The following is a 541,387-nucleotide window of genomic DNA, read 5'->3' on the forward strand; positions in this document are numbered from 1 at the left end:
AAGTACATTTATGTTTTTGATCACTTTGCGGTAAAAATAGAAGCAGCAGCATATCTTGCAGAAAGCGCCTTGTGTTCAGGATGAAATTTTAATTCAAGATGAGTTACTTTCGGATTTCAATGGATTTGATTGGATAATCCACTATAAACCATATGACACAGTTAATCATGCTTTACAATTATTATTAGCTGCTGTAATTAGTAAGGCTTAAAATGATGCAATGCACAAAAAGGTATTGCTATTTTTAGAATAGAGAGAGAAAATAACCAAATTAAACTTTAAAGGATCAATGGTAATTTAAATTAAATTTATATTTACACATCTTTTGTCTTTCTTACGCATGTAAATATTTAATTATAATGTAAATTTTGTTTAAGGTTATCAATGGATTACACTATGATTTAGTTTCGATTAAAAGTCAAAGCAGAAATAAAGAATTACTATGTACATATTATTTCGATTAAAGAGCAGAATTCCATAAAATAGCAAAATTAGGGTTCTTATTTTCACAAATTACGTAGAAAAGTGTCATGTCGTAAGGTTTCATTTTTGGAAATACAAAGGAAAACAATAAACAAGTTGAAAAAATGTTGAAAGGCATCATCTGCAAAGTTTATTTAATATTAGCGCACAAAAAATGAAAGTTTTGCTCAGTTATAAAATACTTTCAGACATATCATGAGAATGTGACAAGCATCACTGAATGAAATCAAATATTCCTCTCCTTTCTAATGCATCTGATGAGAGTTGTGTTTATTTCCTAGAGTTAGAAAGAAACGCAATTAGTATACATGAGAATTTATATAAACACTCTATAGTTATATAATAATAAATATGTATAATTTTAATGCAGGAAGGCATTTATTTCATAACTCCTACATAATAAAATGGGAATTAATAATTAAATATAAAAATGTCATTTATATAAAAGAAAATAAATAGGGCCAAGTAAATATTAATGTGCAAATCTTGTAACCAACAATTTTCATGTCTATAAAATTATTTGAATTTAGAAGCTAAAATTAAAATTCAAGATTCGAAACAATTTCAAGTTATAAATTGCTAGATTAACTAAACATGCTACTTGTCATTGACGTAATTTGTTTCAGTAAATGTGCTATAATATAAAAATTTGTTTCAGTAAATGTGCTATAATATAATATAAAAATATTACCATAACTTCAAGTGGATTTTATAATTATGTTTATTGTAAATGTCGGAAATTGGGAGTTTCAAAACCAATTTATAAAAATATGAAGGAAAATCTTTAAGTTTCCAATACTAGAGCATCCAAAGAAAAAAAAATACTGCTAAACTAAAAAAAAAAAAAAAAAATAATAAATAAATAAATAAAAATGATAATAATAATAAAAAAAAATCACATTCTTGCCTCATTGTATTGTTCTTGGTGTATATAAAAGCACACATTTTATCCTCCTGGTCTTAAAAGAATTAGTATAATTAATTTATTATTAAGAAAATTTGGCTATTAATTTAGAAAAAGTCGCGGTAGCGGAAAAGTTAAATTAAGAAATAATTATATTAGTTTTATACACTGGTTATCATTAATTAAGGAAAAATCACACAATCGTGATTATTCAAAAAGTTGCATGAAGAATTTAAAGAAACTGGCCCTCAATACACAACACATAGTAAGGTATAAAATAACATGAAAAGAAATTAACAGACAATTATGGTGTTATAGAAATTAACAGACACTTATGGTGTTATAGAAATTAACAGACAATTATGGTGCTATAGAAATTTACAGACAATTATGGTGTTATAGAAATTAACACATGTAAGAAATGAACAAATCGGATGCGTCAATTAGTATAGGGAAATTACCTTCACTATGGAGTATGAGCTCCTCTAGAAGCAATACGACACGATGAATGATACTGTCAATTATGCGATCTATTAGTTCAGTAGGAAATGACAGCCATTGCTCTTGAAAACGTGATAAAGAAGAGAAAGAAAGCGAAAGAGGAGGATTGAGAGTAGCTATATCTTCCCGGTGCCAGTCATGCACGAAGTAATCATGTCCGGTGATGGAGACAACCATTCTATGCGCTGAACTGTTTGCTTTTTAATTATCATCCACGATGCGAGACCTACGAGATCTAACTGTGTCGTGTTTTAGCATGAAATCATTAATAAGAAATAAGGCCGCACATGAGCATCAAGGATGTTATCTGTATAGACCTGCAAATTCGCAGTTCCATATGGAAAGGCATGGAGGTTTCTGTGTCCACCAAAAGAGATACTAATCCAAATGCTGACACTGCCTCCTCCGTATGTATCTCTTTCACCGTTGTTTGATGGATGATAACGGGTTCCACATTCTCTCCAAATCAAGCAACGCGTACTATTACTTTGGAGGTTAAACCTAAACTCCTCCGTAAAAGAGAACAGCCCTCCATTAATGGAGCCACCCAAATCGAATGTTGCTGGACACGTCGACATGTTGACGTGTCCAACTCAAACGTTCCTCTATGACGTGAGCAGCACATAAAGGGCTGGTCGCCTCACGTGCAGACCTTCTTCGTAAAACCTTCTACTCGCTGTTGACTTTGTCACCAACATTCTGGTGGCTGCTGCAGGGGAGAGGATCTGACATGAGGAGGAGTTGCGGTTTTGTTCCTTCACACACATAAAAACAAATATTGGTGATCATCGTAGTCTTTGCCCATCCTTGGCTGAACCTCTTTGATGCTGAAACTGTAGCATCATCCATGGTCATCAAAATTAGCAAACCACTGCTGGTGTGAGGAATATATTGTTTTCTGTGTTAACTGGAATTTAAGACAAGTTTTTTTCGTTTATCACGTTTAACCGGGTAATTTCAGTACATTGATACTAATATATATTTTTTAAATGAATTTTTATTTCCGTTATAAATGATTATATATTGTCTTATGCTTAATATATTGTTTTCTGTGCTAATTTGAATTTAATACAAATTTATTTTTGTATATCACGTGTTTAACCGGTTAGTTTTACATCTACATGCTTATTATCTGTGAATTTTTACTACCCATATGCTAATATATTGTTTTGTCTGCTATCTTGAATTTACATACACTAAAATTCACGTTAACAAAATATCACGTTTACGGTTCGGCTCATCATCAATGAACCGCGAGCTTGGCGAGTAAAAATGCAACGGCGCCAACGGGTTCTTTCCCGAAGCGCCAACGGGTTCTCTGCGGATGAAAACCCCATGATATTTTTATCGACGATCATATTGCCATCAAATCGAATGCTTTCACTTGAAAATCAATGTCTTTTACATTTAATGTTTTACTTGAAGCACTTGTATTTAGTTCTGAATGTACAGGGAAACTATTACCATGTGTAGCCACAGTTTCACTAGTTGCAACATGGTTTGGAGAAGAAATTGCAAATCCATTATTTAATTCATTACAAACTGTCGATTTATCATTTGTAATGAATTAGTTTCCATGAAATCGCCGCTTTCTTGAACGCTTTCCGGAAGCACGTTTGGAAGCATTATCAGCCATTGTACCGAGGAGTGCACAGTTCGATAATAACAGTAGTAAAAATGATCATAAGTGTTGGAAATAACAAGTAGAATGATATAAATTACTATCAAAATATAATCACGCATAAGCAAAATAGAATCATAAAATAGAACGCAACGACGGTTACGAATGTAAACAAACTACCAAAGAGTTGAGAGTGCTACTCCATAAAGAGATTATCAAAAAATAAATCATTAGGCTTGCCACATAACACTTCGAGTAGAAATTCCTGACGCTTCTTGGTCGGACCTTTAAACCTTGTTTACATTAGTCAGCTGATACATTTCCCTTCATAACTCGTGAAATTGTGCGAATATTCGCTCCGGGTTTTTTTTAAACTGCCCAGAAAGAGCCAGGCTATGAAATATATTTTTTTCAAAAAATCGAAAGTTTTGATGGTTTAAGGGAGTTATGACCCCTTAAATTAATTTTACTTAAAATTCATAGATGATTCATTGAAAGCGTAACATGAGTCCATAATATGGAAGGCACCTCTTGCTTAACATGAACTACAGAAACCGCAGAAATATATACTTACTTACTTCTTGCATAACATGAACGTAAAAAGGCAGATTCCGAAAAGGATCGAAACCAATATAGCTCCAAGAAGTACAGAAATAACGATATTCTCTTTCTTGCCTTCTGCAATGGAAAATATAGTACAGTTAGTCCACTACACACAAAATTAAAGACTTAATCTGGCAAAAGATTGTTTAAATAAAGTGCACACATATTTATAATTGCGGGAAAGATTTAAAATAATTATACCAAATAAGCCGCTCAACCTATACCAAATTTCATTTTGCCGAATCATAAAGGTGTTCAAAGTTAAGGTTATTTTGACAGTTCACAGATTATCACCACAGTTAAGGAATCTGTTTCTGGACTAAGTTGATATTATGCGACATAAATGTGCTCGAAATTATGAGAGCAGAAATCTCTAAAACTAGATCTTGTAAGGTCGAATATAGAACGAGTCTGAATGGAAATATGGTGTACCCTAATACTTAAAACCATCTCAGAGAAATTACATAATATTGGAAATAAGGCACTTTAGCAGTTCCTGTGAGAATCGGTCTCACACCTGCAGCAGTACTGCTTTTAGGTCCTGAACAGTTTTGAAAGGAGCAAGGGAAGTTACAGTTGCACTCCCAAGAGTATCGTAAGTATACACTAGGAGGTTTAGGTCTGGAAATGTAGCTGGCAAATTCATTCGGATGCTATCTTTATGTGCCAAACAAATCGCCCACCAGATTAACCCAATGTGAACGAGAGTTGTCGTCCACAAAAATGAACTGAAGTTCTATTACAAGTCTAACTGGAAAAATGGTGCCCGCTTAATACTTTACACCTTCTGACAGAAATAACATAATATTGCAGAAAAGACACTTTGTCAGTTCCTGTGAGAATCGGTCTCACACCTGCAGAATGCTAGCTGCTTTCAGGCTGCGAACTGTTTTTAAGGGGCAAAGGGAGATAAAGTTGTTATGTTATATATATGTTAAGTATATACTAAGAGGTTATAAGTATATACTAGTATATACTAAGTAATATACATAATAAATAGTATATACTAGTATATATAGTAATAATAATATATAGTAAGTATATACTAAGAGGTGGAAATGTAGCTGGCAAATTCATTCGGATGCTATCTTCATGCGTCAAAAAAAAAAAAAAAAAAAAAAAAATCACCCAACAGGTTAACCCTATGTAAACGAGAGTTGTTGTCCATAAAAATGAACTGAAGTTCTATTTCACTCATGAAATGGCAGATAACAGCGTAGAAGTACCGTGTAAGTTTTAGTAGACTTTTCACACGCTCTCAGTGTACTCATTTTACTGATACAACAGGAATCTACCAGATACTGTGGATACAGCCGATTGTGAGATAGTGGCACACGTATTTCGGGCAATATGTGTGACACTATCTCACAATCAGCTGTATCCAGCGTATCAGATATACAAGTAAAAAGATCCAGGAAGTAGAAAAATAGCAAGACAGTAACTTTATAATACTGCGCAAGAAAACTTCATATGTGATTTAATTCGAAGACCTGAGTGGCCGTAGCATCAATGCATCACTTGCGCTTTCTGTGTGTTCTGTTATATTCAGCTTTGATGCAAGCTTTGATTGAGATGAAACTTCGATTAAAATTATGTATGTTTTTACTGCAGATTCTGACTGAGATGTTGTAAAGAATACTTTCAGTAATAATATTTGTACCATTAGTCTAAAGATCTGAAAAGGATAATCATCACTTTTTTTATTCAGATGTGATTTCAATTAACTTCCTGAAAACATCCCTAACAATTCTCTATGAGATGTATATATTATATATATATATGTGCTGTTATAGCATACTTTATTTGTTGCGTTTTTTTATGATAAATAGCCAATTGTCCAAACAAATCATAGAAAAGTACATAATACTTAAATGTCACAAACTATATATACATTTTTCATTTGTTTAGTAATTAAATAAAATTTATTCTTTACGTAGAAAATAAAGATTGTAATAAACTATTGATGTTCTTAAAATGTCAGTATTTGCAATTTCAGTTTATATTAATATTAAGCTACTCTATTGCATATTTTATATTTTTGTTAGAACTATTAATCTAACAACGCACTTACAAAAATTATTTACGGTATATAATTGTTTTCTATTAAATCTACTAAATTACAGATTTTGCTCAGTTTAATTGAAACATATAGAATTCATACATAAATAATCCGTTTCAAGTACATACCTTCGCACTTTCCATTATTGTAAGTGTATCCATCTAAACATACACATCTCTTATGTCCATCGTTGTTGAAAAAACAGAACGAATGAGATCCACAGGAACACTCTGAAAACAAAGAATTAGAATAAATACGGTTATAAATTCAATAAATGTGTCTTCTTTCAAGTTTCAACAATATTTCATTTACTGCCTACTTATATCTCTATTGAAACGTTTTATGCGAAATGGCTTTTGAAAATAAACGTTTCTTCAAGAGCAATATCAATGTATCAATATCCATGCGTATTTCAGTACTATAGGGCCATTTAAATAATTAAAATCTATAATGTGAAATACTTTCCCTGATGACAACAATAGTGTTTTTAAAGTGATATTACTGATCGGAAGAAGATTAAACCACGGAAAGATGGCTCTAATGGCATAAAAATGCAGTGTATCAAGCATAAGCGATACTACATTATCAATGAAAACAATTTGTTTTCATTGTATAACGGTAGTCTTAAAAAACAAGAGAGACTACCATTATGCAAACAAGAGTACAACAAGAAGAGTACATCCAAATGAAAGACACTGAAACGAGGAAGCATTCCTTTCTGAATCCGACAGACGTAAGCAGCATATGTTACTATAGGACACACGACAAATCCTTCATAATTGATTTAAATTAAATTAAAATCATTATTATATCAAATTCGTCGTGTTTCATTTATTAGCACAGTTGTGCTGCTCTTTATATATATTCCAATAATTATAAAAGTATTTTCGAACTCTGACACTAAATTTAAGTTCATATTGATATAAAAAGCTAAAAAAAGTACATGCAAAAAATTAAAATAATTGTAAAAACAAAAAATTTAAAAAATTTTATAGACACAAAAAATAAAAAAAAATCAAATGACACTAAAACATATTAAAATATTGCATGTTCTTTAGAGAATCAGGAAGGTAAACATTTAACCCTGAAAATACATAAAATTAAACATTTTTAATATATATATATAAAATCCTCCGTTATAGTTAAGATTCTTTCTCTAATTTATATACAATTTTAATTCACATCAAAATTTTAATAAATTTTGTAATAATGAATAATGAATGAATTTTGAACAATGAACAAAATACTACAAGATATGTAATATTTTGTTCAAAAATTATATTATTTTTATTATAATTATATTGTTTTATATTTACAAAAGATTAAAGGCTTTTTATTCAGACCAAACTACGAATAGAATATCATCACATCTTACAGATAAATCTAAAATACCAGATAAATTATAGTCTCATTCGTCATAATCTTTTACACCTACAGTTATTTCTAAATATTCATTATTGTATTTTGAAAGCACTTGAACTTATTTTGAACAGATGAAGAGTCCTCAGATTCACTAAAATATATCGGAGAATATAAAAAAGCACGTACAAATTTTGAAATTCAACTTCCGTTTCAGAGAAATAGAATTGAAAATATGATATATACTAACGAAAAGAATAATTTTGAAGGAGTGTTAAAGATTTAAAACTGATGTTAAGTCATTATAAATTGAAAATAAAGCAAAGATTATGTCTGAAGTCTTTAAAATGGAAGAAAAGAAATAAAAATTTACTAAAGTCATTTCCGAGTCTCAATAAACTTCTTGATATGGTATAACATCTACTTCAAATGATGTTTTAAACTTATATATTTCCTTTCAATATGTTGAAAGAGAAAACAATGCAACACAAAATAATATGATATCTGATAATTTAGATATCCTGATTATTATTTAATGGTTAATGAGAAAGAATATCATAATACAAATTATAAAAGGATTTTACTAAAAAATATAACAACAATAGATTATACACATCTTTCTTGAAAGAAGGATTGAATTCTATTAATTATGGAACATAATGCATAATAGATCTCTTAAAATTTAAAAATTTCTATTCTACTTTTATTATGATCACTCTAACCATGAAAATTATAACTACATTATGGCTACTGTAATCAAATTTAATTGGTTATTAAATAAGTCGTTAATTAAAGTCATTAATTAATTCTCAAAAAGAATATAGATTTGACTTTATTTTATTAGAGTAAAAGAAATGCATTTTAAATACAGCAACCGGAAAAGTTAGTATGATAGAAATTGTAAAATTATCAACATAATGAATGGCCACTTGTTACCACCCTTTGATGATGAAATGAAAGAAGACCTATAGGTTCTCCTGGTACTGGACCTATAGATTGGCCTAGTACTGGTTTGAAATCAATGAATGATGGAAATTATGATATCCAGAATCAAATTTTAAAATATTGTTTAATTCCTATAGATAATCTTAACGCTACTTATAAATAATTTGCTTAGAAAATAAATATTTTTAATTAAAAAATTATTAGATGAATAAAATAGGAAATCAGGTTGCAGGGTTAAAATAGGAAATCATAGTTTGAAAAATTTTGCTCAATAAAATGCAAGACATTTACATCCACAGAAGGAACAATTAAAGAAAACTTTTTTGATAATCGAATAAATGAATTATACTGGAATTTTAAAAAGAAATTAGGAGATAAATATTTAAATATTAAATATGTTGTAGATGCAAAAAGGGAAATAATAGAAATGTAACAAATCGTAAAAAGACCAATTTTTTTCACCAAAATATGTTCATGATTTCGTACCCTTAATTCGAATATGTTTTAATATGTATGTAATTCTAAAATATGTTTATGAGTAATTTAAATTCTACTATGAATACTGAATCTAATAAATCGAGTACTATTCATATTTTCAAAATAAACGAATAATTTTAATAGATGAATCTATTTAAATCATATTTTTCTTTTGAAAATTTCATTTTAGATTCTGTTGAAGTTCGTATAAAAACTAACAGAAACAAATATGAATTTGATGCAAGTGTAAATAAAAACATCATTAGATCCTTAGAAACAGATTTTGTGCAATCGAAAATTTATTTTCCCCCTGTAATCAGTGCAGTTGCCATGGCAAGTAAACTTAAACGCGAACAATTTTTTACCTTTTTTTGTAAGACACGGATTTTTACTTCATTGTTGTAATACAATAATTATGGAAGATACAATAATTGAGGAAATATCAACAATTTAAAAGTTTTATAAGTGCGGCTTAAAATTGCTTTTTTAATAGTTTTAACTGTACTTGGCGTTTCATGTTTTTCTATATCTTTCAACGTTTAATGAAAATATTTTGAATATTTATGTATTTTTGGCTTGCGGCGAAGTAGAACTGAATTAATTAGTAGTGCATGCGCATTACGTAAGCGGCGCTGGAATCGTCTGTGGTAAACTGTTTTTTTTTATTTGTTCCAATTATTTCATACATCTTTTTACATTTATTATAGTATTTGAATAGAACTTGTGGTAATTCTTCAAGATGATATAAATTTTGCGTACTGCGAGTTATAAAATGTAACGCTGTTAAGTGAACCTAGCGCCGAAGTGTCGCTATGGAAAATAAATACAGTGAAATGTAAAGAATGCAGTTTTTCTATTGAAGTTTATGCGCGATTGACAAAGTAGATTTAATTCAAAAGTCGTTAACTGTTAATTTAATATATTTAAATGGTTGCAGGAAAATTGCGTTTAATTTAATATTCCGTACAAATAAGCGTTTAATTTAATATTCCGTAATAATACCGTACAAAGAAGTCATGTGGTGTACACATCAGATATTTTTCAAGTGAAAGCTGACATTAATTTTTTAAATATCGATTATACAACCTGCAGTAAGAAAAGAAAATTTCTGGTTTATTCTGATAGAATTCATTCCAGCAAATCCGTTTTATTAAAATAAATTACCCTGGAAATCACTTTTGACTGTGTTTCCGAATATTTGTGTAATGAAAATTAACATCTCAAATTTAAGAATTATTCTTTGTTTAAATATTTTGTTTTTATAAGTGAAACATTTTGCAGCAATAAGCTCTAATTTAAAGACAGAAATTTCCACGTCATACAACCTGTAATATCATGCCATTATGCAAAAAATAACTTTCAAATATAAATTTTTTCTGTAACTGAAAATGAGATTTCACTGACGCAAATTATAAGTCTATAGCTTCATCGGAAAATGTGTTGCATAGTTTCATGAAAAACAGTCAACAGGTCATTTTATAAAAATATCTTGATTTTCTAACTATCGCAGATTTTATGTCTCAGTATAATCATATAAAAGGTAAGCATTTTTTTAAGTTGAGCACTTAAATTATCGTGCATCAGTTAATTAGTAAATGGGATGAAAAAATATTTCTACCTTTGCATAATCCTTCAAATTCGGCAAAACCATCTCGACACTCGCATATCTTTTTTCCATTAATGGCCAAAGAGCATTCGCCATTTGGACCACAGCTGCAACCTGTGACTGGGAAAACAAAACGTATAAAAGAAAAGAAAATGCATATATCAGCTTTCATAACAATGTTTGTAGGTGAAAAAATATTATTTTTATGTTTACATCACTACAAAAGGTGAAATAAATACAGTGTTAGCCAAAATTGTCGACACGTTTGGAAATTTTTATGTTTTTGAACTTTGTATGCTTATAGAAAACATCACGTTTCACAAAATGCAAACTTGTATATATAATTTAAAGAGAATTTATTACTGAATGCAATACAAACACAAATTTCAATTATTTGCAATACAAAAAATGTTAAACGATAATAGTTATCGATATATATTAGATAGTGATGATTGCAGTGAATTATCAGTACTGAGTAGGCTACCCTTTATTTTTGATTACAGCTTCACATCGACGTTTAATTGAGCTGTCAAGAGTTTTAAGCTCTTCTTTCGTTATTACATGATGCCAGGAAACAATTATAGCCTCAATTAGTTCCCTTTTATTTGATGGGCGCCTCATTCGGACAAGTGTTTTCAAACGGTGCCGCAAATTTTTGATAGGATTGAGGTCAGGACTGTTTCCTGGCCATGACAACAATTTAATGCTCTTTGTACGAAACCACTGTTTCGATATTTTAGCCGTGTAGCAAGGAGCAGAATCCTGCTGAAAAATTAACAAAGCATTGTTGGGAAAGAGATCTCTGATGGAAAGTAGAAGTTTTGGTTCTAGAATAGTGTCAATGTATTTTCTGGCATTCAGTGTCCCATCGATGACATGAAGGCGACCAATACCATCTGCTGACATGCATGACCAAATCATAACACTAACTGGGTTCTTCACAGTTGCTTGAATGCAGTCAGGATGTAGCTCTTCTTCTATTTCACGTCTTACATATTTTCGCCCATCACTACCGAATAACAATATCTTAGTTTCATCACTCCATATAACTTGTGACCACTAACAATCTGTCCAATTTAATGTGTTCCTTTGCCCACTGTAGTCTTTTTTTTCGTTGCTGAAAATTAAGATAAGGCTTTTTTCGTGGAATTCTACCTCTCAGTCCAACATCTGTTAATCTTCTCCTGATTGTTCTTGAACTGACAGAAATACCAGCATCATTCAGATCAATTCTGATGGCCGCTGATGAGATTTTTCTATCTTGGAGACACAGTCGTTTTATTCTTCTGTCATCAATAGATGTGGGGCACCTTTTTCGGCCTTTTCCTTCATTGTTTTCTATAGAATTTCTCTTCTGATATCGTAAATAAAACTTTCGGACTCCAGATGTAGTCACTGAACCACCCACCTGTCTTGCAATTTCGGCATAGGAAGACCACTTTCTCGTAACACAATAATATTACATCTCTTTCTAGGTGTCCAATCTACTCTTTTATTTGATGTCATTGCTTCTTGAGTAAATATTAAACATTTTTACAAAACTTCCTACTTGTAATTTCAGTGTATAAGAAACAGGTCCTCCTTCTACAGAACAAAGCAAAATAATGAATTGTTTCAAGTGTAAACATGATGTCAGCTTCTACTGGCATTTACTAACATTTGAGTGGTTCTCAGAACAAGAACAGTGATTGGCCAGGAAAGCTAGACATTACAAACCACTTCATAACTGTGTTTTTTATTTATATTAAAGTACATATAACATTTTTTTTGTATTACAAATAATTGAATTTTGTGTTTTGTATTGAATTCAGTAATAAATTCGCTTCAAAATGATATTTACAAGTTTGCATTTTGCGAAACGTAACATTTTCTATAAGAATACAAAGTTCAAAAACATAAAAATTTCCAGAAGTGTTCACAATTTTTACCATCACTATATAAGAATTAAATTGTCAATTTTTAGAAAATAAATTAAAAAAACAGCAATGCACACCAAGTACATTTAGTGTTCTGCCTAAAGAATATATCGAATTTTAACATTGACCCGACTATCTATTTTCATAGCAGGAAATGTGAGAAGTCAATTTTGCCATCAATCAGATACGAATTCTGGATCTTGCAATCATAACTAGAATTGCTAATTTCTAACCCTTAAAGGTAGATGTAGTGATACGCCATAATTCTTTAGAAAAGTATTAAGACGGGTAGGCATCCCAAATGCTTACTCCAGTTTTTGTATTGGCATTTCACTTTTACTTTAATTAACAGAACAGAGCATCAAGATGAAATGGGTGTGTTATTATTTTTACGTTACACAGCTGTCTGTTGCTGTATTTATTTACTTTGGGTCTTAATTCCTTTTTTAGTTCAAAGGGACTTTGTTCCTGAAAAAATATTGTTTCCGGTTTGCGATTTTGCGTTGAATCACTATAAATTCCGTTTCGCTTTTCAAACTGTTTCCACCAAATGTCAGAGTCCTGCATTATATTTGAAGAAATCAAATTATGAAAAATCTGCATAAACGTATGTATATTTATCGCATCGCGATAAAACAACGGTACATAGAGCCATCGAATTTTGAATGACGTAATCCTCCTACGAATATGGGTATGTGGAAGATCAAATTTGAAATTTGGAATTTGTTTTATTACCGATTTCATATTTTTAAACTTCATCACTCCATATAACTTATGACCACTAACAATCTGTCCAATTTAATGTGTTCCTTTGCCCACTGTAGTCTTTTTTTTTCGTTGCTGAAAATTAAGATAAGGCTTTTTTCGTGGAATTCTACCTCTCAGTCCAGCATCTGTTAATCTTCTCCTGATTGTTCTCGAACTGACAGAAATAGCAGCTTCATTCAGATCAATTCTGATGGCCGCTGATGAGATTTTTCTATCTTGGAGACACAGTCGTTTTATTCTTCTGTCATCAATAGATGTGGTGCACCTTTTTCGGCCTTTTCCTTCTTTGCTTTCTATTGAATTTCTCTCCTGATATCGTAAACAAAACTTTCGGACTCCAGATGACGGACTCCTACATTTTTGAGTAACAAACTCAGCGATTTGAAAACGAGCAATGGCAACACTCTACGAGGGAAACAAAGAAACCTTTTTATCTCCAACTGGCGCGGAACTGTGCATCGGAAATTCTAAAGATATGCTCATCTTAAAATTATTTTGCGACATTGCTATTGAACTGAATTTTATGGTTTGCGTGCAAAGAATATGATATTTAATAAATAAAGATAACGCACAAAACGTTAAAAAATCGCCCCTCTGGACGTAATTTAAAATCTGAAACCTTTAGATTTTTTTCCTTATTTTTTTATTCACTTAAAATCCTTTTATAATTCAATATTAATTTCAGTATGGATATAACCAAATCTTGCGAGCCATTTAACTTTCATTTCTATAACTACTAAATATTTCCGAATTTTTCTGCAAATTATAACATTAATACTTGAATGTTTTGAATTATATTTTTCATATTGTAAGAAAGAAATTCTCTTCAAATTCGCAGGTATTGCGTGTTAAATTGCTAAGATTCAGCACCTTTACTGTTGAGGCTGTGCTAGGTGAAAACATGTGAAAATGATGATAGTTTTAAGAGTCATCCTGATTCTACTATTGTTACAGGGTAATTCATAACAGGTGATTCATATTCAGGATGAATCGTAATTCCCTCTACGAATTTTGAGGATAGTTTTAGCATAGACCAACAAATCGGATTTCGATGGGAAGATACAGCCGAAAAATCACTCGGATTTGGCAGAAGTAAAAAAATTAAGGACGGATAGAAGACTGCTAGAAGGTACTTAAAAGTAAATACTAGCTTACCAACATGATGGTTAAATTACAGTAAGAGATACAGTAGAAGTGGATTTGAGTTGATCAAATATTCTTTTACCAATGGTAAATCTTACAACGGTGATGCATAAATAATAAATATGAAATTCAGCTATTTTTACATATTTATCTAACTCAGTAACTCTCATATACTCTAGCTCAACGTCAGTATCAGATTAGACGGTCATATCTTAGAAGAGGAGTTTGAGGAAATGTCGGTTGAAATTACCAGCCTACCAGCAATTACCAAGTTCCAAATTACGTTGGCAAGCCGCGAATATCGTACAAATGGTACAACGTCTTCCTGCCCATATAATTAGAAATAACCAGCCTACCAACATAATATTAAGGGCACAGTAAACGTTACACTACAAGTGTATATGAGTTGATCAAAATTTCTAATGGTAAATCTCACAACGGTCAAATTACATAAATATGCAATTTAGCTGTCTTTATAATATTCATCTACCTAAATATATCTCTTATATATAAATCTAATTCCAACCTGAAAATATATTATATCTTATATATTTATCTAATTTCAACCAACCTTAGATTAGACGGGCGTCTAAGGAGAATCTTGTGGGCATGTCGGTTGAAATGCCCAATCAATTTCCGCTAAAATGCACCCTCTGTCGAAACTGTCACGTTTCCAGACACATTGTCTTTACGAAAGTCATTAAGTCATTTCTTGGTGTATTATCATGTGTGTTTCTTCTTCGTTTAATGTTTTTCTACAAGACGTTTTGAATTATATGTACACTACACACACACACACACACACAAAAAAAAAAAAAAAAAAAAAAAAAAAAAAAAAATGGGACAGTTCTATAGCTCTCGTTTTTCTAGGCCGATTGACAAAATTCAACTTGCGTTTTTCATGTCTACAAAGAGTGACTTAGAATATGGATTATATTTATATATAGCATTGTTCCTATATTGGTATTTTGACACAAAGACACACTTTTTTTCTGAAATGACATGGGACGTTTTTTCCATATTTCGATACTATGTCTCAGATTATTTCAAACTGCCACGTTTTTTAAAAATCGCACGAGTAGCTTTAAAATTTAGCGCTCAAAATTTTAGATCTCCAATGTTAATTATATTTGATATATATTTATTAATATATCTTTTTTTATTAAACTTACTTTATTCTTCCTTTCACATTTAGAAATTAATGTTCATTCCAAATAAAATTAGCCCATTCTTTATGATTTATTTCTAAAACTCGTATTTTAAATAACTCTTAAAAATTTTTCAAAAAAACGTTTGAATTATAACCTATAACATTTTTACCATCATCTTAGAGTCGATGTGCTTTTAAGCATACCAGCAAAAAATAGGGTTTTTTATTCAAAATTTCCGAAGACATACGTGAAGTTATATATTGGCGCGTTTTGAAATTGGCCATATTTGTTGAAAGTGACAAAACATCAAATGTAGTTTGAATATTTAGACATAATTTGAGTCATAGAACCGATATATGGAAAAGAATTGGCATGTCATTTCAGAAAAGGTCCAGTTTTTGTGTCGAAACGCTTATGTTAGAATAATGCTACATAAGTCACGCTTTCGAGACATGAAAAGCGGTTTGGTTTTCAAACCTTCCAGATTTGCATACTTGTAACCACAATAAATTTACAATTTCTATCATCAGTTATAAAGGAAATGTAGCTGCTATGAAAAGTATATCTGTCAAAGTCTGCTTGACATTTTCTTGGAATGTTAATGATTTAGAATGATGGAGGAGTTTGATAGTCTAAAACATCTCAGCCACTCCAACAAAACTCACCGTTTTCTTACGTCTATGCTAATTAGTTTATCATGTAGCAAGATAATCTTGAAATATGTATTAATTGCAGCTTAATTGCTGAATTTTGAATTTACATCCTATATGTCTATGAAGGACAGGTCAGTTATAAAGAACAATTTTAAAGGTGTCCAGTTGGAACTTTAAAATCTCAAATTTCAGACTCATGCTGGAAATAAAAATATCCTTTTCCTTTCCACACATTCGATTAGCTAAACTAATAAAATATAAATTTTTATAAAATTACGTCACTAATTTAAAATAACTTAAAATATTAAGAAGAAAAAAACTGTAATCTGTAAACTTCAGATTTTGTCTAATTCTTCAACATGTTTATGCATAAATTTAAGGAAACATTTAAAGTATTTTTTAAAAAATATAGAAGGTAAGATTTTAATGAAATGTGACTTCGGTGTTACATAAATTTTAGACTGACTGTAGAAAAATTTTAAGCTAAGCAGTGACTATATCTTCTTTAGCTTGAAAAAAGGTCCTTCAGAGATAAAAGATGGAGAAAGTGTAATTAATTTCTAAAATGTGTTTTCTTCAAATAGGCAAATTTAAATGGTAGAAAAATTATGATGATTTCATACTGCCATAAATACAGCCAACGATACATTTATGTGCTTAGAAGTAATAAAACAAACAGCAATGTTTTTCTGTTACAAGGACACGAAATTAAAAAAAAATATTCCATGTTTTTTATAAATTCTTTCCTTAAAGAGCTTTACTTATATCTAATACTAAGCACATTGAATTGAAATTTAAAGACATTACAATTGGAATATAATATGATTTTTATATGTTTACAAATGTACATTATTAGATGCAGCTGTTAAAAAGGAAATTTTAAAGCCAATAACATTGTTCATAAAATTTGTTACCTTTACATTCCCCATCCACAAATTTGTATCCTTTCAGACAGGAACATAACTTGTGACCAAATTGACCGAATCTACAGCCAGTATTTGGTCCACAGTAGCACTCTAGAAATAGATAGACGTACACATAATAGCTATCAGATCAGAACTGAATAGAGATACTAGTATAATATAGTATAATTTTGATAATCCGGCAAGATCAAGACAGTTTTGGATTTTAATACATGCCATTTAATTAGACTTTAAAAAGCTACAGAGAAACGTTTTCGTAGACTTCATTTAAGAAATTATTAAAATGAAAATTTAAAAAAGAATTATAAGTCCTTCAGTTTTACAGATGTGCTAAATACAAACAGTTTTCGAAAAATAAACTGTGTGAATAACTTAACTTTCTAATCAATTTACGATTTTTAATTTATTACTTTATTATTTCATTTAAGCTATTTTGCATTAAAATTATGTCGTCTTTTCACCATTCGAATGCTTTTCTACTTCACAAATACAACATTCATTATTTATTGCAGAATAGTCGTTTTACGATGGAATCTCCAACATGTTTAATGGAGTCAAAAGTAATTGGGCAGAGATTGTTTATTGACGAATCCCAGTTATAGTCTAAACTATCAATCTCCACTTGCTTTAGCCTGGAGGAACTGAGAAAGACGCAATTGTTCTTTCCCTAGTCACGAGAGTCCGTAATTCTTCAGAAGTGATTTCATGTTTGGGGATAGAATCATCAACAACATCGAGAGGAGCTGCATACGTAAAGGGACTGTAGCCAACATGGTTGTGTAGACGGGGTCTTTGAATCGATTTAATGTCGTTTAGGAATGATGTTCGTTCAGAAATTTTGCTAATGGATAACAATGATAGGATTTATCAACAATCTTTGGGGTCAAAATTTTGAAAACAGACTTCACTCGAATCAGTCTACTATCATGGTTGAAACCTACTGAATATTGCGGTATACCTTAAGCAACAGCGTTACAATCTGCCAAATGCCTTTATAGACTGTTTGGAATCTGAGCGCGCTGTCATGAAAATGGTATGCTAATCCGTAAGTTGTGACTAGTAGTTTCGTAAATTGTGTAAAATCAAGACACGAGATTTGCTTTTTGTTACAGGTAGCCACATATCATACTGAAGAAAGATTTATAACGAAACAAAAGAACTCACGAATACATCATTTTTAAATTTCTATGAATTAGGGTTATATTTATTAAATCATAAATTAGGGTTATTCTTTATATTAAATTTCCATAAAGTAGGTTACAGTATTTTAAGATTAATTTCTTGGAAAACATAGTAAATAATACTTTTGCACGAACAGGTTTTTAATAATATTTTAATAAATTTCATTTTTATCCGGACCTTTTAATTTTACAACCCGTCTGTAAAGTATTCAAACCGTCTTTGAAACTTAAAAATTTAAACTTCTGAAACAACATTTAATATCCCATTTCAACGCACAAATGGTATTTTATATCATTCTATTTCTTGATTTAAATTTATAAATATGCATTTGGGACAACCACTTGAAGCCAATCTTTCTTGTTGACAGTATTACCTATCATAGCTTTAGGTGTTGAATAACCATGGCTTTCACAGCGTTAATTACTTGATGCGAATAACTTTCTTTGGAAAGAGCACAAAATAGCCTTCCATCCATTGCCTCATTAAAAGTGACATTTCGCATGAAAAAGAATATATCACGTAACAGACGATAATTTATCATTTCAAAGTATAGTTGCAGTTAAAAAAATTCCAAGCAGACCATCCTTTAGAGCAAAGCAAAATAGCCTAAAAGCTGTACGAACAGTGTATTTCAATCAAACTCCATTGAAAATAATCAAACTTAAATATTCAGAATAACTCCGTTTGCAATTTAAAGTAGTAAATGGTTTGTTCACACTTTTGTTAAATTCCCTGAGCTATCGAATTCTTCTATAGCAATTTTAAGCAAATAATATATAATTAAACATGTTAGAAAAGTTAATGTGTTAGCAAGAAAGATAATAAGCTTACAAGATTTTAAAGCGCTTCCCAATTGAATCAATGTTAACATTTTCTTCACGTTATGATGTCATAAAAATGTGATTTCCTCGCTTTCGTGTACGATTCCTTTGAGCAGACGGATCAGTATGTCAAGAAAGTTTGATGAAATGCGGAAACACAATATCAAATGACTAGATACTGAAATTTTGGCACGGGACCTCTTCGAACTCGAATTAAATTTTAACATCACAAAAATTAAGAATTATTATTTCCTTAAATTTCTTTCTTTTATAAATAAAACCTTTGATGTAATTTGTAATTTCGCGCCCTGATGCAATGGTATGAACATAGAATACCTTTCAAGTACATTATATACTCTTCTCGTAACATTAGATATGTGATAACCATATTTTTGCTCGTAACCGTATTTCAAATATTTTCTTCTTGTAACCGAAGCTGAGACACTATTTGGTGTACAAGAGAACCGATTTTTATCAGAAAATGTTTATACAATTTGATGAGAAATAGCCAAATGGAGATTTAAACCAAGGTTTTTATTGCTAAACACTCGCATGATTTTTGTGAAATTTCTCTGAATAGTAATATAAAAGGTATACTTTTTTCAAAGTTAAGCACGAAAATTATAATATAAGTATCTGTTAATTATTAAAAGGATGCAGAATTTATTATTACCTTTGCATAATCCTTCAGATTCGGCAAAACCATCTTGACACTCGCATATCTTTTTTCCATTAATGTCGAAAGAGCATTTCCCATTTGGACCACAGCTGCAATCTAGGAATGGCGAAACGAAACGTATAAGATAAAAAATAATACATATATCAGTTTTGATCGCAGTGTTTGGAAGTAGAGAATTGTATGTTTATACTACCACAAAAAATCCAGGAAGTATATAAAAAATTAAACTTTAGATTTTTACAAAATAAGTGAAAAAATGTCTTGAACAGCGTGGACTAACTACATTTCAAGCTCTCGATGAAGAATTTTTCGAACTGTAACATTGAGGAGACTAACTAATTTGCATACCAGGAAATTTGAGAAGTCAACTGTGCCTTAAATGCGAAACGAATTTTGGATCTTTCAATCATTAACTAGGATTGTTGATTCCTAACTAATAAAACTGTGTAATGAGGACCACCATAATTCTTTAGATGAACATTATGATAAGTTACAATTTCTATTTTTCAGTTTTTCCAAGTGAAGTTTTCTGATTTTTAAATGCTGAATTATTAATTCAGAACTACGGAAAATTAACTAACATTCCATTTACCAGCCCATATGCTGATCCCAATCTGCGTATTGCCATTTTATTTTAAGTCTAATTTAGAGACCTGAGCGTAAAGATGAAGAGGGTTTATTATTATTTTCCAGTTAACTGCCAGTTGCTGCATTCATTTTTACTTCCTTGTACGAAGTAAAAAGGAAGTATTGTAATCGCGAAAGGTTTCAGGCAGCATATTTCACCGAAAATATCAATTTTGACCACTATCGAATGCAATTTAACGATGTTTTTGCGTGATATTTGTACGTAAGGACAGAATAAAAGACTCGTTTCCACCAGAAAAGCTATAAAACTGCTTTAAAATGAATTCTGAAGAGAATTTTTCGTGGCGTCTGTACGAACGTATGTACGTACGTATCTCGCATAACTCAAAAACGAGTAGCCTCAGAAAGTTCAAGTTTTGTATATAGAACTGCTATAACATGTGGATGTGCACCTCGTATTTTGGTTGCAATCGGCCGCACCAAACGTATATAAATATATTTGTATATATATATATCCAATCTGTTACCCGGCTCAGTGATCTCAGTTTCTTTACTCTTACATGTTTGTAAATTGTACAATTTTTGCTTTAAAATGATTGAATTATGTTGTTCTTATCTTCCGGTGAAGGATTTTATGCCTTTAGTAAATCTGTATGCAATATTTTTTTTAGAAAACAAAACAATTTTAAAGTTGTTTAAGTGCCGCTAAGCCTTGAAACTTGGCGTGGATTTGTTGCCAATCTAGAGAAACTTAACTTCGCAAAAACAAAGATAAAACGCCTTTATTTATTATTGCGAATTAAATCATGCGTAATCCTGTCAGGAATTTTTTCGAGGAAATATGTGATTAAGATTTACTTCGTTAATTTTTAATACAGATATTTTGAGTTTTTTGTATTTTTGCCTTGTTGCAGAGTGAGAACTGAATTAAGTGAATGAGAAATATTCAATCGTCTGTAAAAAACTGCTTCTTTTTTTGTTTTGTTTGATTAATTTCTTTTATACATCATTCCAGATTTATTATAGTATTTGAATAGAACATGTGGCAACGATTAGATAATTCTTTAAATGATATACATTTCGTGAATTCTGAGTTATAATATGAACGAAATATAATACTGTTAAGTGAACCTAGCGCCAGAGTGTCGCTATGGTAAACAAATAGAGTAAATTTTTAAGAATGCATTTATTCTATTGTGGTTTATGCGCTGTCCGCGAAGTAGATTTAATTCAATCCAATAAGTTTAAATGAAATGCAAGAAAAAATGCGTATAATTTAATATTCCGTACAAGGAAGTCCTGTGGTATACACATCAGATTTTTTTCATTTGAATTCCTTTTATAATTAAATATTAATTTAACCGTGGATATACCCATCATCATGAAAGGCATTCAACTCTTACGTCTATAACCAATAAATATTACGGAAGTTTTCTGCAAATTGTAATGTTAACACTCTAATTTTTCATGTAAAGAAAATTGTCATCAAATTCCCGGGGATTTAAACGTGTCGAACTGCTACTCTTTAGCAGCTTTACTGCTTAGCCACAGCTGGGCTCAAACGAGCGAAACTGAGGAAGGATTTTAAGATAATCCTTTCTGGGACGCTACTTTTTAAATTTGGAATTTTGATTAAAAAAAAAAAAAGGTAGGCAGTCTAATTACGCCTAGAGGAGTACACAAGTAAAATTTCGTGAAGATATCACTTAGCTTTTAATTCTGTGTTTATGCACACTGATTGAATAGAGCTTCGAAAAGAGTGCTGAAACGAGCATTGTTGTCAATGAACTGACCGATGAGATGCGGAGAAAAAAAGAATACACCGATAATATGTTGTCGTAGAATATCGGTGAGTCCGGTCTGGGCACACCTAGGGTTCGCCGTTTGATTTTAGGCAAGATTTCAAAATAAAAATTTAAAACTAATATAGAATAAAGAGATTAGCATACAGCCAAAAAAAATAACATAGACATTTCTTTCCAAAAAATTCCTTTTATACCCTAAAAAATCTGGACGATTTCTTTGAAAAATGAGGGTCTTAAAAAACTAAACATGGATAAAATATATGGACTGGTTTGTGTTGAGCTGCCATCTACTATAAATAAAGAAGTTTCAGAGTAACCTATAGTAACCTATAAATCCTTTTCCATTCAATTTTTTCTGTGCGTACAGAAAGGAAATGTTTAGGTGTGTCCAGACCGGACACACTGTGCCGCAAAGATTTAAGCTCACTAACTTGATTCCACTACTGCTACAGGGTGATTCTTATACAGGTTGAGTCTACTACAGGACGGTTCACATACAGGTTCATTCTACGATTTCTGATCCATAAGAAGGTGACTCGTGTACAGTATAATTCATAAATTCCTTCACAAGATTTGATGATACTTTTAGCATATATCAAGAAACCGCATTTGGACGGGAACGTACAGTCAAAAAATAAATTGCAGTTACCAGAATTAAACTTAAGGGCGGAGAGAATATTGAAAAAAAAAATACATAAAAAGAGAATTACTAGCTTATCAACGTAATGGTCAAAATACAGTAAAATATACAGTAAAAGGTACAGTACAAGCGGATACGGATCGCTCAAATTTTTGCTTTACTCGTGATAAAATCTCACAGTGGTGATGATATGTAGTTCAGCTTTCATTATATATTTATCCATCTCAGTAGCTCTCATATCTATTCATTCTGCTCAACGTCAGTATCAAATTAGGCTGGCATCTCTTAGAAGACGAACTTGAGGACATGCTAAATTGAAATGACTAATTAATTCCGCCGAAATGCTTCCTCTATCAATTCCCATCGTACATCCAGGCACATGCTCATACACGAATATTATTTTCTTGTGTATTTTCCTATGTGTTCCTTCAACTTTTAGTATTTTTCTACAATAAATTTTGAACTAGCTGTACATTTTCGGTTATGCTGGTTACGAACGAATTATTGCATGACTGCCCAGTCATTCAAGTTCGTAATTCATGATATTAATTACCAATTAATTCACATTTACTTGCATGGAATATTGATGTATATACTATTACAGACTATCTGCATGCAGACCATTTCACTTATTAATTGCTCTATCTTCTTATGCATACACTTATATATATTTTCTTTAATCTATTTTTCTCTTATTTAGCGTATAAAAGCCATACGGTTGAGTTATCTTTAAAAGTGGATTAGCAGTGTTTTAGCTCACTTTAGCAGTGTTTGATATTAGCTAGTTATCTAAGCATTTAGGGACACACGACGCTCTTCACCGACATTACTCTGAAATAGTGTATGCTAGAGAACGCTTAAAGTGAAGTAGAAAATTTTACTTTGGAATAACTTTTCTCGTCTTAAGTTCGTGAAATATATATATTTTCTAAATAAAATGTATTATTAATAAAAGAATATGATAATTAAATATTTTAATTCCAAAATCATTCCAAAAAATTAAGAAATTTAAAAGTTTTTTCTTAATAATTTTAAAGGCGTATGATTAAAATTTGTATTAGAAACTTTGGCTGTGAACGTTGCAAATCAAGTGAGTCGATTAATCGATAATTAAGAATAAATAATAATTATGTTGAAATTTATATGCTAAAACAATACTATCTTTTTACTTGATTTTTAATCGGACAGATATTAAAAGAACAGAAACTGCAGAGAAAATGAAACATTAAATAATAAGAAACTTCATTGTAAATAAAGGGTTAAATAAGTTCATATGTTGAAAAAGACCTTATCTTCTAATATTTCACTTCCAATAAAATAAAACATTAAGTATGTAGTCGCGCATTCTGGTGTTCTGCAGGAATTTATCCTGCTCTTACCAGAGCTTATCACGGAATCCACTAGGAGCCTCACACATAACGGCACTTCATAATTGTTTCACCATAAAGATGTGAACACTTGAGATTAATAAAATGAGACTCACTGGTGCGTGAGAGTGTAATGAGCTGAAGTCCAATCGGGAGCGAGAAAATAGTCATTTGAATTCTACTACGCTATCTTCAAAAGTAGTAAAGTCCTGAGTATGTTTTTCAGTACAGTTTAATTTGAGTGAAAGACTCCTAGTACGCGGGCTGGGCAGAACGCTTTCTGTTGCTGATGTTCTTGGCTCCGCATTTTCTGACTTTCGTGAAGAAATGCTGCGTTGGGCCTGATATTCCTGTCCTCGTCGAGTATATCATAGGCAAAATTGTCCGAAAGGTCGGCTGACGTATTTCTGATGGCCTTCTCATAAAAGTTTGAGTTTAGGTCGTGCCGAAACTCGGAGATAAGCTCAACTTTGAGGTCATAGTGAAGATTTTTATTTCGTAGGTAGTACGAGGTTCCAGTCGTGAGAATCGTATTCTGTATTGTCTGCAGAGACTGGTTTCGAATGGTGAAATGACACTAAACGGCAAAGACATAAAACGAGACGCAATTGTGAATCTTTCATTTTTCGTTTTACGTTTGATTCTCTTCCCTGTAATTTAAAGTCATACGACATTTGCGTTGTTTCTCCTCTTACCTGTAAATTTCAGTAACTTTGTTACTTGCCACGCAATATCTCACTGCCATTTTAAAATCCTGATTGGAAATGTTCTCGGTACAGGTTATCCTAATTATAAATGCAATACGTGTTCCAATCCTATTTCAGAAAGATAGAACATAGATGACCTTAATATATCGCGAATACATCTCACGCTGTAATATACCCAGCAATGATGCCAAGTGTTTTTGCATTCCATACTTCAAAGCTAAAGACTGTTTGTTCAAGTTACTTTAGAACCACATTGTACTTCGAGAAGATATTAGAGTGGCGTTCCTTCGAAACAAAAGATGGATCTCTGTATCGATACAATTGACATACTTGAAGAATATATAAATTATATTCTTTTTCTTCAGAATTTAATTCATGTCCCCAATAATTTTATTATTTTTCTATCATTGTAATGACCCACGTTTCAACTGTTATTTTGTTGTATGCCTATATGTTTCGCATATCTAATTGTTTTTCGTAGTTTGCAACATCTAATACTACGTTTCTATTCTCATAGGAACAATGTTTTTTTACTGTAAAAGCTTTTGTTAGATGTCAAAACCATACAGATTTGTGTGCTTGTAACCCAAATAAATTTATCATTTCTGTCACCAGTTATTAAGGAAAAGTAGCTGCTAGGAAAAATAAATATGTCAAAGCCTGTATGACATTCGTGTGGAAGATTAATTATTTAAAATAATTGGATGTAGTTTGACAGTCTAAAAATTCTCAACAATTCTACCATATCTCCCCATTTTCTTACGCCTGTGCTAATTAGTTTATCATTTAGCAAATTCAGCTTGACAAGTGTATTAATTGCAGCTTAGTTACCGCATTCTAAAATTACATTCTACATAAATAATAATAAAATGTCAGTTATAATGAAAATTGTTTCAAAGTGACGAGTTGGAACTATAATCCCTCTAGTTCCAAAGACTCATGCTGGAAATAAAAATACCTTTTTCACAATTCCTTCCCGAATTAGGAAATTCGCAGGTGCAGTTATAATCACCATCAACCATTTTACATTTACCTCCATTTAGGCACGGATTTGGGCTGCAGAGGTCTAGAAAGAAAAGAGATAACTTTAATGGTATGTAAACACATTTGATACTATATAAACAATGAAATTTGTATTTTTAAAAGATATATCACTTTGTTAAATCTCCTTGCGTATTTTGGGAGCATAAACTGTCGAAAACCTGAATTTTTTCTCTATCTTAGAACAACATAAGACTGTAGACGAAATTTACATCAACTTTTTATTTTAACTAAACGGAGCAGAAAATGTACTCCCTCGGCTCTCACAATTTAGGCACCGCTTGTGGCTAAGTAACTAGAACTCAAAGTAGTATATACAGTGGTGGCCAAAATTGTGGACACTTTTGGAAATTTTTATGTTTTTGAACTTTGCATGTTTATAGAAAATGTTACGTTTCGCAAAATGCAAACTACTTGTATATATCATTTTAAAGAGAATTTATTACTGAATTCAATGCAAAACACAAAATTCAATTCTTTGCAATACAAAAAAGAGTTATATGTACTTTAATATAAATATCTTGTCTTGTCTTTTGAATGGTTAGAAAGCAATTAGTAGCCTCTGCTGCTTTAACCACCGCTTTCGAAAAAATGCCCTTAGACGTTGGTATATATATATGAAAAAATGGGCGTGTAACGCCGCGCCTACTAGACGAAGCTGAAGCAAATACAAAGGTATGTAGAGTGAAAAAACATCTGGGAGCTGTTCGAGCTGTGACAAAAGATATAACTAGCTGAAAAGTTTGCTTAATAAAGCATTTGAAAAAATAAACATTAAGTAATTTAAATTAAGTATACTTTTGAAACAGGTTCAGAACGAAATGGATCGTCATTATACTGGTGGGAGTGGCTCAAATGAGGAATAAGTCAATAGTAACATATTTCTGGTGAATTTCAAGAATTCTCGTACGAGAAATGTTAAAGTCATATAAATTAACAGTATTCACAAACAGTTCACACTGTACAAAGTTCTGGCTTAATAAAGCATTTGAAAAAATAAACATTAAGTAATTTAAATTAAGTATACTTTTGAAACAGGTTCAGAACGAAATGGATCGTCATTATACTGGTGGGAGTGGCTCAAATGAGGAATAAGTCAATAGTAACATATTTCTGGTGAATTTCAAGAATTCTCGTACGAGAAATGTTAAAGTCATATAAATTAACAGTATTCACAAACAGTTCACACTGTACAAAGTTCTGGCTTAATAAAGCATTTGAAAAAATAAACATTAAGTAATTTAAATTAAGTATGCTTTTGAAACAGGTTTAGAACGAAATGGATCGTCATTATACTGGTGGGAGTGGCTCAAATGAGGAATAAGTCAACAGTAACATATTTCTGGTGAATTTCAAGAATTCTCGTACGAGAAATGTTAGAGTCATATAAATTAACAGTATTCACAAACAGTTCACACTGTACAAAGTTCTGGAATAAACACACTTTTTAGGAAACACTTGTAATTTTAAAAGACACAATATTTCAGCATAAGTCACAGTTTAGAAGGCGGGATGGTGAAACACACATAATTAATTCAGTTTGTGTGTCCCTAACAAAGTCTTTTTATAGGAACACTAATAAAATATAAAATTCTTGAAAATAATAATATAAAGTAGTAATCCACTGAGCTTTTTTAAGTCCTAAATAAGTTGAAAAAACACAAAAGTCACTAGTGGGCAAATATTTACAGTATGTACAGCTATTTACAAGTTTCACCACCTCGGATTAGGAAAAATGCTCCTAGAACGCTTTTTTTGTTAAGTGTTGGATCATTTTAATATAAATAAAAAACACAGTTATGAAGTGGATTGCAATGTCTAGCTTTCCTAGCCAATCGCTGTTCTTGTTCTGAGAACCAATCAAATGTTAGTAACTGCCAGTAGAAGCTGACATCATGTTTACACTTGAAACAAATAAATTAAATTGTTTTATTCCCCGTGCAGTGCGGCGCGTGACGAATATTAAGGAAATGCTAAGCCGGAAAATTAAAAATGCAAGAGCACGAGCATTTAACTTTTAATAAATAGATATCTCGTGATTGTGCTGTTCTGCTATCGATAAAATGGATTTTACCAGAATATTCTTGTGCGTGATTAAAAAAGCTTCTAAAATCTGGAGGAAAACATATCAATTCAGTTGTTTAGAAAACTGTTGCTGTTTATTGTAGCGAAATCGCGGCGAGACTGGATTAGTTTTGTCTACTGTTTTGAATTTGAATTCTATTCAACGTTTTAGTAGTTTAGAAGCTAACTTCTGTGAAATTTTGTGATATTGTAAGAAATATCTCTGAAGAAATTTCAGCATTTTGTTTTATTCACTTTTCATCGGACTTGTGCATTCAGTTTATTACGAACCCGTACGCACACAACAATATTTTTTTAGAAGAACACGAAATTTTTTCAGAACTGTTTATTCCATGTTTTTCATAAATGTTTTTCTTTAAAGAGATTTGTCTGTTATATTTAACACATCCCATGCTAAATTTAAATACATAAAAATCAGAATATACTCCGTTTTATTACCCATTTAATTATGTTTATAAACGTATATTTTTAATGCAGCTGTTAAGAAAAAATTTGAAAGGACATAGTTTTGTTCATTGAATTTGTTACCTTGACAATTTCCATCCACATATTTGTATCCTTTTAGACAGAAACATTTCTTGCGACCATATACATCGAATCTACAACCAGCATTTGGTCCACAGTTGCAATCTATGAGTAGACAGAGGTATACATAATAGCTTTCAGATCAGAACTGAATGAAAATAGTATAATATAGCATAATTTCGATAATCTGGGAAGATGAAGAAAATTCTGGATTTTAATATGTGCCGCTTCATCAGATTTTAAAACGCTGCAGAGAAAAGTTTTCGTAACCTTCATTTAACAAATTATAAAATTGAAAAATTTGAAAAGAATTATATATGCTTAAATCTTACAGATGTGATAAATAGAAATAATATTAGAAAGTAAAATATGTGAATAATTTAATATTCTAATTAATTTATATTTTGTAATTTATTATGATATTAGTGCATTCAATCTGTTTTGCACTAAAATGTTCTCCTTTGAGCATTCGAAAGTATTTCTACTTCACTAAGTCAACATTCATTATTTATGTATCCATTACTTCAGTGGTAAAGTTCACTTCCTAAAACTACGAGGTATAAATATTTTTAAGCACCATGAACGTAATCTAGGATTTCAGACAGATAATATTTGATGGTCACACTAATTTTTACCTTTAAACTACCGAAAAACCTCGAAACAGAAATACTACTATTGCATGAAGGCTTCGCGAAACCTGATTTCGTACGAGAACAGGAAATGCTTTGTTTCACATTCACTTTATCTTATAGAAGAGTCCTTTTCGAAGGAATCGCCATCATGTTCAGTGCAGCAAAAAGGAACTGCATCGGATACTATTATACTGACAAATCTAGATTTGACCTAAACTATGAAACTACACGTTCTTTAGCCTGGAATCAGAGTATCAGGTTCAATGTTCCGTCTTACTTTCTTTGGGAACATGCACAGACCTGCCTCGGAACAGGGAGCTTACTAAAGCTATGTTCAATAAATGTGGGAAGTAGACAAGATACACAGGAAGGGTATACGAAACCCTTTATTTTTCACTCTTTACAATAATTTCCGTACTTCGGAATACAGAGACCAACGACTTGTGGTCTGAACGTAAGAATATAAAAATATTTAACTAAATTCTAACTTAACTTTGGAATAATAAACAAGGGCCTACGTGGAAGATTGGCCTTATATTAACAGGAAGCCGTATGTAGTACAGAGAACTGTTAACACTACAATACGTTTAAAAATTATCACGAGGATTAAACCTCTGGCCTGGAAGGCAACCAGCAACTGAGTAAAACTGCTAAGGTAAGCAGCCTGCTTCAATTAACTCCTTCCTCTCTCTCGCTTGGCAAAAAGCCACAACTTAAGTACTTGGCGTTCGCCAGACAAATTTTGCATAAATAATTTAACGCTTTTAATTCTGGCCGGAAGTAGAAAATAAGAAGTGATAGTAAAGATTTAAAATAAAAATAAACGCTAGTAAAACTTAAGATCCTTACAAGAGTAGCACACAATTATTCTTCTTTTGTTTCAGAACTTCCCTAATTCTGCTGAAGTGTTTTCATGTTTGGGAACAGAATCATCTAAAATAAGCTTGCTTCCTTTTAATGCTAAAATGACACTAGCCTTTTAAACCTGGATTTATATATCTTTGTTATACTCTAGTTACCATTAATTAAGGGAAAAAATCACAAAATTGACGATTACCTAAAACGTTACATGCAGAATTTATTGAAACTATATATAGTATACATTGCATAGTAAGGTATACAATAACACGAAAAGAAATTACCAGATAATTATTGTGTTATAGAAATTAGTATATGTATAAAATTTACAAATAAGAAGTATAAATTTGGTATAGGAAACTTAACTTCAATACGGAGTATGATCTCTCCTAAAAGCAGCGATGTGCGATGCTGTCAGTTATACAGTCTATCAGTACCGTAGGAAGTGAGAGCTATTGCTCTTGCAAAGCAGCAGCAAGCGTGGTAAGGATCTGAAGAGGAGGATTGAGGACAGTTATACATATAGCATCTCAAACATGCTCGATAGGATTCAGGTCCGCTGATTGGGAGATGGCCAAGCTATATACTGAATTGTTTGCTGTTGAAGCTAATCATCCACGATGCGATACCTGTGCTGTCTAGCGTAGTCGTTCTGCAACTGGAAATTATTGCCTATTGTTCCGGCATAAGGGCGCACATAAACAACGTCAAGGATGTCATTTGTACAGGCCTCAGCATTCATGGTTACTCGTCGAAAGACAATTAGGTCTGTGCGTCCACCTAAAGAGATAGTAGCCCTAACTGTGACACTGCCTCCGTATGCATCTCGTTCACGGATGTTTGATGAACGGTAACGGTTTCCATGTTCTCTACAAGTCAAACAACGTCTAGTATAGCTTTGGAGGCTTGAAAGTAGACTCATTCGTAACAAGAACAGTCCTACCTTGATCAGCCGTCTGGTGCACATGTTGACGTGCTCACCTCAAACTTTCTCATCTATGACGTGAAGTGAGCGGCACACAAATGGCTGGTCGCCTCGCGTAGAGCCATTTTTGTGCCTTCTTCGTGAAGCCTTCTACGCACGGTTGACATTGACACCAGTTTTCTAGTAGTTGCAGCAAGAGAGGATCTGAATTGAGTGACAGTTTAGTTTCTATTCTTTGGTGGCATAACAAAAACTATCGGCATTCAGGGCTCGTCGTAGCAATTAATCGTCCTTGGTTGAAATTCCTAGCTGCCCAATTTGTTTTTTAGAAACTGTTGCCAAAGTCTATGAAGCGCAGAACGACTCACATTTAGCCATCTTGTTAATTCTGTCTGACTTTGTCCTACCTCCAGCCTCTCAATAGTTCTCCATTGCAATTCTTCGGGGAAACGATGTCATTGTTACAAGTGATCTATCCCAGACTTCTTATCTCTGTATCAACGAAATTTGCAATGTTGTAATCCTTGCAAACGACGCATTTCTGTTGCAGCACCACTAATTTGCATACTGCACGTTTACCCCACAATTCTTAGTATATTAAAATTTTACACGGATTGGCTTATTTTTGAAAGTGCTATTGCTATTTTAGTGATTTTTCCTTAATGTTAGAAACCAGTGTAGTACCTTGATTTCTTGGACTTTCTTGAAGGTGCCCGTATATATACTTTCTTAAATCATAAAAGTATTCCAGAAAAGATATATACCGCCTTGTCAGTAAAATAATTACAATCTTAGGAAATATAACGCAATGAAAAGAAAATATTGACGGGAGACTTTTACATTTGTTCCAAACGGCTGCTGGGTTTAGATGCTTAGGAATAGTTCCTAAGGTTCTTTTAATGTTTTTTAATTTTTATTTTATTGATTAAGTTTTCTTTTTTTGTTATCTTACTATTTGTTACTTTAAAGAATGAACGTTTAGGAAAATTTGAAGAACAGAATAAAGAAAATAATAATAATTACTTAACCTTATTCCTGAATACAGCGTGAGGTAGAGAAACTTTAAATAAAATTCGTCAAAGATACTAAAAATAATTCAGCAGTTAACAGCTGATGCTTCTTGTAAAAGAAAAATCCATGTATGAATTACCTAAAGTACTGCAATATTTGGCTGGTGGCAGGTTAAGATTAAAGCACTATTTCATAAAACTGAAAGATTTTTCATTTCGTTTTACATCGATATTAAAATCTTCCATAACAAACATTGGTATATCCTTGTCGATGTTCACAACAAAGATAAACGTTTTCATTTTATTAGTCGGTGTTTCGCTTTTCATAAACCACAATCTGTCACAAATATTGCAGGCATGTCCAAATTCATTATCTCTGAAGATTTTGACAACATATTATGTACCCGACTGATGATTGTTTTTTGACAAATACCAGTGAAGAAGCTCTGAACAATAATCTGGTAAAGCTACACCAAATTTGACATATTGTTTGCCGCAGTAGAAGTTAAAACACCTTGATTTATTTAAAAACCAACAATTTAAGTCAATTTTATTTTCTTAAGATCGTTTTTTACGTTATTTCCTTTTTACAGCTAAACTCTTTTAACATATATATTTGATGAATCTTTCCATAATCCGTCTCGGCTCGCCATCGATTTCGATATAGAACTGAACGGTAACCTAACCCGTGCTCGCGCACTTGTGACGTTATCAAAATATTGTATACTTTTGTTTAACTTTTGAACCTATTATGGTTCAGCCACTATTCTAATTTTCAAAAATTTTCTGTTTATTTTAATGATCTCCGAAATTATCAAATAAGTGGATAAGCGAAAAGCATAGCTTGGGGTGTAACTGAGGTATATTGGGTAAGCATTCTACTAAAACATGTTTTGCTTCTTATATTTTTTTGTTCCCGAGATTACCATTCACAAATGTAGACCTACTTCAAAGGTTTAGGTCTGATATCTGAACGATGTCTTTCATAATTTAAAATTTATATTTTAGGTAAAATTCAGCTTAAAATGGATGTTTGTTATAGAAGCTCTTATTTATTTTCAAGGGGACATATTAGTTAAATGATACTGAAAGAAAGGAAGAAATACTATCACTTTTGTAGATGATTTTGCCTATCAGAGATAACAACACACTTTCTAATGAAGAACGAAATAGATAATAGATTAGTCCAAAGATCTGATAAATATTCGAAACCGAAATTTTTATCACATTTCTTTTGAAATCAATATTTAATATCGTAAAATAAATGTTCTTAAGTTCTGTCGTATAGTTTAGATGTACAAAGCTGCAAAATGGTTTAGTTTACTGAAATTTTCATAAAGAAGTCTGTACGCTTCGCGCTTCGTTGTACGTTTGAATATTTTATTACCATTATACATGCTTACATGTATTTTATTACTTTCAATTTAACAACTCTGTTTAATGAAAACATTAACATTTACTTTAAAGGACACCCTTAATCTGGATTCGAGAATACTTTCTCAAATTAATAAAGGAAAACTAGTGTCATTAAAGTAGGTTTTGACTGAAAAACATATCCTTAGATATTTATGAATGATTATATTAATATTACCTTTTAGCTCTAAATATTAATGACGGATATTCATTGATTGCATGCAATAAAACTTACTTTCACATTTTCCTTTTACTTGCGTATACCCTTCTTTACAAGTACAGACTTTTTCTCCGTAATGATTAACAGTACAGTTAGTAGAGCCTTCACCACAAATGCATTCTGAAAAGATTGAATATAGTTATCTGACATTATTAGGCATTGATTAGAAGGGTAAATATGTATATGTATATAAAGCAGATTTATATATGTTACATGCATTCGTATATGAATATAAGGCAAAATAAAATTAAAAATACGTTTGAAATTCATCCCATATTGAATTTGTAACAAATAACATGCCAAAGAGCCCAAAAGTACAGTGGAGAACTGCAAGAGACAAAAACAAAAATTAAATGTACATCGTTCACTGTATCGTCACCAGGGGTTGGTGCAATGAAAGGAACAAATAAATAGAACGTACATATTTCTGAACTGAAATAGATGCATATTAAAGTTTAAAAATAGCCTTAGAAAAACTATAAAAGTAATCGAAACATAAAAGCTACAGGCAGAAGGAGATAATTAAAAAAACTGTGTAATTATAGCCTCAAAAATACAGGCAACTGGAAAAGACTACGAAATAATAGACATATTTAAAAAACTAATTTTGAATAGACTGAGTCCAAAAGCAAATCTTGCCAAAATAATAATCCAATACCTAAAAGCAAAATCAGATGCAAATTTTTAATACAATATTTGGAAGGTTTGAAAACTTACAGAATGGATTAAAAAATAGCATAAATCATCAGAAAGCAATAAAGTTGAAATTTTTTAAAAATATCTTTACAATTTTAGCAGATGGAGTCCAAAAACATGTAAAACAGAGATATATGAAAAAATAAATGAAATTTGATCCAAAAAACGTAAAATAAACAAAAATTAAGCAGTAAGTTCTTAAAATCTATAATGCAAGAGCAACGGATGTTTCGAGATTTAAAAAATACACACTTTTGCAGAAAAATCGAAGCACCATGAAGAAAGTGGTTGTTTCTGATGAAACTGAATATGTGTATAGCTCATACACGGATAATAAAATGGTACCTGGTCACGGCTCACAATCACCCGTTGAGAATTCAAATTAGTAGTTGTTCGAACTGTCCCAGGCGACAATGCATGCTTGAATTCGTAGAGGCAAGGAGTGGTAGAGGTTTCTGATGTCATCCTGTGACACATTCTGCTAGGCATTCATCAGTTGTCGCTCCATATCTGCGATATTTTGTGGTGCCCGAATCTGGCTGCCTACCATGCTCCAGACGTGCTCGATTAATGAAAGGTCTGGTGATCTTGCTGGCCATGGAACAGTATCAACCGCACGGAGACAGTCCAGAGATATGCGAGCGGTATGTGGCCTGGCGCCAGGATGACGCGCCAAGAAGGGTAATGCAACCGGCTGCAGGATGGTATCAACATATCGTTGAGCTGTTTAAGATGTACGGAGAATGACTAAAGATGACCTGCTGTCATAAGAAATAGAGACCCATACCATCACACTAGGGGTTATGGCTGTATGCCTTTGTAAAACAAAGGTTGATTGAGACCGCTGACCCCGTTCTCTCCAGACACGAACACGGTTATCATCTGCTTCAGAAGTGAAGCGGGATTCATCACGAACACTATACGATGCCAGTCTGATGGCAACCATGATGATCGGCTGCGACACTACTCAGACGAATCCGCTGATGTTGTGGGTCAACGGCAAACGTCTTAAAGGCCTCTGTAAGCGTAACCCCGCCTCAAACAAGCGCCGTGAGATAGTGGACGGTACCATGGGTGGTATAGACGTATAAGATAGAATTTCCGCGTCTGTTACTGGTTTTATACTTTGCGAATTGCGCGCTATGATCGCAATTCCTGTTCATTTGCCATGAAACATTGATCCTCTGCATGTTCGATCAGGATGTTTTTGCACACCAAATTTCGTCACGATCGCAAAAGTTCTTTTTGATGCTTCGACTTTTTTGCAAAAGAGTGTATATTCTCTTGTATAATAGTAAAGTCAAAATGTGTTATGTACTGAATTTAGAAAACTACGAATTAAAAACTGATTAAAATCAATAAGAATAATCAGGAAAAAACTCCTATTGTAAAAGAAAATATAGAGTAATAAAAATGAATAAGTTGCAAAAGGAAAAATTATCGAAATTCATGGATTAAGAAACTTAAAATGGTTGCAATTTGAGTTCAAGCGCAGTTTTAATTCGTTTCATTTTAACGAATGAAATAAGACACAGTGTTTAATTTAACAAATGGAATACGTTGTAGTGTTAAATAGCAAAATAGTTCAAATATTTTTATGCATATCGAAATGTATATTGAAACAAATATTTGTGAAAGAAGAAAAATGAAATATTTTTGTAAAAATAGAAAACTTAATTTTTTTGTGAATAAAAAATAAATAAAATAATTGTGAGGTTGTATCTATTAAACTGTCAGTAAAGTTTTGAGGAAACTTAGAGAATGCAAAACAAGAATTTAGAAAAATTGCTCTAAATTACAGGTAACCTAAAAGGGAATATAATCAGAAATCGAAAGAAGCTGTCAAATTTTCAAGAATATAGAACTCACTCAAAAGATCTTTATTGAGTCCTGGAAGCTAAAGTAGGCTCATTTTGTTAATAAAAGAGATATAAATTTATTAAGCAGTCTAATATAAATTAACACCAGAGTTAGAAATTATACAGTGTTTTTAAGAACATTTAAACTATATCGTCAATACGCTTTGATATAGAAATAAATGAAAAATGATTGTAAAATGAAACGAAATGGAAAACAGCTGTTTGGTATTAAAAGTAATTTTTAGATCAACAACTATATTTTAGCCAATTGGTTTTTCTGAAGTTATGTGGAATTTTGTTATCTTTTAATATTTAAATTAGTAAACTAAACTTTTTTGTAAAATTTTTGTTGTTATTACAAATACTTTTCATTTCTTTTGAATAATAATATTATTATAATTCATTTTCCTGGAGGTGTTAGAATTCCATTTAAATTAATTGAATTACTTTGGAACTGGAAAACTTCTTTTATCAAATAAAATAATATGGTTGAGTTTGTATACTTATAGGTGAAGACTTCTTTGTTAGTTTTATTAAACTTAATGCATTGAGGATAGATATCTTGTTTTTCAACTTCATTGTAATTACTAATGGCAATGATGTCATCAACGTGCCTGTAAGTAAATTTAATTTAGTTCTTAATTAATTAATATAAATTTAGTTCTGTTTATGGTAATTGTTTGCAAAATTATAATCTTTTACAAAGAGAAACAGGTTGCAGATGACAGCTGACGAGTCGTTTCCTGTAGGAATATCGCTAATTTGAAAAAAGATTTTATTTTGGTATTTAATAAAATTGTGAAAATGTGTAGAATGAAGATAAGTGTCACATTTGTAGAAATTAATTAATATTTTAATTCTGAGAAATAGGTGATAGAGATGAACTAAATTTTAAATTAAATTAAGGGGCAAGGTGCTGTAATCCTTAAAATTGTAGTACTTAATATTGTAAATTTCTAACTTTAGATTTTAAAAGTCTCTCTGATAATTGTTGTTAATCCAGTTTTTATGTGTTTCAATATTAATTTTCTTCTGCATCCTTTCTTCTGGTTTTTGAGAATTTCGGTGAAATTAATATCGATTCCCTTTTTGTAATTAATAGCTATTTGCAATAAATCTGAATTTAATTAGAATGTTTTGAAATTCTGGAAAAATGCATACAAATTAGAGAATTTAATATAGTGCGGTTTAAAGGTAATTTGGTAATTTAAACTTTTTTAAAATGCCAAATTATTTTAATAAGTGAATTTTCTTGAAATTTAAAGTTTTGGTGAGTAATCCAGTTATTAAGTTCATTGTTAACAACATTAAAATAGAATGCTTTTGCGAATAATACTGTTGAAGGCGTGCAGCTTCATAATTAACTGAATGCACATAATTCCGATGGTTAAACGTGACAAAATTATGTTAAATATATAAGATATATATTATGAAATATAAAGAATTTACATTAACTATATAAGAAATATATTATGAAATATAAAGAATTTATATTAAATATAAAGAAATATAAATAGAAGTATGAAGCCCGGTGATATTAAGAAGTATGAAGCTAAGTGGCTAGCGCGTCGCGCAGCTGCACCACAAGTCTGGGGTTCGATCCCCCCACTGACAGTAGTTACCACTTCAAACTACTAGGAACATTACACACAATGCAGTGCAATCTCTCGGAGATCTCTCAAAAGTCCGAAATCACCTCCAGTCCGAAAAAGCGAGAAAATGATCCTTTCTCTTGTTGTGTATAGTTATTCCTCTGCTGCTGAGAAATCTGTAGTATCTTCTATTTCTTGGAATTTTATGGAAGGTATATACGGTTAAAGTTACATGCAAGGGCCAGATACGTTGACAGTTACGTATAGGCATCTGTTACAATCATTCATTTACAGTATCAATTACTATTATATAGATATCAGCCTAAGATATTAAAAACATGGTCACCGTTTGGCTACTTTTAGCGATTTTTGGCCAGATTTGGGGACAAAAATAAGTCGCCAAAACCATCGTCAGCTTGGCTCGCCAATTTAGAAAGATGGCCATTTACCTTAATGTTAAATAGACATGCTACTGTAATAGTATTTTTGGGGTACATCTAGGATTTTAGAAGTACTTCATTTTGAATTACACAAGATATACTATAATTTCACATATAATTTGACTTATATAAAATTCGAACAATAAAAAAATTGTTGTTGAATTTGTGAATAGTGGTAATAATAAAATGGGTTTTATATTCTTCAGTACTTTCTTAAATTCCTTGTAGTTAAAACTGATGCTGTTAATATTATTGACCTTAAGCTTAACAAATTTTATTTTCAATCCGACTGAAACATTGTGTTCCATTTTTCAAAGCAGTTGATTGGTCAGCTGTATTTGCATTTGGTAGTGTTTTAAATTGATCAAGGCTGTGTTTAATCTTTTTAAGGCAAACATTCTTACTAGGAGTATATTTAATTCTGAATATGGTGCTAAATTTCATGAATTCCTTATATTGTTGGTTTTTGGTTTTTAATAATATTAAGACATGGCATAATAATGTGCTTGTGTTAACGCATTCAAAAAAGAATAGATTGATTCATGGCAGAAGCAAATTTGGTCAATAAATGGTTTGATAATACTAATTAGTGTTTTGTGTAGTTGAAGCATATTTTAATATGGAAGTCATTAATTGGGAAAATTGGTATATTTAAAATAATCTTTAAATTTCATTAAAATGAATAAAATCGATTTTGCTATAGATAATATTATACGGTTTATGTTTAAGGATTATGTATTTATTTTTACTGTTTTAATGGTTTATTTCCTTTTTGTAATTTTAATTTTAATTTTAATTACATTTATTCATCATGCATTTCAATTTCTAAGTTATTTAAATTATTTTGGTGTTTAAAACTACTGCTTAATCCATTCGTTGAACTCAAACTTCAGTGGGGGGATCGAACCCCAGACTTGTGGTGCAGCTGCGCGACGCGCTAGCCACTTAGCTTCATACTTCTTAATATCACCGGGCTTCATACTTCTATTTATATTTCTTTATATTTAATATAAATTCTTTATATTTCATAATATATTTCTTATATAGTTAATGTAAATTCTTTATATTTCATAATATATATCTTATATATTTAACATAATTTTTTTTTATATTTCGTAGCACATTTTAATGATGTTTTAAGAATTTTTATTTTTACAGAAGAAATTTATGAAATTTTACCTTTTTCTTACCTCGCTTACTTTTTCGAACTTAAACGTTTTGTAAGAAATATTTTTACATGTTTTATTATTAATAAGCTTTTCCATGTTTTATTTAATTAATTATTACTTAGAGATTTTATTTATTTATTACGTTTTTTAATTACGAGTTTATTTATGTTTTATTTTATTTAATTACTTTTGAGACATGTAGAGGAGCAGGGTTTTAATCATTTCACGAGTTGTTCCATGCCTAGAGCTCTATAAATATTCCATGTAAATGTCTAAAAAGCTTTCTATTTATAAACAAGTTGCAATTATACACAAATGTAAAAATTTGTTGTAAATGCAATTCTACACAATGTTGCACAATTATACACAATATGAAATGTTGCAATTATACACAATGTTGATTGATAAATCATGTTGAATACTGTCAAAGAATGAATCAAAGTTTCTCAGTATTCAACATGATGTATCAATCAACATTAAAACAACATTAACAATCTTAGAGAATATAATGCAATCATAATGAAATAAACTTTAGGACTGACATCTGAAATTCATTATAATTTGAAATTAAAATTTTAAGTAAAATTCAACTTAAATTTAATGATTTTTATAGACAACTTTTATGCGTTTTCTAGAGGACGTGTTTGTTAAATGATCCTATCTGTCGCTTTTGTAGATGTTCTTTATGGTCCAGAGGTCACAATATACTTCTTAATAAAGAACGAAATAGAGATTAGATAACTCCGAGGGCTGATAAAAATTCCAAAATGAAATTGTCATCATATTTCTTTTTTAGTTAATATTTAATTATATAAAGTCATTTCTGATTATTTCTACTGTTTTGTTTAGCCAAAAAAAGCCGCAAAATGATTTCCTTTATTGAAATTTCTTAAAAAAGAGAGACTGTAGTTTTCTCACTTAGATATAAATTAATATGTTTATTTTCTTATCTCCAGTTTAACGACTAGGTTTAATGAAAATATAATCTTGGGTTTCAAGTGATTCGTTATCTGTCTTATTTAAATAATAACATATAATTCAGCTAAATAAAAACTAGTTCTCTTGCAGTAGTTTCTTACCATTCACTGACTGACAAACTTAGGCTTTAAAACAATTTAGAAGTCAAACAACAAATCATCATACTGCATCATAATTATAGGCTTACATTTTTATAAATCATTAGATTAGTATTGCCTTTTATCCCTATGTATTAACGATGGATATTCAATGATTTCGTACAATATAACTTACTTTCACATCTGCCATTTTCTTGTATGTACCCTTCTTTACAAATGCAGAATTTGTCGCCATAAACATTAAATGTACAGTTAGAGCCTTCACCACATTTGCATTCTGTAAGTGAAAAAACTAAATATAGTTATCAGCCTATTTACCTAGTAAGCAGAGAAATACATGCATGCATACATACGTATTGATATATATATATAATGCAACAAAAATAAATTAGATATTCATCACGAGTTCAATTCAGAATACATCATTGCTTAAAATCAAAATCCGAGAAGCAGAGTGGCAAACTGCAGAAAACAGAGGGGAGCCAAAATATGGCGAAACCGAAAATGAAATGCTCATCTTTCGCTGCATCGATCATCAGAGGGTTGGTGTAAAGAAATAAGGCAGGGAGTTTCTGAATCGAAAAAGACATAAAGTGTAAAAATAGTCTTAGAGAAACAGTAAAAGTAATCAGGGGCTCTTTATTAATATAACCCATACATATAAATATAAAATATATACACCGAACTATGCAGTGCAAAAACAAATTGCGAAGTTATTTCATTAAAAGCAGAGACAAATTCAAAAAGTTTGCGAAATAATTGACATATTTATAAAATAATTTTACGTAGGTCCCGCGTCCAAAAGCAAAACTTTCCAAAATAATAATCCAGCAATTTAAAACTCAATGAATGAAACGGTTCATGAAGTGTTTTCTGAACGCGAACTGGTCTCGCTCAAGTCCATTCTACTTCCTTCTAGTGCACTGTTCCTTCATACGTTTAGATTATTAAGGCTTTCTTTTTTCGTCAAAGTTTTTAAATACCGATGATTTCATGATATATAAACAAATTAACTTCATTAATTAATCGCTGCTGTTTTTGTCAATGCATAGGCTTTTTTCGCTGCTTTGACATCCAGTGTGGCTTTAGTTTGTGATTTCAATATTTTGTCATGAATTTGAAATCGTGTTTGTGTGATTTATAATGTTCGATAAACTCAGCGGATTGTTTAATTGTAAATAGAACTTTCTGGATATCTGTTTTAATATGCAGAATTTCCAGGTCATGTTTGCTGCCAATTGAAGTATCACTGAAATGTTTGTAAATTGCGATTGAAAGCGATTTATTTCGGTTTAATGTTATCCTGCTAAGCACCAAAAGCTTGAGCATGACGTTTTTGGCAGTATGCTGTAAATAAAGCTGGCTTTCGGAATTAGCTTTCAATTCTTTGTATTCCTTAACACATTCTAAATGAAATGTTCACAGTGTTTATTTCGGGAGAAAAAAAAATAAATATTTTATTAATCAAAGTTTTTTTTTTTCTCAAACCGAATTTTCGAGCTTTCACCTTTCGAAAATACCTTTTTTATTCTTTATTTACACTCATGTCCATAAATTAAAAATAATGCAAAATCATGCAAAGGAAGAGTTAGAAGCAAAACAAATTTGACTTATTTGTAAAGCTTATTTATTAAACAAAAAGTAAAGAGCAAAAAACGATACTATATGTTTGATATTATTAAAAAAAATAGCGATTTTTTCTCCCAGGAGCAAATTGCAAAAAAAAAAAAAAAAAAAAAAAAAAAAAAAAAAAACCTATTTACAATAAACCAATATTACATGGTTTGTATGATAGTTAATACATTGTGTGTCTCCCAGACGATGCAACACCTACGCATGCTGACCATACAACACCTAGGCATGCTGAGTATCAAATTATCGATCTGATCTTGGGGGATATTATGCCACTCAAAAAGCAATGCTCTCCAAAGTTCCGGTAGTTATGTAGGAGAAGGTTGACGGGCTGCAATTCGTCGGCCAAGCATGTCCCACACGTGTTCTACTGGATTCAAGAAGTCCGGTGAGAATGCTGGCCAGTCCATACGGGTAATATATTCCGATTGAAGGCTTTCGCTTACGATGTTTGTACGGTAAGGACGGGCGTTGTCATCCATAAACACAAATTGTGCGCCCGTGGCGCCCAGAAACAAGCGTACATGTTGTTCCAGAATGACGTCCCGATAGATTTGGCTTGTCATGGTTCCAATTTGAACATGCACTTCAGTTCTGAAAACCAGAATAATTCCACTCCAAACGAGCACTCCTGCACCACCGTAACGGTGTCGTTCAATGATATTTTCTTGGTGGTAACGGGTACCTGGGGCTCTCCATATGAAAGTCCGGCGAGAATCAGACTGCAAGCTAAACCTGGATTCGTCGGAAAACATCACACAAGTCCACTGTTGCGGTGCCCACAATGCATGCTCTCTATTCCAAGCTAACCGCTGGCGACAGTGAGTTGCAGTAAGTGAAACGCATCTGACAGTTCTACGAGCATATAGACCAATCTGCCCTAAGCTTCTGTACACGGTCTGCCTTGAAATTGTCGTACCAGCTGGCTGAAGAGGGCTGACGAGACAGGTCTGAGGCTGTACTCCGCCTGTCGCTTTTGGCAGTAGCTGCCAAATACCGGTCCTCATTCGGCGTTGTAACTCTCTGACCTGTGCTGTAACGTCTACTCACATTACCATCATCTTGGAATCGTTGCTAAAGCCTGGAGATGACACTTTGGGCAATTCCAATTTCGTATGCTACTTTCAGTTGGGTACGCCCACATTCCAGACGGCCGATAATTCTACCACGTAAAAAATAATCCAAATGCGTCCTTTGTGTCATAACTATTCGGTTATTGCACTGAAACGCTTATAAAGCGCCTGCGAACAATTTTACTTCTTTGCCTGTATTCCTTATATATCACTCTCTTACACTCTCGTCATTGTGACGTACCATCGGTGTCATCCGGTTACTTCCTGAAATTTGCATATGATTCTTGAAGATGTGTGTAGTGATTTTACAGGTGATATATTTATTTTAGAGTTCGATTTCCGCGTGACTCCGAATTATCCTTAATTTATGGACATGAGTGTAATTGCGGAGAGGTTCTCCGTTCAGACTTACTCTGACTCCTTTGAGACAGAGTAAATTTTTACACAAATCCTTCCTACGAAAATATCCACATAACATCATTCAGAAGCATACTTCTAAACTCTTACCGTGATTTTTATTGATGAGTAGTCATAAGCAAATAACATTTGCATTGCATAGGCTCGGAATTATTTTTGCATTCGACGCTTTTAAGGATCCAGGTTAATGTAATTATATATTTACCCATCCTAACTGTCCCAATAAGATGCGCTCTTTTAAAGTAAAAAGAAAAGAAGTTAAACTCAACTCTTTGTGGAAGGAAAAATAGAATATTAAATGCAAATTTTATAGGAATGAACAACTCCGTTCAGATATTACAACTAAAGATCTTTATTTAAAATCAAAAATGGCCTTTATTACATATCTCTACGAACTGACGGTAGCTGGAGCCAGCTGAGCGCTGACTGTAAAATTGATCATTCTTTTGAAGAAAATAAGAAATAATAGGAATGAATTATGTATTCTGTTATGGCGACAAAAATTATTTTCTTTACTCGTAAACTTAAAAGGATAAAGAACAGTATTGATAGCTTCTCGCATACTCCAAGGTGAGTGTGCACCACAGTTTAAGAACTACCAATTTTTTACTTAAATTTTTGACTACGCCAAAAACATACCTCTTTTGCAAGAATTCTAGTAAAGCATTGAAACATGGCTAAAGTGTGACCATGGAAAGGCCGGAAAGGAAAAATGATCGTGCCAACCAATATTTTTCCAAATCGTTCCAAGTAACAGATACCCATATTCTTGTAAATAATATTGAATTCAAATCTGGAAGCTTCTGCTATCATTATAAAGAGCGTGGTATGATGGTTTATAAAAAATACTTACCCCGAGTTCTATTTCTTATATCATAATTTACAAGTTTGTGATTCATATGGACTCAGGAACATTTCAATTTCTAATGAAAGATTCGAAACTAGAGCCCTAATTCACATGTTAAACTGATTGAAGCAGATGGAAGGGCCTATTTGTGTAAAGCAAACCTCAAACTGTCTCTTATCATACAATCAAGGAAATCTGCAAGTTGATATAGGCTCAATAAAAATATGAAGGTATCTCAGACTTTGCGGAAGTTATGTTATCAACCTTTCATTTGGGTGTAGATCCATTTATATGATGCACTATCATTGATCTGTTTGACTTCTTCCAGCAAAAAAGTGAGTAACAACTATGATGCTCATTTAGCGTTTGTAAAACTGCAGCGTTGTTTATCGGATCTAAATACACAAAATCTGGATAAGCTACACAATTCCATTCTGGTAAGGAATATATCATTAGAAACTCTTTACCAAGAGACATGGTGTTCGTTACTGCAGATCATTTCACAAAGTTCATGATGCCTGTACCTCATCATGGTTATGAATTTCTACAACTCAAAAGTAAGAATAAGTCAAAACATTTTCTTATTTTGCTATGTAATTTCAGTAAATAGTCCAAATTTGAAACCATCTACGTATTCTTCAAGGAATCGATATTGATTCGAGAACCGATGATAAGAAAACAGATAACAACTATTCGCCCAAAGAAAGAGAAACTTCGTGGATGTCGTTCTAGGTAAACACAGTTTTTATTTACTCGTAAGTTACACAAGAAAGAAAGTAATTTAGTATTACACAGAATTCAATCTTGTATCAATGCATAAGGGTTTGAACTTATTGAATGATGATGTACATGTATTTGTCTTCTTGATAAATACATAACTTTTACTATTGTTAAATAGTAAAATTTACGTTGGAGTATTAATACCTTATTCCTATATATATTTAACTTAACTGACTGTTGTGCCGGACAAACTCACTAAAATCAAAATCAAATAATTAATAATATTCATCATTCATACAGCATATGGTATATCATATCATACCGACATTCTTATAAACATTCGTCACCGAAAGAAAAATGGTAGTGGTAGTACAATTTAACTTTTAGGTTTGCGTTGTGAGTAACCTATGCAAAGGAAAAAAAAATCAATAACCTCAATTCAATTAATTACTCCATGTTTCTTAAAAGCCTTCCGGCTCAAACAAATGGAGGGACTTGACAGACCACAGTAAAATATACACAACATAAATACACAAATGCAATTAAATTTTAAACACACATTTATTAAATTTTTGAATATATTATATAATTAAATAATGGATAACTGATTAGTAATCCTACCACATATTTTTCTAAGACAAAATAACACAATACTACACTAAATTACAGCTTACATTAATTAAGATTAACATTATTTTTTTTTTCAAATTAAGTAGGTGTAACAAAATTTTAATTCTCCAAATAACAGACTCTCATTAATTAGAAAGTAACGCTTTTCTAGCTCACAAAATTCAGTAGGTGAAACTAATTTTAATCCTCCTAAAACTGGCATTCACTTGAAATTATAAATAACTTCTCAATTTTTCTAACTTCAATATTTAATTTATATAAGCAATAACAATATACAGGTAGATAAATCGTTATTAACTGTTCTGCATTCGGGAAAACTAAGAAAGAGAGAGAGAGAGAGAAAATATACTTAAAAATTTCACTCGCAGATTTAAAACAGTTTTTCCTGATTAGCAGGATCCTTAGTGTCCAATCCACATGGAAATGAGCCAAGCCCATTTTTCTTGGAAATTACAGTCTAATAATTCTTCAAACAGCCAGGAATCGCTTTAACTGTCCATTAGGTGGGAACCAATAGTCCAATTTAGAAGGATCTTTTATCTGTCCATTAGGTGGGAACCAATAGTCCAATTCAGAAGGCTCTTAATTTCAATTCAATAACAGGTAGCTGAATATACACCAGTTTTTAGCACAATCACGTGCATCATCGAAGCGGCGAGGCAACATTTTATGCTGAATGTTTCGGAAAAAGGCTCTTGGAGATTAACCGGCGATTCAGGCGAAGAGAGATAATCAGTGCTAAATTTTCTTGGTAGATTTTTCTCTATACATCTCAATCAGCTCTCAGTAAAAATGCTCTTTGCAGCTCGCGCACATATCTTTAGACATCTCGCAGGAAAATGTTCCTTGCATCTCGCACAAAACTTTTAAACATCCCGCAGAAAAATAATGCATTCTCTAGAGCCAAGAAAACGGTACCCAGTCCCTCTTGCTGAGGAAGCCCGCAGCAGAGCGAAAAGCCCCACGATCTTTCTTTCTCTTTCACATCGCGGCTGTCCAAAATTCACTCAAATCAGACTCCCCTACAATCATCACCGCAGCCCGCTTGTACAAGTCGCTCGCCCCGCAAAACTTTCTGCTTTTCCTTTTCCTTTTCGCTCAAAAATCTGAATCAGAATGAACTCTAGCCTGGTGTAAGCACCCAGGAAATCTCAGTTTCTCCGCATCTGTGAGTTCATAGGCTTTCAAAAAATCATAAAATTAAATCTTACCATTCCCGGAATTTTATGTTATCTAAATTGAGAAAATGACACACCTATGACGAATCAAACACTAGAAAATCTGACAATGAAATCCGAAAAACATCTGCACACAAAACGTGAGAAAAAGTCGACCCCCCAACTAACAAGCGGAAAATAAGTTCCACGAGAATCCAATTATCTAACTTAGTACACCTCCCACTGTCTTGAAGTAAGAAAACTGCAAACTTTAACAAAGCGACAGGAAGACAATTTCCGTTTCCCACGCATTAGCTAAAAAAAAGGCGACACACATACCCTACTGCCTCCATTGTTAAAAGGCCATAAACCAGATGGCTCCCGCAACCGTCTCCCGCCTTAGTTACAATTCCTACTCAAGAACAACAAGTTAAATAACACCTTAAGAGCTTAAGAATACTTTTTTTTTTCAGATTAAAATACACATGAATACAAATAAAAATATCAGAACAATAATGACCCGAAACACACATTAATAATTGAAATTCGCGACATAACACTATTTTTTATAAAAAGGTTTACAAGATGCTTTTATAACGGCATTCCTGGCCTTACACTCTCTTAAGGTGTGCTTACAAGTCCCAATATCATTTATATAGTATTACAAGAAAATCTAATTTATTATTCTATTTATATTTTGAGTATGAATTAATATGTGTATTGCTACACATTGAAAACTAATATAACTCCGTTATTTTTTTTATATACAAAAACGAAAAAGCGTTAGATTAGATAGTAAGAGCTATAATATATACTGATGTAAAATGTAGTTCGTTGGAAAATATGTGATGACTGAAGGCCAGTTGTTTTTAACTGGGAATGTAACTGGAACAGAATGTGTGCGTTTGTACTGTAAAGAGAAACAAGTTTCCGAACCGTTTTCCAGTATAGCAGAAGTGCGGCCATTACAGTAAGTGGTTTTCTCGTTTTTCAGTTTTTATTTTCAGTTTTTAGTAGTTTTATTTGTGACTAATACTTCGTAAGAATATTTATACACTAATTTTAACAATTTCTAAACACACTCTTGAAATGTGAATGTATTTCTAGAATTTTTCACTTTCTGGGAAAGATTCATATTTCCGGACAGCTTATATCCAAATGTTAATGGCATATTAAAAAAACTGAACCAGTTACTTTCAAGTACAGAACAGAAGAAATATCTATGAATGTGTCACAATGTATGACATTTTTAATAGTTTGGCATTATCCTTGTTGATTAGCTACGTGGGGTCCCCAAATGAAATTGAATATCTATGTTTAGAGCCAGAAAAATTACACTACACTCTTGATTTCAAGCAACAATATTTTTGATATGTTGTAACCCAGTTTTACTCACGCTTACCCAGCCTGGTATTATCTTTTTAAAACTCATTTACACAAGCTCCATCATCCGGGAAATGTGATCTTAAGGTAGATTATTAACAGCCAATAATGTACAAGAAAGGATGCTGTTCTTCAAGAATATGTTATATCTTTAATCATTAAATTTATAAAAAAAATCGAAGAGATTTTAAGATAATACTAAAAAGAAAAAATGATTCCAATTATTACCCTCGTTGGTCACGATGTACAAACCACGAGTGGTTTGAACGAGTGACCCACCAATCCTTAATGCACGTTTCTCATTGCATAGTCTTACATGTTTTAGTTAGGCATACGTTTCTTTGCTTTCAGTTAGCTACAAACTAGTATTTTACCTCATCATAAGCATTACTTTTATTAATGCCCATTATTTTTCCGCTGTTCCTTTTAAGGGGACATATGACGTAAAAATTTTCAAATATTCAAATTTTCAATTTTGAGCTAAAAAAATAAAGTAGCCTGAGACGATTACAAAAATTTATCCATGTTTAGAAATAAAGACCCAAATCTTTCATTAAAAATGTAAACAAGCATTAGCAAGCCCACCAGTTGAGAAGGGACAGATGTCTGGTGTGGCAACAATAAAGCTGGTAAAAAGTATGTTCATAAACATTCTTTGTTAGAACCTGTTTTATTAGCTGAGAAAAAATCTTTAGAAGTCTCTCCGAAAAAAAAAAAAAAAAAAAAAAAAAAAAAAAAAAACTACTGTCAAATCGCATTTATGGAAGAAATCAAAACACACAGCTCAACCGGTACAGTGGTTAGCTACGCCGTTCGAATCTCGGAGAAGGCATTGATGTTTATAAATGTATAGTGTCAGTGCGTCATGGAAGCATCCGAAATATCCGGTGAGCCGAATGTTCTTTCGAGAGGTGGATGGTAGGAGAAGAAGCGTGGGAGACTTTCGGACCTGTCTTCCTGGGGTGCATTCCATCAAAATTAGCGGCGAAACTGAGCTAAATCGCACTGTCACCTGTAAGGTGCTCAAAGCTTCTGCCAACGAAAGGTGCTCCTTGTGCTGTTATACGTCAGGCAAGTGAACAACAACAACACAAAACCCGAATGAAAGTTTTAATAATTGCATCTGGACACGCATACCCAAAACTGTTTTTGTGAGCGTCACCACATTAAAATTAGGTTTATTACATACTGTAATATGTTTTAATGATGGTGTAGATAGTCGAAATAAATAATGGAATTATTGGGAATATAACTAGGGTTTTATACGGTAAAGATTTTGCGAAAACAGATTGCGATAAAATTCGTGAGGCCAATCTCGCTTACCAAAAGTTTTCTAAAATGGCTAGAAAGAAACATAAGTTAATAAAACAAAAGTAAATAGATGCAGAAATGCCAGTTCAAGATGATTATGGTGCAGTAAAATGTTAATATGATTTTTTTTATAAATTATTAGTATTTAAATTGTTTTTTTTTTCACTTTTTCTCAAAAAGTGTTTTTTTTTTTTTTTTTTTTTTTTTTTTTTTTTTTTTTAACTTTCGGTACACTTTTCTTGAAAACTATTCAGCCTAGAAGGTTTAAATTTTTCACAGTTGTTTATCTTAACTATTTCTTTGAAATTAAGCAGGATATAAAATTTATGATCATTAGTTTTGGATATATTAAAAATGTAATACCATTTTTTCTATGATTTGCAAAAAATTTTACTAATTTATTTTTAATATATATATATATATATATATATATTTTTTAAGTAAAATGTAAAACTCTGCTTATTATTCTTAAATGATATGTTTTTAACCATCATGCAAAATTTGAAGGAGTTTGATGCAGTATTTTTTAAGAAAAGTGTACCAAAGTAGAAGACTATCGCAGAAGATTCGTCAAAGGTAAGAGAAATCAAACAACTGGTTTTTAAAAACATGAAGCTTTAAATTTACACTTTATGTGTTTTATATAATCTAAAAGCTGTATTTTTTAAATGAAAAAAGAATTTAGAGCATACGTTCACTTTGATAAACGTTATACCGTAATTACCTTTGCCCCGAAATAGTTGCATTTCGCCAGTCCATATGTCATAAATCTCCTTAAATTAAGTACGGTTTGAAATAAATCCCGTTATGCTCTCCTCTCCTATTTAAATGAAGTAGCACTTTATGCTGCAGCACTTTTCAGTCGACCAGTTAACTTGAGTATTTCACTGCGTAAGCTACTTCTTAGCACAGATGAAAATATCCATCATATCATACATGGATAATATCATACAGTGACGAAGATATCCGTCATATCATGCAACCATTCGCTGAATGCTTTCGACTACATTGGCATCAAAAATCTTATTGCTATAGCACAAAAAGTTTGAAATATCCAGCTGTCAGAAAAGTTATTGGCTTTTACACTGGGATAGGGAAATCTACCCAAGAAATCCATTTTACAAATGTATTAGTTCAACGGACACATAAAAGTAAGAAAATAAGGTTCATACAGCATTGCCATTTTGGAACTTGAAGTCTAAGCTTGCATGCTCCGTTTTAGCTGTCTGAGTATTATCGACGCCTCTAGAATAAAAGATTTTCCGAGGCAAAAAGCAAAAGTAAAATATTAAAACAAATTATTGAATGCTTTTTCTAATGCTCTGTATTTAAATATATCTGAATACGAATAATTTGTACTTACCTACACATTCTGATTGCGTATAATTTCCATACCCAGGAGGGCACTGACAAACTGTATCCCCATACTCATTTACAGTACATTCTCCTCTCTCGCAGACACATTCTGTAAAATAAAATAGCATTTATTTAAAAATGGTATTGATTAAAGAAGAATGCATAATCTTTTCTTATCATGAAAGATAAATCTTATTAGCTTTGAAGCATAAATATTAAGTCAGCAAAATAAAATATCTCACAATCTTAAATTTCAACAGAAAAGGTTTTATGAAATAAAAATCGATCACACCAAACTTTTTCTAATGCTCTGTATTTAAATATATCTGAATACCAATAATTTATACTTACCTACACAAAGAAAATGAATTTTTTATAGAATGTTACATATTTTTTCTCATATCTGAAGAAACAATAATTCTCATTTTAATTGATTTTTCATCAAATCTTCTGTGCTTTGTTTTGTTTCAGTTTTTTATTTACTTTCAAAGATAGATTTGCTAAGAGGCATTATTAATAGTTTGGGGCGTAATATTGCTCATCTGGAAATTCCCTACTTGATTTTTGCTTCACAAAATATGAGATACTCTGGTATTACAAAGACGACACTAAATGCGTAATTTTTTAGGAAACATATGTTCATTCAGCTTAACACGTATGCATGAAATATCAACTAAAATATCTGCCACAAATGATGCTTTGATTGTTTATTTAAGAACTAAATCCGAAACACATAATTCTTAAAACAGAGAATGTGTGTGTGTAATTATGGCAAAGCCTCGAGGGCTATCTGCCTAAGGGGAGGGATGCCTTCGTGGAGGACTTTCTAAGGGAAACTGGTCGCATACACGTTACACATGGGGAAAACCACGAAAACGCCCATGCAGCCAGCCCGTTCGCGGGATTCGAACCTCGGACCGAACTACCAGTGTTCAGCGACTTTACCGCTCGGCCGCTGGTGGGCCCTAAAACAGAGAATGATATTTCTTCTTATTGATGCATGATAACATTCATCTAGAACTTCAAGTTCAATTAGTTTAAGTATAACTATATTAATCACTTCTGTCAGTTGGCCGGAATTACTTTCTATTAAAACTATACATTTATCGTAAAAGGCCTCTGTTACAGGAATTTTTTTAAGCTCCGTTTATATGAGGATTTTTTGGTCATAAGGAGAGCAAGTTGGGCTTAGTTGATAAGCAACCAGACGTTGTTAGCTCACCAAAACCGTTTTAAACATTTTCTGTAAAAGTGCAAACTTTTCAAGTTTATGCCAACTTATATAAGAATAGTAATAGCAAAGCAAACACGAACTGACATTCGATCAGTTTCGTTGAGTCAGCTACCCATTTACTCATGTTAGAATTAACTTTTTCTGGTTACCTAATTATCTGATCCTGATTTTCCGTTTAAACCCTGTTAAGAACTAAACCCAAGTGTCGTGACCGATAATTGTGGGTTCTTTTCTTTTATTATACGGCGTCAGCCCTCGAATAAACTATTGCTTTTTAAACGTTTTTATTGAGTGTAATCCAATAAAACTATATCGTTCACGTAACTTAGAAAACTTTTCTAAAGATTTTGCTTTTTTTTAAACCGTTCCGCACGTGATCTATTTTCAATTACAATATGATAATCGTAATCGTTTCGCTGGTCGATTCTTACCTTTTTTACTTCCTTGTACGCAGTAAAAAGGAAGTATTGTAATCAGGAAAAGTTTCAGTTGCGTATTTCATCGAAAATATCCATTTTGACCGCTATCTAATGCAATTTAACAATGTTTTTGCGTGACATCTGTACGTAAGGAAAGAGTAGAAGACTCTTTTCCTCCAAAAAAAATTATAAAACTGCTTTAAAATGAATTCTGAAGAGAATTTTTCTGGTGTCTTAACGTACGTACGTATGTATCTCTCATAACTCAAAAACGAGTAGACTGCTATAACATGTAGATGTGCACCGCGTATCTTGGTTGCAATCGGCCGCACCAAACGTGTATAAATATATTTATATATATATATCCACTTTGTTACCTGGCTCAGTGATCTCAGTTTCTTTATTCTTATATGTTTGTATATTGTGCATTTTTTCCTTTAAAAATGATTGAATTATGTTGTTCGTATCTTCCGGTTAAAGTTTTTATGCTTTAGGAAATCTGCAAGCAATATTTGTAGAATTATCAACAATTTAAAAGCTGTTTAAGTGCGGTTTAGCCTAATTTTTTAAATAATAAGGCGAACATGTATGTTTACATTTGAAACAGCAGAATAGTAGATTTGTTGCAAATCTATTATTATTTATTATTATTATTATTATTAAGCTTCGCAACAACAAAAATAACGCCTTCATTTATTACTGCGAATTAAATCATACATAGTCTTTTCTAGAATTTTTTTGAGGAAATAAGTGTTTAAGAATTGCTTCGTAATATTTAATATACATCTTTTGAGTTTTTATGTATTTTGGCCTTGTCGCGAAGTGAGAACTGAAAAAATTGAATGAGAAATACTGAATCGTCTGTGAAAAACTGTTTCTTTTTTGTTTTGTTTGCTTAATTTCTTTCATACATCGTTCTGGCTTTATTATAGTATTTGAATAGAACATGGGCAACGATTAGATAATTCTTTAAATGATATAAATTTTGTGAATTCTGAGTTATAATATAAACGAAATATAACTCTGTTAAGTGAACCTAGGGCCAGAGTGTCGCTATGGTAAACGAGTATAGTGAATTTTAAAGAGTGCATTTATTCTGTTGTGGTTTATGCGCTATCGACGAAGTAGATTTAATTCAATCAAATAAGTTTAAATAAAATGCAAGAAGAAATTGCGTATAAGTTAATATTCCGTACAAGGAAGTCATGTGGTGCACACTTCAGATTTTTTACTTTTGCATTTCGCTCGCGTTGGCGTCCTCATTTTTCACAGGGGGCGCAGTGTCTCATACCAAGCTAAACTGAACTATTTGCTTTTGAAACGCATAATAGTTTTATAAACCACAAAAGTAATATATTGATTGTAATATAATAATATATTTATATAAATAATAATAATATAAACTTTACTTAAAGTTTGTATTTTTTTTTTTTTTTTTAAAATTTTGAGGCTACAAATAAAGCCTACAAATGTAACGCACATGCTTATTAGGGATATAGGGATATATAAATATTTTCAGAGGAGTAAAATATTTTTACCGTATATTTCTTTTTATTTTTAAAAATGAAATGAAAATGATTATGCTTAGAACCTTGAGATGTAATTTTCCTGAAAGTAAAGTATACCAACGAGTTTAATGTTTGCATAAAAGAAAATCTTTAATTGTTTTCTAAAAGTTATTTTATTCACAAAAGAACTTAATAGCCCTATAATTATATATTAATCTTATGTTAACATTTTATAATCCTTTGAGTGGTTTGACTGCTTTTATTTGGTCAGGATTTGTGTCACTTGGTGTATATCCTGTTCGTGTTTAAGAAAGTTTATTTACATTAATAATTTAAGTATACTTGTAAAAATTATTTAAAATGATTAAAAATCATATACTTGATTTACTGTGAATATGTTCAGTACCATTCGTTTTTAATAATTCTGATAAAACAGTTGAAAGATATGTACTGGAAAATGATATGCTATTTTCTTTGAATGGAAAGACATAATAAAGGGAGTAGTATACCATAGTAATGATTATTGTAGTAAAATATTTTGTATCTGACTAGTAAACAAAACCTACACAAAAAGGAACTTAATTGCCAATATTTGAAGAGTATACTGCCGTTCAGTTGTAGAAATTAACTTATCCCAATCATCCCTTCACACTCCATACGAGTGAAAAACTAAGAGAAAAACCTAAATCTGCTAACATGAAATATATTATTTACATTTCCCGGATTGTTATTTATTTATTTACTCATTTTTCTCTTGGGTTTGCTTTTTGCATTTGAATGTTTTATGCTATATATATATAATTTATTTTTGTTTCCAATTTATATTTCTTTTCTTCGTTATGAAATATTAAAATCAAATACCGTATTTTCCAGCGCTTTTTTTTTTTAATTCCTCTGTTCCGACTATAGATTGAGAGTTAGTAGGTTTGCTTATAAATATTTATTATTTCTCCTTTTCTTGCTTTACGTATTATTTATTATTTGTCCTTTTCTTGCTTTACGTATTATTTATTATTTGTCCTTTTCTTGCTTTACGTAAAGATGAAATTCCATCTTCTTCACTTAAACTTGCACAGATGACCTTCAAGCATTACGCACCTGAAACATATTACATATGAATCATAGAAAAGCCGTTATTTGACGTGCTATTGTACTGTGTTTCTAGGCTCTGGTAGATGATTAAACATTCTTTATCTGACAGGATAGTGCCATTAATACCAGCATAAAACACGATGTTTTGCGGCGTAGATCTATAATGCATTAGCGTGATATTGAATGTTTTTCTAGAACATCGTCATATGTTCTCCAGCAGTTCTTGTTGTAGGATTTTTGAATGTGCTCATGCTTGGTGGTTATGAAAAGAAAGATATGCAGACAAACGCTAATCTAAATACACATCTAGACAGTAAGTGTCGCTTAAATACATCCCTTCATAGGAAGATATAAAAACGTCATACCTGGAATTGAGTTAATAAGTCCGAATCATTTATTTGGTTACATATAAACTTTTCTGTGAGAATGAACACTCTAACAAAACTGGAATTGAATGTTACTTTTAAAATTGCCTTAATTTAACCCTGGTACGAAAATTTTCCGCAGGTTTGTTATGTTCCGCTTATTCCGTAGAAATATTTCTTGCCTAGTAGTTTCAAGTTCATTACTTCAGTTCAGTAAAAACGAAGAAATTAGTCCCATTTTTTAAACAATTTTAGCAAAAAATGAAAGGAAAACAACGCATATAAAGGAGCTATTGCAGTAATACGTTTTCCTGCAAATTGAAATCTACAGTCATGAAGCTTATTATTATATCAAATATACAAAGGGAAGACATAATAAATAATTATCCTGCTTCTCTAAAATTTTCTGTTATTTTCTTATGAGAAATATTGCATGATAATATATACACACATATATATATAATATAATACTATATAATAAAATAATAATATTTATATATATTGAACTTTACATTAATAAGGTATGCTTAAAGTCGCAAAACGCTAGCAGTTTTCTCCTCCTTTTTGGTTTTGTTATTCAAAGGACTAATTACACAAAGCTGTTTCACAATATAAAATATAACATGGGTCATTTCCTCTGAAAGAATGAAAGAACTTCCTATAAATAAATACCCTATTGTGCTTTGTACGATAAATAAACTAAGCTAATATAATAAGGTGCTATTTATAATTTTTAAAGTGTTTTAGTCTAAAAAAGTTTAAACTTTCAAGTTTCCTAAGTATCAAGAACTGGAAATCATTCATTTGGTTCTAATGAAGCTAACTAGAGTTATATGTCTGAGACAAGCGATGGCTTCATGAGGCACATTTTAACACAATCTGCTTGATATTTTCTTTCACATGGAAAAACACGAAAACTGTAGCGCAGCGGTATCTTAAATTTAAATTAATAAACATAAGAATACATCTTTGCAAGTGGACTGTAGTTTAATCTTTTATTTTAGCGATTTCAGCTTTAGAACAACACAACACAGCAAAAAGTAAAGCGAGGGAGTTACAATTAGCGTTTTCAAGAATGCAAAAACAAAATGCGAGCTGCGCATACGATCTGCGCATTGCGAAATAATATCTCACAGACAGGCAGACGACTCTAGTGGCCGAAACAAAAATACTCCTTATATCGAACTATTTAGACGTGTTTAAAATCAGAGTCAAGCTAGCTGAGTTCAGTGTTTTTACAAGTTTAGCTATAGGAGGAAGAATATTCAAAAAATAATGCAGAAAAGTTAATACTGAAAGAGAATTTTTCTCAATTAAAAATTATTAGTAAATATTAACCTACCATCAGGTTCTTTGATTTCAGTTGAATTCGCCCCTAGATATTCCGAATCTTGAGGTAAGTTCTCATTCCTCTTGAAGATGTTAAATACTTTCTCACTTAGTGATCTTGCGTCTGAGTTGCTTTCTTTTACGATAATGCCAATGAAAAGAAGCGTACAAATGAATATTTTGAAAACATTACGAGCCATTACAATTTTTAAATTCCGCAGTACGGTTCTCAAACGATTTGTAACCGTGAGTGCATATACAGAGAATCGTTTGGTGCCCTTCCCTTTTAAATTATGTGTGCAACTGCAGGAGAAATGCGTAATATTCTTGATTTGTATTGTGTTTTTATCAGCTTCTTGATAAATCGTATTCCTTTTTATCTATTTCTACGACTTGAGAGAAAGATACATTCAAAATAATGCATATCATGCTTGCTCTTATTTATTTTGGAAGTGGAAGTTAAATTAAGTGTTTTCAAATAGTTTGGGTTACCACCACTTTGATAGGTGTTACAAATTTGCCATACTTTCACGTTAGTTTAAGTTATGTGTATTATTTAAACCTAATTAATTATATTAAGGATTAAATACTTATTTTAAAAATTTAGAAATGCATATAATCAGTTATTTTAATTGTGCCGTACACCGTGTATTTATAAAAATAGCAAATTTGTATTGGTGTTCATTATTAAGGAAGTAATTCTGAAACTGGTGCTAATGATATAAAGGTTGATTAAAAATCTATTGATTATAACTGTTTAAGGAAATTATGTATCACTGAGCATATACACATACAAGTATGTGAAAATACTGTTCCGAAGCTATATGGGCACAGAATATGCAACTACAAAGAATGCAATAAAATCTTTAAAATTAAACATGTTTGGTTTAGAGAAATTTATTGTAAAAGCGGAAACGAAACATCCTGGAGGAACCTTTTAGGCATGGCTATGCAAACACCTTAATAACTTATAAGGTATTTTCTGCCCCCTTTCCGCATGCCTTTGTGGTGTAAGGGTAGTACACTCCGCACGTATTCGAGAGGTCCTGGTTCAAGTCCTGGCGAGGTGGCTGCACATTTTTCTATGTCTCCACAGTAGCGCCGGAACTAAAACGTGGTGGACAATAATTCGTCCTCATCAAGATTTAGCGATTGGGTGCCCTAATCCCTAGTTGCTCTTTAACGGGAGCACAGGCTAAGGTATTTTCACCGTCTTTTCTGCATACTTTCGTGGTATAACGATAGCACACTCGGCGTGCATTCGAGAGGTCCAGATTAGAGTCCTGGCGAGGGCATTGCACAGGTTTCACGTCTCGTGCTTCAAGAAATTCCTAATGTCTCTACAAACTATTTAGTAATATAGCAGTACTGCTCTTAAATACTACTATAAGCTCAGAGCTTTACTGTACTCTGCTCGGCCACAGAACTTCTGTTATAGTGATGGATCTTAGAAGAGCAGTTTGATTCTTATCCAAAGATTCTGATTCCTATCCGAAGCAGCTTCTGTGCCCTAACCCTTTACTGTTGTTGTACTCTGCTTGGTTGCAGAGGTTCTGTTATAGTGATGGATCTTAGAAGAGTAGTTTCCTCTAATTCTTATCCAAAACAGCTTCTGTGTCCTAATCTTTTACTATTAATGTACTCTGCTCGGTTACAGAGCTTTTGTCATATGTTATGAAGAAGTGAGGGGGGCCACCTAATATTTACCCTAAGTAAGCAGGTATTAGCCCCACACACTAACTAGAAAACTAATAACATTCTGGCATCATTCCTCGAGTCGTGATGGAAATTGTGACTCCAGTTAACACTACAAGTACTGTCACCGGCGGCGGCATCAACGGTACTCCTAACCTTTCAGCGTTAAATTAGCCTCAAGTAAGGGATTAAATTATATGATATACATTGCGATATAGATAGTTGCGCAGGTGCATATTTCAAGATGTTATCTATTGTAGTGGGTACAGGCAACATATTTCAGGACATTATATATTGCATTTACAAACAGGCATGTTGTTTCCACGTTACAAATCATTTTTGTAAACATGATCTGTTTACTATCAGAATTAATTAAGAACTATAAAATTGTTTACAAAGCTTACATATAAGTACTGGTGTAAAGTTGTGCTGAAACTTTAACAGCTCAATTTTGAGGATTCATTATTTGTTTTAACGTACGTTTTTATGTTAACTGATTTTCAGAACAGAGCGTTTGTTATAGTGATGGATCTCAGAAGAGTAGTTTCTTCTGATTCTTATCCAAAGCAGTTTTTGTGCCCTAATCCTTTACTATTATTGTATTCTGCTCGGTTACAGAGCTTCTCTTACAGTGATGGATCTGAAAGGAGTAGTTTCTTCTAATTCCTATCCAAAGCAGCTTCTGTGCCCTAATCCTTTACTATTATTGTACTCCGCTTGGTTGCAGAGGTTCTATTATAGTGATGGATCTTAGGAGAGCAGTTTCTTCTGATTCCTATCCAAAGCACCTTCTGTACACTAATCCTTTACTATTATTATACTCTGCTCGGTTACAGAGCTTCTCTTATAGTGATGGATCTTAGAAGAGTAGTTTCTTCTAATTCCTATCCAAAGCAGCTTCTGTGTCCTAATCCTTTACTATTAATGTACTCTGTTCGGCTACAGAGCTTTTGTTATAGTGATAGTAAGCAATAATTTTAAGCGTTAAGTATTAGGTCAAGTGTGTTCTCATCATGGGTAGCCTATGGTTATTTTGGACCTGACTAGAAGGCTGTCAGATCACACATGAGTAAAATTTGTAGTACAGTCATCTTTCTCTGAAAGTCTGAAGAAAGCGAGTTATACGTTACTGAACTTGCTGATATTTGCGAAGACATTTGTAATATAGTAGCTTTACTTACTAGATTACAAGTGCCTGCCCAAAAGGTTAATGTCTAATGCTAGTATAATTCCTTTTCCTCATAATGAATGGTAAATAAAGGACTCTAGATCTTGTCTTAACCTCGGATAATCCTGGAAAAAGATCATTTTATAATCCCATGCTTGAAATGCAAATCTTGATTCTTTACATCAAGCTTTTGCGAATATTCTTCTCTGTCTTTACTCACAGCCAAAAATATTAAATGCACATGTGAATTTTAAATACACAAATTCCAGAAGAAAGCTACGGAGGTTTTTCCTTGGAAATGTAAACGAAAATAAGAATTCTTAATTTGTACATGCATTATGTATGCATATCAACTCAGTACAAGTCTGTGAGCTTTTAAGTTCTTCTAATAGATGTTATGCTGGCATAAATATATATTTCGAAGCAAAGCAATTGGTTTTATTCGAAAATAAGCAATTTAAAATTTGTCTTTAGTGGCAAGGTTTATTTTTCAGCTTTATACGTGAACATACTGAAAAGGAAAACAGGAAGATAGGATTTAATACTTTCCTATGAACGGAAAACATTCTTCATATTCATTCATCCTTTGTAGAAAAGGCTAATGCTTCGAATGTATGTATAAAACAAAAATATAAATGAATGAATTTAAAGATGTAATTTTGATGTTATGTTTTCCAGCTACACCGCGACATTAAAATGCAAAATTGATAAAATAGAATGATCTATAAAGAGGCTAGATCTTCGTCTTGATTTCTGTTGCACATAATTCATAAAGTGATCACGTAGCTAAAATAATCACAAAGAGTTAGATCTTTTATTTCGCGTTGTATTTTATTAAATATTTATTAATATTTTATTAATTATTCAATTAATTAGGCTTTTGATTAGTTAAGACTAACGAAATTTAAACCCTTTCAATGATTCTTGAATGTTTTAATTTGATGTTTGATTTGTAATGATACTGTGATTTGTTTTATAGATCCAAAATAACATATTTTACTTCCTTAAATGCATCTAAAACACTCCAGATATAGCATGAAAAATGAATAAAATCTCTGAGAAAACATTTAATTAAAATACATGGACAGTAAAGGAAGACATGAACCTTTCCAAAACTGTGCTTTAATATCCTAATGCAAGGTGAGCAACGTGTGGTAAGATATGTTTATTTAACGTATGCCTTTATTATAAAATATTTAATTAATTAAATATTGTGAAACAAAAAATGTTTAATAAACTGAAAATTACCTTAAACTGAAGAAATTATGACATAATCACGAATAAAATTAATTCACATATGATTTTTGTTCGAAATGCTTACACGTAATTAGATATATATGTAACTTCAGACTAAGGGAAAGGTTTAAATTAAAATTTCAGAATTTTGCTGTTTTGCAGCTGAGAATGGTGGTTCGGTAAAACCATCGAAACTACTCCTGTGAAAATTATGAAAATATAACGTTGAGTTTTGTTGTTTGACTTCTGAGCAACGTGTGGTAAGATATGTTTATTTAACGTATGCCTTTATTATAAAATATTTAATTAATTAAATATTGTGAAACAAAAAATGTTTAATAAACTGAAAATTACCTTAAACTGAAGAAATTATGACATAATCACGAATAAAATTAATTCACATATGATTTTTGTTCGAAATGCTTACACGTAATTAGATATATATGTGCTGTATATTTTGTGTCGAAATTTTCACAAAGATAACTGAAGTTTGAACTTTGATATTACTGAATACTGGCACATTATTGCTAATGATCTGCTTGATGCCTTTTGAGGTATATGTTTTGCAAGATTTTTACAAGCTGCCGGAAAATTCTTTGATTTGATTAAAGTAATATTACTATTTTTAATTGAAAGAGGATCTTCGTTTTCTTTTGAAATGGAAACACTTCTAATTTTGTCTTGACTGAATAATATAAGAAAATTGGAGCTTGTAGGAAATACAAATTTTTTTAAAAAGTTAAAAAAACATTTTATTAGTTTAAAATGCAAGCAAAGGAAAATTATTTAATACTATTCATTGAGCTCTATTGAGGATTTCATAATAAATATTTGACATTCAGGAAGGTAAATAAAAATGCACGAAAATGGAAGTTATAGTTGTGAGGTTTTCCTTGATCTGCTGAAAGTTGATTAGCTCAAAATCCCTAACAGACGTGAGGCGTATTGTCACTATGTACGAAAGAAACTTCAGAGTAAGGGAAAGGTTTAAATTAAAATTTCAGAATTTTGCTGTTTTGCAGCTGAGAATGGTGGTTCGGTAAAACCATCGAAACTACTCCTGTGAAAATTATGAAAATATAACGTTGATTTTTGTTGTTTGACTTCTGAATTAACACTTTTGATGTTTCACGTGTTAATGAACAGTCAATTTCATTAAAATGTAGACTAGTAGTCAAAGACTACACAAGTTAAATCGTATTCTACGGTGAGAGTAAATTTATTGGCGTATCAAATTTAAATGTCCGCGCCGATGAAACGAAGGTAATTACTGCATATAAGAGCTGGCAGAAACTAAACGTTGCGTGCAGGTGCATGCCAATAGCATGCTCTATCTTAAAATCGAAAAGCCTCAGTTTAAATATTATTTATACTCATTTACGTTCTGATGAGGGAACGGAAGCATCGAGATCTGTTTCGAGAACATTTGGGCTAACGTCCGTTTGGGCTAAAACTATTTAAAAACAGTTAAAAGTTTAGAATTTCTGATAGACAATCTCATGCGAAGGAAATTAAAATGCTTTATTCCGTACAGTGTTGTCACTGCTTGCTTTGAAATCTTTCAGTCTTTTAATTAAATATTTATTAAAGTTTCAAACATATGAAATGGATAACAAACCGATTTGAAATTAAAATTTCGATATTTTAGGTGCCAGTATTCGAATGAAAGACTGCATTATTCAAAAGTTGATAGATCTTGGTACAGTTATTGTTTCACAAAGAGAGAAACACACATACATTCCCGCAGATTCTTCAATATTTAATTTCTTTAATTATAATAAAGGACGATAATATTTGGTGACAACAATTTGAAAAGTTATTCAACGTCTTTACTAATTCGATGCGAAACACCCCTTCGAGACTAAAACCTTTCCTGGGCTAATGCCCTTTTGAGCTAATAATAAACGTTCACACTATATAAACACAGATATCTTTCTAATTTTACTTCATTATAAACATAAAATGTTTAAATTAATTTCTAATTTTGTTACTAAAATACTAAACAAGAATTGAATTTTCAGACAACAGTATTCATTAAGTTGCTAGTGTCTTCGCCTTGGGTAGTTTGTATTTCATTAAATACTGAGGAACTAACAAAACTCTACTCAGAGGACTTCACCGAAAGCTTCACAACTAACTGGCGATTTCTTCGGTCTGCATTTATTTATTTATTTATTGAAAAAACATTAGGAGATTTTATAGTTGCCAATATGGATTTAAACTCTAATGGTGACTATCAAACCTTAAACTTTTGTTATCCAGTAATGAAAGGAAGCTGGTTAGTCACTTAGGCACATGTACCCAGAGAACATTTCTCCCCCTCCTTTCCCCAAACATTTAAGCACATAAAAATTAGGTAACAGGAATCATATGGTTACTGAAAGTAAAGTTTGCGTTACTTCTAAAGTACAAAACTGGTGATAAAATGTATTTTTGCTGATGAATAGGAAAACAATTAAATGTAAATTCTCTGAACATCTCTTTTAACTACAGTTTTGCGTTCAACTTTGAACCAATTGAAAAGGGAAATTTGGACATCTTGCACCCAAATTCCTAGTTCTCAGCACTATATTTCATCTTCAAAACATCCACTCTCGTGGGAGCTGAAATAATAAATTAAAAGCTAGAAGACGTACGTATATAAATAAATCTCGAACATTTCTCCGAAATAATTGCTTTATATATTTTGTAATGGCAGTAAATCGTATGCTTCCATTTTCTCAGCGCAAATTAAGTTAATGAACTTCTGTCACGAGATCGATTTTCAAAAATTCAATTGATTAAATGAATTGGAAGGTACTTGTCATTAAACTGCGTTTACTAAACTGTCCTTTTTCAAATTCCTAATAAATTATCCCTGACAAATTAGACTTTTAACCAAAATACAGTAAAAAATTCATCTCCTGCAAGAGTCTTCTCCTGGGTTATAAAGGTAATCATGTTAGTGTGCAATAATCTTCAAATGTCAAGAAAGACGATCGAACTAGAGTCGGAATTAAAGCTTCCCATTTCTAATGCCCACATAAGCAGCAAAAAAGACGAGAAAAATAAGCAGCAAAAAAGACGTTAAACTGAAAAATTTTAAACCGTAATTTTTTTCTGGTTTCGAAGAAGGGAATTCTTTCATATTTAGGATAAAATTATCGAAAGCTTTTATTCCTTCTACCTCTGTAGCAAACATGTGCTTTTCTTTGGCCCGTTCCTCCGATTGAAAATACATTTTTTTGAGTGATCAACAATCTGATTCACGATCTTACAAAGCATTTCATGCGTATATACAGTACATTACAGCAGCAAATGCAACTCAAGGAACAAAGTGGCTGATTATTTGGCTTAAAGACTTAGGATTTAAAGAAAACCTACCAGTTATTTCTATGAAAATAATAAATCATGGATCAAACTTTCAAGAATACATAATTCTAGAAACTAACGCATATAAATATCGAATATTATTAGGAATCATTATGTATCATAAGTAATTGCCATACTACTTACTTACTTAGGATAAGAATTATCATTATCTGTCAGTTATACGGGAAAACAAATAATACTACCTATTTTGGATATTCATATGCACTTTATAGATTCATCACTCATGGCAATAATTATTACTTTCCTATGGCAATATGTTTCAAAAATATTTTTCGTGCATTGCTCTTGAACATATATACATATAAACTTATAATAAATTTCTTATTCCATTTTGGAAAGGATTTTCATGAAACACTCACCATTTTCGCAATTTTCTCCAAAAAATCCAGGCTCACAGCTACATTTGTAAGTTCCCATTTCAATGCTGCAGTTACCATTGTTCTCACAAGGTAGTAAGCTACATGGACCTAGGAAAAAGCATTGTTAAATGTTTCAGCAATGATTTCATTAATATGTATCTAAGATTTAGAATTTATGCGCCAAATGATGTTCGAAACAGGGAATGATGCTCTCATTGTAATAATCATATTAATTTCTTTATATTTTTATTTTGGTGGTATTTATTCTTTTCCATTCTTTAGATACCCAACTTTATATACATACCTGCTTGCGTTAGTCTTCTTATTCAAATTAAAATAACGTATTTTCATTTTTTCCAATAACAATTCTGAAAATAACTATTGTTTATATTAACTAACGGTCTTTATCGAGTTTATTTTTTTAACTCCATTATATTAAACACTTTTAAATAATTGACTCATAATTTATTTTTTTTTATTTTTAAAACAAAATGCAGTCGCACAGACGTAGGGTGGTTAGGGGAGAATACTCCGGTACCAAAGGGCCTGGGTTCGAATCCTGAAGGAGATATGTATGTTTGTAAATGTATAGTGTCCGTGCGGCATGGGGACATTTTAAACATGCGATAAGCAAAACGTCCTCTCGCGTGGCTTAGTGGAAGAGAAGAGGAGTGGGAGATGCCTGAACTCCGCCCCCCCCGTGGTGCTCTTCCTCAAAATTGGGGTGGAAAATAGAAGTCCATCCTCTCTTTGAAGCAGCCTCTGGCAACCATTCTTCCATATAATATGGACTCCACAACAACAGAAAAACAAAATACACAATTATATCGCTATTTTTGATTTGGTAGTTAATATTTAAAAGCACTAAAGCACATTAATCAGCTATTGCTAATGGGCATTGGTTAAAATGTGTTACTTGCTAATTTGGTTAAATTTATTTTCTTCTATAAATTTCAAAAGGAAATTTTATCAAGAGAGAGTGGACTAATGCAAATAGAATATTTTACTCTATCAGTGACTGTAGGCATTGACAACAATATGATTTGCTAAATTTAGCATGCTTTGATTGAATTCATTCAGCGCGTGCACCTGTAGCAGCAATTTTTTCCTACTCTACTTGCTGCAGTTGTTGAAGTCTCCTTTAATCTTGATGTGCTACTCTTGTTTCAACAAAATACCACTTTTTAAAATTTTTACCTATTTATTTGTTTGTCTTGATGGCTTTTAAATATATTTTACAGTTATGAAATTTATAGAGTTGTACAAAACTCAGACAACATTTCAACTATCCTAAATCTCGGATAATACAGAAAGTACAGAAAACAATTTGCAAAAAGAAGAATAAAGTTATAAATTTTCATAAAATATATACTGCTTTGAAGCAGAATGTAAAAGAGATGCTAGTTCACTACTTACGTACTAATCATAATACTCTCTAAAAAGTATATCAAAATGCTGTTTCAAAGTGATGTTTCAGATTTTCCTTAAGTGAAAGACAGCAATAGAGTGGCTGACTCTTCTGCAACAGCTACTAAAATAGCTTGTCATCCATTTTGTGTAAGATAATTCAAAGAATTATTTATTGCGATTTTTTTTCTATATTCTTCATTCACTGCTTTTATATTACATATTGTTTTATTGAAATTCACTAAAAGTTGCAGATTAACAGACTTCTTTAGAAGCTATAAGGCTTCACCAAAAGAACTGTATCAGTTAATGATAATATTTGCAAAAATATAGCTAAAGCACATATCGTAATTTGCTATAAATCCGTTGAAAACATTCATACTCAGAACTCAAAGAACTGCATCAGTTAATGATAATATTTGCTATTGCTATAAAATATTGCTAAATCACGTGATATGTAATTTGTTATAAATTCGTTGCATACACTCATACTCAAATAAGTGATGGAAAAGAAGTAAGCTAGGGATCTTACTAGCTTTAAAATTTCGATAGATCAGTGTAACATGAAATATTTAGCTGGAAATCGTAACTCTCGCCTATGTGGTATGATATGAGGGACACAGCCCGATCCTCCTGGCAGGTTTTACGTCGCCTTATGGCCTTTTTGCGGGCTGCGCCAGAGCAAGCTAGAAACAACACCTTCAACAAACAGACATAAGGAACATAACCAAACAACAAAATTAAAATTAAAATCCCTACTGCAAGCTTATCATGATTAATCTTCTCCATCATTTTTCTGGCAAATTTTTCAGTCTTTTAAAATCATTTAAAATATCATATATATTAAAAACATCATTTTTCTTAAACTCGTTTCTGATATCAGTAAAATATTTACATGTTTCCACATAATGCTCTGCAGTGCCCGGTTCATTACAGGTATCAAAGAGGTCAGACTCTTGTAATTTAAACATTTTAAAATCGAAAGAAAAACGACCATGACCTGAAAGAAAAACGTAATGATTTGGTTAACGTCAATGTCTGAATAACATAAACCTTTTTTAAGTTTAACAAATTTCATATAACCTTTATTTCGATCAGATCTTTCCCATTCCTCCCTTCATTTATCATATATATAATTTTTCATAATAGTCACAGCTTTCCTTGTTGATCCCATTACATCAATATCACGAGCATTAACATCGGTAATTGCCTCCTTGGCCAGTGCGTCCGCCCTCTCATTTCCAAAATGTCCAGCGTGTGCCTTCACCCAATTAAACACAATATTTTGATCTTCTCTCAAGTCTTTATATAAATCTCTATTATCTACCATTAAAGGGGTGTCTTGATCAGGTCGTGAGAGAGCTTGAAGAAATGTCAGACTGTCAGAATAAATATGTATATCATATTTCCCTTTAAGAGTCTTCTTAATCCATTTCAGTAAATAAAAAGTAGCCATAGCTTCCGCTTGATGAAGTGAGTTATAAATATTGTGCTGAAATTTATTATTCTAAATCTCTGTTCCATAAAATATATAACATATGCGAAAGCAATGGCGTCTCCTAGACCTGACCCGTCTTTATAAATGTCAATTTCTCCTATTTTTGGAGCATCCAAATAATACGGAATAAAAATTCTTTCAACAGGTTAAATAAAAGTTAAATCACATTTTTCAAAAGCACTCCGTGTTACAATAGAATCTCCATATAATTTAAAATCAATATTTGCTATTCTTAAACGAAATTTATCATAATAGAAAACAAATAGTTTGGAGAGAGGGGCAACCGGTCAGGATACAAACAACCTCAGTAGAGGTCGTTCTGAAACATCTAGTTTCATACGAAGGCTAACCAGCTGCTCCGCCCGGCAACCCCATGCGCCTATGCCATACATAATTCGAGGAATTCGTAGATTGAACTTATTATGGCAGTTTTCATAGACAGAATTTCACTGGGGAAGTTCCATCTGTAATAATTTTAAATATATTCTGATTTTTCATTAATCATATTAAAATGCGAAAAAAAATTTAATTTATCATCCACAATTACACCAAGATATTTAATTTCTTTTCTAAACTTTATTCTCTGATTCTTATATTTCAACCTAGGTTCTCGTGTCTGCTTTCCTGCACGGGGAAAGAACACAACATTTGTCTTTTGAATATCGAACTTTAATCCTTTTTTTTCTCCAATCTTCTAATTCCAGAACTAATTTATTAAAATATTCTTAGATTATTACTTATTATTACTTTTTATAAGCACCAGAAGGTCATCAGCATAGGCTACCAAACGTATATATTCAGGAAAATGTCTTTTCAATAAATCATTTTTCAATGATGTTCCAGCACAGAGGATCACTAGAAGAGCCCTGAGGACAACCCTTGCTAGAATCAATAATTGTAGATTGACCATCTTCATTCTCATACACAATCTTCCTTTTATTAAAATAATCTATAATAACTTTTAAACTATTCCTTGGTATCTTCAATTCAAGTAACTTGACAAGGAGTGACGACCAACGAATAGAGTCGAATGCTCCAGTAACATAAAAAGAGACGCCACCAATTGGTCTAGCTTTATATTATCTCTTATAAAATCAATAACATTATATAATACATCCTCTATGCTCCGCCCCGATCAAAAACCATATTGATTAGAATACATAAATTTCTTCGTTTTTATATAATATTGTAAGCGATTTGCAATCAATTTGTCCAGCACCTTTCCCATCACCTTTAAGACACATATTGGCCTCATTCTATCATTGCTGTCAGGTATAAGAACTAGTTTTGCAATTTTACAAACCTCAGGAAAGAGACCATGTAACAAACACTTATTGTATAAATGCCGGAAAAAGCTAGGATAAAGCTGAAACAACATCTTCACTATGCCCGCATGTATGCTGTGCAAACCAGGGGAGCTTCTTGTACGAAGCTGTGCAATAACCGTCCGAATCTCATCCAGCATGAATTCTTTATCATCGACATTACATTCATTTATTTTTTCCAAGATGAAATCAAGATTATTCTGTATATGGATACCAGTTTCCAAGATCTCATGTAAAATTTCTCTTTTCACGTTCTTTACATTTTCTTCTCGATTACCATTAGGCCTTTTTAACATTATTCCCCTTTTTACCTTTTGAGTTGCGTGTTTAAAAAATCTATCAATAATAACAATTACTTTTCAAAAAGTAATTTAATTTACTTTCATATTTTGATTTCTTAATTAATTTTTTATAGATTGCTAATTCTCTCTTATAGCAGATCCTTCTATGAATTCTAACTTCTTCCGAAATGAATCTCATCTGATAGGATTTTCTTAATGACCGAACTCTTCTCTTCAACCTAGTTAACTCCGGCGATCACCAAGAGATTTTATTATCCTGTCTTTTTTTAATGCGAAGCAATTTATTTGTACGCAACACAAGATCTTTCTCCATCTACAAAATAATTTCATCCAACTGGGACTTAGTACCAGCCCTTATAATTCTCTCCTGATAACTCATAATCTTACTTTTCATTTTTACACAAAATTTCTTGATACGAATTGGATTCCTCGTAATAGTACAGGAACTAGTTTCTCTATATGCATTTCCATCCGCATCTAAAATCAAATATTTATGGTCACTAAGAGTTAATTCATCTGAAATAATAAAATTATAACCTGGAACACTTATATTTGAAGAGCCGATCACCAAGTCAGTATATCAAATCCAACTGTAGATAAAAAAGTGGGGGCAGAATCAAAATTATTGAATAATAAAAAATTTCTATGCACAAGGCTGGCCAAACTTGACGATCAGCTCGGCCACAGCGGCGCACCTAATCCAAGACTGAAAAGTGGGTGACGAAATAAGTCTAAGCGATCATCGCTACATTACTTTCAAAATTGCCCAACCAACGACAGTCAATGTAATCAAGCGATATAACTTACCCGGCAGACAGAAAAGAGCATTCACCAACAAAGCCAGGGCACTGCTGGGCAATATAGAACAACAGATGACGCAAGCAAATACCAAGGAAGATCTAAAAAACTTCACAGCAGAAATCCAAAAATGCATTCAACAAGCCTGGAACGACAAGCTTCCGCACAGGAGTGCCAAAAAGCTTCACACTCTCAACTGGTGGAACAGAGAGCTCCGCACTCAACAAGAGAAGTGTAGAGCCCTGCGCCGAAAACTTAAAGAAGAGCGCAGACTCAACCTACCCGCCGTCCCATTACCCATTTACCAAAGAGAAAAAGCGCGTTACAAAAAATCTATTCTACAAGCTAAATTAAATTCCTGGCGAACTTTCTGCACAGAAAAAAAAAGTCTACATTATTCATCACAAGATTATGACTGATAAACTCTACAAGCCCGCACAGCATCATATTCCGGACAACACCACTGCAACACAGGACTATACAAATGATACACTGCACAAAGTACTGGATATAGTCTTCAGTCAAGACAATCCGGTTGAAGATCCAGAACTTCATGCATCGCTGCAGAGCAAAGGCCCTCCATCGCACCACCAGATCATGTAATCATATTGAAGGAATTAAAGCATACACTGGAACACCTCCCGAAGAAAATGGCCTCTGGCTCTGATAGCATCGATTATGCCATAGTAAAAACAGTCGTCCTAGCAACACCGGACCTATTCATCAAACTGTTTAATAAGCTATTAGACACAGGCACATACACTGAGCCGCCGATATTGTATGGACATATAAAGATTGATTTTGTTTCAATAAATGCTGTGCCCTGGCGATTGGATGAGGGTGAATCCCCGGGCGGGCATATAGATCTATTCGACTACCTACCGGATGCTCTAGGGGCTGAATCTGGGAGTCTTGTCGGAGGCTCTCGTGTGGCCGCACCAACTGGCCAACTCTAGATAAGGGTGGACGTGGTGCTGTACTGATTAACCTAATGGCAAAGGAACAGTGACCACGTCCTCCGTCGCTTATCGCTTATATAAAATAAAGAATGTTGTTCACCAAAACACCTCTCGCATCAACCGATGCAGCTTCCCAAGGAAACTGCTTTGCATTAAAATCTCTAAAAATTAAAAATTTTATATATAAATTTAAAATGTCATCCAATTCAAAGAGATATAAATTTATATCTTCTGCTGGGGAAAAATAAACACACATAACTCCATATGAATCTTTACCAGTATTAATTATTATAGAGGTGATAACATCTAAACCGCAGTAAAATCAATATCCGGATTAACGACAATAATGGCCGTTCTCCCACCATTTTGATGAACTACTCTCCAATTTCTATTACTATATGCAAGAGGCGCTCTCAATGCAGTATGGTTCTTGAATCAAAATAACGTCTGAGGTCTTGATCAAAATTTCATCAATCGCAGAGAGCTGTATGGCAGTTGCTTAACAATGGTTCAAATTAATGCTTAAAAACCTCATTAAATGAAGTACAAAAAAACTGTATCCAATGAAAATTTTAAAAGTTTAATTTAATTTAATTTAAAAATCGTGCCATGGTAAAATCTCTCCTAAAACCAATATAAATTAAAATTAATTAAGCCAGGAAAAATTAAAGCAGAAGCAAATCCTCAGTAGAATTTGTACAGTGAAACTCAAGTACTCCGGCGGCGAGATATTAAATCAGTAAAACTAATATATCAGGATCCATAGTTAAAAATTCATAAGTTCATAAATTCATATGTTCTCTAATATATTTTATTTCTCTCGTAAAAACTGGACATTCCTTAGAAATAGCTTCGTGCACATCATCTATATTCATTTATCCTTGAGTTAAAATTTTTACAATTAATACATTTTTTAAAATTTACTTTTACAGTCTTTGGCTAAATGAGGACCTGAACAGGTGTAACAAACAGTTTCGTTTTTGAACCTGTTTTAGTGGTGTTTAATGTGAAGTGTTTAATATGGCCAAAACGAAGGCAATTTGTACATCTCTTCGGTTGAACAAACAGTGTGGCTCGCCTATATGATGTAAGTTTACGTTAATTATTCTAACAGATAATTTTTAGTTAAAAGTTACTTTCATGTCTTCCTTAATTTCAGCTTACAACTTCCAGCCAGTACGTATTTTCAGAATCGCGTTTGAATGCAAATGAGGAGAAGTATTTAACTGTGAAGTTCTACAGACTTCGTGAGACAGCCATAGATTGTATGCAGCGTGCGTTAGCCTTTTGGCTATTCTGTCTCTAAAGCTATTTCTACGATCGGCCGTACTTTAGACCCTTGATAGCTTCGCCGCTAATTAGCGTTAAGGGGCCAACTTTTTAAGAATCTTGATAGCTTCTAATATATCTTTTTAGTAGATTAGTTAAGTTTAATTTCTTAGTTTCCTGAGTTCAAGACCGAGTGGAGGCTTTATTGTAAAACTCCAAGAAGGAGTATTCTGTGAACTTTATTTGGAATAATTAAGGGTACTTAACCCTTCTCACGTTTTGTTCAATGTCTCACGAACTCAAGCGATTGTTCTCTTATCAGTTCTTAAGGTTCCTCAACTTCAACTGTAACTTAAAGTTACCCAGGTTGAAATCTTACAATGGATATTTGTGCATCTCTGCATTGTGCAACATATCACCAAAGAACAAAATACATGAAATGCCACAAAAGTTTTCACATTAAACAAAGTCTTTAAAAGGCAGAAGAAAAATTCAACCGGCTTTTATTATTCAAAGCTCTCCAGCAAGCTTAACAAATTGCTTTCATTTCAATTTATTTTATAGCTGATATGTTAACCTAAATAATGCTGGACGTTATTGTAACAATAAAAAAATTTCTTAATGATATGCAAGTAAACTTCTTCCTAAATTTCATCTTATCTTTGCAAATTATTATTTTATTACTTATATTGCTTGTCTGTGATAACAAAATTAGAGCAGACTTCTATGACATTCAATATGCTCCACTACCTGACAACTTAGAAAGCAAATGGATTTTCTTTGCTTATCCATTTAGAAACAAGCACGCGCAAGAAAATGATAAGCAAAGCATTGTTATGTAATATACTGCTATCCCCATTAAAATGAATTACGAGTTTCTGCTGAAGTAGTTCCAGATGGTAAACGTCTCAGTTAGAAATTAAGAGACTATATTGCACATTATCTGGAGGAATCTTAAAATTTTAAGCACACACTATTTGCAAAATGTTTCAATAAAATTATTTGAGTCAGTATGATACAGGATCAGCAGATGGACAGATGGAGGTGGGGCAATTGTTCATCGTTATAATAACAGTGCACATCTAAAAATATATCGGTTATTGGTATTCGTTACGTTGTGATGCGACATTGGGAATTTTGCAATGTTTCCGGCTCAAAAGAAATGTTGGCCTAATGATATCCTATGGAAAAAAAAAAAAAAAAAAAAAAAAAAAAAAAAAAAAAGATAGTTCTATATCTCCCGTTTTACTGGGCCGATTGACGAAATTCAAATTGCGTTTTTCATGTTTCGAAAGCACGACTTAGGATATATATTAGATTTATCTATATCATTGTCCTAACATAAGTATTTTGACACAATATCGGACTTCACGCAGGCTTCGAAGGTACGACACAGCCATAAAGAGTAAATACGCAAGAAATGTAATTGCAGCAGTACCCATTACGGTTTGCCCAAAAAAGGTGACCGGGATGAGTACCTACTGGAACCCTATACTAGCACATTAGTTGCTGGGTACGTATGGCAAATGCAAGCTGGCAACTTTCTTTCTCCTCGGTGTGAAATTTGGTGTGAAATTTAAGGGAAAATTCAAAAATTTATCTTGGCGCATTTTTTTTAGTTTGTGCCAAGAATAATTCACTCGGCGAACTTCTTAATATATGACAACCTATTCTCCTTTCCCTTTTTTACATTGTGCGCAAGGGGAGAAAGCGACATCATTCCTACTTTCAAATAATTTTAACAAAGTGCCTAAACCGCATTTGGTGTTTTATCGCTTTCAACAAATATGCCAAATTTCAAAACGCGCCATCATATAAAGTGACGTATATCTCTAGAAATTTTGAATACAAAAATTCTAATTTTTCGCAGGTATGCTCAGAAATACATCTGCTTTAAGATGATGGTAAAAATTTTATAGATTATAATTCAAAATTGTTTTGGAAAAATTTATAAAAATTATTTTAAAATACAAATTCTAAAACTAAATCATAAAGAATGGGCGAATTTTACTTGGAATGAACTTAAATTTCGAAATGATAAAGGAAGAATCAAATAAATTTAATAAAAAAAGAGAGATTAATAAATATATACCGATTTCAATTAATATTGAGGAGTAAAAATTTTGAGAGGTAATTTTTAAAAAACTACACGTTCGATGTTTGCAAAATGTGGCATTTTGGCATAATTTGAGCCGTAGAATTGAAAATTGAAAAAACGTGGCATGCCATTTCAGAAAAAGTCCTCTTTTGTGTCAAAATTCCTATATCAGTACAATGTTATATGTAAATCTAATACACATCCCAAGTCACGCTTTCGAGACATGAAAAATGCAAGTTGAATTTCGTCAATCGGCCCAGTAGAACGGGAGATATAAAACTGTTCCATTTTTTTTTTTTTTTTTTTTTTTTTTTCCGCAGTGTACGTCCTGCAAAAATACATCATGTGAGATTCCTAGAAGAGATAATTTAACAAATATGGAAGAGAGAGCATTTTCTCCTCAGTTTATGAGTTCAAACTTAAAGCCCTAAATGTCCAACTCCAACAACTATCGTTATATGCCGCGACTAGCTTGCATCATGCAAGCTGTTTTCCGGGTGTCATAATGTAATAGTGCTACGATGAGCATTTGAAGTATAGGTTCACGAGGATGGCTTGCAGGTGAGGAACGTACTTAAAGGTTCCAGGTTCCGATGTTATGCCGCTAGTTGCTAGTATGATTAACTAACTAGCTTTGTTGCGGCTCAGTTGAAGTAAAATTAACCTGCAAGTGTATGAAATGCATAAACAGAAAATAGAAAGTCCTAATAATTGACTTAAATCTCGTTTCAGAAGGAAACGAAAAACTGTGAAATTACTTATATATGGTGGTAGTTGCGAACAGATAACTATTCCACTTCAAATTTATTACCATTCTTATTACGGTGTGCCTAGGCGGTTTTTCCTTAGGGAAACTGAATGTCTTTACTCAGAAAGGTTGTTTTAAGATTGTTTTCTTAGTCAGGACATACTTTCATTACAAATTTGAGCTTTTGATCTTTTCTTCATAAAGATTATTTTATTGACAATAAAAGCGCCAAACTTTATCAAAAGAGGTTAATGAAATGGCTAATCTGTCGGCCTGCTTATTGCGAGGTAGTTCAGAACAGCATGTACACATATTACATCGGTTTATAAAAGTGACTGGGTAATAATCAACATCAGTATCATAATACAGTAAATATCATAATATAGTACGCTGGTTCTTTTATATTTGCAGCACTTTATTTTATTTAATAGTCTTACTGCTGTATCCTTCCTGTATACTGTATATATCAAGTTTCATTAGTCTTGAAAGAGCATGAGAAGTTTTCTTTAAGCTAAAAGTATATATTTAAAAACAAATGAAATTTACTTAGTTTTACTTTGCTTTCAAGGAAGATAATTAATTAACAACTTACTCATTTCGCAGTTTCTTCCAGAATATCCAGGCTTGCATGTGCATTTGTAGGTTCCCATATCTATTTCGCATTCACCACCATTTTGACAAGGATTAGAACTGCATGGGTCTATGAATACATAAAGGTTTTCAAGCATATAAGCATTTATAGGTGTTTCATAAACTATTCTATATGAAGTAGTATATGTGTACAAAATGAAGATAATGTTTAAAATTGTATTAAAATACAAACACAAAAGAATATTTTCTTTTTCTTAAAAAATAATGAATAAATAACTATAAAATAAGCAACAAGCAGCTTTTTAATTACTTACTCATTTCGCAATTTTTTCCAAAATAGCCAGTTTTGCATTTGCAATGATAGATCCCCATTTCTACGTTGCATTCTCCATCATTCTGACAAGGTTCCGAGCTGCATGGATCTAGGGGAATGAATAAAAATATTAATACTTTCAGGCACATAGACATTTACATGCCTTCAAAAAACTGTCTTTAAGAATTGCCGAGTTTTGTAACGGAAACAAATAATGACTTGAGACCAAAAATTATTATTTACTGCATTAAATATTACTACAAGAACATTTTAAATTTCAGCCAGTTTATTTAGACACAGAAGAAACTTAATTAGGATCTGTTTTTGTTTCTTTTGTTATGCTGAAAATTTCATGGCAATCACTTTCAAAATACATTAAAGTTCCTTCCAATGATTTCCCGGCAAAATGCTGCTTATCCGCAGGCATTTTACAGAAATTTCTGTGAGTGCAACTAAATGCCATATGCACATATTGTAAAATTTTTAAGTCCAATCATATCATAGTTTGTATATGAAAAGCAGTCGTATGTGTAAAAAAACTGGCGAATTGCTTGTAAACTTTGAAGAATATAGTGAATATGGTTCCGAGAATTTGACAGGTCTAAAAGTTTGCCGAATTTTACCTAAATGGTTACAACAATATTTATCGAATAAAATGTTCCATATGAATACGGAATACCAACTTCCATTACCTAGTATGCATTCCCTAACGCTTTACTAATATGAATAACCTTTATCAGAACTTAAATATCAAACTGCAGTATTCAGAGATATGACTATATGTACAGAGGCTGTTCACACATTTTTTAGACGATGTATATTGTATTCACAAAACTAAATTACATAAAATTCTTGTGTTTTAAATGTTCTATTTGACATCCCTTATTCTGAACTATCTTTCGACACCTCTTTATCCAGGATAATAAGGATAATAATGCCTTTAAGTGACAGAACAGGTATTGTATCTCATTCCTCCCGAACAGCTTTCCAGAGTCCTGTTAGGGTTTGGGGACAACGTTTGGATAATACAGTTTTTAAAAGTCCGAAAGCACAAAAATCCATAAGTGACACATGGGGAGATTTAGTAGGGATATCAGTGAAGGGTATGGCCTTGATACCAGTTTTTTCTTCCATTTCTTTTAGAAAATTTATAGTGGATTTTGATGTGTGACTGCTAGCTTTGTCCTGATGGAGTCTCACAGATGGATGGCACCGTGGATAAAGCGATATTATTCCATTCAGAAAAATTGGCGATAAAATATGTTCCTGATAGTATTTGGAGTTAATCTTGACATTTTTTTGCTCTCTCTTTATTTTTAACTTGCCATTATAAGAAAAACCAGCAACAATTATGAGTCCCTTTGACAAACTTTCTTTCGATTCTTTGAAGCATGTACTTGAATTTTTTTCTCCTCTTTTATGATAATAAATGGCTCTTTTTTTGTTACAATCATTTAAATACACCCATGCTTCATCTATTGTGACAATTGTTTTCCATTTTTCTTTGGATAAGTGTTTCTCATATAGAATTCTGCAGCGTGTCCTGAGTTGAGTGATATGCTTTGGAAGAAGACGATGCACATTGCGCTTTTTCGCTTTCTTAATATTTAAATCAACGTTTATCATTTTGTTTACAGTGGACACCGATCATTTTAATGATTTTGCAACTGTCCTTTGAATAGGGGGATTTTCTTTTAACATTAAACAACGTACCTTTGCAATAGTCGAAGATGTCCGTTTTTTCCATGGATACTTGTTTGGAATTTTTGTCCCACTTGAGGCCCAATTTGACGTTTTTTTTCCTTTCTTGTTGACCTATCGACGCTTTAGATATCACAAAACCATGACTCTCACATCGTTTTTGGATAACGAAGTACTTAAGGTTATGGGACTGTAAGACAGAGCGTGTTTCTGCCTCTCGTGGGCATGCTAGTGCACTGCTAGTTCTAAATATGTAATTTTTCATCTCTGCCTTTTCGATGCCGAGATTTAAATTTGTTATGCTGGTTATAGTATTTGAGTCAGCTTAGAATGAAGTTTAATTGTGTAGTCTTTGATTACTAATTAAATTTGTATATTAACAACTTAAAATACTCTACAAGTTAAAATTAAATTTCACTCTTACTTTAGTTACATCCCGAAAAGTGATAGTTGATTATGTTAGCACGAAAAAGAGCATTTATGTTAAAAATTTGTGTTTATTTTTTTATTTCCGATGGCGAGCTCCAGCCATTTACAAGCGTTGGCAATTATTTAAGCCGGAAACGGCGGCCTTTTTATTACGAAGGCACCTAATAGTAGGGTAACCGTTACCCCCCCATAAAGGGACGGACAAATTACATGCATGTTTTCTCCGGGATTCAAACTCGGGCCTTTCAGCATTGCAGTCAGTGTCACTAACCATTTTTTCTGTCTGGGCAGCATTTGTGATTAAAATAAAAAGGTTTATTTAAACCCTTTCGAAGACTATCTAGTTAATTTCACGTATAGCAATAATTCGTTTTATATCTTTTAGGTATTAAAATTTTGTTTATTCTCCAAAATCAAGCCAAACTCTACTCACTTACAACACTCATGTCCATAAATTAAGGATAATGCAAAATCAGGCAAAGGAAGAGTTAGAAGCAAAACAAATTTGACTTATTTGTAAAGCTTATTTATTAAACAAAAGGTAAAGAGCAAACAAAGATACTATATGTTTGATATTATTAAAAAAAATTAGCGATTTTTTCTCCCTGGAGCAAATTACAAAAAACACCTATTTACAAAAAACCAATATTACATGGTTGATATGATTGTTAATACATTGTATGTCTCCCAGACTATGCAATACAGTCCGTACAACGCCTAGGTATGCTGAGTATCAAATTATCGATCTGATCTTGGGGGATATTACACCACTCAAAAAGCAATGCTCTCCGAAGTTCCGGTAGACATGTAGGAGGAGGTTGACGGGCTGCAACTCATCAGCCAAGCATATCCCACACGAGCTCTACTGGATTCAAGTCCGGGGAGAATGCTGGCCAGTCCATACGGGTGATATCCTCCGATTCAAGGCATTCGCTTACGATGTTTGCACGATGAGGACGGGAGTTGTAATCCATAAACAGAAATTGTGCGCCCATGGCGCCCTGAAACAAACGTACATGTTGTTCCAGAATGACGTCCCGATAGATTTGGCTTGTCATGGTTCCAATTTGAACATGCAGGTCAGTTCTGGAACCCAAAATAATTCCACCCCAAACGAGCACCCCTGCACCACCGTAACGATGTCGTTCAATGATGTTTTCTTGGTGGTAACAGGTACCTGGAGCTCTCCATATGAAAGTCCGGCGAGAATCGGACTGCAATCTAAACCTGCACTCGGCGGAAAACATCACACAAGCCTATATATTTGTTGGCAACAATTTGGAAAACCATTCAACGCTTTTAGTGATTCAACGCAAAGTGGCATTTCGAGACTAATAGCCCTTCTGAGCAAACTAATTCGAAATCCAGGCTTCCAGGTGAACATGCTCAGTTGAAGGACTGCGTTATTTAAAATAAATTTCTCTAGATATAGCAGTTTCCTCACAATGCTAGAAACGTACATACACTCATGCAGATTCTCTCATTATTTAATTTCTTCAAAAATAATGCAGGGTGACAATATTTGGTGGAAACAGTTTGAAAAGTGATTTAGTCTTTCATAGTGATTCAACTGAAAATCCCGTTTCGAGACTAATAACCTATTTGGGCAAACACCCCGTTTGTGCTAATAAAAAGACGAATGTTTGCATGAAGTACATATGAAGCAAATTTGACTCGGTCTTGAAGTTTTCATAAGACATATCACCTGAAAGTCAAGCTGTGATTAAACGATATTATAATAATCATCATAATTAAACGATATTATAATAAGAATTGGAATTAATTTATTTAAAAGCAACTGCATAATTACTGTTTAATGAAAATAAAAGACTGAAGATAAAATTTCTACAGGCAAGAGGTGAACGTAGCATGTTTACAAATGCATAGACTTAGGTAACTATTTATAATTTTTTGGAAAACCATCTCAAAATGGCTAAAATATATAAATGAAAATATGAGAGAAATTTCGTCATCTAATGAACTATTATTATTAAGGTACTATTATTAGTCCAAAGGGATTTGAATCCCGAAGGTCTATTAGTTTCGTTTTGGCATTTTGCGTCGGACTCATAAATGTCGGTTCACTTTTCAAACTGTTGCCACAAAATGTTAGAGTCCTGCATTATATTTGAAGAAATTAAATAATGAAAAATCTGCATAAATGTATGTATATTTCTCGTATTGTGATAAAACAACGGTACATAGAGTCATCGAATTTTGAATAACGTAATCCTCCAACGAATATGAGCATGTGGAAGACCAAATTTGAAATTTGAAATTTGTTTTATGATCGATTTCCTATTTTTTAAAACTTTGACGAATTTTTGATTAACAAACTCAAGGATTTCAAAGTGTGTGTGTTTGTGTGTGTGTGTGTGTGTTTAATTATGGCAAAGCACGCTAGGGCTATCTGCCTGAGGGGAGGGATGTCTTTCGTGGAGGACTTTCTAAGGGAAACTGGCTCGTATACACGTTACACATGGGGAAAACCACGAAAACGCCCATGCAGCCAGCCCGTTCGCGGGATTCGAACCTCGGACCGAACTACCAGTGTTCAGCGTCTTTACCGCTCTGCCGCTGGTGGGCCAAGGATTTCAAAGCGAGCAATGGCAACGTTGTGCAGAAAAAACATTTTTATCTCCAGCGCGTGAGTCTCTGTATCGGAAATTCTAAAGATACGCTCGTTTTAAAACTATTTTGCGATATTGCTGTTGCACTGGATCTTATGGTTTAAGTGCGAGGAACATGATATTTAATAAAGAAAGGTAACACACAAAATGTTAAAAAACGCCCATTTGGACGTAGTTTAAAATCTGAAACATTTCAGATTTTTTTTTAATTATTATTATTATTAAAATTGCTTTAACATACCTACGTTTCGCAATAAAGTTTCTTCGTGAGTCTATACTATTACATGAGACTACATGTCTATGCTGTTACATGAGACTGCATGTCTATACTGTTACATTAAACTACATGCGTATACTGTTACATGAGACTACATGTCTATACTGTTGCATGAGACTATTAATTTGAGTTTTTTATTAGCTTCATTTATTACAAATACATTTATTCAGTTGCTTGTTAAAGAAATATGAAAGTTTATGTGACGGATTAGATTAGATTTCCTGAACGTGTAAGAATTTTAAAAAGCATAGAATTCGAAGCATTGTTACTTTTTTCCTCTAGTTTGACGAAAAACAGCTGTTTGTGATATAAAAAATATATCTATTTCTTATGAACAAAGGGCTCGGAAATTCAAGGTCTAGACATTAAGAAAAAATTCATCGTTTTGCAAGTAACATTATAACTTACCTGGCAGTTTCCTTTCGCATATAGCACCAGTATATTCAGCTGGACATGAACATTTGTAAGAGTTCGGAATGTCTACGCATGTGCCCCCGTTCTTACAAGGATTTACTGTACAAGGACCTAAAAATGATAACATATGCATATTATGTTATTACTGCTAAAATCAGAAATTGGTCCGTTAACTAAGCTATTGGTCAGTTCTAACTTTAGCGATATATAAAAGTAAAGCTACTTGCAATATAAATAGCACAGTCATCAATATTATGATCACAGAAGCTAAAAAGGGATGATAATTTTGATTACTTTCTCACTGTCAGTTTTTCAAAATAATATTTCTTCTTTGTTTTCTATTTTATGCTTTGTCAATAAGTGGTGCAATGAAGCATTCGGTCACTTTCGATAGGAGAAAACAAACCTGGTGTTGACCGATTTTTGAACATTTCAAAACGCATATTTAGTATACTCTAAACAGAAAGAGTTGCAGAAAGTGGCCGTAGAAACCACTGGACTTCCAGGACTGAGCTAACGAGCACATGGTTTAGTAGGTGACCCAGGAAATGAAAATCATAAGTTTAAAATGTTTAAAACTATCCTTTTGAAAGTGTTCCGTCTTGTAAAAGATAGGGATAACTTAGAGTCCGAGCTTTATAGAAAATAACAAACTAAAACATAGGAAATGATATACTTTATTTTGAGAAAAGACCAGCTAGTAAATCTGTTGCTCAAAACAAAACCTGATGCAGAAGTTATTCAAATAATATTACCTAGGTTGTTGCCGCAGGTGAATGATTTGTTATAACGAAGAAACCCTGGTACGCTAGAAGACCTATTTAAATTAGCGTCAAATTCGAAATTTAGAGAGTGTTAACGAATAAATGTGCGTGCAGATACAAGAAAAGTATTAATGGGAATTTTCGGAAACCAATAGCAGAAGGAAGGCTTACATTTTAACGGCAAAAGATGGTTTCAAAGTTGTCAGAAATTTTCGCCCACTAATGGCGAACGCCAAAAGGTATATCTAAGAGAGAAAACTGTGGAATATTAAGAAATCTTTAAATTATTTAAGGTTTACAAGTCAGAGAGAGTGATCATTCCATTTGAAAGCAAAAGCTTCTCACATCCAATTTTAAACGGTGTTAATTAAAAATTTATCTCTCCCAGTGATTCAAATTCTGTTAGACAGCATACCATCAGATTCCTTATTGGATGCTGGGTCACAGGGTAATGTTTTTGGCAGAAGTGGTGTCAAGAAATATTTTAGGTGGTAGTGATATGGCGGGAACTAAGATGATTACAACCCAAGGTAAACGTTATAAATTGCGTTTTTTGTGAGAAACTTACAGATAAATGTAATACTGGAGATAGATTCTTTCAAATCTACTCTGGCAAAAATTAATTTTCAAGAAGATAAGTTACGCCTGGCTATTAACAAGCTGGTAGGAAATGAAATACAGCCTCCGATAATGAACCTGCAGGAACTGAAGCGGAAGATAAAACAAAGCTGGAGTTGTTGGTAAGACATTTTTCACACTTAATGACATTCCAGGCCCGACACATATGGTCTGTTGCTCTGCAGAAACAGAAAATCACTCTTTCCGCAAAATCCTACGCGACGAGAATGTCAAACAGGAAATCATCGAAACTAAACGTTGCAGAAATACTTCAAAATAAAATTATAATCCTCATAAGTAGTCCCTACGCTAGTCCTGTATATGCCGAACGAAAGATAAACCCCTCCATCAATTGTCACAGCATTCCTCTATTGACTACAGAAAACGTAATAACATAAGTAAATATCCGGTTTTCCCCTTAAACCAATAACTGAAGAAATAATAAGTGAAATTAACTCCACAAACCATATGAAGTCACTAGACCTCGAATCTAGACCATTTTCAGATATGTGTGAATGGATGCCATGTGGTCTATGCAGAGCACCTAACAAAGTTTCAAACACCCATTGATATGACTGTTCTTTAGATATAATACTAAGACATTTCCTTGGAAAATTATCTTTTGTTTATTTAGGTGATAAGATAGTCACAAGCAAGTCAACTAAGGAATAGCTTCAGGATGTGCACGAAGTTAATTCCCTTCTAAAAGAAGCAGGCTTAAAAGTGAATACAGCAAAATGTAAATTTTAGCCAAGGAACTCTTAGTCTTGTGCTATAAAATAACCGAATCGAAAAAAAAAAGATTCCAGAATTGCAGCGCTGAAAAATTATCCACCACTTAACATGGAGGAAACTTTCGCGTCATTTTTTTTGCTTGTGCTTCTAATGCACAACTTTCATTAAAAAATTTAGTTGATAACATAGTCGAACCCTTTATTTAATTTTAAAATGAAATAAGATAGATTCTCTTGATCGGCAGAATCAAAATTGCTTTTGAAAAACTTAAAACGACATTAATAGAAACTCTCGGTTTGAAATTCAATGAAGCAGAAGGCAAATTAAGAACAAACGCAGAAACATATGATTTCGTGAAAGAAGCTTGTCTTATGCCAGACCAACAACCGGTAGCACATTTAAGCCAACCAGTAAGACCAACTCAAAGAAATTGTAGTGCCACTAAGAAACATTAGCAGATCTGTTGGCCATATAAAAGTTTCGAGTTTATTTTGATAAAGACCCGGTTACCATACGTACGGCCAGAACAGTCTTCATGCCGTTCTGTTCGGGGAAGAATTTGTCACACAGACCCATAAGATGGACTCTTGCATTGCAAGAATAGCATAAAAACTAGGTGAAAACGTGAAATGCACCATGTTAACTTCTAAAACGTTAGGTTCAGGAGAAACAATTATTTCATATTTATTTCAGCGCTGCGAGCAAACCAAGAATTTAAGACTATCCACGGATATTAGAAAGATTCCCGATCATTTTGAATACCATGATGTAACGGGAATTAGGAACAGGGCTGAAAAATCCAGAATTAATGATAATATTTTTCTCCATAATCAGACAAAATGTAATAATAATGAAATAAGTAGCTCCGATCACAGCTCATCTCTGAATAAGCAAAGCGGTCCAGATGATAAAAAAATTAATTTGTATTATCTTTTGGAGCTTCACATGTAATAATATTTTTCTCCATAATCAGACAAAATGTAATAATAATGAAATAAGTAGCTCCGATCACAGCTCATCTCTGAATAAGCAAAGCGGTCCAGAGGATAAAAAAATTAATTTGTATTATCTTTTGGAGCTTCACATGAAATAATCTCACACTGTAAGGATCTTAAGTTTTACTAACGTTTATTTTTATTTTAAATCTTTACTATCACTTCTTATTTTCTACTTCCGGCCAGAATTAAAAGCTTTAACTTATTTATGTAAATTTGTCTGGCGAACGCCAAGTACTTAAGTTGTGGCTTTTTGCCAAGCGAGAGAGAGGAAGGAGTTAGTCGAAGCAGGCCGCTTGCCTTATCAGTTTTACTCGGTTGCTGGTTGCCTTCCAGGGCAGAGGTTTAATCCTCGTGATAATTTTTAAACGTATTGTAGTGTTAACAGTTCTCTGTACTACATACGGCTTCCTGTTAATATAAGGCCAATCTTCCACGTTTATTATTTATAAGTTAAGTTAGCATTTAGTTATATTTTTATATTCTTACGTTTAGACCCCAAGTAGTGGGTCTTTGTAAAACCCTTGTTTGTTATTCCAAAGTTAAGTTAAAGTTTAGTTAATATTTTTATATTCTTACGTTCAGACCACAAGTAGTTGGTCTTTGTATTCAGAAGTACGGAAATTATTGTAAAGAATGAAAAATAAAGGGTTTCGTATACCCTTCCTGTTTATCTTGTCTACTTCCCACATTTATTGAACATAGCTTTAGTAAGCTCCGTGTTCCGAGTCAGGTCCTTGCATGTTCCCAAAGAAAGTAAGGCGAAACATTGAACCTGATAGTGACGTCCGACGAAGAAGAATAACCATGGCCGAGTTTCAAGAAGAACCTGTGCTGCCTGCAGAAGCGGCTCAGAATCCAGAAATGCCAGCTGCCGCCCTGGAAGGATTTGGTTACATCGTCCAGACCATGCGCGCTTCGATGAAACCAGAAGCAACATTTAATGGAAACTCATCGGTAACCAGTTTTTTGAAAAAATTGGAGGACCACTCTCGATGTATCCCGTGTACGAGTTCCAGAAAGTCACCTTAGCTACCAGCGCTTTGAGGGGCCAAGCGCTTAACTGGTTCAAATGTATAGGCAGAAGTCTCTTGGGTTAAGCAGGAAGTCCCACCTATACTTACGAAAATTTCAAGACTGCCCTACTAAAAGCCTTCCCTGTCGTAAGGGATCGTGCGAAATTAGAAACGGAACTTTTCAGCATATATCAGCACAGAATCGAAAATCTCTCAAGCTTTATTTTAAGAAAAATTCACGTCTTCAAACTCTTGTATGGAAACCGTCCGGGTCCTGAGATAATTCAAGTGATTTTGCCGCGGTTACTTCCCCAAGTAAAAGACTTTATTGAATTAAGGAATCCGACTACACTGGAAACGTTATTTCAGCTAGCAATCCAGTTTGAAAGTAGAAGAAAGGTGGACATTGAAAGAAGACGCCAATATCAACAACGAAACCAATTTGGTGCGCCAAGACCAAAGTCAAGCACACGGCTACGGAAGCAAAGCGAATCAGTGGGCAAGGAAACCCGAGCATTCAAAAACAGCCGGCGAACGTCGACAGTTCAATAGCAATCCAGGAAAAAATTCTCAAGGCCGGCGGAAAAAGAAGGAAAGCAAGGAAATGAAAAATGATTTAAACTAAAACGGATTTCTGCTGACGGGAGGGTGCGGAAATCCGAAGGCCAAGAAAACCCCTCTTCCTTCAAGTTAAATACAGTAATGGTGAAAAATTTGACTCTTCCGAAGATTGAAGTGTTGGTGAATAATATTCCAGCCTACGCACTCCTGGATACAGGCGCGCAGTGTTCCTGTGTGGCAGAACATTTTTTTAGGAAGTATTTTCGTAAATATCGCATATATAATTCGGATAATACGACAGTGTTAGGTGCGCAAGGAGAAAGATGTAAGTGCATAGGTAAATTACCGCTATACGTCCGTATCAAGGACGAACAAGTAAAGGTTATGTTTTTTATAGTAAAGAATCTGCAAGCACATATTATCTTAGGAATATATTTTCTTTTAGAGACACAAGCAACGCTGGATTTTAATGAATCGTCCCTTAAGCTGACGATGAAACCAGTTCGAGAAGAAAAATCGGAGCCGCCGATGTTAAACCTTGACCACCTGCCTAATGAAGAGCAACAAAGAATCCGACAAGTGGTAAGTTAATTTGCTTCGATATTTAGTGATATTCCAGGATTTACTCAAGTTACTAACCATAGTATTGACACCGGAGATTCAATGCCAGTTCGCCACAAAGCATACCGGTATGATTAGAATAAAGAAAAATTATAGAATTTCACATCAGCGATATGCTACGTAAAAAGATCATAACGTCCATCTCAAGTAGTTGTGCTAGCCCGGTGGTTTTATGTAAGAAAAATAATGACTATCCATTAACACATCCAAAAAGGTGGCGTTTCGCGATCGACTATCGTAAATTAAACTCCATAACTAAATATCCGGTATATCCGTTACCTACTATTGAAGACATTTTAAGGAACATAACGTCGACCAAATATATGACGACTTTAGACTTAACGACTGGTTATTTTCAAATAGGGGTAAGACCTCAGGACGTGCCTAAGACTGCTTTTATAACCAAGTCTGGCACTTATGCATTTTTGCGTATGCCGTTTGGCCTTTCAGGGGCACCGGCAACATTTCAGCGATGTATGGACATTGTGTTAAGGCCTGTTCTTGGAAAGTCCACATTTATCTATTTACACGATGTCATTATTACTAGTGATAATCTCGACCAACATGTACAGGATTTAAGACAGGTGTTTTCTTTATTAAATGAGGCCGGTCTAAAAGTTAATGTCGAAAAGTGCAAATTTGCAGCCCCTGAATTAAAATATTTAGGTTACAAAATATCTCAGAAAGGAATCGAGACAGACGAATCACAAATAATCGCTGTGCAAAAGTATCCGCCACCAAATACGGCGAAGGAGCTCTCTTCTTTTCTAGGACTTTGTTCATATTATAGGCCCTTTATAAAAAGTTTTGCAGCTATTGCTGAACCATTGTTAAAATTAAAAAGGAAAAAGGTAAGTCTCTCGTGGACGGCCGAAGCCAATAGTGCTTTCCAAAAATTAAAGCAAGCATTAACGCAAGCCCCTGTGATGAAATTTCCTGAAAAGGATGAGAATTTAGAAATTTCAGCGGATGTTTCGGATTATGCGGTAGGAGTGATACTTTCGCAAAATCAGCAGCCCGTGGCATTTTTTAGTCGAACTTTAAATCAAACACAAAGAAATTATTCCGCGACCGAGAGAGAGGCACTTGCAGTTCTGTTAGCAGTGCAAATGTTCCGAGTCTATTTTGGAAAGGCGCCAATAACAGTGTATTCTGATCATGCGGCGGTAACTAGATTGTACTCACGGAAAAACTTATCCCCAAGGTTAATAAGATGGGCACTCAAGCTACAAGAATATAATCTGGTAATCAAGCATACCCCCTGAAAGGAAAATATCGTAGCAGATGCCCTATCCAGAATTAAAATAGATGAAGAAGGTAATACTGTAAAGGTGGCAATGCTCACAGCATGTACAATAAATTCCCGAGAAACTGTAATAACCGAACTCGGTAAGGATCCTGAGTTTGGAAGCATTTATGAGTATTTAAAGGATCCTGAAAATTTTAGCCACCAAGATATTGTGGCGATAAGAAATAGGGCGGCCCATTACGAACTAATAGATGGTCTATTATTTTATACAAAAACTACAAATTCCAACAACGAATTTCGACCTGTTATCCCAGCTAGTCTTAGATTAAATATCCTGCAGGAGTTGCATGACAGCCCTTTAGCTTCTCATGCTGGTATTCGAAAAACTGTCCAACGCGTAAACGAGGCAGTCTATTTTCCTGAACTGCAAAAGTTAACAAGGGCGTATGTCCAGTCCTGCCCAACATGTCAAGCAGTTAATTATATTAATTTCCGCCCGGCCGGGTTTCTAAATAGTATTAAATCCGAATTTCCAAATGAAATAATTGGCATCAATTTATTGGGCCCTTTCCCAAAACGTCAGTTAAATAAAAGTCGCCATCTCCTTGTTATGGTTCATCATCTTAGTAAGTGGACCGAAATTGTTCCCTTAAAACGAGCCTCCGCGAAATTAGTTACTGATTCTATTTTAAATAAATATATTTTAAAATACGGGGCGCCCCTAAAAGTTATATCGGATAATGGTCCTCAATTTGTAAGTAATATATTTGAAGACATGTGCCAAAAACTGGGCATACGTCATTTAAAAATGGTCCCGTATCGGCCGCAATCAAATATAGCGGAACGGGTCAATAGAAATATAGTGAAAATTATCCGTAGTTATGTTAAAAATTTTCATAAAAGCTGGGATAACTATGTCAATGAATTTGCTTTCGCCCTTAGGACCGCAAAACATGATACAACGGGCAAAACTCCTGCTGAGTTACTTTTAGGCAGAAAGATTATAACGCCGTTAGATAAATTATTTTATGTGCTACAAAGAGCCCCGGAATTTAAAATGGGTGATATAGAAAAATTAATTAAAGAAGCAAAAAAGAATACTGAAGTAGCACAGAGAAAACAAAAACTTTATTATGATTTGAAACGACGGGGAGTAACTTATAAAGTAGGAGATGAAGTATTAAGAATTAAGCATTCACTTTCTTCAGCACCAGAAGATAAAACCGCGAAATTTTTTCCACGATTTGAAGGACCATATGTCATAGAAAAAATAACTCACGCTGTAGTGGTGTTAAAAGCCAGGAATGGTGAAACATGCTCCGAAAACATTGATCAAATAAAACCCTACTATGACCGTAATAAAATGCAAATATTCACAGATCTTTTGCAGGATCCGGCACGGCAGGCACGGCAGACACAAGCTCCAGAGGTGGAACAACGACAAGTACAAGGGCAAGCCATTAGGAGGCAGGAGCAATTGAAAAGAAAGTTTCCCCGCTGGAAATTTGAAGGTAACAAGAAAAAGAAGCCGTTCCACCGTCCAGAAAAGAGAGCTCACGACCACCCCCAGAATGAAGAAGGGAGAATTACGACGAATGCAAAGGGAGCCAGGAGAAATAACGGCAACTATAACCCGGCTCCCAAACGGAAGATCTACTCATCGGACAGGACTCTACGCAGCAAATGTCGCCGAACTGCGGAAGGGCACCAGCGGCGGAGGAAAAGATACAAGGAAAATTTGAACGGCCAGCAACGAGGTCCAAGCAGGAACGAGAGAGAAGTGTCCCGGTTCCGCCAAGACCAGCTGCCATCAAACGGCCAAGACCACAGGCAGAGGCGAAAAAGAAGGTATTCAAGGGTGACCGAACTGGAGGAAAAAGAAAGCTTCTAGAGGAAGGCACTGAAGGGCGAGCCCGCACAAGAAGGAGGATAAATCAAACTAGAATCTTCACTACCTTCCAGGACTGTGCTGAGAAAAGAATGTCCGAATATTACAAAGATAAGTAAAATTTTTATGTTACTTTGCAAACTTAAGTTAATCTTTCGTTCTTACTGCAAGTGGCAGATTTCAAGAAATTTTACCTCATGTGAGGTCTACCTTTATCGCCAAAGAGGCGAGAAATGAGTTGTTACCAATTTTGGTATTATGTTTTTCAATTACTCGCGCGTAAAACTAAAGTTGATGTATAATAGGAATGTGTAAATACTTGAATATTGTAAAAGTTATTGTATAAATTTTATTTAAAACATTCTGGCAAGAAAGAAGCTTTAGTCTGAAAGACTTTTGAATTGTAGTATTTCAATGTAGAAGAATTGGCACTTGCTTGGAAAAGAATAGAAGTTAACAATGTACTACTAATGTATGTTTTAAAATGCGTAAAATTAACGGCATGTTAATATGTTCTTATATACAATGTGAACTGTTATTTTAAATGTTAAGAAATAGTGTGATATGGTAAAAGTGAAAGTAATGCAAAAAAAAAAAAATTTAAACTTATTCGTGTGACTGTAAAAAGACCAAATTATGGTGAATATGTGTTAAAGGTTGAATGAATGTAGTTAGGCTCTCTGACGCTACACTTCAGAGTTAGCCACTTTCAGAATAGTACCTCAGGGTTTAGAGTTGAAGATAGGGGGTGTTACGAGGTCTTGTTATGTTGAATTTTAACACGTTAGTGTTTTGATTGTAGGCGGCAGTGTTGCACACGTATACATAAACACATTCGTGTTTGGTGTTTTCTTTTACAACACACGTCAGAGAGCACGGGGAGAGATAATTAAAATAAAGTCATGAATGAAATAAGAATGTTAAGAGAAATATAAATATTCATGTTACTTGCCATTTCATTGTGTAACATTTCATTAAACTAGTTTTCCTTCCGGATCTCTGGAAGGAACCAGAATTGAATAAAAGCTCCTGTTTAGATGCAGGACAGATGAAAAATTGGTTGTCCATGGAGCTGATATTGTAAAAAGAATTTTTTTTTTTTAAATTTCTAGTTTCTAGTGAGAAATGTTTGTAAAAGATTGGCCTCGCGTTAGATTCTAGAGCTAAAAGTTTTCAACAAGGTCGTTTTAGACCTCAGTTTCAAACTAATTAACTCTGGCGGGAAGTATGTAAGGATCTTAAGTTTTACTAACGTTGATTTTTATTTTAAATCTTTACTATCACTTCTTATTTTCTACTTCCGGCCAGAATTAAAAGCTTTAACTTATTTATGCAAATTTGTCTGGCAAACGCCAAGTACTTAAGTTGTGGCTTTTTTGCCAAGCGAGAGAGAGGAAGGAGTTAGTCGAAGGAGGCCGCTTGCCTTATCAGTTTTACTCGGTTGCTGGTTGCCTTCCAGGCCAGAGGTTTAATCCTCGTGATAATTTTAAACGTATTGTAGTGTTAACAGTTCTCTGTACTACATACGGCTTTCTGTTAATATACGGCCAATCTTCCACGTAAGCCCTTGTTTGTTATTCCAAAGTTAAGTTAAAGTTTAGTTAATATTTTTATATTCTTATGTTCAGACCACAAGTAGTTGGTCTGTGTATTCCGAAGTACGGAAATTATTGTAAAGAGTGAAAAATAAAGGGTTTCGTATACCCTTCCTGTGTATCTTGTCTACTTCCCACATTTATTGAACATAGCTTTAGTAAGCTCCCTGTTCCGAGTCAGGTCCTTGCATGTTCCCAAAGAAAGTAAGGCGGAACATTGAACCTGATAACACAAGGATAAGCAATTCATAAGTCAGACCTTTGAAGAAATATGTACGAGTCCTGGAATAAAACGCTTTAAAATTGTCCCTTATCAACTACAGTTGCAATGTGTATAAATAGAAATATCGTTAAAATTATCCTCGACTAAGAAAGATATTACGACCCAATCTTGGGGCACATGTGGCAATGAATTAGCATATGCGTTAAGAACGGCTGAAGACGATACACCTGAAGAGACACCGACTCAATTATTTCTTGGCAGAAATTTGATTTATGTACCTCGATAAACTTACTTTTAACACTTTCTCATCGAGAAGGACCAAATCTGTTTTCCTGAAACATCGAAAACGCCCGTGTATACGAATTTCTCTTGGAAAGGTTTTCCTATCCCCATGACAAGTAGAATGCTACAGCACTAACTATAACCTACTTAAGTAAAGCGACATCTTCTTCCTTCGACGCTTTTACCACTGTGTGCAGTTTTCCCCTTGGAACAGGATTGTAACTTCAGGCATCATTAGCTAAACATTGATAGTAAACAAATTAAAATTAAGGGTTATTAAAATAATATAGGTACTTTTAGTCGCTTCAAAAGAATGATTAGCGTATCATTTTGCAACTCCCGAAATCAATGAGCAATGCAGTAACGTGATGAGACAAAGCACTAAGTAGAAAATGATTCAGGTGTTCGGGAGAAGGAGCGACCTGCCGATATCTGAACAGACGGGAGTTTTGGGAGACTTATGCAAAAGAGCAAAATGGTCTGCGGAATTCAAATTTTCAAATATTCAGAAATTAGTGGATGAGACAAAGAGTAATTCGGATTATTTGTGGAGAAATTATGATAAGACAGGACTGGGAGTTGATTTTAAGGTGGGAGAAATTTTTTTTTGGAAAAAATAAGCATATTCGTTCTTGTGAACCAGAAGGAAAGGGTAAAAAATCTTTTAACAAGTTCAAATCCCTTTTACTTATTGACCGAATATGACACAGTGATGTTTTCGAAAAGAGAAAATTATGAATCCCTGAAAGCAAATTTGGATCAGATTAAACATCGTTATGTGTGGGCTAGTATGCCACTGACAGAGGTTTTGCTTGAATCACCTAGTCTGAGTACTTAAAAACCATCAAGGAACTCAGTGGATCCAGCCCCAACGACTTTATTATGAGATCCGCAAGGAAAAGAAAGGATTCTGGGAAAGGCGAGAAGAAATCGTATAACCCGAAGTTCGGCGAGGCGGTCGAAAAGTAAAGTTGTAGAGACGGCGGGAGACAAGGAGAAGGAGCAGAGCAAAGAATTTGTCCAGTGGCGAAAAAAAGACTTCCATGTTTCCAGAGATGTGGCAATCACCATAGTACTAAACAACAACTATTGGGAGGTCAGAGAGCGTAAAAGAGGGGGAGAGAAGATCAGATAACAAAGAGAAAAGCAACTGGAAAATGACAGTTGAAGGTTATGCCGATTGGAATATGCAATGCGCCTTTATTATTTGAATGCCTCATGGAGATTATGTTTAGAGGTCTTTCTTACGAAGGTTGTGTGATATAGCTGGATGGGATCATCATCGCGGAGAAGAGTTTTGAAGAACATTTAGAAACAATCTTAGAAAGCTGCTACAGAAATTGAAGGAAGCCGGTCTAAAATTAAATCTGACCAAATGCAAATTATTCAGACTGGAAGTGATTTACTTTGGATATGCCAACTCTGCCGAAGTTTCATGTACAGATCCAGAAAAAATGTCAGTAGTTAAAGAAAGGAGACGTCCCGAAAATAACCATCAGCTGAGAATTTTCCTGGGGATTTGTACGTTCTATAGGAGTATTGTGAAGGACGCTTCTTCCATCGCAACGCCCCCTTTACAAGCTGAGAGAGAGTAAGCGAAAGGTTGTGTGGACAAAAGAACGTGAGGATGCATTTATCAAACTGAACGAAGCTTTAACATCTGACGTAATAATCCTGACGCATCCTTAGCTCGACAAACTGCTTATTCTCCACAGGGATGCTAGAAATGAGAGTGTCTGATATGTTTTGTTCCAAAAAAAAAAAACGGTTAAAACCGTGCTGTTTGATACTAAAGGAAGCGTATGTCTAAACCGTAGAGGAATTACTTTTTCCATACAAAAGATTTATTCACCGTTTATAAAGGCGTAGAAGGGTCCCACCATTCCCTCTACGGCATAAAATACCTACACATAGATCATTCATCTTTGACCTGGTTCATAAATTTTAAAAAGGGCAACTACCTAGATAGATACACATACTTCAGGTTTAACAAATCTCATAGTAGGTCATAGTAAAGGATCATTACTCGCAAACGCCAATGCACTGTTTAGAAGACACCGCCCGGAAAGCTGAGAATATTATTCCAGGATCGAAGCGAAATACGAGCTGGTTAATCCTATCGCAAGTCCAGTTGCAACTTCAAAGTGAGCTGCTCGAGGTCTGTGAAGTGACGAAGTCAGAAAAGACCAGTTGGAAGATTGTGACGTTAAACCCATGATTGTGCTTATGGAGTTTTCGAATAAGAAACCTACGTGGCAGGACATTTCAATTTACAGTCCTATGCCAAAACAATTGGATTCTCAGGGACTCACTCAATATTCGAAACCGCGTCCTGTACCGGGGGTTAAATCTAATGCTGGAAATGCATTCTGATAACAGCTGGTACTTCCAAGATCCGGAAATGCATTCCCGTATGAAGTCCCAAAATGCATTTCCGTATGAAATCCTTGAAGAAATTACATAGCAGTCCAGGAAGCCTCTTCGAATTATAAAGACTTTGCATAGAGTTCGAAAGGGCTTATACTAAAGTAGTGAAAGAGCTGATGTGCAAACTATGACAAACTTGCGATACCTGTGTAGGCAGGAAAGGACCAAAAAAAAAAAAAAGAAAACCGATTTAAGCTGCAACATTAACAGCTTTGAACGCCTTCAATATCCTGGGACCTCTGCCACGATCTGCTAGTAGTAGAAAATACATATACGTTGTTATTGATTTCGTTGCAAAGTGGTCAATTTTTACACAAAGGAAGGTGATTTCTCGAAGATAAATGTCACCACCCTTTCAAATGTTTAACACTACCACGCTTGGATTCTGTTCATTGGAAACTAAGCATGGCATTTTCATTCAAAACAATCGGAGAAGTGCATTATAATACACTAGTGTGCAAAAATTAAGGACGAGACGGTTTTTTCAATACAACTTTGTACAAAAGCTTTCCAAATCAACACATTTAATACCGTAAGATCCCCAATACGTAAGGACATGAGTAATGTAAGCAACATTTACTAAAAGAGCAATCAGAGAGATAAAAAGAAGCTTTATTGAAAAAGTAGCATGGAGCGCAATCCGACTGAAGGCCGAAACATCCCTGTGATGGGTGTCCAGCAAGAAACATCCAGTCTTTAATAGGCGATATGGTCTCCCCTGACTGCTAGGCAGGTTTCACGGCGTCTGCCCATGCTGAGAATGAGGGTGTCAATGAGTTGTTGAAGTATTGCTGCCCATTCGTCTCGCAGCGAAAATCGAAGCTCCGGAATCGTTACTGGTGGTAAGGTACGAGCTGCCAAGCGTCTGCCTAGAAAATCCCATACATGCTCGATAGGATTGAGATCCGAAGATCGTGCCGGCCAAACCATACGTTCAATATCCTCACTCTCTATGAGCTGTTCGGCAGCTACTGTGCGATGACATGGTGCATTGTCGTCCATGAAAAGGAACTGCGGACCAATAGCGCCTCTAAAAAGACGCACATATGGAAGAAGATTCTCGTTACAATAACGGGTCCCGTTGACTGAACCTGCGTCGAAGATGTGAAGGTCTGTACGACTACCAAGCATGATGCCTCCGCAAACGAGAACACCGCCACCTCCATACCTGTCCCTTTCAATAATGTTCGAGGGATGATTGCGGCTTCCCCGCTCTCTCCAGATGAGTATGCGATGAGAATCGCTACTCAGACTGAATCTGCTCTCATTTGTAAAGAGTACTCGTCCCCATTCATTGTCTCTCCAATTCCGGTGTTCCCGGCACCACAGAGAACGCCTTCTCCGATGGGCAGGCGTTAGAGGTACACCGTACAGGGCGTCGTGCAAACAGACCACCACCGTGCAGTCTTCTGGCCACGGTAAAACGCGACATCGGTCGTCCAGTCGCCTGTGTCGTATGTCTAGCGATTTCTCCCGCTGTCTGCCGCCTGTTTATTCTGGCCTGTAAGGCAATATACCGGTCATCTGCGGGTTTGGTTCCTCGTAGACGACTACTACTAAACTCCCGGTTAGCTGTTCCTGTAGTTTGAAATTGTCTCCAAAGTCGTGAAACGATGCTGTAAGGAATTCCGAACTCTGTAGCCACACTTGTCACACTGCGGCCTTCCTCCGACTTCCCAATGATTCGACCTCGGGTAAAAGCATCCAGATGTCGTCTAACAGATTGATTATTCCCCATTTCTCGCTGAGGCAGCAACTCGGTGTGATTTTAACTGCTATACGGCGTGCAATCTCTTTGCCAGAAATACTGATCTCACACCGACAACATGCTTTATACTACTCAGACACTCCTCCATTACGTCTACCTGCATATCTACGCATGTGCTACCGTACATCACCTTACTTAATCTCCTGATTGGTCTTTCTGTCCGCTCTGCCTCTTCGTTCAGCTGATATGCTAATTTTCCGACTTCGTCCTTAATTTTTGCACACCAGTGTAGAAACAGTCATATTAGTACGCAAGAATGTTGGATTCTTTACAATTTGATGACATTAACATTTTGATATTTTTTACCACGTATCAAATGCCACTGAACTTTATACGGTATCACTAGTGGTTCAAAATATTCTTTACACTGATCGACTGTGAGTAACTCTCAAATAAATTAACAGTAAATAACTTTCAGATTGATACATACTGAAAATGAGTAAAACGTTAATGTTACGTATTGCAGTTAACATAATTTTAAATTTATGTAATTAATTATTAAACGTCATTATTTAATTAACCTCTATTAAAAAACTGTATTGCTAGTTTTTAATGAAACATATTGGCAAAAAAAGTTAGAAACGATAAGATGACTCATAATACAGCTCTGTAAAAGAAATTAATTAAATATCTTTTAATAGTTAAATATATAAATTTAAAATTCTATTAACTGATATACGTAGCATTAATTACGTACTCATTTTCAGCTTTAAAATGCTTCAGTTCTCTTGATGCTTTTCGAGCATAAAAATTATTAATTAATCCAAAAATAAGAAATGAAAAGGCAAAATATTTCTCATTCTTAATTGCTCTCATAAATCATTATGAGAATATACATATAAAGCCTGAAAAAACCACGTCTGCGATGTCACTGTTATGCGATTGTTTGTTGGTTTATTTTTTACCACCAATAGTTTCTACAACGTTTACTACTGCGAAGTTTACGAAATACTTTATTTTAGACGCTGATGTCTTATACCACGGTAAATTAGAAGCGGTATATTTTCTCTTATCCCACAATGTTTTATTTAACGATGTTTTCGCCTTGCATTGGTTTTGCCAAGACTTTTTTAACAATGATTTTGCGCGATGTTTTCCGTGAACACCGTTCAACTGAATTATATTTTTGTCAGAATGTAGTATGCTGTAGTTAAATTTAGGTAAATATTGAAGTTTTGTCCCAAAATGCGTCTAAAAATAAATATTTCAATATAGAAAATTTTTCTGAAAGTACATTTATACATTGTGTAATTAAAATCGTTTCCCCCCTTCGTCTATAAACATATGTATACAATTCCTTACATAGCGTAACAGTGGGTTTGTTCTTGAGGTTAGGGCATAAAAAATTTGAATTACAATTGTTAGAAAGCTTGATATATGGTAACAGCAAGCTCTTAGCAACAGCAAATTCCTCAATCTATGTCATTTCTAAAGACGCATTGATACGCCGAAGATATACTGCAGATAATTTTCTGAGAAGTAATTCTTTTTCTGTAGCAGTAGGCGTAAAACTTTCACTTCCTGGTTTATGCTATAAACTGTCTACGTAAGTGCTAGAAACGTCCACGTATCGCAGATTCCGTATTCTAAACCGTGCTGAACGGAATAACGTCTAGCGAGTGCCTTTCAGTTTTCTGAAAGCTTCTCTTAATCTATTATGCCACGTATGGCTTCATATTATTTTTAAATTTTCTCCCTTTAAATAGATTGTAAAATATCGTATAATTATCTTAGTTTGTAGTTTATTCCCCTGTACGCCATATCTATGGTAATATTGTAAGAATATCAGACGAATATATTAAATTTTGCGATGAACGCAGAACTCCGAAATTTCTTTGAAGATGGCAAGTGATTGGGTTTTCATTCGTTCAAGTGCTACTTTAATTTGAGATCGCATTGTTTGATTCGATATATCGCTGTGGAGAACATTTTCTCCACAACAACCAGATAAATACATACAACCAGCTGAGTTGCTGTACCGCCTCTTATATGACTATCAGCATTTGTGCTCAATTGATGGAGCATTATATTGTCGCTAGACCTAGCCAAAACTCTCTGCAGAATATTACAATTTGTAGCAGTAATTATAAAGGTACTTCGGAAGATGGGTATTTGTCACCTGTGGTTATTGAAGAGAGCCTGTCAAGACTTTGACTGTGCTGAATGAGGATTTTAGCAATGTTTTTATGCATTGTTGAGTTTACAGGGAATGTTTACTCTAGAAGTCCGTGGTAACTTGGATATAAGAAGTTATTGTGATTATTATACTGGACAATATTAATGTACATCAAATGTTCTGTACACATATTTGCAGAGTTCCTGTGTAATATTTGCTTGTGACATTTATAGTAATCACTTGTGTTATTCGCTTACTTACGGTTCGCTTACAGTTCACTTATGTAAGTCTGCCTGATAACTGAAGGTGACGCTGATACAAATCAGTATGTAGTGAAAATTCATGTGTTCATTGAGAAATATGTGAGGTTCACTTAAACACAGAGCACCATTTTATATCTCCTTGGCATTTTGTGATATTTTTCCACTTCTTGACGTAATGCCTGAAAACATGGAAAGCTATGCAGCTTGCATTCTTTACTCAGTGAATGAATGCTCGCCTTGTGTAAACTCGAGCCTTTTCTGGAACTTTTTAACAACATCGTGAGAAATTAATACAAAAATATTCAATTCCGCTAACAATTCCGCATCGATAATGTCTATTTTCTTTCAACAGTTTATCAATATTTCACAATTTTTAACCCACATAAGTTAATCATTGCCCATTTTTAAGTTTCTATAAAATCCTCCTGCTTCTGCTTTTCTATAAAGTCCTTCTGGTTTTTTTCCTGCGTTTTCACGAAATACGGCTGATATGCTTATCGCTTTCTCGCTATAAACATGTGGCTCATTACATTAAAAAACATTGGCTGTAAACCGCGGTAAAGCTGCTGACAAATGGAATTTCAATTTGCGAACATGTTATATATTATTATGGAACAGAGATTGAGAATAATAAATTTCAACTCAATATTTATGACTCAATTTATCAAGCGGAAGCTATGGCTATTTTTTATTCACTGAAATGGATTAAGAAGACTCTTAAAGGGAAATATGATATACATGTTTATTCTGACAGTTCTTCATGCTCTCTCACGACCTGATCAAGACAACCCTTTAATATTAGATAATAGAGAATTATATAAAGACTTGAGAGAAAATCAAAATATTGTGTTTAATTGGGTGAAGGCACACGTTGGACATTTTGGAAATGAGAGGGCGGACGCACTGTCCAAAGAGGCAATTACCGATATTAATGCTAGTGATATTGATGCACAGGGATCAACAAGGAAAGCTGTGAGTATGATGAAAAATTTTTTTTTATGATAAATGGAGGGAGGAGTGGGAAAGGTCTGATCGAAATAAAGGTTATATGAAATTTGTTAAACTTAAAAAAGGTTTATGTTATTCAGACATTGACGTTAACCAAATCATTACGTTTTTCTTTCAGGTCATGGTCGTTTTTCTTTCGATTTTAAAAGGTTTAAATTACAAGAGTCTGACCTCTTTGATACCTGTAATGAACCGGGCACTGCAGAGCATTATGTGGAAACATATAAATATTTTACTGATATCAGGAACGAGTTTAAGAAAAATGATGTTTTTAATATATATGATATTTTAAATGATTTTAAAAGCCTCAAACAATTTGCCAGGAAAATGATGGAGAGGGTTAATCATAATAAGCTTGCAGTAGGGATTTTAATCTGAAATTGGTTTTTTAGTTTGTTCTTTATGTCTGTTGAAAGTGCTGTTTCTGGCTTGCTCTGGCGCTGCCCGCAAAAAGGTCGTAGAGCGACGTAAATTCTGCCAGGAAGATCGGGCTGCAGCCCTCATATCATATCATATCATGCAACTGGCTGCTTGGAAGGTTTCGTAGTTTTCCCCATAATAAACAGGAATACAACACCAACTCTCTTAAAAATTCCTCCACAAAGGGCTTTCCTACTATTACACAGATAGATCTTGTGTACTTTGTCGTAATCTGTGTAATGCAATGTAATTCGTACATTTCTTGATTAACTCAAGCATTTAAAGATTTTTTGACACAAAATTCAATAGGAATAATTTGTCTGGAAATCAACAGAAATATTTTCTCATTTATATCATTATTATACGCCTTGCATTTAGGCATTTATACCGAACAAGCAAACGACAGCTGTGTGTTAACTTTACTGAATTAATAATGTATAACAGGAACCATCTTCATAAATGATGGAGAATGATTGTTAAAGGGTCTATTAACGAGCCAGTCCCCAAATTTATGAAGCAGTCAACATAAATGAGTGTGTCCTAACTTCATGTAAAAGTATGAATTATGAATAATTTATTGTACTAAAACATTCTTTCTAAGCTTAAATTCTAATTTCAAGTCCAGATTATTCATCTAGTTTACATTCCAACGCATTCGAGGGATTTAATTACAGATGGATCAAGATCATTGATTCAGAATGTCATTATTATGAACAATATTAGCCATCGCATCCACGTATTTACATTTCCAATCTACTTAATGTATGCAAAATGAACTCACCTATACATGTAAACATTCCAGTTTTATATCCTTCTTTACAAATACATAGTTTAAACTTTAAAATGTCTCCCTCAATCGTGCAGTTGGACCCTTGACCACAGTGGCATGCTGTAGTGGAAGGAAAGTATAGAATATTATAAATATAATACTAAATACTGAAAATTACAGAAAAGAAACAAGAGCATTTTCTTTCGGTGTTTCAGTAGTTACTTATATTATATATTTACTTATTTACATTCTTATATTTTTGTCGTCTGCTAAATTGAGATATTAACAGAAAGTCAAAAAGAAGAACTTTAGAAATGCTTATTTTCAAATATCACCGGAATCTGGAAATATCACCAAAATCTGGAAATACTAATCTGGAAATTTCACCGAAATTTGGAAATATCACTGAAATAGATTATTATTTCAGTGATATTTCCAGATTTATGAAATAGATTTCCTTCCATATTTATGAAATAGATTTCCTTCCTTTAGATTTATGAAATAGATTTCTTTTATAAAGGGTCGGTCGCTAAAGTATACAAATCCATAGTTCCAGTTGGGCATTGCATAAAATTGGCAAATGATAAGTAGGGAATCTTCTAATTGCGAAACAAGGCTGAGTTGTGTCCAATGAGGTCAAAGAGGCTATATTATAGCCAGCTTCACTCCTTCTTTCTCAAGATATTAAATTTTCTTCTGTTGTGTTTCTTCAGAATTCGATTTGGTTTCAGAAAAAAAAAACATATTTAATTGAAGCGACTATATGTTTTATAAGCTAAGGAATTGCAAGATAAGTAAATTTAAGACCCAACTTGAACACTTACTATAATAAGAAAACTCAATCTTCATTTAAGGGTTCAAAAATGCAACTGTGGGGAAATTAAAATACGTTTAAAAAGTATTCTGGAGAAGTTATTGCGTTGATGATACAGTATTGACATATACTAGATGAATTAATGTTGCTCTTAAATACTATTCATTACGTACAAGAAGTTGCAAAGCGGTACTCCAACTATGTTAAACTTCGTAAAATCTAACAACTATCAGCAGAAAGTAAAGAATATGAAATTTCCTAATTTTCTTTGACATGTATTCCATCATTACACTAATTTCTATGAACAACTATAAGTTTTATTTTATACGAGATTAAGTAGTTATGATGGCTACGAGTTCTATTTGTTATAAGTGTTCTCGTGCTTAGAAATTTGATCCTGATTCTTGAGATTATGATTTCAGGAGTCGCTTTCTGAAAAAATCTGACATCATCTGACCCGCAGTAAGTCTACCGACTCATAACTGATTTTGTCATCATTTGAATGATGTTTTTCAGAGACAAAAAACAATAACTCCGTTCAATTTCAAGTCTTGACCTAAGAAGAAAGCGTTTAATTTACCTCACTACTATTAGGCCAGTCATCACATATGCATCGCCTGCTTGGTCGACGATACGTAAAAATGATATTAAAAGGATGCAACTAATACAGAATAGAGTGCTTCGTACTATTACTAACGCGCATATGTATGTTAATAACTTAACTCTTCACCATGACTTTAGGTTGGATACACTTGAGGAGCACATACTCAAACTTAATAGGCACTTTTATGATAAGGCACTTAAGTGTAATCACATGAATATTTTCCAGACTTTCAACTACGTCATATTAATGGATGATAAGGACCTACGTCCATTAGCTGCCCACCTCTGTAACTCAAACTTTCCCACTTGATGAATTTCGTATATATTTGTAGACAGTTTGTATTGCATTATATGACAACGTCTGCACCTCTGTCCATGATCCTTGGCTCTCCTGACCGAATGGTGCCGGTCTCTTCTTTTTTTACCACTTCCTATTTACTGTATTTACATGACGATTGACTTATCACGATGTCGCCATGGTGGCTAGTTTGATAGTGCCGGATACGCAGTTCACAGGATTGCATTGCCGGCAATAACCTGCCAGTCAGTCAGTCGAACGGTGCCCATCACAAAGTATCTGATACTTCTAGGTAAATCGGTCGGTGTCTCCAAGGCAGAAATTTCACAATAGCATGCCAGAACAAACGTACATACAATTTTACTAAAAACAGTGTTTTATTTCAAAAAAGCAACTCTCATATAAATGATAATATATATTTATATCAAATCGTTTATATGCGAAGAGAATTTCCTTTTGCTTTAACCAAATTAGCAGAATAAAAGTACTAGCAAAGCTGTAAGCTGTAACCTGGTATACAGCTGCCAAGGATACGAGGACGATTTTCGGAAGCATTTCTATCATCGATCAGAACTTTCTAGGGTGTTTTGCGCTTTTGGGCGTATTTAAGAAGCAAATATTCAATGGTTTGTCAAGGTAAAACATGGGTCTCATAAATATTCTAGCACATTTACTCTGGTTCAGCCTTCTGAATGCATCTTGACTAGGATACAGCGATTGACACGCATAAAAGTATATAGCAAGGCATTGCATCCAGTGTAAAGGCGCAATGGATGCTATTTTGGGTACTTTTCCGTTTCGCCGGCGCAAATCTCGCCCAGCAGACTTTATTGGCGAGAACATACAGTATACACATAAGAAATGTTAACAAATGTTAGTTCTAATAATGTTTTATCTTGAAGACATAAACATTTTAATATCGTTTAACATTTTGTAAAAGCCAATAAATAAAGACAGTAAATTTGTAAAAAGTACATTAATTTAAGAATTTATTATGCTTTCATGGTTCAACATCCTGATTCGCCGGTTCTCATCACGTGACCCCAAGTGATCTTATCTCATGTAAACTACGCTACAAAAATCGAAGTCTCTCAGTATTTTGTACATTACTTTCACGTTAAATCATGATTTCGATTACAAGTTTAAATGCAAGAATTGTTTCAATCCGTACGAATAGCTTACTCAGAAATTACGTAAAACCACAGTGCTTTACATCGCTAGTGCATTTTCATTAGAATTGATGAATTTAAACCTTAACTTTGTCTTTTCTATATTCTTATGGTAGAATTGAGGAATTTAATCCTTGACTTTGCCTTCGGGTGAGCGGTGTGATTGCATCCAGTTGACTTAATTACCGCGAATGGTCTTAAAGGATAAAACTGAACTATCTGGTAAAAATTCTATGTAATCGTATGCCAGTATTGAAAGAAACAATCAGTCTGATAAGAAATGGCTGAGACTTGTCTTGAAAATGAAGAATAAAAGGTTACCAGCGAGGATATTCCGTTTGGCATCAGTTGTACCATTATTGGCGAATTTATCGCCTGCACCGGCAAAACGGAAAAGTACCGCTATTTTTTATGCATATGACGGGTTTTCTTCAGTGTATGGAATAACAGTGCTCATACGTTCTGTAGTGATTACCTGTATGTCAAACTGCTTCTTATATCTGAACTGGTAATTGCAACTGTTTAGCTTTTTGTTAACGTAGAAATAAGTCAATTCTTCCAACGAGTTTTCCCCGGGCAGAAACAATCTACTCTATACATATATGTTCCAGGAAATGTTTGTTCTTTCTTATTTTTCTTAATTTCCGTTGCCAAGGTACTTGACATGAACAACATAACATATAAATAAGATACATAAAGAATACATTCATTAACACGTGCGCAGTCTTGCAAACCAAAACCGCTCAGTCTCAGATTTTCACATATTGCAATGCACCGCATAAGATGGTCATTACCGAAAATAAAACTGTTGCATAGAGGTCAGGTAGGCTTGGTAGGATACCAATGAGAAACAGATGCGTCGTCAAGCAGTAATGTCCAATATTTAATCTTAATGTCGCCATAACAGTAGCATGAGTCTAATTAGGGATATTGTTCCGAATAATATTCAACCAACGTTTTGTAGAATTTCTACACACTAAGTCTTGATGGCAGTTAGAGGTTGAAGTGTGTTTAATAATACTTTTAGCAGTTAAAAAAGAAAATTGCTGTAATAATATTGTAATAATTGAGTAGGAATCGTTGCCCGCGGCTCATCAAATTCCTTAAATACTCGCAAACAATCCGTATTAGAGATTGCGGCATATCTAACTGCCGTAATGAAAGCATTTTAAACTTCCATATTTACCATTCCTTATTACGTCAAATTTCTGAAAGTAACGAAAAGTATTTATACAATTTTTTTTCGTTCTTGAAAGCTGTCCATGGTTCACAAAGAGTGGCTCAAAACAGTATGTGTTTATTAGTATATATTAGGTAAAATCATTTGGGAAGTAACATACGAGAGGCATGTAATGCATATATTAATCAAGAGTATTCAGTATTCACAAAAGGTTTTATAAATATTTGATTTACTACTCTGTGTTGTGAACATCATATCAAGTTTCTCCCTTTTATGAAAAATACCAACTTACAATTGAGCCATTTGGACCGTTATCACTGATGCTTCAAATTACTTTTCTGAGGAATCATCGCCTCAGCCTCATACACAAGTACATCTCCCTATCATAATCAGTGCAATACGGTCATTTATCAAAGTGGATGTCTTCTACTCAATTATGATCACTGCGCACGTAATACTGCACTGTCAGTAGGTTTGTTTCGTAGTAAGAAACATGGGAAAAACAGCGACGATTTCGCAGCAATTTTCTAATTCCGAATTACGCAATCGGATTGCTTTCAGTTGCACCATGAAACAAGTAGAAAGAAAGGAGAATAATATGAATTGAGATTTAAAAATGTAGCAATTCCTTCGCAATTTCTAATGTGAGTTCTAAAACTACGTACACATAATTTAAAACATGATACGTGGCAATAATTTCATATCGTTTGAAGTGAGAGGCCCGTGTTTATAATAAATCAATAAACTGCTAAAAAGGAAAATAATCATAGACTAGAGTCGTGAAATTTTAAGATAAACTTTTTGAATATACCTTTGCATGTGTTATCGTCATCCAAAAAAAACTCTGGTGGACACTGACAGACTGCTCTTCCATCGGTATTTACAACACAATGTCCATTCTCACATTTACAACCTGCAGAATGGAAAACATTTAATTAGAAAAGAAGCATACGCAAAATTCCGGTATTTCATGAATTTTCACACCTCAACAGCAAAGAATATGCGATTTTTTAATATATCTCAGTCAACAAGTTTAAACTAATGTGCTATAGGAAACGCCGACATCTCCGCGAACACTAGAAGCGGAAATAAAAGTTTATCTCAAGTTAAAGATTATAATGTGAACAAAAGTTTAGTTTGGTTACTTTGGTTTGGCTTATTTGATTACGGCAAAGTACTAGAGGGCTCTCTGCCTAAGGGGACGGAGGCTTTTGCTGAGGACTTTCTAAGGGAAACTGGCTCCTGTAGACCTTAGACAGAGCACAAATTCACGGAAACGCCCATGCAGCCAAGCCCGGACATTCCCGAGATTACAGCCCCGGAACGAATCGCGAGAGTTCAGTTACTTTACTGTTAGTTACAATTTTATGTTTCTGGCCACGAGAAGGCGCAGCTTTTTCATTTCATGTTTATTGTTTTACGAAATTTTTTCATTCAAATGTAATGGAAATATTTAGATAAGTATTCGATTGTAAGCTTACAAATCGTAAAAAATAGTTAAGAAAATACAACTAGTAAAGTTAAGAAAGTACAAACTAGAAAACAGTATAAGCCATCTTCTGCTGGGGCGCAGACACCAGACTTAGACTCAGGCATAATTGTGATACACAAATTATCTTCAAGATGCAGCTATATATGGGACTGAATTGTTTGTGATTATAATATACTTCCCCTCCTTTTATAAAATAGAATATCCATTTCCTCCGAACTGCTTTAGTATTTCAGCAAAAACTGCGGTTAACCCTTTGTTGCATCATGTCCACTCTAGTAGTTAAAAGTTTAAATTTGTTTATTCTTCTGCAAATGCCTTAACAGATTCCATTCCTGTATTTATTCATTCTATATTATTAGAACTTTAAACTGTCGATCATAGATGGCTGTATAGCATCACTAAGCATTGCTATTTGTAAAATGGCTGCTACTTCTGTTTCCATAATTTCTCACAGTAAACATTATATAATATTGCTCACATTTTCTTATACTGCCATTTTTCATTCATAATTAGTAATTTTAGTCATTTTATTTTAAATGTCAGTTTAAGAAAATTGTGGAGTGGGTAAAGATCTATCGAAAAGAGTGAATTGAAACCCAAATGTAATGCTTATCAAGCCAAAACACCACTGTAAATGGTTATGTTTGGCAAGGAATTTCTAGAACATTTGACATTTGAATCCAGTAGGTACAGGTTACAAAATCGTATCAAAATGAATTCAATCACAGTCGATGAAATGAAAGTATTTCGGGGGATCTGTATGTATATGTCAGTTGTAGATTTACCATTTAGAAGATGATAATGATCACTGCAAACAAGGCAGGAAATGATTTCAAATGCAATGACCGTAATTCGTTGAAGAAGAAATTTGTATGCACGTACGTATATGCATGCTGTCAACTGTAGTGAACAAACTGCAGCAATTATTTAAAAATTTTGTGAATTTTTGTCCTAATTCTTTATTATTTGTATGATATTAAGTTCTTATTTCATCTTTTAAATATTCCTAGCAAACGCGTTGTCTACTGATACGAAGCTCTCTGATGCAAACTCGAGAAGCTCGAGCAATGACAGGCAATCGTTTTATTGATATTTCGATTTTAGCAAACGTTTTTTCATTACTTTGCTGTCCTAACTGCTTATCATGTGATTTGAGTTTTTCCACTGCCGGTCGCCAGGGACCGACGCCGGCCATACGGAAAGTTTACTGCCGTTCACAACGTGTTAAGAACAAATCGATAACATTGCATAACTTAACATAGCAATAACTGTCTGCAATTGAATGAACAAAGTGAAGCAGATGCATATATACCGGTGGTACGCAAGAGAAAAATAGGTGGTACGCAAAGAAGAAAAATATTTTGATTGTTAAATTCAAAAATTAAAACCGCAACATCCTGACTAAGGTTTTTCTATAACTCTCCTAAATTTATATGTGATCTCAGCTTTGTAAGTAGTTGTGGTGGCGGTAGTACTTCGTAGTGGTGGTATTAAAGGTTATTAATTCTTGTTTAGATGGTGCACGTTAGTGAAAAGGTTGAGAACTGCTGATACTATATACAGTGCTTTGAGGTTAACATTGAAAGAGCCGAGTTAAGTATATTTTAACTTAACACACCGGATTTCAGTATCTCTTTACACATTTAAATTTTTATTATAACTTTAGAAATTAAGACTGTAATATTAGATTTTTAGACTCCACATTTTTGCCATATAAGTAAACTGAGTAATTAGTATTAAGTAAAGCTGCAAAGTAATAAAATAATAATATATTTCCTGGTTGATTATTGAATATATTATCTCAGAAAAAAATCTATTGAAATGAATTTACCCGTTAACATTTTTAAAATGGAATAGTTAAAAGCGAAAGTGCAAACAACAAACTAAGTAACTGTCGTCATTTGATCGGAAATTAGTTGACCTTTCAAGTGTTTCGTATTTTTCTCAGGTAAAAATTAAGACAAAAAAAAAAAAAAAAAAAAAAAAAAAAGATAAAATTATTCAAATTTTAAATTATTCAAATCGCCAATTAAAAATCGGCAAGAAATTGGCGATACTGTCAAAATTTAAATGCAATATTCAAATACGTATATATAATTCTTAAAAGAGTGAGTTTTAATTCATTACTTGAGAAAAATTGTTCCCGACACGTTCGCCTTTGAACATATTAAAACAATTAAAACTTTCTTAAAACAATTAAACAAGGAAGAACAAATGGACAAAAATACATTCTCATAAAACTAAAATGTAACATTCAAAATGTACGAAAAAAGGAAATTTACATAATGCATATTAAAGGTGGGAAATGTATTTAATTAACTTACATATTTGCTAGCTGTGAAACTGATACTATGTACGTTACTTTCTTCGTATTCAGAATAGAAACTGGAATTTGAACAGGTTTAGGTATTATTGAATTACGGCAATGCCTCGAGGGCTATCTGCCTAAGGGGAGGGATGCCTTCGTAAAAGACGTTCTAAGGGAAACTGGCTCGTATACACGTTACACATGGGGAAAACCACGAAAACACCCATGCAGCCAGCCCGTTCGCGGGATTCGAACTTCGGACCGAACTACCAGTGTTCAGCGACTTTACCGCTTGGCCGCTGGTGGGCCTATTTGAACCGGGATGGAGAATATAGGAGAAATGAGAGAGAGCCTAGGCGGGAACGTGTGCAATGCTATTTTTTGAATGAAGGGAAAATAAGTAGCGTATAGTACATATGAAAACTGTTGAGTGGAATAGACTTCTGGCAAAATTTATTTTTAAACTAACATAACAAAAGAAATTAATTAATTTCTGGCTAATTGACTTTTTAGAAAAAAAAGTAAAAGAAATCTTCACTCCTCAAGAGCTTCTGAGCAAGCTTAGGAATTTGAAATAGGCCTATTATGTTAATAACAGTAATTAACGCCTGCTGTTTAAGATAAAGATTAATAAAGTAATTTGATACTTGATTATTTTTAAGAATTTTAATAAGTAGTAGAACTTCGTGTCGTAGATATATTGTATCTGAACAAAGATTTTAATGCATTGTATTCGATTAATGATTGTAGTATTAGAACATTTTTCGAAATGTTTCACTTGAAAATTTTTCGAATGGAAGTCCAATTGATTAATTTGCTAGTAATAAAATTGAAGTTCCGTGTTATGTTAAACAATAGAATCTTTTTGTAGTTTATTATTACAAGATATCTAGATAGTCGACTGCATTTTGTAAAGTATTTGTTTTATTAAGAATAAAGCACTTTGAATAAATCTGAGAACTTTCTATTTTGTTAAAGTTATTAAAGGTAATAAGGCCATCTATGTATCTGTAAGTATGAGAGTAGTAATTTAAATCTTTCTTCAGTAACTTTTTGGAAGGTAAATTCTTTAATAAAAACATATTACAAAGGTTTGTAGAAGTGTGTGAGAGAGAGAGAACGGAGGACGTGGGCATTATCCCCTTATCAAACGGTTAATTAATATAGCACCACGTCCACCACTATCTATACCACCCCTTCAAAATACATAATGCAATCTGAGAGGTATTCAACGTGCACGACAAGACATACAAAATAACATGTTAAAGATTAATATTCAAGATACATTACTGAAGCAAATATGACAGATGCAGAACTGATAAAAGTCTGATATAATACTGGTACTGGTACTGTAGAAATGTGAGCTCCCACTAGGCTAATTATTACATTCTTTAAAAGTTGATATTAAAATTTCATGTAGTTAAGAAAAATAGTGAAATTAAGGAAGTCTTTTTATCTACTAAATCTAGAACTGTCAGCATTGCAAGCAAGATTTTAGGTAGATCAAACAGGCTAGTATAGATATTTTCTAATGGAAGTAAAGTATATAAGTTTTCAAAGTTATAACAATTGGTATTTTTTAGTCCAGCCATAATTATGTTCTGTGTTACCAGTATTGTAGATCAAATTACAATTTTTTAAGTTAAATGCCAAAATTAATAGCTCATATTTTTCTTGTATTTATTGGTACTATTTACAATTTAGGTAATAATTTAAGCGGTGTTTTATAGAATTGGGAAAGAGCAAAAGGGTTAGTAAATCTGTTGTAGCTTGGATTTATAGAGATATTGAGTTTTTTATGTAATGCTTTAATTCTGCTATTATACAGGTTTCTGTATAATTTGCAAGCTTGCAAGTATTGGCACTAAAAGTTCTTTTCTAATAATTGTTTTGTAGGAAAAATTTCATATAATGATAAAATTATTATTTTTTTATCAAATTTGGTTACTGTAAATTTTTACTTTAAACGTTTGTAATTTGAAAGACGGTGAGACAAATTTAAAGGACTTTCAAACTTTGCTAGTTTGAATTTAGTTTTAATTTTCTGAAGGATTTCACTTTTCCATTAAAAAAAAACATTATTAGGCAAATTAAGTTTATAGCTAGCTTTAACAACAAATTTCTTAATACTGTTTTTTAATTTTTGTAGAATTTTGTAGAAAATATTTGACTGGTATATTTTATACACCATAACAAATGAGATTTTTAAGTTGCGAGTTTTGAATGATATCCAGATTTCCAGTAATGATATGTTAGTGGCGATCATCTACGTATGGATTGAGTTGTGGTAATTTGCAATGTCATTCTGCCGGCTCTTCTATTTCAGGGTAATTAGCGAGCAAGCTGCTTAATGCTTTTTTGATACTTAAATGCAATAACTGGTCTGTTGTCTGCAGCCGGAAAGAAAATTTTACATTTGTTGAAAATTCGAGAGAAGCCGAATTTATCAAAATGTGGATGAAGAAAATTGATTTTAATGAAAATTCGACGAAAAAAAGACGAAACATTTTCGCATCTATTAATTATTGCTAACGGATCAGAACAATTTAGTTCGTTCCCATTGAAAAGTCAACTAATTTCGTGTCAATGGCGATCATTACTTAGTTTGTTGGTTGTACTTTCGCATTTAATCATACCATTTTAATAGTTCCATTTCAAATATTCTAATGAGTAAATTTATTTCAATAGAATTAACTATATTTTTTAAAAAACGATAATATATTCAATATTCTACTAGAAAAAAAATTATAGGCATATATTATAATTTGAATACATTCGTTTTTGGATATTATTGATACACACTCTGAATAACCTAAATCTCTATTTCTAAATTTTAGCTTGAAAAGATCAAAATGTTTCCTTAAAAATGTGTTGCCTTAAACATAGTTTAAAAACTTCCAGCTTTTTCACTTTTTTGAAATTTCTGAAAAAAAAAAGAACAGATTTAGTTTCAAAATTAACTTCGGGATCTGGCATAAATTAACCTTATTTACTGTAATCGAATCTATACAGGAATATTAAAGCTACCGTTTTTATCCTTTTTTCTGAGAATGCTTGTAAAATAAGTTATACATTTTTTAGAACTACGAAATCTTTCTTTCCTAATTTTTTTTTCGAATGCAAGATAGTTTAAACTGTAATTTATTTTGAAGCTCAAATAAGAGCCAAAAACTTATTTTAATAAATGATAGCTTACCTGAATTGTAAAACCTCTCATGTGAATTTTACTTATTTCTGAAATTGGAGTCCTGAAATAATCAATTCTTCAACATAATTCTTTTATTACTAATTTTTCAAGAGGATATCCCGATATCATGTCAATAACTGAAGCACTATATTAAAAATAAGGGATGTTTTGGTTGGAGAACAGTTCTCAACAACAATCAAAGAAATTTTACAGAACACAATAAGTGGACTAGGAACGAAAATGTAAATCAGTAGTTCTCATTTTTTTTGCCCCATTTATCCCTCTCGTGTTAGTTAGACAATTCTCATCCTTTCCAAAAACCTGAAAAATACATATAGGCATTTATTTAGATTTAAATTATTTTGTGACATGTTTTATCAACTAAACAACGAAAAGCGTAGAAAATGTTGGAAAATACCAAAGCTTGAATAAAAGTAGATTTTTATATTCATAAACTAAAACTAAATGCTCAATAGCTAAATAAAATGCTGACCACATTTCCCACTTCAAGCTATGGAATTTCTTTAAGAAAAATTCCACAGCTTCTCTTAATGAAATTCCACTCTGGTTAAAAATTCCTAATGTAGATGTTTCATAAAAAACATTTCATGAAATTAATTTCGGTAATTGTTGGTTAACTGCAAGTAGAATACAGAAACCATAACACTACACTTAAACCGTAAAACCTTAAAAGTAAGTAAAACAAGTATGTCCTTATTACTGCTTAGCATCCGTAATCTACGTTTTCCTGTGCTGGTAGCACGGACTTGAAAGTTTACATTCGTTCAGAGAGTGAATGTACATGTTACATAACAGAGAATACAAAATAAAAATATTTATGATGAAAAAGTTATTCTGTTTGAAGTTATGCACTAATAACCTTTATGACTTCTCCGTAATTTTTCTGTAAATGCAATAATACAAAATAGACAAAAAATATATATAAAAAAAGAGAAAAACAAAAAAAACAAAATCTGAAATGTTTCAGATTTTAAATTACGTCCAAAGGGGCGTTTTTTAACATTTTGTGTGTTACCTTTCTTTATTAAATATCATGTTCCTCGCACTTAAACCATAAGATCCAGTGCAACAGCAATATCGCAAAATAGTTTTAAAACGAGCATATCTTTAGAATTTCCGATACAGAGACTCACGCGCTGGAGATAAAAATATTTTTTCTGCACAACGTTGCCATTGCTCGCTTTGAAATCCTTGAGTTTGTTAATCAAAAATTCGTCAAAGTTTTAAAAAATAGGAAATCGATCATAAAACAAATTTCAAATTTCAAATTTGGTCTTCCACATGCTCATATTCGTTGGAGGATTACGTTATTCAAACTTCGATGACTCTATGTACCGTTGTTTTATCACAATACGAGAAATATACATACATTTATGCAGATTTTTCATTATTTAATTTCTTCAAATATAATGCAGGACTCTAACATTTTGTGGCAACAGTTTGAAAAGTGAACCGACATTTATGAGTCCGACGCAAAATGCCAAAACGAAACTAATAGTCCTTCGGGATTCAAATCCCTTTGGACTAATAATAACTTTATTGTAAATTTATAAAACTATTATTGATGAAACACACAGATGAGTGTTGCCCCATTTTTATTGCCAATCAATAAATAACTTAAGTAATATTGGAGAACAACACGCGTACTAAACCAAAAGAATTATTCCTCAGTTAAATCTTCGTATGTAGTATTTAATTAATAGGCATTGTCAAAATATATTTTCATTGCTCTTATGTGTCATATTAATGAAGTCTTCATATTTAACAACACGTATTTTAAAGCATAACGAATTTTATTATCACTTTGAAAGATCTCATAAAATAAAAACAATCAATGACGGTTTCTATAGTATTAAAGCACATTCAGCATAAAAATACAGAGTCTCTTTCTTAAGGTTATTCACTAAAGAAAAATGCAGTGAGTCTGAAAAGTTTCCATTTACTAAAAATTAAAGCTATTTAAACAGTGGGACAGCAAATTATTATAATTAATCTTTCCATATTTAGTTACATAAAAAAATATGAAGGGTTTGAGGTTTTAAGAGTCACCCAAAAGGGTTTTTTAACGCTTATAAGATCGCGGTCTACCAGTTTGCTGTTACATTCCATCCAGTATTAACGCTTTGTGCGTTTACTTTGTTTATGTATCATGTTCCCGGCGCTTTCGCCAAATAATATTCGATTCAACAGCAAAATTACAAACTATTTTAAAATAGGATATTTTTTGAATTTTTGACAGACATTCCCGCCGCGCGCTGGTGATAAAAATTTGTTTTCCTTATAGTGTTGCCTCTGCTCATGTAGTTTCTTAACCAAAAATTTGTTAAAGTGTTCCAGATTATGAAATAGATAGTAAATAAATTTGAAATTCAAAACTCGGGGTTCCAGGTGGCCATGTTCGGGTGGAGGACTACGTTATTCAAAATTTAACGACTGTAAGTATCGTTGTTTCCTCACAATGCGAGAAATTACATACATTCATGCAGATCCTTCATTACTGAATTTATTTAAATATAATACAAGGCGTTGATGTTTAGTGGCAATAATTTTAAAAGTTGTATGCCATGTATAGTAATTTAACGCAACATGCCGTTTCAAGACTAATAACCTCTTAGAGACTAACATCCCTTTTGGGCTAATAAAATTTTCTAGTCTTTTTTTAATTTTTTATTTCATGCATGTTAATATATGAATCAAATGAAATGTTAAATTTATATTTATTGCACATTCTAGCAGTTTAAATATCTGTAGACAAATTTAAATTTAATTTATTCATTATATTTCAACACTTTAGAAATTTAGCTCTGAAATGGAAGAAATAATGAATCCGATAAATAAATTTATAACGCAGACAGGTGAGAGATTTCCTTAAAAATAGAGAGTTAAAAATATATTTACGTACTTGCTTTTTGTTTCACTGCAGTTGAATTCTCCACTAAATTTATCTGCTCTGGAGAATTAAGCAGTTCTTCATCATTTTCTTCAACTGATGAAGTTAAATTTACTCCAAATACAGATACTGGTTTTCGTTGGATTTCATATGTACTTGTTGTACCAAAGCTGAAAGTTATTACTAAAATCGTTATAAAACCAACTGGAAGCATAGTGCGTTTACCTATGTTTTCTCAACAGATTCAAACTAGAAAATATTTTAATGCTCTCTGCAGCTTATTCAGACTATTTAGCATTCCTAATCTTCTACTCAAGTGTCGGCAGTCTTAAGAGTGCTGACTCCATATCAAAAAGTCAAGTGTTTTTGTGATTTGGTTTGAATTTATCAGTTATAAACCGTACTTAATATTGATAGAATACAGAATGTGAAACTACCAATTGGGAAACTCCTCTGTAAGTAGCATTTGTCCAATCCAATTTGTAACCCTTTTTTTGAATTGTAAATTGCAGAAGCTTTGTGAAGACAGAAATAAAACCGATAGAATTATTTCGATTTTTCTCATTGAAGTTACCGTATTTTATGGGAGTAAATTATCATGTAACATTTCTTACTAGAAATAAGAAGGTACGTTTATTATTTGACAGAAACAAATTATTTATAATTTTAGCCTTTATTATGATTTCTGCTTTCCATTTCCTCATCATAATACAAATTTGTTAAATAGTATTTAGATTCAGGTTTTGGGGATTGTAAGACACAGCCTGTTTCTGTCTTTCGCGAATACCTTACATTAGTTCTTCCAGCTCTGGCAAGTTGCAATTATTCGTTTTTGCGGCTGAAATTTGAATTTGATATTCCAGGTAGGATTTTTGAGTCAGATTAAAATTGAATTTTGTAGTCTAAGCTACCTTTTCAACTGAAAAATTGACTGTTCAGAACAAATATCAGAGACATTCTTCTACATATTCAGAGAATCAGATTGGATATTCGTGAACTCTAATGTCACTGTTTCTGTATACCTTTATTGAAATGCATTAATTTTACATTCACAATATAATGTTTCGTCTATTTCATTTTCTCTCGGAAACTGCTAAAAACGAACAAATGTTGTTTTTATGTTATCCCGTATGTATTCTTACTTGACATGACCTTCGTCATGTTTCCATGCAGAATTACTAGGCTTTAGCAACACACTGTTCGGATTGTTGTCGGATTCGTTGTCGGATTCGTTGTTCGGATTCGTTAAGGTGACACAAGGGATGCTGATTTTGAGCAAAGAGTGAACATAAGCTCTGCGTTAAGCTCGGGAAAACCCATAGTGAAACGCGGAATATGGTTAAGCAAGCATACGCAGGCGAGGTACTTTAAGTCATGTTTTCGAGTGGCACAAAAGGTTTTGTGAAGGAAGAGACTCAGTGCAAGACGATAGCAGAGCTGATATCGATTCGTGGAGCGTGTAAGGTAGTTATTGCAAGAAGACCGTCGTGCAACTGTAGGTATAATATCAGAAGAATTGAATTTAAATCGTGATGGGTGTCATAAGATTTTACGCGAAGATTTAGGGAAACAGAAAATTAATGCAAAAATTGTCTCTCACTCACTAACATATGAACATAAAGAGGAATTTTTGCTGAATAATTGCATAGAGCCAGACGTGATCTCACATTTGTGTTAAAGGTTATCGTGACATTTTCTTGTTCCGTGAGCAAAAAAATAACTGAAAGGAAAGTTTCATCAATATTATTGTAGAAATCCAACGGGCTGTGACAAAGGAGCTTGTAAGCATCGCAGATGAAGATTTGCCTGCTTGCTTCCAAGACCTACAGAAACGTTGGCAGTTATGTATAGATAGCCAATGGACTACTATGACATCAGCTAGAATCATTTACTTGGTAAATGCAATTTTCTATTTTCTGCGACCTTTGTTCTGGAACTATTCTGACAAGGGATGTATCAGCTTTGTCTTGATCATGAAAATAATATTTGAAAACTAGACAGCGCATTCTTCCACTGATGTAAAGCTGGGAGATTATATTTCCACAGAATGATCCCATGGAGCTAGATTTACCCCGAGATCTAAAACCTCTTCTCTTGTGCTGATAGGGTGCAGACAAAGTATGAATATGTCTCTGCGAGTCGCAAATATTGTACAACTGTAACCTATGCACGTATTGTAGAATTCAAAATATGAATTCAAACTATGTAATTCTGAATCCTTTTTCGACGGAAATTAAGTCATCAGCTTCGTATTATAGGAGCATAGCGTGGTTAAGGGCCTTCGCCGATCTGCTGGTTCGCGCCAACAAGTCGTTGCCTGGGTATATTCGGCTCTTTCTCCTAATTTCTAATCTGGTATCATAGGAGCAAAACAATGTACACACACAGAGGTTTTTCATTGTAGAATAATGTTTTTTAATTCTTGTATCAGTATGCGTAAAGTTTGTTATATTGTCCATAATCATTTTGTAATGAAATTTTCTAATGCGTGAAGAAATTTTAAGCCAACTATTTTTTATTGCTTTGCTTTTCCAGTTTTATTAAGAAAAAAACTGAACTGGGAATAATTTATTTTTTTTAGGATAGCCTTTCTAAAATATGCTTTTAAAATGAGAGACATGTCTTAAAACAGAGAGACAAAACAAAGCATTTATTACAAAAAATGAGGAAGAAGGATGTTTTATCAATTTAGCTACCATTTTGTGTAACTTCTTGCATCTTAATAACTAATTATATAATAGTGACGTAATTCTCAATGCGAATAAGTTAGAGTTTCAAATGTTGTAAAACTGTAACCTATGCATGACTTACAGAATTCAAAATATAGAAAGTCATACAAACATTACTTGCCTCACAACTCGAATAAATCATGTTCACAAATATTTCTGCGCTTAAATGTTCACATATACATGTTTTTTTCTTTATTCTAGAATGATAGTATTTGTAATTCTTGTATCAGTGTGTGTAAATTTTATTATGTATAATCATGTGTAAATTTTATTATGTATAATTTCGTGATGAAGATGTTTAATGCAAGAAGAAATTTTGAGCGAACTTATGTTTTTGTTATTTAATTCTATTCTATTTTTTTAAAATTTTATTAGGAAAAATTTTAAATGGGAATAATAAGTTAACCTTTTTATAGAATAACCTTTCGGTAGGAAAAAAATATCTTCTGTAATACAAAACAGGAAGGACACTTGATTACGAACAAACGAGGAAGAAGGGTGCTTTATAAATTTAGCTGCCATCTTATAAACTTCTTACATTTTAATCACTTATCATGTAATAGTGACGTAATTATCAATTCGAATATTTTAGAGTTTCAAATACTGTAGAACTGAAACATATGCATGTTTTACAGATTTCAAAGTACGGTAAGTTTTGTAAACATTACTTGCCTTACAACATGGAAACAAATCATACTTTCAAATACACACACTGGCCAATGAACTATGAACCCGAGCTCAATATATTATTAGGCCACCTTTAACACGGATAACTGCTCTAATTCGTTTGGGCATCCCATCTATATGCTTCTGGAATGCATTTACGTCCAGAGAATACCATGCATTGTCTATAAAGCTTTTCAGATCTTTAAAATTGGATGGAAGAGGAGAGTGCTGTCAGGTACATCTTTTCACCATAACCCACACCATTTATTTCTATGGGGTTAAGATCTGGGATATGCGGTGGCCGTCAGGAAAAGTGTTGGAAGTCAGACTGATGTTCAGAGAACCAATTTTGAACACTTCTGCCACGATGTATAGTTGCATTATCGTCCATGAAATATCTCTCACCATCAGGGTAAACATGCAACATTGCAGGGGGCATTTGATTTGCTAGTACATCTAGGTACTTAGTGGCTGTTTGTTTATCCTTGAGGAACCCCAGAGCACCACTTCCATGCCAGCAGAACATACCCCATATCATGACACTCCCACCAGACCCTTGCACAGTGCGAGTAAGGCCAGATGGATTCATAGCTGTATGGGGTTCTCGCCAATTTCGAGGTCTTTCATCAGTGCATAATAAGGTGAAGAGTGATTCATTCGACCACATTTACCCGTTTCGAATCCTCAGATATCCAGTGTCTTCTTTCCCGACACCTCTGCAAACGAATTCTTGCTTTTCGGTCAAAAATGAGTGGTTTTTCCTCACAGACACCCGACAATGCATTCCTATCCTCTGTGATTCTCTACACATGATTCGAGCTAAATCTGTTTGGAAGAGCTTCGGTTGACAATCTTTGTTAGTTGAAGCACAGCAGAGTATCTGTTCTGCCGTACAATTCGTTGGACACAACGCCGATCACTGTCTTGGAAAACTGTGTTCGAACCGCAGTTACGTCCTTTAGAGAAGGACTATGGGTTGTGTTCCAACTTTTGAAAATCATTGATATGGCTGCATTTGAGAACCCAGTTATATTTGCTGTCTTCGAAATCAAGGCCCCTACTAAACGGGCGCCAACAATAAGCCCTTTTTCAAGTGGTGAGAGATCTGCCTTTTTTTCCTTTTAATTCATTCATCGTGAAAAGCCCTCTTACACCTTATTTATACTAAAGTAAAAGAGCCTTGTGGACATTCAACCAGGTAGGACGCTGTTCGTCTGAGCTCCGAGTTTTTGCCAATTTTTCATGGATTTTTTGGAGTCCCAAGTATAAATTTGGTGTTAAAGTGTTAGTGAATACTCGACGCATCGAATGATACTACTCTTGTGTATGAGTGACAAGTATTTTCCTCAATAATTGTGATTTTGTGCTGCAAACAAAAGATTTCAGGCTGCTGCAATTTCAGCGTACTTTTGCCCACTTCGTCTTCCGCCTAACCGACGGAAGGGTGCCGCAAGGCTACCACGTGGTGACCCTAGTAGGGGTAAGTTTTCATCGAAAATATTCTAAGTCGTGAAATTAATGAATTCTTTTTAAAAAATTAATATCTTTGCGCCAAATTATCACAGGAACTTCGGATTCGAAAGTAAAAGACTAGTTTATTGTTTTCTATCATATTATACTATATGTTATGTCTCAAATGCATTAATAACAAAAATAGACGTATCATCTTAAATTGTATTATTTTACTAACTAGATTTTGACTTTACCAACATTAATCGATTTTTTTTTGAAGTGTAAATTCTGTATTAAAACAGAGCTCCATAGGGTCTGTCCATTGAGCTCAGTAACCTAGAAAAACTATGTTTTCACTTTTGTCGTATTCTTTTCATGTTACGACCAAATAGCTTTCGGTGTCGAATCCTATCACGACGATTTGTTCTGGATTACGATAAATGTTAGAACTCTGTCTTAACTACTTTAGATGTAGTAATTATTATAAATAATTACTTTGGTTGATATAATATTGATTGCAATACCTATTTGTTCCTACTATTTTGCATTTATTAATATATATATATGTATTTTCTGATTATTTGTTGATAATATAACTTGTATAAATCTTGTATACTTTGCATTATAATTTAAGATTTCAGATTAATTATCCTGGTATTTCTGTGTTGTATATATTATTATTGTCATCATTTATTTGTACAATTCTAATATTAGTTTGTGGATAGTGTATTTGTATCATGTCACGCCCCTCAGTACTACCAACTGATGCTAATCATAGTAAAGAATTAGATCCCTTTGCTTTATTACATTCGGATCTTATCTATGTTGATAAAATTAGTGTTCTGTACGAAAATATACATACTATCTCTACTACGTTTCGAGGTGGCAAAATCATTCTTCCTGCTAATCTAAGGGAACCTTTACTAAAAACACTAGAAGCATTCAAGCAATTAGCTTTGGAAGGTCCTAATTCTGTTCCCCCACCTGCAACTACAGAAGTAGGAGTGAATACCTCCAAACTTTTTGTTGTGATTTAATTCATAAAACTACGACTGTAGATACTCCTCTGCACTCTTCTGAGGATCGTAGTTTCATATCTCCTCCACTTCCTGTGGCAGGTCTTTCATACGCAGCGGCTTTACAGTTCCCGCATTCTCATCCAGCTCCAGCTCCTAAACCTACTCTTCTTATTTATCCAAAAGAGCAAACTACTAGCCGTAAACTCAAGGAAAAGTTAGCTAAGGAATTCCCATTACCAAGTATTGGAGCACAAGTTACTACGATTAGGCCAATCCAACGAGGGGGCCTAGCAGTTGTTTGAACTGAGAAAGCGACAAACTTAGTAGAGGTTAAACAACCAGCAACAAAAAATTTACTCGTTGCTTTTCACAACATTTCACCTAGCGTACAACAGGAAGAAATACAAGATTTAATCCTTTCTGAATTTGGCTTTGAGCTAGGTGAAGTTAGATTACTATTCTGTTTAAAACAACGGAAAAATGTCAAATGGGTGGCAGAATGCCAGCCTAATGCCTTCAACATCTTCATGCGCAGTCCCAAACTCTATATGGGATGGCAAACCCATCTCATTACAGAGCACCTCAATATTAAACGTTGCTTCAAATGTCAACGTTTCGGGCATTTACAAAAAGACTGTAGAAGCTATTCCTATTGTGCAAATTGCGCCGGAAATCATGATACCCGTGACTGCACGGCCAACTTCTATAACTGTATCAACTGCATTGACAGAAACAACAGTACCAGAACCATGCTCCCAATTGAACACGCAGCCTTCTCAAATGAATGTCCCTGCTACCAGGCACAAGTTGAACGCATCCGCCGAACCACGACATATCAGTAAAGGTCCTATCCACTCCTCGTCCCAGCCTCTTTCACCATATCTTAAATGCTTACAAATTAATTTCCAAAAAGCACAGGCCGCTACTACCCAAGTCATTGCTTTTGCATTTGATAATAATATTTATATTATAATAGCTCAGGAACCCTATGTTCGTAATGGCAAGATTACTGGTTATCCACTTTTATTGAAAACATTTTATAAAGAAGATCCTCCTAAGTTTCTTCGAACAGCTATTATTTTATGTAACCAACAACTTTCACCCTCAATCCTCCAACTCAATAGAGATCAAGTTGCTATTCTGTTGGAACTAAACAACTTTACTGTTGCAATAACTTCCATATATTCAAGTCCCACGGAGGATCTTTTCACTGCTATTAATTTTTTGGATCATCTATCAACAGCACTTGGCAATAAGCATATGTTAATATGTGGTGACTTTAATGCTCATTCAGTGGCCTGGGGCTATGGAGATACAGATCCAAAAGGACGTCTTCTCGAAGATTATATAGCTTCCAATAACTTCATTCTTTTTAATACACCAGATTCTCATCCAACATTTGATCGTATTCACGCAAAAGGCTGGCCAGATCTAACGTTTACTACAATTTCCTTAGTATCTCTTCTACAAAATTGGACAGTTCGGGAGGATGAATCTTTATCTGATCATAAGTATATTACTTTTGATCTTATGTCCAATAGTGATATACCTATTCTGGTTAGATATAATCTCCCTGGCCGCAAAATAAAACAATTCAGTCGTAAGGTTCGGACTGCGCTTGGTCCCCTGCGCAGACAACTACATACCGTGAATACTTCAGAGGAGATAGAGCTTTTCACAAACTCACTACTTACAACTCTGCAGGATATTTGTCAAAATACACTGCCAACAAGGAATTCTAAAAAACTCACCTAATTTACGTTCACCTAATTTACGTTCACTAATTTACGAACACCTAATTTACGTTCCCAGCAGAAAAAGTGTCGTGCACTTCGTCGCCGTCTGAAAACAGAGAGACGTCTAAACTTATCCTCTAATACCTTGCAGATCTACAAAAGGGAGAGAGCTCAATATAAACGCCTAATAATAACATAAAAAATTATGGCTTGGAAAGAATATTGCAGCTTAAATACCGAAATTTATGGCATCCATTATAAGATTACTAGAGAGAAATTGTTTCAACCAACACCTCTTCATGTTATGGATACAGCCGATAATTTTAGCCCTACTGATGCTGCTATACATACCATACTGGAAGCAGTATTTCCTGATGATGACCCTACTTCCGACACTACTTTACAAGCAACTATACGTGACAATCAATCAATTCCAAATACAGCTAATGATTTGGATATTACAATTCATGAAATCAAAACCATTTTATCTAACCTTCCAAAGAAACGGGTACCTGGCCCTGATGGACTAGATTACCAGATAGTAAAAGTCGCTATACTCTCACAATTATTTTTCTTTTGCGACTACTTCAATAAATTACTACATCATGGCATATTTCCAAGAGCTTTTAAAGTTGGAAGAATAGTACTCTTCCTTAAAAAAGATAAAGATCCAAAATTGCCATCTTCTTTTCGGCCTATCTGTTTGCTATCTTCATTAGGCAAAATATTTGAGCGCCTCATAATGCAACGCCTCAAATATCATTTCCAAAGTAATCATATCTTAAATGACAACCAATACGGCTTCCGTTCCAGAAAGTCAACTCTTCAAATTCTTTCCAAAATAATAGAAAATATATATTATAATTGTAATCATGATCACCGCAGTGCGTTGATCTCTATTGATCTCCAACAAGCCTTAGATACATTGTAGTGGCCAGCCATTCTTGAAGCATTAAGAGCTGCCCAATGCCCTAAAAATATATTCTTGATTCTACAAAGTTACTTATCTGAGCGAGAACTCATCTATGCTACATCAACAGAAATTGTTCATAAACCACAAAATAGAGGCTGCCCACAGGGTTCCTGTGCGGGGCCAGATCTTTGGAATTTAACTTTTAATTCCATCTTAAATGCTCCCTGGCCCGCACACACCCGAGTATATTCTTATGCTGACGATACAGCATTCGTTGTTACCGGACACACTCGAGAAGAACTTGAAAAAAATTCTACTGAAACATGTGACCTATTTCATATCCATTGTACCAAATTGAAGCTATCCATTTCGGAATCAAAATCAAAGATACTTTTAATTCCTAAAAAGGGCGGGTCACTCAGAAGAAGACCCCGTATCACCATTAATGGCAAACGTATACGGATCTTTTCTCAAATTAAATTCCTAGGCCTTACAATAGATGAAAAACTTAATTGGATAGGACATGTTCAGGATATCAAAAGGAGAACTCTTGCTATATCAACTAAATTACGTCGTATGCAAGGTTTCAAATGGGGAATTAATCCTCATATTTTTAAAATATTATATCAGACAGTTGTAGAACGGATTGTCTTGTATGCTGCAGCAATATGCGCAGAGCCCATTCAAAGCAGGAAAATTAGAATGTTACTCAGTTTACAACGCCCATTTGCCTTGCAAATTACTAAGGCATATTGTACAACCTCTACAAATGCCTTAAATGTTATTGCGGGCCTTATTCCTTTACATTTACGAGTCCAACAAGAGGCTACTATACAAAGAGTGAAGCAGCTTCAACAATCTTGCTCTTTATTCGATGAGGTTTATTCTCCTGCTGACTATGAACCAGCTATCCATTACTTGGAAACGCATCCTGCCTTGCATGGAGCTGGTGTTAAAGTATATCTCAAAGATGAATGTATTCCAACTCCTCCATCTCTTTGTGTATATACTGATGGTTCTAAATTTGACAATCAAGTAGGATGTGCCTATGTAGTTCTCTCTCATACTCAACAGGTCTCTGGCTGGTTGGGTCGTCTGCAAAACAACAACAGTGTTTTTCAGGCGGAGGCCACCGCTATTTTAAAAGCCTTACAATATATTACATCAACTACTGAGACAGAGGGAGCAATAATAACAGATAGTCTATCATCACTTTATGCAATTAAAAACTCTCGCCACTCATCACCAATTATAGCTAACATACAGCAAATATTACGTGCTAATTTACATGTAAACATTTCTCTGGTATGGACCAAAGGTAATGCAGATGATGAAGGTAACAATTTAGCAGATCAAATGGCCAAAGAAGCAGCCTCCTCTTCTACTGCAGAAACATATCTGCCCGCTGGCCCATATCGCATCTCAAGCGATCCATTTTCCTCAATACAGTTTCACAATGGCAGATGGAATGGTATAATGCTGACACTGGACGCCGCACTCATTACCATCTGTCATATGTTGATCCTAATCGACCAATTATCAATCCGCAACTGGTACGGTACATTTCTGGCCATGGGCCATTTCCTGTTTATTTCTACAGGCATGGCACAATGCCAACAGATTTATGTATCTGTGGAGACTTGGGCACTCCTGAACATTACGTTACTCAGTGTCAGCTTATCCAAGGTCTCCACATCCCCATTCCTACTAATAATACAAGGGCCTTCTGCAAATATATGGTTCAACAGAAATATCTAATTCAAAAGCTTACTAAAATTATGGACCTTTTATTCTCATATGGGACAGATCTTTGCCAAGTTGTTTGACACATCTGTTGAACTCCCATGCCATTATTAGGCTTTCTGTAAGTGTGTTGCATACCTCTGTAACATTATATGATTGAACTTAGATTTGTGACAAGTACTGTTAATTGTTGGCATTCAGATTTTGTGACAAGTACCAATAATTATCATTATACATAGCACATATATAGTATGCACATTTATGGCATAGCCATGTCAAAAACTACTATTAAGCAATTTTATGTTATTTTCATTCTGCATATTGTATTATTGTCTTGTATAATTTAATGGCACAGTTCTATTTCACAGGGCCACAGTTTTATATCGCATTTGCATTATTATATATTTATATATTCTTGCTATAGTACAATTTACCGCAAGGTATATTATGTATGTATTGTTCTTCACATTATAATTTGTATATGTATTATTTCTATATGACTTATAAGATATTTATAGTATTATACTATATTATATAACTACGTTATTCTAGTATTTATTTATTTATTTATTTTTGCCTATATTGATTGGAAAAATTGCACTCCGATTTATTCATTGCAATATAGAAAGCTAATGTGACAGATACTATAATGTTTTGGATTTACGTAATTACTTTAATCTATAAATAATCTTTCTCGTGCAATTGTATAAGGGTATTGTAATGTACTATAATGATCATGTATGATAATATACTGAAAACATGTATGATATTATACTGATCATGTATGATAATATACTGAAAACCTATACTCATGCTGTTTACTATCTTATGTATGGTTATTATATCTGTAACAATTGGTTCGATATAGGATAATTTTACAGCACAAACTTATTGTATAGTAACATAACTTTATAAAAGTCTTTTATTGTATATATTCTTTGTATTGCATATATAGAATTGAATGGTGTGTATTGTATAATGCATTTGTATCTATATTTATCCACTTATTTTATCATAGTACAGAATTGTATCCATAGCATAATATCCTATAGTACTCATTATCTCTTAATAATGTTATGTAACTTAGAAATACTGCAATTGCATCTATTTATGTCCTTTTTGTATCATATCGTGCTACACTCTTAGTATCAATACAGTATTAGTACCATTCAGGCAAGTACCGTACAATTTAACAGCCTAGAATTAATTATTGTAATAGTATATCTTCCGTATAGTATAATTTGTGTATTGTAGAGCATCATAATCATAATCTTGTGTATGTTATATTTTATTATTATTTTATTACTATTGTATGCAAACATTGTATGGCATATATTATATAATCTGCATGGCATCATTATGTGTTCTTATATATTACATTGTAATATATCCTGGTATAGTGCGGTAATATTAACATAGAGTAATGTTCTATATAGTTTTCATCACTCTTTAATAGTGTTATGTAATTTTGAAATACTGTAATAGCAACTACTTATGTCCTTCTTGATTGATTGTTAATTCATTAATAGGGTACTATTATGTAAATCTATTTCCATACTGCATAATATTATCTGTATTGAAAATGTATTGAAATCATTTAGTCCAGAATAGCATAATCTAATATTCTAGATCTATTATGTGGTACTATAATCTGATGCAAATCTTTCTGTATTGTATGCAAATAATATATGGCATATTTTGTAAAATGTGTACGGCATCATTTAACAATTGGGTTCAGTACTTTAGAAATGTTTCAATTGCATTTACTTGTATTTCTACCGTATGATGGCAATCTTTCTTATTGGCAATCATATAAAGTATTGTAATGTATTCTGATATAATACTGAATTGTAAACTCATCTTCTCTTAACAAGGTCATGTAATTTAGAAATACTGCAATTGCACCTTTTTATTGTCTTCTCTGTTTGAATGTAATCTATTTTAATGACCACATATTGTATCTTATTTACATATAGATAACTATCCTAGCGCAACTATATAAACGCATTGCACTATGCCCTTGTTTGGCCGTGTATTTGTTGTTTTGATATTCAATAAATATGGCTCTAGATGGGGGTGGGCACGGTGCTAAACCGATTAACCTAATGGTAAAGGGACAGTGCCCGTGCCCCCCGTCACCTATCACCTATCACCTTATTTATACTAGCATTCTAACCACGTGTAACCCACGTCATAAAAAAATGTGTATACGTCATCCCTAGCACCGATTCAAATGAAAATATCAAAGGTTTAATTCATTGGCCAGTGTGCGTAATTGTGTACATATTTCGAAAGAAACTGAGTAACAACTTGGTTATAATATGAAATGTAAAATGTTCACACACAGGATTTGTTATTGTAGAATACTAATGTTTTAATTCTCGTATTCGCAAGTGTAAATTTAGTTCTGTCATGTATAATCATTTCATAATGCAGATTTTTAATGCATGAAAGAATTTTGACCCAACTTGCTTTCTTATTTTTTATTTTTATTCCTTTTTAATTTTATAGGGAATATTTTGAACTGAGAATAATCACTTATCTTTTGTAGTAAAAACTTCATGAAGAATCTTTTACAACACATAACAGAACGGATAAATGATTAGAAATAAACGACAAAGAAAGATATTTTATCAGTTGAACTTCCATGTTATGTAACTTCTTACTCTTATCATAATAACAGTTACGTAATTATCACTGATGGTTTTAAAGAGCACCACGCCTATCTGTTTCTTACTGACTATCTGTCTTGCTTCAGTAACGATTCGTATGTTTCCCTTTCGCGAGCAGTTGCTACAAAGTTAAGCCACCTAAAAGTAGTTTTTATCTCTAAGTGCGCAGTGTCTAGCTTCGTTAGCCATCTGCATTGATTGAAGCTGAAATGTACAAAAATCATTACAGATGGCGGCACTACGCATTATTATTATGGAATTATGATCACTGATGGCGTGCTGAAGTTGTACATTCACTGCATAAGTACTGCAAATTGAAATTTTATTATTTTAAATAATATTTCTAACTTATGCAAATAATTTTGATAGTTTTAATGTATATTTTTCTATCATTTAAATAAATTAAATTAATTCACATGCAAAAGCAATTAATTTTTATTAGGTTCTTGGATATGGATACAGGGTCTGTCCACCGCGCTTTCAGGACAGTAGCAATGACCTTGAAAACGCCGCACTGCCTCTACATGAGAGAAGAGTTATGTTTGAGAGTTTTACGCTTTTTTAGGGGTGCGAAATATAAACAAACTTTGTTTGTAACACGTGGTGAGTTTTGGGGCTTGATTTGACTCTCAGCATAGTTTTTCTGTTCGGCCAGAATGTTCACGTTTTTTAAAGAGACGACATTTAGTACACTTTCTCTAAAAATGGGGGCAGAGAATTTTTTCTCACTTTATAGATGTTTCAGATATAAATGCATTCATAATTTTCAACATGCATACTGATAAATGCAATGAATTCAAAACCATGAAAGATTTCCGACGAGAAGTGATCAGAGGACTGGAACTGATAGGTGAAAAAAAACTCCTAAGTAACAGAATCTAGATTCAAAATCAGTTCCCGTAAAAAGGCACAATCCATACATTCCAACAGATGAGCGCACATGAACATGTGAAAACGGAAGTCTCGATAGCTGTACAAGTCCTGCTATGTCCCACTCTGCTTCCAATCAAGTGATTCTACTTGTTTCGAAAAATTTCATACTAAATAGTTAATAAAAGTTATACCACATACCATAATTTCTGCGCTAAATTTTTATTAACTATATTTCAAACGTTTTTCTTAAAAATCTTTTAATAAATACAACAATGATATTGTACAATTATTTTATAATTATTATTACTTTATTATTATTAATTTAACATTAATTAACATTTTGTATTTAAATATTATTAAAATTGTTATTTTCATAAATATTAATTTCTCATACAAATTTGTCATAATAAGTTTAATTGATTTTGCCTTAACAGCTAAGCTAAATGTCTGAAGTGAGCAGTGGATATAAGCTCTAGCCTCTCCCTAGACAAAAAGCCCACCAGCGGCCGAGCGGTAAAATCGCTGAACACTGGTAGTTTGGTCCGAGTTTCGAATCCCGCGAGCGGCCTAGCTGCATGGGCGTTTTCGTGGTTTTCCCCATGTGTAACGTGTATACGAGCCAGTTTCCCTTAGAAAGTCCTCCACAAAAGGCATCCCTCCCCTTAGGCAGATAGCCCTAGTGTGCTTTGCCGTATTCTCAATACACACACACACACACACTCCCTAGACAAAAGACCCCTGATCATAAAAATTTTTTATGTCCAAACAATGTTTAAGATGGTGAAAGGGTTAAACAAGTACTCCAAGGAAAGTCACATTAGCAAAGACTATAAAAAAATAAAAAAAATGTAAAAAATAAAAGGGTAAAAAGTCTGCAAAAGAGTACGAAGGAAAATAAAAGACCTAAGTAAAGTTCCTAAATAAAGTATACATTTCAAGTTCCTTAGCATATTAATAAGTCATTGATTTCTCAAAAGTATTTATCAAAAAGAGGGGCGACAACGAGAACCTGTGATAGCTATTATCGGTCGGATTTGAACATTACCGGCAAGATTGTTAAGTTTTGAAAATAGCGTGGAAGAAGGGTGAATACTGACTACTGTAATTAATGAGTTGATTTTTTTATTTTTTTAATCTTTATATTTTTTAATCTTTATGGATTTATTTTCTTTTTCATCTTGCCTCTGGGATATTTTCCATAAAGTTGCAAAATATCCCAGAAGCATCCATAAAGATGCAAAATCTAAATAAATATATTTATTTAGATTACACAGAAAAATGAAGCAAAATGTAAATTACAAATACTTTGTTTACTATTTACTGTATTTGACGGCGTATAAGACGCACTTTTTTTCCTAAATTTGGTCTCAAAAAGTTACCTGCGTCTTATACGTGAAAGACACAGGTTAACTTTCAATACTGAATGCTATTTTAGCCCGGATAAAGATCTAGACACACATAACATTTTCTACATTTACATGTGCGTGGCCTTCTAAATAAGGGTGCGTCTTATATGCCGTCAAATACGGTAATTATCGCTTACGTTTTCACTGTTTAAGTTATACAAATTTAAAATAAAAGTGTATAATATTTAAAAGTGAGTACGGAGCATAGTACGTTGATAATCGCTTGGGGCACTAAAACGACTCTCATCCTTAAGTAGGACTCGACTCCATTGATGAGATGCCTAGTTTTTGCGCTCCTTGCACCACTCTAAACGGTGGCGCCTATGGCCAACTTTTAAAGGGATGCAGCGTTCAGGACGGCGGGCGAATAGGCCATCTTTGTGAAGGTGTCTGGACACAGTAAACCACGACAATTGTCGCCGGTTGCTATACACAGTTACTGAGTTTTGGGGTGTCCGCCGATGACATCGCGGCAAAAATATCGTGGACGAAAACGTCGCGGAGAAAACAACGCAAGGCGAAAACGTCGTGCTACAAAACATCGTGGGAGAAAACATCGCAAAGAGAAAACATCGCAGTTCTAAAACATCGTGGTACAAAACATCGTCGTAGAAAATAAAGCGGTTCAAAAACATCGCAGTTTAAAAACATCGTCGTCGAAAATATCGTGGTAAAAAATAAAGTATCTACAAATCATCGCATGACGATAACATCGCAGACATGCTTTTTTCAGGTTTTAATAATTGTAAATGGATATTCCCATAATGATTTGTGAGCGCAAGGTGTAAAGAAGGACAAATTTTACTTTCACATACTTTATTAACTAATAAATTTTTGCTGAAAACGTAAGAAGGAAACTTAAGTATAGAAAATTAAATGTAACTTATAGATTATACTTTTCATGAAATATTACCAGTAAAAACTTTATAAAAATAATTTATTAATGGCCTTTGTTAGTTAGCTATGTCGGTTTAAAATTTTATTAAGTGCTATAAGTTGCATTAATTTTTTATGCTTAAGTTTCCTTTTTATTTTCTCAGCAAAAATTTATTAATTAATAAAAAATATGAAAGTAAAAATTATCCTTCTTTCCATCTTGCGCTCACAAATCATTATGGGAATATCCATTTACACTTATTAAAGCATGCCTGAAAAAAGCATGTCTGCGATGTTATCGCCATGCGATGATTTGTAGATACTTTATTTTTTACCACGATATTTTCAACGACGATGTTTTTAAACTGCGATGTTTTTGAACCGCTTTATTTTCGACGACGATGTTTTGTACCACGATGTTTTAGAACTGCGATGTTTTCTCTTTGCGATGTTTTCTCCCACGATGTTTCGTAGCACGACGTTTTCGCCTTGCGTTGTTTTCTCCGCGACATTTTCGTCTGCGATGTTTTTGCCGCAATGTTTTCGGCTGTAACTGAGTTTTGGAGCTTGCTGACTGGTTTTGGGCTCTTTTCACCTGTAAGACGATATATCGGTTATCTGCTGCAGTTGTTAGCCTGGAGAGGCCATCACCAACATTTCTAATATCTGTACCTATGGCTTGGAAGGCTTTCCAAGCCCGCGAAACGACACTTTTGTTGACTTCGAAATCTTCAGCCACACTGGTCACAATACGCCCCTCCTCCAGCTTTCCGATCATTCTTCCACTCGCGAAGTAATGCAGCTGATTTCTTCTAGCCATATTTCATTAAAGATTTTACTTGCAGCGAATGTCTTTAATATCGTCTTCCTCCTTCCTTTTATGGTAGTCTCGAGTGGAGCGCACGCGTTTTGCCGTACGATCACGTAGCCTGTAATGCTTTTTTTCCGAACATTTGCATATGCATGACCTTTCTACTGAATTGCGTGTTCATTGTACCGATAGCAAGAACCCCTTTCCTACAACTGAATAGTTATCTGATTAAAATTTGCATTGTTGCTCAAGTTTTGCACATCAGTGTAGTTAGAAGAGTAAATGAAAGAAATGAAACTAAAAAACAACTTAAATTTTCTAAATTTTGAAATTAGCAGCTGAAAGATTCGCTAATACTTCTAAGACAATTTACTGGTGCATTTGATGAAAAAATTTAAAAATAGGAAACTATTAATTTAGTTCTATTTTTGAGTAATAAAGAATCTGCTACTAGGCAGAGTTTGGTTACTATTACAGAATGACATAAAGAAATTTTTAATATGTTACCTAATAAACTCAAAAAATATGCATATATAAGCATGCATACGGGTATTTTACTAATGCTAATGAGAAAGTCTTTGAAAATGTTTTATAATCGGTTAAAAATCCACAGAAATATATTACATTTTCTAGGAGTTTCTGTAAAAATCTCATACACTGTTGTTCAATCAATTCGGATTTGTTTAGGTCTGAAGTGGTCAGCTTTAAGTTAGAGACATTTAACTAAAAAAGGAACAAAAAAATGGGTACATACGTTGCTGAATTTTAAAACAAAAGTGAAAACATATAGGAAGGAGGGAATCCATAAATGAACTGAACACAAGTATTTAAGATTAAAAGTAACTAATAATGATGCGCTTTATGTTTAATAAATAAAACAATAATTTTGACAAAATTCGAAACTGAAGAGAAATGGTAAAAATCTCAAATTATGTGCAATAGTTTAATTATTCTAGTACTTAATATTGCAGCAATCGTCATCGTATTAGAGTAGATTCAAAGAGAAGAAATGTTTCTCAAGTAGAGGTCTGTAAATTGCAACAATATAAATTTCCAGCTCTTCACAAGAAGCCTGACATCTAATTTTAAAATTATATATGTTTGCAAGTAATTTATCTTTTTCCGCACAAAGCGCGCATAAAATAAAACACTGTCACAAGTTTAATCTTCTCAGTCTTAACCATATCTATCCAAATGGTGCAAATAGTGCTGAAAAGGTTCAAGGTACTTCCGCCACAAAATGAATATCACACTCCTGGTGAACTACCGTAGAACAATTACGAAACTGAACATGGTATATTCAATCAGAATGATGACTACATTTTTATACGACATAACAGTCACACCTCTGGATACTAGGCATGACTCTTCTTCCAGAATAAAACGCAAACGCAATTAAAGAAAGTATGTCATATCTCTTGATATAAGTACACTATTTGATATTTAAAAACGATATTCACGTTTACTACTGCGATCGTTAATATTTGTTTGGGGAAGGGCTATCTGTTTAAACGGAGTGCTGCTTGTAAAGGACTTTCTATAGAAATTAACTCGTATTTACGTCAGACATGGGGGAAACATGAACTATTGGTTTGGACCATAGTATTTTGTGTTGGTTTGGACCATAGTATTTTGTGTTGGTTTGGACCATAGTATTTTAAGATAAGGTTTTCCCAAAACTGAACAGCAAATCAATCAATAATACGAGTTGTATTCTCCGCTGGCTTTACAACTCGTTCCCAACATTCAACCAACTGTTCAATCCCTCGACGGTAGAACGCACCGTCTTTGACTAGATTAAACCAATTCTGAATTGTCCTAGGAAGCATCGATTATTCACCAAACACTTCACAAATGTGTCAAGCAGCTACTATGGCACCTCGATTAAATGTAAAACGCAGAATGTGTAAAAAATGCTCTTTTTTGTGGACTAGATGTTCCATTTTAATAACACGAGACGAACAAAACGTGTGTTAGCATAAAAACATTTAAACACATTTTTTTATTGAGCTCATAATTTCGAATAACATAAAATGCATTACTAAAACATTTTATTTTTGACGCAAAATTTTCACATAAAAAAAAACGCCATCACTTATGAGCGAACCCAATATCAAACCATTTGCCTGGATTCGAATTAAAGTCCAACTACTAGTATTCAGCAGGCTTAACCAACCAGAAGATAGCAGAGACATATATAACGGCGTATAATTGAATATTCCATACAAGGAAGTCATGTGGTGTATACATCAGATTTTTTTAAAACTGTTAAGAATTTAGTTTTAGTTTATTTATAAAAAACTAAGTATATATAAAAAACTAAGTATATAAAAAACTGAGTATAAAAAACTAATTTTGTTTAAGTTTTGGTATTTATCAATATTTTCTATGCTTTTTTTATTTAATTTATAAAACGCATTAAAAATTTTCAAAATTTGAATAAACGTATCTATACGCTGCCCTCCAAAAGTCTAATTTGAGAATGAAGCTACTTAGCTACTTTGAAACCACACATTTAGAAGACATGTTTACTAAACAGTTCTTTAATGAATGTGACATATTCAACAAAAACATGTATTACAATAGAAAATTGCACTCTTGGCAGAGAAATCCAGTCTTTTAGAAACAGTATATTACAGATTTTTGGAGGAAAAATGAGATGGTAACATTACAGAAATAGGTTCTAATAAGGAATGTGTCCATCACTAGCTGCAATACACTGGCGGCAGCGACGTTTTCCATGCTGCTAATTACGTTGTCGGTTGTGAAATGGGAAGCAACGTCCAGACACGGAGCAATTCTTGTTCAAGCTCATCTAACGACATTGGAAGAGGATTGAAAGCAGAAACCTGTCTCCCAAGGTAGTCCCAAAGATGCTTTATCGAATTCAGGTCTTGAGAAAGAGCTAGCCATTCCATCCGCTCCACATCGTGTCCCTCAAGATATTCTTCAGAAACCCGAGCTCAGTGTGGTTGAGCATTGTCGTCCAACTGAAGAAATCCAGGACTAATAGCAGCGGCATATGGGCAGACATATTAATCAAGGGTCTCCTCTCAATATCTCACACCGGTCAAAATTTATCGATGGAACACATGCAGGTCAGTGTAACCACGAAGAAAGATCCCAGGTCAAACCATAATTCAATCTCCTCTGTAACTGTGTATTTCCACAATGTGGGATTGGATGTATCTGGTGTGTTGTTGTCTCCAGATCAGCTGACGACCTGAATGTCTCTCCAGTATGAACCCGGACTTCACTCTCCAATGTGAACCCGGACACGTCTATAATGAAAACAGATGCCCATTGTGGACTGGTCCAGCAGACGTGTTCACTTGCCTAACATAAACTGGCACCTCTATTTCCTCGGGTCAAGCGGACATAAACAACTTGTCGTCTTGCATACAGACCTGTATTTTGCAGGCGCTGCGCACTGTAGTAGCTGAGATTCTTGTTTCTGTTGCCACTAAATGATCTGCCATGAGCTGAAGCACAGTAATGTTACTCCTCCTTCGGTCCGAAAGAGCTAATAACGGTCTTCCGCAGGTGTTGTAACTCTAGATCTCCCTGGAACATGTTTTCTGAACACAAAATCCTCGGATTCAAACTGATTCCATTTTCGGTGGACCACACTACGAGAGACATTGAGAGGTCTAACAGTATCAGCTTGTGATATTCCATTTCCATCGATCCGATCGCACTCCATTTCAACGAATCGGCCAAACGACTTCTCCTGGACATTTGTAGACTCTTCTGGATATTATCAACGAAACTGATAATAACAATTGAAGATCCACACTCGTAAACAAAACTTACAATTCTGCATTTTTTCACCAGCCCCTATATAAAATATTCATTTCTATAAAATAAAGGTTTTAGTATTGTTTTTGCATATATTTTCTTAGATTTCGTTACTATCATTGATATAAACTGTGTATTTAAATGTTACTCACATCTTTTAGAAAACATGCTGTTGCGTAACTTTTGGAGAGCAGTGTATTTTTCTAGTTCTGGAAAGGAAGAGACGAAGAAACAGTGTCTAGCAATGACGGAAATGGTGCATAGGATAAAAAAGATTGGGAACCACTGTATTAGACGATGTACATTTAAATTATGAACTATTATTATATAACGTTGCGCGCCTCCAACTTGCACGCAACCAAGGGTGACTGTGAAAGCTTGTATAAACCACAGAGTCTTGTAAAGGGTTTAAGTCCCTTTTTATTCAACGTAATAAATTGCGTCCTCTTGACGCTTACAAACTGTGCCCACTTGGCAGTCAAAATAAAAATAATACCCTGAAAAGAAAATAAAGATAAGATTCTAACTACGAGGCTCTCTAAAATAACTAACTCACCGTGTTTTACAATACCGCTGCTAATTCAGCAGACTTGAAGCTCACTGGAACAATTTCCACAACTTCCCGCCAAGCACATAGGCCGCAACGCGGGGTTCTTCAATTCTCGCTAACTACCTCCGCGCTCGCTAAGTAAGAATCTCACCGAACTCGTTTCCTTCTATTTAAATCAGAATACTTCCGCTGATAATTTGAATCCTTGCGCGTTCTACTAAAATTTACATATTCTGGCATTGGCAGTTCCAGGGGAAAGTAAGGCTTGACAGGAAAGATAGTTTAAACTTAAAATAAATGTTAGTTAAAATAAATATAAACCCTACATTTGCCGCTGCCAGAATTTGGAAAACTTGGAAGCAGGTCCTACAAACGACATGTTGTAAGTTTATCTAATTTTGAACTAACTGGCGAAAGCCTCGTTTACACAAAAAAAATCTTATGTAACAAATTGTATACTAAAATTCTGTGTATACTTATAACTCTCTCTTCTTACAGCAACTTTTCCTGGACTTCATCAATCAATCTTGGTCTTTTACTTCCAGCATCTGGAAGGAATAAGTATCAGTATCTTTCTAAATACATTATAATTTACACTTTCTTGACACAATAAATTTTTGTTTTTAAACTATTCGTTTTTCCTTAGTTATTGCTTACTTCACATTCATTCAATTTTTCAAGCATTAATTTAACTTTACCCTGGCTCTCCACCATGTGTGGTGTCAAACGGGAATATTTGTGTTTTAGTCTTACAACACTTCCCCTAACCACCATGATTTGTTAGAATTCAATAACCAAATAGACACACTTTACTCGACATTCTACAACTCAATGAGCTACTTTAATATTCTTAAAAATTCAAATGTAGGTGGAGAACCCTACAAAACACATTCATTCTAACTTCTCCCTCATTCATCTTTAAACATGCAGGCTTTCGCTCTAAAGCATGACTTTACAGTTTAATACTTAAATTTTGACTTCATTGCTTTTAAGCATTCACTTTTAGCATCTACAGTTTTATGCTTCTAGACTAAATTCTACTTTTACATAACATGCAAGTATTTACATACATTTACAAAAGTTTAATACATATGCTTTTTACAATTTACCATAAAATGAATAAGAGAAAATAAATTTTTACTTTACTCATTCTTCGCCAAGCTGGCGGCACTGAAACTAAAATTCTTATTAATACAAGAATACGAAGTTATTTTTATCTTCGGCCAAATTTTGGCTTTAACATAACAGAATTAGTCTTTCGACCAACAGAAAATGCTTGTTTTTAGCTTTTACACTTAAAGAAAATAATACTTTTGCCTTAGCTAAATAAAGTAAAACAAAACTAAGTCTCAACCGAGACATATTGACTTTCGTCAAAACATAGAACTTCGTACTTATGCATAACATTTCGGAACCAAACAGAAAGAAAAATTTATAGAAGGTTTTAACTTATCTTTGAGTTTTCGATACTTGAAATTCCGTCATCCGTTTTTGGCAAAATTGATCCCAAGTTAGAGGTTTCATGGATGTCAATCTTCTCCTTATTGATCTCCGAGTGTCGTCCCCGTTCCTTTTTCTTTTGCGTCCTCTACATGCTGGCCTCTTGACGGAGTAATCGTCTGGTTGTTGGCCTTTGCGTTTCTGCCTGGGACGGCTGGTGTTGACGTCCTCCGGTCTGGAGTCCTTCTTGAATTTCTTCTGTTCGTCGTACTTTTGTGCCTCCTGTTGTCGTTTCAGTTTCCGGAACGGCGGCCTTGCTGGCACCTGACTCTGTGGCCGTGTGCGCGTTCTCCTTGATGTGTAATTTCTCCTGCCATCCTTTGTAGGTGGTGTTTTCGTCTTTACCACGGTTTCTTTACCCGGTTCATCTGTATTTTCGTTTTTCTCAAACGCCGGAGTTTGAAAATCATTTTTTCTTTTTGATACCGACGTCCGGGTTGTAGAAGTGCTAGGTCTCTCTTCAGTTCTCCGTTTCTTGGGTGGTGGAATAGTTGTTGCAGTCTCTGGCCCTTCTATTTCGTTTAGACTTGAGTCCTGCAAGAAACTTTTAAGGATTTCAAAATCATTTGGATTATAGTATTTTTTCACCTGGTCGGGACTTGCTTTACAGATTTCCCCTCTGTCGTTCTTAAGATATAATACTACCCCTTTGATTTCCTGAATTACATAGGGGCCTTCAAACTTTGGAGCTAGCTTTGCCATAAAATTGTCTGGGGCACTTGATAAAGAAAATTTCTGCTTCAATACTTTATCCCCAACTTTAAAATCTGCTTCACGGCGTTTTCTATCATAATAAATTTTCTGCCTATTTCTTGCCGTATCCGAGGTTTTAAGCGCCTGATCAATTAGCTTTTGCACGTCCTTTTGTTTAAACTCCTGCTCTCTTTGTTGCACAAAGAATAATTTATCTAAAGGCGTCATTAACTTTCTGCCTAAAAATAATTCTGCTGGAGTTTTTCCCGTAGTATCATGATGTGCCGTTCTTAAAGCATAAGCTAATTCATTTATGTAGCCATCCCAGCGCTTGTGATATGTGCTAACGTAACTGCGAATTATTTTTACAATGTTTTTATTAACTCTTTCTGCTATGTTAGCCTGTGGTCTATACGGAACCATTTTGATATGGCGTATGCCAAGTCCATTGCATATGTTTTCAAATATTTGACTAATGAACTGTTTTCCGTTATCGCTAATGACATTTATCGGTGCACCGTATTTTAAAATGTATCTGTGTAAGAATGCATCTGCGACTGTTTTGGCTGACGCGCGTTTAAGAGGAACAATTTCTATCCATTTTGAAAAATGATCTACTATTACTAAAAAAAAACGATTTTTATTTAACTCGCTCTGGGGGAAGGGACCAAGGAGATCTATGCTTAAAATTTCATTCGGAAATGTAGCGCGAATGCTATTTAAGTACCCGGCCGGGCTGTAATTAATATCATTTATTAACTGACATTGATTGCAGGACCTGACATACGCCGTTACTATTTTGTATAATTGCGGGAAATATACCGCCTCGCGTACCCTTTTTATAGTCTTTCTGACCCCGAGGTGGCCCGCTGGTTTTTCTTCGTGTAACTCCCTCAAAATGCTTAATCGAAGCGAGGCTGGGATGACTGGCTTATACTCAAGATTTTCGTTTGTTGTTTTCGTATAGAATAATAAATTATCTATTATTTCATAGTTTTTTCTCTATTTCTTATCGCATCGATATCTGTGTGCTCAAAGCTTTCGGGGTCTTTCAAATAAGCATAGATATTTCCAAATTCAGGATCAGCTTTCAGTTCAGTAATAACCGTATCTCTAGAATCTAAAATTTTTGAAGTCAACACAGCGCATTTAAGTTCATTTCCTTCGTCGTCCAGTTTTATACGAGAAAGTGCGTCAGCTACATTGTTTTCCTTACCCGGTTTATATTTTATTGTGATATTATATTCTTGGAGTTTTAAAGCCCATCTTATTAACCTGGGCGTTAGGCTTTTTCCCGAGTAAAATCTACCAACAGCCGCATGATCCGAAAAGACTGTTACTGGCGATTTGCCGAAATAAACTCGAAATTTGTGTACAGCCATTAATACGGCTAATGTTTCTCTTTCTGTAGCTGTATAATTCCTTTATGTGTGATTCAATGTTTTATTAAAAAATGCCAGCGGATGGTTATTTTGCATAAGAACCGCACCCACCGCATAGTCTGACGCATCTGCCGCAATTTCCAGGTTTTCGTCCCCCTCAGGGAATTTTAAAACAGGGGCATTAATAAGCGCTTCTTTTAATCTTTCAAAAGTTGTGTTAGCTTCCGCTGTCCACGTAAATTTACTCTTTTTTCTTTTGATTACTAAGAGTGGTTCAACAATATTAGCGAAATCTTTTATGAAAGATCGATAATAAGAACATAATCCAAGGAAAGACGAAAGTTTCTTGGCGGTGTTGGGCGGTGGGAAATTCTTAATAGCTTTTATTTTTGAATCTTGCGTTTCTATACCCTTTTGCGAAATTTTATAACCGAGATATTTAAGTTCTTTAGTTGCGAACTTGCATTTTGAGGCGTTAATTGTAAGACCGGCCTCTTTTAATAATTTAAAAACTTGTTCGAGGTCATTAATGTGTTGTTCCAACGTACTACTCGTTATAATTATATCATCTAGATAAATTAAAGTTGATTTTCCTAGGACAGGCTTTAGAACAATGTCCATAGTTCTCTGGAAAGTTGATGGGGCCCAACACAACCCAAAGGGCATGCGTAAAAATGCATAAGTGCCCGATTTTGTTATAAACGCGGTTTTGTGTATATCTTCGGGTCTCATAGCTATTTGATAGTAGCCAGACGTTAAGTCCAAAGTAGACATATATCTTGTCGATTTGATCTGTCTAATGATCTCGTCTATAACCGGCAAAGGGTAAACTGGAAATTTAGTGATATTATTTAGTTTTCTATAATCGATAGCAAACCTCCAAGCCCTTTTATCTGAAGGAGGAAACTCGTTCTTTTTCCTACATAGTACGACTGGACTCGCGTACTCACTATTTATGGGCGTTATTATTTTATTCTTTAACATCTCCTGAATATGTTCTTCGATGATTAAGTCTTTTTGTTTATCATAGCGATACGGTTTAGTCCTACAAGGTTTTTCGGCATTTAATTGAATCTTGTGAGTCACGATCTGACAGTTTCCTAGTTTTCTGAAAACAAATGAGAAAAATTACTCACCACTTGCTGTATTGCTTTACTTTCCTGGTCATTCAAATGGCTAAGGTCCAATTCAGGTGTCTCCACAGGTTCCATCACCCTCTGGTCCATCTCCAAAACCACGGAACTATCTTGAAAATTTAATTTGGCCCTCGCGGCCCTTAAAAAGTCCATACCTAAAATAAGAGAGTGTAGCAGGTGTTTCACCACAAAAATTAATACTTTGAGATTTTCCTCTTTTACCTGTACGTTTAATGATACTTTCCCGATGCAGTGACATGTTTTTCCTTGCGCCGCTATAATTTCCGTATTTCTGGTTTTAAAGAGTCGTATCCTATAAAAATTCTTTTTGAAGAACTTTTCACTCATGAAATTTCCTTCTGCTCCTGTATCGATGAGGGCTTCTACTGGTACATCGCCAACCAGGACTTCTGTAATTGGTAGCTGTGAGTTTTTTACGATGACTGTATTTAAATGTCTATTTGAGGGTTTTTTTAAAACTTCCGGGGTCTGGACCCTCCCTTTCACAGGCCCCTCTAGTCGTTTAAAGCTTTCCTTTCAATCTGTGTCTTCTGGGTACGCGGATGCTTATTTTCAAATTTTCTTTTTGGGCCTTGACCTTCGAGTTTCGATGCGTTAGCTTGATAGTTCTTTCCCCCATATGAGCGATTTCCATTTCTGGTTTCCTCCTTCCTTCGGGTACTTTGAGAATATGTTTCCCCTCTCGCTCTTTCCGCGATTCTGCGATTTTGAAACTTCACCGCCAGTTCGAAGAGTTCCTGCAATGTTCTTGGGTTTCTAATTTCAAAGTAGTCTTGGACAGCGGGTAACAATCTTGGTAATATTATTTCAATTATCTCCGCATCGGGTTTTTTTCCATACAGCATATCCGTTAGCTTGATTTTTCGTAAAATAAAGTCCGTCAATTCTGCTGTATCCCGTTGATAGAAACTATATAGCTCGGCTTCCAGCCGTGCGCGATCTTTCACTATGGGGAAGGCCTTTACTAACGATTTTTTGAAATTTTCAAATGTATATGTCGGGCTTCCAAATTCCCCTAATAGAAATTTGCCTATGTTCTTCCACCATAGCGTGGCCTGTCCTCTTAGTGCTGATGTGGCGATGGCAACTTTTTGTCTTTCAGGCACAGGGTAGAGCTGAAAGTGGTTTTCTAAACCTTCTAAAAATACGGACACCGAATTTTTTCCGTCGAAATAGACGTTTGGCTTGATTGATGCTCTCAAAGTCTGGACCAGGTATCCAAATCCTTCTAACTGAGTTGTCATTTCTTGGTGTTGTCCAGCGGCTTCCATCCAATTTTCGGCCATTTCAGTTCGATAAGTGTTCGGGCGCCAATATAACGTTGCGCGCCTCCAACTTGCACGCAACCAAGGGTGACTGTGAAAGCTTGTATAAACCACAGAGTCTTGTAAAGGGTTTAAGTCCCTTTTTATTCAACGTAATAAATTACAATTGCGTCCTCTTGACGCTTACAAACTGTGCCCACTTGGCAGTCAAAATAAAAATAATACCCTGAAAAGAAAATAAAGACAAGATTCTAACTACGAGGCTCTCTAAAATAACTAACTCACCGTGTTTTACAATACCGCTGCTAATTCAGCAGACTTGAAGCTCACTGGAACAATTTCCACAACTTCCCGCCAAGCACATAGGCCGCAACGCGGGGTTCTTCAATTCTCGCTAACTACCTCCGCGCTCGCTAAGTAAGAATCTCACCGAACTCGTTTCCTTCTATTTAAATCAGAATACTTCCGCTGATAATTTGAATCCTTGCGCGTTCTACTAAAATTTACATATTCTGGCATTGGCAGTTCCAGGGGAAAGTAAGGCTTGACAGGAAAGATAGTTTAAACTTAAAATAAATGTTAGTTAAAATAAATATAAACCCTACAATTAATACAAACCATTTTTAAAAATTGTGACATCACCTTCTATGCTTAGTGATATCGCTTACCATTTCTTCTCGCTTTTGCATTTTTTGTTACTTTATTCTGATCAACTGTGATTGGTACTTTTCTTTCTTCAATAAACAAACGTAACCATTTTTAGGAAAATAACTGTTAATCCACAATCCGTTTCATCCGCCAAACAATCGGTTGTTGACTGTATTTCATTTTAATAAGAAAGAGAGCTTATTCAAAATTTAAATCGCTATCTAAATGTCGGCAAAAATAAAAATATTGATTGCACAAATTTTGTTATTTATGCAAAGCTAATTATTGTTTGTCCCATTCTTGCCACTAGATGGCGACTCTTTTTCCTTTTTTTCTGACTGAGATCTGAGAACGAGTGTAGATTCGAACGCGCTCTGAGCATCGTCAAGACAAAACCTCTGTAAAGCAGCTAAAATGTAATATATGATATAGTTGTCTTAAACTATTTAGAATCTATTTTGTAAATAATGTATGAGGTAAGAGTTTTATATTACTTTTTGTTATAAGATCCTGATGCAACATTTTGATGGCACCCGAACAGGGACGCCAGATTTTTTAAAGTTCTAATAAACTGAATTCAGATGCTGAGCATTAAATTTGAAGATTTTAGGTCTTGAAATATTCAGCGAAAGAATAATTTTGTTATCTAAGTAAGAATTAATTATTTCTTTTTCATGAAATGTATAATTTGTGTAGGTATTTAAATCTAAGAAGGAAACGGCAGAGAAAATATTAGATAAATTAAAAAAGAAAAGTAGTATCTTAAGAACTGCCATTACAAAACTATGTTATAAAATCGAAAATGAATTAGATAAATTAGAAGCTAATGTTAATGAGCTCGAAGAATTGTTAGAACAGTGCAACGCTAAAACCGAAACACTGTCTAATGCCGATGCTGAAACTGAACTAAGTTTTGAGAGCAAATGAATTCGAAAACGAAAGCGAAATTACAGAACAATATCGCGAGAAGATAACATTATGGAAATTTAGGCCTAAGAAAACGGGTTAAAGAATTTAACCATGACTTGAACACAATACTTCAGTAATTTTGGTCCAGGATAGTGATTTAAATACACCAAACACTTAGCAAAATATAATCGATACACTCTATGTTAAAATTACCAAAATTTTCGATTCCCGTATTTTATGGAGACAGTAGTCAATGACTTAATTTTTGGAATAGTTTTGAGTCCTCAATCCATAATAACGAATCATTGAACAAGGTAAACAAATTGAATTACCTGAACTTATATATTTAAGGGAAACAGCTGCCAGTTGGGCTCAAGGATTTCCGTTATTACTAAAGCATTCCGATTCAGCAATTCAAATTTTACACGGTTGTTTTCGAAAGAGGAAGATTCTTATCAATGCTCCACTGCAGCATGGGGCTTCACTGCTAATACTGATTATATCCTCATAAAACTATTTAAATAATCATAAATAATAAAATCTGTTTTTCAAAAAAAATTCAAAGTTAAATAGTATTTTAATATTCAACTGCCATAAATAATATTTAAGATGCAAGACTTCACAAAAATTAAAACGCAAAATTTATACAGATTAAAACGCGTTATTTTTTAAATAAAATGACTTCATTTATTACATCATCCACAGTATAAAATGATTTAAAACATCACAAATAAATAAAATAAATATTTCAAATAAAAGTTCAAAATTAAAACTTTTTCAATATTTAACAGACATAATATTATTTTAAACGCAGAACTCATACATATTAAAACGCATTCTTTAAAAAATAAAACGACTTCAAACGCCACAGCTGGTCAATTATGGATTACCATAAATAAATATTTCAGCAATGGGTGCCATCGTAACAATTACCGCGCCAAGAAAAATCGCCAAATACCCGTGCGCCAGTCTACCAGAGTAGCACTAGTACTCCTGATGAAATTTATTCTTTAAATAGATAATTTAACTCATTTTTAATAGAGTTAAACCTTTAATAATAAAAAAATCTGATGTGCACACCACATGACTTCCTTGTACGGAATATTAAATTATACGCATTTTTCTTGCATTTCAATCGGTGCCATCGTAACAACCACCGCGCCAAGAAAAATCGCTAAATACCCGTGCGCCAGTCTACCAGAGTAGCACTAGTATTCCTGATGAAATTTATTTTTTAAATAGATAGATTATTTAACTCATTTTTAATATAGTTAAACCTTTAATAATAAAAAAATCTGATGTGTACACCACATGACTTCCTTGTACGGAATATTAAATTATACGCATTTTTCTTGCATTTCAATCGGTGCCGTCGTAACAACCACCGCGCCAAGAAAAATCGCTAAATACCCGTGCGCCAGTCTACCAGAGTAGCACTAGTATTCCTGATGAAATTTATTTTTTAAATAGATAGATTATTTAACTCATTTTTAATAGAGTTAAACCTTTAATAATAAAAAAATCTGATGTGTACACCACATGACTTCCTTGTACGGAATATTAAATTATACGCATTTTTCTTGCATTTCAATCGGTGCCATCGTAACAACCACCGCGCCAAGAAAAATCGCTAAATACCCGTGCGCCAGTCTACCAGAGTAGCACTAGTATTCCTGATGAAATTTATTTTTTAAATACATAGATTATTTAACTCATTTTTAATAGAGTTAAACCTTTAATAATAAAAAAATCTGATGTGTGCACCACATGACTTCCTTGTACGGAATATTAAATTATACTCATTTTTCTTGCATTTCATTTAAACTTATTGGATTGAATTAAATCTACTTTGTCGACAGCACATAAACCACAATAGAATAAATGCATTATTTAAAATTTACTCTGTTTGTTTACCATAGCGACACTCTGGTTCATTTAACAGTATTATATTTCGTTCATATTATAACTCAGAATGCACAAAATTTATATCATTTAAAGAATTATCTAATCGTAATAATATCTAATAAATGGACGCGTTATCTTTGTTATTGCGGCACTAAGTTTCTCTAGATTGGCAACAACTCCACTATTTTGCTGTTTCAAATGTAAACAAGCAATGGCCGCCATCAAAAAAATTATTAGGCTTAACGGCACTTAAACAACTTTAAAATTGTTGATAATTCTAAAAATATTGCCTACAGATTTACTAAAGGCATGAAAACCTTAACCGGAAGATAAGAACAACATAATTCAATCCTTTTTAAAGCAAAGAATGTACAATTTACAAACATATAAGAGTAACGAAACTGAGATCACTGAGCCGGGTAACAGAGTGGATATATATATAAATATATTTATATACGTTTGGTGCCGCCGATTGCTACCAAAATACGAGGTGCACATCTGCATGTTATAGCAGTCCCATATGCAAAATTTCAACGTTCTGAGGCTACGCGTTTTTGAGTTAGGCGAGATACGTACGTACATACGTTCGTACAGACGCCACGAAAAATTATCTTCAGAATTCATTTTAAAGCACTTTTATAATTTTTTTGGAGGAAAAGAGTCTTTTATTCTGTCCTTACGTACAGATGTCACGCAAAATCATCGTTCAATTGCATTCGATAGCGGTCAAAATGGATATTTTCGTTAAAATATGCTGCCTGAAAGTTTTCGCGATTACGATACTTCCTTTTTACTTCGTACAAGGAAGTAAAAAATATCAATGTTGATTGCGTTAACATAAATATAAATCCAAGATTCCTTCTAATACTATAGCAACAAAATAAATATTGAGAGCGTTATATGATAAAGGCAATGGATTTTATTAGAACTTCTGACTTGCAGGTAAAGTTTATTACATTAAATCAAATATTATGCAAATCAAGTAAACATCACATTTTTATACCATAATAATTAGCATGTTCAGTCATATGAAGAGCATCTTGTAAATATAATGTGTCATGTTCATTTCTGTTATTTCCGGATTTCTTTTAAAGTGATTTTCAAGAAACTGTATCAATTTTCATTATCTTCTTATTCATGCCTTTCCTGCAACTTTAAATAGAAAATATATAAAAACTACATTAACATAAATAAGTCCAATATTAATATAAATATCCACAAAATATTTTTCATTAGATGGGTAACTTTGAACACATAGATAAAGTACGTGAGGAAATAACTTTTTCAAAACGCTCGTGAATTCCTTCGTTGGTACGTCGCCAGAACACCTGTATTTCTATCTGTACTTTCATTTTATCTGGTACTTTTTACCTGGTACTACCTGGTACTTTTATTCATCACGTTATTGCATGAGGGTTATTGGTTTAGGGAGTTGTTAAATGTGATTCCAATCATTCTTTTCAAGCGACTAAAAGTAGCTTCCTTATTTGAATGCACCTTCCCTCTCGCTTTATTTAATTTCACCGCTTTGCGTTTGATGTTTGAAGCTGCAAATTCTGTCCTAAGGCAAATCTGCACACAGTTGTGTACAACGGTACAAAGATTCTGAAGAGATAAGTAGTCGCTTCTCTTAGGGAGGTTATTTTTAACTCTGTAGAATTCTATTTGGTATGGAGTAAAGAAAGAAAGAAATCATTTCCAACAAAAATTCACATATACTGGAGTTTCAGAAGAACAGACTTTTTTTCTCTACCGATGTGAAAGAGTTAGGGTTATTGAACAAAATAACAATTATTTGAAAACATAATGTCAGCAAGTGCTGAGATAGAATAACAGAAATAAACACAAAAAATGATATGCATCCTGTATGACAGTTCCTGACGTCGAAATCGTAGATAGCATATTTAAGAATCATATTTATTAGGTGTTTGTACTTACATTTATTTTTGGAGCATCGTATTATGCTCCAAAAGTACTTACATTTACTTACATTTGCATACATTTCATGTTAATAATACTAGTGAACGTAATCATTTGCTAATGTAGTTTTAACAGATTTTGTTCTGATTTTCTATTTGTAAAATATGAACTGTAAATTTAAGAAGCTTGTAAAACAACTTTTTTTTTTAATAAATCAATAGGAATTGACGGCGCTACTTGAAGCAACACATTTTAAGCTGATAACCTTTACGTTTTCAACTCTTTCTTAAAAACTGTTTACGAATCTAATTAAAATGCTGTTATATATGACAGTTATTTGTGTTAGTATGAAACAAGAATTACCAGGTTTTTTTTTTTTTTTTTTTTTTTTTTTTTTTTTTTTTTTTTGAGAGAGAGAGAGAGAGAGAGCAAAATTACATCCAAGTTTATAAGCAAACAATTGCCCGTGAAATTAAAAAATAAATAAATAAATAAATAAACAAAAGAAGAAGAAAGAACGTTTAGCGATCAGTTCTTGTTACATACTGAATGTATTTAAATTCCGTACATTTATTAGTAACTCTTGCTTTGATTTCCCAGTTTTATTCGAATAATAAAAATAATAATATAGAAAGTTAGTAATGTATAATATAGAAATAGCATAATATAGAAAGTTAGCATATCATTTACAAGACATAGCACAGTTGTAGGTATTACCAAATGCAATTGAATACCACTATAAAGAACTTAGAGGGACGGAAAATATGCTTTGCTATACCCTATAGGAGACCAAAAATGGATTATATCACTAAAAAGTGTATAACGTGACTGATGAATCACAAACTAATGAAAATATGATTAATATTTTCACATCTGTCCGACGAAGAGAATAATTAATCTAATTTAAAAGAAATCATATTGATGTTTAACTTCAGTTATTATTATGCCCAATTATGAAGCTTGCTGCAAATCATATTGATGTTTAACTTCAGTTATTATTATGCCCAATTATGAAGCTTGCTGCTCAATCTTTTCTATATTCACTGTAGGTTAATAATTCTACATGATATTTTATCAGCGTAAATGCCATAAATGCAATTAGTCTAATGGTTCTGATCCTTCTCTCCAGTTGTACATCTCTTCCTAAAATGAATAATTAATTTGTTAATAAAAATGTAAAATAAAGTACGATAAACTAATAGCAAAATCTATTAAGGAATTTATTCCTAACTTGTAAGATTTTTTCCCCCTATTTCTAACCAGTTTATGTTAATTAGCTTTAATGCCTTTTTCATTTTCTTTTTCCCTGCAAAAATGTAAATTTTAGTTTTCGTGCGTACAAGTGAGGTATAAAGAAATAGCATTTAAAGGTTTTCGGCTTGTTTAGTCAGAGCGTGTTCTACCTACTAAAGACCACGATAGTCGTCGAAATTATTCAATAGCAGTCTGTCTGCGGCGTTGCATTATTCTCAGCATTAGGTTTGAACCAACTTGCACAGCAACTTTAACTTAGCTTTTACTTCTTTAATTTTAAGTTATGCTATAAATACAGGCTGGCACAAGTTTAATTATCTGATAAACGTTTCTTTTATAGCCTTTGTAAGCCTCTTCCTACTTACTGAAGATATTAATAAGTCCCTTGTTCTCAGATTGAGCCTTTAGTTTATGCTTCCAAAGAAACTGAGAATCTATGAATTTAATTTCTGTGTACAAAACCAGTTTATAATCTTCTTCTTGTATGATGCCGTTTGTAGGAAACATTTCTTAACATTTTGTAAAAAAAGAGAAGACTCCACCCCTCCAGCTTTATCTGAAACATTTGACCAAATATGGGCAAATTACGGCCTCTTTAAAATGGAGAATAGTTCCAGCAACTGTTTTTCAACATCCTTATTCTCGACCTTTCTTAATATTTTACTCGTATCCAAACTTTCTTCATGCGTAGAAGTTACCGAGCCTTGATTTTGTATATGATATGCCAGCTGCAGATTTGGATGAACCATACTTCCGTGTCGATTTGATTACATCTATTATGTATTATTGGAACAATGGTTACCTTTGTCCGTTAATGAATAATGTTTATTTTAAAGCTGTATTAATAATTTTTGCCACAACATGTATTTAGCCATACAGTTTGTAGGGAATTAGGCCAGAAAGTGTGAGAAATTTCTCCTTGTGGTGTCATTGGGTTATTTTGAACCAGGAGACGTGAAAAATGTCCCTTACTCTCGCCGTGACTCAAACCTTGGATCTCTCGAATACACGTGGAGTGGGCTGCCAGTTACACCACGAAAGCATGTTGAAAGAATAGAGAAAATAACCTTACGTACCACCCCTTTAAAAATGCGACTGCGGATCATGGAACCCAGTTGCCAAATTCCGGTGGTGGAGAGTTATCGCCCATTATACTTTTAATTCGGGCGTCAATTGCAGAGTCATAAGATTATTGTGAAGAAAGAGAGGTGAAAAATAAGCAATGCCCTCGTCGCGATGAAAATCTGGAACAGCGCAAAATCTCTTTTTAAGGCTAATAGCCCATTCGGCTAAACACACATATTTCAATCGAATATATCTGTAAAGTTTGTTATATCCGTTTGGAGTTCGTTATACCTTTGGGGGTTTGCTATAGTCATGCAAGATAACTTTAAGCGTGTAAAAAATTTGACAGAACTTATAGGTCCATTCGCTATTATCGGGATTTGTTATAAATCGGGTCTCTACACATGGATTTGATTATACATCATTTGTATAAAATTCTTCTAGTTTCGAAAAAAGTTAACTTACATCGTTTTAAAAACCACACTAAAACGGACAGTAATTCAATAACGGATGGAAAAATTTTGGAAAGTGTGCACTTACTTTCTGCAGTATACATAGCAAAAACTTATTAACACAGCCATTGTTACAATTAGCACAGCTCCTTGAAGAATGAGAACTGCAGTGATTTCTTTCCTGTTTTCTGTGGGTCAAAAATTGGTAGCGTTAGTAAATGCATGAAACAGTTGAACTTCAGTTTGAACTATAAAATGTTTAACAGCGGTTATTACACGTGTTCCACACATTGAATAAGTGTATTTGTAATAAGTCACCATATTTCATAGTCTAAAAACAACATTTAGAAAATAAGAGGAGGATAACTGAATGAACGATACGCAAATCTATTATCTAATAAACCGTATGAATTCAGTATCTTTTGCTAGTTTATGAAGCGAAGAGAAAATTTTCCGGAAGAGATAAAAAAAACTTGATGTGAAAAACCATAGTAGTTCCTTATACAACCTGACAAATTATACACATTTTTTACTTAACTTCATTTAAGCTTGTATCCACAAATTATTCTAGCTTAATTAACCGATTCATCAAGGCAACTTAAAAATGACATCATAAATTGGAAGTTTTGAAATTAAATATCCCGGGCAATTGTTTTCGTACTGGTTTCAAGGCCTACTAGCGGCCAAGCAGTAAAAACGCTGAACACTGGTAGTTCAGTCCGAGGTTCGAATCCCGCGAACGGGCTGGCTGCATGGGCGGTTTCGTGGTTTTCCCCATGTGTAACGTGTATACGAGCCAGTATCCCTTAGAAAGTCCTCGACGAAGGCATCCCTTCTTTAGACAGATAGCCCTATTGTGCTTTGCCATATTTAAATAATCCTAATCGGTATTGGTTTCAAATTTCTTAGAACAGCATTAAATTTATATTTCGTTATTTGTCGAAAATAATTGTTTTTTATATGTGGCAGTGCCCTAAACATGTATGTTTTCGTCTTTTAAAACACTACTGCAACCTCGCAGCTAGTATACTTTCTTTCTTTCCACCGACAGCGAGGCAGCCGGTCCACTGGGGCAGTTCGCATATCGGCCAGGTAACTCCGCTGACGGAAATAACTTGATCAACATCATACACTCATATGTACATATTGTGCTTAAGACGAGTGCTGGGGGGGCCAGTGCAAACAAATGCTGGACGAGACGATAGTGCAGTGATGGAAGAAGGGTGCAAGGCGGGTGAGAAGAACAACTTCAGTTACATATTTACAGAGTTATGGATAGGTGGTTACAAAAGGCATCCACAACGTGAACAATAAATAAGTACAGTGCAAATATCAACAAGTTACTCTAATTTCAATGGTAAATAATATTCTCTCCTTGTAGCTTTGGCGCCACAGCATGCAAGAGCCCGATATCTGTCCAATCCCTCCGAAGTAATTGCGGAGGAAAATTTTAATCTGGCATGTCGTTTTCTCTGTAAAAGTATAATCATTGCATACTAAAATATATAATTCTATATAATATTTTGTACATTAAGCTTAAAAGTCATGAAATAAATATATTACTAATATTATAGGCTAATATGCACATGATCTGTTAAAATAGGTTTAATGCAATTTTCTTGCACCTGAACTGGATAGATACTTAGAGTGCTCAAACTGTCAGAGTAATGGCCTTTAACAGCTAGAAACATAGTACAATGGCGGGTTGTTGCTTTAATTACATTGTCTAGTGTGTCCGCGGCAGATATTTTTTTCTTATTACGAGCTCCACCCTTACGCACTACACAGAAAGGGAGGAATGCCCCTCGGAGGTCTTTTTAAGGGATTAGTGGATTAGTGAGTTATGGCAAAGCAACATGAGGGCTATCTGCCTAAAGGGAGGGATGCCGTAGTGGACGACTTTCTAAGGGAAACTGGCTCGTATACTCGTTACACATGGCGAAAACCATGAAAACGCCCGTGCAGCCAGCCCGTTCGCTGGAACTCGAACCCCTGACTGAACTACCAGTGTTCGGCGGCTTTTACCGCTCGGCCGCTGGTGGGCCTTGCTCTTGCACATGCAGCTGTAATTTCTTAAAGGAGGTGGTTATCCATCATCACCGATTTCCTGTGCTACACGACATCATTCAAATCTCCCAAAGTAAATTTAATGTACTGTCATACGTCATATATTACAGTCCCCATAGTACCCACCTGTGTTAAGCGAATACCATACTACATATAGTAAAGCTAATTTAACTTTGAAACCAACTGTCCGAATGAAACTTTATACAGTAATATTTTTATTAAATTTGTGCAGTTTTATCTGTCAAAGTGTCTATGCATTTTTCTACCGAACTTTATATTAGCAATTATGAAAATATTTATAGCAAAATACAAGTTTTATCTTTTCAGATCGTATGCGTATGCATTTGAGAGATCCACTCTACAAAGCTCTAAAATAAGTTTATCAAAAAAGGTTACAGATTTCAGCATTTAATGCAAAATTGAGAATTTCGATTGTGAGATGATTTAATAGTTATCATGGATAAGAGTTGAAAATGTATAAGAAAACGGATATTTTAGTGTGAAATCACTAACGTATTCGTGATAACAGATTGGATACCCTCACTGGTAAGTTTATATTGAGCTGATCAGAACGTAATACAGCATTGAGACAGAGTCAAATTCAAAAGAATATAAACGGGCATAAATTTAATTCTTAATATATATATAACAGCGGTCCTTTTCTATGCCTTCTTTCACGTAAAGTTTCAATCCCCAACTGAGAATACCTTATTTGGAAAGCAAAAAATCCATTTATTATATTCTTGATGTCCAGTTTTTTCTGGAAGCTCATAAAAATATGAAAATGCTACAATGACCTGGGAAAGTAATAGGAGGAATGGGTAATAACTGGACACTTAAAGGGAACAATTAAAATTTTCATCAATTTTTTGTCAAATAATTCTTGCAGTAAGTGGTTTCACATTATCCTGCTGAAAATTCCCATGGAGTCCGTTGATCAGCGCAAGTCGCTTAATTGTTAAAGCCATTATAAAATAATTTAACTGATTGCAAAAGATTAACACTTCTAACTATTCAAAATAATTGGATTGACTTAAGGATTATGATCAAACACGCAAGGATACATTGCCTAAGAAAACGGATATTTTTATGGAGGACTTTCGAACGGAAACGCCAACAATTACGTTGTATAGGTAGAAACTAGGCCAGAATATCTGTAGTTATACAGGCGATTGTGGTAAGCTAGCTAACTGCTACACATAACTAACTTTTGGAGTCAAAGCTTCTATGTCAAGGAAGAGTGTCTCACAAGACAACATCCCCAATAAAGCTCTTAAACGCTGTCATGCCTTATTAACGCTGTCACCTGCATCGCAAAAATCATTAAGGCAGTAATAAAATTCTCTCTCTTCCCTGGTACCTGGAAGCAAGGAACTGTAATTGATTTCCTTAAACACAAACAAAACAATACCTTTCTTCGAAAGTATATACTTGTACTAAGTCCTGCTGCACTAACTGTGTATTTCCGCCCCAATTTTGAGGAAGAGCATCCCGGAGGACGGTGTGACGTAAGTGGAGTGGAATTACACAGTTAGTGTAGTACAGGTGTATTCGACACCTGTACTACACTAACTGCGTAGTTCTACACCAGTTTTGAGAAAGAGCCTCCAGGAAGACGGTCTGAAGATTAAAAAACATCGAAACATGAAAACACCCAAAATGAAAAAAAAAAAAAAAAAAAAAAAAAAAAAAAAAAAAAAAAAAAAAACCCAAACAAATGAAAACACCCAAACAGAAAAATCTTTCTTCGAGCTTTGAATGTGATTCATACCATAAAGGCCCCACGACTGGTCGAGTACTTAAGACGGCTGAATACTGAAGGTTCGACCTGGTTTGTTTTCATGCCCAGACAAACGGGCTGGCTGGGTGTTTGCTTTCTATCGCTTTTCCCACATATAACGTAAATACGGGACAGTTTTCTTTAGAACGACGTACACGAAAGCCTCCTTCATATTAGGTTGATATCCCGCGTGGCTTTGCCATCTGCATATAACCCAATTTAACCAAACCATAGGTTTTCAATGATTTTATCCGCTTGTCTATTGATAGGATGTTAAAATTAAACCACACTTTCTCATCTTCCGAAATCGTTTTTGAAAAACCTCCTGTTTTTCGGACATCCTCGACTTCGTTTCCTCTGAAGAGAGTAATATATATCAATCCTTGTTGTCGATGATTTTTCAATTGTAAAATTCTGTGGAACTCAACGCGACAAAACTTTTCTATTTATTTCAAAAGATTTACTGATGTTCCAATAACTAAAAGTTAGACCGTGAATCTGCAATTTCCAATAATGGGATATAGTTGTTACCAGGCTTTAACATATTCTGCACAGAAGAAATGAATGAAGTGACGTGAACCGGAACAGCGTAATTAATATTAGGGCAAAATTTAATTAAGGATTATTTCGACTCTTATTTCGATGAAGTGATACATAACAAGAAAATATAATAGCTTAATTCTGTATAAGTAATAGCTTGATTGAGCAAGAAAATATAGTTTCTTTTAAAATTAATTTTAATTAAGTGCATTGGAGCGAAGAAATGTAGTTTTGTTTTAGAGAAAAACACATTCTTGCCTTTAATTAGTCCTTGTATGTATGAATAATAAAGCAATGACTGAGACTCTTTTTGAGAGCTCAGCTGCGTTTATATTCTGCAGCTGGTTGCTACAAATTTAATTAGAACTACATTATTTACTATTCAAAATTCATTGCCTCGGTACTATAATTCATTATTAAGCAAAAGCAGTTATTATTTATTATTTCACTTTCTCTGTCATATTTATGTTTGAAGACTTATTCACGAGTCACAATGTTAGATTTTGCTTCTCTTTTACTAAGTACTACAACATATTAAAAAAATTATCACGACTTAATATTGCATTTTTCCAGAATTTCATTTTACTTACTTACATCCTTCTTTGGAGAAAAAGGTGTATTCTTAACCAAAATAAATTGTATTACATTCAATGGTTATTCTTCAGTGAATGATTGTTAGATCTATAAGGGCATAAATGCTTTTAAATCTTGTTTTTTTTAATTATTTATAAATTCTGAATTTTCTTACGGAATAAAGAAAACGCTCTGTCATACGAAAGATATGCTTTCCTTAAGTGCACACATACAGGATAGAAAAAATATTTTACCTGTACTCAAGGCATACACACCTGTAATTTTATCCACTTGGACATCGCAGGAAATACCTTTGTGATTCTCATCGCACCTGAAATCATTTATGATTTAGTATTTAGAACTGTAGTATTTATGATTTAGTACTGTAGTTATTTTGCTGTTTGCAAAGAAATATATAGTAGCTTTAAGCTTTCATTTCATATAAAATGAAATTTTTTAAAAAGATTAAGACTAATTTATTACGCCGTTAAGTAGGAAACCAAGAAGATTATATTAAAAATGGCGTCTGCAAGCGATGTCATTGTTGGGCAGACAGTATTAACTCGCCTGCAGCGTGCATAAGAAGATGGAAAATTTTTAATAATATAAAAACACTTTATTTCCTTAACAGCAGTGATTATTAACTAAAGACTGGGAAATTTAGCTCAGCCAAACAATTCAACCTAAAAAATAAAAAAACAATTCTTGGACATACTCTGCTGTTTAGAATTACCTGGCCGATTTGCTTGCAAAAGCGCGAGGTTGACATTTTGTCAATATCCCTAATCCTTTTTAAGAAGATTATGAATGAGTTGTGTGGAAATGTTGTGGAGTCGTAGAACCATGAATACATTAGTTCAAGTAAAGGGAACTTTAAATAAGAGATTTTCCCTACCATCGATATGAGATTAACAAGTCAATTATTTTTTACGAGTTATAAAATGATGCTGTTTCTTACGGGATATGAAAACTTAAAATTTATCTGAGCAGATTTTAAGTTGGGTCTAGAGACTTTTTGTGATTACAGCGTCTGTAGAAAGGAGAATGTTGCTTATATGATTCTTCCGTGCTCCAAATTTCGCAGTGAAAGAAAGCTATTAAAACTAGCACTAAAAGTATTACCATTAACTTTCCGCTTGCTTTTCATCAGTTTATTTCCGACAGAGGTGCCTTTGAATACTTTTGTATATTCATTGTAAATTATTGTAATCCGTCATAAGTTTTTCAATTATTAATTACTGTTTAGTTTTCTGTATTGTATCTTATTTACTACTATAAGCCAAAGAACGTCTATGTAAAGAAGGAAAGGCTCCGTAGACGTAATGTAAATCAGTTTGTCTTCTACGCCGCTAGAAAGAAGAAGGAAAATTCGAAAAGGGATTTGGCGATGGAATCTGTTGGCGAGAAATTCCCCCTCTGTGATGTACGGGACCTTACCGAGATTTTTCTCTTCCGCGAATGTACAGGAAATTGAGGAGCTCGGTTAAGATGAATAAGAAAATTAGGTGAAGTTTCACTTTCACTGGCTGGCTGTTGAACTTGCATTATCCAGTTTGATGTCTGTTTGATGGTGTCTTGCAGTTTGATGTCTGATTTTATATCCACCAATATGGAGGGAAAAATGAAGTCACACAGCTTTAAACATTTGATAAATGTGAGCATCGAACCTGTTCGAACTTCGACATCAGCTTCGAGCTTTGGCGCTTTTTGGCGACAGATATTTCACGCATGCGCAGCTGTTTCCCTTTTCATTCGAAGGGAGCCACTCCTGCTGCTGCGAAGTTTTCCTTCTTAACAATACATATTTTTTGTATAAGCCCCATGTGATTATCTGTGGCACATGTGGAATGTTCTGGGTTTTTAATAAAACGAAATCGTATATCTATACATAATAAGCTGACTTGGAGTAAACTGCAACATGATTACGATGTTTTTCTGCATAATATAGTTATTATTATTTTATATATAGTTTTATTTCATACTAAGAAAAATGACTCTCAAAGGAAATACTTGTAGACAGACGTAGCCGAATTGAATGTAACTTTTTTTGGTGGATACGAACTAGTTGTCAAAATCATCTCTTCCATCGCACATGATCATGGGCGCAATACGCACCCCACAATTTTATACAGAGACTACCACATTTTAGGTAATGGTGGAGTTAGCATCATGACAAAGCAAGCGGAGCGAAATAGCAACTTCACTGCAAGGGAGCTGAAGCTAAAAGTGCCCAATTATCTACTGTCCAGGCTGACGAAGAGGAGGTTTTGGTTTAGGTTAGAAAGGTTTCAGTTCTTAAAATTGTGAGTTTAGGTTCCGGAATAGTTCCTTCATCAACGTTACGCAAATCATGCAAGAAGGGATGACCTGGAAATGACACAGTCCAGAAAAGTTACGAGTCTCGTAACTTTTCTGGACTGTGTCAAAGACAAGTCCTGGACTGCGTCAAAGACAAGTGGACAAAGAGGGGAATTCAGAGGTTAATTTTGATTTATATATTTTTTATCTACATATAGTATATGTTTATTGTATATATGTTTATTCTACATATATATGTACATTATTTGATACAAAATTTGTTTTAAAGGTAACTGTTGAATGTGTCATATATACGTGGATGAAGAAAATAAGAACGGAGCACATTAGGGCAGAGGATCATCCTTTCCAGCGTCCAGAAACCATAAAATACAACGTAAATTACAAGCGACTGTATAAAGTGCTTCCCATTGCTTAGCTATGTAGCTTTTTTATGCTTTAATCCATTGAGGTAAACAAACATTAATTACATTTTTAATATCTGTTTACGGTAAGTAATCTATGCTTCATATAAAAATTAACCAGTTTTGATTTAAAACACAGGAAATTGAACAGAAGAAATTCTGGTTATGTGAATAAAAGTAAGAAAATATTTTGTAAAATATATAGATAGCTCACTTGCAGAAAACTCCTTTTCCTGCAGTTTTAACACATGTCCCATGCACACATGAATAAATATCGCACGCTTCTGAAAAATAAACAGAAAGGAATTTGAGAGGCAAGTCACACTGCATATTATAGATTTCATAATTGACTATGAAAGGTTAATATAATCTGTAAATGAAATAAATATTTCTGCCTAAAATTAATTATTTTTGCTTAGAAGTTGCTTTTTGGACAAGTCATGAAATAAGGACTGAAATCTTTGTTCACGAAACTTTATGTTTTAACTCGTACATTGGCAGCATTTTTATGTGATGGATTTCTGTATTACGCAGTACATTTTTCTTTTACACACCCTTAGATCAGAATGCCTAAGCCAGGAGCGTAGCCTCTTGTTTCATAAAAGGCAAGCTATTACACACGGAAGTAAAAAAAAAAAGCGTCATTATTAATGAATGGGGAATAGCATTAAGGTTATTCAATAGTTCATTATTATGCTTTTATATATCAAGGTATAAATACAAATTTAAAATATAAATAACAAATATTAAAACTCCCAGTTTTCTGCCGTTCTTCATATTATAAAATATATTAATATTTAGAAATAATTTACTTTGAGGATACGTATATTATTTGGTTTATGAAATAACAGTTTAGATCTGAAGTTTTCTTTAGTCCATGCAATTATTCTATCACGGCAATACAACTAAAAAGAAACCAACAGAAAAAAAAAAAAAAAAAAAAAAAAAAAAAAAAGGTTTTTAGCATAACTGCAAACCAGATAATTTTTTTGAATTATGTATTTTTCTTTAAATTTATAGAAAAGTGTTGTCATAGCAAATTTTGACCAATTCTTAGTTTATATAATTTTTTTTTGTTCAGACACTTAATTTCTAACTACATTTACTGGAACTTTAAACTTTATTGTTTAGCTTTAAATTTCAGCAGTTTTAATTAAAGCGCTTAAGAATTTTTCAGTTGTAAACAGCTTAGACTTGCATCAAATTGCATCAAAAACCAGAATGCGAGAACCTTAACAATTGCTTGCTTAAGTGAAGCGATATCTCTTGGAGATATTTATGTGATTTTATCCATTGTGTGCAATTTCCTCTTAGTACAGGATTGCAACTGCGAGCATCAATAGCTAACTGTTGACTCTGAACAAGGGAGAGGGAAGGTGCTTTCAAATAAGACAACTACTTTTCGTCGCTTCAAAGGAATGTTTGGTATGTTATTTAAACTCCGGAGTTTAAATAACATACATGATTCACTCCGGAAACCAGGGAGCCATGCATTGAATGTGACGTTGGAAAGTACCAGGTAGAAAATGAATATAGACATTCGGGTGACCTGCTGACATCTGAAAGCACGGGCGTTTCCGCAGTCTTCGTTGTGTAAGGTAGAAGTTAAAATTTTGTCTATATTAGATTTTTTTACCATAAAGGTGTATTCTTCTGTTGATTTGTTTAAATCAAGTGCAGGAATTTTTTTTGTAACAATGCACTGTAAAAGAAAGCACCCACTTAAACTAAACATTACATTGTATGAATTACCTACCTTTGCATACTCCGTTGATTTCTTCATAGCCATCTATACAGACGCACCGCTTGAACCCATTTTCGTCGAAGAAACAAGATGAATTTTGACCGCATGAGCACACTGAAATTATAAAACTTAATATGTAAAAAAGTCATGAAAAAGCGTTTAAAAATATTTACAAAGGGACATTTTAATGCAAAATAAATTTTATTAATCAAGACATACTAGAGATCTTAACTGTCGTTTCAAATGAAGAGATAAAAATTTTATGCAACTCCTTAAACTACGTGAAAAAAGGTACTAAATTGAACTATATTAGAATGAATACATTCCATGTTTTTAGGCATATGTCTGATTGTGGTAAGAGAAAAATAGCATATATATTTATATAAAACAAAATAATGCTTAAACTAAGATTTCATAAATACACTAACTAACATAAATTAAGGAAAAATCACAAAAATAGCGATAACTCTGTCAAAAATAAGCAAACCGTGTAAAACTTGAATATGTTGCCAAGTTAGAGTAGCTGAGTAAAACTCCAATATGCAAATTAGTGGCGCTACACTCGGAGTATGTCATCTGCGAGGAGAATAAAAGTGCATGTTTGAGAGCAAGCCCACATATTGCACTGTAATAGTGACATCAGAAATCTGAGATAGCCAATTCGTAACAATGACCTCCAGGCATCATTTGCCTGCTGAACTACGATGGAAAGGCCATTGGGAGATTAGAGGCAGGATAAAGTCAAACAGAAGTGACCAGATGGCTAAATGTGAGTCCTGCTGTGGTTCATAGACTTTGGAGGCAATTTCAAACCACAGATTCGGCATCTAGGAGGTTAAGCCAAGGACGGCCAACTGCTACGACGAGCGCCGATGACCGATATTTGACATTATTCGCACGCAGGAATAGAACCGCTACTCCGATTCTTCTTAGATCCTCCCTTGCTGCAGCCACCGGAAGGTTGGTGTCAACGTCAACTGCGCGTAGAAGACTTCACGAAGTTAGTCTGTATGCGAGACGACCATCTATTTGCGTGCCGCTCACGTGTCGCCATAGGAGGACCGTTTGCAGTAGGCACGACAACATGTCCACTGAACGCCTGATCAGTGGAGGGCTGTTCTCTTTACGGATGAGTCCAGATTTAGTCTAGAAAGCGATAGTAGGCGTTATTTGATATGGAGAGAACCTGGAACCCGTTATCATCTGTCAAACATCCGTTAAAGAGATGTATACGGAAAAGGCAGTGTCTGTGTTTGAGGTGGCATCTCTTTGGATGGACACACAGACCTCCATGTCTTTCCAACGGAAATCGTGAATGCTCCGGTTTATAGAGATGACATCTTTGGTGCTTATGTGCGCTCATGTGCTGGGGCAATAGGTGATGCTTTCCTGCTACAGGACGATAACGCAAGACCACACAGTGCTCTCATCGTAGATGATTATCTTCAACAGGAAAAAATTATGCGCATGGAGTGGCCAGCTCAATCCCCGGACTTGAATCCTATCGAGCATGTTTAGGAAGCTTTAGGGAGACGTCTAGCTGCTCTCAATCCGCCTTCTCAAACCCTTGTCGAGCTTGCAACTGCTTTGCAAGAGCAATCTCTTGCTTCCTATGGAACTGATAGACCGCATAATTGAAAACATCACGCATCGTTGTATGTGCTATATTGCTTCTAGAGGCGACCATATTCCATATTGAAGGTACTTTTCCTATAATAAACTGGCACCTTCGATTTGTTCATTTTATACATGTGCTAATTTCTATACTACCATAATTATCTGGTAATTTATTTTTATAATATTTGATACCTTACTATGTGTTGTATATTGCGGGCAAGTTTCATAAAATTCTACATATAACTTTTTCAGTAATTGTGATTCTTGCGATTTTTCCTTAATTTATGATAACTAGTGTACATATTTACCTATAAGACATTTTTAATCGCATTGCACAACGTAAAGTAATCCAGGATTATAAATTCCGAGATAATATTTAATTCCATGTCATAATTTTAATAGTTTTGCACAGAAAGTAAAAATGTGAATTTTTGATTCATACATTTATTACCTTAAAGGGATTTGCAATGAAAAAACCTTTTATTAACAAAGTCAGTATCTTTTTTTAAAATCTTTCACATATATATACTTAGACCTAAAATCTTCAATACAAACAATGCCACTATTTACATAGGAATCTAAGATGATAAAACAATTTTCAGCAGCAGTTATTCAAAACAGTTTTCGATGCGATATTTTAATGTATAAATAGACGCAGATATCTTATTCACACGATGTTAGGCAGTACGCAAATATTATGCTCATGAGAAAATAATTTTAATCAATTTCGTTATTACATTTACTGTAATTATAGCATATATTCAGGTAGCAGGGAACGAAATTTGTTTGATGAAAAGAAGTGATTTAAATAGAGCGAAATTAAAAGTGATTTCATATTTCTGGTTGTTCGAACATTTTGTAAATTTTATTTTAAAATGTATAAGATATATTTAGGTTTTCGTTTTTATCAGTCGTTTCTGCCTTAATTTCTGGTAAGTCTCCTTTTAAAATTACGTATGAAAAGTAAAATTTGATAAACCAGCCCAATGTGATTCAGCACATTGAATAAATCTAGCACATGCGAATCCTGTATGTCCAAACTATGAGCAAATCATTTGAAAGAAATGGAAAAGAATACACTATTTGTTTCGGGGCCAGCATCGTTACGGCTGAATGTTAAGTAGCCAAATATTGCTGAAGAGGAAAAAAACATTGTTTTTCTTACGATTAACGACTTTTAGACTCAGTTCATAATGTTTACTCAAACAATTCTCTTATAATTACACTTTCTGAAAATGAAACTTATTGAATGAGAAATTAAAGGTAAGATAATTATGGAGAAATCCGCTGGTGTCATATCAAGTGGAGAGTAACGGTGAGTAAATTTTAATTAATGTCACTCGATGTAAGACTGCCACAGAATTAATGTGCGGCAAAGCAAGTAGGTAATCTTCATTTTTTTTTTTCCTCAATGCCGCTTCGACTATGAAGGTGGACATTTCAGGAAGTTTACTTGTTACAACAGTGCAGTAAATTATTATCCAGTAGGTTTTCAAATCATAAATCCATTTGTAGAGTTTTCAGATGCATACTGACTTTCGTTTAAAATTTTTCACTCTTACAATAGATTAAGTTATATCTACAAAATTGTTTTTGCGCCATTTCTTAGATAAGGAAGCTAACCGGGCATATTTGATAAGTCGGCGTAACCATATTGCCGATGTTGCTGTATAATCGAAATTTTACTGCATAGTTTAATAAAGAAGATACTGAGCTATTTTAAAAATAAGAAAAAAGTACTATTATGTTGAGCTGATAATTTAAAATCTGCTGATCCAGTCACTACGGGAAGCGTAACGGCAATCCGCACATTGAGTTGATCAATGTTAACGAATTTCGCTTAGTGGTGCTCAGAGGTGTACCGTTGGCTTGGGAGGAAATGCTGGCAACTAAGGGGGGCAACCTTACACAAGCCTGTTAGTCATGTTGGTTTTACTGTTTTACAACTGCAGTACTACGGAAATTTGTGTGTGCTTATTACATATGCTTCTGTTTCATTTCGTTCTGTTTTATTTCGTTCATAAACATTTAATTTAACATCAGTTATTTGACTTTAATTCAGTAATTTAAACTGGATTTATTCCTTAATTTTTGAGAGTATATATAAAAGGAACGTATAGTAAATGCTCAATTGCTTTTATTCCTCAGAAGTATAATCAATAAGCATTCAGTTAATATATCTTGTAATATTTCCTGTTCTGTAATCCTTCTTAAACGACAATATACGTCGATAATTATAATTGCAATCGATAATTATAATCAAAGTAATGAAGCAACTTACAACCTAAGAAATTTTAAAACCCCGAATTGTTTACGCGTAGATAACACAATATTAACTATATACCGTGTTTATCATCTTTTAAAATTGCGCCAAAGTTGTACTTGCGACAAATCCTATTCTGGGCATGCGCAGTTAGGAAATTCGTTTAACATTGATCAACTCAATGTGCGGTTTGCCATTACGCCTATGCGGGGAAATGTTCTAGCGATGATTGAGTTAGAAAAATGACGTAATAAGAATGCGGAGAGCTTCAATATTTTGGTTCGTTTCTTGGAATCAGGTCTTGCAATCACATTAGTGCCAATCTATAATTATCTTATTCAAAGCTAAACCCCTATATAACGTGCTTTTCATATATATAGAGAGATCTGGAATACTATCTCATTTTTAAAAACAATGCAGTTACGAACAGTTTTGCAAGGATTTCGATTTCAAGGACATGAGAAGAGAAAAGTATAGTGAAATCCACATGCTTTATTCAAAATATTTTTTGAGAAGTAATAAATTTAGAACGTGTGAATAATAATAAAATACTTTTTTCACATTGTTTCCCTGAGTAGAAGAGTGGGCAGGTGCAGTCATATTCTCCATCAATAACGCTACATTTGCCTCCATTCTGACAAGGTCTTGAGCTGCAGGGATCTGAAACATGAGATCAGAGACTTAAAATGAGTTTCCCGTTATTTATACGTATGCTAAAAGTTTTATAAACATAGTAATTCAATACTTAATTGAAAGAAGTACCTTCTTCACAGAATCTGCCTGAATACGGGTGTTGACAGACGCAAAAATAATCTCCATTATAAACTATACAACTGCCTGCATTCTTGCAAGGATTTGGATCACAGGGATCTAAAAAGAATGGTTAAAGACGTAAATAATTCTCTTGATTCAAAAACTAACAAACATCTGTGTTTAAATCTAATATTTGAGCGATTAAATAAATCCTATTTTGCATAATGATCCCGAGCAAAAAACTATGAAGGTGCATTTACATTTGTCGTCAATTTAATCGCATTCTCCAACCTTAAGTATGCACTTGTACTCCAGAGATCTAAACAATGACTTCAAAACTATGTAACCAATTATTCTTGCTTTTATATTCAGATGGTTTGTAAGCAAGAAAGCAAATGGCTTTCTCGCGGAATGTTCTTCTGAAAATAACACCCGAAAACGTGAGGAAAGAAAATGAATTCCGTAGATTTTACAAATATTTTGAGCAGAATTTTCATTTTAGGTATCATATTCGAACAGGAAGAGAGAGATATTAAATCATTTCTGAATTTTATATTATGCAGCTTTTTAAAAACGCGAATTTAGAATTTGGTGTGCATTGCTAAGACAGATACTACTCCGGCTATAAAAAAATTACAAATTTTCAGTTTTCACTGGTGGGTCACATGGGCATTGGATTCCGGTTCGAACTATTACATGGGCCCACCAGCGGCCGAGCGGTAAAGTCGCTGATGGGTGTTTTCGTGGTTTTCCCCATGTGTAACGTGTATACGAGCCAGTTTCCTTTAGAAAGTCCTCCACGAAGGCATCACTCCCCTTAGGCAGATAGCCCTAGCGTGCTTTGCCATAATAAAATACACCACCAATACACACACCAATACACCGAACTATTACATGCAGATAATTCTATTAAGCCAACGGTGAGTGGAATTTTTAATTGAAGATCTATAGGTTGAAAAATTCACATTATTTCCTTGCAGAAAGTTATATGCGATTGAGAAAACAGAAAAAAAAAATAAATAAATAAAAATAGAAGGTGCTGACAACAGTGCTGAACTTTAAACCTTTCAGGGCAGAATTCATACATGAAGGAAGGGATTTAAATGAATATTATTAAATTCAATATCAAATGCACTGATATTTCTGCTAATGTCTGTTCTTATGCTTTCCGTGCTCTATTAGAGTTAAACAGTTTAAAGACGCACGGTGGGTCGGTGATATTCGAGTGCAAATGCAGTACCAGTAAGCTAATTCACAGCAACTAATTTATAAATCTAATTAAAAAGAACCCTTTATTTGCCACATTGCAAGCTTAGTACTGTTATTAGCATAGCGCTAAATATGATGTGCAACTATATAGAATATTTTATAATATCTAAAAAATTTCTTAAACTGGCAGTATAAATATATTTCAGCTATATACATTATTGCTTTTCGATAAATTACAAGTTTTGAGGAAACAAGAAAATTGGTGTATTGGTGTATTGAGAATACGGCAAAGCACACTAGGGCTTTGCCGTATTCCTGTTAAAGCCTAAGGGGAGGGATGCATTCGTGGAGGACTTTCTAAGGAAAACTGGCTCGTATACACGTTACACATGAGGAAAACCACGAAAACGCCCATGCAGCCAGCCCGTTCGCGGGATTTCGAACCTCGGACCGAACTACCAGTGTTCAGCGATTTTACCGCTTGGCCGCTTTTGGGAAAACAAGAAAAAACTAATATTTATGATGCAAATGTTAGAAACCAAAATTACGATCCTATAATACATAGTCTATAGCAAAATTTTAAAAATACAAATTTGTTATCTTCTCATAACCTCGGAACTGTTATTGCAATACCAGGAATAGTTCTCTTGCTGACTCACCTAGGAGCTTTGGGAATTCGTGAATGTTGATATAGTAGCAGGAACTAACATTAGAAATCACCGAAGTATTAACCAATAAAAGACATGGAAATAAATATTCTTCAAGAAAAATTTGTTTCAAAAATTTAATAAATTTTAATACATCTCAGTTAGAATTTCCATGTTAATTGTAATTTTTACTATTACTTTTATTGTAAATAAATTTGTTTCTCTTTTTGTCAGTCGCTATAGATTTTGAAATATCATCACCTAAAAATTTTGGTATAACAAACCTTACTTATAAAGTAAAAAATATTTTTATTATTTTTAATATATGTATTCGTACTAATACTTAATGATTATGTTCTCAACAGATGGCAATCTTCGCCCTGCACAGTTTAATATTCGGCTGTTAGTTGAAAAGTTTTAGCATTTAATATTGGACATTAAAATAAACTTTAAGCATTTGAATTATTTTTTCACACTTCATTCCCAAGCAAGGTGATAAGTAGCAAGAGACATAATGTTGAATTAATGCATCTTATATGATGCTATTCTGGCAAGCGTTTGAGATGCAAGAAATAAAAAGACATCGTAAGCATGTACAAATTAAATGGTACTCAAAAATGGTTATGTATTAATTATTTTAAATTTGCAATCTAATCCAACATTTCCTGATTTATGCCTTGTACTTTGCGATGCTCGGACGTTAGTGCTAGTCAGTGCAATTAAAAGGTTTTTAATTTAAAACTTATTGTTTTATTGTAAGGTCTAAGATCTAATTATCAAAATTTAAGTTACCGTTTTTTAATTCTAAACTTTAATGTGAAATTTTGTCCAAGAGAGATGAATTTTTATACATCTGGTCTTATTTCAGTTAGTTTTAACCGTAAGTTAGGATTCACTTTAAATTTTCGTCTGTACTTTTTTCCAAATATAACACAAAGTAAATACACAATTAGATCACAATTTCACACATATAGATTGTGCAAAACGACAATGAAAATTTAATAGCTTTATTTGAAATGACTTTAAATTCTTTTTTTCGGTTCTTCACGAGATAAAATTTTAGGTCCATTTGAACAAAATAGATTTGTAATCCAATCTTCTTTCTTATAACCCTCGAGAAAATAAATGTTGAAATTATTTATCAATGAGAAACTATGATTTTAATGTAAGATGTTAAGTCGTCTTTCATTTTCGCATTAGTTTCGGTTAGAAAACTTTCTAAAAGTGGTAAAAAGTTAAAAATATTATTATCCAATTCTTTTATTATTAACTCGAATTTTTTTATCATTGCATTTCGTTTATCTCTAAAGGTAAACAAATTAATACTTTGTCCTTGTAATCCCAAATTTCATTCATGTAATTTTCCAAAAATATGAGCTAAATATGCTAATTGATCCAATCATAATTCAATAAATAAACAATTTTGCATTTCAAATTTTGAATCACAGATGAAAATTTGATTTTCTGTTTGAAGTTAAAAAGATGATTTAAAGATTTTCCTTTGGATAACCACCTCACTTCGGAATGTAACAAGAGCGTTTCATGTTCACTGCCGATCTCTTGCCATAAAATAGTAAATAGTCTGAAATTTATAGCTCGGCTTTTAATAAAATTAACAATTTTTACTGCTTGATTCAAAACGATTTTCAGGTTTTCGGGAATTGTGTTTGTTACTAAACCTTCACGATGAAAGGAGCAATGAGTAAATTTAGTTCCAGGTGAGACCTTTCTTTATTTCAGAAATAACACCGGAATGCTTTCCTGTTAAAGCCTTTGTCATTGCATACGATAACGCACTTTTTTAAAGGAATATCCTTCTCAGACATAAAATTGTCAGTTACTTTCAAAATTTCATTTGCTCTTGCTCTACCATGAAGAGATTCACAAAGTAAATATCTTCTTATCTAATTTCATCTTTTACGAAACGTATGTAAACTAATAATAGAAAAAAGTTCACTGCCATTTCATAAATTCGTGGACTTACTGAATCATTTGATAACGCAACATTATTAAGTTCAATAGCAGCTTTTTCGTTGCATAATGTTAAAACGATATCTTTAGCTCTTGATAATATTAGGTTTTTCTCGAATAGAGTGCGCCTGACCAGTCTTAGACTGTTCTTAGACTTACTAGGTAACTAGCTTCCAAAGTTTTTCACTTGAGGTAACAAAATCTTCGATTAATTGTTTACTATTCTTGAACTCCGATAATTTCGTCATAAAATATTTTTCAGATTTATCCTTTAAAATGGTATGAGGAGATTTATGACGATTTTTAAGAAACGAGGGTTTCATACTTTGATTGGATAATAGTTCACTGCAAACAACTAATTAAGGTTCCGTTTAATCTCCAAGTAAACCCAAATGATAAATAACTTTCATTGTATTTTCTATAAAAAAATTGTCTTTTCCCTTCTGTATTCTTAGTGTTTTCCTTGGATCCATCACGTGTGAATCATCACTTTTCCGCATTGCCAATCCTAGCCATTTTTCCACTTTGAAAATTTTATTTGTTTCTTTACTTCCTTGTACGAAGTAAAGGAAGTATTGTAACCACGAAAATTTCCGGGTACCATGTCCCGGAATTTGACATCATTTGACATCCCTTTGACATCATGTCCTCCAGAGTGGGAGGGATTTGAGTTTCGAGAGAAATACCCCGGATACCAAAAATTCGTGGGAAGCCATTTCTAATATTCCCATCTTTGTAAGCCATAAGCGACGGAGGACGTGGGCACTGTTCCTTTGCCATTCGGTTAATCAGTACAGCACCACGTCCACCCTTATCTAGAGATGGCCAGTTGGTGTGGCCACACGAGATCCTCGCACAAGCCTCCGAGATCCAGCCCCTAGAGCATCCGGTGGGCAGTCGAACAGACCAATATGCCCCCGGGAATTCCCTCTCATCCAATCGCCCGGGCCCAGCATTTATTGAAACAACTATCAATCAATATATAGCCATACAAGGGCTTTGTCAACATGGTATGACAGACTGTTGTTATTGCTACATGAGGATGACCCCCTTCACATTCTTGGTTATTACCTAAATAAAGATGCCTATATATAAACATTACAATATATACAATTTTATATTGTACATTATGCCATACTTGCGCTATACTGTACCTTATATTACGTCACACATTATATATGATACCTTACTTTTATACATTTCATTATATTCCAATGTGCGTTTTACCGTACACTACATTTACCATACTTTTCATTACTTTATACATTTGCCTTACGTATTTAAACATAAAAAACATACATTGAGAACATATTATACATTTAAAACTGACATTACATTATACTGCATCTTACATTACTTTAGAACTTCATTATATACACTGAATACATATTATACTTTTTATGAAACTTGCACTATTTAAAATGTTTTAAAACCTAATATTACATTAAACTGCATCTTACATTATTTTAGCACATTATTCATAAGTGATTAATTCAGTGCACAATAATTTCAAATTAAACTGAAGTAAATGTAACTTAAAATGTAAATTAAGTAAAGTAATTAAAAAAATATATGTTTTAAGCACCTAAATCCATTTACGAATTGGTTGTGCGGGAGATAATAATTTTTTATTGTTGCGGATTGTAGCGAGATATTAATTACAAAACTATAAAAGCAGAAATTAGCGAACTATGAAAACGCTAATTTGTCAATAGAAATTTATTTACGAGTTAGTTATTTACTTGAAAGGCCTGCTCATATGTCGAGCTTGCCTGCTAATCTATACTGTTAAAACATGTGCGCGTCTATCTCGTTGCTCTTTTGTGACACCACTCTCCCAATACATTCTGAATTTGGTCTGAAGAGGTCTTAGGATCAGTGGACGAAAGTTAGTTCACATAGACGGCGGCCAAGTTCAGGATGCCGTCGGCAGACTAGTAGTCAAGAGGACCTTCACATCACACAACACACGTACATAATTCCAACTAAGTTAGTGCTCCCTGTATCCGTCATCTAGACACATACAGACATTTCAGCACAGACCCTGTGGCTGCTCGTACCATCATGAAGCTCATAGCTAAAGGACAATGATATCTTCACGCCTATTACTGATGAATCAAGATTTAGTTTGGGCAGTGATGACATCCATGTATCTTTCCAGACACACGGTGGTAAATGTCTCAGTCCTGCCTGGTATTTACTACGGCAGCTTCTACTACAGCTTGTGTAAGGATATGAGGTGCCTTAGCATACAACGCCCACTCACTTCTAATACTGATTGACGATAACATGAGAGTCAATCAGTACCTTCGCGATCTCCTTTGGCCACATGTGTTGTCAGTCATGCCACGGCTCCTGAAAACATTTTTAAACACGACGATACTTTACTACCTACATAAGCGTGAATTTATCAAGACTTCAGTAGCTCTATCACCAGTTACAATACTCACACCGAACCTGCTCCTACATGACGACCTCATTACGAACATTGCCGAGTTAAGACAGATAACGCACTACCGATTTCATTTTAGTGAGTGGATGCTTAGAAAAAATTTACCACAAAGAAACTGCTCAGGCCTTTCATGCTTGGTGGCCGCCTCTTTGGCAAAGCTCCGTCCTTAGATCTACCGCGCTGAGGTGAAACCTGAGAGAGGACCCGACTACAGCAAGGTGTCAAAGGAATGCCTCTATCACATTACCATCCAATCTTCTCTCCTGCTTCCAAAAAAAAAATACCATTCAATCTTGGCCTGTCTGATCTACAGATTCATCGTCGATTACGTAGGCCCTAAGGATGGCAGCATGGAAAGCCTAGAATTATGGTCGAACTGAATTATCTTAACAACTGGAAATGAGATGACATAGGGCACCATACAGAAACGCTATGCCAAAATCCCCACCCCCATATTGCACAGCGCATTTAAACTAGATATGGCTCAACAGCGCACTAGAACCTCCACTGAATTTTGTGATCCTGAAACAAATGAGATTTTGCTTTGATTTATTGATCACTAAGTTACATCAACATTGCATTTACATAATCAAAATTAACATTTGAGTCTTTCAGTTCTCTCCTTCTGAGAAAATTTAATAGCAATGAGTGCATTATCGCAACCTAACCACTTAATTAAGCTAACTTTCATAACGACATACGTGACCAGAATTATTATCTCACAAACATCTTAAACTGGAATTGATAATTTCATTTAGAAATGCCAGTTGTCGTATTACATATATTAATACAGTAATGAATAAAATTTCAATTTCATTCACTTCATTCAAAATGTAATTTAAAACGTTACCTTTTCCGCAGTTTTTTCCAGAGTATGGAGTCTTACAAGAACATTTATATCCGGAAGGGATGATTTCACATTTTCCACCATTGTGGCAAGGATTTGGTGTGCAGGGATCTGCACAGGAAGGGAAAGAAAAGAATTTCATTGTAAACTAACATCAGTTCCTGTATTAGTGTAGTAAATTCTGTAAGTAAACATGATTATTTTTTAATAATTTATTGTTAAATACAAACATTTCTCGCAGAGGTTTCCAAAATAGGGTACTTTGCATTTGCATTCCACAACACCATTAGCTACATAGCATGTTCCTCCATTTTTACACGGATTTGATCTGCAGAGATCTAAAACGAAACCAAAGACTTGCAAATAAATCTCCATGTTTTACTAACATCTACTAAATAGACCATCATGCCATTTTATTAAAAAGAATTTACCCTCTTCACATTCTTTTCCCGAGTACGGGGATTCACAAGAACACTCATATCCGTAACTTGTCACTGTACACTTTCCATCGTGTTTACATGGATTTAAAGTGCAGGGATCTGGAAAGGATAAAATCATTTGAAAATACAAAAAATATGAAAGCCTTCTTTATTATTCATATTCAGTGTGTTACGCATAAATTTATGACATACAAATTTGAAGAAAATTATTTCTTCGGCAAAGTTTTAAGTTGTCATCTCAATGCTTATTTTAAAAATGATTGGATTGGTCATTTGGAAAGAAAGATAAAATATTTCATGTTCTCGTCCTGTGTATCCTTGACGCCATGAACGAAATATGTCGTATTGAAGAATATAATTCTGGCTATATCAGGAGTCTTTGAAACGGTACATTTTCTCATCATTACTGGCATGATTGAACACGATGACCAAACTATACTAAACAGACACTTAATAAAACACAAAGTCAGTACGACCCAAAACATCAAGTTCCTCAGCTCAAAGTAGTGAAAGCCTTAGTTTAGCAATATAAGGTCAGGTTTGTGTCACTGTGGCAGTGAAGATACAATAACAAATCTGCCATAGCAGAATTATAGGAGTTTTGTTGTTTAGGAATTATTAATTCCATCAGAAGGGAAGCTAATTATCGCTCTGTCTAAGTAACCAAAAGCCATGGAAAGGTTTTAATAACCTTTTTATTAGACAGAAATTAGAAAATTAATGCAAGTTTTTGTGCTAACAAAATCATAAATCTTGCTGATGCAACTAAATATACAATAAATTTCCTTTTAATAGTTAGGCTAGTTGTCAAGAACTACACAATCATATTTCATTCTAATCTCGCTCAATAATTCTACTGGCGTAACAAATTAAAATGTCGGCCGTAATAAACGCAAAGCCAAATGATTAAGCACACATCAAACACGGTGAAAACTAACGCTAGGTGCCCTCAAACGTAGAAACACGCTCTCTGGCCTTATAATTCAGAAATCTTAGTCTAAATGCTAGCTAACAGAATTTCCATTCTGGTGAGGAAACGAAAAGGTGAAATTTTAGTAAAGTCTGAATTTATATATAAATGATTAAATTAAAAAAAATATTATTAGTACATCGTCATGGCTTCTTCGAGCCGATAATAACAGGAAATGGCGATAGTAACAGGCAGTCTATTAGCTTGCTGACTGCTTAAAACGAGGTTCCACGCTCTTGAGTTTGTGGCATATCCACTTTTTCAGTTACCTCTGCTTCTGTTTGCCATAGGCTAATATAAAGTTATAAATTTTGCTTTTAAATTAAATTATTTGTTTTAGTCATGATAATACTTTAAACTAAACTACATACCATAAATCCTAAATGCATGCTTTGCGAAACTCGCTGTGTCTCCATTTTGTGCGTCAGCCAGTGTTCAGAAGTCCATTTCTGATTTCTTTTTCAAATAATTAACCTAACGTTTTGAACCATTGGTACTTTTTCGAAACATTAATCAGAGAGCATAATTTTCCAGATTATCGTTTAATACTTAGGCTATTTATATACGTATATTTTAATTTAGAGCAAAATGATGCTAAAGCATTAAAATATTTGTTTGAGATTTTGGTGTTCTGGAAATAAGTTAAATTACGTTGGCAGTAATATAAACATCAAGTATTATGCGATGTTTCATACGGCGGGACGATACACGGATAGAATATGTAATTCTGAAAATTTAAATATAATAATTACTAATCACAGTATAAGTTAATAAAGCCCATCTAATTCTCATCGCTACGGGACTTATGAAACTTCGAATACTGAAGAACGTTATTATAATCTATGCCAGCGGTTCTCAACGTTTGGACAAACGCGTACCATCTAAACAAAAACTGAAAAAGATTAGTATGACCATTATATTTTACAACGATTATTTTTCTTTTTCTAAACAGAAATATTAAAAAAATTTATTTTTCCATTTGCACAATCTATTGACTATTTTTATTAAATATGCAATGCATAAAAAATATTATAATAAAAGTTGGTTATCATTTAACCCATTAACTGCCAAATTTTTATTTCATCAATTTTTATATTATTTCTGTTAGTTTACATCTAAATAATAAGAAAAACATGTTTTTCTCATAAATGCGTCAATTTTTTTTCAGAAATTTTAAATTTAAGTCTGATCCCGAAATGGGGATCATGGCTAATACTATCCACTTTTAATGTCAGCGTTCAAAACAGTCTACGTGTAATCCAACATTGCTTTTCCACATTGTTTTTTTTTTTTTTTTTCATTTGTTTTGCACACTGCACATTTTCTTTGCTTACCATTTTCGGTCCGTTCAATATAATGATTACCAGATGTTCTGATAACAGTACGAATACAATTAATTGATGATTTAGTGAAAGAATTCTTTCACCCTTTTTTGCATCTGAGAGTTCTGAAGATAAAGCAAGATATACTCTAGCAACCATCCTCCTAAAGTCTAGCAATGGAATTTTATCATTTGAAATACAATACAGTGCGTGGTGGTTAATCAGTGTTAAGTCAACCGCATTAGTAAGCAAAGGAAAATACCATTTCCCCCCTTTTTCTTATTATGTATTTTTGAACATTCCAATCTATCTTGTCTACTCCACCTATGCATTTGTTATATTCTGATATCAGTTTGGGTTGTGTACTTGAATATCTTTCTTCTCTGTTCTTTTCCATCGCTTCACCTCTGATATTGGTTCGATAGTTTCATGATTAGACAGAAGCCTTACACAACTGTTGTCATTCCACGTGACAGCTAAAATTTCATTACGGAATCAAATCTGTAGTCATATGCCCCGCGTTCGTTTTTCCTTATCTCTTTGTCTGTTGCAATAGGGCATTTGTTCATTCTGTTGAATCGAACAGTTCCTGTTGCTCTAACGTCAATGTCCTGCAAATGTTTCATCAGAGAATATCCTGTGAAAAATTGTCGAAGTAAACTTTATGAGCATTTTGTGTCTGAAGAATAGATACCATCTGAAGAACAACAGATGTCCTAAGCCCACTGACGCTTTCATCATCTCCTAATTTCTTTGATTTGCTTTCATACACTTGAGTCTGATAACAATATCCAGTCTGTGAACAACAGACAGCCCCTTGTTTGAACCCAAACCGCACTGGCTTATCAAGTATAAATTGTTTGAGGTAGTGATGTCCATAGTAACGAACCATTTGTTCGTCAATGCTCAAATTTTCAGAAAACACCCCAAATTGTTGAAATTTGTCATTCAGCTTGTCAATCAATGGGCGAATCTTGAAGAGGTTATCGCGTTCACCTAGTGGAATCCTTTCTAAATCGGAGTTGTCACTGATATGTAGGTACCGTTTAATTTCCAGATACCTATTCCGACTCATGCATGCTCTAACACACAGAATGTTCATGTCTTTATCTTCACACCAATATAATTGCTCTTGCGGAAGTGAATGATAGCCAGTGAAAAGAAGTATTCCAATAAATTTTTAGGCAGTTATTAGAAAGCTGAAATTGGTGATTGTTTTCCTGTCTGGCGTATATTATAGACTGCTAGACAATATAGGTGACAGTTTCATTATCAAAAAGTATTTCAAAACGCTCTACCGGGGATTTTCCCCCGAGTCTTCTAATGACATCACTTCGCCTTGTCTCTATAACGTCAGAATTTTCATATAGTTTCGAGTACTTAGCTTGCTTCTTCTTCCAATTGGATGTCAATACTTCTTTTCTCTATTTAGCAGGTGGTAAGCCGGTACCTTTTCCTTCATTTGCTGAAGATTCAGTTGTATTCACTAAAACATTTTCCTCAAATCCTGCCACACGGTGAATTTCAACACACCCGGGAACATCAAGGTTTTCTTCATCATCAATTACGTTGTCATCCATGCCCTCATTATCTGAAATCTCATCAACCCGCTCTGGTGGAATTTCAACATTATCTATGGGGCTATTATCGTCGTCATCGTCAGATAAAAAAATTTCTTCTATTTCTTTTAAAGAAAGATATCTTTTACGCGACATTAAAAAAAAAAAAAAAAGTTTTTTTTACAATTTTAGTCAGTATCAGCCATGATCCCTAAATGGGGATCGATATATCTAGGTTCATTCTACCCATCAAAATTACAATATGAGGATAAATAATATATTGTAGCGTGCGTACGGATTCGTTACGAAATGAATGCACAAGTCCGATGAAAAATGAACAAAAATTTATTATTATCACAACAAAAATGCTTAAATTTTCTCAAATTATCATGCAGTATTACAATATCTCACAGTAGTTATCTTTTAACTACTCAAATGTCCAATAGAACGTAATTCAAAACAGCTAAAGAACGCTAATCCGCTAATTCGCTACAATCAACAAGAGCAGTTTTCTAAGCAACAACAAACTAAGCAATTGCTACAAACTGAGATGTTTTCCTCCTTTTATAAGATTTTAAAAATCACGCGCTAGAATTTTCCAGTACTTTCTCGAAATCAAAAAGAGATATTTATATATTTAATGCACGCGCTCTTGTATTTTCAATTTTCCGGCTTAGCTGTCTTTTAATATTCGTCACGCGCTGCACTGCGCGATAAATAAATTCATTTAATTTATAACTGAACTAACATTAGCTTTTTAAATACCAAATTCGTAACACTGCCCCCTTCCCAAGGACTGCACGTCCCGGGCAGTACAATCCCTGGACAGGAAGCTAAACTTACAACTGTGGAATAAATGCTACTGAGGCATAAACATTACATTACAATATCAAACAACATGAACAATAAATGCAATAACTAACTTAAACAAATCAAATGCTAAATGCATATCAAATACTAAATACAAATCAAATCAAATACACATTTAAAAACAAAAAGAACCATGGTCTTATACTATTTACAATTATTTACATTACGTACTATGGCTATAGTAATGAGCTAACCTGTCGTAATGAACGACTCTAGGTTTAGAGTTCGAAGACTTACGGATGCGAACTACGTCGTCATTCAGTCTGTTCAGCACTGTATATGGACCATCCGAAGGTGACTATAATTTAGGACTGAGTCCTTTTCGTTGAATCGGGTTCCACAACCACACCTTGTCTCCTTCGTGGAATTGATGTTCAGTAGCTCTTATGTCGTATCGGGTCTTCATCTTCTCCGTCGCCAAGTTGTCTCGCTCTCGTGCAAATTTGTGCATCACCTCAAACCGGGACTGGAGATCTTGAATATATTCCTCAGACGATGAAGGAGCATCCGGAGGGCGACCAAACAATAGATCACAAGGAAGGCGAAGGTCACGACCGAAGAGCATCTGTGATGGAGAATAGCCGGTAGTCTCATGGACAACACTGCGGTAAGCCAGTAAAAAGTGTGGTAATTTCTTGTCCCAGTCCTGTTGGTTTCTGGAAACCACTAATAAGAGGTTATTAAGGTTGGTTCGATTGAACCTCTCTACCATGCCGTCCGACTGGGGATGCAATGGCGTAGTTTGAGTTTTGTCAATGCCGAGTAGTTTGCATAGTTCTTTGATTACTGCCGAGACAAAATTCCTTCCCTGATGGGAATGTAACTGAAGAGGCACTCCGAACCTGGAAATCCAGTGCTGTATCATTACCTCAGCTACTGTGACAGCCTCTTGATCAGGAATAGGATAAGTTTCAGGCCACTTGGTGAAGTAACACGAACTCTCTGTAAGGTCTTCATAATTCCAAAGTGACCTCCTGTAGGGCTGTTATGTAGTTCTTTTAGGACATCAGGAATCCGGGATCTTGGAAGTATAAGTTGCCATCGGAACGTCTTCCCATCATCGGATTCGAATTTCCGGTATAAGACGCCGTTTCGAATGTGACGTGAATCCCAGAGTGCCCAGTATTGTTTTGTGGTAGGACTACAGATAGAAATGTCCTGCCAGGTAGGTTTTCTGTTTGATGACTCCATTAAATCAATTATGGGTTTAATGTCGCGGTATTCCAGTTGGTCTTGTTATTGGCATTCAAACCCCATTCCTAACACCAAAAATTGTTGCGTGCGTACTGATTCGTTACGAAATGAATGCACAAGTCCGATGAAAAATGAACAAAAATTTATTATTATCACAACAAAAATGCATTTTCTCAAATTATCATGCAGTAATGCAATATATCACAGTAGTTATCTTTTAACTACTCAAATGTCCAATAGAACGTAATTCAAAACAGCTAAAGAACGCTAATCCGCGAATTCGCTACAATCAACAAGAGCAGTTTTCTAAACAACAACAAACTAAGCAACTACCACGAACTGAGATGTTTTCCTCCTTTTATAAGATTTTAAAAATCCCGCGCTAGAATTTTCCAGTACTTTCTCGAAATCAAAAAGAGATATTTATTTATTTAATGCACGCGCTCTTGTATTTTCAATTTTCCGGCTTAGCTTTCTTTTAATATTCGTGACGCGCTGCACTACGCGAGAAATAAAACCATTTAATTTATAATTGAACTAACATTAGCTTTTTAAATACCAAATTCGTAACAATATAAATACATTAATTACTCACCAATGATCAAGGGAAATACAACAAAACTAATTGTTCCTAAGTAACGTTTCTGAGCTTTGAAAATAACCGTATTATTTTTCTCGTGAAAGTAACGAGAGAGCAAGAAACATAAACTCGTGAGCTCAACTAACGGAGTTCACGTGTTTGTTTAAGATTTCTGCCCTTAGTTGCAATCTTCAGAAAAGCATGAACACCCGTGAGGGACCACCCAGGTGCAGCATGACGTCACAATGTATACAAATGTAGGAGATCCCCAAATGGGGATCATGGCAGGGAATGGGTCAAAATCTAAGTTATAGTAGTTTAATTTTAAAATTTAGTGTCAAATTTAAGAAAAGACTTGTTCTATTACTACCTACATAACCTACACATTTCTCAGTCTGGTAGTAAATATCCCTGTATATTAAATTTATATATATTATTCTAGCATAGGGATTTTAACAAAAATCGGACTTTTTCTGCAATGACATAGGACTGACATGCAGATTTTACGACTTAATTATAGCAAAGTGCCAAGGTTTGTAAAATTCGCACGAGTAGTTTTCAAAATATTTAGAGCTCACAAAATTTAACCTCCTTAGCGTTAATTGAATTTGACTTATATTTGTTAATATCTTTTTTTTTTATTAAAATTCTTTATTCCTCCTTTCTCAGTTCGCAATTTATATTCAATCCGAATAAAATTCTCACACCATTTTCTGATTTAATTTTTTAATTTGTGTTTTTAAGAATGTTATAAACTTTTCGAAACATTTTTGAAATATAACATTTTTGCCATCACTTTAATGTAGATGGATTTCTACACATATTTGCAAACGTTTAGTGCTTTTTATTCAGAATTTCCCAAGATATACTTGAATTATATTGGCTCTGTTTTGAAATTTGGCTTACTTGTGAAAATCGATAATAACACCAAATTTGGTTTACGCGCTTTGTTCAAAATACACTCATGTCCATAAATTAAGGATAATGCAAAATCAGGCAAAGGAAGAGTTAGAAGCAAAACAAATTTGACTTATTTGTAAAGCTTATTTATTAAACAAAAGGTAAAGAGCAAAAAAGGATGCTATATGTTTGATATTATTAAAAAAATTAGCGATTTTTTCTCCCTGGAGGAAATTACAAAAAAAAAAAAAAACCTATTTACATAAAACCAATATTACATGGTTGGTATGATTGGTAATACATTGTATGTCTCCCAAAAGATGCAATACAGTCCGTACAACGCCTAGGCATGCTGAGTATCAAATTATCGATCTGATCTCGGGGGATATTACACCACTCAAAAAGCAATGCTCTCCGAAGTTCCTGTAGACATGTTAGAGGAGGTTGACGGGCTGCAACTCGTCGACCAAGCATGTCCCACATATGCTCTACTAGATTCAAGTCCAGTGAGAATGCTGGCCCAGTCCATACGGGTGATATCCTCCGATTGAAGGCATTCGCTTACGATGTTTGCACGGTGAGGACCGGCGTTGTCATCTATAACCACAAAATTGTGCGTCCATGCCGCCTCGAAACAAACGTACATGTTGTTCCAGAATGATGTCCTGATAGATTTGGCTTGCCATGGTTCCAATTTGAACATGCAGGTCAGTTCTAGAACCCAGAATAATTCCACCCCAAACGAGCACTCCTGCACCACGTAACGGTGTCGTTCAATGATGTTTTCTTGGTGGTAACAGGTAGCTGGTGCTCTCCATATGAACGTTCGGAGAGAATCAGACTGCAAGCTAAACCTGGACTCGTAGGAAAACATCACACAAGCCCACTGTTGCGGTGTCCACTCTCTACTCCAGGCTAACCGCAGGCAACAGTGAGTTGCAGTAAGTGGAACGCATCTGACAGGTCTACGAGCATATAGACCAATCTGCCGTAAGCTTCTGTACACGGTCTGCCTTGAAATTGTCGTGCCAGTTGCTGAAGAGAGCTGACGGACAGGTCTGAGGCTGTGCTCCGCCTGTTTCATTTGTCAGTAACTGCCAAATACCATTCCTCATTCTGCGTTGTAACTCTAGGCGACCTGTGCTGTAACGTTTACTCACATTACCATCATCTTGGAATCGTTGCTAAAGCCTGGAGATGACACTCTGGGAAATTCCAAGTTCGTCTGATACTTCAAGTTGGGTACGCCTACATTCCAGACGGCCGATAATTCTAGCACGTAAAAAATCATCCAAATGCGTCCTTTGTGTCATAACTATTCGGTTATTGAACTGAAATGCTTATAAAGCCCCTGCGAACAATTTTACGTCTTTGCCGGTATTCCTTATGTTCGATGTTATGCAAATTGTATTTCTTTCTTTGTACCGAGGAGCGGTGCAGAAGCAAATTTGTTAGGTTTTTAAAGCTCGCGTTTAGAGCTTTGAGGTTGCTGTGAATTACTGGAGTTTCAACTAAGCAGAGGTTCTTCTGAGTTTGTGTTGGTAAGCCGCTACTGAGTTCAGAGTTTTGTGTGGTGTCATGACGTGATGACCACGCATGCGCAGTTTAGCCGAACGGCCTGCAACGCCTCTCTCTCATGAGACTTACTAGAGAAGAGTAGTTAGTAGGTAGTAGCGAAGTAACGAAGGAAACGTGTTGTATGTCAGTACGAAGTTATACTTGTGTGTTAATCGTTTGTACTTATTATTTTTATTTGTGTGTTAATAAAGTGTTGTGCCGTTAAAAATGCTGTTTTATGCAACGCCCATAATACGATACGTCTACGGTAGGAAGTAAACACATATCCAGAAACTACACGCCCAAGAAAAAAGAAGGATATGACAGTGGTGTCAGAAAAGGAGGATATGTCATTCTGCAAAGCTCACGGATAAATGCGTAAGTGAGTCTTCAGAAAGGTAAGAAATTTGTTGAATTTATTTTGTGGTAAAGTGGAATTCAAGGTTACAAAAATGGCTGAAGAGCTAACGAAATCTAAGAAAGAACGAAAAGTTGTTCGTTCAGCCATTACTAAAGTAACAAATGCTATTGAATCATTAATTGCAGCCGGTAACCTTGGAGACCTTGAGGAATCACTGGAAAGTTTAAAAGAAAAAGCTATTTCTTTGAAAGCGTTAGACGAAAAAATTAAAACTTTGACTGACATTAATGACATTGAAACCGAAATCGAAAGTGCCTTGGAATACGAAGAAAAAATTTCGAAATGGAGCTTTAGAGGCACAAAATTATTGAAAGAAAAAAGAAATAGCAATAGTTCGCTAGTTTCTAATGGTTCTTCTAATGATAGTAACAATTTATCTATTTCTGGTGTCGATAAAAGTTCTGATTATAATGTTAAATTGCCAAAGATTATGATTGATAAATTTTATGGAAATGCTGAAATGTGGCAGACATTTTACAATTCTTTTGATACGGCAATAAATCAAAACGTAAAACTATCTAAAGTAGATAAGTTTAATTACTTGCTTAGCCTGTTAGGCGGTGCAGCTTTAAAACAATAGAAGGCTTTTCTTTATCTCCAGAAAACTACGACGAAGCTTTTAAAATTCTCAAAGATAGGTATGGTCGAAAAGATCTCCTTATTAATTCTTACATGCATAAACTTTTAAATTTACGGCCTGTCCAAAGTTCTAATGACATTAATTCTTTGAGGGAATTATATGATACCTGCAACGTACAAGTAAGGTCACTAAATTCGATAGGGGTCAAGACCGAATCGTACGGAAATTTACTATACCCTTTGTTAATGAAATGCATACCTCAGGATATAACGCTTGATTTTGCTCGTCAAAACGCAGATGAGGAAACTTTTAATGTCGACAACCTCATGAAATTTCTAAAACGGGAAATTGAAAGTCGCGAACGAACTTCATTAAATTTATTTTATTCTAAGAGTCACGCTAATTCTCTTGGAAGGCATTCACAACCAAATGAAAAGCGAAACAACTTCCACACTCGGAATTCATTCAACGCCAACAAATTTGGCGCCAGCTATTCCCCTAATGTAAGCAAAATTGCAGTTGTTCGAACTTTCCCTTGCTTATTTTGCGAAAGCGAAAATCATGCTTCGGAAAAATGCGTTATGTCTCCGGAAGAAAGGAAAAAGAGTTTACGGGATTCTAATCGGTGCTTTCGTTGTTTCGAAAGGAATTGTAGAATAAAAATTTGCCCTTCTCAATTAAAATGTTCAAAATGTAATTCTAAGTATCATAATATATTGTTGCATGAAGATAAGGAAAGGGTTGATAAAGAAGAAATTAAGAATAATTCTAACGCCGTAACTGCAAAGATTTCTTCTAAATATTTTACTGCGAATCAAGAGGTTAAAGAATTAATAGATGACTTGCCAACCGTTAAACTTATATGTGATGGTAAATTAATTAATGCAGTAGCAGATACAGGCACTCAACTAACCGTTGTTAAGACCGGCATTGTACCAGAAAAATACCGTACGCCACATGGAAGTGTTATCCTCACGTCAGCTTTCGGGCAAGCGTTAAAAGCTCCTCTCATTAACCTGCCTTTAGTAAGATATTCTGAAAATGATAAATTTATATCACCTATTTTTATAACATGTGCAATGGTGGATAAGTTATGTAATGATTTACTCTTGTCGTTAAGTGCTTTTAATGAGTTAAGGGGAGATGATAAAAGAAAGTTTAATTTTGAATGTAAAAATGTAAACATTGCTACTGATAGTTTCGGTGAGATGCCTTTTCATGAAACTGAAAATTTTGACGAAATACTTAACCATGATAGGGAAAACCTAATTAATGAAAAATGTAATGAAACTGTTAAGAAGATAATAGAATGTTGTGCGCTTGTATATGAAGATACAGGTAAGGATGATTCCAAAGGTAGCACAAGACACGATCAATGTGTTTCGGATTCAGAACTGTTTCGAGTGCAACAAATAAATGACCCATCTTTAAAAACATGCTGGCAAAATGTTAAGAACGGAAGTAATAACTTTATTGTTATTGACAACTTTTTGTATCATAAAGATAAAGTTCTAGGAGAAAGAGTTTACCAGTTGGTCGTACCCAAAGAAAGAAGAAAACAGATTTTGGACTTAGCTCATTCTAGCTTATGGGGAAGCCACCTGCGAACCAAGAAGACAGCTGAACGTTTGAGATATTCGTTCTATTGGCCGGAAATCAAGAAAGATGTAAATGAATACTGCAGTGCTTGTACTTCTTGTCAACTTCAAGCGGAAAAGCGTCCCTTTGATGAAGTTCCGATTACGCCAGTAACACGTCCTAAAGAACCATTCCAGGTAATTAATGTGGATATCCTAGGACCTGTGGAGCCAAGCTGTAGAGGTTACAAATGTGTTCTGTGTGCTGTTGATCAATGTACAAGGTGGCCCGAAGCGGTGCCATTGAAGAATTTGAATGCCAAAGCAACATGCGATGCGTTGTTGCAAATCTTTTCACGCACAGGAATTCCTCAAATTGTTGCTTCAGATCAAGGAACTAATTTTACTGCTTCGTTGACCCAAGAGTTTTTGAAAAGGATCGGATCGTCCCCAAGATTCTCGACTCTTTATCATCCAAGTTCAAATGGCCTGGTAGAAAGATTTAATGCTGTTTTAAAGGGAATGATACATCATACCGTTAGAGAACATTCGAAAGATTGGGAGAAACATCTACCGTATTTACTTTGGGCCTACCGAGAAGTTCCTAATGCTACGACTGGTGTTAGTCCGTTCCAAATGCTTTATGGAAGACGTCCTAATGGCCCGTTGTCTATTTCGAAATCGTCATGGACTAATGAAACTCCTGTTCCTCATGGACAGTTAAGTTCAGTTACCGATTATTTGAATGATTTGAAGACGAAATTGGAAAAAGCTGCTGAATACGCAGGACTTACAGATGTTGGAAAGCAACAAGCTTATGCATTCTACCGTAACCGAAAGACTCGTCATAAAGAATTCAAGGAAGGTGACAGGGTTATAGTTTTAATCCCTGATAGCCAAAACAAAGTTTATGCCAGATGGACGGGACCTGCTACGATCATCAAAAAGCATACTGATTATAGTTACATAGTACAAATGCCTGACAATTCATCGAAGCACGTTCACGCAAACAAGATACGAGAGTTCAATATCGCTGTGAATAATGTCGGTGTGATATATGATACAGATATTGATTTAGGCGAAGTTGAAAACGTTCCAAGAATTGTTCCACGGAAAGCAAAAGAACACTATTCTAATGAGGAATGTGATTTTACACACCTTGAACCGCATAAGAAGAAAGAACTTATGAAAATTTTAAGAAGGCATAAGAACCTAAGAACTGGTATTCCGAAAATCGCCAATGTGGGAGAACACAGCATCAGACTGAAACCTGGAAGTATGCCAAGAAAGCAGAAACCGTATCGAATACCTGAAGTTCTAAGAAATGAAGCTGATCGTCAAATAGATAAGCTTTTACAGCTAAAGCTAAGCGTTGAATCAGGAAGTGAATATGTGCATCCAGTAATTTATGCGTTAACAAAATGGAACAGTAACATTATGTGTAGACTAAAAGACTATGCTGAATTTATTGATGACGTGACTTGAAATGACATGATTATATTTCCCAGTGAGTGAAGCATGCATGACTGATGTTATGAACTATGAACTATAAGACATTTTGACTCTTTAGTTTGATTTTTTTTAGCTAAAATGCTAATTTTTTTTCTAACGTTGGGTAATGTGTTTAAAGATTTAGCTAGGGTTTGCTAAAGTATTATGTTTAATGTTAATGATTGATTTGTATTGTCTCGTTTATATGATAACTGCTTATATGATTATGATTATGTGAAGGATTTAAGTTTGAAAAGTTAATTGAATGTTATTTTTTTTTAAATGAATAGGATTACTGAATTTATGTTGAAGTAATTTTAATTTAAAATGGTAAGGATTGGTTAATTAAGTTCGAAAATTTCATGAATGTTATTTTATTTTGTTTCAAGAAATGTTTATATAAGTGGATTTGACAGGTCATTGAAAGACGCAATCAAATCTTTTCGAGGGGAGGTGTCATGACGTGATGACCACGCATGCGCAGTTTAGCCGAACGGCCTGCAACGCCTCTCTCTCATGAGACTTACTAGAGAAGAGTAGTTAGTAGGTAGTAGCGAAGTAACGAAGGAAACGTGTTGTATGTCAGTACGAAGTTATACTTGTGTGTTAATCGTTTGTACTTATTATTTTTATTTGTGTGTTAATAAAGTGTTGTGCCTTTAAAAAGGCTGTTTTATGCAACGCCCATAATACGATACGTCTACGGTAGGAAGTAAACACATATCCAGAAACTACACGCCCAAGAAAAAAGAAGGATATGACATGTGGTCTTCGCCGTTCCTCAACTAACTTACTGTTTGAAAGTCAATAAAGAAATTTCGGTCAACGTTATGACTCTGAGATTTTTTGGGTTCTATACTGAAGTAATATCAAGTCAATTTACAGTCCACTATTTTTAAACAACGGAACGTACATGGTTTTTGTTCCGTCAGCTACGGAGTCGCAGTAAATTTGGTGAGTCAGTGTGTTTTTTTATCTTTCTTATTAGATAATGGAATTTACAACGCTTAAGACTAAAAAGCGTGTAGCTAAATTTAAGTTAAGTAAACTGAAAGAGAAAATTACAGTGACTTACGATTCTGCTGATGTTGATCAGTTAGAACATTTTAAAACTAGATTAAATAATTTAATCACCGAACTTTCGGATATTTTTAGTAACATATTTGTAGTGTGTGAAGAAAAAGATATTGATGTATTTATAGAAGAACAACAGGTCATACAAGATACTGTTGATGAGTTAATTTTAATGCTAACCAGAGTTAAGAATGTTAAAGACATTAGTGTGGAAACTAAATCTTGTGAAATAGCGAGTATACGCTTACCTAAGCTAACTCTTCCTGTATTTAGTGGCAGTACTGAAGAATGGTTATCATTTTTTGATTTATTTAAAACGGCGATAGTGGATAATGACCGTTTATCAGGTGCACAAAAGCTACAATATTTAAAGGGTTCTTTAAAAGGAGATGCTTTGCGGATTGTTCAAGCTTTAACTATTTGTGACACGAATTTCGAAATAGCGTGGCATTTATTGTGTCAAAGATTTTCACGTAAGAGAGAATTACTTTCATCGTTATTAAAGAAAATCTTGTATTTATCAAATTTACAAGCTGAAATTCCTAGTCACATATTAGCGTTAGTAGACACTGTAAGAGAGTGTGTATGTTCGTTTGAAAATCTAGGATTCAAAGTGGAGCAATTCGCGCATACTATTTTAATGTTGATAGTACAGTTTAAATTGGATTCTTCGACGAGAGGATGGTGGGAAAGAACATTAAAGAGTGAGGAAATACCAACACTTAATAATCTGCTAGAGTTCTTGAAATCTCATGCCAGAACCTTGCAAGCAGGTAAAACGCAAGGTGTTAAAAAACAAGTTACAAAAGACAAATTAACTTCATTGGCTTCAGAGATTCGCGCGCAGTGTACGTATTGTAAAGCCGGTCATTCAGTTTTTAAATGTAATAAGTTTTTAAATCTGAATGTTCAGGAAGGCGTTAATTTTGTGAAGAGAAATAATGTTTGTTTTAATTGTTTGGTTTCAAATCATAAAGCTTTCGAGTGTAGAAGTACACATAAATGTAAAATGTGCTTTAAAAATCATTACACACTACTGCATTTCGAAAGAGTTAAAAATGAACCAAAGGCACGTAAAGGAGTTACGAACAGTTCGAATGAATTATCAGTGACGTCTAAGCCATTTTTTCCCTGCGCCAGAACCTCGCGCTCAATCGGCTGGGTCAGGGGAGAATATCGCAAGTTCTAGTCCAGTAATTAAATCTTGTGTTTCAGACTTTAATTTTCGGAGTGAAGTTTTATTATGTACGACTGTTATTAAAGTATTAGATTCATCGGGTGAATACCAATTGTGTAGAGCCCTCCTTGACCTTGGCAGTCAAGAAAGCCTGATTTCAGTAGATTGTGTACAAAGGCTAGGGTTAGCAAGAAGAAATGCCAAATTTTTTATTTCATGCTTAGGTCTTTGAATACGAAAACTAATGGAATTACGGAAATAAACTTCGATCCGCATTTTCCGGCGAAAGTGTCATTTAAAACACCAGTATTTATCATCAATAGAATTATTGGAACTTTGCCGCATTTTACATTGGATAAGAAGTACGTTGAGGAATATAATGATTTAATGTTAGCAGATCCAACATTTTACAAAAGTGGGCCTGTTGATATACTTTTAGGCGTAGATATTGCCTTACCTCTTTTAAAGGGAGAAACAATTAAATGCGAAGAAGGTAAACCGGTAGTTTCTCGTTCTGAACTAGGATGGATTATTTCGGGTAGTGTGAATAATTCAACAGAAATTAATCCTACTATCCATGTTAATAATATACAAGTGGAAACTGATCAGATGCTGTTTGACTTTCGGAAATTGGATGCTGTACCTACGTGTGACATGCTTACTAAATGGGAGAGAGCATGTGAAGATTACTTCAAATCTACATACACGAGCGAGGAAAGTGGGGTATATACTGTGAAATTGCCGTTTCACTCTCCGCCTTCTCAGCTTGGAGATTCCAGACAATTAGCTATGCGTAGATTCCAATCTTTAGAAAATTCACTTCTAAAAACGCCTCAGATATATGAACAGTATAAGGATTTCATGAGGGAATACCTTGAGCTGAGACATATGGAGGGAGTGCCTGAGGGGGAGATTCTTATTGACTACGTATTACGTGCCTCATCATGCCGTATTAAAGGAATCAAGTACTACGACTAAACTGAGAGTTGTTTTCGATGCTTCAGCTGAAACGACATCGGGTCTTTCATTGAATGATATTTTGATGGTTGGGCCAAGAGTTCAGCAAGAGTTGTTTCCAATTCTTCTACGGTTTAGAACTCACAAAATTGCAGTTTGTGCCGATGTAGAGAAAATGTTCAGACAAATTCGTGGCCACCCAGAAGATGCAAATTGGCAACGAATACTTTGGAGGGATAGTCCTAGTGAGCCCTTGAGATTTCATTTTTCGGTATGCATAAGTGATAAAGAGTTTACTAAGAGGACTATTTTATCAGAAGTAGCCAAAATCTTTGATCCAATGGGATGGCTAGCGCCAACAATAATATACGCGAAAATATTATTACAAGAGTTATGGAACTTACAGCTGGGTTGGGATGAACTCGTTGATAAGAGAATAAGTAGAAAATGGAAGCGTTTCTATCTAGAATTGCCCTTACTTTCAAGCTTACAATTTCCGAGGTATGTCTTGATTTCGAAGGCAGTAGTTATAGAAATCCATGCTTTCTGCGACGCTTCAGAAAAGGCTTACTGTGCAGTTATCTATCTTCGAACAATCAACCTTGATTCGTCAGTCAAAGTCTGCCTTCTGACACCGAAAACCAGAGTAGCGCCCTTAAAAACCCAGTCTCTTCCGAGACTAGAGTTGTGTGCTGCGTTACTTTTAGCAAATCTCTGACATGCAGTATTATTGTGCAGAGAACTGCCTATTAACAACATTTACGCATGGACCGACTCGCGGGTTACATTGGCATGGGTCTCGTCCGAACCTCGCCATTGGCTACCTTTTGTGGCAAATCGAGTTGCTAAAATCCAGGAAGCTGCTCCAGGTATTCAATGGAATTATGTTGCTGGGAAAGAAAATCCTGCAGACGGTGGCACCAGAGGTTTTATTCCATTAGCATTCCTACAATGTGAGTTATGGATGAAGGGACCGCAGTGGTTAAACGAATCCCTAATTCATGTACAGCAAAATTCAAGTGTAGAATTAGAGAGTGAAGTTATGTTGAAAGAATTGAAAAAGAGTTTCAGTTCAAATGTTTTCAAATTTGAAGAGCCTAGTGTGTTTTCAAGATTCTCATCATGGTTAAAGTTATGTCGAGTGTTAGCGTGGTGTTTAAGATTCAGAAATAATTGTAGTAAGTTACCTACAGAGCGTATAAAGGGTTATTTATCTACTGAAGTTACTTCTATGATTGTTAGGATTGTGCAAAGAGCCGAATTTCCAGAAGAAGTATTCTGTTTAGACTCTGGTAAACCCTTGAAGACATCAAGTAAATTACTGTCTTTAAGTTCTTTCTTGGATTCCACGGGAGTAATGCGTGTAGGCGGAAGGCTCAGAAACTCTACAGTTTCAAATAATCAGAAACATCATATGATTTTACCTAAGAATCACAATGTTACGCGTTTAATTATTAAGCATTATCATGACACGTATCTTCACGTAGGTACGCAGCTACTCACATCTGTCATACGACATAGATTTTGGATTGTGAATGCTAGAGATATTATAAGAAAGTGTATAAACCAATGTGTTATCTGCCGTAGAGTTAGAGCGCAAACTGCAACTCAGCTAATGGCAGATTTACCCGCTTCAAGAATTACTCAAAGTAGAGCTTTTTCTCGTGTAGGGATTGATTTAGCAAGACCATTTAACGTTAAATATTGTCCTGGTATAGGAGTCAAAATCTTTAAGTGTTACGTATGTCTATTTATTTGTTTTACTACAAGAGCAATACACTTAGATTTAGTTGGAGATCTTTCAACAAAATCATTCCTCGCGACACTTAAGCGGTTTATAGCTCGTAGAGGCAAACCGTGTGAAATTCACAGTGATTGTGCAACGAATTTTATAGGAGCTAATAAAGAATTAAGGAAATCCTTTTCTATTGTTCAACGTGATGAACAGCTACAGGGTTATATTTCTTCAGAAAATATTAAATGGTTATTTAATCCTCCCTCTGCCCCTCAATTTGGAGGGCTTTGGGAAGCGGGTATCAAGTCTATGAAACATCACTTAAAAAGATGTTTAGGAAAACTTATTTTAATATACGAGGAATTTTTGACATTAATAACCCAAATTGAATCCTGTCTTAGTTCTAGGCCTTTGGTACCAGCTTCAAGTGATTGTAGCGACTTGGAGGCGATAACACCAGGACACTTTTTAACCGAAGCGGTTTTAAGCGCTATTCCAGAATCTAACCAAATTTAAGAAACCATGAGCTGCAGTGACCGTTGGAGGAACGTGCAAAGGTTATTTCAACATTTCTGGAATCGATGGAGCAGTGAGTATTTATCTAGATTGCAGCAGAGACCCAAGTGATGCAAGGTACAACAAGATCTGAAGATTGGTGATATGGTTCTTATTAAGAACGAAAATCTACTTTTGCTACGTTGGAAATTAAGTAGAATTATTAAAGTGTATCCTGGTCTGGGTGAGAAAGTTCGAGTGGTGAGTTTACGCAAGTCTAATGGTGAAATAAAATGACCTATAGCAAAGCTATGCGCTTTGCCATTTAATTCCTGATTTAGAGACTTAATTTTTATTTTTCAGGTTTATGCAGTTCAACAGTTTAAATTTATTGTTTGAACCCCCTTGGGACTTCAAGGCTGGGGGTATGTTCGATGTTATGCAAATTGTATTTCTTTCTTTGTACCGAGGAGCGGCGCAGACGCAAATTTGTTAGGTTTTTAAAGCTCGCGTTTAGAGCTTTGAGGTTGCTGTGAATTACTGGAGTTTCAACTAAGCAGAGGTTCATCTGAGTTTGTGTTGGTAAGCCGCTACTGAGTTCGGAGTTTTGTGTGGTCTTCGCCGTTCCTCAACTAACTTACTGTTTGAAAGTCAATAAAGAAGTTTCGGTCAACGTTATGACTCTGAGGTTTTTTGGGTTCTATACTGAAGTAATATCAAGTCAATTTACAGTCCACTATTTTTAAACAACGGAACGTACACCTTATATATCATTCTCTTACACTCTCGTCATTGTGACGTACCATCGGTGTCATCTGGTTACTTCCTGAAATTTGCATATGATTCTTGAAGACGTGTGTAGTGATTTTACAGGTGATATATTTATTTTAGAGTTCGATTTCCGCGTGACTCCGAATTATCTTTAATTTATGGACATGAGTGTACTTGAAAGTATGAAAGTTGCACCTTTTTTTCACACTCGGGCACAACGAAAGATAAAGAAAAATAGGTGATTATAAATTAAAAATTTGGCTCAAGTGACACATTCTTGGCGTTAACTGAAAATAGTGCACCAAGATAAATTTTTAAATTTCTCGGTAAGTTTATCACTAAATTTTACAAAATTTGGTATTTAGAAATAAAGGTTGGAGAATACAAATATGGAAAAATGTCGGCATGCCATTTCGTAAAAAGTATGATTTTGTGTCAAAACACCTATGTCAGAACAATTGCTATATATAAATCTAATTTATATCTTAAATCGCGCTTTCGAGACATGAAAAACTCAAGTTGAATTTCGTCAATCGAGCCAGTGAGAGATATAAAACTGTCTTTTTTTGTGTGTGCATAGTGTACCTCCATTTTCCAAGCGTTTAGAATGGAAATAACAAACTATACTTGCAGATTCATATATTTTGATTATTGCTGTTTATCTGCAAGCTGTTTCAATACTTGCTGACTTACATCCTTTGTCAGAAACGTTCCAGGACAAAGGTAGTAAAAATTAGAAAATTCCATTAATGATTCTAGATGCTGTCAAAATAGTCCTCTTGGCTATCTGTACAAAACTGCCAATATTTCTGGAGGTCTTGGAAGAAAGCGGAGAAATCTTCAACTGCGATGCTTGCAAGCTCATTTGTGACAACCCGTTGGATGATTGCAATAAATCTTGATGAAGCTTCTCTTTCAGTCACTTTTCACTCACAGAAACAACAAAAAAAAATAACAGTCATCTTTGACATAAATATGGGATCGCGTCTGGTTCAGTCCTGTAGTTTAGCAGAAATTCTTCTTTCATCTTTCTATCCAGCAGTTAGTGAGTGAGGGACTATTCTTGCATTAAATTTCTATATCCCTAAATCTTCGCATAAAATCTTATGACACGTGAAAATTCAAATTCATTATCCCTAATATCATAAGCACAGTTACACGACGGTCTTCTTACAATAACTGCCTTACACGGTCCACGTTTTCATCGTTATGTGCTGTAGACGGGTGACCAGCTCTGGGATCGTCTTGGACTGAATTTCTGCCTTCACTAAATCTTTTATTCCCCACGATAACACGACTTCTTGAAAGTCCCTCGCCGGCATATGCTTGACTAATCATGTTCCACGTTTCACTATGGGTTTTCCAGAGCTCAGCGCAGAATTTAATGTTAACTCTTTGCTTACAATCAGCGTCCATTGCATCCATCACCTTAAGAAATGCGACAACAATCTGAACAGTATGTTGTTAAGCACAGCCCTACGACCTAGTAAGTTTGCGTAGAAACATGACCAAGGTCATGTTATGCAAGAATAGATACCAGGTAACAGAAAATAACATTTGCTCCGTTTTAGTACTGCAAACTCATAAATTTAAAAAAAAAATTGTCCTGTAACTTTTCTAGTAAAGGATGTATGTTTCTTATGGGCTAGTGATATTCCTCCATTGCATTTTAAGGCTCGCCAGTTTAGTTAAAACGTCTGTGATATTAGACATTATAATAAGCATCAAACATTTGAAATAAAGCAAGCAAATACCTTCTTCACAATTTTTTCCTGAATAAGGGTATGAACATAAGCAAAAGTAATCATTCATTACTCTAGTGCATGTACCTCCGTTCTGGCAAGGATTTGGGTTGCAAGGACCTAAGAATAAATGGTAAAAATTAAAATAGAACTGTACTCGTAAGTTATACTTACTAATTCTAGTATTTGTTATAAATACAATTATTTTTATTTATCTGCATGTTTATTCAGAATTGTTATTTAAGTACGATTAATCGGTGCAAGGAGCGATGATACTAGGCTAATCAGTTCAAATGAAAGATATTCACTTTGAAGATTAAATATTATAATCCACTTAATGCATTTGAATTAAAGCAAATGCTTTCTTTGCACTTTTTTCCTGGGCAAATACATAAACTCGAACGCATATAATCGTCATCAACCACTTTCTATGTGACTGTGTTTTGAGAAAAGTCTGAAATGCATGAATCATAAACAGAAAAGGAAACATTAAAAACAATATCATTGACAAAAAAAATAATATTAAAAACAATAATACCTGATTCATTAAGATAATACATTTGCCATGTACTCTTCCTGCTTGTGGATAAACACATTTGCAAATGTAATTCCCTTTAATTATGTTGCATTTGAATATAACTAACCTAAACAATTATTTAAAATTTAAATAAAAATATTTCGAAATAATAATTTTGGATAGTCGCTACAACTGTACGCCGCTTACGATAATTTTTATAAAAAAGGAAAAATATACAATAACCTTAATGAACCCAGTTTATTTAATATCATGGTACCCAGGTTATATAATTTCTTAAAAATATTTACTGCATATGAAAGTAAACGAAAATTGTTAGTTTTTGATTATACGAATTTAATCCAAATGCTCAAGTCAAATGACTTGAAATGCAAGAAAAACTATTCAGTTAGTTGCAGGAAAAACTATAAGGCATTGTATAATTTCTTTAATATAAGACATCGCTATAAATTTGCTCCCAAAAGGTCTGTAAGGAAGGATAATATTTCAAATCATTTATTTTTCAGTGCGTAAAAAATGTACCTTATTATTTAACAAATAACTATGATGAGCGAAAAATTATAAGTTTATTTCCTCCGTTTTCATCTTCTCAACTACCAACACCAACATTGAATTATCACCGGTTTATCGCGCGAAACATAGCGTTACCAGCTCAGTTGAAGTCCTTCATTTAACGGCACTTAATTTTGCTCCATTTATGACAGTGATGATCCGTGAGGACGGAGGTAGAGAAGAACAGGTGTACCATGAGAAGACTTGCAGCCATGTGTTTACGTTTTGTTACGCTTGTTACCATGACAAGACTTGATGCCATGTGCTCCGGATAGCAGTATATCTTGAGTGAATGGTTTGGTGAGTCCAAACTTGCGGTAGGCAGAGTAACAAATCACATGACTCAGAGCGATAAGGGGGAGTTGGAGCGAAGGCATTTGTTCATTGGCTGCCTGTGGATCCGAGCGGAGTCTTCCAGTAAATTTTCTCATCTATATTCGGTATGTTGCTATTTTTCTGTATAAAATTGTAGAAGCAGTGGTAGCTCAAATATCGATCGCTCCATTTCTTCCATCATTTTTATCAAAGAATTCCATAGTAGGAGGTAGACTGTTTAAAATTTTATGTCAGTAGTTGTTCCTTTAATTATGTAGTATGCGATATACCGCTTTTAGTTACTTAATTTGTTTTATAGACAGCTTCCCTAAAATTGGCTGTTGTTTTGATCATTTCTTTATTTTCATTACATTTTATTGCATATCTTACTTTTTTTTTATCTATTCAAAGAATCCTGACGACGTCTAAAATAATTGTGGAAAACGCTAAGAAAATAGCTTAATGATAATTTCGTAACACTGAATAGATACAAAAAATACATGATAAATATTGAGGAACTTTTTACGAATTATAAACATGGGTTTATATAGGCAAGATAACAACATCTAAAACCGTTAGATTTCAGTAGAATACTAGTAGAAAAATATGTTTACATAAAATGTAAGCGGCAGTAAAAAGTAAAACTTATTTATCAAGTATGTATTAAATGGAATTAGAAATATACTTAAAAAATGTTAAAAGAAAGTACAAAATTTATAAAATTTATTAAAAATATATATCTTGAATTAAATTCATTTTTATTTGAATTAATCCGATTATTTTCAAAATACGATAGCTGCTTTAAGAAAGTACTTGGCGATCTCAAAATTAACGTTCTAAATTTGGTGTTGCCTCCTAAATTCATTTGTTCTCACAAATTGGAGATTTTTCGACGTTATGTAAAGCTGATTGAAAAGGGTAACCAAAACTAATATTAACCAATCACAGCTTGTCTCTAGAATCGCACCTATTTCTCGTATAAATACTCTGGCAAGTTAATTACTTTACTCATTCTATCATCTACAGTGCTAATAGCTCTCGCTTTGCTTCCTGTGTAAACTGCCAGCGTATAGAAATTTATCGTATTTCATTATTATTGAATCATACAAATGTCTCGTATTTTATTATGATTTGATAAATATCTATGGAGATTATTTTATATACATGGAAATAAAGACTGGAAGTTCGCCAAGATCATGTTTTATTATCTTTATCTGTTAGCCTTCACTCTCTGCTACGACGACTGCAAGCTGATTCTTCTTCTATGCGTCCCAGAAACATGACATATACATACATATATATATATATATATATGTATGTATATATATATATATTATTTAAAGCTATATTTATTGTTTTTTTGTTTTTAAATATCCAAAATTCATCAAATTTCCGCAAAGAAAACATTCAAAATTTCGTCTTTAAAGGTCACATATTTGGGAGGAATGTTATGTGCGTTCAAAATTTGATGTCTCAGCCTTCCGACATTTTTCCACAGTGCCAGAAGCAAACATACATATTCTTCATTATTTAGTAATAAAAGCTAAATTCTGAATTTTTAAATTACATACGTACTTTTTTCACACAAATGTCCAGAGTATGGTTTCTTGCAGGAACATGTATAACCACTCGTAGTAGCGTGACATTTACCGCCGTTCTGACAAAGATTTGTCGTACAGGGATCTGCAATGTAGGATTAATTATATAAAAAGAACTTTAGTCTACTCATACACAAAGTAAATAAAGCTTTGTCACTTAAATGTTGAACTAAAATCAAATACCTTTCTCACAGAAATTTCCTGAGTAAGGCGATTTGCATTTGCATTCATAGTCTTCGTTGACCATGTGACATGAGCCGCCATTTTTGCATGGATTTGTACCGCAAGTAACTAAGAAAAGAAGAGACAGCCGAGAAACTGTTTGATTTATAATAAAGATAAACGTTGATTATAAATCATAATACGTTTTTCTTTTAATTCATTTAAATTTTTTTTAAGTTGTTGTAGCTATAAGGAAAGATATGAGTGTGCAGATGTTCACCAAAAAGATCCAGAAAAGTTAAATGCAAATTGTGACAGAAAGAAAGATGGTCATCCCTTAAGGAAAGAGAAAGATAGAGAAAAAAGAAATCATCGGCTTATTGGTAGTTTTTCCGGTTAGACCATCAATGAAGGTAATTTTTTTAAGTGCTGTAGCTATAAGCAAGGATATGAGTAAGCAAGTGTTTACAATAAAGATCTAGATAAATTAAATGCAAAAAGTGGCACAAAACAGACAGTCTTCCCAGAAAGAAGGGAAGAAGAAAGAAAAATAGAGAAAAGAGATTGAAAGAAATAATGCGTTTGCTGGCCATTTTTTAATTTCTGTTAAAAGGTAATCCATGAAGGCATGTCTCTCTTTGAAAAGACAATTCTCCAGTATTTCACCATAAACCAACCAATTCAAACCGTGTAGCACTATTTAACCACAACACTGGTTATAATCAAGTCAGGCCTCTAAAGGATCGCTTTGAACCTAGGATCTTGAAGCCTTCCCCAACATTCAAGGTTTGTAAAGAACATTTTATGATTTCTCCAAAATTTCTTCCGAATTGAACCTTTTAAAATTTCGTTGCATATTATATATTTATTTCGGATTTATCTATGCCTTAAGCTTAATCTCCTTATCAGGCAATCTGACCTCTCTAACAGATTAATATGAAAAGCATACAAAAAAATAAATCTCTTTATAAGAAAGCAAATAAACACAGTTTGCTTAAGTAGCATCTTTCCCCATAACGAATAAATTATCCTTTAAGAACGCAAGAGAGGATTTGTGTACTATATACAATTGACGTTTATGAAACATAAATAAAATATAAGCAAATAGTTATATAAATTACGAGTTATTTGAACCAAAGAATCAGCTCATCGTTCATATTAAATTTATAAAAACATTTTTGCTAACGTTTGAATTCTAGCAGTTGGGCTGAAAAAAGTGAACTCTGCTTCACTTCTCAGTATTTGACATTATAAGCTGTATGGGAAACACTTTTATTTTACAAAAATGTTTTTTAATTAAATGCACATTTGTCAAATTGACGCATGTTAAAGCGTGGAAAATTATTTTGATTATATTTTTTAAAATGCTAGTACATATTTCGAACACATTATAAAAAATGATATCAAAATGAAAAACGTATTTTCATTTATTTTATTGACTATTTTTTTAAACGAATAGATTAACTTAAAGCTTTTTATACTAAAATCCGAGTGTTTAGATTTTTTCTCAGCTAAAGTCCCGAAAAATCAAGGTTAATTTTATTGACTATTGAATAGTTTGCGCTTTACTTCTGATTTTGACAAGAGTTTTGACATGTCTGAAGTTTTCATAATCTGAAGTTTTTTATCTCCATGTGTATGACCACAATGTGCTTTTGAGCCCATCACAAGCAGAGCCACTATTTGCAATACTAAACTACAATGGTTGGCATTTTAATAGTAGCTATTGTTTATCTACAAATAATATCTGTTTATCTACGTTAATCTTTATCTACAAATCATGCAAAAGACATACGTTTCTGAAACATTTGCTGTCGTTTTATGTTGTTAGAGCTTAGGGCGTAAGAACATGGTGGAACGCTAAGCAATTCCAACTTCATCAAGAGATTATTTAAATTATTTACAGATTGCGATACAAGTGTCTGAATATTGTCGTGCAGAATGACTGATAGTTTCTACAGAAAATGACGTCTTTTCCTTTACACACTCGTCGTAGATCATGCTCAACAAATGAACAGTACGTCTGTGCATTTCTTTACTTACTAATATCACATTTTTGGGTTTTTTTATTTCCAGTAATGTTAGTAAGTTTATTCTTTCATTTCAACAGTAGCAGATATTTTATAACTATTATCAAATTTATTTAATGAATTTCAGTTTTACTTATGCTTATTATGCTAACGTTTATGTTAATATTAAATTATAATAGTTATGCAAAACATATTTTTTCCTTATATTCTGGTGGTTGTTATGTACATTTGTGTACTCATCAACAAGATTACGGATAGGGATAGCTGTGGAAAACGTTCTAGAGGCCGCTGCGTCGCCCGCATGTATTTACTAAAACTTTTCCGTTATGTGAGAAAGTGAAGAGCTGTGGCCTCTATAAGGCGGGGTTTAGTGAGATTTAAACAAGGTGTTAATATGTATAGGTAAATTATTTGCAAATATTTTTTGATTCATAAAGTTTTAGAAGAAAAATAAAAGAGTTTATTTGAATTCAACATGACATCAAGAACCACCGATATAATGAAGTCAACAGATTATTCTAATCCCAGAAGATCTTAATAAGACCTTGCTACAAGACAACGAACACATTAAGTATACGTTAAACTCCGCTTTTTCGAGAACATTACAGCTATTCAACATGTAACCGTTAACTTACACACAAATGTATTCATCTTTTAGGGCCATATATTTTGAGCTGAAAGAGAAAGCCCATTTATAAAGATAGGTTAGGTATTACATTAAAGTGTGGTAAAAGCTAGAAGCACTTGCTCCGTTTCATACATGTATACACACCGCTGTTGCATATATATAAGGATTAATTCAGGTTTATTCCTTAGCTTTTCTGGTTACGGGTATATCGGCGACGCCGATCGAAAACGGACAAAAGTAACTGAAACTACCGGAAGTACTGCATTTACTCTTATACTTTATATTAGGATATAGAAAGTATAAGATATATATATATATATTAAACTATAAGACTCTTATACTTTATATGAGTATTATACTTTATATTAGGATTTAGTTCAACTCTGGCTTAGACCATTATAGTAATGTGTTGCCATTTTGTTTGGAGCTAAAATACGTTTCTTTGGAAGGTAAAACTGTTACGGAAATAAGGAGCCATTTTTCTCAGTAAAATTGATAAAGATATTCAAAAGCTACAATTTTATAAAAAAGTAACATTTGTTTTTTTTATACATTTCTTCTCTCACCTTTATTTTCACATTTAAGACCAATGTAAGCACTTTTACAAACGCACTGGTAAGAGTTGGAAATATCCAAGCAGGTTCCTCCGTTTTCGCACGGATTTGGCGTACAAGGACCTGTAACGACAAGTAAGAAAATTATTGCACTGGTCTTATCGTGCAAAATAATTATCGTACTTAATTTTCTGGCGGCTATTTATCTGATTTAAATTACATAAGAATAAGCATAATTCTTAGTTAGTTCCTTTATTACAAAATCTCCAACCTTTGTGGAAAATTCTGAGAAAGTCATTAGCGATCACCGACGTATGACCACTGCGTTATCCCTTTGTCTGGAACAAACTGAGCAAAAGTAAATATCTTGCAACTTCCGAAAGGCTGACTGGACACATTTTACTCTCATATTGGAGAAACCACACAAAAGTACGTCAATATACAAATACCTAGATAAAAGAATGCAAGCCTTCTTTCACAACATCACCGCTGCAGTGAAGAGAAGTATCCCAAAAGATAAGAGGAGAAAGTATTGGATACACTACTGGAATGATGACGAAAAATTTATTTCCTTGTTCAGTGAAAGAGATAATACGAACGAACTCTTGAAAATGAGTAATACTGAGGAAAGCAGAAAACGACTTTATAAGCTTATTAGTGGCATCTAAGAAAACTGCAGTTGTTTTCCTCGGCTTAACCTCAGCATTCGATACCGTCTGGAGAAACAAACTAATTCAAATTGTAAATGAAATGGGTGTACAGGGTAATGCCCATATATGGATTTCTGAGTTCCTCAGAAATAGAGAATTTAAAGTAAGGTTTAATGGAGTCAACTTAAGAATCAAAATGATCTGGGGTGGAGCTCCACAGGGGTCTTTCCTTAGTTCCTTGCTGCTCCTTATGTATGTCCACAACATTCCTCCACACCTTCACAGGGATACAAAAGTAGCGAGCTGTACTGATGATATTATCATCTGGCACACTGATGCAAAACTAAAGCAATCTGAGATAACTTTGTTGTACTCTCTCAAAGAAATATCGAGATGCGCGGAATCCTTGAAATTGAAAATCAACCCACAGAAAACACCTTACAGCGTATTTTCCGCAGATAGGAAACATAGGTATTCCTTCTCACCAAATTTATCTCTAAACAACCAGTTACTTACAAAGACGGAAAACCTAGTATATTTAGGACTAATTTTGGATGCAGAATTTGGTTTAACTTAGCATATCAGGAAATGTGAAAATAAATCACTCTCAAGATTGAAATTTCTGAAAAGTTTATGTTGCACTGGTTGAGAGTAAATACTAAGACTTTAAAAACTACCTAGAACACTCTTATCAGGCCCATCAATAGAGTAATATCTGTCTGGTCCCACGCTTTACAATCTGCATTAGAAAAGGCCGAAAAATACAAACAAGAGCAGAAAAAATAATTATCGGACCAGTCTCATCCACAAATGAACTGAAATCACAGCAATAATGTGGCCTGGAGACCTTAGGAAATAGAAGAAAATTTAATGTTATCAAATACACCAGCAAGATCAGAAGCCGTAACAAAGATCGCATTAGCAAAATAAAATAAAATAAAATAAACCTTCAGAAATGGAGCCGAAAAAAGGCTTTAAGATATACCTTGCAGTACGATCGAGAGATTAGATTGCAAATCGGCTTGGAACATTACAAGTACAAAATTCTACAGCAGTCAACTTTAACATCTTTGCTACTTCCGAATACTACAATTCCTATTAATCATCTTGAACAATGCTCCAAACATAGCCAGCTGTCATTGTAAAAGCTAAAAGAATCAGGACCATAGACCCGTACTTCAAGGATTGGCTATATTTGCGCCTTCAACAGATGGAAATTCGAATGACATTCTAATTAACTGCAAACTGGAATTAAATCATTTTCCCAGTCGGTAGCATAACACATCATAAAATTGCAGCAGGAAAAATTTACTAAAATTACACCTGGAAGCTCCTTACCATACAAGAGACTTTAAACGTCTATATCAAGCTAGAAAATTTCAAAATGACCAAAATAATAATAATCTTCAGTGACTCTCCAAAGCTGCACTTCATGATATTCAGCGAGCTATCTCAAGACAGACCAATGAAATACACAATGCTCTCACCCATATCGATAAACTTAATACAGTGTAATGAAATGGATACCAGACCACGCAGGCATAGATTACAAAGAAGCTGCCATCTCAATTAATAACATGAATTCCGTTGTTAAGTCAGACCTAAGAAATCCGACCACCAGGTAGAAATGTCATCTATGGAACTCAACGCCAACAGATCTACTTCCAAAACATCGGTAATACTTAGAAATGACCATTTCGAAGTGATAAAAATCTTACCAGAAAAATCAAGAACCTACACTCTCTGCAGAACCTGCTCTCGAATCAAACTTGGACCAGACCACATTTTATCTTGACCCGCCATCTTGGCTGCAATTCTGGAAATTAGCGATTTGCGCCCCCCCAGGAAGATATTTATGAAGAAAACTGCCTTAAAATGCCTAATACGGTCTGCACCGTCCACATTACCATCTAACTGATTTCAAACGACAACAAACAAAAAACAGTTCCGTTTTATACTAGCTTCAAACAATGCGAAACATTAGATGACATTTAAATACAGTTTAATTTCTTTTAAAAAACAAAAACCTGAAAATTATAAACATTTTCGGTGAAATATTCATTTACGTAAAGGTGCAAAGGTTATTTGCCAACCGATGTCAAACAATTTCATATTTAAAAGATAAATAAAATTTTAGAATATAGCCATTATTTGAATGTAATAGAATCAATATGTCATGCATTCATCCATTGTATTTTCAAGCTTGAGTTTCGATTCGGTGTAATTAACTTTGATAGTTAGCAAACTTATTTTTGGGAGGCAAGAATAACATGAAAGTTAATATATTTGTGAGGCTGAAGTATATGATATATTAATACTGTTTTTATTTGTTACAAATAGATACCTCAGAATGAAAACTGTGTATTATGGTATAGGCGAAGCTGTGCTTATGGTTATTGGAATATGGCGAAACACAAGAGGGTAATTTGCCTAAGAGGTTTAATACCTTGGTGGAGGAATCTAACTCATTTTTAATTTACATATCGATGAAATCATAAAGAACAATCATGCAGCCAGCCCGTTCGCCTTTGATCGAAACGTGGTAGGACTAGAACCCGCATATTTAGACATCTTAAGCTCTTACTCATTGTTAGGCGGTAAAATGGTGAAGTAGAACGTGAATTGCTGCACTTCTATTCTTTACTGGTTGCAAGAAACTTCATTTTAAATACTGGCTAATGCACACATTAATTGACTCCACATATTTTGAAATTCTGATTTTTTTTGTTTAATTTTAAACAGGGCATTGGTTTGATTTTGACTAAAATTGAAGAGATGAAATCATCGAATATAAACAACTATATATAAGCGAGAAATTATTTTATCATAAGAATATATCAGAAAATCATTTTTAAATTAACCAGACCCATAAAGACGGAGCACATCAGCGGTGTCAAAACTATAATAGCATCGTTTCTCAGTCAAAGGTACAAAACTCTTCAATGTGTCCAATATATTACGCGTTTAAATATCAATCAGTGACAAGCCCCTTTGCCTATTTCTCCCGTAGTACAGTTTTCAGAAGAATCTTGTATATACAATATTTTAAATTATACAGTATTACGCTTACTTAACTGTTAAAAATATTATATTTTTTCTGCTTGTATAAAAAAACAACAAAGGGTGCTTGTAAACTGAATTGTTATCGCTTCACTAGCTTTTTCTTCTAGGAGGTGTTGAATGTATTGTAGAATTTCGTGTATTTTATTTACGTTTCATGTTTTGGTGAAGATTTTAAACAGCAGAAACCTTGATGTTTTAAAAGGTATGTTCTTTTGACTGCCATCAACGCTGCGCTACGAATTCCCATGTAAAATTCCCATGCTGTGCTACAAATTCCCATATAAATCTCCACATATCCCATGTAAATATATTGGTTCTCTTTACACGAGGATAAGGAAATTTCTCAAACATATTTAAACAATTTGAAGTTTCATTACCTTCATATTTTACTATAAGAAGACTTTGAAAAATTATAAACAACTAAATTGTTGTACCTAATGAATTCACTACTTATTCTACTGGTCGTCTAATGTTTCAGCGATAGTTAAGTTTTAATTATAAACTGAAGAATGAAAACAAATGTATATTTTTGCCAAATTCAGCTACATTTTCTCTTATTACCAAAGATGTAGTTTGAACAGTGCTGCTATTGAGTATAAGATTCCATGAAGTGGATATGGACTCTTACGAATACCTGCACGTAGATATTAAACTAAGTTCAAAGCAGCTGTGAAGTAACATTATTTGTCAAAGTAGGTGCATGCCTTTTCCACAGAGTAATTTTTGCATTACTCACTATACAATGTGCATTGTATAGTGAGTACAATACTATTGCACTCACTGGACAATATGTCAGAAAACGAGCAATAATTTATAAGATGAATTTTTTTAATTAAAAAAAAGATTTTCGTATTTATTTGTAGCTAATTGCAGATATGCCTTATCTAAAAATTATCCTGTGTCGATTTAATTCCTTGCGAAAACAGTTTTTGCGGAACACGTTCTGTGAATGTTGCAACAAAGTCAGTAGCTCAGTATTTTGCTCGCTGGAGTACTTGACTCAGAGAATGGCAAACTCAGTGCGCACGAATAACAAAACTCTCTTTTAATTATATTCTTCAATAGTTAAATTAGTAGTACGTTCAAAATAATACAAAGGAAAATATACAATTTCCTATATAACCGAGTTGACTGTACTGTAATTAATTTTACACCGAAAGAGTAGAAAACAATATAGATAGGTCAATTATAAATGCAAAATTAAATCACAGAAAATAAGCATATTCGGGAATATAATAAATAATATAGCATATACAGTTAGTCACAAAAGTCTGCGTACAGACTAAATTTTAAATTAAAAAAACACTTAAAAGCATAGAAAAATGTATTTTAATCATTGCATTTTTTTTTCTTCTATTAGCTAAAATTGTAAGCTTAAATAAAAAGTAAATAACATCAGTGTAATACTTTTTACATTTTTTCAAAAATATATTTTGTCAAAAAAACTCAGAAATTCCCTTCAATAAGTCTGCGTACACTTTCAAAAAAAAAAAGTTTTTTACATTACTTCAGTACTTTGTAGGATATCCTTTATTCTTGAAAACAGCTTGCAGACGTCTGGGCATTGACTGAACAAGTTTTTAAGTGTCATCCGACGTAAATTTCGCCCATTCTTAATGCAATTAACTAATTAGCTCATTTCGCGACGTAATATTGTGTTTTCGAATCCGTTTCTCCAATTTTGCCCACAAATGTTCGATTGGATTGAGGTCTGGTGACTGTGGAAGAGTACGCAACTGTCTTGGAGTGTGATAGAGGAGATATTCCTTCACAATTTTAGCTCTATGTTTTGGGTCGTTGTCTTGTTGAAAAATAAAGGTATTAGAAAAGTTTAAATTTCGGGCACTGTCTCGTAGATTTATCTTCAGAATATCCAGATAAACATACTTATCCATGACTTTATCAATAATGTGAAAATTTCCAACTCCTTTCGACGACATACACCCCCATACCATCACACCGCCAACTCCATGTTTGACAGTTGGATTTAAATTTCTCAGATTCAGTTCTGTTCCTGGTTTTCTTCATGCAATAGGGTGGTCATTAACTTTAAATATTGTAAATTTACTTTCATCTGACCAAATTACATTGTTCCAGAAGTCCTGCGAAGAGTTAAAATATGTTTTGGCAAAAGCAATTCTGTTCTTTCTATTTGTCTCGGAAATGTATGGCTTAGACCTAGGTTGGCGTCCATGATAATCGGACTTTCGGAGCACTTTTCGTACAGTTTCAGGAGAAATTTCTTTGTTGCTAGTTAAAAAAATGTCTTTTGCAATGCTTGCAGAAGAAAGTTTAGGATTTTGTTTAATTCGTAAAAGAATTTTTCTTTCTTCTCTCTGCGTTATCTTCTTCGGTCTCCCACATCTTGGTTTTACAACAAGACTACCAGTGTCAAGATAGTTTTGAATAACTCTTTGCACACTAGAAAATAGTTTTCCAATGGTTTTACCAATATAACGAAGAGTTTTACCTTCATCTCTCAATTTGATAATTAGTTGTTTCGTAACTAAAGGAATTTCTTTATTGGTTGTCATTTTCGTCAAAGAAAATAGAAATAGCAACTTCCAATCAACGTGAAATTTGCTTCGGAAGTCAATGACCTTAAAAGTGTAACCTTCTTTGCATTCTCAAATTTGAAGTTTAAAAGTTAGATAAGAAATCCTCCGCCTCCTTCGCGTTGTACGCAAACTTTATTGGCTTTGATTTCTGGACACTTATCTTTTAAAAATTAGTGTGGATAAATTATTAGATATGAAAATATTACAGTTAAATAATTTCAAAGTCCCTTATTGAAACTAAATATTTAAAAAATAAAACTGTAAGAAACTACCCTTTTCGCACCTTAAAATTTGGATTTGATATTACTTTTCTTGATGTACGCAGACTTTATTGACTATGTACATAAAGAAAAACTGTGAAAAATTTTATTCTGGCAGTTTCTCAAATTCCGTTAAGTCTTCTGCTGTAAATTTACTGTAAGAACATTTTTTGTTAGGTCTGTTGTAGCATACTGATCCACATTGGGAGATTTATTTTCCTGTTCTTACCAGTTCGTTAATGAACACAAAACGGGCCTGGCGGAGGTGAAAAACATCAGTGACCTTTTCTACAGGGCAGGCAGAAATAGATGGAGCAAAGAGTGTGAAGCACCTTACTTTTCGTTAGGTAACGATTTTCAAGCAGTATATATAAGAAGCTATGTACTAAACAAGATGGATGTATGCATTTAATATTCTTCTAAATTTTTATGAAGTTTTAAGATTAAATTCCCCTAAATGATTGCTGACAGTATTCTTAAACAAAATCAAACTGATTCTTCGTATTCTGATTCCAACCAGAGGCTGAGACCTCTGAACACGAGTTCCACATGGCTTCGATGCCATACAAAAGGAGTGGCTGCATGATTGGTGTTTTGTGGGTTTCCACAAAGTCAGTAGGCAAACAAGTTAGTCTATTCTCAATGCTCAAGATTAATAACGTCAGAAGACAGTTGTTACTTTGGAACTATGAACCAGTGATATCAGCCACTCTAAGATTTCTGGTGGGGAAGAGGGAACCTGGTAATAACTTTGGTTTTCCCCATGTGCAACGTGAATACAAGCCAAACTCTCTTATGTCCTTTATGAAGTCCTCTATGAAGGCAGGCATCCCTCGTGAGCTCTGTCATATTTAAATAACCTAACCTGCTCTTTGAGTTGTGACTGTATTTGACCAATAGTAACTTTTTATTCAACGAAATAAATGAACAGAAGTGAGCTGATTAGTTTATAAGTAGGTTTGAGCTAAAAACTAGTTGTACTTACCTATACATGTGCCGTTTTCCTCTTTGTAGCCTTCCTTACAAACGCAAGTCTTTTCATTGTTCCATAAGCCAGTAAATGTGCAATTTGAGCCTTCACCGCAGTTGCACTCTGCAAAAGTATAATGATGCAGAGTATGTAGTTTGCATATGTATTATTCTCAGTATCAAATTTTAAGCCTAATGCCATATTAGTCACTTACTGTAAAATTAATTAAATCGATGTTCAATAAACGAAATCTTGAAATTAAATTTTGAAAACTTTAAAAGAGTTCATTTGTCAAGGCAAATTTCATGGCTGCACACATCAACAAAAATAAAATACAGTTATACATTACAAATAATGCATTAGAATTCAGAAATAATAAAATGTTTCGTATGTACATACATTAGGTATCTTTTGCAAGCAGAAGAAGTGAAAAATGAACAACGCCCTCGCCGGGGTTCGAACCACAGACGTCTGGAATACGCGTAAAGCATGCAGACCACTACACTACGAAGGCATGCTAAGAAGGCTGGAAAAATATCTTATATACCCCCCTTTCAAAGGGCGACTGGGGATTTAGGGGACCCGATCGCCAAATCCTGTGTGTGGAGTATCATCATCCACCACCCTTTTAGTTCGAACGCCACTGTAGAGACATTGGGTATATTTAGTAAACAGTAGAGATTGAAAAATAAGCAACGCCTCCTCCGGGAATCGAACCACGAACCTCTGGAATACGCACCCAGGGTGCTGGCCACTACACTAAGAAGGCATGCTAAGAAGGCGGGAGAAATACCTTATACGTATATAATATACTAAATTTAAATGGATATACTACCGATTTCAGGAAACTCAACCAACTTTTTTGAATATTATAAAAAATAAAATGGTGACTTATAATTGCAAATCGTATAGAGCACGTACATTTAAAATGTACAATATTGTACATTTTAAAGGGATGTTCGTGGCGAAGCCAGTGTATATACATCTACTTACAAGCGGGGTTTATTTCATATCCTCTGGTAGAAATATGGTGGGTTTAAAGTTTCAAAACAATTATTTTCTTTCTTAATTTTGCTGCAAATCATTCTATCCGTGCAAAGATCTAAATTTTTTCCATAGCAAGTAAATCTCACAAGCACGTGTAAAAAATTGAATTCAAGCCGAAAATGCCACGCTTTGTCCATAAAGACGGTTTGAACCCGAAATGCAACAAAAAAGAACACATAAGCAACGTATCCTAAAGCACTATTATGTGCGGGTTGGCCAGAATTTCGAACATCCTGAAAATTTGGCAGCTTCTGCTAAATCGGTTGTGGTAGAGTTTATTTACTTTGCATTCAATAAGACTTTTATTGTGCTGTGACAAAAATAAAAGATAATTTAAATATTGCAATACTTGGAGACATTTGTGCATTGCCAGCTTAGGCGGCAAGGCTATGTCTATTATGAAAATCAGAGTTCATTACAGAGAGCTACATTATTTCACCTGAATATACAGTGTGTAACAAGAAAGGTGGTGGCAAGAGATGATATAAGATGGAAAACATGAAACATTTAATAATACGAAATTCCTGAGGTTGGACACCAAATGGTTTTTGGAAAGAGAAGGTCGTGTGTTTCCCAAAATATTATGCCAATCACTCCGTCGTCGTTGCGATGTATTGTGTTGCCACTGATGGTCATTATTTGAACAATTCGTGTAAATTATTAAACCTAATTTCTTGTAAATATCTGTGATTAAAGCATTTTTGCATTTTCCAAGTGCTAAATTATATTCTTCTGTTAGCAGTTTTTGTTCAGATTTGCTTAATAAATTAAGGTGTATTTAAAACTTATAGCCTTAAACTTGTTTCTTCGCTTAAACGTAGATATCCGTTTCCTTTAATCAAAAACATTTAAAATGAGAAATACTTTTCCTAACATTTTATAAGAAGTATTTGAGAAATTCCAGAGCCTTTATTATTTGGATTTGACAAAACTTAGAAATAAATCCTCGTATAAAATAAAGCCTCTCCCATTATGCTCAGTGAAAAAATAGCTGAACGTAAAGTATTCAAACACGTTACTACTGCTTCTAGATTAACAAAAAGAGAAAAAGAGAAAATTCCTCAGTTGTTTCAAATTAGTCTGTTTGACTAATTAAATCTGCTAGTTAAAACATTGAGTAAAATTTAAAAAATTGCAATGGGGATTGAATACTTTCTCCGACTACTCAAGCCTTTTTGCCAATTCATTAAAAATATGAAAGACGTAACGTGTCTTACGAATTTAATATCACCTAAATGTTCAAACATGTGTGGAGAAAGACAGACGTATGTCCATAAACTTGATTTCTAATTTATAATAAAGGCAATGAATGAAAATTTCTAAAAAATACTTCTGCCGACATTGGTTTAAAAAAAATTATTTTGATAGTTTAAGCTACATACACTTTTTATGCAGCTAATATGTATTAGAAAGTTTGCCTTGAATTCATTTCATCTACATAAAATATATAAATTGAATTTAAAAGTAGAAATTTATTACAATAATGAGAATGTAATGATTGACAACAGGAAACAACATAATGAAAACAAATGCGTTAGCTGGGCTGGAGCTGCATGCATAACTTATTTCTAGTTTAAAGTCTCTGTGTGTTGTGAACCATCTGCTGTCAGTATAATACTTTAGCGATGATAAATTAGAAAGGTGTTAAGAACAACTATTTGCTAAGAAATAAAAATATAATCAAATTACATGGATTTTTAACGAGTTTGCGGGTATGTTTTTAAAAATAGTATTTGCATATGTGTACATATTACTGAAAATCTCACTAAGTATAATCATTACAGAAATTAAACATCAGAAGCTTCGAATTGAAATGAGTGATTGATGAAAAAGCTAATTGCACTGGAAAACTGTCATGAACATACCCTCTAAGGGGAAGTTACCTACACAGCCCTGCCTGAAGAACGGAATCACCTCTATCTGAAAGTGGAGAGGGGAAATCTGGCAACGGGAAGAAGGGTGGTGGATGCGAGACGCAGTGGCTAATCGCACTGACGGTGCGAATAGCTAAAGAGGCTATTCACACCATCTACGTTCGCGCATACGCACAATCAACCCAGATAGAAGCATTTTACACCGATTTCCTTAAGGCAGGCGGTTTCGAGAGAGAAGATTGTTAACCCTAACTCAGCAATAGAAAGGGTTGTTAATAGTTTACCAAGAAGAGAATAATTTGCAAGTAGTAATTATCAGTTACAAACACGAGGTCAGTCTATATACATGATAATATTCAGGAAATGATTAGATAAAATAGGGATTTAATGATGGTTCTAATTGCAAACGAGAACATGTATTAGTTAGAAAAATTTTAATGCATTTACAAAAAGGCTACAGAAATTACTTAAATTCTTTTATTTAACAGATTAATTTTTATGCAAACTTAGACCCTAGTCATATAGCATAGGACTGTCAGAATTTATTATTCAATAAGAAAACTTACTAAAAATTATAACATTCTTATACATTTATCAGTTTTTCAGGAAACAACATAATGAAACAACATAATGCTTATAGGTTCAAATGCCATATTTCAAAATCAAAGTTATTTATGAAATAAAACCTTATAAAATCTGATAAATCATTTGTGTGTGCAAATTTTTAAATCTAAATCTCTTACATTAAATTATTTCTGTCTTTTAAATTACATCCCATTATTTATTTCAATTTAATTTATTAATGTGTTTGTACTAATATTTTAAAGTTGTTTGAAATGCTCTTTGTGTCCTGAAAGTGCCAAGTATTTCCATAAAAAAAATAAACAGGCATACAGAATTGTTAATAACCAGTATTATATGATTAATTCTTCATTTAGTAGTTGATTTAATCGCTTTTAACTTATTTCATGTCTAAATTTTCCACACAGAAATCCTCTTTTTTAATTTTTATTATCTTTTCTCAGACGAAAATTTTGAAAGAGGAATGAATAGACATCTTTGACATCATCGCAAAACACATCTTTGAAGCTAAATGTATTCTAAGAAGTACGAAAAATGTAAAAAAGATTTTGTCCCCCCCCCAAATCAGTCATTTAAACTATTCCAACATGAAAAGGAAAACAATAAACACTGCAAACATAAAATCTGCCCTTTTTTATATATACTTTAATAAAAGGAAATGTGTTCCTTCTTTTTATAAGAAAAGGAACCCATTTTCCTTTCTAAACTTTTGAAAGTCTCCAAAGCTTAAAAAAATATAAACTACGCCAAGGTAGTAACCCGCCTTTAAAAAAAAAAAAAAAAGATTCAGTACAACACTTGGGCAGTTCGCGTAAGTAGAATGCGTTTAAGCGGCTAATCGCACCGCTGGTGCGAATAGCATCGGCCGATGCAAGAAGGACGGCTCGCTCGTTTGAAAGGACTTATCTTCTGTATTCCTTTTTTGTTTTTATAACTGGAAGGTAAAATGAATTAGTTGTGCGTTCGATGTAATTTTAAACAAAATAGTTTGTGAAAACATAATTTGTATTTCAAGAATGAAAGCATAGCTTATTTTGTTACTGTTAAACATGCTTGAGTGTGTCATTTTATTTCCCATGAGCAGAGCTGACAAATAACATTCATAAGTGGATGGAAATGAACTGACAAAGTTGAATTGGTCAAGACGTTGGAATGATTTAGGATCATGACAAAAACTTTGAAATGAAAGGAATAATAATTATGCTGTTTAAAGCATTGATATCTGAGACAGTATAAATGATAATGAAACAGTCTTTAATCAGCTCGCAATGATTCATGTATAGAAGGTGTCTCAAAATGTTACAAAGATTGATGAGATACTAATAATAATGTTACGTTCTACGGGTTCTTGGATGTGGATTGATTGATGACTACACTTGATGAAAAATCAAAACAAAATTTAATCGGTAGTATTACGGAGGAGAACTCTAAAGACGCTTTACAGTGCTCGAAAAACTGGGACAACCTCACTGAAACTATCAGCAACACAGACTTCAGGCTATAACGGTGAAGACAGCTTCGTGGAAAAAGCACTAAAGTACAGCTTCTTACTGGATCCATCGCTCTCAAGCTAAGAACTACTAATTCAGAAGTCAAACAACAAAAATCAGCGTTATATTTTTTCAAAATTTTCACAGGACTAGTTTCGATGGTTTTACCGAACCACCATCCTCAGCTGCAAAACCGCAAATGAACGCTACTGAACTACTACTGAACTCAATATTCTTTGGATATTCTCAAGATACATTTGAAGATAAAATTGTTAACCGTGTCCTGTCCTATATTAAATATTCGGTTTGCTTTTGTGCAGTTTACGCACTTTTTATTTTTCTCATCATATTTTATTGCTTCATATTTTTTCGAAACGCACCCTGGACATATTTTGGTTTTATTGCAATTTTCGGAAGTTTAACTCACTAATTGATCTTTAAATATTAACGTCATATCAATTCTAACAGTATTTCTAAGCATGTGTAAGTTGATTTTTCAATTTTTCACTAATTTTTTTTAATGTTACTGAATTCACTGATATTTATTAACTCTTGTTTTTACTTAGTTTTCTCTGCGAAATGTAAGTCCTCTCCAATTTCCTATTATTGCCAATCTTGTATTTAGGGTTTTAACCAGTGCATTATTGGTTCCACAAGCTTAGTTTTTATTATATGCAATTATTTTCATGTTTAATTTCTATACGTATTTCATTCCCATAAGTTACTTTAGCTTTTTAATTTCTTAAATCGCCTCCCCTAGTGGTGCTAGGTTCCTTTCTTATTTAATTTTGCCACTAGACCTCCCTTGCTAATTTTCTTAAAATTTTTAACAACTACCTTTAACTTGGTTTGGCTAATCTTTGGAATATGGTAGCAGGTAGTTTGGCGACATTTTGGTAAGGCGATAAAGGTTACTAGCAAGGACTTTCGCAGTGTACATGGATAAAGCCAAGAGTGTGCGCAATGCCATTTTTGTGCAATTATGGGATTTTTTTTAAAGTGAAAATAGGTCGACGTGTACATGGATAAAGTGTATGTGCAATTCTTATAAACGTGGCAAGCAGTTTGCTATTCTGCACTTTCTCCCGATTTCGCACCTATTTTTCGTCATGATTAAGTACTTTTGTTCCATAAAAGTTCTAGCATAAGCGTAATTCGGCTAGCAGATTGTTGGAAAAAAATGTTGAGTTAAAACAAAATACATGCCTTTACTTCGTGAAAACAAAATGACATCCAAACAAAAACTAGCAGGTTGCTGTAGCAGAGTTGGTCGCCAAATTTTCGCGAAAAAATCGCCAAGTTACCATAATTCAAAGATTAATCCTTGGTTTATATGTTTACAATTTTGCCTTTTATTTCTTCTCACGCGCCATACGCTTTTGGACACACCAATAGAAAATATTCTTTTTCTGGTTGTTGTTTTCGTGATTGGCTGCCTTTCACATCATGATTTGATTTTTGATTTAGGTCGCGATATTTCGATTTCTGCGTAGATTGTGCGCTCTTGAGCTGTGAGTTTTTGATCACATATCTCTAGAATTGGGCTGTGTTCGGTCTTACTTTCTACGTTTGCTATATGAATGCTCTGTTTAGTAATAATACTTAATTAACTTGATGTTTTTAATCAGTTTCTTAGGAATAATTTCTTTTATAAAAAAACACATTTATATCATTCAGACACTCTTATGACAAATGGAACTCTTTGCTAGCATCCACTGAAAGCTCATTTTCTAACTTCTGTCATTTCAGCTTCTCTTTGCCTTCTCTGATTATACAAGAAACACTAACTGACAACGCATCTCCATCAAGACATTACTGTCTCTCTGAAGAATACCTTGAAGATGTTGTAGAACCTTTATTTGTTTCTATATGGGTATCTAGAATCCAAGTCCTGTCTAAATTGGATATGTTATTTTCATTTATACTATTAGCCTGGTTATTTAATGAGTTTTATTTCATGATGCTTTTTATTGCCTCGAATGTGGTTTTCTTGTTTTCAGAACAATAATTAGGTTTTAGTTTATTGTTGCAGTTTCAGTAATTTTTTAACATTTGTGAACATTCAGAGTCTACAAAAAATCGATATGAGTCATGTGTACATACGAAAATATGACTGGAAATGAGTACATGGCGCTGTACGCGAGCGCTTCAGGTCTTCATCTGACGTTTCCTTATTAAAACTTGGGTTGTATAAAGAACATGAAACACTGGTGAATAACTTGGCGATTTTTTGGCGAAATTTTGGCGACTAACCCTGCTACAGCAACCTGCTGGTTTTTTTTGGGGGGATGCCATTTTGGTTTTTGAAACACTGGTGAATAACTTGGCGATTTTTTGGCAAAATTTTGGCGACTAACCCTGCTACAGCAACCTGCTGGTTTTTTGGGGGGAGACGCCATTTTGTTTTCACGAAGTAAAGGCATGTTTTTTTTTACTCAACATTTTTACCAGCAATCTTCTAGCCGAATTACACTTATGCTAGAACTTTTATGCAACAAAAGTGCTTAGTCATGACGAAGATTAGGTGCGAAACTGGGAGAAAGTGCAGAATCGCCTACTGCTTCGCACGTTTTTAAGAATTCCACATACGCGGTATCCATGTACACGTCGACCTATTTTCAATTAAAAAAGCATCCCAGAATTGCACAAAAATGGCATTTGCGCACACTCTTGACTTTATCCATGTACACATTGACCTATTTTCACTTAGAAAGGTCAAAGAAAATTGACAAAAATCCAATTCTTCTTACTCTTGTAAAAAGCGTCAAACAAATAAGTGGGCGATTCTGCACTTTAGCAGCGAAATTGTTTCTAAGTGCTTATTAGCTAAAATCACGATCGGAATTTTCCGGAAAATGTCACATGACATGTATCAAGATCTCTCATTTCTCTGAGGCAAAATAATCTGTGATTCGAACTGTGTACTTCTCAGATTATTGCTAAATTCCTACCTAGTAACCTTTATCGCCTGACCAAAATGTCGCCAATCTATCTGTTGCCATATTCCAAAGATTAGCCGAAAACTTTTTATGTGTGCATGAACACTACACTTCGTATATTGTTTGTCTGGTAGTAGTTGATGAATCATAGTTGCTGAGTATTATTTTACAGTGCATAATGAATATACGAGTATTATCGTATTATTTTGTATTATCGTATTATTTTGCAGTGCATAGTGAATGTTAATATTTGTGAATTAATTCTTCATATATTTTTATTTAAACTGATTTACATTTGAATGCGTTAAAGCTCTTAATAAGCTATCGAAATGAAATGTATAGCTGAAAAGATGGTGACATTCATTCCCACCAGGCTAGCCACTTGGTGGGGCATTAGATTAGTGAACATCTATGAACTATTGTCCCCTTTACTTCCAAACTGCACATGTGTTTCACTCGTCCCCAGAAAATTTGGTCTTTCTTCTGAAACGTGTCCCAGAAAATTTGGTCTTTCTCCTTTTGTTTTGTTTATCACTACTGATATCGCATCTTTGACAGAAATTTGGCTAAAACCATTCCTTGAAGGTTATCCTGAGAACGGGGTATGTCACATTTAAAAGGAGTTAGACGTTTCATGGAAAATTGATGGTAAATTATTACCCATTTCTCGTTGGTTGGCGGGAGTTTAAGAAAAGTATTTCAATAGGTAAATATATATTTATAGTTAATTTGAGCCAATAATGAATTTGGATTCTGTCCCTATTTTAGAGATGCCGAAGTTGTAAAGGTTGTAGCACAAGATGCAGGAAGAAATTTTTTTCCACCGAAAAGAAATTTTAAAAACGGAGGTAATTTATAGCCTTGTCGTAAGCCGGTGGTTATGATATAAGCGCTTTATATTATTTTACTTTTTTGTGTTCATTCTGTGCCTTAGACTTCTGAGATTGGCGAGTCATGTTAGGCTTGACAGTATACAAATGTTCATATCATATCATTGTTTTCTACAGTCTCTCTGAGTTGATACGTACAGACTGATGCACCTTATATGATGCGTTTAGAGCCATAATTGGGGCTCCTTATGAATAACTACGACACAACATTCTTTGGAATATAAGTTCTTATATTTTACAAGAAAGAGAAATGTGTTATCTCAGTTTTCCTTGCACAAATATTCTAATTTATGTTCTCTTAAAATATTAGCCACTAAAATCCAGCTTTGTAGGCGAGACGGTTATCCGGCGTTCGTCATTAGATTTAACATTAGACAAGTCATATTTTTAGACTTAAATTAGTAAACAATTGAAAGCAATTTGCTTATAAATAATATTTGTTGAATTGCTTATAAATAATATTTGAATCATTTCAAATTGGCTTCCTTACAAAGTGTGCAATTCTTTTATGAACATATTGATAATTATCATAACACATTTCATTACATTCAACTTAAATGATCATCGTTTAAGTAACAGGCGCTCTATAAAACTGGATAAATTTTATAGAAAGTAACACAAATAGCTTCTATCTAGAATTCATAAATTTTAAAATCAAGTTTGCTTTAATTTACCCATTGTACTTGCAATATTGTTTTCTGACAAGGCAAAATAAACTTCAAAAAGTAAAATACTATCATGCTTACATATCTTACTTTAAGTTATGAATTATGATAAGCATGAATAATTCGTATTCAAAGCAATGCTATAAAGTAAAATGTTGTTATGTAATTTTCTACACGAATTTTAATACATACTCTAGTATTTCAGGTTAAAGAAATTGATTCAAAAGTGACATACTTCTGATTTAAGGTATTTTGATTGTTTTGCACATAATAAAAAGATACATCACAAATATAATTTATAATGCTAAAATACAAGTAAACTTCACATACTTTTACATCTGTTTTCCATATACAGGCCGAAGCCAGGTGGGCATTCGCATATATCTTCTCCTTTCTCGTTCAATGCACATGTGCCACCTATATGTGTGCAACATAAATAAAAAAAAATAGGTTTATATATATTTAATTCATATTTTTAACATGAAAAGAACTTAAAATTTTAAACACTGAAGAAATGTGTTAATATGATTTTGCAAAATTTCTCCTACTAAAATTGACCATAAAAGTCCTCTTTAGATGTACATTTATAAGAGAAAGTTTGAAATTTCCAACTGCTTGAAAACCTAATGTGCCCTTTTCTCATGAGACTCTTTCTAGAAAACGTTTAGTTATTGACAAAAGAAAGATGCAAATGGAAGAAAAAAAGATGCAAGAAAAGGTGCAAATGAAACAAATTCTCCCAGGACCACGAATCTGGTGCAGGGAAGGGAAGTTGGAATTTGCCTTGAACCCTGTTTGGAACTCTATCATACTAAACTATATTTCTAAGGTATTTTTTCCTCTGCATTATATTTTACTGAGCTTTGTACATTTCAGTTTTTTATATTATGTAATAAATATATAAATTAACTGTAATTCAAAGGGAATTTATTACACAAATTATGATAACATCTGAAATTACTTTCCTGACAGCTTTAGCTTCTCATGATAAAAATTTTATATAAAAAATCATTTCTGGAAAGAAAAAAAACGCTTATTTCAATTATCCAATATATACATATATATAGATAGAGCGAGAGAGAGATTTAAAATATGAGGAAAAAATACACAATTTTTGAAGCTGTTTCGGTTTACAAATTGAGCAGTGAGATGGTTAATATAGTATATTATTAGGATAAGAAGTGACTGATCTCGGACATGTCATTTCTGCTGAAGTGTGTGCACGGTTCTACAAAGGGTATTGACAGTTAATGAGGTACCCCTAAAATATACGTCAGCTGAGAAAAAAAGGGAAAATCCTATCACTGCAATACTCCGCTGACCGCATCCGAAATTTTGGGATACAGAAAACGGGGTATGTCAGCGATATAAAAAGCACTACAGTATACGAAATTAAGGAAAAACAGTCAACAATTCATACAGACTACCAATTTGAACAATCAGATCTGTTCAAGTCCAGGAGCCAGTGGATCCAATTACTGCTCTTCTGGACTATTCATCTTAAGGTGGGATGTGTGTGGTTACAAACTGATCCTAAAGTGTTGGAACTGCGGTGGTGAAGGATAAGTAAGAAAGAACTGCAGAGACCCTGAAGAGCTAAAACCGCATCCCAGCAAGGCGGCATGAAAGCAATTAGTGGAAATCTCGCAAATCGTAGGTTCCCAGATATGTAGAAGCCCAATCTTAAGAGCTTCAGATTTGACAGTGAGTGGCAGGAGTAATCAATGTTTCGTAATGAGACATATAAATCGAATTTTTGATATATGAACATCGGCATTGAAGCCAATCCAAAATGACCCGGTTCAACAACTGGAAGGTAAACTAGTCTAGATACCACTCTATGTTACCCTTCATACAGTATCCGGTGATAAAATTGACATCGAAAGTTTAACATTCATATCACATGTGGAGGTGTCTTCTGTCATCATATGTGGAAAGCATTACAGATCCTTGTATACTCGGAGCAGATTTCCTAGCGAAAAACATTTTTACTTTAAAAATAACGAACTGCGTTCCTCCTCTGGGGATTTTCTTAGTTTAATGCGTCCAAAAAGCGTAGTTCAGGACGATATCACACTCCAAGCAAGAACAGAATTTTTATTAACTGTATTCATAGCTGAAAACTTAAATGTCTTTTACAGCATAATGAACTACCCTTGAGCTGTAACAGTCCCAGAGGTGTACTAGTAGCTTCGACAGTCATCGAAATACTCTGGGCATGTACTCCGACGACATGGAATGGAAGAAACAGTAACCGTTCAATCTCTCCATCTTCGGATAGCCTAACATGGGAGTTATTACCTAAAGCACAACTAACCAGTGAACGAGGACCTCTGCAGAAAGTGTCATTCAAGAATGTCAAGATTTTTGTTTCTTTAGCCAATCTAATGCAGATCGAACCGCTTTGGTGTAGGCTAAAAGAGCTATTAGAAAGCTTCCACCAATCAAGCAATATCCTGGACATCTACCGATCGCTAAACAGGACGATGTAGTAGAACGTATAAAGGCCATGCGAAAAGCGAAATATCGACAACCCAACAAGTCTTGAGCTCCTCCCTTCGTCCTGGTCAGAACGAAAGATGGTTAACTAAATTTCCTGAAGATTAGTGTCGGTTGAACGACGTACCGATGAAAGATAGCTACACTCTTCCTAGAATTGACGACATACTGGACACTCTTACCGGAAACCGGTAGTTTTTGACGCTTTACATAAAGACTGGATATTGGCAGGTAGAGATACACCCTGATGACGAAAAAAGGTCTTCCCCACTAGATTTTAAACAATTGAGGAAATTTCATTCATTATACTTATAATTTTCTTAAAAATCATTCTTTATTCTAGGCGATCCTAAAAATTATGTATATCAATAAAATTCCAGGACCCTAAGCTCTAAGAGACCTACTTCACCATCGGCTCAGTGTCCTGTTGACTAAATGTCTTGACATTAAGTGTTCCGTAGCTAAATGTCCTGTCGGCTAAATGTGCTGTCGGCTAAGCGTCCTTGTCGGCTAAGTGTCTTGTCGGTTAAGTGTCCGTGTCGGTTAAACGTCCTGTCGGCTAAATATCCTGTCGGCTAAGTGTCTGTTCCGGCTAAATGTCTTGTCGGCTAACTGGTGTCGGTTATGTGTCCCGTCGGCTAAGTTTCCGCGGCCGCTACCGAACAGGTTCTACTGCAGTTCACGATGATGCCGTTTGGTTTAGGGTAATGCACCGGCCAGTTCCGGAACGATCATCCAGAGCGTGCTGAGGGGTCTTTCCTACGAAGCCAGTCTGAAACACCTGCATGACATTATCATCAAAAAAGTTTTTTAACGTTTAAAAAATATTCGAAATGTGCGTCCAAAATTGCACGGGAAGCAGTCTGATGTTTCATCCTACAAAATGTATATGGTTCGTACAGGAAGTGATTTACCTCTGACATGCCATTTCTGCCGAATATGTGTGCACAGATCCGAAAAACGTTTTAGTAGTTTGAAAAAAAGGTTATAAATGATAAATGCCCCCAAAATTTCTATCAACTTAGAATTTCCTGGGGTTCTACTGTATGAAATTCCTGCAGGACATTTCTTCCATCAAAAGACCTCTTCACGGATTGATAGAGCAAGAGAACTTTCTTGTGTGAATGTGAGGATGCATTTTAGAAGCTGAGACTATCCTGATGTATTCCGAGCTCGACAAACATATTTATTCTTTACACAAATACTAGTAATGAGAATGTCGGTGCTGTTTTGTCTCATGAAATAAACGGTGAAGAAAGTGTCGTGGCATGTTCTAATAAGTATTTGCTTGAATCGGAGAAGATTATTGTGCACTTTAAAAGAAGGTCTCTCAATATAAAGCTGTAGAAAATTTCCGCCATTTGCTGTATGAGAGAAAATGCCTGTCCCCACATATCATGCATCGTTGTTTTGTCTCTTAAATTTCAAGAATCCTGAAAGCCAAATGAATACATGGCCAGATGCATACAGAAGCCAGATGTGTGCAGAAGCCAGTGGTATATTACCGATGGCAATAATGTCACAAATCCGGACCAGAGTACAGCTGAACTGCTGAACTCAGAATTACCCGGATTGTTAAATCTTCTTTTAAGATCTGTTGTTTAAAACCCTTAAAAACTGACTTTGCTGCATTTGATTGTTACATCAAAGACGGTAATGTCATATTTATGAATACGACTTTAGGCTTAGGAATTTTGTAGTCTCACTCTGTAGTTTCTTAGAAAGTGACATAAGGATCATATGCTTTAGTGTTCAAATTTGCGTTTTTGATATGATATAATAATTCTTAAAATCAAAAACCAATTTTTGATTGCATTAAAGGCAACTTAAAAGCCAATATTCAGACTTTGAGATTTGCTTTTAAATATTTCTTGATAAGCTTACGTCTGGTTAAAAATTGAACTTAAATAGTTATTCTTCATTACTAATATATTATAGGTTGTATAAAATTTATAAAGGTGTAGTTTCAGAGATCTAGCTGATTGGTTAAAGGTTAAAGTTCTTAAAAGAATAATGGTTTGATTGTTATTGCTTTTTTCTTTTACTCAGCGCTTGAAATAATCCTTAAGTTTCTGCGCTTATTTTAATTAAAAAAATTAAAACTATAAAATATTGAAACAACACTTAAGTAGTACAACACTCAAGTTACGTTAAGAAGATGGACTACAAAGATGAAGAGTTTTTCTTACATACTTCATTTAATGAATTTCATTCCTATATCCGCGCGAAATATGGATCTAGTTTTGAAAAAGACCGTTTTCAAATTAGTCTTTTCATTTAACACAGATTTCAACTTCTATTTTAATTTAAAACTAACCGATTTTTTTCTCATTATTATCAAATTTATAAAAAAAATATTCTGCACAATTGAAATTTGGTGCTAAAAATATTCAAGTAAATATTTAGGTTTCGAATTCGAGAATAGTTAGAATTCATCCAATTTCTGTAAGTGTTTGTACTTGTACTTGTACCTTAAGTACAAGTACAAGTACAATATGATATGACTTACCTTCACAAGTCATTTCTGCGCCTAAGGGGTCTTCTTTACAAATGCAGACTTTTTCTCGTTTTCCGGTGATGTCTAGGAATTTGCAGTTTTTCCCTTTTCCACAATTGCATGCTGTAAATGAATAGCAGTATTGCTCACATTTGACACATTTTATTTCGCTCACATTTGGCGCTCCATATCGAAAATTGCCTAACAATACTTTCGATTACACAGCAAAATTATTTTAGGGTGAAATTTATCTGTAAATGGAAAGTGTTTCTTCGCTAATTTAGGTAAGTTTTCAGTTAGGGTTGATTTAATTGTAACATGTCCTCTACAATTGCGTTAAATTCGAGGTAGATTGGCAACATTAATGTGCCCTTACCAGACATATTTAAGGGTAAAAATGTATATAAATACATATTTCCTGGAAATAGAGATAAAATATATAACTCTAAAATTTTATTACATTTTAATATGCAAAAGAAGAGAAAATTTTAAAGCAAGAATGTTTTTTATTTTGCTGAAGTAACACGAGTGCTGGTCTTTGCCACTGTGTGTTTTATTAAATGTACTTTAAATGTATTATCGGAAATAGTCTCTCCTGTTATTCCTTTTATTATTTATTTATTAATGTAATATTAGAAATAGTTTCTGTTATTATTATTTTATTATGCATTCGTTAATATTTGACACAGTTTCTGTTATTGCTCTCTTTATTATTTATTTGTTAAAATAATACCAGAAATGGTCTGCGTTAATACCCTTTTTAATATTTATTTGTTAAAGTAGTATTATATATAGCCTCCGTTATTACTTTTTCATTTTTTGTTTTATTATTAGTAGGAGAGATACACTTGGTTATTATTCTTTTCTTTCGTAAAATTTTATCACGCTCAAAATGCATCCGAATGAACAGTTATACTTGCCTATTTTGATGACAGTCGCCGATAAATAGGAAAACAAAAAACGGGACTATTCCGTTTTGAGGACCGTAAAAAATTGCAGCAAAAATGTATGCGCAAAAGCGCTAAATCAAGCAAACGCGCTCAATTAACAGCGCGCCAAATCTAGCGTATGCGCTGATTTCAAATTGCGTAAGTTTAGATAATTCTGTATTTCTTAAGATGCCATTGAAATACTAGTTTAATTTTTAAATCCTTTTTTGATAACGCTATGGATTTAACAATTTAGGAGTTGCCCAGTGACGAAAAGTCTGCAATAGAATTTCTTCAAAGAATAGGCATCATTCATTATATAAAATTATGTTTGAACTACAAACGAGATCAAATTATGCTTCATTCAGCGATAACTCGGTAGCGAAATAGCGGTGCAGGAATCCATTCAGTTATATTTAGCCTTTTTTATATAAATTATAATAATAAAAATATATTATATGAAATTAATTTTTCATCTAAATTAAAAGAATACTCTTAGATAGTTATTTACTATTATGCTTCTTTCTTGCGTTAGGGTTGCCGCAATTATTTTTGGCAGCACTGACATCAACAATAGTTTGGAGATTTTTTACGATCCTCAAAACGAAATAGTACCCAAAAAACAAGTACCCTCAGTCTGATTCCTAGGAACGTTCGGCAAATCTAGACTTTATTCTATACCCTTCTCGGTACTTACGGAAAATCCCGTCGACCTTTTTTTCATATTAAAGAAAAGACGCCAAACAATGCAATTTTTCTTAAAAAATGGAAAAGTCTTCTTCAAAAACCCTGGGTTTGGTGTAACCTTGATTACACGTGTTAGTTATTATTCTTGAGTAAAGACTCCTTTTTCCCCCTCTATAAGGCATTTTCGAATTAAAAAATATGATTAAAATTTGGGACCTGCCTACTACAGAAGAGCATACTGTTGAATATTTCCAAAGTTATGGAATCTTACCGGCCTCAAAAAAATGTTAACCCTCCGAGCGGCTACGAGTTTTGCCAAGAAAGCACAAATTTTCCAAAACTACTATGAGAACAAATTATGTTTTTGATTTTAGTGTAAAAACTCTTCTGGTAGTTCATACCTGCATTTGTGTACTTTTAATATATTGCCTTAACTTCTTTGACGTATTTTAAGATGCAAGTATATATACGTTCTTACAGATATCACAAGAAATATTCTAGGCCGTATATATACGGCCTTGCCGCTTTGGCCACGTATGGCGCTTTATTTTTTAAAACTGAGAAGTAATAGCGTTGCAACGTTAAGGCTTGTGCGAAGCGAGTGTCAATTCGAAATGGAACTTTGTTTTACTATTTAATTTTTGACTGCATTCGGATTCATTTATAGTTGGCGCAGAGAATTAACAACTATTGAATGGGTAAAAGAGGAATTAGAGTTAAGTGACAAGACTGTTGCAAATTGGAATAATTACCTGAGAGAAGTTTGCGCACACAGCCATTTAGAAATATTAGAAAGAAAATTAAGAATAGAACGTTTTTTCTTTTATTTAATAAATGAGATTTTTTTTTAGTTTGGCGTGATTGACGCCGTCTCTTATGGTTGACAGGATTTTCCGTAAGTACATCTTTCTCTTATTAATGTGTTTTTCTTTGTGTTTGTTTGTTTTATTGTGTGAAGGATAACTTTATTTTTATTTCAAAAGTTAACTAAAGATAATTTAGATGACGAACATATCTGCATTGCGCCATTTTTGAAAGTGATCATTTTCCCTTGAAAAATTGTCAGGCCAATGTTTGTTTTTAGTTAGTTTACAATGTATTTTGCGTTCTGCCTCTGTAGTCCTGGCCAGAAATGAAGCAGCAGCAATCCATTAATCCCAGTCTTTTCATATTTTACTGAAAAATCGCGAGTATTTAAGTTCGCATGCCAATTTCCATATCACGTAATGAGCTATGGAAATTTAATGTCAATAGCAGCCGGCAAATTGTTAAAGCTCATTGTTTTTGTGAGGATTTATTTGCCTTCTTATGCAGCCAAGTCCATAGGAAAACAAAAGCAAGCTGCGGAGAATAAAAGACTGATGGGACTTTGAATATGATAGCCAAACAATACTTGAAAAATAAAAAAAAATAATAATAATGTACTAATAATATACCATTTCATCGCCAAAAGACGCCAATATGTTATTCTCGATGTTCTGGCGAATATCAGATAAAACACTAGCACCTGTTAATCAGTCAAAAAATCTCGATGTTCAAGCAGTCACATTTGTATATCAAATTGAAAATCTCGATAAAGATAATATACTAATAATATACCATTTCATCGCCAAAAGACGCCAATACGTTATTCTCGATGTGCTGGCGAATATCAGATAAAACACTAGCACCTGTTAATCAGTCAAAAAATCTCGATATTCAAGCAGTCACATTTGTATATCAAATTGAAAATCTCGATAAAGATAATATACTAATAATATACCATTTCAACGCCAAAAGACGCCAATATGTTATTCTCGATGTTCTGGCGAATATCAGATAAAACACTAGCACCTGTTAATCAGTCAAAAAATCTCGATATTCAAGCAGTCACATTTGTATATCAAATTGAAAATCTCGATAAAGATAATATACTAATACTATACCATTTCATTGCCAAAAGACGCCAATATGTTATTCTCGATGTGCTGGCGAATATCAGATAAAACACTAGCACCTGTTAATCAGTCAAAAAATCTCAATATTCAAGCAGTCACATTTGTATATCAAATTGAAAATCTCGATAAAGATATTAAAATATGTTACTGCTTTCAGTTTTTTAGAAAGCTGAATAGTTGAAACACATATTATGTAATCAGTTTCTAAACAACCCGCACTAGCAATTTTAAGAAAAACGCATAAATTATTTTAATAACTGTAAACTCCACAAGATGTTGTTGCATAAGTCCGAATAAAAGAAAACCTGAAAAGTAATTCAGAATTTTTGTTTTTTATCAATAGTTTCACTTGTTCTTTAATAGCAGTATAATAATACAGGTTAGTTGTATTGATAGTACCCCAGCAGGCTGGTGCTTTATCCCTGAAACTGGGAGTGGTTGATTTGTTAAGACATTTATATTCTAGTAGTTCAACCCGAGAGGAATTTTCGGGTATCGAAGTGCGTCCACAGCTGTTTTTAAGATGTGCTATATGTGCAATGAGAATAAGTGCCATTTACCATTGTTAAGTTCTACGTGAATATATAAATTACGTTAAGCAGTTACCTTCTTTATCTCTGTCGTAAAGAAGAATATATTTGGTACTTTTCTGTTTCACCTGCGCAAATCTCGCCAAGCAGACTTTATTGGCGACAACATACAGTATACACTAAAAACATGTTAACAAATGTTAGTTGTTAGTTCTAAGAATTTTTCATTTTTAAGTCATAAACATTTTAATGTCGTTTAAAACTTTGTAAAAAGCCAATAAATAAAGACAATAAATTTGTAAAAAGACATTAATATAAGAATTTGTTATGCTTTCATAATTCAACATCGTGATCCGCCGGTTCGTATCACGTGACCCCAAATTATCTCATCGCAAGTAAACTACGCTACAAAAATATTATTATCTACATTAATGTCAAGTTAAATCTTAATTTGGAATAATAGTTTAAATGCAAGAATTATTTCAATTCGTACAAATAGCTTACTCAGAAATTATGTAAAACCGCAGTGCTTTACTTCGCTAGTGCATTCTCATTAGAATGGATGAATTTAACCCTTGACTTTGCCTTTTCTATATTTTCGCCTTTGGGTGAGTAGTAGGATTGCATTCTAATTGACTTAATTACCGCGAATGGCCTTAGAGTATAAAATTGTATTATCTGGTAAAAATTATATGTAATTGTATGCCAGTATTGAAGGAAACAGTCAATCTGATAAGAAATGGCGGCGAATTGTTTTGAAAAACAGGCATAACAGGTTACTAGCGAGGATATTCCTTTTGGCATCCGTTGTACCATTATTGGCGACTTTATCGCCTGCACCGGCGAACCGGAAAAGTACCAATAATTTCTTTACAGATTCGATTCTCCGAGGTTAACGGCATTTACCGTTGTGTTTCTGCACTGGTGCGTCACGTAATGGGAATGCCGGTGTGTTTTCTTGGGAGCGTTATTCATAGCATTATCCTTTCTATAAAAGGAAAATTCGCTTCTTTCTGCGTAACTAGATATTGAGTCAATGTTGTTGCCTTTTCTTTGCATTCAATAATTTTCTCTCTTGCTAATTATCATAAATTTTCCGTTAGATCGAAACTCCAAAATTTCATTTTTGTTTGAATCTTTGTTGTTACTTTTAGATATGAGCCTACAAATCACAATCTTTAAAATTCGATAAGAAATTCTGCAAGTTCAGAAAAATTTAAATAACATAAATGCAGATGAAAATATTTTAGATTTTCTATTTTCTACTCAGACCTTAACTTTTAATGAATTTAAAATAATAAACCAATATTTAATGAGTTTCGTTATTCTGAATATTAAGCAAACAAAACTAGCTGATTAAATCGGGTTTTGTACCTATGATTTTTTTAAAGTGGATCTTGTATTTCGCAGATTAGAATATAACATTTCAAAACAAAAACGGAATATCTTATACTTAACAATTTAAAAAAATCTACATACCTCTACATTCAAAAGTATAATAATGACCATATTCCGGTGGACATTGACATACTCTATCCCCATTTTCATTTGGAGCACATTTACCATTCTTACAATCACAAACTGTAAAAAAAAATTAATAATTGTATTAAGTACCTCTTCTACACGTGATATTTCTTTTAAGTACTCATTTTTCTTTCGTCATGTCTAAAATGCTTCATTCAGTAACGTGTAAATACCGATTCTTCGTTCTTAACAATGAATGAAAAATTAAGATATTTAAAATCTCACTTCGAAGGATATGCTGTACCTGAAATATTGAAAATACATCAAAACAAGACGGAAAGAAATGCGTCTGGTCAAGCTTAAGGATCAATCGGATGTCTATGAGTGGGTTTCATGTGAAAAAGGTTTTGAAACTGACTCTCATAACAACATCGTTGAGGGCATGTAGATCTACACTGCGTATGATATTGAAGCACATAACTTGAGTGTCGCCGAACCTCTGGCAATTATAACATTGAGTCGGGCCCCTCTTTTTAGGCTTGTATACTTCGATATGCACATAATGCATACAATGTTGCTCACTTTAGAAATGGATAGAGCAGCTTTGTTTTCCCCTAGTTAAAGAAAATATACGAGAAGTTTCTCAGTATTCTGTTCGGTTTTCCTCGTAAACGGCTTTGCTTTTAGGTCTAAAAAATTCCATTTTGCTAAATATCTTCGTTTTTCTTCTCCACGGTGATGTTCTGGAAATGATTTTATGAAACTGCATTAACAGTCCTTTCACTCTTCGTCTGATACAATCAAAGCTCTGATCCAAGCCAACGTCAGTCAGTGTCAGCGTGTGTAATCACCAACGTTGGAATCTTGATCTTTGCTACTTCAAAAGTTTTATTTCTCATTACTTCTCTCTTCATCGCTGAGTGGAGATGATCTGCTTTCCTGTGAAAATTCTACCTATTTTTCGTAAACGGGAATTCTTAAAGATTTCTTGTGAGAGTCCCATTTTGCTTTGTACTCCTCAATTTCAGCCTGGTCATTACCCTCATTTCAACCTCTTGTCCATTGCTCCCTATTCCTTCCGCTCATTTTGAGGAAATATTACTGTAATAAGAACTGCGTTTTCCTTAGTTATTTTTTAGACTTCTTATTGCAGTACTACATTGTGCTTTAGATTAGCTGTCTTCAGTTTGATTTCATATTCAACAAGAATCTGGTTGATGCGTTTAGACCTAATATAATTTCTCGCTGCATACTAATCTTCCAAACAAAATTTCACTTCATTTGGGTAATTTTCGTTCAGCAACTGCTTCATTTCTTCAGTTGCAGTTTTTTATATTTTCTGGTGCTCAAGAATACGTTTTACCTTGCCTGTTGCCATTAGGAGAAATTTTGCTAGTCCTCCTTCTCTTGACTTTAAAGACAGTATTTTAGGAATTTTTAAGCAATCGAGCTGTAAAGAATAGTTGCTCGTAAAAGATTATCATAAATTCAAAATTCGACCGATGTTAAAGCGATCCATCTTTCTCAGTCGTATTTATATAGACTTCATTGAGATATTTGTCTATTAAGATTTTGCAATGTAAACTATTAATTTATTTTTATCTTAATTAGCTTCTCTGTCTTTCTAGCTTTCCAGTTTCCTGCCAGAATAATGATTTCTAGTTCGTGCGAAGTTAAATGAGGCAGAAAGAGGTAGTATTTAAAGAAAGGTTTCATATTCTAGAATCAGAGCTTGCTGAAGGCCACATTACTAGCTGATTTTCTTGAAAGCAGTTTATCCAAATAATATATATATTGAGAAAGAAAGCTTCCACAGACATTGTTAAATCATTTGATTACTGCCCGCTATGTCGCGGAGGGACAATTCTATTCGCTAAATCGCCAGAAAATTGAGAAATACGATATACATTCGAGGCTCAGACTTGATGCGTGAAGGTGCAGTTGCCTCTCGCTCCCTATTTTTTGACTTCGCTAATTTTTTTGCGTTTTAGTCTATGTGTTATATGTTTGATCAGATAGCCTGGCTAAGTACAAGTAGGCGGCCAGTGTAACTTTGATTCGAAATTCACGTGTTTTCTGTTACGACCACGTATTTCTGAGACTCCTTTGCCAATGCTTTATTTTTCTTCTTTTTCCCCTTTCTAGTAATTTCGTTCTCCTTATGAGGAAGGACCTTTAGCTACCTTCGAAATCGATTGAGTGTTTTAATATATGTACGCTAAATACAAGGTTGTTATTGCGATTTTGAATGTCACATTGGCGTGTTTATCTTCTATTCGCGAAGACATTCTAATAACTTAGAGGATTCGTCCTTTGACAAAATTTTTGCGATAGTTTAAACTTGGATTTTTGTAGATGTTTTCAATCAAAATAAATAATTCCTGAATTAATTTATGTATGCGGATCAGTGAATTGATATACATCGATTGGGCGGGGGAAAATGATATCACAGTATTCCGAAATTTCGACAAATTTCGCTTTCGACCTTCGACAACTATTTCACGCATGCGCAAAATTATATCAAGGCTGGATCAACTTCGACACCGATAATAATGAACATTATTTTGCGATCCCTGACAGTACAAATGTTTACATGCTCACGAAACTGGCGATGAAACTTTGCAGACTTGCATCTACTTGTCATCCGAAAACGAGTCACTACGTTCAAGTGCAATATGGATGGCTTTTTCAAACAGCATTCTTTGATAATGATTTATTTCTAAGAGACACGGAGTAACCTTTACTAATATATATTAAGGAAATGACAGCCAGTATTGTCAAACTCTATCATCAATATATATTATAACAAAAGAATTTCCTTGTTAATGTTATAGGCAACTTATATTTTCACGTACTACTATATAACATTTAAGCAATAATATTTTCAATCAAAATTATTTCTAGCTTACTCAATCTATTTTTAATCATTATCCTTCTTCATTTCTTACATCTCCTGAATTTCTTTGCCATTGAAACGTTTAAGGAAACTACCAGCAGTGTTAGTAAGATTATATACATATTTGAATGTAACACACTAAAATTTTATTAACAATATTTTTCAAAACTTAATTATGCTATTAAAACGCTATGCTCTATTTTATAATTTTTCAAATTTCCATTTGTTTCTTATTTGTAACAGAATAATAAACGTCTGTTACTAAAATGATTATATTCTAAATTTTACGAAATTTGTTCAACGTCTGACTCCAAGTTTTCACAATAGTTGAAATGGTGATTTAATGCCAGAGCAAATATATTTAGTTATCTCTATGTTAGGATAACAATAGTATTTCATTTTGTGTAAGGAGGTTCAAATAGATCTTGAATCTGTTCCAAATAGCTCTCCAAAGAAATAATCTTTGATGTATTTGTTAAGAGAGTTATTAAATATATTTTTGCTTCTTTTAAATATAAAAATATTGTATGATCGGAATTTTCTGTTTGGAAATCAAATATGCCCTTTGTTCAAGGAAGAGAATAAAATTGATTTTTTAAAAAATTTTTAGCGTTTTTTAATGCCTCTATAAGATAAATTTTATATTTATCTTATAGAGATATATAATATATCTCTATAAGCCTCTATAAGATAAATTTTATATTTATCTTATAGTGATATATAATATATCTCTATAAGCCTCTATAAGATAAATTTTATTTTATTCCCTGTACCATAAGTGCGGATTTGCATAATGTTAATATCCTGTATAACTGAATGGCATGGTAAACAGAGCTGATATGGTAGTTCAAAAGCGTTGCAATAATCCAAGTTTGATTTTAAAGATTTTTAAAAATAAACTACTATCAGATTAGAAATTTAAATTCTGTTTTGTGCTCTTAAATTTTCAATCTGCTTATTTAGGATTTTTAAAGTTTTCTTTATAAAATTATTAGAAATTATTATTTTAGAGATTTCAGATAGAAACCTGACATCTCACTTTTCGCACTGAAACTTTATTTTCTTTCACCGATCATTATGGTATTCTACTTATATGTTCAGAATGCATAACTACTTTAAGATTTTACAGAAGACACTCTTCATGACCATTCTGTGTAAATGCAATCGTTTTCCAATGATTTATGTTAAATGTTTACCGTGTTCTTCGTAAAACAAATGCCATGTCTCTGTTGGTTTGTATAACGAAACAATACTAATTCAGAAGACAAACAACAAAAATAAGCGTTATATTTACAAAATTTCCACAGGACTAGTTTCGATGGTTTTACCGAACCACCATCCTCAGCTGCAAAACCGCAAATTAAGAATGATCATTTTTCATGTGGTATTTTGTAAATATAACGCTGATTTTTGTTGTTTGTCTTATGAATTAGTATTTATTCGGCGTGTTATTGTGTCTTAATTAACGAAACAATATTTAGATTATTATCAATGTTATGCGTACAGCTATCCTGTAATCAAAGGAAGTCACACAGACCAATACATGTTACTAAAAATTCTTAATCTTGAAAGAGTAAGAGAGAAAAACGCTTGGAAAACTATCAATCAAGAATGTGGATAGAAAACGTGTATTGACACCTTTTGAAAAGCGAAACGGTATTACTATAATATGCCTAAACGAATTAATACATGTGTGTAAAGAACATATATGTAAAAAATATGCAAAACATATTATACACAAGTGGATGAAGTGGCAGTTCGCATTTTAAATTGATTTGCGTTAAATAATTATATTTTCAAATTCTTGTTTGAAATTGAGATAAAAAAAAGAGAAAATACCTAAAACAGAAAAGTAATTTAATAATTTTTATGCTCAGTTTCAAAGGAATTTATTCTTCCACTGATGGTAGTGCACCTGTTTGCTGAAAACACCATTTAGTCATTTTTTAAACACGTGCAAGAATGGATTTCCGTCAGGAGAAAAAAAAAATTATATCACTAAATAATAAAAAAAATGTACTTTTACAATTAAAATTACATTTTCGTGGCTGTGATATTCATTAAGAGTAATCACACGTTTTAAATTCCAAAATAGCGTGTTTGCATTTTAAATAATATCATGTATGATTCTTGTAATTTTACACCTTAGTCTTAAAATTGTCATAAAGCGTTTAAGAAAATAATTACATTTTTAAAACATTACTTTTGATTCTTTGTAGGTTTGTGCTCTTAAGAAAATTATACATTTGTATACACTTAGTGAACTAAATATTACCGATATATTCTAGTAGCTTTCGTCAATATTTATCTCATCACAGCCGGTATTTTTCTGTCATGAACTAAAAAGGTGACGATATCGTTCCTGAAAAATATTATTTCACGTTACAATAACCGCTTTGAATTCGTTCAGATTTTGTTTGATCATTCTGAACGTTCAAGTATTCCTTCCACTTCATTTAACAAATACTCAGTTAAGGACTGAAGTCAGTAAACTGAACTGGCAATGGAAGCAATTAAATTAATGCTCTTTAAACGAATCCAAGACCATACAATTTGGGAAGGTTGTTCCTAGAATGACAATCAGCATCAACATCGCAGCCATAATTGAGTGTATGTCATAAGTAATAATTTTGATTTAAATTATGCCGTTAATAGTTAGTTTCAGAAATATTAAAGGATCTCTTGCATTCCAGAAAATTATTCTGGCATGATAGCGCCATCAACATGGATATTTACATCGGTCCATGGATTTGCTTAGTTTGATCTATATTCCTATCGCGTTGCCTGGATAGTAGAGCAGAAATTTAACCACCTGGGCCGAGAGAAATGTTTCTTGATCGTCAGAAGTCTGATGGTGCTGCTCCGGAGAAGGCTGTACCGATAATTTCCTATTTTTAAATTATACTACAGAAACTGTTAAAGGGCTGTTGCTGTTAAAAGCTATTTGTTACGAGGTCTAACGTACTGCGTGTTGGTAGTGCTTTATGGTAAGTCTGAATCATTCATAGCTGCAATTTTTTGTTCCTCAGTTATCACGGTCGCTTTGTGCCAATCGCTTTTCACATTTTACATTTACCAATATGTTCCGTTAAAATATATTTTTGTTGCCGAATTGTTTTGATAAAAAGCCACTCGATAAACATCCGAGATACAGGAGAAAAGCCTAGGTCACTAGCAATTTCTTAAATTTTGGAACTGAAGCTTCATCAGCTAACGATCATGCTTTTTTAAATTATTATAATCTTTCATTTTTCCCAATTGCACACCGAGATACCTCTTTAGTCCCAAATGCTCCCTTATTATACTATAACATGGTACGTAGGTCACTCTGAAAGTTTTGAGATATGCGCAGATGATAACCGGCAGAAAACAATTAAGAGTTGGATTTGAAAGTATGAACTATTTTAGCCTAACAGACGATTTTTATTGGCCATTTGCAAGTAGTTTAGCGTAGAATAAATTTTAAGCAGAGAGGAAAATGTAGTTAAAGCGAGAACATCAATTCACTATGACTTTATATGATTAAAAAAAAAAAATTAAATCAACAAAAAGAATGCATTCAAGTCTACAGTTAGCATTAGGAAATATAGGTTCATCCCGTGCTACTGTATTCAGATGGTTTACAGAATTTCACAGATGTTGCAACTCTCTTTGGACTGAAAAAAACACACAGTAAAACCGTCGTCAACAGTAATCCCAGATAATGTGTTTGCCATACCGGAAATGTTAATCAATAAAAACTGCTGCAACCACCAAATAATACGAAAGGAACTTAATATTGGTTTAGAATTATTCCGGAAAAACTGCATATGAAAAAATTAGTTTGCCTTAGGGTTCCCCATAATTTAACATAGCACCAAAAAGGAGGAACGTGTCAGAATCAGTAACGAAATGCTTAATTTACCTAAAGATGGTGGCCACCGCATTAATCAAACTGGTGATGAAATGTGCATGCGTCTTTGAAGATGATCTGATGCCCACAATGGGAAAAAGACAAGGTGCCATGAAAACATAATGTGCGCCATTGTTTCAGAAGCACAGGATTGGTCAAAGCCATCAAGGTGGAAGGAGAGAAGACAGTCACAGCTAACTGTTACACCACTAAGTGTGTTCCAGAAATTCTTCAAGAATTGAATGGTAAAGGATTCATGTTTCACTGTGACAATGCTTCTTCTCCATTCAGCAAAATTGTCGGTTGGGTTTCTTGAACACAAACACATCAAAGTGATAAATATCCACCCTGTTCACCCGATCTAGCTTTGTGTGAGTTTTGGCTGTTTTTTAGTCTAAAACGAACTTACGAGGACGTCCGATTTCCTTCCGAAGATGAAACTGATGAGATTATAAATGCATTTTTAAATCGATGCTAAGAATTGAATGGATTGAATGAATTGAAAGTGTTGGAAAATTCGCCTATAAAAGTGCATGGATGCTGGAGGAGACTACGTTGAACACTCAAAAGGAACATGCGTTAGTTATATAGGCAGTTCTTCATTGCTATGCTCACTGTCAGACTGGTCTCGTAAAAGAAGGTATGACTGTAGTCATTCAATGTACCTAAAAAACTTTTTTTTATTATTTTAAAATTTTAAACACTTTTTAAATCAATTACATTTTTCCTGCTTAGTGAAATATGTTAAAATCATTATAAATAATTTTCACATTTTTAAATAAAAAATAAAATGGCGGTAATTGTCATGGTTTTAAATGTTCCGCAGTTCTAGAGTTAAAGCTTATATTTAATCAGAAATTTTGATGAACAGGTAAAAAGCGATGCTCACCTATACACTTTCCGTAAGTCGATAGCATGTAGCCTTCACTGCAGATGCATTTTGTAGCCTTTTTCTTATCAAACGTGCAACTGGCTTCTCTTCCGCAATTACATTCTGCAAGACGAATGACAAAATGAGCCCTAAATGCATATATTTATCTTATTATCTGTCTATTTGTAGAAAGTGATGTGGAAGTTTTGCACAATATTGAAGGGTACGCCATTTCTTCATTGTGTGCGATTATTTGCTTCCATTAATTTCTTTTTAGAAAATATCTCTATAAAACTTGATATCACTTATTTAATATTTGTGAATAAGTAACATGAAAAACTAAGGTAAAACGTGTTCAAAAACATTTCTTTCAAAACCTCATAATAAACCATGATAAAATTTTTATGTTATTATCATTTTTTATGTTTTATCATTTATTATACTTTTACTTTATTGAGAAATAGGGGGCATCAGCAGACAATAGATAAGTTTCCTGAACAATTTTCAACCTCGATTTTAATTGTAATACAGCATCATGGTGGGTAATCCAAACAAATGACGAAATATAATATATAGCAAAATATAACGAATAATAACCCGAATGAATGTTTTACGGGTTACACCGGTGTTTTCGTAGTTTTCTTTATGTGTAACTTGAAAAAAGTTTCTTTTATAGAGTTTGCCGTGAAGTCAACCATTTGTGTTAGAAAGGTAATCCTTCCTTAACCTCCTGTAACTTTATAAAAACCAACCAAGTTTTTGATTATTTTCAATACGGTTTCATAGTTAGTTAAAAGAGATATGTTATAAAAATATTTCTTTGTTGAGTTTACATAAATGCTATTCCCATATATCTGTCTTGAAACAATAATAATCTTTATGCTGCTGAATTTATGAAGTGATTATCATGGCTTGCTGCAAATGTTCAGAATTAAGCTTTACTTAAACAGTTGTGGTGTTGCGTGGCCCCAACTTGCCCGCAACAGTAGTAGTGACTGCTATGAACTGGAAATTACACAAACTCTTAAGAATGGTTTAACTCCCTTTTTATTCCACTCTAGAAGTTACAAATGCGTTCACTTGACGCTCACAAACTACGCCGACCCGGCGGTTGAACAAAATAGACGAAAATGCAATTAAAAATAAATGACAGGATGAATAAATAACGAAGTCACTACCTACGAGGCTCTATAAACGTGACTAACTTAACCGCGTTCTAAGATACAGCTGAGATTTCAGCAAACTTTCTGAATGAGAAGTTGAAAGATTCATCTAACTGCCGAAGTAGGCACACAGGCCGAAACGCGCGGTTCTTAAATTTCTACCTAGCAACCTTCACCCTCGTGAATCAAGAAAGCACACCTACAAACTCGTTTCCCTTCTATTTAACTCAAAAATACTTCCGCTGACAATTTGAATACTTTGCGCGTTCTACTAAAATTTACATACTCTGGCATTGGCAATTCCAAGGAAAAGTAAAGGCTTGACAGGAAGGATAGCTTAAACTTAAAATAAATGTTAGTAAAAATAAATATAAACCCTACACAGTCATTGCTAATTATCTTGAATAATTGTTTTATTAATGCATTGCGATACTCTATTTTATACTTTTTCAAATTTTCATTTGTTTCTTATTTGTAACAGAGTAATAAACTTTTTTACTAAAATTACTATATTCTAAATTTTACGAAATCTGTTCAACGTCTTACTCCAATTTTTCACAATATTTGAAATGGTGATTTAATGCCAGAGCAAATATATTTAGTTATCTTTATATTCGAATAACAATAATATTTCATTTTGTGTAAGGAAGTTCAAATAGATCTTGAATCTGTTCCAAATAGCTCTCCAAAGAAATAATCTTTGATGTCTTTGTTAAGACAGTTATTAAATATATTTTTGCTTCTTTTAAATATAAAAATATTGTGTGATCGGAATTTTCTGTTTGGGAATCAAATATGCACTTTGTTCAAAGAAGAGAATAAAATTGATTTTTTTAAAAATTTTAGCGTCTCTTTATGAGATTAATTTTATTTATATTATGAATTCAATCATGCCAAAAAAGACCTCAATTAATAATTTTGATTTTTTAAAATTTTGTTTATTGATATCATTAGCGGGCGAGCTGTAAAGCTGCTGAACACTGATAATGTAGTCTGGCTTCCAATTCCTGTGAACAGGCTTAATACATAGCTATTTTCGTGTTTTTTTCCAATGTGTAACGTGTATACGAGCCAGTTTTCTTTACATATCCTTACGCATGTATCGCTGTCCTCAGACAGATAGCCTCCGTATCCCTAATGTAATACATCAAATCAGACGTTGTTGATTTTGTAATCACAGGCAGAGTAATAGGTGGTAGTTTCATTTCTCCTTGCTAACATTGAATGCCGCCTCTGTAAATAGCCATTACATTCTTCCAAATAATGATTATTTAATCATATAATTTATTGGAAACAAATTCACTAATTGTGTAAGAAATCTTAAATTCCAAATGTATGAAAATTTGTGTCGAATATCTTTTTGTGAAATGCTATGTTAAGTATTTAGTGATGATTAATCTGAATCATTTTTCTAAGGCCAAACAATCGAGACGAAATATTGAATGCGTATTTTGAAATGTATGAGCTTTCTATATTTTGTTGTCTACTGAATAATATATTTAGCCATGAAAATATTATAGTTAACCAGGATCTGGTATTTAAAACTTACGAAATTTCTTAGTTAGAAATTTAAAGAAAAACGAGTTAATAGCGGTTTTGAATCATTGCATTTGTCCTTTTTAACAGACTCAGCTGTGAAATTTAGGAAATTAGGCAATGCATATACATTACCTATTGGAAAGCCTTAAGAATTTTATGGGATTTATTTATACCGCAGTTTATTTCCAGTGTTACACTGTCCCGATAATATCATGGCTATTCACTATGATGTAGCTAATAAACACGAGACTGTACTTCTGGTGACGGAGCATATGCTCAGCATCGGAAGTCTATTAAGTGTGAAACTGGTTAGTTATCAAATTAAGGAGTAGTGTAAGTTGGTAACAATGGTTGCCTTTCAAGGCATATGTACAGAGGTATTTCTTCTATTAAATTTGCCGCTAAATATATATATATGATATAATGAGTCAACATAAAAAACATCGTTAACAGACAGATTTAAAAATACTACAGTCAAAAGTCGTTAATCCGGACTCGTCGGGACTTCGGCGATTCCGGATTATCGATTTTTCCGGATTATAGATCATCAGTTTAAATCTCGTAAGATGAAATGCAGAAATTCTAAAATTAAAAATATGAAACCGTAATTTATGAAATAAAGAACAATTATGATCTAAAGGGTATCAAAATTTGCAAAAAGAAAACGCTTAATATTTATTTGTTTACTTTATTAAACATTTCTTTCAATGTAAGTTGTTTAAGTTTTGCTTCGTTTCATGTGATAATACTTTCTCTTTAATTCTATTAAACAGACATAATTTCTTGTTCAGTTACAAAGTTCCGCTGTTCAAGTCCTATAATTGCTGTGTCTAGAACACCGATTAATTTGTCAATCGAAATTTTCTCGTTTTCAATAACCTCTGTCACTTTCTTCGCTATCGAAAGCGAATTATAATGACGAGGAACTTGTTTTAAATCATATCAAAGACGGATCATATCGAGATGAAGTACTACATTTGGTAAGGAATTATAAGCCAAATAAAATAAAAACATCTGCGCTGAAGATAAGGATAGTGTTGACAGATCAACTTCCAATTCATTACGCGCCCGCCGCGGCGATCCCCCCGCCGAGCAGCGTGAAATTGATAAACAGATTTCGGATTTCAAAACATACTTTCCCTTTAGATCCTTTACATATTAACAAATATATATCGGAAATTCTATTTGATATAATCGAAAGTTTAAGCTTACTTTTATAAAATTGCTCTTACAGTCTGCAAAAAATAATAAGCCGGATCCAATTTGAAAATTAAGGAACAACGCAATCATCAACATTAACTGAAATAGATAATTAGATAATTTTAGCTTATACGTCCATTATACATAAAACGCGCACGCGCACACTCATATGAGCAGTCGTAAAACGTCTTACGCGCATGCGTAAACGCCTATGCGCATGTGTCAACGCGGCGCATGCGCAGAAAGTTTTTAGTTTTGAGGTCCGGATTATAGATCATTCCGAATTATGGGTGTCCGAATTAACGACTTTTGACTGTATTTCTATAAAGAAAAGCAAACTTATTTCACGTACTTTGGCACACTGTTGGTGTAACGTGGCCGTACTCCGGTGGACACCGACAGGCAATTCCCCTGGTTTCAGTCAAAACACATTTCCCGTTAATGCATTCACAATCTATATGAAAATACAAAATTTGTTATTAACTTTATAATGCCTTATTAAAATCACTTCTAAATTTTTATAGTGAGAAAAAACATGGATTTTAGGTGTTATTTCAGACGGCTTGCTTCGATAGTTACTCAACATTTTATGCTTCACGTTTCTTGAAAGTATATGTGCATGCTACATATATCTTTCAGATAGAGATACAGTGGTGGCCAAAAGTGTGGATACTTTTGGAAAATATTTATGTGTTTGAAGTTTGCATGCTTATAGAAAATGTTACGTTTCGCAAAATGCAAACTTGTATATATTATTTTAAAGAGAATTTATTAATGAATTCAATACAAAACACAAAATTCAATTATTTGCAATACAAAAAAAAGTTATATGTACTTTAATATAAATAAAAAAACACAGTTATGAAGTGGTTTGTAATGTCTAGCATTCCTTGCCAATCACTGTTCTTGTTCTGAGAACCAATCAAATGTTAGTAACTGCCAGTAGAAGCTGATATCATGTTTACACTTGAAACAATTCATTATTTTGCTTTGTTCTGTAGAAGGAGGACCTGTTTCTTATACACTGCAATTCCATGTAGGAATTTTTGTAAAAATTTTTAATATTTAGTCAAGAAGCAATGACAAATAAAAGAGTAGATTGGACACCTAGAAAGAGATGTAATATTATTGTGTTACGAGAAAGTGGTCTATCCTATGCTGAAATTGCAAGACAGGTGGGTGGTTCAGTGACTACATCTGGAGTCCGAAAGTTTTGTTTACGATATCAGGAGACAAATTCAATAAGAAACAAAGAAGGAAAAGGCCGAAAAAGGTGCACCACATCTATTGATGACAGAAGAATAAAAAGACTATGTCTCCAAGATAGGAAAATGTCATCAGCGGCCGCCAGAAGTGATCTGAATGATGCTGGTGTTTCTGTCAGTTCAAGCACAATCAGGAGAAGATTAACAGACGAAAAAAGCCTTTTCTTAATTTTCAGCAACGAAAAAAAAGACTAACAGTGGGCAAAGGAACACGTTAATTGGACAGATAATCAGTGGTCACAAGTTCTATGGAGTGATGAAACCAAGATATCGTTATTCGGTAGTGATGGGCGAAAATATCTAAGACGTAGAATAGGAGAAGAGCTACATCCTGACTGCATTCAAGCAACTGTGAAGTTAGTGTTATGATTTGGTCATGCATGTCAGCAGATGGTATTGGTCGCCTTTATGTCATCGATGGGACACTGAATGCCAGAAAATACATTGATACTATTCTAGAACCAAAACTTCTACCTTCCATCAGAGATCTCTTTCCCAACAATGCTTTGTTTATTTTTCAGCAGGATTCTGCTCCTTGCCACACGGCCAAAATCTCGAAAGAGTGGTTTCGTGCAAGGAGCATTAAATTGTTGTCATGGACAGGAAGCAGTCCTGACCTCAATCCTATCGAAAATTTGTGGCACCTTTTGAAATCTCTTGTCTGAATGAGGGGACCATCAAATAAAAGAGAACTAATTGAGGCTATAATTGTTTCCTGGCATCATGTAATAACGAAAGAAGAGCTTAAAACTCTTGTCAGCTCAATGAAACGTCGATGTGAAGCTGTAATCAAAAATAAAGGGTACCCTACTAAGTACTGATAACTCACTGCAATCATTACTATCTAATGTATATCGATAACTATTATCATTTAACTTTTTTTGTATTGCAAATAATTGAATTTTGTGTTTCGTATTGGATTCAGTAATAAATTCTCTTTAAAATTATATACACAAGTTTGCATTTTGTGAAACGTAACGTTTTCTATAAGCATACAAAGTTCAAAAACATAAAAATTTCCAAAAGTGTCCACAATTTTGACCATCACTGTATAATAACAGGAAAATGGAAAATTATACATCATTTATTTACAAATTTATATACATATATGAAGATATTTATGATTTTTATACATATAGGCATATGAATGAAATAAATCAAAGTGTACAAGGAAATTAGGTAAACGAAAACTATTAAGTACGCAATATTAACTGCTTTTAATGAATAGTAATTAATTAGGTGAGTATATATGAAATATATGCAAGATACAGATTTTTCAACATACAATTTCAATTTAATTAATAGCCCATAAAACCTCGTTTTAATCTTATTACTTGTCCTTTCTGTTCTAAAAGTATAAACTTGCGTGTCTTTCTGAATATTTAATTTAAAATTATTCCTTGTAATGTGATTTTTATACAGGATGTCCCAGGATTATTGGGACAAACATTAATGGGAGGTAGGGGACATCACAAGGATTTAGATTTCCCTAGGATTATAAAGGATTTAGATTTCCCGTTATACTACTTTCCCATGATGTTTCTCCATGTTTGGAAACATGATGGGAAAGTAGCATAACGGGCACAAGGGACGAAGAGACATTAGACTGAAATCATCTGAAATATTTATTGGTCATGAGCTACTTCGAATAAACTTCCTACTTTGAAATAACCTAATATCTCTACAACTCTTTGAAGATGGCATAGGTGTAATCTTTCACGTTTCAAAACACGATGAACGCTACTCCGAGATTCTCCAACGGCAGTAGCGGTGGCTGGTATGCTGGCAGTCGGATTCCTCTGAATGGTATCCAACACATTTTGTTCCATAATGAGAGTTCGAGTCGTCCTCCGCCCACCCTCACTATGCTATTACCTCGTAATGATCAGTATTCACACAAATTGGGATGCAAATTAGTAAACATCCGGCTGTCCATTGCATCTCTCTGTGGGTACTTTTCGCGATGCAAACTTTCTGCTGCTCATGCATATCCTTCTGCCAATCTGTAAATCAGGTACACATCTGCCAGCTTGTTGTTTGTAAAGCGTTGTTTGTAACTCTGCGGGCGATGACAGCTCAAATGACTGCGGCAATGCAAGTCTGTTTTCTTCAATGCTCTTGTAAAGAACGCCACCTAGCGCCGAACGAAAACGCTTCCGACCATAGGTTGCTATGTAAATCTATATGCTTGTCATGTCCTTAACCTTCCCTTGACATGTATCCCAAAATCCTGGGACGCCCTGAATAACGCTCGTGAGGCATGCAATGGTCTTTTAGCCAATAATACTGATATATTTTGAAAGCGAAATATTTAATTATCCAGCAGAAAAGAAGCCAGACTATAATCTCTCTAACCACCATATCGTAAAATTTATGTTAAACATATATTATAGAAATGCGCCAATTTTGAACGTTTCTAAATTCTAAGGCAGTTGTTTTTTCCGCATAAAAATATTTTTTATCAACAAGTAAACAGAAAGTAGTTTGGTTTTCTTCAATTAAATATTTTTTAAATGTTATGAATTTAAACCTGTTCAAAGCATCCATGTAGTCATTTTTAACTCTCCAATACTTTTTTCTCAATAGCTGCTGTTCACCAATTACATTTGAGACACACTTGAATAATAGCTGGAGAAATTCACACGTAACGTCTTGAACACAGGTGAGAGTCTCATTACAAGAGAATTTACATTTGGTTCCCTTGTTGGATAAATCAGAATATACACACTTTAATCAAAGGCAGAAACTTGTTCAATGGTCAACTTAAACAACATGGAAGAAAATAGAAGTGTGCTATCAAAGGCTTCAAAGACATTGGAAGAAGAATAATTGCAAACAAACAACAAAAAATGGACCCAGTTCTGTAAGGCTCTAGATTCTATTGAAGATCCTAGATCAAATTAAAGTATTGGGAAATAGCTAAATCCCTGAACACGTCTTTCACCTCTATTGCCGTCCAGTCTTTAAACGTCCTTGTTACCAGCTGGATTAACAGTGGATTCTAATGAAAATGAATGTGCCTAATGCACTTGCAGTGCACTTTTCTGGTTTTTGTGAAATTAACTCTCAGTAAGAAGGTAGCGACATAAACGTTCTGTCGAAAAATTAGTGGCAAAAAGATACAGGTTTGATGACCTATTCTAAACGACATCACTTTGGAAGAATTATATATTGCTATTAACACTATTAAAGGGAATAATCGCTGAGAAATGATCTTATTTTCGAAGAAATAGTTAAACAACATTTTGGCGAAAAACCAAGATAATGCTTGTTGACCATCTTTAACACATCATGGAAATCTGGCAGTTTATATTTAACGGAAAATTTCTATTAACTTATCAGTTCTCAAACCAAATAAATAAGCTACGAAATGCAGAGATAGACCTCTCACCACTCATAGTATTTAACCTACTAAAAAACAGCCATGCAATAAAAAGGAACTGGTTGAGATTTTTAAAGCGAAAGGGATCAGAACCATTGAACATTATACAAAAGAGGACTTTGTACACGCTTATAAACAGCTAATTGAGTTTCCGAAGTGTTTCTGACTACTCCAGGCAATACTACTTATCAACACAAAACTGGCGCAGGAACCACAGTCGAATTTTGACCCAAAGGATTTTAAATCAAAGGAGCGCTAGCCATAAGAACTGGTATTCTCGAAACGGCATTTTACGTCGAATCACTATAAGCGGATGTATCACTTTTCAAATTATTACCATCAAATATTATCGCCCTATATTATATTTAAAGGAAATAATAATGAAGAATCTGCATGCATGTTTTTCGATTCAACGATTGTGAAGCTAGAGACATACCTAGAGCCATCAAATTCTGAATAACATAGTCCTCCACCCGAATGGGCATCTGGAAGCTCGAATCTTACATTTTGAATTTCGTTTATTTATAGCATGATTTTTTAAAGCTTATCGAATTTTTTATTAAAAATCTTAATGATTTGATAGCGAATAGTGACAACACACTTTATGAAAAAAAAATTAAAAATGTTTTATCTCCAGCGTGCGAAACCCGTGTTTCGCACGCTGGAAAAACACTCCAGCGTGTCATTGAGAAACCCCAAAGATATGCTGTTTTTAAAGATTTGGAATTACATAATGAAGAATCTGCATGCATGTATGTATGACCCTAGCGCAGTGAAAACATGATATTACCTAGGGCTATCACATTTTGAATAACGAAATCTTCCACCCGAACATGTGCACCTGCAAACGAGAATTTAGTTTTTCAAATTTTTTGTTTCATATTTTGTAAAACTTTCAATTAGTTACAACTTCACCGTTTTAAAAGCGAGCAATGAATTCACTGTACATATTAAAACATTGCTATATTTTGTGTGTGTATTTGTGTTTGTGCGCGCGAAGTGTTCCAAAATGTAAAATGTTTCTTTTGGTTAAAAAAAAAATCTAAAAGGTATCCGATTTTAAAAAAACGCCCAAAGTGGGGTTTTTTTCTAACGTTCTGCGTGTTACCTTCATTTGTCTTTGCACTTAAACTATAAAATTCAACCAACAGCAATATCACAAAATAATTTTGCGAGAGCGTATATTTAGAATTTCCGATTCGCGCCGGAGATAAAAATGTCTTTTTTTTTCGTATAGCACTGCCCTTGCTCACTTTGAAATCGTTGAGTTTGTTGATCAAAAATGCATTAAAGTTTTACGAAATACGAATAGATAATAAAACAAATTCCAAATTTGGGCTTCCAGTCACCCATATATTCAAATGGAGGAAATTTAAATGCGTTAAATTTTGTTTGCATTTTAACAGTGCGAAAGTCATCCGTGCAGTTTTTTCGTTATTTAATATCTTTAAATATAATGCAGGGCTGTAATATTAAGTGGCAACAATCTTAAAAGTGAACCAAAGCATAATGTCAAAACGAAATTAATACCTCATCTAGGCAAATTGCTTCCTTGTGCTGAAAAAAAAAAAGATTATGAAGATATCATTGGTTTTGCTTGCATTCAGTCTATTACGCACGTAGCAATATATTTCCTTTCAGGTTAACAAGCATTAACTTTGCATGTTGTATTCTATAATCCCTGTATAGAATTCAAAAGTTAGTAATTTTATTTTGCCAAGTAACTTCCTATTTTAGATGCTAATTTTAAACTCTAAATTTCACGTGAATGGATTTGTTTGGGAAATATCTATGCTGCAACTTCACGATAAATTACATATAATTTGCTTCTTTTAAAGTTAGAAAATAACATGGAGGTAGCTGAACAGTTTTTTTCAAGATTTGATGACATACGATTATAATAAAATTTTTAATTTATTTGGACTCATCTAATTTTCTCATAGTGTCATTTCCAATGTCTAATGTCATAAAGCTATCCGAAATTTATTTTTGAAATTTTATTAATTTATCTTTATTTATTGGAATTTTAAAATCCAATTATATTGCAAAAATTAATATGAACAAATTTCATTAAAAGTTAATTGTTCCTTAACGGTTATAAGATTCAGTATATAACGCTTGCAAATTTAGCATTTTAGAAGTTATTCTGTTTTGAATGGAAAACAAACACTTAGAAGTAGCCATTTTAACACCTAGAGACGAAATTTGTAACCACAGCTAAAGGTAACTTGAGGAAAAATAGTTTTATACATTTCTATGATTATAAAGAGAAAAGAAGTAGTCAACAAGGTAAGAAGAAAGAACGCTCGTAATAAATTAGCGCAAAGTGCTTCTGAATTTTAATTGAAGTTTAAAAGTAATGCTTGATCCAACTCATCAGCAAGAAGAAATGAATTTTACGAAGTAAATTAATACATGAACTACATTCAAGCTAAAACTAAGATACTAAGGCATTGATCTGAATGAAGAAATTAATAAAGAAGAAAGAAATTTTGCATAAATTAATCTCCCTTGTTTGGAGCTTCATAACAGAACTTGTCAAGGGAAAAGTGTTTTGAAGCTCCATACTTGCTCGATTAATAAGAAAGCCAAGACAAATTTCGTTCCGACCTATCAGAAGCGCAATATTTAATCAATTAGTTAACTAATTAGTAAAATTAGAAGTCTCATTGAATTGTTTCTTAAGAAATATTTACTGCAAAATAAACGTTTTTGTAATAAATTCAGAAAAAAATATAAATGATATAGTATGGGAATAACTCAATTTTTTAAAAGTTAATGCTATATTTAGATAATTAGATAGCTCCTTCGTTTGCTGAATGAGGGAAGTGTTTAGTTTTTCTTTCTATTAAGGACAAGAAATTTAAACAAAAATTAAGAATCATGAACTTACCTGCTTGCTGAATTTCCTCAGCTAAATATAATGATGTGTTAAATTCTTGAAGATAGTCAGAAGAAGAAATATTTCCGTCATCAAAGGATTCTGATTTTACATTTCTTTCACTTGTATTAACTTCCTTAAGAGTAAAGATCCTCAAACAAATCACTTTGAAAACAACTGGGTACATAACTGAGTGCTTCATATCTTCAAATTTTGCTCTAGTCGTTAATGGAATACTTCCTGCTCTTCAAGAACGAAATGCTCGTTTAATGGCTTTTATTCTTCATTAAATATACATAAACCTTGCACTCAAGATAACGACCATATAAAGTGTTGATTATATTTAAATAAGGATAATAACCGTATTCATTATCCTTCTTTAAATATAATCAACACTTTAAACTGGAGGTTTCAGCGCCTCTTTGATGAATTGATTTTTTTTATCAGGAACTTCAGCGTTTCTAAACGTGATGTTTTCCAAACAGATGTGTGTAATGATATATGTGAATAAATGCACACTAGTTGTGCATTTCTTTTTTATAAAGATTACATTTAAAAAGGAAAACTAAAACCTAACATTCTTTCGAATATTTTATTTGGTGATAAATTTATTATTCAAAATATGTTAAAATTTTTTTAATATAAATATGGCCAAACAAATACTCACATATCATTAATAAATTTAAATACTGCACTTAGCAAAGTGTCCAGTAAGGAAGATATAATGTAGCTATTTGTAATATTTTAAAAACATTTGAATTTTGTCAAACACTCGCTGTATTAATGGAATTTGTACAATAATCTGTTTATTTGCAATCAATAACTGAATTTTGTTTAAGACAATTTAAGAAGAAAGATTTTAAGAAATTTCGTGCAATAGAAATATTTGATTTTGCATTTTTAGAGAATTCACGACCTTAAAAAGGAACTATTTCCATGTACAGATTCAACGTCATAAAAGTATAATGATTTAGACTTTATTATATATTGATGGAACATTTACATCAAACGAAACTTACATAATAATAAAAAATCAATTTCATATCTTGGGTTTTAAAAGTATGTCATTTTAAGTTGATGGACATTACTAGGAAATCTGGTATGATATTTTTATCTTATTTCTGAAAATAAATCGCAAATTATACGGCATTGCTTCCAAGACTGGGTAAATTATGTATCAAACCAACCAACCTACACAAATGATCCGTCGCATTTAAAAGGTAAAAATGGAAATATATAAAACTATTCATTTGATGCCCATAATGATGATAATGTATTAGCATAACTCAAGAGAAAATTAATTTTATCCGTATCACATTAATGAAATGAACAAATGAGTCTTGCTAAATAGGAACAATTTTATTATACCCAGATCTCATAAAAAAGAAAACCTGTACCTTCTATGAATCAAAGATAACAGCAATACATGGGGTTTTTTGAGAAGAAAAAGGGACTGCGAATTTTAGGATCATCTTCAATAAATTTTGAACAGTTACTGAAAGTACAGTATGAAGTTGAATCCACATTAAATATCCTTAATTTACATTTATGATGATTCGGAAGTGCTTGGACCTCTGACAAATCAACTTCTTCTTCAAGACATAAAACAGGTGGGGGTACTAGATTTAGATTACATCGACTCCCAAAAATGGAATGTGCGAGCCAACTACTACAATATACTGAGGCAAGAACTCAGAAATCGCTTCCGCAAGGTATACCTAGTCCAGCGTTTGCAGAAAGCCAGTGTTTCATGTCAAGGAATACAATTTGGGGACATAAGTCCTCATAGAACTAAAGAACAAAAACGAGTAATCTGGCCCATTGGTAAAACTGTAAAATATCATTATAGTAGAGACGGTGCTACAAGACAGGTACAAGTGAAAAACAGACGGTTCTACCAGAGTGGTAGCAATGGAAATTTGGTAAAGACTAATCAAAATATATCTACTAGATGTTTGAGTTACTATCGATGGTGCGCTATACTGGCAACTGCAAAAGGATCTAGATATGGGAGACTTTTAAAAAGAAGGGAAAACTAATAAGCATTTTATACAATATATAAGTTTTTGACTTTAAAAGCTTTGTGTTTACTATATGTTATGTCATATGTATTCTGTTTTAACCCCGTTTTTCTTTCATTCATTTCTAACTAATGTACGGCTGTTATTTTTATACTTGGTTCTTAAAGTTACGAAAGAATTTGATAAAATCAGAGTTTGAAGGTGCTATACCTTTTTCAGATATACCAGAATGAGCCTTAAACAACGGCAATGGTAACCATAGTTTAAGAATTTTGCGCGAGCTTTAGAAAGCTTTCAAAAGATTAAAAGTATCTTGTTCTAAAGTTAATTTCATTTCTTTAACATTGAGTTAAAAATGGAGTTCTGGTTACTTGTTAAGTGGCATACAAATTAAAATCAGCTGCGTATATTCGAGATTCATTGCATGTTATAAAAGTTTCAGCAAGAACTAAAAATTTTCAAATAAAATACATCCCAATATATTTATATTAATCTCATCGGTTATTTTATGGATTTTTTTCTCTCACTTCTTTCTTCCGTTTCCTTCCCAGGATGCAAATTATTTCGGGAGTTTTTTAGCTGAAGTTTTTAGATTTTAAGACAGAGCGTATTTCTGCCTGTATGCGCGCACTTTACGCTTCTCTCAGTCTGATAGCTTGAAGTTTAAAATCGCCTTTGCATTTGTTTGCTGCTGATATTTCCATGTTTACGCCGATTAGCGCTGGGAGCCAAATTCGTGTCAAATTGAATTATGTAATCCTTATTTAAATTTACATTAGCTTATTTAAAATTACATGGCTGTTATTTTAAGTTATTTCCGTATATGATGCTGGAAAAATGTTTCAAACACGAGATGTGCTCTCCTGTTAAAAATTCAGATTTAATAGAAAGATTAAATTTTAACCTTCTCAAGACTTCGTCATTATCTGTAGACTCAACGACCTAAACGACAAGTGACTACAAGTCTGTTACAAGTTTGGACCATAATATATGTTATCACAGAAAACCATATGAATTTAATAATATTTTAAAATTATTTATAACACTATAAAGTACCCTCTCTAGAGTGACCACTCATGATTCCATATGCTTTTATTCTTCTGTTGATGCGGTCATCTTAGAAAAGTAATGACTAATACCTATGCTTATTTATGGTCACATCTTGTATAAAACGTATGATTTTCCGTTAATATTTATTTGCTGAAATGTCCACCAGTGTCCTACAGTCAAGCAGCTAAACACTGGTAGTTTGACGCAAGAAAAAATAGCTGGAGATTTTTGTGGTTTACCCTAATATGTAAAGCGTTTATGAGCCAGTTTCTGAAAGCCCTACATAAAGACATCACTTTCGTGAGGTAAATATTCCAAATGTGATTTGTCATAACCCAATAAATTTATATCTCCTACTGAAATATTATATAGCTACCCTGCCACATGTTTCATCATAACTAACGAATTAGCATCCAAAAGATTAACTACAGGCTGTAAAAAAAATGTTAATTCAATTTAAGAAGAGAAGAAGAGTAAACTGAAATTAAACAACTTAATTTTGAGTAAGAGAATATCAAATTAACAAAAATGGAATAAAAGAATTTTACAATTTGATAAATAATAAACAAATTTTATTATAAGTAAACTCATGCGGTTACTTAGTATCCTTTTTCCAATTTCTTTTAGACTCTAATTTTCATAAGCAGTTTTCCAATAAAACTTTATAAAAGAAATTAATTAAATAACTAATTTTAACAGCTAACTGCGTTAATTTAAAAGTCCTATTAACTGTTACATGTAGCATTATTTCTTCACAACGCTTTAGCTTTTAAATGCTTAAGTTTCTTAGTTACGGTTTTAAACCAAAAACTATTAATTATTCCACATGAAAATTATTAATTATCCCGCAAACGCCTTCCCTATTCTAGCAATTTTAGACTATATTTTTCATGGAAAACTGCCAATAAAACTTTGTGAAAGAGGTTAATTAAATAATGTCCTTTAATAGTTTAGTGCATGAATTTAAAATTCTGTTCTATAAGTAGAATTAATTTTGCTTACATTTTCAGCTTTTGACTGCTTAAATTTCCTTACTGCATTAAAACAAAATTTTTAAAAAATCCAAGAAGTGAAGTATAGAGGTAAAAATGTTACTTATTCCAACTTGCGCCGAAAGCGGTTATGCGAATGAACATTTACAACTTTCAGAAGCCTGAAGAACACATGCCTGCGATGTTCTCCTCATGCGATAATTTTTCTATGTGCTTTATTTCTTACTACGATATCTTTTACGACCATGCTTTAAAACTGTGTTTTTTACCCGCTTTATTTTCGAAGACAATGTTTTATATCATTTTGTTTGAGAATCACAATGTTTTCTTCATATTTTCTTTTCTCCCACTAATGTGTTGTAAAACGATGTTGCATTTAATTGACCTTGCATTGTTTCTCTTTGCTATGTTTTCGTCCTCTATGTTTTTTGCCTCTATGTTTTTGCTAAGTATCGGAACAGAATTCAACGCCGCTGCTCATGTTTGGTGCTGTCTGAAAATGCTATCAGTTATAATGGCATGGGAAATGCAGACGAATGAATTCTTAACCGTTTAGATCTTAAGTAGTGTGCTTTAACCACTTGCGCTACGATTAAATTTCACGGTTGCGGTGCCGTACGCTACAATATAACAAGCGGTAAAGTGTCTCATTTACGCCGCTCCGCGTTTGCGAGTGCAATCCAGAGCTGTAACTCGAGAAATAAACTGTTTGAAATTAATCATATCTTGACTTATTTAATAACTTCGGACGAATGGTAATATATTTCGCAGAGTAAACCTTTTTAATTAACAATGAACTTATTTATTTAGCATTCTAAACATTACAAAAAGGATAACATTCCGTCAGCTAGCAAGCTCGTAGTAATATATAATAGTCTGATGTGTACACCACAAGACTTCCTTGTACGGAATATTAAATTATACGCATTTTCTCTTGCATTTCATTTAAACTTATTGGAGTGAATGAAATCTACTTCGCCGACAGCGCATAAAGCACAATAGAATAAATGAATTCTTTAAAATTCACTCTATTATTTGTTTACAATAGCGACACTCTGGCGCTATATTCACTTAACAGTATTATATTTCGTTCATATTATAACTCATAATGCACAAAATTTATATCATTTAAAGAATTATCTAATCGTAGCCACATGTTCTATTCAAATACTATAGTAAAGCTAGAACTATGTATAAAACAAATTAAGTAAACAAAACAAAAAAGAAACAGTTTTTCACAGATGATTGAGTATTTCTCATTCAACTAATTCAGTTTTCACTTCGCGACAAGGCAGAAATACATAAAAACTCAAAATATCTGTATTAAAAATTACGAAGTAAATCTTAAACGCTTATTTCCTCGAAAAAATTCCAGAAAGGATTAAAAATGATTTAAATAATAAATGAAGGCGTTATCTTTGTTGTTGCGAAGCTAAGTTTCTCTAGATTGAAAACAAATCCGCTACTCAGCTATTTCAAATGTAAACAAGAGCAATGGCCGCTATCAAATTAGGCTTAGCGGCACTTAAACATTTTAAAATTGTTGATAATTCTAAAAATATTGCATACAGACTCACTAAAGGCGTAAAACCCTTAACCGGAAGATAAAAACAAAATAATTCAATCATTTTTAAAGCAAAAAAATGAACAATTTATAAACATATAAGAGTAAAGAAACTGAGATTACTGAGCCGGGTAACAGAGTGGATATATTTATAAATATATTTATATACGTTTTGCGCGGCCGATTGCATCCAAAATACGAGGTGCACATCTACATGTTATAGTAGTCTTATATACAAAATTTCAACGTTCTGAAGCTACTCGTTTTTGAGTTATGCGAGATACGTACATACATACGTTCGTACAGACGCCACGAAAAATTCTCTTCAGAATTCATTTTAAAGCAGTTTTTTAGTTTTTTTGGAGGAAAAGAGTCTTTTATTCTATCCTTACGTACAGATATCACGCAAAAACATCGTTAAATTGCATTCGAAAGCGGTCAAAGTGGATATTTTCGTTGAAATATGCTGCCTGAATCTTTTCGCGATTACAATACTTCCTTTTTACTTCGTACAGGGAAGTAAAAAACATTACTGTTGCCACAAAAAATCTACATTATCATACCACAAGAAATGTACATTATTAAATTATTGTGTATTAACTGAATTCGTGCACGTTCCTAAATATAACAATCTCATTGTTAGGCGGCGTGTGCGCCACGTCATTTTCAGTTTTGCGATAAATGCCTATCGACGTGGTGTTCACGTCGCTAGCGGTTTGAGACAAAAGCGTCTCGACGTGCGTGACATATCTTATTAACGCAAGTGGTTAAGTTAAAATCTTTTAACTGAATAAGAAACAGCGTATACGACGTTCACTTTCAAAATAAAAGCTAGTTGATAATTTGTAGTATATATGAAAGACTTCCTAAACAAACTGAACGTTAAGTTTTGAAGGTTAAAAATAACTAATAATAATGTGTTTTATATTTAATTAATAAAACTTTCTCGAAAACATCCAAAATCGAGGAGAAATTGCAGATATCTCAAGATATAAGCAAGAGTATATTTTATGTACAATTAATTTCTATTAATTTGTTGTTGTGACTTATATCACTTGTCTGACAGTAACATTATAAACAAGCCCACGAAATGCATGAACGCAAGGAGAGCAAGATTGAGCCTTCGTTGGCAAGAGCTTTGAACATCATGCAGGGGAACAGTACAACTTTGCTCAGTTCCGCCCACAATGCTGATGAAAAACACCTCTGAGGAAAGGGTCCAAGGTTTTAACAATTCTCTTCCTCCACCAATCTCTCTAGAGAACTTTCGATTGGCTGCATATTTACAGTGCTCACAAGCCGCACAGACGCGACATGTTTAGAACCAGAAACACGCTCTCCGAGATTCGAACCCGGGCCCTTCGGTACGGCAGTCAGCGTAGCTAACTACCATCCCGTTTGGGATAAATTAATTATTAGAATCAAAATTTCATTATGTCTAAGTCTGATGTAATTAGTCTCTTTCCTTAAAGTATTATAAACACCAAAAATGTTTTAGCGGTTGACACTGTATTAAAATAGATTTAAAGAGAAGAAAATTTTTTACAGCAGATGTCTGTAAGTTTCAACATCCTAAAGCTTTTCGACAACTGTTCATAAGAAGTCTGACACCTTATTTTAAAATTATGCAATGTTTGTACGTTTGCAAGAAATTTATCTCTTTTCGCATAAAGTGCGCATAATGTAAAACATCGGCTAAAGTATAGCCATCTTAGTCATTATGATACTTATCCTAATAGGTGCAAATCCTAATAGGTTATGAAAACATTAAATCTGCTTTCGCAACAAATGAACCTTACACTCCCATTGACATATTGCAGATAAATTTCGAGACTGAACATGATATATTCCATCGGAATGTTGACTACATTTTTATATAACACACCATTGACATCTCTGGACGCTAAACATTGCTCCTCTACCGCAGTAAAACGCAATCAATACGCCCTGTCATATCTCTCGATTTAAGTATCCTATAAAATATTTATAATCAATCTTTACTTTTACTACTGTAATCACATGTAATTAGTTAAGCTATGGAAAGTTTATTATTATTTGGCAGTGAGAGGCCTTTGTGAAGGACGTTCTATAGGAACTAGCTCGTATTACCTTTACAAATTGAGCTGAAGACCATACTATTGGGTTGGCCCATACGTTCCGACTACTTAAAGTCAGGTTTCCACAAAAATGTGTAAGAAATGAATAACAAATCAATCAATAATGTATTCTCCGTTGGCGTTTACAACTTCCTCCCACAGTTCAACCAAGTGTTCAATGCCTCGACGGCAGAAATCTCTGTGTTTCGATACCTTAAACCAATTTTGAATTGCTCTGACAAGCTTCAATTCTTCGCTATACACTTCACAAATAACTCGAGCAGCATCTGTGGCTTTGGCACCTCGATTAAACGCAAAAAGCAGAAAGTCTTGAAAATGTTCTTTTTTGTTGACTTGACGCTCCATTTTAATAATAGGAGAAGAACAAAATATGTATCAGTATAAAAAGGTAAACACATTGTTTTGCTGGGCCCAGATATCTCTATTGAATGGCAGAAAATGCATTGCCAAAACATTTAGTTTTCACGCAATATTTTCATTTAAAATGCCAGTATTTGTGGGCCAACCCAATATCATACTGTTCGCCTGGATTCGAATAGGGTCTAACTACTTGTGTTCAGCAGGCTTGATCAGTCGGGCACTACTAGAATCACATCTAATGGAACATAATCAGCCGTCCAGTTTCATATTCACTATGAAACACTCCGTGTATTGTGTATAATGAATATTACATTATTACATAAATAATGCATACCTAACGAGAAATACATTATGTTAGCCAATACATAATTGCAGGCTAATTTACCTTTAATTCTGTATTGGCTATAATTTTTTAATTATACAATTATATTATAATTATAAAAAAAAGCTTGAAGTTTGCATATAAAATTAGTATGCTTATATTGGTTTTCCAATAAATCTGGTTCAACGATTAGAAATATTAAAATTTTTTTCAGGTTTTGGCAGATCTTTCTGAAATAAATGCCCAAACATTATATAAATTTGTATACATTTGATTTAAATAAACATTAGAATATCAGTGTTTAGATTTAATGGAGAAGAAAGATATATTAAAATAGCAGATAATGTTTGATTACATTTGACTTTCGATTAGCCTTGTTAATAGGAAGCATATCTTTTCCCTGGTGACCCTCAAAAAAATAAAAACGGCCAGGTTAATTGAATATGGTAAGCCTCAAGCTAGCTAACTCCTTAAATAAAGGGATATCTTCATGGAAGATAAACAAGCTCTTACTCGCGTAACACATGGGTAAACACCACAAAAGCAACTGTGCAGCGACCTGTTCGCATGTCGTCGAACTTGCAGTGTTTTGTAGTCTGAACCACTCGGACACTAGACGGACGGCAATTAAAAGAAACATAAGAAATATAATACAATTACAGTAACGTAAGAAATACAATAATCACATTACAATTAATAGATAACACTATTTACAGATTTCATGTATTTTAGCTAGTTTAATTTGGTTTAATTACTGCAAAGCACTCGATGACTATCTGCCTAAGGGGAGGGATCCCTTCATGGTGGACCTTCAAAGGGAAACTGCCTCATATAGACGTTCGCTTTGAGAAAACTACGAAAACACCCATGCAGTCCGCCCGTTCGCCGGATTCGAAATCCGGACTGGACTATCAGTGCTCAGCGACTTTACTGCTAGAGCCCTGGTAGGTTCCGTTTAACCGTTTGAGTCCGGCGCGCGCTTCACTTGTATGCCAAAAATACGGCGCAGCGCGATAGCGCTTCTCTTGTTTTCTATTGAGAATGCGAAGACGCTGCTGTTGGTTAGCATACTTGAAAAAAAATATTGAAAATTGAAAAAAAAAAAATATTGAAATATTCAATTGGTTTCGCATCAGGAGGAGGGGCATGCTTTGGTCCAGGTACTTCAGAAAAAGTATTCGATTCGTTCGAAAAAATTGTGTAAAAGCTCATCAATAATATCGTCATAGGAGGTACTTGCTGTTACTTCATCATTATCGCTGCTATCACTAATAACTCGTAATCTTTTAGAACGAATGATGATGTCACTTCCACTATCACTTTCAAGGTCATTACTATACCCTTCATTATCACTTCTCATAACATAGTCACTTTCAAATGAATCAGAACTTCACATGGGTTATTTCGTAATTATCAGTATAACACTTGGTAAAAAAAAAGAAAACAATTTCCAATTCATATAAAACAACTGCTACTGATATCACTACAACTGCTCTCAATAACTGCGTAAAGTATACTAACCAACAGCAGCGTCTTCGCATTCTCGATACAAAACAAGAGAAGCGCTATCGCGCTGCGCCGTATTTTTGGCATACGACAAGTGAAGCGCGGTAGCGCTTCGCCGGACTCAAACGGTTAATTTGGAGAATGATTTTATTTGGTGATGTAAATTAGATCAGCATTTAAAAGAAAAACCAACAAATTTCAAAATAATAAGAAACGGTTTATCTTTTTGTATTACTTTTGTGTTTCTAGAGGAGCCAATGGGAAAAAGGAAGTTTAATAACTGTACACTTAAAATTTATTCTTGCGGTGGATTTATCAAATTATTTTTAATTTAAGTTAACAATATTTATATATTCTAGACCAATGGCTGTCAGTGAGAGTGAAATTTCCCCCTAGGGAGTAAATTTCGTAATTTCAGGAGGGGATGAAATCAGTATTTTATATACCTTTTATGAATTTAGTTTTAGTTTATAAGTATTAAAAATACTTTTGTTCAAGTTTTGGTACTTATCAATATGTTCTATACATTTTCTTGTTTAAAATATGGAATACATTAAAAATTATCGAAATTTGAATAAATGCAAACAATTTTTTTTTTTTTTTTTTTTTTTTTTTTTGAGTTTTGGAAAGAAAGGGAGAGGAAGGAACATACTTGCTTATCAGTGGTGAAAGGGGTGTATGGGTTGGGTTGGTTTGGTTTATTAAATTACGGCAAAGCACTCGAATGCTATCTGCCTTAAGGGTGGGATGCCTTCGTGGAGGACTTTCTAAGGGAAACTGGCTCGTATACACGTTACACATGAGGAAAACCACGAAAATGTCCATGCAGCCAGCCCGTTCGCAGGATTCGAACTTCGGACCGAACTACCAGTGTTCAGCGATAGGGGTGCATGGGATAAAAGTAATTGAGAATAACAGTTCTTGACGATGTGCAACTAATTTATAAATTATTATGAATAAAAATAGTATTTAAAAATTATGTGATCATGTTCTATGCTTAGTGATATCTCTTTTACTTTTTCTACCCGCTTTTGCATTCCTTGTGAAAATATTCATTTCTGATGTATTGTGATAGCTACTTTTCTATTTATTTTTTCAATAAACAAACTTAATCTTTATTTTTTGGCCAGTCACTTGTTAATCTACAATCCCTTTCATCTGACAGTAGTTAATAATGGGATGTTGATCGTATTTCGAGGGTATTCAGAATTTAAATCTTTATTCAAATGTTGGCAAAATTAAAAATATTGGTTCCACAAATTTTGCTATATATGTATGTAAAATTAATTACGTTTATTATGGTCGCCCCTCTAAAAAAATCCAAATTTCTATACAACATTAAATATTATTCCTGATAAAATTTATTTTTAAAATGTATAACATCATTTAACTGATTTTTAGCACAATTCATAAAAATTTGTTTCCCAAAAACTTGTTGCATGGTATGTTTGAGGAAGAATCACATGACTAAACAATACCATTTAATATTACTGGTATAATCTGTTTTAATGCATTTAGTCATAAAATAGTTTTAACATTGATTAAGTTAAAACAAACACATATAAAGTTAAGATTCCCTACAAGACTATAGAAACAAAATGAAAATTGAGACCATTATATCATAAGGACGGTGAAATTTATTATATAATATGACAATGAATTTTATTAGAACTACTGACTTGCAGGGAAATAAATGGTATGCAAATAACGTAAATATCACATTTTTATAACATAATAATTCGCATGGCATGTTCATTAATATGAAGATCATCTTGCAAATTAAACATATCATGCTTATTTTCTCTTATTCCAGGATTTCTTTCTTTAAAATTATTTTCACGAAACCGCATCGGTTTTCTTTATCTTCTTAGTCATGCATATCCTGCAAATTTAAATAAAAGATATGTAGAAAGCACATTAATGTAAAAAAAAAAAATGTAATACAAATATAAGCACCCATAAATATTTTTCATTAGATATATAACGCTGAACACATAGATAAAATATATGACGGGTTAACTTTTTCACAGCAAATTTGTCCTAAACTCCGGTGCATTCAGTCGTTGGCAAGTCGCCGGAACGCCTGCGTTCCTTTTCTACCTGGTGCTTTCAATCATTGCGTTAGTGCATGAGACTCATTGGCTTAGGGAGTTGTTAAATATCATCCCAATCATTGTTTTCCAGCTACTAAAGCTAGCTCTCTTATTTTAATGCACCTTCCTCCTCCTTTGCATAGCTTCAACATTTAGTTATTGATGCTTAGAGTTGTAATCCTAGACATGATTGCAATAGCTAGCAACTGCCATCAGCTATTAGCTATTGCAACAGCTATTAGCTATCCTAGCGATCAATAGAATCCTAAGGAAAAACTGCACAAGTGAAGTCGCATAAACATCCTGAAGGAAGAAATAATCGCTTCAGTTAACTATGTTGTTTTTAACGTTGTAGCGTTTTGCTTAGCATGGCAGAAAGAAATTCTTTTCAAAAGAAATTTGTATACACGCGAGTTTCAGAGGAACACATTTTTCCCCTCCATCTATGAGAGAGAATTAGTCATTTAGCAAAATAATATATTAAAAAGCATATTGTCGGCAATTTAGAAACAATTATTTGAGGAAATGACTCAATTACAGACGATGTCGCTTTCCTGATAAAACCTAACACATTCAGTGGCATCACAAAAAGGAAACTATCGTCATTTAGAAAACATAAATGCGTATTTAGGAGACTTACTATATATTAAACAGCGCATATATTATAATTACTGTGCCTATAAATTACAAAATATATGACATTAAAAACATCTGTTGTTAATTAAACTAATAAAGAAATTTATTATAAAAAAACTCTCGATTATGATTATGTATTATAAATTATCTTGTAAGGATTATGTTAATTTTATTAACAGTTAAATTTTAAGTTCCTTTCCTGTCAAATTCTTAACATACTACTTCGGGCCAGAACGTAGTTTTGGAATCTTGCTGAATATTTAATGAGGAAGAGCGGTATTTAAACTACGAAATTACTTACAGAGTCAGAGAGAATCAGAGTTTCTGATTTACGTGCGTCTGTCTTTTTGGCCACTCTCTCTCTCAAAGCTGTTATTACGCTCAGCCTTTCTCAGGCCCTTGCTAAGCTTCGTAGTCAAATGAGTTAAGGTGCCAACTCGATTTGAATCTTGATAGCTTCGGCTATATTTCTTTAGTTAATCTTAGTTTTAGTTTAATTCTTAGTCTCTTACGTTCAAGCCCAAGTGTCGGCTTTGTTTGTACACTCCCAAGCGGAGTTTTGTTAAACCTTATTAAAATAATAAAGGGTTAGTTACCCTTCTAACGTGTTGTTTCTTGTCACTCGAACTTAAACGATTATTCGCTATCTAGTTCTTAAGACTCGTCACTTCGTACAGTAACTGAGATTTACACAGTGAAAGTCTTACAATATGATTCAGATAATGAAATATACATTTTTCATATATATTAATTGCATCAAAGACTATAAAATATATCTGGATTGTATATATTATACCAATCGGTATGATATTGAAACCGGTATGTATTGCTATGGTATTGAAACCAAATAAGGATAAGAGAAATTTGATAAATACGTAGTTGACACAATGTTTTCTGTGAATGTAGAAGTATGTAATGCATTAACAAACACTATCCTTTTTTGTTGATATGTTTGTTTCCTTCGCATGCTATATGCACAAGCATAATAATGCCTTTTATTCACAAGTAGACTAAGATTCAAGCCTGTGACGTGAACGAGTAAAGAGGTAATGTCTTTATCACTGACCTTCTTCACGCTTAAGAGTTTTTGAGAAAGTTTTTTTTCCGTACACATTTTTCTGATTTATTTTCAAATCATCATGGGGCATCCTTTTCGAGTAGTGCCAAAATACGATGCATTCGAAGTTAGATCTATGCTACGAAACACTTGGACATTTGAGCAACAGGATGGAAGACAGTCATCTCAGATGCTGTCTCAAACCATTGTTTTCTTGCAAGCAATTGCAATGTCACGTTAAGCAATCTGGAAGTCCTGGAAATCTGGGAAAGACTGTTTCAGTTTTGGAGTGAAACTCGATAAGGGCTTAGTTACTACCAAACGACAAATATTGTCCACAGTTGCAAGACTGTTCGACCCGATTGGCCAATCATAAGCAAAGCCAAAATTTCCTTCCAACGGTTGTGGTTGTTAAAGCTGAATTTGGATGAACCACTGCCAAAAACGGAAGCTACAGAATGGAAGGAATTTTTCACTACCTTGAGTTAATTAACAGTATTGAAGTCGATAGATGTATTTTGCTATGATATGCAATTAAAGTGGAGTTGCATGATTTCTCTGATGCCTCACAGGTAGCTTATGGATCAGTTATCTGCTATAAAGCTACTCAGCATCAAACAGTACACCAGTGAGTTTCGTGTGCAGTAATCTCCCCCCTGAAGAAGATCAGAACCCCAAGACTTGAGCTCTTCTCAGCAATTCTCTTGGCGAAGCTAATGCATCCAGTGATAGCATCGTTGAAACTGGAGCTTTCCTCTATTTAACTTTGATTGAATGATTGCGCTGTCGTGGATTAAAAAACAGCTACATCTGCTCAAGACGTTTGTTGAAAACCGGATATCAAAGATATAGAAACTTACTAAAATTGAACAGTGGCATTACATCGCTTCTGAACAAAACCCATCTGATCTCATATCTAGAGGTATGAATGTTAAAAAACTGCAACTAAGTCAAATGTGGTGGAATGGGCCTGACCCCTCGATGAAGGATGAGTACTTAGCAGAACTGTACCAGAAGCAGTAATTGAAGGAGACACAAAAGAACTTAAAAACTGTACTAACTCTGAACTATTAATATATTTAACTTTAAATGTGAATGATTTTATTAATGATTTTTATTAATCGTAGCAATTATTTAAAATTAGACTCTCATAATAAGTTTTTATTTTAGGTTTTGTAAGAATTGTAGGCAAGAACCAAAGAAAGCATGTAATTAAGACACAATAACACGCCGAATAAATACTAATTAAGAAGTCAAACAACAAAAATCAGCGTAAATTTGCAAAATTTTCACAGGACTAGTTTCGATGGTTTTACCGAACCATCATCTTCAGCTGCAAAACCGCAAATGAACAAGATAGGAAATAATGTTTAGATAAGATAAGAAAGCCTGGATAAGAATAAGCAAGTGGCGCGCCATCTGTTGGCGAAACCAGAACTAAAACATAATTTCTCTAAAAGCCGAAGGCAAATTTGGATTGGAATTAGGATCGTTAACTAGAACAGAAAGATTTTTATGAATGTGAAATGCCTCTAGAAAATCCAGTTCTCCAATGGAAGATGTTTTTTGAATAATTTTGGCAGCAGAAAAATTGAAAGTGTGATTTTCGGACCAACAATGTTGAGCAACAGAAGACTTCTGTGTTTCCTTTTTTCTAACATATGCCTCATGTTCTTTGATGCGAAATTTTAAGGCTCTCTTAGTTTGGCCAATGTAAATTAAACCGCACTGGCAAGGAATCCTATAAATACCCCAGGAATTCATATCCGGAATGGGGTCCTTGAGTATAGAAGTTGGAATTTTATTGATGGGAGAGTAAACAACCCGAAAGTTAAATTTCTGCAAAATATGTGCAACTTTATAGCTAATTGATGGAAAGAAGGGAATGACAACAGAATTTTTATAATATCCTAAAATAAGAGTGTGGCTTTTAGTGTGTTGAGATGAGAATTTTTTAACTGCTTGATTAATAATGTTGGGTGAAAAGCCCCTGTCAATAGCTATTGCTTTTAAATAATTTAGTTCTTCATCAAGGGCTAGTTTGGAGGAGCAAACTTGAAGAGCACGGAAAACATAGGAATAAAATGAAGCTAACTTTTGTTTAGTCGGATGACATGATTTAAAGTGTGGTGGAAGGCAAACCGATGAAGGTTTACGGTAAACTGTAGTACTGAAGTTGGATGTGTTACGTGTGACCAGAATGTCGAGAAACGGAAGAGAATTGCAAGTCTCAAGTTCAAAAGTGAACTGAATAGCAGGATCAATAGAATTCATTGTTGAAAGAACTCTATTTAAATCATCTTTATTACCTTCAAACAGGGTAAAAGTATCGTCTACGTAGCGGAACCATGCCGGGAAGTTTAAAGTTTCAAACAATTTTGATTCATAATAATGCATGTAGATATCAGCCAGGATGGGACTGAGGGGGCTTCCCATGGCTAATCCCTCAGTTTGCTTGTAATATTTATTTTGGAAAACAAAATGTGTTTGTTTCAAACAGAGTTGAGTGAGAGAAATTAGCTCATCAATTTCGATGCAAGAGAAATGAAATTCGCGAAGTCTGGTTTCTAGACATCTTAATGCACCCTCCACTGGGACATTAGTGAATAATGATTTTACATCAAAAGAAACCATGAGTAAATTACGAGGAGAAATGTTTTTAACCTTTTTTACAAACTCTATTGAATTTTTTATGGTGTAAATGTTATTGTCTAATAGAGTGGAAAATCTAGAAACTAAATATTTAGCTAATGAATACGAGGCAGTACCTAAATTTGATACAATAGGGCGGAAAGGAATACCACTTTTATGAATTTTGGGAAGAGCATATAATCTGGCACAATTCGCAACAGATGGGATAAGCGAATGTTTTAAGTTGCTTGAAATGATTTGCGAAGATTTGATCGCAGTTTTTATTTTGGATAAGTCCGAAGGTGAAGGATCTTTAGGGATCGGATTATATGGTCCTTCGTTTAAGAGTTTAGTGACACCATCGATGTAAGTGTTCTTATCCATGACAAATATCTGGCCACCTTTGTCGGCCTTTGGAACGACAATATCCAGGTTAGAATGAATCTCGCGCATTGTAGCTCTTTCTCTCGCAGTTAGATTTGGTTTCAAAGGTTTATTATTGAATTTCACATTATGAGCGATAAGATGCCTAATCATTTCTTTCTGTGAATCTGAAACTTTACTGAACTTGAAAGCTTTTTCGATAGGAGCCAATATCGAAAAATTTTCTGTTAAATTGCAAACTTGCCTTACTTCGGTCCGTGATAAGGGATACACGTCAACAATTGTCCAAAATTGAACATGAACTCTATAAGCTTCATCTGGAACTCGCTAAAACATATCCAAAATTCACTGCCCTTGAACAAAAGTCTTGGTCTAGAACGGAGAATGCAGTTAACCGTCATAAAAACACCATTGCAGTTAAATTCGAAAAACTTCTTTTACAGTCTTCCAGTTCAAGTAGTTCAAAAAATCTTCCCATTGTAAACATCAAGCCAATAGTTAATATTTCTAATGTTAGTCTTTCAGAAGAACAAGAGAGAATTCTAAAATATAATTTTAACTTCTCACAAACCTGTAAACCCTCGATTCCAAAGATTTTGGCTCCTATCGAAAAAGCTTTCAAGTTCAGTAAAGTTTCAGATTCACAGAAAGAAATGATTAGGCATCTTATCGCTCATAATGTGAAATTCAATAATAAACCTTTGAAACCAAATCTAACTGCGAGAGAAAGAGCTACAATGCGCGAGATTCATTCTAACCCGGATATTGTCATTTCAAAGGCCGACAAAGGTGGCCAGATAGTCGTCATGGATAAGAACACTTACATCGATGGTGTCACTAAACTCTTAAACGAAGGACCATATAATCCGATCCCTAAAGATCCTTCACCTTCGGACTTATCCAAAATAAAAACTGCGATCAAATCTTCGCAAATCATTTCAAGCAACTTAAAACATTCGCTTATCCCATCTGTTGCGAATTGTGCCAGATTATATGCTCTTCCCAAAATTCATAAAAGTGGTATTCCTTTCCGTCCTATTGTATCAAATTTAGGTACTGCCTCGTATCCATTAGCTAAATATTTAATTTCTAGATTTTCAACTCTATTAGACAATAACATTTACACCATAAAAAATTCAATAGAGTTTGTAAAAAAAGTTAAAAACATTTCTCCTAGTAATTTACTCATGGTTTCTTTTGATGTAAAATCATTATTCACCAATGTCCCAGTGGAGGGTGCATTAAGATGTCTAGAAACCAGACTTCGCGAATTTCATTTCTCTTGCATCGAAATTGATGAGCTAATTTCTCTCACTCAACTCTGTTTGAAACAAACACATTTTGTTTTCCAAAATAAATATTACAAGCAAACTGAGGGATTAGCCATGGGAAGCCCCCTCAGTCCCATCCTGGCTGATATCTACATGCATTATTATGAATCAAAATTGTTTGAAACTTTAAACTTCCCGGCATGGTTCCGCTACGTAGACGATACTTTTACTCTGTTTGAAGGTAATAAAGATGATTTAAATAAAGTTCTTTCAACAATGAATTCTATTGATCCTGCTATTCAGTTCACTTTTGAACTTGAGACTTGCAATTCTCTTCCGTTTCTCGACATTCTGGTCACACGTAACACATCCAACTTCAATACTACAGTTTACCGTAAACCTTCATCGGTTTGCCTTCCACCACACTTTAAATCATGTCATCCGACTAAACAAAAGTTAGCTTCATTTTATTCCTATGTTTTCCGTGCTCTTCAAGTTTGCTCCTCCAAACTAGCGCTTGATGAAGAACTAAATTATTTAAAAGCAATAGCTATTGACAGGGGCTTTTCACCCAACATTATTAATCAAGCAGTTAAAAAATTCTCATCTCAACACACTAAAAGCCACTCTCTTATTTTAGGAGATTATAAAAATTCTGTTGTCATTCCCTTCTTTCCATCAATTAGCTATAAAGTTGCACATATTTTGCAGAAATTTAACTTTCGGGTTGTTTACTCTCCCATCAATAAAATTCCAACTTCTATACTCAAGGACCCCATTCCGGATATGAATTCCTGGGGTATTTATAGGATTCCTTGCCAGTGCGGTTTAATTTACATTGGCCAAACTAAGAGAGCCTTAAAATTTCGCGTCAAAGAACATGAGGCATATGTTAGAAAAAAGGAAACACAGAAGTCTTCTGTTGCTCAACATTGTTGGTCCGAAAATCACACTTTCAATTTTTCTGCTGCCAAAATTATTCAAAAAACATCTTCCATTGGAGAACTGGATTTTCTAGAGGCATTTCACATTCATAAAATTCTTTCTGTTCTAGTTAACGATCCTAATTCCAATCCAAATTTGCCTTCGGCTTTTAGAGAAATTATGTTTTAGTTCTGGTTTCGCCAACAGATGGCGCCACTTGCTTATTCTTGTCCAGGCTTTCTTATCTTATCTAAACATTATTTCCTATCTTGTTCATTTGCGGTTTTGCAGCTGAAGATGATGGTTCGGTAAAACCATCGAAACTAGTCCTGTGAAAATTGTGCAAATTTACGCTGATTTTTGTTGTTTGACTTCTGAATTAGAAAGCATGTAATTTACAAGAGGAGGAATTTGTGCCCAGCTGAAGAAACATTATTAAAATTGGTGCAATGTGAGTATTTTCTTAAAATTCAAATATGGTTACAAAGGATAGTTCTGTTAAGAATGTTCAATTTATATGTTTTTCATGTTATTTTGGTTTATATGTTGATTTATATATTAAATATCATATTATTCTTTGCTGATTTTTATGTTAGTTTGTTTACATAATACATATATTTATATATATATATATATCATTACGATTGTTAAATGCAAACACATTATAATGCCGGGAAATATATTCACGCCTGCGCTTCAGCAGTGCAATCACGTGAGTATTGACATGACGAGTGTGGTCTTCGGCGGCGTACGAGAAAGAGTGCGTATTCGGCTCATTGAATGGCCATGAGTTATTAATTTACATTTGTGAGTTGAGATATTGTGTTATTAGAAAACGTGTACGGTCCACTCAAATGTTATTATTATTTGAGAGTTCACAGAGTGACGACAATTTGAAAAGTGATTTAACGTTTATAGTGGAAAACGCAAAATCTCGTTTTTAGACTAAGAGCCTATTCGGGGTAAAAATACATGTTTCAGTCAAACATATCCACAAAGTTTGTTATATCCGATTTATGATACCTTTGAAGTTTGTAGTCATATAAAATAACATTAAGGGTGTAGAAAATTTAGCGCAACCTAACGGTTTGTTCTCTATATTTGGTAATACGTTATAAATCGTTTTCGCTACACAGAGATTAGATTGTATATCATTTAAAAAAATTCTTCTAGTTTCTAAAATTTATCTTAAATCATTTTAAAACTACAGTGAAAGGGACAGTAATTTATGAAAGGATTGAAATATGTTAAAAAGCGGCCACTTACTTCCTGCAGTATACGCAGCTAAAACTTATTAACAAAGCCATTGTTAGAATTAGCGCAACTCCTTGAAGAATGAGAACGACAGTGATTTCTATCTTGTTTCCTATGGGCCAAAAAATTGTATTATTAGTAAATGCACGAATGAATTGCACTTCAATTTCAGTTGTAAAATTTTTAACAGTGAGTGTTGGATGAATTCCACTCACTGAATAAGTATACATGTAATGACTGATCATATTTCAAAGTCTAAAAACAGCATTCAATATCACATTAATAAAATGACAGAGCAACAGCTGATTGCGCAACAGCCTTATCTGTTATGTAATAAACCATATAAACTCAAGATCTCTTGCTAGTTAATAAAGCGAAAGGGAAGTTAAAAAGTTACCCAGTTATTTTATGATTCAGACCGTTACTGCCATTTCTTCCTTCAATTTCCACGCCGGAATGATGATTCGCTCGCGGGTATTTAAGTTGAGGATTTTAGATTGTAGAACGGAGCATATTCTGTCTTTCGAGGGTACGTTACAATGCTGTTAGTTCAGTTTAGATTTGTTGACTTCGGTTAGATTGTGAGCAGCTTCGCGTTAACTTGGTCTCTGTAGCCTTTGGTTCCTAGCTGATTTATTTTAAATTTAGCATTGACTTTACTTTAAGTTATCTCGCCACAAGTGTTGGCTGATCTGTAAGCATCAGATGTGCCTTATGTTCATTTTAGCTTAAATAAAAAGTTCTTTTATTTAATCTAATTTTATTTAAGCTACACATTTCTCAAATTTTACTTGTTATTTTAGACTTAATGATAATTCGAGTGACGTCTACAAGAGATTGAGCACTATTTTATGATTCTAAACAAATCAAACCTGTAAAACAACCTATTCACTGTTTGATAAAATATAAAAAATATGTACGAATAATGAGGTAAAGGTTTAGACTCTTTACAAGAGTCTAAGCCTTTCATTCCATCATTCATCCAAGTGAATTTCATTCATCCAAGTGAAGCACAGAAATGCCTGATACGAATAGTCATGGCAGTGACGTGCAGCTGGAAGCAAGCAAAGTGAACGTAAAGATTCCCCCATTCTCGATTGATAGACCAAAGATATGGTTCTATACTGTTGAAGCCCAATTTAAAATTGCAGGAATTACGTCAGAAGAAACCAAGTTTAACTTCTTAGTGGCTCAGCTGGATCCTAAGTTTGTTGAAAACATATGGGACATTATCAAAGATAAAACTGTAACTAAATATTTAGCAGCAAAAGAAAGGCTAACAAACTTATTTAAAGAGAGTGAAAATAAGCGCATCAAACGATTATTGACTGGTTTAGAACTTGGCGATATGAAGCCAAGTCAACTACTTCGAAAGATGAGAACGCTTGGTGATAATAACGATGTGTGTGATAAAGTGTTACGTACTCTGTGGATGGAAAAGTTGCCTGACGCAGTAAAAAATATCCTTATAGTCAGTGATGAGAGTCTCGAAAAATTAGCCACAATGGCTGATAAAATTGTTGAAATGCGTCCACGCATGGAACTTGCAAGTGCAAGTAATAATTCCCCCACAGTTAATGAATTTCTCACCAAAATATCTGCTTTGGAACAAAAAATAGCTTCGCTCAGTGTACAGCATTCGAGATCACGAACTCATAATCCCAGTCACAGGCATAGGAGTCGCAGCAGATCTCCGAAACGGTACAGTTCCAAAGGCAAACTGTGCTATTTCCACTTTAAATTTGTCAAAAAGTGTTTTCCGGAAAAGTGTACACCTCCATGCAGCTGGAAACAGACAAAAAACTCCAGCCAGCAGTAGATTCAGCGGCTAGCTCTGCTGCTAAACATATGAATAGCCGTAAGTTCGGGTATTTGTAACGAATAGAAATTCAGGACTAAAGTTCTTAGTGGACAGTGGAGCAGATGTATCATCTCTTTACAGATGTGTCATCTCTTTACGAGAGTCTAAGCCTTTCATTCTCATTCTTAATTCATTGCCTCAGAACTATATTTCATTATTAAAGAAAAGCAATTATTATTTGTCATTTTAGTTTTTCTGTCATATTTATGTTTGAACCCTTATTCACGAGTCACAACTTTAGATTTTTCTCCTCTTTTACTAATAGAGTACTACAACATATTAAAAAATATTACAAACTTACTGTTGCGCTTTTCCTGCATTTTATTTTACATGCTTACATTCCTCTTTAGATAAAAAGTTTGTTCTTAACCAAAATGAAATCTAATATTCAATGTGTATTCTTAAGTGAATGATTATTAAATCTATCAGGATATAAATGTTTTTAACTCTTGCTTTTTCTAATTATTTATAAATTCTGAATTTATTCTTACAGAGTTAAGAAAATACTCTTTCGTAGGAAAGACATTCTTTCATTAGGTACACATATATAGGATTGGAAAGAAATTTTTTAGCAGTACTTAAGCATACACACCTGGCATTTTATTCACTTTAACTTCGCAGGAAATACCTTTGTGATTCTCATCGCACCTGAAACCATAAAGACTGTAGTTATTTTCCTGTTTGCAAAGAAATATATAGTGAGTTAAAGTTTCATTTCAAGTAAATTGAGATTGAAAAGCATCAAGGCTGATTTTATTACGCCGTTAAGTAGGAAACGGAGAAGATTATATTAAAAATAGCGTCTGCAAGCGATGTCAGTGTTATGCCGAATAACAACACGCAGCGATTTTGAAGTAACAATAGACAGTGTTAGCTAGCTCTTTTGCAGCACGCATAAGAAGATGGGAAAATTTCAATAATTTATTAACACTTTATTTTCCTAACAACAGTGTACTGAAGAATATTAGCTAATTGCTGGGAAATGAATCTCAGCCATACTATTCATCCTCAGAGATAAAAAAAAACAATTTGATTGCTTTTGCATTTGTTTGTGGACATACGCTGTTATTGGGAATGAGCAGGCCGATTTTCTTGCAAACTTGCCACCAAGCACGAGATTGACATTTTTATCAATATCCCCAAATCCTTTTATAAGAAGGTCGTGAAGTCCTAGAACGGTGAATGAATTAGTTCAAATAAAGGAGCTTAACTAAGAGATTTTTCCATCCACCAAAATGAGATTAACAAGTGATCAAATTTTTAAAAATTATAAAATGACCTTATTCCTTACTGGCCAGGAAAACTTTGAAAGTTTCCTGAGCAGATTTAAGCTAGGTCGAGAGAGTATTGCAGCGTCTGCTGCGAGGAAAACATCGAACATGTACTTCTTCTGTGCCTCAAGTTCGGCACAGAAAGAAAGACATTAAAATTTGCACTTAAAATATTAAAATTAACTGGTCTCTTGATTTTCATCAGTTTATTTCCAAAAGAAGTGCTTTTGACCATTTCTGTAAATTCATTGCAAATTTTTGTAAACGATCATAAGTTAACACACAATAACACGCCGAACAAATACTAATTCAGAAGTCAAACAACAAAAATGAGCGTTATATTTTCAAATTTTCACAGGACTAGTTTCGATGGTTTTACCGAACCACCATCTTCAGCTGCAAAAGCGCAAATGAACGAGATAGGATATAATGATTAGATAAGATAAGAAAGCCTGGACAGAAAATAAGCTAGTGGCGCCATCTGTTGATGAAACCAGAACTAAAACATAATTTCTTTAAAGGCCGTTGGCAAAGATGGATTGGAATTAGGATCGTTAACTAGAACAGAAAGATTATTTTAAATATAAAATGCCTCTAGAAAATCCAGTTCTCCAATGCAAGATGTTTTTTGAATAATTTTGGCCGCAGAAAAATTGAAAGTATGATTTTCGGACCAACAATGTTGGGCAACAGAAGACGTCTGTGTTTCCTTTTTTCTAACATATGCCTCGTGTTCCTTGACGTGAAATTTTAAGGCTCTCTTAGTTTGGCCAATGTAAATTAAACCACACTGTTAAGGAATCCTACAAATACCCCAAGAATTCATATCCGGAATGGGGTCCTTGAGTATGGAACTCGGAATTTTATTGATGGGAGAATAAACGACCAAAACTTAAATTTCTGAAAATTTTTTGTGCAACTTTATAGCTAATTGCTGGAAAGAATGAAATGACAAGACTTCTTATAATCTCCTAAAACACGAGCGTGCCTTTTAGTGTGTTGAGATTGAAAATATAACGCTGATTTTTGTTGTTTGACTTCTGAATTAGTATAAGTTGTTTTAAATTTTTATTTTACTGCTTATTTTTCTGTGTTGCATTTCTTACTTACTTTTTAATCCCCATGTGATACTTTGTGATATATGAGGAATTGCTTGTGTTTTAATAACAACATTTTTATATCTATATGTAATAAGATGACTTGGAGTAAGCTGCAACAGACTGATGATTGTATTCCACATTATATGCCGGAAAGACTTTACTGCGTAGTTAGAAAAATGTAGAAATGAAGGAATAACTTGTAGACAGACGTGCCCGAATTAAATACGTATCTTTTATTGGTGGATAGGAACTAATTATCAAAATCATCTCTTTCATCACACATGATTATAGGCGCTATACGCATCCCACAATTTTATATAGAGATTATCAGATTTTCGATAACGGTATGGTTAGTACCACGACAAAGCAAACGAGCGAAGCAGCAACTTCACTGCAAGAGAGCTGAAGCTAAATGTATGCAGTTATCCACTCACCAAGAGGAGGTTTTGGTTTAGGTTAGAAGGGTTTCAGTTCTAAAAATTGTGAGTTTAGGTTCTGACTTAGTTACGTTATCAGCATTACGCAAACCATGCAAACTGAACTGATCAGAAAATGACGCATTTCAGAAAAGTTACGATCTTCAAAACAGAGAAGGGGAATTACGAGGTTAAATTTGATTTACATATTTTTATCTTACATATCATTGTTTGAAAAATTTGTTTTAAAGATAACTGCTGAATATGTCATACATGAGTGGATGAAGAAAATGAGAATATGAAAACGGAGCACATTAGAGAAGATGATCCTCTTTGTCCAGTGTTCAAAAATCATAAACTAAAACATAAATTACAAGCAATTATATGAAGTGTCTTTTAGAACTCCCTTCGCTTAGCTAGATGGCTTTTATATGTTTTACTCCATTCAGATCAACAAACATTAACTACATTTTTAACATATAATGATGGTAAGTAAACTAAGTTTTACATGCAAATTAACTAGTTTTTTTTTTTTTTTTTTTTTTTTTTTTTTTACAACACAAAACATTTACACACAAGAAATTCTAGATATGTAAATAAAAATAAGAAAATATCGTGTATATATACAGATTGCTCACTTGCAAAAAACTCCTTTTCCTGCAGTTTTAACGCATGTCCCATGCACACATGGATAAATATCGCATGCGTCTGAAAAATAAACAGAAATGAATTTCATATGCAAGTCACACTGCATATAATATATTTCTTAATAATACTCTAATACAGGGGTCTCCAAACTTTCCAGCCTTAGGGCCATACTGATTACTCCAGTAAGTTCCGAGGGCCAAAACCATATTATCATTGTTGCCGGTGGTAAAAAGTGAAATAGTCCACTGATGAATAAAAAAGTCCGAAAAAGTACGCAACGTTTAAAAAAGGCTGCAAATCGGACTAAAGTCCGCAAAACGGCAGCACTGCATATTATTAATTTTCCTGTCATTATCTGTAATTTCTAGATTAGTCGTAGAGTACGAGCCATGAGGAGTAACGTGACACGACATCTGGTGGACACAAGCGGAAATAGGTAGTACCTTCCATCACTAACAGATGGCGCTAATAGCACGTACAGAAGTCAGTTCCTATGACACTGTTGTGGAATAAAATAGTGCATACCTCCTTAAAACGTGTTTGTGCGTGTTTAAGTTTAAGACATCTTTGTAACAGTATTTTGATTTGAATTGTTGCTTTTGTGTGTGATTTAGTAGTATGGAAAAGAAGCGAAAAATTGATAGTGAATGCAGAAAATTCAAAGATCAGTGGAACATTCAGTATTTCGTAATTGAGTCCAGTAACAAGGCGCTATGTTTGATTTGCAATGAAAGCATAGCCGTTCTCAAAGAATATAACATTAAACGTCATTATGAAACAAAACATTTTCGAAATTACTCAAAATATACAGGGAGTTTGCGGACAGAAAAATTCGAAGCTATGAAACGCGGATTGAAATCGCAGCAATCTTCATTTACAAAACTCAAAACTGAACAAGAGGCTGCAACTTGTGCCAGCTTTCGTGTGGCTCTTGAAATTGCAAAACGTGGAAAACCATTCACCGATGGAGAAATGATCAAAGAATGCATAATTGCAGTAGCCGAAGAAATATGCCCTGAAAAGGTAAATTTATTAAAAACTGTCAGTATGTCAGCAAACACTGTGGCTCGAAGGGTAGAAAACATTGCTGAAAATATATCCTCTCAACTGTTCGACAAAAATGGACATGTTGAGTGGTTTTCTTTGGCCTTGGATGAGTCAACGGATGTGTCAGATACTGCTCAGGTGTTGATTTATATTCGAGGAGTAGATAAAAGCTATGAAGTGCATGAAGAACTTCTTGATATGTATAGTATTCATGGCACAACTACTGGTACAGATATTTTTAAAGGAGTTGAAATGGCCATTAATCAAAAGAACCTTCGATGGAAAAACTTGAAATGTATTACAACTGATGGAGGCAAAAACATGAGTGGGAAAGATAAAGGAGTGGTCGCTCTTGTGTCAAAGGCTGTAGAAAATGACGGTGGTTCAAAACCATTAGTCTTACATTGTATCATTCATCAACAGTCCTTGTGCGGAAAATGTTTGGATATGTCTGAAGTTCTGAAACCAGTCATATCAACTGTTAATTTTATTAGATCTTTTGAGTTGAATCACCGACAATTCCGACAATTTATTGAAGAGATTGGAGAAAATGACTTACCTTATCATACTGCCGTACGTTGGCTTAGTTGTGGGAAAGTCCTTCAGCGCTTTTTTGAACTTCGAGCAGTGATCGAAATTTTTTTGAATGAAAAGCATCGCCCTCTTACTGAATTACAAAACAACGCATGGCTGTGGAAGTTAGCATTCTATGTTGATTTGACAAAACATGTGAACGAACTGAATTTGAGATTGCAAGGAGAAAACCAGCATCTTCCTGATTTATACACTAATATCAAATCATTCCGGAAGAAACTGATACTGTTTCAATCACAACTACGAAGTAAATGTTTTTCACATTTTAAAACATGTGAAATATTCAGCCACACCACTGAGACTGAGTTTCCTATCGATTTTGCAATCGAAACTTTGAGTGCTTTGAAAGTAAATTTTGATACTCGTTTCTCGGACTTTGATGCCATTGCGAATCAAATTAAGATTTTTCAGAATCCTTTTGATACTGACATTGAAACCCTAGCCCCGGAACTTCAAATGGAAATGATTGATCTACAGTGCATTGATATAATTAAGAACAAATATCAAAACTCATCTTTGTTGGAATTTTATAAGAGTCTTCCACTGACACAATTTGATAATTTGCATAAATTTGCTCGTGGGCTGTTTTCTGTTTTTGGTACTACTTATTTGTGTGAGAAGACCTTCTCCAAAATGAAGTACACAAAAAATGTTTACAGATCTAAATTAACTGATGAGCATCTTAAATCTATTTTAATAATTGGTACAAGTAAAATTAGTCCACAGCTACAAACTATTGTCAGTGAAAAATCTCAATTACATAAATCTCATTAGTATTTCATATGTCATTATGCTTGTTATAAGTTATGTTTTTATTTAAAATGTATAAAATGTTAGTTGGATTCATTTCAATAATTTGTTAGTTATTATGTACTGAAGTTAAATTTTCTGCATATTATACATGTCTTTACTCATTACAATTCTGTGTTTCTTTATCCAACTTATCACAAAAAAAATAACAATAAGCCTACAACAATGTTATGAGTAGTTAGCCCATGACCATATCAATGTAGATGTCATATTAATAATTATTCAACATAAAATTAGAATACTTCAGTAAACTAAATTTAATTTGCTATAAAAAATATGTTCTCTAAAAGGAGTTTTCAAGTATGCTAGCTCTCCGCGGGCCGGACAAAATCTGTCGCGGGCCGGATGTGGCCCTCGGGCCGTAGTTTGGAGACCCCTGCTCTAATAAGTGAACATATTCTGTAAACGAAGTAGATATTTCTGTCTAAAAATAAATCTTCTTTTTTCTTAGAATTTCCTTTTCGACACTGGTCATTTGCATAAGAAATAAAATCTTAGTCAACAAAACTATACGTTTCAGATCCTATATCGATAGTAATTTTATGTGATGGCTTTCTGTATTATGCATGACATTGTTCTTTATCAGAACCTTACATCAGAATGTCTAGGCTGGGGGCATATATATTTCTTAATATACTGTAACAGGTGAATATATTCTGTAAACGAAATAGATATTTCTGTCTAAAAATAAATCTTTTTTCTTAGAATTTTCTTTTCGACACTAGTCATTTGCGTAAGAACTAAAATCTTAGTCAACTAAACTATATGTTTCAGCTCCTATATCGATAGTAATTTTATGTGATGGCTTTCTGTATTATGCATGACATTGTTCTTTATCAGAACCTTAGATCAGAATGTCCAGGCTGGGGGCATATATATTTCTTAATATACTGTAACAGGTGAATATATTCTGTAAACGAAGTAGATATTTCTGTCTAAAAATAAATCTTTTTTCTTAGAATTTTCTTTTCGACACTAGTCATTTGCGTAAGAACTAAAATCTTAGTCAACTAAACTATACTTTTCAGCTCCTATATCGATAGTAATTTTATGTGATGGCTTTCTGTATTATGCATGACATTGTTCTTTATCAGAGCCTTAGATCAGAATGTCCAGGCTGGGGGCATATATATTTCTTAATATACTGTAACAGGGGAATATATTCTGTAAACGAAGTAGATATTTCTGTCTAAAAATAAATCTTTTTTTTTAGAATTTTCTTTTCGACACTAGTCATTTGCGTAAGAACTAAAATCTTAGTCAACTAAACTATACTTTTCGCTCCTATATCGATAGTAATTTTCTGTGATGGCTTTCTGTATTATGCATGACATTGTTCTTTATCAGAACCTTACATCAGAATGTCTAGGCTGGGGGCATATATATTTCTTAATATACTGTAACAGGTGAATATATTCTGTAAACGAAGTAGATATTTCTGTCTAAAAATAAATCTTTTTTCTTAGAATTTTCTTTTCGACACTAGTCATTTGCGTAAGAACTAAAATCTTAGTCAACTAAACTATATGTTTCAGCTCCTATATCGATAGTAATTTTATGTGATGGCTTTCTGTATTATGCATGACATTGTTCTTTATCAGAACCTTAGATCAGAATGTCCAGGCTGGGGGCATATATATTTCTTAATATACTGTAACAGGTGAACATATTCTGTAAACGAAGTAGATATTTGTGTCTTAAAGTAAATCTTCTTTTTTCTTAGAATTTCCTTTTCGACACTGGTCATTTGCATAAGAAATAAAATCTTAGTCAACAAAACTATACGTTTCAGCTATTATATCGATAGTAATTTTCTGTGATGGCTTTCTGTATTATGCATGACATTGTTCTTTATCAGAACCTTAGATCAGAATGTCCAGGCTGGGGGCATATATATTTCTTAATATACTGTAACAGGTGAACATATTCTGTAAACGAAGTAGATATTTCTGTCTAAAAATAAATCTTCTTTTTTCTTAGAATTTCCTTTTTGACACTGGTCATTTGCATAAGAAATAAAATCTTAGTCAACAAAACTATACGTTTCAGATCCTAGATCGATAGTAATTTTATATGATGGCTTTCTGTATTATGCATGACATTGTTCTTTATCAGAACCTTAGATCAGAATGTCCAGGCTAGGGGCATATATATTTCTTAATATACTGTAACAGGTGAACATATTCTGTAAACGAAGTAGATATTTCTGTCTAAAAATAAATCTTCTTTTTTCTTAGAATTTTCTTTTCGACACTAGTCATTTGCGTAAGAACTAAAATCTTAGTCAACTAAACTATACGTTTCAGCTCCTATATCGATAGTAATTTTATGTGATGGCTTTCTGTATTATGCATGACATTGTTCTTTATCAGAACCTTACATCAGAATGTCCAGGCTGGGGGCATATATATTTCTTAATATACTGTAACAGGTGAATATATTCTGTAAACGAAGTAGATATTTCTGTCTAAAAATAAATCTTCTTTTTTCTTAGAATTTTCTTTTCGACACTAGTCATTTGCGTAAGAACTAAAATCTTAGTCAACAAAACTATACGTTTCAGATCCTATATAGATAGTAATTTTATGTGATGGCTTTCTGTATTATGCATGACATTGTTCTTTATCAGAACCTTAGATCAGAATGTCCAGGCTGGGGGCATATATATTTCTTAATATACTGTAACAGGTGAACATATTCTGTAAACGAAGTAGATATTTCTGTCTAAAAATAAATCTTCTTTTTTCTTAGAATTTTCTTTTCGACACTAGTCATTTGCGTAAGAACTAAAATCTTAGTCAACTAAACTATACGTTTCAGCTCCTATATCGATAGTAATTTTATGTGATGGCTTTCTGTATTATGCATGACATTGTTCTTTATCAGAACCTTACATCAGAATGTACAGGCTGGGGGCATATATATTTCTTAATATACTGTAACAGGTGAATATATTCTGTAAACGAAGTAGATATTTCTGTCTAAAAATAAATCTTCTTTTTTCTTAGAATTTTCTTTTCGACACTATTATGCATGACATTGTTCTTTATCAGAACCTTAGATCAGAATGTCCAGGCTGGGGGCATATATATTTCTTAATATACTGTAACAGGTGAACATATTCTGTAAACGAAGTCGATATTTCTGTCTAAAAATAAATCTTCTTTTTTCTTAGAATTTTCTTTTCGACACTAGTCATTTGCGTAAGAACTAAAATCTTAGTCAACTAAACTATATGTTTCAGCTCCTATATCGATAGTAATTTTATGTGATGGCTTTCTGTATTATGCATGACATTGTTCTTTATCAGAACCTTACATCAGAATGTCCAGGCTGGGGGCATATATATTTCTTAATATACTGTAACAGGTGAACATATTCTGTAAACGAAGTAGATATTTCTGTCTAAAAATAAATCTTCTTTTTTCTTAGAATTTTCTTTTCGACACTAGTCATTTGCGTAAGAACTAAAATCTTAGTCAACTAAACTATACGTTTCAGATCCTATATCGATACTAATTTTATGTGATGGCTTTCTGTATTATGCCTGACATTGTTCTTTATCAGAACCTTACATCAGAATGTCCAGGCTGGGGGCATATATATTTCTTAATATACTGTAACAGGTGAACATATTCTGTAAACGAAGTAGATATTTCTGTCTAAAAATAAATCTTCTTTTTTCTTAGAATTTTCTTTTCGACACTAGTCATTTGCGTAAGAACTAAAATCTTAGTCAACTAAACTATACTTTTCAGCTCCTATATCGATAGTAATTTTATGTGATGGCTTTCTGTATTATGCATGACATTGTTCTTTATCAGAGCCTTAGATCAGAATGTCCAGGCTGGGGGCATATATATTTCTTAATATACTGTAACAGGTGAATATATTCTGTAAACGAAGTATATATTTTTGTCTAAAAATAAATCTTTTTTCTTAGAATTTTCTTTTCGACACTAGTCATTTGCGTAAGAACTAAAATCTTAGTCAACTAAACTATATGTTTCAGCTCCTATATCGATAGTAATTTTATGTGATGGCTTTCTGTATTATGCATGACATTGTTCTTTATCAGAACCTTAGATCAGAATGTCCAGGCTGGGGGCATATATATTTCTTAATATACTGTAACAGGTGAACATATTCTGTAAACGAAGTAGATATTTGTGTCTTAAAGTAAATCTTCTTTTTTCTTAGAATTTCCTTTTCGACACTGGTCATTTGCATAAGAAATAAAATCTTAGTCAACAAAACTATACGTTTCAGCTATTATATCGATAGTAATTTTCTGTGATGGCTTTCTGTATTATGCATGACATTGTTCTTTATCAGAACCTTAGATCAGAATGTCCAGGCTGGGGGCATATATATTTCTTAATATACTGTAACAGGTGAACATATTCTGTAAACGAAGTAGATATTTCTGTCTAAAAATAAATCTTCTTTTTTCTTAGAATTTCCTTTTTGACACTGGTCATTTGCATAAGAAATAAAATCTTAGTCAACAAAACTATACGTTTCAGATCCTAGATCGATAGTAATTTTATATGATGGCTTTCTGTATTATGCATGACATTGTTCTTTATCAGAACCTTAGATCAGAATGTCCAGGCTAGGGGCATATATATTTCTTAATATACTGTAACAGGTGAACATATTCTGTAAACGAAGTAGATATTTCTGTCTAAAAATAAATCTTCTTTTTTCTTAGAAATTTCTTTTCGACACTAGTCATTTGCGTAAGAACTAAAATCTTAGTCAACTAAACTATACGTTTCAGCTCCTATATCGATAGTAATTTTATGTGATGGCTTTCTGTATTATGCATGACATTGTTCTTTATCAGAACCTTACATCAGAATGTCCAGGCTGGGGGCATATATATTTCTTAATATACTGTAACAGGTGAATATATTCTGTAAACGAAGTAGATATTTCTGTCTAAAAATAAATCTTCTTTTTTCTTAGAATTTTCTTTTCGACACTAGTCATTTGCGTAAGAACTAAAATCTTAGTCAACAAAACTATACGTTTCAGATCCTATATCGATAGTAATTTTATGTGATGGCTTTCTGTATTATGCATGACATTGTTCTTTATCAAAACCTTAGATCAGAATGTCCAGGCTGGGGGCATATATATTTCTTAATATACTGTAACAGGTGAACATATTCTGTAAACGAAGTAGATATTTCTGTCTAAAAATAAATCTTCTTTTTTCTTAGAATTTTCTTTTCGACACTAGTCATTTGCGTAAGAACTAAAATCTTAGTCAACTAAACTATACGTTTCAGCTCCTATATCGATAGTAATTTTATGTGATGGCTTTCTGTATTATGCATGACATTGTTCTTTATCAGAACCTTACATCAGAATGTCCAGGCTGGGGGCATATATATTTCTTAATATACTGTAACAGGTGAATATATTCTGTAAACGAAGTAGATATTTCTGTCTAAAAATAAATCTTCTTTTTTCTTAGAATTTTCTTTTCGACACTATTATGCATGACATTGTTCTTTATCAGAACCTTAGATCAGAATGTCCAGGCTGGGGGCATATATATTTCTTAATATACTGTAACAGGTGAACATATTCTGTAAACGAAGTCGATATTTCTGTCTAAAAATAAATCTTCTTTTTTCTTAGAATTTTCTTTTCGACACTAGTCATTTGCGTAAGAACTAAAATCTTAGTCAACTAAACTATATGTTTCAGCTCCTATATCGATAGTAATTTTATGTGATGGCTTTCTGTATTATGCATGACATTGTTCTTTATCAGAACCTTACATCAGAATGTCCAGGCTGGGGGCATATATATTTCTTAATATACTGTAACAGGTGAATATATTCTGTAAACGAAGTAGATATTTCTGTCTAAAAATAAATCTTTTTTCTTAGAATTTTCTTTTCGACACTAGTCATTTGCGTAAGAACTAAAATCTTAGTCAACTAAACTATATGTTTCAGCTCCTATATCGATAGTAATTTTATGTGATGGCTTTCTGTATTATGCATGACATTGTTCTTTATCAGAACCTTAGATCAGAATGTCCAGGCTGGGGGCATATATATTTCTTAATATACTGTAACAGGTGAACATATTCTGTAAACGAAGTCGATATTTCTGTCTAAAAATAAATCTTCTTTTTTCTTAGAATTTTCTTTTCGACACTAGTCATTTGCGTAAGAACTAAAATCTTAGTCAACTAAACTATATGTTTCAGCTCCTATATCGATAGTAATTTTATGTGATGGCTTTCTGTATTATGCATGACATTGTTCTTTATCAGAACCTTACATCAGAATGTCCAGGCTGGGGGCATATATATTTCTTAATATACTGTAACAGGTGAACATATTCTGTAAACGAAGTAGATATTTGTGTCTTAAAGTAAATCTTCTTTTTTCTTAGAATTTCCTTTTCGACACTGGTCATTTGCATAAGAAATAAAATCTTAGTCAACAAAACTATACGTTTCAGCTATTATATCGATAGTAATTTTCTGTGATGGCTTTCTGTATTATGCATGACATTGTTCTTTATCAGAACCTTAGATCAGAATGTCCAGGCTGGGGGCATATATATTTCTTAATATACTGTAACAGGTGAACATATTCTGTAAACGAAGTAGATATTTCTGTCTAAAAATAAATCTTCTTTTTTCTTAGAATTTCCTTTTTGACACTGGTCATTTGCATAAGAAATAAAATCTTAGTCAACAAAACTATACGTTTCAGATCCTAGATCGATAGTAATTTTATATGATGGCTTTCTGTATTATGCATGACATTGTTCTTTATCAGAACCTTAGATCAGAATGTCCAGGCTAGGGGCATATATATTTCTTCATATACTGTAACAGGTGAACATATTCTGTAAACGAAGTAGATATTTCTGTCTAAAAATAAATCTTCTTTTTTCTTAGAAATTTCTTTTCGACACTAGTCATTTGCGTAAGAACTAAAATCTTAGTCAACTAAACTATACGTTTCAGCTCCTATATCGATAGTAATTTTATGTGATGGCTTTCTGTATTATGCATGACATTGTTCTTTATCAGAACCTTACATCAGAATGTCCAGGCTGGGGGCATATATATTTCTTAATATACTGTAACAGGTGAATATATTCTGTAAACGAAGTAGATATTTCTGTCTAAAAATAAATCTTCTTTTTTCTTAGAATTTTCTTTTCGACACTAGTCATTTGCGTAAGAACTAAAATCTTAGTCAACAAAACTATACGTTTCAGATCCTATATCGATAGTAATTTTATGTGATGGCTTTCTGTATTATGCATGACATTGTTCTTTATCAAAACCTTAGATCAGAATGTCCAGGCTGGGGGCATATATATTTCTTAATATACTGTAACAGGTGAACATATTCTGTAAACGAAGTAGATATTTCTGTCTAAAAATAAATCTTCTTTTTTCTTAGAATTTTCTTTTCGACACTAGTCATTTGCGTAAGAACTAAAATCTTAGTCAACTAAACTATACGTTTCAGCTCCTATATCGATAGTAATTTTATGTGATGGCTTTCTGTATTATGCATGACATTGTTCTTTATCAGAACCTTACATCAGAATGTCCAGGCTGGGGGCATATATATTTCTTAATATACTGTAACAGGTGAATATATTCTGTAAACGAAGTAGATATTTCTGTCTAAAAATAAATCTTCTTTTTTCTTAGAATTTTCTTTTCGACACTATTATGCATGACATTGTTCTTTATCAGAACCTTAGATCAGAATGTCCAGGCTGGGGGCATATATATTTCTTAATATACTGTAACAGGTGAACATATTCTGTAAACGAAGTCGATATTTCTGTCTAAAAGTAAATCTTCTTTTTTCTTAGAATTTCCTTTTCGACACTGGTCATTTGCATAAGAAATAAAATCTTAGTCAACAAAACTATACGTTTCAGCTATTATATCGATAGTAATTTTCTGTGATGGCTTTCTGTATTATGCATGACATTGTTCTTTATCAGAACCTTAGATCAGAATGTCCAGGCTGGGGGCATATATATTTCTTAATATACTGTAACAGGTGAACATATTCTGTAAACGAAGTAGATATTTCTGTCTAAAAATAAATCTTCTTTTTTCTTAGAATTTCCTTTTTGACACTGGTCATTTGCATAAGAAATAAAATCTTAGTCAACAAAACTATACGTTTCAGATCCTAGATCGATAGTAATTTTATATGATGGCTTTCTGTATTATGCATGACATTGTTCTTTATCAGAACCTTAGATCAGAATGTCCAGGCTAGGGGCATATATATTTCTTAATATACTGTAACAGGTGAACATATTCTGTAAACGAAGTAGATATTTCTGTCTAAAAATAAATCTTCTTTTTTCTTAGAAATTTCTTTTCGACACTAGTCATTTGCGTAAGAACTAAAATCTTAGTCAACTAAACTATACGTTTCAGCTCCTATATCGATAGTAATTTTATGTGATGGCTTTCTGTATTATGCATGACATTGTTCTTTATCAGAACCTTACATCAGAATGTCCAGGCTGGGGGCATATATATTTCTTAATATACTGTAACAGGTGAATATATTCTGTAAACGAAGTAGATATTTCTGTCTAAAAATAAATCTTCTTTTTTCTTAGAATTTTCTTTTCGACACTAGTCATTTGCGTAAGAACTAAAATCTTAGTCAACAAAACTATACGTTTCAGATCCTATATCGATAGTAATTTTATGTGATGGCTTTCTGTATTATGCATGACATTGTTCTTTATCAAAACCTTAGATCAGAATGTCCAGGCTGGGGGCATATATATTTCTTAATATACTGTAACAGGTGAACATATTCTGTAAACGAAGTAGATATTTCTGTCTAAAAATAAATCTTCTTTTTTCTTAGAATTTTCTTTTCGACACTAGTCATTTGCGTAAGAACTAAAATCTTAGTCAACTAAACTATACGTTTCAGCTCCTATATCGATAGTAATTTTATGTGATGGCTTTCTGTATTATGCATGACATTGTTCTTTATCAGAACCTTACATCAGAATGTCCAGGCTGGGGGCATATATATTTCTTAATATACTGTAACAGGTGAATATATTCTGTAAACGAAGTAGATATTTCTGTCTAAAAATAAATCTTCTTTTTTCTTAGAATTTTCTTTTCGACACTATTATGCATGACATTGTTCTTTATCAGAACCTTAGATCAGAATGTCCAGGCTGGGGGCATATATATTTCTTAATATACTGTAACAGGTGAACATATTCTGTAAACGAAGTCGATATTTCTGTCTAAAAATAAATCTTCTTTTTTCTTAGAATTTTCTTTTCGACACTAGTCATTTGCGTAAGAACTAAAATCTTAGTCAACTAAACTATATGTTTCAGCTCCTATATCGATAGTAATTTTATGTGATGGCTTTCTGTATTATGCATGACATTGTTCTTTATCAGAACCTTACATCAGAATGTCCAGGCTGGGGGCATATATATTTCTTAATATACTGTAACAGGTGAATATATTCTGTAAACGAAGTAGATATTTCTGTCTAAAAATAAATCTTTTTTCTTAGAATTTTCTTTTCGACACTAGTCATTTGCGTAAGAACTAAAATCTTAGTCAACTAAACTATATGTTTCAGCTCCTATATCGATAGTAATTTTATGTGATGGCTTTCTGTATTATGCATGACATTGTTCTTTATCAGAACCTTAGATCAGAATGTCCAGGCTGGGGGCATATATATTTCTTAATATACTGTAACAGGTGAACATATTCTGTAAACGAAGTCGATATTTCTGTCTAAAAATAAATCTTCTTTTTTCTTAGAATTTTCTTTTCGACACTAGTCATTTGCGTAAGAACTAAAATCTTAGTCAACTAAACTATATGTTTCAGCTCCTATATCGATAGTAATTTTATGTGATGGCTTTCTGTATTATGCATGACATTGTTCTTTATCAGAACCTTACATCAGAATGTCCAGGCTGGGGGCATATATATTTCTTAATATACTGTAACAGGTGAACATATTCTGTAAACGAAGTAGATATTTGTGTCTTAAAGTAAATCTTCTTTTTTCTTAGAATTTCCTTTTCGACACTGGTCATTTGCATAAGAAATAAAATCTTAGTCAACAAAACTATACGTTTCAGCTATTATATCGATAGTAATTTTCTGTGATGGCTTTCTGTATTATGCATGACATTGTTCTTTATCAGAACCTTAGATCAGAATGTCCAGGCTGGGGGCATATATATTTCTTAATATACTGTAACAGGTGAACATATTCTGTAAACGAAGTAGATATTTCTGTCTAAAAATAAATCTTCTTTTTTCTTAGAATTTCCTTTTTGACACTGGTCATTTGCATAAGAAATAAAATCTTAGTCAACAAAACTATACGTTTCAGATCCTAGATCGATAGTAATTTTATATGATGGCTTTCTGTATTATGCATGACATTGTTCTTTATCAGAACCTTAGATCAGAATGTCCAGGCTAGGGGCATATATATTTCTTCATATACTGTAACAGGTGAACATATTCTGTAAACGAAGTAGATATTTCTGTCTAAAAATAAATCTTCTTTTTTCTTAGAAATTTCTTTTCGACACTAGTCATTTGCGTAAGAACTAAAATCTTAGTCAACTAAACTATACGTTTCAGCTCCTATATCGATAGTAATTTTATGTGATGGCTTTCTGTATTATGCATGACATTGTTCTTTATCAGAACCTTACATCAGAATGTCCAGGCTGGGGGCATATATATTTCTTAATATACTGTAACAGGTGAATATATTCTGTAAACGAAGTAGATATTTCTGTCTAAAAATAAATCTTCTTTTTTCTTAGAATTTTCTTTTCGACACTATTATGCATGACATTGTTCTTTATCAGAACCTTACATCAGAATGTCCAGGCTGGGGGCATATATATTTCTTAATATACTGTAACAGGTGAACATATTCTGTAAACGAAGTCGATATTTCTGTCTAAAAATAAATCTTCTTTTTTCTTAGAATTTTCTTTTCGACACTAGTCATTTGCGTAAGAACTAAAATCTTAGTCAACTAAACTATATGTTTCAGCTCCTATATCGATAGTAATTTTATGTGATGGCTTTCTGTATTATGCATGACATTGTTCTTTATCAGAACCTTACATCAGAATGTCCAGGCTGGGGGCATATATATTTCTTAATATACTGTAACAGGTGAATATATTCTGTAAACGAAGTAGATATTTCTGTCTAAAAATAAATCTTCTTTTTTCTTAGAATTTTCTTTTCGACACTATTATGCATGACATTGTTCTTTATCAGAACCTTAGATCAGAATGTCCAGGCTGGGGGCATATATATTTCTTAATATACTGTAACAGGTGAACATATTCTGTAAACGAAGTCGATATTTCTGTCTAAAAATAAATCTTCTTTTTTCTTAGAATTTTCTTTTCGACACTAGTCATTTGCGTAAGAACTAAAATCTTAGTCAACTAAACTATATGTTTCAGCTCCTATATCGATAGTAATTTTATGTGATGGCTTTCTGTATTATGCATGACATTGTTCTTTATCAGAACCTTACATCAGAATGTCCAGGCTGGGGGCATATATATTTCTTAATATACTGTAACAGGTGAACATATTCTGTAAACGAAGTAGATATTTCTGTCTAAAAATAAATCTTCTTTTTTCTTAGAATTTTCTTTTCGACACTAGTCATTTGCGTAAGAACTAAAATCTTAGTCAACTAAACTATACGTTTCAGATCCTATATCGATACTAATTTTATGTGATGGCTTTCTGTATTATGCCTGACATTGTTCTTTATCAGAACCTTACATCAGAATGTCCAGGCTGGGGGCATATATATTTCTTAATATACTGTAACAGGTGAACATATTCTGTAAACGAAGTAGATATTTCTGTCTAAAAATAAATCTTTTTTTTTCTTAGAATTTTCTTTTCGACACTAGTCATTTGCGTAAGAACTAAAATCTTAGTCAACTAAACTATACTTTTCAGCTCCTATATCGATAGTAATTTTATGTGATGGCTTTCTGTATTATGCATGACATTGTTCTTTATCAGAGCCTTAGATCAGAATGTCCAGGCTGGGGGCATATATATTTCTTAATATACTGTAACAGGGGAATATATTCTGTAAACGAAGTAGATATTTCTGTCTAAAAATAAATCTTTTTTCTTAGAATTTTCTTTTCGACACTAGTCATTTGCGTAAGAACTAAAATCTTAGTCAACTAAACTATACTTTTCGCTCCTATATCGATAGTAATTTTCTGTGATGGCTTTCTGTATTATGCATGACATTGTTCTTTATCAGAACCTTAGATCAGAATGTCCAGGCTGGGGGCATATATATTTCTTAATATACTGTAACAGGTGAACATATTCTGTAAACGAAGTAGATATTTGTGTCTTAAAGTAAATCTTCTTTTTTCTTAGAATTTCCTTTTCGACACTGGTCATTTGCATAAGAAATAAAATCTTAGTCAACAAAACTATACGTTTCAGCTATTATATCGATAGTAATTTTCTGTGATGGCTTTCTGTATTATGCATGACATTGTTCTTTATCAGAACCTTAGATCAGAATGTCCAGGCTGGGGGCATATATATTTCTTAATATACTGTAACAGGTGAACATATTCTGTAAACGAAGTAGATATTTGTGTCTTAAAGTAAATCTTCTTTTTTCTTAGAATTTCCTTTTCGACACTGGTCATTTGCATAAGAAATAAAATCTTAGTCAACAAAACTATACGTTTCAGCTATTATATCGATAGTAATTTTCTGTGATGGCTTTCTGTATTATGCATGACATTGTTCTTTATCAGAACCTTAGATCAGAATGTCCAGGCTGGGGGCATATATATTTCTTAATATACTGTAACAGGTGAACATATTCTGTAAACGAAGTAGATATTTCTGTCTAAAAATAAATCTTCTTTTTTCTTAGAATTTTCTTTTCGACACTATTATGCATGACATTGTTCTTTATCAGAACCTTAGATCAGAATGTCCAGGCTGGGGGCATATATATTTCTTAATATACTGTAACAGGTGAACATATTCTGTAAACGAAGTCGATATTTCTGTCTAAAAATAAATCTTCTTTTTTCTTAGAATTTTCTTTTCGACACTAGTCATTTGCGTAAGAACTAAAATCTTAGTCAACTAAACTATACGTTTCAGCTCCTATATCGATAGTAATTTTATGTGATGGCTTTCTGTATTATGCATGACATTGTTCTTTATCAGAACCTTACATCAGAATGTCCAGGCTGGGGGCATATATATTTCTTAATATACTGTAACAGGTGAATATATTCTGAAAACGAAGTAGATATTTCTGTCTAAAAATAAATCTTCTTTTTTCTTAGAATTTTCTTTTCGACACTAGTCATTTGCGTAAGAACTAAAATCTTAGTCAACAAAACTATACGTTTCAGATCCTATATCGATAGTAATTTTATGTGATGGCTTTCTGTATTATGCATGACATTGTTCTTTATCAAAACCTTAGATCAGAATGTCCAGGCTGGGGGCATATATATTTCTTAATATACTGTAACAGGTGAACATATTCTGTAAACGAAGTAGATATTTCTGTCTAAAAATAAATCTTCTTTTTTCTTAGAATTTTCTTTTCGACACTAGTCATTTGCGTAAGAACTAAAATCTTAGTCAACTAAACTATACGTTTCAGCTCCTATATCGATAGTAATTTTATGTGATGGCTTTCTGTATTATGCATGACATTGTTCTTTATCAGAACCTTACATCAGAATGTCCAGGCTGGGGGCATATATATTTCTTAATATACTGTAACAGGTGAATATATTCTGTAAACGAAGTAGATATTTCTGTCTAAAAATAAATCTTCTTTTTTCTTAGAATTTTCTTTTCGACACTATTATGCATGACATTGTTCTTTATCAGAACCTTAGATCAGAATGTCCAGGCTGGGGGCATATATATTTCTTAATATACTGTAACAGGTGAACATATTCTGTAAACGAAGTCGATATTTCTGTCTAAAAATAAATCTTCTTTTTTCTTAGAATTTTCTTTTCGACACTAGTCATTTGCGTAAGAACTAAAATCTTAGTCAACTAAACTATATGTTTCAGCTCCTATATCGATAGTAATTTTATGTGATGGCTTTCTGTATTATGCATGACATTGTTCTTTATCAGAACCTTACATCAGAATGTCCAGGCTGGGGGCATATATATTTCTTAATATACTGTAACAGGTGAACATATTCTGTAAACGAAGTAGATATTTCTGTCTAAAAATAAATCTTCTTTTTTCTTAGAATTTTCTTTTCGACACTAGTCATTTGCGTAAGAACTAAAATCTTAGTCAACTAAACTATACGTTTCAGATCCTATATCGATAGTAATTTTATGTGATGGCTTTCTGTATTATGCATGACATTGTTCTTTATCAGAACCTTACATCAGAATGTCCAGGCTGGGGGCATATATATTTCTTAATATACTGTAACAGGTGAACATATTCTGTAAACGAAGTAGATATTTCTGTCTAAAAATAAATCTTCTTTTTTCTTAGAATTTTCTTTTCGACACTAGTCATTTGCGTAAGAACTAAAATCTTAGTCAACTAAACTATACGTTTCAGATCCTATATCGATAGTAATTTTATGTGATGGCTTTCTGTATTATGCATGACATTGTTCTTTATCAGAACCTTACATCAGAATGTCCAGGCTGGGGGCATATATATTTCTTAATATACTGTAAGAGGTGAACATATTCTGTAAACGAAGTAGATATTTCTGTCTAAAAATAAATCTTCTTTTTTCTTATAATTTTCTTTTCGACACTAGTCATTTGCGTAAGAACTAAAATCTTAGTCAACTAAACTATACGTTTCAGATCCTATATCGATAGTAATTTTATGTGATGGCTTTCTGTATTATGCATGACATTGTTCTTTATCAGAACCTTACATCAGAATGTCCAGGCTGGGGGCATATATATTTCTTAATATACTGTAACAGGTGAACATATTCTGTAAACGAAGTAGATATTTCTGTCTAAAAATAAATCTTCTTTTTTCTTAGAATTTTCTTTTCGACACTAGTCATTTGCGTAAGAACTAAAATCTTAGTCAACTAAACTATATGTTTCAGCTCCTATATCGATAGTAATTTTATGTGATGGCTTTCTGTATTATGCATGACATTGTTCTTTATCAGAACCTTACATCAGAATGTCCAGGCTGGGGGCATATATATTTCTTAATATACTGTAACAGGTGAACATATTCTGTAAACGAAGTAGATATTTCTGTCTAAAAATAAATCTTCTTTTTTCTTAGAATTTTCTTTTCGACACTAGTCATTTGCGTAAGAACTAAAATCTTAGTCAACTAAACTATACGTTTCAGATCCTATATCGATAGTAATTTTATGTGATGGCTTTCTGTATTATGCATGACATTGTTCTTTATCAGAACCTTACATCAGAATGTCCAGGCTGGGGGCATATATATTTCTTAATATACTGTAACAGGTGAACATATTCTGTAAACGAAGTAGATATTTCTGTCTAAAAATAAATCTTCTTTTTTCTTAGAATTTTCTTTTCGACACTAGTCATTTGCGTAAGAACTAAAATCTTAGTCAACTAAACTATACGTTTCAGATCCTATATCGATAGTAATTTTATGTGATGGCTTTCTGTATTATGCATGACATTGTTCTTTATCAGAACCTTACATCAGAATGTCCAGGCTGGGGGCATATATATTTCTTAATATACTGTAACAGGTGAACATATTCTGTAAACGAAGTAGATATTTCTGTCTAAAAATAAATCTTCTTTTTTCTTAGAATTTTCTTTTCGACACTAGTCATTTGCGTAAGAACTAAAATCTTAGTCAACTAAACTATACGTTTCAGATCTTATATCGATAGTAATTTTATGTGATGGCTTTCTGTATTATGCATGACATTGTTCTTTATCAGAACCTTACATCAGAATGTCCAGGCTGGGGGCATATATATTTCTTAATATACTGTAACAGGTGAACATATTCTGTAAACGAAGTAGATATTTCTGTCTAAAAATAAATCTTCTTTTTTCTTAGAATTTTCTTTTCGACACTAGTCATTTGCGTAAGAACTAAAATCTTAGTCAACTAAACTATACGTTTCAGATCCTATATCGATAGTAATTTTATGTGATGGCTTTCTGTATTATGCATGACATTGTTCTTTATCAGAACCTTACATCAGAATGTCCAGGCTGGGGGCATATATATTTCTTAATATACTGTAACAGGTGAACATATTCTGTAAACGAAGTAGATATTTCTGTCTAAAAATAAATCTTCTTTTTTCTTAGAATTTTCTTTTCGACACTAGTCATTTGCGTAAGAACTAAAATCTTAGTCAACTAAACTATACGTTTCAGATCCTATATCGATAGTAATTTTATGTGATGGCTTTCTGTATTATGCATGACATTGTTCTTTATCAGAACCTTACATCAGAATGTCCAGGCTGGGGGCATATATATTTCTTAATATACTGTAACAGGTGAACATATTCTGTAAACGAAGTAGATATTTCTGTCTAAAAATAAATCTTCTTTTTTCTTAGAATTTTCTTTTCGACACTAGTCATTTGCGTAAGAACTAAAATCTTAGTCAACTAAACTATACGTTTCAGATCCTATATCGATAGTAATTTTATGTGATGGCTTTCTGTATTATGCATGACATTGTTCTTTATCAGAACCTTACATCAGAATGTCCAGGCTGGGGGCATATATATTTCTTAATATACTGTAACAGGTGAACATATTCTGTAAACGAAGTAGATATTTCTGTCTAAAAATAAATCTTCTTTTTTCTTAGAATTTTCTTTTCGACACTAGTCATTTGCGTAAGAACTAAAATCTTAGTCAACTAAACTATACGTTTCAGATCCTATATCGATAGTAATTTTATGTGATGGCTTTCTGTATTATGCATGACATTGTTCTTTATCAGAACCTTACATCAGAATGTCCAGGCTAGGGGCATATATATTTCTTAATATACTGTAACAGGTGAACATATTCTGTAAACGAAGTAGATATTTCTGTCTAAAAATAAATCTTCTTTTTTCTTAGAATTTTCTTTTCGACACTAGTCATTTGCGTAAGAACTAAAATCTTAGTCAACTAAACTATACGTTTCAGCTCCTATATCGATAGTAATTTTATGTGATGGCTTTCTGTATTATGCATGACATTGTTCTTTATCAGAACCTTACATCAGAATGTCCAGGCTGGGGGCATATATATTTCTTAATATACTGTAACAGGTGAATATATTCTGTAAACGAAGTAGATATTTCTGTCTAAAAATAAATCTTCTTTTTTCTTAGAATTTTCTTTTCGACACTATTATGCATGACATTGTTCTTTATCAGAACCTTAGATCAGAATGTCCAGGCTGGGGGCATATATATTTCTTAATATACTGTAACAGGTGAACATATTCTGTAAACGAAGTCGATATTTCTGTCTAAAAATAAATCTTCTTTTTTCTTAGAATTTTCTTTTCGACACTATTATGCATGACATTGTTCTTTATCAGAACCTTAGATCAGAATGTCCAGGCTGGGGGCATATATATTTCTTAATATACTGTAACAGGTGAACATATTCTGTAAACGAAGTCGATATTTCTGTCTAAAAATAAATCTTCTTTTTTCTTAGAATTTTCTTTTCGACACTAGTCATTTGCGTAAGAACTAAAATCTTAGTCAACTAAACTATATGTTTCAGCTCCTATATCGATAGTAATTTTATGTGATGGCTTTCTGTATTATGCATGACATTGTTCTTTATCAGAACCTTACATCAGAATGTCCAGGCTGGGGGCATATATATTTCTTAATATACTGTAACAGGTGAACATATTCTGTAAACGAAGTAGATATTTCTGTCTAAAAATAAATCTTCTTTTTTCTTAGAATTTTCTTTTCGACACTAGTCATTTGCGTAAGAACTAAAATCTTAGTCAACTAAACTATACGTTTCAGATCCTATATCGATAGTAATTTTATGTGATGGCTTTCTGTATTATGCATGACATTGTTCTTTATCAGAACCTTACATCAGAATGTCCAGGCTGGGGGCATATATATTTCTTAATATACTGTAACAGGTGAACATATTCTGTAAACGAAGTAGATATTTCTGTCTAAAAATAAATCTTCTTTTTTCTTAGAATTTTCTTTTCGACACTAGTCATTTGCGTAAGAACTAAAATCTTAGTCAACTAAACTATACGTTTCAGATCCTATATCGATAGTAATTTTATGTGATGGCTTTCTGTATTATGCATGACATTGTTCTTTATCAGAACCTTACATCAGAATGTCCAGGCTGGGGGCATATATATTTCTTAATATACTGTAACAGGTGAACATATTCTGTAAACGAAGTAGATATTTCTGTCTAAAAATAAATCTTCTTTTTTCTTAGAATTTTCTTTTCGACACTAGTCATTTGCGTAAGAACTAAAATCTTAGTCAACTAAACTATACGTTTCAGATCCTATATCGATAGTAATTTTATGTGATGGCTTTCTGTATTATGCATGACATTGTTCTTTATCAGAACCTTACATCAGAATGTCCAGGCTGGGGGCATATATATTTCTTAATATACTGTAACAGGTGAACATATTCTGTAAACGAAGTAGATATTTCTGTCTAAAAATAAATCTTCTTTTTTCTTAGAATTTTCTTTTCGACACTAGTCATTTGCGTAAGAACTAAAATCTTAGTCAACTAAACTATATGTTTCAGCTCCTATATCGATAGTAATTTTATGTGATGGCTTTCTGTATTATGCATGACATTGTTCTTTATCAGAACCTTACATCAGAATGTCCAGGCTGGGGGCATATATATTTCTTAATATACTGTAACAGGTGAACATATTCTGTAAACGAAGTAGATATTTCTGTCTAAAAATAAATCTTCTTTTTTCTTAGAATTTTCTTTTCGACACTAGTCATTTGCGTAAGAACTAAAATCTTAGTCAACTAAACTATACGTTTCAGATCCTATATCGATAGTAATTTTATGTGATGGCTTTCTGTATTATGCATGACATTGTTCTTTATCAGAACCTTACATCAGAATGTCCAGGCTGGGGGCATATATATTTCTTAATATACTGTAACAGGTGAACATATTCTGTAAACGAAGTAGATATTTCTGTCTAAAAATAAATCTTCTTTTTTCTTAGAATTTTCTTTTCGACACTAGTCATTTGCGTAAGAACTAAAATCTTAGTCAACTAAACTATACGTTTCAGATCCTATATCGATAGTAATTTTATGTGATGGCTTTCTGTATTATGCATGACATTGTTCTTTATCAGAACCTTACATCAGAATGTCCAGGCTGGGGGCATATATATTTCTTAATATACTGTAACAGGTGAACATATTCTGTAAACGAAGTAGATATTTCTGTCTAAAAATAAATCTTCTTTTTTCTTAGAATTTTCTTTTCGACACTAGTCATTTGCGTAAGAACTAAAATCTTAGTCAACTAAACTATACGTTTCAGATCCTATATCGATAGTAATTTTATGTGATGGCTTTCTGTATTATGCATGACATTGTTCTTTATCAGAACCTTACATCAGAATGTCCAGGCTGGGGGCATATATATTTCTTAATATACTGTAACAGGTGAACATATTCTGTAAACGAAGTCGATATTTCTGTCTAAAAATAAATCTTCTTTTTTCTTAGAATTTTCTTTTCGACACTAGTCATTTGCGTAAGAACTAAAATCTTAGTCAACTAAACTATACGTTTCAGATCCTATATCGATAGTAATTTTATGTGATGGCTTTCTGTATTATGCATGACATTGTTCTTTATCAGAACCTTAGATCAGAATGTCCAGGCTGGGGGCGTATCCCATCTTTTCATAAAGGACAACCTATTACACATGGAATTTTAAAAATGACTGTATTAATGAATTGGGCTTAGCATTAAACTTATTCAATATTTAGTTATTATAAATTTACAGCTGCGAACATATTGCTGCGAAATGCACAGCTGCGGGGGTATAGGTTTCCCGCAAAGCGGAGTTAGGGTTGCCGTAAAGTGGCAGGGAAAAGCAAGATTGCCAGATTTGGTTCGAAATCGCTCATTTGGCAGCAACATTGGCGATATGCCACAGACGGAGCGAGAACATTATAGAAAACATTCTTAGTCGGAATGTTATTGGAGGTAGGTTAAGGCTTCATATACCTTTCCTGTACGCGGAGTTAGGGGAGTATCTTGAGTTCAGTATCAGTGTCTTAAGCTTGAGAGTGACCGAAGAGTCGGGAGCTGAACTCTAGTGCTTTGCCGTGAAGTTGTCCTCACCGTTATAATCTGATAGCCTGAAGGCTGTGTTGCTGATTGTTTCAGCGTATGTATCGTAGATTTTCGACGACTGTAAACGTGTCTTTGGAACTCTTCTATGTAATACTGGCGAATAAATTGTGTTTTAATTCTTCATTATCGTAAAGTACTCGAAATTCACGAAACGCAGCAATATACGTCAAATTTTAAAATATAAATAATAAAAGTTTTAAACTCTTAGTTTTTGGTTCTTCTGTTTACTATAAAATCTATTAATATTTAGAAATAATTTACATTGAAGATACGTACATTATTTGGTTTATGTAGAAAACAGTTTAGATCTTAAGTTTTTTTTTTAGTACAAGCTATTATTCTATCACTGCAAAACAACTGGAAAAAAATCTGATGTGTACACCACATGACTTCCTTGTACGGAATATTAAATTATACGCATTTTTTCTTGCATTTCATTTAAACATATTGGTTTCAATTAAATCTACTTCGCAGACAGCGCATAAACCACAATAGAATAAATGCATTCTTTAAAATTCACTCTAGTATTTGTTTAACATAGCGACACTCTGGGGCAGGATTCACTTAACAGTATTAATAATTATATAACAGTTAACTTATATAATAATTATATAGCGGAAACTAAGTTAACTGTTATAAAATCCAAAAATTATATAACAGTTAACTTATATATTTCATTCATATTATAACTCATAATGCACAAAATTTATACCATTTAAAGAATAGAATTTTCTAATCGTTGCCACATGTTTCATTCAAATACTATAATAAAGCTAGAATGATGTATAAAAGAAATTAAGCAAACAAAACAAAAACGAAACAGTTTTTCACAGACGATTGAGTATTTCTCACTTAATTAATTCATTTCTCACTTCGCGAGAAGGCAAAAATACATAAAAACTCAAAATATCTATACTAAAAATTACGAAGTAAATCTTAAACGCTTATTTCCTCGTAAAGATTCCAGAAAGAATTAAGCATGATTTAATTGGCAATAATAAATGAATCCGTTATCTTTGTTGTTGCGAAGCTAAGTTTCTCTAGATTGGCAACAAATCCGCTAGTCTCCTGTTTCAAATGTAAACATCAATGGCCGCCATAAAAAAAAAACGCTTAGCGGCACTTAGACAACTTTAAAATTGTTGATAATTCTAAAAATATTGCATACAAATTTACTAAATGCATAAAAACCTTAAACAGAAGATAAAAACAACATAATACAATAACTTTTAAAGCAAAAAATGTGGAATTTACAAGCATATAAGAGTAAAGAAACTGAGATCCCTGAGCCGGATAACAGAGTGGATATATATATAAATATATTTATATACGTTTGGTGCGGCCGATTGCAACCAAAATACGAGGTGCACATCTACATGTTATAGTAGTCTTATATACAAATTTTCAACGTTCTGAGGCTACTTGTTTTTTGTTATGCGAGATACGTTCGTACAGACGCCACGAAAATTTCTCTTCAGAATTAATTTTAAAGCAGTTTTATAATTTTTTTGAAGGAAAGGAGTGTTTTATTCTGTCCTTATGTACAGATATCACGCAAAAACATCGTTAAATTGCATTCGATAGCGGTCAAAATGGATATTTTCGTTGAAATATGCTGCCTGAAACCTTTCGCGATTACAATACTTCCTTTTTAATTCGTACAAGGAAGTAAAAAGAAGAGAAAACTATTTTTTTAGCATAACTAGTACCGACATAATATTCTTGAATTATGTTTTTGTTTTAAATTTATAGAAAGGGTATTCCCCTTAATTGCGATATGGAACTTTGAAAGAAGTAATAAATTAAATGTATGATAATACACAAACATTGCAACTAGCATACTGTAAAACAGCTATGAATTGCTCTAAGTTCAAAAGTAAGTAATAAATATTCTCTCATTGTAGCTTAGGTGCCACAGCATCCAAGCACGATATCTATCCAATTCTTGTGACAGGACAGGATGGAAGACATTCACTTTCCCCATTGTAAATATTTGAGCGAATGCTGATGCTCTTCAGAGTATGAAATTCTTTTACGATTAGGGACGAGTAGAAAGACATAGAAGCTGAGAACTCGTTTCGGTTAGAATATCTGGGTCTAAAATCAATTATTTAGTGTATGGCTACAAATTAAAATTAGTTAACACGTATTTATTTTGATAGAGTTAAAAATATTTTTTACCGGAATTAAATTTGTAAGCTTTCATCACATGCCCAAAGGCGACGCCCCTGGTCTAGGCGTAAAATCAAATCAGAATGTCACATTTCTTACAGCTCAATTACTATGTGTTGCGTTGAACAAGAAATTATTGCTTATCTGATGCAAATTTACCTTAAGATATACATTATATTTACATTAAACTGCAGGAACAGTTATACTTAAAAAGCATATGTAAGGGGGGTAGGGTTTGGTTTGGTTTATGTGATTACTGCAAAGCCTCTAGGGCTATTTGCCTAAGGGGAAGGATGCCTTCGTGGAGGACTTTCTAAGTTAAACTGGCTTGTATACATATTACATATGGGGAAAATCACGGAAACGCCCATGATGCCAACCCGTTTGCTGTATTCGAACCTTGGAGCTAACTACCAGTGTACAACGACTTTACTACTCGGCTACGGGTAGGGGCCGTATGTAACCAGCGAATATTAAGATAACTGAAAAAAACTAAACTATCAGAAGTATTTTAAATTAACACCGAATCTGTATCATCCATCCAAATTTTACATTTTTGATAAACACTATCGAAAAGAGGTATTTACATATTATCGCAACAACCTTAATTGAAGTAGACAAACCCTGCCAATCATGTGCATAACGGTTCTTAAGGTAACCATATCAATTTATGTTGCAATCCGAAAATTCAACGAATCACTTTTTATTCTGTAAAAAATCGCCAAACTGCATCAAGGTGCTTGAGCAAATACGAAAATGCTCAAAAGGATCCAAATGCATATTTCTTCTGTGTGTCGCATAATTTAACAGGAAAAAAAAAAAAAAAAAGAATTGTTGTATCTCTGGAGAGATTTATAAATAGCTTAGGACAGATGTTCTTTATGTTGATGATGCTTTCTCATAAAAACAAGATTCCTTCCGAATAAAAATAAATAATAAAATGAAATAAATCCTCCGAATAAAAATAAAAATCCTCATAAAAATAAGATTCCGTCCGATTCTGGAGAGGTTTATAAATAGCTTAGGACAGATGTTCTTTATGTTGATGATGCTTTCTCATAAAAACAAGATTCCGTCCTAATAAAAATAAATAATAAAATGAAATAAATCCTCCGAATAAAAATAAAAATCCGTCCGAATAAAAAATGACTAAAAATCCTCATAAAAATAAGATTCCGTCCGATTCTGGAGAGGTTTATAAATAGCTTAGGACAGATGTTCTTTATGTTGATGATGCTTTCTCATAAAAACAAGATTCTGTCCGAATAAAAATAAATAATAAAATGAAATAAATCCTCCGAATAAAAATAAAAATCCGTCCGAATAAAAAATGAATAAAAATCCTCATAAAAATAAGATTCCGTCCGATTCTGGAGAGGTTTATAAATAGCTTAGGACAGATGCTCTTTATGTATAATTCTTTCTCATAAAAGTAAGATTCAGTCTGAATAAAAAATGTCATCGAAAATGAATGCATTCTATCTAAATAGTTCGAATAGCGATTTTAAAAACCATATCAGCTTTCGTGATCACACATTATCAAGTCCTGTATTATGTTTTAGAGTAATGTTTCACACAAATGACAATATATATATATAATTTAAATCATCATTGTCCAGCTGTTTTGTTCTCAGTGTTCTGCCACCCGCCATACCGCATAAGACTGCTGAACATTGCTAGTTTTTATCGGTTTCAAAAGAATGTCAGCTAGCAAGAAGATTTTCCTTCTTTTCGCCACGTAGAATGTAAGAAATTTTCTTAGAAAAATTCTCCACAGAAGTACTTCTATCTCCTGACATATATAATCATTGCTTGCTTTGCCATAATCAATTAATTAATAAACTAAAATAGCTGCTTTATTGAATTAAGATTGTATCGTTGCTTTATTGAATTAAGATTAATCATTGCTTGCTTTGCCATAATCAATTAATTAATAAACTAAAGTAGCTGCTTTATTGAATTAAGATTGTATCGTTTTTCTTCCCAATTTCTAAAGATAACTGTTATATAGGATATGATATTTGTTTCCTAATGCTTCCAATCGGAAAATCAAAATTTTAAATTTTGTAACTATTTTTAGAACTTCTATTTGAGCCATTTTTAACCCTTTCGATTACTTCAGTGACATTTAGCGTTCAGTGACATTAGAATTATGTCATTATATTCTAATTATTCCTTCTTTTATTACTATTTTTTAATTTCTATTTGAACCATTTTTAACCTTTGTGACTATTTCAATGACATTTAGTATATAGTGGAAGTACATCAGGATACTGAAATCTTCTGCATCCTCCTTATATTACTCAGCTACTATTACGACAATATATTAAAATTATTATAATTTTAATGTGTAGAAAAATTTTTTTATATTAGATTTATTTACGCATTCTATATTCTATAAAAATAGCCTACAATGGTGATAAATTATTTTGATAATTTTCTGTTATTGGGACCGGATTCAGAAATGTATGTGTGCATGTATGTAGGTAGGTACGTGTATACATGTTGTGTATGTATACCCAAACATTCATACGTACATGCACACATAAATATACGTATCAAAAATTGCGTGCTATACGAATATTTCTGAATCAGTTCCCAATAATAGAAAAGTACCAAATCTTTAACCAAAGATTGAGTTTTATTATTGACCAATTTTTAGTTTATAATTTTTTCCTGTTCAGGCACATAATTTCTGCATTGATTTTTATTTGAAATTCGAACTTTGCAATTTTGTTTCAAATTCCAGCAGTTTTAATAAAAGCGCTTAATAATTTTTTAATTGAAATACCTTAGACTTATTTCAAACACTATTTGTGAGATTTTCGAATGCACTAACGTGATAGGGGAATGTACCAGGTAGAAAATGAGCATAGGCTTTCGGGTCTGCCGATGTCTGAATACACGGCCGTTTCGGAAGACTTCGCTGTGAAAGAGTTAAATATTTTCCGTATATTGGAATTTTAACTTCAAATGTGCATTCAACGGATGAGTTGTTTAATTTACGTACAGGTATTTTGGTAACAATGCACTGTGAAAAAAAAGCATTCACACAAACTGAACATTACATTGCATGAATTACCTACCTTTGCATACTCCGTTGATTTCCTCATAACCATCTATACATGCGCACCGCTTGAACCCATTTTCATCGAAGGAACAAGATGAATTTTTACCGCACGAACACTCTGTAACTATAAAATCTAATATGAAAAATCATGACAAAAGCATGCAAACATCTTTTCATAGAAAACATTTTAATGCGTAATTAAGTTTATTAATCCGGACATACTCGAGATCCTACCTGTCGTTTCAATTGAAAAGATGAAAATTAAATACAATTCCTTAAATTAGATGATTAAAGGTATTAAAATGAACTATACTAGAATGAGTACATACCATGTTTTCAAGCATAAGTCTGATTGTTCCATGTTTTCAAGCATAAGTCCGGGTTAATTGTTAATTCCGAGTTAATTTTAATAGATTTGCGCATAAAGAAAACATGAGAACTTTTGCTTCATACTTTTATTAACTTAACGAGATCTGCAGTACAAAAAATTTTTACTTATAGTCAGTGTCTTTTTACACTTTTCATATATTCATATTTACAATTAAATTCTTCAAAAAAAAAAAATTCCAATATCCATATAGGAATCTAAGATGGTAAAACAATTTTTTGCGTCAGTTATTCATAACAGTTTTCTGTTCGTCATTTATTAAGTTTAAATAGAGGCAAATACCTTTTACACGTGATATTAAGCAGTACGAAACTATGTTTATGAGGAAATAATTTTCATTAACTCCGTTATTACATTAACTGCAACTATGACATAGATTCAGGTAACAGGGAAACGAAATTTGATCGGTAGAAAGAACTGATAGTTTTGAAGAGATAGAAATTTAAAATGATTTCGTATTTCTACTTGCTCAAACATTTCATAAATGTTATTTTAAAATTTAGAAGAGGTATCTAATTTTGATTTTCCTTAGTCTTTCTTGCCTTAATTTCTAATAGGTCTTATTTTAAAATTCCATATGAAGAATAAAATTCGATAAGGCGGCACAATGTGATACAAAATGTCTAATAAACCTAGCACATGCGAATCCTATGTGACAAGACTATGAGCAAATGATTTGAAAGTAATGGCGATGTATACACTAATTGTTTCGTGGCGAACATCGTTGTGGCTGAACGTTATGTAGCCAAATATTGCGAAGAAGAAAAACCTATTGTTAGATTAACTACTTGGATTACCTACACTCAGTTCATAGTGTTTATTCAAACAGTTCTTTTGTCGTTACACTTCCTGAAAATGAAGCTTATTGAGTGAGAAACTAAAGGTAAGGTAATTATGGAAGAAACCCGCTGGTGTCATAACAAGTAGAGAATGTCTATGAAGAAAATGTAATTAATCTTACTTGATGTAAGGCTGCCACAGAATTATATACATTTGTAAACTTTCCTGAGAATAATAACCGCAAAATAGGGATCAAGTAAGGAATCTTCATTTTTTGCCTCAATGCCGTTTTGACTAGGAAGTTAGACATTTCACAAAGTTTATTTGCTAAAACAGTCCAGTACATTATTACCTAGTAGGATTTCAAATCATTTACCTCATTTGTAGAGCTATCAGATGTATATTTAAATTTGTCTAAAGTTTTCCATTCTTAAGCTAGGCTACGTTACAATTAAAGTTGTTTTTACGACCTTTCCTAGGTAAGGCAGCTAACCGGGCATATTTGATCAGTTGGCAGTACCATATTCCCGGTATTTGCATATAATCGAAATTTTACTACATTATTTAATAAAGAAGATACTGAGTGTGCAGGCAAGCATCCACATTTATTCAACATCGAGTCTGTTGACCGCTCAATGACAAAGCGAGATTGGCGACTACAACCGATTTCTCCTTCTGCTGTTGGGCTCTGAAGGTGTAGGTCGCTCTTCTGGCTGTCTTGACCTCGGCTGACGTGTGCGCCATGTTTGTTTTTTTCGTTCTTTTTTGATTACCATCTCCATATTGTGTGTAGAGTAATGTATTTCGCCGAGTAAAGAAATTGGTACTGAAGATTCAACTAAAATTATCTAGATGCTAACTAATGCAGTAAATTAACGAGGTTCTACGATTCTTCAAAAATATATTGGAATTGAAATATCCTCGAAAGAACTTCATGTGCACGTGTTCCACTTTCAGGATGATATGAATATCCACCTTGTGCTTCTTCTAAAATATATTGGAATAACCTGCCAACTCAATTTCCTCCGTTATAAAATTTGATATTTTTTCTCATGAAACTTTGTTTATACACGATGGACTGAGATTTACTTTGATTGGAATATTACGCACTTCTTGTACGAAAGGTTAGGTTTCAAATGGTAGGACTGTTTCTTTCAGCCGCTATTCGATAACGGTTAATAAGCTTCTGTCTGGCGATATTTACTTAATTTATGCTGCTATTAATTCAAAATTTTATGATGTCAAGATATAATAAATATTACTTAATTCACATTATTTGAAGTGTCCTCTTTTGGGGGTAAGTTACTTTAATTTTACATCCCTTAGACCACACGCTTCTATCATCACATTTGACACAATATATGTTATTACATTAAGCTAATTTGGACTTAAGAACTAAATGATATTACGTTTAGCTGATAATTGCGAATCAGCTGGTCCAGCTACTTTGGGAATGACCTAGCTATAAAAAAGCTACAAAAATGACTTAATAAGAAAGCTGAGAATTTAAATATTACGGATTGTTTCTTAGACCCAAGTCCTGTAATAACATTACTGCAATTTGTAATCATTTTATTCAAAGTAATTTAACGTGCTCTTCATATACAGAGAGATCGGCAGTACTATCTCATTTTTAAAAGCAATGCGTTTACAACCAATTTTGAAAAGGTGTGGATTTCAAGGTCACGAGAAGAGAAATAAGCTAATTTTTTCTACATTGAAAATAATTTTTGATAAGTAATCAATTTAGAACGTCTGAATAATAATCAAATACATTTTTCACATTGTTTTCCAGAGTAGGGAAATGGGCACATGCCATCATAATTTGCACCAACAACGCTACAGCTGCCTCCATTCTGACAAGGACTTGAGCTGCAGGGATCTGAAACATGAGATTAGAGACTTAAAATCAGTTTCCAGATATTTTATTTTTGCTAAAACGTTTAAAATCATAGTAATTTAATAGTTAATTGAAAGCAGTACCGTTTTCACAGAATCTTCCTGAATACGGATGCTGACACACGCATAAATAATCTCCATTATAAACTATACAACTGCCTGCATTCTTGCAAGGATTTGGATTACAGGGATCTAAAAATAAATGATTTAAGACTTAAAGTATCCTCTTACTTCAAAAACTAAAAAATATGTGTGCTTAAGTCTAATACTAATATGTGTGCTTAAGTATATGAGCGATCGAAAAAAACCTATTTCGCAAAATGGTCCCGAGTAGAAAGCTACGCACGTGCGTTTACATTTGAAAAATCTATTTCGCAAAATTGTCCCGAGTAGAAAGCTACGCACGTGCGTTTATATTTGAAAAACTATTTCGCAAAATGGTCTCGAGTAGAAAGCTACGCACGTGCGTTTACATTTGTCGTAAATTTAATCGCATAATCCACCCTTAAGTAAGCATGTATATGGATTGCAGAGATCTAAGCAATGAAGCTAAAAATTTTTAACCAATTATTCTTGCTTTCATATTCACATGGTTTGTAGTTTGACAACTGAAGCAAGAAAACAAATGGCTAGCTGAATATTCTTCTGAAAATAACACACGAAAAAGTAAGAAAATATAATACCTCCGTACCGTTTACGAACATTTTCTGCATAGTGTTTTTTTAGGTATCATATTCGAACACTAAAAGAGAGAGACAAAATAGTTTTTGATTTTTATATTATATAGCTTCTTAAAAACACGAATTTAGAAGGTGGTGTGTATTCCTAAGACCGACATTTCTCCGGTTATAAAAAATACAAATTTGTAGTTTACAATACGATACTTTCTTCGATCATCGTTTTAGTTTATTTTATTGGATCATGGCAAAGCACACGAGGGCTATCTGCTAAAGGGAAGAAATGCCTCCTTCGAGGTCGTTATAAGGGAAGTTGGCTCGTATACACTTTGCACATGGTTGAAGACCACAATAACACCCATGCAGCGAGCCCGTTCGCAGAGATTCTAATCCGGAACCGAACTACCAGTGTTAAGCGATTTTAACATTCAATCGCTGACTGGCCACGTAGGCAATTGAATTAAGGTCGAACTATCACTGCAGACAGTTCTATCTGTTAAGTCCATAGTGAGTGACATTTTAAAGTGAATATCTATTAGGCTGAATGATTCAGCGTGTTACCATGCAGAAAGTTATCTGCGATTGAGAAAACGGGAAAGAAAAATAGAAGGTACTAACAACACTGCTAAACTTTAAAAAGCAATGGTCGCACCAGGCAGAATTCATACATGAAGGAAATGTTTCAGATAAATGTTAAATTTAATATAAACTGCAAGGATATTTCTGCTAGTGTATTTTATTTATTTATTTATTTATTTATTTTTGTTTTCCGTGTTCAGTTAGAGTTAATAGATTAAAGGCATAAATTTACGGTAGGTCGGCGATATTCGATTGTAAGAGTAGTACTAGATGAAGCTAATTTATAGATCTAGCATTTACAGTACCTAATTTATAAATCTAATTAAACACAATACTTCATCTGTCACATTGCAAGAAGCAACACAGCATACGACGTAGCTTAGTACTGTTATTAGCACTGCGCTAAATATGATGTGCTACTATTTAGATTGCTTTATAATATCTGAAAAAAATTTATATTCTGGCAATATAAATATATTTCAACTATATACCTTATCTCTTTGCGAGAGATTACAAGTTTTGAGGGGGGGAAACTAAGATTTATGATGCAAATGTTAGAAACTACAATTATGGTCCTATAAAATACACTATCCATAGGAAATTTTCAAAAATAGAAATGTTTTATCTTCTCATAACCTGGGAGCTGTTATTACGATACCAGGAAGAGGTTTCTTGCTGAATGACCTAGAGAGCTTTGGGAATTCATGAATGTTGATAAAGTTAGTAATAGGAACTAACAGTAGAAAATCGTCGAATTAAAAACCAATAAAAGACATGGAAATAAATATTCCTCCGGGGGAGATTCCAAATTTAATAAATTTAATACTTCTCAGTTAGAGTTTCAAGTTAACTGTTGTTCCTGCCATTACTTTAATTGTAAGTACGTCTGTTTCACTTGTCGTCAATCGCTCGAGATTTTGAATTACCTTCACTTAAAGTTTTTGGTATAACAAAATTTACTGCCAAATTACAAAATATTTTTATTATTTTTAATTTTTTTAAATGTATACGTAGTAATATTCACTGATTTATGTTCTGCGTCACGAGACAATCTGCTCTCTGCACAGTTTAATATATTATATAAGAGATATTTAGGGTATAACAGGGATATTTAGGATATAAAATGTATTTAGGTTTTTATCTTTCTCAGTCATTTATGCATTAATGTCTGGTAAGTGTCAGTTTAAAATTTAATATGAAGATTAAAATTTGATAAACCGGCATAATGGGGTTCAGCACGTCCAAAAATTCTAGCACATGCGGATCCTATACGACCAGATTATGAGCAAATCCCATTTGAAAGTAATGGGAAGGAACACTGTTGCCTGCCTGCGGATTCGTAATAGATTGAATACACAAGTCCGATGAAATGTTAATAAAATTTATTTTTATCAAGAGAAATGTATCAGAATGCTTGAACTTTCTCCCAGAAATATTCGTACAAGTGTTCACAATATCACGGAATATATTCAGTAGTTATTCTTCAAACTACTGAAAACGTTAGAGTAAAACGCAAAGCAGGAAGAAATCTAATTCAATATCACGCTGAACTCGCAAAAATGACAACAACAGCTAAGTGAACAACTGAACTGGAATGTCTCTCTCCGGCTTTAAAGAGTTTTTTCTCTAACCGGGCGCGCTATAGAGTTCTAGCGTTTTCTTCTTATCGTGATCTCTGGAAAGAAATAAGAGGAATTACGGTTATAGCTAACATAGTGTTCAGTAATACTTATTCAATTTAAATATAAGTTGCCGAGATAAGCTTTTACTCAATGTTAAGTGCACGTGCTCCTGTATTTTATTTTTCCGACATAGCTTTCTCTTAAAATTCGTCTCGCCTTACATTGCACAGGAAAATACAGCAATTTTAATTGCAATTCTGTAGAATTCTTCACGGTGTAATTCTAAATTAACGTTGAAAGTGATGTTGAATCTTAAGAACTGATAAGCGAATAATCGATTGAATTTGTGTGACAGGACACAACAAGATAGAAGGGTAAAATAACTCCTTTATTACTCGAATAAGATTTAAAATAACTCCGCGTTGGAGTTGTACAATAAAGCCAACACTTGGGCTTGAACTTAAGAAACTAAGAACTAAACTAAACTAATCTTAACTAAAGAGATATAGCCGAAGCTATCAAGATTCTAACAGAGTTGGCCCCTTAACGCTAATTGACTGCGAAGCTATCAAGGGCGTAAAGTACGCCTGAGCGTAATAATAGCTTACGAGAGAGTAGCCTAAAAGGTGGATGAGTACTGCCAGAATATCTGGTATCTCTCTCTCTCAGACAGTAGAACTTCGCGGTTAAATACCGCTCTTCCTTAGTATCTAGACCTGATTATAAAACTACGTTCTGGCCGGAAGTGGTAAGTTGAAGTTAAGAAGCGATAGGAAAGGAAGTTTAACTCAAAATTTAACTGTTAATAAAATTAACATAATCCTCACAATTCTATTAAAATTATTTATCTGAATACAAAATTCGTAACAATACGCTAATTGTTTCTGGACCAGCATCGTTACGGCTAAACGCTATGTAGCCAAATACTGCTGAAGAGAAAAAAATATTGTTGGTCTTAGGATTAAGGGGCTCATACACCTTAAAACCCTTACGATCTTCGAATATGTGACTGTTGCAAGAACTGGGATATTTTATTTATTTTAAAAGCAATTACTTTCAACTTTTTACAGCTGAGTATATAATATAGCTGCTTTGGGAACTAGTAACCAGAAAGTTTGTGTTGCCAAAAATATATTTATAATTTAATCTACTTTGTGACAAAATATTTAGTCATATTTCCACCTTGCGCGCATGATATTTTAAAAATTGCTAATGGTACGCACTTGAAAAATGATGGAATTCTTTATATGGGCATTATCATGAACCGATTTACCTGAACCAAACATCTGATGCAAATTTTAATATTAAAAAAATGTATGCACAAAAACATTACAGATTGTTTTAACAAAATACATTTTATAAACTCAACTTCAAATAAAATAAAAATTTAACATGAAATTCTTAGAATTTTTGGTTCACAATAGTTTGCAAATGTTATTAAAGTTATATATTAAATATGAATAAAATTATGCAATAGAATGTTTTAAACTGTGCATGCAAGGTGGAATCATGAGTAAAACTTTTGTCACAAAGCGTATTAAATTATAAAAATATTTGTGGCAACACAAGCTTTCTGATTACTATTTCAGAAAGCAGCTATATTAGGTAGTCAGCTGTAAAAAGTTAGAAGTAATTGCTTTTAAAATAAGTAAGTTATCTCAATTCTTGCAACAATCACGTATTCGAAGATCTTATGGGTTTTAAGATGTATGAGTCCCCTTAAGAGCTCTGCTTTTCCACTCGGTTCACAATGTTGATTCAAACAATTCTGTTATAGTTACACTTTCTGAAAATGAAACGTATTGAATGAGAAACTAAATGTAAGAGAATTAACGGGAATCCCGCTGGAGTCATAACAAGTGGATAGTGACTATACAGAAAATGTAGTTAATGTTACTTGATGTAAGTCTGCCACAGAATGACATACATTTGTAAAATGTCCTGAGAATAACAACCATCAGACAATGCATTTACAAACAGTTTTGAAGAGTTTTTTTTTTTTTTTTTTTATTTCAAAGAGATGAGAGTAGGAAAGATTAATGAACTTCATTTGCGTTATTCCACGTTAAATATAATTTTTGAAAAGTAATCAATTTAAAAGTTCAATAATAATCAAGTACTTTTTTCACATTGTTTTCCTATGTAAGCAGATGGGCAGGTGCAGTCATAGTTTCCATCAACAACGTTACATCTGCCTGCATTCTGACAAGGACTTGAGCTGCAGGGATCTGAAATGTGAGATCGGAGATTTAAAATGAGTTTTTCGATATTTACACTTAAACTCAAGTTTTTGTAAACATAATATTTTTATACTATTTTATTTCCTTTCTTAGAATCAAATCTTTATAATTACATTACTTAGAATCTTTAATTACTGTAAAAGTCCTTATTTTCGCGAAAATGAATATAACGTGATTTCGCGAGTTGAAAATTTCGCAAATTTTATATGAACAGAACCGAAAGTTGAAAAATTTCAAAGGTACCTAAGTAAAGTTGAGAAAGTTGAAAAATTCCAAAAGTACATCTTTTGCATAAAGCATTTTAAGAAACTTCCTGTTGTCCGAAAAGTTCTTCCTTCCGCCGTTCCCGTCTAAATGGCGAGTTCAAGCGTTTGCTAAAGAATGAGTTTATTGAGTGGTATTCTAATGAGCTTCAATTTTTAAAAGAAAAAGAATCTGCTTACTTGAAATATAACGACTAAAACCGATTCACGCTTCTTGGCTTGTGTGCGTATTTAACGGTATTGAAGCCAAGCACGAGATAATTTTGAATGGCTTCAAAGAAGCTGGTATAAATAATATTCTAAGTAAATGAGCTGCCTTCTATTAATTTTATTGTTTTATATTCGAGAAATATAGTTGTATATTATTCAAAAAATAGTTATAAGAAAGAAAGTTGTCAAGAAAAAGCTTTTAACTGTGCAATAAATCATTAAATTTTGGGTAAGTGAAAAATTATTGATTTTTTATTATTAGGCGGAAAAAAAAAGTATTTCGCGAGACTTAAATTTTCGCGATTACGACGGGCTCGCGAAAATTAAAGCCTCGCGAAAATAGCGGCCTTTACAGTATATTATTTAAAGCTAAATGCCTATTTAGCATGCTCTTCATATGCAAAGAGATCCGCAGTACAATCTGTTTGTAAGGATAATACATTTACAAGAGTTTTCAAGTACAGGAGAAGAGAAAAGAGCATTATTTGCATTATTCTATATTAAAAATAAATTTTGATAAGCAATAAATTTAGAGCGTCTGAATAATAAATAATCAAAAACCTTTCTCGCATTGTTTCCCTGAATAGAAAGGTGGGCAGGTGCAATTGTATTCTCCATGACTAACACTACATCTGCCTCCATTCTGACAAGGACTTGAGCTGCAGGGATCTGAAACATGAGATCAGAGACTTACAATGCAACCTGATATTTATATTTACGCTAAAACTTATAAAAACATAGTAATTTAATACTTAATTGAAAGAAGTACCTTGTACCTTTTTCACACAATCTGCCTGAATACGGATGTTGACAGAAGCAAAAATGATCTCCATTATAAATTATACAACTGCCTGCATTCTTGCAAGGATTTGGATCACATGGATCTAAAATGAATTTAGTTAAATATTTAAAAATATTGTTACGAATTTCCTATTTAGTTAGATATTTTTAATAGAATTAGAATTAAAATTGTATTATTCCCTGTGCAATGTAGCGCGTGACGAAAATTAAGGGAATGCTACGCCGGAAAATGAAAAATACAAAAGCACATTTAATAAATAAATATTTCACATTTAATAAATAAATATCTCTTTTAATTTATATTTAATTCGAATAAATGTAATTGACTAGTGTGTTTAGCTGTAGCGGTAGTTCTATTCTTTTTGCTTTCCAGAAATTGCTAGAATTGTCTCGCGTAGCCGATTTAAAAAGTTGTAAAAGCCGGAGGGAAACATCGCAACTCAGTTGTTGTTTAGATAACTGTTGCTTGTTGAATATAGCGAACTCACGGTGAGATCGTATTAGCTTTCTCTGCTCTTTGGATTGCTTTCTATTTAATGATTTAGTGCTTTAAAATATAGCTGTTGTTCATATTGGGTGATATTGTACGAATATCTCTGAGGAACAAGCCAGCGTTTTGTTATATTTCTTGTGATTAGAATAAAATTTTATTAACTTTTTATCCGACTTGTGCATTCAATCAGTTACTAAGCCGTATATGTATGCAACAGTATTTTCTTGCTTCAAAACCTAAGAAATATGTGTGTTCATATAACACGTATGTGATCAAATAAAACGTATTTCGCATAATATCCTGAGTAGAAATCTATGCAGGTGCATTTATGTTTGTCGTCAAATTTAACTGGATGTTCCACCAGGGTGCAGAGATTTAGATATCGAGGATCAAAAGAATAACATCAAAACCTTGTAACCAAATATCCTTGCTTTTTTATTCACATGGTTAGTAGTATGATTACTTAAGTCAGAAAGTTAAGGCTTTCTCGCTGAATATTCTTCTGAAAAAAACACACAAAAACGTAAACATAAGGGAAAAAATAAATTCCATAGCGTTTACGAACATTTTGTGCAGAATTTTGATTTGACTTATAAGATTCGAATACGAAGTGAGATATTAAAAATAATTTCTGAGTTTAATATTATGCAGCTTTTTAAAATGTGAGTTTGATGTGTATTGCTAAGGTACACATTCCCTCGGTTGCCAAAATTACAAGTTTGCAGTTTTTAATATGACAATTAATCACTGGTTTAATCCTAGTATCCGGTGCACACTGGATTTGGCTACTTTTGGCGACTTTTATGATGAGCAGTAAAAACGGGACATATACGATGAGTAGTAAACGGGTATTCAAAGAATATATATAGTTATACATAGTATATACTTAGTATATAGTGTATAATATACTATCAGTATATATACATAGAACGTTCTTTTGGTAATTTTTGTTGTTGGCGATAATTTTCAAAATCACGCCAAGGCTGCACCGTATACTAGGATTTTACCTCTTCACTTATTCCTGACACTAGTATCACAATCACGGAGCACGTTTTAAGAGAAATAAGGTCACATTCATAGACGTACAGGAAAAAGCAACAAAAGGGCTCATGCAAATGTTTATCCACCTCATGTGGATTGTAAGGAGCAATCATACAAATTTGTTAGTTAATAATAAAAGACATGTTCTGAATTTTTAAATTTGAGACGTACTTTCTTCACATAAATGTCCAAAGTACGGTAGCTTGCAGGAACATGTAAAACCACTTCTAATAACGTTACATGTACCACCGTTCTGACAAGGGTTTGAGATACAGGGATCTGAAACGTAATATTAATTACATAAAATGAACTTTTGGTTTCTTAAACAAAAGTAATTAAAACTTTCTATTTGAAATGTTAAAATCAAATACCTTTCTCACACAACTTTCCTGAGTAAGGTGATTTACACTTGCATTCAAAGTCTTCGTTAACCAAGTGACATGAACCGCCATTTCTGCATGGATTTGTATCGCAAAGATCTAAGAAAAGAAGACACAGCTGACAAGCTATTTGAATCATAAAAGATAAATGTTGAATATAAATCATAGTATTTTTTTAATTAATTTTAAATTATTCTCTTTAAAATGCTGAAGATATAAGCAAACATACGGATGCGCAGATGTTCACAGTAAAAGTCCCAGTATATTACACTCATGTCCATAAATTAAGGATAATTCGGAGTCACGCGGAAATCGAACTCTAAAGTAAATATATCACCTGTAAAATCACTACACACATCTTCATGAACCATATGCAAATTTCAGGAAGTAACCAGATGACACCGATGGTACGTCACAATGACGAGAGTGTAAGAGAATGATATATAAGGAATACAGGCAAAGAAGTAAAATTGTTCGCAAGCGCTTTATAAGCATTTCAGTGCAAGTATCAAACCGAATAGTTATGACACAAAGGACGCATTTGGATTATTTTTTACGTGGTAGAATTATCGGCCGTCTGGAATGTGGGCGTACCCAACTGGAAGTATCAGACGAACTTGGAATTGCTCAGAGTGTCATCTCCAGGCTTTGGCACGATTCCAAGATGATGGTAATGTGAGTAGACGTTACAGCACAGGTCGCCCCAGAGTTACAACGCCGAATGAGGACCGGTATTTGGCAGTTACTGCCAAAAGAAACGGGCGTCGCACAACCTCAAACCTGTCTCGCGAGCAGTGTTCAGCCTCTGGTAAGAAACGTTCAAGGCAGACCGTGTACAGACGCTTAGGACAGATTGGTCTATATGCTCGTAGACCTGTCAGATGCGTTCCACTTACTGCAACTCACTTTAGCCTGCGGTTAGCCTGGAGCAGAGAGCGTGCATTGTGGACACCGCAACATTGGGCTTGTGTGATGTTTTCCGACGAGTCCAGGTTTACCTTGCAGTCTGATTCTCACCGGACTTTCATATAAACATTATTGAACGACACCGTTATGGTGGTGCAGGAGTGCTCGTTTGGGGTGGAATTATTCTGGGTTCCAGAATTGACCTGCATGTTCAAATTGTAACCATGACAAGCCAAATCTATCGGGACGTCATTCTGGAGCAACATGTACGTTTGCGTCGTGGCGCCATGGGCGCACAATTTGTGTTTATGGATGACAACGCCCATCGTCACAGTGCAAACATCGTAAGCAAATACCTTCAATCGGAGGATATCACCCGTATGAACTGGCCAGCATCCTCACCGGACTTGAATCCAGTAGATCACGTGTGGGACATGCTTAAACGACGAGTTGCAGCCCGTCAACTTCCTCCTTCATGTCTACCGGAACTTCGGAGAGCATTGCGTTTTGAGTGGTGTAATATCCCCCAAGATCAGATCGATAATTTGATACTCAGCATGCCTAGGCGTTGTACGGACTGTATTGCATCGTCTGGGAGACATACAATGTATTAGCAATCATACCAACCATGTAATATTGGTTTTTTGTAAATAGGTATTTTTTGCAATTTGCTCCAGGGAGAAAAAACCGCTAATTTTTTTAATAATATCAAACATATAGCATCTTTTTTTGTTCTTTACCTTTTGTTTAATAAATAAGCTTTACAAATAAGTCCCATTTGGGTACTTTTCCGTTTCGCCGGCGCAAATCTCGCCAAGCAGACTTTATTGGCGACAACATACAGTATACACATAAAAAATATTAGTTCTAAGAATTCTTTTAAAAAAAGAAGGCGTAAACATTTTAATATCGCTTAAAATTTTATAAAAAGCCAATAAATAAAGAAAATAAATTTGTAAAAAGACATTAATTTAAGAATTTACTGTGCTTTCATGGTTCAACATCCTGATTCGCCGGTTCATATCATGTGACCCCAAGCGATCTCATCTCACGTAAACTACTCTACAAAAATCTAATGCTCTCAGTAATTATCTACATTCATTTCAAGTTAAATCTTAATTTGGAACACAAGTTTAAATGCAAGAAATATTTCAATTCGTACGAATAGCTTACTCAGAAATTATGTAAAACTGCATTGCTTTACTTCGCTAATGCATTCTCATTAGAATGGATGAATTTAACCCTTGACTTTACCTTTTCTATATTTTCGGCTTCGGATAAGCGCTGTGATTGCATCCCAATTGACTTAATTACCGAAAATGGCCTTAGACATAAACTGAACTATCTGATAAAAATTCTATGTATTCTATATGCCAGTATTGTAAGAAACAACCAGTCTGATAAGAAAAAGCTGCGACTTGTTTTGAAAATGATGCGTAAAAGGTTACCAGCGAGAATATTCCGTTTGGCATCAGTTGTACCGTTATTGGCGACTTTATCGCTTGCGCCGGCAAAACGGAAAAGTACCCAAATTTGTTTTGCTTCTAACTCTTCCTTTGCCTGATTTTGCATTATCCTTAATTTATGGACATGAGTGTAGATGCAAAATGTGGCAGAAGGAAAGAAGATCCCTTAAGAAAGATTAGAGAAAGAAGGAAAAAAATAGAGAAAAGCCGAATCGTGGACTAATCGGGTTTTTTTCCCTTAAATGGTTATCTATAAATGCAATTTTTTTAAGTTTCTGTAGCTATAAGCAAAGATATATGTAAGCAAGTGTTTATAATAAAGATCCAGACCACTTAGATGCAAAATGACGCACAAAGAAGGATAGTCTTCCTTAAAGAAAGATGATAGAAAAACAGAGAAGCAGATTGAAAGAAGTAATTTGCTTATTGGTCAATTTTTGGGTTAATTTAAGTTAAAAGATAATACCTGACTCCATGTGTCTCCGTGAAAAGACGATTCTGGAGTGTTTCACCACAAACCAACCAGTTCAAACTGTATAACACCATTTAACCTTAGCATCAGTTATAATCATGGCAGGAGTCTAAAGGGTCGCTTTGAAACTAAGATCCTAGAGTCTACCACAATATATAAGGTTTGTAAAGGACATTTCATGACTTTCTCCAAAATTTGCGCGGAATTGCGCCTTTCCAAATTTTGGAGAGGTTTATATATCAGTTTCGAATTTATATATGTCTAAAGCTTAATCATCTTACCGTTTTAAGAGATTATTATAAAATACACACCTAAGCAAATTACTAACCCTTTATTAGAAAAACAATAAACACAGTCTGCTTAAGAAGTATCTGTTCACATTGCGAATAAAGAGATTTTTTAGGAACACAAAAAGAGATTTGTGTATATACAATTGACAATTTGTTTTATAAAAACGCAATGTTTGCATTTGTTTCTTACTTTTGGTTTCACACTTCAAACCAGTGTAAGCACTTAGACACACGCACTTGTAAGAGTTCAGAATATTCAAGCAGGTTCCTCCGTTTTCGCATGGATTTGGCGTACAAGGGCCTACAACCAGAAGTAAGAAAATTATTACTATATTGTATCGAGTTAAATAAGAAGCGTACTTTAATATGTTTATGGTTGTTTATCTGGTTACTTAATAGTATGCTGTGATGCTATCAATGCATGCTAACTTCAAACAAATCGATGCTTCATATAACATTTAAAGATAGCTGGCTTTGTTTTAGAAAAATAGCATACTGAAATTTGTAATAATTTACAAGGAAATATCCGTGTACATTAAGCAACAGAGATTATTTTTTAAACCGATGTCAAATAATTTTATACTTAAAGAACGAATAAAATTATAGCTAAAATTCTATAGCCATTATTTTCATACTTTAGAACTACTATGCCATGAATTGATCCAATGTAATTTCAATCTTAATTTTCGAATTGGTGTAATTAACGTTGAGAGTTACCAAATCTTTTTTGGGAGGGTGTATGGGAATGTGATATTAGAGTTATTATATATGAGATGCTAAATTATATGATATATTGTTACCGTTTTTACTTGTTACACATAGATACGACGGAATTAATATTGTGCATTATGATATAGCCTATGTTCTGATTATGGTTATTGGAATATGGTAAAAACACAAAAGAGTAATTGGGCTAAGAGATTAAATGCCATCGTGGATGAATCTAGTTCATTTTCACATTTACATCGATGAAACCACAACGCCCAACCATGCAGCCAGCCCGTTCGCCTTTCATCGAAATCTGGTAGAATAACAAATCCGCATATCGAGCCGTCATATTTGCCAACAATTTGGCCAACAAATTGTGAGACAGAATCCTAATTATTGCAGTTTAATTCTTTGTTTTCAAGAAACTTCATTTTATGTACCGATATGGGTTGATGTGCAAAATAAGTGAATCTATATGTTTTGAAATTTAAATGATTATTTTTTTAGTTTTAGTTTTAGCCACTGCATGCTTTGATTTTGACTAAAATCGAAAAGATAACGCCATCGAATATAAAGGACGTCATAGAAGAAGGAAATTATTTTCTCATAAAACATATCAGAAAATCATGTATAAATTAACTAAACCCATAAAGAACGAGGGCATCAACTGTATTAATACTGGAAAGTATCATTTTGCAGCAAAGGTACAAAAGCCTTCAATGTGCCCTATATAATATGTGTTTAACTATAAATCAATGACAAGTCCATCAACTCATTTCTCTCTTAGTCCAGTTTTTAGAAGATTGTTGCATATATTACAATATTAAAAACTATGTAGTATTATTACAACATAACTATTTAAAAACTATATTTTATTATTGATATATAAAAATAAGACAGGCTGCTTGTAAACTGTGAATTGTTTACTCACTTTTTTCCTAGATGCTGCTGTTGAACGTATTGTAGAATACCGTGTATCTTGGTTGCGTTCTATAATTTAAACATTCGAAATCTTGATGTGTTAAAATATATGTTCTCTTGATTGCCATCAACGCTATACTACAAATTCGAATATAAACTTCCACATATCATGTAAAACATATGAGGATATACACGGAAATAAGAAAACTTCTGAAACATATTTGAAAAGAAAGAATGAATTTGTTATAGCTATACCAAATTTTCTTTTATTATGCCATTTTATCGCACGTTAGAATTTAAAAATAGAATTTTATTCGCACCCTCTCAGAAATAACTAACTATAAGAGGTAGATCACAGAAGCCCCTCCCCCTCTACATGATTATCCAAAGTTCGTACTGTAGCAAACAAATGCATATTTTGTATACCAAAATTACTTTTTTGTTATATCTATGCAAAGAATTTTGACTACCTTGTCTCAAAGAATAGTGGAAAATAGTAAGAAAAAACCTTAATGATAATTTCATAACAGTGATTAGATGCAAACAAACGTATTAAAACTGAAAAATCTGAAAGTTAAATTAAGTACTTCGTGTTTTGCAAGAGTGAAAACATTAGCGTATTAAACACAACAATGTTTTCAAGTTGTAATACCAAATTCCTTCAGCTTGTCAATCCCAAATTCTCGAAATTTGTCCAAAACAGGAAAACACTTTCAAAGTTCAAAATGTTGTCTTTAAACTGCACATGTTTGGGAGGAAGATTTGCGTTCAAAACCTGATGTGTCTAGGTGCCGAGAATTTTCCCACATCATAAAGAGCAATCATACAAATTTATTATTCAATATAAATAATAATTAAAGTTATTTTCTGAAGTTTTAAATCTGAGACGTACTTTCTTCACATAAATGTCCAAAGTACGGTAGCTTGCAGGAACATGTAAAGCCACTTCCATTAACGTTGCATGCACCGCCGTTCTGACAAGGGTTTGAGATACAGGGATCTGAAATGTAATATTAATTAAATAAAACAAACTTTTGGTCTTTTAAACAAAAGATATTAAAATTTTCTACTTAAATATTAAACTAAAATCAAACACCTTTCTCACAAAACGTTCCTGAATAAGGTGATTTGCACTTGCATTCGTAGTCTTCGTTAACCATGCGACATGAGCCGCCATTTCTGCACGGATTTGTATCGCAAATATCTAAGAAAAAAAGACACAGCTGAGAAGCTATTTGAATCATAAAAAATAAATGTTGATTATAAATCATAGTATTTTTTCTTAAATTAATTTTAAATTACATTTTTTTAAGTTAGTGAAGTTATAAGCTATTCTTCCTTTTTGAAAATTAAAAATTATATTTATGAGCGCCACACAAAAGGTGTTTTTGACTAACTGAATAACAAAAGAAGATAGGCAAATAATTAAAGTTTTTGTGATATCCTGATGGAAGAAATACGCATATGAGAACTTGCACTGCTCGTACACCCAAAGCACAATTTAGAAGATATAACGGCTAATCTTTGGAATATGGTAACAGGTAGTTTGGCGAAATTTTGGTAAGGCGATAAAGGTTACTAGGTAGGACTTTAGCAATAATCTGAGAAGTACACAGTTCAAATCACACATTATTTTGTCTGAGAGAAATGAGAGATCATGAGATATGTCATGTGACATTTTCCGGAAAATTCCGATCGTGATTTTAGCTAATAAGCACTAGAAAATAATTAGAAAAAATTGCACTGCTAAAGTGCAGAATCGTCCACTTATTTGGCGCTGTCAATTTTCTTTGACTTTTTAAGTGAAAATAGGTCGATGTGTATATGGATAAAGTCAAGAGTGTGCGCAATGCCATTTTTGTGCTATTCTGGAATGTTTTTTTAAGTGAAAATAGGTCGACGTGTACATGGATACCGCGAATGCGCAATTCTTAAAAACGCGCGAAGCAGTGGATGATTCTGCCCTTTCTCCCAATTTCGCACCTAATCTTCGTCATGATAAAGTACATTTTTTCCATAAAAGTTCTAGCATAAGCGTAATTCGGCCAGCAGATTGTTGGAAAAAATGCTGAGTTAAAAAAAAAAAAAAAAAAAAAAAAAAAAAAGCCTTTATTTTGTGAAAACAAAATGGCGTCTCAAAAAAAAAATACTAGCAGCTTGCTGTAGCAGGTTTGCTCGCCAAATTTTCGCCAAGTTACCATAATCCGAAGATTCACCGATATATTCACCTTTTAAATCCATTTGAAATCAGAACTTTAAAACATGTTCAGTTTATGTATAGTCTTTTATTGCATTTTTTTTACTGATATCATATTTCTTCTATTTTTTATTATCTGCAATGATGGAAAGTTTGTTGGTTCATTTTATTAATATCATGAATTTTATAACTGTTTGTCAAATTTATTTAATAAGTTTCAGTTTTAGTTACGCTTACTGTGCTAACGTTATGTTATTATTAGGCTATAATAAATATACAAACGATATTAATTTCTTACATTCTGTAGGTTATTATGTAACTTTTTGTACTCATTAATAAGATTGCAAGTACGGAGACCTATGGAAAATGATCAAGAAAACTCTGAACTTCCCGTATATAATTAATAAAATAATTCAGTTGCTTGAGAGTGATGTGGCCTCTTATGAGCAGTGGCTTAGGGAGAGTTTAACAAGATATTAATGTGTTTATTAAAGTTAATTTGATTCATAAAGTTTTAAATGAAAAATTAATGTGTTTACTTGAATTCAACTTGACATCAAAAACCAACCATACAATCAAGTCAACAGAATATTCTCAGTTCCAAAAGTCCTTAATGATATTACCTTGCTACATGACAGCGGGTACGTTAAATGAATATCAAACTCCACCTTTTCGAGATTATTTACAATTTTTCAACTCCAAAGCGTTTACTGACAAATGACTATATTCTTCTTTCAGGCCAATATATCAGGCCAAATTTGGAAGACAAAGCTCAATATTTAAAATAGGTTACCTACCAAATTAAAGTGGGGTATAAGCAAGAAACACTTGCTTCGTTTCTTATGTGCATACATACCAGTTTCACAAATATTCAAGTTTTATTTCAGTTTTATTCCTTACCTTTTCTGCTCATGGGTATACATACCCCAAAGCCAATCGAAAAGGGACAAACCTTATCGAAACTTTACCCAAAAGTGTTGTGTTATTCTTTATAGATTTGTTATAATTTATATCAGGCTTTATTTCAAGCCTGTATTAAACTATTATATTAATGCATTGTTACTATACAACATTTGGAGCTAAAACACGTTTCTTTGAAAAGGGAATACCTACGGTGTCATTTTTCTCAGTTCAATAAATAAATTTGTTCAAAAGCTAGAATTTTATAAAAACGTAAAGTTTGCATTTCTTTCTTACTTTTGGTTTCACACTTCAAACCAGTGTAAGCACTTAAACACACACACTTGTAAGAGTTCAGAATATTCAAGCAGGTTCCACCGTTTTCGCATGGATTTGGCGTACAAGGACCTGTAACCAGAAATACGAAAATCATTGCTATATCGTATCGATATAAATAAGAAGCGTATTTTCATATGTGTATGTTTGTTTATCTGGTTACTTAATAAATAGAATGCTGTGATACTATCAATGCATGCTAACTTGAAACAAATCGATGCTTCATATGATTTTTAAAGACAGCTGGCTTACATTTAGAAAAATAGCATAAATTTGTAACAAAGTTCAAAGAAATATCCGTGTACATTACGCAACAGATTATTTTTCAACCGATGTCAAAAATAATTTTATAATAAAAAGATAAATAAAATTATATTGCCATTATTTTCTACCTTTAAAACTAATATGTCATGGATTGGTCCAATGTATTTTCAATCTTGATTTTCGATTCGGTGTAATTAAATTTAATAGTTACCAAACCTATTTTTTGAGGTAGAATTTAATATTAGAATAATATAATTTATGATGCTAAATTCTATGATAAATTTATAATTCTTTTATTTGTTACACATAGATGCCACGTAATTAATATTTTGCCTTATGATATAGCCAAAGCTGTGATTATGGTTACCGAAATACGGCAAAACACAAAAGAACAATTTGTCTGAGTGGTTAAATGCCATCGTGTAGAAATGTAGCTCATTTTCACGTTACACATCGATTTAACCATAAAGACGAACCATGCAGGCAGGCCGTTCTCCTTTCATCAAACACTGGTAGAACAGCAATCTGCATATTCAGCCACCTTAAGTATTTGCTCACTGGTTGGCCAAACAATGGTGAGACAGAATCCTAATTGTTGCAGTTTATCTTTTTCGTGTTTGTAAGATACTTCATTTTACGTACTAGTATCGGTTACTGTGCAAAATAAATGACTACATGTTTTGAAAAGCTAATGATTTTATTTTAGTTTTAGTTATAACCACTGCAATCTTTTGGTTTTGACTCAAATTGAAAAGATGATGGCATCGAATATAAAGGACGTCTTAGAAGGGAGAAATTACTTTCTCATAAAACATATAAAAAATCATGTTAAAATTAACCAAAACCATAAAGAAGGCGTGTATCATATGTGTGAATACTGCAATAACATCGTTTCTCAGCGAAGGTACAAAAATCTTCAATGTGCCCAATATACTTGCGATCGTACAGAAATGATTGACACCACGGCTATCACAACAAAACTATTGCACTATGCGACAGGGAAAACAAGTGAAATAGACATAAGGGGGCGTGAGTTACTCAGAATGCATAAATGGCGCTGTCCGCAAGCGAGGGGTATAATTCAGCGCTCGTCCTTTTCGCCGTCGTCATTGTTAGCGTGGACAGCAAAAATGGAATGCGACTATCACGGTCAGCTTTGGACATTTTGGTTCCCAGGGAAGCAAGGAATACAGAGTAGTGAGATCCATCATCGCATGATGTCGGTGTGCCAGAACAAAGTTTCCTCAAGACGTACCGTATCCTGTTGGTTGGATAGGGAGCAATGGAGTGGAAACTGCGGCCATAGGAGTCAGCGCGGGACAATCAGCAATATCGCATACAGCAGCAAATGTGGCAGCCGTGTCGAATTTGATCATGGCGAATAGTTGCATAACGTTCAACAAGATGCGGGAAAACACAGGGCTCGCGCCAGGAACATTGCAGGCGATTGTGCATGGTGATGTGGAAATAACAAATGTGTGTGGAAAGTAGATGGACCTCGGACTACGCGTTGCTTGACAAGATCAAGGACGCAATCAGGTACCAACATGTTGTGCTCCAACACCAACAAAGACTCGTTTACCAAAGCCCTACGGGACCTCTCAGCCAGATTGCAGAAGTATATTGGCATGGGCGACGATTATTTCTAATCTGATGTACTATATCAGTTTTTGTTAATAAATTGTATTCCGCTCTGTAGCTGCATTTTTGTCATTCATTTCTCTACGACCTTAATATTATGTGTTTAAGTGTAAATCAATGACAAGTCCATCAGCTTATTTCTCCCGTAGTCCAGTTTTCAGAAGATTGTTGCATATACAATATTTTGAAATATATACTGTTAGTACAACACAACTGTTTAAAAAAACAACATTTTACTGCTGATATAGAAGAATAAGACAGAGTGCTTGTAAATTGTGAATTGTTACGACAATTTTTTTTCCTAGAAGCTGTTGAATGTATTGTAGAATGCCGTGTACTTATATCTTGCTTGCTGCCTATGTTTTGAACAAGGTTTTTAAACAACTAAAATCTTGATGTGTTAAAATGTATCTTTTCTTGATTGCCATCAACACTGTACTGCAATTTCGAATATAAATCTTCAAATATCATGTAAAACATATGCTGAGTACCCTATACACGGAAATAAGAAAATTTCTGAAATGTACTTGTAAAAGAATAATGCATTTAATTGTTATAACTATACGAAGTGAATCCACAACTTATTCTACTGGCCGTCTAATATTTGGGCGATAGTTAAGCTTTAATTATAAACTGAAGAATGAAGACAAATGTTAATACACACAAACACACGCACACACACATATATATATATATATGTGTGTGTGTGTGTGTATATATATATATATATATATTATTGTCACATTCCACTATTTTGTTTTTATTACTAAAGGCATACTTTGAAAAAAATGGGGCTATTAAAAAATACGGTACAAAGTCCGAGGTCCGGACTCGTCGGGACTTCGGGAATTCCGGATTTGGGACTTTTCCGGATATTGGATCATCAGTTTAAATCTAGTAAGTTGGCATGTAGAAATTGTAAAATTAAAAATATGAGATCGTGATTAATGAAATAATGAAGTGTTTATGATCTAAAAGATATCAAAATTTATAAGAAAAAAATGCTTAATATTTATTTGTTTACTTTAAATTGTATGTTCATTCAACGTTAAGTTCAAATATTGTATGTTCAACGTTAAGTGCATTTCGTTCAACGTTAAGTTGTTTAAATTACTTTGTTTTTGCGCTAATATTTTCTCTTTAATTCTATAGATAGACTTTATTTCTTGTTCAAATAAATGGTATATAAGTAAATAATATAGATACGTAATGGTATACTAGTAACAAAGTTCCATTGTTCAAGTCCTGTAATTGCTATGTCAAGAATTCCATCTAACTTGTCAATCTAATTTTTTCCGTTTTCTGTAACTTCTCTGTTGTTTTCTTCACTATCAGTAGTAGTATTTTCTGGATCTTGAACCATACTACAGATTTCGCTGTCCGTTAATCGACTGATGATTGGGGTTTCATCGCAATTTGCGGTATCCGAAATCCTTCAAATTCACGGCTGTCATCTTCATCATCCTACCATGAAATATGGTGGCTGGCCATGAATTATGCCAAGCGCTTCTTAAAGTATTTAGAAACACATCCTCATGAGTAATTTTGGGTGTAAATTTCATTTCAAACAGCCAAGTTAGTGCTAAGTAGAAGAAAATTGCATAAGTAATAAAAGTATCAAATTTAAAGTTGTTAAATAGCTACCTTAAATTTACAAACTCACTCTCTCATCCATACATATATTATATAAATTACCCAATTTACGTTATCAACCCTCGGCGCGTATTTGTTCGCACAGGAGCATAGTACAGAGGCACAAATTAACAAACACTTGCACTTTTAATATTTGCTTTTAAACAAATTAAATAAACGTTGATTCTTTTAATATCTTGAACACATTATTTAAAAAAAATCTGTTCTGGTGCACTGTATGAAAATCCATTTCGTTCCAGCATTCGCCTTAACCAACCTTCACTCGCCTTGAGTTGCGATGTAGGAATATCTTCTTCTCGTGCAGCTGCAAGCGCTCTTATTTGGCACATTTCCCATGTTACTGCGTACCATTGTGCACGCATATCACGAACACACGTGACTACTTTTTTTTAAGTTAGGAAACTTACATTTCGAACCACGAAACGCACGTCTTATTTTGCTCGTTGCCGCCAGTTCATCACGCTTTTGTTTTGCTGCAATAGTTCACATATCTTTCGCCCATATACTCTTGCTGGTGTTCTTTTTCCAGTTTCCTGCTCAAATTCTACGGCTTTCAGATTTAAAAGCCACTGTATAGCTGCTGCATTTCCCCATTTCTAGCACTCTACTTGCTAACTACCACGATTTCCAAATGATACTATGAATGAAAGAGAAAGCTTGAAATTTAGGAATGATCCAAAGAATATGGAGGGGAAAATAATTTCATTACAAAACATAATTTTCCTGGAAACCAGTGTCTGGCGCCAACCAAAGAAAAAACAAATGCATATTCTTTCTTTAAAGATGTTTATTGACTAACTATATTGACTAAAAGAAAAATGGCGATGAGAAAAATATTTTAAAGTAAGAAATTCTTTATTTTTTGGGGAGAGGACATTGTGCGCGTCACATATTTTTACATAAATTTTATCTGTAAAGTTGGAGTGCGGACATTACACGAGCGGATACGCAGTGTAAAATCAACAATGTTTCTACGTAGAATGCTTCAGTTTGAGATGGATGCCAAGCAGCTACGGAGACATATTATTGATCACACAAATTTATGCTAAAATAATTGTTTCTTCAATAACGAGGCATTTTATTGAATGCAGAAGTGAAATTAAGAATCAAAACTCTCCTCATGTGTTATTGGGGGAGGAAAAAAATCAAGTGCACATGAGTAAAGCACACACAAAAAAAGGTTGTTTGTGGCTTTGAGGTCCCGATTTTAGATCATTCCGGATATTGGAATTCGGATCCCGGACTTTGTACTGTATTACTAGAAAGAAAAGATTTTGTGAAGCGGCTATGCACTGTTACGAATACCTACACATATTTCAAGTTCAAAGCAGCTCTGATGCAACATTACTTATGAGACTAGCTACATGACTTTATCTATAGGGCAATATTTTGCATTATTCACTATACAAATATGCCAAAAAATGTGGAATAATCTGTAAAATAAATTTCTTAAAGATAAAAAGAAATTTTAAGTTTTATCATAGTTATTTATAGCTTAACCCGTAACAGGGGACGTGCGGTCTGACGGACCGTGCCACATGGTCCTCCCATCACCCCTATTGCATGCTTTGTCCAAGTGAATGGATTCTTCCCCTAGCTTGACGTTTCGTGACCTTCTTTCTGACCCCTTCTTATCGGAATGCTTTGGCAAGTGTATCTGTTGAAATTCTTCTAGAGCGGTCTGTGAGACCTCACCTCCACCTCAGTGTTACAATTTTCGGCAGTAGTGAACACATGGCTCTGAAGTTAAGTCCCCGGAGATTCATTTATCCTTCTGATCCACGTTATGCAGAAGAACTGACAAAAATTCTAGATGGAGTTGGAAGTGATTTTAGTGAAGAAGATGACTGTGAAGAAAATTTCTGCGAAAAACGGCGAGCAGTGGTTTTGATGTCATCATTGCATCATTCGATAGAAACAGACTCGGAAACACAAAAACCTGAAATAATTGGTTTTTATAACAGAACCAAAGGTGGTGTTGATGCTTTAGATGAAAAATGTTCTGTCCATTCCTGTAGTAGGAGAACAACGCGTTGGCCTATGGCTCTTTTCTACCGGTTAGTAGATATGAGTACAGTAAACGCATACATTTTGCACCAAGGTTATAACCAAAACCCTGTTATGACCAGAACCGTGTTTTCGAAAGAATTAGCGAGAGAATTAGTCCAACCTCTACTACACACGAGAGGGAAAAATCCAAGAATAAATATCGAGAATTGCGCCTGACGATAAAGCGGATTTTAGGAAAAGAAGCTGAGTCTAAGGATGTGGAGCAGTGCACAAAAGAAGCAAAATTAAAATCAAGGAAAACATGTCGTCTGTGCCTCCAAGCAAGAAAAGAAAGACAGTATATTTATGTTTATCTTGCCAAGACCCTGTTTGTTTGGAATGCACGCAAAAGTTATGCAATGAATATGCTAAAGAAGACGAAAACTAAATTGTTTACTATCAGAAAATCGGTGAGATACTGATATTTTAGGCACTGTCAAAATTTTTCTGTATTGTGCTACATCCAATTTTCTGCGGTTAAAATTTGCTTTGAATATTAACAATTATAGATAAAATAGGTAATTCAAAACAGATGCATTCTTATTTTTAGTTTTATAGAATTTAGTGCAGCATATGATTTTCAATGAAAAATATGAGGCTATGGGGAAATTTTCTGGGAAAACTTTAATTTCACTTTAAAGTGTAAAAACATATTTTCTTTTCAGAGTAAAATGTTCAAAGAACATCTAAGTGAAATATCATGATGATATTTTAATTAGACGATTTTTAAAAATTTATTATAATGCGCGGTCTCTGAGACCGCACGTCCCCTGTTATGTTCAACTTTTTCACCTCCCCTGTTACGGGTTAATAACGAGGAGCAGATGTGCCTTATCTAAAAACTATCCTAGTATCGTTTTCATTCCTCGCTAAAACAGTATTTTCGAAACACGTTCTGTGATTTTCAAAACAAAGTTCAGTATATGACATCAAGAATGGTAATTCCGGTGGGAAAGCATAACAGAAATCTTTTTCAGTTATATTCTTTAGCACTTCAGCTTCTTGACTGCACCCCAATTATTTCCATAGTGAACGATTAGAAAACAGTATAAACAGGTCGATTAGTAATGCACAAATAATTTACAGAAAGTGTCTAATTGATGAATATAATAAATAATATCGTAAATGCATAAAAGAAAAATCGGAGCGCTGTTTGTCAGAACTGTCCAGTCGCTGATACCTGGTAATTCGGTCCGAGTTTCGAATCCCACGAACAGGCTGCCCGTATGGGTGTCTTCATGGTTTCAACATGCGGAACGTGTATACGAAACAGTTTCTCCTAGAAAGCCCTCATCGAAGGCACCTCTCCCCTTAGGCAGATAGCCCCGAATCTTTACCGTAATACATAAAAAAGCAAACCATAAAGAAAAATAGAAACATGATTTTATTCTGTTAATTGTTTAATACATTCAATAAATTATTAACTGTTCTGATATATATTTACTGCAAGAACATTTTTTATTAGGTAAGAATTTGCAAGCAGTATAAATAAGTATCTAAGTACTGAACAAGATGAATACATGCACTTAACATGTTCCGAAATTTATATGCCTTATATAAGTCAGACTAAATTTTCCTTAAATTGTAAAGTACGACGCTTACGATAAATATTATATATATAAAAAAAAGGAAAATAGGAGATGAGCTTAATGAGCCCAGTTTGTTTAATTTCATGGAGCTCAGTTTATATATTTTCTTAGAAATATATAATGCTTTTGATAATGAACGAAAATTGTTAATTTTGATTATACGATTTTAACCCGTAACAGGGCAGATGAAAAAGTTGAACATAACAGGGGACGTGCGGTCTCAGAGATCGCGCATTATAATAAATTTTTAAAAATCGTCTAATTAAAATATCATGATATTTCACTTAGATGTTTTTTGAACATTTTACTCTGAAAAGAAAATATGTTTTTACACTTTAAAGTGAAATTAATGTTTTCCCAGAAAATTTCCCCATAGCCTCAAATTTTTCGATGAAAATCATATGCTGCACTAAATTCTATAAAACTAAAAATAAGAATGCATCTATTTTGAATTAACTATTTTATCTATATTAGTTAATATTCAAAGCAAATTTTAACCGCAAAAAATTATATGTAGCACATTACAGAAAAATTTTGACAGTACCTAAAATATCAGTATCTCACTGATTTTCTGATAGTAAACAATTTAGTTTTCGTTTTCTTTAGCATATTCATTGCATAACTTTTGCGTGCATTCCAAACAAACAGGGTCTTGGCAAGATAAACATAAATATACTGTCTTTCTTTTCTTGCTTGGGGGGCGCAGACGACATGTTTTCCTTGATTTTAATTTTGCTTCTTTTGTGCACTGCTCCACATGCTTAGACTCAGCTTCTTTTCCTAAAATCTGCTTTATCGTCAGGCGCAATTCTCGATTTATTCTTGGATTTTTCCCTCTCGTGTGTAGTAGTGGTTGGACTAATTCTCTCACTAATTCTTTCGAAAATATCATTCTGGTCATAACAGGGTTTTGGTTATAACCTTGGTGCAAAATATATGCTTTTACTGTACTCATATCTACTAACCGGTAGAAAAAGCCATAGGCCAACGCGTTGTTCTCCTACTACAGGAATGGACAGAACATTTTTCATCTAAAGCATCAACACCACCTTTAGTTCTGTTATAAAAACCAAATATGTCAGGTTTCTGTGTTTCCGAGTCTGTTTCTATCGAATGATGCAATGATGACATCAAAACCACTGCTCGCCTTTTTCGCAGAAATTTTCTTCACAGTCATCTTCTTCACTAAAATCACTTCCAACTTCGTCTAGAATTTTTTTCAGTTCTTCTGCATAACGTGCATCAGAAGGATAAATGAATCTCCGGGGACCTAACTTCAGAGCCATGTGTTCACTACTGCCGAAAATTGTAACACTGAGGTCTCACAGACTGCTCTAGAAGAATTTCAACAGATACACTTGCCAAAGCATTCCGATAAGAAGGGGTCAGAAAGAAGGTCACGAAACGTGAAGCTAGGGGAAGAATCCATTCACTTGGACAAAGCATGCAATAGGGGTGATGGAAGGAACATGTGGCGCGGTCCGTCAGACCGCACGTCCCCTGTTACGGGTTAATCCAATGCTCATATGCAGTGACTTGAAATGCAACAAAAACAAAATAATCAGTTGTACAGAAAAATATAGGGCATTATATAATTTTTTAATATAACAACTCGCTTTAACTTTGTTCCAAAAAGGTCTGTAACGAAGGATAATATATCATAGCATTTATTTTTCAGTGCGTAATCACGTCTTCTCAACTACAAATATCAACACTGAATTATTGCAAGTTTACCCCTCGAATCGCGACTTTACCGGCTTAATTGAAGTCCTGCCTTTAACGTCACTAGATTTTGCTTCATTTGTGATAGTGATAATCCGTAAGGACGAAGGTAGAGATGAACAGGAGTACCATAAGATGACTTGGCAGCCATGTGCTCCGGCTAGCAGTACATGTTGAGTGAACATGTTTGGTAAGTCCAATCTTGCGGTATGCAGGAAAACAGATCACGTGACTCAGAGCGATAAGCGGGAATTGGCGAAGATGAACTTATTTATTGGCTACTTGTGGATCCCAGCGGAGCCTTGCAGCGGATTTTCTCAACTATATTTGGTGTGTTGATTTATTTTTCTGTATATAATTGGTTGCGCCGATTTGATAGCTTAAATATCAGTCTTTTCCTTTCTGTCTTCGTTTTTATCAAAGTATTCCACAGTAGGATACAGAAGATTCACAACTTTATGTCGCTGGTTGTTCATTTTATCGTGTAGTATGCGATATACCGCTTTCAGAGGTTTAGTTTATTTTATAGATAGCTGCTCTAAAATTTGTTATTGCTTTAGTCATTTTTATATTTTGCCATTTTATTGCACGTTACAATTTAAAAGTATCATTTTATTTGCATCCTCTGCGAAATAACTATCTTATTAAAAGTTGTAGGTAGCATACTACATGATTATCCAAAGTTCATACTGTAGCAATCAAATGCATTTTTTTCTATACCAGAATTACTTTTATGTTTCTATCTATGCTAATAATTCTGACGACTTTCTCTTAAAGAATATCGGAAAACACTAAAAGGACTTAATGATAATTTCATAACAGTGAGTAGATGCAAGCAAACATATTAAAAGTGAAGCATTTTTTACGAACTATTAACATGATTTTATCTAAGAAAGACCACTGCATCTAATATCTTAAATAGAATAAAAGAACGATATGTTTACATAAAATGTGATCGGCAGTAAAATTAAAAGATTATTTATAAAGTATGTGTCAAATGTATTTAGAAATGTACTTTATAAATTTTAAAAGAATAGACAGGGTACATAAAATTTATTAATTAGATATAACTTGAAATACTTTTATTTTTATTTGAAAGAATCGGATTCATTATTGAAAAGTAATATATATACATAGATAGATAGATTATTTATAGCTATTTTTATTTTTGGCGGACTTTAAATAGCTTAATTTTTTAATCAACAACAAATAGGTTTAATTTCAAAGTTAAAAGTATTTTGCGTTTTGCTGAGCGAAACACTTTGGAGCATTAAAGATAAAAATTCATTATTTCTAATAGCTGTAACACATTGTTTAAGTCTGAGTTTGTTAATCCAAAATTCCTGAAATTTCCCGAAAACAGGAAAAAAACTTTCAAAACTCAAAATTTCTTTCTTAAAGTACACATATTTGTGAGAAAGGTTATATGCGTTGAAAATTCGAAGTGCACGCGCATTTTCCAACAGTGCACGCAGCAATCATACAGATTTACTGTTTAGTAATAAAAGCTATTTTCTTAATTTTAAAAGTTACCACTTACTTTCTGCACATAAAAGTCCAAAGTACGGTTTCTTGCAGGAACATGTAAAGCCACTTTCAATAACGTAGCATGTACCGCCGTTCTGACAAGGGTTTGACATACAGGGATCTGAAATGCTCTATTAATTACATAAAACGAACTTTTGGTTTCTTAAACAAAAGTAATTAAAATTTTCTACTTTAGATGTTAAACTAAAATGAAACACCTTTCTCACACAACGTTCCTGAATAAGGTGATTTGCACTTGCATTCGTAGTCTTCGTTAACCATGTGACATGAGCCGCCATTTCTGCACGGATTTGTATCGCAAATATCTAAGAAAAACAGACACAGATGAGAAATTATTTGAATCATAAAAGATAAATGTTGAATTCACAATTTTTTAAATTTAATTTTAAATTATTTTTTTTTTAAATGCTGAAGCTATAAGCAAACATACGGGTGTGCAGATGTTCACAGTAAAAGTCAAAATAAATTAGATGCAAAGTGTGGCAGATGAAAATGTGGTCATTCCTTAGAAAGAGAAGGGAAAGAAGAAAGAAAAATAGAGAAAAGCAAAATCGTATAAAGATACGAATATAAAACATACCCTATCGGGTTATGTTTTATATTCGTATCTTTATAAATGTGGGTAAGGGCTCCAGAGCAGTGGGTTTCGCCGCAGAGCCCATAGACTGTGCTGTTGAAAAGGAAAAGGATGATAAAAATGTCAAGCCCGCTACGGAGCCTGAGATTGAATCCAAGAACGAAAAACTCCCTCCATTTTCTGCCCAACAGCGGAGGTCAAATGGAGCGATCTAAGAGGTCTTTTTTCAAAAGCGGTGTAAAGAATTATGTAGAAGTTTTGACTAGGGATAAAATAACCTTAATTTTCGACTCTTCACATCATACAAATCGAGCATTTGCTGTTCTGACGAAATACGAGTTGCAGTTTAGCGCATTCCGACCGAAGAAAGATACTACACTTAAATTAGTTATTTGTGGTTTTCGGATGATTCGCCTTTGGATGACATCAAGGCGGAGCTAAACAAAGATGGGTTTCCTGTTATCAGCGTATCACAGTTCACCAGGAAAGTCGACAGTATTGCTGTTAAACTCCCAGTTTTCTTCCTTCTTTCAAAAGAAAAGACGAAGGTACGATCATTTATAGGAAGAAAACTCTACTCGATCTCCGAGTCAAGTTTCGTAGATGTAGGAGCAATCTAAACACTACGATGTGTTTCAGATGTCAGCGATACGGACATGGGCTGTTCCTCAAGTCCACAGGGTCAGCTGACTTACACCTGATATAAATGATACACCAACTTATGACCGATGTGAAAAAAATTACGTGGCCTCATTAGACTTAGACTGATAATATTACCGAGATATTGCAAAGCGCTACGTTGCCAGTTCTTGACTTCAAGCCCTAGAGCACATGACATGTAGAATTCTGGATGTGGAGGCTAGCTCTGAAGAGAAAACGGAGTAAAGGAAAAGGAAAGAAGTACCAAGGAGGAACAAGATCAAAGCATCTGACATGATCTCAACAGGGACGAGAGTAAAGAGTTTTCCATAAGGATCCTAACACAGGTGCAATGATAAACACGAAAGAAATGCAATATACTAAACTTACTTCAGTGACTATACAAAATACAATTCAACAGAATCAAACTACGAAAATTACAACACATTTTCAATACAACAGTTCTACCTAAAACTAGACAACGAATTAACAATACAACACAACTAATGCAACACTTCTACGTATAATACAACAGAACTTCAGTCACGACAACTTCTAATGAACTACATCCAAATAGCTTAGAAACAGCAAAGTAATAATCAGATGGATTGGGAGTATAGACATTTGAGGAACTAAATGATGAAATTGTCGTCTCTACCCATGAAAGTGTGAGCTGATAGTGGCCGGATGCTTCGATCTTCAAAAAACCTTCATAATTAAACACTTCAGAATAATTCACGAAATCGCAATGTACGGCTTTGGTAAAGAATTGTTCATTGGATCTTTTGGATGCAGTCTGGAATAGTCTCAAGTTTTAAGTCTCTGTGCAAAAGTTTATTTCGAATAAGATAGCGGGAATCAGTAATAATACGTAACAATTTACGTACTGCTTTTTATTCTGTATTACTTACAATTGGTGTAGTTGATTTTTAGTAGCCGTACTCCATGCAGGAGCTGCATAGCAGAGTATTGGCCGAATGCAGGTGGTGTAGATGTGCCTCTTGGTACTCAGGTTAAGTTTAGAGTATTTTCCTACGACTGGGAGAAATCTACACATAATACCTATGACTTTGCTTTTAACACTATTAATATGCTAATTCCGAAGTCAAACAACAAAAACAACTATTACTACGGTTAGACTAAGTGAGACGTTGATTTACTCTAATGCGTAAATATTTTGCCTTTATGACCGATGGTACTGGTTCTTAAAAGAATTTTATCCCAAAATTCCTAAACTTCGTACTGCTGAACAAGCTTCTACGTTGCTCAAGGACTATAACAAAACTGTTTCATCTCGGAAATTCGATGCTCCTATAACTACTGTGCCGAACGATTCTTCTGCACTCTCAGCAATGGACTTTGACAAAATTAAAGGTGTTATCAACAGATTACTAACATTTGTTGAACAATTCAAGAAAAGGAAGACTGCAGCAGAAAAAGATGACTAATCTAGTTAAATCTAGCATCGAGAGATGGCACCATATACGGTGACCTTTTTCCTCTGCCCTACTTCGTTTGGGGCCACTCCTTTTTAAGCTTCCTCCGTTTATCTTCAGAGATTTTCCCACGTCCGGAGTTTTATACGTCATGTGCCTTCGAGCTTTTCTTCAAGAACCGGCAAAGTTGCTTCTTGTTGTTCGGTATATTAAAGAGTCTAAATCTAATACTGCTATGTGTAGTTTCCAGAATCTCAGATTTTCAGCTGTTTAGTGATATACATCATTGGTTTGAAATTTACTTTTGAAAATCTTTTTTGGAAATCTAAAAGGACCATTTGTAGTCCAAGGACGATAGTTGAGAAACAATCAGCTCTAGTGTAGGATTGGGTGCCTCTTCGATTAGCGACACATTTTGGGGATGAAACCTCATTTCTGATTACCATGATAGTTTTAACTTTCTTTTAGGTTCCTGATTTTTTTAATGAAAATAAATTGATGTGTACATGGACAAAGTTAAGGCAGTGTGCAATGTCTAGTTTGTGCAATTCTCTGATTTTTTAAGTAAAAATTGATCGATGTGCACAGTAACATAGAGTTTACGCAATTCTTTGACTTCTTATTTCGGTTTTGAGTAGCTGCAATCTTGAAATTGTGCCTTCCTGGCGCCGATTTTGGCCTCCAAAATAATCGCCAATAAACAAAGGCACCAAATTGTAAACTTTAACCAAACAATCGCCTGTCAACGAAACTACTGGAAAAGAAATGACATCACTATTAGGTGGAACTAATAAGACGATTTAAATAACGTATGTGATTGGCTATTTCATTTGAATTTTAAACTGGTGTCAGTTTTTATAAACAAATACTCTATAAAATGTGTTACGCCTGGTAAATTGCTACATCTAGCTGAATATGCATAAATACACATAAGGCTGGATTAACCATTACGCAACATATGCAGCTGCATAGAGAGTCAAGGAAAGGGGTCACCACAAAAATGCCCTTAGGTATACAGAAAAAGGACACCAACAATTATGCAGCTAAACCAAAACCGCGAAAAATAAATAATAAAAAAATATATATAAAATTGATGAAAAATGAAAGAAAAATTTCTAAATTTTTAACATCTATTGAGAAAAGTTTCATTTTAGAAGAAAATATTAATGTAACATATAATATTGATAATTATACATCGCGACTGTCGAAGCAGAGTACATAATATTATACACAAATAATTAGGAAAATGAAATTCAAAGGCATATTTTTACAGTGTACTAAAATAGGCACCATCCAATTCCGATAAATAATACTCAAAATGCCTTCGCGCAACTCCAGCACGATCCAAATCATTTATTAGGTGCGGTTAGAAAATAAGAGTTACATTTCAGCAACGTTTTCGATATGAAGACTGGAAAATGTAGATTTTGCAAAAATGTATTCCGTTTTGAATAAAACAAAACCTTAAAGATTATTTTACTTCTAAATTAAACATTATGCAACAGCTAAGTGTTATAAATATGAACCTAAGTAAGTATTTTAAGCTAGAAGCATGGTCAATAAAATTTTACAGAATCGCGCTTTTAATTTCTTACAAATTTGATAGCATTAGGAAGAGCGAGATTAGAAAGTTAATATCATTAAGGACTCATACACCTTAAAACTCATAAAGTGTTCGAATAGGTGACTGGTGCAAGAATTGGGATAACTTATTTATTTTAAAAGCAATTACTACCAAGTTTTTACAGCTGACTACATCATATAGCTGCTTTCTGAAATAGTAATCAGAAAGTTTGTGTTGCCACAAATATTTTTATAATTTAATCCGCTTTATGACAACATTTTTCGTCATGTTTCCAACTTGCGCGCACATTTTAAAACATTCTGTTTCATAATTTAATTCCATGTTTAATATATGGCTTTTATAACATTTACTACTGTAAACCTAAAATTCTAAAAATTTCCTGTTAAATTTTTGTTTTATTTTGAGTTGAGTTTATAAAATAAATTTTATTAACAAAATTTGTAATATTTTCGTCCATAAAATGTTTCAGTATTAAAATATTCATCAGATTGTTGGTTCAGTTAGAAAATAGTGCCCATATAAAGAATTCCATAACATTTGAAGTATGTACCATTAGCCATTTTTAAAATGTCATGCGCGCAATGTGGAAACATGGCGAAATATTGTGTCACAAAGAGGATTAAATTACAAAAATATTTGTGGCAACACAAACTTTCTGGTTACTAGTTTCCAAAGCAGCTATATTATGTAGTCCGCTGTTAAAAGTTCGAAATAATTGCTTTTAAAATAAATAAAATATCCCAATTCTTGCAACAGTCACATATTCGAAGATCATGAGGGGTTTAATGTGTATGAGTCCCCTTAAGTAAACAAGATTAATTATTCATGATGTGAAAGTGTTCAAAGGAACCCAGTTGATTAAATGCAGAAGCTTTACCGACAAATTTGGTGGGAAAGTTTCGAAAATGCATAATAAAGTATATGAAATAACCTGTAAAGCTAAATAATAAAAATAAATGTCAGTTGTCAGTTGTCATGTCAGGAATTGGGAACAAAGCTTAGTGAAACAGAATTTCTTTCAATAATAGGCCATAAAGAGACTCTAACAAGGAGGAAACTCCATCAGACGAGACTTCTTAAGCAGGTATGGTCTGAATGGAAAGAACAGTATTTACAGCAATTAAGAAACAATCATCCTTTTTAAATCTTCTGAGCGCAGCGTTAAAAAAGAAGACATTGCTTTTGTAAAAGGATCAATTAAAAGCAAAAGTTTTAGGACATGGATATCGTTGAAGATGTGCCAACTGGAAGAAATTCACGTGTGAGAACTTGCTACACTCAAAAGACAATTTAGAAGATTTATTCAGCTTGTAAATCCTTTTGAAATCTGAACTTTAAAACATATTAAGTTGATGTATAGCCATTTATTGCATTTCTTTATTTACTGGTATCATTTTCTTGTATTTTTTATTATCAGTAATGATAGAAAGTTTGTTTGTTCATTTCATTAATAATATGAATTTCATAACTGTTTATCAAATTTATTTAATGAGTTTCACTTTTTTACGCTTATTGCGCTAACGTTTATTTTACTATTAGGTTATAATAGTTATACAAAAGATATTAATTTCTTATATTCTGATGGTTGTTATGTACATTCTTGTACTCATTAATACGAGTACAGGTACGGAGAGCTGTGGAAAATGTTCAGCAGAGCGCTCCACAGCCCGTATATAGTTAATTAAACGTTTCAGTTCTGTGAAAGTGAATAGATTTGACTTCTATGAGCAGTAGCTTCACGAGAATTAAACAAGATATTAATGTGTTTATCAAATTTATTTTGATTCATAAAATTTTTAATGAAAAATTAATTTGTTTATTTGAATTCCACATGACACCAAAAACCAGTACTTAATGATATTACTGTCATGCACATACTCGGTAAGGGGATGCTACCGACCAAGCCTGCCGGAAGAATAGTCAAGCCAACGATTTGTAGCTGAAAGGAGAGAGGAGAAAACCTGGCAAAGAGAAGAAAAAGCGTGCTTGATGCGAGAAGGACGGCTTGCTCGTGGGAAAAAATTGAAATTAGTTTGGCTGTATTCAGAGAGTTTTTTTTTTTTTTGTTAAGAACTGAAAGGTGCAATGTATTACTTGTGCATTTAATGTAATTGTGAATAAAAACAATACTTTGTGAAAAGATAATATGTATTTACAAAATTAAAATATAGCTCATGTTATTGTTAAACTGCATAAGTGTCCCAGTTTATTTCCTGCAAATAGAGTTGACTAATGACATTCATAAGTGGATGGAAACGAACCGACAAAGATGAATTGGTCTAGAGATCGTTCTTGACAGTGGTGGCAGCTGGCCGGATGTAGATTTGTCGACTCGGAAAAAGCTCAAGTGAATTCCTTACAAATGCTGCGAAGCCTATTAAGTGGAATAGTTATCTTCTACCGGGTTCTCTCGTTAAGTCTATTATTTATGATTTTGTGTTTATGAAAAATTGTGCTGTTAATGTAAGGGTACACTTTGACAAGTATTTTATAACACAAAAATTATCAGTGTGATTATCATATGAGACTTGAATTACCTTGCAAGTGCATTTATCTTTTATTATATGAGTGAATGATCATTAATTTAAGCAATGCCTGTGTTTTATTTATGAGATATGATTGCATTAATTTTGAAATGCTTATATATAAACATACATGCTTTTTATTTATTGAATATTTGGATGTTGTGCATATTTAATGCAGTTAGCATGTGTTTATGATTCAACAGAAGTTAAGGATTTAACTTGATGTATAATTTTATGTAAGGAGATTTAGTTTTATTTTCCTGATATTTTAATTAAGTTGAACATAAAGTCGCATAATGTCATTTTGGGCCAAATCTAAAAAGGCTTATCTAGTCGCCCTTGCACAAGAGTTTGGTGTTGAAGTGTTGCCTACATTTCGAATTTTGGACTTGAGGGAAAAACATTCTTGCTAGTGAAAGCTATGCGGAGCAGGTAGCAAAGGATCTTTTGACTGTTATCATTACAGATAGGGAGGCAAAGGAGGAAAGGCAAGAAAGGGAATATAAACTACAGTTAGAGGCAGAGGAGAGGATTGCCATTGAGAAGTATAAGATAGATTGTCAGGACAGTTACTCGAATAGGGGTACTACACCCGGAACGGGGGGAGAATGGGAAGGAAAGATCAGCAGAAGGGTTAACAAGGACAATCAGATTATTAGCAGTAAAGGTTCCAAGTAGAGCTGATGGCTGGGACTATTTCTTCTCCAGGTTAGAAAGAGCTTATGTCAATGAAAGTGTCCCTGATGAGTATAAGGCCAAAATTTTGATTTACCTTTTAGGAGATAAAGCGTCAAATTTATTAACATTGATAAGCGAGGATAAGTATGGGAATTATGAGGAAATAAAGGAAAGTGTGTTGAAAGAATTTAAACCTTCACCTCAGGTATACCTGGAGAATCTCAGAAAAGCAAGACGAAGTTCAGAAGAGACTTTTGGCAAGTTTTCTACTAGAATTACTCTCATGTGGGAAAATTATGTGAAATCAAGGGAGGTGACAGACTTTGAAGGTCTTAATCAGTTGGTGCTAGCGGACAAAATCTACCAGACCCTTGATACGGAAACTGCAGTACACATATGTATAAGGCAGAAAGACTTGTGGTTCAAGCCAAGAGAGCTTGGAAAGGAGTGTGACATATTCTTTGCGGCTGAAGGGAAGGCCAACAACGTACCTAGGGAAGCTTGTGAAACTAAGATTTTAAATCAGGCAGTAGGTGAGGAACTTAAGGTCGAAGAAAGACGAGGAAGTCAGCATAGGTCAGAAGCCATAGGGAAAACCACAGGAAACGAACATGTTTTGTATGTGGTTCAGCTTCACATTTTAAAAGGCACTGTCCTCAGATTAAAGTTTCTAGGCAGTATAACAGAAATGAGGAAAAGCATAAAACCAGGGTAAACTGGCTAAAAAACGATCAGGATAATGATATCCTAGAGGACAAAGTTGTGACAGCTCGTGTGGATCCTTTGAGGAAGTCAGGAGATGTAAACAACTATAAGCTACGTAAGTTGAAAAGGGTTCCTATTAGTGTGAATGGAACAATAGGGAAGGCTATCATTGATTCAGGAACGGAAATTACAGTGGTTAAGAAAGAGTTAACCAAAAGTCTCCGACTGGAGGAAGGATCGAGTATATATTTGAAAGGTATATTTGGTCCAGCTGTTAAATGCCCTTTGGTAAGAATTCCACTGAGTATCACTGTAGGAGAATGTACCAATGTCACACATCAAGAGATTTTATGTGCAGTTGCAGAATCGCTGGCAGAGGAGGTGTTGCTTCCTCCGGAAATATTCACCATGTTAGGAGGTCGGTTATATGACACAGGTGAAGGGGTGGAAAACTTACCTGAAGAAACCACAAACATCCCAGAGGTTAGGAGAAAGGAAACGTCTGTGAAGGTAAACACAGGGAAACTAGAAGGAAACACTAGTATGGAAAGGAATCTCAATGAGAAATGGAAGGTGGAATCAATTGAAAGCCAAAAACCTCAGCCAGGAAGACTATGTAGAGCGGATGTATTTAGAAGAGAGCATGAGACTTGTGAATCTCTGGTAGGAGCATGAGAGAATGCTCAGAAAGAAAGGGGAATTATTATACAGTGGATAACTTTCTCTTTCGTAAGGACAAAATTCTTTGGGAAAATGTGGGGCAATTAGTTGTACCTAAGAGTCGAAGGGAGGAAGTCTTGCAGTTAGCACATTGCTCGGTGTTTAATGTAAACGTGGGGGTAAAGAAGACTGTGGAGAGAATTAGATACTCTTTCTATTGGCAAGATCTGAGGCTAGACGTTCAGAAATTTTGCGAAGCATGTAAAGAGTGCCAGTTGACTAGACCAATTAAAACTGTTGATAAGACACCAATCACCCTAGTAACGAGGCCAGATCTGCCCTTCCAAATTGTAAACATTGATGTGATAGGTCCAATTGATCCTCCCAGTTCTAAGGGTCGTAAGTATATATTATGTTTAGTTGATCAGCATACCAGACGGACAGAAGCAATACCTCTAACTGGCCTTTCCGCCAAGTCGACTTGTGAGGAGTTATTATATATTTTTTAAGAACGGGTATTCCAAATGTAATTGCATGTGACAATGGAACAAATTTTAAAGCAGATTTGACTCAAGAATTTGAGAGACGAATAGGGGCTAGTCCTAAATTTTCGACCCCTGGATATCCTCTAGCTAATGGATTAATTGAACGGTTTAATGGTACTTTAAAAAGAATGTTGCATCATGTCATCAGAGAAGAAGGTAGAGGGTGGCATTTGCAAATTCCTTATGTGTTGTGGGCCTGGCTAGGTTTGAGAAGGCAGCGGAGCAAGCAAAGCTCACAGTCCAAATTCCACAAGAGAGGACAGCACACTATCATAATTTAAGGTCTACCATAAAAACATTTAAGGTGGGAGATAAGGTGATAGTCCTGACTCCCGATTCTAATAACAAGCTTTATGCTAGGTGGCAGGGTCCTCCAAATATATTGGAATAGAGAAGTTCTCACTCTTGTGTAGTACAAATGCCGATGGAAACAAAAGACATGTTTATCAGAGTAAGATTAGATCTTATGTATGTAAGAACGATTGTAAATTATTTAATTGTTATTAGACAAAATATCTATTGAGAAAATGGCAACAGCTAATTTCTGGATGTCGTTCTATTTATAATTTTAAAAATATACTTTCAGATGATGTACCCTTCAAATGTTTAACGGTACGATGCAGTAAGTACATTTTTTATGTTATGTACGTTTACGAATACGTTACGTATAGGTTATTAAGATTTATCTTCAAATAAATGTTTGTCTTTTACAACCATTTTACGAGTGATTAATTTAACTACAAAAGGAAGTTAACATAAATCAGAAGCGGGATTATTCTGAAACCTAAGCCTAAAGCTACAAGAATTTGCTATTACGTAAATAAATTGAAAAGAATTTGAATTTCAAGGTATGTACATTAATTGATGTAACATAATCATTATAGAATTTAATTTTGTTATTTTTTTATCATTTTGGAAAGAGAGCTTATTATTTTCTTTAAATTTTTAAATATATTTAGAACGTCAAACAAACTTATAAAATACCAATAATTGTGTTCTACTAAGTTGTCTAATTGGAAGTTAATAAAAATAGCATATATATATAATTTGCATTTTAATGAGTACGAAAATGTCTATTTTCGGTAAGGCAATGAAATGCGATTTAAGAATATTAGCTGAAGAATTGGGAGAAGATGTAAATGAGAGTCATAAAATGAGCGATTTGAAAAAGATAATTTTGGCTAGCAAAGAGTACGATGAAGAATGCGCCAAAGAATGGTTAAACATTATAATAAATGAAAGAAAGGAAAAAGAAGAAATTGAAGAACGAAAACGTGAAGAAGAAATTGAATAACGTAAACGAAAAGAAGAATATGAGGAACGAAAACGAAAGTATGAAATGGAATTTGAACTGCAAAAACTACGTATTAAAGCAGAAAGTTGATCTACAAATTCTGGCACCAATGAAAATGCTAGTGGTACGCACATGAATCCAAAGTTAGAGCTTCATCGTTTGATGCAAAAATTTAAACCTGACGAGAATGATATCAGTTTATATTTAATCATGTTTGAACGTTTGGCTAAACAAGTTGAAATACCCGAAAATACATGGGTTACTCATTTGTTTGGCTTATTGCCGTATGATATTGCTCAGTTAATCGCCAGAGAAACCGATGAGATTGCAAACGATTATAAAGAAGTTAAAAGGATCTTATTAAAACGGTACAAGATGACATCTGAAAAATCTCGCCAAAAATTTTTTACGCACAATAAAAGTGTAGGAAACACATGGAAGAATTTTGCGTATGAGTTAAGAAATTTTTTTCATGAATGGATAAGCGGAATTAAAGTAGATACTTTTGAGAAACTTAGCGACCTTATTGTAGCGGATCAGATAAAACGTAAAATGTCTCCAGAAGTAAAAGAACATTTTATTGACATTTTCAACAATAAACAACCGCGTAAAGAAGGGTCTTACGACAAACGAAACTCTTTTAAAGATGGTCCAGTTGCTACAATGAACGAAAAAAAAAACTATCCTATTACACATAATGAAAAAGGTGAACCAAAATGCTTCAGCTGTAATAATTTTGGACACAACTCAAGGGACTGTCCGCTGCCCAAACCAGTAGTAACATGCCGAAAATGTAATAAAACAGGTCATAAAGCTAAAAATTGTGTTACTAAAGCTGAAAATAATCATTCAAATGATAAAAATTATTCTGTTGAGCAAGTTGGCGAAAATATAGAAGAGAGCAATTCATATTTGAAGAAAGCAAAACTGAATAATTCTGAAGAAGTAGAGGCTTTAATTCATACGGGGTGTTCTTGTTGTCTCTTAAGGACTTCAGTTGCTCAGAAACTTAAAGTGAAACCAGAACCTGCTATGAATGAATTGTACGGTTTTGGAAATCAAAGGGTGCCTGTAGTGACCTCTATAGGAATGATTAAAGCCGATATTGAAGTTGACAATGTAAAAGGCCAAGGCATAAATATATACCTTGTACCTGATAATGCACAGCCAGTTGATCTAATCATCGGACGGACATGACTTAATCTACCTCACATCGCTTATGTCAGAATAGGAAAAAGATTTCACTTCGGATATAGAGAAGATGAAATATTTAGTAACCTCCAAATTGATGAAAAAATAAATAGAGTCTGCCTTAAAGCTCTTGAGGAAAGTGAATTAGAGAAAAATAGTCCTAATGCTGCAAATAAAAATCGTCACTCTGGCCAACTGTTCTCTAAAATGACTTCATGCCAAGGCAAAGACAGAATGACGAAAGTGATTCTGTCTTTAGTCAGAGCCAAGAGGATGTAGATGATAAGCAGCAACTACAACCTCAAAGGCCCGTACGAAGGCAATTACGTTATCCTTACTTCAGGCAATATTGTGGTTATCTATCCATAGGACATCCACGAAACGTTGGACGTGATGGAAGTGAAGATGAACAAAATGAAAGAAAAAACGAAGAAAGAGTTTCAGGAGGTGGAAGAGACAGTCACTGGACTCCTAGACGATTTCATCAAAGGTGCTTTAATAGCAAAACCCACTATCATAGGAATGACACTGAATGCAGTCAAAGTAGAATGGAAGGAGAAGCAACTAGTAAAGATACTGAAGCAAATGACGAAGTACAGCAGCCACGCGGTCAAGGCTCTAGATCTTGTCCACTTTACAGATCAAAAATGGGTTGTCGAAAGCCCCACCAAGCTGATTCACGTGCTAAAAACAGATCTTCGGAGGCCATCATTTCCAGAAATACAGAAGATGATGATAATGACGAGGTTAACGGCGAACTTAAAAGGCCCAAGGGAATAGTGCGCAAACCATTGCGCTATAGAGACTTTGTATAGGACTCATAGAATTTTTTAAAAATTATATTTGATTTTATTTTTTTCCTACCTACTTATTATATTTTGTTGTTGTTTATTTGTTTCTTTAATGTATGACAAGATTTGGTTCAATTGAGAACAATTGAAAAGTCAGGATGGTCGAATATAAGAACGATTGTAAATTATTTAATTGTTATTAGACAACATATCTATTGAGAAAATGGCAACAGCTAATTTCTGGATGTCGTTCTATTTATAATTTTAAAAATATACTTTCAGATGATATACGCTTCAAATGTTTAACGGTACGATGCAGTAAGTACGTTTGTTATGTTATGTACGTTTACGAATACGTTACGTATAGGTTATTAAGATTTATCTTCAAATAAATGTTTGTCTTTTACAACCATTTTACGAGTGATTAATTTAACTACAAAAGGAAGTTAACATATAGTTAGATCCCAAGCAGTAAATGTTATCTTGAAGGGGGAAGAAGAGTTTGGGGAAATTGAATCTACACCTGTCAACAAGGGAGAAAAGAGATTTTCTGAATCTCTGGAAGGATTAGAAATGTCTAATTTAGGTTCAGTCCAAAGGAGTAAAATTTTAGGGCTACTGAGGAAATATCAAACATTATTTACACGTCCAGTGCAACCAGCACGAGTACGTACACACAAGATCGAACTTATTCCTACTGCTATTAGGAAGAAACCCCACTGCTATGGAATACCCATGGCATACCGCAAAGCAGTAGATGAGCAGACACGTGAGTTGCTAGAATTAGGAATTATTGAACCTTCTGAGTCAGAAATTGCTCATCCTATATTTTGTGTGGCGAAAAAAGTTGCTACAGTTAGAATGTGTATAGATTTTAGATTATTGAATGCTGTAACAAAAACTTCAACATTTTCCATGAAAGGCATGCAGGAATTGATTTTTGTGGCGGGTGCAGCAAACTGGCTGATAAGCATCGACCTTCGAAAAGGGTATTGGCAAATCCGAATGGATGAAAAGAACAAACCTTTGACTGCATTTGCAACATGTAATGGACTGTACCAGTGTAGTACAATGCCTTTTGGCTTATCAGGAGCCTTGGGGACATTCCAGAAGGAAATGAATTGTGCTTTGCAGAGTCATAGTGATTATGCTCAGGCATATATAGATAATGTGGTGATTTTCTCGAAAACATTTGAGGAACACTTGAAACACATTTCTCTGGTTCTGGACACTTTAGAAAAATTAGGATTTTCTGTACGTTTGGAGAAATGTGCTTCTGCAGCTAAAGAAATCAAATATTTGGGGCATATAATTGGAGGAGGCAAGCATGGTCCTGATGAAGAAAGGGTCAAAGCAATTACAAACCTCGTCAGGCCAGTCACAAAAAAAAAGATGTGAGATCGGTTTTAGGATTAATGGGATTTTATCGATCTTATATTCCCAATTATGCAGAAATATCGGCACCATTGACATAGGTGACTAAGAATAGGTATGCCAATATTCTTCTATGGGGGGGGGAGTTAGAACAGAATGCTTTCAACAAATTAAAGGATACTTTGTGCCAAGTGACATCTCTGGCCAAGCCAAATATTGGAAAGCCATTTCAGATCCATTGTGATGCATCCAATTTGGCGGTAGGCTGCTGTTTAACCCAGATAGACGAGAGTGGTAGCTATTGTCCTATTGCATTTGCAAGCCAAAAGCTGTCTCAAACTCAGAGCAATTGGGCAAGCACTGAGAAGGAAGCTTGGGCAGTCTTATTTAGCCTGAATAAATTTTATAAATGGATCTATGGGGCTCAGGTAGAAATTATAACGAATCACAACCCTCAGATATTTGAACGAAACTATTCCTTGAAGTCCCAAATTGACGAGGTGGGCTTTGACATTGCAGAAATGGAACTTGAGGATTAGTCATAGGCCAGGGATCCAGCACCAAAGTGCAGATGCGCTCTCACGTCTGGATCAGATATGATATGAGTAATATAATTTGATTGTTTTTCTTTTTCTTTGTTTTTTTTGTATGGTTGTAATCATTTATTGTTTGTTCTGTTTTGTTTTATTTAATACTGTACAAGGTTAGTATTGTGTAAAAGTAATGTACAGAAAATTTGCTTGGATACTGATTAATGAAATACGTCCCAAGGAAAGGACAAATTTCATTCTTGGCAGGGGCGTTTCATGCACATACTCGGTAAGGGGATGCTACCGACCAAGCCTGCCGGAAGAATAGTCAAGCCAACGATTTGTAGCTGAAAGGAGAGAGGAGAAAACCTGGCAAAGAGAAGAAAAAGCGTGCTTGATGCGAGAAGGACGGCTTGCTCGTGGGAAAAAATTGAAATTAGTTTGGCTGTATTCAGAGAGTTTTTTTTTTGTTAAGAACTGAAAGGTGCAATGTATTACTTGTGCATTTAATGTAATTGTGAATAAAAACAATACTTTGTGAAAAGATAATATGTATTTACAAAATTAAAATATAGCTCATGTTATTGTTAAACTGCATAAGTGTCCCAGTTTATTTCCTGCAAATAGAGTTGACTAATGACATTCATAAGTGGATGGAAACGAACCGACAAAGATGAATTGGTCTAGAGATCGTTCTTGACAGTGGTGGCAGCTGGCCGGATGTAGATTTGTCGACTCGGAAAAAGCTCAAGTGAATTCCTTACAAATGCTGCGAAGCCTATTAAGTGGAATAGTTATCTTCTACCGGGTTCTCTCGTTAAGTCTATTATTTATGATTTTGTGTTTATGAAAAATTGTGCTGTTAATGTAAGGGTACACTTTGACAAGTATTTTATAACACAAAAATTATCAGTGTGATTATCATATGAGACTTGAATTACCTTGCAAGTGCATTTATCTTTTATTATATGAGTGAATGATCATTAATTTAAGCAATGCCTGTGTTTTATTTATGAGATATGATTGCATTAATTTTGAAATGCTTATATATAAACATACATGCTTTTTATTTATTGAATATTTGGATGTTGTGCATATTTAATGCAGTTAGCATGTGTTTATGATTCAACAGAAGTTAAGGATTTAACTTGATGTATAATTTTATGTAAGGAGATTTAGTTTTATTTTCCTGATATTTTAATTAAGTTGAACATAAAGTCGCATAACGTCATTTTGGGCCAAATCTAAAAAGGCTTATCTAGTCGCCCTTGCACAAGAGTTTGGTGTTCAAGTGTTGCCTACATTTAGAATTTTGGACTTGAGGGAAAAAAATTCTTGCTAGTGAAAGCTATGCGGAGCAGGTAGCAAAGGATCTTTTGACTGTTATCATTACAGATAGGGAGGCAAAGGAGGAAAGGCAAGAAAAGGAATATAAACTACAGTTAGAGGCAGAGGAGAGGATTGCCATTGAGAAGTATAAGATAGATTGTCAGGACAGTTACTCGAATAGGGGTACTACACCCGGAACGAGGGGAGAATGGGAAGGAAAGATCAGCAGAAGGGTTAACAAGGACAATCAGATTATTAGCAGTAAAGGTTCCAAGTAGAGCTGATGGCTGGGACTATTTCTTCTCCAGGTTAGAAAGAGCTTATATCAATGAAAGTGTCCCTGATGAGTATAAGGCCAAAATATTGATTTACCTTTTAGGAGATAAAGCGTCAAATTTATTAACATTGATAAGCGAGGATAAGTATGGGAATTATGAGGAAATAAAGGAAAGTGTGTTGAAAGAATTTAAACCTTCACCTCAGGTATACCTGGAGAATCTCAGAAAAGCAAGACGAAGTTCAGAAGAGACCTTTGGCAAGTTTTCTACTAGAATTACTCTCATGTGGGAAAATTATGTGAAATCAAGGGAGGTGACAGACTTTGAAAGTCTTAATCAGTTGGTGCTAGCGGACAAAATCTACCAGACCCTTGATACGGAAACTGCAGTACACATATGTATAAGGCAGAAAGACTTGTGGTTCAAGCCAAGAGAGCTTGGAAAGGAGTGTGACATATTCTTTGCGGCTGAAGGGAAGGCCAACAACGTACCTAGGGAAGCTTGTGAAACTAAGATTTTAAATCAGGCAGTAGGTGAGGAACTTAAGGTCGAAGAAAGACGAGGAAGTCAGCATAGGTCAGAAGCCATAGGGAAAACCACAGGAAACGAACATGTTTTGTATGTGGTTCAGCTTCACATTTTAAAAGGCACTGTCCTCAGATTAAAGTTTCTAGGCAGTATAACAGAAATGAGGAAAAGAATAAAGCAAGGGTAAACTGGCTAAAAAAACGATCAGGATAATGATATCCTAGAGGACAAAGTTGTGACAGCTCGTGTGGATCCTTTGAGGAAGTCAGGAGATGTAAACAATTATAAGCTACGTAAGTTGAAAAGGGTTCCTATTAGTGTGAATGGAACAATAGGGAAGGCTATCATTGATTCAGGAACGGAAATTACAGTGGTTAAGAAAGAGTTAACCAAAAGTCTCCGACTGGAGGAAGGATCGAGTATATATTTGAAAGGTATATTTGGTCCAGCTGTTAAATGCCCTTTGGTAAGCATTCCACTGAGTATTACTGTAGGAGAATGTACCAATGTCACACATCAAGAGATTTTATGTGCAGTTGCAGAATCGCTGGCAGAGGAGGTGTTGCTTCCTCCGGAAATATTCACCATGTTAGGAGGTCGGTTATATGACACAGGTGAAGGGGTGGAAAACTTACCTGAAGAAACCACAAACATCCCAGAGGTTAGGAGAAAGGAAACGTCTGTGAAGGTAAACACAGGGAAACTAGAAGGAAACACTAGTATGGAAAGGAATCTCAATGAGAAATGGAAGGTGGAATCAATTGAAAGCCAAAAACCTCAGCCAGGAAGACTATGTAGAGCGGATGTATTTAGAAGAGAGCATGAGACTTGTGAATCTCTGGTAGGAGCATGAGAGAATGCTCAGAAAGAAAGGGGAATTATTATACAGTGGATAACTTTCTCTTTCGTAAGGACAAAATTCTTTGGGAAAATGTGGGGCAATTAGTTGTACCTAAGAGTCGAAGGGAGGAAGTCTTGCAGTTAGCACATTGCTCGGTGTTTAATGTAAACGTGGGGGTAAAGAAGACTGTGGAGAGAATTAGATACTCTTTCTATTGGCAAGATCTGAGGCTAGACGTTCAGAAATTTTGCGAAGCATGTAAAGAGTGCCAGTTGACTAGACCAATTAAAACTGTTGATAAGACACCAATCACCCTAGTAACGAGGCCAGATCTGCCCTTCCAAATTGTAAACATTGATGTGATAGGTCCAATTGATCCTCCCAGTTCTAAGGGTCGTAAGTATATATTATGTTTAGTTGATCAGCATACCAGACGGACAGAAGCAATACCTCTAACTGGCCTTTCCGCCAAGTCGACTTGTGAGGAGTTATTATATATTTTTTAAGAACGGGTATTCCAAATGTAATTGCATGTGACAATGGAACAAATTTTAAAGCAGATTTGACTCAAGAATTTGAGAGACGAATAGGGGCTAGTCCTAAATTTTCGACCCCTGGATATCCTCTAGCTAATGGATTAATTGAACGGTTTAATGGTACTTTAAAAAGAATGTTGCATCATGTCATCAGAGAAGAAGGTAGAGGGTGGCATTTGCAAATTCCTTATGTGTTGTGGGCCTGGCTAGGTTTGAGAAGGCAGCGGAGCAAGCAAAGCTCACAGTCCAAATTCCACAAGAGAGGACAGCACACTATCATAATTTAAGGTCTACCATAAAAACATTTAAGGTGGGAGATAAGGTGATAGTCCTGACTCCCGATTCTAATAACAAGCTTTATGCTAGGTGGCAGGGTCCTCCAAATATATTGGAATAGAGAAGTTCTCACTCTTGTGTAGTACAAATGCCGATGGAAACAAAAGACATGTTTATCAGAGTAAGATTAGATCTTATGTATGTAAGAACGATTGTAAATTATTTAATTGTTATTAGACAAAATATCTATTGAGAAAATGGCAACAGCTAATTTCTGGATGTCGTTCTATTTATAATTTTAAAAATATACTTTCAGATGATGTACCCTTCAAATGTTTAACGGTACGATGCAGTAAGTACATTTTTTATGTTATGTACGTTTACGAATACGTTACGTATAGGTTATTAAGATTTATCTTCAAATAAATGTTTGTCTTTTACAACCATTTTACGAGTGATTAATTTAACTACAAAAGGAAGTTAACATAAATCAGAAGCGGGATTATTCTGAAACCTAAGCCTAAAGCTACAAGAATTTGCTATTACGTAAATAAATTGAAAAGAATTTGAATTTCAAGGTATGTACATTAATTGATGTAACATAATCATTATAGAATTTAATTTTGTTATTTTTTTATCATTTTGGAAAGAGAGCTTATTATTTTCTTTAAATTTTTAAATATATTTAGAACGTCAAACAAACTTATAAAATACCAATAATTGTGTTCTACTAAGTTGTCTAATTGGAAGTTAATAAAAATAGCATATATGTATAATTTGCATTTTAATGAGTACGAAAATGTCTATTTTCGGTAAGGCAATGAAATGCGATTTAAGAATATTAGCTGAAGAATTGGGAGAAGATGTAAATGAGAGTCATAAAATGAGCGATTTGAAAAAGATAATTTTGGCTAGCAAAGAGTACGATGAAGAATGCGCCAAAGAATGGTTAAATATTATAATAAATGAAAGAAAGGAAAAAGAAGAAATTGAAGAACGAAAACGTGAAGAAGAAATTGAAGAACGTAAACGAAAAGAAGAATATGAGGAACGAAAACGAAAGTATGAAATGGAATTTGAACTGCAAAAACTACGTATTGAAGCAGAAAGTTGATCTACAAATTCTGGCACCAATGAAAATGCTAGTGGTACGCACATGAATCCAAAGTTAGAGCTTCATCGTTTGATGCAAAAATTTAAACCTGACGAGAATGATATCAGTTTATATTTAATCATGTTTGAACGTTTGGCTAAACAAGTTGAAATACCCGAAAATACATGGGTTACTCATTTGTTTGGCTTATTGCCGTATGATATTGCTCAGTTAATCGCCAGAGAAACCGATGAGATTGCAAACGATTATAAAGAAGTTAAAAGGATCTTATTAAAACGGTACAAGATGACATCTGAAAAATCTCGCCAAAAATTTTTTACGCACAATAAAAGTGTAGGAAACACATGGAAGAATTTTGCGTATGAGTTAAGAAATTTTTTTCATGAATGGATAAGCGGAATTAAAGTAGATACTTTTGAGAAACTTAGCGACCTTATTGTAGCGGATCAGATAAAACGTAAAATGTCTCCAGAAGTAAAAGAACATTTTATTGACATTTTCAACAATAAACAACCGCGTAAAGAAGGGTCTTACGACAAACGAAACTCTTTTAAAGATGGTCCAGTTGCTACAATGAACGAAAAAAAAAACTATCCTATTACACATAATGAAAAAGGTGAACCAAAATGCTTCAGCTGTAATAATTTTGGACACATCTCAAGGGACTGTCCGCTGCCCAAACCAGTAGTAACATGCCGAAAATGTAATAAAACAGGTCATAAAGCTAAAAATTGTGTTACTAAAGCTGAAAATAATCATTCAAATGATAAAAATTATTCTGTTGAGCAAGTTGGCGAAAATATAGAAGAGAGCAATTCATATTTGAAGAAAGCAAAACTGAATAATTCTGAAGAAGTACAGGCTTTAATTGATACGGGGTGTTCTTGTTGTCTCTTAAGGACTTCAGTTGCTCAGAAACTTAAAGTGAAACCAGAACCTGCTATGAATGAATTGTACGGTTTTGGAAATCAAAGGGTGCCTGTAGTGACCTCTACAGGAATGATTAAAGCCGATATTGAAGTTGACAGTGTAAAAGGCCAAGGCATAAATATATACCTTGTACCTGATAATGCACAGCCAGTTGATCTAATCATCGGACGGACATGACTTAATCTACCTCACATCGCTTATGTCAGAATAGGAAAAAGATTTCACTTCGGATATAGAGAAGATGAAATATTTAGTAACCTCCAAATTGATGAAAAAATAAATAGAGTCTGCCTTAAAGCTCTTGAGGAAAATGAATTAGAGAAAAATAGTCCTAATGCTGCAAATAAAAATCGTCACTCTGGCCAACTGTTCTCTAAAATGACTTCATGCCAAGGCAAAGACAGAATGACGAAAGTGATTCTGTCTTTAGTCAGAGCCAAGAGGATGTAGATGATAAGCAGCAACTACAACCTCAAAGGCCCGTACGAAGGCAATTACGTTATCCTTACTTCAGGCAATATTGTGGTTATCTATCCATAGGACATCCACGAAACGTTGGACGTGATGGAAGTGAAGATGAACAAAATGAAAGAAAAAACGAAGAAAGAGTTTCAGGAGGTGGAAGAGACAGTCACTGGACTCCTAGACGATTTCATCAAAGGTGCTTTAATAGCAAAACCCACTATCATAGGAATGACACTGAATGCAGTCAAAGTAGAATGGAAGGAGAAGCAACTAGTAAAGATACTGAAGCAAATGACGAAGTACAGCAGCCACGCGGTCAAGGCTCTAGATCTTGTCCACTTTACAGATCAAAAATGGGTTGTCGAAAGCCCCACCAAGCTGATTCACGTGCTAAAAACAGATCTTCGGAGGCCATCATTTCCAGAAATACAGAAGATGATGATAATGACGAGGTTAACGGCGAACTTAAAAGGCCCAAGGGAATAGTGCGCAAACCATTGCGCTATAGAGACTTTGTATAGGACTCATAGAATTTTTTAAAAATTATATTTGATTTTATTTTTTTCCTACCTACTTATTATATTTTGTTGTTGTTTATTTGTTTCTTTAATGTATGACAAGATTTGGTTCAATTGAGAACAATTGAAAAGTCAGGATGGTCGAATATAAGAACGATTGTAAATTATTTAATTGTTATTAGACAACATATCTATTGAGAAAATGGCAACAGCTAATTTCTGGATGTCGTTCTATTTATAATTTTAAAAATATACTTTCAGATGATATACGCTTCAAATGTTTAACGGTACGATGCAGTAAGTACGTTTGTTATGTTATGTACGTTTACGAATACGTTACGTATAGGTTATTAAGATTTATCTTCAAATAAATGTTTGTCTTTTACAACCATTTTACGAGTGATTAATTTAACTACAAAAGGAAGTTAACATATAGTTAGATCCCAAGCAGTAAATGTTATCTTGAAGGGGGAAGAAGAGTTTGGGGAAATTGAATCTACACCTGTCAACAAGGGAGAAAAGAGATTTTCTGAATCTCTGGAAGGATTAGAAATGTCTAATTTAGGTTCAGTCCAAAGGAGTAAAATTTTAGGGCTACTGAGGAAATATCAAACATTATTTACACGTCCAGTGCAACCAGCACGAGTACGTACACACAAGATCGAACTTATTCCTACTGCTATTAGGAAGAAACCCCACTGCTATGGAATACCCATGGCATACCGCAAAGCAGTAGATGAGCAGACACGTGAGTTGCTAGAATTAGGAATTATTGAACCTTCTGAGTCAGAAATTGCTCATCCTATATTTTGTGTGGCGAAAAAAGTTGCTACAGTTAGAATGTGTATAGATTTTAGATTATTGAATGCTGTAACAAAAACTTCAACATTTTCCATGAAAGGCATGCAGGAATTGATTTTTGTGGCGGGTGCAGCAAACTGGCTGATAAGCATCGACCTTCGAAAAGGGTATTGGCAAATCCGAATGGATGAAAAGAACAAACCTTTGACTGCATTTGCAACATGTAATGGACTGTACCAGTGTAGTACAATGCCTTTTGGCTTATCAGGAGCCTTGGGGACATTCCAGAAGGAAATGAATTGTGCTTTGCAGAGTCATAGTGATTATGCTCAGGCATATATAGATAATGTGGTGATTTTCTCGAAAACATTTGAGGAACACTTGAAACACATTTCTCTGGTTCTGGACACTTTAGAAAAATTAGGATTTTCTGTACGTTTGGAGAAATGTGCTTCTGCAGCTAAAGAAATCAAATATTTGGGGCATATAATTGGAGGAGGCAAGCATGGTCCTGATGAAGAAAGGGTCAAAGCAATTACAAACCTCGTCAGGCCAGTCATAAAAAAAAAGATGTGAGATCGGTTTTAGGATTAATGGGATTTTATCGATCTTATATTCCCAATTATGCAGAAATATCGGCACCATTGACATAGGTGACTAAGAATAGGTATGCCAATATTGTTCTATGGGGGGAGTTGGAACAGAATGCTTTCAACAAATTAAAGGATACTTTGTGCCAAGTGACATCTCTGGCCAAGCCAAATATTGGAAAGCCATTTCAGATCCATTGTGATGCATCCAATTTGGCGGTAGGCTGCTGTTTAACCCAGATAGACGAGAGTGGTAGCTATTGTCCTATTGCATTTGCAAGCCAAAAGCTGTCTCAAACTCAGAGCAATTGGGCAAGCACTGAGAAGGAAGCTTGGGCAGTCTTATTTAGCCTGAATAAATTTGATAAATGGATCCATGGGGCTCAGGTAGAAATTATAACGAATCACAACCCTCAGATATTTGAACGAAACTATTCCTTGAAGTCCCAAATTGACGAGGTGGGCTTTGACATTGCAGAAATGGAACTTGAGGATTAGTCATAGGCCAGGGATCCAGCACCAAAGTGCAGATGCGCTCTCACGTCTGGATCAGATATGATATGAGTAATATATTTTGATTGTTTTTCTTTTTCTTTGTTTTTTTTGTATGGTTGTAATCATTTATTGTTTGTTCTGTTTTGTTTTATTTAATACTGTACGAGGTTAGTATTGTGTAAAAGTAATGTACAGAAAATTTGCTTGGATACTGATTAATGAAATACGTCCCAAGGAAAGGACAAATTTCATTCTTGGCAGGGGCGTTTCATGCACATACTCGGTAAGGGGATGCTACCGACCAAGCCTGCCGGAAGAATAGTCAAGCCAACGATTTGTAGCTGAAAGGAGAGAGGAGAAAACCTGGCAAAGAGAAGAAAAAGCGTGTTTGATGCGAGAAGGACGGCTTGCTCGTGGGAAAAAATTGAAATTAGTTTGGCTGTATTCAGAGTTTTTTTTTTTTTTTTTTTTTTTTTGTTAAGAACTGAAAGATGCATTGTATTACTTGTGCGTTTGATGTAATTGTGGATAAAAACAATACTTTGTGGAAAGATAATGTGTATTTACAAAATTAACATATAGCTCATGTTATTGTTAAACCTGCATAAGTGACTAATAACATTCATAAGTGGATTGTAACGAACCGACAAAAATGAATTGGTGCATGGATCGTTCTTGACAATGACCTTGTTACATGACAGCGGGCAAATTAAATCGATGTCAAACTCCACCATTTTATTGTCTTTTAATTTTACTGGCACAGGATTGTATTCTTCTTTGAGGCCAATACGTTTTGAGGCGGAAGAAAAATTTCGTCAATAAAGATAGGTTTGGTATTAAAATAGTAAATAAGCGAGAACTTGCTTGGTTCCATACGCGTATACATACCAATATTATAAATATTTAAATTTTAACTGAGGTTTATTCCTTAGCTTTTCTGCTCATGGATTTATCACTACGCCGATCGAGAAGGGGCAAAAGTAATTGAAACAATCGTAAGTACAGAGTTACTTTTGATATATTTTGTTATACTGTATATTAGGCTTTATTTTAAGCTGCATTAAGGGCATTATATTAATTGGTTGGTGTGAAGGGGTCGTTTTATAGGGTCATAGAAGAGCCTGTATAGTGTAACAAGTATTTATTAACAGGTTTAAGTTACACACGGACATTACATTTAACTTTAAGAATATTACAGAGCAATATTCTTAAAGTTAAATGTAATGTCCGGATTCATTTTTGTCAGTGAAATAAAGTTGTTCAAATGTTAGAATTTTATAAAAAAAAAAAGTAATATTTGTATTTTTGTCTTACTTTTCTTTTCGCATTTCAGACCAGTGTAAGCACTCAAACATGCGCACTTGTAAGAATTTTGAATGATTGAGCAAGTTCCTCCGTTTATGCATGGATTTGGCGTACAAGGATCTGCAACCAGAAATGAGAAAATTATTACAGTATTTCATCCTGTTAAATAGAAAGCGTATATTATATGTTTATTGTTTTTTATCTGGATACTTAATTAAAAAAATGCTGTGATACTATTAGTGCATGCTAACTTCAAACCAATCGATGCTCCATATGATTGTTAACGATACCTGGCTTCCTTTTAGAAAAATAGCATACTTATTTGAACCGATGTCAGATAATTTTATACTTAAAAGATAAATATAATTTTTACGATAATTATATAGTTATTATTTTGATACTGTAATACTAATATGTCATGGATAGGTCCATTGTATTTTCAATCTTAAGTTTCCATTCGTAGTTCTTAACTTTTATAGTGACCAAACCTAATTTTTCGGGGGGGAGATGTAATATTAGAGTAATATATTTGTGATGCTAAAAAATTGTATCAAATAATAATACCTTTTTTTATTTGTTACAATTTGATACTGCGGAAGGAATATTGTGCATTATGATATAGGCGAAGCTGTGATTATGGTAATTGGAATATGGCAAAACAAAGAATAGCAATTCGACTGAGGGATTTAATGGCATCGTGCAAAAAGCTAGCTCGTTTTCATGTTATACATGGCTAAAACCATGACGCCCAACCATGCAGCTAACCCGTTCTGTATTTCATTGACTCTCTTAGATCAAGAACCCGCATATTCAGCCGTCTTAAATATTAATAGCCGCCCACTAATGGGCCAAAAAATAGTGAGGGAGAATGCTAATTGCTGAGGTTTATCTCTTTACTGTTTCCAAGAAACTTCATTTTATATAATGGTATCGGCTAATGTGCAACATAAACGACTATGTGTTTTGAAATTTTGATGATTTTTTTTTTTTTTTTTTTTTTTTTTTTTTTTTTAAGTAGTAGTTTTAACCCGTGCATTGTTTTGATTTTGAATAAAATTGAAAAGATGATGGCGTCAAATATAAAAGATGTCATAGAAGGGAGAAATGACTTTTCTCATAAAAATATATCTTTGAATCATGTTGAAATTAACAAGAATCATAAAGAAGGAGCATATAAGCGTTGTCATAACTAAAATAGCTATATTTTTAGCAACGGCACAAAAAATATTCAGTGCGCCCAGTATAATATGCGTTTAATTGTTAAGTCATTGACATGTCCATCAGCCCATTTCTCCCGTAGTCCAGTTTTCAGAAGATTCTTGCATAAATATTTGGAATTATATAGTATTATTATTATTTAACTGTTTTAAAAAGTATATTTTACTTCTATTACAGAAAATCTAGGGAAGGCAAAAGCTTGTAAATTGTGAATTGTTACCTCACTGTCTTTTTTTCCAGAAACTTTTAAGTGTATTTTAGAATGCCGTTTATCTTGGTTCTATGTTTTGATCAAGATTTTAAACAACTGAAATCTCGATGTGTTAAAATGTGTGTTCTCGTAACTGCCATCAACGCTGTACTTCAAATTCCCATATAATTCTTTACCTATTTTGTAAAATATATGAGTACTCTATACACGGGAATAAGAAAATTTTTCAAATATATTTCATCAAATTGCATTATCTTCATATTTTACTGTAAAAAGAAAGGGGTCACCACAAAAATACCCTTAGGTATTCAGGAAAACGGGCACCAAGAATTTCCCATTACCATTCAGCTAAACCAAAACCGAGCAAGAGAAGTCATGAAAAGAAAAAAAAAAAATAAAATTTATGAAAAATGAAACGTAAATTTATAACTTTCTAACAAATATTGAGAAAAGTTACATTTTATAAGAAAAACATTAATATAACATATTATATTGAAAATTATGCACCACGACTTTCAAAACAGAGTATATAATATTATATACAAATAATTAGGAAAAGAGAAAAATGTACGTATATTTTTACAGTGTACTAAAATATGCGCCATCCAATTCCAATAAATAATACTCAAAATACATCCGCGCAACCCCAGCACGATCCAAATCATTTAGTAGGCGTGGTTAGAAAATAAGCGTGGAGTGGAATACCAGCAACGTTTTCGATACATGAAAAGTGAAAAATGCAGTTTTTGCAGAAGTGTATTCAATTCTGAATTAAACAAAATCTTAAGGAATAATTTACTTCTAACTTAAACATTATGCAACAGTTTAGGGCTGTAAACATTAACCTAAGTCAGTATTTTAAGTGTAAGGCGTGGTCAATAAAATGTTACAGAATTTCTATCTCAAGAATGGTGGCATGAACAACTGATTGTAGACGACACAAATAATTTAAAGCTTTGTTTGTCCTAAAAATTATATTTTTTAATTGTTTTTAATAACAAAATAAAATATATTTGCTAAGCTAACCCTTCACCACCATATGTTTCTATCAAAAGTATAATTCAAAAATAACAATAATTTTTATTGCATTATTCAGATTTTTCATGACAAGGAAAAGAAATTTCATTAGTAGGAGGAGCGAAACGATTTTATCAGGGAAGAAATTTAAAATGGTGTATTGGGTAAAATAACAATCAAACGTAAAGGTATTAAAAATTTGAAAGCATTCGGAAGCATTAGGAAATTAATATAAACATTAAATAAACAAGACAAATTATTAATGATGTGAAAATGTTCAAAGGAACCCAGTTGATTAAATGAAGAAAATTTACGGATAATATTTGAAGATCCCATATTAAAATTTAATTAAGTAACAGGCGTACTTAGTTAAAAAAATTCTTTTTTCCTTTGGAAAATTAATTCATATTCCTTGACGAGAAACTTCAGCGCTTTTATGCTTTTTCAATTTAGCCAATATACACCAAACAGCACGATACATATCAAACAATGCTAAATTAACACAATTAAAAGCACATCTGAGATATTTAAGAATCAAAAAATAAATTTTACTTATAAGTGAAAAAAAATAACTTAAATATTGAACTTATGGAGAAGTCGAGAAAGTTTTTAATTTATAATAAGTTTAAATAATTATTGGGTACGTGTCAGGTAAACTTCACTGTCGCCTTAGTGTCCTGTTCACTAAATGTCTTGACAGTTAACTGTCCCGTAGCTAAATGTCCTGACGGCTAACTCTCTGTGTCGGCTACACGTCCTGTCGGTAAGTATCCGTGTCGGCTAAATGTCTTGTTGGCTAACTGTGCGCGACGGCTAAATGACCTATCATCGGCTAAGTGTCACGGATCTTGTTGACTAACTGGTGTCAGTTAAGTGTCCAGTCGGCTAAGTGTCACGGACCCTGCTCAAGTACATGTGAGACCTGTTTAGATATGTTTCGAAAGGCTAAAGGCCACTCAGGGAAAACACATGCATAATTTGCAGCCCGGTTAATGACACAGTGGAAATACTATTGTACGTTAAGGAATGCGAATGATTTAAGTACAGTCCATAAGTAATTGTTGCGAATAAATTAATGGAAACACTTGTCATGAGACAGCCATGCATATAAAAGTAAAACAAGTTAATAGTTGGTTAAAATCGGAAGGGAATGTGGCACGTCTTCGCTTGCGAAAGAAAATTGTTAAATGATATTGGTAATAGTTCTCAGAAAACACTAAATATTGAAACCAAAAGTACCCACTATGTAACCCCTTCTATGCGAAAACCGGAAGGTTTGTCCACAATTACTATATTTGTGCATCTTTCCAACATATAGCTAAAGACTGTCGGAAAAATTTTTAAACGCGAAACTCAAAATACAACCTTTTCAACTGGAAAAGCAAAGGGATTCCCCAAAGGTTAATGAAGGTTAACCCTTTGATGCGTGCTATATTATTTTAAATTTTTTTTTAACTAAAAACACTAGAAATCGACTATTATGATCCTAGAGACAAATAATATACGAATTAAAAAAATCTACTCTCGCCCATTAATCTGCGGGTGGTGGTTTCGCTGTGAAACCAGCGCGCGTCTAGGACTTTGAAACTTACTGAGTTAGTAGGAAAAAACAACTTACCTTTTTCCGTACGCATTTCCAATGAATGACGAAATTTGCGAATAAAAAATTAAAAAAAAAAAAAAAACTGCATTTAAAAATTGCATCAAATATAAATTTTTTACTTTATTATATCATCAGAAAAAAAAATATAATTTATGTAATTTTTCTGCAGCAGTGAAAACATAAGAACGTACATAATAAGGAAATTGGGATAAATAGATGGATAAAAGCCAAAAATATATCCATGGGTTTTGCATCTTCCATAAAGGTAATTTCGTCAGTTGGGCCATAATCCTCAGAAAATTCGGGAATGGATTTCACTACATTCTGCATTTTGTTCCATGTTACATCTGCAATTCTGGAAGGACCTGGTAAATTTATATTATCATTTTCTGACTGATCGTCACTTTCATCTTCTATATTTCCATAAGCAGGAGGGAAGGGGGTAAAGGAGTATTTCCTTCTCTTTCACTTTTATCCTCAGAGACCACTGATTCTGGATCTGAAGGTAATTCTTCAAGTAACGCTAATACATCAGCTATTTCTAACCCTTTGCGAGGTATTTTGAATCTCAACAGTAGAAAATAAAATATTGACAAAATATTTTAAATTAAATTAAATTTTTGCGCGATTTCTATTTTTAATTATTCAAAAATATATTTGCAATTTTTTTGGAACCACCCAAAATAATTTAGAAAATCACAGTACCAGCATAGAGAGCAAGCATGTTGAAAGCAGAGAAAAATCTCTGGAACAAAAAATATTTTATGGGGGCAGATGCATGTATTGTTTGGTAATACAATAACTCTGCGATTTCAAAACCCCTTATCTATATCCGGGTGAAAATAAACACTTCTATTTCAAAGCAGCATACATTACTATAAAGAGCAGTGGTTTCAGGGCGCGACCACCGAGCCTCTAGGGAAGTCGCAGAATACCTGTAGCAGCGCCTGTTTTGTTGATAGTTTGAATGGACCGGTCTACTGCCGCAAGAATCTCAGGAACAGTTTGGAAGCGAGTGCCACGAAGTGGTTCCTTCATCTTAGGAATGAGGTCATAATCACAAGGGCTTAGATCTGGGGTGTATGGTGGATGATAAAGCACTTCCCAGCCCCATCGCTTGAACAAATCAGTCACAGCTTGCGCTGCATGAGGCCGAGCATTGTCATGCAAAATGAGAGGAGCGTTCTGCAGAAAGTGTCGCTGATTTTTTCTCAAAGCTGGTCGGAGATTGTGCTCCAAAAATGAGCAGTAATACTACGCAGTGACGGTCTGCTGTGGGGGAACGGTATGCGTTAGGATGCTACCATCACAGTCGTACACGAGAATCAGCATAACTTTCACATTGCTGGGGTTCTGACGAAATTTCGAACGTCGTGGTGACCCGTGATGACGCCATTCGTTTGATTAGCGTTTCAGTTCTGGCTGGTACGATCGGGCCCAAGTCTCATCCAACATAATGATACGGCGTAAAAAAGCATCTCCTTCGCGCTCATAGCGCTCCAGGTGGATTCGGGCAGCATCGTATCGTAGCCATTTCTGCATTTCCGTCAATTGATGTGGAACCCATCGTGAAGCAATTTTTCTCATGAACAGGCGTTCGTTCAGAATGTGCAGCACAGTCGTATGAGCTAATCCTGTTTGTCCGGCCAGCTGACGAATCGTTTGGCGGCGATCACTGTCCATTAAAGCGACAACAGCTTGCATGTCTGCATCGCTGACATTAGGACGACCTGGCCGCAGCATGTCTGCCACGTTTTGGCGTCATTCATTGAATGCTTTCACCCATCTTGCTATGATTTTGTAAGGCAATACCTACACGTATGTATTAAGCTATGTTCAAGGTAGGTCTGAAGCAACATTAATTATCAAACTAGGTGCTTGACTTTTACAATGGTGTAACATTTTGCATTACTCACTATGCAATGTGCCAAAATTGAGGAATAATCTGTAAGATAGGTTTTTTAAAGTTAAAAGAAATATTTTTATAGTTATTTATAGCTGACTGAAGAGGGGCTGATGTGCTTTATCTAAACATTACCGAAGAATCGTTTTCTTTCCTCTCAAAAACAATTTTCTCTAAACACGCTCTGTAAATATCTAAACAATGTAATAGTTCGGTATTCAGCTTTATGGCCCATTTGACATGCAGAATGGAAATTTTATTCGGCAGGTAGTATAGCAGAAATGGTTTTCATTTTATATTCTTGAGTATTCAAATTCGGTTAATCTTCGGAATATGGTAACTTGGCGATTTTTTGGCAAAAATTTAGCGATCAACCCTGCTACAGCAACATGTTTATTTATTTTTTTTTTTTTTACTCAACATGTTTTTCCAACAATCTGCTATCCGAATTACGGTTAGGGCAGAACTTTTATGGAACAAAAGTACTTAATCATAACGAAGATTAGGTGCGAAACTGGGAGAAAGTACAGAATCGCACACTGCTTGCCGCGTTTTTAAGATTTGCACATACACGTTATCATCCATGTACACGTCGACCTATTTTCACTTAATAAACATCCCAGAATTGCACAAAAATGGCATTGCGCACACTCTTGACTTTATCCATGTGCACTGCTAAAGTCCTAGCTAGTAACCTTTATCGCTTTAAAGGTTACTAGCTAGGACCAAACTACCTGTTACCATATTCCAAAGATTAGCCTCAAATTCTTATTAGATTCAAAATAATACACAAAAATATTTTTATATAACCGAGTTCTATTTTCTTGACTGCCCTCAATTATTTATGAAATAAACCATTAGAAAACAGCATAAATAGGTCGAATAGAATTGGAAAAATAATTCACAGGAAATCTCTAATTGATGAATATAATAAAAAGTGTCGGAAATGTGTAAAGAAGAACAGAGACAGAAATCCATTCTGGCAGTTGTTTAAAACATTCACAGTATCAAATTAAATCTTCTGCAAAGGAGAAACTATGTTTGAAAAAGTGTTTAAAAAATCTGGCAGTTAATGGGTTGGTGCATATAATAAATAATAACTGAACAGCGTAATGAAGATTCAAGGGCGAACTTCATTCTAGCAGTTGTTTAATACATTTAGTAAGGAGTTAAAATCTTCTGATATAAATTTACTGGAATTACATTTTTGCTAGGTAACAATTTGCGAGCTACATAAATAAGTATTCTAGGTACTAAACAAGATGAATAAATGCGCATATTTCTAAATTTTTATGAATTATTTAGAGTAAATTTCCGTAACTGATTGCTTGGCAGTATTTTCAAAAAAAAATCAAATTGATTCTTCGTATTCTGAGGGCCGCCAGTGGTTGACATGGCTGAGTGCTCGTGTTCCACCTGGTTTCGATGCCACGCAATAGAGTTTATTTGCATAAGTGGCTTTAGCAGCTTTCTAGGAGGTCAGTGAACAAAAAAAGCATTAGTCTCTTCTCAATGTTCCAGATTAATGACGTCACTTCATCTAGAAATATGAGAGAAACAAAGACATTTATTTCCCCAAAATAATTGTTATCTTGGAATTATAAACCAATTACGTTAAAAGTTTCTGGTCGGAAAGAGCAAACCTTGCAATAAATTTTGTTTCTCCCATGTGCAACGTGGATAAAAGCCAGTTTCCCATAATAAATCTTCTTTATGAATGCCAATATCCCTGATTAGCTTTATCTTTTTTTTATTTGCCTGCCTTCGAGTCGTAAAGACATTTTGCCAATAGTAACTTGTTATTGAATGAAATAAATAAACAGAGAATTAAGCTAAATTTATATTAGAATTAAGCTAAACAATTTATAAATACGTTTGAGACAAAAGTAGATGTACTTACCTATACACGTGCCTTTCTCCTCTCTGTATCCTTTCTTACAAACGCAGGCCTTTATAGTGTTCCATCGACCAGTAAATATGCAATTTGCTCCTTCATCGCAACTGCATTCTGTAAAAGGTTAATGATGCAGAGTTTAGAGTTTGCACATGTATTATGCTCAGTATGTACGTCTGTTTTGTAAAATTAATTAAATCACCGTTTATTTAACAAAATCAAAGCATTTAAAATAAACTTCTAAAAACTTATCAAGAAAAATTGCTTGGTTTCAAGTAGCAACAAACAAACAAAATATACTGTTTCACATTACAAAGAACGCAATAATGTGCAGAAGTAATAAAGTATTTCGTGTATAATATATATAATTGGAATGGATGAATTAATGCACTAAAGCAACCCACCCTGCTGCACTTTTATTAATTTTATAAAAAATAAAGTCGTGACTTACAGTTGTAAATTATTATTACATATATTATATATATGCGCGTGTGTGGTTGTAATGTACACTTTAAATGTATATTCGTCCCGAACCAAGTCAATAAATTCATTTCCAAGCGCGTTTTGTTTCACTTATTCTGGTTGAAGTATGGTGGCATTAAAGTTTCAAAACAGTTGTTCACTTTATTAATTTTCCTGCAAATCATTCTATCCGTGCAAAATTTTAACATTTTCTCTACCAGCGAATCTCACAAATATGTATTTAAAACTGAGCTGAAGGTAACAGAATATTCATTCTGGAACGTTTGGAACCAGAATATTCAGTTCGGAAGTGTTGGAGACTAAATACAACGAAAAGAGCGCATAGGAAAATGATGGAGTATCCTAAAGTACTGTTACAAAATGCCCAGTTTCGGTAAGATAGCTTTTCCACAAAGCGGGGTTAGGGTTGCCAAAAAGTCGAAAAGAAATTCAGGTTTTCCAGATTTGACGCGAAATCGTCCCTTTGGCGACAAAATTGGCGATATATCATGGACGGAGCGAGAACATACTGGAAAGGATTCTTACCGGTTTTTCTGAGAATGTTCTCGAAGGCAGGTCAAAAGCTACATTTACCTCACCTCCATGCGGACTAGGAGCGTATTGTTACGAATTCTGTGTTTAGATTGCTAATTTTAGAATTTTAATTGAAATTATTGTATTTCCCCAACCAATGCAGCGCGAGACAAATTTTAATAGAAAGCTATGTCAGAAAAGTAAAAATACAGAAGCACGTGCGTTTAACATTGAAAATAAATGGAAATGAAATTAAATGGATATCTCGGTAATTTTTATTCAACTGAATAAATGTAATTGACCACTATATTAGCTGCAACCGTAATTTCATCCTTTTATTGTTTTCCAGAAATCTTCAAACGTAGAATATGCTAGAACAGTCTCGCGTCCGGTCTGAAACTACACATGTGGCCATTAAAATTGCAGCACCATGAAGGAAAGCAAATACAAAAACGATATTTGTTGCACGTAAACAGTATGGCGTGAAGACAAAATGAATAAATTCTTACACACAATTATTAGAAACCGCTGCCATACCTAGCATATAAACGTCCCTTACCCAATTAGCCGTGGAGTCAAACTGATCTTGGATGACAGAAATGGGCAATTCATTCCATGCCGCTTCAAGTCTATGCCAGAATTCATCAACCGTATTAGCTAGAGAGGGGTGGCGGGCCAGTCTCTCAGCAACTGATGACCAGATTTTTTTCAATGGGTGGCAGATCTGGAGACCGTACAGGCTATAGCAGCAATCGAATGCCCTGTGGATCAATGGCCATAAGGCCGATTTTTATCGGCTAGGGGAGCTGCGGCTACGCCCAGATTTTAACCCTGTGCATCAAGGAAGGTCAGAACGCGACGTGCAGCATGTGGTCTTGCATTATCTTGTTGGAACGTGGCATTTGGAGGCCTCGACGATAGGGCCCGTAAGATGTCAGAAATGTACCCATATGCGTTCAAATTACCTTCGACCCAAACTAGAGATAAGCGTGTTGTGTACCCAAACCATCACACCACGTGCAAGGCCCCTATGCCGATATCGAATGCAAGCAGGCGACGTGCGGTCTCCTCCGACACTTTAGACGCGTATGCGGCCATCAGAATCCTGCACAAAGAACCGACACTCGTTTGAAAAGGCGATATTGTGCCACTCCTGTACCCAGCTTTGTCTTTTGGCGCGGCAGAGTCGCTGTCTCTTTCCATGCTGTATTGTCCAGGGAAGCCAAGGTAAGGATCACCTTGCTGATAGTCCACGCTGTTGCAAACGCCCACGTACCTTACGAACTGATACCGGACGCGTTGCAGACATGGCCATTTCCTGACTAATGGTCGGTGATGTGGTCGCACGGTTTTGCAGGGCTGATCTCACAATATGTCTGTCCTCATGGACGTCATTCATAGAAGGGTGTTGAGATCCTTCATGCCGTTCAGTATGACCCTCATCAATCCATTGATTCCATATTCGCATGGCAATGGTTGGATGTCAACCAGTGCGACCGACAGTATTACGGAAGTATAATGTACACTTTTGATAGGCAACGATCCTGCCTCTATCGAACTTCGAAACTTGTAAGCATTTCCTCTTCTTATTGGAGGCATAACACGATATTCTGAGCAATTGCAACCTTATAAAGCACTTTTCCGAATGAGAAATCGACTGCATAATTTTTTTTATTCAATGCTTAAGATGTCGTTTTTCCCTTCTGCGTCATCTAAACGCGCTGAAATACTAATCATTTGCATACCCCAACTTTTTCTTAATTTCATGTGATTTTGACGTTCGTCAGTTTATTCCTTCCCGGTGCTGCAATTTTAATGACCATCCGCGTATTTAAAGCCAGAGGAAGACGTCTCTGCTCAGTTGCTTAGTTACTGTTATTGCGATTTGTAGATTCGCGTTATCTGAGATGAATCCAACTTAGCTTTCTCTTTAGATATTCGCATTTTTAAAGTTTTCAGTAGTTTGAACTATAAGTGCTTGTTATATTGCGTTATAGTATGAACACCTGTACGGATGTCTCTGAGGAAAATTGCAGCGTTCTGTTATATTTCTTTTGACAAGAATAAATGTTATTAACCTTTTATCTGGCATGTGCTTTCAATCTATGACAAACCCGTACGCACGCAATATGTTTTCGTGTGAAGCGTGGTGTTAAATACCAGTAATTAGCTGAATGGAGGAGCATTTAAAACAGTTGGTGGCAGCTTTTCATGTGTTTAAAGAAGAAAGTTCAAGGAGAGATGAAAACTGTTAAAGAGGAAATGAAATCTTTTCAAGGTTCCGTGAAAGAAGTGACAGCTGGTCAAAAATCCGTTAAAGTAGAAATGAAAGCCTTTCAAAAAAGATGGAAGCTGGTCAATAATTGATAGAAAGCGGTCAGCAATCAGTCAACTCTTTCACGACCAAACCGTTCCATCAGTCCTTCAGTCAAACGACCAGAACCGCCCCAAAACGGCCGAGATTGCGATTTTGTTTTCTTCCCTCCCCTTAAGGTATGCAGTAGCTTCCGTGTGGATTATGAGATGCCCACACGTGCATGTTGTGGCTGTTGAAGATGCCGTCCTGTGAGAAAGTTGCCTCGTCTGTGAATAGCACATCCGATGGGAAATCCGCCTGCGCCGCACACTGCTGCAAGAACCAATGACAAAAATGAACTCGAAGAGAGTAATCTGTCTCTTGCAAGGCTTGGACTCTCTGCAAATGGTATGGGTGCAAACCATTTTCATGCAATACTATCCAAACGGTGGAATAACTCAGCTGCAGACGATGTGCAATAGCTCTTGTACTTATCTGAGGTGATTTGTACACAATGTTCAAGATGGATTTTTCAATGCGAGGTTGTCGTGCACTTCTTCCATTCTTAGTGTCAGAGGTGGCTTCAGAAGACCCGTTTTCACACAGAGACCGATACAACATCTCGAACATTGTGTGCTTCGGTATACGCCTGTTCGGAAACCGTTCCTAGTACAACCGTAGCGCTGCTCTGCCGTTCCCATTAGCAGCACCATACATGAGATGATTTCCCTGTGCGTAAACTCACCCATCACGCTCGACATCAGAGTTGCGAATGATAATCTGATGCATCGGATCGTGATTTGTCCGGCTCACTACCGCCCTCTACAGCTGCATTGTCACCTAAGCCTATCACAACTGTAGTTCCTATTACTGTTAGTGTTCCCTTTTTTGAACATTTATTGTGAGTACTGAATTGCTGCAAAGAAGCCCGAAGCCCTTTGCGTTGATTTTGTACATAAACACATTTTCCTCTCGTCTCGTTTTTTTGCGTTCCTGCCTTAACCCATCACTTTAGACCCTATATTCCTACGCAAAAAATGCATGTTTTAGTACGCTTCACTTCCCCTCCAATTTTGTTCCATGATCTATAAAACACCCTGTATGTGAAAGTGTAAGTACCTTTTATATAATTTATCAATCTCAGCGTAATTTTTAAGTAATAGCCTCGACTTCTGCGGTAAATAATCAGTCTGCAGAGGACTAGAACCATCGTTTATTCATTTGCCTTGTCTGCCCCTTGGTTGTGAGGACGTTGCATGGTGAGATATCGAGGATTGTCTAGCGGTTTATAAGGTTTTCTTAAAAGAAAAAATGAACATAAAAAAGGAAAGTACTATCATCATTATATATCAAAGTATCTCAGTTAAGAATAATGGTAGAAATGTTGTTATATAATTTTCTGCACCAATTTTAAAGCATACCAAGGAAAATTTTGTATTTCCTTGGTACGTATTAGAATTCATGTAGAAATTTGTGTAGAATTTAGTACATGCTAAGGAAATTAGATTCATGAGTGACACACTTCTGATTTCAGGAATTTTGATTGTTTTATGCATAATAAGGAAAGAGGAGAAATTACAAATATACTTTCTGATGCTAAAATGCAAGTACATTTCACATACCTTTACATTTGCTGCCCATATACAAGCCGAAGTCAGGTGGGCATTCGCATACATCTTCTCCTTTCTCGTTAATTGCACATATGCCACCTATATGTGTGCAACATAAGTAAAACAATTAGTTACATATGTTTAATTTATATCTACGGCACAAAAAGCTTTAAAATCTCAAACACTGAGAAAACGTGTTATATGATTTTTCAAAATTTTTACTCCAAAAACTTACCATGAAAATCTTCTTCAAAAGTACTCAAATCTCTAACTGTTTGAAGGTCTAATAAGTCCTTTGCGTATGAGCAATACCTAGAAGACTTGCAGACACGGTTCGAGGATAATATAATTTTGCTAAGAAGAATTCAGCTTCAGCACACCGTGCTACATCTCTGGCAATAACAACTGTTGTAATCAGTGTGGGCAGTGAGAGGAACTAAGTATGGATAACAGATATGTGTATTTCAATGTATGCGGTTTCAACTCTATGCCAGAGTTCGTAGTTAGAGTTTATAGTTACCAGATTTATCAGAAATATTTGCTGTCAATGGTGGCTTGCCAGTCTCACGGAAAGTCATAATCAGATGTTCTCAAAATCTTATAATTACGAAGAAAGATAATTAGTCAGCCAGGTTATTAGTCGAATATTCTTTTGATCGAAGAATGTCATAACAGGACAGGAACAAGTGCTCATGCATCATTTTTTGAAAGATGGCTTGAAGCAAGCCTCAAAAATAGGGCACGGCCACGGATAGTGATACGCAAAAATGTAATGGGGGCTGTAACGTTTTGCCAGCAAGAGGTTATGAGGTGTTTCTCCCGTCTTCTTGGCATGTCTTCGTGGTGTGGTTGTCTGCACGCTGGGCGCGCATTCCAGAGGTAAGTGGTTCGATTCTCGGGGACGCGTTTGTCCCTTTTCATCACCCCCTGAACTAAGAGGGTGGTGGATGATGATTCTCCACACACAGGATTTGGCGATTGGGTGCCCTAAAAACAACACCAGTAGCCCTTTAAAAGGGGGGAGGATATAAGGTATTTCTCCCGCCTTCTTGGCATGTCATCGTGGTGTGGTGGTCTGCACGTTGGGCGCGTAATCTAGAGATCTGTGGTTCGATTCCCTGCGAAGGCTTTGCTCATTTTCATCACTCCTACTTCGAAACAACCTAATTTCTCTAAAAGTAGCGCCCGATCTAAAGGTGGTGAATGATGGATCTTCACCACCAGGATTTGGTGTGTGGGTTCCCTAAGATCCTTGTATTTCTCCCGCTTTCTTAGCATGCCTTCGTAGTGTATTGGTCTGCACGCTGGACGCGTGTTCAGGAAGTTCGTGATCCTATTCTTGGCGAAGGCGTTGTTCATTTTTCATCACTCCGGCTTCAAAAATCCGTCTCTACGAGGTGACTGCGATGAGTACCCAGTCTGACCCCATAACAGCACACCAATTGCTGGGTCCGTTATACGACTGCGAATGAAAGCTGGCGACTTTCATTCTTCTCTGTACCTCCACACGCATATACATCCATCACGATGAAATTTGCAGAATCAGAGCTTGTCTGAAAAGACAACGTAGCACCGTTCCTGTGTCCAGTATTGCGAAACTGTAAGCGCACCTCTTTCGACTGCAGCTTCAAATGGAGCTGGTACAATGGTTGCCGTGTTGACAGTCAGCGATGCTGTGGACGTCACCGAACTGTCTCTACGGATACTTGATTTCGTGTGTTTAGGTGCAAAGCTCCTGACTCTAATTATGTGACATATTTGTAGCATGATGCCACAGCATCGAGCGGACAACACATCTGCCCAGTTACCCAGTTGGCCGGTAGTGGTCACTTAGATTGTACATGGCATTATGTATGCTCTTTCTCGACCCATCGATTTCAACTTTGCCTGACATTCACGACCAACACCAGCACCAGCAGTAAAGTCGATAGTCACTATCCTGCCGTGGTCGAAATCCGGGAGATAATGGGAGAAGTTTTCCCTTCTTACACGAAGCTTAGCACAACTTCACACAAAGAACAAAAGTTCAAATAATATTTCCAAAGCAGATACACTCAGTGCGATCTTCGTATTTATGCTCAAAGTATATTGCGGTAGTCATATCTACTTCGGTCGCATATGTTAGAATGCTAATCAACTGCATACCTCAGAATCTAGTACGTTTCATTCAATTTGAAGTCCTTTACATTCGGTGCTCGTAGTTAGAAGTTTCAATTACTAGCAGGCAATGGAGAATGCAATAAAGTTACACAAAAACGCAGCAGTGATTTAAAATTAAAGGAAAAAAATTACATCAGTATTCTTTCTTGGTACTGTCAAAATCAAAAATAGTCTGAAACCGATTTTATATAAAAATAACTACGCTATCAATTTCAAGAAGAACAGACATATCCCTACGTCATAAGGGAATTCATAGTGTTTTTTTTTTTAAATGAAGAGGGTTCTACAGCAAAAGTACGATTATTCTGTACTTTTGAGAATAGCCTAATAGTCGTGAAAAGGGCCAATAGTCGCTAGCCGATAAAAGAGGACTGCTGCATAGCGTGATCAAGAATTGTTATTCTACCACACATCACACATCTAACGTTGGTCGAACCACTTTGGCTTAGGATAAAAGAGATAAAAGGAAGCATCCACTAATCAAGTGACGTCCGAAACGTCTACCATTCGTTAAACAGGAAGTAGTAGTAAAACATGTAAAGGACATCCCAGAAAGCGACGTTATCGAGCGTTCAGCAAACCCTGGGGCTTCTCCCATCGTCCTGGACAAAATGAAAATGGTTCAACTACATTTTGCAAGATTTTTCGCCAGTTGAACGACGTTATGATAAAAGACTTCTACCCTCTTACTTGAATTGAAAGCATTGTGGACAATCTTTCTGAAAAAAGCGGCTTACGCCTCTTAACGTAAAGAGTGGAACGGGCTACGGCAGTTCATGGATTATTTAATCCGCCGGCCACTCTCGAATGGCTATGGAGACCGTGCTGAGGGGTCTTTCCTACGAAACCTGTCTGATATATCCGGATGGTATTATCATTCCCGGAAAAAGTTTTGAAAAGGATTTGGAAAATTTTAGGAAGGTACGTCTGGAATTGAACAAAGGCAAACTGATTTTACATACCGCAGAATATATATCGTTTGAACAGCTAACGTGAACATGAACAGCTCACATCAACTTGACTCACCTCGGACATGTCATTTCTGCCAAAGGTGCGTGCACGGACAAAGAAAATGTGTTAGCAGTTAAAGATTATAAATGCCCTCAATATGTCCATCAGCTTCTAATTTCCTGGGGCTTTGTACCTACAGCAGGAAATTTCTGAAGGACCTTTCTTTAATCGAAATACCTCTTCCCTAACTGAGAGAGCAAGAGAAAGTTCATTTCGACAAAAGAATACAAGGATGCATTTTACAAACTCAGATATTCCTGATGTATTCTCAGATCTACAAACATATTTATTCTTGACTTCAGTGCGAGTGATCAGAGTATCGGTGCTGTTTTTTCGCAAGAAATAAACGATGAAGAAAGTGTCATGGCATACACGAGCAAGCGTGTGTGTAAATCGGAGAAGATTACTGTGTCACTACAAAAGTGTCTCTCAATGTTCAAAAATGTAGAAAATTTCCAAAATTACCTCCAAGGCGGAAAATTTATGTCCCCATATATAATGCATCATTGGCCTGACTTTTAAATTTCAAGATCCCTGAAGGCCATATGGATAGAAAGCCAGATGGATACAGAGTCTGCCGGAATATGAATTAGCATCCATCATCGGAATTGTCATCACACGGAAAGACCATTTGTGTACAAATGATCTAATTTGCTCTAAAAAATGCATCACCATCGATCCGTTGTCGTAAGCGTATGTCAAAGAGGACGAGCGGGTGTAAAATACTTAACAAATTATTCTTATCTATGTATTTCCATCTAAAAAACAAGCAGTTTATGGACTAAAATTTAGCATTCAGGTAAACTTAAATGATACAACTATTGATTGACAATGTTAGCAAAAATATGAAAGAGAAAGACAATAAAGAATACATTTTTTGCTTTTAATTAATGTGAGGTTTGAGTTTGCATGTCTTCAACCAAGGATTCATGATTAGGTGTATATTCTACAAAGATAATTTTAAAGGGTCTTCAATATGTATTTCGGTCAACACAAAACGTTATTTAGTCATCCTTAATTTTAAGTAGAAAAATGCCACTTCACAGAGGTAAATAGATCCAAAACAAGAAACAGTTTATTTGCTTTATTTGGTGAAGCCTGGGCATTTTTTCCGGTTAACATACTTCCAAAAATCATTTTCAGATTGTTTGGATTGTAGACTAAAATCAGTTTTTAGAATGGCAATTTCGTTTTCTAATACCTTTTGCTCCATTTGAAATGCTTCTGAAATTACTTTGCTAATTTCTTTCACACTTAAATCGTTTGCTAAAGAAAAGTTGTAAGCTGTAAAATTTCTTTAATTTTACAAATCTTAAATCTTATGACTTTTGAATTTTTGCTATATATTTATCAGAATGCTATTTAGTATTCCTGTGTTGTAAATAATGCACCTTGTTAGGAAAAGTATTTAGAATACTTTGATGCAGATCTTCTATTAGCGAAACTGATTTTATTTCAAATGTATCTATGCAACGTATCATTTAAATCATAATTTTTTCCCTTGTAATACTAGATTTAATTCATTTAATATAGAAATCGGTAAGAAATGCTAAATGGCTAAGCCAAATTTCATCATTTAGCATTTAATCTTTTTTGCATTTTGCTTGTTGGGAAAATCTATTATGTCAGACAATAATTCACGAAATCGCTGTAAAACCTTACCTCTGCTCAGATATCTTTCATCGGTGTGTAGTAATAACTCAGGTTGTTGTTAACCTTTTCCAGGGAGCTGGGACATATATGCCCCGCACGTTCACTACTTTAAATGTGTCTCAAGAAATTTCAGTAAAGTATGGAGATTTAAAATTTACTCCTTAATATGGATTAGGAAGAGCAAGATCCTGTCGATTTGTTTTTCTGTTCCTTTCAGTTAAAAAAAATGACTAAATGGCCAAAATACATTCGAAATTGGCCCCTATAGCCCACAGGAAAAGGTTAAGCCAGATGCAGTTGCAAAAAATCCGTTTGAGAAAACTTCCTCAAACTGAATTAAGGATTCTGAAAGCTATGTCCATAACCTGTTTTGTATTTAATCTTTTGCTAGTTAACACTTGGTAAATAATGGAGTGGTAGCTCAGAAATGCTGAAAAGTTTCATGATTTTGACCCAGGGCTTGAAGTCCATAATTGCGACCTATCACTGCAGCTGCACCCTCTGTTATTATAAAAACTAATCTATAAAGTGGGACTTTTAATCATTAAGCAATTTTTAAATGCTTTAAATACACCTCGTGTTCTTTCTTTAAAAGAAATGACACCCTACAATTCTTCAATAGCGTGATAAAATTCATGCTGATGCTGGCCTATACCTAAGTATAAAAGTATCTATATTGTCAGAATGCTGTACCTAACAAAGGCACGGGTCCCTTTGAATTTTGCTTATAAGTTGCAGATTCATTTACATTGCTACTATACTGCATTGCGTAAATAACTCCCTAATGCCGTGCCGCTTTAATTGTAATTAAAAACTTGGTTCTCTATTTATCATGCCGTGTAATCGGTTTCTATTTTTAAGACCGCATCCAATCGATCAAAATAGGTTTCGGGATCAACTTCTCTGCAACGTCTGATCTGGAAGGACCTGGTACCTGCCTAGAAAGCTGCCGATATTGTTCCATGTTCGAAGGAAACATCTTGCTGAAACGTCCGCCCATAAAGTTACAACTTCAACATTGTCTGACCCAGACGTTTGGAGTGACAACGGTGTCAGAAACGAAAATGGGAGGGACAACGACATCGTTATCATTTATTAATTTGCAAAGTATCCTGAAGCGTACCTTGTCTCTCATCAAGAGACTCATGGTAGAAGATGCAATTAATTCAACACTAGACTTCCAGTTTCAGAGTGTGTCTTCAGTTACATTCAGTCCAAGGAAGGAATTTTATCTGGATTCTAATTAAAGAACTCTTTTATCTCCTTGGCATAACGAAACGCGAAACGACGTTTTTATATATACCGTCAGACGGAATGATAGAGAAGTTTAATCATAGCATCACTGATAACCTCTCGCTGATGTTTTCAGAAGCCAACATGACTGGGACAAGAAGTTATCTCTTTTTCTTACTGGCTTATCGCAATGTTGTCCACGACACTATCGGCTGTTCCCTATTTTAAATGCTCTTTGTCTGTGTCCTACGTCTGCCTTGTGATCTCTTGTTTCGGCTAAGGGTGCAGCTTCATCGCCTCAAGAATGAATTCAGAATCACCAGGCACGGTTTAAAGTAATTCACAGTTTTACACGAAAGCAAGTCAGCTACGCGATGGAGAAGACAAATACTAGATATGCCATGAGAAATATAGAACACCTATTGAACGATAGTGACAAATTATTTTATGAAAACCGATTGGAAGCAAAGAATGTTCTTCTGAACTACAGTCACTGAAGGACAGTCCTTACACGGCTCTAAACAAGCTGAACGGCATCGTAGATCTCCGTAAGTCATTAAATAGTAAGCTTAATTTTAAGCCAAATGTATATAATATGAATTATATTCTAAAACCAAGGTCTTAGATGTATATAAATTTGTAAATGCACACACTTATTTATCGATTTAATATTTGATGTGATGTATGTTAGTTATTGAAATTATTACTTTAGTTGATTGAGTGTTTGGTTATTAATTTTTTTATCGTATGTTTGGCTTTCTGCATACGGACTGTACTGCCCGGAAAAAGGACATCTTGGGAAAAGGAAATACTTCAAATTTTGAATATATGCAAATCATTTTATTAGAATTATATGTAAACTTTACTACCTGTTGTAGAAGTAAGACGAAAGGCCTCGCAAATGCGAAGCATAACCTAAAACATAGGGTTAAGGCCCGTCCACGCGAGTACGCTCGCGACGTAGTTGACGTATTTTTTTTTTCGACGGCGTAAATTTGCGTTACGCAGAAGACGTAGATCTGAGTTAGCTCATGTTCAGTTTTTTCGTCTTAACGTGAACGAACAGCCAATAGCCGACCGAGTTCTTATCACGTGTCATAATTGGAAAATCGTCTTGCTTATCCGTTTCATTATGGCGTCAGAACCACACAGAGATGAGTTTTTGCTTAAAAATATCATAACTGTATACAGCAATAAAATAATCAGCATTGTTCACAGTACCCTCAGATTTCTCGAACCGTATATATTCGTATAAATTTCAAATTCTCATTAAAGGGGAAAAACTATATATTTGCAAAACAATTGATCCGATCAATATATCCATATGCTTCGCCTGTTTATAACACCGTAAATAATAGGAACCTAAATAAATTACAGTTTTTACGGAAGCAAAGTTTCTGCCTTACAAAATTCTCCTTAATTATTATAAATATTCGCTATATCATGTGTAATAAAAAGCTCTATAAATATCCCAATATTAAATACACCAAAAATTAACTTCAGCAATATAACAAATTCTAAAATAAAGCAGTTGAGTGTGAAAAAGTATTCAATAAAATACAATTACGAAATTTTGGAGGAAAGTTACAACTTGGGGCATACAGCAATCATTTATTGAATATTAATAAGGGTATTCCTGTACTGCAAACGTGATATCAATTCTCGTACAACAGGAACAGAAATGTCCTTATCAAAAGACCAATACATTTTTTCTTGAGGTAAAGAATGATGTCCTGTAAGCAATAATATTCCAATAAATCTTCTCATATACGCTTCAGATGCAATAAATTCTGGTGGTTTATTTTTTTTAATTTTTTATTTTTTTATTTATTTATTTATTTATTTATTTTTTTTTTTTTTTTTGGCTGAGCGTATATATTTGTCTGTTCAACGAGAAGACAGTAAATGTCTAAACCAAAAAGAAAATGGAAAATCTGTGCACTAGTTTTACCTTGTGTTTTGTCTTTTATAATTTCTCTTCTATCTCTTTCTTCATGTTTTTCCTGAGACATAACTAACAGTTGCTTTTTTATCCACTTCAAGATTTCAGTCTTCTGCTTTTTAAACTTTTTAGTATGACTATAACTGCTTTTAGAATGCTGAAACTTACTTCTTACGTGAATTTCAATTTCCCCAGCAGTATCATTTGGTAAAATATCATTATCATTATTTAAAACATTGCCATTCCTTTCTTCGTCACTAGCCTCTGCAATTTCTGGGGGAACAACAACAATATCAGTTTCTTTCTAGTCATTATTAACATTATCATCATCTGTTTCTACATCAAAAAATCTTTGAAGGGCTTCTTTTAATGTAAGATACCTCGTTCTAGGCATTTTTAAACAACCAGAACATGAACCAGAACATCGAAAGGAATGAGTGAAAAAGAAGATTGACTACCCGTTTCCTGCTGACGTTGCGTCAACGCAACACCTGTTTTTCCTTCCTTCCCAACACAAATATAAACATCTGACTGATGTAATGTTCTGATAAACGGTGACCTTGACTAAAAATAGATTACTCATAAAGACAGTGATTCTTTCGTTAAACATTTTCAGCAAAAATACCCGGACAAAAATTTTGCTTAAATTTTGCTTAAAGTATGAGATTAATAATTATAAATAAAATAATTGTTGAAGACAAATATTTTTTACAGAAATAATTTCATAATATTCCCTAGACAAAATCATCTGATGGTATAAAATATCTTAGGTAGTTATATTAATATACGCATTTATTTTGACCGTTGCGTCAACGCAACACCAGCGGCTAATGGGTTAACAGTAAAGTTTCAGCTATCAAAAAATCATTTGATTTTGACAACTTGCCGCAAACGTATATAAACACATCAAAGTAACAAAATACAGTACTGTTGACGCTATATTACAGCGTAACGCGATTTTTGCGCAAAATAATTCTATTGGTTAAACGCATTCTTCACAAGAATTGCGCAAAATAATTCTATTGGTTAAACGCGTACTCGTTTGGACGCTTTTTCGCTGTAAAAGCGCGCTCGTCAGCTACGTTTCGAGCGTAGTCGTGTGGACGGGCCTTTACAGTGCATTTAACAATGATGTAAATGGCTGTCTTGCGGAATTCGAGAGATAGCGCCAAAATGGCAATGGCGCTTGGGAACTAATGTTGGTCCCCGAATTTTGGGCAGGAATCGGCAAAATACTTTTTTTTATATGTTTTTGTTTATTTTATGATATCAAAAATCTTAAAATCAAAAACAATTTTTTTGATTGCATTAAATGAAAACTAAGCCAATATTCGGAATGTGAGACTCTTGCTTTTAAAAATATCCTAAAAAGCTACGTCTGGTCATAAATTTAACTTAAATTGGTTATCTTCATTACTAATATATTAACAGATGGATAAAATTTGAAAAAGAATAATATCAGCGATCCATTCGATTTGTTAAATGTTAAATTTCTGAAATGGTGTGTGTATGTGTATTTAATTATGGCAAAGCACACGAGGGCTATCTGCCTAAGGGGAGGGATGCCATCGTGGAGGACTTTCTAAGGGAAACTGGCTCGTATACACGTTACACATGGGGAAAACCACGAAAACGCCCATGCAGCCAGTCCGTTCGCGGGATTCGAACCTCGGACCGAACTACCAGTGTTCAGCGACTTTACCGCTCGGCCGCTGGTGGGCAAATTTCTGAAATTAATTATAGTTTGATACTTAGTGATTATTCTTTCATTCAGCAAAGCTTATGCATTTACTTTAACTAATAAACATTTGAAAAATTATTAAGAAGAATTGAAGCAACACTTAAGAACCTTTCTACAAATTAGTTAAGAAGATAGGCCACAAGACTGAAGAGTTTTCATTGAGCATTTCATTTAATAAATTTCATTCATATAAGCTTAACAAATATGAATGTTGTTTTAGAAAGCGCAATTTCTTAAATTAGTTTTTTTATTTAACACAAATTTCAACGTCTATTTTAATTGAAAACTAACCGATCTTTCCTCATTATTAGTTGTAACAATATTGAACACAGTTGAAATTCGACATATTCGACAAAATTCGACAAAAATATTCAAGAAAGCATTGTATTTAGGATTCGAGTTCGAGAAAATTTATAATTTATGTACTTCTGTAATGAATATGTTAAGTAGAATATGAGACGACTTACCTTCACAGATGATTTCTGCTGCGGGTATGGGACCTTCTTTACAAATACAGACTTTTTCTCGTTTTCCGGTGACACCGTCTTGGAACCTGCAGTTTTTTCCTTTCCCACAGTTGCATGCTTTAAATAAATAGCAGTATTACTCACATTTGACACATTTTATTTTGCTCACGTATGGCACTCCACATCTAAAAACGCCTAGATAACAACGATTTTATAACCGGCTACAACGATTACCAACTACACATCAAAATTTCATTTGGTGTAAAATTTCTCTGTAAATGAAAAACGTTTGGCTAATTTAGTTCAGTTTTCCATTAGTCCTGATTGAACTTTAATATGTTCTCTATCTGCTTTAAATGCGCGGTAGATTGGCGGCTTTAAGAAGTTATTACCAGACATATTTAAAGGTGATATTAAAAGGTATATAAATACTCGTTTCATGTAATTAGAGATAAATATTTAACCCTAAATATTGTTACATTTTAACATGCAATGGAAGAGAACATTTTTAAGAGAGAATGCTTTTCATTGAGGCTAATGTAATACAAAAGTTAGTCTCTGTTACTGTGCCTTTATTATTCATTCATTAAAAAGTAGTATTACAAATAATACTCGATCTTATTCCTTCTAATATTCATTTAATAACGTAATATTAGAAATAGTCGGTCATACATATTACTTCTTTGTTATTTCTGGACATATATTTCCCTCTTAATATAACAAAATAATAGTGAGTCACGTGAGAGAGAGAGGCGTTGCACGCCGTTCGGCTAAACTGCGCATGCGTGGTCATCACGTCATCACAATAGTCTCTGTTATGTTTTTATTATTTACTTGTTAAAGTAATATTAGACATAGTTTCTGTTATTATTTTTCTAATTATTTGTTTGTTAATGTTAGAGATAGTCTCTGTTATTACATACCTTTTGTTATTATTCTTTATTTAAGTAAAATTTTATCATACCCAAAATGCATCGGAATTTTCAGTTGTACTTGCCTATTTTGATGGTACACGCCGATAAATAGGGGAACAAAAAAAAATGTACTGTCAGTCTGATTCCTTGGAACGATTATCAAATCATTCTTCAGTATTTTCCTTTTCTTACTAATGTGTTCTGCTTTTCATTTGTTTGATTTATTTTGTACAGCGGTGGAGGATAACTTTGTTTTTATTTCTATGATAACTTCAGATAATTTAGATGAAGCACGTATCTGTATTGCGCCAATTCGGATGTAATACTTTTCAATTGAAAAATTACCCAAATTACGATTCCTTACGTAGGTATTGCTGTCCTGAGACAGATAGCCCCGTGTGACTTTTCTAATCAAATGCATCAAATCTCACGTTGGTGATTTTCTACTTACACACAAAATAATAGGCGTTAATTTCATTTCACCTTGCTAACATTGAATGCCGCTTCTGTAAATAGCCATTACATTCTCTCAACTAAAGATTATTCATTTGTATAACTTATTGGAAACTTATTGACTAACTGTGTCAGGAATGTGTAATTCCAATTATATGAAATTTAACCTTGCCGAATGTCTCAAGAATGCTATGTTAAGCATTTACGCGGAGTTGTGATGATTCATCTAAATCATTTTTCTAGGGAAAAATAATCGAGACGAAATTTTGAATGAATATTTTAAATAAATGCGTGAATTTTCTATGTTTTCATCGTCTACTGAATAACATATTTAGAAATGGAAATACTTTAGTCAACTGCAATCTGGAATGTAAAATCCAAGGATTTTTCTAGTCAATCGGAATCTTGAATGTCAGATTTTGGAATATAAAATTTAGTTAAGATAGATAGAATTTTCCTTAAATATCTAACTTAGTTTCTAAGTTAGATATTTAAGAAAAAGAAAGATAATAACCGTTTTGAAAATTACATTTTTCCTTCATAACAGACTTAACTATATAATTTAGGCAGTTAGGCAATGTATATGCGTTATCTATTGAAATCTCTTAAGAATTCTAAGAGATATTCCTTTATACCACAGTTCATTTCGAGTGTTACTGTTGCTATAATATCATGGTTACTCACTATAAGATAGCTAACTAACACGAAACTATAAATCTTGTGATGAGACATACGCTAAATATCGGATGTCCATTAACTGTGAAACTGGTTAATTATCAGAGTAACAAGTAATATAAGCTGGTACTGTTATACGCTAATGTAATGTCCGCACCTTTTTTACTAAATTTACACTATTAAGATACAAGTGCGGACATTACACGTGTCGTTCAAATATCGTACTTTTCTCGTGAGTAATTTTGGGTGTAAATTTTCTTTCAACCAAGTTAAGTGTAAGGAAATGGCATAAGTACTAAAGTATCAAATTTAAACGGTTTCTAAAAGCTACCTAAAATTTACAAACTCACTTTCTCCCATCCTCGTATATAATATAAATTATTCCGTTTACGTTATCAACACTCGACGTGTATTAATTAGCAGAAGATCACAATATAAAGGAACAAATTAAACAACACTTGAAATTTTAATATTTACTTTTACATAAAAATTAAATAAACTTTGGTTCTTTTAATATCTTGCACATATTATTTAAAAACAAAATCTGTTCTAAAGCACTGTATGAAAATTTTGGTTGTTATGCCTGCGTGTGCGAATATAAAATCTTTCTGCTGCAAACGGTAGCATAATAATACACAAGAAGGCAAACCAAATGCATATTCTTTCTTTAAAGATGTTTATTGACTGATGTTATTGACTGAAGGGAAAATGTCGATGTTAAAAAAAGTATATTTTAAAGTAAGAAATTCTTTATTTTTCGGGGTGCGGACAGTATGCAGGTCACTTTCATTTTACATAAATTTTATCTGTAAAGTTGGGGTACGGACATTACATGAACTCGGATATTACACGATCGTATACGGTAACACTGGGGTCCATTTTGTGGCATATTTATAGATGTATGTCTTCTATTAAATTTTTCCGCTCATGTACCAGTGCTAATACCCATACGCATTTAGTAACCTTTAGTCATATCTATGTGATAATGTAGCAAAATAAGCAATATCTTTAATAACCTGATTTTAAAATATTATTTCTATAGAGAAAAGCAAACATATTTCACGTACTTCTGCATATTGTTGGGGTAAAGAGACCGTATTCTGGTAGACACTGACAGACCTTTCTCCCGGTTTCATTCAGAACACATTTCCCGTTAACGCACTCGCAATCTATATGAAAGTACAAAATCAGTTGTTAATTATATAATGCCATATTAATAACACTTGTAAATTTTAAAATGAGAAAATATCATGTCCAAATTGGAAGTGTTGTTGGAGACGACTTGCCTCTATAGTACTGAACGTTTTATGCTGCATGTTTTTGAACGTGTATGCGCAAGATACATATACCTTCCAGATACAGATGAAATTTTAAGTGTAACCAAAAAATAGAAAATTAAGCATGTTGTATACACAAATTTACATGCATGAAGATATTTATGATTTTTACATTTATAGGCGTATGAATGAAATAAATTAAAATGTACAAGGAAAGTAGGAAAACCAAAACTACTAAGTACGCATTATTAACTGCTTCAATGAATAGTAATGGGTGCGTATATATGGAAAACCTCCAGGATATAAACTTTGCAAAATAATATTACGATTTAATTTGTAATAACCCACAAAGGTGATTCTAATTTTATTACTTTTGCCTTTTCGTTCTTAAAGTATAAACTTGCATATAATAAATCTCTCTGAACGTTTCATTTAAAATTATTTACTCTCATGTGATATTTTTATAACGCTCGTAAGGCATATCATGGTCTTTTAGCCAATAACAACGATGCATTTTGAAAGAGAAAAATTTAATTAACCGACAAAAATAAAACAGGACAATAATTTCTCTAACCACCGTATTGTAATATGCACAAATTTATCAACTTCTGTATCCTGCTGACCGATAGCTTCCTGCTTCTCTTTCCGCCTTCAAACCTAATATAAGAATGACATGAAAAGTAACAAGCTTGGGCAAAAGAGAAGCGTTTTATGCCAATTGAAATCGGCGGATTTTTCGAAAACATTTTGTTAAGAATAACGAACCTATCTACGAGTAGAATAAGCTGTCAAGAAATAACGATCATTAACCTTTGCATGACTGTTGACGCATCTTTATCAAATTTCGCCCTCATATTTTACCTATCATCTAAAATATCATTACATATATAGGAATAGTTTCTTCTCTTTAATTATCTTCTTGCATAATAAAAATCCCGTAATACTTCAGAATGAATCGAACCGTTTGAAAAGGAGTAAATTATGTAATTACAGGCGCATAAAAATACTATCTAACCTAAATAATACTCTTCCGTTACGAACGACACTTGCTAATTTTGAATCCTCTCCAAACTGCAACAAAAGCTATATTTATTTAAGAAAAGTGTTCAAACTATTTGAATATATTTACAGTACATTTTAAATAAATTTATATTAAATATATTTTATAAAAATGCGCGACTTTTAGGCGTTTCTAAATCCAACAAATATCTTTGTTTTCTGCATAAAAATATTTTTGATCAGCATGTAAACAACAGAAAGTAATTAGTTTTTTTCGATTAAATATTTGTTGAATATCACGTATATCCGCCTTTTCAAAGTATCACATAGTCCTTTTAACGTCTTCAATACTTATTTTTTAATAGCTGCTATTCACCAGATACATTTGAGACACACTTGAATAATAGCTGGAAAAATTCACACGTAACGTCTTGAACACAGGTGAGAGTCTCATTACAAGAGAATTTAGATGAGACTTCCTTGTTGAAAGAATCACAATGTACACACTTTAATTACAGATAGTAACGTGTTGTATGATCAACTTAAAGCGGACAAGATGGAATTAAATAGAAGACTGCTAGAGACGTCAATGAAGGTCGACAAAAAATAGTTGCCAGCAAATAACAAAAATGGACCCAAGTTTTATAAGACCCTACATCCAACTGAAGACTCTAGATGCAATTTAAGTAATAGAAACTAGCTAAATCACTGAACACCTGCTTCACCCCTATTGCTGTCCCGTGTTCAAACATCCTTGATACAGCTGGAATAACTTTTTATACTAATGGAAATTAACGTGGTCAAAAAACTTTCAGTGCAATACTGAACATTCTTTGGTCTTCTGGTTTTCTAAAATTAATTTTCAGAAAGAAGGTAACAATATGAAACGTTCTGCTAAAACATTTCTCATGGAGACAAGAGGATGCAGGCATTATGAGCTATTTTAAATGATATCAGTTTGGACGAATTAGACATTGCTATCAGCACTATTAAAGGGAATAATCACCAAGAAATTATCTTATTTTTTAAGAAAGAGTTAAGAAATACCTTGGAGAAAAAGGCACTGAAATGCTTGTTAATCATATTTGGTACATCATGAAAATCTGGCAGTTTGTCTAACGTATGAAAAATTTCTATTAACATACCTTTTCTCAAAACAAAAAAAATAAGCTACGAAATTCATGAATTACCTCTCACCGCTCATATTATTTAATCTAATACAGCCATACAATAAAAAGGAACTTATTTGAGATGGTTAAAGCGAAAGTGCTCAGGACCGTTAAACATTATCGTACACGATTATAAACAGGGTTCATAAGACAATCGCTATTTGAGTTTGCGAAGTAAGGCGATACTACTTATCAACACAAAATTCTCGCTTGAACCACAGTCTCCAACTTCACTTGCGAGCATCTGGCAATAGCATAGGCACTTGACATGTGCCTATGCTATGTTTCAGGAATGTCTCTTTCCTTTCTTGAGAAAGCAAAAGGACTCGTTGTATTTCGGGACTCAAAGGCTGTTCGACAAGCAATCCTGCACGGAAGCTCAGCACAAACGGGATCGAATTTCGTTTAAAAGAGATTCAAAAGTTACACATGGGCTGCATTCTTCAATGTTCGCCAGCGCATGTCAACATCAAAGGTAATGAGAACACAGATAAACTGAAAAGAAGCTTGAAATCTCAGCAATAATAACGTATATGTCACCCTCTGGGACGCAAATGCCATGGCCCAATAAAGATTAAAGGAATACACAGATCCATTAAAGCACCATCTCCACGACATCAGTGGAGATCGACATGTAACTAGAACCATAGTCAGGCTTAAAACTGGCCATCAGAGAGGATTAAAAATTGACAGAGTGAGTAGCAAAATCTACAAAATCTGTGGTATCTGCTCCTACAGAAACATTAACAATAATAACATTTTGCACATTGACAAGCCCTTCATTTTCACCCATGGCTCTATTTGAATGCTTCATCATCGACACGACGACAACAGCAACAACAACCAGATGCATTCATTAGCGAAAAATGTAGCATAAACTATTAATTAACTAGAGGTCTTTTAACATTTAACTCCCCTTCCCTGCAGAAAGTAAAAGCCTATTATCTTGGATCCACATAAATGTCATAACATAGTTCAGATATATAAGAAAGGACTTTTTACTTAGTTTAAAAATTTTTTGTTTTTAAATTAAACGAATTTGATGACATAAAATTAACGTGATATATGTCCTTGTTTATGGAAATTTAATAAACTAATGCCTAGCACCATAACGGAGATTATAATTCAAGCCTGTTTTGAAACTTCCTGTGAAAGGTTTATTCTTCATTTACTCTTTGTGCTTTATGTACATGAACACACTTTCTGATAATGCGCATGATATAGAAAAGCCAGGAATATTCATGGTTGTGGAGAGAGCGAATTGCTTTTTTCTGAAAGAATAAGTCTCATATGAATAGATTGTTACCAGAAAATAGAATTGCAAATTTAGTAAATTATTCCTGACTTTTCTGAAAATTCTGTAGCGTAAATCTCTGGGACCTTAAACCCCAAAGTTACCTCAAACACCTTTGAAAATTATTTGTTGCCTCTTTGTGTGTTTGTAACTGGGGACACCATTCATCTGTTCAGATAATTTGTTAGTGAAACCAGTCGTTCGTGAAGTGCGACGTTCGTGTTCCATATACCTAATTTAGAAAGCGAATATAGAGGTTAGATTTAAAAATCCTAATTCATACTCCCTGCAATTTGCAGTTTCGTATAACGAAAATTCCTAAAATATTACAATAGCGCTAATTTTTATAGCATTTTTATCTATTTCGTATGATTATGTCACTTGTTTGTGAACAAATGTTATTCTTAAAGTTAAGAATAATTACACTGCACTTGAATTTTTTTAAACCTGTGAGTTTAAGATAACCTTCAGAATATATTGTTGCACATTTGGTAAACGTTTTTACATTCGTTGTTTAATTCAGGTTATTTGATATTTCAGTATTAACTTCACATTTAATATTAGAGAGAATAAAAATCTTATGGTAGTCATATGGTGCTTACTGTCATCTCGCAACGTTGAAGACTCCGTGGTTTTAGAAGGACTTTCGGTAGGACTTGCAACACCAGAGTACGTTTTACTTGAATCTGAAAAGAAAATAGAAATGTTATGCTTAAATAGATAAGAAATAAATAATAAATTAGTATAAATAATTTATTTTGCTGATAAATTCCAGCAGAAATATTTAGTTTCCTAACATATTTATCGTTGAATAATAAGAGTATTACAAAACTATTACTCACTCACTGCACTGCTACAAGACGATATTTCAAAATGTATTTGGTGGCAATAAAAGGGTTTGGTGCCGTATTTGTTGAATAAATAAATTTAATCTGTTAGGTTACATATATTTATGGACTTGTTTATTAACATACATTTAATAATAAATAGCATATTTTTTATTTTGAGTTCTTGTCTTTCCTGTATAAGGTATTTCTCCTGCCTTCTTGGCAGGCCCTCGCAGTGTGGTGGTCTGCACGCTTGACGCGTATTCTAGAGGTCCGTGGTTCGATTCCCGGCGAAAGCGTTGCTCGTTTTCATTTCTCCGGCTCAAAATAACCTAATACCTCTACAGTGGTGCCCAAACTAAAAGTGTGGTGGATGATGATTCACGCCCAGGATTTGGCGATTGAGTGCCCTAAGAAACCCCAGTCGCCCTTTAAAATGAGGAGTATATAACGTATTTCTTCCCCTTCCTAGCGTGCCTTTGTGGTGTGGTAGTCTGCACGCTGGGCGTTTATTCTCGGCGAAGGCGTTGCATATTTTTCATTCCGGCCTCGAAATAACCTAATGTCTTTACATCTGACATCAACCTCAATTTGTACAGTTGAGTTTATACAATCTTTCGACCTGTTCCTATTTTCAGTTTGTGTAAGTTATAGGTTTATATAAGCAAGAAGAAATAAGTAATGTTTTATAAAAATTGCATGATACACAATAAAAAATACAGAGGTGGAAATAGCTAAAAAATACGCGAATATAATGCATTTTCCTCTTACAAGACGAAAATAAGTACACGAATATAATGTATTTTCATCTTACAAGACGAAAAATATTCAAGTTCCTCAACGTTACAATATAAGGGCACTTTTTGAATGCATGTCCTATCACATTTTGGGATCTGTATCCCAAATTGTTGATGGCAACAAATACATCATCGTTGTCATTGCTTACTTAATAAAGTGGCCTGATGCATGTTCTAATCCCTGATAAAGAGACTGTCATGGAAGCAGAGGTATTCATATCGCTTCCCTAGTTACACTCCGATCAAGCACGGATTTTTATCTCGGTTGTAAAGAAATTTGCAAGGTACTCGGCATCGGCACAACTCAAACGACAGCTTTATATCCATAGTCTGACGGCATGGTAGAGATGTTCAATCAAAGCGTCCTTAATAGACTTTCGCTAGTGATTTCCAAACAAACAGAACTAGGATTAGAAGTTAACTGTGTTTTTACTGACGTATCGTAGTGTTGTCACGAGATTACCGGCTACTCCCCATCCGAGTTTCTCTTCCGTGGTGAGCTTCGTATGTCTTGTAATCTCTTATAGCAGCTCGGCTGGTCACCCTTCAGATGCGCTTTCATAGCTTAAGGAGCACACTGAAGCACACATTTGAAGCTTAAGGAGCACACATTTGAAGATCCGAAGGCACGATTTAAAAAGATGTACAGTTTTGTATAAGAGCGAGTTAAATTCACGACGGAGGAGATCAAAATTGGACACGATTGGAGAGCTATAAGACATCCATTCAACGAAGGTGACGAGATGTGGTTTCGAGATCCTGTTTGAAGGAAACTATTTCTTCGTTTACTTCTATCATCTGGGCATGGTCCTTACGCAGTCCTAAACAAGCTGAACAACTCCGTAGTTCTTATCTGTAAGTCATTAAATTTTAAACCTAATCCTCTGTGTGATACTGGCGAATAAATTGTGTTTTGATTCATCATCAATTGGTTTTCATCAGTCACTCCAAATTCACTATAACGTAGAACGCAACAGTACTATTATTTGTAGGTTTGTCAGAATTTGAAGCATCCCGAAAATTTGGCAACTTATACTAAACTGTTTGCGGTAGATTTTATTTAATTTGCGTTAAATAAAACTTTTATTACTGTGAAAACAATTACAGACAATTGAAATATTGTAGCACTTGGAGACATTTGCACACTGCGAGCTTGGTCGGCACGACTATGACTGTTATGAAAATCAGAGTTCATTACTGATAGCTACAGTTCACATGAATATGCAGCGTGTTACAGGAAAGGAGACCACAACTTTAAGAAGTGATATAAGATGGTAAAACTAAAACCTTTCGTAATACAAAATTCCCGAGGCTGGAAACAAAGTGGTTTATGACAAGAAAAGGCCGTGTTGGTGGTGAACCTTTGCATCCTCAGTCAGATGGCATGATAGAGAGATTTAATCGAATCATTTTTAATAACCTCTCGTTGATAGTTTCCGGAAAGCGACAGGTCTGGGAAAAGAAAGTTACCTCACTTTTTACTGGCTTATTGCAGTGCTGTCCACGAGACTACCACGAGACTATTCACCATCTCAGATGTTCTTCGGTCATGATACTCGTCTGCCTTGTGACTTGTGACTGCCTTGTGACTGTGTGCCTTGTGACTGGTTGCCCTCCAGATGCATCTTCATCGCCCGAGGCTACATCCAAGATTTCCAGGTACGGTTTGAAATGATGCACAATTGTGCACGAGAGCAAGTCAGCTTGGTGATGGAGAAGATGAAGCTCCGATACGACACGAAAGCTACAGGTCATCGATTTAACGAAGGACACAAGGTGTGGTTGTGGAATACGATTTGAGGGAAAGGACTTTGTACTAAACTACAGTCACCTTGGGGGATCTCGACCAACATTTTATGAACCTGGTACTTAACAGTTAAATTATACTATACTGTTTCGGTGTTTGGGCCAACTTTTTAACACGGCATGAGCTAAAAATCTTGCTGAACATGCAAGGGACATTTCTGCTACAAATTTGCAAGGAATACAGAAAAACTTCAACCCAAGCTCTTCTAATATTGGCAGGTATCCCTCCTCTTGACTTTGTGGCCGAAAGAGAGGCTCTCATAACAAAACTTTTACGTCTTCGCATTCACGGTTCTCTATGGAATCACCAATGTTGCCCAATCGACTGTGAATATAAGCCTTCTCAATTGATTTGCCATCCAGCAGAAAATAACATAACAAACTTCATTGCTACGCAACCCATTCACTTGCCTTCTGACATTCCAGTAAAAATTTTTACAGATTACTTGCACTCCAATATGTACTGGCAGTGGCTTATGTATTTTCTATGAAAATTCCTTAATCCATACTTGGAGACGTAGGCTAATTATTAATAATTCTATTTACCAAGCTGAACTAATTGCTCTTAAAAAGGCAATTCTTCTGTCTACAAAATTCGATCGTCCCCCACTGATTTGTACGGATTCTCTGTCCAGCTTAGAAGCCTTACGAAATGATAAGTCAAACAGTCCACTGGTCTTCGACATATAGCGAATCATCCTCTCTCTTCCTTCAAATAAAAGCATGTGTTTCTTTAGTATTTATCAGCTGGGTGCCGGGTCACAGTGGGATTCTAGTAATAAATGAACTCCCTGATCAAATGGCCAAGGAAGCGGCTAGGGGTATTTACTTGCCTGAATTCCAACATTCATTTCCAGCCTCATTTCTCAAAAGACAGTCTTTTCAGATTCTAATGCAAAAATGGCAACACCGTTGGGGTTCTTCTTCGACAGGACATCTAACTTTTCGATTAATCCCAAAAGCATCTACTTCAGCACGATCCTTTAATTCTGCACTAACAGCTTTATCTGGTCATAGCCCGTTCCCCCAATACTTAGCTAGATTCGTGATCATTCGTGATCATGATAGATATGATTATGGGGAACTGGGATCAGTTGATCATTATGCTTACGAATGCGAATTCACCAGGTAATTTCACCTTAAAAAACCTTCTGATGCTTATTGGCAAAATTGGATTTTACAGTTTTTAAAAAGCAATATTGCTATCAACAAACTCTCACAAATCATAAGTATTTGCAATAGTCGCTTCATTTTCCCAACTGAACGCTAAATAGCATCTAAATTATGTTAGCTTCTCTGGTGAAACTTGATATTAAGACAGCCTGGACTGCATTATACTACTGAACAATAATTTCACTGTGAATTGCTTGCACCAACTGGAATTATCTAACCTCAAATCAAAATGTAGTAGTCACAGTCTGGTTATTAAAATAGTGATGTAATATTTACATATTCTTAGTATAACAAATATGACAAGTATACTGAATGGTACTGTATAACACGGTAAACTATAGCAAGAAATAGTCTTCCTTGTACTGTAAGCAAATGCCAGCACATTGAATTTATTTTGTATAATACATAGCAATTATTTTGGTACATGGCTATGAAGAGAATGATTTAGGATTACTATAATTGCACTGTATGTGACATATCAATTAGTTAAAGGTTATAAATTGTGTAATATTACTAAATTGTTCTGTAATATGTTTTTAGTTTGTGGTTTACTATACGGATGGTTTCTTGTAATGCCTACCTATTGTTGGGTTATACCCTTTGGAAGTATTGTAGATCCTCTTGTAAGGTTACCGAATTTTGTAAAAGACTGTTGTTGGAACTTGTATAATATGAAAGTCTCTCTAAAATTTTGTAAACTGTGCTGCTCTTCACAGAATCCAGCAAAGCATGTGTTTCTTTTAGTATTGCAAGTGGTAAAGACTGTTGTAAATAGTATAGTCTAATGCTATGCCCTGTGTCATGTCCTGAATTAAGTTCAATATTTGGCATGTAATGCTGCGCAAAGTACTTTTTACTAGTGATACTAATAAGTATTATTATACAGAAAAATGATTAACAGTGTATATATTTCACCTTTTATTATATAAGGCATAGTAACTTCACTGTTTCAAACAGAATTCAAAGAACTTATTCTGTGGAATGGCAATACTTTGTTTCTGTGCTAAGCTGTTAACTTTCTGAAGCCGGCGGTACAGCAGTTGTACCAGGGAAATAATTTTCTTTAACGCCATCTGTGGTACAACCAGCCATCCCCTCCCTATTTTACAGAATCGCCTATCTCTAGATCTCTGGGTGGTCCATTGTCGCTGCTCAGAATAGGCGCTGGCTGTGCATTTATCCCCTCTTGTTATCAGTGTGGCTACATTTTGGTAAAAACCGCAGGTTTCGTCTCGCGCCAATATACTTGAAAATCAAATAGAAGCCATCCCTTTCTCAAACGTTAGAGCACTGTCTCATAATTTTAATGCTAACTTTTTTTAGTACTAACTTTTGCTATGATTAAAACGTCATCGATTTTGCACGCTGTTTAAGCTTACCAGATTTAATGCTTTTTAATCATAGCAAAAAAGAATAGATTAATATTTTAGATTTAATGATCTTCTAGAAAATAGATAAAACCGCTTTTATCGCTTACATCCTTTTATACTTATGAATAATAAGATTTTATTTTGACTTTTTTTTTTTTTTTTGGAGTGCATAAAACTCTTAAAAACTGTTAACTCTTTCAAAGTGCTTCTTTTATGTAGGAAATTTTGTCTGATTTATCAGGAGATAAAGAAGAGACAATTGTATGCATAATAGTTTTTGTGATTTTCATTCCTTCAATGATTGCTTTCAATGGTTTTCATTGATTGTAAAATAAATAAAATCAATTTATCTTTAAACCCTCTTTTAGGTTGAGATCTGTTAAAAAGTATTTAAATATCAGTAAAGCTCACGTTACTTCTAAATTGAATCAAAACATCAGTTACATTGTATAAAATTTCGGCCAGTTTTATTTGCTGAAATTCTTAAACTCCTCAAGAGATAAAGGGAATTCAGACAAGTTAATAAAAAAAAATTATGTTTGAGAAAAGGTTGTTATTTTGTCTGTAATAAGGTGCATGTCAACTTACTATTAAATGTATGAGGATTAGGACTGGATTACGGAAAAGCGAGCGAACACTATCTGCTTAACGGGATGAATGCTTTCGTGTAAACCTTTTTAAGAGAAAATTGCCCTGGTGGAAAACTCCACATGTAATCAACCCGTGCTTCGGGTTTAATTGGAGTAATTTTGTTCGCTTACTGAATTACATCAAAATACATAACAATTACCTGTATAAGGGGAGGGATGTTTTCGCGGAGGACTTTGTAAGGGAAGCTGGCTTGTATTTAAGTTACACAAAAAACATGAATCCAACCCTTTAGCCGGGATTCAAACCCGAGCGAGCTACAAGTGTTCAGCCACCTGTACCGCTCTACTGAATGGCCCGTAAAAACATTGATAAAGAAAAAGTATTGATGTAACCGGTTTAATATACTAACCTATATTTCTCAATCGACAGTACATAAATTAGTCATATTGTAGAGTTTCCTCACTTTGCAATTCTAAGTTAATGTTGGAAATGAAGAATCTAAGAACTGATAACCGAATAATCGCTTAAGTTCGGTGACAAGAAACAGCAAGATAGAAGGGTAACTAACGCTTTATTATTTCAATAAGATTTAACAAAACTCCGCCTGGGAGTATACAAACAGAGCCCGCACTTGGGCTTGAACTTAAAAGACTAAGAATTAAACTAAGATTAACTAAAGAAATATAGCCGAAGCTATCAAGGTTCAAATCGAGTTGGCCTCTTAACTTAATTGACTACGAAGCTTAGCATGGGCCTGAGTACGGCCGAGGGTACTAACAGCTTTGAGAGAGAGATCAAAAAGGCAAACGCGCGTAAATCAGAAACTCTGATTTTCTCTCACTCAGTAACTTCGTGGTTTAAATACCGCACCTCATTAAATATTCAGCAAGATTCCAAAACTACGTTCTGGCCGGAAGTAGTAAGTTGAAGTTAAGAATTTGACAGGAAAGGAACTTTAACCTTAAATTCAATTTAACTGTTAATAAAATTAACATAATCCTTACAATATGAGGGGATTATTGAATAGTGAATAAATAAACTGTATTGCACTTTTCTCCACTATTTCATATTACGATAGAATTATTGAATTTAAAAATTTTTTTTTTCATGAATTAATTTTGCTCCGTTCATTTCAAAGAGAAAATTTCACATTTTAAATAAAAAAATACCCGAAAAGATACTTTATGCAAAATTTGGCGTAATCAGTTTTATTAATTTTGCTTTGAAAGTATTCCAGGGTAATCGTTTTCATTACTGGAAGAAATATGAAAAACAGATTTACTACATTGTAAGTGTCAACACCCAGTATGTCCTTATTCTTTTGAAAACGTGAAAGATTACTCTATCTAAAATAAATTAGAAAATATATTATGTGCAAATAGAATATTTGTTGAAAATGAAATAGATTTAAACCTTTGGATATAACGATGGTTTTAGACGAATTGGATATAACGATGGTTTTAGACGAATTGGATATAACAATGGTTTTAGACGAAATTTCTGGCTTTGAAAGGAAATTGACGTATAATTCTTCATGAACATTAAAAAATCTTCTGAAAAATACTTTTGATGATTGCATGTATAGGTCACAGATTTTTTTTCTCCGCTAACATAAACAAAAGCCAATTTTACAAAGAAAAATTCTCGTTAACGTTATACCTCCTTTGCCTGATAGTCCAATGTAATATTTGTTAAAGTTAAATGATGAAACGCAACCAATGTATCTCTGATTTTCTTTTTTATATTATAATAACAAAATTATCAAAAAAAGCAGATTTAAAGCTATGTTATTGTTATGTAAAGCTTTATTATTGCTGTAAGTTCATTTCAATATCTAATTGTATTGAATCTCATTCTAATCATCTAATCGTCATAAATATTATTAATGAATTTATTATTATTATTTCATTAAATTAGTCTTTGCCATTATTTTGTTAATGAAAATATGTGATTAAAAATCGCATTCGAACCTTCAGACTTACAAAGCTAGTTCGTATTTATTATATTTTGTAAAATTTTGTTCTCGTTTTCTAATTTCTAATACTAAAATATGCGAATATAAATGAAGTGTGAAAACAAAGTTATAAAATTCACAAATTATTGCAGAGATTGATCAGAAATAGTAAATGAAATATAAATATTGCATACATTTCGTTCTAAATAAATAGTGCACTGTATAGGCATTCGCTGCACTATTTATTTAGAACTTCATTTATATGAAAGCAAAATAATCATCGAAAAAATCGCAAATCTAGCAACACATCTGCTACGGGACAGCGTCCGACAAACATGTAAGTACCGCAGGATGCATTCTACATAACACAACATGTTCTAAAGCGTGTTACACAAAACTAATCATCTTTAATTTTAATATTGAAAACTTGTTGCATTTAAGTGTACGCTCGCGTGTTGTGATGAATTTAGTACATAATGTACTCAGTAATTAATTGTTGAATGTATAACAATAGTGTCATAGATGGTATGGTGCCGCATAATACAAACATTAAAAAAACTATATTCAGCTTTAATTATGTAATGTAAATAACCTGTATAAAATGTTCAGCATATTGTTTAATGTTAGTTTATTCCAGTACTGCAGGTATATAGCGATGTATGTTATCCTTAGTTAAGTCTTGTATATATTTTTTCTGCTAATGCTTTATTTTTAGCTTATGTTAATAGCTATCCAGTCATAATGTTTTAACTACCATTGATATTATAACTGCATCTACCCATTTCAATATGAATGTATTCGCTGCACTTTGTGGAAAGTTCGTCTAAACTTAATCTTGCAATGTATCTGTAAACTTTTTCTTCTTTGATTATGATTATTAAAAAATTCTGTTGGGCTGTGGCGGTAGCTAGAGTTGTACATCCTTTCCCGCTGTGGGAGCTACAATCTCGTTAGGTTAACCCTTAGGTCGGGAGCTGTCACAGTGGCGTTAAGTCACCCTAGGATGGTCCTAAACAGGCTGTACGACGTCGTAGTTCAGATTCGTAAATCATCGAATTCTAAGTCGTTCATTATGACAGGCTAGTAGCTCACTGTAGCTATAGTGCATAGTCTCTACAGTATATATATGTAAAACAGAATACTAAGACCATGGTCCTATTTGTATATAATTTTGCATTTTTTGTTGGTTTCGTGTTTGATTTTTTATGTTGTTTAAATAAATTATTGTTTTAATATTGCTTTGATCTCCTTTTAATGTAAGTACGGCTGTCCCGGGGAGTCCCAATAGCTTTTGGCATTAAATTAAGATTTGGTAAAGCCTGATTGTCATTCCGGTGTGTCTTGTCGGCATAACCAACAGCCGTCAATCATTCCAGGATTTCAAGCCATGGAAACCTGCAATGCATTATAGCTACGAAAAACTATATTGTAACATAAAACAAGCACACTATCAAGGATAATTTACTACGGCGCCAAGTACCTGTACGTCTGAATGAACTGCAAGTAGACTCAGTTCATATGATACTATTCATGTACATTCTTCTGTTATTGATCATACGATTTCACTAACGTGTCCTAGTCTGACATTCATCAACTTTGTTAAGTTCAATGACACCCACTGAGTATTATGTTTTTAACTTAACAGTAAGTGTCCTGATTTGGTAGGGATCCACATTTTACACTACTACGTATCACTCTCAAGAACCTTCAAATATGCAAAACAACAGAATGAAAGGCTAGCATTTAGCAGTTGTCATTTTAAATCCTAGAATCAGATTTTGGGATCATAATTAAAGGTTTCGTGGGAGAAAAGGCTTCTATGATGATAAGAAATATGTACAACAAAAATGAAATTCTGTAAGAAATATAAATGCTATAATAATTTATAAGCAACTTGTATTTTTTTCAAAGTTAATGCTATATTTAAATAATTCGATGGGTACTTAATTTGCGGAAATACGTCAAGTATATCATTCAGTTTTTCATCCCATTACCTAGTCATGAAATTTATACAAAAATCAAGAATTATGAACGTACCTCCTTGCTGATTTTCTTCAGCTAAATATGATGTTGTGTTAAATTCTTCGAGATAGTCAGATAATTCCGTACAATTTTCTCTACGGAAAGAAGTCTTATTGTCATCAAAGGATTCTGATTTCACATTTCTTTCGCTTCCATTAAATTCCATAAAAATAAAGATGCTCAAACAAATCACTTCGAAAACAACTAGAGACATAACGGTTTCATAAAAGTTTTTCGCTCTAAACGCTAATGGAATGTTTCCTGCTCTTCCGGAATGAAATGCTTTTATGCTTCATTAAATATACTCAAAATCTTGCACTCAAGATAACGTCCGTGTAATGTTTTTTTATCCTTCTTTAAATATAATCAACACTTTACACTCGATGTAAGGTTACAAATGGCTCTTTAATGAATTGATTTTTATCAGAGACTCCAGAGTTCCTAAGCGTCTTGTTTTCCTGACACATTTAAATAATTATACATGTGAGTAAGTCCACAAAAGTTGTGAATTTCCTTTTTCATAGTCATTCTATTTAAAAAGAACCACTAACCTTCTTTCGAATATTTTGTTTGATGAAAAAAATATTTGATACTGCTTCATTATAAATAAGGCCGAACAAATCCGCAGATGTCATCAACAAATTTAATTGTTGTGTTCAGTAAAGTGCCGATTAGTGAAGATGTGCATACAATTAGGAACGATTCTTCTAACCCTGTCCATTTAAGTTCCACAACAATCTTAGCCCATTTACTTCGTCCCATATGAGGTAGGGGTTGTTTGGCTGGTAAGGTTGAATGCACTATGCAGGACGCGTAGCGAGTAGAGGGACTATGGATTAAATAACAGCTCATATTTGTCAGTAGCTGTTATTTCAGTCCATCCGTCGCATGATGCAACAGATTTTAAGGCTCTTGGGGAAACATTTGCCAATACTTTTACGTTTACCTCTATGTCATGTCTGTTGATATGAAGAAGACTTGAAACTTCTTATGAACCAATCGGTTATTGTTGCAGCAAAAGCCAAAATGGATTTATAGAAGGTGCACTTTCAGTTCAGATGTTGAAAATCAGCTATCAGTTGCAGATATTGATCCTGTCTCTGCGTTCTTAGGCTTGCAGTGGGATAGAAGAGATGATCTCCTTACAATTCCTGTCAAAACAGAAATCTTTAAAAAAAGGCTTATTGAAAGAAACTCATGTTTCTGATCCATGCGATTTTTCTCATGTGAAGTTTCTTTGTGCCAGCAATATTGCTTACAAAATTAACACTTCAGGAGGCTTCGGCAGTGAAGTTTAACTGGGACATACAATTACCAGATGAAATCCAAACGACATTTACGAGATAGTTCAAGCGATTATCTGGACTTTCCGCATTAAATTACATCGTCGGTTTGGTTATGGAAAGAAGGAATCGTGAATAATGCACGTCTTTTGCAATTGCCAATACAGTCGCTTAAGCAAACGTTATTTTCTTACGAAACAACAAAGAAGAAAGGTTTTTGTGAAGTTCTTCGTGGCAAAATCTCGCGTGTCGGCCCCAAAGAAAATAACTATTCCACGTTTGGAGTCGCTAGCTTGCGTTTTAGGACATGCTTGGCAATAAATAATATTTAAGCCCTGTCCGTAGTTGACCTGGCTATAAATTATTGGACAGACACTACTGTGGCTTTCAGCTGGATACAACGACAGAAAAACTGGAGCGCATTTGTAAATACTACCGTAAACGAGATTCTGAAACTTACTGGAATATTGAAGGCACATCCCAGCGAAATCCAATCTTGCAGATGTTGCATTTCGTGACGGCTGTCCGCAACTTTTATGACATTGAGGTTGGTAGGAGTGTCTCGAATGTCTGAAAATTTCTTTGTAAGTTTGGCCAGCCTTTCAATATAACTCCAGATGAAGATTTTGTTATGCCAGGATTTAAAAGGGAATTTGAGTGTAAAAATAGAAGATCATGAATGGTACGAAAGTTTTTCGAGTTTTTCTAAAATAAATTATTCTGCTGGATTCTAAATTTTGCTCCTGCAAAATCTTCCTCTCTACGCTTCCACTATACAGAAGTACAGGAAAACGCCAAAACACATCTATAAAAATTTAGAGCAAACCAAGTATTTCCCAGCGAAAAGAGATATTGTCCATGGGCTTTTGGTGGTGAGAGACAAGATGAAGTTCTTATTAGTCAAAGGTAAGATCATTCAAGGTGATTATGAATTTTGCTTCCTTTATCCCCTCTTGCTTTCATCTAAGTACTATCTGATAGAAGGCCTCATAATAGAGAATCATTTTAAAAGAACAGTTACTCTAGCGTACAGGGTTATCGAAAACTGAATTAAGAGAACGATACTGGATACTTTTGCCCAAGAGAAATTTAAGGTGTTGCTTGAGCCGATGTGTCATCTGCAGAATATTCACTACCAAGGCTTTATCCACACCTACGATACAGTCACCCTTTGATAAAGGATTCAGCAGTCTTTGAAACAACTTGAGTTGATCGCTGTGGCCCTTTACTTTTGGGACCACATGGTTCACGTGTGCCGTGTACGGGAACGTTCACTTTGAACCTGTCAACTCTCTGAGTATCGAAGCTTCTCTTCAGTTTGAGGCAGTTCATTGCTAGACCGAGCCGTTCTTTAACAGTGTATTTACGTAACGAAACCAATTTCGCTAAACAGACAACGCTCTTGGATCCTTCAATGAGGTGAAAATCACGGAAAAGAGGTGTTTCCCAATAAAGCGGAAGTTCATTCCCTCTACGGCTGCGTGGTGGTGCGGGGAGTTGGTTAGAGCACTTAATTCTTTCTACCAAGACCTTCTCGGAAGAATTTTGGGAAGATTATCAATAAACCTTGAAGCTTTACTGAAGGTACTGTGTTATGTTGGCTCCACATTAAACAGCCATCCCTTAATTTACATCTCTGATGATTCAGAACAGCTTGTACCTCTAACACCTTCTTTGTTTCTGCAAGACATAAACCGGTGGTGGTACCAGATCTAGATTATATGAACCAGCAGAAATTGAATGAGCGGGCCAACTAAGGTAATATTTTGAGCCAAGAACTGAAGAGTCATTTCTGCAAAGAAGGTGTAGCCCAGTTTGTGCATAGGCTAGTGCTTCCTGTCAAGAAATAAAAGGTGGGAACGTTATCCTCATAGAAATAGAGAACGAAAATCGGAAAATCCGACCCATTGGTTAAAACTGTAAAAAATTATAACATTAGATGGTGCTTCGAGTCTGGTACAAGTGAAAACCGAGATTGGTGCGACGATACTGGTAAAGATGAAAAGCAGATGTTGCTACGGAAGTGGTACAAGTGAAAACAAGGTAGAAATTTGGTACGAACAATCGAAGTTTATCCAAGAGATGTTTCAATTGCTAGCAATCCTGCGCTAATCCTGGCAGCTTAAGAAATATCTAGATGTAGAAGACTTTTAAGACCAAGAAGAAAAGTCATAAACATTACATACAACATACAGGTTTTGGATTTTAAGTGGACACTTGGAACGAAGAAATTAAAAAATTAAATAATTATTTAAAGAAGTGTAATTCAAACATTAGAACAGGAATTCTTAAAAGAAAAGAATTAATTTAAATCTAATAACACTTATCTTAAAATATATCGTGTTAAGTAAAAATATTAACAAAAAAAAAAAAAAAGAAAGAAAGAAACGGAATATGCAAGAAAGAAAGGGAAGTGAAGAAGTTAACATAAAATTGAGAATAAACTGAAAATTTCAACAAGTGCATTGATATTGTCGTAGACATAATATTCTATAGTAGGTGCAGAGACACAGGACACTTCTCAGTTGATGCGAATTTTCGGGGTGTCCCTAGTCTTTAACTGCTGACGCGATTTTTGAATCTGTACACGAGCCTTCGGCAGAGATATGTGCGAGGCAAGTCACCTGCTGTCTGAATAATTTACATTTGGAGGGACTTCATTTCAGATTAGTTTACTTCAGTTTCTGAAGCATCTTTCTAAGATTTTCTAAATATTCTTCAAACATCTTCCTGACGATGATGATGCTATCTAAGTATTAATTTAGAAGTCAAACAACAAAAATCAGCGTTATATTTTAAAATTTTCACAGTACTAGTTTCGATGGTTTTACCGAACCATCATCCTCAGCTGCAAAAGCGCAAATGAACAAGATAAAATACAATAATTAGATAAGGTAAAAAAGCCTGGACAGGAGATAAGCCACTTGCGCCATCTGTTGATGAAACCAGAACTAAAACATAATATCATTAAAGGCTGAAGGCAAAAATGGATTGGAATTAGGGTCGTTAAATAGAGCAGAAAGATTTTTTTAAAGTGAAATGTCTCTAGAAAATCCAGTTCACCAATGGATGATGTTTTTTGAATAATTTTGGCAGCAGAAAAATTGAAAGTGTGATTTTCGGATCAACAATGTTGGGCAACAGAAGACTTCTGTGTTTCTTTTTTTTCTAATATATGCCTCATGTTCCTTAACGCGAGATTTTAAGGCTCTCTTAGTTTGGCCTATGTAAATTAAGCCACACTGGCAAGGAATCCTGTAAATACCCCAGGAATTCATATCCGGAATGGGGTCCTTGAGTTTAGAACTCGGAATTTTATTGATGAGAGAGTAAACGATCCGAAAGTTAAATTTCTGCAAAATACGTGCAACTTTATAGCTAATTGATGGAAAGAAGGGAATGATAAGAGAATTTTTATAATCTCCTAAAATAAGAGTGTGCTTTTTGGTGGTTGACATGATAATTTTTTAATCGCTTGATTAATAATGTTGGGTGAAAAGCTCCTGTCAATAGCTATTGCTTTTAAATAATTTAGTTCTTCATCAAGGGCTAGTTTGGAGGAGCAAACTTGAAGAGCATGGAAAACATAGGAATAAAATGGAGGTAACTTTTGTTTAGCCGGATGACATTGATTTGAAGTGTGGTGGAAGGCAAACCGATGAAGGTTTACAGTAAACCGTAGTACTGAAGTTGGATGTGTTATGTGTGACCAGAATGTCGAGAAACGGAAGAGAATTGCAAATCTCAATTTCAAAAGTAAACTGAATAGCAGGATCAATGGAATTCATCGTTGAAAGTACTTTATTTATATCATCTTTATTACCTTCAAACAGGGTAAAAGTATCGTCTACATAGCGGAAACATACCGAAGAGTTTAAAGTATCAAACAATTTTTATTCATAATAATGCATGTAAATATCAGCCAGGATGGGACTGAGGGGGCTTCCTATGGTTAATCCCTCAGTTTGCTTGTAACATTTATTTTGGAAAACAAAATGCGTTTTTTCAAACAAAGTGACAGAAATTAGCTCATCAATTTCAATGCAAGAGAAATGAAATTAGCAAAATCTGGTTTCTAGAAATCTTAATGCACCCTCCACTGGAACATTGAAGAAAAATGATTATACGTCAAAAGAAAACGTGTAAATTTCTAGGAGTAAAGTTTTAAACCTTTTTTACAAACTCTATTGAATATTTTACGGTGTAAATATTGTTGTCTAATAGAGTTGAAAATCAAGAAACTAAATATTTAGCTAACGAATACGAAGCAGTGGTGTTCGCAGATAACATCACGGCAAAAACATCGCAGACGAAAATGTCGCAGAGAAAACAACGCAAGGCGAAATCGTCGTGCTACAAAATATCGTGAGAGAAATCATCGCAAAGAGAAAACATCGTGGTACAAAACATCGACGTCGAAAATAAAGCGCTTCAAAACTTTCGCAGTTTAAAAACATCGTCGTCGAATATATCGTGGTAAAAAATAAAGTATCTTCAAATCATCGCATGACGATAACATCGCAGACATCCTTTTTTCAGGTTTTAATAATTGTAAATGGATATTTCCATAATGATTTGTGAACGCAACATGTAAAGAAGGATAATTTTTACTTTCACATTCTTTTTATTAACTAATAAATGTTTGCTGAAAAATTAAGAAGGAAACTTAACCATAGAAAATTAAATGCAACTTATAGATTATACTTTTCATGAAAAATTACCAGTAAAAATTTTATAAAAATGATTTATTAATGGCCTTTGTTAGTTAACTATGTCGGTTTAAAATTCTATTAAGTGCACTAATTTTCTATGCTTAAGTTTCCTTCTTATATTCTCAGCAAAAATTAATTAGTTAATAAAAAATATGAACGTAAAAACTATCCTTTTTTCCATCTTGCGCTTAGAAATCATTTTGGGAATGTCCATTTACAGTTATTAAAGCCTGAAAAAAGCATGTCTGCGATGTTATCGTCATGCTATGATTTGTAGATACTTTTTTTTTTACCACGATATTTTCAACGACGATGTTTTTAAACTGCGAAGTTTTTGAACCGCTTTATTTTCAATGACGATGTTTTGTACCACGATGTTTTACAACTGCGGTGTTTTGTCTTTGCGTTGTTTTCTCCCACGATGTTTTGTAGCACGTCGTTTTCGCCTTACGTTATTTTCTCCGCGACGTTTTCGTCCGCGATGTTTTTGCCGCGGTGCTTTCGGCTGTAACCGAGGCAGTACCTAAATTTGATACAATAAAACGAGAAGGTATACCAATTTTATGAATTTTGGATAGAACATATAATCTGGCAATATTCGCAACAGATGGTATAAGCGAATGTTTTAAGTTACTTGAAAGGATTTGTGAAGATTTGATTGCAGTTTTTATTTTTGACAGGTCCGAAGGTGAAGGATGTTTAGGGATCGGATTATACGGTCCTTCGTTTGAGAGTTTGATGGCACTATCGATATAAGTGTTCTTATCCATGGCGACTATCTGGCCACCTTTGCCGGCCTTAGAAATGATAATATCCGGGTTAGAATGAATTTCGCGCTTTTTGTAGCTCTATCTCTAGCGGTTAGATTTGGTTTCAAAGGTTTATTATTGAATTTCACATTATAAGCGATAAGATGCCTAATCATTTCTTTCTATGAATATGAAACTTTACTGAACTTGAAAGCTTTTTCGGTAGGAGCCAAAATCTTTGGAATTGAGTGAGGGTTTAGAGTTTGTGAAAAGTTAAAATTATATTTTAGTATTCTCTCTTGTTCTTCTGACAAACTAACATTAGAAATATTAACTATTGGCTTAAAGTTTGCCGCTAGAGGCCTAGTGGGCTCGGTTTAATTTGGAGAATGATTTTATTTGGTTATGTAAATTAGATCAGCATTTACAAGAAAAGAAACAAATTTTAAAATAGTAAAAAACGGTTTTTCTTTTTGTATTTCTTTTGTATTTTAATGGGAGACAATGAGAAAAGGAAGGTTAATAACTCTATATTTATTAATTTATTCTTGCGATTTATCAAATTATTTTAATTTATTGTAATAATATTTTATATATTCTATACCAATAGTTCTTAGCCAGGGTTAAATTCCCCGTAGGGAGGAAATTTCATAGGTTTAGGAGAGAGCGAGTCAGCATTTTATTTACCTGTTAAGAATTTAGTTTTAGTTTATGAGTATAAAAAACTACCTTTGTTCCAGTTTTGTCACTTATAAATATTTTCTACACTTTTTCAAGTTTAACTTATAAAACAAATTAAAAATTATCGAAATCGGAATAAATGCGTACATAAAGTTTTCGAGTTTTGGAAAGAAAGGTGGAGGGAGGAATAAGGTTTAGAAGTGGTGAAAGAGGTGCATGGGTACAATTAATGTGCCAACTTTAACCAACTTTAGTACAATTAATGTGTGAACAATTCATTTATGAACTGTTATAATGTACAATTAATTTCTCAACTGTTATGAATAAAAACAGTTTTTAAAAAAATATGTGAACATAGTCTATGTTTAGTGAATATTCCTTTACTTGTTCATCTGTCTTTCGTATTCCTTGTGGAAATATTAATGGATTCTGATGTATTGTGATAGTTACTTTCCTGTATTTCTTCCTTAAAGAAACAATCTTTTTTTGGCCAGACGCTGTTAATTCACAATCCCTTTCATCCGTTAATCGGATGTTGATTGTATTTCGAGGGTATTCAGAATTTAAATCTTTATCCAAATGTTGGCAAAATTAAAGATATTGATTGCACAAATTCTGTTATGTAAAATTAATTACGTTAATTATGGTCGCCCATCTAAAAAACAATCCGAATTTTGTTGCAATATGATATATTGTTAATGGCAAAGTTCATTTTACAAAAGTATACATCATTTAACTGGTTTTTAGTACAGTTTATAAAAATTTATTTTCCAAAAACTTGTTACATGATATGTTTGAGGAAGAATTACATGACTAAATAATACTATTTAATAGCATTTGCATAATATGTGGTAATATCTGTAGCCATAAAATAATATTAACGTTGATTAAGTTAAAACAAACAAAAAAAAATATATAAATCTCAGATTCCTTCTAATACTATAGAAACAAAATAAATATTGAGATGACAATATCAGAAAGACAATGAAATTTATTATATAACAAGATAATGAATTTTATTACAATTTTTAGCTTGCAGGGAAATTTTATTATTTTAAATGAAACAGTGTATAAATCATGTAATTAACACATTTTTATAGCGTAATAATTCGCATGTTCATTAATATGTAGAACACTAAAAAAAAACTTGTAAATAAAACATATCATGCTTATTTCTTTCATTCTCGGATTTCCTTTAAAATTATTTTCACGAAACTGTATCGATTTTCTTTATCTTCTTATTCCTGCATTTCCTGCAAATTTAAGTGAAACATATATGCAAAGCACATTAATATAAATAAATGAAATACAAGTATAAATACAAATATCCATAAATATGTTACATTAGATATATACTGAACACACAGATCAACTATGTGATGGATTAAATTTTTCACAGCGAAGTCGCCCAAAGCGCCCGTGCATTCCGTCTTCGGCAGTTCGTCCGAATGCCTGTGTTCCTTTTCTACCTGTTATTTTCAATGATTACATTAGTGTGTGAGGGTGATCGATTTAGAGATTTGTTAAATGCCATCCCAGTCATTGTTTTCAAGCGACTAAAAGTAGCTCTCTTATTTGAATGCACTTTTCTCCTCCTCTACTTAGCTTCAATGCTTAGTTATAATCCCTCACAGGATTGCAACTCCAAGTATCAATTGCTTACTAAGGTGAAAGCAATCAATAGTTTCCTAAGGGGAAAGCAAATTAATAGCATCCTGAGAAAAATCTGCACAGAGTGGGCTGAACAGCACAAAGATCTCGAAGAGAAATGTAATCGCTTCACCTAAGTGGGTTATTTTTCACATGCATGCTCCAATGAATAGGTCCCGCAACGGGAAATGTTTTGCTTCAGAAGCCAAAGTGAAATACGAATCTTCGTCATAAGTCCGAAGAGTCCTGCAGGTAATACACTCAAAACTAAATGTGCCTATGGGAACGTTATCTGAACAACCATGTAGAATATGTGAAATAAAATTTACTTGGAGTTAAAGTGAGTAAAATCCACTGATTTGTCAAGCCATCCAAATATACACATAGAAACAAATTAATAAAATTAAGTATGATTGTAGAGAAATTAGGATTTTCTGGAAGCAAGAGAGATTGAAAATTAGCAACGCCTTCCCCGAAAATCGAACCACGGACCTCCGGAATACCGGCCCAGCGTGCAGAACCCCTACACCACGAAACACGCTAGGAAAGCGGGAGAAGTACCTTATATACTCCCCTTTTTAAAGGCGACTGGGGTTTTTAGGGAACCCAATCGCCAAATCCTGGATGTGGAGTATTCTCATCCAACACCCTTTTAGTTCGGGCGCCACTCTACAGAGCTTAGGATTTTTTGGAAGCAAGAGAGACTGACAAATTAGCAACGCCTTCGCCGGGAATCGAACCACGGACCTCTGGAATACCGGCTCAGCGTGCAGAACCACTACACCACGAAGGCTCGCTAGGAAAGCGGGAGAAGTACCTTCTAACTGAAAGGTCACTTTAAGCGACATTCAAAATAACATTATGCAAGAATATTACGGCTTGACTGTGCTACGCTGTCATCCACTATTGCTTTCTAGTTTTCACATGCATGCTCCAATGAAGAGGTCCTACAACAGGAAATGCTATGCGTCAGAAGCCAAAGTGAAATACGAATCTTCGTCATGGCATCATAGTAAGACTGAAGAGCCCACCAGGAAATGTATTCAAAACCTAATGTGCCTACGGAACGTTATTTGAACAACTATGTAGAATATGTGAAATAAAATCTATATAATCACAGTGAATGAAATCAACTGATTTATCAAACCATCCAAATATGCACATAAAAGAATTAGTAAAATTAAGCATGCTAACTTATTAAATCGGAGAAATGTACCGTTTAATGTCGAAGGATCTTAAAATAATAAGTACAGAAGGTAATTCCTTTGAGAAAAGCAATTTGACAAGCAGCACAGATTTAAGTCCTCATTCTGTGAATCACGAAAGCCTCACTTGCTGATGGTAAATACTGATGATGTTAATGCTGATGGTAAATACTGATGAATGTTTGGGCTTATTGATGATACATTTTGGGGTAGCATAATGTAGATAAACACGAAAATTGATATGTCTACTGTATAACAGTTTATAACGTCTAAACAGTAGATAGCCTATTAAGAAGCATATTTATTTTACGCTTTATTATATAACATTTATTAGGTGTTTGTGCTGATATTTAATTTTTAGAGCACCGTATTATTCTTACATTTACATATATTTTATGTTAATAACACTAATAAACGTAAACATTTGTTAATGTAGATTTGATAGATTTTTCTTGCAGGTTTTCTATTTGTAAAATATTATGTAGTAATGGAAGTTTAAGAAGCTGACAAAACAGAGTTTTTCCTGTTAATCTATAGGGCTGGACGGCGATGCTTAAAGAAACATATGCAAATAACCTTTGCATTCTCAACTGTTAATAATTATTTATGACACAGCTTAAAATGTTGTTATATACGGCAATTATTTGTATTATTTGGAAACAATGACTTTCGGTTGTTCTTTTGAAAGCAAAATCACACTGCAGTTTACGAGCAAAAAATTACCCGTGAAGTAAAATAATAATAATAATAATAATAATAATAATAATAATAATAATAATAATAATAATAATAATAATAATAATGTCAAGCAATTAGTTCCTGTTGCACATAAAAAACATTTAAATTTGGCACATTTATTTCTAATTATTGCTCTCATTTCCGAGTTTTACGCGATTTTTAGTCTAAAGGGGCTTCGTCCCTGAAGGACTATTGTTTTCGTTTTGTGATTTTGCGTTGAATCAGTATAAATGTTCATTTCACTTTTCAAACTTGCCACTAAATGTTAGAGTCTTGCTTTATATTTGAAGAGATCAAATAATGAAAAATCTGCATAAATGTATGTATATTTCTCGCATTGTGATAAAACAACGGTACATAGAGCCATAGAATTTTGAATGACGTAATCCTACTGCGAATATGGGCATGCGAAAGCACACATTTGAAATTTGTTTTATTATCGATTTCATATTTTGTAAAACTTTAATGCATTTTTGAATAACAAACTCAACGATCTGAAAGCGAGCAATGGCAGCAATAAATAAATAAATAAATAAAAACTTTTTTATCTCCAGCGCGCAGAACTATGCATCGGAAATTCTAAAGATAGGCTCATTTTAAAATTATTTTGCGACATTGCTATTGAACTGAAATTTATGGTTAAGTTCACAGAACATGATATTAAATAAATAAATGTAATACACAAAACGTTAAAGAAACACCCCTTTGGACGTAATATAAAATCTGAAACATTTCAGATTTTTTAAATTTTTTAATAATATTATTAATATTATTCTTTATAAGGCCTTTGAAACAGTTTCGAGTTTTATTACCAAATACAATCAAACATCACTATAAAGACCTTCTTGTGACGTAAAATATTGTTTGTATTATCTGATGATTTGCTGTTGTCTACCTGATAGGTAAAATTGATTATCTCACAAAAAAAGAGTACAAATTGATTGTGCAGCAGAAAAACAATGAAAAATAATTAACGTTGCGACTTCTGTAAAAAGTGTATAATTAATCTAATTTAAAAGAAATTTTATTAAGTTTTAACTACAGTTATTATTACTCGCATTTATTAATCTCACTACTCATTTTTTTCTCGTCTCACTAAACGTTAATAATTCTACATGCTATTTTGTTAGCAGAATTACCATAAATGATATTAGCATAATAATTCTGATCTACTTTCGTTTTACACATATCTCCCTAAAATGCGCATTTATAAAATAAATAATTATTTTGTTCTCAAAAATGCAAAATACTGTAATTTAATAGGAAAACTATTAAGAAATGTATCTTTAAGTAAGTAAGGACTTTGTAAGATTATATTTATTTTTCTAACCAATTATTTTATATCAATTAGCTTTACTCTCTTTCTTTTCTTCCGCTTTCCTGCCAAAAGGTAAATTTTAGTTCTCGCGTATTTGAATGAGGTAGTATTTAAAGAAAGGTTTTCAGTTTGTAGAGTGAGAGCGTGTTCCGCCTACTGAAGGCCACGTTACTAGTTGAATCTCTTCAATGGCAGTCTCTCTGCGGCTTTGCGTTATCCTCGTCACGGCTCTCTGTGGCTTTGCGTAGGCTTGTCACGCCGGAATTAGGTTTGAGCCAATTTGCGCGTTATACATTCTGTGTAGTTTTGAGATACTTGCGACTTAATTTAGCTTTACTTCGAATTCATTAAGTTATGCCATAAGTGCTGGCTTATTTTGTAAGTACAAGAAGTGTCTTCTGTTTAATTATCTGAGTTTAATAACAGGCTTTTTTACACCCTTCTCTGTCCGCTTACTGGACATAACAATAAGTGGCTTACTTTCAGATTGCGTCTCAAATTTAGTTTATGGTTCGAAAGAAGACGAGAATTTACAAATTTAATTTCTGAATACAAAAACAACTTATAATTTTCTTTTTGTATGATGCAATTTGTTGGGAAATTTAATCATATTTTGCACAAAAAGAAATATTTCTACCACTCCATCTTTATCTGAAATATTTGGCCAAATATGGGGAGATTATGGCTTTTTTAAAATGGTGAATTATTTCAGCAATCCTTTTTCATTATCCTAATAATCGACCTTACTTAACATTTTACTTTTACTCAAACTTTCTCCATACTTAGAAATTACCAAGTTTCGATTTTCATATGATATACCAACTGCAGATTGGGATAAGCCGTATTTCTATATCGCTTTGATTACATTTATCCTGTACTTTCGAACAAATGGCTAAATTATCTTTTATGAAGAATGCTGTATTTTAGAGCTATATAAATAATTTTTGGCACAGCACACATTCGCCTATACAGAGTGCAGGGAATTACGTCAAACAGAATGGGAAATGTCATCCATCTGTAAGAGATAAAAAGAAATAAATTTTTGTTTTTTCACTAATCTGTCTTATCCGATGTTTAGTGAGAAATTATTCATTTATTCCTAATACAATTACGATTGTAAAGCAAAAATTCAATGTCCTATATAAAAAATATCCAAAATCTTGCAAAACACCTACAGAATATGAAATATCTCATTCAGGAAACAAAATTAGGAAATCGTTTATATCCATATAAAATAAGCCGACAATGATAAAACAAATTCTGTCTCGAGAAGGCAAATCAAATGGGCAGTCCAACTTATAAGAACCTACTGAACCTACCATCTCTCCCTGAACAGCAAAAATTTCACAATGTGCATCATAGTAACAGCCTTAAGCGGGTTTCTGTCTGATAAATCATTCCAAGAAATTAAATAGAAATAAACTGTTCAATGATAACGTAAACCATTACGGTGTCCTAAGATGGGCTAAATGTGAGTTGCGATTCTTCAAGAATTGGATTTACACGTGTCTCGTACAGCCTTTGTTTTGAACTTAGATAAAGATGAGGGTTAAGATAAAAAATAGTAATAGAAAGGCGCTTTCCTCTAGCCTCCCAAAGACAGCCCTAAATATGTACGATTTTAAATTTTAGATGTTTTATCAGTAAATCTTGCACAATTTCTTAGACCGTGGACCACGGTTTCGCTGAGCTCGTAGTCAAGCAGTCTGCTGTTGCATTCACTCGTGCTAACTTTATTACTAAGCACCATTTTCTTCGCACTTACGCCGTATACGATTCAACAGCAAAATTACGAAATATTTAAAAGCAGCATATGTTTAGAATTCTCGATGCATTGTTAAGTGTTGGCATACGATTTTCAATTTTTTTCAGTCTTTTCTCAGTTTATCATATCAAGGTTCAGTTTTATTACTAAGATGTCTTACAAAACTTCTTTTCTGTGTATTTTTATTATTATTGTTTTACATCTCAACTTTATTTAGTAGTTATGATGTATTTCACACTTACGTCAGATAAACTTCCATTTAACACCAAAATCCCAAAATATTTAAAAACAGCATATCTTTAGAATTTTCGACAGGCAATGTAGCGCGCTGGAGATAAAAATATTTTTTCCGTACATTGCTGCCACTGCTCGCTTTCAACTTGTTAAGTTTATTAATTAAAAAAGTGTTACAGTTTGACAAAATATGAAATAAAAAAATTGAAGTTCGAAATTTCGGTATCCAGCCGCACATGTTCTGGTGAAGACAACGTTATTCAAAATTTAATGGCTCTAGGTACCGTCATTTTTTCACAATGTGAGAAACATACATACGTACATGCAGATTCTTCATTATTTAATTTCTTTGAAGGATCACAATATCTGGTGGCAGCAGTTTGAAAAGTGATTTACCGTTTATAGTGGGCAATGCAAAATCCCATTACGAGATTAAGAGCCTATTCCGGGGTAAAAATACATGTTTCAGTCAAACATATTGTTGCGTTTTTTTCTTTTTCTGACACCAGTTGTTATGTTATTTTCTTCACGGGTTCGTGCAGATTTGAAGTGAATAACGACGACACTTGATGAAGTATCGAAACACACTTTATTTGCCAGTATTGTCAGGACAGCTCCAAAACACATTTCACAGTCGTCGATGAACTACTATAAACACGCTGTCACGATCAGCGACACAGCCTTCAGGTTATCAGGCTATCACCGTGGAGACAGCTTCACTGCAAAGCACCAGAGTACAGCTCCCGACTCTGCTTGGTCGTTCTCGGAACTCCACGTACTCTCGAGACACTCCACGCTACAATTCGCGATGCACTCGACGACACACGAGCACAGCTCCCGACTCTTCGGTTCAGTCGTCCCCGGAGCTCAGCACGCTCTCTCGACGATGCACTAACCGCGATACAATACGAGACTCTTTCTATGCACTCGACGACCCACTCGGCACTCGCTGCCCGGCTGTCAACTCGATCGACTCGCTAGACGAGACACCAACTCGATACTAACTCTCTCGCACTCTATGCGAGGTACACACTCTGACTGCGGACCAGCAAGGTTTATATAGCTTTCGGCTTGTGTTCGAGAACAGTCTGGGCTAAACCGGTAAGAATTCGTTCCAGAAAATTCTCCCTCCGTACATGGCATATCGCCAATTTTGTCTCCAAATGTCGCCAAATGGGCGATTTCTTGCCAAATGTGGCAACCCGGATTTCCTTGCCATTTACGGCAACTCTAAAACCTTCTTTGCGGGGAAGCTAATTCACCGCGCCTGGACATTTCGTAACAATATTCACAACGTAGGATACATTCGATTGTTATACCTTTGGAGTTTTCTATAGCCATATAAAATAACATTAAGGGTGTAGGAAATTTAACAGAAGCTAAAAGTTCGTTCCCTACACTCGGTGATACGTTATAAACGTGTTTGCTATAGAGGGATTTGATTATATATCATTTAATAAAATCCTTTTAGTTTCTAAACATTTATCTTGAATCATTTTAAAACCACATTGAAAGTGACAGTAATTTATAAAAGGATGGAAATATGTTCATAAGCTAGTACTTACTTCCTGCAGTATACACAGATAAAAATTGTTAACAAAGCCACTGTTAAAATTAGCACAACTCCTTGAATAATCAGAACGACAGTGATTTCTGTTTTGTTTTCTATGGGTAAAAATGGTATTATTAGTAAATACATCAAAGAGTTGCACTTAAAATTTCAGTTGTAAAATGTTTAACAATGAGTATTATATAAGCATTTCACACATTGAATAAGCGTACCCGTAATGAGTCACCATATTTCTCCATACAATTACCAAGTCTAAGAACAACATTAAGTATCATATAAATAAAATAAAGGAGTAAGAGAAGATTGCGCGATACCCTTATCTATTATCTAATAACCCATATAAATTGAGTATCTCTTGTTAGTTTATAAAGCGAATGAGAATTTTTGCGTAAGAGTTAAAAACTCAGATGGGAACACGACATGAGTTTCTTGTATGGCCTGTTAAATTGTAAACATTTCTTTGGTGTACTTCATTTAAACTTATTTCCAAGAGTTTCCATAGATTAATTAACGCATTCCTCGAGGCAAGTTAAAAAGTTATACTAAATATTATACATTTAGGAATTAAATATCTTTAGGAAATTTTAGCTTACAGAGGTCAAAATTCTTATAATTTTATTTCTGCCTAATGAGTATAAAACGTTGAAACATGAACGTTTTCATCATTTAAAACATTTCTGCATTTGGAAGCATCTGACTACGACCAACGACTACGAAGTAAACGCCACGTAAGGAATTGTAAGCCAGGTAAGCAGATGGATATGCATATATATATATATATATATATATATATATATATAAACGAGCCCTTTATTGTTTACGTAAGTACAGACGTCGTGCAGAAAAATCATCCGAATTGATCCGGAAATCGTCAAAATGAATAATTCCGTTGAAATACCATACCTGAAAATTTTTGGAGATTCAACTTCTTTTAATTCGCTCAAAGAAGCAGAAAGTGGAGATTTTTGAGTCATTCTTATTGCTTTCAGTAATACAGTATTTCTCAGTTTATCCGTGGACCACAATTGATTCTGGATGGCTGCCTTTTTGGTCCTACAAGATTTTCAAGAAAGATGAACAAAATTCAAATTAACTGCGTGTTCCATGTCTTAACTGAAAATCTGATAGCTGGAAATTTCACATGGCAGTCGTCTGTCACTTTTTACTTCCTTGTACGAACTAAAGGACGTATTGTAATCACGAAGAATTCCGGGTACGTTACTTCAACGAAATTATCCATTTTGACCGCTATCGAATGCAATTTAACGATGTTTTTGCGTGACATCTGTACGTAAGGACAGAACAAAGGACTCTTTTCCGCAAAGCGAATTATAAAAGTGATTTAAAATGGATTCGAAGAGATTTTTTCGTGGCGTCTATATGTACGTACGTATCTCGCATTACTCAAAAATAAATAGCATCAGAACGCTGGAATTTTGTATATAGGACTGCTGTAACATGTAGTTGTGCACCTCGCATTTTAGTTGCAACCGACCTGGCCAAAAGCATATACATCTATAAACATAAAGCATTTAAAGTTAAAAGTAAATTGGAGTCAAAGCAAGCAATTCCTCAACAATATTAATAATTTCAACCGTGTATAAGAGGTGTAACACAATATCTAAAAAATCAAAATTAAAATAACAAATCATAGTAGAACAAACACGAAAAATATAAATGCACAAGGGAAAAATATACAAGAGAGTAAAATTATAAAAATTAATTTACTTTTACTGAAACTCCAATTCACAACGTGTTTCGTTCTCCTGTTCATTTGAGATCAAAAACCCGACGAAAGAATTAATTGAATTTTCATTTAATGTATTAATATTCATATATAACCGAATCGTCGAATCTCAAATGTACCAGGATTTTCCCTACATGCCTTCGAAACACTCGGAAAAAGTAATAAAACATAACATTGCACCAAATTAACTACTTAAAAAAATATATATTCATTATGTAAAATGACCATTCACAAAATCCAAATTGGTCTAAATGGAAAACCGAAATCCAAAAGCAAATAAAACCAAACTGTAATTTAAAAAGGATTAAAAAATTAGATGGTTCCCGATTATGCTAAACTCAATTTTTAATACCAAGAAAACGAACATTTTTCAAAGAGATAATAAAATCAAATCTGAGCCTTAATCAGCTAAAAACTGAAAACCTATTAGAGGCAAAAATGAAAAAAAAAAAAAAAAAAAAAAACGCAAACTTACTGAAATCTTAGGACGACCTTTTAAATGAAAATGGACTGAAATTTTCAGGCGACAAAATTGTGTTCCTTGTAGAATTCAAACGTGGCGCAATAGTCAGTTTGGTGCAATGTTATGTTTTATTCTTTTCCCCAAGTGTTTCGGATTCGTGTAGGGAAAATTCTGGTACATTTGCAATTCGACTTTTCAGTTATATATGAATTTTAATACATTAAATGAAAATTTAATTGATTCTTTCTTCGTTTTTTTTTATCTCAGATGAACAAGGGGACCGAAACACGTTTTCGAAACATATTAATCGTCTTTTATGAAACTTTAATTCATTTTCCCCAGATGAGTTCTGAATTGCAGTTCAGTAAAACGAGATTAATTTTTATAATTTTATTCTCTTGTATATTTGTTTCCCTTGTGCATTTATATTTTTCGTGTTTGTTCTACAATGAATTGCTATTTTAATTCCGTATTGTGTTACACCTCTTATACAGGGTTGCAATTATTAATATGGTTGAGGAATTGACTTGCTTTGAGTCCAATTTATTTTTAACTTTAAATGCTTTATATTTATATATAGACAGAGATATAGATAGATAGATACATTTATATACTTTTGGCGCGGTCGGTTGCAACTAAAATGTGAGTTGCACAAGTACATGCAATGGAATATTTTAAGGTTTAGAACTTTACTGTCATTTCTTCCTTCCATTTCCATGATAGAAAAATTATTTGCTCGCGTGTATTTAAGATGAGGTTTTATATTATAAGACAGAGCGTATTCTTTCTCTCGAGGCCATGTTACAAGATTGATAGCTCAGATAAGATTTGTAGACTTTTGGCTTGATTTATGATCACCGAAATTTAATCTCAACGTCGGTTAGATTGTGAGCCAACTTCGCGTCAACTTGATCTGTGTAGCATTCCGTTCTTAGCTTATTTATTTCAAATTTAACATTCACTTTAAATTATCTCGCCATAAGCGTTGACTGAGCTGTAAGCACCAGCTGTACTTTATTTTAATCTCAGTTTAAATTAAAGTGTCTTTTACAGATTTCTTAAGTTTCAATTGTTATTTTAGAATTAGCGATAATTCGCAAAACGTTTACTAAGAGTTTGGACACTATTTTATGATTGTAAAGCAAACCAAACATTATTAAACTAAAAAATTATGTATGATTAATTAAGTAAATGTTTAGACTCTTTTCGAGAGCTTTGCTGCCCTCATTTATTCTGCTGCTGGTTTTTACTAATTTAATTTGAATTACATTATTTAATATTCATAATTCATTATCTAGGTACCATAATTCATTGTTAATGAAAAGCAGCAACTATATATCATTTAAATTTCTCTGTCAGATTTACGTTGAATACTTATCAGCGAGTCACAAATTTAGATTTTTTTCTCTTTCACTAATAATAGAGTAATACAACATATTAAAGAAGTTTTTATCACAACTTACTATTGCATTTTCTCTGCATTTCATTTTGCTTGCTTACATTCTTCTTTGGAGATAAAGTTTATTCTTAACCAAAATGAAATCTTACTGTATTAAGCATGTTTCTTAAGCGAATGATTGTTAGATCTATAAAGACATAAATGTTTTTAAATTTTGTTTTTCTGATTATTTATAAATTCTGAATTTATTCTTACGGAATTAGGAAAACGCTCTGTCGTACGCTAATTTTATAATAAAAGTTAAGACATTCTTTCATTCAGTGCACACATATAACACACAAAAGAAAATTTTTTATCAGCACTTAGACATACTCACCTGGAATTTTATCCACTGGAACATCGCAGGAAATACCTTTGTGATTCTCATCGCACCTGAAACCGTAAAGAATGCAGTTATTATTTTGTGATTGCAAAGAAATGTATAGTGAGTTTAATTCAACTCAATTGTTCAATCAACTCAATTTCATTTCAACTCAATTGAGATTCTCTAAGAGGATCAAGACTGATTTATTACTCCGTTAAGTAGGAAACCGAGAAGATAATATTAAAAATAGCATTTGCAAGCGACATCATTGTCGAATAACAACAGGTAGCGATTTCGAAGTAATAACAGACAGTGTTAGCTCGCCTGCACATGCATAAGAACGTGGGAAAATTTAATAACACTATAGTGTTCTTCCCTTTTATTCTATTAAACTAAGTGTTGAGGAACCTAGTGAACAGCTAAGCGAATAATCGCTAAAGTGCAAGAACAGAAACGTAAACGTAGGAAGGGTTAATTACTCTTTATTTGCTCCAAATAAAGATTAATAAGGTGTACCTTTCTCAGGGCGTACAATAAAGCCTCCATTTGGGATTAAAATAAAAATGTAATAGCTAACTAATGACTAACTAAAGAGATTTAGCTGTAGCTAACACAATTATAAACTAGTTGGCTCGTCATGTTAAATTACCCAGCGAAGCTATCAAAAGGCACGTCATACGGCCTAGCGTAGTAACAGTGAGAGAGACGTAGCCAAAAGGCAAACGCGTGCTATTCAGGAATCCTAACTCTTTCTCTTTCTCTCGAAGTCAGTGGAACTTTGACTTAAATACTTTCTAATTCTCACTTGCATCTAACGTGATTCTAAAAACTCAATTTCGTAAGGAATTTTAAGCTATAGCTATTATAAAATTAGAAGATAAATTTTAGTACGCACGTCAAACAGTTAGCTTGGTTCGAAATTCATTTTAAAAATTTCCCTTGACAAGCCAAAATGAACTTCGAATTGGGCTAATTAACCATTTACCGCTTCTTAATTTTAATATATTTTTTATATTTTACCTTGATCAATTGATTAGTATTTTACTGTGTTTTAAAATCTACTTTATTCGTTTAGCATATAGCTTACTATTTTTATTTTACCTCGTTCAATTGATTTGTTTTTCTACTGTGTTAAAAATTACTTAATTCGTTTAGCATATAGCTTACTTGTTATTCATTTTACTTGTAAATATTCAAATATTGTATTTTTCTCCTCTTTCACACATTTCATAGCAACTAAATATGCTTATGTTGAAGTTTTCACGGAGCCACAGTTGTTGGTAACTTTTTGGCGTGCGTACTAAAATTTATCTCCTAATTTCCTTAATTTTGCAGCCCAATGCGCAAAAGAATTTGACCAAAATTGGTCTTTTTTCGTTTGTTCTTACAACTTAACTTTTATTATAAAATTAGGGTATACCTTAAACCACTTTATTTTATTAACGGCAGTATACTGAGGAACATTAACTAATTGCTGTGAAATTTAGCTGAGCCAAACTATTCAACCTAAAAGATAAAAACATTTCGAATGGTTTTGAATTCTTTCGTGAACTTATGGGTTTTCTTGGGAATGAATTGTCAGAATTTCGTGCAAAAACTGGCACCAAGCTCAAGAATGACATTTTTGTCAATATCCCAAAATCGTTTTATAAGAAGGTCATGAATTAAACCATTAAAAGGACTCGTGGAATCATGAAGACATTATTTCAAATAAAGGGAGTGGGTATTATTTGAAATAACGGGAGTGTGTATTATTTAAAATAAAGGTTTATTAATAATATAATAAATTAATAACTAAGAGAGTTTTCTCTTACATCAAAATAAGATTAACAAGCTACCATTTTTTTGCAAGATATAAAATGACACTATTCCTTACTGTCCAGGGAAATTTTAAATGTTATCAGAGAAGATATAAGTTGAATCCAGAGACGTTTTGTGGTGTGCCTTTGACTATTTTTGTGAATTCATTGTAAATTGTTTTAATCTTTCATAAGTGTTTTTTAAATTTTTTAATTTACAGTTTATTTTCCTTATTTTGTTTCTTATTTACTTCTGTAAGCCCCATTTTACACTTTGTGGTACAAGGACAATCGTTTGTGTTTTTAATTAAAAAAACATTTTTAAATCCGTATATGTTAATTTTTCGTTAAAAAATGTGTTTTTAAAGGTTCCTGTTAATGAATCATACATATACACATGAAGAAACTTTAAAGATCTCATTAGGGCAAAGGATTTGCCTCGCCAGCGTCAAGAAACCATAAGTGCAACGTAAATTACAAAGCGTCTACATGAAGTGTCTTTTAAAACTCCCTTCCCTTAGCTAGATAACTTTTATATGCTGTACTCCAGTCAGATATACAAACATTAACTACATTTTTAACATTTAATAATGGTAAGTAAACTAAGTCTTATATGAAAACTAACCAGTTTTGGTTTACAACGCATTCACACACAAGAAATTCTGGATTATGGAAATGAAAAAAAGAAAATATTATGTAAAATATATAAATTGCTCACTTGCAAAAAACTCGTTTTCTTGCAGTTTTAACGCATGTCCCATGCACGCACGGGTAAACATCGCATGCGTCTGAAAAATAAATAGGAAAGAATTTCAGATGCAAGTAAAATTGCATATATTTCATTTACTAATATACCGTGAAAGGTGAATATAATCTGTAAATCTAGTAGATATGTATATCTAAAATTAATTCGTTTTTCTTAGAAGCTCTTTTTCGGCACAAGTCCTTAACATAAGAAATAAAATCTGAGTTTATAAGGTGTTTCTCTCGCCTTCTTTACATGCCTTTGTCGTGAAATGGTTAACATACTAAGCACGTATCGAAAGGTTCGTGGTTCGAGCCCCGACAAGGACATTGCTCATATTTCATCTGTCCTTACACCGAAATAAGGTGAAAGATGGTGAATGATGAATCTTCACCACCAGGATTTGACGATTGGTTACCCTAATCCCCAGCCGCCCTTTGGAAGGGGGAGTATTTTTTGACGTCTGTACGTACGTTTGTAAGTACGTATATACGTAGCTCGCATAACTCAAAAACGAGTAGCCAACGTTAAAATTGTGTAGCTAGGATTTCTATACCATGTAGTTGTGCACCTTCCATTTTGGATGCAATCGGCCAGACCAAAATTATTTATTATATACAGGGTGCGGCAACGTTCATAGCGTAATTTGTCTTGCGTAGCACAATGACGTACTGCATGAATGCGCGCCAGCTCGTGCCGCATTCGTGTACTAATGAGCTGCCATTTCGAGTGTGACAGTGATATTGATCGTTGGAGTGTACAGCATCGTGCCTTTGCTGTTGAAAATTATTTCAAGAATAACTACTCTGTTATTGCTACCCAGCGTCTATTTCGGCAACATTTTAACTTGGGACGTTATGGGAAAGTTCCAGATGAACGGACCATTGCGACATACACTTCCAGGTAGAGTAATTTCCCGTTTTGGTGACATTTCTTGGCAGCCTCGTTCACCTGATCTTTCATGTGCCGACTTTGGGGTTACCTGAAGCAAGAAGTTTTCCGAACACGTTGTGCCACCATTCCCGAGTTGAAGGATCGCATCTGAACTGCCGTCGGTAATGTCCCAAGGAATACGTTACGTCGAGTTATCGCAAGCTTCCAACGCCGCCTAGATAAATGTGTTGTGCAAAGGGGGCATAATATTCAAAAAGCAGTCCACGCAATGGGCAATGACTTACACATTAGTAAATGGCATACCTTTAACTATTAATTGACATAAGAGGCAATAAATAAATTACAGTTACTGCGTTATGGTGTGCTTTTAATATCCTACTATAAACGCTGCCGCACCCTATATATACATCCACTCATTTACTTGGCTCAGTGAGCTCCATTTTTTTTTTTTTTTTTTTTTTTTTTTTTCTTATAGATCGGTAAATTGCGCAAATTTTGCTTAAACATTATTGAATTATGTTTTTCTTATCTTCCGGTTAAAGTTTTTATGCCTTTAGTTAATCTGCATATAATAGCTGTAGAATTATCAACAATGTAAAAGATGTTTAAGTGCGGCTAAGCCTAATTTTTCTTAACAAAGCAGCCATATTTGTTTACATTTGATTTTAGCAGAATGATGAATTAAATCACTTTGTTTTCAATTCTGCACCTTCAGTACCTTTTTGCCGAATGGGGACAAAAGTAAACTTTTAGTTTTTTTCACCGAAAATCTGCCTTCTTGCCAGCTGTCCGAATTGCTTGTTTCTATATTAGCCCAAAGGGGCAATTTGGCCAGAATGGCTATTAATTTCGTTTTGGCATTTTGAGTTGATTAACTTTTGAAATTTTTGAAAATGAAATGATCATATGGATCTCTGACGCTCGTGCGTTTGCATTCGTCTGATATCTTTTTCCCGCCTGTCCTTGGGATAAATGCTTATGTAAACAAATGTTTGGAATTCGGAATGTAACGGTTACTTTTTGCTTACTAGGTTAGTTTATTTCTCGCTTTACTTGATTAATTAACTATACTTGGATTACATTTCAGTCTAATATGTTATGTATGAGATGTGATATAAATAAAAATAAGAAAATCTTGGATATCATGGTCTTCAAGCGAGAATCACGTTTATTCTTTCGTGTGATAAAATATTATTTTTATAGTGCTCTTGAATTGAATTTTATGGTTTATGTACAAAGAACATTATATTTAATAAATAAATATTACACGCAGAACGTTAAAAAAGCGCCTTGAGCATAATATAAATTGTGAAAATTTTCAGATTTTTTCTTTTAATATTTTTGAATTATTAATAAAAATATTTTGAGGTTGTTATTATTTTTGCCTTGTCGAAAATTGAGAACTGAATTAATTGATTGAGAAATATATCTCTAATGAAATTCTGCGAAATAGGTTTAAATGAAATGTAGCAAAATATGTATATAATTTAATGTTCCGTACAAGGGAGTCATGTGGTGTATACACATCAGATTTTTTTATTACAGTTAGCAGATTCTTCCTTTCACAGTTCGAAATTTATTTTAAACCCGAATGAAATTCAAAGTTAATTTCCGATTTGTTTTTAAAATTTGTATTTTTGAGTAATTTTTATAATTTTTTTGGATAGGTTTTTTTAATTATAACCTGTAAAATGTCTGCCATTTTCGAAAAGTAGATGTATTTCTAGGCTCACTTGCGAAAAATTAGAATTTTTTATACAAAATCTCCGAAAATATACGTGAATTTACATAATGGCACGTTTGAAATTTGCCAGAAAATAAAATTTGCCAGAAATTTGCCTTTCTTATAAGACATAAAAAGACAAATATGGTTTAAGCACTTTTTAAAAAGTTATTTGAAAGAGTGTACGACGCACCTTTTATTCCGCTCGAGCATACTAAAAGGGAATGGAAATAGGTTGCCATAAATTAAGAATTCCGCCAAGTGAATTATTCTTTTTGCAAAATGAAAAAAAGTGCGCCAAAACAAAATTTAATATTTCTTGACAAATTTCTCATCAAATTTTTCAAATTTCATATTTAGGCATAATTTGAGACGTTGAACCAAAATATGAAAATAATAGTTATGTCCTTCAGAAAAGTCCTATTTTATGTCCAAATTCCTATGTTAGAACAATGCTATATATAAATGAAACGTAGAATCTCGTACATTATTTGTGTTGTGCAGCCGGAGCAACAGGAATGAGACAAATTTGGGAATATAAATTGATACGTTTATTTTAGCATCCATTTCACAAGCATTCCTCCTGTACCTCGAGGAGAATCAATATTTATAGATATGTGTGCGTCATGCTTCTCATCCAATTTCCAGTCAGCGATATTAATTGAAATCACGAGGTGACGCTATCTTCTCATCAGTAGTGTTCTTAAGGACTTTATGTAATATGATAGATTTATGAGTTTGGCGATTTGGCGGGCGCCAACAAGTTAATATAATTTATAATAAAGAAAGGATTTCGCTAAAATTTAGGAACAGGGATGCAATTAAGGTAGAGAATCGCCAACAAATTATTAAGCAATATGATTAGAATTTAATTTAATCAATTGATTTAAAAATATCATAACATATGTATCATGTCGCACTTCCGATACATGAAAAACGCATTTCGAAAGATATAGAACTGTCCCCTTTTTTGTGTGTAAGGTGTAATTACATAATATCGCAACCACGTTAGTAACAGTCGCCAAACTCTGGCAATCATCTGTCTGACAGTTTAGGTAACCAATCCATTGTAAGTTACAATCCACAAATTCACCGAAATCATCTTTTTCTTCTGTAAAAAACCGCTTAACTATGCTAAGGTGGTCGCACTAATACCTAAGTATCCGTGTTCTGTCTTTCGGTAGATAGGTGACGCTCTTGCTGCGCGCCGATGAAAAATATTCAAGAATGACGCATGTCATACCTTTTTTGATGCTTGATTATGTTTTCATGGCCGCTATAGGCGGAAGTAATGTACTATATCACCAAGTTTTATCGTTAATAAATGTTATTTCTGTGTTCCGTGAAATCTTGAAGTTTCGATTGTTATGCTAATGCTCTCCCAACCTGAAAACGAAACAACTTGAAATTATGACTCATGGGACACCACCATTATTTCGGCGTCTGAAACCCGCGAAAAGAGTAATTACCTTTTGAAAGGTAAGAATTTTGATTTATTTGTTCTTGAGTATCGATCTTTGAAAACGAAACATAATGATGTATGATTTAGCCAAGGAGGTTAGAACTTATGGAGATGCCCGCCACTCTGTCAAAGTGAAGCCAAAAAAGGGGGGGAAGCATGCTCTTAGTAGTCGTGGCTTAGAAAGATTGACGTGCTCTAACCACACCCAATTTTGTTCGTGGTAGTCGTAAAGGATCGCAGGTTCTTCACGTCCTCTTACCCTTACTTTTGTCGCCATTGTATTTTATTTCTACACTATGTAATTGCAATAATTTCTACATTATGTAATTGCATCCTGTAATTAATGAATGCTAAAAGTATTGTGAACACAGAACAGTAACTATGTACTCAAACTATTATTTGATTATAATTTACTTATTCTATGTATATATAATTCTCAACTTTTTCATGTTATAAATATTACTTATGTTTCGAACAAACTTAATTTGAATAAACAATGATATAAATATGTAAATTTTACGTTGTTATTTTAAAACTCACACAACAAATGTGACTAAAAATCAAATCAGGTTATTGTATATTTACTTGAGCAAAAGATAAAATGTAATTAAACACATAAAAGGTAACATACCTGTTATGTAATTATGATCAGACATTTAAGTAAACTGTTTTCTTTTCCATGGAGAGCTAGCCACTCCCTCTTCCCTTGTTTACTTATCGTTTTGCTATCACATATAAGTTAATTACGAATATCGCTTTTATTATTATTATGAAAAGGTAAATCTGAGAACTATATGTGTTTCTACGTGTGCTTTACACAAAGAAAATACTAAAACTCTTTCTTGAAGGCCATTGAAACAAAAGTTTCGATTATTCTACTTATATATGCACGTTCTAAAACATTCTTTTACATGGACATGAAGTCGGAAATGTAGACATTATTTTTATGTAGACATTTAACAATTCAGTGCCTTTTAGGCCTTTCAGATCTACGCATACAAAATCAAAAAACACACTGAGAACTTGAAACCAGCTGGAGTTTTACCTCACTTCGCTTAGTAAGGTAATCGTTTTCTTGCCCTCACGTGGCGTGACTTATTTCCTTCCCCCTGGCTTCACTTTCTTCGTACTGCAATAGCGGAGACGCCATCTCCATGCATTCTAACCTCCTTGGATTTAGCAAAAGAGAAAAAGAAACGTGCTGTTGTACGTAGTAAAGTTACTACACTTCTAAATAAATTTGAGAAACTATTATCGGAAGAACATCTAGAAGATTTAAATTCATCATATGAAATGTTAATTGAATACCATGAGAAACTTAAAAGTCTTGACTCAAAGGTCGATGCTCTCATAATTGATGAAAAATAATATGATAACGAACTACTTCCTTGTGAAGAGTATGACGAAAATATTATAGCGTTTAAAGCTAAGATTGTTAGTAAAGAAAATTAACAGTAATGAAGTTGTTGAAAGAAGTATACTTACGACTATTAATGGTACTAGTAGTACTCTGAATGGTAACAATTCTGTTACAAGTAGTGCTTCAGTAAAGTTATCAGGTTCAATGTTTCTCCTTACTTGCTTGGGGAACATTCAGGAACCTGACTCGGAACAGGGAGCTTACTAAAGCTATGTTCAATAAATGTGGGAAGTAGACAGGATACACAGGAAATGTATACGAAACCCTTTATTTTTCACTCTTTACAATAATTTCCGGACTTCGGAATACAGAGACCAACCACTTGTGGTCTGAACGTAAGAATATAAAAATATTAACTAAACTCTAACTTAACTTTGGAATAATAAACAAGGGCCTACGTGGAAGATTGGCCGTATATGAGCAGGAAGCCGTATGTAGTACAGAGAACTGTTAACAAATTTGCATAAATAAGTTAACCAAAGTCGCCAACAAACTTGCATAAATAAATTAAAGCTTTTAATTCTGACAGGAAGTAGAAACTAAGAAGTGATAGTAAAGATTTAAAATAAAATAAACGTTAGTAAAACTTAAGATCCTTACATACTTCCCGCCAGAGTTAATTAGTTTGAAACTGAGGTCTAAAACGACCTTGTTGAAAAATTTAGCTCTAGAATCTAACGCGAGGCCAATCTTTTACAAACATTTCTCACTAGAAACTAGAAATTAAAAAAAAAAAAAAAAAAAAAAAAAAAAAAATTTGTTTTTACATTATCAGCTCCGTGGACAATTACTTTTCATCTGTACTGCATCTAAACAGGAGCTTTTAGTTGAAATCTGGTTCCTTCCAGATCTCTGGAAGGAAAACTAGTTTAATGAAATGTTACACAATTAAATGGCAAGTCACATGAATATTTATATTTCTCCTAACATTCTTATTTCATTCATGACTTTATTTTAATTATCTCTTCCCGTGCTCTCTGACATGTGTTGTAAAAGAAAACACCAAACACGAATGTGTTTATGAATACGTGTTCAACACTGCCGACTACAATCAAAACACTAACGTGCTAAAATTCAACATAACAAGACCTCGTAACACACCCTATCTTCAACTCTAAACCCTGAGGTACTATTCTAAAAGTGGCTAACTCTGAAGTGTAGCGTCAGAGAGCCTAACTACATTCATTCAACCTTTAACACATATTCACAATACTTTTCTCTTTTTTTTTTTCAGTCACACGAATAAGTTTAACATTTTTGGCATTACTTTCACTTTTACCATATCACAGTATTTCTTAACATTTAAAATAACAGTTCACATTGTATATAAGAACATTTTAACATGCCGTTAATTTTACGCATTTTAAAACATACATTAGTAGTACATTGTTAACTTCTATTCTTTTCCAAGCAAATGCCAATTCTTCTACATTGAAATACTACATTTTAAAAGTCTTTCAGACTAAAACTTCTTTCTTGCCAGAATGTTTTAAATAAAATTTATACAATAACTTTTACAATATTCAAATATTTACACATTCCTATTATACATCAACTTTAGTTTTACTCGCGAATAATTGAAAAACATAATACCAAAATAGGTAACAACTCATTTCTCGCCTTTTTGGCGATAAAGGTAGACCTCACATGAGGTAAAACGTCTTGAAATCTGCCACTTGCTGTAAGAATGAAAGATTAACTTAAGTTTGCAAAGTAACATAAAATTTTACTTATCTTTGTGATATTCGGACATTCTTTTCTCTGCCCAGTCCTGGAAGGTCCTTGGCGGAACGGGACACTTCTCTCTCGTTCCTGCTTGGACCTCGTTGCTGGCCGTTCAAATTTTCCTTGTATCTTTTCCTCCGCCGCTGGTGGTCCTTCCGTAATTCGGCGACATTTGCTGCGTAGAGTCCTGTCCGATGAGTAGATCTTCCGTTTGGGAGCCGGATTATAGTTGCCGTTAATTCTCCTGGCTCTCTTTGCATTCGTCGTACTTCTCCCTTCTTCATTCTAGGGGTGGTCGTGCGCTCTCTTTTGTGGTCGGTGGAACGGCTTCTTTTTCTTGTTACCTTCAATTTTCCAACGGAGAAACTTTCTTTTCAATTCCTCCTGCCTCCTAATGGCTTGTCCTTGTGCTTGACGTTGTTCCACCTCTGGAGCTTGTGCCTGCCGTGCCGGATCCTGCAAAAGATCTTTAACTATTTGCATTTTATTAAGGTCAGAGTATGGTTTTATTTGGTCAATGTTTGCGGAGCATGTTTCACCATTCCTGGCTTTTAACACCACTACAGCCTGAGTTATTTTTTCTATGAGATATGGTCCTTCAAATCGTGGAAAAAATTTGGCGGTTTTGTCTTCTGCTGCTGAAGAAAGTGAATGCTTAAATTTTAATAATTTTTAACACTTCATCTCCTACTTTATAAGTTACTCCCCGTCGTTTCAAATCATAATAGAGCTTCTGTTTTCTTTGTGCTACTTCAGTGTTCTTTTTTGCTTCTTTAATTAATTTTTCTATATCACCCATTTTAAATTCTGGGGCTCTTTGTTGAACATAAAATAATTTATCTAACGGCGTTATAATCTTTCTGCCTAAAAATAACTCAGCAGGAGTTTTGCCAGTTGTATCATGTTTTGCGGTCCTAAGGGCGAAAGCAAATTCATTGACATAGTTATCCCAGCTTTTATGAAAATTTTTAACATAACTACGGATAATTTTCACTATATTTCTATTGACCCGTTCCGCTATATTTGATTGCGGCAGATACGGGACCATTTTTAAATGACGTATGCCCAGTTTTTTGCACATGTCTTCAAATATATTATTTACAAATTGAGGACCATTATCCGATATAACTTTTAGAGGCGTCCCGTATTTTAAAATATATTTATTTAAAATAGAAACAATAACTAATTTCGCGGAGGCTCGTTTTAAGGGAACAATTTCGGTCCACTTACTAAAATGATCAACCATAACAAGGAGATAGCGACTTTTATTTAACTGACTTTTTGGGAAAGGGCCCAATAAATCGATGCCAATTATTTCATTTGGAAAATCGGATTTAATACTATTTAGAAACCCGGCAGGCGGAAATTAATATAATTAACTGCTTGACATGTTGGGCAGGACTGGACATACGCCCTTGTTAACTTTTGCAGTTCAGGAAAATAGACTACCTCGCGTACGCGTTGGATAGTTTTTCGAATACTAGCATGAGAAGCTAAAGGGCTGTCATGTAACTCCTGCAGGATATTTAATCTAAGACTAGCTGGGATAACAGGTCGAAATTCGTTGTTGGAATTTGTAGTTTTTGTATAAAATAATAGACCATCTATTAGGTCGTAATGGGCCGCACTATTTCTTATCGCCACAATATCTTGGTGGCTAAAATTTTCAGGATCCTTTAAATACTCATAAATGTTTCCAAACTCAGGATTCTTACCCAATTCGGTTATTACAGTTTCTCGGGAATTTATTGTACACGCTGTCAGCATTGCAACTTTTACGGTGTTACCCTGTTCGTCTAATTTAATTCGTGATAGGGCATCTGCTACGATATTTTCCTTTCAGGGGGTATGCTTGATTACCAGATTATATTCTTGTAGCTTGAGTGCCCATTTTATTAACCTTGGGGATAAGTTTTTCCCTGAGTACAATCTAGTTACCGCCGCATGATCAGAATACACTGTTATTGGCGCCCTCCAAAAATAGACTCGGAACTTTTGCACTGCTAACAGAACTGAAAGTGCCTCTCTCTCGGTCGCGGAATAATTTCTTTGTGTTTGATTTAAAGTTCGACTAAAAAATGCCACGGGCTGCTGATTTTGCGAAAGTCCCGCTCCTACCGCATAATCCGAAGCATCCGCTGAAATTTCTAAATTCTCATCCTTTTCAGGAAATTTCAACACAGGGGCTTGCGTTAATGCTTGCTTTAATTTTTCGAAAGCACTATTGGCTTCGGCCGTTCACGAGAATCTTGCCTTTTTCCTTTTTAATTTTAACAATGGTTCAGCAATAGCTGCAAAATCTTTTATAAAGGTCCAGTAATATGAACAAAGTCCTAGAAAAGAAGAGAGCTTCTTAGCCGTATTTGGCGGCGGATACTTTTGCACAGCGATTATTTTTGATTCGTCTGTCTCGATTCCTTTCTGAGATATTTTGTAACCTAAATATTTTAATTCAGGGGCTGCAAATTTGCACTTTTCGACATTAACTTTTAGACCGGCCTCATTTAATAAAGAAAACACCTGTCTTAAATCCTGAACATGTTGGTCCAGATTATCAATAGTAATAATGATATCCTCTAAATAGATAAATGTGGACTTTTCAAGAACAGGCCTTAGCACAATGTCCATACATCGCTGAAATGTTGCCGGTGCCCCTGAAAGGCCAAACGGCATACGCAGGAACGCATAAGTGCCAGACTTGGTTATAAAAGCAGTCTTAGGCACGTCCTCCGGTCTAACCCCTATTTGAAAATAACCAGTTGTTAATTCTAAAGTCGTCATGTATTTGGTAGACGTTATGTTCCTTAGAATTTCTTCAATAATAGGTAACGGATATACCGGATATTTAGTTATGGAGTTTGATTTACGATAGTCAATCGCGAAACGCTACCTTTTTGGATGTGTTAATGGATAGTCATTGTTTTTCTTACATAAAACCACCGGGCTAGCATAACTACTTGAGATGGGCGTTATGATCTTTTTACGTAGCATATCGTTAATGTGCCATTCTATAATTTTTTCTTTATTCTTATCATACCGGTATTCTTTGTGGCGAACTGGCATTGAATCTCTGGTGTCGATACTATGGTTAGTAACTTGAGTAAATCCTGGAATATCACTAAATACCGAAGCAAATTCACTTACCACTTGTCGGATTCTTTGTTGCTCTTCCTTAGGCAGGTGATCAAGGTTTAACACCGGCGGTTCCGATTTTTCTTCTCGAACTGGTTTCATCGTCAGCTTAAGCGACGCTTCATTAAAATCCAGCGTTGCTTCTGCCTCTGAAAGAAAATCTATTCCTAAGATGATATGTGCTTGCAGATTCTTTACTATGAAAAACATAACCTTTACTTGTTCGTCCTTGATACGGATGTATAGTGGTAATTTACCTATGCACTTACATCTTTCTCCTTGCGCAGCTAACACTGTCGTATTATCCGAATTATATATGCGGTATTTCCAAAAATACTTCCTAAAAAAATCTTCTGCCACACAGGAATACTGCGCGCCTGTATCCAGGAGTGCGGTGGCTGGGATGTTATTCACCAACACTTCAATCTTCGGAAGAGTCAAATTTTTCACCATTACTGTATTTAACTTGAAGGAAGAGGGGTTTTCGTGGCCTTTGGATTTCCGCGCCCTCCCGTCAGCAGAAATCCGTTTCAGTTTAAATCCTTTTTTCTTTCCATGCTTTCCTTCTTTTTCCACTGGCCTTGAGACTTTTTTCCTGGATTGCTATTGAACTGTCGACGTTCGCCGGCTGTTTTTGGATGCTCGGGTTTCCTTTCCCACTGATTCGCTTTGCTTCCGTAGCCGTGTGCTTGACTTTGCTGTGGTCTTGGCTCACCAAATTGGTTTCGTTGTTGATATTGGCGTCTTCTTTCAATGTCCGCCGTTCTTCTACTTTCAAACTGGATTGCTAGCTCAAATAACATTTCCAGTGTAGTCGGATTCCTTAATTCAATAAAGTCTTGTACTTGGGGAAGTAACCTCGGCAAAATCACTTGAATTATCTCAGGATCCGGACGCTTTCCATACAAGAGTTTGAAGACGTGAATTTTTCTTAAAATAAAGCTTGAGAGATTTTCATTTGGTTTCTGGTATATGCTGAAAACTTCCGCTTCTAATTTCGCACTATCCCTTACGACAGGGAAGGCTATTACTAGGGCAGTCTTGAAATTTTCGTAAGTATAGGTGGGACTTCCTGCTTGACCCAAGAGACTTCTGCCTATACATTTCAACCAATTAAGCGCTTGGCCCCTCAAAGCGCTAGTAGCTAAGGTGACTTTCTGGAACTTGTGCACGGGATACATCATGAAGTGGTCCTCCAATTTTTCCAAAAAACTGGTTACCGGTGAGATTCCATTAAATGTTGTTTCTGGTTTCATCGAAGCGCACATGGTCTGGACGATGTAACCAAATCCTTCCAGGGCGGCAGCTGGCATTTCTGGATTCTGAGTCGCTTCTGTAGGCAGCACAGGTTCTTCTTGAAACTCGGCCATGTTTATTCTTCTTCATCGGGCACCACTATCATGTTCAATGTTTCTCCTTATTTGCTTGGGGAACGTTCAGGAACCTGACTCGGAACAGGGAGCTTATTAAAGCTATGTTCAATAAATGTTGGAAGTAGACAAGATACACAGGAAAGGTATACGAAACCCTTTATTTTTCACTCTTTACAATAATTTCCAGACTTCGGAATACAGAGACCAACCACTTGTGGTCTGAACGTAAGAATATAAAAATATTAACTAAACTCTAACTTAACTTTGGAATAATAAACAAGGGCCTACGTGGAAGATTGGCCGTATATGAACAGGAAGCCGTATGTAGTACAGAGAACTATTAACACTACAATACGTTTAAAATTATTAAGAGGATTAAACCTCTGGCCTGGAAGGCAACGAGCAACCGAGTAAAACTGCTAAGGCAAGCGGCCTGCTTCGACTAACTCCTTCCTCTCTCTCGCTTGGCAAAAAGCCAAAACTTAAGTACTTGGCGTTCGCCAACAAATTTGCATAAATAAGTTAAAGCTTTTAATTCTGGCCGGAAATAGAAAATAAGAAGTGATAGTAAAGATTTAAAATAAAATAAACGTTAGTAAAACTTAAGATCCTTACAAAGTTACCTAAATTAAATATTGAAAAATTTGCTGGTGAACCCAGTAAATGGCTCGAATTCTTTAATTTGTATGATAACGCTATTCATTCTAATCCAAGTTTATCTAAAATAGATAAGTTTACATATTTGAAAAGTTTATTATCTTGTTCCGCATATAATTGTGTATCTGGTTATGCTTTATCTGAAGAAAATTATGATATATGTATTAAAAGTTTAGAAGAGAGGTTTGGTCGTAAAGATGTTATTATATTAAAATTCATGCAAATGTTGTTACAGTTAGAACCAGTTAAAAGTTCTTCAAATGTTTTTGAGTTAAGAAAGCTGTATGATCAGTAAAAAATCTGTGTTAGAAATCTTAGTTTATATTTTTTCATGTTTCTTCACTTAACTACTGACTACATTTACTTTTAGTGTAACTTCGAACTTTAATATTAGGTTTTAATTTTCAACAGTTTGAATAAAAGAGCATAATGATATTTTAATTTAAAACCCTTGGGTTTACTTCAAATGCAATCTGTCAAATTTTCGAATAATCAGCTCTTCCGCATCAGTAAAGACCAAAGTCTGATAATCTCAAGGTCCACCAGCGGCCGAGCGGTAAAGTCGCTGAACACTGATAGTTCGATCCGAAGTTCGAATCCCGCGAACGGGCTGATTGCATGGGCGTTTTCGTGGTTTTGTAGCATGTGTAACGTGTATAGGAGCCAGTTTTCCTTAGAACGTCCTCCACGAAGACATCCCTACCATTAGGCTGATAGCCTTCGTGTGCTTTGCCATAATTTAATACACCATACACCTGATAATCTCAAACATCTGAAAACGCCGGTATATAAATATTTTTGTTTCAGTGGAGTTTCCTTCCTCCAATTAGAAGGCGACAGCGTTACTTAAGTGAAGCGATCTTCCTCGGAGTTCTTTGTGTGGTTTCCTTCATTGTTTGCAGTGTCCCCTTAGGACATGATGACAGCTGCGAGCTAAACAAGGAAGAGGGAAGAGGCATTCAAATAAGAGAGCTATTTTTCGTGTCTTCAAAACAATAATTGGCATGTCATTTAACAACTCCCGAAACCAATGAACCATACACCAACATGAGAGAGGAAAGTAACAGATAGAAAATTTATATACGCATTCGGGCGACCTGCCGATGTCTGAACCCACGGGCGTTTCAGGAGACTTCTCTGTGAAAGAGTTAAATATCTTGCCTATATTAGATATTTTTTCAGATGTATAATTTTAAGATGTATAAGGCATTTTTTGGTATCGACGACTGTTAAAGAAAGCACCTACTTAAAGTAAACATTATAAATCATAAATTATCTACCTTTGCATTCTCCATTGATTTCTTCATAACCATCTAAACACGAGCACCGCTTGAAACCAATTTCATCGAAGAAACAAGACGAATTTTGACCGCATGAGCACTCTGTAAATATAAAACCTAAAATGCAAAGTCATACCAAAAGCATTTAACAATATTTGCATGGGAATATTTTAATGCAGACTAAATTTATTAATGCGAACATACTCGAGATCCTAGCTGTCCTTTCAATGAAAAAAAAGGTATTAAAGTGAACTATATTAAAATGAATATATTCCATATTTTCAGAAATTAAGTTTGATTTTAATAGGAGGAAAATATCATATATATTTATATAAAACAAACTAATACTAAGCTGAAATTTCGTAAATATATCTCTGCGTATAAAGACTTCTTTAATGTCATTACGCAATGTAAAGTAATACAGTTTCTAAATTCCGAGTTATAGTTAGTAGTTAATTCCGAGTTATAATTTTCATAGTTTTGCACATAAAGTAAATATGCGAATTTTTACTACATACATTTATTAACTTCAAGAAATCTGCAATGCAAAAAATGTTTACTGATAGTCAGTATCCTTTTATATTCTTTCCCATATTTATATTTATAATCAAATCTCAATACAAACAATGCCACTATCAGCATAGGCATTTAAGATGATAAACAATTTCCTGCTTCAGTTGTTCAAACTAGTTTTCAAGGCGACATTTTAATAAACAGACGCAAATTTTCCCGCGATTTTAAGCTCGTCCATGAGAAAATAATTTCAATTATCTCCGTTGTTACATTTACTGCAACTATGGCATAAATTCAGGTAGCAGGGAAGGAAATTTGATTGGTAAGAAGAACTGATAGTTTTAAATAGATCGAAATAAAAAAAAACGGTTTTATATTTTTGGTTATTCAAACATTTTGTAAATGTTATTTTAAAATTTAGAAGATATTAGGGTTTCATTTTTTTTCCTTTCTGCATTAATTTCTCTAGTGTTCATTTTAAAATTACATATGCACAGTACAATTCAATAAGCTGGAACAATATCATTCAAAATACCCAATAAATCTTGCACGTGCAAAACCTACAATGAACAAACTGTAAGCAAGTCATTTGAAAGTAATGTAAAAGTATGCATTATAGTAGTTGTCTTGGGACCAGCAACGTTACGGCTAAATGTTATGTAGTATGTTCCCGAAGAATGAAAAATATTATTAGTCTTGTGATTAACTACACTGAATTCTATACACAGTTCATAGTGTTTATTCAAATAATAAGTTTCTGAACACATAATGCTTTATTAATACTTAGGTTTCTTTCTGAGATTCAAGTCTTTTCAATCCCATTATTAGTAATCTATTGTATTTAATTAACATTAATTAATTTATCTTATTCAAAGCTAAATACGTATTTAACGTACTTTCCATATACAGACATATCCGTAATAAAAACTCTTTTTTAAGGACAATGTATTTACAACCAATTTTTCGAGGATTTACATTTCAAGGACGGGAGAACATAAAAGAGCCCCTAAATCCGTTTACTTTATTCTACATTAAAAGTAATTTTTGAGAAGCAATAAATTTAGAACGTCTGAATAATAATCAGATACCTTTTTGGCATCGCTTCCCTGAGTAGAAAGGTGGGCAGGTGCAATCGTATTTCCCATCAATAACGCTACACCTGCCTCCATTCTGACATGGATTTGAGCTGCAGGGATCTGAAATATGAGATCAGAATTATAAAAATTAGTTTAAAGATATTTATATTTAAATTCAAGTGTTTCAAAACATAATACTTATAATACTACTTCCGTTCCTTTCTTCGAATCAAGATTTTGCAATCACATTATTAGCAATCTATAATTATTTTATCGAAAGCTGAATGCTTATTTGACGAGCCTTTCATATACAGACATAACCGCAATACCATCTTTTTTTAAAGACAATGCATTTACAAACAATTTAGCAAGGATTTATATTTAACAGACATGAGAATTGAAAAGAACACCGAAATCAGCTCACAGTTATTAGTCAATTTTACAGGAATAATAACTGTTGAGAAGCAACGATTTTCGAACGTGCGAATAACAACCAAATACCTTTTTCACATTGCTTTCCTGAGTAGAAAGGTGGGCAGGTGCAATAGTAATCCCCGTAAATAACACTACATCTGCCTCCATTCTGACATGGACCAGAGCTGCAGGGATCTGAAACATGAGAGCAGATATTTAGAAATGAGATTCTTGTTATTTATATTTAAAATCAAGTTTTTGAAATACAATATGTTAAAACCACTCTCTTTATTTTCTTAGAACCGAGTTCTTGGAAACACATTCCTTGCAATCTCTAATTACCTTATTCAAATCTAAATGCTTATTTAAAATTTGCCTTCTTTCTACCATCTGCTTTGCACATAAAGGATCCGGAGTACTTATATCTGTTGTAAGGGCAATGATTTAAAAACGAGTTTTGCGAGGAATTTTATTTCAAGGACATGAAAATTGAAACGAGAACCGAAATGCTTTCATTTTATAATAAAAATCATTTTTGAGAAGCAATAAATTTTGATTTCTGAATAATTAATACCTTTTTCACATTGTTTCCCTGAGTAAAAACGTGGGCAGATGCAGTTGTATTTTCCATCAATAACGTTACATCTGCCTCCATTCTTACATGGACTTGAGCTGCAGGGATCTGAAACATGAGATTACAAATATAAAAATCTCTCTACCGATATTTATTTTTAAGTTAAAGTTTTTGAAATCATAATAATTTAGTAAAACACCTTAATAGGAATCTAAAATTAATTATTCAAAGCTAAGTGCCTATTTAACGTGCCTTTCATACACAGAGATATCCGCAAAACAATATCTTTTTTAAGCACAAAGCATTTAGAAACAATTTGGCAAGGATTTGTATTTAACATACATGAGATTACGAAAGAACACCGACCGAAATCCGTTAACTTTTTATTATATTGAAATAACTTTTGAGAAACAATAAATTTAGAACCTCTGAATACCTTTTTCACATTGTTTCCCGGAGTAGAAAGGTGGGCAGGTGCAATAGTAATCCCCGTAAATAACACTACATCTGCCTCCATTCTGACATGGACCAGAGCTGCAGGGATCTGAAACATGAGAGCAGATATTTAGAAATGAGATTCTTGTTATTTATATTTAAATTGAAGTTTTTGAAAATACAATATTTTAAAACCACTCTCTTTATTTTCTTAGAATCCAGTTCTTAGATTCGCATTCTTTGCAATCTCTAATTACCTTATTCAAATCTAAATACTTATTTAAAATTTGCCTCCTTTCTACCATCGGCTTTGAATATAAAGAAAGATCCGCAGTACAATATCTGTTGTAAGGACAATGCTTTAAAAACGAATTTTCCAAAAATTGATTTCAAGGACATGAAAATTGGAAAGAGCACGTAAATCCTTTTAGTTTACTTTACATTAAAAATAATTTTTCAGAAGCAATAAACTTTGTTTTCGGAATAAAAAATACCTCTTTCACATTGTTTCCCTGAGTGAAAAGGTGGGGAGATGCAGTCGTATTTTCCATCAATAACGTTACATATGCCTCCATTCTTACATGGACTTGAGCTGCAGGGATCTGAAACATGAGATTAGAGATATGAGTTCTCGATATTTATATTTAAATTCAAGTTTTCGAAATTATTATAATTTAGTTCTACTTCGGTTCCTTTCTTAGAATCAGATCTTTTCAATCATATTATCAAAATATAATTATCTTGTTCAAAGCTAAATGCGTATTTAGCATGCTTTTCTTATACAGAGATATCCGCAATATAATCTCTTTTTTAAGGCTAATGCATTTACAGACAATTTAGCAAGGATTTACATTTAAGCCACATGAGAATAGAAAGAACACCAAAATCTGTTCACCTTTCTTCTATATTGAAATAATTTTTGAGAAATAATAAATTTAGATTGGCGGAATAATAATCAAATACCTTTTCCACATTGTTTCCCTGAGTAGAAAGGTGGGCAGGTGCAATTGTATTTCCCGTCATTAACACTACATCGGCCTCCGTTCTGACATGGACTAGAGCTGCAGGGATCTGAAACATGAGAATAGAGATATAAATATAAGTTTCCCGATATCTATATTTAATTTCAAGTTTTAGAAAACATTATAATTTAGTACTACTTCGGTTCCTTTCTTAGAATTAAATCTTTTCAATCACATTATTATCAAACTATAATTAACTTATTCAACGCTAAATGCCTATTTAACATGCTTTCCTTATAAAGAGATGTCCGCAATATAATTTTTTTTTAAGCTCAATGCATTTACAAATAATATAGCAAGGATTTACATCCCACGTGAGAATAGAAAGAACACCAAAATCTGTTCACTTTTATTCTATACTGTAATAATTTTTGAGAAATAATAAATATGTAACGGCGGAATAACAATGAAATACCTTTTTCACATTGTTTCCCTGAGTAGAAAGGTGGACAGGTGCAATCGTATTTCCCATCAATAACGCTACACCTGCCTCCATTCTGACATGGACTAGAGCTGCAGGGATCTGAAACATGAGAATAGAGATATAAATATAAGTTTCCCGATATCTATATTTAATTTCAAGTTTTTGAAAACATTATAATTTAGTACTACTTCGGTTCCTTTCTTAGAATTAAATCTTTTCAATCACATTATTATCAAACTATAATTAACTTATTCAACGCTAAATGCCTATTTAACATGCTTTCCTTATAAAGAGATGTCCGCAATATAATTTTTTTTAAGCTCAATGCATTTACAAATAATATAGCAAGGATTTACATCCCACGTGAGAATAGAAAGAACACCAAAATCTGTTCACTTTTATTCTATACTGTAATAATTTTTGAGAAATAATAAATTTGGAACGGCCAAATAACAATGAAATACCTTTCTCACATTGTTTCCCTGAGTAGAAAGGTGGACAGGTGCAATCGTATTTCCCATCAATAACACTACACCTGCCTCCATTTTGACATGGACTAGAGCTGCAGGGATCTGAAACATGAGAATAGAGATATAAATATAAGTTCCCCGATATCTATATTTAATTAAGTTTTCGAAAACATTATAATTTAGTACTACTTCGGTTCCTTTCTTAGAATTAGATCATTTCAATCACATTATTATCAAACTATAATTAACTTATTCAAAGCTAAATGTATATTTAACATGCTTTTCATATAAAGAGATGTCTGTAATATAATCTTTTTTTTTAAGCTCAATGCATTTACAAATAATATAGCAAGGATTTACATCCCACATGAGAATAGAAAGAACACCAAAATCTGTTCACTTTTCTTCTATACTGTAATAATTTTTGAGAAATAATAAATTTGGAACGGCGGAATAACAATGAAATACCTTTTTCACATTGTTTCCCTGAGTAGAAAGGTGGACAGGTGCAATCGTATTTCCCATCAGTAACGCTACACCTGCCTCCATTCTGACATGGACTAGAGCTACAGGGATCTGAAACATGAGAACAGATGTTTAGAATTGAATTTCTGATTATTTATATTCAATTTCAAGTTTTTGAAAATACTATATTTTAAAACCACTCTCTTTTGTTTCTTAGATTCGCGTCTTTTACAATCCCATTCCTTGCAATCCCTAATTACCTTATTTAAAGCTGAATGTCTATTTACCGTCTGCTTACTTTTTGCCATCTGCTTTGCATATACAGAAAGATCCGCAGAGCAAACTCTGTTGTAAGGACAATGCTTTTGAAACGAATTTTGCAAGAATTTTTATTTCGAGGTCATGAAAACTGAAAAGGGCACCAAAATCCGTTCATTTAACTCTACGCTAAAAATAAATTTTGAGAATCAATAAATTTTGGTTTCTAAATAATGAATATTTTTTCACATTGTTTCCCTGTGTAGAAAGGTGGGCAGGTGTAGTCGTATTTTCCATCAATAACGCTACACTTGTCTCCATTCCGACATGGACTTGAGCTGCAGGGAACTGAAATGTGAAGTTTGGGTTACAGAAATGAGTTTCACGACAATTAAATTTAAGTTTCTGAACACATAATGCTTTATTAATACTTAGGTTTCTTTCTGAGATTCAAGTCTTTTCAATCCCATTATTAGTAATGTATTGTATTTAATTAACATTAGCTAATTTATCTTGTTCAAAGCTAAATACGTATTTAACGTACTTTCCATATACAGAGATATCCGTAATAAAAACTCTTTTTTAAGGACAATGTATTTACAACCAATTTTTCGAGGATTTACATTTCAAGGACGGGAGAACAGAAAAGAGCCCCTAAATCCGTTTACTTTATTCTACATTAAAAGTAATTTTTGAGAAGCAATAAATTTAGAACGTCTGAATAATAATCAGATACCTTTTTGACATCGCTTCCCTGAGTAGAAAGGTGGGCAGGTGCAATGATATTTTCCATCAATAACGCTACATCTGCCTCCATTCTGACAAGGACTTGAGCTGCAGGGATCTGAAACATGACAACAGAGATTTGAAAACGAGTTCCTGATATATATATTTAAGCTAAAGTCTTTAAAAATATAGTACTTTAATACTTAATTGAAAGATGTACCTTTTTCACAAAATCTGCCTTCATACGGGAGTTCACAGGAGCAAACATAATCCCGATTATAAACTATACATATGCCCGCATTTTTGCACGGATTTAGATGACAGGGATCTGAAAAAAAAATGGTTAAAACCTTAAAGTATTCTCTCGCTTCAAAAACTTAGAAATATGTACGTTTAAATCTAATATATCAGTGCTGAAATAAAATCTATTTCTCATAATTCTCCTGAGTAGAAAGCTATGCAGGTGCATTTGCATTTATCGTGAGTTTAACTACAGATCCCAGGATTAAGCAGAGATTTGGATTACAGCAATCTAAAGAATGAAGTCAAAACTTTGAAAACCAATGAGCCTTGTTTTTATATTCATATGGTTTGTAGTTTGATAATTTCGGCATAATAGCATTAGCTTTCTCACTATTTTCTTGTAGATACTACATGAAAACGCAAGAAAATAAAATTAATAATACCATAGCTTCACGGATAATTTTGTGCAGAATTTTAATTTCATGTATCATACTCGAACACAAAGAAACATATTTTTAATAATTTCTTATTTGTATATTATGTAGCTTTTTAAAACTCCGAATTCGGTAGGTGATGTGAATGTCTAACACATACAGTTACTCCGGTTATGAAAATTTCAAATTTGCAGTCTTTAATATGATAGTACTTCGATCATTTTCATCAAAACTTTTCGCTCTAGAATCTAACGCGAGGCCAATCTTTTACAAACATTTCTCACTAGAAACTAGAAATTTAAAAAAAAAAAAATTGTTTTTACATTATCAGCTCCATGGACAATTACTTTTCATCTGTACTGCATCTAAACAGGAGCTTTTAGTTGAAATCTGGTTCCTTCCAGAGATCTGGAAGGAAAACTAGTTTAATGAAATGTTACACAATTAAATGTCAAGTCACATGAATATTTATATTTCTCCTAACATTCTTATTTCATTCATGACTTTATTTTAATTATCTCTCCCCGTGCTCTCTGACATGTGTTGTAAAAGAACACCAAACACGAATGTGTTTATGTATACGTGTTCAACACTGCCTCCTACTATCAAAACACTAACGTGTTAAAATTCAACATGACAAGACCTCGTAACACACCCTATCTTCAACTCTAAACCCTGAGGTACTATTCTGAAAGTGGCTAACTCTGAAGTGCAGCATCAGAGAGCCTAACTACATTCATTCAACCTTTAACACATATTCACCATAATTTGGTCTTTTTACAGTCACACGAATAAGTTTAAAATTTTTGGCATTACTTTCACTTTTACCATATCACAGTATTTCTTAACATTTAAAATAATAGTTCACATTGTATATAAGAACATATTAACATGCCTTTAATTTTACGCATTTTAAAACATACATTAGTAGTACATTGTTAACTTCTATTCTTTTCAAAGCAAGTGCCAATTCTTCTACATTGAAATACTACATTTCAAAAAGTCTTTCAGACTAAAACATCTTTCTTGCCAGAATGGTTTAAATAAAATTTATACAATAACTTTTACAATATTTAAGTATTTACACATTCCTATTCTACATCAACTTTAGCTTTACGCGCGAGTAATTGAAAAACATAATACCAAAATCGGTAACAACTCATTTCTCGCCTTTTTGGCGATAAAGGTAGACCTCACATGAGGTAAAATTTCTTGAAATCTGCCACTTGCAGTAAGAATGAAAGATTAACTTAAGTTTGCAAAGTAACATAAAATTTTACTTATCTTTGTGATATTCCGACATTCTTTTCTGAGCCCACTCCTGGAAGGTAGCGCAGATTCTGGTTTGATTTATCCTCCTTCTTGTGAGGGCTTGCCCTTCAGTGCCCTCCTCTAGAAACTTTCTTTTTACTCCAGTTCGGTCACCCTTGAATACCTTCTTTTTCGCCTCTGCCTGTGGTCTTGGCCGTTTGATGGCAGCTGGTCTTGGCGGAACCGGGACACTTCTTTCGCGTTCCTGCTTGGACCTCGTTGCTGGCCGTTTAAATTTTCCTTGTAACTTTTCCTCCGCCGCTCGTGGCCCTTCCGCAGTTCGGCGACATTTGCTGCGGAGAGTCCTGTCCGATGAGTTGATCTTCCGCTTGGGAGCCGGGTTATAGTTGCCGTTATTTCTCCTGGCCTTCTTTGCATTCATCTTACTTCTCCCTTCTTCATTCTGGGGGTGTTCGTGAGCTCTCTTTTCTGGACGGTGGAACGGCTTCTTTTTCTTGTTACCTTCAATTTTCCAACGGGGAAACTTTTTTTTCAATTGCTCCTGCCTCCTAATGGCTTGTCCTTGTGCTTGATGTTGTTCCACCTCTGGAGCTTGTGCCTGCCGTGTATGCCGTGCCGGATCCTGCAAAAGATCTGTAAATATTTGCATTTTATTACGATCATAGTAGGGTTTTATTTGATCAATGTTTGCGGAGCACGTTTCCCCATTTTTAGCTTTTAACACCACTGCAGCGTGAGTTATTTTTTCTATGACGTATGGTCCTTCAAATCGTGGAAAAAATTTGGCAGTTTTATCTTCTGGTGCTGAAGAAAGTGAATGCTTAATTTTTAACACTTCATCCCCTACTTTATAAGTTACTCCCCGTCGTTTCATGTCATAATAGAGCTTCTGATTTCTCTGTGCTACTTCCGTATTCTTCTTTGCTTCTTTAATTAATTTTTCTATATCACCCATTTTAAATTCTGGGGCTCTTTGTTGCACATAAAATAATTTATCTAACGGCGTTATTATCTTTCTGCCTAAAAATAACTCAGCAGGAGTTTTGCCCGTTGTATCATGTTTTGCGGTCCTAAGGGCGAAAGCAAATTCATTGACATAGTTATCCCAGCTTTTATGAAAATTTTTAACATAACTACGGATAATTTTTACTATATTTCTATTGACCCGTTCCGCTATATTTGATTGTGGCCGATACGGGACCATTTTTAAATGACGTATGCAAAGTTTTTGGCACATGTCTTCAAATATATTACTTACAAATTGAGGACAGTTATCCGATATAACTTTTAGGGACGCCACGTATTTTAAAATATATTTATTTAAAATAGAATCAGTAACTAATTTCGCGGAGGCTCGTTTTAAGGGAACAATTTTGGTCCACTTACTAAAATGATCAACCATAACAAGGAGATAGCGACATTTATTTAACTGACTTTTTGGGAAAGGGCTCAATAAATCGATGCCAATTATTTCATTTAGAAATTCGGATTTAATACTATTTAGAAACCCGGCCGGGCGGAAATTAATCTAATTAACTCCTTGACATGTTGGGCAGGACTGGAAATACGCCCTTGTTAACTTTTGCAGTTCAGGAAAATAGACTGCCTCGCGTACGCGTTGGATAGGTTTTCGAATACCAGCATGAGAAGCTAAAGGGCTATCATGCAACTCCTGCAGGATATTTAATCTAAGACTAGCTGGGATAACAGGTGGAAATTCGTTGTTGGAATTCGAAGTTTTTGTATAAAATAATAGACCATCTATTAGTTCGTAATGGGCCGCCCTATTTCTTATCGCCACAATATCTTGGTGGCTAAAATTTTCAGGATCCTTTAAATGCTCATAAATCCTTCCAAACTCAGGATCCTTACCCAGTTCGGTTATTACAGTTTCTTGGGAATTTATTGTACATGCTGTGAGCATTGCCACCTTTACAGTATTACCTTCTTCATCTATTTTAATTCTGGATAGGGCATCTGCTACGATATTTTCCTTTCCGGGGGTATGCATGATTACCAGATTATATTCTTGTAGCTTGAGTGCCCATCTTATTAACCTTGGGGATAAGTTTTTCTCCGAGTACAATCTAGTTACCGCCGCATGATCAGAGTACACTGTTATTGGCGCCTTTCCAAAATAGACTCGGAACTTTAGCACTGCTAACAGAACTGCAAGTGCCTCTCTCTCGGTCGCGGAATAGTTTCTTTGTGTTTGATTTAAAGTTCGGCTAAAAAATGCCACGGGCTGCTGATTTTGTGAAAGTACCGCTCCTACCGCATAATCCAAAGCATCCGCTGAAATTTCTAAATTCTCATCCTTTTCAGGAAATTTCAACACAGGGGCTTGCGTTAATGCTTACTTTAATTTTTTGAACGCACTATTGGCTTCGGCCGTCCACGAGAATCTTGCCTTTTTCCTTTTTAATTTTAACAATGGTTCAGCAATAGCTGCAAAATCTTTTATAAAGGATCTATAATATGAACAAAGTCCTAGAAAAGAAGAGAGCTTCTTCGCCGTGTTTGGAGTCGGATACTTTTGTACCGCAATTATTTTTGATTCGTCTGTCTCGATTCTTTCTGAGATATTTTGTAACCTAAATATTTTAATTCAGGGGCTGCAAATTTGCACTTTTCGACATTAACTTTTAGACCGGCCTCATTTAATAAAGAAAATACCTGTCTTAAAACCTGTACATGTTGGTCGAGATTATCACTAGTAATAATGATATCGTCTAAATAGATAAATGTGGACTTTCCAAGAACAGGCCTTAACACAATGTCCATACATCGCTGAAATGTTGCCTGTGCGCCTGAAAGGCCCAACGGCATACGCAAAAATGCATAAGTGCCAGACGTGGTTATAAAAGCAGTCTTAGGCACGTCCTCAGGCCTAACCCCTATTTGAAAATAACCAGTCGTTAAGTCTAAAGTCGTCATATATCTGGTCGATGTTATGTTCCTTAGAATTTCTTCAATAGTAGGTAACGGATATACCGGATATTTAGTTATGGAGTTTACTTTACGGTAGTCAATAGCGAATCGCCACCTTTTTGGATGTGTCAATGGATAGTCATTATTTTTCTTACATAAAACAACCGGGCTAGCATAACTACTTGGGATGGGCGTTATGATCGTTTTACGTAGCATATCGGTGATATGCCATTCTATAATTTTTTCCTTATTCTTATCATACAAGTATGCTTTCTGGCGATCTGGCATTGAATCTCCGGTGTCAATACTATGGTTAGTAACCTGAGTAAAGCCTGGAACATCACTAAATAACGAAGCAAATTCACTTACCACTTGTCGGATGCTTCGTTGCTCTTCATTAGGCAGGTGGTCAAGGTTTAACACCGGCGGTTCAGCCTTTTCTTCACGAACTGGCTTCATCGTCAGCTTAAGGGACGCTTCATTAAAATCCAGCGTTGCTTGTGCCTCTGAAAGAAAATCTATTCCTAAGATAATATGTGCTTGCAGATTCTTTACTATGAAAAACATAACCTTTACTTGTTCGTCCTTGATACGGATGTATAGTGGTAATTTACCTATGCACTTACATCTTTCTCCTTGCGCAGCTAACACTGTCGTATTATCCGAATTATATATGCGATATTTACGAAAATACTTCCTAAAAAAATCTTCTGCCACACAGGAGCACTGCGCGCCTCTATCCAGGAGTGCGGTGGCTGGGATATTATTCACCAACACTTGAATCTTCGGAAGAGTCAAATTTTTCACCATTACTGTATTTAACTTGAAGGAAGAGGGGTTTTCTTGGCCTTCGGATTTCCGAACCCTCCTGTCAGCAGAAATCCGTTTTAGTTTAAATCCTTTTTCGTTTCCATGCTTTCCTTCTTTTTCCACTGGCCTTGAGACTTTTTTCCTGGATTGCTATTGAACTGTCGACGTTCGCCGGCTGTTTTTGAATGCTCGGGTTTCCTTGCCCACTGATTCGCTTTGCTTTCGTAGCTGTGTGACTTTGCTGTGGTCTTGGCGCACCAAATTGGTTTCGTTGTTGATATTGGCGTCTTCTTTCAATGTCCGCCGTTCTTCTACTTTCAAACTGGATTGCTAGCTCAAATAACTTTTCCAGTGTAGTCGGATTTCTTAATTCAATAAAGTCTTGCACTTGGGGAAGTAACGTCGGCAAAATCACTTGAATTATCTCAGGATCCGGACGGTTTCCATACAAGAGTTTGAAGACGTGAATTTTTCTTAAAATAAAGCTTGAGAGATTTTCGATTCTTTGCTGATATATGCTGAAAAGTTCCGTTTCTAATTTCGCACGATCCCTTACGACAGGGAAGGCTTTTACTAGGGCAGTCTTGAAATTTTCGTAAGTATAGGTGGGACTTCCTGCTTGACCCAAGAGACTTCTGCCTGTACATTTGAACCAGTTAAGCGCTTGGCCCCTCAAAGCGCTGGTAGCTAAGGTAACTTTTTGAAACTCGTGCACGGGGTAGAGCATGAAGTGGTCATCCGATTTTTCCAAAAAACTGGTTACCGGTGAGTTTCCATTAAATGTTGCTTCTGGTTTCATCGAAGCGCGCATGGTCTGGACGATGTAACCAAATCCTTCCAGGGCGGCAGCTGGCATTTCTGGATTCTGAGCCGCTTCTGCAGGCAGGACAGGTTCTTCTTGAAACTCGGCCATGGTTATTCTTCTTCGTTGGGTGCCACTATCAGGTTCAATGTTCCGTCTTACTTTCTTTAGGAACATGCAAGGACCTGACTCGGAACAGGGAGCTTACTAAAGCTATGTTCAATAAATGTGGGAAGTAGACAGGATACACAGGAAGGGTATACAAAACCCTTTATTTTTCAGTCTTTACAATAATTTTCGTACTTCGGAATACAGAGACCAACTACTTGTGGTCTGAACGTAAGAACATAAAAAATATAACTAAACTCTTACTTAAATTTGGAATAAAAAAACGTGGAAGATTGGCCTTATATTAACAGGAAGCCGTATGTAGTACAGAGAACTATTAACACTACAATACGTTTAAAATTATCACGAGGATTAAACCTCTGGCCTGGAAGGCAACTAGCAACTGAGTAAAACTTCTAAGGTAAGCGGCCTGCTTCGACTAACTCCTTCCTCTCTCTCGCTTGGCAAAAAGCCACAACTTAAGCACTTGGCGTTCGCCAGACAAATTTGCATAAATAAGTTAAAGCTTTTAATTCTGGCCGAAAGTAGAAAATAAGAAGTGATAGTAAAGATTTAAAATAAAATAAACGTTAGTAAAACTTAAGATCCTTACAATATTTAAAAAAAAGTTCAGTTATATTTGGAATACATTTTAAAAAATTCTGATGTGGACAACGCATAACTTTCTTGTATACCCTATTGAAACGTACATATATTTTCTCCATATTTCATGTGAACGTATTTCCCCGAATTTCATTAGAGATATATTTCTCATTCAATTAAATCAGTTATCACTTCGCGGCAAAGCTAAAATACAAAATCTCAAAATATCTTCATTAAAAATTGTAAAACACGGAAAAACATAAAACACCAAATACAGTTAAAATAGATCAGCAAAAACTTTTACAATTAAAATTAGAGTTTTTACGACAAAAGAAGCTATTCGACCAGCGGGTAAGAAGGCAGACTTTTTGATGCACAAACCTGAAAATTTACTTTTGGTCCCACGCGGGAAAAAGATGTTGAAGGTGCAGAAACTAACTTAATTTACTAATAACTCGCTGCTTTTAAATGATTGATAATTGTACAATTATTGCATGCAGATTTCCAAAAAGTATGAAACCCTTAACGGGAATATAAAAACCACATAATTCAATCACATTTAAAGCAAAAAATGCACAATTTATGAGCATATAAGAAAAGAAAAACTGAGCTCACTGAGCCAGAATAACGGAGTTTAATATATATATATATAATGCAAACGATTGGAACGAAAAACGGAGATGCGCATTTCTCGAAACATTCCACGAACAGGGAATCACTTCTCAGTCGTCTCGTAACAGGAAACTACACTTGGGTAAAGTTTGTCACTTGTATGTGCTTCACTTTTGACAAGAAGACTTCTGAAAGAGACACTTCTGTGTGTCTAGCTGCAAACACAGAGCTTCGACGATGACGATGAACTGCATGCAGGCGTCACTGAATGGTTTAAATCTCAGGCGGAAGCATTCTATGACGATGGAATTAACAAGTTCGTGTATAATTATGATAGTCGTTTTAATTTATACGGAGATTATGTAGAAAAATAGCTGAATAATGTGCCTTTCAAATGTAAGTAATAAAAATTTTTTACTTTCATTTTTTTTATTCTAAAACGTAAGTTACTTTCTGAATAGCCTACGTACTTTGTCAAGAATAACGAAGTATCCATGACTGCTGATGCATCGTTATCAATTCTTCGCACCATCTAAAATATCATTATAGATATAGTTTCTTACCTTTCCTTACCTATCTTCTTCAATAATAAAAATCTCGTAATACTTCAGAGTGAAACGATCCATTTGAAAAGGAGTGAATGATGTCAACCCAGGCGCAAAAATATGAGACCTGACCTAAATAATACTCTTCCCTTACGAAGGATACTTGGTAATTTGGAATCCCCTCCACTTTGCGAGGTGTCATTACAAAGCTATATTTATTATAAAAGATGTTCGATCTATTTGAAACTATTTACACTAGACTTTAAGCAAATTCATGTTAAATATATGTTATAAAAACGCGTGAATTTTAAACGTTCCTAAATCCAACAAATACGTTTGATTTCAGCATAAAAATTTTTTGATCAATAAGTAAACAATAGATAGTAATTTGGTTTTTCGATTAAATGTTTGTTCAATATCATGAATATCCGCCTTTTCGATGTATCACGTTATCATTTTAATCTCTTCATAACTTATTTTTTTATAGCTGCTATTCACCAGATGCATTTGAGTACACTTGAATAAAAGGTGTAGAAATTCCAACCAAACTTCTTCAACGCAGGTGAGAATCTAAATATAAATGAATTTACATTGGGCTCCTTCTTGGAAGAATTAGAATATACGCACTTTAACTAAAGATAGAAACGTTTTGAATAGTCCATTTAAAGCAAAATAAATTTAACCCGTCTTGAAATAACTTGTTAATGTGTGTTTCGCATCTAGAAATTGCTACTCTTGTCATCGGGTCGTCTCCTTGTGGTCATTACCTTGTGCTGACCAGAAGAATGTGAGTAAAAAAATAATAATATAATATAAGCGAATATAAAGCAACATCTGCAATGTGTGTAGATAACGTGAAAACATTTCCAAAAGTGAGCGATGAAATAAGATATAAATTTTGCTTTCCATCTTCACTAGACGGCGCCGTTCTTATGTTCTTGTGTTTTTTGTGTGCTATGTAATCAATTTGATTATTTCATCCCGGTTTTGTTTAAGTAATTGAATAGAGTGAGATTCAGAAAAGAATGTGTCTCCGCAAGTCTCATGTATATGTGTTTGTGAGTAAGTGAAGTACTATTCTTTTATTCTCTATGTTCTTGTGTTTTTTGTGTGCTATGTAATCAATTTGATATATTTCATCCCGGTTTTGTTTAAGTAATTGAATAAAGTGAGATTGAGAAAAGAATGTATCTCCGCAAGTCTCATGTATATGTGTTTGTGAGTAAGTGAAGTACTATTCTTTCATTCTCTATGTTCTTGTGTTTTTTGTGTGCTATGTAATCAATTTGATATATTTCATCCCGGTTTTGTTTAAGTAATTGAATAAAGTAAGATAGAAATAGAAAAGAAATGTGTCTCCGCAAGTCTCATGTATATGTGTTCGTGAGTGAGTGAAGTACTATTTTTTTATTCTCTATTTTAGGGTTACAACGCAATGTACGACATAGCTTTTTTCAAGCCAGTAAATATTGGATACATGTAACTTTGATTTGATACTTGAAAGTAGCTTTACACCCAACACCACAAGAGCAAATTGTTTTTCTCTGAAAGGATAAGTCTTATATGAACCCATTAAAGACAGTGAAACTTTTTTTTGCACTGAACCTGTGCCCAGAATTATATATATTCTATCTGAAGATCTGCAAATAGTTTACTAATGTCTGAAAATAGAATCGCAAATTTATTAAAATATTCTCGACTTTTCTGAAAATCCTGTAACGTAAAACTGGGGGAACTAAAACTGAAAAGTTACCTCAAAGAGCTTTGAAAATTGCTTGTTGCATACTTGTGTGTTTCTAACTCGAGACACCGTTCATCTATTCATATAATTTGTTAGTGAACCTAGTCATTCGAGATCCAGAATCCGTGTATATGCCTAACATAGAAAGCACAGATAGGGATTAGTTCTAAATATCTAAGTTTTCAAACTCTCTGCAGTGTGCAGTTTCGTATAACGAAAATTCCTAAAGTATTACAATAGCTCTAATTTTTAAAGCAGTTTTATCTAATTCGTATGATTCTGCACTTGTTTGTGAACAAACATGTGTTCTTAAAGTTTAGAAAAATTACACTGCCCTTGAATTTCTTTTAAACTCGTTGCTGCGTATAAGATAACCTTCAGAATATATTGTTGCACATTCGATAAACGTTTTTACATTCGTTGTTTAATTCAGATTATTTGATATTTCAGTATTAATTCACATTTAAAATTAGAGAGAATAAAAATCTTATGTAGTCATATGTTGCTTACTGTCATCTGGCAACGTTGAAGACTCCGTGGTTTTAAAAGGAATTTCGGTAGAACTTGCAACACCAGAGTTCGTTGTACTTGAATCTGAAGGGAAAATAGAAATGTTATGCTTACATAGATAAGAAATAAATAATAAATTAGTATAAATAATTTATTTAGCTAATAAAATTCGAGCAAAAATATTTACTTTTCTAACGTATTTATCGTTGAATAATAAGGGTATAACAAAAATATTACTTACTCTTTGCTCTGCTACAAGTTCGACATTTGAAAATGCGGTTGAGGAGAATGAAAGGGATTTATATTTGTGAATTATTTAAATTTATCTGTTAAGTTACATACATTTATGGAATTATTTATTAAAACACATTCTTGGAATAAATAGCATGTTTTTTATATTGAATGTTAAGGCCTTTCCTGACATCAAACTCTATTTGCACAGTTGGGTGTATAAAATCTTGCGAGCTGTACCTTCTTTATGTTTCATAAAAGTTTCAGGTCCAGATAAGTAAGAAAGATTTAGCAATATGACATAAAATTTCCATGGCATACAAGAGAAATACGCAGCTGGGAAAAGCTCCGAAATATGCGAATATAATGCCTTTTCATCGTAGAAGACGAAAAATAAGTTAAGTTCCTCAAATCAATACTAAATCACATTTCAGCTAACCGGAAATCCCACCAACCGAACTCCCTAACTCTCTCGTATTTACGTATAATAACGTGGTATCTGGAAGCGTGAAAGAATGTATGATTTTGCTTCAAAAATGTGTTTTCGCGAATCTTCCAGAAGTTGCCAAGTTCTAACAAAATTTCTCACCAACACCCATCAGGAAAAATATTATCAATATATCCCTTTCCATTCCGGGTAATTTTGCAATTCCAACGTTGTTGCTTTTAGAAGCGAAAGATTGACAATTCCGCGTCACAAATGCACACTCAAAAAAAAAAAAAAAAAAAAAAAAAAAAGATGAGACTACAAATTCAAATAAATAATACAAAGGTAAAACAAAGAGCTTTCATCCTAAAATAATTTTAAAAAAATACATAAAAGACTACAAAATATTAATGCTGTGCAGAAAAAGAAATATTTAATCTAAAAGTATTCAAATACTTACAAGCATTTACAACATCGCCTCATTTTAAGGCATTCATTAACTCACGCCTAGATACAGTTTTTTAACAAATAGGAGTTGTTCTCTGTGAGCCTTTGCTTTTGAGACCACAGGGAAAATTTTAGATAGTATTGTTCACGTCTCCCATGTACGGGAAGGTTCATTCGTAACCTATCACCTCTCTGAGTAACGAAGCTTTGCTACAGACTCTAAAACGATTCCGTCGAGAAGACGTAGCCATTCTTTGACGGCGTATTCACGTAGCGAAACCAATTTCACCGGATAGACATCGCTCTGAGGGACTCGAATTGCTGAAATCACAGAAAAGTTGTGTTTTCAAATAAAGTTGATATTCATTTCTCCTACGGCTGCGTGGTGGTGTGGGGATGGTGAGAGCACTTAGTTCTTTCTACTACTTGTCTTTCGAATTTTAGGAAGATATTCAATAAATTTTGAAGAGTAACAGATGGTTCTATGAGCTGTCGAATCCACATTAAAATAAAAAGCCGTCCCTTAATTTGCATTTTTGATAACTAAGAGTAGCTCGTACCTCTTACACCTTCTTTGTTTCTGGAAGATATAAAATCGGTGAGGGTACCAGATCTAGAAGGCATGAACTCCCAGAAACTGAATGTGCGGGTCAGCTATTGAAATATACTCAGGTGAGAACTAAGGAGTCGCTTTTGCAAGGAATATTCTACGCAGTTTTCAAATGCATCATGGCATATGCCGTACGCAAAATATTCTTTCGAAAGAAATGCATTTCAAATAATTAAAATCAAAATCCTAAAATTTAAGTCTTTATGATTTGTCTACTAAGTAGACAGTTCGAATGAAGAAATGAAACATTTTTAAATAATTATTTGAAGAAGTGTAATTTAAAGATAGAATTCAAATTCCTAAATTAAAAAAATTTAGAAATTCTTAAAAAGAAAAGAAATAACCTAAATATAATAACTCTACTTAAAAGATATCATTTGAATTAAAAGTATTTACAAAAAAGAAAAGGCGTTTTTCCCTCACATGCAAGAAGGAAAAGGAAAGTGAAAAGGCTAACATAAAATTGAGAATAAACTGTAAGATTCAGCAAGTCAATTGTTCTGGGCGCAAAATAAAAAAGCGAATCAAACAATATTTTCGAATTATTCGAGTAAACTCGATGCATTTAAGTCTCCTCCTAAGATGTAATTTTTGAATGACATAATTTAAGGTAATCAAGCTCAAATAGTAAGGAATCAATATTTTCCCTGGGTGGGAAATAAGCAGAAACGACCAGAAAGCAACCTTCTCCTCTATTTAAGGCTATGGAGATGGTATGCTCAGTTGTCTTTCATATCATGGGAGATAAGGAGCCATTGTAGACTACTGCATCCAATTTATTGTGAGACAGAAAGATCCGATTATTAGAAGTAGAGCCAATAACAGTGTTACCTTTAGTGGTATATAGTTCTTGAAGCAGGTCTGTGTCCGTTCCCAATTCAAACTGTTCCTGAATCAAATGGGCCCACCAGCGGCCGAGCGGTAAAGTCGCTGAACACTGGTAGTTCGGTCCGATGTTCGAATTCCGCGAACAGGCTGGCTGCATGGGCGTTTTCATGGTTTTCCCCATGTGTAACGTGTCTACAAGCCAGTTCCCTTAGACCGTCCTCCACGAAGGCATCCCTCCCCTTAGGCAGATAGTCCTCGAGGCTTTGCCATAATCACACACACACCTGAATCAAATGATTTTTTGCAACTATGGATCTTCACAAGTTACATTGTAGATATTTTAGACTTTTGAAACTATAAAGAGAAATTTTGATTGGGGTTTCTCAATAGTTGCTTCAGTTCCCTTTTGTAAGTCAGGCATATATTGGAATTAGCGGAATGATTGCAATCAAAATGGGTACCTTTATTTAGGTTAGATTTTGTGAAGTTTATGCACGTCGGAATTTTCTGGCAATTAAGAGTTGGTACTTCGTGTGCTTTAGCACACTAGACACAAGGAGGGGGCTCTGTGCAGGTGCTGTTCTGATGACCTAGGCCTTAACATTTGAAACAGCGAACCAAGCGACGTAGCGTTTAAACGGACAGGAATTATATCTCAAGTATATTCGTCCTTGATGCTCTGGTTTATTAAAATAGTTTATATCCACGCACCAAACTACTAAGAGCGTTAAACACAATGCAATGCAAAAGGCATGTAAAGAGAAAGCTAACTCGGATACCTCAGTTCATCGGATAACTCAGTTCACAACTCGTAACAACAATAACTAAGCAAGAGCAGATACTATCTCTTCGGAATCAAATAGTTTTGAACCATCCGAAAAGACATTTCTAGTACTTTCTGCCTCTTGAAATTACATAAAAGCAGTACGAGGATGTAATTAGGCTTACAGTTAACACCGTTTTCAATTGCATTTACTCAATTTCAATACATATTACGGTGATACAGGGACCGGACAAATATGTCAACAAATGGCCTCCAAATTTGGCGAATTTTGCCAATTTCTCGCCAAATTACCGAGATTCCATTTACACAATGTTAAATGGTTAACTATAAGGTATTCCTCCCGCTTTCTTGGCATGCTTTCGGGGTGTGGTGGTTTGCACGCAGGGGGCGTATTCCAGAGGTCCGTGGTTCGATTCCCGGCAAAGGCGTTGCTCATTTTCTACATATCCTGCTTCCAAAAACATCTAATGTCTCTACAGTAGCGCCTGAACTAAAATGGTGGTGTATAATGATTCTCTACACCCAGAATTTGGCGGTTGGGTCCCCTAAAAACCCCCAGTCGCCATTTAAAAGGGAAGCATATAAGGTATTTCCCTCGCCTTCTTTGCATGCCTTCGTGATGTGGTGATCTGCACGATGGACGCGTATTCCGGCGGTCCGTGGTTCAATTCCCGGCGAAAGCGTTGCATATTTTTCAATATCTTTTGCTTCCAATTAACCTAATGTCTCTACAAGTCAAATAATAGATATTTTTCCAAAGCAAACTCATTTCTAATATATGGGTGAAAATGCTCTCTGTGTCCGTTATCTAGATACATACAGGAACTTCATTACCTGCCCTGTGGCGGCCCGTACCATCATGAAACATATGGCTAAAGGTCAATGATATCACGACTCTAATTAGCGATGAATCGAGATTTAGTTTGGGCAGTGATGAACACGTGTATCATCCAGGGACCTCGTGGTAAATGTTTCATTCCTGCCTGGGATTTACTACGGCACACCTCTAACACGGCTATTTTAAAGACATGAGGTGCCTTCGCACAGAACAGCCACTAACTTCTAATATTGATTAACGGTAACTTGAGAGTCGAGCGGTAGGTTCACGATCTTCTTTTTCCACATCTTCTGTCAATCACGGCAGGGCCCCGAGAAATTATCCTGTCACAACGCAACAGTACCTCTATAGTTCTATCACCGATTGCCTAACCTGCCCCGACCACATTACGCGCATTGCGGAGATAGGACACACAACACGCTACCCAGTTCAGTTTTATGAGTGAATGCTTAGATGTACCACCAAGAATCTGGTCATGCCTTCCATGCTTGAAGGCCGCCTACAGTTTGGTGGCTGGCGTTTTAGCCGCTCTCGGTCCTCAGTTGCACTGCGTTGAGTAAACAGCTTATTAGATTCTTTACTGATTTGTGGTTGCGCTGTAATAAATGAGTTTTGCTTTGATTTGGTTATATCAGCATTGGAATTTTATAAAAAAAAAAAAAAAAAAAAACATTTTGATCGAGTTCTACAGATCTTCCTTTTTGCGCTAAATTTTATGGCCATGAGTGCATTGTCGCAACCTTACCACTGTTGTAAGCTAAGTTTCGTGATGTCGTATGTGTCCAGAATTATTATCTCACAAATATCTTAAACTAGAATTGATAATTTCAGCTACAAATGCCTAATCTAGAAGTACATTTATAAATATTCAATTATTCGAACATTTATTTCATTCACTTAGTATTTATATTAGAAATAATTTTCGCATTTTTTTCCAGAGTGTGGAGGCTTACAAGAAAAGTTATATACGGAAGGAGTGACATTACAATGTTTCACCTTTCTTGCAGGGATTGGGTCTGCAGAGATCTGTACAAGACGTGAAAGAGATAAATTCCATTGTAAATTAATAATCAGTTCTTTTATTAATATAGTATATTATTTAATTGTGCATGGTTAATTTTCAATAATTTAATATTTTTTAACAATTAATTGTTAAATACATACCCTTCTCGCAAAGGTTTCCTGAATAGGGTTCTTTGCATTTACAAGCAACAATACCGTTATCTGCATAGCATATTCCTTCATTTTTACACGGGTTCGATTCGCAAAGATCTAAAACGAAACCAAAGAAGTGCAAGTATGTCTCCGTGTTTTACTAATGTCTTCTAAATAGACCATCAGGCGATTTTATTTAAAAGAATTTACTTTGTTCACATTGTTTTCCTGAGTATGGAGATTCACAAGAACACTCATATCCATTACTTGTCACTGTACACTTTCCGTCGTGTTTACATGGATTTGAAGAACAGAGATCTGAAAAGGACAAAAACATTTAAAAATACAAAAATATGAAGATCTCTTTTATTATTCAAATTCAATGTATTGTGTATAAATATACGGTTTAAAAATTTGTAGCAAATTATTTCTTCAGCAAAGTGTTAAGTTGTCATCTCCTTTCTTATTTAAAAAATGTTTGGTAATTTGAAAAGAAAAAGTAAATATTTCGCGTTGTGTTACTCTGTGTCCTCGCCAGTATAAATGAAATAAGCCTGATCTAGGAACATAGTTCTGCCTGTATCAAGAGTCTTGTAAATGGTAAATTGTCTCATCACTGCTGGCACGGTTGATCATGGTGACTAAACAGTGCTAAACATACCTTTGTAAAAGATAAGTCTGTACGATCCAAACTATCGATAAAACTCAAAACTGGAAGGCCTTCATAGAGCAATATAACGGCGGTTTTGAGTCCTTGTGGCAACCTGAAGAACCGAAACCACATCTGCCGCAACAAAGCTATAGGAGTTTAGTTGATACGGAATTACTAACCCATCAGAGATGAAGCGAGTTATCTGTATAAGTAACTTCAAGCCATGGAAAGGTTTTAATAACGTTTTTTATTAAACAGAAATTGTAACAAGAATGCACGTTCGTAAGATAAAAATATCAACCAAAACTCGTAGTGATGCAACTAAAGGAGCAATAAATTTCAATATAAAATTTAGTTGTCTAAGACTGCACAATTCAATTTCATTCTAAGCTGACTCAATAATTCTACTGGCGTAACAAATTAAAATGTCGGCGGGAATATCGCATAGCCAAATAATTACAAAAATTATACAGTTGCCAGGAAGTAACGGGATGTAGCCACAAAATCCACATGTACGATCTGTCCTCCTGAATACAATCCTGAAACTTAAGTTTAAATGCTATTTAATTTCCATTCTGGTAAGGAAAGCGAAAGGAGAAATTACAGTAAATTTTGAGTATCCGAAAGGATACTTACAATGAAACGCCGACTCCAGTCTAGCAAGCCACGCCCAGATAGATGCAAATATTCTCTCAGGGTCGCAATGAAATACGATCTGGCGGTTGGTCGCACATCGAGTTATACATTCACTGTCTGTAGCGAAATAAAAGTCAGATAAAGCCAGTTGGAAGATGGTGATATGAAACTCATAGTTAATCTAATGGAGTCTTACAATAAAAAACCTACCTGGCAGGACATTTCGATATGTAACGACGAACAACGACATATTTCTACGACAGAACAATATTCGGGTCTGTAAGCCTGACACAATATTTCCAACGAAATCTTGTACTAAAAGTTTGAAACAGATAATGGAAAGTAATAATTCCAATGTCAGTAGATACTTGTAAGATTCCGGATCCCCGACGTTCCTTAAGGAACTGCATATCAGTCCATCAGGAGGTCATCTCAGAATAATGAAGACTTTGCATAAAATTAGAAAAAGCTACTAGTAGATTAAAGGAAGGGCTGACATGCAAAAATGTTACAATCTTGAGCTTGCTGTGCGGGAGGAAAAGAACTGAAGAAACGCATCCGAAGGAAACTACAACATTTATAATACAGAAGGCCATTTGAATGCATCACCTTTGACATCGTGGGATCTTTGCCACAAATTACCAATTTAAAAAATACATCCTTGTTGTCATTGATTACTTCACCAAGTGGCCTAAAGCCTATACTATTCCTGATCAAGAAGCTAGCACGGTAGCAGAGGCACTGACATGGCATTCTATTTTCAAGCTTGTAGAATCTCTCGAGTTAACTTCCATTTAGGGAAGATTATTTTATCCCTGCTGTAATTAAATAAATACGTAAATTGATCGGCATACAAACGATAACTCCACATCAGTATTCAGATGGCAGTGTAGAGAAGGTTTATCGAAACGTTAATAAAATCCTTCTAATTTTGTCCAGAAATCAACATAACTGAGAACAAAAGTTGCCTTGGCTCTTTCTAACCTGTCGAAATATTGTCCGTCTGACTACGGGTTATTCCCATCACAGAAGTTCTTCCGTCGTGACCTTTTGATCTGTTGTCTGGTTGTCTTCCGGATGTGACTTTATTGATAGAGAAAGGCATTCATAAAATCCATGTACGAAGTGACGCACAGTTTTGCCCGAAAGCGAGACAACTTGGCGATGGGTAAGATGAAGACGCGATAAGATTTGAGAGTTACAAGACATGGATTAAACGAAGTTGACAAGGGATGGTTGTGGAATCCGATTTAACCAAAAGGACTTTCTCCTAAGCTATAGTCATCTTGGGACGGTCATTGTAGACATGCACAGACTGAACGTTGTAGTTCGAATCCGTAGTATTTAAATTCTAAGCCTAAACGCGTTAATTACCACACTCTAGCCTTTTACAATGGCCCATTAGGACACAAGCCCAATAGTTTATATAATAAGACCATGATCCTATGAATGCATTAATTTGTAAATGCATAATTTATTTATTTAGTATTTTATTTTGTATGCGTTATTTATTGAAATTATTATTTTGTATTGCATTTAGTATTGCGTTTATTGATTTTCCTCAGTTGTAAATGCTGTTTCCTGTTCTGGATTTAACAGGGCAATATTATGAAATATGTGATTTTACTGAAATTATTTGTAAGTTCTTGTGTAATGTAAGATAAAAGGCCTCGAAGAATGGAGCTTCGGTGGAAAAATAAAGTTTCATGGCCAAGACCATACATTAAATGCATTTTGCCAAATTGGCGAGATAACGCCAAGATGGTGATGGTTTGGCAAAGAAATCACCAAAAGCGGGAAATTTAGAGAGAAATCGTCAAACATTTCAAAACTTGGCAAACTTAACCCGAAACCTTTAATTGTAGTTGTATCCAGCCTTATGTAAATGCAACTGTGTGTGCCTTTCACCAATTTCGTGAAATCGAAGTTACTGGATATTTCTTGACGGCCTACTGGAAAAGTATATACCATGATCAGAGAAGACCATTAGGTTGCTTTAATTCAGATGTGAGCTCAGATTATTGAAAGATCGCTGCGTGAGCTTAGGCATCTGAGGCTTTTGTATTGCCTTTTGAAAACCTTCTAAATAGTGCGAAGTTGTAACTACTGATTCATGTTCTGTCATACTAAATGAACTGCAAAAGTACTTTTGTGAAAAGTTCCATAAATGTACAATGTTTCTTTTAAGGAAATACTTTCCATTAATTTCATGTGTGCATTTACGCCATTGCGAATCTGTATGCATAAAACAATGTAATTATTTGTTTCTTCTACTTTATAAGTTCAAATACTCAGCTTGGAATTGCCGCCAAAACGGACAACACACAGCGGCATTTGAGGAATATTAATGAACAGCCGTACTTTATACGTATTAAATTTTAGTTCAGCTCTGCTTCAAATCATTATATTAGCTCGTTGTTACTTTATTTGCAGCTACAGTGTATCTGTTTGGGAGGTGAATATCTTACTGAAAAAAAAGGATACACTTTTCACTGTTAAATAGATAGAGTTGCTGAAAAATAAGAATTTTTCAAAATGATAATAATAATTTAAAGTAGCATTTCTTTTTAATGATACATTTTTACTTCCTTGTACGAAGTAAAAAGGAAGTATTGTAATAGCGAAAAGTTTCAGGCAGCATATTTCAACGAAAATATCCCATTTTGACCTCTTTCAAATGCAATTTAACGATGTATTTCCGTGATATATGTACGTAAGGACAGAATAAAATACTCTTTTCCTCCAAAAAAATTATAAAACTGCTTTAAAATGAATTCTGAAGAGAATTTTTCGTGGCGTCTATACGAACGTGTGTACGTACGTACGTATCTCACATAACTCAAAAACGAATAGCCTCAGACAGTTGAAATTTTGCATATAGGACTGTTATAACATGTAGATGTGCACCTCGTATTTTGGTTGCAATCGGCGGCACCAAACCTATATAAATATATTCATATATATATTTACTCTGTTACCCGGCTCAGTAATCTGAGTTTCTTTACTCTTATATGTTTGTAAATTGTACATTTTTTGCTTTAAAAATGATTGAATTATGTTGTTCTTATCTTCCGGTTAAGGTTTTTATGCCTTCATTAAATCTGTATGCAATATTTTTAGAATTATCAACAATTTTAAAATTGTTTAAGTGCCGCTAAGCCTATTAATGTTTTTGATGGCGGCCTTTGCTCTTGTTTACATTTGAAACAGCAGGATAGCGGATTTGTTGCCAATCTAGAGAAACTTAGCTTCCCAACAACAAAGATAACGCCTTCATTTATTATTTAAATCATGCTTAATCCTTTCTGGAATTTTTTCGAGGAAATAAGCATTTAAGATTTACTTCTTAATTTTTAATACAGATATTTTGAGTTTTTATGTATTTTTGCCTTGTCGCGAAGTGAAAACTGAATTAATTGAATGAGAAATACTGAATCGTCTTTGAAAAACTGTTTCTTTTTTGTTTTGTTTGCTTAATTTCTTTTATATATCGTTCTAGCTTCATTATAGTATTTGAATAGAACATTTAGCAACGATTAGATAATTCTTTAAATGATATAAATTTTTGTGCATTCTGAGTTATAATATGAACGAAATATAATACTGTTAAGTGAACATAGCGCCAGAGTGTCGCTATGGTAAACAAAGTGAATTTTAAGGAATACATTTATTCTATTGTGGTTTATGCGGTGTCGGCGAAGTAGGTTTAATTCAGTCTAATAAGTTTAAATGAAATGCAAGAAAAAATGCGTATAATTTAATATTCCGTACAAGGAAGTCATGTGGTGTACACATCAAATTTTTTCTCTTTCATTTCACATTTCAGACCAGTGTAATCTATTAGACACACACATTTATAAGAATCGGGAATATCAATGCAGGTTCCTCCGTTTTCGCATGGATTCGGCGCACAAGGACCTGAAACAACAAGTCGGAAAATTATTGCACTATTTTATAGTATAAAATAATTAGCATACTTAATATATTTATGGTTGTTCTTCTGATTATTTTAGAACAGATACAACATTGAGATAATTTTGTTTTGTTCAGCTTCAAGCAATAGGACACTTTAATTGACTTTTAATATAGTTAATGTTCTTTTAAGAATATAACAAACTGAAAATTTTAACAATATTGAATGAAAAATTCTTTTATATTATGCAACAGAGTTTATTTAAAAACCAATGTCCGTAACATCCAAACTTAAAGAGAAAATTATGTTTTAGTGTGAAATTTTATGTTCATTATATTCAAACATTAAAAATAGTATGTCCTGTACTTATCCATTGAATTTTAAATCTGAGGTTTCTATTTGGTGTAATTGTCTTTGAAGCAATAATTTTTTGACAAATTTAATATAATACTCAATATAATTATGTCAATATAATTATGAGGCTAAATTATATTATATAATAGCATCAATTTTATTTCTTCTTCATAGATACTGTGAAGTCAGTATTATGCATTATGATTATGATCACTGGAAATTGATTTTATAATAATAATCATAACTCATAATTCCAATGATCATAAACCACTCAAGGGCTATCTGCCTAAGTGTTTAAATGCCTTTGGGGGACTCAAGCTCATTTTATTTTACACATAGAGGAGATTATTACGATACATAGGGGACACCATGCAGCCAGTCCATTTGCTTTTATCGAAGCCGGGTAGAACATTAACCCGGTGTTCAGCGATCCTAAATATTCGCCCACCGGTGAGCCGATGCAAGGTGAGGCAGAAAGCGAATTGATGTTTTTTATTTCCTTATTCATCGAAGCTCAGCACTTCACTTCTATTTTTTTACAAGTCTATCTGAACTGGAAAAGCGATCCAGTGGAATGGTGTCCTCACACTGGAGTACCGGGGTTCAATGACCCTACCCCTCTGTAGAACATAAGTACTTTCGAATCTTGAGTGGAAAGAGAAATATACATATATAAAGCATTACATAACTATGGTAATAAATATTATTATTACTATTACTCTTTTTTTTAAACTGGAGAAGCTTCATCTTAAGGTCATATACGCCAGGACCCTAAGGGGACTCATTTAGGAATCTGGAAAGAGCAGGAGTAGTGCGTCTCCAGCTGCATGCCAGAATAACCAACAAAGTATCAAAGTAGCATTTCTTTATTCTTACACTTCATTTTTAGATTTGTTATCGGCTAATGTGCAAAATAAAGGACTCCAGATGTTTGGAAAATCTAATGTTTGTTTCTTAACCCAAAGGGACGTTGGCCGAGAAGGGCCTTGTTTACACTCTGTTTGTTTACATGCAAAGGACAAATTATATTTGAAAAGTAAAAGTTTAAAAAATATGGCAGTTAATGAGTTAATGCATATAATATATCATAACTTAAATGTTTAATCAAGATTCAAGGCATAATTTCATTCTGGGAGTTGTTAAATACATTCAATAAGGTATTATGTCTTCTGCTATAAATTTACTGTAAGAACATTTTTGTTAGGTAATCATTTGGCATCGAAGCGGCATTTTGGGTCGAATCACTATAAATCGCTCTATCACTTTTCGAATCACTATAAATCGCTCTATCGCTTTGCTACCAAATAATATTGCCCTGTATTATACTTAAAGAAATTAAATAATGAAGAATCAGCATGAATGATATGTTTCTCGAACTGTGAAAAAACAACTATATTTAGAGCCATCAAATTTTTGATAAATTAGTCCTCCACTGAATATGGGCAGCTGAAAGTCCGAATCTTGACTTTCGAATTTTTTTATTATGTATTTGACATTTTTTAAACATTTTTTAACGAATTCTTGATCAAGAAACACAACGATTGCAAAGCGAAAAGTGGCAACACACTGTACATTTTACCTCCAGCGTGTGAGATTTTCTATCGAGAATTCAAAATAGCACAAATGCTCTCAAAACGTGTATGTAATAATAATAAGACGTCGTTTTAACGTAATATAAAATTTGAAAGCTTCCAGATTTTTTATAGTTTTCCCCATTGTTTTGATTTTGACGAAAATTTTAAAGACGATGCCATTACATATAAACCATCATAGAAGGAAACAAGTTTCTCTCATGTGAATGTATAAATATAATGTTTATGTTATGAAATAATGTTTATGTTAACCAGATCCATAAAGAAGGAGCACATCAGACAAGTCAGAACCTAAAAATCATCGTTTTTCAGCAAAATTACAAAAATCTTCTTTGTCTCCAATACATTATAGCGTTTAACAATATAAAACTGTGACAAGACTCTCTGTCCATTTCACCCGCAATCCAGATTTCAGAACATTCCCGTATATATAACATTTTAAAGTTTTTTTATATTACAATTAATTATCTGCTAGAATCTATATTTTACAGTTGATATAGAGAAACGAAAGACGGCGTATGTAAACTCTGAATTACGACGTCACTTTGTTTGTTGAACTGGAAGCTATTTAGTGTAATTTGAACGTCGTGTATTTTGCGTACGTTCTATGTTTCGATCAAGATTTTAAACAACAGAAGCCTTGAAGCTTTGAAATGTACGTTTTCTTGAGTGCTATCAAAGCTCGGCTGCAAATTCTCATATAAATTTCCTCCTGTCATATGTAAATATATCGGTTTTCTATTCAGGGGAATAAGAAACATTTTTCATCAGCTTAAGTTTTCTTTATCTTCGTTTCATGGTGAAAAGAACGTGAATAAAGAAAATTAATTAAACTGGTGCGATTATTAGCGGTAACGCATTAATCCACAACTGATTCCATTGGCCATCTAATCTTTGAGTGAAGTTTAAATTATAAACTGCATAACAAAATCAATTTTAAATATATGTGTATCATTGCTAAGTCAGCTATTTTCCCCTTATTATACATTAAGGGGACTCATACACCTTAAGCCCCTTATGATCTTTGAATATGTGACTGTTGCAAGAATTGAGATAACTTATTTATTTTAAAAGCAATTACTTCCAACTTTTTATGGCTCACTACATAATATAGCTGCTCTCTGAAATCCTAATCAGAAAGTTTGTGTTCCCACAAAAATTGTTATAATTTAATTCGCTTTGTGACAAAAATTTTCTTCATGTTTCCAGGTTGCGCGCACAGTTTAAAATTATCTGTTGCATTATTTAATTCCATAGTTTATATATAGCTTTTATAACATTTGTAAACTACTGTAAACCAAAAAAACTGAGAATTTCATGTTAAATTTTTATTTTATTTAGGAGTTGAGTTTATAAAATGTATTTTCTTAAAAATATCTGTAATATTTTCGTGCATAAAATTTTTTAATATTAAAATATTCATCATATTTTTGGTTCAGTTAGAAAATAGTGCCCATATAAAGAATTACATCCAATTTCAAGTATATACCATTAGTCATTTTTAAAATATCAAGCGTGCAAGGTGGAAAAATGAAGAAAAATTTTATCACAGAGCAGATAAAATTACAAAAATATTTGTGGCAACACAAACTTTCTGGTTACTAGTTTCCAAAGCAGCTATAATATGTAGTCAGCTGTAAAAGGCTGGAGGTCATTACTTTTAAAATAAATAAAATATCTCAATTCTTGCAACAGTCACATAATTCGAAGATCATAAGGAGTTTAAGGTGTAAGAGCCCCCTTAAAGAAGTACGAGTAATTTCGAAAATGCGGCTGTTAAAATACACATTTATGAATACGTGCACGTAATCTATCAAACTTAGTTTGCAGCAGTTCGAAAGGAGCATTACTTAACAAACTAAGTGCATGCCTTTTTTCATTGTGCACTTTTTGCATTATTGACTATACAACATATTATTCTTTATCCAAGATGACTGGTGTCTTTTAGCTTTTCTTCTACTCTTTGCTGTGGAAACACTATCTTTCAGGCTGGAAACTATCTCCAGTTATAACCTCCAGAGACCCAGGAACATCGGTTACAGTAATCTCACGAGTATTTACTTCATTCTTATACCCTTCATCTTCGTCAGTTAGTTCACTGGCATGTGGTGGTAACACAGCAATTTCAACTTCACTCTCATCTGAATCTAAACTATTGAATAGTTCTAATGCTTCCTCTAACTTCAAAAACCTTTGCACTGACATAAGCACTAAAAATTTGTTTTTACTCTTATTTATAAAGAGGGAAAGAACGCGTCAATTGCATACTTATCGTCCCATTGTCCTATTTAGAGGACAGCTAAAAAACAATGCTTTAAAACTCACTTAATAACAATAAAGCTTTCATTAACCACAAGGATGATAAGGAAAGAGTACTTTCACATACAAAATGCCCAGCCGAGTGTCCAAAGTAAACTGAAAACGAATTCTGCAACCACAAAGAGATGATACAAACCACGCCCACTAATGCGATGAATAATCAAAATGTCCAGAGGAAGGAGGAGGGGACGAGACACATAACTCACGATAGCAGATGCTAATACATATACCTACATATTCCAGCTGGCAAAATATTCGCTTCAAGCAAATACTGATTTGTACATGCTATTTTTCAGCTGTCCTGTTAAATAGGACAGTGGGATAAAATGGGTTAAAAAATCACAGATGGAAACTGATTTATCTGGCTTTTCATACTGAAATTTTATTTTGCTTCACCGAATCCTCATAGCTTTTCTTTGTAGTGTGAAAATTTCGAATTATCTTAAGATTTCACAAAAGACTTCCTTCCTCTCTAATTTGGTGATATTTTATATGTTTCCAATGATTTATATTAAATTTTCAAAGAGTCTTCGTAAATTCTCTTTAAACGATTTAGAGAGCACCTAAGATCAGACAGTTTTTCTTCTGAGAATGACAATCTCCATCAAGGAACATCGCAGCGATTAATGAGTGTATGTGATACTCCCCAAATTTGAATTAAATTATGGGGTTAGTAGTTATTTCCAGAGATATCAAGGAATCCTTTGCGTTACAGAAAATTATTTCGATGTGATTATTCTAGTGCAATCAGCGTGAAGATTTATAGCGGTCCATGAATTTGGTTTTTTTTAGCCATATTCCGATCGTGTTATCAGGTTCTGTGTTTCTCCTTACTTGCTTGGGGAACATTGAAGAACCTGACTCGGAACAGGGAGCTTACTAAAGCTATGTTCAATCAATGTGGGAAGTAGACAAGATACACAGGAAGGGTATACCAAACCCTTTATTTTTCACTCTTTACAATAATTTCCGTACTTCGGAATACAGAGACCAACCACTTGTGGTCTGAACGTAAGATTATAAAAATATTTAACTAAACTCTAACTTAACTTTGGAATAATAAACAAGGGCCTACGTGGAAGATTGGCCGTATATTAACAGGAAGCCGTATGTAGTACAGAGAACTGTTAACACTACAATACTTTTAAAATTATCACGAGGATTAAACCTCTGGCCTGGAAGGCAACCAGCAACCGAGTAAAACTGCTTTTGTAAGCGGCCTGCTTCGACTAACTCCTTCCTCTCTCTCGCTTGGCAAAAAGCCACAACTTAAGTACTTGGCGTTCGCCAGACAAATTTGCATAAATAAGTTAAAGCTTTTAATTCTGGCCGGAGGTAGAAAATAAGAAGTGATAGTAGAGATTTAAAATAAAATAAATGTTAGTAAAACTTAAGATCCTTACAGTGTTACCAGCATGTTATAGAAGAAATGACGCAGTTGTTCAAAAATAATGTGTTTTGGTCGTCAGAGGTGTAATGTTTGCTGCTCTGGAGCACGCTGTACCTGTTACTTCCTGTTTTTAATCATAGTGCAGGAAAACGTGACAATTTAAATCTGTTAAAACACCTTAGCATAGAAAGGCATTATATTGTGCTTTGTGCTAAGCCTGAATCGTTCATAGCCCTAATTTGTTGTTCATCTGTTATCATTGCCGCCTTGTGTCAACCGTTTTTAGATATCTCATTCACTATTGTTTTTTTATCGTGCGAATTGTTTTGTTCAGCAGCCTGTCTGTACACATCCAAGATTTTATTACAAGGGACAATTTTAAGCCGTTTGTGATTTGAAGTTCCTTGAGCCAACTATGACGTTTTTTAAAATTACATTTAATCATTCGTTTTTACCCATTTTCACACAGCGATAATGCTTTAGTCTCGGATAATTGCTGTGGCCTTAAAGCTTATATTTAATTAGGAAGTTTAATGAACAGCAGAAAGCGAAGCTTACCTGTACAGAAACCTAAAGGCACTAGCCTGTAACCTTCTTTGCAAATGCATGTTTTACCCTTATCCTTATCAAAGGTGCAACTGGCTTCTCTCCCGCAATTACATTCTGCAAGAAAAAAATAAAGAGGAGCCGTAGATGCATATCTTCAAATTTCTGCTTTACTATTTATATTAAGTGCTATGAAAATCTAGTCTCCGTTAGGTCCCTTACATATTTTATATCTATTATTTGTACAATAAACAATGGTACGTCATATCTTGATGGTTTTCGATTATTTGCTTCAATAAGTTTCCATTTCTGAAGCTATCTCTATAAAACTTGGTATCATCCATTTAATACTTATGAATAAATAACATGAAAAAGAAAAAAGAAAAATTATTCAAGAACAATTCTTTCAAAACTATAAAATGAATCATAATAAAAACATAGCTTATCCTTTATTGAGAAATGTGGTCTAACAGCAGACGATTAGGTAAGTTCGCTGACCACATTTCAGCAAACGATAGGTTGCATAGGTGTCTTCGCAGCTTTCCTTATGAGTAGTAGCATAAAAATGAGTTTCTTTTACAGTTCTGCTTGAAGTCATCCATTTTCTTAGCTAGGTAGCCCTTATCTTATCTCTTGTAAATTAATAGAAACTAAACAACAGCTGCTGATTATATGAAAGACGCAACTATTGTTTTTATAGAAATGCTACATTCATGCAACTATCTAAAAAACGATAATGCTTATTTTGCTGAATTTCTGTAGTGATTATCATGGCTTCGTCCAAATGTTCAGAATTAAACTTTACTCAAGGTTTCTTGTTAACTATCTTGAATTGTTATTTAATTAGGGTATCACTATGTTCAATTTTTTACTTTTGCTATATCCATTTGCTTCTTATTCTGTAACGTAACGAAATCCTGTTACTAAAATTATCATATTTTAAATTTTACGCAATACGCGTACAACGTCTGCCTTCAATTTTTCACAATGTTTGAAATCGTGATTTAATTCCAAAGTATCGATATCTACTTATTTCAATTTTTTAATATCAATGATATTCTGTTTTGAATAAGAAAACTTTAATAGATTTTGAATCTATTGCTAATAACTCTCCAAAAAAGTACCTTTTGACAAATTTGATGAAATAGAACTTAAATAAATGTTGGCTTTTTAAAACAACTATTGTGCTATCAGTAACGTATAGCCTAAAATATTCATTTTGGGGATCAGATATGACCTTTGTTGAATTAAGAGAACAGTGTTGAATTTATTTACATTTTAGTATCTCTTTGACTCTCTAAGTTCAAGTTTACTTACATTACGCATGTATTTATGTTGAAGAAGAACAGTCAACATTAAATTTAATTTTTTAAAACTGTTTCTATAAAAACAATAGTGCATTTCTATAAAAACAATAGTTTATTGATCCCACCAATATCCGAGCGGTGCCGGAAGCTGGTAATTCGGTTCGGGATCCGAATCCTCGCGAGCGGGGCTGGCTGCGTGGTTGTTTTCATCGTTTTCACCGTTCATGGTGTACACCAGCGATTTTCCAACGGAGAGAGAAACGTTCTCTTTCTAGGGGTTCGAGAACACAACTGTTATTCAACTGATCATCGCAGAAGCCAAATCTGGATGAAACAAGAGTGTCAGAAAGAGAGAACCTACATTTTTCCTAAAAATGTTAACCCGAAGGTTTCACTTTTCGTCGTTAGCATTGAATGTCGCTTGTGTATGTAACCATTATATTCACTCAACTAAGTATTATACTATCTAGTTCAAATTGTATGGGAGTTAATTGTGTCGACTGATTCTATGTCAGGTACCGTGTTAAATAATTGCAGTGTTTGCTCATGATTAATCTGAATCATTTTTGTGTAGGGCGAAAAATCGAGAGGAAGTATTAAATGACTGTTTCGAGATGCATGAGTTTTCTATATTTTTATGTATTTTAAGTATAAAAATGTTTCAATCAACAGGAATGTGATCTGTAAATTTTGGAAATTTACTTAGTAATTTAAGAAAAAAAGATAACAACCATTTTGAACCGTATTTTTCCCTTTCAACAGATTCGGCTGTAGTATTTAGGAAATTATGCAATGCATATGCATTAATATATTGAAACGCCTTAAGAATTTTAAGAGATATTCTTTTATTCCTCAGTTCATTTTAGATTTATTGCTCCGATAATATCATTGCTACTCATTATAAGTATAATACTATCTAGTTCCAAATGTATGGGAGTTAATTGTGTCGACTGATTCTATGTCAGATTACCGTATTTAATATTTGCAGTGTTTTCTCATGATTAATCTGAATAATTTTTGAGTAGGGCGAAACATCGAGAGGAAGGATTAAATGTCTGTTTTGAGATGCATGAGTTTTCTATATTTTTATTTAAGCATAAAAATAACCCGGAACCTGATCTGTAAATTTTGGAAATTTACTTCGTAATTTAAGAAAAAAAAATCTGATGTGTACACCACATGACTTCTTTGTACGGAATATTAAATTATACGCATTTTTTCTTGCATTTCCTTTAAACTTATTGGATTGAATTAAATCTACTTCACCGACAGCACATAAACCACAATAGAATAAATGCATTCTTTAAAATTCACTCTTTGTTTACCATAGCGACATACTGGCGCTAGATTCATTTAACAGTATTATACTTCGTTCATATTATAACTCAGAATGCACAAAATTTATATAATTTAAAGAATTATCTAATCGCTGCCACATGTTCTATTCAAATACTATAATAAAGCTAGAACGATGTATAAAAGAAATTTAGCAAACAAAACAAAAAAGAAGCAGTTTTTCACAGACGATTCAGTATTTCTCATTCAATTAATTCAGTTCTTACTTCGCGACAAGGCAAAAATACATAAAAACTCAAAATATCTGTATTAAAAATTACGAAGTAAATCTTAAACACTTATTTCCTTGAAAAAATTCCGGAAAGGATTAAGCATGATTTAATTCGCAATAATAAGTGAAGGTGTTATCTTTGTTGTTATAATAAGCTACGTTTCTCTAGATTGGCAACAAATCCATTACTCTGCTGTTTCAAATGTAAACAAGCAATGTCAGCCATAAAAAAAATGATTAGGCTTAGCGGCACTTAAACAACTTTAAAATCTACTCGTTTCTGAGTTATGCGAGATACGTACGTACGTACATACATTCGTACAGACGCCACGAAAAATTCTCTTGAGAATTCATTTTAAAGCAGTTTTATAATTATTTTGGAGGAAAAGAGTCTTTTATTCTATCCTTACGTACACATACCATTGTTAAATTGCATTCGAAAGCGGTCAAAATGGATATTTTCGTTGAAATATGCTGCCTGAAACTTTTCGTGATTGCAATACTTCCTTTTTACTTCGTGCAAAGAAGCAAAAAAGATAACAAATATTTTGAGCAGTTATATTTTTCCCTTTCAACAGATTCATCTGTATTATTTAGAAAATTATGCAATGCATATGTATTATCTATTGAAACTCCTTAAGAAATTTGAGAGATATTCTTTTATTCCTCAGTTCATTTAAGGTGTATTGTTCCTATAATATCGTTTCTACTCATTATATGATAGCTAATTAACCGAAGACTATAGCTCTTGTTACAGTACATAAGCGCAGCTTTGGAAGTCCGTTAACTGCGTTATTGGTTACATATCGAACTAACAAGCAGTATAAGAGGAAAACACTGATTCTATTTCATGGCATATATGCAGCAGTATTTCTTCTATTAAGTTATCCATCCGTATACCACTGCGAAGACACATAGTCATTTGTTAAACGTTAGATACATCTTTGTAACAATGAAGCAACATAAGAATTGTGGATAAGAGATATTTATATTAAAGAATTATTACTTCAAAGAAAAGTAAAATCAAGTCACGTACTTTCGCACATTGTTGGTGTAGAGAGTCCGTATTCTGGTGGACACTGACAGACTTTTCTCCCGTTTTCATTCAAAACACATTTCCTGTTAATGCACTCGGATTCTATGCGAAAATACAAAATCAGTTATTAACTTTATAATGCATTATTAACAACACTTACAAGTTTTATAGTGAAAAAAAAAATAACTCCAGATTGGAAGTGTTCTGCAAGACGGCTTGCCTCGAGGCTATTCAAAATGGTGTCCGCCGATAACATCGCGGACGAAAACGTCATGGAGAAAACAACGCAAGGCAAAAACGTCGTGATACAAAACATCGTGGGAGAAAACATCGCAGTCCTAAAACATCGTGGTACAAAACATCGTCGTCGAAAATAAAGCGGTTCAAAAACTTCGCAGTTTAAAAACATCGTCGTCGAAAATATCGTGGTAAAAAATAAAGTATCTACAAATCATCGCATGACGATAACATCGCAGACATGCTTTTTCCATACATGCTTTAATAACTGTAAATGAATATTCCCATAAAGATTTGTGAGCGCAAAATGTAAAGAAGGATAATTTTTACTTTCACATTTTTTATTAACTAATAAATTTTTTCTGAAAAAGTAAGAAGGAAACTTATGCATAGAAAATTAAATGCAACTTATAGATTATACTTTTCATGAAAAATTATCAGTAAAAACTTTATAAAAATGATTTATTAATGGCCTTTGTTAGTTAACTATGTCGGTTTAAAATTCTGTTGAGTGCTATAAGTTGCATTAATTTGCTATGCTTAAGTTTCCTTCTTACTTTTTCAGAAAAAATTTATTAGTTAATAAAAAAATGTGAAAGTAAAAATTATCCTTCTTTCCATTTTGCGCTCACAAATCTTTATGGGAATATTCATTTACAGTTATTAAAGCATGTATGGAAAAAGCATGTCTGCGATGTTATCGTCATGCGATGATTTGTAGATACTTTATTTTTTACCACGATATTTTCGACGACGATGTTTTTAAATTGCGAAGTTTTTGAACCGCTTTATTTTCGACGACGATGTTTTGTACCACGATGTTTTAGGACTGCGATGTTTTCTCTTTGCGATGTTTTCTTCCACGATGTTTTGTAGCACGATGTTTTGTAGCACGACGTTTTCGCCTTGCGTTGTTTTCTCCGCGACGTTTTCGTCCGCGATGTTTTTGCCGCGATGTTTTCGGCTGTAACCATTCAACATTGTATGCCTCAGGTTCTTCCTAAAAGTATATGTGCAAGTTACGTACACCTTCAAAATTCAAATAAATTTCTAATTGTAGCTGAAAAATGGAAACCTATACTTAATGTATGCACAAATTTATATGCATATATGAAGATAAACATGATTTTTATACATATAGGTATATGAATGAAATAAATGAAAATATATAAAGAATGTAGCAAAACCAAAATCTATTATGCACTATCAACTGCTTCAACGAGTGTTAATTGGTGAGTATATGTGAAATATATATAAGGTAAAGATATTGCAAGATAAAACTCCAATTTAATTTTTAATAGCTTATAAATTCTCGCTTAACCTTTCTATTCCCCTTTCTGTTTTTAAAGTATAAACTTGCGTAAAATAAAATCTTTCTGAATGTTTCATTTAAGAATTATTTCCTGCCAAATGATTTTATATAACACTGAGGTACGCAATGGTCCTTTAACCAAAAAAAATGGTATATTTTTAAGCGAACAATTTAATTAAGGAACAGAATAAAGCAAGACTATAACTTCTCTAATACCCATATTGCAATATGCGCAAATTGATATGCTTCCCTGTCCTGCTAATTGATAGCCCATCACTTCTCTTTCCTACTTTAAACATAATATTATAATGGTGAGAAAATCATTAAAACGATGAAAGACAGAGCGTTTTATAAGGTATTTCTCCCGATTTCTTTGCGTGCCTTCGTAGTGTGGTGGTCTGCACGCTGAGCGCGTATTCCAGAGGTCCTCGGTTCGATTTCCAAAGGCGTTGCTCATTTATTACTTCTCATGCTTCCAAAAAATCCTAATGTCTCTATGTAGTTTGCAGTGTAAGTACTGATTATACTATTATGAACACTTGTACGAATATTTCTGTGGAAAATTCCAGGGTCCTGAAATATTTCTTTTGATAAAAATACATTTTTATTAACCTATTTTGGGAGTTGTGCATCTATGTACAAGCGCAACTAAAACGTACACACGCAACAATAACTCTACTCTTGAATTTCGATTTTGTTTTATTATCTATGTTACCCTGAAAGACCGAAATTAGAGAATGTCGACTTTCACCGGAGAACATTCACCAAATATTACGTTACATTCTTGTACATTCGGGCACTCACCGGTGCATGTCGACAATCACAGATATACTATAGTATAGGTCGAAAAGAGAGGAGTATATGTACACGCTGACATTGCAAAAGTAAGTGTTACACAAATAAATGCAGTTGTAAAAGCAAGGGCCTCTTGTGCAATTCAAAGTTTCATAATAATTTAACTTAATGCAATAAATAAGATTTGAATCACATAATTTAGTAAGTTTTTAACTTCCATTATTTTCCTTTCTCATTTTGAATGTACTGTGTGTTTTAAGTTCTTATATTCTTAACCTCTTATTTTAAGTCTCAAGTGCGTTTTCTCACGACCGAGTTTCGGAGAAGAAAATATAATATTCTTATATGTTCAACATTCACCATTAGTACATGGTGAATGTCGACATTGACTTGCGTAAGTCAGAAGTAAGAGTATTTGGAAAATATTTCGGGCATACACCAAGCGACTATGTGAATGTTGACATTCACCGGTGAAAGTCGACATTCTCCAGATTTCGGTGTTTCACCTCAACATCTATATAATGTTTTTAAACTTTAACGAATACTTGACCAGTAGCAACAAAGCGAGCAGTAGCAACAAACTGTGTGAATTTTTTATTTTTATCTCCACCGTGCGAGACTGTCTGTTGGAATTCTAAATATATGTTGCTTTTATATTTTTAGCCCAGAGGTGTTAGCCCAACCGGGCTATTTGTGTGCAAATGGGATTTTGCATCATCCACTATAAGCGGCGAATACATTTTAAATTGTTGCCACCAAATATTATCGTCCTGTTTTACTTTTTAAAGAAAGTAGGTAATGAAGAATCTGCATGTATGTATGCATGATCCTGGCACTGTAACATGAGGGTAGACAGGACTATCAAATTTTGTATAACGAAGTAGTGCACCCGAATGTGTGCACCTGGAAACTCGAATTTTGCATTTCGAATTTTACGTTTCATATATTGTTAATCTTTAATTGAATAACAAACTCAACGTTTTGAAAGTGAGAAATGGCAGCACTCTGCGGATTAAAACAGTAATATATTTGGTGTGTGTGTGTGTTTGTATTTGTGCTCGTTGAAATCTCTGAAACGGTAAAATGTTTCTTTTGTCAAAAAAAAAAAAAAATCTTTTTTTTTCAATATATCATTGCTTTTGCGTGCATTAAATCTATTACGAAGACGTACATGTGCAGTAATATATTTCATTTCAGGTTAACGGAATATTTACTTTGCATGTTTTAGGCTATAATCCCAGCACAACTTAAACTTTTATTTTGCAGAGTCACTTCTTGTTTTAGATGCTAATTTTAAACTCTACATTTCAGGTGAATGGATTTGATGAGGAAATATTTATGCCGACGCTTCACGCTGAAGGATACTTATAATTTTTTTTTTTTTTTTTTTTTTAAGTTACAAAATAACGCGCAAGTATCGGGACAGTTTATTTCTAAAGTTACGATAACATAACATTACAATAAAATTTTAAGTTCATTGGGACACTCCTAATGTTCTCATAATAATATTTCTAACGTCTTGTAGAGACATTAGGTATTTTTGGAAGCAGGCAAGATGAAAAATTAGTAACGCCTTCGCTGGGAATCGAAGCGCAGACCTCTGGAAATACGCGCCCAGCGTGTAGACTACCACACCACGAAGGCACGCCAAGAAGGTGGAATCCCCCTTTTGGTGATTGCTAGGTGTTCAAACTGACCCCTTTTAAAGGGCGACTGGGGTTTTTAGAAGACCCAATCACCAATCCAACAAGAATCATCATCCAACACCCTTTCATTTCGGGCGCCACTGTAGAGACACTAGGTATTTCTGAAACATGAGAGTCGAAAAATGAGCAATGCCTTCCCCGGGACTCGAACCACGGACCTCTGGTATATGCACCCAGCATGCATACCATCACACGACGAAGACACGCTAGGAAGATGGGAGAAATACCTTATAGTCTAGTGTCATAAAGTTATCTCAAATTTATTTTTGATATTTTATTACTGTATCTGTATTTATTGGAGTTTTAAGATCCTATTATTTTGCAAAATGTAATGCGAACGAATTTCGTTGAAAATGATTATTTAACAGTTATGAAATTTTACAAATTTAGCATTTTAGAAATTATTCTGTTTTGAATGGAAAACTAATATTTAGCAGTTGTCATATTAACTCCTAGAAACAAATTTTATAATCAAAGCTAAAAGTTTCTTGAGCGAAAATACTTCTATGCGTTTCTATGAAACTAAGAAGTATATAAAGGAAATAAAAAGGTTTGCGCCGTTCAAACGGTATAGTGGTTAGGAAAACCTGACTGCTGAAGGTTCTGGGTTCGAATCCCGGAGAAGGCATGGTTGTAACTGTCCGTCCCTTCATAAGAGGCGATGGTGGCCCACCTATTAGGTGCCGCCATAATAAAGAGACCACCACTTCTGGCCTTGTATAGATTAATGGACTGTGTTACACTAAATATGTAAACAATCTGCCATTGGAAAAAAAAATGCATAAAACTCTGTAAGAAATACAAATGCTATAATACTACTGGAATAACTCGAATTTTTAAAAGTTAATATTTTATTTAAATCATTCAATAGCTACTTAATTTTTGCTGAACCAAACGCGCTTTATCATTCAATTTTTCATTATGTCACAAGAGATGAAAGTTAAATAAAAATCAAGAATCATAAGCGTACCTGTTTCTTGATTTTCATCAGCGAAATATAATGTTGTCTTACGTTTTTCGAGGTAGTCAGAAAATTCCATATACTTTTCTCTGGGGAAGGAAATACTTCTGTCGCCAATGTATTTCGATTTCGCATTTTTTTCTATTGTATTAACTTCCATAAAATTCAAAATGCTCAGACAAATCACTTTCATAACGAATATAGACATAAGTGAGTGTTTCATAAAACCTGTTTCACTCTAAACGTTAATGGAATGGCTGACAGAAATGCTCGTTTAATGGCCTTTTATTCTTCATTAACCTAGCACTGAAGATAAGGTTCTTGCACTCAAGATAAGATCGCATAATGTTTTTTTTTTATCCTTTAAATATAATCAACACTTTGCATTCGACGTAAGACCGCAGTTCCTCTTTGATTAATTACGTTTTATCAGAAACTTCAGCGTTTCTGAATGTTTTGTTTTCCTAACAGATTAAGTAATGATACATGTGAATAGGTCTACACATGTCGTGGATTTTCGTTTCTCAAATCATCATGTTTAAAAGAGAAGACTAACTTTCTGTCGAATATTTGTGTTGATGAAAAAGAATACAATTCACAGAATATCCAAACAGTTCCATTATAAATATGGCCAAACGAATAAGCAGATGCCATCAATACATTTAAATATCGTGCTCAGTAAAGTGTACATTAGCGAATTTGTGATTATGGTTATAAACGATTTTTTCTACGGCAATCCACTGAAGGTCGCTTAACAACGCTCGCCCGTTTACTCCTCCCCATATGCTCGGCAGGAGCCGTTGGGCTCGCAAGGATCAACGCACTACGCAGCACGCGGAAGCCTTATTTAACAAATTAAGTAACTATCGAATTATTTAAATATGTCACTAACTTCAAAAAGTTCAATTTTTCCCATATCGGATTCAATGGACTATTGCCTTGCCAGGCTACTCGGGGAGGCGAAGGTGACTGCTGTCTTGCTCTTCCTCTTCCAAGACAGTATTGACTGCCCCTTCCGAAACCAGGACCCGGACCCGCACTTTTAATCTCCGGTGCAATATTATGTCATTTTTAACGGTTTGAAACACTAAAGATTCCAAACTTCATTTCTCTAAACTAGTTCTTTTTATACATACAGAAGAACTACTTAGTGTATTACCGAGGGCGCGGGCGAGGTTTTAAAAATATCAGTCATTTAACCCATATCAATGCTAGATCGAGACTCTGCTACGAAGCTAGTAGAAAGGAATTTTCGTTACTTTCCAGATTTCCAGATGGATGTTTGACCAGATGTTTGATTTCCAGAAGGATGTTTGACCGCCTGGAGTAGCCTTGAAATGCTGCGTTGAGAGAAGGCGAGTGGTGCAAAGCTTTGGAAGTCAAGGAGGTATAACGAAGGTTCGGCGCTTGGATGGGTATTGGAGATCTTTCTTTCTCGTTTACTCACCAGGTTTGAGAAACCAACAATAAAGTATTAATCAACAAGAAAGCTACACTACCTATCAGATTTCAAGATCAGGTCTTTGACACTGAATTTTTAATTATTGAGAATCTGGCTGATCAATATGTGGTACTTTTAGGAACCAAATTTTTAAGTTTAAACAGACTGTCATTGGTTTTAGATTTGCAAATCTGCTAGCTCCACACATATTATTTGTACCTTCAGAAGTTTGCGACAAATGCTGACGTGTTGAATAATTGCAGTCTGTTACCTGTTAACTCTCCTAATGTATATTTGGCTATTCTGGGAAAAAGGCATAGACTTCCTCTTTTCTTTGTGAATATTCTGAAAGTCTCAACTCCTCAGCATCAGCACTCAAAAATTTGTCATGCACTTTCAGTTAACACTAAACAAGATAATAATGAAATTTTTTAAGGTTACGATTTTTTCTTCTGACATCATACACATTAACAAAGGTAAGAAATTAGCCTCTTTGGCGCCTGTTAATGCCAGCACACCTAATATTCGGCCAGTATTGTCAACGAGCCTTGAGACTGGTGACCAGTTTGAACCTTCGGGATGTAAGTTTGATTTAAAATTCATTTACCTCAAAAACAGAAAAATAAACTTAGCATTCTGTTAGACAAGTATAAACATATTTTTACTTCTTCTGTAACTGAGCTTACTGGTTGTGATATTATTTTGCATAACACTAATTTAAAAGATAATATACTTTCAGACAGAGAGATTACAGAGTTCCTCATCATTTAAGCCAAGAATTGGATAAGCAAATTGCTGAGCTGTTAGAGGCAAAATAAATGACGAAAATGATAGTGCTTATTCAGCTCCAGTGATTATGGTGAGAAAGCTTGATGGGAGCTATCGTTTGCAAGCATGATTGAATTTATCGAAGGTTTAGGAAAATCTACTTATTTTCCTACTTTGAATTTAAAGTCAGGTTTCTTTCAAATGAAAATATGCCCTGAAGATACTTAAAAAGTGGCTTCACTACTATGTCAGGATATTACCATTGTAGACGACTTCCGTTTGAAGTGAGAAATGCTCCAAGTTATTTTCAGAGACTTATGTCAATTGTTTTGGCAAATCTTTCTCCCTTACAGATAAGTATTGGTATAGATGATTGCATTTGAAAAACATTTAGAGAAAGTAAAAATTGTAGTTGATAGGCTTGGGGCACATAACGTCAAATTAAAACCATCTAAATGTAATTTTCTTCAGAATCGAATCACATATCTAGTTTTTAAAGTTTCCCAAGGTAAAGTTCAACCTGATGATAAGAATCGTAATGTAATCAATAGTTTTCAGGTCTAAGATTTTATTGTAGATTTAGTCAAATATTCGCTCTCAAAGCCTTACCTTTAACAAAATTGACTAAAGACAAAGTACTTTTTAAGTGGATTAATGAAACTCAACAGGCTTTTGATACTTTAAAGGCTGAACTTTTCATTCAGGCAAATTTGGCTTTGTCTAATTTCAAGAAACATTTTTCTTCATGTAGGGACGCTTTGAATTTTGCTCTAGGAACCATTTTAAACCAAGAAGATAAAAGTGGGTACTTTCTTTGTTTTGCCAGTAGAAAATTAAAAGTTTCAGACATTATAGCACAGTTGAGAAAGAAATCTTGGCTGTAGTATGGGCGACTGCCCATTTTAGACAAAATCCTTTAGGAAAAGGTTTTACTATTTATTGTGATCATGCTTCTCTTTCCTATGGACTAAAACTAAAACATCCAACATCTAGGATTGCTCGTTGGATAATGGGATTGTGACAGTATGACTGCAAAATTGTTCATAAACCTGGAAGATTAAATTTGACGCCTGACACACAATTAAAGAACACCAAGCTGTAGATCCTTACTGCATACAAAGAAAAGAAGTTTTACAGCACAATAGAATCCTAAAACCTGCTACACACATTTTTAAATTGAAAATAATATCTTGTATGTAAATTTAAAAACAAAGCTCATTGGCAGAAACAAAATCGCATAGTCTTACCAAATATATTAGTTCCAAAAATTTTGCAACAAAATCATCAAAAAATATTCACCTGTAGCTTCTCATTATCATTTTCATAAAACCATTCATAGAATTCATAAATCTCTCTTTTGGAAATCATGCATAAGCAAATACTTAATTACATAAAATCTTGTCCTTCATGTATCCAAAAAACGTAGCTTTAAAGCTTTACACGAAATTTCTTTAAAGAGAGTTCCAGTAGCTAATAGACCTATTGAACGTATAGCCATGCATATTGTAGACCGTCTGGCTTTGACACTTTAATGAAAATAAATATACTTTGGTTATTACTGATTACTTCAGTAGATGGCCAGAACCTTTACAAAATTGTTCTTCTGAAAATATAATTGAAAAACTTGCATTATTCATTGCTTCTTATGAATACCACAGCATATAATCACAGAGGTACTCATTTTATTTTACAAGTTATTAATGAAATTCATAAGAAATTAGGAACTTGTAAACACACCACGAAAAGTTATCATCCACAATCAGATGATGTCGTGGAAAGATTAAATGCAACACTTATTAACTCTTTGAGTAATTTGGTATTTGAAACTCAATAAGGTTGAGACAGGCATTTACTATTTGCTGTGTTATCCCATAGAACTGGGAAGCATCAGGCTTTAGATGATTGTCTGGCTTTTCTCAATCAGTAACGACTAAGAAGTTATGTATATTTAACAAGGCACCTTACAGAGTTGTGGAGCAAAGGTTAATTTCAAGACAGAGTTGATGAAAAACAACATACACGACAGATAGTACTTGTTGATCGTTTAACCAATGTGCCAGAATAAATTATATTTCCTAACTTTGAGATATTTGGTCAAGACCTTCATTCTGCTGGTCAACCTAGTGACACTACTACACAAATGCCTTACAGTTTAAGGACCAGAGACACTCATGGATTTGTAACTAATTGATTTGAACATTGAGCTTTTGTACTAGTGGTAGGGTTAGGTTAATTATTATTCCGCATCACAAGTTGCTTTGTAGGTGTTTACTGGATCCAGCTTGTTTACTTTTGTTGAGCGATTAGTTAAGTTGACTTGGTTTGTTTTGATCTTATCCAGTTCGTGTTTATTATCCTTATATTTTATCAGGAATTTCAACCTTTTTGTCTCAATGCATTTATTTTATTTTTATTTATTTTTTCCTTTTCTTTTCTTTTTTTTTCTTTTTTTTTCTTTTTTTTTTTTTTTTAAATCTTGGTGGTTGGCCCACTTTGTTTCTCCTTCAAGTTAAGTTGCTTCAAAGTAGTTTTGTTTTTCCTACTAGGAAACTTCTTAGTTTTGACTAGCTGGTTGTTATTTCTTATTTATACGTGTTTGCTGTGTTTATGGTCGTTTTTCCTTTTGCCAGCACTATTTGGCACTAATTTCAGAGGGCACGTTTTGAAGAACTTAGGATCAAATTTGTGTTTTTGTACACTTCTCTAACGTAGTGTTTTGAGATTATTTTGCAAGAAAACTGCATTTTGTTTTTGGTTATTGGACTCATGCTTATTTTTCAGATTACATGTTGTTCACCTTTTGTTTAGGGGAAAGTACTTGTGTACTGAAATATACAATTTTAACTATTTATTTTGATGCTATGTTTATGTCGGCATGGCCTTTGAGTTGTGCTGGGTTGCAGTTCTCTTTTTTCTTTGGTTTTTAGTTACCTATGGTTTCTTCATTTTTTGGGGTAGGTTTTCCTTCGGGTAGAGTGTATCATAAGTTTATTTATTCAAGCAAAATGCTTGGATTAGCTTATTTTTATGTGAGTGAAATGTTATTTTGTTGTGAATCTTATAGTGTTATTCGGATTCTCAGTAGAAAGTGGTAGGTTAGCCTACTGTTTTTAACTTCAGTTAAATTCGTAGTTTAGATTTTGTTACTTTTGGTCAATTTCAGAACTGGCTAGTTCCAAGTAATTCTTAAAGTTTTTGCCACTCTCACTACGACTTAGTTACTTTACAAATGAGTTCTATTGTAACATCAGAGAGTATTAAAAATTTTTCGAAAAAAGTTTCTTTTCGGAACGAGAAAATATAGTTTATAACTTTTACCTAATTTTACTTATTTTAATTAAACGAATTGCTTAGTTTTATTATAGTAGTTATCTAAAGAGTTGAGATTTTTTACTGTAATTCTTTTCTCAACTTTTGCAATGTTAATTCTCTAACTTAAAGTTGATTTTGAATTTACTTATTTAATTTCTTCTTGAAAATTTTTTAATTTAATTTTAAATGCTTTTATTAATGTTTAATTGCTTTTATCATGTTCCATTATGAGGAGTGTCACACCAAAATTTTGTTCATTGTGTAAATTCCTCCATTTATTGACTATTTTTGTTGGCGCAAGTAATATTCATAAGTAACATTGTTATCCATCAAAATCTGCATTTATAAGGCGTTGTGGAGACATTAGGTAATTTTTGACAGCAGGAGACGTGAAAAATGAGCAACGTGTTCGCTGGGACTCGAATCACGGGCTTCATGAATACGTTGACCACTATACTACACAGGTATGCTAAGAAGGCGCGAGAAATACCTTACATACCCCCCTTTTAAAGGGTGACTGTGGATTAGGGGATTCACTCGCCAAACCCTGGGAGTGGAGAATCATCATCCACCACCCTTTTAATTCGGGCGCCACTGTAGAGACATTAGTAATTTTTGAAAGGAGACGTGAAAAATGAGCAGCGCCTTCGCCGAGACGCAAACCACGGGCATTTCGAATACTCGCCGAGCGTGCTGATCACTACACTACGAAGGCATGTTAAGAAGGTGGGAGAAATACCTTATAGCGTGAAAAAAAAATAAAAATCATTGTAAATTAACAATTAGTTGACGTATTATTATAGTATATTCTGTAAGTAAACATGATTATTTCTCAATAATTTATTGTTATGTACATACCTTTCTCGCAACGTTTTCCTGAATATGGCTCTTTGCAATTGCAAGCAGCAATACCGTTAACTGCATAGCATGTTCCTCCATTTTTACACGGATTTAATTCGCAGAGATCTAAACCGAAACCAAAGAAGTGTAAATGAATCTCCGTGTTTTACTAAAGTCTCCTAAACAGAACATCATGCAATTTTATTTAAAAAACATTTACCCTTTTCACATTGTTTTCCTGAATATGGGGATTCACAAGAACACTCGTATCCAGTACTTGTCACTTTACACTTTCCATCGTGTTTACATGGATTTGAACTGCAGGGATCTGGAAAGGATAAAAACATCTGAAAATTCAAAAATATGAAGGTTTCCATTATTATTCGTGTATAATATATTGCGCATAAATTTATGGCATATACATTTGAAGTAGATAATTTCTTCAGCAAAATGTTAAGCTGTCATCTCAATGCTTATTTTATAAATCTGATCTGGACACTATAGAACTTCCTTATAAGTCCTATTAAATGATGCACATATTTTGCTGCATTTCATTTAAGCTTATTTCCCTGGATAGAGATATATTTCTCAATCTATCAATTCAGATCTTATTTCGTGCATAAAAACTCAAGGCATCTTCATTAAAAATTATAAAATACAGAAAAACCTAAACCATCAAGAACGTTTAAAAGCCGGTTAAAAACAATTTTTACAGTTAAAAATTAGCGTTTAGTTTCAATTGTAAATAAATGACGGCTTTGTTAGGCTTAGTGGAAGTTGAACAAATTTTAAATTATTGTCTAGAACCTTAGCATTAAGTCTAGAACCTTAGCATGCAGATTAAGTAAAGGCATAGAAACCTTAACCGGAACGTAAGAACAATATAATTCAATCACTTCTAAAGCAAAAAAGGCACAATTTGCCACCATAAAGAAATCTTAGCTCACCGAGGTGGGAGAGAAAGTAGGTATATCAGTTTCTTCAGAGCCACGATGAATTCTACAAGAAACTCATTTTGGTCATCTGAAAAATTAAGTGCATTTTCATTTGAAGGACGTCATATGACTTGAGTTAAGTTCGCGTTTTTCAGTTTTGTTTCTAATATGTTTTTTTTCTTTTTTTTTTTTTTTTTTTTTTCTTTTTTCTTTTTTTTTTTTTTTTTAATTTTTTGCCGAAGTAGGCTCTGCTTTGATTTTATTATTTCAAGCAAACTCTATGAAGTTTTTCGTTTTCTTGGAATTAAAAGATCAGTTAAGCGTAATCGAGGACCGTCCATTTTTAGAGTATTACTTAGATGATGACTATTTGGCTTAAAGTATATTTTTAATGCAGTCTATCTTTATATTTGATTTTTAGTTTCGAATTTGCATATAATGTTTTTAGACCAATTTGTTTTTTTTTTAAATGGTCATTTTACAATGTGTGTGTTTTTTTTTAATTAGTTTAAAACAATGTTATGTTTTATACTTTTTTACAAGTGTTTCGAAGGCGTGTAGTGAAAATCCTGGTAAATTTGAGATTCACTTTTTTCGGTTTTATATGAGTTTTAATGTAATGTAAATGTGTTTCTTTTTTCGGTTTTTGATCAAATTTACCAGGAGAACGAAACACGTTTTCGAAACATATTAATCAACTTTTATGAAGCTTTAATTAATTTTATATATTTTTCCTTTTTGCATTTTTAGTTTTCGAGTTTGTACCACTATGATCATTTTTATTTTGAATTAGTCAGATTTTGTTTTGAACCCCTTTACAAGGATGCAATTATTAATATTGCTGAGGAATTACCTTGCTTTGTTTCCAATTTACTTTTAACTTTAGAAGCTTTTAATGTTATTATATATTTGTATACACATGTTTAAAATCTTTTGGTGCAGCTCATTGCAAACAAGCACATCTACATGTCATAGCGGTCCTATATAGAAAATTTCAATGTTCTAGGGTTACTCGTTTTGACGTTATGCGGGATACATGCATATGCACGAGTATCTATTGACGTCACGAAAAAAATCTCTTACGAATCCATTTTAAATGCACATTTTACAATTCATTTTGGGAAAAAAAAAGCTTTTAATTTCTCCGTAGGTAGAGATATAACGCACAAACATCGTTCAAGTTGCATCGAGAGTGATCAAAATGGATATTTTCGTTGAAATATGATACCCGAAATTTTTCGCGATTACAATACTTGCTTTACTTCGTACAAGGAAGTAAACAGGGCTAGTAATTGGGAGGAAAAGGTAAATATTTCACTTTCTGTAACTATGTGTCCTCGGCAGGAGGAACTGATCTAATCGAAGGACATAGTTCTGTCTGTATCAGGAGTCCTACAAACGGTGCATTCTCTCATCACTACTGGCACGGCTGAAACAATGACTAAACTATGCTAAACAGACCCTTGTACAAAATGAAGTGAGTACGATTCAAAACCATCGACTTCCTCTTATAAATCCCAAGTCAGAAGGCCTTTGAACAGCAATATAACGACAGTCTTGAGTCCCTGTGCCATAGGAAAGTTATAGGATTTTAGCCGATTAGAAACCAATAACCCCAGAGATGAAGCGAATGATTTCTCTGCCTAAGTAACTGTAAGCCATTTAAAGGTTTTAATAATTTTTTTTATTAAACAGCAATCTCAACGTTGATGCAAGTTCTTCTGCTAAAAATTCAACATTAATGCTCGTGATGCATTTAAAGAAACTATAAATTTCCTTTAAAAACATAGGCTAGTTGAAAAGGACCACAGAAGTTAATTTCCTTCCAAGCTGGCTCAGTAATCCTACTGGAGTAAGAAATCCAAATGTCGGCAACAATAACCCAAAATGGAATTATTACAAACATAACCGACGTGGAAATAACTAACATTAAGCAGAAACACTCTCTTCTTTCAATCTAGAAACCTCAATTTAAATACTAGCTAGCTGAATCTGCATTTTGGTGAGAAAAAGAAAAATACATAAAGCTGAATTTATAAATAAATAAATAAATAAAATAATAATAATAATACATCATCATGATTTCTTTGAGCAGATAGTAACAAGAAATGGTGTTCGGGTGCAGAATTTGTTCATAGCTTATCTTGAACAGACAGTCTGCTAACTTGTTGACTGCTTAAAACGAGGTACCGTGCTGTTTATTTTGTGGCATTTCCATTCTTTGACTTACTTCTACTTGTGCTTGCAACACCCTTTGAGTCTAATAAAAAGCTTTAAATTTTGCCTTCTAATTAAAATTTATTTTCAATCATGACAAATTATTTTAAAACTGAACTACACGCCGGAATTCCTATAGGCGCTTATTGCAAAACTTAGTGTTAACCCCTAATTGGCATGTTTCTTGTGCTAACCTGTGTGCAGAAGTCTAATCACGAGTTCATCTGCAGATTAATTAACCTAACGTTTTCACCCATTTTGATCTTATTCAAAGCATTAACCTTATATACGCAAGTAAAAAAAAAATTTTGTTGTGAAAAATCGATTTAAAACTCAAATATAAGAATTATGAAAAAATTTAAAAAAAAAAAAAATTAAAAAAAAAAAAAATAAAAAAAAAAAAATTAAAAAAAAAAAAAAAACATTTTAATGATAAATAACATGTTCCATAAATGGAACATTGGCGGGAAACAGTTAGTTTTTTTTACATGATTTTGGTAAAACATGGTTATCGACATTGTAATTCGAAGCTTCATTTTTGTCTGCACTTTTCCAGCATTAGCAAGTGAATTTGTCAACGTTATTCGGGAGTAACATAGATTAAGCAGAAAAATAGGGAGCCTACACCTTTATAACCGCAAAGCTACTCAACCAAAATTTCTTAGGAGAAGGTATGAAGTTTCCACAGAAAAAAGCTTTCGCAATAAATTAAAACAAAAATTACATAGTTGATAAGCAAGAATTTATAAAAGAGTTTTACATTCATTGTTAGAAGTTTATACTGAAACAAGGAAAAGGGTTGTAGTAATTAGTAACAAATAATCTCCATACACAAATTCACACTGCAGGAATGGAACATACCGAACTATTGAAAGTTTTTTTTTTCCAGTTCTTCATAAAAAGGAGAAACATTTCTTGTTTTTTCTCCTAATGCCAACTTGGTATTATCTATAATATGAAAATATTTTTTTAGTTTTCGAAATCTATTTCTTGGCATTACAGAAGAAACTACTGGGACAGATAAATCTTCTTGAGTGCTCCAGTATAAATCTTCGCCGGGTACTCGATGATACCCGCTAAACAAAAGTAATTCAAAAAACTGTCCAATATCGTTTCCATACACAGCTAAAACTTCTTTCTGCATTGCGTAAAGACCTGTCATATTTTCTAATTGCAGCAAATATTTTCTAGTTAGGAATTTGTGAAACATCTCAATTGGAGACAAAGTAACTAGTTCAGGAAACACTTCGCAAATATTTTCAATGCTGCCAGTTTTTAGAATTTTTTTAAAATTTAAATTTTTCCTCCACCGATGTTCAAAGTTTTCATCTTTCGCATTTACGTTTCGCTTCAAATTCTTCCTTCCCTTTGAAGATGAAGGTTCTTGAGGATCTAATGAAATTTCTTGAGATATTTCATCATCATCTATTAGAAATTTCGATTTTTCCACATACATCCGCTGGCTCAAAAATATCTTCATTTACATCTTCCTCATCTGTCAAACATCCAGTTTCTTCTGGAGCCAGTTGACAAATATCAATACACTCTTCATCATCTGATAATGTATATAAATATTCTAATGCTTCTTCAATAGTCTGAAATGGTTTTGAATGAGCCATCTTATCAGCGTAGCGTATCTTCACGAACTGAAACAAAATGCAAACAATGGGAAAATAATGAAATCCACACTCCAAAATATTCGCCTTTTTCACCAAGTCATAAACAACCTCTAGCTTCTAGCCTATCAAGAAACGCCACGTGCTTTTCTCTAGCAGCTATGAGTAACTCACTTAAAACACTTATGGGAATGGTTGAAAGGAGAGGAGGGGGATATACGGGAGTCGAAAACAGATTAACAGTCATAAACATCTGTTTTTCACACATACTGGAACTTTTTACATTTGGAAAATCTTTCTCCGTGCCTCTCTTCACGCAATCAAAGTAATTTCATCATGTTAAAAAATATACCTTTACCCGCCAATGTTCGCTTTCTGTAACATCCACATTTATTACCTCATAGTAAAAAATAATAATTATCTTTCTATGATAACTTACTGTCTATGCATAAAATGATCCTTTTTAGATATCCCCATTGAGTTTTAAAAACATTTGTTGAATTTTTAATTTTATAGGAATTTCTTAATTTTGCTCTTAGAAAAGAAGGAATAAAGGTGAAATAATGAATTTTTTTTAATCAAGATAATTTTTCTTTTAGAAGAATTATACTGCTACTAAAACATCAATCCATATTTACTCTTCATGTAATAATTTATACAAAGCAATATTAATAAAAACGTGTTTTTTATGAAATTTTAAATTCGATGTTCCATTTATGGAACATTGGCATGTAAAAGGTTAATCAGTGGTCATATTTTTCAGATTATTTTTTAATTTTGATGTATACAATCTATTTATATACGTACCTTTTAATTTAGGACAAAATGATACTGAAGGATGTGAATACTTATAAGAAATATTTTGTAATCATGAATCATGCTAAATATTATGTCGGCAGTAAAATAACCGTCATTATGTATTAGGATCTGTTTCATCTGGACAAGGGAAATACACAACTTAAAACTTTTCAATTGTTGAGATCCAAGAGGAGAGCGAGGAAACGTCTGAAATAGCAAAAATAGATGTCTGGTGTGATGACGTAATGACTACGCATGCATAGTTTAGCCGAACGGCCTGTAACGCCACTCTCTCACGTGACTTACATTAGAAGAAAAGAGGAGGATAGTAACGAAGTAATGAAAGTGACCCGCTGTACGCTAGCGTAATAAAGATAAATGTGGTTTCTAATTTTGTGTTACCTACTTGTTTTGTTTGTGTGTTAATAAAGTTCTTTGTGTTGTTAAATATCTGTTTTATGCAAGATCCACATTATGTTCACGTCTTCATTAAAAAGCAAAGATATATCCAGAGCCCGCCCAAGAAGTAATATGTGGCATCTTGAAAGAAGAAGCATACTTTCAGCTGCTTTCTATGCATAACATTTTCAGGTGCCCTTCAAGAAATAAATGTAATTTTTATAGATTAAAAATTGGTAAAAAGAGTATTTTGATGGGAGATTTTAATACACACTCATTTGAATAGGAGTACCATGATTATAAGGTTGTAGGATGAGAATTGAAATATTTTATTACCACAAATCAGCTCCAGTTGATTTTTGAGAGTGCAGACATAACCTTGTATCTTCACTTTAATGGTTCTTTTACAAATACAGATTTGGGTTTTGTCTGATATGATTTGGTACAAGATACGGAGAAACAAGTGTTAGAGGATCTATATTTCGGACATCGCAGGTTTCTGTGCACTACAAAAATTAAAAACAGTAAAAATGCTTGTGATCCTAGGAAGGCTAAGATATCCTAAAACTTGAGAAGAGCAAACTGGGGAGTCCTTTCGAACATGCTTGAAAACAGAAGTAAGGATATTGATTTACACAACTCCTCTACTGAGGCAGCAAATAATGAATATTGTAAAATGGCTTCGAAGACGTTTAGACAAACGTTTCAAAACAGAATAGCTAAACGTACAAACCTTTTTGGAACGAATAGTTGAAATTACTGAAGTAAAGACGGGATGCGGCAAAAATAACAGCTGAAATGGTAGGTAATGTAGAAGATGTATATCAACCTGGAGAATCTTAGCTAGAGATTTTAAATTGGAAGTAATGAGATCTAAGAACAACAGTCATTTTCAAATTTTGTCTCAAATTTAAATTAAAAACAGAAGAGCAAAACATTATATGGGTTTATAATAGTTTTAAATAATAAATATAAAAAGCCACCAGTGCAAACTATTATCCGAAACATTAGACAATTTAAGGAGGATAAGGATATTGCTGGTGCCTTTGTTAGGTTATTTTAACCCAATAACAAAGAAAATAAAAAATGTGAAAAATGAAGAAAATGGTTTAAAAACTCATTTAAAAATAATACTAGCACACTACTAGAACATATCTTTCAAACAGTTATTAGTTTAGAGAAATTGAGTAGTTTATTGACAAAAAGAACAAATAGAGTCCGAGCTAGATGGAATCCATATAAATATTTAAAGAATTTAAGACCCTTCAGTTCCTTTGATTAATGAGTATGATCTTAGAAAGTGCCCACAGCTTCGAAAAAGGCATGTATCTTACTACTTGCAAAGAAAGACAAACCATTGTCAAAAATGTCAAGTTATAGACCTATATCTTGAACTTAGCATAATGTGTGTAAGGTTATGGAAAGAATGGTGGACGACAGAATAGCTGCCCTTTTTTATCTTTAAACTGGGTTTAGAAACTACACGCTACCAATCAACAAGTATTGCTTTTAGTTTAAGCAGTAAAAGATACCCTGGACAGGCATGAGGCTCTAGTAGTGAACATTTTGCATTTTAAATCAGCATACAATAGAGTACGGAGAATTGAATTGTATGAGAAGCTAGAGGTCTTGAGCGTAAAGGAGAAGAGGTTTCGATGGCTAAGAAATTTAACACAACAATGCTTTTTTGCTTTTAAACATGGGGAATCTTCCTCAAAATTCAGACAATCTTGTTTAGGATTACAACTTATTTAATAGCTTTATTAATGACTTACCTAAAATTTTTGATAATGCTGAAAATATAGGCTGTGTCTTATATGCTGATGAATTTATTATCTGCTTTGCAAGTATTCATAAGCAAAAGCAGTTTTTAGTCATCAGATTAAATGATCTATTGAGGAAACTTTCTAAATGGTGAGATAATGATGAAATGAAAGTTAATATTGAAAAATATGCTATCAAACATTTACACTAAATCGACAAGAAATTATAATTAATTTAAAATATAAATATTATTTATTATTATAATTTAATTTAGAATTTATTTATTTAAATAATTAATTTAAGAATAAATTAATTTAATTTCAAAATTAAACAATTATTTGTAAGTCTCACATTACGAAATATCTAGGCGTTACTTTTGATAAAAAGTTAACTTGGCGAGAGCACATAGAGGAGATCACAAGAAGTGTAAAAAAACATCTTTAGTTTTGAAAAGACTAGCTGGAGTTTAGTGGGTTTTGGGTAGAGATACCTTTAACCTGACGTATAATATGCTTAGGAAACCTGTTTTGACTTTTTGTTCTGAAACATTTAAATCTTGCAGTAATAATGTAATGACAGATTTGGAGACTACCCAAAACCATGTTCTAAGATTAATTCTAGGAGCGGTTAAGACATTCCCAATAAATGCTGTACTGTAACTTCCCAAGAATAAGTCTATTGACGAAATCATACAAGAGAAAGCTTTGTGTTAATACGATTCCCATCAAATTGTTTATGGAGAAATTATAGTTACAATCAATATAGACGACTAAAAGCGTAAGAAGGTTTTATACAAAAAGTCCTGAAAATTAAAAATGAAATTCCCATACCGGACAGCCCGGAAATTTACCTCCTCCAATTAATCCTTTAATTCCCCTTGTGAAGTGTAGAATCGATTTTACTCTCAAGTGGTGCGGGAGAAAGATATTCCTGATTCAGTTTTAAAGGCTGTTTCTTTGAAAACTATAAGTATCGGGTATCTGGGGCCTGAATGGCTGCGTGTGTATGCTGACATATCTCGGTTGGACCAGTGGGAAAATGCAGGCGTTCGGATATTTTCATATATGTTTTCGTTCTATATAAATTTAGAGCCAAATACCGCACCGTTTTTAACGGTAATGTTGAAGCTTTCAGACTGGCCATTCGACAACTATTGACAACAGTAGAAGATTTTGAGAATGCCATTATACTCTTTGATTTTGTTTCAGCAGTCCAAGCAGCTTCATCTCTGGATTACAGCAAATCCAGGTTTCGGGCATTGCATCATTCTCTGCAATATAAGTAGGAAAAACAGTAAAATTGCTTGTGTTCCTAGGAAGGATAAGAAATGCAAACTAGCGAGCCTTTTCTAATATGCTTGACAATTGAAGTACGGATATTGATTTAGCCAAAATTTCGGGTTACTGCTAACCTCGAAAAAGAATATTGTACTGCTATGGATATCTTCACATTGTTGATATATACTGAAATAAGATGGCTGTTGTTCTTGCAAAGAAAGTCACAAGTATTCTGCGATCCACACAAAATTAGATCTCATATTCTTCTGTAAAGAGAATAATCAAAAGTTCTTTGGATAAGAACTACCAGAGAAAATTATCTGAACTTATTAGAGATAAATTCTGGAAAGAGATTCTTGAAGGGATTCCTGATTTTCCAGACAGCATTCTGTTGCTACCTACAGGCTAGAAACAGGCTATGACTGCCTTGCTGCTTACCTGCACAGATTCGAAACACTGTCCACCTCAAACTATATAATATTCAGCATTGACCATGGGATGGAAGCTGGACATCTCGGAATATACCCATCTGTCACAGGACATATTTATGATAGATATTGGAAAGCTAGAGAACAACTACAAGCCTTACATGTTAACTGACTTTCGTTACCGAAATGTTTGTTTGTGCATAATTCACTGTTTCATGTTTTCTTCTCTTCTTTTGTACGTTTTGGTTACTTGTTTCTCCTTGTGTGTTTGCGCTGAGGGTTTTCACTCTGGCAATGGATGTATATCAAGTGCTACTGCTATAAACTAAAAAAGAAATAACAAATTTAATTGCTTCTGTATATCTGCTTATGAAGTCTTAATGACGGAAGTTATGCACCAAAATATTAACGAATAACAAAACAAATAAGCAATAAATCCATATTGTATAGTTTGGGCAGTAAAGGAAAGTTTACCGAAATTGAATTAGACATACCTTGTGCAAAACAACGTACAAAATACAGATAAGGACGTATTTCTGTATTGAAAGCAGCATTTGCATAACACTTTCAATTTTAAGTAAATTTTATATGTTACTAGAAGCTTTAGTACGTATTTAACTTCCGAAATTACTATTTCCGCACTGCTTCCCTGTGTATGGAGGCTTACAGGAGCATTCATAACGCGCAGAGATGAGGGTACATTTTGCCTCCATCTTACAAGGCTTAGGTTTCAGGGATAAGAACGCCAGAGGAAATGACATCACCATAAAGTAAAATAATATTCGCCTTATGTTCGTATACTCTGCTTTGTAAGTAATTATCATTCCGCTCATTTGTGGTTAAATACATACCTTTTTCGCAACGATTTCCTGAATATGGTTCTTTACATCTGCAAGCAATCCTGCCGTTAGCTACATCGCATGTTCCTCCATTATAACACTGATTTGACTTACAGCGGTCTAAAACGAAATAAAAGAGTTTATCCGAAATTGAATGAGACAAATATTGTGCAAAAAATCATACAGAATTTAGATAACGACCTATTTCTCCATCAAAAGCAGTATTTGCATAATACTCTCAAATTTAAGCAAATTACGTATGCTAATAGTAAGCTTGGGTATACGTTTAACTTCGAAAATCACCATTTTTGCAGTGATTTGCTGAGTATGGAGGCTTACAGGAATGGTTATATCTTGTAGGGATGAGGATATATTTTCCGTTCTTCTTGCAAGGGTTAGGTTTGCAGGGATCTGTAAAGGACTTAAGAAGGAAATGTCATAACCGTAAAATAACATAATATTCTCTTTGTATTTGTATTGTAAGTAATTATCAGTCCAATAGTTTGTTGTTATATAGATGCCTTTTTCGCAAAGATGTCCTGAATATGGTTCTTTACACTTACAAACAACCATGCCGTTAGCTACATGGCATGTTTCTACATTTTTACATGGATTTGGTTCGCAGAGATAAACTGAAGAAAAAGAGATGCAAATAATCATCTGGATTTTAGTAATTATTTTCTTCTAATTGAAGTATCATGAAATTATATGGAAATTATATTACCTTCTTCACATTGTTTTCCTGAATATCGACACTTGCAAGAACACTCATATCCAGTTTTCATCACTGCGCACTTTCCGTCGTGCTTACATGGATTTGGTGTGCAGGGATCTGAAAATGATGGAAAAAATGGAAATATTTGGGAATAATAAAATATGAAAATCTCTTTTGTAGATGATGAGTTTAAATTTCAATGGAAAAAATGGAAATATTTGGGAATAATAAAATATGAAAATCTCTTTTGTAGATGATGAGTTTAAATTTCAATGGAAAAAATGGAAATATTTGGGAATAATAAAATATGAAAATCTCTTTTGTAGATGATGAGTTTAAATTTCAATACAAATTAATTTGAAATAAATTATATTTTCAACAAACAATTAAGCTGTCGTCTAAATGTTTATTTTAAATTCATATGGTGGTTTTGAGGAAGTAGATAAATATTTTACTTTCCATTATTGAGAAGATTTTTCTCTAATATTTATTGAGATGTTCTTGCTGTTAAACATTGATCCAACGTTTAAAAATTTACGATGGGTTTTAATTATTATTAAACGTCTTTAACACTGTATGAAACTTAAATGCTATACTGATCATCGAAGAGAAAAAGCTGTCTCCTTCAACTTTCGTTAGATAATAGGAATCACTTGCTTGAATCAACACTGAACTCACATCACAAAATTTCTTTTAATTTTTCAATCCTTTCTCTGTGAGCAATTCTAGCAGTGAGTGAATTATCGCCAACAGAGAACCGAAGTAAGCTTTGTCCGTTTATGCCATGTATGAGTAGAAAATTTTGTCTTACAAAGACACTCGAATCGATGGCAATTTCAGTTACACAACCTATTAAGTTAGTACATTTACGAATATCATAAATATTCACATATTTTTATTAATTCAATTTGTAAAGTCATCAGATTATATCATACTGGAACGAGCGATATTTGCAATGCTCTAGCCGGCATTCGAAATCCCTACCTCGGAAGTACGCATGAAGCTTGATAAATAAATATAATTATATTTGAATAATTTATTGTTAAATCGATAGATATATGTCACGCAAATTTTTCATGTACAGGGTTTTTGTATTTGCAGAAACCCATGCCGTTAGCTGCATTGCATGTTCCTCAATTTTTACATGGATATGTTTTGCATAGATCTTAAACGAAAGTAAAAATATGCAAATAAGTATCCATGCTTTACTAATGTTTTCTAAATAGAATATCATATCATTTATTTAAAAGAGTTTATTCTCTTCACATTATTTCCTGAGTATGGGGATTTACAAGAACATTTATATCCTGAACATGTCACTCTACACTTTCGCCATGTTTTAAATGGATTTGAAGTGCAGGTATCTGGATAGGATAAAAACACTGGAAAATACAAAAATATGAAGGTTTTTTTATCATTCATATTCAATTTATTGTGCATATACTTGACATATAAATTTGGAGCAGATTATTACTTCAACAAGGGCATCGATTTTCCCCCTCACTGTTTTTTTAATGACTGGAAGTTTTGCGTATAAGATAAATATTTTACGTTCTTTACTTAAGTCCTGGGCAGTACATGTGAAATACACTGCAACGGAAAACTAAGTTCAGGCTACATCTGGAAACTTCTATAAACGTTATATTGTCTCATCACTGTTTGCTCCACTAAATATAATGATGAAGCCATCTTAAGCAACTCTTAATTAAAAACACCCTAGTATACCCTAGTACACAGAACACCCTAGTACACCCTAGTAAAAACACCCTAGTACACAGAACCATTGACTTTCTCACATGGAGCTCAAAATCAAGCTTTCGAACAGCAGTAGAGAGACGGGTTTGAGTACCATTAACAGACTGTAGTTCCAAAACTATACCTAGCGTATATGAGCCGAGGGGGGCAGAATATCGTCTTTGCATCCAGATTTTAATCTTTGCCCATCTCGGCCATGCTACCTGTTTCTGAAAGATTGCTTTAAACGTGGTTCCAAGTTACTGATTTTGAGACATGTTCATGTCTTGAGCTTGTCATGGTTTTTCTCCTGCCTTCTTAGCATGCCTTCTCGGTATAATGGCCGGCACACTCGACGCGTATTTGAGAGGTCAGAGATTTGAGTCTCGGCGTGAGCAATGTTCATTTTTCACATCTCCATCATCGAAATAGTTTTGGAATCACTCTGAATACTCAATGAGGAGGAGCGGTATTTAAACCACGAAGTCTACTTGCTGAGTTAGAGAGAATCAGAGTTTCTGATTTGCGCACGTCTGCCTTCTTTTGGCTACTCTCTCTCTCAAAGCTGTTATTACGATCGGACGTACTCAGGCCCTTGATAAGCTTCGTAGTCGAATAGAGTTAAGGGCCCAACTCGATTAGAATTTTGATTGCTTCGGCTATATCTCTTTAGTTAATCTTAGTTTTAGTTTAAATTTCAGTCTCTTAAGTTGAAGCCCAAGAGTCGGCTTTTATTGTACACTCCAAAACGGAGTTTTGATAAATCTTATTGGAATAATAAAGGATTAGTTACCCTTCCATCTTTTCGTTTCTTGTTACACGAACTTAAGCGATTATTCGCTAACTAGTTCTGAAGATTCGTCACTTTCTACAGTAACTAAGAAATACACTAGTGAGAATCTTACAAACTTAATGTCTCTACAGTGACGCCCAACCTAAAGAAGGTGGTGGATGATGATTCTCCACCACCAGGATTTGGCGATTGGGTTCCCTAATCCCCAGCCGCCCTTTAAAAGGGAGAGTATATAAGCTATTTCTTCCGCCTTCTTAGCAAGCTTTTGTGGTGTAATGCCGCGTATTCGAAAGGTCCGAGATTCGAGTCCGGGAGAGAACATTGCTCATTTTCCACATCTCCAACATCGAAATCAGCTAATGTTTCTAAATCTCTATTTAAAGTTTAATTGTGAAAATTACCATTTTCGCAATTTTTCCCAGTATATGGAGGTTTACAGGAACACTTATATCCAGTAGGAATGAATGGGATTTTGCATCTGCTAATGACACTGCCTTTAATTACATCGCCGTGTCCTCCATTTTTACAGGGATTTGGTTTGCGAAAATCTAAAACGAAACAAAAAATATCTAATCACACGTGTATGTTTTAATAATGTCTCCTATATCTCATTCAGTCTCCTCATTCATTCTCCTAAATGTCTCCTCATTCAGTTATATTTAAATGTATTTACCGTCTTCATACTGCTTTTCTGAATATGTGGGGATTTGCCATAGCAATTATATCCATTACTGGTCACTGTACACTTTCCGTCGTGCTTACATGGAATTAATGTGCAGAGATACGAAATGTATGAAAACAAATTAAATATGTTTCATAATAAGAAAATAGTAATGTTTTTTTATGTTTAAATTTCGTTATTTATGAATTTGTGGTAAAGTCGCTGAACACTGGTAGTTTGGTCCGAGGTTCGAATTCCGCGAACAGGCTGGCTGCATGGGCGTTTTCGTGGTTTTCCCCATGTGTAACGTGTATACAAGCCAGTTTGCCTTAGAAAGTCCTCAAACGAAGGCATTCCTCCCCTTAGGCAGATAGCCCTCGAGGCTTTGCCATAATCACACACACACACACGTACATTGTCTGTAAGAGGCAGACCACAATTCAAGTCCTGTGTATCCTCTTAAAATAACATTGCATATTATGTTGAAATAATGCAATGGTATAATTTTTGGTTATGTTGTGTGTTTTACTTTGCAATCAATTTTTCTTTTTGCGAAAAATTTACCTTTTCGCTTTATCTGAGTAGTAGACTTCATTGCTAATCCTTAAAGAAAATTATTTTCCTTCTGTAGAGAGCAAAATAAAAATATAAACTCCTAGCATCTACTATTTCCAACTTCACAATATGTCAATTTTGAATTTTATATAGGCTGTGACTGAGAAATTCTTCCTCATTCAACATCTTAAATTAGAAATTTAGTTTCCTCCTTTTGAGGAGTTTAATGTCCAGCAGGACAAACAATGTTTCCAACGTAATTTGATATATTATGCAGTCCATGAATATTTCGGAAACATTTATGTTTGCCCGTGGCCAAAACTAAACCATGGAGAATCTGAATATCTCATAAAACATATTTGGGATGTCTTTTATTTAACGCTTATCAGTTGTCCGTTTATGTCTCGAAATCCGAAATTGGTAAATCGTAATAAATTAATCCACCTCGTACTTCATAGCCTGGGGAAAAACTTTCAGAATTTTTAACTTCGACACTATCTGCAATTATTGTTCATCATGGTAATCGATTTAGATTGTCATCTATTCGCTTCGAAACCGGAATTTCAAGAACAGAAATGAATTTATTCATAAATATAGAGTTATCCACACATAGAGCACAAGAAAAGCAGAAGCTAATCTAATTTATTTATGAATTTACTAAGATGGAATAAAAAGTGAAATTAACATTATAGCTGGTAACAGATGAAATTGTCATAATTAAATTATAACCCCGCAAGGATCACGCAGTCCGTACGCAGTTCACAGGATAGTTTTATGCAATCCTCGCACTCCATCATCTCTGGTAGAAAATTCAGATATTTACAAACGGTTGCTGAATACTATTGTTAATTTTTCTGGACGACCAACAATCCCTGAAGCTCATGGAGTACAAGGCGTCTGCTTGTCTTGAGAGAACACGTCCGTTCCCTTTCCGCGTTTGGGAATCGTCTTCACATCTCTGCACGCTGCGATGGCTGCTTCTAAAGATAACATTAGACTTTATTGGCTATTCACTAACTCTATTACTTGAGACTAAGAGCTAAACATCGCGTATAAAATATGAAATACTAATAGGCAGGTTTATTTTTGTATTTAAAGCCAGGTATGGATGAAAGGTTCAACTAATATAAGCATCTAAGTTTAATAATGGATTCGCCTAACTGGTATACTTCATATACTAACCCAAGAGCAGAAGTCCAACTTTGCATTTAGTTGCACAAAATTGAGATAACGTTTTACACCACGGGACATTCAGTGGAAAATTTAACTAGTAAACATAGGTTTTCGGTATATTCTTTAATTTTGACAAGCAGTCTATACATATATACATATTTATATATAAGTAACCCGTATGTGTGTATAATGCGTGTATAATGCTGGAGTAATTGCATACAAGAAAATTGCGAAAGTTGAATATTTTGTAGATAACAAGACACATAATTGTATTCCTTGAATTAGTTTCTTATGACACAATTTCTCCTTTTCACATAACTGTAGGTGTGACAAACAGCCCCAGAATTGATATGTATTTACTAGGGGATACAAGAGAGATAATTAGGAAAACTAACTATAAGCTAGACTATATCTAGGTGAACGTGGATCCAGTGACCCGGGTGTCTTATATAGACTACTCGGGTATTGTCCGGAGCCCCGACTAGAATAAGCAGTTCTTGTCTAGGGCAGACCACTTAAGATGTCTTCGATGGCAGGAGAGACGATGCTAAAGAAGAGAGCAATGCTAAAACAAGGGGCGGTATCTCAGAATAGTATCAATGAAAAATAAAATATGAAATATGTACCTGATATATTTGCAGTTCTGAATGGCGACTGGATAAGATATTACGAGAGTGCAGATGCAGTTTGTATTTTATGTATTATTTTATGCACAACTAGAAGCTACCCTGCGTTATTCTACAGACTGATCTGTTCATAAAATTTACAGCAATGCAAGTTAAACTCTAATATCGCCTAACATCACACGGCATATATGAAAACATTACAAACTATTGCATACTCTTATTAGGTTTCCTAAGAAAATATAAGTTTTTCTTGAACTTTAAAAGTAATGAATTCTATCCTTCTTCTAAGAACATAAACGTTTCAGAAATAAAGATAAAAGAGTTATATCCTTTTACCAAGTAATAATTAAAAATGATATCATAGTACAGGCAAAAACAGAAATGTTGCAACCTGAAACCACAACTGAGAATCCCGCACGCCGTAATGGAAATGCAGTAACGTAAAATGAGTACTAGAAGCATCAGCACTCATTGACATATCGACAGCTGTTATTCCTTCCAGTAAGAGTTGATAACATAAGTCAGAAGATGAAAATCATTAGGAATGGTGAAGTGTTTACAGTATGTGTATTAGTGACCTGCATTGAAAGAACCAGTAGTCCTCCACTCTCTGTGTTTCTGGAGAGCCTAACATTGTAGTTGCTGTAAAATGCACAGCCAACCAATGTAGAGATGAGGGCTACAGAACGTGTAATTCAAGAAGTTTTTTCTTGTACATCTTCTGATATAGGTAGAACCAATGTGGCAGAGTAAAAAATTAATACATGGTATCAATCGCCAATAAAGCAATACTCAAGACTCCTACTGACTACTAAAGAGAAAGAGAATAGCAAAACATCTAGAGGACAAGCAAGAAAGCGACGCTATCGAGTTTTCAGCAAGACCTTGGGCCTCTCTCATCGTTCAGGTTAGAAAGAGGATGAAACTAAGTTTTTACTTCCACTATTCACAGTTGAACGACATCACGAAGAAGACTGTCCTTTTTCTTGAATTAGCAGAATATTGCATTCTCTATCTGGAAGCAACTGGTTCTCAAAATTTGATTTAAAAACTGGAAATCGGCAAGCAGACATACACTCTGATGACAGCGAAAAGATGGCATTTATAACCGGACAAGGACCTCTGCAGTTTATGATGATGTCGTTTGGATTATGGAATTCAACGGCATAGTTCAGAAAAAAAAACAACGGTGAAACTACAGATTTCGTTGACTATTTCCGGTTGAATGACATTACGAAGAAAGCCATACTCTTCCTGGAATTGACAGAAATCTGCGCTCTTTATCTGGAAGGAGCTGATTTTCAATACTTAATTTAGAAAGTGGAAATTATCAGGTAGAGATACATCCTGATAACAACTAACAGATGACATCTACTACCAGATAAGGGACTTAGCTATTCAAAGTGGATTATTTGGATTATGCAATGCAGCGCCATCTTTCGATCGTCTCATGGGGATTGTGTTTAGAGGTTTTTCCTGCGAAACCTATCTGATGTACCCAGATGACGTCATCGTTGTCGAGAAAAATTTCGAAATGCATTTAAGAGTTAAGTTAGATAATATTACGAAGGTGCTTCAGAAGTTAAAAAAAGACAGTTTGAAATTAAGTTCTGTCAACTGAAAAATGTTCAGATTGAAGTTGATTTACCTTGGAACATGTCATCTCTGCCGAAGGTGTGTATACGAAGCCGAAATTAGTGTGGACAGTAAAAGGTTGGAGAAATTCCAAAATTTCCAAACCCTTTGAACAATTGAACAGGTTATAGGATATTTATGAAGGACCTCTCTTACATTGCAAGACGGTTTAATAAACTGATAGGAAGTAAACAAAAGCTTTTGTACGCAAAAGAATGTGACGATGCAATTGACAAACTGAAGGAGGCTTGAACATGTGCAGCAATTCGTAATCTTAGCTCTACAAACCACTTGATCTTGTCACAGATGCTATAAACAAGTGTATTGGTGCTGCTTTGTGCTAAGAAATATACGATGAGGAACATGTCCTCGTAACATAATGGAGCAAGTGTCAATCTACACTGGAGTAGAATTTCTGTGTCAGCCGAAAAGCGTTGTTTGCCCTAGTTAAAGTCACAGAACATTTTCACCACCTCCTCTATGGCAAAAAATTCCTGCACAGATCATGTATCAATTATCTGGCTAAAATATTAAGAATTGTGAAGGTCAAATAGCCAGATGAATACAGTGAGTCTAGGAATATGATGAAATTAGAAGACCCTGCCCAGAAACCTGCCGGTATTTTCTCAGGGTCGCATCGAAGTACGATATGGTTGATCCGTTTGCACATTAAGATACACATTAGCATCCTCTGCAGTATTGAAGAACTTAGATAAAACCAGTTGGAAGACGGTGTTAGCAAACTCATTGTTGATCTAATGGAGTATTCAAATAAGCAACCTCTCTGAGAGGACATTTCGATATACAACCATACGACAAAATAATATTGGGCTCTCTGAGAATGAAACGATATTTCTAACCACGTCTTGTATCAAAATTTGAAACAGTTAAAGTAAAGGCATTCTGATGGCAGCTGATACTTGCGAAATCTCGTATCCCAGATGTCCTTAAAGAACTACATATCAGTCCACCAGCAATCTTGCTATGCTTGTTCGGGAGAGAAAGAACCAAAAAGCACAGCCGAAAGAAGCTGCAACGTTATAATACAGGATGACAATGACGATAATCTGGGCCCTAGGCCACAATCCTCTGATGGTGACAAATACATCTTCGTTTTCTTTTTTTACGTTACAAACTGGACTGAATATTATCCGATCTTTGATAAAGAGGCTGTCAGGTTAGAAGGCGTAGTGATACAGCATTCGATCTTCAAATTTGTAGTCTCTTGTGTTAAATTCAGATCAGGGAAGGAATTTTGTCTCGTCTATAACTAAGAAAATTCTATAAACTACACGGCATACAAGCAACACTTCTATATCCACATTTAGACAGCGGTGCAGAGAAAATTAATCGAGACAAACTCTCGCCGATTTTGTCCAGAAAGCAATATAATTGAGACCAGAAGTTACCTCTGATCTTACTGGCTTATCGTACTGCTTCCGTCGTGACCTTCTCCATTTGATTTGTTGTTTGGTCACCCTCCGACTGTGCCTTCATTGGTTGAAGAGGGCATTCAGAATTTCCAAGCACGGTTTGAAGTGATACACAGTTTTGTTCGAAAGCGAGTCAAGGTGGCGATTGAGAAGATGAAGACCCGATACGGCACGAGATCAGTAGAACATCGATTCAGAGAAGTTGACAAAGGATGTTATGGAATCCGGTTTGATGGAAATGACTGCTAATCTATAGTCATCTTGGAAGGGTCCTTATACAGTCCTACACAGGCTGAATAACATCGTAATTCCGATCCTTAAGTCATCAAATTACAAGCATAAACTCTTTCATTACGACAAGCTAGCTCTTTACTGTAGACCATAGACACAGTCCCAATAGTGTACATAATGTAAATAATAAAATAAGAGCATGGTCCTATATGTACATAAATTTGTAAATCCATGCATTTATTAATTGCTTTATTATTTATTAACTGTTTGTTGCATTGGAACTATTATTTTCGTATTGCATTTATTGATTTTGCTTAATTGTAAATGTAACTGTGTGTGCCTCCAAGCAAATTTATCAACATCTTAGGCACTGCAAATTTCTTGGCGGCAGAGCTAAAATTATTCATGACCAGAGAAAGCATCAGGTTACTTTAATTCAGAACTCCGAGTACTGACAGTTTGAGAGATCACTGTGAGAGCTTACGCATTTGAGGATTTTGTACGGTTTCGTGTCTTAGCTTCTCAGCAGTGTAAAGTAGTAACTAATGCCTGTGCTCTGTCATACTGAGAAGAACTCTCAGAGTGTTTTGGGGAAACGGTCCAGAAATGTAAAATGTTTCTTTTGAGCAAATAGGTTTCATCAATTTCATGTGGGAATCGAAGCCATTGCGAACCCGTGCGCATGTAACAATGTAATTATATATGTGTTATACTTTACATTAAGCTTTAGTTTAACTCAGTTTCCGATCATGATTTTAATTTCTTGCTAGAGCTTTTGAAAAGTTAGAATTTTGCAAAATTGTAATAATAATTCACACTTTTTTTTTATTTATACAATTCTTCTCTTACTTTTTGTTTCACATTTCAAACCAGTGTAATCCCTTGGACACACACACTTATATGAATTGGGAATATCCATGCAGGTTCCTCCGTTTTCGCATGGATTCGGCGTACAAGGACCTGAAACCACAAGTAGGAAAATTATTACACTGTGTTATAGTATGATATAATTAGCATACTTAATATGCTTATGGTTGTTTTCCTGATTATTTTAGAATAGATATAATACTTAGATAATTTCGTGTTATGCAGCTTCAAACGATACGACACATCAGATGACATTAAAAATACAATTGTTTTTCTTTTAAAAATATAACGAATTGGAAATTCTAATAGTTTTAAGTCAACAAACTCTACTCCCTTATGCAACAGAGTTTATTTGGGAACCATTGTTCAGTAACTTCCGTACTTAAAGAGAAAATTAAGTTTTAGAGTAGAATTTTATAATCATTAATTTTCATGCATTAAAACTAATATGCCTGGTTTACCCAATGTATTTTAAGCCTGAAGTTTTTATTTGTTATTATTTGTTATTTGGTGTAATTAGCTTTGAAATAAGTAATACGTTTTGGCAAGATTAATCTCAAAGTTCATATAGTTACGAGACTAAATTATGTGATACTTAATACCGTTTCTATTTGTTATATATACATACTGTGGAATCAGTATTATACCTTATGATGTAGGCAAAACTCAGGCTATTGTTATTGTAAAATCTCATAACACAAAAGGGTTATCTGCCTTATGGATTGAATGCCTACGTGGAGAACTTAAGCTCGTTTTCGCTTCTTTAAAGAAACATAGGGGAATTAATGAAAAACATTGACAGCCTGTTTGCTTTTTGTCAAAACCGGGAAGACCAAGTACCCAGGTATAGTGGTATTAAATATTTGCCCACTGGTGAGCCGATACCAGGTAAGGCCGAAAGTGAATTATTGTTGTTTATTTCTTTATTCCGAAAGAGAAACTTCATTTTTATAGCTATTATCGGCTAATGTGCAAAATAAAGGTAACCTCATCTTTGCAAAATCTGATGATTTGGTTTGTTGCTATACCCAGAACATTGCTTTGATTTTTTCTAAAAGGTTCAAGATAATGTCGTTGGATATAAACTTATCATAGAAGGTAACAGTTATTTTCTCATGTGAATATCTCAGAAAATCATGTTTAAATTAACCATACCTCTGTAGAAGGAGACGATCAGTTGCTTCAAAAACCTAAAATATCATCGTTTTCCAGCAAATCTACAGAAATCAATATACCCAATATATAATAGCGTTTAAATATAAATTAATGACAAGGCTCTCTGCCCATTCTCCCGCAATGCAGTTTTCAAAGGATTCTCGCATATATATCATATTAAAGTTTTGATGTATAACTATTAATTATCTACTTAAAACCTATATTTTACAGCTGATATGTAGAAAGGAAAGACGGCGTATGTAAACTCTGAATTACTACGTCACTAGTTTGTTAAACTGGAAGCTATTTAATGCATTCAAAACGTCGTGTATCTTGCGTACGTTCTACGTTTCGACCAAAATTTTAAATAACAGAGATCTTGATGTTTTAAAATGAATATTTTCTTGATCGCTATCAACGCTAGGATGCAAATTCCCATATCAATTTCCGCCTATCGTATGTAAATATATCGGTTTCCTATTCACGGGCATAAAAAAATTCTCAAGCATTTTTCAGCAGCTTAAGTTTGGCTTACCTTCGCGTAATGTTATGAAAGGAACTTGAAAAAGAAAATGAAATAAACTTTTTCGATTTACAGCGATAACAAATGAATCTACAACTAATTCTAATATTTGAATGATAACTATTTGTTGAGTGGCAGTACATTTAAATTATAAACTGTATTCGATGTTATGCAAATTGTATTTCTTTCTTTGTACCGAGGAGCGGCGCAGACGCAAATTTGTTAGGTTTTGAAAGCTCGCGTTTAGAGCTTTGAGGTTGCTGTGAATTACTGGAGTTTCAACTAGGCAGAGGTTCTTTTGAGTTTGTGTTGGTAAACCGCCACTGAAGTGGGAGTTTGTGTGGTCTTCGGCGTTCCTCAACTAACCTACTGTTTGAAAGCCAATAAAGAAGTTTCGGTCAACGTTATGACTCTGAGGTTTTTTTGGGTTCTATACTGAAGTAATATCAAGTCAATTTACAGTCCACTATTTTTTAACCACGGAACGTACATGTTTTTTGGTCCGTCAGCTACGGAGTCGCAGTAAATTTGGTGAGTCAGTGTGTTTTTTTATCTTTCTTATTACATAATGGAATTTACAACTCTTAAGACTAAAAAGCGTGTAGCTAAAGCTAAGTTAAGTAAACTGAAAGAGAAAATTACAGTGACTTCCGATTCTGCTGACGTTGATCAGTTAGAACTTTTTAAATCTAGATTAAATAACTTAATGACCGAAATTTCGGATATTTTTACTAACATATTTGTAGTGTGTGAAGAAAAAGATATTGATGTATTTATAGAAGAACAACTGGTCATACAAGATACTGTTGATGAGTTAATTTTAATGCTAACCAGATTTAAGAATGTTAAAGACATTAGTGTGGAAACTAAATCTTGTGAAATAGCGAGTATACGCTTACCTAAGCTAACTCTTCCTGTATTTAGTGGCAGTACTGAAGAATGGTTATCATTTTTTGATTTATTTAAAACGGCGATAGTGGATAATGACCGTTTATCAGGTGCACAAAAGCTACAATATTTAAAGGGTTGTTTAAAAGGAGATGCTTTGCGGATTGTTCAAGCTTTAACTATTTGTGACAGGAATTTCGAAATAGCGTGGCATTTATTGTGTCAAAGATTTTCACATAAGAGAGAATTACTTTCATAATTATTAAAGAAAATCTTGTATTTATCAAATTTACAATCTAAAATTCCTAGTCAGATATTAGCGTTAGTAGACACTGTAAGAGAGTGTGTATGTTCGTTTGAAAAATCTAGGATTCAAAGAGGAGCAATTCGCGGATACTATTTTAATGTTAATAGTACAGTTTAAGTTGGATTCTTCGACGAGAGGATGGTGGGAAAGAACATTAAAGAGTGAGGAAATACCAACACTTAATAATCTGCTAGAGTTCTTGAAATCTCATGCCATAACCTTGCAAGCAGGTAAACCGAAAGGTGTTAAAAAACAAGTTACAAAAGAAAAATTAACTTCATTGGCTTCAGAGATTCGCGCGCAGTGTACGTATTGTAAAGCCGGTCATTCAGTTTTTAAATGTAATAAGTTTTTAAATTTGAATGTTCAAGAACGCGTTTATTTTGTCAAGAGAAATAATGTTTGTTTTAATTGTTTGGTTTCAAATCATAAAGCTTTTGAGTGTAGAAGTACACATAAATGTAAAAAGTGCTTTAAAAATCATCACACACTACTGCATTTCGAAATAGTTCAAAATGAACCAAAGGCACGTAAAGGAGTTACGAACAGTTCGAATGAATTATCAGTGACGGCTAAGCCATTTTTCCCTGTGCCAGAATCTCGCGCTCAATCGGCTGGGTCAGGGGAGAATATCGCAAGTTCTCGTCCAGTAATTAAATCTTGTGTTTCAGACTTTAATTTTCTGAGTGAAGTTTTATTATGTACGGCTGTTATTAAAGTGTTAGATTCATCGGGTGAATACCAATTGTGTAGAGCCCTTCTTGACCCTGGCAGTCAAGCAAGCCTGATTTCAGAAGATTGTGTACAAAGGCTAGGGTTAGCAAGAAGAAATGCCAAAGTTTTTATTTCATGTTTAGGGTCTTTGGATACGAAAAGTAATGGAATTACGGAAATAAATTTCGTTCCGCATTTTCCGGCGAAAGTGTCATTTAAAACACCAGTATTTATCATCAATAGAATTATTGGAACTTTGCCGCATTTTACATTGGATAAGAAGTACGTTGAGGAATATAATGATTTAATGTTAGCAGATACAACATTTTACAAAAGTGGGCCTGTTGATATACTTTTAGGCGTAGATATTGCCTTACCTCTTTTAAAGGGAGAAATAATTAAATGCGAAGAAGGTAAACGGGTAGCTTCTCGTTCTGAACTAGGATGGATTATTTCAGGTAGTGTGAATAATTCGACAGAAATTAATCCTACTATCTATGTTAATAATATACAAGGGGAAACTGATCAGATGCTGTCTGACTTTTGGAAATTGGATACTGTACCTACGTGTGACATGCTTACTAAATCGGAGAGAGCATGTGAAGATTATTTCAGATCTACATATACGAGAGAGGAAAGTGGGGTATATACTGTGAAATTACCGTTTCACTCTCCGCCTTCTCAGCTTGGAGATTCCAGACAATTAGCTATGCGTAGATTACAATCTTTAGAAAATTCACTTCTAAAAAGGCCTCAGATATATGAACATTATAAGGATTTCATGAGGGAATACCTTGAGCTGAGACATATGGAGGGAGTGCCTGAGGGAAAGATTCTTATTGACTCTACGTATTACATGCCTCATCATGCCGTATTAAAGGAATCAAGTACTACGACTAAACTGAGAATTGTTTTCGATGCTTAGCTAAAACGACATCGGGTCTTTCATTAAATGATATTTTGATGGTTGGGCCAAGAATTCAGCAAGAGCTGTTTCCAATTCTTCTACAGTGTAGAACTTACAAAATTGCAGTATGTGCAGATATAGAGAAGATGTTCAGACAAATTCGTGTCCACCCAGAAGATGCAAATTGGCAACGAATGCTTTGGAGGGATAGTCCTAGTGAGCCCTTGAGTACATGTAGATTAGTGACAGTTACATATGGGACTGCCTGTGCGCCATATTTGTCTACTAGAGTAATGAAACAACTTGCATTAGATGAACAAGTGAGATTTCCTTTAGCATCAAAAATTGCCCTTCGTGATTTTTATGTTGATGATTTGCTTTCAGGGGCACAAAGTGAAGAGGAAGCGAATGTTCTAGTTCAGCAGTTGAATGATATGATGAAAAGGGGTGGATTTCGCTTAAGGAAGTGGATTTCAAACAGTTCAGCTATTTTAGAGAATATTCCCGAGTGCTTACCAGAATCCAGTATTTCTCTTGAAATAAACAGTGACAAGAAAGTAAAAGTATTGGGAATTAATTGGAACAACTCTAGTGATACGTTTCATTTTTCGGTATGCATAAGTGATAAAGAGTTTATTAAGAGGACTATTTTATCAGAAGTAGCCAAAATCTTTGATCCAATGGGATGGTTAGCGCCAACAATAATATACGCGAAAATATTATTACAAGAGTTATGGAACTTACAGCTGGGTTGGGATGAACTCGTTGATAAGAGAATAAGTAGAAAATGGAAGCGTTTCTATCTAGAATTACCCTTACTTTCAAGCTTACAATTTCCGAGGTATGTCTTGAGTCCGAAGGCAGTAGTTATAGAAATCCATGCTTTCTGCGACGCTTCAGAAAAGGCTTATTGTGCAGTCATCTATCTCCGAACAATCAACCTTGATTCGTCAGTCAAAGTCAGCCTTCTGACATCGATAACCTGAGTAGCGCACTTAAAAACCCAGTCTCTTCCGAGACTAGAGTTGTGTGCTGCGTTACTTTTAACCAACCTCTTACATGCGATATTATCAGGCATAGAACTGCCTATTAACAATATTTACGCAAGGACCGACTCGCGGGTTACATTGGCATGGGTCTCGTCCGAACCTCGCCGTTGGCTACCTTTTGTGGCAAATCGAGTTGCAAAAATCCAAGAAGCTGTTCCAGGTATTCAATGCAATTATGTTGCTGGGAAAGAAAATCCTGCAGACTGTGGGACCAGAGGTTTTATTCCATCAGAATTCCTACAATGTGAGTTATGGATGAAGGGACCGCAGTGGTTAAACGAATTTCTAATTCATGTACAGGAAAATTCGAGTGTAGAATTAGAGGGTGAGGTTATGTTGAAGGAATTGAAAAAGAGTTTCAGTTCAAATGTTTCCAAATTTGAAGAGCCTAGTGTGTTTTCAAGATTTTCATCATGGTTAAAGTTATGTCGAGTGTTAGCGTGGTGTTTAAGATTCAGAAATAATTGTAGTAAGTTACCTACAGAGCGTATAAAGGGTTATTTATATACTGATCAATTCTGTGACATTACTTCTATGATTGTTAGGATTGTGCAGAGAGTCGAATTTTCAGAAGAATTATTCTGTTTAGAATCTGGTAAACCCTTGAAGACATCAAGTAAATCTTTAAGTCCTTTCTTGGATTCCGCGGGAGTAATGCGTGTAGGCGAAAGGCTCAGAAACTCTACAGTTTCAAATAATCAGAAACATCCTATGATTTTACCTAAGAATCACAATGTTACGCGTTTAATTATTAAGTAGTATCATGACACGTATCTTCACGCAGGTACGCAGCTACTCAACTTTGTCATACGACATATATTTTGGATTGTGAATGCTAGAGATATTATAAGAAAGTGTATAAACCAATATTATCTGCCGTAGAGTTAGAGCGCAAACTACAACTCAGCTAATGGCAGATTTACCCGCTTCAAGAGTTACTCAAAGTAGAGCTTTTTCTTGTGTAGGGGTTGATTTAGCAGAACCATTTAACGTAAAATATCGTCCGGGTAGAGGAGTCAAAATCTTTAAGTGTTACGTATGTCTATTTATTTGTTTTACTACAAGAGCAATACACTTAGAATTAGTTGGAGATCTTTCAACAAAATCATTCCTCGCGACACTTAATCGGTTTATAGCTCGTAGAGGCAAACCGTGTGAAATTCACAGTGATTGTGCAACGAATTTTATAGGAGCTAATAAAGAATTAAGGAAAGCCTTTTCTACAGGGTTATATTTCTTCAGAAAATATTAAATGGTTATTTAATCCTCCCTGTGCCCCTCATTTTGGAGGGCTTTGGGAAGCGGGTATCAAGTCTATGAAACTTCACTTAAAAAGATGTTTAGGAACACTTATTTTAACATACGAGGAATTTTTTTACATTAATAACCCAAATTTTATCCTGTCTTAATTCTAGGCCTTTGGTACCAGCTTCAAGCGATTGTAGCGACTTGGAGGCGATAACACCAGGACACTTTTTAACCGGAGCGGCTTTAAGCATTATTCCAGAATCTAACCAAATTCAAGAAACCATGAGCTGCAGTGACCGTTGGGAGAACGTGCAAAGGTTATTTCAACATTTCTGGAATCGATGGAGCAGTGAGTATTTATCTAGATTGCAGCAGAGACCCAAGTGATGCACGTTACAACAAAATCTGAAGATTGGTGATATGGTTCTTATTAAGAACGAAAATCTACCTCCGCTACGTTGGAAATTAGGTAGAATTATTAAAGTGTATCCTGGTCTGGATGAGAAAGTTCGAGTGGTGAGTTTACGCAAGTCTAATGGTGAAATAAAACGACCTATAGCAAAGCTATGCGCTTTGCCATTTAATTCCTGATTTAGAGACTTTATTTTTCAGGTTTATGCAGTTCAACAGTTTAAATTTATTGTTTGAACCCCCTTTGGACTTCAAGGCTGGGGGTATGTTCGATGTTATGCAAATTGTATTTCTTTCTTTGTACCGACGAGCGGCGCAGACCCAAATTTGTTAGGTTTTTAAAGCTCGCGTTTAGAGCTTTGAGGTTGCTGTGAATTACTGGAGTTTCAACTAGGCAGAGGTTCTTCTGAGTTTGTATTGGTAAGCCGCCACTGAAGTCGGAGTTTGTGTGGTCTTCGCCGTTCCTCAACTAACCTACTGTTTGAAAGCCAATAAAGAAGTTTCGGTCAACGTTATGACTCTGAGGTTTTTTGGGTTCTATACTGAAGTAATATCAAGTCAATTTACAGTCCACTATTTTTAAACAACGGAACGTACAAACTGAATAAAATCAATTTAAAAATTATGTACGTTCTTACTACGTCAAGTATTTCCCCCTTATTACTCTTTAAAGAAATATTTTGGAAAATGAGGTTGTTGAAATCACATATGAAGTTTTGAAGCGGAAATACGCATTTATGGATACTTGCTATCGAACAAAATTAATCACGTATCTTATCAAAGTAGGTTCCCAGTAGCTGAAAAGGGACGTTACTTGAAACGAATGGAAAAAACCCGATAAGAAACGTACATGCTCTTTTTCATTGTACATATTTTTGCATTATAAATTGTACATTGGATTACATGTAGATTTTGTTACCGCATGGCATTCGTAGGAACATTGTTTGTATACAATTTTTTAGAAGGAATATTCCGTGATCCCCAAAATCGTGATTAATTTTTAAATCAATACAAATCTTATATAATTTGTATTGATTTAAAAATTAATGATTCCGATAATGTAAAATTTAGTTTACTGTATTTGAATGCAAAGAAGGACCTACGTTTGAAAAAAAGTCTGGCAGGTAATTGATTACTGAATATGATAAATAATAACTGAAAAGCATAATCAAGATTCAAGACGGAATTTCATTCTGGCAATTGTTTAATTTATTTAATAAAGATTTATGTCTTCTGCTTTAAATTTACTGTAAGAACATTTTTGTTACGTAACGACTTTCAAGCAGTTTATGTAAGTATCTGTGTACTAAACAACAAGCATGCATGCATTTTACATGTTTCTAAATTTATACGAAATAAAACTGATTCTACGAAACTTTAGTAACAGCCCTGACCGAGTGGTTAAGAGCATTGTATACTGGAGTTCGATCTGGGTTGATCCCATACGAAAGAGCTGTATGCGTGATTGGTTTTCCGTAATGCCAAAGATTAGGCTCTTCCAACGCTCAAGTTTTATCACGTCTCTTCACTTGGAAATTTGAGAAAAACGAAGACACAGTTGGCATTTAGTTCCTCAAGGCAGATTTTGCTTCTGAGCAGACTGTGAACCAGAGACAACAGTAGCTCAAAGGTTTCTATTTGGGATGAAGAAAACTTTGTAGCATAGAATGCTTTGTTTTACCCATGTGCAACGTGAATACGAGCAAGTTTCTCATAATAAGTCTTACGCGAAGACAGAAATCCCTCGTAAGCTTTGTCATACTGAAATAACCTGACCTGTCTCTGAGTCATGATCACATTTCCCCAACAGAAACTTATTATTCAACGAAACAAAGAAATAGAAGTGAGCTGAATAATTTATGAATAGGCTAGCGATAAAACTAGTTATGCTTACCAATACATGTACCATTCTCCTCTTTGTATCCTTCCTTACAAATGCAAATTTTTTCAGTCATTTCGTTGAAAGTACAATTTGATCCTTCACCACATTCGCATTCTATAAAAGTATAAATATTTTACAGATATACAGTTCTCAATATCAAATTATAAGTCTAATGCCGCGTTTAAAAATGTTAAATGTCTTTCATTTATCAACGAAAACTGCTTAGCTGGAGACAGCGACAAAAATAAATGCCTTATGAAGAAGCATTTTTATATACTGCCAAACAATATATTAAAACATTTCTTGTATGAAGTAAAATGGTTCTTACATAACAAAGAAACTTTAAATGGATGGATATACTTATTAACGAAACCTACCCTAATTCACATTTGGACTGTTTATCGAAAACAAAATGGTGACTTGCAGTTGCGAAACATTATTACATACATACTGCATATTTTAAATGTATATTCAGGTTCAAAATTTGTGAATAAATCTACTTGAAAACGTGTTTTGTGTCACTTTTTTCTGCAGAATTATGGTGGTTATAAAGATTTGAATATTTTCATTCTTTATTATTTTTCTGAAAATCACTCTATCCTTATAAAAATATGAATATTTCCATAGCAATCAAATCCCAGAAATTCGTACTTTAAAATTCAATGACATATGCGAAAAGGTACGTTCCCTAACGTACTATTATCAAAGGTTGCCAGATTTCATAGCGTCCTGAAAATCTGGCAACTTCTAGTAAAGTGGTTTCGGGAGATTTTATTTGCTTTGCTTTCATTATGAATTCTGCTACAGTGATAAAAAAGATGATTTAAATCTTGCAATTTTATTCCAATGACAGGCTTCAGCCGTTGACTGGCGTTGGCCATTACTAAGGGTGGAAGCGGTGGTCTCTTTATTGAGACACTTAAATAGTTAGGCAACCCTTGCCTACTATGAGTGGGGCACGGACAAATTACATCCATGATTCCTCCGGTATTCGAACCCAGGGTCTTACGTACGTCGGTCAGTCTTACTAACCACTTTGACGTCTGAACGATAATCTTGTAATATTTGGAGGCGTGTGTGTACTGCCAGCTTGATCGCCAATGTTAAAACGATTATGAGAATTACCAAGAGCTGCAATTCATAGGAATGTACAGCCGTTTAATATGAAAATTGGCCACAACTTTAAGAAGCGATAAAAAAATATGAATGGAAAACCCTTCGTAATGCAAAATATTTTGGATAGAAAACCAAGTGGTTTATGGGAAAAAAAGGCCGGATACCTTCTTAGATATACGCACTGAACTCTGGTCATTGTGATACATGTGTTAGAATTAATGATCGTTCTTTGAACAATTGGTGTAAATGTCAATTCTTGAAAATATCTCTGATTTAAACCATCTTTCATTTTTAACCCGCGAGCACACGCGGCGGGTATGTCATACCCATGTGCATTTTTCTTTTTGTATATTTCTCGCCCATTCTTTCATAAAAGGATGAAACTTGGTGTAGCTGAGTTCAAGGTAACATACTTAAATGGGGGAAATTCCTGAAGTGGCAAGTGCAATGGTTTTTTTTAGGACCAACATTGTTCGGGCATGTCATACCCGCGCGTGTACTGGCGTTTCTCAGTGAGTCACTTCGCAACTTCTCGTTTTCAAGCTTTTAGTATAAGTTTTTCTTGAGTTGTAAGCATGAGGCCGTATATTCCTTACGATGAAGAGATGAAAAGATTGAGAAATCTCCTTGAAACAGTTTTTTCTGATGAGGATTCATTTAATGAAGAAGAGGAAGATGTTGATGACGAAGAATATAATCAGTAATCATGATTCATCCGTATAGAGTAGTGATTCAGATACAGAAACAGAAAATGAAATTCTGGAATGTAGCAATGAGTTTTATGTTGGAAAAAATGGAGTAAAATGGAACAAAAATAAATTCCGGACTAATGTTAGAATTGAGGCCAAAAATATTATAACTAAACTCCCTGGAAATACAAAGTATTCTAAAGACGTCTCAACACCTCTAGAGTCCTTTTCATTGCTTATCGATGAAGATATTTTAAAACACGTAGTTGATAATACAAATATTTATATTGATTCAATACGAGAAAATTTAACTCGTGAACGGGATGAGTACTTTTCTCAAAGCCTTAGGGAGTTCCTGATTCTGGACGAACTCTGACCACCGATGAACATGTTAACAATGGACCGCCCTCCAAAAAACCTGAAATGACTTACAAGAGGTGTACAGAGTGCTCCAAGAAAAACGATAGAAAGACTAGATTCATTTGTGAAAATTGTAGCAAAAGTATATATATGGAACATATGACCCCATTTTGTAAATAATGTTAAAAAAATTGTAAGTAAATAATTTTTCCTCTCCTTATTGTTTCCTATTTTATCTAAAATGAAGTATTAATTTGGTTTTACATTTTAATTTCTTTTAAAAAAACGATTAATTTTTTTCGGCAAATTTTTATTTACAATATTTTTATTCGGGTATGACATACCCGGCGCGTGTTCTCGTGTTCGTCGGATCGGTGCGTGTGCTCGCGGGTTAAAGTTTAAAATGTGTTCTTCTTATAGCAGTTTTCGTTCGTATCTACTCAATAAACTTAATTAATTTTAAATTTTAAATATTATGGCCTTAAACACAATTCTTTACTAAAATTAGTTTTGAAATTTCCCTTGACTAAGAAAGAATTAAGATGAGAAATACTTTTTTAACATCTGTATGAAATTCCAGAACTTTTATCATTTGGATTCGAGACAATTTAGAATTTATCCCTCGTATAATGTTACGCCTCGCTCGATATGTTGAGTGAAAAAAAAGCTGAATGCTAAGGATTGAACCTTGTTTCGATTACTGTACATTAACAAAAATGTAATATAGAAACTGCTTCACCTACTTCAAGATTAGAACGTCTAACTAAAACTGCTAGTAAAAAAAAATGAACGTTACAAATATTACAAAACATTACAAGTAATTACAAATTATAATAAACATTACTAAAATTTAATACAGATTTAATATCTTTTTGAGTTCTGAAACCTTTTTGGCAAATCAAAAAAATATGAAAGAAGAAAATTGTGTCACGAATTCAGTATCACATTATGAATCGGATTAAAAATTTTAAGTTCTACTAACAACAAGCCCCTACTGATAATTAATAAATTCTTAATAAGTTATACTAACATTGTTAGTAGCAATTAATTGCTATTATCTATTTGCAAATTATTTGCATTTGGTAGTTCATAGTCTAATTTGCCAGACTCGCGCCTGCTAGATTATGCTTCCATTCCTCTAAGAAGTATTCACTGTTGACTTAGTCACGATGCTCTAGTTTCCTTGGCACTATCTATGAACAGCGTCATAAGAAAACGATTGCCGTAGTTAAGAGGAATAATTAGCTTTACGAATGTTAGCATTTTTGTTATCTTTTTTAATGTTATTGTGTGCACTGACATTATCTAATATTTTCAGTACGTAGCTTTCATTCCTAAAAGTACTTATCTAGCATTCTTATCTTTTTCTCTGCAATTTCCGAATTTTAAGTCTTTCACAAATTCTTATCTTTGTAGATATTATATATAATTACTTTGTGTTTAGTTTTTGTTTATATTTCATGTCCATCATTTCGTTTTGTTCTTTGCTTTTTAAATGCTTCTTCTAGCATTGCTAGGTCGTCACGTTTGGTTACTTATACCAGTAATCCTCCCTTACTAATTTTCTTAACGTTTTTATCTCCTACCTTCAATTTGATGGGGATTAGAGTTTTACTATTTTGTCTCTTAATTATTCTACGTACTATCCATCTTTGCCTAACCAGTAGAACATGTTCTTACCCTAGTCTTTTCGACTTATGCGAAATTGGTTTTTGTTGTTTCCATAATTATAATAAACTTAAAAGTTAAGCTTCCATAAAATTTTCTTTAAGTGATAATAATAACATTAATTGATAGAAATTTTGGTTGAAATAATTTTCATTATATTAAAGTTTATTATAATTTTCTATTGCTTCAGTTTTTGTTAATGACTTAATTTTTTCCTGAGATCGAGGGGATACAGAACAGCTATATGAATCATAATCACGCAGGAAAACATGATGGTAAATGAACAGATGGCGTTGTATATCAGCACTTCAGGTAGGCATCTGGTGTTTCCTTAGTAAAGCTTGTTAAGCTGTATAGAAAACAGGAAATATATGTGTACACGGGATGCACTTTATATATGGTTTAGGCTGGAGGTAGCTTACGAATTGCTGTAAAATTATATTGGGAAAGGTTCCCAATTAGATGTGTAAAACCGACAGCCATTTTATGTATGAACATCGCAAGGTCGCTACGTAGGAATTAACGCGGCAAGGCCATTGCGGACGAACACCGTTTCTTCAGACATGGCTTTAGTGTTAAGTATCGCCATCGCCGTTTTCAAATAGCCGCAAAACCTCAAGCAATTTTTAAAATATTCGGCAACCCATGCGGCATCTCTGTCAAGCATGCGTCATTGCTATTGCATGGAATATTGGTTGCCTCTTATTAAATCGCCTTCTTTGTCTACTATTTGTTATAATATTAAAATTCTCCTCATAATGCACTTTAAACTACTATACCTTTCGTGTTCGTTCTGTATTTCAGGTCCATATCCTGAAATCGTCTCCTACTAGACTCTCCAGTATGACTATTGTTCACACCAATGTTCTCTATATCCCCTCAAAGGATATGCAGATTTTGATGCATCTTATATATATAGTGCACAATCTTAGATTTTTGTAACAAAGTGAAGGCTTGTTGAATTTTTCTCCATACTCCGTTTAAAAATCTTCTAACTTACATCCCCTTAAAATAATAGTTCCTAAAATCCAGCTTTATAGGCGAGATGGTTATCCGTTGATCATTCGATTTAATATTGGGCAAGTAATATTTTTAGACGTAGATGAGTAAGCAATTCAAGGGAATCTGTTTAGGAACAAAATTTTACGATACATTTCAAATATGCCTCTTTATTTTTAAGAAAACGTTTACTTATTTTAGGCTCAGAATAATTTTGTGATCTTATTAGTAATTAACATCAGACTTTACTTTACATTCAACTTAAACTAGGAAACTGGAATTTTGCTTTATAAAATTTGATGTATATAGCTTATTAATAAAACCTTATTAATAAAAGCTTATGAATTAAAATTAAGTCTGCTTTATTTTACACATTATATTTGCAATACTGTTATGTAAAAAGCAATAAAACGCTGCATAGGAACAATAGATGTTCAATAAAACACAAACAAACTTAAAAAAGAACGCATTAACATGGTAATTTATAAAAGTTTCTCACTTTAAGTTCTAACACGTTGATAAATATTGATACCTGCTGTTAAAATTGAAAACAATGTACAAAAGGCTGTTATATATTTTTCTAGAAAACGTTTATTATGTCAAAAATAAAAAAAAAAAAAAAAAAAAAAAAAATCAGCAGATTCAAAATGTCACATAGTTCTGATTTCAAGCATTTTCATTTTCTTATACATAGTAAATAAAAAAGACACTTTTAAAATATGTTAAGGAACGAAGACACTTTAAAAATACGTTAAATAGAAAAGATACTTTAAAAATATGTTTTCAAATGCTAAAATACAAGTAAATTTCACATACCTTTACACTTACTCCCCATATACAGGCTGAAACCAGGTGGACATTCACATATGTCTTCTCCTTTCTCGTTCAAAGCACATGTGCCGCCTATATGTGTGCAGCAAAAATTAAAAATAATTAGTTACATATATTAAATTTATATCTACGATATGAAAAGCTTCAAAATTTCAAACATTGAAAAAAACGTGTTAATAAGTTTCGCAAAATATCTACTGCAAAAATTAGCCACAAAAATATCTAAGTTGCTTGAAAGTATTTTAGTTAATTTTCCACTTGCTTGAAAGGCTGATGAGGCTTTTCCTTATGAGCCCTACCTAGAAGACACGTTTCGAAGGCATATACCATTCCGCTAAAAGGAAGATGAACAGAACAAACTCACTGAAGACATGATAAAATATACACTACCTGGTCATTGCGATTGTTACACCAAGAAGAAAAGTAAGTATAAAAATCATATTTATTGTACTTACACAATATAATGGGTGGAAGATATGATTAATTTTGTAGATGGTTTAGGATGCACAGAGTGCAGAATTCAGTATAGAGATCTGCCGCATGTGTCAGTAAAGACGAGTGTCAGTAACGACATGGGTTTGGATATTAGATACGAGTGCTGCATTCTAAGCGAATTCATGTCTATGCCAGAGTTTGTCAATCTTACTTGCAACCGAATGGTTGCTTGTCCGTCCCATAGGAACTGACGATAAGGCGTTCTCATAGGGTAAGAAATTTTTAGAACGTACAGTAAGACCCCGCTTAACGTTGTTTTGTTTAGCGCTGTTTCGGTTTAGCGCTGTTTTATTTCAACCTCGGTCCCACCAGCGGCCGAGCGGTAAAATCGCTGAACACTGGTAGTTCGGTCCGAGGTTCGAATCCCGCGAACGGGCTGGCTGCATGGGCGTTTTCGTGGTTTTCCCCATGTGTAACGTGTATACGAGCCAGTTTCCCTTAGAAAGTCCTCCACGAAGGCATCCCTCCCCTTAGGCAGATAGCCCTAGTGTGCTTTGCCGTATTCTCAATACACCAATACACCAATATTTCAACCTCGGGATTCCCCGAAATTGCATGAACTACGGGGATTCCTCGAAATTGTGCTCAGCGGTAGGTTTCCAAATAAACATATCCGACACTGTGTAGTTATGTTTCTTGTTTGGTGCGGTGAGGTGCTGTACGGAAGCATTTTTATCATTTGAAACATTAGTTGACATTATTGTAAGTATAAATTTACATAATACTATAACGATTAATACAGTGACAAATATTATGATCTTTAGTTTTTATTATGGGTGATAATAAAAAACAAGAAAAGAAAGCAACCAGAAAAAGCATTTCACTGGAAACTAAAAAGCAAGTGATTAAAGATTAGATTCTGGTGAGAGTCAATCTCAAATTAGTGCTGCATTGAATTTGGCAACTTCAACAATAAGGACAATTCTTAAGAATAAAGAAAAAATACTGTCATCGGCAACTGCAACTACGTCGAGCTCTGCAACTAGAATTACCCGTTCTAGAAAAAACATTATAGAGGAAGTGGAAAAACGACTGTCTATATGGATTGACGACGAAATTGAACGCAATATGCCATTAAGCCAATCTATCATAATGCCTTCTTGAAAAAAAAATGCAGAAAATTGGAAACATAGAATAGACTGAATGATCTGACTGGCTTAGAATTTTATTTGTTTTTATAAATATATTCGTTTATATTGTTTTTATTTTTGTAAGAAATAAATGTTTGGTTTTATTTTTATTAAAAAAACATTATTAAATTTAATACCTAAACAATTTTCTAATTTACATGTTAAGATAGCCTAGTTTAGCGCTGTTTCGCCTTACGCTCTACTTTGATGAAACGGATCCCCCGCGTTAAGCGGGGTCTTACTTAAGCGGGGTACTTTCCAAAGTAATAATCGAATACCCTAGCATCGATGAAAATCCGAACAGCACGGGCAACATATTGTATTGCATTATCTTGTTGAAAGATGGCGTCACGCAAGCTCGATGATAGAGCACAGCTACTGGCAGTAATACAGCAGAAATGTGAGGGCGGCTTTCAGGAGGTGCACAGGATGGATGTGCACCCCATACCAGCTCGCCAAACGCTAGGCCTATATGATGATGACGATTGTAAGCTCCTTGGTGTCTCCACACAGAGATACATCAATCATTATGCTATGCGCAGAACCGATATTCGTCCAAAACGACAGCGTAGAAACATTCTTGTGTCCAATATCACACCATTGTAGGCCTGTTTGTCTCTGATGCAGAGTCAAGCTAAACTGCCAAAATAGTCACTGTGTTGACAGTCAGTTTAATGCTGCAGATGTCGTTCTATTGTTCTTGCGGATACCTGTAGTCCTGTACACGAGCTATTGATTCGTGCCATTGATGGGCCCACTTTATTTGTGAATTGCTTCAATTGGAGCTGTGAGGTTTTATATCTTCGAACGGTCAATATGGAACGGTGAATATATTTCCAAGACTCAGGAAATCCAGCTACTTGTTTTGCTTGGAGAAAAGGCTCCTGAATTAGCAGAAAGTATGCATCTTCCTCCATAGCAAACATGACCCGTTGTGCCGTGACAGCTCTCGCTCTCTGCTGATTGATTTGAATTATTTTAATTTCGTCAGGCTTCTCAATGTGGGAATTGATGTCCTGCTCTGTCAGCAAATCAGGCTGGATATTGACATAATGCTAAGTATTGAGAAGAAGTGAGTAGACGGAACTGTTGAATAGATGGAATGATGTAGCTTTGACTTTTTGGATGCTAGTTCTTGATGCTGATATATATGGGAGCCGTTAAACGATTTTGTCTCAGTATACTGTTCGGGCTTGGACTTTTAGTATCTACGCATGGGCCATACAATTTTCGAATTCGTCAGAGGACTAGGACTTTCAAGGTCGAGAGTGTCAGGAGTATACCGAGAATATAAGGATGGGGAGAAAAAACTAGCGATCGTGCAAATTGGTTTGGTTTTGGTTTATTTAATTATGGCAAAGTACACTAGGGTTATCTGCCTAAGGGGAGCGGTGCCTTCGTGGAGGACTTTCTAAAGGAAACTGACTCGTATAACACGTTACATATGGGGGAAACCATGCCCATGCAACCATCCCGTTCATGGGATTCGAAACTCGGACTGAACTACCAGTGTTCAGTGACTTTACCGCTCGGCCGCTGGTGGGCCCGTGCAAATTGCAAAGTACAATTAGCCTTGAATGAACGTGGTGTGAGACGTTTCTGCCGTATTGCACATAGCCAGCAAAGCCAAACATTAACTCGAATTAACCATCCAGCTGTAACAGGGAGCCAGTGACGATCGGTAAACAGTAAACGGATCGTGCATCACTCGCTAAGCCGTAGAGCCAGGAGAGGACCACATTGCTCAATGCATACCATTGAGCTATACGTCTTGCCTGGGTAAAAGCACACAGAGAATGGACACAGGACAGGAAACGAGTAGCATGGAGTGATGAGTCACGATTCCGACTTCTTAACACCGACGAGAGGCTGAGAATATGGTATCAGGCTCATGAAGCTATGGATCCTGTATGTCAGTTTAGAATTGTACAAGTCCACGGTGGCTCAGAAATGGTCTGGGGTGTTTGATTTTAGCAGTGTTTGAGAACCTCGGTCCTTGTATCAACGTCGTTCAATATGATTCAGTATTAGAGTTGCTGGGCGATCAATCCCATCCATTTTTTTCTTGTCATTCTCACTGATTCCATTATTGTCCTGTCATTCTCATCAGAACATACCAGCAAGATAAATGCACCTCTCACAAGTCCTAGTTGGCTACTGCCTGGTTGGAGGGCATTCCTTTTACTTCTATGTGTCATGAACTGGCTACCAAGAAGCTCTTACATAAATCCTACACCTAAAGGTGCAAAACCACACTACACAACACTAGCGAACCTTACTGAATTATGGACGTCACTATTCGATGTTTGGTAAGCCGTTCCCTCAGAAAGCGTCCACAAACTTTTTGAATTTATGACTAGTCGTTTGGCAGCTATTATTAAGGGCAGAGGAGGCCAAACTCGTTATTCACATGCTATTCTTAATTTAGTGGTACTTCCGTGCATTTTGTTTCCTAACACCAAAACACTCTACTTATCTTTATTAAGCTTAAACGCGCATTATCCGCTCCTTTATTACAGCCCTGGGAATATAGAATTTGGCAAATAATGTCATGAAAGGCAGTCTTGCCAACATTATCATACTTGATACGGGCATAAATTATTCTCGGTCCAAATGACCTCGAAATCTATTATTTGCATTTTTATCGGAAGACTGATGTTTAATTTGTACATGACCTATCGTATTTTAATGCAGTCCAGTAAAACAAGCTGTTTATAGCTAGAAGACTTAAACAATATCCTTTTGCTAAATTCGTTTCTCGCTGACATTCCGTAACATTTTATATTAGAACGGGACATATTATAGGGCTAGCTTTAGATTTCGGCACTGAAATATTTATACAAAACACTATCCAGTTGTTTAAGCATAGGTGTTTCAAAATTTTCTGATTTTCTGAGTACCAGTGTTTCTAAATGTAGCAGATTTAGGTAGGATATTAGTAATCTTACGTTGTCTACAATTATAGCTATTAAATCTCATATCCTACATCCAGTATTATACTTATATTTTTTTATTTTAATAAAATTTAGGTTTTACTGGAATTTTGAATTCAAATACTTCTATTTCCTCCTTTATCAAAGTTTGAAATACTTCAAATAAATGAATATAAAGACATGTATTGCTGTGTATAGATTTGAAACTTTAAGCAATGAACTTCTAAGGTTTATTTCCTTCGTTTAACCAGGTATTTTATGCAAGGAATCTTTGCTATTACTTTTCTCTTGCCGTTTTGCCGCCGGAATGCGAACTATCTCGCGTGTATTTAAGTGGACGTTTGAGACTGTGACGTTCGTGTTTTGCCTCGTGGTAGCCACGTTCCTAAGGACGCTATTCTGAGGTAAAAGTTTCAGTCTTAATCCTTCCATTATAGTTACCGATAGCATGTCACGCCGGTGAAGTTTATTTCCAGTGAGTCAATTTCGCAATTAATTTACTCTGCGTATACTTTGGATAGTAGTTATTTAGATTTATAATGAATTTCTGTTTGGAGTTCTTGCCATAAATGCTGGCTGATTTGAAAGCAGCAACTGTGCTTTCAGTTTATCATACTTATTTATAAAGTAAAGTTACTTTTACAACATTCCCATGTCTGTGTAGTATTTTTCAGACTTAAGATTACAACCAAAAGATGGGGTGCGCAAGTACATGTTATAGCAGTCCCATGTGCAAAATTGCAACATTCTGAGGCTAATCGTGTTTTAGTTATGCGAGATACATACATACTTAAATACCTACAGACGTCACAAGAAAAATTCTTCTGAATCCATTTTGCATTCCGTTTGGGGAAAACGAGTCTTCCCTTCTGCCTGTATGTACATATGTCATGCAGAAAACATTGTTGAATTGGATTCACGTGTGATCAAAATGGATATTTTCGTTGAAATATGATACTCGAAATTTTTTTATACTTTCTTTACTTCGTACAAGGAAGTAAAAACGTTTAAATTTTTTTTAAAAAAGAAGCTGTGCTTAACCTTTAACTGCTGTGAGCGGTCTCTCAGACCGCGCGACATTTTCCATTAAATGCTTCTACCTCTTAGAATAATTAATGGGTATTGCCATTCTTAGTACCTTCCTAAAACAGTTGTCCAAGGTCACGTACCAAGTCGCATTTGGCTAGCTCTATTTCTTCTTTTATTTTTTAAAAATTCCCCCCCCTCAGCGGTCTGTGGGACCGATCACAGACGATACGATTCAAATTCCGGCCCGATAAAGTTCACTTTTCGTTGTTGTTACCTATTTCACTTTTTTATAAATATTCTTGAATTTGCTTCAAATGCCTGCAGGAAACGTTCTATATATCTTACCCAAGACCAAATTTAATGAATACATAGTTCGAAATTGGTCTAATTTAGAGATCTCTGATGAAAGTTCCTATGATGAAATTATTGAAAGCGACCACTACACAAATTCAGAAATATCTGCCGATGAAAATGAAAATCCATGTTCTCCTTCTACGAGAGATTTTTTTATTGGGAAAAAAGGATTCAAATGGAATTCAAGAGCCCAACAAGGGTGTTCGAACTCGTAGTCACAATATTATTCTTCGTTCAATCTATACAACTGCTCGTAGAACCCGACGTTGGCCTATGGCAATATTCTTCAGAAACTTGGATATCTGTGCAATAAATGCATTCGTATTATTGCAATCTTATCCCATTGGCTCCGAAAATGAAACGAAAAGATTTCATTAGCAATTCAGTTGGCGTAGTCTCATGTCAAACGGAGGATAACTTCATCATTTTTACCTAAAGAATTCAAACTTACAATAAGAGGGGCTTTCGGAATAAATGATGATGAAGGAACATTGCGATCGAAGACGATAAATTAGATAAAAAAAGAAAGTGCTATATTTGTCGACCGAGCAAAAAAAAGGAAAAGAGCTTACAAATGTATAGAATGCAAACAACCAGTGTGTCTACAATGCAGTAGAAAAGCATGTATAAAATGCAGCTCGAATTATAATTTTTAAAATAAAAAATTAATTTTCTATACTCTTATTAAAGCATTCTTATCGCAAATTTTAATGTAAAATAAAAAAGTTGAATTTTAAAATTTACTTCTTCCATCCAGATACCTAAGCGAAGGATTTATTATCATTGTCTATATTTTATTTTAATGAACTGATTTAAGTACAAAATTTGCTTTATATCTTCTTCAAAAAGTTAAATATATGAAATTAAATAACATTTATTCCAATAAGAAAAATAAAACAATATAGTCTTTTGTTTTTAGCAGAAGCAGTCTGGGAGACCGCTCACAGTAGTTATGCCACAATTTAAGTCACAGTAGTTAAAGGTTAAATAACGGTCTTTCGGATTACAGTAAGAGAATAAACGACAGGCTTCGAGAGTATTTATTATGTGCTTCATTTTAAAAATATCATTCGTATACGAGTATATATTGTAAGGAACTTAAGTTTTACTAACGTTTATTTTATTTTAAATCTTTACTATCACTTCTTATTTTCTACTTCCGGCCAGAATTATAAGCGTGAAGGTATTTATGCAAAGTTTGTCTGGCGAACGCCAAGTATTTAAGCTGTGGTCTTTTGCCAAGCGAGAGAGAGGAAGCAGTGAGTCAAAGCAGGCCGCTTACCTTAGAAGTTACTTAGTTGCTGTTTGCCTTCCAGGCCAGAGGTTTTAGTCCTCTTGATAAATTTAAACATATTGTAGTGTTCTCAGTTATCTGTACTACATACTCCTTCCTGTTAATATAAGGCCAATCTTCCACGTTTATTAGTTTAAAGTTAAATTAGAGTTTAGTTTTATTTTTATACTTTTACGTTAGACCCCAAGTGGCGGTTCGGTGTATTACGAAGTACGGAAGTTATTGTATAAAGAGAAAAATAAAGCGTTTTGTATACCCTTCGTCTGTATCCTGTCTACTTACCACAATTAGTGAACATAGCTTTAGTAAGCTCTCTGTTCCGAGTCAGGTCCTTGTATGTTCCCGAAGAAGGTCAGAAGGAACATAGACCCTGATAGTGGCGCCCAACGAAGAAGAATAACCATGGCCGAGTTTCAAGAACCTGTGCTGCCTGCAGAAACGGCTCAGAATCTAGAAATGCCAGCTCCCGCCCTGGAAGGATTTGGTTACATCGTCCAGACCATGCGCGCTTCGATGAAACCAGAAGAAACATTTAACGGAAACTCACCGGTAACCAGTTTTTTGGAAAAATTGGATGACCACTTCATGCTCTATCCCGTGCACGAATTTCAAAAAGTTACCTTAGCTACCAGGGCTTTGAGGGGCCAAGCGCTTAACTGGTTCAAATGTATAGGCAGAAGTCTCTTGGGTCAAGCAGGAAGTCCCACCTATATTTACGAAAATTTCAAGACTGCCCTACTAAAAGCCTTCCCTGTTGTAAGGGATCGTGCGAAATTAGAAACGGAACTTTTCAGTATATATCAACAAAGAATCGAAAACCTCTCGAGCTTTATTTTAAGAAAAATACACGTTTTCAAACTCTTGTATGGAAACCGTCCGGATCCTGAAATAATTCAAGTGATTTTGCCGAGGTTACTGCCCGAAGTGCAAGACTTTATTGAATTAAGAAATCCGACTACACTGGAAAAGTTATTTGAGCTAGCAATCCAGTTTGAAAGTAGAAGAACGGCGGACGTCGAAAGAAGACGCCAATATCAACAGCGAAACCAATTTGGTACGCCAAGACTACAGCAAACTCAAACACACGGCTACGGATGCAAAGCGAATCAGTGGGCAAGGAAACCCGAGCATTCAAAAACAGCCGGCGAACGTCGACAGTTCAATAGCAACCCAGGAAAAAAGTCTCAAGGCCAGGGGAAAAAGAAGGAAAGCACGGAAAGGAAAAATAATTTAAACTAAAACGGATTTCTGCTGACGAGAGGGTGCGGAAATCCGAAGGCCACGAAAACCCCTCTTCCTACAAGTTAAATACAGTAATGGTGAAAAATTTGACTCTTCCGAAGATTGAAGTCTTGGTGAATAATATCCCAGCCACCGCACTCCTGGATACCGGCGCGCATTGTTCCTGTGTGGCAGAAGAGTTTTTAGGAAGTATTTTCGCAAATACCGCATATATAATGCGGATAATATGACAGTGTTAGCGGCGCAAGGAGTAAAATGTAAGTGCGTAGGTAAAGTACCTTTGTATATCCGTATCAAGGACGAACAAATAAAGGTGATGTTTTTTATAGTAAAGAATCTGCAAGCACATTTAATTTTAGGAATAGATTTTCTTTCAGAAACACAGGCTACGCTGGATTTTAATGAAGCGTCCCTTAAGCTGACAATGAAACCAGTTCGTACTGAAAACGCTGAACCGCCGATGTTAAAACTTGACCACCTGCCTAATGACGAGCAAGATAGAATCCGACAAGTGGTAAGTGAATTTGCTTCGTTATTTAGTGATATTCCAGGATTTACTCAGGTTACTAACCATAGTATTGACACCGGAGATGCAATGCCAGTTCGTCAAAAACCATACCGTTATGATAAGAATAAGGAAAAAATTATAGAATGTCATATTACCGATATGCTACGTAAAAAGATCATAACGCCCATCTCAAGTAGTTATGCTAGCCCGGTGGTTTTATGTAAGAAATATAATGACTATCCTTTGGAGCACCCAAAAAGGTGGAGATTCGCTATTGATTACCGTAAATTAAATTCCATAACCAAATATCCGGTATATCCGTTACCGATCATAGAAGAAATTTTAAGAAACATAAAATCAACCAAATTTATGACGACTTTAGACTTAACGACTGGTTATTTTCAAATAGGGGTGAGGCCTGAGGACGTGCCTAAGACTGCTTTTATAACCAAGTCTGGCACTTATGCATTTTTGCGTATGCCGTTTGGCCTTTCAGGGGCCCCGGCAACATTTCAGCGATGCATGGACATTGTGTTAAGACCTGTTCTTGGAAAGTCCACATTTATCTATTTAGACGATATCATTATTGCTAGTGATAATCTCGACCAATATGTACAGGATTTAAGACAGGTGTTTTCTTTATTAAATGAGGCCGGTCTAAAAGTTAATGTCGAAAAGTGCAAATTTGCAGCCCCTGAATTAAAATATTTAGGTTACAAAATATCTCAAAAAGGGATCGAGACAGATGAATCAAAAATAATCGCTGTACAAAAGTATCCGACTCCAAACACGGCAAAGAAGCTCTCTTCTTTTCTAGGACTTTGTTCATATTATAGGTCCTTTATAAATAATTTTGCAGCTATTGCTGAACCATTGTTAAAATTAAAAAGGAAAAAGGCAAGATTCTCGTGGACGGCCGAAGCCAATAGTGCATTCGAAAAATTAAAACAAGCATTAACGCAAGCCCCTGTGTTGAAATTTCCTGAAAAGGATGAGAATTTAGAAATTTCAGCGGATGCTTCGGATTATGCGGTAGGAGCGGTACTTTCGCAAAATCAGCAGCCCGTGGCATTTTTTAGCCGAACTTTAAATCAAACACAATGAAACTATTCCGCGACCGAGAGAGAGGCACTTGCAGTTCTGTTAGCAGTGCAAAAGTACCGAGTCTATTTTGGAAAGGCGCCGATAACAGTGTACTCTGATCATGAGGCGGTAACTAGATTGTACTCAGGAAAAAATTTATCCCCAAGGTTAATAAGATGGGCACTCAAGCTGCAAGAATATAATCTGGAAATCAAGCATACGCCCGGAAAGGAAAATATCGTAGCAGATGCCTTATCAAGAATTAAAATAGATGAACAAGGGAATACCGTAAAGGTGGCAATGCTCACAGCATGTACAATAAATTCCCGAGAAACTGTAATAACTGAACTGGGTAAGGATCCTGAGTTTGGAAGCATTTATGAGTATTTGAAGGATCCTGAAAATGTTAGCCACCAAGATATTGTGGCGATAAGAAATAGGGCGGACCATTACGAACTAATAGATGGTCTATTATTTTATACAAAAACTACGAATTCCAACAACGAATTTCGACCTGTAATCCCAGCTAGTCTTAGATTAAATATCCTGCAGGAGCTCCATGACAGCCCTTTAGCTTCTCATGCAGGTATTCGAAATCTATCCAACGCGTACGCGAGGCTGTCTACTTTCCTGAACTGCAAAAGTTAACAAGGGCGTATGTCCAGTCCTGCCCAACATGTCAAGCAGTTAATTATATTAATTTCCGCCCGGCCGGGTTTCTAAATAGTATTAAATCCGAATTTCCAAATGAAATAATTGGCATCGATTTATTGGGCCCTTTCCCAAAAAGTCAGTTAAATAAAAGTCGCTATCTCCTTGTTATGGTTGATCATTTTAGTAAGTGGACCGAAATTGTTCCCTTAAAACGAGCATCCGCGAAATTAGTTACTGATTCTATTTTAAATAAATATATTTTAAAATACGGGGCGCCCCTAAATGTTATATCGGATAATGGTCCTCAATTTGTAAGTAATATATTTGAAGACGTGCCAAAAACTGGGCATACGTCATTTAAAAATGGTCCCGTATCGGCCGCAGTCAAATATAGGGAAACGGGTCAATAGAAATATAGTGAAAATTATCCGTAGTTATGTTAAAAATTTTCATAAAAGTTGGGATAACTATGTCAATGAATTTGCTTTCGCCCTTAGGACCGCAAAACATGATACAACGGGCAAAACTCCTGCTGAGTTATTTCTAGGCAGAAAGATTATAACACCGTTAGATAAATTATTTTATGTGCAACAAAGAGCCCCAGAATTTAAAATGAGTGATATATAAAAACTAATAAAAGAAGCAAAAAAGAATACGGAAGTAGCACAAAGAAAACAGAAGCTCTATTATGATTTGAAACGACGGGGAGTAACTTATAAAGTAGGGGATGAAGTTTTAAAAATTAAGCATTCACTTTCTTCAGCACCAGAAGATAAAACTGCCAAATTTTTTCCACGATTTGAAGGACCATATGTTATAGAAATAATAACTCACGCTGTAGTAGTGTTAAAAGCCAGAAATGGTGAAACCTGTTCCGCAAACATTGATCAAATCAAGCCCTACTTCGATCGTAATAAAATGCAAATATTTTCAGATCTTTTGCAGGATCCGGCACGGCAGACACCGCAGGCACAAGCTCCAGAGGTGGAAAACCGACAAGTACAAGGGCAAGCCAATGAGAGACAGAAGCATGTGAAAAGAAAATTGCCCCGCGGAAAAATTGAAGGTAACAAGAAAAAGAAGCCGTTCCACCGTCCAGAAAAGAGAGTTCACGAACACCCCCAGAATGAAGAAGGGAGAAGGACGACGTATGTGAAGAGAACCAGGAGAAATGACGGCAACTATAACCCGGCTTTAAAACGGAAGATCTACTCATCCGACAGAACTCTCCGCAGCAAAAGTCGCCGAACTGCGGAAGGACCATCAGCGGCGGAGGAAAAGTTACAAGGAAAAATTGAACGGCCAGCAACGAGGTCCAAGCAGGAACACAACAGAAGTTTCCCGGTTCCGCCAAGACCAGATGCCATCAAACGGCCAAGACCACAAGCAGAGGAGAAAAAGAAGGTATTCAAGGGTGGCCGAACTGGAGAAAAAAGGAAGCTTCCAGAGGAAAGCACTGAAGGGCGAGCCCGTACAAGAAGGAGGATAAATCAAACTACTATCTGCAGTACCTTTAAAGACTGGGCCCAGAAAAGGATGTCCGAATATTACAAAGATAAGTAAAATTTTATGTTACTTTGCAAACTTAAGTTAATCTTTCATTCTTACTGCAAGTGGCAGATTTCAAGACGTTTTACCTCATGCGAGGTCTACCTTTATCGCCAAAAGGGCGAGAAATGAGTTGTCACCGATTTTGGTATTATGTTTTTCAATTACTCGCGCGTAAAACTAAAGTTGATGTATAATAGCGTTGTGTAATAGCGTTGTTAATATTGAAAAAAGTTATTGTATAAATTTTATTTAAAACATTCTAGCAAGAAAGAAGTTTTAGTCTGAAAGACTTTTTGAAATGTATTATTTCAATGTAGAAAGAATTGGCACTTGCTTTGAAAGGAATAGAAGTTGACAATGTACTATTAATGTATGTTTTCAAATGTGTAAAATAAACAGTATGTTGATATGTTCTTATATACAATGTGAACTGTTATTTTAAATGCTAAGAAATACCGTGATATGGTAAAAGTGAAAGTAATGTTAAAAATTTGTTATTCGTGTGACTGTAAAGACCAAATCATGGCGAATATGTGTTAAAGGTTGAATGATGTAGTTAGGCTCTCCGACGCTACACTTTAGAGTTAGCCACTTTTAGAATAGTACCTCAGGGTTTACAGTTGAAATTTGTTAAGAGGTCTCGTTATGTTGAATTTTAACACGTTAGTGTTTTGATTGTAGGAGGAAGTGTGGCACACGTAGACAGAAACACATTCGTGTTTGGTGTTCTTTTACAACACATGTCAGAGAGCACGGGGAGAGATAATTAAAATAGTCATGAATGAAATAAGAATTTTAAGAGCAGTATAATTGTATATGTTACTTGCCATTTCATTGTGTAACATTTCATTAAACTAGTTTTCCTTCCAGAGATCTGGAAGGAACCAGATTTCAACTAAAAGCTCCTGTTTAGATGCAGTACAGATGAAAAAAATTTTTGTATCCTGGGAGCTGCTATTGTAACAAATTTCTTTCTTTTAAATTTCTAGTTTCTAGCGAAGTATGTTTGTAAAAGATTGGCCTCGCGTTAGATTCTAGAGCTAAAAGTTTTCAACAACGTCGTTTTAGACCTCAGTTTCAAACTAATTAACTCTGGCGGGAAGTATGTAAGGATCTTAAGTTTTACTAACGTTTATTTTATTTTAAATCTTTACTATCACTTCTTATTTTCTACTTCCGGCCAGAATTATAAGCGTGAAGGTATTTATGCAAAGTTTGTCTGGCGAACGCCAAGTATTTAAGTTGTGGCCTTTTGCCAAGCAAGAGAGATGAAGCAGTGAGTCAAAGCAGGCCGCTTACCTTAGAAGTTACTTAGTTGCTGTTTGCCTTCCAGGCCAGAGGGTTTAATCCTCTTGATAAATTTAAACGTATTGTAGTGTTCTCAGTTATCTGTACTACATACGCCTTCCTGTTAATATAAGGCCAATCTTCCACGTTTGTTAGTTTAAAGTTAAATTAGAGTTTAGTTTTATTTTTATACTTTTACGTTAGACCCCAAGTGGCGGGTCGGTGTATTCCGAAGTACGGAAGTTATTGTATAAAGAGAAAAATAAAGGGTTTTGTATACCCTTCGTCTGTATCCTGTCTACTTACCACAATTAGTGAAGATAGCTTTAGTAAGCTCTCTGTTCCGAGTCAGGTCCTTGTATGTTCCCGAAGAAGGTTAGAAGGAACATAGACCCTGATAATATGAGTGGAAATAAGGTAAATATCTGTAGATGATGTAAATAAGTATGTTTAAAAAGTGCATTGTTAAATTTGTTTTTCTTTGAGCAGAGATTTTAACTTTTCTTTCAGATTTAAATATATTTTTTAATCATTATAAGCAATTTTGTCAAAAAAATTCTAGATATTTTGAAATTTGAGATTAAAAGTATTCAAGAAAATGTTTTGTTTAAGATTCGAATTCAGGAAAATTTATTTTTCATCTTACTGGTAAGGAAATGTTTTAATTTAATAAGATATGATATACCTGCGCAAGTGATTCCTGTGCCTTCGAATCCTTCTTTGCAGATGCAGATTTGTTCTTTGAACCTTTTATTTTTTACCTTAACATAGTCACCGAAGGTGCAGTTTTTCTCTTCGCCACAATTGCATTCTGTAAATGAATAACATTATTGCTTACGTACTTTGCTCACATTTGACAGTCCACATCTAAAACCGTCTAACATTATTGCAGCTTACACAACAGAATTTTATTTAGTTTAAAATTTCTGCGTAAAAGCATTATGTTTTACTAACATAGTTCGGTTCTGAATTAATGCTGATTTAACATGTGCTGTATAATTGCGTTAATTTAGGCAGAGATTGGCTACTTGAATGTACCACTAACAGACATATTTAAGGGTAATGTAAAAGATTCATAAATCCTTGTTTAATAGAAAAAGAGACAAAATACATAACTTCAAACTTCTTTTATATTTAAAATGCGAAATAAGATAAAATTTCAAATATTGAATCCTTTTCATGCAGGCTAAAGTAACATGAGAGTTTTTCTCTGCTATTGTGTTTCTTATCATTTTTTTAAGTAATATGAGAGATAGTCTGTATTTATTCTTCGGTTTATGATTTATTTATTACAATACTATGACAGATAGTCTCTGTTATTATCCTTCTTATTATTTTATAAGATTCTGGTTGAACTGATAATCCTTGGAAACTAGGATACTTGAGAAGTGTGTAGGGACTATTCGCTGACTTCTTAAAACTGCAAAAACGAGTCCAAAGAAGGGTTAAATTGCAGTTTTATATTACTCCAGAATGTTTAAAGTCTGCTCTTCTCGGACTTACAGGAAGCCTCCACTTGGGTTTAAAATAGAAAAATAGCAATTTAACTTATGCTAACTAACTGAAAATTTAGCAGAAACTTTACAGAAATAACTAACAGAGTTGGCCCTTTTTTAAACATCACTGGTGAATACTAACAGGCACACAGCAATATGGCTGAGCGGACTAAGAACTCGCTAAAAGAGCTACAGAGCCAGGAGGCTGAATACGGTCTGTTAAGCTCTTCTACGGGAGTTACTTTGAAAAGAAGTTTTCAACTTCGTGGAGTCTTTACTTCATCCATGGCTTGTCCCTAGGGCTATCAGATGTAAAGTCTTAAAGTCCGGACGATACGGAAGGGCCTGTACTAAGAAGTAAATAAACTCGAAAGAGTACTAATAGAATAAAATGTGAAATATAAAATAAATAATTCTTGTAACTAAGTTGTGGTAATTCACATAAATATTCCGACTCTACGGAAGTGGCTGAGATGACTTCCAATTAAGCACTGGTTCTACCTCATTCACCTAAACCGCGATCCTGAATACTCATTCTGGCAGAGAATTGTAGGTGAGAAACAAGAGAGTAAAGGAAAGCTGTTAAAAATTAAAAATAATTATTAGGAAATTAAAATAACCCCTACAATTTTTATTAAAGTAATATGAGAGGGAGTTTCATTTATTGTTTTTCCTTTACGTAACATTTTATCGTAAAATGAATAAGAATAATCAATTATACATCTGGCGATGTATCGGAAGAGGGAATGCATCGTGACTCTGATTGATCCTTGCGACTGAGAAACTAAGATATTGTCTCGGATTTCTCTAAAAAAAGATGAAATTTTCTACTTCCTTTTCCTAGTAATTTTTTTATTTGTTTGTTTTTTAAGGGGGTAGAGCCTAATTTCACTGTGATTTCAATGTTAAGTTCTGATCACTTAGAACATTTTTACAGGTAATCCTTTTCGCGTGCAAAGATCTCGGATCATTGTTACTTTCCTTCTTGGTTAGCTTTTAATGTATTTTTCATTCTGCCTTTCCTACCCTTGCCTAGAAAGGAAGAAGAAGCAATTTATTATTTCAAGGCTTTTCATATTTTATTAACAAATCGCTAGTATTCTAGTTCTCGTGCAAATCTGCATGCCACATGACGAACTATGAAAATGTAATAACACAGCCCCATTAACATAAATAACGCAGCTCCATTAACATAAATAACGCAGCTCCATTAACATAAATAACGCAGCTCCATTAACATAAATAACGCAGCTCCATTAACATAAATAACGAAGCTCCATTAACATAAATAACAGCTCCATCGACTTGAGAGGTTTCCCTTGCTTTCTTATTTAACAATATTCATACAAAAGCAGAAGAAGGCTGCGGAGAATAACAGTTTGACGTGATTTTTGAATGCGATACTGTAACCTGCCAGCAAAGAAAACTTCGTTGACGCCAAAAATGTACTACTTAATCGCAGTGACACTCCCATTATATCATTCACGATGTACGGCAAAAATACTAACGCCTATAAATCGGTTAAAGAATCTTTATATTGTGACTGTAATATTTATCCATCAAATTAAAAATCTTTGTACACTCAGTAAAATAAATAAAATATGTTACTTCTTTCTGTTCGTTAGAAAGCCCAGTAGCGAGTAGCGGAAGTATGTTTCACGTTAACAATTTCTAAATAATGGTATCTTAAAACTAGCAGCTTCGGTGCCAGCCTTCGTCTGGCTTTTAAATGTACCGGAAAAATGGCTGAGGGGAACTCCAAACGTTAAATTTAAAAACTGCTTAGAATTTTACTCTGCAGAAAAACTTCATAAAAAAGTTATTACGTATAACAAAATTACAATGAAATAAGCAATATCCCTTAATACAAATATTAATTATCCTAATAAATGAATTAACCCACTTCCCTTTGCAAAATCTTAAGATCTCAAATGGTATAAAGGAGATTAAGAAATTTGTTTCCTAAAAAAATCACTCAAAACTTTTCAATATCTTAAAAACAGTGAAATGAGCAATAAATAACATAAAAGAATACAAAAAACAAAAAATTCTGAAAAGCAAAGTATATTTAATGATATCTTATGTTATATTTTCAAGAGAAAAAATTAGGTGCTACTTTGGTAGACGGTTACACAGATTTTTGGCAATTTACATTGGCGCAATTGTTGGCGCCGTTTTTACAGTCATCAGCCATCTTGAAAAATGCTGTTTTTACGTATATTACGCATATAGTAAAGTATTTGAAACGTTAAAAAATAAATATCGTTAAAAATAATGGATTAATTTTTTGTTGAAAACGTTGTTTTTTAAGATGGCTGGCAAATGTAAATAAATACATTTACTAAGAGTATAAAATGCTAAAGTAAGGTTAAATTATTACTTTCATATACTAGAATAAAAACATCGCTATAGAAACATTGCGCCAACATTTAATTGGATTAATATATGACTTAATTGGATTAAAATATGAATATCGAATTAAAAACATCATACCAACGTTATAGTAAACGAAAATTATGTACTTACATTTTTTTAAAGTATTTAACTGTCGTATATTGATAAGTACCACAAAAAAGGGGTTCTTCTAACGATCTTCATCTGTGATCCACATCTCTCGCACTTCATTGAAGAAGCAATTAGCAAGGTTTTCTCCAAAAATTTAAAATAAATTTCCTCTGACGCTATTAACAATTTACAAATAAATCTTTGATTAGAAAAGCCAGGTTGGCCAAAATAAGGTCTCAAAGGTCAATTTTTTTATTCCGATACCACTAATTCTTAGTAATTACCAATAACAACATTCATCTTCGAAACGGACATATCCATTCCATTTGAAATCTGAGGAATTCGAAGAGATGAATAATAACATTTTAAAATGGCGCGGTAATTCACAAATATTCAGTAACCAATCAGGGAGTTGATTACATCACGCATAGAATTAAAATTATTTAAATAATGATTCATAATAAAATCTTTTTAAAATAAATGCAAAATTAAATTGTTCTTTAATACTTAACAGCCATAAATAATGTTTAAAACATTAGATTAAATTTATAGATATTAATAAAACCAATTACTTTTTAAGTAAGGTGACGTCATTGATTACATCATCCACAACAAAAAATTATATAAAATATTATAAACAAGAAAATTTTTATTTCAAATAAAAATGCAAAATTAAATTGATTTTTAATATTTAGAAGCAATAAATAATACTTAAATCACTGAATTTATGCATAATAAAACGCATTATTTTTTAAATAAAATGACAACAAAATATCGGTTACCATAAATAATTTATCTAGCAATGGGTTTACCATAAGTCGTATTACTCGCCAAACGAAAAATCGACAAAATCCGTGCAACCGTCTACCAAAAAAAATGACAATAAAAAATAATAATAAAATGAAATAATAATAAAATAAAATATGCCAATCTTTTAAAACCAGTGACATAAGAAATACGGTGAAAAATTGTTGCCAAAACCATATTTGTAAAAGAATGAAACTATTCAAAATAATGCGATTTCATCAAAAATTTATCAACAACAATAAGGAAAATTGTTGCCAAAATCGCATTTTTAAAGATGTGAGATGTGAAAAGTGTACTCGGAAGCTTCATTTAAAAATTTTTTTTTAAATACAAAATATTATAATTTTTCCAAAATTCTTTTTGTAAAAGCAATCGCAAGGATGAAAGTTTAATGTGTCCAAAAATCAAAGAAAATTAACTGTACATTTCTTTAAATAAACTTTTTTAGAAAAAATTTCGCTGAAAAGGTGTTAAGCTCCCTTTGTTAAATAAATTCGTATTTAATCGATTTTTTGAAACACGAAATTTATTTTAAGTTCGTAAAATAGCTAAATGCCTACGGTTCATGACGATGTGAAAATGGAGTGCGTAGAGTAAAATCTCTCTTTCCTATAGCCCATTATGTCTCAAAATGACGCGATTTCGTCACAAAACATAAACAAAAAATTCTAATTCGAATTTCAAAAAAATCGCTTCGAGGTTCACTGGCTTTTGTCTAGATGCACCTATGTACCAAATTTCGTAGCCGTGGGTCTATTAGCTTACGCGCAGCGCGAATGAAAGACACTCACACACACAGACTCTTTGTTTTATTATATGTAGAGATTCAGCAAAATGCATAAATTATTTTCAATAATGTTGTCTGCGTAGAGGTTCGTAATACATTGGATGCGAATTTCGATTGAATGTCGGTATGTTTTCGTCGAAACGTTGTTCACGATACCGTCGTTTCTGAAAGAGGAGATTTCTCTTCCTAGTTCGTAACTATTGATAAATATTATTGTTGTCCTTTCTTGGCATCTAACTGTTTTCTGTCTTGGTGCTTGCTTTAAAAATTACCGTTAGATCTAAACTTCAGCATTTCAGTTTTATTTTAATTGTTGTTGTTCATTTAGTAGGAATAATCCTGACAAATCAGAATTTCAAAAATTCGGTGAACCATAACTTCAGGTTCAGAAAATATTAGACAGCGTAAATGCACACAAAAATACTTTAAGACTTTTTTATTTTCTTCACAGGCATTAACTTTTAATGAGTATTACGGATAAAACGCAGTATTCTGAATTATTTAAGGAAATAAAACTCGCTGTATAAAGTGCGTTTTATAACTATGTTTTTAAAGTAAATCTTGTAGTTCGAAGAGTATAATAAAATATTTTAAAAAAATAACTCACTAACTCAAATTTAGTAATTTTTTTAAGAAAAACTACATACCTCTGCATTCAAAATAATAGTAATGAGCAAATCCCGGTGGACACTGGCATAATCTTTCCCCTTTGGCATTTGGAGCACATTCACCATTCGTACATCTACAAACTGAAAAATAAAATAGTAATTATATTAAGAATGTCTTGTACAAGTGAGGTTTCTGTTTAAATACTGACTCTTTTACATAATGCATCAAATACTTTATTCAGTTGCGTGTATATGCCGATTCTTCATTTTTAGCCATGGACAGAAAATTAAGCTGCAATCTTGTTTGAAGGACAAAGGATCTCCGGTAAGTGAACCTCTTCCAAACGTATGGATCTTCGTCAATTCTTTCATAATAATGCCTCCCCAAACAAGCACACAAGCTTCACTCTAGTCGTTCCTGATATTAGTGGGATAAAATCGTATCTCTCTCTCTCACCATAATAACTGGCGCCGAAATCATTTGGCAGAATGAAGTGACTCTCATCAGTAAAGAGGATGTGACTCTACTGATAAGGCATCCAGTCTAGCTGTTCTCTACAACACAGAGACTGTGACGCCGATTAGCTATTGTCAATGGTATGCAGCATTAAGGATGGCGGATGAATAAACTATCTTCATAAAGGGATCTGGCTACAGTTAACCGGGACACCGGTTCTCTTGGTAGCCGTGTGCAACTAATTGAGCAATATTGCCCGCTGCCGTCTTTTCATTTGAAAGAATGTATATCGGTCATAAGTCACGCTTATTTTCTTCGGCCTACCGCCACCAACTTTTCTTACAGCTGCACGTTTGGAAGAAGTAGAAGCATGTGTCGTTTGGAAGTCATCTTAAAATCATAAGCTTATTTTTGGAAATAAGCTAGAGGTTTCAAACTTTTACAGATTCTTTTGTAATATTTTTGACGAAACTGGACATGGAATTAACATTGAAGTTAATTTTTAAAAGCTATTTAAAATAAGAACTAGATCCTATCACTTTTACATTAACCATGGAATTATAATTAAGACACAATAACACGCCTGAATTAGTATTTATTCAGAAGTCAAACAACAAAAATCAGCGTTAATTTTCAAAATGTTCACAGCAAATGAACATTTATGGTTTTGCAGCTGAGAATGGTGCTTCGCTAAAACTATCGAAACTAGTCCTGTGAAAATTTTGAAAATTAACGCTGATTTTTGTTGTTTGACTTCTGAATTAGCATGGAATTATAATTTTTTCTTCAAGTGGAATTTTACACAAATGGAAATTATGATATATTGTTTACCTGATTTACGTTTTACAAATTCAGCTTTTAACGGGGTTTAAGTTTTGAAATTAGATATTAATATATTTTGCAGTGTTTATTTGATAAATCTGTGCATGAAGTTTAAACAAATTTTCTGTTAATCTGCTTAGAATCGCTGTACAATTTTTTTCCTTAATATTAATTTCATTTAAAAAATTCATGTTTTAAAATTTGCTATTTTGCTACTGAAACTAATGCTTTTCTGTAATTAAAATAGAGATTTGAAAATTTTCTATATATTTATTATTACATATTTATCCAACTCTGCACAGAAATTCCATTAACATTTGTTGTTAGTTTTAAAAATAATTAAATTAAAAATTATTTAAATTTCTCGTCTTTCCGTTCATTGTGACAACAAAAATGTTTTATTAAATGTAATAAAATAAATTTAAATTTCCTTGACTAATTTTGCATAGCAATGAATTAATAAAATCTTCCTCAAGCAACGAATAAAATCTTCAGAAGAAAACTATTAATCCGTGCACAAGAAAATTTTAAAAATGATAATTTTCAAATATTTTAAAATTTTATTTAAACAAATAGTTTAGCTATATTTTATTAAAATTCTGTTTGTAATTTCTCGTTATAAGAGAACACAGCCAAAATTTTTATCAAAACTTCAAAATTTAAAGAGGAGTTGAAAGATTCATATACCTCCTTAATCAAGAAAATGAGTTAATCTAGAACATAAAATCCGGTGAATATATATCCTTATATATTTAATATTTTTAAGCGTAACAAAACACATATTTTACATCTTATAACGAATAATGTTATCATGTGTTTTTAAGAAACGTCTGTCCATGAGACTCTGCGTATGACACCCTCGTCAGGGTTTTGTAAGACCTACAGACCTACCTTCCATTTGGATTCAATTTAATTCTTTTAAAAATAGTTGTAAAATTAGGTGATTAGGTTTTAGGGCATATTTAATTATAAGCAACATTTTACAGACGCCTGCCTAACATGTCTTCAAATTGAGAGTTGCAAAAAGTTCTTCATAGATAATAAGAAAAATTGGGATGTCTTTTAGGTTAGTTTTTGGGTTCGATTGGTAACTTTTAATAGCATGATGATAACCTCTGATTAAAGCAACTTTTTTTTTATTTCTCGGTTTTGGAGGTTTCTAATTTTTCTGTTTCAATTCGTCTCTCGATCAAGAACCGAAGTTTTTAAAAGCAGTTACTATTAACAGTGATTTTTCATCTATAATTATTGATAAACCAGTTTAAAGCTTTCATCTTAATGTACAAAAACCCTTTTTTTCGTTTTAAGAGGTTATAAAATTCTTGTAATTCTTCCTTTCTTTCCTTTCAATTTCTGTAGTCATTCCGCGGGTTCCTTCCTGCCATTCTCCTACAAAATTGCACGATTAAACGTAGACTGATCGAGTGACGCATAGTTGAATGCTATCATTTGAAGCGTACTACACTCAGTCTTGTGATGTACGCTGTGATTTGTATGTAACTCAATTAATTTGATTAATAACTTAATTAAACTTTCTGAAATTTTACCTGTAACACATTTGCATTATATTTAGCTTCTCATATAAATGAAGATGATGGTCAGTAGAGTTAGTATGATGCTTCAAAAGCATTACAATAATTGTGTGATTCCAAAGAAACATTTTGAATAATGTAGTACCAAATTAAAAATTATGTTTTGTGTTCTTAAGTTTTTAATTTGCTTACCAAAGATTTTTAAGATTGCTTTATGTAAATATTAGCAATTCATATTTTAAAATCTTAGATAAAATCTGGCTTTTCATACTGAAAATTCATTTTCCCTCGCTGATTCCTTTAAGGTTCCCTTTATAAGTTCAAAATATGAAACTATTTTAAGATTTTTAAAGTACGCTCTTCTTGCACATTTTTGTGTAATTTCCATGGGTTTCGAAAGAGTTATATTAAATTTTAAGAGTAATTCTTAAAACCAATGGCAGGTTTTATTTCTCCTCGATTGTTCCGTATTGAGAAATGCTATTTAGATAACCATCAAAGTTATGCATATCGCTATCCTGTAATTAACTGAGTTCGCAGGAGAAAAAATATGTGTCTGATGTACTTTTGTTAGGTATTTCCTGCCTCCTTTCAGAGTGCGTTTGTACTGTAAATAGAAGCAGGTTCGTGTAACAATTCTGTTCCCAGTGACTGCATTGCAGATTTTTCCTCTTTCCTGTTACGACAAGGCTCTACATGATGTCCACTCATTCTTTCCTTATAGATGCTAGTGTCATGTCTACCTAAGGAAAAATATTCGGTAGGCCACTGTATCACTTAATTTCCACAGATTAAGGACTATAAACAACTATTCACAATGCCAACTAAATAGGAAGAAATATTAGGCAAAAGTGCATTAATTACGATCATCTTACACTGAAACGAATAAATAACGACAGCGTGTAAAGATTTCTAAAAATAGTAAAATTTTAATATACTTCCAATTATGTTATTGGCCTTTCAGAAGAAATGGTAAAAAAAATTCGACAAAAAATAATTCTAGACATCGCCCAATATAATAGTCTAAAAGAAGTCTGATTTTAGCTGCAGTACTGCAAACAACAAAAGAATTGATTTAAAAACTTTTTTTAAAAGATAGAGAATTACCCCAGTAAATTTACTGAAAAGTTCTTTTAGTTTTTATAAGTGGTTAAAAATAATGCAGGACTATATGTTTTTTAACAAATAATGTGATTTCCTAACATATACCGAAAAATGGCTTAAAATGAGACGTTAGTGCAAAAATGCATAAGAAAAGTAATATGTGTGAAAAGAACACATGTGTAGAAAATAAGGAAATCATAACTATACGCAAAATGGGTGAAGCTTCATCGGCTTGCCTTGTTATTTAATAATGTTCATATAAAAGCAGATGCAGGCTGCGCATAGAAACAGTCTGATGCAATTTTGAATGTGATAGCCAAATTGTAACCTGCGAGCAGAGAAATCTTTGTTGACGTCTAATATGTACTACTTAATAACAATGAGACCCCAATGTACTATTTGCGATGTATTTGTACATAACTGGAAGAATAATTGAATAATGATAAAAATTAGTCGGATGTTGACAGCTTGGCGAATGTCTCGCCAAATCTGCGAGATAGCCTTTTATTTAATGTTCAGTAGGCTTGCTCCTGTATGATTATTTTTTCGGCAGAGCCTTGTTTCTCTCAAAATTTTCATGTTACATTATACGCAAAATCAGATAAATTTCACATAAATTTTCGCTAAAACTTTCCATCTGTATGCATATTTCGTGAATATAATTACAAATTGCACAAGACGCTATTACATACGTCTGAACGAAACAATTACCAGCAAATCCTGTATATATATAAGCCGCTAAGGTTTGTGTCGCCGATAGTTTATTGTAGCCACTCGGAAAAATGAGCGCGGAAATTAACGTTTCCGCAGTTTTTAATTAATATCTCGGTTGATTAAAGTCGTACAAAGATGAGATCGGTATCGATGGATTCGGAGAATTTTTTGGAATCCGAGGATACGCGTCTTGAATTCCAATTCGGCGCCGTTCCGCAGATATTCGAGAAAAAAGAATTTGGCACGTAGCCAAATACCTCTAATAGGGAAAACCCAAGAAAGAAAGCGGAGAATGTAGGGAAAACGTAGGGGGAAATTAATTTTAATTAATATCTCCGCTAACTAAGCACTCTACTTTAAGCAATTAAGCAAGTAGAAGGGGGAAACCCCGTGGGGCAGTAAGCAAAGGATGTCCTCGCTGCCTGCCCTGGGTAATTCAGTTTAAATTAGCAGACACCTTTCACAAATCATTTTAATTACAATTTATAATATCTATAACAGCTGTCATTTTGTATGACCGCCGGGCGTTCTAGTAATTCATAAGTTTTGTCTTTTGTTAATAGATTCGCTTGCTTTCTAATAGCAGTATAAATACAATTGTTTGAACTAGTAAGACCACTACACGCTGGTGGATTATCCCTGTAACTGGTAGTGGCTGATCTGTTAAGACCTCTGTATACTAATAGTTCAATCTGAGTGGTATTTTCGGGCATCGATGTGGGTGCACAGATTCTTTCAATGTCTGCTCTATGTCCAATGACAGCTACCGGTAGAAACGTCTGCGTAAATATAACTATTACCTTATCCATTTATCCTGTTGTACTTTATGAAAGAGCATATTTTTTTTACAGATTCGGTTCTACGAGATTAACGTCACTTTCCATTATGATTATGCCCTGTATCGTCAAGTATCGTCAAGTAACAATGCAGGTGTGTTTTTTTCAGGAAATTTTCATGATATCATCCTTTCTAAGAAAGAAATATTCGTTTCTTTATTCGTAACCAAATATTTTGTCAATTTTGTTTCCTTTCTTGGCATCTAGCAATTTTCTCTCTGATGCTTGCCTTCAAAATTACTATTAGATTTAACTCCAGCATTTTATGTGTATTGAATAATGTTGTTTATGTATTAGGTATGATCCTAACCAATCACAATTTTAAAATTCGTTAAAGCATTACTTCAAGCTTAGAAAATTTTAAATAGCGTATATGCAGATGAAAATATTTTTAGACTTTTTATATTTTCTACACAGGCATTAACTTTTAATGAATTTAGAGAATTAAGGAGACAACGCAGTACTCTTATTAAGCAAATAAAACTCGCTGAGTAAAGTGATTTTTCCACCTATGAAACTTTTAGAGTATTAGTTCTCAGAATGTAACATAACAGTTTAAAATAACAACCGAACATCTAAAAATTTTTTTTTAAAAAAATCTACCTACCGGCGCATATAGTAGGAGAAAAATTAGCATATCCAGGTGGACATTGACATATTGTTTCCCCGTATGCATTTTGAACACATTCTCCATTCTTACATTCACAAACTGTAAAATAAAATAATATTTATATTAAAAAAATCTTGTATAGTTGAGTTTTCTGTTTAAATCTTGACTCTTTTACATCATGCATAAAATACTTCGTTAAGTTACGTGCAAATTCAGATTCTTCATTTTTAACCGTGAATAGATAATTAAGATATTTAAAATCTCATTTTAAAGGACATCGTTGAAGCGAAGCAAAATACAAGATGTTGGCAGTTTCCAAGTGTATCGTCTATTATTCGACCAGAAACACGAATCGAAAACTTATGGAAACTGCCAGCAGTGTCAGCAACACCATTCAGAGATTTCAATGTGACATAATTAAATCATTTTTTTAAAACTTTCTCTGTACGGTAAGTGTACAATTGCTTTGTACTTAATTTCATATATAACTGAATGGTATTGTAATTGGAATTGATTGTAACATTTCAAATGTATTTTCATAAATCAGTTGTAACTTTAAAGAAAATATTGAATAAATTACTATCAAATTGAAAAATTAAAATTATATTTTGTGCTCTAAAATTTTAAATCAACTTATCAAAGGCTTTTAATGATTTCTTTACATAAATTTTAGGAATTCTTATTTTAAAAAATCACAGATGAAAACTGATTTATCTGGCTCTTCATATTGAAAATTCATTTTGTATCACCGATTCCTTATATCTTTTATTTGTAATT

The 541,387-nt window shown here is 33.8% G+C and overlaps 3 protein-coding genes across 6 annotated transcripts; all 3 read right to left on the minus strand.

Moving 5' to 3' along the window:
• Positions 1–579: 579 nt before the first annotated feature.
• On the minus strand, positions 580–115,061 carry LOC118196344 (uncharacterized). 4 transcript variants are annotated; one of them, XM_085827144.1, is made up of 18 exons: positions 114,797–115,061; positions 105,698–105,799; positions 100,835–100,942; positions 81,499–81,615; positions 76,055–76,162; positions 75,742–75,849; positions 64,746–64,853; positions 50,976–51,077; positions 40,618–40,719; positions 33,626–33,730; positions 28,556–28,657; positions 25,860–25,967; positions 19,789–19,890; positions 17,104–17,205; positions 10,571–10,672; positions 6,300–6,401; positions 4,088–4,187; positions 580–760 (listed from the first exon to the last, which is right to left on the minus strand). In XM_085827144.1, exons 1-18 carry the CDS (start codon positions 114,996–114,998, stop codon positions 754–756), a joined length of 1,887 nt encoding a protein of 628 aa, XP_085683270.1. In that variant the 5' UTR covers positions 114,999–115,061; the 3' UTR covers positions 580–753. The 4 variants fall into 4 exon arrangements, with proteins under 4 accessions (XP_085683270.1, XP_085683269.1, XP_085683268.1 ...); XM_085827143.1 differs by having other exon boundaries at positions 4,084–4,187; positions 10,571–10,678; positions 114,797–115,058; XM_085827142.1 differs by having other exon boundaries at positions 10,571–10,678; positions 114,797–115,057.
• Positions 115,062–146,383: 31,322 nt separating this feature from the next.
• Positions 146,384–453,480, minus strand: LOC118189391 (uncharacterized). The gene is made up of 56 exons (XM_085826350.1): positions 453,477–453,480; positions 452,856–452,963; positions 452,655–452,762; positions 447,326–447,409; positions 435,734–435,841; positions 435,260–435,367; positions 434,787–434,894; positions 434,313–434,420; positions 433,844–433,951; positions 433,351–433,458; positions 432,915–433,022; positions 432,428–432,535; positions 431,939–432,046; positions 430,338–430,439; positions 416,645–416,714; positions 414,140–414,195; positions 410,150–410,249; positions 402,886–402,927; positions 394,265–394,398; positions 384,312–384,395; positions 376,929–377,045; positions 366,734–366,820; positions 361,826–361,933; positions 329,635–329,742; positions 329,430–329,537; positions 316,635–316,742; positions 316,431–316,538; positions 314,100–314,210; positions 310,767–310,901; positions 310,567–310,674; positions 308,622–308,729; positions 307,468–307,575; positions 302,554–302,661; positions 302,345–302,452; positions 299,419–299,535; positions 245,780–246,007; positions 238,592–238,693; positions 234,356–234,460; positions 226,694–226,795; positions 221,144–221,254; positions 216,466–216,552; positions 206,664–206,771; positions 199,160–199,270; positions 195,957–196,064; positions 195,751–195,858; positions 192,786–192,893; positions 171,793–171,900; positions 171,592–171,699; positions 171,365–171,472; positions 164,245–164,352; positions 164,035–164,142; positions 159,615–159,716; positions 158,073–158,142; positions 155,414–155,469; positions 150,267–150,366; positions 146,384–146,639 (listed from the first exon to the last, which is right to left on the minus strand). Exons 1-56 carry the CDS (start codon positions 453,478–453,480, stop codon positions 146,588–146,590), a joined length of 5,709 nt encoding a protein of 1,902 aa, XP_085682476.1. The 3' UTR covers positions 146,384–146,587.
• Positions 453,481–457,679: 4,199 nt separating this feature from the next.
• Positions 457,680–534,919, minus strand: LOC118205192 (uncharacterized). The gene is made up of 13 exons (XM_085827147.1): positions 534,769–534,919; positions 534,575–534,676; positions 529,018–529,143; positions 514,758–514,844; positions 509,122–509,223; positions 500,008–500,118; positions 490,327–490,434; positions 489,615–489,722; positions 479,550–479,657; positions 479,348–479,455; positions 467,958–468,059; positions 464,060–464,164; positions 457,680–457,851 (listed from the first exon to the last, which is right to left on the minus strand). Exons 4-13 carry the CDS (start codon positions 514,774–514,776, stop codon positions 457,712–457,714), a joined length of 1,011 nt encoding a protein of 336 aa, XP_085683273.1. The 5' UTR covers positions 514,777–514,844; positions 529,018–529,143; positions 534,575–534,676; positions 534,769–534,919; the 3' UTR covers positions 457,680–457,711.
• Between the last annotated feature and the right edge of the window lie 6,468 nt (positions 534,920–541,387).

This window comes from Stegodyphus dumicola, chromosome 11, assembly GCF_044657685.1.
Source record: "Stegodyphus dumicola isolate Sdum_Otavi_A_Nest chromosome 11, ASM4465768v1".
Taxonomy (NCBI): domain Eukaryota; kingdom Metazoa; phylum Arthropoda; class Arachnida; order Araneae; family Eresidae; genus Stegodyphus; species Stegodyphus dumicola.

Excerpts from the sequence above, each read along its gene's own strand:
- LOC118196344 (XM_085827142.1), bottom strand. The coding sequence starts at position 114,998 with ATGCTTCCAGTTGGTTTTATAACGATTTTAGTAATAACTTTCAGCTTT. Across the intron at positions 19,891-25,859 it reads GGGAAGGAATTGTGAAAAAG|ATTGCAGCTGTGGTCCAAAT; the intron begins GTATTTTTATTT and ends CGCCATTCCTAG. Across the intron at positions 4,188-6,299 it reads CAATAATGGAAAGTGCGAAG|AAGGCAAGAAAGAGAATATC; the intron begins GTATGTACTTGA and ends TTTCCATTGCAG.
- LOC118189391 (XM_085826350.1), bottom strand. Across the intron at positions 164,143-164,244 it reads AGGCAGATTCTGTGAAGAAG|ATCCCTGCAGCTCAAGACCT; the intron begins GTACTTCTTTCA and ends CTCATGTTTCAG. Across the intron at positions 155,470-158,072 it reads GGAAAAGGAGTTTTCTGCAA|GTGCGATGAGAATCACAAAG; the intron begins GTGAGCTATCTA and ends AAATGATTTCAG.
- LOC118205192 (XM_085827147.1), bottom strand. Across the intron at positions 500,119-509,121 it reads GGAGAATGGTACATGTATTG|GTCCTTGTACGCCGAATCCA; the intron begins GTAAGCATAACT and ends TTGTGGTTTCAG. Across the intron at positions 468,060-479,347 it reads AGGAAAACGTTGCGAGAAAG|AATCCGAGTGCATTAACAGG; the intron begins GTATGTACATAA and ends ATTTTCGCATAG.